The 576716-nt window shown below is 45.2% G+C and overlaps 1 protein-coding gene across 1 annotated transcript; it reads right to left on the reverse strand.

Moving 5' to 3' along the window:
* Positions 1–26891: 26891 nt before the first annotated feature.
* Positions 26892–416431, reverse strand: HS3ST4 (heparan sulfate-glucosamine 3-sulfotransferase 4). The gene is made up of 2 exons (XM_032842665.1): positions 415636–416431; positions 26892–27643 (listed from the first exon to the last, which is right to left on the reverse strand). The coding sequence occupies exons 1-2, from the start codon at positions 416367–416369 to the stop codon at positions 27007–27009; spliced, it is 1371 nt and encodes a 456-aa protein (XP_032698556.1). The 5' UTR covers positions 416370–416431; the 3' UTR covers positions 26892–27006.
* Positions 416432–576716: the final 160285 nt, after the last annotated feature.

Here is a 576716-nt window from a genome sequence, read left to right on the forward strand (position 1 = left end):
TGAGAATTTTTGCATCTGTGTTCATCAAGGATATTGGTCTGTAATTCTCTTTTTTGATGGTGTCTTTGTCTGGTTTTGGGATTTAGGTAATGCTGGCCTCATAAAATGAATTTGGAAGTTTTCTTTCCATTTCTAATTTTTGGAAGAGTTTCAGGAGAATAGGTATGAATTCTTCTTTAAATGTTTGGTAGAATTCCCCTGGGAAGACGTCTGGCCCTGGGCTCCTCTTTGTTGGGAGATTTTTGATGATTGCTTCAATCTCCTTACTGGTTATGGGTCTGTTCAGGTTTTCTATTTCTTTCTGGTTCAGTTTGGTAGTTTATATGTCTCCAGAAATGCATCCATTTCTCCCAGATTGTCAAGTTTGGTGGCATATAGTTGTTCATAATATGTTCTTATAATTGTTTGTATTTCTTTGGTGTTGGTTGTGATCTCTCCTCTTTCATCCATGATTTTATTAATTTGGGTGCTCTCTCTTTTCTTTTTGATAAGTCTGGCCAGAGGTTTATCAATCTTATTAATTCTTTCAAAGAACCAGATCCTAGTTTCATTGATTTGTTCTACTGTTTTTTGGTTTCTATTTCATCAGTTTCTGCTCTGATCTTTATTATTTCTCTTCTCCTGCTGGGTTTAAGTATTCTTTGCTGTTCTTTCTCCAGCTCCTTTGGGTGTAGAGTTCGGTTGTGTATTTGAGACCTTTCTTGTTTCTTGAGAAAGGCTTGTACTGCTATATATTTTCCTCTCAGGACTGCCTTTGCTGTGTCCCACAGCATTTGAACAGTTTTGTTTTCATTATCATTTATTTTCACGAATTTTTTCTATTCTTCTTTAATTTCCTGGTTGACCCATTTATTCTTTAGTAGGATGCTCTTTAGCCTCCATATATTTGAGTTCTTTCCAACTTTCCTCTCATGATTGAGTTCTAGCTTCAGAGCATTGTGCTCTGAAAATATGCAGGGAATGATCCCAATCTTTTGGTACTGGTTGAGACCTGATTTGTGACCCAGGATGTGATCTATTCTGGAGAATATTATATGTGCACTAGAGAAGACTGTGTATTCTGTTGCTTTGGGATGGAATGTTCTGAATATATCTGTGATGTGCATCTGGTCCAGTGTGTCATTTAAGGCTTTTATTTCCTTGTCGATCTTTTGCTTAGAAGATCTGTCCATTTCAGTGAGGGGGGTGTTAAAGTCCCCTACTATTATTGTACTATTGTCAATGTGTTTCTTTGATTTTGTTATTAATTGGTTTATATAATTGGCTGCTCCCATGTTAGGAGCATAGATAAAGTTGTTAGATCTTCTTGTTGGACAGACCCTTTGAGTATGATATAGTGTCCTTCCTCATCACTTATTATAGTCTTTGGCTTAAAATCTAATTTATTTGATATAAGGATTGCCACCCCAGCTTTCTTTTGATGTTCATTAGCATGGTAAATTGTTTTCCACTCCCTCACTTTAAACCTGGAGGTGTCTTTGGGTCTAAAATGAGTTTCTTATAGACAGCATATTGATGGGTTTTGTTCTTTTATCCATTCTGATACGCTGTGTCTTTTGATTGGGGCGTTTAGCCCATTTACATTCAGGGTAACTGCTGAAAGATATGAATTTAGTGCCATTATATTTCCTGTAAGGGGACTATTATTGTATATTGTCTCTTTTCCTCTCTGGTCTCTTACTTTCAAGCTCTCTCTTTGCTTAGAGGACCCCTTTCAGTATTTCCTGTAGGGCTGGTTTGGTGTTTTCAAATTCTTTTTGTTTTCATTTGTCCTGAAAGCTTTTTATCTCTCCGGTTTTCAATGACAGCCTAGCTGGATGTAGTTTTCTTGGCTGGATGTTTTTCTCATTTAGTGTTCTGAGTATATCATGCCAGCTCTTTCTGGGCTGCCGGGTCTCTGTGGTTAAGTCTGCTGCCAGTCTAATATTTTCACCATTGTATGTTACAGACCTCTTGTCCCAGGCTGCTTTCAGGATTTTCTCTTTGTCACTAAGACTTGTAAGTTTCACTATTAGATGACAGGGTGTGGACCTGTTTTTATTGACTTTGAGGGGGTTTCTCTATGCCTCCTGGATTTTGATGCTTGTTCCTTCTGCCATATTAGGGAAATTCTCTACAATAATTCGCTCCAATATACCTTCTGCCCCCCCCCCTTCTTCTTCTGGAATCCCAATTATTCTAATGTTGTTTCATCTCATGGTATCCCTTATCTCTCGAATTCTCCTCTCGTGGTCCAGTAGTTGTTTGTCTCTCTTTTGCTCAGCTTCTTCATTCTCCATCATTTGGTCTTCTATATTACTAATTCTCTCTTCTGCCTCATTTATCCTAGCAGTAAGAGCCTCATTTTTTTATCGGACCTCATTGATAGCTTTTTAAATTTCAACTTGGTTAGATTTCAGTTGTTTTATTTCTTCAGGAAGGGATTATATTTCTCCAGAAAGGGATTCTTTAGTATCTTCCATGCTTTTTTTGAGCCCAGCTAGCACCTTGGTAATTGTCATTCTGAACTATAGTTCAGACATCTTACTAATGTCCATATTGATTAAGTCCCTAGCCTTCAGTACTGCCTCTTCTTCTTTTTTTTTTTGAGGTGAGATTTTCTGCCTTGTCATTTTATTCAGATAAGAATAGATGAATGAGAAAACAAAATACTAAAAGGGTAGCAACAACCGAAGAAAAACATACATTAACCAAATCGGAAGAGACCCAAAACTGGGGTGGGGGGCAGAAAAAAGAAAAATATATGTATGTTTCTATATATATATATAGATACGTATATATCTGTGTACGTCTACGTATGTGTATGTCTATATCTATATATAGATACGTATCTATATAGATACATACACATACATACATTAGATGGTGAATAGAACAGAGCCACACATTTTATTTTGGGCATAATTTGGTCTGTTAGAAGAAACTGCCTCCCAACATTTTAAAGAAAGAAGAACTTATATATACAAAAATAAGGGTAAACACAATGAAGGGAAGGAATATAACTGTTAAGATGAAAATTTTAAAAGTTTCTGAAAAATGAATTGATAAGATAGGAAGTTGGTTGAGAAAAGAGGAAAGAATATGGTCAGGCTGGAGACTAGAACAAAGCCATGCATTAGATTTAGGGTATATTTTGATCTGTTAGAAGAACCAGTGTCCTAGAAAGAAATTTCAAAGAAAGAAAACCTATATGTATACAAAAAATAAGTTTAAGTACAATGAAAGCATAGAATATGACTATAACAGTGAAAATTTAAAAAAGCTTTTTAAAAAAGGTATTGATAAGATAAAATAGTTTAAAAAGGTTAAAATAGTCAAGAGGAAAAATTTTTAAAAATAGGATAAGAAAAAAATAAAATTAAAAAAATTTAACTCTGAAAGACTAAGGAATCATGGGAAAGAAGCCATTAATTCTATGTTATGAAATCCATTAGCTCTGGAGTTCCTCAGTTCTCATGGATTGCTAAAATTGGTCTTGGCTGGATGTTCTTGCTGATCTTCTCTTGGAGGGGCCTGTTGCCATGATTCTCAAATGCCTTTGCCCGAGGCGGAATTGCACTGCCCTTGCCAGGGGCCAGACTAGGCAATCTACTTGGGTTCGCTCTCCAAGCTTCTGTTCCCTGAGTGTGTTCTGTACCACTTTGGAGGATGGGAATGAAAATGGTGGCCTCCCAATCTCCAGCCTCGGAGACCCGAGAGCTCAGGGCCCCACTCCTCTGTGTGCCCTCAGGGAAAAGCAGTCAATCTCTCCCATCTCCATGGTCTCCAGCCACGGTCTGTGCTTACCCAGCCAGTGACCAAGTGTTTCTTTCTCTGGCGCATGGTCCCATTTGGAGTCTCCAAACCCAGCAGGTTCCTGCCACGTGCTCCCACAGAGTTTCTCCCAGAGGAGGAAGGAAGGGGACTTGAGGGGTCTGGCAATTGCCGAGAACCCAGGAATCCAGATGTAGCAAAATCCTGTAGTCCCTAGGAATTCTCATAGGCCCCTTTTCATCTGGCTCTATGGCAAGGAGATGATGACTTTTTTCTCTTTGGGCCTAGTTGTTTCCCCCCCCCCCCCTTGGGTAAGGAGGAAACTGAGATAATGGACCTGTTGTTGGCAGATTTGTGCCTTCTTCCATGAGACTCAGTAACCCGAGTCTCACAGGAACTGTCAGAGGGCCTTTGAGACTTTTATGTTGTCTTCTTGTGCACTACTGGCGAGGAGGAGGTTTTCCACATCCTGGAGGAGATGCATGGATTTGGGGCCACTGGATACAAGGAGACGGCTACCTTGTTGATGGCCTGCAGGTCTTGGGCTGGTCGATGTCCGCTCTTGGCTTCATAACTGGCATAATGGGGGTATTCCTGGCCAACTGGCACTTGATCAGGGTACCTGCACATTTAAGTCTGGCCAGATGTCCTTGAATGCCAGACTTAGCTTTTTGTCAGAAGGGGTATTGCCTTTGCCTCTGGGGTAGGGCTCCGGGGATCAGTTAGCAATGACGGGCCGATTCTGGGTGAGTGCAGGTGTGTTGTCACTGTAGGTGAACCTGAACTCCGGCAGGCCATTTGGCTGGGCCTAGGCGTGGAATAGCCTCCGTTTTTTCTTGGTGCCATAATCGCTAGTACCAGAGACCCCGTCTCCTTGTGCCCTGGGTTTAATTGGAGGCTGGTGTGCCTGGTAGACTCAAACTTTATCTGAGCTCCAAGCCTAGCAAGTATATCTTGGCCCAGGAGGAGGGTGGGGCAGTCGGGTAGATAAAGGAATTCGGGTCGGACCTTGTGGCCCCCGAATTTACACTGACGAGCCTGGCTAAAGGGCTATTGTATCACCCACGTCCCAGTGGCCCCAAGGATGGTTGTAGTCCTTTTGCTGAAAGGCGCCACTGGGGAGGTGACAACAGAGTGCTCGGCCCCAGTATGAACCATGAAAGTCACTGGTTGGCCCCCTATTTTTATTCTGACCGTGGGCTCATGGGGGCCAAGAAGAAGAGCGCTCAGTCCCCCTCAGTCTGAGTCTATCTCCACAAGGGTTATAAGGTCCTCTTTTTGGAGTTTTTCCTTGTAGCAGCTGGGATTTTGAGCCCTTCCCTGGTTGGGACATACTTTTCAATGCCCCTTTTCTTTACAGTAGGCACATTGACCCCTGGCCAAGGGGGTTCCCCCCTTTTGGTGGTTGGGGACTCTCTGCCTTATAGACCTGCCAATGGGGCCATTCTGAAAACTCTACCAGAATGAACAAGTGGGCTCATGTGTCCAGCTGAGGGGGTCAGTGGTGGAGAAACTTTGATATTACATCATGGAACAGCTGGATTGGACTGTCCTGTTTTTATTTTGCCCCTTGAGTTCTCGCTTTTCTTGTACCAGCATTTGGAGGGCATTTGACCTGGCCTGGGACACAGCCTGGCTGCTGGTCCCAGAAAAAATGGATCCTCTGGGCCTGGGGTGTGGGGAGACTGATGGCTGTGGAGTGTCTGGAACTGGAGGGGGCCACATGTAGATGGCTTTGTGGGTGCGTACGGAGGGGGAAGGACCAGTTTGGCCTTGGGATCTCCGGCTAGGATCTGTGGAGGCGGGGACCTCTGTCAGTCTTTTGGGGCCACTTGGGTGAGGCCATTAAGACCTTGGCCTGTCCCTGCCCTATTGCAAGCAAATCGCACCCAGTGGGGAGGGTCTGGGCAATTCCTAGCCAGGAGTCAATGTACAGAAACTGGTCATGGTGTCCTGCTTCTCCTGTTACAACTTGTCACACCCAGCGAACCTCTGGGACATCCAGTGTCCCTTCTGAAGGCCAGCCGACATTAAAGTTGGGCCCTTCTAGCTCACATAGGGTTCTCAATTTGCTGGATGCATCTTAACTCCATAGTCTTCTGAAAACCCCTTCCTGAAATGTTGACCATACAGTCTAGGACCGTAGATTTACTCTGCCCTGATCCCTTCGTGATGTCCTGGTGTGCGGTGGTGCAGAGACAGACAAAGGATGGGGGCCCCTCCAGAGGACAGACCGGTCAGATGCCCGCCTGTCCGCCCTCCCAGAGGAGACTTGGGGGACTCTTGGAGGAGTGAGTCCATTTAAACCTTGGATTTGCGTCCTGAAGGGCTTGCCATAAACCCTATGAGGTCACCAGGGAAACAGGTCGGGGCCCACTCAGACTCCGTAGTCTCAAGACCGTGGAGCCACAGAATCAACCCCTCTGACAAGCCGGGTCAAACTGCACGTTCCCTCACGCAGTCACACCGAAGTTATTACAGTCCCCACCCCGCCCCACTGCCCCCGGGAGGCCCTGACCTGTGGAATTCCTTTCAGAAGTTCCTTTCTGTCCTCCCTTTCAGGGGTTTCTGACCTGAGGGACCTCCCTCCCTGGAAGTCCTGCCTGTGAGACCTTGGAGGTCTCCTGGAGGTGATTGGTTTCCCCTCCCACCCGGATGGGTGAGTCTCACTGGTCCTGGGGCCCCAGGCCTTACTGGAATCCGACGTTAGGGGACCAGGTCCTCCCCTGCCAAGTCTCCTTGAGTCCAGTGGGAACAGCAGGATGGGGCCCATCCGAGGCGGCCAGGTGGGAGACAGCCGAAGATAAGGCAGGACATACCTTCTCCGTTACAACCCCTTGTTCCATCACTGCCGCGTCATTGCCCCCAAACCGGTGGCAACAATGGGCCAGTGCGGTGGGGTTTCCCGGTCAGGGAACCAAAAGTTACAGAATGTGGACTGGATCCGGGCCAAAAAAATCCGTGGCCTCAGAGACCTTGATGGTCTGGAGGTTTATTTCATGCTAGCGGGCCCAGAAGAGCGTAATCTCTCATGGTCTGAGCCCCCAAGCACTGGCAAGGTGGGTATTTGATACATGTTTACTCCATCTCTGTGCCACTCTTGTGGCTGCAGCCAGTGGGAATGGGGGGACATCTGGAAATCCCCTGAGGCCGGGACTGGGATTCCCCTGCTGGATTGGTTGGCCACTCAGAACACAGATTTTTCCTTATCACGTGTTGGTACATCTTGGACCTTTCAGCGGCAGACACACGTGACGAAGCAGGCTGATGTGAGAGTTTACGGTCTCGTGGGGACTGGAGTGAAGACCCCACCTACAGGCTCTCCGATGCCCTCTGCAAGCACTAGGCTCGTGTACCCGGATAAAAATCGTTCTGCAAGACGTATCCAGTCTGAAGACTCACAGTAGGCACCACACAAATGTTTGGACTGCTCCACACACGTGTGTCCCCAGTATGGCTTTTATTACTTCCATTTTTGACATCAGAGGAATTAATATTTTTAAAGAGTCTGGCGCCGTCCAGCTACTTTTCAGAGGAACAGGTCATGGGAGCATTTTCCCCATGGTCTGATAAGGTCAGCTCTGAGCAGATGCTGTCCTTTCTCTCTAGATAAGAGGTCTCCGCTCGCTCTCTGAAGACGGAGCACTTCGTAAGAAGCCAGAGCGCAGAGAGCTGGAATAATGGCATCTGGAGGGTCTTTCGTCAAGGTCGTGGTTAGCACTGGCTACCGAGGAGAATTAGGCTCTCGGTCGGGACAGCCTATGATGAGATGATGACCATTTTAAAGGAGAGGAAACACCCCCCGTGGACTGAGCCTTGCCTTGCCCAGCAAATTGGGTGAACTGTCCTGTTAAGAAGTTTCCTTCTGGTAAAAATGACCAATAGCCTTGGGTTTTCTGGGTGTGGGCTGTGCTTGGGGCAAGTCGCCCCGCTGTGGGTCCCGCACGCTCTCTTCTGGCTGGAAACTGCTCACTGCCTGGACAGACAAGTAGGGGAGACCTCCTCTGGGAGTGAGCAGTTAACCTCTCTCTCTCCCTTTGGTTCCTTCTTCTGCAGAATGTTCAAGGAGAGCCTGAGTTGGAGTCCCAGCTCTATCTCTTCTTACTGATGTGACCTTAACTCCCCTGGGCTTCATTTTCCTCATCTCTAAAATGGGACAATAGTAGAGCCTATGGTTCATGAGTGCTTATGAGGGTAGTAGGGTACAATTGAGTACAGTAATTTAGGTCAGGTGCTAGATATCTCTTTACTCACTTGGTGAGTATTTATTTATTTTTTAAAAATATTTATTTTACTGAGAGAAAGAGACAGCGAGGGAGGGAACACAAGCAGGGGAAGCTAGAGAGGGAGAAGCAGGCTCCCCGCTGAGCAGGGAGCCCGATGCTGGGCTCCACCCCAGGACCCTGGGATCATGACCTGAGCTGAAGGCAGACGCTTAACGACTGAGCCACCCAGGTGTACCACTCGTTGAGTATTTGTTGAGTAATTACGTGAGGTCAGGGCGGAGTGGTACAGAGGGTCGCGCCACAGCCAGAGGTCCTTGCCCTCCCGGAGGCTGTGTTCCAGTGGAGGAGAAATGAGCAGCTGAACACATAGAACAACATGTACTGAGAAAGTGCAAGGAGCAAAAACATTGCAGGCTAAAGCGATAGCATTCCAGGGAGGCGGGGGTTCTGCTTTTAAATTGAGGGGCTCAGGAAAGGCCTTGTTGAGATGGGGACATCTGAGCAGAGACCTGAGGGACAGAGGCAACAGGTCATAGGCCTGTCCGGCAGACGAGCTGTCCAGCTAGAGGGAGCAGTATTTGGCACTCTGTAAGTTCTCAATTAAATCCTGGCTTAAAATAAAGGAGAAGCTCTGTGAATTGATGGCATTTAGTCAGTCCTAAAGGTGGAATTCTTGTCATGATGATAAAATCGTGAGAGGAGAATTGATGTCTGGAGTCTTCCTTCAGGAAGGGATGAAAGCTTTCTTTCCTGGACCGTTTACCCTACCTCTTTGAAGTCCTTAAGGGTGTTTTCATAGGAAAAGTCAGATGCCCATCAAGGCCTGGCAAAATGTACAGTGGAAACGGGAATCGCTCTTCTCTTTCATGTGTCCATCATGCAAGCCCTTCATGAGACATCAGTAAGCTCAGTGGGGAAAGAGGCAGTAAGAGATATGACCAGAAGGGAGGCTTGTTGAGGTCTCAAGGGTAGATACCCAAGTGGCGGGAAAGCAGGCTCAAAGGAAGACGGTAGACTCTTTGCCTGGCGCTCTCCTTATGAAATCAAACCTTTACTCATTAAACTCCTCATTCTTGCCTTTGCTCAACAGTTACTGTCTCAATCCTAAGACCAGGCCTCAGTGGAACAGAGATGAGTGAGACATTCCGACCCCCAAGGAGCTCACAGTCTTGTGGAAAACAAAGGCTTGGGGACAAAATTTGCCGAGTTTTAAGTGGCTTGGCAGAGGATTTCAAGGGCAGAGGGCGGCACAGCCTGTTCAGCTGGGGAATCGTGGAGGGAACATTTCCATCGGGGCCTTAAGTATGAGTCTCATTTCGCAGGAAAAGAAAGGATTGGGGCGGGGAAGCCATCGCAGGTACAGAGCACTGCAGAAGCCGTGTTTAGGGGATGATGACAGGCAGGGTAACAGGAGCGCTGAGTGTGGTAGTTGCCATGGAGGAGGTGGGAGGGCTAGTCTGGGGACAGATTTAAAAACCCTTATGTGCTAGGTGGAGGCGTTGGGAATCTGTCATGGAGGCAACAGGGAACCATGAGAAAGATTTTATTGACTCTCTGGCATCTCCTTTTGGAGTCATTCTCCCCCATTCAATAATGATGTTTTCCAAGACTAGAGAAGGAGGCTGGCTCTGCCCGGTCCCCCAGGTGTGACTTAAGCCAGACCCTGAGAGTACTTACACTCCTCGACCACAGTGACTGGCTCCTCAGTGGCCACGTGACCCGCTTTGGATGGAACTCTGAGGAACATCTGTGTTCTGTGCAGTTGTTAAATGTGGTTTAGGCTGAGCTGTAAGCAGCCATAATAATATCACGTGAAAAGAGACGCTTGAAGGCAAAATGTTGGGAGGACAGAGGAGGTGAAGGAGAGGGGACTGAAAAAAAACTTACTGGTCATTCAACTCCCAGACGCAGCTCTACCTTAAGCCAGTCACCCTTTTGGAAATTTCGGTTACGTGAACCCATGAATTCCCTTTAGTCCTTAATCTTCTGTGAGAGCTGTGCTGTCTGTGCTTCTGCCTAAGGAAGTGATTGGTTAATGCACGGGTCACATGTAGTTTATTAGTAAGACGATGCTAGTCCGCCTCCCTTGTTAGCACGACTCCAGATGCAGAGTGAATCCTAAATTAACAAGGGAGTAAACCAGTGTATGGGCGGCCCCTTGTGGGGAGACCTCAGGAGACCACAGAATTGAATATAAGTATATCCCATGCAATGATCTGTTAAATCTGACGGTCCTAGGTGACGATGATGAGAAGTCGCAGAATTCCGGACACACTTTCTTCTAAATTACAGAGTATAAGACACAGGGACGGGCAAGAACGAACACAGGCTTTTGGTTTGGAAAGACAGAAGCTATTTGCTCGGCTGGTAAGACATCAGGAGGGACAGGGGTGGCTGACTTAGAACATCTAGAATTTGACTTTGATGCATTAAGATTAAGATACCCTCTCTCTCTACGGCCAGGCAGAGAAGCCAAGGGTAGTTTGATGTGAGAATCTGGAGTCTGAGAGAAGAAGGCTTTGTACTGAAAATCTGAGACTGGGAGTGCCCAGCATAGAGATGGGGTTTAGAACGATGAGAATATATGAGATCCCTGGAATCAGAAACACTTAGCCCTGGAAAATGAGCAGCAACAGAAATGATGCTGAAGGGGCCCCTCGGTGGCTCCGTCAGTTAAGCGTCTGCCTTCGGCTTAGGTCGTGATCTCAGGGTCCTGGGATCGAGCCCCGCATCGGGCTCCCTGCTCAGCGGGGGGTCTGCTTCTCCCCCTCCCTCTGCCTCTCCCTACCGCTTGTTCTCTTTCTCAAGTAAAATCATAAAAATCTTTAAAAAAAAAAAAAAAAGCAAGGTTGAAAAGTAACCACTAGTGTAGAAGGGAAATTGGGAGACTGGGCCTTGGGGAGCCAAGTCAGGAAGGTGTCACTGGGCTAGATGGGGTGACCAGCATTTACCGAATGCTGCCCAAAGGTTTAGAAGCATGACCACATGATTGCTCCAAAGACATTAATTATTACTATTGTCAATATTTCTCCATAACTCAAGGTACGGCCTTTTAGAGTTGTTTGTCTTAACGGAAGTTGTTCACAGTCAGGCTGGTATTTAATAGTACTCGCGTCAACCCCGTGCTTTGGGGAAAGAGCATCTCTAGGTTTGAGGTGACACCTAAGCTCCCTGATATCTGAGAAGTGCCTGGAGGAATCAGTAACTTCCCTAACCTTGGTGGTGCTGTAAAGACACCAGATCTAAAGATGTGTGATGAGACGTAGCTTTTTATGATGATTAAGGGATAGCTTTGGGAGGGAATGAGAAAATGCACGGTAATATGAAACATAGGGACGCCTGCATGTCCTCAGTCAGATAAGCCTCTGCCTTCTGCTCGGGTCATGATCCCAGGGCCCTGGGATCAAGCCCCACATCCTATTTCTCCCTCTCCTCCCTCTGCTCCTGCCCCCACCCTCCCACACCCCATTCATGCTCTCTCTCCAATAAGTAAATAAATACATACATACATACATACATACAATCTTAAAAAAAGAAAGAAAGAGGGGTACCTGGGAGGCTCAGTTATTAAGGGTCTGTCTTCTGATGTGGTCATGATCCCAGGGTCCTGGGATCAAGCCCTGCATCGGGCTCCCTGCTCAGCAGGAAGCCTGCTTCTCCCTCTCCCACTCCCCCTGCTTGTGTTCCATCTCTCCCTCTCTCTCTGTCAAATAAATAAATAAAACCTTGAAGGAAAGGAGGAAGGGGGCTGTTGGGAGGGAGGGAGGAAGGAAGGAAAAAGGAAAAGAGGGCAGGGTCCATGTTTGTCTGAGGTTAATTCTGCCCTGTTAATGTAGGCTTGATATACCCGTGGCTGATCCCATGATTCTAGTTAACATCATGAGGCCATAATGATATCCCCAGATACTGTCCACTCATTGATGCATTGTCTTTCTTGTCCTGTGGACCCCAAGGGACTTATAAATTAAAATACCTTAATATGCAAAAAAAAATTAGGCAAAATTACAGAGTGCCTCAAGGTCAACCATGACAACCAGACGCTTGGAGGTAGACAGTCAGTTACATGGCTGCATGATGCTCCAGATCAACAAGGCCAACCAAGTGCCAGGCTCCTTTCACAGTCCTGCTTGACATCCTCAGCGCTGGCTGTGTTTGTTGACTTGTGGTCACAATGTGGCTGCCACAGTTCTCAATCGGTCCTCCTTTCCGCACAGCATTCAGAAGTAGGAAAAATGGATTCCTATCCTCTTATCATTGGCCACCTTTTTTTTTTTTTTATCCCTACAGATTATGTTTCTCAAGAGCCTTGGGCTGACCACTGCTCAGACCCCACTGACCTTTAGAGGGTCGCAAGTCTCCTGGCAGTGGGGAATTAAATGAGCATAAATTGCTTACACTGGTCAAGGTTCATTCCCTGGGGTTGACAAATAGGTCCATTTTCTGTGAACATACTGCCACTTCTTGCCAGAATATAAGCAGGGTTCTGTTAGGAAGGAAAGGGGGAATAGATAGGCTCTTAACAGCGTCTGTCGTAGGAATTATAGCCACTAGTGATATAGGTGTTGGAGCCAGCATATGACTTGTTAGATCCATGAGAATGAATGAAACCATCCAGAAGATCCACAGAATGAGAAATAGACCAAGCAACCTCCCCCATTGATTCCAATTATAAAAGAGAGAGAGAGAGAGAAAGAGAGAAAGGAGGTGGAGTCTGAAAAGCAGAGCTAGGGAGAGATCAAAGGCGGACATAGAATCAGAGAGAAACACAATATGGAAGATAAAGCAGGAGGGCTTCACGGAGGAGGGTGGTGGCCAACAGAGTTAAGGGCTAATCAGAGACCAAGTTGGTGACGGCTGCAGATGGCCTCTGTATCTGATGACTGCAGCAGAACTGCTGACCTCAGCAAGCCCTTCTTAGACTTACAGGAGCCAATGCCAGGATGCAGGGGTGTAAGAAGAGGACAGTAATTGGGAGAATATAGAGAAGGTTGAATCTACTTCCTAAAACTTGAGCTATGAAGGTGTGGGGGTGGGGGTGATTTGGGTGTCGTATGATATATTCACAGGCGAGACAGAAATTTTTTTCCCCTTAAATTAATATTGGGATGATCGGCAATGGACTGACGTTAAAGACCGTGAAGAGGGGGAAATAAATGAATAAAACACAGGATCCCAGAAGCTAAGAGTTAGGGAACCTAGGCAAATATAGGAACTCATGAGACATGAGTGGAAGAATGAGGGATTCATATCATAGTGAGCAATTTTTTTATAGGCTGTTTATTCTTTTTTTATTTTATTTTTTCAGTGTTCCAAGATTCATTGTTTATGCACCACACCCCGTGCTCCATGCAATACGTGCCCTCCTTAATACCCACCACCAGGCACTCCTAACCCCCCTCCCCACCTCCCCTCCAAAGCCCTCAAATTGTTTCTCGGAATCCACAGTTGCTCATGGTTCGTCTCCCCCTCCGATTTCCCCCAGCCCACTTCGGCCGTTCTTCACCCAATGTCCTTTGTTATTGCTTATGCTCCACAAGTAAGTGAAACCATGTGATAATTGACTCTCTCTGCTTGACTTATTTCACTCAGCATAATCTCCAGCCCCATCCATGTCAGTACAAAAGTTGGGTGTTCATCCGTTCTGATGGGGGCATAATACTCCATTGTATATATGGACCATATCTTCTTTATCCGTTCGTCTGTTGAAGGGCATCTTGGCTCTTTCCACAGTTTGGCGACTGTGGCCATTGCTGCTGTGAACACTGGGGTACAGATGGCCCTTCTTTTCCCTACCTCTGTATCGTTGGGGTAAATACCCAGTAGTGCAATTGCAGGGTCATAGGGAAGCTCTATTTTTAGTTTCTTAAGGAATCTCCACATTGTTTTCCAAAGTGGCTGCACCAACTTGCATTCCCACCAACAGTGTAAGAGGATTCCCCTTTCTCCACATCCTCTCCAACACATGTTGTTTACTGTCTTGTTAATTTTGGCCATTCCATCTGGTGTAAGGTGGTTTCTCAATGTGGTTTCGATTTGAATCTCCCTGATGGCTAGTTATGATGAACATTTTTTCATGTGTCTGTTAGCCATTTATATGTCTTCTTTGGAGAAGTGTCTGTTCATGTCTTCTGCACATTTTTTGATGTGATTATCTGCTTTCTGGCTATTGAGTTTGAGGACCTGTTTATAGATCTTGGAGATCAGCCCTTTGTAACGTCACTTGGGAATATCTTCTCCCATTCCGTGGATTGCCTCTTTGTTTTGTTGACTGTTTCCTTTGCTGTGCAGAAGCTTTTGATCTTGATGAAGTCCCAAGAGTTCATTTTCGCTTTTATTTTCTTTGCCTTTGGAGACGTGTCTTGAAAGAACTTCCTGTGGCCGATGTTAAAGATGCCTGTGTTCTCCTCTAGGATTTTGATAGATTCCTGCCTCATGTTGAGGTCTTTCATCCATTTCGAGTTTATCTTTGTGAATGGTGTGAGAGAATGGTCGAGTTTCATTCTTCTATGCATAGCTGTCCAATTTTCCCACCACCATCTATTGAAGAGACTATCTTTTTTCCACTGGATATTTTTTCCTGCTTTATTGAAGATTATTTGACCACAGAGTTGAGGGTCCATATCTGGACTCTCTACTCTGTTCCATTGGTCTAGGTGTCTGTTTTTGTGCCAGTACCATGCTGTCTTGGAGATCACAGCTTTGTAGTAAAGATTGAAATCCGGCAATGAGATGCCCCCAGCTTTGTTTTTCTTTTTGAATATTTTCTTAGTGATTCAGGGTCTTTTCTGGTTCCATACAGATTTTAGGATTTTGTTCTGCACTTTGAAAAATGTCAGTGAACTTTGATGGGGATGGCACTGAATGTATAGATTGCTCTGGGCAGCACAGACATTTTAACAATGTTTATTCTTCGATCCATGAGCATGGAATATTCTTCCATCTTTTTGTGTCTTCAGTTTCTTTCATGAGTGTTCAGATCCTTTACCTCTTTGGTTAGGTTTATTCCCAGGTATCTTGTGGTTCTTGGTGCTATAGTAAATGGAATCGATTCTCTAATTTCCCTTTCTGCATTTTCATTGTTAGTGTATAAAAAAGCAACTGATTTTTGTGCATTGATTTTTGTATCCTGCCACATTACTGAACTGCTGTATGAGTTCTAGTAGTTTGGGGGTGGAGTCCTGTGGGTTTTCCATATAAAGTATCATGTCATCTGCGAAGAGAGTTTGACTTCTTCATTGCCAATCTGAAGACATTTATTTCTCTTTGTTGTCTGACTGCTGTTGCTAGGACTTCTAATACTATGTTGAACAACAGTGGCGAGAGTGGTTATCGCTGGCATGTTCCTGACCTCAGTGGGAGGGCTGTCAGCTTTTCCCAATTGAGGAGGATATTCGCTGTGGGTTTTTCATAGAAGGATTTTACAAAGTTGAGGAATGTTCCCTCTATCCATATACACTGAAGAGTTTTAATCAGGAACGGATGCTGGATTTTGTCAAATGCTTTTCTGCATCAACGGAGAGGACCATGTGGTTCTTCTCTCTTCTCTTATTGATTGGTTCTATCACATTGATTGATTTGTGAATGTTGAACCACCCTTGCATCCTATGGATAAATCCCACCTGGTGATGGTGGATAATCTTTTTAATGCACTATTGGATCCTATTAGCTAGGATCTTGTTGAGAATCTTGGCGTACATATTTATCAGGGATATTGGCCTGAAATTCTCCTTTTTGATGGGGTCTTGGTCTGGTTTGGGGGTCAAGGCTTCATAGAAAGAGTCTGGAAGTTTCCCTTCTGTTTTTATTTTTTGAAACAGCTTCAGGAGAATAGGTATTTTTTCTTTTATGAGTGTTTGGCAGAATTCCCCAGGGAATCCATCAGGTCCTGAACTCTGGTTTGGGGGAAGGTTTTTGATCACTGCTTCAATCTCGTTAGTAGATATTGGTCTATTCAGGTTGACAGTTTCTTCCTGTTTCCGTCTTGGGTGTTTATAGGTTTCCAGGAATACATCCATTTCATCTAGGTTGCTTCACTTATTGCCATATAATTGTTGATAATAATTTCTGATGATTGTTTCTATTTCCTTGGTGTTCTCTCCCCTTTCATTCATAATTTTATTAATTTGGGTCCTCTCTCTTTTCTTTTGGATTCATTTGTCCAATGGTTTATCGATCTTATTAATCCTTTCAAAGAACCAGCTTCAAGTTTTGTTGACATGTTCTACTATAGCTCTAGTTTCTAACTCATTGATCTCTGCTTTGATTTTAATTATTTCCCTTCTTGTGCATGGGGTTAACTTAATTTGTTGTTGATTTTCCAGTTCTTTAAGGTGTAGAGAGAGTTGGTGATTTTTCTATTTTTTTTTGAGTGAGGCTTGGGTGACCATGTGTTTCCCTCTTAGGACTGCCTTTTCCGTATCCCATAGCTTTGGGACTGAAGTGTCTTCATTCTCATTGGTTTCCATGAATTGTTTAAGTTCTTTGATTTCCTGGTTGATCTAAACATTCTTAAGCAGGATGGTCCTTAGCTTCCAAGTGTTTGAATTTCTTCCAAATTTTTTCTTGTGGTTAAATTCCAGTTGCAAAGCATTGTGGTCTGAGAATATGCAGGGAATAATCTCAACCTTTTGGTATTGGTTGAGCCCTGATTTGTGACCCAGTATGTGATCTATTCTGGAGAAGGTTCCATGTGCCCTTGAGAATGAGTATTCTGTTGTTTTAGGGTGGTGTGTTCTGTATATAGCTACAAGGTCCACCTGGTCCAATGTGTCATTTAAAGCTCTTGTTCCTTTGTTGATTTTCTGCTTCGATGATCTGTCTGTTGCTGAGAGTGGCGTGTTAAGATCCCCTACAATTGATGTATTCATATCAATATGACTCTTTATTTTGATTAACAGTTGATTTACATAGTTGGTGTTCCTATGTTGGGGGCATAAATATTTACAATTGCTAGATCTTCTTGGTGAATGGACCCGCTAAGAATGATGTAGTGTCCTTCTATATCTCTGACTACAGCCTTTAGCTTAAAATCTAATTTGTCTGATATGAGAATTGCTACCCCAGCTTTCTTTTGTGACCCGTTGGCATGAACAATGCTTCTCCATACCTTCAGTTTCAGTCTGGATGTATCTTTAGGTTCCAAATGCGTCTCTTGTAGACAGCATATGGATGGGTCCTGTTGTTTTATCCAGTCTGCAGCCCTGTGCTTTTTTTTATGGGACCATTTAGGCCATTCATGTTGAGAGTGATTATTGAAGGATAAGATTTTATTGTCATCGTGTCATCTGTGAAGTCCTTGTTTCTATAGGTTGTCTCTGTAAATTTCTGTTCTATGTCACTCTTGAGTTCTTTCTTCTTTTATAGAACTCCCCCTTAATATTTCTTGTAGTGCCAGCTTGGGGGTCATATAATCTCTTAAACTTTGCCAGTCTTGGAAGCTCTTTATCTCTCCATCCATTCTGAAAGTCAGCCTTGCTGGACAAAGTATTCTTGGCTACATGTTCTTTTCATTTAGTGTCCTGAATATGTCTTGCAAGCCCTTTCTGGCTTGCCAGCTTTCTGTGGACAGGTCTGACATTCTGATGGTCCTCCATCTGTACGTAAGGAATCTCTTCCTCCTAGCTGCCTTTAAGACTCTCTGAAATCAGGACTCATGAATTTCACAGTCACATGCCTGGATGTCTTTCTACCCTCGTTGAGCTTGGGGAGTGTCCTCTCTGCCTCTACGACATGTACTGTGGTTCCATTCCCCATATTAGGGAAATTCTTTTCTAGGATTTGTTCAACTATATCTTCTAGTCCTCTCTCTCTCTCTCCACCCCGCTCAGGGATCCCAATAATTCTGACATTGGAACGTTTTATGGCATCATTTATTTCCCTAATTCTGTTTTCATCTCTTCTAAGATGTTTGTTCCAGGCCTCCTCTTGATCCTTATTTTCTATCAGTTTGTTTTCTAGATCACTAATTGGACCTTCTGCCTCATTTACCCTAGCTGTTAGAGTATTTGGATTAGATTGGATCTCACTGATAGCATTTTTAAGTTCTGCCAGATCAGCTCTCACTTCCATCCTTAGACATTCTCTGTTGCTACTAATGGTCTTCTCCAACCTAGCCATTGCCTGGATAATTGTTACCCTGAATTTCATTTCTGCCATATTGTTTATGTCCATATCCAATAGTTCTGTGGCAGAGGTCACAGTCTCTGGATTTTTCCTCTGTTGGGTGTTCCTCCTCCTAGTCATTTTGGTGAGAGGTGGTTGAGGGGATGTGTAGCTGAATGTATCGACCATGATCCAGTCAGGATGCACCCTAGAAAGTTTTGGAGCAATTGGAAGTCACCCCCAAAAAGAAAAGAGAGAGAGAAAAAGAGAAAATAAAAAACCCAGCCAAAATTAGCCCCCAAAGTAAGATTTATAAGGTACAAAAACAAACAAACAAAAAGACTGACAGAAGTAAAATTAAAAAAAAAAAAAAGGAAAAGAAAAACCCTGTCCAAACGAAACCCAAGAATAAGATTTATATAGCACAAAAACAAATACACAGAAACACTGATAGAAGACTGAGATGGGAAGGTGGTTATAAACCCTCGATGTGGGCGAGGAAGGTTATTTTAGTTCTTCTTGGGTGTATCTTGTTATCCTTGTTGAAGGACTCAACTTTCCAGAAATACAGGGAAATTAAAACTAGTTTATATATAGAGGGAGTATTGAATAGGAAAAAAGGACTACCTTGAAGCTTATATCTATTTATGAATAAATAGCAAGAAAAAGAAAGGTATATGTATGAAAAAAGTTCAAGTTAAAAAGTTATTATGGAATATGTTGTATTAAACATATACTTGTAATGGTAAGTAGGTTAAAAAATAAAAGAACAAGATTTGTGAAAATGAATTAAAAAAAAAAAGAAAAGTTGTATCTGTGAAATATACAGGTTTGGGGCAATAGTGGGAACTTAATATATTGTTTTCCCCTGATGTTGGGGTTTTACAGTTTTATGGGGACCATGTGGTTGTTGTCTTCTTGTTCTTTTGGCTTGTCTTCTGGGGGAGGGGCCTGCCGTGTTGTTTTTCGGTCAGTCTTGCTTGGACTGAGTCGTTCTGCCCCCATCAAGGGGCTGGGCTCTGTGGAAACGGGTTTTTCAGGCTTTTGTTCTTTGGAGGTTTTTGATTCGGGGAGGCTTTTTCACCTTTTCAGAGGGTCAGAGCAAAGCAAACTGTCGGCACCCGGACCTCTGCCCCAGAGAGAAGCCCCAGTCTGCTCCCCTCTGAATGGTCCAGAACACACAGACTCCTTCTCTGCAAACTCTGCTGAACACGGCAACCTCCCATAGGCAGTGCGCACCCCCAGGCACCATCTCAGTGGTTGCCCGAGTCCCCCACTTGGCTCTGCACCCCTGTGCCACTAAAACCATGAGCAATACTGTTCCAGGTGAGCTGGATCCTGGTGGCTGCCATTGCTGGGACTGCTGTCTGGAGCCCATGCTGGGTGCACTCAGCCCCGGTGGCAGCGCAGGCCACGGAAAGCTGCGGGACCCAGGGACCGATGACTGGAGCCCCTGCCAGTCTTTCTCATGTGTGGGTGGGCGCTGGCTGTGTCCACCCTGGGACCCTGGGCCTGGTCCATGCCTGTGGCTGTCCGATCCCACCACTTGCCCCTTAAGATCTTTTGTTCTTTTTTGAGTGCTGTTAACCAGTCACCAAGCTAATGCTGGTCCCCAAGCACAGGGCACTTTCGTATTGGGGTATTGTTTCCAATGGGTAACTTCTGGTGGCTCCCTCCCCCTTCTGTTTATCCTCCAATATCAGTCCAGGCACTCCCACTCCACTGTACCTCTCCACTGATGATCTTCTGCCCCTGCAGAGATCCAGAAGTATGTAATCTTACATCTCAGGCTGATTTCATGGGTGTTCAGAGGTATTCTGGGTGACATTTAGCTCAATTCAGGGGACTGGTTGAAACAGGGTCTCCTACTCCTCTGCCGTCTTCTACATTGAGCGATTTTTAAAATTTATAATAATGGTAATAATAGTAAGTAAGCCCACTGAGCTCTTTCTTTGCCACTCCCCCTTTTAAAGCTCCCACTAGCCCTCAAACTGTCCCTGGACGTGGGCGCTATCACTGTCTTCACCCGAGGAAGGAAGGAATGCAAGTCCAGTGAGAGGCAGAGAGAGAGAGCACGCGAGAGAGAACTTGACTTTCTTCGGAAAGCCACCTTCCCTGACCACAAGAATAACGTGGGTGGGAGGAGACTGTGGGGAGGGCGCAGAGCTTGGAAGAAGTGAAGTCTCTGAAACAAATCCAAGGGGCCTGGGAAAAAGAGATGCCTGGGGACACATGAAAGGAATGAGTAGCAGAACTGAGGGCCTCGCTGAACTTAGAAACCAGAAATTTATAGAGAACCCAATCTGTGTTCTCTGCTGAGAGCAGCAAAGAGGAATAAATGGCTGATGGGGTTCCTCCTGGCTCGGAGACTGGTCTGTGAGCCTCTGATTTAGACCCAGCCCTGCGATGTACTGCCCATGGTGCAAACAGTTCCCATTCTATTTTTGTGCTTTTTTTTCCCCCCCTCTCTGCAGGATGGCCAGGCTAATGAAAGTCCTTATTTCCAAAGCCCAGCCATGCCCCCCAAGCATTCCCAGGAGCCTATCCTGTCCCCCGGGACCCTGGATAAGCACTCCCACTGCGATCAAAACGAAGCAATCTCTTCTTCCGTCAATGATGGAAAAGCAGGGTCTCCTGCTCCATCAGAAAGTCTTGCCTTGGATCTCAGAAAGCCACAGTGGAATCTGCAGCCATCATCTTGCTTCTTGGGATAGAAGGAACCGAAGTGACTGCTGAAGATCGCTTGTCCGGTGAGTTAAGGGGAAAGAACACACACTCCTCGGTTTTTCTTGATACCACGTATGGCAGTTTTGTTTGTTTGTTTGTGTATTATCCCAAGGCTGTTCCCATGATCTCAGAGACAAATTGGTGATAAATGCTCAGACCCTAAAGACATGTATATTTAGGGGGAAACAGCCTTTATTACAGAGATGTTGGTTTATTGAGTTGCAAGCAAAGATGTGGAAGAGATGGGAATTGGGGCTGCTTGAAATTGTTTAGGGGGTGGGGGGACCGAGTCCCTCCATCCAGTGCAGAGCTGAGTGAAGGCTGAAGGCTGTGGTGTCCTGTTCCAGCTTTGCCTCTGTGCACCCTCTATGGGGCCAGGCAGGACCGGAAGTCACAGGCTCTCAACCTTTTGAGAACCACAGCTGGTCATTTTCCTCACCTGGTTCCAGCTGAATCCTGCAATTCCAGCTCGTTTCATTCCCCCTTTCCCAAGCGATTTTGTGTGTTTCTTCCAAGTAGGGAGAGGTTAAAAAAAAAAAAAAAGTTAGAAATGTTCAAAAGCTTAATATCAACTCTTCTCTCAAGTTGAGGCTTAAGAATGGGAAGTGTTAACCCAGCGAGCTCCATGTGTCCCCATCCAGTCCTCCTGAAGGCCCACAGATATGACCAGGACAGGGAGGTAGGGGTCCACTCAGAGCCAGGACGATGCTGTGACGGAGATCCTTCTAAGCCTCCAACACAGCAGACTCTTCTAGCTCTGGTCTGCTCATGGCCACAAGGAGGACCTCCCAACTGGTCTTTATGTTTCTATTTCAAAAGCATCCTTTTCCAGTGGTCCAGAATGACGAATGGGATCTGAGCTATTCAGACGGACTTTCCCCGGGCTTAGAGACAAGATGATGAAAATACCTGTTGAAACCATGTTAATTGGGGTGATTCAGGGCAGGCTGTCCTGGCACCTGTCTCTCCCACCATCCCCAGCGTGGCAACCTGCCTTGTGGTTTTATTTCCATTGTTACATTGCTGTGGAACTTTGGGAGAATTCCTCAAATTCCCAAACCTCCAGAGTCCCCAGCTATAAAATACGGGGATAAGATTTGTTGATTACCCCTGACCTAGATGACAAGTCGACGTCATCATCTGTGCCGATCTAAGATATGTGAGTGTACGTGTGTGTTTTCATATGAACTATTACCGACTTCAGCAAATTTTCAGAAAAGTGGGATTTCTATTGGTTTGGTGATCCCTTCTTGATCTGTGAATCAACAAATAGCTGACAGCTAAGGGAAGGTCATCCTTTGAACTTGGTCTGAGACAATGCTAAGGGAGACATAGGTGGGAGCAAGGGCTGTGTCTGGAAGAATTTATGTTCCTTATTAAGTAGCTTGGCTGTGGTCAGCCTGCCTTCTGGGAAAAGATGAGCCTTGATAGCAAAGTCCTTCAGATACACTCCATCCCCCCCACCCCCACCAAATCCCTAACAACCTTCTTAATACAATCTTGTATTTTTTATCTTTTGTTAGTGCCTAGCTCTTTGTGCTTTAGCATAAATCTGGAGCATAAGAATAATCTTATGATTTGGGATGAGGGAAAAGGCTACCCATGTGGTCTTTAATGCCTTTAGCATATAGCGGTTCTTCTTTTCCCTCGGTCAGTTACCCCTGCCCCAGTGTCATGCTTCCATAGCACCCCGAGCATCCTCTCTCGTAACAGTGGAAATGTTCTCTGTATGCATTTCTCGTGACCATCTTCCCCACCAGGCTGGGAACCCTGTCAAGGCAGCTTCTCTCTCTCTCTTCTCTTTCAGTTGCCAGTTGGTTGTCTATGCATTTATTTGTGGAATAAAAGTCAGAATGAAACACGATTAACTCTAGAGCAGTGCTATATCCATCCCTGTACCCAGGGACGCTGGAGAGTCTGGTCCACCAGCCATCAGTGGGCCCACATCTCGTGTACTTCCTCGGCCTTTACTTCCTGCCGGATGACTGATGACATCCTTTGATTACCTTGTCACATAGGGTATTTTCACAATTCAAAAAAGTGAGTTCATGTAGCTCATGTTTGTCAATGATACTTCCTCACCTGCGGGACAAGCTGATCCTATGAACTCATCTCTCCTCACGCCAGTTTGTTACACGAAAGCCTGAGGAGATCCCCCCCAACCCAACTTTATTTCCAGAAACATTTGAGAACAGGCACCTGCCCCAGTTTTCCACCTTCTTTGTGTTCCATGTAAACTTACGGGAGACAGAGCGCTGGGGACAGCGTTCATAGCCCAGAGGCTTGAAAACGTCACTCCCACTTTCATCTCAAGAGGATCTGGTGGACCTTGTTGCATCTAAAAGAACCTTGAGTGTGGAGCAAGGGAAAGGCCACCGTGAGGAGAACTTGTCTGTGTATGGGGTTAGGGGAGGGTCCTGACCAGCAGGTGTAGGTTTGCCTCTGTATGTCCGAAATCCTGCCAGTCCTGTGCTATGGAGCTCTTTTCTTCTGGCTTGAGCTTCCAGGAACATCACTGCTGCCTCATTCTCTTTTTTCAAGGCTTTTTTGTGAGAGAGAAAGAGAGAGAAAACACAGCAGGGGGAGGAGCAGAGGGAGAAGCAGCTCCCCACACAGCAAGGAGCCCGATGCAGGACTCGATCCCAGGACCCTGAGATCATGACCTGAGCCGAAGGCAGAGGCTTAACCCACTGAGCCACCCAGGCGCCCCCCCGCCTTCATTCTTTTCAAATACCCTCCATCCACCCATTCATTTTGATCATCAAAGAAACTCTGAGTGGTCAGTGGGGTAGGGACTAAGTATATCCATTTTAGAGATAGGAAAACTAAGGTTTAGACAGCCAATGACACTTGTCCAAGACACACAGAGAGACAAGGATAGACCCCAGCCACCTCTCTGACAGCAGTGAGGCAGAAATTTTCTTTAGGGAATAACGGGGCCGAGGGCGGTCAGACGGGAAGGCACAGTAAAGGTAAGAAATGGGATGAAACTGAAGTCATGGTTTTCATATACCATCGAAAGGAAGATAAACGAGGCTACCGCGTGCTTCTGCTATTATTGCTGTTGTGCTCTGAGCTAGTAGGTCTAAGTGGCGAGGCCAAGGCTTTCATACATTTCGGGTGCAGAATAATACTGGCCAGAAGCGATGAATATGGGAGCACTGACAGCTGCACTATTGGGAGGAATGAATTCTCCTTTTCTCATCTCTGAACCACACGCAGCAGCCTTTCCAGAGCTGTGAATCATCCATTCGAGGGAAAAGAGGGAAATAGAAAATTAAATATAATTTATGCTTTGCTAATTGAAATCAAATACAAAACTCAATCTCCTGTGAGCTGCAATGCTCACATTTAAATAGGGCGGAGGTATTATTAACCTGACTCTCTTTTAGCGGGTTGACTTAGCTTTTCTGGATAGGAAAGAATTCCTTTGTCAAGTTCACCCACTGAAGGGGACATGGTTTACCGGCTCACTCTGAGCCACAAGGATCAAGCCAGAGTAGACACTGCAGGAAATAGACCTTAAGCATGTCAAAAGTTTGCATTTCTTTTCCAAACCATGAGCTCTCAACCATATAGCCATACAGACCCTTAAGATAAAAGCCGTCAAGCTCTCAAGGCTTCGGCCTCTACCGGATTTCTCTGGAGAATTTAAGCCTGCTGCTAGATGAGAGATTTTATATACTTTAAGGGGAGCGGGGGGGGGGGTTCCCCGTTTTATTTTCCAGGGGAGCATGGCCTATTAAGTCAGCTCACCCTGTTAAAAATGGATATGCTTCTCATATTTACTTGAAGACCTGTAATTACTAGGCTTCTTTTTAAACAGCACTTAAGGTGTTGATGTTCTGGGTTTATGGGGATGGAGACAGCCAGGGAGATGGAAAGCACAAAGTGAGTGTAATTGAGGGGCTGAGTCACTGTGCGTACACCTGGGTTAGAAGAGATGAGGGTAAGGCTAGGCTGGTGTAATGGTCCTTCTTAATCGGTGGAAAAATATCTTTAAAGCCTTCTTAGAGCCAGATGCTTCTTTGACTGTCTATGTTGTGAGATCACCCCTTACCTAGTTCCCACTGAACTCTGACCCCCCCAAAAAAGAGACCATGTTTGTCCCAGGAAGCCGTGACACTCTGGGGGCCACTTCTCTTGGGAGTAATCTCCACAAAGGCACACAAGGAGGGCAAGACCGAGAATGCCAGGGCAAAGAAAGAAACAACAAGACCTGCTTCTAGCTGTTCTCAATCCCAGCTCCCGTAAGAATATTTTTGAAAGGACAGGTGCCTCAGCTCCGTCCCGGAGCTCTTGATTCCACAAGAAGTGTGGTCAGGAGTGATGGTCCGGAAGCTGTAGCCTGAGAAACCCCACAGCTTCCCCTGAGGGGAAGGAGGCCCACCCTTTGCTCATACAACAAGGCCCACATCAGCCCACGGAAATCTGTTCTGAACCAGCATGCCCTGTCTTTCTTCAAAGAGATGGGTTCTCGTGTGCCTGTGTGTGTATCTGTGTCTTCTTTTGCTTTGGTGGTGAAGGCATATTTGTTGTCTTCGGTTCAAAGACCACTTTCTTAACTGACAAAAAAATTATCTGGAAGGTTGTTTCTGAGTCTAGTGTACCCGATGCCGCTTGCTGGGATTAGTTAAGAGAAAGCTGCACTCCTTAGAGTCACTTCCTTTGTGCTGTTTGGAGACTTATCTGGCCGTGCAGATAGAATCCCCTGGAAGATTCTCTAATCTGGGGCTTTCTGGCCACCCGGGGAGGAGAAGGAATCATCCCAGAATGTGAGGGTGGGTCGGAGGTGACCAATACAAACACACCATCAAAGCCCATCAGTCAGGTTTGCATTAAGCTTTATAACAACACAGTTTTCATTTAGCGGGAGAAATGAGTTTAATCACAGGTGAACAGACTTAGCTCCCCCCACTCATACATATTTCCAAATTTACTAGAACAGTTCCTGGTTTTGGAGATCTGTGAACAAGCGCTTGGTGTCAAAGGCAGCCTTTTAATCAAATCAAAGTAATGGGAAGGGACACTTGGTTCAGCAGCCCTTAATGGGGGTGTCCACAGACAGCCCTTGCCCTCCCCCGCAGGCTGGATGTGAAGACCGGCCAGGGATGGGGTCGACACTCTGTCACTGCCCCATTGTGCCATCTCTGAAGAGAGTAAGGGAAGCATCAGATGACCATGAGGGGGACACGGAGGGACAAACAAGATCCCCTGTTGGTTGTGTTACTCAGGATTACCCATAACAGAAGACATGCCAACTCTCTGGTCCTTGCGCCTCTCAGGACCACAAGGGACAGAGCCCACCCCAAGAGCCTTCCTCGGAGCTGTGGTGTTGAGGGTCGTCACAGATGGAGACCTTCCATCGAAAGATCTGGCCTTCATTTTCACCCCCAGAAATAACATTTATCTCTACCAACCACAGGGCTCAGAACTCAAAGGCAATCACGTGGCCCCGAGGACAGGCACGTAGGCCTGATTCTATCATGAGGGCCTATGCCAAGCTTCACCATAGCCCAGGACCCTCCTTGGAGGGCTCTTGGAAAGAAGGCTTCTAAGGGTGTCAGCTTTTATCTTTGTGTTTTTTGTTTTGTTTTCTGGTGAGGACCGTGCATGCCTCTGCCTTCGTAAGGGGAGGAGGAGGGACATCAAAGTGTTGTGGGATGAGACCTTGAAGGAGGAGGCTAGAGACACCTCAGAGAAAAAGGACCTTGCTCCCTAGGAGTCCTGGAGCACTCAGCCACAAGTAGCATTCTAGAGAGAGGCCAAAGCGAAGGTTTGTACAGAAGAGGGCTGTGCCAAAGGCAGGGCTAGGACTTGGGCTCCTACAGTGGCCAAAGTAGACCTTCCTTCCTCTTTTTTTTTAATCATTTAAAGAAACATTGCTGGCATGGTCTCTGACCTTGACGGCTACTTAACCTGTCCTCAGAATTAGCAGAAGACAGGAATTAACCATGGCTCCTGGTGGCCATCTGGTCAACCAAGATGCCGCTACCCTAGTGCCTCCACAAGGATGCCATGGGATCCATCCTTTTGCCTAAGCCTATAGCATTGGAAGTGATCCCGGGTGGCCAAAGGGGGTGGGGATCTACTTGGCACTCCAGTGAGGCTGAGGCTACAGACCCCAGTGGGGGGATTTCAGGACTCAGGGAAGAAGCCTCCTTGACTACTCGCTAGCCTTCCCTCTGCTTCTCTAACCTCATTTGTCACCCTCTTCCCGTTCCCACTGGAAATCTTGACCAGTCATTTGGTAAAACATCATGTTGAAGGGTTTGTAGAATTTCTGCAGTCTGTGGATCACATCGGGGTCGATGCGCGGATGAGTCCGACCTTTGCTCTTGCCTAAGCATCTTGGGGCACTGCTGTCCTCTGGCTTCTTTAGACAAGGGAACCCCTTGGTTTTGTTGAAATAGAAATGTTTTTCAGTCACGACACGCTTGAGGCCTAGAAAATCCTGGACTTTGGCCATCTCCCCGGCAGGGTCCACTATGAGTCGCTCTCCGCTGACAAAGAGGATTTGGGAGAGAGGGAAATACTGGAGCCAGTTTTCCAGGTGCAGAGCGTAGATCCCTATCCGAATGGCACTCCAAGAGGCGTCGATCAGCCCTAGGGTCCGGTTTTTGAAGGCCAGCACCTCGAAGGTGGGGATCTCGGGTTTCTTTGACAGCGTCTGGGTGTAGTCCGAGATGGCCCTGGTCACGGGGTTCCTCACCACCACAATCAGTTTGATGTCCTTGGCCATGGCGTGGATGCGCTTGGGGGCCTCGTTGGTCACAAAGTAACTTGGTGTCTTCTCCATGGTTACCTGCCCGTCCAGAGTCTTAGGCATCACATTTCTGGAAGAGGGAGGGAAAGGAAAGAAAGTGGTCATTCCTATCCAGAACCACTTTAACTGTTCACACACAACGTGGGACAGAAAGAGCTTCGTGGGCAGCTACAAAAGAAAATTCACTGATAAATCCTAAGGATTCTTTCTAACTCTATGTACCACTAAGGCTCTGATTACGGTATTATCAGGAAAGGCAGCAGAAGGCTTCCGCCTTCATTCTTGGGAACCTCGTACACCTGGGTTTCGATTGCTGCCCTGTCTCTTACTAGTTACGTTCAACGGAAATATACTCTTAATTCCTCCATGTATTAGTTTGGTGTAATCTCTGAAGCAGGGGTAATGACAGTACTTACTTCACACTGTAGAATGAGGATTAAGGGAGATAACACTTGTAAAGCATTTAGCACAGAATTGGGCACGTGCAAGAGCTTAATAAGTCAAGGGTATTACTATTGTCGTAGCAACTTCTGGAGAATGTTTGAGAGCCCCAAGAACCCAAAGATTATCTAGACCAGGGGTTGGCCAACTACTCCCTGCCTCTCTTTTTTTTTTTTGGTATGGCTTGCCGCTAAGACTGATTTTTAATCTCTAAACGGATGGGAAAAAAAACCCCAACATAATAATATTTTGTGATGCATGAAAATTATAAGAAATTCAAATTTCTATGCCCATAAATAAACCTTCCCTGGAACACAGCCACACTCCTTCCTTGATATACGGTCCCTGGTCGCTTCCGTGTGACAACAGCACAGCTGAGTAGCTGCAACAGGGGCTTGAAGACACACACAGCCAAGTGTATTTACTCGCTGGCCCTTTAGGAAAACATATGCTGAGCCTTGACCTGGTCCAAAGGCCATCGCTGTGCAAGTGAAGGAAAGAAGCCCAGAGACAGGAACCAGACAAGCTTCATGACCCGAACAAGTTCAATCACGTCCCCCTCCTCTCCTCTGTAAAATCCTAAAGCAAGTTCAGAACAAACAGTACATACAGTGTGAACGCATCTAGCACGGGTCTGGTTCTAGAAATGGATTCTTCTTGACCTTGCTCTGATAAGGAAAATCTGTGTTCTGAGGTGGCCGACCGATCCAGCAGGGGAATCCCAGTCCCGGCCCCAGGGCCACTGCAGACTTTCCCCTGCCTTGCTGGCTGCAGCCACAGGAGTGGCAGAGATAGAAGTAAGAATGTACACGATACCCCCCTTGCCGGTGCTCGGGGCTCAGACCGTGAGGGATTACTCTCTTCTGGGCCCGCTAGCGTGAAATAAACCTCCGGTCTTCCAAGGTCTCCGAGGCCACTCCGGTTTTTTGGCCCGGATCCAGTCCGCGTTCCATGACATTTGGCTCCCTGACCGGGAAATCCAACCACACTGGCCCATTGTTGCCACTGGTTTGGGGGCAGTGACGATGATGGAACGAGGGGTTGTAACGGAAAAGGCACGGCCTGTCTCATCTTCCGCCGTCTCCCACCTGGTCGCCTCAGACAGGCCCCGATCCACTGTTTCCAGTGGACTCAAGGAGACTTGGCAGGGGAGGACCTGGAGGACCTGACCCTAGGACCGGTCAGACCCATCCATCCGGGTGGGAGGGGAGACCGATCACCTCCAGGAGACCTCCAAGGTCTCACAGGCAGGACTTCCCAGGGAGGGAGGTCCCTCAGGTCAGAAACCCCTGAAAGGGAGGACAGAAAGGAACTTCTGAAAGGAATTCCACAGGTCAGGGCCTCCCGGGGGCAGTGGGGCGGGGTGGGGACTGTAATAACTTCGGTGTGACTGCGTGAGGGAACGTGCAGTTTGACCCGGCTTGTCAGAGGGGTTGATTCTGTGGCTCCACGGTCTTGAGACTACGGAGTCTGAGTGGGCCCCGACCTGTTTCCCTGGTGACCTCATAGGGTTTATGGCGAGCCCTTTGGGGTGCCAGTCTGCAGTTTATACGGAATCGCTATGGCCAAGAGGCCCCCAAGGAGGGCGGACAGGCGGGCATCTGACCGGTCTGTCCTCACAGCAGGGGCAGCCACCCTCTGTCTCTGTGCCACCACATACCAGGACATTACGATGGGATCAGGGCAGAGAAACCTAGGGTACTAGACTGTATGGTCAACATTTCAGGAAGGGGTTTGCAGAAGCCTATGCAGTTAAGATGCATCCCGGCAAATTGAGAGCCCCATGTGAGTTAGAAGGGCCACCTTGAATGTCAGCTGGCCTTCAGAAGGGACACTGGATGTCCCAACGGTTCGTCGGGTGTTACAGGTTGTGACAGGAGAACCAGGACACCCCGAACAGTTTGTGCACACTGACTCCTGGCTAGGAATTGCCCAGACCCTCCCCACTGGGTGCGATCTGCTTGCAACAGGCAGGGACAGGCCAGGGTCTTAATGGCCTCATCCAAGCGGCCCAGAGAGACTGACAGAGGTCCCCGCCTCCACAGATCCTAGCCGGAGATCCCAGGCTAAACTGGTCCTGCCCCGTCCGTACGCACCCCGAAGGCTTTCTACACGTGGCCCCCTCCAGTTCCAGACACTCCATTGCCATTGGTCTCCCTACGCCCCAGGCCCAGAGGGTCCACTTTTTCTGGGACTAGCAGCCAGGCTGCACCCCAAGCCGGGCCAAGCACCCTCCAAATGCTGGTACAAGAGAAGCGAGACCCTGAGAGGCACAGTAAAGACAGGACAGTCCAGCCCGACCATTCCATGATGTATCATCAACCATTCTCCACCACCGACCCCCTCAGCTGGACACATGAGCCCACCTGTTCATTCTGGGAAAGGGGATTTCAGAGTGGCCCCGCTGGCAGGTCTGTAAGGTGGAGAGGCCCCAACCACTGAAAGGGGGAAAAGCCAGACCACCCCCCCTCCTTGGCCAGGGATCGATGTGCTTCTGGTAAAGACAAGGGGACCTTAGAGGCCTTGGGGAAGACTGAGGGGAACTGAGCCTCCCCCTTCTCGGCCCCCGTGAGCCCACGGTCAAAATAAAAATAGGGGGCAACCAGTGACTTTCACGGTTCATACTGGGGCTGAGCACTCTGTTGTCACCTCCCCAGTGGCGCCTTTCAGCAAAAGGACTGCAACTATCATTGGGGCCACTGGGACGTGGTGGGCCAGGCTCACTAGTGTAAATTCGGGGGCCACAAGGTCCGACCTGAATTCCTTTATCTACCTGACTGCCCCACCCTCCTCCTGGGCTGAGATATACTCTGCAGGCTTGGGGCTCGGATAAAGTTTGAGCCCACTGGGCATACCAGCCTCCGATTAAACCCAGGGCACAAGGAGACGGGGTCTCTGGTACTAGCGATCACCGCACCAAGAAAAAACGGAGGCTATTCCACGCCCAGGCCCAGCCAAGTGGCTGCATGAGTTCAGGTTCACCTACAGTATGGGCTAAAAACAACCCACCTGGACTAGCCCAGAATCGGCCCCTGTCATTGCTAACTGATCCCAGGAGCCCTACCCCAGAGGCAAAGGCAATACCCCTCTGACAAAAAGCTAAGATTGGCATTCGAGAACATCTGGCCAGACTTAAAGGAGCAGGTACCCTGATCGAGTGCCAGTCGACCAGGAATACCCCCGTTATGCCAGTTATGAAGGCAGGAGGGGACATCGACCAGCCCAAGACCTGCGGGCCATGAACAAGGTAGCCGTCTCCCTGCACCCAGTGGCCCCAAATCCATGCACTTCCTCCAGGATGTGGACAACCTCCTCCTTGCCAGTGACACACAAGAAGACAGCACAAAAGGTGCAAAGGCCCCCTGAGAACTCCTGTCAGACTCGGGATACTGAGCCTCATGGAAGAAGACACAAATCTACCAACAACAGGTCCATTATCTTGGTTTCCTCCTTACCCAAGGGGGGCGGAAACCTAGGTCAAGAGAGAAAAAAGTCATCATCCCCTTGCCACAGCCCTGGACGAAAAGGGGCCTACGAGAATTCCTGAGGGGCTACAGGATTGTGCCGCATCTGGATTCCGGGGTTCTCAGCAATAGCAGGAGCCTTCTATAATCTCTTAAGGGGACTAAATCGAGAACCCCCTGCCCGGACTGAGAAAGCAGAAGCTACCCTCACAAAGATGAAGGCTGCCCTGGGTCTCCCAAACATAGAAAAACCCTCCAATCTCTTTGTACATGATAAAGCATCGCGTGAGTACTGACACGGACTGCTGGGCCCTGACACCGGCCAGCTACGTATCTGTGAAACCGACTGGACCCCACGGCGGCACCATGGCCCCCGAGCCGCAGGGCGCTAGCAGCCACAGGCCTACTCGGGAGGCAGACAAGCTCGCCTGGGACAAGAACGTAACCTCAACCTCCCTCCTGCAGTTGGACCCTCACGAACACAGGGGCACCGCTTCCTGCCCAGCTCTCGGCCTGCACAGTACCAAGGGCTCCTCCGCGAGAACCCACGGGTCACCCTTGAGTCAGTGAGGACATTAAACCCAGCAACCTTTCTCCCCACGGAAGAGGGGGGGGACCAGAGCACAACTGCTTCGAGTAACTGATGAAGTCTACCCGAGCGTCCAGATCATGGGATCGAGCCGTGAAGAAGCCAGAGCTCACGCAGTTCAGCGACGGCGGCAGTTGCCCACAACAAGGTGCCCGAGAAGCGGGCTGTGCAGTGACCACAACGACTGACGTCCTAGAGGCGAAGGCATTCGCAGCCGGACGGTCAGCACAGCGGGCTGCACTCCGCAGTGAAGGCCAGCGGGTCAGCGTCCACACGGACGCCCGCCACGCCTTTGCTCTTGGGCCTGTCCAGGGGGCCGTGTACAGGGAGAGGGGCCTCCTCACCGCTGCAGGAAAAGCTATCCGAACAGAGAAGAGAACAGAAGCTCCTCGGGGCTGTCTGACTTCCAGAGGACGTAGCAATCCTGCAGGATCCCGTGGCCGGTCTCTGCCTGGCCTGCGGGCCCGCGGCACCCTGGAACACTCGGTTACTCCGCTTCCAAACTCGCGTGTGGACGGCCTCCCCGTATCTGGGGCGCCTTCCAGAAAAGTCACATCAGATTGGGGATAAAGAGAGAAAAAGACAACTTCAGGCCCCAGGGGACCACCCCAAATAAATGACAACGGTGCACCACTGAGAGGCCCCAATCTCCTTAGTGTCCCAGTGCACCCCTTCCAGGCCGGAGACTCAGTCCGGGTCAGAGACGGGAAAAGGGACCCCCTCCGACCACAGTGGACAGCGCCTCACTCGGTGGTTCTAACCACACCTTCTGCCCTTAAGGTCCCTGGTGTCACCCCCGGGGTCCACCACTCCAGAGTGGAAAAGCCCATCACGCGGACGAGAAGCCGCACCAGTGGAAGGTCCGGCCAAACCCCCCAGACCCGCTGTGGCTACGCCCCCGGCGAGACCCCACCGGCGGACGGACACCTGCGCGCCTGGTACACTTGCTGCCCCTTCTGGCGGGGCTTCCCCCCAGAGACTTGCCACGTTGTTGTTGACCGGGCGACCCTAGGGGGTTTCCTGCCCTTACTTGTCCCCAGGTGTCGGACGAGCCACCAAGGCGCCCTCCAACTACGGTCGCGGCCCCCACTTTGGCTGGCCGTCCGCGGTCTGCTCCTAAGCGCATTTCGCTCCGGTTTGGCCGACCCTGGCCGGGCCCGGTCTTCTGCTCCCGGGTGTGTCGTTCCTCCTGCCGCCTTCAGCCTGCCTGACCCGGCAGCGGGGGGCGGACACCCCACACAAGCCGTCACGCTCGCCGGTCCGTCTCCTGCCACATCGCTCAGTCCTCCCCGGAGCCGCACTCCACGTCTCCGGAAACCTCTGGCCGCCCCGACGCTCCCCCACGGCCATTCCCCTTCTCGTGCGCCTGCTGGCCGCGTCGGAGCCGCCCTGGGCGCCGCCGGCCGGGAAATGTCGGGGCTTCCGTACCAGGGGCAGCTCAACCGCTCAGGGCGATTCCCCGGCCTCGCCCCGCCGGCCTCCGTGGTCCTCCAGACGCGCGCGGCCTCCACGGCCCCAGCGGCGCAGGGGCGCCCGGCCTCCTCCCGCAGGAGAAACGTGCTTTCTGTGCGCGTGAGGCGGGGGTGGGCCCCGAAACTCCGACCCAGGTGCAGGAAGGGGTAGATCCCGGGGAGGGAGGCACTCCAGCACGCGACTCTGTGGGATTCCCTCTCACAGGGGTCCCCGGGGTCCGGCCCCCTCCGCGGCCCCCTCCTCCCGCTCCTCCTCACAGCGGCATTTGGCCCTGGTGTTTCCAATGCCCTCACCAGGTTCATCGCCGCGCAAACTGCCAAGGTCAGACTCCCGTTGCTCCTCACTCCCTACCGCCCCGTAAGCAGTAAAGATGACGCCCTCTCAACCAGGTGTTTAAAGTGGCATCAAAGGGGGGAGTGATAAGGAACATCTGTGTTCTGAGGCGGCTGGCCCATCCAGCAGGAGAATCCCAGTCTCGGCCCCAGGGCCATTGCAGACTTCCCCTGGCCTCACCGGCCCAGCCGTCAGAGCGACACAGATAGGGAAGGAAACATCTATCAAATACCCCCCTTGCCTGTGCTCGGGGCTCAGACCGAGAGATTACGCTCTTCTGAACCGGCTAGTGTGAAATAAACCTCTGGTCCTCCAAGGTCTCCGTGTGTCGCTCGTTTTTTTTTTGGCCCGGATCCGGTCCACGTTCTGTAACAGCTCCTCCCGAGCTTGCCCAGGGCGCCTGTGGCCGATCCCACACCACGTCTCTCGGTATCCTTCCCCAGCATGCCTCCCCGCACCTACCCCTCTGTGTCCCCTTCAGAGTGGCCTCGGTCCCGTTTGGGAGCCTCAAGCCCTTAAAGGGATTTTGATGCTGTTGCCCCCTAGTCCCAATGTGGCAGGCCTATCAGTGATAAAAGAGGCTGGGGATCCTAGGATACAGTCAGCTTGCTAGAGGCATAGGTAGACCGAAGTTAATTGCCGATAAACGTGTGGTACCTGTTGGTACAGTGGCCATCTGCCACCATGTGCTCCATTAAATCTGTGCACTTCTGAGCCCTGCACCAAAGTGGTCCATTTAGGATTACACAAGACCTCTCTGTTGTGATGACATGCTTTTAAATGTCTCAGCTAATAAAACTTAATACAGACGAAGATCCCTTAGCTTCCCCCACCATAATTAAATTTATTTACTATCGCGTGTGTGGAGAAAGAATGACTTTTCTTTTATCTCTAATTCACATGCTCTGTCAATAATTAATTGCTACTGGGTTTTGAGCCTTCTCGGCAAGCACTCTTATTAGGCAAGAGGAATCTGCCTGGTAAAGAGCTTCACAGAGAGTCGGCTGTGGTTGTCGTGTAATGGCTGGACGGCCAGAAGTCTTCCGATCAAAGCGATTGCCCCAGCCGTAGTCATGCCCATCTTGGACTCACATACTCTCCCAAGTGGTTTGAGCATCTCTATGTGCCTGTCTGGCTCTCACCAGATTTGAACCGTCTCATTTGGAGGGGGCAGGGCTCGGGAATGCAGAGCCTTTCGGGGTCAGATGTGCAGGACTGAAGACTTCCCGACTACCCCCACCACGGAAAAGTTGACACAACCTGAATATACTCTGAAGTCTGGAAGCCCTCTAGGACGCGTCCTTACCCCACAAGGAGCCCCAGGTTTCTCATCTCAAAAAAAAAAAAAAAAACAGGGCAAAGCTGAGTCCCTCCCTTCTGGGATTATCACAAAGATCAGATGTTGTAGCACAGGTAAGCCACTTAGCAGAGTACCCGGTGAACGCCAGAGTCTCTAAAACCTACACCAGGTCTACAAGACCTTCGGCATGGGAATGCTCAGAGAAAAACAAGGAAAAAAATACTCCTATTTGACCACATGGCACAAAACTGAGCAACCGGAAGAAAGAACGGGTCGAGGGATAAGGGGTGTTTCTCGTTCACGCCCGTATCACCAGCCACACTTCCTGACCTGGAGGCTGCTGACGGACGAATTCAGCCCGAGTTGAAGGAACATGATCACGTCCCACTTTGGTTTCAGCTGGAGAGATACAGTCTCTTAGTATGAAACTCATGCCGCATTATGAAAATATTAAGCACATACTGATGCCAGAAATACCTGAAGATAGGTACTTTTACGGGGCCCTATCCAGATTTTTACAGTTTCACATACCCGGTTGTTTGCTTATTTCATGTTTTTTTTTTTCGTGCCACAGCAGCTGCTAGATTTTTCTTCTCATTAGTTCTCTGCCGTTCACTTCTCAGACCTCTCAGACCAGCGCTGGTCTTTATGATGGGCACCTTTTACGTTCATCTCCTTCACCCTGGCTAATTGCTACAGTCTGTCAAGACACGTCAGGGATCTCTAATCTCTACCTGAAGCATCTCGGAGGAGATGGCCAGTGTGTGCCCCCCTCAGTGCTCAGTGCAAAAGGGAGCGAGAGGGGGCTGCCGGGGAAGGCCGAGGGGAGCAGAGGTGTCTAGCACTGGGGCACACACGGTGAGACCATCTCATTGATGGTATGAGCAATCTGTTCTGCCTCTAGGGAGTAGCCATCCCCCTTCCCAAAACGGATTCCACACCAGTTACAGTCTGTCCGTCCATTTGTCTGTCCTTCCTTCCTTCCTTCCTCCCTCCCTTCCCAAATTCCTTTTCATTCCTGTAGTCCTTGCTAACTACCTGTGTCATAGGCCTTAGCACACCGTCCTAACAGGATTTGTCCCCCAGCCCTTCACGGCTAAGTCTCAGTCCCTCAAAGCTGCAGACAACGTTCTGTCCACCCCCCTATCCCTCGGGTCTAACCCAGGGCCGGCCACATACAGCAGCCGCGGCCTCCCTGTCTGGGGTCCACGGATGAATCCAAGAATGATCAGGAAAGCCTGATCCCTGGATGTGAGGAGAACTGGGGCACAGCTCGGAGGGCATGGCCCCTCTAAGTAGGTTTTCCACGCGTGGAGGGCTCGGCGTGAGCGCGTTCTGTGCCATCCTTGCCTGAAAGACCATGCACTGCCGTGTGGACCATATGGTGAGAAAACAGCGCATCTGGGCTTGGAACAGCTCGTTAACAGTATCTGGGGTGCTCAGAGCAGCCGTGACATCAACGTCAACACACAGTCCTAAAGCGAGAAGCGTTCTGCGAGATCACACATCTGCTCTCAGAGCCCCCAGTGTTTATAAGCCACCATGCGACGTGCTGGCCCTCCCCGCCCCACTCTTGCTGGAGGCGGGGGCTGCTTTGCAGAGCACAAGCCCGGTGTGACCGCAGGTCAGCGCCCGGGGGCCTCTCCAGAGACACCACTAACCAAAGTTACCACATACCAGTCACGGAGGGCTCGCTCCCGGCTGTGCTTTGTGGTCTGAAGCCGGACCCACTTCTCTAAGCACTTTCAAGTCACTGGACTCTCCAGCCTCACTGGTTAAGCACACAGACTCCGGACTTTCCGAGTCTGGATCCACTTATTAGCTGTGTGATCCTGGGTGAGTGACTTAAAAACCCGGGTGATCTGCGTCTCAGTCTCATCATCTGGAAAACGGGCATCGCTGAGATCCATCTGAGAGGGATTTTGTGAAGATGAAGTAAATTAGTATCGAACAGTCCCTTATATGGAGAAGGTTCTCAACACGTTAGCTGTGAACATTTCAACACCTCTCTTAAGATGACGCTCCTGTTCTTCCCATTCTAGAGATCCAGAAACTGAGGCCCAGTGAAATGGATTTGTTTGCCCAAAGTCACAAAAGTGGTGTTGAAATTCCATCCCAGATCTGTCTCGCACCACAGAGAGCCCGACCTCCTTGCAGTTGCCTGACAATGCTTAACGCAACTAGAGAGACTAGGCAAGGTTACGGGACTGGCCCAAGGTCACTTGGGTGGCAAAGCTGAATGTTAAACCGAGCCTCATTATGTTATGTTGTAAAGGTGGGCTGTCACTGACTTACCACTGGGAGTTACAGAAACCCAGGCCAGAATCCCCAGAAATTCTTGCCAGATCAAGCTACATCGTTCAATTTGTGCTAGCTATCTCTGGGGACTCCTCAATTGAAGCAAATGGATACCATCATGAATGCCGAGGGAGAAAGCAATCACCCGTGTTAGATATAAAGTGCCCATTCTCTCTGGAAGGGTCAGTGGCAAAGCTTGCCTTTGGCTTGCCTGAATTGGAGGTATGTGGGCAGCTCCCCTTTTCCCAAATGCATTTTCCTGGGGAACAAATGGTGCATAAATTAGCAATATTTTCTGAGCCCTCCTGATGAACTGTAACCCAAGAGAACGGTGGTTAGAGCAAGGGCATGAGGTAGGGCTACTTCCTCCGCATTAAGGGAAGAACTCACTTAGGAAGTCAATCGAGTTCCCACTGCTTGCCAAGCCCCAAACCAGGTGCTTCCCCACGTTCTCCTGCTTAAAACTCACAAATACTATAGGGATTCACGGAGCTAGCTAGAGAGGTGTGGACCTGGAGAGCCGGGGTGACCGTGAACCCTGTCCAAGACACACAGGCAAGACTATGCACTGCCCAGTTCTCTTGGGAAGTCCACTGTGCTTTTTAAGCCCGGATTCAGGAATCCTGGAAATCTCGGAAAGCGGATATTCAAACCATGTGGAAACTACCAGTCTTATATAAAGACCCAAGAAAAGCAGGCTGCCCTGGGGCTATATGCCTTTCAGCCAAGTTGAAGCCCAGAAAGCAGGGATCTTGAGTTACAGCTCAGACTTACCGACTAGCTTGCTGAATGAATTTAGGACAGGGATTTTCTCTCTGGACCCGACAATGAAAAAGGGCTATGTCAGTATCAGTCCTCTTGTTCATCCTATCGGGTATTTATTGGTGCTTGTTATGCACTAGGTGATGGGTATACACTGATGACTACGCCGGCCTGGGACCTGCCCTCTGTGAACCAACGGGAAGTTCTTTGAAGGAAAGGTCTCGATAGCCCAAGTTTGGTCTGTGGTTCAGATGGGACATCTCGGTTGTGGGCAGATGTCTCCTTCCAAACCAAGAGAAATCCACCAAGTCTTGGCTGCATTCCCGCAGGCCCACAGGGGTTGGGGAGGAGGAAACAGGAAGGTGTGGGCGGAGGAGAGGAAGGGAGGAGTAAGAGAAGTAGCAAGGAATGCAGGAGATCAGAAGGGAGGGCAGAAATAAAGACAAGAAGGAAGGAAGGAGTGAGGAAGGAGGAGAAAGAGAAGAAGGAAGGGGGGTTTGGGGTTTGAAGATACAAAAAGAATTTAAGTAACCAGGAAAAAAAAATGGGGAAAGTTTTAAATGACACATGGCCACACTGTTGGGGGTGAGGGGAGCAAACCCAGGTCTTAGGCATTTTTGTTGTCTTCAAGTTTGGGCCAGGCAGGTGCAGCTATTCTAGGATTAGAAGGTTCAGGATGGTCTTTTGTAAGGGAGGAAATAAAGAGCATAAGCAATACTGAAGCAGGAAGAGAGGGGAGATACCCCTTATTCCCCATGTTCTCAGTGAACCAGCTGAGGCCCAGAAAAGTTCCATGCCTTCACCAAGATCACACAGCTCCTCTGTGGCAGGGTTGGGGTCTGAAACCCAGCAGAGCCTGTGGTCCTCACCACTCTTAAATACGATGAGGAGAGGACGGTCCAGTGTGGAGCTAGAGCCTGGAGCAGGGGATAGGATATCAACCTCGAGTGGCGAAATGAAGGCCCAGTAGGCATTCTTACCCAGAGAGAACGCCAACATAACAGTTGATAAGATCTTAAGAGGTGGTGGGACATGGGTAGGATCAGGGAGAGCAATATTTAGGAACTTCCTCCTAATGGCTTTGATATTCCCGACGTCACAAGACTGGGGCCATCTGCTAAACTTGAGGGCCTTGGGACTGCGATTATGGGACTCAAAGCAGATGGGGATGGATGATATATTAATAATTGACGAATTACAGGGACCTATGGAGAAATTATCCTATGTTTGGTTTTTGTCCTGGGAGACTCATCTGGAAGAAAAGGCAGGGAATTCATCGCTACACTCACACCCCGACGCCAATCACCACCACACGTTCCTTGGTCCTTGGGTTTTAAGAAAGGTTTTTATTCTAATACAAACTAAACTTGACTTGAAACCCATATGACGAGTCTGAACAGAAGTCCTCCACTGGTCATTATTCAGAGCCACCTGTGACATGTTTTGTAAGGCAGCCCAGGGTCCTACGGGACACGTTTCTGATGACGTCATCACACATACATAAGGCGAATGTCTAGGATGTCCATAGACACCAGGAACCAGAAAGGGGAAGCAAGGGAACAGGAGAACATGTTCCACTCTGAGAGGAGAATTACTTGGGAAAAGATGCTCCTTACTCCCTTCGGGGACTGAGTGTCATGAACCACATGGGGTGCCGCTTGTCCCAAAAGATCAAAAGTTAATGACACCACATGCACTAAGTCCTTTTGGGGCCAGAGACTCAACACAAGACAAACCCAAACCGAAAAAAGGAAGACCCTTTTCCGGCCATTTCCAGTTCGACAGTAGGCTGACACACAGCCTTTCAGAGGTAGTTCTCAGTCTCCCCCATGAGTGAGATGAGGACGCCACAGTTGTTTGTTTGTTTGTTTTGTGTGTGTGTTTTAATGAACCCAATGGTGTTTCCACTCCCTCAAGTAGACGGGAGTTGGTCACATGGATTATTAAGGTCCCACCATGCGTGTTTTTGGATCAAGCCCCAAAGAGAAACTGGCTTGGCAGAATGAGGGCTCCCAGCACTTCTCTGGAGCTTGGAAGAAGACTGTGTGTCCTAGGCGCACCCAACTGCCTCTGTGGGGGGTGGAGAAATGCCAGTCTATCAGAGAGGGTTGAAGGTCTTCCCTTGGATTTTTTTTTTCTTAAGATTTTATGTATTTATTTGAGAGAGAGAGAGAAAGTGAGAGAGAGCATGAGAGGGGAGAAGGTCAGAGGGAGAGGCAGACTCTCCGTGGAGCTGGGAACCTGATGCGGGACTCGATCCTGTGACTCCGGGATCATGACCTGAGCCGAAGGCAGTTGCTTAACCAACTGAGTCACCCAGGCGCCCTTCCCTTGGATTTCCATATTGACCTCTTATCCTATAGATGTTTCTCTTCCCTGGATCTGAGTTTTGGAACCAACTTATCCAAGTAATTACAAACTTACTATTTCCTATATCAGAGTTAACACAATTAGTGTTTCTTCACCGAAGAAAGCCAAGATCACCGTACTGAAACAAATTTTAGCCAAAAAGCAAAAGAAAACTCTCCATTTGTGTGTTGCCGGACACTGTGCTAGAATCGGGAGATAAAACCAAGAGCAAGATCTTGCCCCGAAGAAGTGGGCATTTTTTTGAAATAGTAAGAATAGTTTAAGAGGTCGGTCTGTCCTTGTCTCTGAGAAGTCACAGACGTGCATGAGTTTCGGGCTGGGAATCACTGGTGGAGGATCCGCTGAACCCCAGCCCTCCCCGCTCACCTCCTTCAGAAGCTTCGCTAAGTGCATGCTCATCCTGACGAAGGGGGATGGCCAAGGGCTTAACTTCAGGGTTCCATCTTGAAACCACACCTGCTCTGAGCAAACTCATCATCTTTGATTCCCGGTTCCATCTTCTTTCAATGGGAGTAACATCTATTCGTTCACAGGAAAAGGTATCAGGCATCCTGGTAGAGAGAATCGGTACCTAGCCCTGCTTGCTGCCAGCGAAGGTAGCACCCAGTGGGTTCGGAACAAATCTGTTCGGTGAGCCAGCTTAAGACAAAGGCCCTGCCCCAAGTCTTTATCTGCAGGACTACCGTAGGTTGCCTAATAGATGCACCCCTACATAAATGATGACGCAGCCACCGAAACCCACCTCTCAAGGAGGCTTTGATACAACCCACTCTTAGGAGCATCCACCGGGTCTTTTGGGCATATACCCCAGTGAATTACTAGAATTCTTTTTCTCTTTGCCACCCTGAGGTGCCCAACCACTTTGGGAAGCTGCAGTGCCAAGCAGAACCTGGCCACTTTTGGGGGCCACGCCTCATTTTACGCCCAGCTGTTGGCGTCACTTCTGTTTCTCCCTGTTGTCCCTGACTTTCCCAGCGCCACCACCCGTCTTTGGCATCCATGAGATCACCATGGGACGGAAGTGAACTTGTTCAAATGATTTGATCTAGAGAACACATATGGACAGAATGCAGTCCTTTAAAATGAATTCAGCTTGATGTGCGCACGCGTGTGTGTGTGTTTATGAGGTTTTTATTGATCTGGTTTCTACTTCATGTGTGGCATCTATAGGGACAGGGAAGTCCTTTGTAATAACTCTCACGCTCACAGGTTGGAGGCATGGTTCTAAAGTCTAAACCATTGTCTGCCTATAACCTCGGCTTCCACCGGCTCCCTTCCCTCACAGCCGCCCCTCCAGCTCTCTCTCTTTTATTATTGGACCATCTCGCCCCGGAGGTTCTAAGACGAGATGCTCCCTGACTTTGAATCCGTGAGCTTCTGGAGCACACTTCACCTGCCCCTGCCTGGGGTTTCCACCCAGAGCGCCCCTCTCTGCCATGTTATTCACACACATTCAAAAGCGCCCCACTGCAGGTCCTCACATACCAACCTCCATCAGCTGTTTTATTGTATTTTCTTTCCTCGGGCTCAGCGTTTCAAAGGGCAGGTGCCACAATTAAATGATGATTACGGAGGTATCCGCATGTCTGCACTGGGGCCCCACGCTCGCGATTTTAACAGACGGTGACAGGAGAGGGGTCCTCTCGGGAAGGCTGCCTGCCAAGTCTCTCTGCCTCCCCCTGCACTCCCAGCTGTGTGTCGGCTCAGCCCTGCCTCTGGGACGCTGCCAGCCTCCTTCCTTCTCACTGGCATCCTGATGCCGATCCAAGCCCCCCTTGCTATGCCTCCCCTATGCGGCCTCTAGCCGTGCGGGCCATCGCAACCCAGAGTGACCAAGACGCTGCTCTCTGTGAAGGTGGGGACCCGTATGCCAGGTTTTCATTCCAGTCTTGCCTTTCCTGGGACCACCCCTTGCTTTGTTCCCCCTGCTTCTCAAGATTCTCACCTGAGCCCTTGGAGGTCCCATTATCACCTGCTTGCCTAGAGTACCCCTTAATTGACAAGTTTGTGGCTGGGACTCCTGAGCCTGGGGCTGTCCCCAAAGGGAATGTCCCCCAAGCTGCTGGCAGCAGACGCACCTGCCACCTGCCTTCCAGGAGTCTGGCTCTGCCATCCTGCCTCTAAAAGACTCTGGAAGACCTCAAATTCCTCACTGTACAGTGGAGATCATAAGTAAGCCCCATCGCAGAGCCTGTTTTATGAGGATTAAAAGGGCTGGTGCTTTATGAGGCTGCTGTAGAAATGAATGTCTGTATTCCCCGACCCCCCCCCCCAAATTCATGCACTTATCCCTACCAGCCAGTGTCATGGTATTGGGGGTGTGGCCTTTGGGAGGCCGTTAGTAATGAGGGCGAGGTTCTCATGAATGGGATTAGGGCCCTTTTGTTTATTTAATGAATTTATTTATTTGAGAGATCAAGCACGAGGGGAGAGGGACAAAGGAGGAGAATCCCAAGCCGACTCCCCGCTGAGCCTGACACAGGGCTTGATCTTACAACCCAGAGACCCACACAAGTGCTGATGATTGCTGCAGATTCTGCATGAAGCCTGTGTATTACACATTCTCAGAGAATGCCACCTAGGACCCGTGTGGATGATGAGATCACCTCCTGTTTACCTCGCGTGCATCCTTAAAATGAACTTGGTTTTTGCATATAACACATCCATGCTCCTTCCTACTGATCCAAGGAACCTGGTCAGCTAGAGGGGTAACACTCAAAGCACTTGCTTGCGACTAAGATGGGTTGCTGAAGGCAACTTGTCCTCTTGGCGGCAAGAACGCAGCCCAGAAGCCCCCTTTGCCCTGCACCGGGCCTGGATGGGCAGACAGACAGCCTCCTCTCCAAAGCACCCAGGTCAGAGCCTTCCACGTTGTCCTTGAGATATCTCCTCTGAAGTTGCAGCGCCACATCAAGATCTCCAGCTTCAATGATGTTAAGTACAATCACAAATTAATTAGTGCTTCCCACTGTGCCTGTATTTAGATCTGACTTTCACAGCTTGGGGTGCATGAAATACTAAACAGATTGTCAAACCAATCAATCTGATCATATAGCAGATGGAGAAATGACAGATAGATAGGAAAGAAGATCCGCATACACCTAGAGAGAGATACACAAACCGGGCGCCCGGTGGCTCTGCTGGTTAGGCATCTGCCTTTGGCTCAGGTCATGATCTGGGGTCCTCGGATCAAGCCCCACATCTGGCTCCCTGCCCAGCAGGAAGCCTGCTTCTCCCCCTCCCTCTGCCCCTCCCCCCAGCTCATGCAGTCTCTCTCCCAAATAAATAAATATTTTAAAAAAAGATATATACAAACATGCATTGATTCTAGTATGAGGAGGGCAGAATCTTACACTATCAGTCATTCCTGCACACCAGTCCCCTGCAGGGTCTCTTTCTGCCTCTCTCTCTCTCTCTGACACACACACACACACACACGCACGCACACACACGCTGCTCCTATAACTGACTCCTCATTATTCAGGTTTTGGCTCAGACACCACCCACTCAGCATAACCCCCTTCCCCAGGCACCAGCTCAAAGTACTCTCCTTCACACCAGCCTCTTTTGTTCGCATCATCCGGCTTATTTTTTTTATCTGAAATTATCTCGTTTATGTTTATTTTCTCCGACCCTGTACAGTCTGTCTGTCCGCCAAAAGCAAACAAGGCCCAAAGAAGAAGGGCGATTTGGCGCTTTCATGTGGGGCTGTGTCCCTGTATCTCACACAGTGCCGAGAATCCAACCGATCTCAGTAAATGTTTGCTGGAGGATGGGACAAAGAAAGCAATGAACGAAAGAGGAGAAGAAAGCCGAGGTGGAAATGAGGAAAGGCAAAATACAGGAAGGGAGGAAGGAAAACGTGCCTGAAAGGAGGCACCAAATTTCATCCAATTACCACCCCAGCAGGTCATATGGCAGCATCTGCCACCAGCCCCATCAGCACCCCCACCCAGACTCCCTCCCCTCAGGAAATGGTACCCCCCCTACCCCCGCCGTTGCTCAGCCCAAAACCTAGGAGCCGTCACTGCTGCTTCCTCCCCTCAACTCATCCCTCAGCAGCCCAGCTCCTTAGGGAGCCCTGTCTGTCGCCTCTGCTTCAAAAATGTATCTTAAAATTTAAGCTCTCCTTTCCATCATTCCTCTGGTGTTCCTGGAGCCCACAGTGTGGCCTCTCAGCCACACTGAGTGAGAGTGAGTTTTCCAAAGCTTATGTTGGCCGAGAGGGAAGGAATATGGCACAGTGGTGACGAGAGTGGACTCTGGAACCAAGTGCCCAGCTTCGGATACTAATTCTGCCCCTTGCAGACTGTATTGCATAGCATTCAACCTCTGTGTGCCTTAGTTTCCCCATCTACAAACGGAGATTTCAGTGAGAACAAAAACATTTCATCGACCCTAGAGGATCATGCATGGAATGAAACATAAAGCCCACTTCATAAATCTATGTAAATTTTAGCTATAATTTTTATCCTTGTTGTTATATCCTTCCTCTGTTGAAATCATTTTGATCAACTCTCATTCTATTAAAAAAAAAAAAAAACTTACTCCCCTCTTTATGGTGGTCTCTAAGGCTCTATATGATATGTCCCTGAACTCATTCCCATTTGCTCAAGGTCCTACCACTGCTGGCCCTCTCTCCATCCCCAGCACTCCAGATCCCTGCCCTTCTGCATTGGCTCTGTCCTCATCCTCTCTTGCTGTTTCCCCAAGTCCCTGCAAAGCGGGCTTCTTCTCACTATTCAGGTCTTGGATTAAGCGTCTGGTGCTGAGCTGTCCAGTGCAGAAGCCGCCAGCCCCATGTAGCTATCACAGTGGAAATTAATTAAAACTAAAGTTGGGGACACCTGGGTGGCTCAGTCAGTTAAGCGTCCGACTCTTGATTTCGGCTTAGGTCTTGATCTCAGGGTCATGCGTTTGGGCCCTGCGTTGGGCTTAAAAAGAGTTAAAGATGCAAGTCCTCAGTGTTCAGTAGCTATGAAAGGCCTGTGGCTGCTGCCCTCGAGGTGGAGACAGAGTATGTTCCAGGATCACGTAACATTCTATCTGATGGTACTGGTATGGTCCGTCAGTGATGCTGGCTGGGACATCTACATAGCACTTAAAGTTCTCGGTCAGAGAGGCTTCCCCTGATCACTCTACCAAAAATAATGCCAGTCCCAAGTCACTTTCTATCTCACTCCTGCTTTTTCCTCACTGCACTTTCTGACATTGGTCAAGACCTACAATTATCTACTTTGTTTACATGGTTCACATGATGGCTGATACCTCCCCAGCTGGAATTAAGCCTCCTGATGGCAAAATTGTGTCTTATTCTTTAGGCTGTCTATCTATCTCTCATAGAGCATGGTACGTAATAGGTGGTTAATAAACAAGGAATAAATGAATGGGTTTCTTGGATATGCACATTCATGTTTTCACTCACATATACACCCATTTCCTGCACCCCAAGAGGCCAGAGCAGGACAAGGGAGGTGCAAGAAGGTTTAATCTGATGCTAGGCAGGTTTCCATCTTCTGGCCACCAGCTGGTGAAAAAGTGGGAAAGGCTTTTTAGCCTTGCCCACTGAAGATGTCGATGCCAACCCTTGCCCCCAAAGCAGAACCAGTTAGAGATGGCGAGACCTCAACCATGAAAACGCATGTGTACTATGGAATCACCCATCTCCAGCCTCTGGAAGGGTCAAGCAGAGGAAGAGTGGGGTCTGGAGTCTGAACTGATGGGTCAGGTCAAGAGCTGGAGTCCGGGAGAAACTCAAGGATGAAGACCAGGGACTGGAGCTCAGTGCGGGGCTCGGCCTGTTCCCTCCTCTAAGTCAACCACCTCCCTGGAAGCTCCATTCTCTGGAGAAGAAACAAGTAGCACTCTCTGGTTGGTTTGTGGCTGTGGGGCTTGCTCACAGTATCTCCAAAAATTTCTCTGCCAGTTCTATGGCAAATGGACCAAAGCCACAAAGTCACCACACCAGTGACCCCAACTCTGGAGGAACATTCAAAGTCCTTGGGCGCCCACAACAGGGGGTTCTGACTCAAATGGTCTAAGATGGTGTCTGGCCATTGGTATGATCTAAAAGCCCTCCAGGGGATTCCAACGAGCAGCCAGAATTTAGAAACATATCCCTTGAAAACCAAATCCCTTGAAAGACAAGAACACATCTGTCCCACCTCTGCAACCCCAGAGGACAGGGCAGGGATGGAACCGGGACTGATGTTGTTCCATGAGTAAACAGATGAACAGACCCATGGACAGATGTGATGCTTAGTTAATGAATGCATCACCTTGACTGAACTAAGGGATGCCCAGTCAGAGGATAAAGCGTTATTTCTGGGTGTGTCTGGGAGGGTGTTTCTGGGCAGGATGAGCATTGACCGAGCCAAGAAGATCTGCCCTCACCAATGCAGTTGAGCAACACCCAATCTGTGGAAGGTCTGAATAGAACAAGAAAGGCAGAGGAAGCCAAATCTGCTCATTTTGTCTGTCTTTTGCTCTCAGACCTGGTCCTCCAGCCTTCACACACCAGTTCCCCTGGTTCTCAATTCTTCAGACTTGGACTAAATTACACCAACTCACTTTTCTGGTTCTCCAACTTGCAGATGGCAGATCAGGGGGGATTTTTGACCTTCGTAATCCCATAAGCCAATTCCTATAAAAGATCTCCCCCCTCCCCACCGGTCTCTCTATCTAAGTATCTATCTGTCCGTCTATGTATCTATCTACTATCCCATCCCCTGTTGGTTCTATTTCTCTGGAGATCCCTAATACAGGCAGATAAATGAATGAACCAGTGAGTGAATGAATGAAAAAGCACTGTGATTCACACATCCTGATAACCTTGAGTATCTCTCAATCTCTGGACCTCACGCTGCCATTTCTGGATATCCACTTACATTCTTGTTATGGATTCAATATTTTTCTTTAAATGAATTTCATCCTTATTTGATTTAATAAATGTTGAAAACAGAAATTGTATGTGACTACCTTGAATCGAAAAACAATTACAACTGCTGGGCAGACTGGCTCTAGGACAGCTCCTGGTCACCCCAACTCCTGATATCTATGCCCTTGTGTAATGTCCACACACTGAGCATGACCAAGACCAGGGACTTGATTCTAATCAACAGGATTTGGCCATGCGGATGTGATATTACTTCCATACATCATTACAATACACTGTAACTCGCATCTTGTTAGCAGACCCTCTCTACTGGCTCTCTCTTACTGGGTTTGATGAAGCAAACCGTCGTAGGGAGTGGTCGCTTTGTCCAGAAACAAAGGACACACTCCAGTCAACAGCCACAAGAAGCTGAGGTCCTCAGTCAACAGTCCACACGGAACTGAACCCTGCCAACAACCACACAATCTGGGGAGCCATCCCCCCCAGTCGGGCTTCAGATGAGACATCGGCCCCTGACTCTGCCTCCCCTGACTGTGAGTCTTAGATCTCCTTTTTGATAAAGGAAAATTGCCAATGATAGCTGTTATCCATTGGGCCTCCAAGTGCCAGATGAGAAGTACATCTCACTCAGGATAAGAATATGTCAGCACTCACAGTGACCCCAGCAGATGGAGCCCAGAAATAGAGATGGCCTCTGCCAGAGTCCCTGTCACACTTACACGCCCCTGGGAGATCCTGTCTTTCCTCCATTTCCACTATTTGGGTTCTAGCCACAGGACTGGGATTTTCTGCCCACTTCTGTTCAAAACATTCTATTTCATCACTATCGAAGAGGTACACTGTCCCCAGCCTCTTTCAGTGAGGCTCTGCACATTTTTCCCGACTTCTCTCTGGGGCTGGACTCAGAGTCTTAGCCAGGTTCTAGCCCTTAGGGGAGGGAGCATCAGGGAGAGCCAGGTCCAGGGGTTGGGATCTGTGCTGCTGGGTGGAGGGGAGCAGCACGCAAGAAGTCACGGCCTCTGTTGCATGTCTGATTACATTGCCTACATGCTTCTTCCTCTCACACCTACCCCCAGTTGTCCTGCAATGATGACCAACACGCTAGGAAAGTCCTGCTTTTGGAGAATGCATTCAGGGTGAGTAATTATCCATTTGGTGTTCCTTTTCACGCTCCGACCTGGACCTTCTCATTGTAGCCTTGGCAAAGTGAGAGGCTGCTTTTGCTGAAAGACCACAAGGAAGCAGGACACACCCCTCAGCTGACCATGGATCTCATCTTTTGCCTGGACTCACACTGCCTGGTCCATAGAATTTCCGTCCTGTTTCAGAGCTCAACGCATATTTAATTAATATACTGCCTTGGTGGAGAGGCTTCCTCTTCCCTTGCCAACCTCGGTGGATAAGTTCTCAGTTAGCTTCAAACCTATGCACCTTGAGTTGGAGTAGATAGGCTTCTCTGATTGCCAGGAAACGACATGTTTCCCTTTCTACATCCCAACGGCTGGCTTGGTGCAGAGAAAAACAAACACCATTGCCTCCTCTCTGGGCAGATGTGCCCCCTCCACCCTCCCAGGACTCCCTTCACATCTGCCTTCCATCACGCCAATGCTCCTGCATCGCCATTCTTGCAGCTGACCGCCCCTGCACGGAGCCCTGGGTGAGGCCTTATTTTGGGTGAGTGTGCACATATCCATGCAGCCTTCTAAAATCTAGGTTTTCTACTCAGTAATACTTCTGGAGCTCTTTCCAAATCAGCACACATCTCATTTAAAAATGAATGTTGCCTTTGATGGCCTAGGCCAACTCCTGTTTATTCTGTCATTCTTTGTAGAGGGCCCTTTAGTGGTCACAGGTGTTCTATGAAGACAGAGAAGGCTGAAGGGAGTCTCCTTGAACATGGACTTATTCGAGTGTTTCCTTAGCACAGCCCTAGAAAAGTTTCATCGTTTCATGGGAGTTTGTGGATAAAGGTTTTAATAAATATGGGCAAATTGCCCTCCATGGAGGCCATGCCAAATTATGTGTCCATTCACAAAGTGAGAGGTTCCCATGTCTCCTGACCAGCTCTTAAAGGTACTGAACGTCTTACTTTCACCAAATCTTGTCCCTGACAACCATCCTCAGGACTCAGCTCACATGGCCTGTTTTCCCCACAGTGAAGGGACGCTCGCCTCCTCTGGTCTCCGCTGTCTTGGGGCGAACTCTCTGTTTTCATCATGGACCCACCACGCCATATGGCACATACTTATTTCCTTGCTTTCTCCACTAGACTGTGAGTTCCTTGGGGGAAAAATGCCGAAACAGACTCCCAGGAAAAGTTTGCTTGGCTGGACCAGATTAACCGCCTGCTTTTTCCAGATGCTATCACACGCTTTTGCCAGGAACCCTTGTGCCCCCAGCAGCACCAGGAACAGGTGGAGTTTCACAGGAACTCTTCGCATTGAGAATTCTTTTGCGTAAAAAGAATTTCATGTGGAAATTAAGGTGCTTGGGTGCAGCTGAGCAGAGAGGAGAGGGACAAAACTCAAAAGGTCTGCTGGCAAGAATAAATATTAGCCAGGTCCAGCCGACCCCTGCCTTTTAAGCTCCTCAGTGAGGAATTTTATGTTCTGGCCACGGTCCCACCGTGTGCCCCCCCGCACCCTGCATTTAAGCCTCTTAGAACTTCCTGCCATTTTCTGGGTCCATGAAGATTTTGTCGTTCTTAAGATTTTACAGATGATGTTCCAAGTTCCTGAAATGCCCTTACTTTCGTGCCCACTGTTTTAGGGCAACTTTCATTCATAGCACGTCTGAGTCGAAGCCCTTCTCCTCTGTGTGGCTTCCCCTACACATACATATATATGCACTATCAAAACACACACGAACCCCGAATTTACTGGTATCTGCGTGTAGCTCCCCACCATCTCAAACCCTGCCAGGTGCTGTGCCAGAAGGATGCATGAGAGGCAGAAAGCGGGAGAAGGAGAAGGACAGCGAGTATGTGAGCATTCTGGAAAATGTCACCCTGGCAATTAAATGCTCATCCTGACTCATCTCACCTCTCCAAGATGAGAAAAGATCCAGGACCAAGCCTTGGGGCATTTGTAGGTTGATCTCACCGATGGGAAGCGCGGGGAGACCAACACGCCAGGAGAGGAGCTTCGAAGAGCGGGTGCCTCCGGATGGACAGGAGATCCCTTCCCCATCTGTGAGCTGATTCTGCAGCCTCCACGGATCTGAGCCGCGCCTGGCTGCTCCCGCCCTTTCTCTTCCTCCACCCCCTAGACGAATTACTAGCACTAGTAAATGTTTGCTCTGGCTCATAAATGCATAATGCCTACCACACAAACCTCAACCTGTAATCGAGACTCACGCACATGCAGAAGAGATTGGACGCGTGGAAGATATAAATGACGCTGTCGCCTGAGGTTGCCGCAGGAAACAGGGCCACCGAGGTGGAAATTGCATCCTGGGTTTACTACCGAAACAACCTGCCTCCCTCTGCCACTGCCACCCTGGAAGGTAGAGGGAATTAGCTGTAAATATTTTACAGTTGGTAATTTGCAGGAGTAAATCACGGTTCGTTTTGCCAGAGTGTGCACTGAACGAGCCTGAGTTTCTTTTTCTTCTAGGGCTTATCTGTGATGTCGTCTTCCCAGTTTTCATCCTGCATTGAATCTAACCCGCAACCCGTTTGTGTCTTTGTATTCTAAATGATTCTGTGTCTTCTGGGTGGGCTAGAGCAGTGGGGCGGGATGGGGTGGGAAGCCGGATTCCTTTTAGCGTTCAAGAGTTGAGCTCATTGGGCATCAATACTCATGGCCCAGCTATTTATTCATTGATTAAATCCATTTATTAAAGCAACTTCTGATTGATCCCTGTAACCAGAGACTCCGCTACATCCTGGAACATGGAGCTCCCCGTCGCCCGTCCCCCAGATCGCCTATCTGAGAGATCCCCCACCATACCTGAAACTGATTCATACGAACCAATGTTTACCATTAATATTTACTGAGATCTTACTACAAAAGTCCAAGCGCTTTGTTAAGACGAAGCTCCTGTATCCCCTACAACAATCCTCTGGGGTGAAAAATACTTTTATTCCCTTTTCTACAGATAAGGCACAGAGCAGGTGATGATCTGCCCAAGGTCACACAGCTGGCAGAATTCCAAGGGGGGCAGCTCCATTAACCACTATTCAATGCCGCCCTCGATATGCAAAGAAGCAACGGGAAGCTGCTTCCTTATGATTAAGCATCTATCACATATGCTTTATGATGTCGATTTAGATTCCGATTTACAGTGCTTTATAATGTAGATCTGTTAGGTGATTTCTATGACAACACATCCTTTCATTTCTAATTCTGGAAAATAAGCTCTATGATTTGACTCATTTTACCAAGAAAAATGAGGCTCAGAGAGTGACCCGCCCTCAAAGATACCCACCATAGTATGCCCGGAGGCTGAGCTCAGACCCCACGATTTTCTGACTCCTGCACCAAACCCATTTCCTGCTGTGATGTGATGAGAGCGGAGGCGGACAAAGGTCTGTTCAAGGCACCGGGAGGCTAGAAGGGGGAGTGACTGACCCCTGGCAGCTGGTCTAAACTGTGAAGACAAAAAATGTTCTGCATAGACAGGAGGCAGCAGCAAAGCGCGTGCCCGTGTAAAATATCACTCACTGATGTTTTTGTTTGGCCTCAATTCATGTACACAAGACATGACACCTCAGTATGCACTTAGCAGAGGAGGTAAGCGGGAAGGTGACACAGTGAAGGTTAAGGGCAGAGGCCTGGGGACAGTTCCTGGGATGGCTTCCCTTCCATCCCATCTGTGCTAACGGGTCCGCACAGTTAGAAACTTGTCTGGGGTCACTGTCCTCTGGCTCACTTATTCGCTGTGAGTTTCTAAGCGGCTCACTGGTCTGGGCCTTTCTTGGCCCCCACTGTTGAATATCCCCACAGAGCCACCCAAAGGCAGGGGCCCCAAATGTGCGATTCCATGTCCCTTCGCCAATCAGAGAGGGCTGGTCTCAGCTCCGTGACCCTCACCAAGACCTCTCTGTCCTCACCCCCTGCTGTTCTTTCAATGTTCAACTCTTGGTTTTTCCTTCGAACCCATACATATGCATTTTCGTCCATCACTTAAGAACACTGGTTTTCAACAAGCAACGGGGAATATCTCTTGGCTAATTACTGTAAAGGGGAATTTACTCAAGGATATAAACACATATGAGGACTGGCTGTGAACAGGCCTGGAAGAGGCGGGAAGTGGGGGGTCCAGGAACACAGACACACTACACGGTCTCATCCATGGTCTTACTACAGCATCACCACCAGAAAGGGTTGCATTCAACTCCTTTCTCCTCCCTTTTCCCTTCCTTTCTTTCCTTATCATCCCATACTCTTCCTTTCTTTTTCTCCCTCTTCTCTTTTTTTTCTCGATCATCTGTTAAAAATCCAAATTCCTGGCAGAAAACATCTGATTGTTCTAGTTCATTATCCAAGTGACTGACAGTCCCCAGCTGTACCCGATGAGAGAGAGGTGACTCCCCGTGTGCAAAGTGGGGTGCGTTTAGCCAGAAGACCAGGTCAGAGGTGACATCTGAACAGGGATACCGAAGCGTGAAAGCCAGCTGTGTGGAGGAAGGCAGAGGAACGAGGTGCAGTGAAAGTGTGGCGGACGTGTCTGCGGGCCAGGGAGGGAGGGGCAGCAGGACTAGAATGGGTGGTTGGGGGACTGGTTGGGGGAGATGAGGGCAGGAAAAGAACGAGGCAGAAAATGTAAAGCCTTGCTGGCCACTGGGAGGACTGTGGCTTTGGTCTTGAAGGACACGGAGCCTCTGGTTGGCTTTGAGGAAGGGGAGGATGTGGCCGGACTGATACATTGGGAAGACCATTCTGACTGCCAGTGTGGAGAACGGGCTCTCCTGGGTAAGTGTTGAAGAAGGATGACTTAGAGACTATTGAAGAGTCAGAGTGAGAGGAGATGGTGGCTGGGACAAAGGTAAATGCCATGTGGAAGGGATGGGATGTGGCAGCCACCACGGAACGGGCTTGTAGATTAAGGACCAAGAACAGCTCCAAGGTTCCTGCCCAGAAGGAAAGGTACGAGCCAACAAGAGAGGAGTTGGGGGAGCTGACAAATGAAGAGTTTGCTTTTCGACATATTAGTTCAAAGGTGCCTCTTAGACATCCGAGTGGCGGGTGCTGAGACCACAGTTGGCTTTACCAGTCTAGTGTTAACATGTTTGGATGGAGAGCTACAACCTGGAAATCAGCACACTGGAAGTATTAAAAGCCTTGAAACTGGCTGAGCTCATTAAGGACATGGGTGAAAATAGAGAAGATGTCCAAGGACTGAATCCCAGCATATCTGGAAGCTTCAGTGACAAAGTTTCTAAAAACAAGACTTGCTGATCCTTCAATAAGTAGCAACTGCACAGAATGGTCATTCTTTGGTCACTTACTAAAGTCTGAAGATTGAACCCAAATGATGACCGCTCACTGGTCTACAATTCTTTGCCAACTGTTGTCCATCCCAAACAGTAGGCAGGGCCACCCCTGGCTGCCAGGATGGACCTACAGACAACACAGTGGAGACCAGGATGGATTGGTGGAGGTTGGCTGAGGCCCCAAGCTTCCACGAAGGCAGTCCGGTCCCTAGCGTCCTGAGAGGGTGACTGGTCAGTCGTACCAGAGGAAGAGATGCCTTCAAATCAGAGAATGCTAAGGTCTACACAGGACTCAGCCAAGCCAGTTTATTTAAACCAACTTCTCTTAATGAACAACCCACCTAACAATCAAGTCATGAAAACCACACTTACTTGGAGAAGTACAAGTCAAATGTACTGCTTTTTTTTCCCTCTTTAAATTACCTTTATGAAATTTTAAGAATTTAAACAACATGTTTAAAAGCATTCTAATTTTACTTTGTATTTCTTATGTGTGTGTGTGTGTGTGTGTGTGTATTTATATTTGCACATTTTATGAAAGTTGGGCTTTTTCTATATTGGTGTGGGCGTTGCCTTACATTTTAGCTACTTTCAAACACTCTAAGTAGTTTTTAGTGACACTGATTAAAAAAAAAACCTAAACCCCATTCTTTAAAATTTGGTTTCCAGGGATTAAAAGAATTGGATATACAAATGGATGTGAAACACTCAAGGGTATTGAATTTTACATGATATGGTCATTAACTCAATTTATTGCCAGGCAAAATGGTATTAGGTTAATTAAGATGGGCAGGTTTTGATTAGCCAGGTACCAAAGTCTCATTTGTGGGGAGCAAATAAAGTAGCCAGAAGGATTCACGTGAAAGAATGAAGCCAACGTGCTTAAAGAGAAGATACCTGGGGATGTAGGATAAGTATTTCCTAATCAAGATGCCCAGGGTAGCTCCTGTCCATTATGAGAGCAATGAGGAGTTTACCCCACACATTTCTGGCAGCCAGCAAGAGTTTTCATGGCTATTTCATGAACTCCAGTGTCAGATCTTTCCCTTCCTTAGAGAAGACCTGTGAATTCCCAAGAAGAAAACTGAGTTGGAGTCATATGGATCCAAATTCACAGCTAGACCCTACAACTTACTAGCTGTATCAGTGATGTGTTCTCTTTCATTTTACTTTATGTCTTGGGCCTAGGTTCCTCATTGAGGATGGTGATAAAAATGCCTTCCTTACTCCATTGTTTTCAAGATTAAATAAGGCAATTATATGAAAACATCCAGTTCTAGCTGGCAGAGTTAGACTAGTTACTGGCCCAAAACCCACTTGCTCCATCTCCTGGGCAGATAACTGGACTACATTTCCCAGCCTCCCTTGCAGTTGGATGTCATCATGTGACTGAGTTTTAGCCAAAGGAATATGAACAAAGGTGATAAGTTCACCCCCAGATCTGCCCTATAAAAATGTTTCATTGGTGATCCTCCATGTTGCTTCCTCTTCTGCATGGTACATGTGTATATCCGGAGCAGCCCTGGAAGCTGGATGTTTAAAATGTCAGAATCTCCATCAACATGGATTCCTGAATCACTGTGTGGAGGAAACCTTCCCTCCACTGGCGCAATAACCTGAAGTGAGCCAAAAAAAAAAAAAAAAAAAGAAGAAAGAAAAAAAAGTGCTAAACAAATATTTGTTTTCTTACACTCTATCCTCAAGAAAAAGAACATAAGCAAATGAGCTAAAACCCAGAGAGAGTAAATCACCCCACATTCTACACGAGAGGTGGCAGGTAAACATAATGCACGGCCACTGGTGGATGGTGGTAGAATGGATTTGTTTCGCACGGACTAGATATTGAGTCTAGTACAGACCAGATATGCTACCCAAGGGACAGCTGTTTCAAGGAACAGTATTTTACTTTGCTTGATTTGTTCCCATGTGAAGTGGATTGGGAGAAACTGGCAACACCAGGGAAGAAAGAGAGAAATGATGGTGAGACTAGTGAGAAACCCATAGGCTTTTCTATGCAGCAACATGGAGAATTCAAAGGACCACCTTTTGAGAGCCCGAAGGATTAATGACAAATGTCCCAGCAGGAAGCAAATACCAGAACTAGGGACCATGGGTGATGATTATGCCAAGTACCGTGGAGACCTTCTTGACCTTTTCTTTGAAAAATCCTAACTATGACAACCAATGGACCTTACTAAGACTGGATTTTTGTGTGATTTCAGGCTTTCGTCATGAGCCCATTTCAGAATTGTTACATTAATGCACTCACCCTTAACCGAACCACTTTCTGCATCCATAAATCAATTGTGCTTGCAGATAGGATATGCTTTTGTAATACACAGCTTTTTCTTTTTCTTCTATCCTTGCAAGAAGGCAAATGCTACCAAAAGTAAGGTAATAAGTAAGTTAATACATTCAGAAGACAACCAACATTCTCATGTTAGGGCCTTACTATTGGGGTCACATGAGAACTTCTTGTCTGTTAAGAGACTACAACCCTGAAACAGATGTGAAAGGAAAGGATACTGCGGAAGGAAAGGGGTGGGGGCAATTACAAAAGGCCTCAAAGCTTGGTGACTTGGCTGTGAAAAAAAATCTATGAGATCAAAAAGTAAAAACCATATGGCCATCCACCTATCCACCCATGCATCCATTCAATAACCAGTGACTGAGAACTTTCTATCTCTAGATACTTTTCACCTACCTCTACCTACCTACCTACCTACCTATCTGTAGAAGTCTATCTATCCATCTCCATCTCTAAGAAGTATCAAGAAAATTAATCCGGACAACGGAAGCACGAGACGGCTTATAGAGAAAGATGGCAGCGTGACCTGGGGAGACAAAGTGGAGATGAGGAGGAGTAGGGGCGGGGTTGGAGATACATATTGGAGTAAACAGGGTCTGCCAACAGGCTGGATACGAGCAGTGAGGGCCATGGTGACAACCAGGACGACTCCCAGGCTTCGAGAGCTGGTAACTAGGCAGATGGCAGTTCCATTTCTAAACTGGAAGGCCACTAGGCCCAGCCCTCGTCTTCTGCCTTCAGCTCTGGCTGGGCAAGAGAGCTGCTGTTGCCCCATCTGCAAAATGGGGATAATAATAACTTCCTTAACCACCTCACAAGACCATTAAGACTATTAAGAGGCTCGCACGAGATAATATGATACTAATGAAAACACTAATGAAGGAGTTCTAGGAAGAACGAGGCTTTCTATACTGCCAGGTGGCGGTTCCAGTAAATTTCTTTTAGGCCTATGCTGATGATTCCAGTCCGGCTGGGGGAGATTTACGAGGCATGAAAATAATGCAATGGGACTAATTTTCATAAATCAGAGTGGGAAAGTTTTCTCATTATTGTATCACTGCACCATGGATTGGGAGCAGGTGTGAGGGACGGTACAAATGAATGCCTCAAACATGCCATCATGAGCCCTGCAGGCCTAAAAATCTAGGACAACGAAGTCATCTAGAAGCCTGAGAGAACAGAGAAGGCACCTGCTCATGAGCACAGATCTGGGGTATCCAAGAGACTCCCGCCCCATAGAATTTGTGGTTGAGGGTATACAGACTTGTTCCAAATCTGCCAGCACTCTGTGACCTTGAAGGAGGTATCCAACATTAAGTCATCATACCTTTCCGAACATAACACTGGGAATTATAACACCTTTCAGGCAACCACTGTTCTGAGAATGAGATTCTGTACTAGATGGGAGCATCCTCCCACCAGGTGCCCACTTGGCCTCCAGAGTTTGCTTTCTCCTTCTCAAGGAGCTCTTTCTTTCTACAGGTTAACCCCTACACCTTTCACTCCCCCCTTCTTTCCTCCTGACTTATCACCAAAGAAGATATGTGTATGTATGTGTACATATATATACACATACATACACTCTCTGCTTCCCCCACTAGAATTCCCTAAGGGCAGGAAGTTCTATCTGTCCTGCTCACTTGCTCACTTCTCTGTTCCTATTCCTTGTCGGATCCTGGGCCCCCAGTGAACATCTGTTGGTTGGATGAACGCATGAATGTTAATACACTCTTACTGAAGATGACAGATATGGAGTGCATGCTGGCTTTCTTTTCTTTTATTCCCCCCATTGACTGTTGGGGCAATGTTTGCTGGAGTCCATCTCTGAGTACCAGGATGGAGGCCAACCACCTGGGTTCAAATCCTAGTTCTGCCATATACCGGATGTTTGACCTGAGACAAGTTATTTCACCACTATCAAACCCTTTCTTCTTTCCTCCACCCATCAATCTGTCTGCCCATCCGCCCACCCATCATCATCCACACACCCATACTTCCATATATCTGTCATGATCATCCATTCATCCATCCACCCAATAAACATTTACTGAGCACCTACTATGTGTCAAATATCATGTCAATATCCTAGAGATCCTAAAGTATGTAAGTGTGATGCTCAATTCCACGCATCAACTCAACTGGGCCACAGGCCACAGGGATTTGGTTAAACATTATTTCCAGGTGGGTCAGTGAAGGGGGTTTTTGGGTGTGACTAAATCTGAATAAATTTAAGTCAAGCAGATTGTTCTACTCAATGTGGTGTGTTTGAAGACCCGAAGTTCTGACTAGAATGAAAAAACTAAGTGAGAAATGACTCTCTGTCTGCCTGACCGTCTCCAAGCTGGAACACTGGTCCTCTGACTTTGGACTTGGTCTCAGACTGGAATCTATACCATTCATCTTTCTGGTTCTAGGACTTCTAGACTCCGATTGGAACTTACAATAATGGCTCTCCTGGGTTTCCAGAATACGGACTGCATATCCTGGGACTTCTCGGCCTTTATAATGGCATAAGCAATTCCTTATAATAGATCTCTCTCCCTCCCTCCTTCTGTTATTCTCTCCTTCAGTTTGTCTGCCTGTTTCTATCTCTTTCTCTCTCTCTACACTCCCACACACAGATAGATAATCTTCTATTGGTTCTATTTCTCTGGAAAACCTCGGCTAATCCAAGAAGACAATTTTCCATGGCAGGACCTAGAGCCAGGACCTGGAGCCTCGACCTGGCCAGGTGTGATGACAAATCATCAGCTCTGAGGCCCTGGGCCAGTGGTGACTGGACACGAAGCAGCAGAAACCAGACTGCTCAGCTGCCAGAGGTCTCACCGTGACATTTTCCTGATTCCTGCCCGATCAAACTCACATCGCCACTCAGGGTAAGCTAAACACAGCTGGGAATTGTCCTGTGGAAAAACTCATTATGACCAATTCTCTGTCATGTATTTTCTGCCGAGGGAAATGCAGCCGTGAACGGGGTCAGGGAGGGACAGAGATAGGCCCTTGAACAATACCTCAGGAGAAGAGTTCTAGAAGTCCCAGAATACCATACCGTTCCTTTGAGAGGCTCCGGGCTGCTGTGCACAAGGTGCTCAGAGCATGAAAATGGTCACCAGGGACCTCAGCTCAGTGTTTCCGGATTGCATCCCAAACCTCCAACCTCTTGCTGCTCTATCATTTCGAATTCTATAATGGGATACTCCAGCGGAATCTAAACCCCCAAGAGGACAGGGGGTTTTCATCTATTTGTTCAAGGCTGTACTCCCACATCTAGAGCAGCACTTGCCACATGGCAGGTGCCCAATTAATGTCTCTTAAAAAAAAAAATGCGTTCTTGAAATTTTTGCTTCCTGGTTCCCACTTCTATTTGGAGTCCTTGGTTTGGATTCTTTTCAGGTAAAGTTTCTGGTACACGATGGACGCTTCACAAATGCCCATGTCTTCTCCCCCTCCTCCCTACACACTCATGATCTCGCAGGGTTAGTGTCTAGGATTCTTAGCCTTTGGAATGGCAACCGGAATGTTCCATTACTAACTTCCCTTTGCCACATCTCAAGGATAGGGTACCTTCTGCCTGTGTCTATGGCTGCAGCCCCTAACACCCTCTTTTAGTTTGCCCTTGGCTGGGAGGGGAGACCCCAGCAGCAGAGGTGGAAGGAGGCCTGGGCATCCAGGTATAGCCAAGCATCAGGAAAACAATGCTCAGGGACACGGAAGACAGGCCACACTAACAAATACAACCTTGGAAAGGCAGGAAGCAGCTGGCCAAGTTCTCTGCTCCTTGAGGAAAAGACTGCATATGGATCTGATCAGGCATGAGTTACATTCACTAAACATTCACTGACCATCCATTACGTACCAGATCCTGCGCTAGACGCTTTCGGTGTACGTGCTGATCAGTCCATCTACCAACATGGCCAAGAGCACACAGCAAGGGTACAGAGGCTTAGTATTGCCATGGGTCAGGGCGAACATTGCAAGGAATGGAAAAACGCCTTCTAATTTCCTGTCCATTCCTCACCTTTAGTAGGGATTGGCTCATTACCTAGAAGGTGGGATGGTTTAAATGTCCACACATACACACAGAGACATTGGTTTACTTCTTTCTTTCAGCCTAGCTTAGTGGTTCTCAAACTTGAGGTGCCTAGGAAACACCTGATGGGGTTGTACAAGCAAAATCGCCCAGGCTGAACTCCACAGGTGACGTAAGGCTTCTTCCAGGGCAGTGCTGGGTCTGTAGGCTTAGGGAGCTTCATGTGCTGACTTCAGACCCAGCCCAGGAAGTGAGGCTCCGCTCTCTGACCTCACGTCCCCACCGGGGGCTGGCCCCATGTGTTCTGGGGGGTCCTCAGGGCCAAGGTGAAGGGGACCAGGGAAAGCAACCACGGCAACCCATCCCCCACAATCCGAGCTAAACAATGACCACCGCAGCCAGCCAAACCTCACAAGCAACTGCCAACACAACCAACCCTTCACCTCTCCTCAACCAGCCACCACCACAAGCCAATGGCAATGGCTAACCCACAGCTAAGGCCCGCCCCCCACAGACAGTGCTGCGAGCTAGCCTTCGTCCGCATTCACCGCGTGCCAGGATCTGTGCTAACTACTTTCCATGGATTAACGCAGGTCACCCTCCCACTAACCCGGTGAGCTCAGTGTTACCGCTGTTGCTACTATTTCTTCACTGTTATAGCTACAATCACTTATATATTACATTATATTACATTACATTACAGTACCTATATCCTATTATACCCAGATGCAGTGATCATCACAACTAATGCAAAAGTCGTGATGAGCAGAAGTTGAGTCATTTGCTCAGGGTCACCTCTGAAGCTGCCCAGGGCACTACCAAGCCAGGGAAGGTCTGTTACTGCTTGAGTAACCTTCACGTTCTTGCCAAGTGTGCCAAACCACAAGACCTCTCTGATGCCGCTTGGCTACTGAGTCGTGTCTACTGCTGGTCACCCAGGTGACTAAGGAATCAAGGCACCACAATGCAACTACCATGTGCCTGTTTGTTCCCAGGGGAGGGGACAGTCTTATTGAGGCTTCCTCCTATAGGTGCTGGGCCTTCAGCCCTGGGTTCCTCAGAGGGGTGACAGCATGGGTGACACCCATCTGGGCCAATCACATCACCCATGGGAGCAAGGGGGAACCAGTATAACTACACTGATGGTCCTACATGTTCACTGTGCTGCTGTGAGTCATAAACTGTCCCTCTCTGGTCCATGAAGTCTCCCTGTCTATCCTCATTACTTCTCACTGTCCTCTGGGAGGGGTGGTTCTTCTCGGATAGTAGATAATGGAGGTAAAAGATGAGCAAAAATGAACAGGGTCCTGCCCTCATGGAGTTTTAAGTCTAAGTAGAGACGCAGACATCAATCCCAATAAGTAAAAGAAACGTTACATTGGAAGAGTTGTGTGCTCATCAGAGGAAAAGCTCAGTGCGTCGTGAAAGCTGACAGTTTAGGGAGGTGACCAGCCAGGGGACACGAATCCGCCTTCCACGGGGAAGAGCCGAAGCTGCGCTGAGGTCCAGAGGATGGGATGTGGGTGCGCGGGGGAAGAAGAACCCGTGTCCCGCAGAGGGCGTGGGGCAGGGCCACATTGCCCAGGACCTCAGAGGAGGCCAGACCCATGAAGGATTTTATCCTTATCTGGGAGAAAGGGGAAAGCAGTGCAGGGTTTTCCAGTGGGCACAGGAGGGTTCGGGCAGAAGCAGAGCCACACTGGGGTGGATCCAAGCGGGGGCTTCTAAGCGATGCAGTAAGCCACGGGAGGGAGGTCATGGGCTTGGCCTCGGGGGCTGGCGAAGGAGAGAAGGGATCCAAGAGGTACTTAAGGCTTTAAATCAGAGGGCCTGTTGACAGATTTGCCCTGAGGGCAGCGAGGGAAGCAGAGGTGTTAGGTTCTAGGTCTGGGGGAGGCGACCCAGAAGGACAGGGGTTCCCTTGGTTCCGCTGGGAAGACCTGCTTTGCTGGGTTTCCCATCCCAGGACCAGCCTGTCCTTTAATGGGAGAGAAGAGCTGCCCCCCAGTGAGCACGCGGCTCATTATTTACTCTCCAGTGCAGCCTGGGGCTTGCTCTAACCAAGTCGAAGTGATTGAAATCCTATTCATTGTAACTAAATACATCTGAGCAGCTCAGAGGGGCCCCCTCGGCGCGGCCAGCAGCCATGCGCCCAACGCTTACCTGAATGATCAAATCACATCACCTCCAGCCCCACCAGGACCCAGCGGAGGGGACCCGTGGAGACGGCGGCAGGCTCGTAATTACCAGGGCTCTTCCGGGCGCCGCAAGAAAAACAGATGTGGAAGCTGCAGCCCCCAAAGTGTTTAAAGAACAATTAATCATCACTAAGGCTTGGGGGAGGTAGGGGAAGGGGAAAAAAACCCTCCCTGTACACTCAAGGTGGTCTGGGGGAGGAAAGTGTTCGGGGACCCAACTAACTCGGGGTCACGTTATCAGAAAGCACAGAGGGAAGACCTAAGTGTGCGTTTGTGAAGGATACAACTGGAGATTAGTCCGGGGAGAGAAAAGGGAAGGAAGAAACTGGTATTTATTAAGTGTCAAAGGCTTTCTGCACCGCACTCATTCAGGAAGGATTTTCTATAGCCCTACTACGTGTCAGGCCTTGTTCTAGGTGTTAGGAAAAAAGACGCAGTATCTCTCCTCTCACGGAGCTGACTCACCCCCATTGGGTGTAGAAACACTCACGTGACTTTCGGGATTATCACGAACAATAAAACCAAGGGGACAGAGCGGGAAAGGCCACCATAAACGGTGACATGGAGGTGAAATCAGAGGGACGAGAAGACATAGATATTAATTCGAGGGCTGGCATCCAAGGCATCTCTCAGATAGATTCCATTTACTGCTGACGCCCAGTTTGTTTTATCAACCCATTTTACAGATGAGTACAAGGAGGGCCGGAGAAGCAAGGTGACACGCGGTTGGAAAGCTGAGTGAGGCATGAACCTGGACTGGCCTGACTTCAAACCAGCTCTCCTCCCATCTCCACTCCCAGCTACCTGCCTGCTGTAACATCACCATTTAGGTTTTTCCATCAGTTGATGCAGGAGGTGAGTTCCTCAGATAACCGAGTAGGAAGAAGGCTGGCTTAAAGAACCAGGTCTCCACTTAGGGGAAAGATAGAGGCACAACACAGGTCCCTGCTCCTCGCCTGATTCACACGGAAACCCTCCATGGATTCAGCTGTCTCTGCTGCAGAACATACCTCCTGAGGTTCGAAAGAACATCAAGGAGACCACCGCTGTAAATGAAGTCCAACAAAGGGTCGGAAATACAGCGGCTAGAAATCTCCTGCTGGTTCCGAGACCCAAGACCCAAGTACCAGTCCCATCTGGAGACTTTTCTGGATTCCCGCCAAGCGGAATTAATCTCTCCTCTTCCTGGTTTACAAATCACCATTAAAGTATTTACCTGTCTTTACACACAGCCATAAAGTGTGCTTTTTGGAGAATAAGACTAAGGATTTTTATGTGACCTTTGGAGGCCTCTCTGATACTCCGTAGAATTTTAATAAATATCTTTAGGATCGATATATAATATTAGGTATTATATAATTATATAGAATATACACTTCTGAGATGTCCCAAGGAACTTTCAGTATATGGTGTATGTGACTTTCTGAAAACAAAAGAAAAGGATCTGGAAACGTGAACTCCAAGCCCCAATCAATCACTGTAAGAATCACTCAGAAGAGATTCTGTCCTTACCCTGGGAAAGCAAGGCCAAATACAACAAAAGCATCGTGCTATTGGATACTCAACCCATCTCTTCCAAGGTTTTCATCGGAATAAATCTCTTCTTAACGGGCACAAAGCTAGAGATTACAGCGTCTACGAATTCTGCCATTCTTTCTACTTGAATGAAGGAGCAGATCTCTTTGGTTAAGGGCACTAGGGTTAGAGACAGAGAGACTGCCCCAGACTCAAATCCTAAGCGTGCTCCTATTATCACTCATCTCAGGCAAGTTCCAGAGACTATTTTTTTTTTTTTTAAGATTTTACTGTTTATTTGAGAGAGCGAGCGGGCAGGGTGGGAGGAGCAGATAGAGAAGCTGACTCCACGCAGAGCACAGAGCCCAACATGGGGCTCAACTCTATGACCCTGAGACCGTGACCTGAGCCGAAATCGAGAGCCAGATCATTCACCAACGGAGCCGCCCAGACTTCCCCGCAGCTTCTTTTAATCCCAATTTTCTGATATATAAACTAGGACTAATATAGGAATTTTTCAGAAGGACTGGCTGAGATCACTTGTGTACTAGCATCACGTGTGGTTAAAATAATATTTAAGAAATGGCAGATCTTACTACCCTTTCTGCCAAGACAGTAGGCCTCCCAAAGGCAGTAGCTATGCCCCAACTGTTCCCCCCTATGAAGTTATCTACGGCGCCGCTGAATCTCTGGGTCCCCACGCCGGCCTGGGATAGACACGATACTCCACAAAAAAGTGTAAATGAATCGAGGAACAAATTCATGTTCACAGGTGCTATTTCATGAGGTTTCCACACAATCCCGTGAGCTGGGTTTTGTTCATACAGTTCCCATCTTAGAAGATCATTGAGGTTTCCAGGAAGGGGTGAGCTAGCTTGCCCCCCAAATGACAGGGTCACTAGGGAAGAGTCAGAATTTGAGTCTGAGTTTTCTGGACTGAAACCCCAGCCTCCATTCGCCCCCTGAGCTCTCTTCTGAAAGGCTCCAGAATGCTAGATGAGAGAGAAGGCCAATAGAGACAAATTCCATCAAAGAGTCCCTCCTGGAAGGCTGTGTTGTGTGTGTGTCCCCCTGGGCAAGCCACTGGTGGATGACAGCTACATTCCGAAGCGGTGACTGGTGACTGGTGACGAAGCAGGGAGCATCACGAAACCATTAGCATCCCGGCACTCAGGGGATTTACAAAGCACAAAGGAAACTAACAAACTCCAGCACTCTGCTTGGCAGAATAAAGATCTCGGAAGACAATGGTATGATGGAGGCACATCGGCTCTTCAGATGGGGGAATATTTAGGCTTCAATCCCTACAATCTTGCAAGGAAAAAGCAATGGGAGGTTAGCTGGGGTGTGAGCTCTGAGACTTGACTTCAGAAACAGAAGCAAGAGGCAACAAGGCTTAGGGAAAGCAAGTTCTGGGGGAGAGTCTACTTCTGAGGGGTCCTTGTTTGAGGAGGACAAAGTCTCTGAAGAAAGTACGCGGCTGGAGGCGCTGAAATATCAGGGAGGATTAAGCAAATTAGGTCTGTTTAGCGTGGATAAGCAGAGCCCAAGGGGAGGTATAATAACCACTCACAGACATCTGAAGGAAGGGAATTCTTAGGAGAACAGGCATTATAGAAGCTAGCCCCTGGGGATCTGGCCAGGAACAAAGGAATAAAGCTAAAGCTAGGGAACTCAGACCATCAGGGTGAAGTCCAGATTTGGCAAGGAGGCCATGTCACCAAGAGCTACTGTAAGATCGTCTTTCTGCTGGGCGACATGCTTTGCCCATTCCTGTCACAGGACCTTTGCACTTGCTACTCCTCTAATTCCATAATCCTCCTCCCCACAGAACCCACAAAGCTGTTTCAAGTTTGTTTCACATGTTATCTCCCGCAGAGAGCCCATCCTGACTTCACAATCCAAATAAAGGAGCTCTGTCATTTCCCCTACCAACCATCAAATGATTCTGTTGTTTCTTATTCAGCACCTGTCACATGTGAAATTATTGCTTTATTTAACTCTTTTCTGGCTTTTAAAAAAATCTCCCCTGCGCTACAATATGAGTGTAAGCTGCCAGCTGCTTAGATGAGAGATCAGTCAAGTACTGCCCACAGGCCAAATCTGGTCCATTTCCTGCTTTTATAAATCCGGTTTTATTGCAACAGAGTAACATCCCTCCACTCACATGTCTTCTCTGGCCAGTTTCACTTTGCAAAAGCAAAGCTGAGTAGTAGGACAGAGAACTTAGAGTCTGCAAAATCTAAAATATTTACTAACTGGCCCTCTATGGGAAAAGTTGGCTGACCTGTGGTCTAGGTAGCACCAAATACGCAGTGTTTGAGATATATCTGATAGAATTAATTAGCAGAATGAAATAAAGGTTGGAAGGAAGAAAATTAGGTACGAGGCTCATGGTTAGCTGCCCTCCCTGCAGAAAGAGTCAAAACAATGCAGTTCACTTAACTTCATACCATCTGGAGCTCCAAACACCCCCTCTGGCTCCATGCACTGTGCCTAGACCCGGGGCAGGAGGGCAGAAGTAACAGACAACCTTCCAGTGTTGGGGAGTCCAAGAGCTGGTGTGGGAAAGGGACTAACATGTACATTGCTGCAATTGTGGGTGTTGCAGAGGTATGTGGAATGGGCATCAGAGGGCAGAGGAGGACTAGCTAATTATGTCAGACAAGGAACCAGACGGCGATGAGGCACAATCTGTGTTCTTTCACCTTGGCCTTGAATAACATTAATAGCCACTTCCGTTTATTAAGCATTTCTTTGTGCCAGGCCCGGCATGAAGGCGTATTGAGCGTACCATGTTCGATCCTTACAATCAACCCCTGTATTTAATGCCTGCATTAGATGAGGTCAGCGAATGCTTTGGTGACAACTTCCATAACTCAGTGTCTTCAAACAAACAAGGTTTATTGATGATTCACATAACATGCGCGATACAATGGGTGATAAGGGAGGGGCGGGGAGTGGGCTGCTCCTTGAAGTCAGTGCATGGGGCCACAGGGTGACAGACGGCCCACTATCTAATGAAGCCACTACTCACACATGAAGCTCCAAGTGTGCTAGCGCAGGAGAGGAGAGGATGGAGAATCACCAGCCCGTTCTTACCATCTTCCACAAAGAATTGCCCGTGCCCATTTTCAGTGGTCCAAACAAGTCACGGGACCGTACCCAACTTCGAGGGCACCTGACGTGCACAAGAAGAAACCAGAAACGAAGGTGGAGCCTTAGCAAGATCTACCACGGTGTTATTTATAAACAATGGAGCTGTAGCACAGAGAGGCTAGGAAACGTGCCCAAGTTCAAACCAAGCATGGAGCCTTGGTTTAAAGTTCTAGAAGGCCCAGGCTATCTGATGCTCTCATTATTCCCATTACCAAAATGGTTAACATGATCCTGAAGGCTGGAGAAGAGCTTCTCAGGAAGGGAAGGGAGAAGGGAAGACATCTCAAAGCAAACAGTTAAGGAATCAGAGGGTAAAGATCAGCAAGCCACTGAGGACTGATGGGGGACCACACGGTCATTGCCGCATCCCGGGGAGTGTGACGAGATGAAGAGCAGCTGCAGTCACGTCAAGGTTTAGAGAACTTTAAGGGAGTATAAAAGTGATTGACAGGACAGGATGCCCAGAACACATCTCCATAAACACTATGCTTTATGGACCCTAGGGAATACCAATGCACTTGGCTCCCACCGCCCTCCCGTCTCAAAGAACGTGTCCCCAGAATGAAGTGGTGTCTATCTCTACCGGCAGCGCCAGAATGGCTTGGTGCTCTCGTTCTGGCCTCCGACTGCTGGCACCTGCTATTTCCTCATCCCTAGCTGTTCTGATTTCTTCACCTGGATAAATCTCCCCGATCCGTAAGGACTCAGCTTAGCCATCTCCTCTCACAGCTGAACAGCGTCGTGGGCCCCAGCGAGGCCCTCCCAGTCCTCGCTGTGTGTACCTACGTCATCGACAGATGATGTAGTCCAGGGCTTCCCACACGCTGCCGTGGGTGTTGATGAGCTAGGGATAGAAGCCAGACTCCGATGTCGTAGGGCTAGGGTAGCGTCTGCGACCCGTACACTTCCAGGAAGCCCTCCGGTGATGCTAAGAGATGCTGGTCCACGGACACACTCTGATTAGCAAGGCGGTAGCCACCAAAGCTCCACCCGTGCCCTCTCATCCAGCTGCGGCCCTGAACCCCAACTTGACAGACAGCAGCTGCCTCCACCTGGGATACTTCGTTCCAGGTGTTTCTCTGGCTGCTGCAGATATAGATTAGAAGTGGCTTAGAGTTAACAGCCCCATGCTAGGAGCGGCCAACAATTAAGGGCTGATGGACACATGGGGGTAAGTACCCCAGCTCTCTCATCCCTTGACTGGGGAAGCCCTGAGATACTCCCCACAGTGTCACCCCAAGCTTCCCTGTGGGACCATGTGTCCTTTATCCTCATTGGTGCCCTGCTTGACAGGGCATTGGCTCTTCACTTTCTCTTGCTCCCTTGTCCGCACCTGTACTGGGGTTTCCGGGGATGAACCCCTCAATGAACCACCTGTAATTCCATCATTGTCTCAGGGGCCTGTCTTAAGTCGGGCTCCCAAAACTCGAGCAGTCTGCTCTTTCCGTCCTCGGGCTTCCGTGAGGCATTCATTCATTCATCCATTCATTCATTCCACAAGTGAGCGTCTAGTCAAAGAGTCATCAGTACTTGAGAGGAAGGATGAATTGTGGTTTTTTTCCAGTGTTGCCGGTTCCTAGCAGAAAAGTGGACAAACGATGTCTCCAGAAAATGTTGGTTGGTGGGACAAGGAAGGGAGGGAGGAGCTATTCTGCCCTGATGTCTTGAACCCAGCACTGGCGGTGGTGGTTGGAGCCCTCTGAAAGCAGAGGTACCGAACGAGGGATCCCGGAGCATTTCTGAAGGGGACCATAGCAGTTAAGCTGTCACACAGACCAATTCCAATTTCCCTCCTGCCAATTTCTCACAAGGTACTTGAATTCTCTGTGCCTTGGCGTCTTCACCTTTAAAATCAGGAGGACCTAATTTGGGGGGGTGGAGTTATTAAAGACAATTCAGTGAGATCATGAACGACTATCAACTCCTCCAAACGTGCCCGACACAAATGTGTTCTGAAAGCAGTAAATCCCACTGCTGTCCTTGTCACCTCCCGCTCTCTCCAATATGACAGCCCCTTCACGGGAGGCTGTATGGCTAGTGTCTGTGATGGAGTCTGGAACAGAGGCGGGCAAGGCAGCTGGACACATGGACCCCAAGAGAAAGCTCCCTTCCTTCCACCTGAATGTGAGCTGTTCTACTGCTGAGGAGGTTCTGGAAGCAGATCACGAGGCCTGGGTTCAAGCCACCGGTGACTGTGGGCCATCAGATAACCTGAGACTCAGTGTCCTCACCTGTATAATGGGAACAGTAACAGCACCTTGTCACACTAAGGTGATCATGAAGTGGGAGTGGACTGCCACACAGAAAGTACCCGATAAACAGTAAAAGCTCGATTACTCTCTGCTGTTGTCACTATTATTACGGCTGCTAACACCAGACCCATGGAAGCTTCCGGGCTTTCAGTTCTGCCAGCATTTGCTCCTATATATGCATCCAGCAGGACAGGCTTGACTCCTTTAGCTTGCCTGCCATCTTCAAAAGGGCCCTTCATTTTCAAAGGATACATTTGATAAGTTTGTGAATTTGCATATGCTGCCAAAAGCCCCCCGTGGCTTCTGTAAATCCAGATTATTCTGTTTATTCCTTCAGTCACATCTGTCGATTATCACGTGGAGGCAGCTCGTTCATTATGTCTTGGGCTTCCCAGACGCCTGCTCAAGGCAGCCTTTGTAAACCAAATCCGCCAGCCTCCGCCACCAAGTGAAATGCCGACAGTGGTACCTGCGGCCCTGGTCCCCCATAGGGGGTCCCAGGAACATGGCAGGGCTGAGAAGCTCCTGGAAAGAGGATCCCCTTCCTTTCATCCTGCCCGGGACCCCGAGCAACGAGAGCTTGGCCTGGTTCACCATCATTTTTCCGAATTGGTACCAACAGCTGCTTTCATCCTTACACAAGACAAACATAGCCGTTTCCCTGTTTTATTATTAACACATTCTGGCGTAATTGCTTGGGCTCTCAACTGTGACCTGTTAGAGACGCACCCAGCCACGGGATCTTCAAGGGGAATACAGCATCGTGGCAAAAGACCGCGATATGCATTTTCCCAACCAAATCTATTTGTCTGTAAGCCCCCAAGTCAAATCTCTTGTTGAATTTGTTCAAACATAAATTAATAGTTGAATTTACATAGATTTACTGTCTTCTAATCTTTCTGGTCTGGGAATCTATATTCAAGGCTAGATCCATCAGCTCAGCTATATCGCATTTATGGCTGAAAATAATTTTAATCCCTCTAAAGCCCGATTTTTTTGCACATTACTAAACCCAAGCAGTCAATCCTTCCTAATAAGTCGCACAAAACCTGCTGTTGCCAAGGGATAAATACACATTTCTAGGATTTGGGCCATGTGCATGGGTCTGTGGAAAAGAATTAAAGCACAAACAACTTTTGCAAGGGAAATGCTGTTGCTTGTTGTTCCCGTGTCCCCGCTCCACCCCAGATGACGCAACTGTGTGTTACTGAGGGTTAGGAAACGTGCAGGGGAAAAGCATTCCTCTAATCACAGCCACACAGGTGTCACTTGCATGAACTCAATTCATGTGTGCCACCAACGGTCATCGAGTGCCTGGAATGTGCAGTGGCCCGGGTGCTGGGCGGACAGCAGCAAACAAAATAGCGGAGCCCCTGTTTTCTTGGAGCTGACATCCCAATGGGGAAAGCAGACACGAGCGCACACGTATTAAAAAAAAATGGTGTTGTTGCTCAAGACACCACCACCTTGAACCTGGAGCCACCCTGGTCTAAGCAAATCATACTTGCAAGTCATGCTTTCCTCATTCTCTTGGACCCCTGAGCCCACCAGGATGCAAAGAAACCCAGTCTCGTCTTCCGGAGGCTGAGGTGCCCCAGAGAAGAGCCACAGGAGTGGCCGACCAAGTAAGTGCAGTCCCCACGGTCACTCGGAGAGCAGCAGCCGCCTAAGCGATTCGCAAGTGAGGAGAGCAGAAGAGCCGCTCTGGTGTCCGTCTGGACATGTGGGAAATTACAAATCAGTGTCGTCGTAAGGCATTTACATTTCGGGACAGTTTGTTACTCCGCCATAGTTAGCTGTAGCACGAGGAAAAGAGCATCCCCAGACGAGGGAATAGTACTAGGAAGACCCCGAGGCCAACGCTACTTAGTGGTGGTGATGAGGACAGAAGAAAGGCGATTTGGGGAACCACAAAGTGGCCAGTGGGACTGGAATGAAAGGTACAAAGATTCCTAACCATTCTAAGTAACTTCTAAGGAAGGCGGAGCTTCCCTTCCTCGATCCTACAGAAGCAGTGGCTACCCCTTCCTCCAGCCATCCTCATATTCTGATGACAGCTGCCACTGATGGAGGTACTTCTTGTCACCTCGTTATTCCCATTTCAGACATGAGGAGCTTTTGCTTGGAGTGAAGTTTTATACCCACCTGGTGAGCCAAAAAAAAAAAAAAAAAAGTCTTACCTCTAAAGCTATTTTTTAAAAAAGATTTATTTATTTGAGAGAGAAGGAGAGGGACTGAGCAGGAGGAGGGACAGAGAGAGAGAAGGAGACTCCCTGCTAAGTGTGGAGCCTGATGCCAGCTCAATCTCCTCACAATCCTGAGACTATAACCTGAGCCAAAATCAAGAGTCAGACGCTCAACCAACTGAGCCACCAGGCGCCCCCCAAAGGCCATTTTTTAAAAAAATCACTCTGCCTCCCAGGTTCCTGAATGCCCTTAATGTCTCACCACACTCAAACACCAAGATTAACTCCTCCCTGAGCGCCTGGGTGGCTCAGTGTGTTAAGCCTCTGCCTTCAGCTCAGGCTATGATCTCAGGGTCCTGGGATCGAGTCCCGTATTGGGCTCTCTGCTCAGTGGGGAGCCTGCTTCCTCCTCTCTCCACCTGCCTCTCTGCCTACTTGTGATCTCTGTCAAATTAAAAAAAACAAACAAACAAAAAAAAAAACCTAGTTGGTCTGGGACTAACTGGTGAAGACTGAAGGGAGGATATTTTGGTTTTTGGTTTTTATTCATTGGCGGGGAAATAGCTCATACTCTAAATCAAGGCTGGGGATAGACCATTCGATTTTTAGATGACAATATGGAAGTATCACAGACATCCCAGGAAGGAGGGTTGGGACTTAACCAAGTTTAGATACTGAAAATTATTTTTTCTTTAAAAAAGGACAACTCCAACATTATATGAGATAATACATTCTCACAGAGAAAACCCAAGCTGGCATGGATGAATAATTGGGGTGTATGAGACAGCATGGGATGCCCTTTGGGAAGGTATTAAGTAACGTATTTAAGAAAACCAATTCCTACCGTACTTATATTCTAACCAATTGAGAAAAGGGTCTAAGGCTCATGCCCTACTGTTTCTTGAGCCCTTCAGTGTCCGGTTACTGCCACTGTCCCCAAAAGTCTATGGACGATTCGTCTAAAGCAGCATGAGACCCCAACTTGGGACGGAAGTGCAGCTTGTCTGTGGTTCATGACCGGCAGTAAGAAATTCCAACAGAAAACACGGGTTTATTCATTCATGCTTTAGCCAACCTTCGTGGGCATCTACCGTTGGGCCATGCTGAGTGCTAGAAATACAATGTCGCCCCTGTCCTCAGATAATTACTGTTTAATAACAGAACGGCAGCACATTAATGATTAAAATAGGGTGTCCTCCCCACTGGGGCAGAAACGGACAGGTGCTATACGAACACCCGGGAAGTCTGTGAGCCTATAACCTGAGGGAGAGAGTTGGAAAAAAAGATGGTCCAGAGAAGTTTCTTGGACTTAACGTCACTCTTTTTGAGTCTTAAATCAGACAGGGGGAAAAAAAAAAAAAAAGAACAGGCATTCCCCTAAGTGAACAGCTTACTCAAAGCTCAGAGTTAGGACACTGGCTTAACACCTATGGGAAACAGGACAGTTGAGGGACAGCGGGTAGGAGAGAACATTATAAAACAAGAATGGCCAGATCACAGATTGTGCTGTGTGCCACGTTCAAACATTAAAGACTTTTTTTCTGTTGCCAAAGCGCAAGAATTTATATAGTAATAATTTCTAGAGAATATTCAGCTGATAAACAGGGTCTTTGAAGGGTCTTCCCTTTTCCCTACCCTCCCTTCCATCACAATCTGCCTGTTGGCTTTGGTCTCTGGTGCTCATCCCTGGCTGTCCCAGGTCCAGGCATCAACATTCAAAGCAGGAAGAATGAAGGAAGGAGGTGGCACCAACTCTAAGTGTCCTCTTCATCGGAAATCAAAGCATTTTCCAAACTGCTCCCCCACCCACCAATATCCATTTACATCCCAATGTCCAGAAAATGATGCGAGGCCCCTACCTGCCTGCAAAGAAGGCTGGAAACCTAGGAAGCCTTTCCAGCTACAGAAGTGGTCAGATAACTGTGCCTGATGTGAGATCTTGAGCCCCAGATTTTCATTCCGGGAGAGAAAGCACTTCTGGAAGATGTGGGGAAGCCATGAGATTCCTGCCTCTGAATGGTCCTGGGAAATGATGTTGGCGGGGGGGGGGGGGGGTGTGGTGTGCAGCATGGAAAGTGAATAGTCAGTGTAAGTCATCAACATCGGAAATAATGCAAGTTATGGATGACACAAACACAAGCTTGTCTACCAATTTCTAGAATTTTCATTTTAATAACTAAGTAGGGCGTTCGAGCCTACAACGTAAGTAGTTCTGCTTTGTCTTGTTCAGTCCTGTGATAACCCTGGAGGTCGGGAAAGTTAGGAATCCAAGACTGGAAGCAGTAAAAGTCTCCACCCAAGGGTGACACAGGTACAGCTGGGAGAAGCCACCAACCTGCAAGTTTAGGCACCACACCCCCAACACCACATTATCCCTTTGATAGAATATCAAGGAAGTTGAAAGATGCTGAGAGTATAAAGGGTATCTGTATTTTACTCTCTAAAAAAGAGATCTGAGAGAGAGCAAGAGAGAGAGAAAGAGAGCATGAGCGGGGGGCTGGGGGGGGGGGCAGAGGCAGAGGGAGAAGCAGTCCCTGCTAAGAAGGAAGCCCTATGCAGGGCTCGATCCCAGGACCCTGAGATCATGACCTGAGCCGAAGGCAGACTGAGCTACCCAGGCGTAACAAGAGTATCTGCATTTTCAGGGTACAGGGCCTGGAGCCAAAAAGCATTATAGCTCTCCAAATCCACATAATCCTACTACAGAGTTTTTAAGGGTAATCTTTCCTCTACACAAATGTCACCCTCTACGTTGATACTGAAACCCAATAGAACAGAACTGCACTCTTTCTAAAGGCTGCAATGAAAACAAAATAAAACAGGGTATGTAACGTCCTCAGAACCATAGCTGTTAAGGAATGAGTGTTCAATAAATGTCTGTTTATGTCAATAAAGACATGGGTAAAATAGTAAGAACTTATTTAATATGTGCTGGACACTGTCCTAAATATTTGCATGTATTAACTCATTGAAGCCTAGGAGATAAGTGGTAGTGTTTTGCCCCATTTCATAAACGGGCTCCCAGCCAGGATACTATACTGCCTCTCATGTACAAGAAGAGACTTTACTAACTCTTGGGCGCCATATTTAATTTCTAAGACTAAGACCACCATCATGCAAATATTCCTGCCAACTATTATCAGGGGCTCTAGAGAGCCCCGATCTGGTGTTAGGCACCAACTCTGATGCCCCATACCCCAACCAAAGGTACCTCCAGCTCATCAGTGTGAGTACAAGATTTCAGATGGAAGGAAGACGATGGAACATCTCTCCTTCAGACTGCCCTGCTCTTCCAAAAGCTAACACCCCTCATCTGGAATCCTAGGTCGTGTGAGTCAGAATGGACCTAAGAAATAGTTCATCCACATGTTTTCTGAGAGCTGAGAATAGAGGCCCAGAAAGGAAAGCCACTTGCTCAAGGTGGCTCAATTAAGCGAGTGGCCCATCTGGGCCCAGAGCCCAAACCTTCTGGGCTAAAGTTTCTACGTGACTCTGTGCTGACTTTCCCGAACAATCCTTCCCTCCATGTTTAATGGTCCTTCCTTCAGTGACCTCAAAACCCAAAGACAGCAAAGGTGAGGCCCATTGGAGGAGAACATAGGAGAGGCATTTGGCCCGAGTCACAAATTTCCAACTGGCCTCTACCTAAAACTTCTGATGAATGTTCCAAATGGTGATACACTAACATGATTGAAAGAGGGAAAGGTACACTGCAGGAGAGCAAAGGGAGGAAGTGAGGAAAGAGGGGAGAACTGAAGGGGGCTGGATCCTGGAGTGAGTGCTTCACCTTGGTCCTGCCACTGGTGCAACCTCTCGCCACCAGTGAAGAGACGAACTCTGTGGCACCATTTAATAATGTCAACAGTTGAGACGTGCCGCCATTTTGTAACTGCTGGGGCATTTCATGTTTTTTTTTTTTTTAAATAAAGCAAACATCTCCCAAACTGTAAGTGCCCTGAGCGTCTCAGAAATGGAGATGCCTTTAATCACAGAAATATTATCATTTTGCTCAGGAGTCTGCTCTGGTCATAGGTGCCTCCATCTCTGGCCCCTGCCTTCCCCTCTTCACTCCAAAGACAGCGCTTGGGACCTCAAGACTGATGCCCTTAACTTCTCTCTCTCCTGCAGCCCCTTCCCTGTGGCCTTCCAAGCCCAACCCCCTGCGCCCCTCATCCCCCTCAGCTATTCCCACCGACCTTTCCCTCAGGTGTTTCGTGGGCATCCTTCTCAGATCACAAAGAATTTCATGTCTGGGTTTGTGGAGCTCTGTGTTGGGGCGCCTATGGGGCTTTCATGAATAATTAATGACGATCTTGCTACACATGTTTTCTATTAGCAATTCAGGCTCTTTTAGGACTTTTCAAAACATACTTTGCAATTCACCAAAATTCTAAGAGGCATTTAAATGGGAAAAATCCATAAAAGCACAGAATGTCTGGGGTTTCTGGAAGGAGGCTTTAATGAAGAATTTCTCCCCAGAGAAGCATTTCCTGAAATGCTTTTTGCTCTGCACCACAAGTATCTCCACATGAGTACAAGACTAAATCTCATGTCTCCTCAAAAACAATGTCAATGGAATTCATTAAAAAAAAAAAAAAAAAAAAAAGGTCCCAGGTTACCATAACAACCAGGGTTCCAACATCATGTTGACTAACTGCAAAGTGATATGATCAGGAAGACCAGAGCGGAGAACAAAAGTATTAGGTTGCTATGGCAACTGGATATACAGAAAATGGAGTCGTTTCAGTAGGGGAAGTTTCCAGCACAAAAGTAAATGTAAAGCATCTTTCCGGAGCAAATGATCACCCAGGAAATTTCTACATTCATCAAGAGTTATCCTTTCATTTTGTTTGGTTGGCAAAACTCTAAGACAGAAGCTGTTATCAGTCAGTTATTGCTGTATAACAAATAATCTGAAAACATAGTGACTTTAAACGAGGACCGTTTTTTCCCTCAGGAGTCTATGGATTGCCTGGGAAGTTCTGCTCATCTGAACTGAGCTCAGCTTAGTAGGTTCACGTGATTTCATCTGGGCTCGTTCAAGAGTCTGCAGGCACTAGCAGGTCAGTTGGGGGTTGGCTAATCTCGGAAGGCATCAGCTGAGGGGATGTCTTTGTTCCATGTAGTCTTACACCATCCAGCAGGCAATCTTGGATTGCCAAATCTCAGAAGACCTCTTGAGTTCTTGAATCAGAACTGTCCAACCATCATTTCTACCACATTCTATTGACTAAAGCAAAGCACAAGACCAGCTCAGATTTAAAAGATATGGAAAGAAACTCCACTTCTTCTGATGGGAGAGGCTGCAACATCCTACTGCAAAGAGCGTGGACAGAGGCAGGGGTTGGAGAACGGGAGGCATTTTTGCAAACACTATACCAAGATGCCAACTTTTACATATAACATAACCTTGAGCTCACACACAAAAGCTGAATGTGCAGAAGTCAAACAATCCACCTACATATTAAAAAGCATTTGGCTTCCAGAGAGCAGAACAATATCATAAAATACCAAACGAGAGCTCATATATTAGACATGATTTTTGATCCTGCATTTTCAGGATTTTGTGCTTAGGCCTTAATTTTATTCCCTTCCTTCAAAACTGAACAAAGTCAAGTGACCACTTGACCCCACAGGGCACATAATTGAGGCTGGATAGGAAATTGCTGAAATATTCATTCATCAGCTGAGGGAGAGAGGCAGTTTGGTGAGGTGATTAAAAATGTGGGCTTTAAAGACAACTGGAACCTAATCTTCTCTCAAACCCTACTTACATGAATTTAGGTAAGATGCCTGACCTCCATTATCTCCAGTACCCTCATCTGTAAAAATGAGGGTAGAATATTTAATTGATCTATTTTATTGATCTTAAGATACACTTCTCACTTTTCAGTATCTTTGAAACCAGGTTATACAATTGATGCCACGTTAAAGTCAGACATGAGGGCGCCTGGGTGGCTCAGTTGGTTAAGTGTCTGCCTTTGGCTCAGGTCATGATCCCGGGGTCCTGGGATCGAGTCCCATGTCGGGCACCCTGTTCAGTGGGGAGTCTGGTTCTCCCTCTGTCTCCACCCCTCCCACTGCTCCTGCACTCTCTCTCCAATAAATAAATAAGGTCTTTAACAACAAATAAATACAGTCAGACATAAAAGTGTCATGTATCCTATTAATGGCACCTTAGATTCAATGAATACGGTGATGCCTGCCTCAGAGGGCTGAGTTGATCTATGCTCATTGATTAGAACAGTGTTTAGTCCCAGTAAAGGCTCAGTAAATGTGATTCAGGAGGAGGAGGAAAATCCACGTTTGGTGTACGTGTTGGTGGTTCAGGAAAGTAGACATACCGGTGCATGTACATTCAAGTTGTGTATAGTTTGAATATTCGGAAGATGAGGACAGTCTGAATCTGCTTCTGGATGGTGCCTTTTGGGGAGCAGTGGATTAACTGAACTTCCCTGATCACTATTCTGCTAACAACAATTTTCCTTGATTGCCAATAACCCTCCCAGGAGGACATAGGAGGACGATGTCATCTGCCCATTTTACTGAAGAATCAACGAGGCTGGAAAAAGGTGGTTAGGGTCACAAAGTCAACTAGTGGCTAGAGTATTATGTATGTCTGATTGCAAACTGTCTTCATTCATTTCCCCTGAGATATGAGGACAAGCCAGAGAGGGAGCATGAGGGGCTCTGTTGTTTGGATGCTCAGAATTATCGTGCTGAACGTGAAGGTGGGTTGGCAGCCAATCAATGCGGATTCAGAACTTCTCGCTCGAGAAGGTGCTCAGAGGTAGTAATTTGGTTGGAAGCAAGGCTGGGGGCTTTGTGCTACGGGCTGAATATTTGTGTCCCCCCTCCAAATTCATATGTTGAAATTCACAGAAAGGGATTAGATGATGAGACGGGGAGCCTCACCAAAGGCATGAGAGCTCTCAATAAAATAGTGCTGAGAAAATTCCTCTGTCTCCTCCCACCACGCGAGCTCCCCGCCAGAAGACGGCTGTCTGGAATGGCTCTTCGCCAGACACGGAATGTGCTGGCACCTTGATCTTGGCCTCCTCTGTCTCCAGAACCATGAGAAATAAACTTCTGTTGTTTTTAAGACACTCAGTACGATAACACTTTTCTTTCAAGCAGCCCAAACGGACCAAGACAGTCGTAGACGATGTTTACGGAGGAAGCACGCAATTTTTCCTTAGATTATATGTTAGTTTGGGGGTGGGGAGGAAGCGGTGTTAATAGAGACGAGGCTGGACAAAGCCTCGCCCAAGACAATCACTGCAGCCTGTCAGACACTACCAGCTCTCCACCTCGCAGATCCATGTGCTTACAGAAACCTCCCGACCAAAATCCCTGGAGTCCCCACCTGGCTTTATCCATGTCAGCACCCATGCTCCCTTCCAGACCCTGCTGCTGATTATTTACTACATATGACTTACTCATGCCTACACAATTCCACAGGAATTCATTCCATCTGGGCACCCAGTGGCTTAATGAACAGACGTCCCTGAACTTCACACAAAGCAAAGGGATCTCCTTCCTTCAGTCACAGGATGACTCTGAAGTGAGACCCTCATTCCAAAGTGAGAAGCAGGAAATCATCTGGAATTCTGCAGAGCCACGCAGGCAAGAGGAATTCAGCTCTGTACTCCGATCGCACCTTTGCAGGTGCACGCTGTTTTTCTGTAATTAACCTTTCACGTGTCTCGACATAGCAGCTGCTGGTGGTGGGACCCGCATCAGGTATATTTCCGTACACCTGAGGCACAGGTGCCCGCTGGGAGTCATCCGGCTTTCTGGCAGATGCTCCGGAAGTGAGTAGAAGGAAAGAGGAAGGAAAGGGTAGAGGCAAGAAAGAGAAGGAGAGAGGACCAAAGGACCAAAGGAGGAAGAGACGAGCACTTTCCATGTTTGTTCATTTCAGAGGTAGGATATCTCTTCCTGCTGTGAACGAGGCTAATCCAAAGTAATGCAGTGATGGTCAGGATTCTATCCAGGGGGAACTAACTGTCTTTTAGTCTGGGCTACGCTAACGCAGTACCACAGACTGGGTGCTTCTAAACAGGTGAAACTTGTTTCTCACATTCTGGAACCGGGAAGGTCCAAGATCTGGGCCAGCATAGTCAGGTTTGGGGTACACTTTCAGGATGCCGACGGCTGACTTCTCACCGTGTCCTCACACAGAAAGAGAGACAGCTGGTTCTCTGGCCTCTACTCCCAAGGGCACTAATCCCATTCACGAGGACTCCACCCACATCACCGCATCACTACCCAAAGGCCCCTCGTCCTAACACCGTTCCACTGGGATTAGAGTTTAGAAGCGAACATACAGACACACAAACATTCAGTACATAATGGGAAACATCCACTAAAATGTTCAGTCTCTTGCAGAAAGAATACCCTTCACTCCACCTCCCTTAGCAAATTCTTTGTGAATGAAGTTCAGGGCAAAAAAAATGCCAGTTTGATACAGTGGGTAAGTATAACCTCTTTTATCACACAATGAGCTCACTTCCCTTACCTAGCTCATGAGAACACTTTGCTGCCTCCATTGTTAACCAACCCCCCCCCACCCGCCATATAGGCATCATCACATCAAAAGTAGCTCACTTGCAAAAGCAAGTCTTGAGTGGGTCTTTCTGTGTTTTGCATTTCAGGTCCCTAATCTACTTTACAGGATCTTAATAACACAGCAGGTCATACCCAATACTCAGTCCCAGTTGTCACATCACGTATATTCAGAAAGACCATCTCCAACAACACCCCCTGAACTTGGTGAAAATCCATCCAGCTGTTTTGAATGATGTCATAACATAGAAACAGGAAGAGATCTATTATCACGGATAAGAGGTAGGCCACTGTCTTACTTTTCTCTCTTCTACCATGACTAAAAAGCTAGTAGAAAGTTTTGGTACTTGGTCTCTGATTTTCTTCTTTCTGGACTTCTTCTGCTTTCTATTTATATCTGGTCTCCTGTGACTAGGCTGGTGGACAGAGCTCAGACACTAGGGTCTTCAGTAAATGTGGAAATCCACAGGCATAATTTTCCCTCCTCTCCTTTTTTATCTCTTGCCTGTGGTTTAATCTCAGCTGATGGTCTGCTCTTACTACACTGTTTTTTGTTTTATTTTAGATTTTATTCATTGAGAGAGAGAAAATCTCAGGCAGACTCCGTGCTGAGCACGTAGCCCGACCCAAGGCTCAATCTCACAACCCTAAGATCATGACCTAACCTGAAATTGAGAGTTGGACTTTCAGCTGACTGAGCCACCCGGGTGCCCCCCTTCCCGCAGTGTCTTAATTGAACCTCAAATTTGCTTTACTAGTAGCTATAAGAATGTATTTCTAGCTGGCATCTCGAGTCCTGGGCTTTCCCTGCTCTGTCCTGGTCCATACCTTCTGCCAGATTCATTCCCTCATTCAAACCCCCTCATGCTCAAGAACCTACGAGGATTCCCTACAGCCTGTGAATCACGTCTACACTATTCTGACTTTGTCTCTCCTTGATCTGGCTCCCACAGACCATGTGTTCACCTCGCTAATCCCCGCCCGCTGCAATAAGGCTGTTCACACACCTCCCTAAGGCTCCTATACATGATGCCTGGTCCTACTCTGGGCCTCTGTTCATGGACTCTCCACACCTGGGCTGCCACCCATTCTCCCCTCCATTCCCTCAAGAGCTTCCTCAACATTACGACAGCCATTGGCAACTTTTCTGGGGGCTAGTGATGAAAAATCATTAACGTGAAAATTGAGTTGGGTTTAAAAATCCAGATTTCTATCATCTCTTGAAACAGTGGAAGATTTGTCTACACTGAACTTTCCTTCCTACATGACGTCTGTAGACAGGAGCTTAGTACCATGTAGTTTCTTTAGAAGAGGATTGTATAACCTGGCTCATCACAGTGCCCACCATGTGTACAATACACCTGTAAACACCAGCCCCATTCACCCTGTACGGTACCCAGCTAGCTTCTTACTGATTTTAGTTGTGAACCTAACTGAAGCCCTAAGACCAAATTTAAGGGTATTTTCTCCATAAAGTATATCTCAATTGTGTTTTAGTTGTTTCCCTGAGGAGATAGGAGATGTTGATTCTCACCAAGAATGTTCTAAAATACCGGAGTTTACAATTACTCACAGTTCCGCTGGAATCCTGGGGGTTCGCAATAGGTTTCTAAAAAACCCTCTCTGTGCCTAGCCCCGTTCATACAAGTAGGTCTTCCTTCACGGGAGAGAGGTTATTTCAGATGGCCTCTGATATCTTTTCCAATTCCACTCAATATGGGTCTGTGATCTCTCTTCCACTCAGTTTCTCCCCATCACATCTTACATTGAGGCCCAGCGTGGTCTTGTTAACTGATCACAGACAGGATACACAGGGACCAATCAGGGGCTATCCGGTGAACCAAATGGTAAGGGAGGATGTTAGAAATGATGGAGATGGGGAGATTTAGCTCTAAGCTACAGGAGAAAGACTAACCAAGAACCAGGGGGAAGAATGGATAGGTTCACAGGCTAGGCTCAGCATAGGATATAGAAGCCCCAAGGCACAGGACGCATGGCAAGGAAGAGGACTCAGAGATGAGTCAAAGAGGCAGTCATGTGTCAAAGAAGAGGGCTAGCTAGTCAGGCTCCAGGGACCTGGTCAAAGCTCAGGTGTAGCGATCTCATCATTGGGGGCAAAAAGAGAGAGGTAAGGAGAAAGCCAGTCCTCAGATGGCTGACAGCACCGAAGAGGTTAATGTGGCTGCAATTTAGATTCGAAGAATAATCCAGACTCCCACCCATGAAAGTCGCACGCACACACATCACTGCTGAGCACTGAGAAAGAGTGAGAGCGAGAGAAAGCGTGCTATTTTTATGTCCATTTTAGAGATGAGAAGACTAGGCCAAGAGCATTAAACACCAGATTAGTGTTGCATCCCAGAGGTGACCCAGATCTTAATCCCACGTCCCTGTCTCTAACTTCTCTGAACTGGATCTGAAAACTCTGGCTGGATTTGGATTTGGAGACTCTGGCTCTGAGGCAGAAAATTAACAGCTGGATAGTGGACACATGTCCTGCGAACCATTCAGTGTTCATTAAACTCATTCTCTCCTCCTTTTACCATCTGTAAGGAGAGCTCTCTCGTCAACTCCAGAACGTGGAACACATAACCCAACCCAGCCAATTGGCATTGCTCATTCTTGTGGCCAGATGATGATTTGTTCAAGGAAGAGCATGTGACCTGAGCCAATCCAATCAGGACGCATCTCAGGAATTTTACAGGAGCTACTGGAGGAGGGGCGGGGGAAAAAGAGCTCTTTTTCTCTGTGGGATTTGAACCTTGGGAGAATTTGAGGCTATAAAGCTGCTGCCAGTTCCATCTAATCACCATAAGATCAGAATTGGTCCCAGAACAGAAATCTAAGCCCTGAGATGCAAGAAGAAAGAGTAACAGAAACAGAATCCTGGAGATGTCATTTGAGCCCAAGTCAGACCACCCTTGAAGCCAGAAAGGCCTTTGTTCTCTTCATCTTCCTGCCAGTCAACTCCTAGCTGCTTAGACCAGTGTGGTCAGGTTTTCTGTCATTTAAAAGGAACATGCCCTACCGGAATTCTGGGCATGAAATAAAGTTTTAAGTATGTGAAGCTCCAAATTATCTGGCCAAAATTTCTTAAGTCCACCCACCTTCTGGTCATGATCATTCCCAGATGCTGGTGTGCAGCCAAGATGGTGGGCAGAGGTCAAGGAGAGTCTGCAGAAGAGAGGCGTAGAGACTCGGAAGCAAGTAAGACCAGGTTTTCTCTAGGGAGACCTAACACTACACCTTACACCAGGACCACGCCATTCAGCAGTACGTGCTGTGAACTAAGCAATCTCTTGTTAGAGAGGGAAAACACGGTGTCCACAGTCATGCTCAAGTAATTTATTAGCGCTTATTGAGATGGCGCATAGGCATCTGGTGAAAGGAGTCTGTGGAAATAATTTAATTAGACTTAAAAAAAAAAAGAAGAAGAACGAAAGACAAGAAAACCGTTGACAAATTTCCACATCAAAAGCTGTTCAAAGTACTGCATCACCATGGGATTGGGGATGCGTGCCCGTCCTGCCTTGAATAGATAATCTGCTCAGAGAACAAGAACAGAGAAGGGAACAGGCCCTTTAAAGGATGGGGACCTGTAACAAATGGTGTTCCTCAAGGATCAAAGACAGCACTTGTCTTACTGAACATCTGTATAGAAGTCTGAAGATTTGCTGTAGAGTAGAAAACCCCGACGCACGGACAACAGCACATTCTACCCCTGAGCGCGAAACCAGAGGGAAGAGAGAGAGACTCCAACTGGAGCCCGGCCACTCGGTAATCAAGGACTGATCAGTTCATTACAAACCCAAGTGGATCCATCGTTTGATCCGAGTGTTCGAAACTACTCGGCTCTCATGGGCACTTCTAGACCAAAGAGAACCAGACGGCGCTACCTTCCTCCTCAACACAGGACCTGGTAGAATGTTCAACTGGGTGCTTAAGTCAATACATACTAGTTGTTACACCAGATTTCAGGGGACGAATATGCCATGCGTTGGCCAACTCCGGCCTGGTAGCTATCTGGAGAACCATACTGAGAAACAGCCCTTGTCCCTGTCACGGCTAAGTGTCAGTGTTATGATTGACTGGCAAGGTCTTGCTGGGGATGGGAGGGAAACAGAGTGGAGTGTAAATACATTGAGCGTCTGGAGACTCCATACAAACTCTGAGCCGTTTGAAGGCAGGAAGCTTTGCACTCGGGCTGGAGTACACTTGAGCAACCCAGTGGCCACCAGGAAATTCTCAAGAGCAAGGGAGGGCGACAACAGCTGTTGCCGAGTTGCCGTGGAGTCTGCTCTGGTCAAAAAGGCTCTGACTCATGGGTACCTGGTGTGTAGCAGCCACAGACACCCCCCTAAGCCTCCAGTGCAGGGAGAGCATAGGTCAGGTTCAAACTGCTACAAACTGCTTCCCTCCTGGGGCTTCTGGCTCCTCTTACCTGTTAGGGAGACTGAATAAGTCCTCCGATCTTTCTCTGGGGGGCAGAACTGGGTTTCTCTGAATTGGCCCGAAGGAAAACCCGTAACGCACCGACTCGGGGCACAGAGAGCAGTCAACACAATCACGAGTGGAAGGTGCAGAGCAGTACAGCAGGACAGTGTACCGTGCAACAGTGGTACACGTGGTTTCGGCGACCCGTAGTCAACCACCATCCAGGACCCGTAGTCAACTGCCATCCAGGAGGAAGTGAGCCTCCTTCTGACGAATGGCCAGCGGGGCAGCAGAAGCCTAACACTACCTCCCAGCCCCTGCGCGACTCCCCTCCCTTCATCTCACCGCCCGGGCATTTCTTCACTTCACATCGACACAAGAAGAAAGGCAAGCACAGGACCATCAAGGTTTAGAGCAAGACCACATTTCCCCTAACTTCTATCACAGTATATTGTTATAATTGTTCTATTTTATTAGTAGTTATGTTGTGAATCTCTTACTGTGCCTGATTTATGCATTCAAGTTTACTGTGGGTATAGGGTATGTGAAGGTATAGGGAAAAGAAAACACAGATGTGCCGGGTTGGCTAAGATGCCGTCTCAGGCCCCCGCTGGGGTGGGGTTCTCAGACCGCGTCCCCTCGATGAAGCAGGGGAGGCTCTATAGAGAGGATTTTATGGATTTCTGAGTGCCATGTGCTCAACGTCCTAGAGCGACTCATTTAATCCCATCAAAATCCCAGGGACGCGTTCTCATGACCTCAGCTCGGGGAGACCATGCGTGTGGGCCCTGCCTGCCTCAGCCAGGGAAGAATGAGCCTGGGAACCTGGTGAAGAGCAGGCGTGTCTGGGAGCCAGTGACTTCCTGGATGGATGGGTGCCTTATAGCCAGCTTTCCTGACCCGGGTTTAGCACCTGGCCTGTTTTCCCAATATGGGTACCCAAAGGATCCTCTCTCCTCCCTAGGGCAGTACGTTGTTAGGTTTTGTGCCAACAGTTCTGTCCCTTCTGGCCTGATAGTTTTCTCTAAGAAAGCTGGGTTTCACTTCTGATGGCCTGTATTTGAGAAAAAGAGAAAAGGACAGACAGACAGAGACAGAGAGAGAGAGAGAGAAGAAACAGCCCAAATACGCCAGTGTTCATCACCTTGAACCTGTCACTCTGACCAGTGCTTTCAGTATAGCAACTTTTACAACTGGCATTTCCCACATTCCATGTTTCTGGCTCTGTCTCCTTCTTTGGGCTCGAGACCATGGACTGCTCCTCTGCCCTCCCTGCCTGATCCCAAGGGAACTCATCCCTCGGATCACTTTCTCCTAACCTCTTTCAGAAAGGTCTGACCTGTGGGCCTTCCCGCAGCCCACACCTCCCAGCCAGAGTCTCCCTCAGTCTCACCTCATGCCCTGCAGGTTTGAACATGAACGATGAAAGGGACCAGGCAAATGGTGCTCCCTTGACCCTCACCCACTGGAACCAATTGGGAGAACGCCAGGGTCCAGCTCTGCAGATCGGATTCTCTGACCTCGCCCACCCTCCTTCTGTCTCAGTTTCCCCATCTGTACAGTGCGGGGCTAGTGAGATATTCCCTGAGGATGCTTTGAAAGCCAAGACTCTGGGATGATCTGCTTTCACGTGGAAGAAAGCAGAGGCACATATAAGGGAAGCGATTTGCAATTCCCCAGGAGCAGACTCCGGTCCGCCTTAAGGCTTGGGAGGGTGAAGCAGAAATGCAATGAGTCTTCAGCGGGGCAGTAAGGCCAAGATGTGATGGACAGGAAAGAATCCTGTAATCACCAAGCCGGAGAGAGCATGAGCCATTAACTCCTTTTAAGCAAAGCGGCCGGGGAGCTGTCCACCTGCTGCGCCCAGGAACCTATCACTCCCCAGGGCTCAGGGCTGAGGAGCCATCTCACGGCACTGCCTTCCGGTCACTCATGCGGCTGCCCTGCCCTAAAGTCTACATTTAAGCTGCCCAGAAGGGCTGCATAAAGCGATGCACTCTAAAAAAAAAAAAAAAAATAAAAAATTACAGCACTTGGGACCTGATTTCTTTTTCTTCCTTTGACAAATGGAAAATCCCCAGGAGTTGCTCTGAGCGGAAGCCCAGCTAATGCTCAAGTAACAGGCACCTGCACAGGCCCCAGCTCAGCCCCCTTCCCAAGAAGGCAGATCAAAAAGGTTTGGTGAGGGTACCTGGCTGGCTCAGTGGGTTAAAGCCTCTGCCTTCCACTTGGGTCATGATCCCAGGGTCCTGGGGTCGAGCCCCCGCATCGGGCTCTCTGCTCAGCAGGGAGCCTGCTTCCTCCTCTCTCTCTGCCCGCCTCTCTGTCTACTTGTGATCTCTGTCTGTCAAATAAACAAATAAAATCTTAAAAAAAAAAAAAAAAAAAAGGTTTGGTGACTTGCCAGAGATCACAGCCACGACTGCATCGCTCAGAGAAGATCCACAATTTGAAGCTCTGTTAGTAGGGTCATTTTTTTCCCCCAATGAATGGCTCTGGTCTTCCCCACCAGGACAGGATGAAGTATCCCTTCCTCTGGGGAAGACTTCTTAGATTGTCATCAAACCGTATTTTAATTCTCTCTCGTACTTTCCAGGCGGGACAGGACCCCTTTCTCTCTTAGACCCCCGGTGCCATGTCCCCGTACATTTCCTCTAATACATTCCAGATGGAGACCTCGCTTGCTCCCAGCCTCTGCAGGTCTTCCCTTCCCACTCTGCCTGTGTGATGCTGGACAAGTTACTCTCCATGAGCTCTGGGTTTCCCCCCTACCCAATGGGCCTAATACTAATGTCACAACATCATTGCCAAGGTTAAATAGGACAACATAATGTGAACTGCTCAATAAGGTAGACCCAGTGTTAATTATAAATATATCTTATAATACTAATAATGACACATATATTCAACTTGTCGTTTCAAGGTATTTACATGACCGGAAGGTATTTATATGTGTTACCATGAACATCAAACACACGTGACAAATAAATAAATGCCTCTGTGTCCTGGCTCATTACTGGGGGAAGCAGAAGGATGCCCTTTGTGGCCTTTCTCGGGAAGATGGGTGGAGGGCAGGGGCAGAAGCTCCATTTAGTGCATGAGAGGAGGGAGGGAAGCTGGGAGCTTCGAATGGCGACCACACCTGATTGAAGAGCAGCTAGAACATTCGCGTTGTCCTAGAGAGCCCACCCGAGCACACTGCTTTGCTCCCCCTGAAATGGCTCTTGGAGCATCTCTGAGCCCTTTCCTCCTCACTCTCATTCATGGAGCCCAGGGCCACACTTCCTGTCTTTAGCTTGGGCACCCTCTCAAGCCTTTGGACTCTGATGGGGCCTCTCTGCCTCTACAATAACCTGATACAGTCCCATCCTGGCTCTCATTTCTTGTCTTTCAGTTCCATTTTGGTGAAGATAGCCATTTTCCTTGCTTGACCCTTTCCTGACCATTAGACCTCAAAAATTTCCACCCTGGCCCATTGGCCACAGTTACTGATTATTCTGCCCAGCTCTCCTTGCCCCTCGATAAAAATCGAGAAGGATTCACTGGACAGAGGCATTTAAGCCTTACACTGGTAGGTAAGCTGAGTCAGTTGAGAGGGAACGTTAATATGAATGGACAAGAGTTAGTATCATTCTGAAAAACCTAGGGTCTCGATGCAAATTCTGTGTCTCATAAAGGTAAGGATATATTAACGTGCAAATCCAACCTGTCGGGTGTGGTGCTGTGTTTGAGGGTGTCTTAATCAAATGTCCAATGAGCGTGAACCATGTGGATAGAGAGGGCAGATCATTTAGATCTCCTGGCCCGAACCGTGATGCTTCACTGTCTACATGAATCAAATCAATCAGATGGTCCGCACACCACTGTCTTTCTGGTCAACCTACAGTCAACTGCTGTGAACGAAAATGTAGCAGGGTGCCACCCATCCCAAGAACACCTAAGAAGAGAGTAAAGACACAGAGCCTCCCTCTACACCCTCATGCACGGGCTCTACAGAGTGGAAGACACGTAGTAAAGGGACAGAGACTAGATTCAAAGGAGTTTTAAATTCAGCCATTTGGGGTTTCTTATATGGGAACTTGTTCTTCAAATCTGCAGCCTTAGCTCCATCAGTGGTAGCACCCAGAACTAAGTATTTCATTGACCCAACAGCAGTCATGCCTGAGGCTTCTCTGACAGTCCCCTTACAGCCCAAGTTACTGTGTTCCCCAGCCCATGTCCGTGACCCGAACTCAGTGTCTGAGTCTCCCCTAAAGCTTCATCATCATTGTCATCGGGATGGTTGCTATGATCTAGGCACAGAACCGTGCTTTACAAATATCATCTCCTCTGCCTTGGTGACTGAGAACTGAGTCCCAGAGAGGCAAAATCTCTTGGCTAGAGCCACATCTCAAGGCCAGCGCTAAGACTTGGGGCTGGGCCAGCCCCACCTCAAATCCTGTACCTTCCTCTTTGACCTCAGCAGGCTGCGTCCCTGCTGGGAGCCCCGACCCGTCTCATTATGGATTCACCTTAAAGAGCACCTTGTCAAATTTAAGCCAGGATCATGGGAGGTGTGGCAGACCTGAGTATCTCCGCATTCAATCTCACAGGAACAAAATGGAACAATCTGATCTAATCTTTGCCAGGTCCCCCAAGAACATCTGGTCCAGGGGTTGAAAAACTCATGTGACTTCAGGAGCCAGGTCCGAGATAGCGGGGAGTCTGGATTCTCTACTGAATGGGAGCGCAAAGGTCCATTTGACTGTTTCTTTGGTCAAAGGTAGAGCCCTTTACAGATACTTGCTTCTCTTGCCTTGGAAACATGGTAGGCTCACATGTCTCCAACTACTTCAACTCAAGCATGGCTGTCTGAATTGTTTCGACCAACGACAGGCAGGAAGAAGCGATAGGTGACATGTTAAGAGCCAGAGCACTTCCAGGCACACTCTCCTTGACTTTCTGGTAGCAGACGTGTCTGTGTTACAGGGAACCTCCATTAGCCTGGATCTCTGATCCCTGGCTGATGCTCGACAGACATGTTCTTTTGAATGAGAAATAAACATTGTAACTTTCTCGGATTTTGTTGTGATTTTTTTACTACAAGGAAGCTTAACCTATATTGTTACACTTGCTTAAGCATCCATAGTAGATGAGAAAGAGGAGGGAAAGGGGAAGACAAAGAGAAGGGGAAGAGAAAGAGGAGAAGGGGAAGAGGAAGAGGAGGGCAAGAGGGGGGAGGGGAAGGGGAAGAAGAAGAAGAGGAGGAGGAGAAGGGCGAAGGGGGAGAGAAGGAGGAGGGTGAGAGGGGAGAGGAGGAGAAGGAGGAGGAGGAGAAAAGAAGGGGAGGAAGGAGAAGAAGAAGAAAATAAGTAAGATAATGCTTGGGGGTTAAAAAAAATCACATATTAGATTCTGTTTTTCGGGTGTCCAGACAAGTAAACTGGGTGCAGACAGGTAAATATCTGACCTGTGTGGCAGTTCCAAACCTAGAAGCGAGATCTCCTTCTCCCTGCCGACTTAATCTTGGGTTGACTGTCCCGGGTTGGTAAGAACCACACTCCCTAACGTCCAAATTTCAGTCTTCCCCAGACAGAATGATCGATGTTCCGTTCACACCATTCTAACACCCGCTTCCTTCCGCAGACTCTATTGTTCATATCGTCTGGAACCGGGGATATTTCTTTTTCTATTTTCTATGACTCCAGAGGATCAGACTGCAGAACCACAGCAACAAGCACAAACACGAATTAGTTGTTCTAAGTGGTGCCAGAAGCATTTAACAACGACATCTCACTTAGTCCTTGCAGATGAGCAACCTGCAACTTCCACCGTTCTGACAGGTCACTACAGAAAGACAACGGGATTGTGGATTTGTGGGGAAAAGCGGATTTTTGAGGGGCGTGTCTTCTGTTGCCAGGATACGCAGGTGGAGGGAGAGAGGCAGAGCCGACAGGATGCCTGAAGGCTATCTGTTACCCATGGGAAGGCTGGAGCCCAGGGAGGGGAAAGGGCTTTGCTCAAGGTAACACTGTAAGTGAGGGGTCAGGCACCTGAACTCGGGTGTCCAGTCTCGCAGTCTACCTCCCGTTTTCCAACAAACTTCATGGAATCATCGGAAGGTGACTAATACAAGTTATGTTATATAAGGCGAAGGCATTAAAGAAGCTACACAAAGCATTTCCTTCCTTTCTTTCTTTCTTTTTCTTTTTTTTTGGTAAATCATAAGACACCCGAGTTCAGGTGCCTGACCCCTCACTTACAGTGTTACCTTGACCCCAGGGCTCCCTCTCTCCAGTGAGAAGGCAGCCATTTTGAACCCAGGAGACAGTCCCCACCAGGCTCTGAATCTGTCCGCCCCGTGATCTTGAACTTCCAGCGTCTGGAACTTGGAGAAAGCAGTGTCTGTTGTTTAAGCCCCCAGGCTGCTGAGTTCCCCAGCTGACTCACACAGACACCTCCGGCCCTGGGGCATTGTCCACCTGCAGCCATGCAGGGCAGGCTCCCCATCACTTACTCCTTCAGCCCCCTGAGATCTCAGATCAAGTGTCACCTCCACAAGTGGGCCTCCACTGTGGGTCCCCCATACTACACGCCTCGGCTATAAAAATGCTTGCTTGCTACCGCTTCCTGTCACCTTTACCCGTCCCTGAACTCACTCGACATGCTGATGTGCTCATGTGCTTGGTATCATTCTTGTTTATTTCTCATCTGTCTCTCCCAATGACGATGTCAAATCGCAGAAGCAGAGTCTTTTTCATTTCTGAATCGGCAGTGCTTAGACTTGCATAGATCAGTGTCTTATTTGTAGATGTTGGAAGAGAAAAAAACGAAGAGGAATGAATAGGAAGAAGGCAGGAAGGGAGACAGGAGGAGGAAGGGAAGGAGAAAGGGAGGGAAGAAGAAAAGGAAGGGAAGAAGAAAAGGAAGAGGAAAGAAGGAAGGAAGGAAGGAGGAATGAAAGAAGGAAGGGCAGGGGAAAGACAGAGGGGGTAGTAAAAAACAGAGAGACTACAGACAGACACAAGAGAGGGAGAAAGAGGAGGAGGAAGGGGACACAGCTGGGCATTCTGCCGCTGCCTGGAATCCTGCTTTGTGGTCAGACAGAACCGGAGTTCTATTCACACCTGCCCGACCCCGATCTGGGGGATCCTGGACTTAGCACTTACTACCTCCAAGCCTCAGTGTCCCCCTGGACAAATAAGCGCATTAATAGTGACCTCGCGGGGTTTGTTCTGAAGATGAAAAGAGCTACCCTATGAGAAAAAGATTGGCTTCAGCAGCCCCGTAAAGGTGTGTTTCCTGAAATAAGGCTCATCCTTGTCAGGAAAGCTGGTGGGAAGACAGCTGTGCTCTCCTCGCGGAGAGAGCCCAGGCAGTCTGCATATGGCTCATGAGGTTGTCAGTCTCTGCCTGAGGTTTGCAGGGTAATTAAAGGCACAGTAGGCAGGTGTCATTAACTTGTTAACCTGAAGTTTTCTCCCCACCCCCACCCGCACTGGAAAAGAGACAGCAAATGAGTTCAGATGCACCAGGGCTGACTTAGATGGTTTCCTTCCAATTATTCTCCCTAGAGTCCTGTGCATTTGTTGGGCTCGTTATTAAAATTCAGAGGCTGCACCACACAAATCCACAACACTCCTCTGGAAAACCACACAGTAGATGCCCATCCCCAGGAAAACTCACGGCTCCCCGCAGGGGATCCCAGACCTCCAAACCACGGGGTCCCCGCCATCCCAGCTCCCTGCTGCACGGAATGCTTCCACACTTGCAGCTAAATTGCCCCAGGTACACAGTTGGGTCTTCTGAGTCGAAACTCCGCCTTTTGCTTGCTTCTGAAGGCTTGCAAAGGCAACGATGCCCCGAATGGCACGTATGGAAACAGTGAATGTCAGGCTCCCCATAACAATGCTGACCACTTTCGTTGGTACGATATGCGGACCAGGCACTGACACCCCAGCTCGTCTGTCACCGGGGCTGATGCGCGGGCTCTGTTTTGTCAAGAGCACGAACCACTGGATTGGGTGCCTAGCTAGTCAGAGGTGCACCCGGAGTCACGGGTCAGTCTCGGACCTGGAAGCAAGGACCCTTTCTCAATCCCCGTTGTGGCCAGAGGACTTTGCACAGCAGCTGGCATGCGGAAAGCACACAACAGCTCATTGTGGATGACTGGTTGTTTCCAGAGGCTCCTACCATTATGTACTCCACACTGTGTGGATATATTCAATTCTGCTTTGAGAGAGAAAACAGAGGCCAATCTTCCTCGTTCATCTCGGGTGATGGGATGATGTCAGGCTAGGAGTACACGCACACGCACACGCGCACACGCACACACGCGCGCCCAACTTCATTATTCTCCAGGTGGTTTTCCCAATCCTTGCAGCATCCTCTCCCCTTTCCTTCCCTTAGCCTGCAAGAGCATTCTTGAAGATCCAGGCGTTGGCAATCTACCTTAATCAGTTTTGCCATGGCTTGTAAGAGTCATTCTATTATTTTCCCTGGATTTTCTTTAAATTAGCCCACTTTTAGAAAAATAAATAAACCAGGCTACCTTCAGGTAATCAAGAAAGTTTTATATTCTTACTGCGAGTGGAAATCCAGAATCACCTGTGTTAAATGAAAGCCAAGCATAAAAATCAAATAGGATGAAGGAGTATTCTCAAATCCTAGCTTGATACCATTATTTTCCCAGGCTCTTAGTGTTCCTCTTTGCTCAACAGGGGACATTAGCAAATGTCAAGACGTGGGAAAGACATGTTAGCACCCCCTGAGGTATTCTTCTCGAAAAACTGAAAGACAAATGAAAAGGGAACGACGCCCCTGGCTGTGGGATTCAATGGGATTTAATGTTCCAGCCTAGTACCATTTAAAGCCTTGTCACACGCCATCACGCATGTCCCGGTGTTCACACACAATCGGCGGCGTGTGTCGCTTGCAGGGCGGCGGTGATCTACAGGAAGGGTGAGGTTCTGATTCCTCTGGATGTGAGGCCGTATGATCTGGTTTTCATCCAGACTTTTTCCGGCCACTACCTGGACCTATCATTGACCTACCATTGGTGGCAACTATTAGGGGCTGAATTAGGTCCTTCCAAAACTCACACACTGGAAGCCCCAACCCCCAGTGCCTCGGAAAGTAACCTCACATGGACGTGGGGTCTTTAAAGAGGTAATGAAGAATGAGGTAAGGGGGTCCTAACCACTATGACCGGAGTCCCCATAAGAAGAGTGGTTAAGGGACGCCTGGGTGGCTCAGTTGGTTAAGCAGCTGCCTTCGGCTCAGGTCATGATCCCAGCGTCCTGGGATCGAGTCCCACATCGGGCTCCTTGCTTGGCGGGGAGCCTGCTTCTCCCTCTGCCTCTGCCTGCCATTCTGTCTGCCTGTGCTCGCTCGCTCTCTGACAAATAAATAAATAAAATCTTAAAAAAAAAAAAAGAAGAGCGGTTAAGACACCAGTGCACCGGGGTCAAGATCACGTGACGACTGCTGAGAAGCCAAGATGGGCTTCCGAAGAAACCAACCTTCCCGACCTTGGATGTCAGACTTCTATACTCTAGAATGGTCAGGAGATACAGGGACTTTGAGTAAGCCGCTCCGTCTATGGTCCTTCGTTACTGCAAGGCCAGCAAAATAATACACAAACAGAAACAGTGGGGCTTCCCAAACTTTGCCTTTTCTCCCGACGCCCTGCCTCTTTACAGGCCATTCTGTAGCATCTGGTTGAATCAGAAGCCATGCCCTCATCAAGCACCATTTGGAATGCCACCTCCTTCACAAGGCGTTTCCAATCACCCACACAAATGGAATCTCTGCTTTTGCCAAGACCCCAGCAGCCTTCTGTCTGTGTCACTCGTCCTCCATCATGGAGCTCCCATCTCCTACCTTTCTCCTTTCATCATGAGCTCCTTGAGTGCAAAGCCCAAGTCTTTCTTGTATCTAGGAGCTCAGTAAGTGTGTCTGCAATGGGACTGAATTAAGTACGGTGACATTAAATGAGCTGACCAGACATGGGAGGAAGAGCAGAGGACACGAGGGGGCTTCAGAAACATAGCCCTGGGTTGGATTCTACCTCTGGAGCTGTGCGACCCTCAGGGTCACCTGGAGCACCCCCCAGCTTTCCTTCTCTCTCCTGCAAAGCATCTGCAAGGTTGTTTTGAGGATATAACTCAATAATGGGGGCTTCTGGGGCAACACACTGCTGGGAAATGACCGGATTCACTGTCCACCAACCTCCCACTGAAATATTCATGAAGATACACACACCAGTAAATACAGCCCTGGGAACAAGCTATATTACTGATCAAAACCTTCTGGGCCCTTGAGAGGATTTCCACTAATCAAAGAAGGGAAGGGCCTCTGATACAGAAAAAACATAAGCAGGCCCTTCTGCCACAATGTCTCATACCCGGGGGCTTGGAGTCCTGTGCCCTGGGACAACCAGAGGAGAGAGCTCCCCACACTGTGGAGACCTCATCCCTCCATCCCTCCACTGAGTGCACACTTTCTGTACTCATTCAGGGCTACGATGCCCAGTCATGAAATGCAGCAATCATGCCACTAAGAAAGGAAGTAAGCAAGAGCCAAGAAAACTAAGGCAGCTGAGGTTTTCTGGGGTTGCTTTGCAAGAAAAGAAGGAAAACAAAGCATATCATAGCAGTTAAGAGCAGAGACTCCAGGGCCAGTTTGCTCAGGTTTGAATTCTGGCTCTGACACCTACTAGCTTTTGATGTTGGGTAAATTATTCGGACTCAGTTTTCTCATCTGCCAAATGGGGATGCTGGGAGAATCAACCTCATAGGGCTATTGTACAGATTAAGTGACTGTAAAGGGCTTTGGAATAAGTGCCTAGTACCCCAATAAGCATTGTCTAATGTTTGTTAAATAAACTATAGCCTATGTGTATATATAGGTGTATGAGCGCGCGCGCGCGCGCACACACACACACACACACACACACACACAAACACACATTTCTCTGCATGAAGCGTAGGTAGCAAACTCCTCCTGAGTCCTAAAGAAACACGCTGGCTAAGTCTTTAGAGATGCCAGAAATTTGGTTCAGCATGGTGAGTGTCACTGATAGAAGAGAAGCTTGAACAGCAACCAGAAGTGCCACGTGGGAAATAAAAAAGATTGACCCACAGAGCCCAACATGAGCAAACAGCTTGAATTAAAAACTCTTCTTGTCCTCGTACAAAGTGTATAGAGTAAGAAAGACACAGCGTGCAAAATAATACACAAACAGAAACAGTGGGGCTTCCCAAACTTTGCCTTTTCTCCCGACGCCCTGCCTCGGAATAGTACAGTAGAATGTGCCCAGAAGAAGATACCCTACAGGGAACAAAAGAAAAATTCTGAACACATATGTTTATGGTTTGTATCGAGTGTCAAAAACATAAACTCAACGCACTGAGATTTAATAAAGCCAAAATGATAAAATGACTTAACTCAAATGAACAGCATTGTTTGGAAACAGGCTAGATTGTGTGGAAGACAAAAATAAGGGAATTAAATATGCGTCAGGAGTGATAAAGGAAAAGATCCACTTCAATGCAAAGAAATACAACCACTAGTGGGAGAGGAAAACCAGGATGTTACAGAAGGTGCAGAGAAACAGCAAAAAAGGATGAAAACACTGAGGGATGGGCAATTCACAACTGACAGTTGGTCCTGAGGGGAAAGGCCAGAACACAAAGAAATTAACACCGAAAGCCTGGGGAGATGCAGTAGCGAAGACATCAGATACAATGCCTGCAGTAGCAGAGTTCGCAACCCCAGCAACCGGGAAGGCCCCTCACTTTTCACCTTCCCGCGTTCCGGGCGTTCTAGGGCTATGCTCCACTATGTCAGAATTCCCCACACAGAATCCCGAGAAACGCTGCCTACAACCTGTCACTGGCTCTTCTGGGTGAAAACACTTCTCTGGTCAGAAAAGTCTGGGCAAGATTTGTGCACTTAAACTATAGCAAATTCCTGACTATGGAACTTGGTAAGATGCGTTATGCATTTTGAAGAGGGATCTATCATGCTACACCTTCAAATTCACAAAGGGTAGATGTCATTTTTCCCTGGTGCTTTGGACCACGATGTCAACCACCACCCCCCACCCCGTCTCCATCTTTTTTCTCTTGCAACAGCCACCAACATCTCTTGGACACACTTGAGAAACGCCAAGGTAGATCCCGAGCAAGCAGATACCTAGGTCGGAATACGCCAGGCTCTCACAGGTGCAGCCTCCGTGCCTCACCTGCAGCCTCCAGGGTGGCCGGATATACAAATTACACATTCACCCAGGCCGTCGGTGTCTTTTGCAAAATCATGGCCGGACAGACCATGGTCAGCCTTTCGGGAGAGTACTGAGATCCACAGACCGGTCAGCAATCCATCCCGTCCCAGACCTTAAGTGCCTCACTTTATTTTTCCTGCCACTCTAGTGCCAGCGACCACAGGACATGGAAAAGCCTAGGGTCCCTGCTTCCATCCAGTTATGGCTTCACTGGGACGTGGATGGTTTGTCCCTCTGGTGGTACTATAGCATCATGCTTATCTGGACTCTCGCTCCAAAGCAGCAGCCTCTGCCACCACCCCAGGAATCTGAGCATCCTCCCAGCCTAGAAATCCCCCCTGCCAAGCCCCATCCACTGGGATGGACTTCCGGGATGCGGAAACGGATCAGAATCTTGAATGCGGAAATGGAATGCAGAAATGGATCAGAATCAGAACAGATCAGAATCTCCGTCTCGAACCCAGTTACCTCCTTGTTGCCCATGGACCAGGCAGGCCTCTGGATAGCAGGTCCCAATGCATCATCAATGTCCCAGCAAAACCTATCTGTAGATTTCCACCCCCTCCCCCTGCTCCCCGGAGCTCCCACGGGACGCTCTGATGGAGCGTGTGGTGAAGGAGAAATAGCTCACTTGGTATAGGAGATGCTGTTGGCTTCCTCACCCAAATAACGCACTGCGCTCAGGACTCCAGGGCAGGAAAGAACAGAGATTCTGGAACTGGGCTGTCTGGGTCGGAATACCACTTACCAGCTGTGTGATTTGGGGCTATTAATGGGACCACTCTGGGTCTCAGTGTCTTCATCTGTAAAATGGGGCTGATGGGAGTTCACGGAGGAACCAAGCAGGAGACGATGAGATTGGTTAAGAGGTTCTTGCGTTAATCCAGACAAAAGATCATTAAGGGCTGAAAAGGGGCAGTGACAGGAAGGAAGAAATGGGGAGGCAGAACTGGAAACTTATCTATTAGAAAGCCAAATGGCACAATGTGATTACCAACTGAGCAGGGAGACAGGTACAAGAAGAGGGGAGGAGTAAGATGAGAGAGAAAGCATTCAGATATACCTCTTCAATTTTTCACCAGGGTAGCTGAGTAAACACGGATGCTATTAACCAAGACGGTTCATAAGAGCCTCGTATTTACTGTGTGTGCGGCAGGGAGGGGTACGTTCCAGGAGAATTCTGCCATCTTGTCCCTTTCTTGTCTCCACACTGTGGGAACAGCCCTCAGATGAAGAAACTGCCTGCTGCTTGACCTCTGTGACCTCTCTTAATTCCTACAAGAGCCCCAGGTGGCAAATGTTCTACTCTGACCTCCCTCATGTAACAAAGTAGTAACCGAGCCTCAGAGAGGTAAAGCAGCTTGCCCAAGATCACACAGCCACCGCGGCTGGGATTTCGACCCAGGAGGATAAGACACCTTGAGCTTTCCACCTCCTGGGATTGCACGCCACCTCTATCATTTTTACTCAAAACCGTCTCTTCGAGTAAAAACTCTAGAATTCGCTCTAGCCAAGATAAAAGGTGCTTCACCATATAATGCATAGGTCACCAACCTGTATGTGCACGTGCATTCTTTTTGCACAGTGCGTTTTGTGTGTCTAATTACAGCATTGAAAGCTATCACACGCTAGATGGATATGTATATAGAGATTAGGAACACAGAGCAACACCATTTGAACATAAACGTGAATGTGCTTCAGAAGAAGAACGGCGCATCTTTAACTCTTGGGCACTATTTGCTTAGCTGATAGCGAAGTGAAATTGAGGGGTTTTAGAAAGCTGTGAATAATGTTCAATAGTAATGTTACAGGTTACCTGGGAAAAAGGGGTTTTACGGTGGAAAATGATACTGCCAAAAATCCAGCAAAAGCCTTAAAGATCCAAACCACTCTAAATATTGATTTGACTCAATTGTGCAATTCAGAACATTCCTATCTCCCCGGAGAAGAGTCATTCCTGAGGAAAACTGAAAGGGGAATATAAAAGGGAGAGAGAAGAAAAAGCAATATTGCAGAGCTACACCGAACGGAGTTGGCTTTCATCTTTTGGGAAATTTATTTCCACCCCCCAAAAAGGAGAGCTGCAAATAATGGTTCTCCCGGTGAAACCATCCCAGCTGGATCATGCTAAAAAGCTTTTAGGAGGGAAGCAGTAAGTAAATTCAACTGTTCAGATGCATTTGGATGTAATCCTAAAGCAGGAGCCCGGGTAATCGCCGAGCCATCAACAACTAAAAGGATTGAGACCATTAGATACGGACAACAGAGGAATAATGGATGTTAAAGAGGGTCGGGAAACAGAAATGATTGCATCCCACCACGTGGCTTCAGAGGTGATGATGGCCGGATGGAGGCTCCCTTCTCTAACTACTAAACTATGATCACTCACACACACACACACACACACACACATAAATGCCGATATCCCTATTATTATGTAGGCGGTTAAACAGCCACTTTCCTCTTCAATGTTTTGAAACAGAAGAGGACTGAGGTCTTTTCCTAATTTCTGAGTTGAAGAGGAAGGATGGCTTCCCCTTCTGCCAACGTTCCGACTGGGAAGAGCTGGTGCCGGGGTGTCAGAGGTTCCAGAACATTGGAGACAGGATGCTGAAACAGAAGGCAGGCAGGGACACACAGAACATCTCTCCGTGAGCTTGAAGAATTTTTGGATGGGAGCCAGTTCTGCTTCTCCAGCCCAGCTTCTGCTACTTGCTGGGGAACATTCTGCTTCAGAAGACCAGGGATTCCTTCAGGACAGACCCCTGAAGTCTGCCTACATTAGAATCATCTGCATTGCTGGTCGAAATGCAGACCCCCAGGCCCCAACCTATGGAAACAGAATCTCTCAAGGTGGGGTAAGGATTCATAGGCCAACGTCCTTGAGAATTGCGAGGATGATCAACATGATCAGATGCCCTTGGGACAGTCTTAAATTCCAGGTTCTTTGAAGGGTTATGATATAGACCAGAGATCATCAAACTACAGCCCACGGGCTGAATTTCACCACCACTGGTTTCTAATAAAGGTTTTACTCGAACACAGCTATGTTCCATTTTGTCTTTGGCTGCTCTGACCCCCCAACAGCAGGACTGAGTAGTTGCCACAAAGGCTGGATGGCTTGCAAAGTCTAAAATATTTACTACCTGGCCCTTTGGGGAAAAGGGGGCCATTTCCAATGCAGATCAATGGCTTTCAATGACTTTTGTAGACCAAAATCATCTAGGGATTTTTTTATTTTTTTATACTACTTCCCCAGACCAGTTCTCCAAGATGTTGTATCAGTGGGCCTGGGGAAGGGATGGGATCTATGAAGCGTTTAAAAGGCTGTTCAAGGATGAGGACCACTGTTGGAGAGGAGACTGGCCATGGTTTGGATCTGGGCTGAGAAGAACTTGCTTCCTCATTCCCACCTCCCCCAAGCTGAGCGCCCCCGGGCAGACTCTACAACAGGCGTGAATCTCAGCTCCCTTTATAAAGCAAAGGCATCAACAGTCACCTTGTTGGCCAAGGTGTTATGAAGATGGGGACCATGCACGCACTCCTCCCAAGACAGGGCTTAGCACCCAGTCACCCGAACGGGTGATAAGCAAGATGAGAATGACACTAACGGATGGCGGACAATGCCCACAGCTTCAACAGCGCAAGCGGACCACACATTCATTAAGACCAGCTCACCTCGAGTAAGACAATCCGATGCGTACAAAGACATTGACAGCAACAGAGAAGAAAAATGAGCAGACTGAACACAGACAAGGCACAGAGAAATTCTAAGCTCCACAAGACGGACACGCGCATGTTCAACCTTGGTAATAATCAGGGAAATGAGAAATAAAATTTGAGCTAGGCTTTTCTCCCTGGGTGCACTATATTATGCAAATGTTAAATGGAACATTATATTAATATTAATTTCTTAATTTGTTTACTTAAATATACTGGAAATGCTGAAAACATCCTACTTTCTTGGAAGTGTAATTTTTACAGGCTTTTATTTGAGAGAGCGAGAGCGTGCACACGAGTAGGGGGGACAGAGGGAGAGGGAGAGAGAACCTCAAGCAGACCCCACGCTCAGCACAGAGCGCAAAGTGGGGCTCCATGCTCAGAGCTGGTTATGAACAGAGGGCTGAAGGACGTGAGAGAATGAGCTATGGAGACAACTGGGGAAGAACATTCCAGACATAAGAACAGGAGGTGCAGAGGACCCTGTTGCAGGGCTGAGCTTGACGTATCCCAGTGACAACGAGGGGGACCGCTGGCGCACATCAGCCAGAGGACCGTGGGTCAGAGAGGGAGGGGGGCTGGGACACGTCAGTCGTGTAAACCTTTATGAAATGGGAAAAGGACTTTGGTTTTTCCTCTGAGAGATGGGGGTCACCAGAGGCTCTCGAATTGAGACAGGGCTTGATCTGTTATGTTTTTAAAGATCCCTTTGGCCGCTCTAGGAGAAGGATCCACAGGGCAGGAGTGGAAGCAAGGACACCAGTTGGGAGGCTCCTGCGTTTGGAGGATTGGCTGAGGACCTGGGTGACAGCGTATGTGAGGGTGGGGTACAAGTACAAGTGTGGGAAAACAGAATCATGGCAGCCTGTGGCCATCACAGGCGCCCTAATTAGCAGTGTCCTAATGTCTCTGACAGACTTTCCTATAAGGGTACAGAGAATCATACAAGACCACATGCTCAGGTACTTGAAAATCACAGAGCAGTTTCATAAGCTATCACATAAAATAGGTAGTATCCTCCTATCTTTGTAATGATCTGGAAGGCCAAGTTCAAATTGAGAATCCTCTGACTTCTCAGATTTCCTTGCCAAAATATGGCAGCATGGGGGAGAGCTGGCTTCTGGCTTCCTACCCTCAATCTGCCCCCCACTTCTGTTCCTGATCCCCAGCTCGGTCCCTCATTGCAAGCTGCTTTTTGCCCATGTGTGAGTTCATCGTAAATTGCACACTGAAAATCAGCAGACGATTGCCCTTATGCCCCTTCTGGTTTGGTTTTGCCATCTGCCTTGGAGAAGAGATTCAGAGAAGAAGTAATTTAGGAATAACTTGGGCAGAGAAGTCCAGGGTTTCTGTTACCAAGAGAATGGTCCAGACTGGAGGGCTCAGGTTGAGGTGGGAAAGTGCCCTTGGATTGTGGCTTCCTTATTCCTTGGGAAGACACAGGATAAGACTGTAGGGCACAGAACCAAGACAAGGATGTTTCTTGAATGGGCTTCAGAATGGTACTGCCCTTCTTAATCCAGCTGGCTAAGCTCTGGTCACTGTTCTTTACCCAAGGGACATGGGATTCCTTGATTAGTATCCTTACCAAGAAGCCATTAACGTTGAAGTGGGGAGTTCCTCGGAATTTGAATCATGAACAGAAAGGGCTGAAGGAAAAGTTCTGGAGTGGGTTTGTACTGGCCACAGGGTCTTGCAAAGCGTGTCCCTTAATTCCTATTCTCTGGATCATTGGAGATCCTCTGGTCCCAATCCTTTTTAGGGCTGCTTTGCTTGGCTATTCCTTCCAATCCATGACTTTGGATTGGCCTATACCATTCAGAGATAGTTACTGTGCCTGCAACTGAGCAATCCTAGAAGGTGTGGGCCATGTTATGAAGAATTTTATATGTCCCCTTAGAAAACTGGAGGCCTGGAAACAGAGAAGGGGCTTTTTAAAATCATCTTTGGAGAGACGTGGAAGATGGACTGCAAGGTTAGAAACTATGCCTGCCCTTCCCTTCTCCTCCAGCACTTCCAACAGAGGTTTCAACTACAGGCATCCGTGTTGATGTATAAATTGAACTTCAAGAAAGAGAGAAGAAAAATTCAAGATAGGTGGGTGAGAAAGACACCAGGAGACGAGACGGGTAGATAAGCTCATTTCCAGTCAAGACCAGAGATTCACTGCTGATTCTGAGGAATTACACACTGGGTACTGTGACATTGAACCCCAGCCTGATTCTAAAAGACATCACAGGGCAGATGGTTTCTGAGCATGGAAACGCCAGCAGAGGTTCGGGATGACCAAGCCATGAGGACTCCCATCAGCCCCAGCCTTCCCCAGTCCCATTTATCTTATCTTCCTGAGCTGAAATATCCCAGCAGGAGGATGTACGTGAGGTACCCTGACTTCACCAGCTTGTGTGATCTTAATGGGGCTGCGATGAACTTGGTATGACTGTCCTGATTCCGCTGCCTTGTGGCTTTACCCCAACCACCTGCAGAGGGTCGTGGGCCCCTGTTCATCCCTTGTCAAGTTCCTTCCTGAGAACTAGAGAGGCTCTAGGGACACTGCCCTCATGGTGGACATCTGCCATCTTGACCTGACCAGCATTCACTTCCTTCATATTTGGCCCTGAGAAAAGATGTGCCTTACACTCTCAGGTCCTGTGCTCAGTGTGGGGAAGTTGACAAGCTGACTTGGCCCCCAGCTCCACGGTTTTATCAAACGAGAAAGGATACGTCCTTCAAGAGTTTTAGTACCTACATATGTAGACAAACATGGAACACTGAGGATGAGTCTGGGTTGGAGATATGAACTAGTGGTCCAGGCCCAAAACTGAAGATGTGTATCCTATCTGTGAGGGAAGAAGAGCCAGAGACCAACCTCATGACTGCTCCTTCTATGTTCACCTTGACAATGCTCTTTCCATATGACACTTACGCTGTTAGTTTTCCTTCTGCTCGAAATGCACTCGCCTGGGACTTGTTCCTACCTAAACCCAATCTTCACCATGGCTAATGTCTACAGACGGTATTTGGAGTTTGTTATGTATTTTTCGTGACAAATTATACCAATGTCTGGCACAGAGATGGTCAAAGAGATCTGCGAAGATGCTGAGACTAGCTCTGTTTTATTGGTTTTTCCCAACAGAGACACCAGGCTTCTGGATTCTGAAACTATAGAGCCTATGCTACTGACACAGTCCATCTCCCACTTCATGGAACATCTTCATGGAATTACACATTAAAAAAGAAATGGATTTGCTTATGTCTTGTGGACAAGGGTCCATGGCAGTGAGCAGCCTGGAAGGCACGCGGGATGGACAGTGAGGTAATTTGGAGGTATTATCGAGAGGTCAAGCAAGGGGTATTATTGGAAAGGTCTATGTGGCCCCTGGAATAAGAATAGGATCCATGCTTCATACCTCCTGAGTTCAGGGTCCAGCAAAGCCCTGGTACAAAGGAAGATTCAATGAATGTGTGTTGGATCAGTCTACAGTTGGTGTCAAATGTAAGGAGCAGGGACCAGGCTGAAGATGCCTTGTGTACATCACCCCGAGGACCAGAGTCTTGGCCCTGATAGAATGCCCATGGGCCTCTCTCCCTCACTCAACTCTGCCCTCCTCCCAGGAGCCTACGGAAGCCAGACTCAGACAGCAGGGACTCCAGAAAGATCCTGGGGAAGAGGAAGTCTAATGGTGAGACCCTCTCAAATATTTACTGCATCTCCCATTGTCCTTCCTGGGATCACACAGAGCTGAAATCCGATGAGAGAATCTGGGATTCTAGATTGTGGGGGATGGGCCTGGAGAAAGTTACTGAAGCAAGACCACATGCAGCGTGTTGTCCTCTGGTCTTCACTGCACACCGGCCTTCTTTCTATCTTGTGTAGAGGTGTGGGAATGAGACTCAGAGAGGCCGAGGCCGTCCAGCTTGCCAGAGCGGAGCGCGCGTCAGAATCCAGACCTGCCCAAGTCCACAGCCTGTGTTCCTTCCACTCAACGTCCCAGACTCTCCTCAGGGTCTTCATGAGCCGGTCTCACCTCATACACGCCCTCCAGTGAGTGTGAAGTGAAGACAACCCCTAGCTAAGCCCCCTCCTCCCAACGTGTGATGCGGATACTCGTGGCCAGAATCTAAATCAGGGTCAAGGCCATACCTCATTCTTTCTGCTGGGCTGTGTCGCTGGTGAAGCAGGCCAGAGCCCTTTATTGACACGCTTCCTCACTGATCCTTCTTCCCCTTTGGTTTCTTAATTTGGGACCAATTTGCTCTTCTCTGCTTGATTAGGATCTAATCCTTGCCTAGTCAAAATAAATACAATGATAATCAGAGCTTGCCGTTGTGCAATGTGCCTGGGCCTTCTCTGGCTGGAATGCAAGTGTCTTCCTTGGGCAAGCGAAGCTTTATCATGACTCCGAGCTTATTCTGATAAAAAGGAATAAGACAGGATCCTCGTCTTTACCAGAGGGGCTGGAACTGTTCCCCACTGCTGCTAGCCAGGGGCTGCCAAATGAGTGCAGCCATCCCCTTCCCCTAGTGCTACTGCAACGGTGCATGTTCTTGGGGTCTCTGCTTTAGCAACTCTGCTCATCCTTGCTGCATCAGGAACTCCTACCCAATCCTGGCAGTGTGTCTGGGCAGGGAGCAAGGACAGGTAGTCCTGCTCTGAGTGGACCCATTGGCTGGACGCACAGTGTTCCCATCCACCTGACTCAATAATATCCATCGCCAATGCTTTCCGGGGTCTGCCGTGCAGGTGGCTATTGCCATGCTAGGTACTTTACACAAAGCACATTATTTCATTCTCTCAACCGTCCTTTCCCTAACATTTATTTTGCATTTGCTGTGTGCTAAGCACCGTCTGAGGGATGCAGCAATGAACAAAGCAGGCAAACCCTGCTTAATGGAACTCGTTCCCTGGTGGAGAAGCATCTCTTTAAAAGGCACCATTATCCCCAATCTTGAGCAGGAAAAGAGGGGTCTAGAGAATTTTCCCAACTTGGAATCTCACACATGGCTGGTAAGCGGAAGAGATGAAATTCCAATGCTCAGACCAAAGCCTACGATCCTTCTATTACATCTGGCCTCTTCCGGCCGAGGGCAGGTCTCACGCCTAGAATTCCACGGACTGAGGGAAGCGAGACTCAAGGGATAACAGCTCAGGCGCAGGTCTGCCCAGGTGGCAGGATTCCAGAGGAGAACGTGAACTGGTTCTGACCATTCTGAACTCCTCTGACATAACCAGGTCCTAGAGCGTGGGAAAGCAGGATCCCTCTAGCGTCTATAGAAGGTGCCTTCTGGGCCACAGGGATGGCTCTAGCTGCTCCTTTTCCATCGATTCGTTTGCTCCTTCCAACTGGTTATGGATATAGGTAACTTTAGTATTAGTTCCTCTTTCCAGATGAGGGGACTAAGGGGTCAAGGTTTATGAGACTCTCTCCCAAATCACACAGCGAGGAGGGGGAAGAGCTGGGGTGTGACCCGGGGCTGACTGGAGCCAGCCCAGGTCTTCAGCACCGGACCCAGGGACTGCAAAAAGATGAGATGCAAATCGTTCTCACGTTAAAGGAAGCCTCAGGTGTCCCCTGAGTCCTGCTACCATGTTACATGCCCACGAGTGGGACAGGTCTTGCTCTCACAAAGAGCAGATGTGGAGGGCTAAGAGTTGGGCCTTGAAGGCATGCAGCAGGGAAAGGCACTCTTGGCCAAGATGACACGATGCACCAAGGCATGAGAGTAGGAAAGAACGTACCTGGGTTTCTAAATAACCAAGCCAGTGGATCACCCGCTCCTCTTGACAGCAGGTGTGGAAATGGTGGCCGCCCAAGCAGAAGGGCGTACCTCTGGTCAGCTCCTTCTGGCCAGCAGCCTTCTCCTCCTGGGTGCGGTGCTGAGACAGGTCCAGGGTTCCAGCGGGAGTAGCCGCTACATACTCTGCAGGGCCCAGAGCAAAATGAAAATGCGGGACCTCTGCTCCGAAGTCACTGAGAACTTCAAGATGGCGACAGCAGGAAGTGAAGCCAAGCCCGGGGCCAGTACAACTGCTCAGGTCACACGCGCCTGAGACCAGTCCTGCCCCCAGGTCTCCCCAGGCTGGGACAGCATCATGCGACTCCCTCATCTCCTCATGGGACAATTCTGGGAGCCAAACACTATCAGAAACCTGGTTTCAGTTGAAGAGACTGGCTTTCTAAAGCTAAGAAGAACCTGATTAAGTTCTCAAAATGCGTAAGGAAGGGTGTCAAGATCAGAGTAATGATGGGGGCACCTGGTGGCTCAGTCAGCTAAGCGTCTGCCTTCAGCTCAGGTCATGATCTCGGGGTCCCAAGATCAAGTCTTGCATCAGACTCCCTGTTCGGAGGGGAGCCTGCTTCTCCCTCTGTCTGTTGCTCCCCCTGCTTATGCTCATTCTCTGTATCAAATAAATAAAATCTTTTAAAAATAGCAGAATCATAATGAAATGACAACAGCTAGCAGCGGTGGCATTCCAGATTCCAACCTCCCGCCCAGAGCTCAGGGCTTCTGGGTTTAAACTGGCACTTAGATGGCCCGCTCAGACTTGTGCCTGGAGATGGAAGCAGTGCACATGGCAGCAACTGTCCAGTGCCGTGATTATCTTCCCAAAGCCTGGAGAAGAAGCCCACATGGAGAATCCGGGTAGCTTGAGCTTTTTAACAAACTGTTACTGCCGCCAAGTTAACCTCGTCCTTGGGCTGGCATAGCCACCGGGCCACCACACTGCGCCCAGCCAGCAGACAGGGAGGCTTCTCTCCTTGACAACCAAGCACTTGCATCCAAGGCAATCACGTTGTTTACGTAATTCTCATACTTTTTAAGGGGGACCCGTACTCACTCTTTAACCCTATTTGGTCCGTTCAGACCAAACTTAAGAGGATGCTATACTGTCCAGATCGTTTTCGTCCTGCAATAGGTTCCAATCAGTCACGGCCTTACAAGTACGTGAAGTCAGGCATAACCAAGTGTAGGTCCAGCCCCGTGTTTCCAGATATGCCAACTCTAGCAAGCATTAAATCCCTCCTGAAACTCCATGTCTCCCTCACCACCGTAAAGGAATGCCTACTTTGTAAGGCTGTGGCGATGGAGTGCCTACCACGGCAGTAGCGAGCTCAGAGAACGTTAACAATTAGAAGTCATAGGAGAGAGAGCAGCACTAGTAAAGTATTCATCTACTCCCTTTTATGGCTCATTCACTTACATTTTAATTTTTATTTATCTTCTCTTCATTTAATCCACATCAACAAACCCCACAGCAACCTTCCTACATTCCAGATCTGTGCCACAGCTGGAAGAAACCGAACGGAGACCCAACTGCAAAGAAGCTCGCAGACTAGTCAGCCAAGAGGACGGAAACAGGGACCTATGTAATTACACAGCAGAGCAGACAACATTCACAAAGAACATGGAGACGGGAACCCAGACTGGGTTAATCAAGGAAGGCTTCTCGGAAGAGGGGGTATTATGTCAGGCTGTTAGACGGACTGGGAAGCAGTTCCACGGATACTATTTCAACCACTGGCCAGTGAGAGCAACAGCTGTTCCTCATGATGGAATGCTCTCTAGTTTCTAGACAGCATGGCTGTTCTCCAAAGCGATGACCCTCAGAGATTGACTTCTACTTTTGAAAAGTAAAACATACCGTCTTTTAGATTTTGCTTTTGAAATTAAAAGTTTTTTCTTTGTTTTTGTTTTGTTTTGGTTTGTTTGGTTTTGTTTTTGTTTTTTTTACTGCTTCAAAGGTCTAGGTTAGATTTGGGCAGTAGATATTTACAGGAAGAAGTTCTTGGAAGGAGGGAGGGCATGGACTTAAGACTCGGGCTTCTGTCACGTACCACAGGCTTAGCCCACAGACATTTACACACATGCGAAAGCTTTAGCATCTCAAAAACCCATAGACAGCTACCCTCCCCCCTTTGCCTTCTTGCAGAAGGTCCTGGTAGCTCCTTTTTCTTTGAAGACCTTAAGCAGCAGTGCCCATTTTCCATACCTGACCAAGACACATCTGATTCATCCAGAATAATTATGACAATCCCATTCCTTTCGCCAGTGTCTTGTGGGGGTGGACATGTGACCCAACACTGGAGAACAGACGTGGGCAGAAATCCACTTGCGGGGGGAGCTTCTGAGAAAGGCTTCCTCCCCAATAAAAAGGGCCCCTGGAAAGTAATATCATAACTGATTTTCCCATCTTCATTCTTCCAAACAGTGTCAATTCTGGATGTGATGCTTAATACTGCTGAGTAATTCTCATGACCATGAAGAAAAACGAGCCCGAATAGAAGTTGACAGATCAGAGCAGCAGAGGAAAAAGACAAGAGTAACCAGATCACTGGAGACATCCCTGGGCTACTAAAGTGTCCAACCTTGAAGCCACCCTACCTTCCCAACTTCTTGTTATGCATAATAATACATTGCCCTGATTGTGTAAGCTCATGGCATCAGAGCTCCTGGTTGTGTGTAGCTAAAAGCTTGCTTTACGATTAAGCTCTCATCTACTGGTTTTTGAAATGAAAGAAGTGGTCCTGGTTATCAATGTGAGGAGAAATGAGGGAGGTCGATCAATAAAGGATGTTATTTCTAAGGATTCTGTCACTTGGGGAACTTAATTGTCTGTTATTGCCCCAGTTACCATGTGACATCCATCCACGCGACAGAGGCAGGAGCCAATCTCAGCCTTTAACTCCTGCCAAATGGTTGACTTTGCCACCCCTTCTTTGCTAGCTAGCAATTAAAGAACCAAAAGCACATCACCAGCCAATGTGAGACCCGAAACCATAAACATCCTAGAAGAGAACACAGGCAGTGATGTCTCTGACATCAGCTGTAGCAATGTTTTTCTAGATACGTCTCCCGAGGCAAGGGAAGAAGGGAAACAAAAGCAAAACTAAACTACTGGGACTACATCAAAATAAAAAAACAAAAACCTTCTGCACAGCAAAAGAAACAATAATAAAAAAAGAAAGAAAAGGCAACCTATGGAATGGGAGAAGGTATTTTCAAATAACATATCTGATAAAGGGTTATTATCCAGAATATATTAAGCATTGATATAATTAAACACCTCAAAAAACAAATAATCCAATTAAAAAAATGAGTAGAAGACATGAACAGACATTTTTCCAAAGAAGACGTCCAGATGGCCCACAGACACATGAAAAGATGCACAACATCACTGATCACTGGGGAAATGCAAATCAAAACTGCGGTATCACCTCACACCTGCCAGAATGGCTAAAATCAACAACCCAAGGAACAACAGGTGTTGGTGAGGATGCGGAGAAAAAGGAACGCTCATGGACTGTTGGTGAGAAGGCGCACTGGTGCAGCCACTCTGGAAAACCATATGGAGGTTCCTCTTACGCGCACTCTGGATGTCAGATGTGGGTCCCAGGCTAAGAATGAAATGATGACCAACAGCAGGATGCTCAGGTAAAGCTGGTAGTCTACCAGACCTGCAACCGGGATCTATCTTAACATCAGGTGATGTGAGAGCACCTTCCCGTTGGAAAACCAACGTTTTTTGTTAAAAACAAAACAAAACAAAAGAACGCATCTTCTTCTACATCAGAGATGATTTAGGAACATAATTATAATTCTCCACAAATCTAGGGAACACCAACATGTGCCTCCAAGGTCTGGAGGGAATAAGATGGAATTAAGTAAAAAAAACCTGGAAACTTCCCATTATTAACTTTACGCCTCATAGATTGGAGGGAGGACTCCATATGATAAAAATAAGTCATATTCTACACACAAGCTCTTAGCTGCTCCTGCAACTTGAGGCAGATCACTTAGATGATCTGGCTTTTGCTTTACCCACCAAACATGGGGGTGCTGCGCGCTTGTATGGCAGCCTAGGCTAGATCGTGTTGTCAATTTGGCTAAGGCTAGAATGACACGAAGGTTAATTAAAGGAGTAGTGCCAGGGTTCTGTCAACTATGAAGCACAATGTGAAGCAAGGCTTGTTTAAAAAATAAACAAAAGCGAACACAATAGTTCTAGGGCACTCTTCCTTCATGTGACTAGTGTCACAGCTCTGAAGGGAAGATGGATGTAATACCAGTGAATGATTCATGATAATAATGAGCGATTCCATTTACGGACATCTTCTGGACACCATGCACCGATCCAAAAGCCTTCTGTACATCGTCCCCTAGGACCAATAGCGACCTCACTGGAAAAGCATTTTCAGATGAGGACACAGCAACTTGAGTTAGACCCAATGTGAGGCCATGGGACTTGTAAGTGACAAAGCCAGGAAGCAGAGTTATACACGGCTGGCTCCAAACCTCAGGCTCATTCCACTCTACTGTGATACAGAGATTAAGAACCAGTCAGGATAGCTCCTTTAATATACTGGATTTTCCAATGTGATCAAAATTGGTTTTCTTGGAATTCTGTCCTTTTGTCCATTTAAACACCTGTCCTCTTACCAGACCACCTTTGCCACTGTTTGGGCAGGGGAAAAAACATTATATATATATTTATATATATTTTTTATAATACACACACACATATTTGTACAATTACCATATATATATGACCCCTGGACATACACAGTCTTTATGCAGAAATAAATGGTACAAATGGGGTATCAAATTAGCATAATCTGCAGCCCTTAGCAATGAAAATCATTATGATGTTTTAAAGACATGGGAAAAAACTTGAGAAATAAAGTAAGGTAAAGAAAGGGGAGAAAAGACCAAGTGATACATACACTGAAATGACAATTATTATTTTTTAGATTTTTTTTCATTTATTTGAAAGAGAAAGAGCGAGAGAGAGCACAAGCAGGGGGAGAAGCAGGCTTCCCGCTGAGCAAGAAGCCTAATGAGGATTCAATCCCAGGACCCTGGGATCATGACCAGAGCTGAAAGCAGACACTAACCAAATGAGCCACCCAGACACCCCTGAAATGACAACTATTTAAAAAGCGTTTTCAGGGGCGCCTGGGTGGCTCAGTGGGTTGAAGCCTCTGCCTTCGGCTCAGGTCATGATCCCAGGGTCCTGGGATCGAGCCCCACATGGGGCTCTCTGCTCAGCGGGGAGCCTGCTTCCTCCTCTCTCTGTCTCTGCCTGCCTCTCTGCCTACTTGTGATCTCTATTAAATAAATAAATAAAATCTTTAAAAAAAAATAAAAATAAATAAATAAATAAAAAGCGTTTTCATGGAATGGAAAGTACTATGCCAACAGTGACCTCCTTGACCTCCTTAACTGACTTAGAGCAGGATCAACAAACTAAGGTCCATGGGCCAGATCTGCCTGCCATCTGTTACGTACAAGCCTGCCCTTCCAGCCATGCTCGTTCATCCTCGGGTAGCCCGCAACTGCTTTCAAGGGTAAACCAGTCGTCTCTTGCCCCCCAAACCTAAAAAGTACTTATTTCTTGCTTTTTCCAGGTGCTGACCCCCACCTTGGAGAGCTGGCATTGTGAACAGGTCCTCTCCCCTAGAGGGCAGCAGCCGCCCCAGGGGAAGGCCAAATAAAGAATATGGCATTAGACACCCTAGTCTACCACCTGTTTTAGATTTGCCTGTCTTGACTGCAACCAAGATTCAGCCACAAGATGAGAATCCACAATCACACCGAGGAGAGAATTTCCACTGGGTGTTTGGGGCCTCGAGCTCCACCAAACAGAATCAAGCACAGAGATTGCTAAATGTCTAGCGGGCCAAGGCAGGCGATACAAATGACTCAAGTGGGTTGTGCGTAAGATAATAGGGAGTGGTGGGGCCAGAGGCAAGTGGGGAAAAATGCTCATTCCATCCACCTGATGATGAAGGCTGCTACCCATTGCCAGTACCCATCGCCAGCTCGTCACCACTCTGAGCAGCTAGAATGCAGGCCCGCAGTGGACAGCGCTGTGATTTCCTAAGGAAGCTGAGAACCCAGATGTTTAGGCAAAATCTTCCCATATTTACAAGTTGGCGATTGTTCAAAAAATTGCCACACAGCACAACAGAAATGTGCCAGACAGAAGAGGCCCATACGCCGATAGTAATCAGACACTACAGAAATGAAATTCGTAAATGTAGGGAGTTTGCAATGATTTCATGGAGTCTACCTGATGGACATTCAAGTCCTTATGCAAGGTCTACTTTGACTTTTGAAAGCTTCCAACACTCCATCGAATATTAGTGATCACATTTAATGAGTTCTAGCACCGTCCTAGGCCCTGTGGCAAGCACTTTACATATATTGCCACATTCATTCATTTAGGAGGCAAGGGCCATCTTCACCCATTCCCCCATTTTGCAGATGTGCAAACTGAGGCATGGATGAATTAATTAATTCACCAAAGACCACAAAACTAGGAAGTACAGAAACTGGGTTTGAACCTAGGTGAGGCAGACTCCAGACTTTGGGTTCTTAGCCAGAGCTTCTCACCCATTAATGGGCACGGAGATGATCTAAAAATGTCACTAAGTGCAGAGTCTGATTCAGCAGGTCAGGGGTGGGGGTGCGCACTCGAGGTTCATTGCTAACAAGCTCCCAGGTGATGCTGACACTGCTGGTCCACGACGCACATTTTGAGTAGCAAAGGTCTTACCCACGGCACCAGGGGGTTCTCAGAGTGGGGCCCCAGAGGAGAAGCCAAACCCACAGCACCTGGGAGCTGCTCAGAAATCCATTCACCAGGTCTTACCTTAAGACCTGAAGGTCTGGGGGTGAGCTCAGCAACCTGTGTTTCCCAAGCCCTCCAGATAATTCTGATGCATGCTCAAGTTGTGAAAAATACAAAGCCACATTCTTCGTCCTCCTAGCCCCAATTTCTAACCATCTCTAGCTTGGCTGTGAGAACAGAGTGAGCCTTCCCTCTGTCTCAGGACCTTGATTCTGGCAGGAGTAGAAGAGACACGGTAGAGGATGCCTATGGTTCTTAGTCTATACAGTAATTCCCAGGACCCTATAAGAGCAGCACTTCCTTAAGGGCTGTGTGGCCTTTGGCCCTCTCTGGTTTGCATTTACTCTCCATTCCAGCTAAGAGCAAGTGATGTGAAATGATCCTAATTTAACCCCTTGATTCCGCTAAAAATAGCCCAAGGTGATAACGTGGGCTTGACGCCCCTTCTAGAAGGTTCTCCACATCTCAGGCTTCAGGATCTACAGCCTTTGGAAGGCAAGACCGGTGGGAGAAGGTGTGACTGGAGGCAGGTGTTGGGGCTGTGCGGGGCGGGGGTGAGGGGCACAGAAACTGCTGTTATCTGGAATGCCAGAAGTGTTTTGACAGTTCTCAAGATGGACATTAAATCAGTCGCTGGAAAGACAGTGAAGTGAGTGTCAGTCTGACACGGGATGGGGGCCGGGGGGGCGGGTACAGCCGGTGAGTAGCAACTGCAGAGATTGTGATGGGAGTCAGAATAAGAATCATAAATCTTGATTACTCTCTGTCTCAGCTGATTTGAACCAAATGCCTTGGACAGGGATAGAGTCCGCATCTTGCTGAAAACTGGAAAAAAAAAAAACCCAAACAGAAAACCCACCAAACCGGATTAAATGTACAAACTGATATAAATAGCCCTCAATCCCTGTTAATGCTCCAGCTGTCCCCATGGAGGGAAAGAGGTTACGTTTTGCAGATCTGAGATCTGTTTTGGTAAAAAGGGGCACACTGGATCCCCAGGATCAGAGGAGCGGCCCGCCCTGGCTTTATTTTTATTCCAGTCCCAGGGAATATCTGTCACTGTGTCACCAGAAATGCTAGCTACTCCTATAATGAAGGCAATTAGTGCAGCCAGCCCTCCTGATTCTGAGTGCCCTCCTGTTAAAATTAGGCACCTATAGAAAAATGGAAATGCAGAGTTGTTACCATAAAGCAATAATAAAGTAAACCATTTAATTCTGGATGAAAAAAAAAAAGGCACTTGGGTTAATAAGAATATCGTATGCTTAAAAGCATCGAAATATCAGCATATTACCATTTTTGCATATGTAACGCATGAACTCGAAGACCAGAATGATTAGATATAAAAATACGAAATGATGGTGCCCTTTCTCATCAGTCAGTGTTGCTACTCTAGAGGTAGAGGGATATGTGACCACAGGACCCCTACACGTTCCTTGTTGGACGTTCCTATTACTGTTTAGAAGTAAGGACTGGAGGACCAGACAGAGAGGTGAGCAAATGAGAAAGGAAAACTGAGTTGCTGGCAGCTCCCACCTACAGGATGGAATGGGATGTTTTCAACTCTTTGTCAGAAGGCTGGAAGAAGTCTTAGTGTCAGGCTGAGGAAATTCAAGGTCACAGTGTGCAACATGTGCACAGCAGCAGGAGCCAACTGGGAGGCACAGACAGGTGAACCTGGCCAGGAGGAGGGAGGTGGGGATGGGCAAGTGGACTGAAAATAAACAGCTGACCGCTAACTCGGCTTCTGCCAGTTTTCTGCCACGAGGGAGCACGGGTCCCGTGTTGCCAGATCTGATTTTCAAGAGAAGATAGAAAAGCTGGGGATCGGTCCAGAATTTCCCAATTCTTAAAATACTATGTGAACCAAACACGATGTTTGCGACTAGCTGTGGCTCTCAGGTCACTAGGTGTGGTCCCCAGTGCAGAGTCAAACACCGGGAAGCAGAAAGTCAGGATGTTGTGTTCGGGACTGGCTTGGTCAACAGCTGGCTGTCCTGTGCTTGAGTCACTGGGGCTGTGGGCACCTTGAGGACAACTATGAGGTCTCTGTCGGTCATGAGGCTTATTTCCAGAGTGTAGGCACAGGCGTGGTCCCTAGTAGGTGCACAGCGAACGTGTGCGAACGTTGGATGAATGGCTCCGTAAATGAGGAATGAATGAGAATCCTGCTCGGACTTGCTACATCCGGTCTCTCAGCTCCTGCTCTCCTTCCTTTGTAGCTGAAGTATGGTCAACACACAGTGTTACACGGTTTGGTTTTTTTTTTTTTTTTTTTTTTTAAAGCGAGGGAGAGAGAGCATGTGTGAGTGAGGGGAGGGGCAGAGAGAGAAGGAGAGAGAGAATCCTAAGCAAGCTCCTCAGTCAGCTTGGAGCCGCACAACAGGCTCAACCTCACAACCCCGAAATCAGCAGTCGGATGCTTAACTCACTGCGCCACCCAGGGGCCCCTCAAAACGTTCTATTAGTTTCAGGTGCACACCAGAGTGATTCAACAAGTCCACACATCACACTGTACTCCCCACCCTAAGTGTGGTCATCGTGGTGTGTCACCACACAACGTTATCACAGTGTCACTGACTAGATTCCCTATGCTGTACTCCTCCTGCCCTGACATATCGACTTTCTCAGTGGAAGTTTACACCTCTCCGTCTCCCCAGTTGCTCACTGTCAGTTTTGACCAGTTTTATTTCCCCCAACTCTTCATCCTGCTAATCAAGATATAGATCCTGGTCTTTGACTCTGTTGCTTCCTCAATTTACACATTATATTTTCTCAAAGATTTTATTTATTTATATTGGAGACAGAGAGAGAGAGAGAGAGAGAGCGCGCACGAGCACACAAGCAGGGGGAGGGACAGAGAAGAGAGAATCTTGAGCAGACTCTGGGCTGAGCGTGGACATTACCTGGGGCTCCATCTCATGACCCTGGGACCATGAGCCGAGCTGAAATCAAGAGTTGGTTGCCCAACTGACTGAGCCACCAAGGAGCCCCAACTTTTGCATTATTTTATCCACTTTTTCTCATTTAGCCATTCATCAGGGAATGATTCAGGTCAGGTCCTGTGCTGAGCACTGGGCACTCAGGGATAGACCAGCATGAGCCCTGCTCTCGAGCAGCAGGCAAACAGAGACAGCGAATGACAAGAGAGCATAACAAAGAATGTGATCGATGCGCTCTGCTGGAGACACGTGCAAGGCGCCCCTTTGGTTTATTTCTTTCGTCCAGCTAACTCACCTACTCTACCTTGGGGAATGGATTCTAGAACCTTGATGTTGCTACCTGACTTGTGAAAATCCATCTTAGAAGTTCCTCTCTGCCCCGAGAGTCCTTCTCAGTATAATCCTGGCTGTCCCCAATCTGCCACTGGTACCGTCTGGGGTGGGGGTGGGGGACTGCCTTCTTTTCCATTTCACCTGCCTCATCTCTTCACGACTGAACATCCTAAACTTCACCCTAGCCTTCTTCATCAAGGGATGGTCAATTCAGTCCCCCGAGGTCTCTTTCCTCCTTGAAGTTCCTACAGTTTTAACTCTCGGTGCTAATGACGGACAGTAGAGAAGTATCTTCCTGATACTCGAGGGTGTTCATTCATCAGTAACTCCTCAGCAGAAAGCATTGCCTTGGTACGGGTGCTGCTATAAAAGCTTTACCTGTTTTTGCCGGACCTATATACCTCCTGTTCTATCTCTATGCAAACAATTTCTGGAATCTCTATTTTTTTAAATTTCTGACTGCCAACTGGCCATTTTTTTTCCTCCACCTCATGGCTTTCATGCAATGTATAACCACGTGCAACCACTATCAACTAACGTGCACTGTTTATGTCACATTTTCCAACTGTTTCCCTGAACAACCAGTTCATCAGGCCCATGGGCTGCCCCCCGAGTTATCACAAGGGACAGTGTGACCCAAGTTTGCCATTGCTCAGAAAGTATACCCATGTGGTTGTGGTAGCTCCTGACAGCCGTTTCCTTGCCCCTCACCCCCCAACTGTGAAGCCAATGTTACGTATTTTGGGGTTTGGGTATAAAATCATCCTACTCCTGGTACTAATTTCCGGGTTGCAAAGAAGGCTGGTTTATGCCGTGATGATAAATTTACCTTGAAGTGTCATCAGTCCCTGAACACAAATAATCCTTGTTTCTTGTTCATACCGCATGTCTGGTGTTGGCTGGTGGAAAGCTCGGCTCTCCGCCATCCTCTAGAGAGGCGGCACAGGAATGGGATGCATGACTTCAGCGTATGGCTTTTTGGTTGATTGTGGCTTAAGTAACAGAAAGATGGGGAGATCACACAGGCTTTTCCTGGCCTCAGCTTCCGTCCTGGCCAAGACTAACGACAAGACCCCATCTAACTGCAAGGAAAATGGAACACACCATCCTCTTCGATGCCCAGGAGGGAGAAAAGGACCAGATAGGAGCAAGCACTAGAAGTTTCTACATTTACTTAATATGCACTTTAAATTGCATGACTTTTATATGAAGGGTTTTCATTTAAATTGGAACTTACATTCCTTGAGGAAAAATTATATGTATAAGGAAACTTGACATAAATGATATCATCTGCCAAAAAATAGATGGTAAGCACAAATGTAACAGAAAAAGAAAGAACACCTTAAAATTGTATGAAGATTTCTTGAAGAAGGGTCCAAGTCCATGACACTTTCTCTCTTTATGACAAAGAGAAGGTAAGCAAATGGCAGAGACGCAGGCTAGTACCCAACTGAGACACTGTTCTTGGGAAACTGAACAAAAGAGAAGGAAAATGTGAGTACTTTCCTAATTATGTGATTCAACTGAGTTTTTAAAAATTTTAATTCTAGTATATTTTTTATAATTTAAGTCCAGTATAATTACTATACAGTATTGTTAGTTTCAGTTGTACGATACTAGTGATTCAACAATTCTATACATGACTTAGTGTCCATCATGATATGTGTATTCTTAAACCCTAACACCTAAGTCTCCCATCTCCCCCCATCACCACCCCTCTGGGAACCACCCGTGTGTTCTCTATAGTGAAAAGACTGTTTTCTTAGTTTGTCTCTATTCTTTTTTCCTTTATTTGTTTTGTTTCTTAAATTCCACATATAAGTGAAATTTTGTCTTTCGCCGACTGATTGTTTTACTTAGCATCATCCCCTCTAGATCGATCCATGTGGCTGCAAATGGAAAGATTTCACTCTTTTTTATGGCTGGGTAATATTCCATTGTATGTGTTTGTGTGTGTGTGTGTGTGTGTGTGTGTGTGTGTGTGTGTCTCACATCTTTATGTGATTCAATGCTATTTAATGCCCTGCCCATGTAGCTTCTAAAAGGACCTGTAAACACCAGTGGTACGCACACCTGTGAGTTACTCTGACCTCCACTGTGTTTGGACAGACAGAATTGGGTGCCTTCTGACACCCACTCCAACACACTCCAACAACCACATATATAGGAAGATACCTAACACTTGGCCCATAAGAATAAGCTTGGCCCAGAAGCTTCATCAGAGTCCTCATGTTTGCAGGAATAAGACAGCATGGGAGAGGTAACATCTCCCTGCTCATATAAGTTCTTGGAAGTCCATGCACATCTGGCCTCATTTCTGGGTTTACCACAGACCACAGCCTTTCTCAACCTCGTCACAACTGATTTTCAGAGCCAGATAACTCCCTTGTGGAGACAGAGGGCTTTCTGGTGCTCTGCAGAACACATAGCAACGTCTCCTGGCCTCACACATTACGTTCCAGTGGTGTTACCCCCAATACAGGTTGTGGCAACCAAAAAAATGCCTCTGGTTTAACCTAAGTCCAGAAAGTTGGAGAGATGAGCTGCAGAGTAAGGAACCTGGCCCCCAAAAAGAGAGGTCTGACTTTTGTCCTTGCTTCTGGGGGAGTAACCTCTAGACCCTTGGGAGTTTCCCAAGTGATAGGAGCATCTTTATTCACGGTAGACCTCTCCTGCCCATTTATGATCATGAGGTAACTCACGGTGGGCCCCCAGAGAGTTTCTGTTAACCAAATGACCCAGAGTGAGGGCTGGCCATGCCATTATAAAGACCAACCGTGTGATTACAGGCTTTAAGCCATGGGATGCCAGCGTGACCTCCAGGGAAGGGACCAGGCCCAGAGGCTGAGTTCAACCACGTAGGCAAGAATCCAATCAGTCATGCTAAGTAATGAAGTCCCATAAAAACCGTGGGCACCAAAGCCTGGGTGAGCTTTCTGGACTGGTCATACTAGAGCGTATTGCCGCCCTTGATGTCATAAGCACAAGGCATCTCTGAGGAGAACAGAAGTTTAGCCTTAAGAACCCCTACCCTCGACCCCTGCTTTATTCTGTCCTACACACATCTCTTCCTTTGGGGACCTAATGTCTATCTTTTTGCTATACCACATAACAGCAAGTACAACACTTTGCTCAGTTCTGTAAGTCATTCTAGTGAATTATCACCCCCGAGGGTAGTCACGGGAAGCCCAAAATTTATAGCCAGCTGGTCCGAAATGAGAGCAGCCCTGAGGACCCCCAGACTTGGGGCTTCGAGTCAGAAATCTTGGGCAGACTTGCCCTCTAGAAGACCATATCCTTTAACCACCCCCCAGCCTGCCTAATTCCAAGTACAGATGTAACAGGGTCATCATTTTCAACCACCAACTTCATTAATTTTGTCTTTAAAATCTTTCTTTTTTTCCAGCAGCTGATCATCACACCTTATGGAAAAAGGCTGTGTGCAACAGCTTGCGATCACCGTAGTAGCCAGAAATTTCCAACATACTAAGTCACAAAGTCATATTAAATCAGGAGTGTAAATTCTAATCCCATCCCTCCTACTTATATATGGTGGTCAGGCCACTTCACCCTTTGAGACTTGCTGTCCTCACACATAAAATGGAGAGAGTAGAACTTTCATTCATTAAGTATTCATGGAATACTGCACTGTACCAGGCACTGATCTCACCCCCAGGGATACAGCAGGGAACAAGAGGATATGGAGTCTACATTCTAGGGGCAGAGATGAACAGCAACAACAAACAAATAACTTCAGATGATGATAAGCACCATAAAGGAAAACAAAGCAGGGTGGGATGAGAAAGGGATAGTGAGAGTGGACGTTCTTTTCAACCATGCCCTTTGAAAACACTTCTTGGAGGAGAAAGCATCTGTGCAAAGGTCCTGAGGTAGGAAGACATTTGGGATATCTGAAGTGTAGAAAAAAATATGGTCATAGAGGATTAAGTGAAACAAAGCCCACAAAATTAGTGAGCTAAGTACCTGGCACTTCGGTGAAAATTTAAGCGTTCATTAGGAAAAGCCACACAAAAGCGTATTCAATGTTTATGGAAAACATCCCCAGAAATGATCGAAATGATCGTGGTTAAATTCTATGGTGTGCGTGCCATATAGTCAATGTTAACTAACTTTACTAATCTTCACAACAACCTCCTGAGGCAGATAACGTTATCCTCATCAATTTTACAAATGAGGAAACTGAGACCAGAGTCTTCGGTATGGTGCCTAAATTCACACACCTTTTAAGACATTAAACCAGGAATAAGGACCTGTTAGCCTGAGCATTTTTCCCCTAACTACTCCTCTGTCCCAAGCATTTTATACAATGGCTCTAATCCAAGATCCCCTTTCCTGACCTCAAAAAAAAAAAAAACAAAAAAAATTTGTTGGACCCTCACCGTGAATTTCTTACTTAATAAATTCATTTATTCAGCGAGCAGTTATCAAACACCTGCCACGTTCCCAGCCCTTGAACAGGCGCTGAGACCCTAAGGAATGTGGCCTCGCCTCTGCGCATACTGCAGCGTGGGGGCAAAAGCAAATGTAAAATTATAATGCACTATCTCAAGCCTTGGAACATTACTTAACTGTCTCGTGTGTCTTCAGCCTGTCTCCCCCCCAAAGGAATGTGTCGGCAGAGGCTGGGAGGTAGAAAACTTATTGCTAGCGTAACTGGACATTTTCATAAACAATGGAGAAAATATTAGTGGTTTCTGAGAAACAAGAAAACCACAGTCGTGGAGTTAGGAATTTCAGGAAATCTGTAATTTGCCCTTAGAAGAGGTTCTGCTGGCCAGAATTTCCTAGCTGCCCGGGTCTTGGATTCCCCCCCACCCCCGATCTTTCTTCTTTATTACAAGCTCTGCCTCATAGGATGAGAAACAGACCTTCCCTCCTCCCTCCATACTGTTGCCAATCTTTTTTTCTCTTTCTGGTCCTCAAGCGCATAGTCTTTGACAAAAACAACAACAACAAAAAAAAACTGCTGAGTCTTTTCCCCAAGTGCCAGTGAGAAGAGGGAAGACACGAATCTCCGTCTCCCAGTCTGAAGGACAAACAGGACTGCCCGTAAACCACGCCCTGGGGGTTTATCCCACTGAGACACGAGACCCTGCTGCCTGGGTTGATTAATTCTTGAGATTGATTTGAAATTTGTACGTATCTCCTTTGCAATCATTAAAGAGGCATTAATTGATTATTCAGGTGTAGAATCTATTCTGTTCTCCAACTTTATAGCCCTTTCAATCTCTTCCAGAAACCACAAGGACTGCTTGGTTTGGCTTTCTTTAATCTGGGCTGGAGTAATACCTAGAATGGAAAGCCTGGAATTTGTAGACTTCACGTCTTCATTTCTGTAACTCAGATCTCAACCTCATACAACCCTGGCACAGGCTCGCGTGCGCGCTCTCTCTCTCTATATATATATTTTTAAGTAGGTCCCATGCCCAGCGTGGAACTAACATGGGGCCCAAACTCATGACCCTGAGGTCAAGACCTGAGCTGAGATCAAGAGTTGGATCCTTAACCGACTGAGCCACCCAAGCGCCCTCCTTAATAGGTATACACGCATCTTGTTTCCCTACTATAATCCCCACATGGTCTCCATTCCACACCTGATTTCCTATAAGCACACGTGTGCACACGCACCTGCTGTCTTGCCGTGACTGGCAGTCCAACAGCCAAACCTGGCTGGATGTCATGATTTATTACAGCTGCTCATGTATTTGAAGCAGTTAAATTCAAATGCTTTTCAAGTAATCCCAGGGCTCTGTAGTCTGCTACAGTCCCTCACCAATCTTTATCCTCAGGTTCCATTTATTTATCTTACTTGCCTGGCCCCTGGAGGCATCAGAGTTTGTAATCCCTACCCCTGGTCGCACTGAACTAATTCCAATTTCCTAAGCAGGCCAAGCCCTGTCTTAGCTTTATGCCACTGCAGAGGCCACTATCCCTATTTGGAGCCTGTTTCCCTCCGGAGCTAGTAAGAATAGCTTGGGCGGGGCAAGGTGCTAAACCTTCTCTCGGGACAGGGAACGTGGTCATTCCTATCTTAGAGAGGAGGAAACTCAGGCTTACAGAGAATAACAAGACTGTTTCGCATTAGGTGGCTTAGAAATGGCAAGACACAGCTCAGAAATCTGGCTGTCGACTCCAAAACATACTTCCTTTTCCAACAAAGTAGCTCAGGGAACCCTTCCTCCTTCCTCAATACTCAGTCTGGACCCTCTCTCTCCTGCAAATCCTTCTCTGAGTTCCCACTGGCAGATTAAGTATTGATTCCCGCCGGAGTATTCCCTTGGCCTTACACATAACATGTCTTGGTGAAGCTATCAGACTTTGCCGCATTTGTTTGATTCCATGGAAATGACCCACTAGACCCGTATTTCTCAGACTTGAAAATGACAGAATCCAAGAATACATCCACAGATGCTTCCTAGAACCTTCATTTAAAAACCTCACTCTAGGGGTGCCTGGGTGGCTCAGTGGGTTAAAGCCTCTGGCTTCGGCTCAGGTCATGATCCCAGGGTCCTGGGATCGAGCCCCACATCGGGCTCCCTGCTCCACAGGGAGCCTGCTTTCTCCTCTCTCTCTCTGCCTACTTGTGATCTCTGTCAAATAAATAAATAAAATCTTTAAAAATAAATAAATAAAACCTCACCCTAATAAGCAAAAAATCTATTAAAAAATTACACTTTCCAGGGGTGCCTGGGTGGCTTAGTCAGTTAAGCATCTGACTCTTGATTTTGGCTCAAGTCATGATCTCAGGGTCATGAGATCGAGTCCCGCCCTGGGGCACTGCACTCAGCATGGACTCTGCTTGAGATTCTCTCTCCCTGTCCCTCTACCTCTCCCCATGCTCTCTCTCAAATAAATAAATCTTTTTAAAAATTATACTTTTCACACTCTAAAGCCACTTAGACTATAAAATATTAAAAAGTCTCATGCATCCTAGTCTATAGACCTCTTGAAGGCCAGGGTCATGTCTCACTCATCTTTGGATCCTAACTGCTTAGCCTCCAGGCTGGTCCAAAATGCAGACTCTGAAAATGTTAGTAGAAGGGAGGGAGGGAGAGATGGAGGAATGATGAGAAGAATGGTAACGTGCTCCTAAGAACAACAGAGAGGTAGCTCACGTGGCCAGGATGAAAGGCGGACTTTGCAGAGCTGATTCCCCAAGGTCGGGTGGCCGCAGGTCACACAAATCTGACAGGTGCCACAGATGAGCTAGTTTTTAGCCACATCTGTAGTTCTGATCACACACAGGAGAACGGCACTTCTCAGCCCCTTTGAGGTCTGTTAAGAGCATCTGACTTGCTTTAGCCAATGCACTGTGAGTGGAAGTGACATCTGTCACTTCTGGGTGGAAGCGCAAATTGCTGGTGAACAATTTGTTGTTTTCCTTCGCTTGGGCCACCCCGACCAGGCAACATTCCAGATGACAGAGGCTGAATTGGCCTCTGTTTTCGAGCAATATGATAGGGGCAGAGGCTGGATCTTACTGCTGGGCTGTGAAGGATGCCTGGGTGGTAATGTCCCTCTGCTGGGTTAAGCCACTGGTATCTGGAGAATGCAAGTGCAGCCACATTTTTTTTTTTTTACTCATTCACTTAACAAATATTTATTGAGCACCTAATATGTTCCAGAACTATTCTGGGAGCCAAGGATATAATGTTCTGCAAAATCAGGTATGTTCTTTGACCTGACAGGAAGTCACAGTCCACCGGGGAAGATAAGTATCATTAAAGAAAATCATACAACAGTGATAGCAGCTTTGAGGTGAGGAGTATGAGATAAAGGGACAGAGTCATGTGATCAGAAGGAACTTCCTCCAAAGAATTCACCATTGGACAGAGAGCTGACAGAAGAGAAAGAGGCAGCAGGTGAAGGGTTGGGGGAGGGGAGAACACATGAGGCAGACGGAACAGCATGTGCAAAGACCTCAGGACAAGCTCCCCCACCCCGGGTTTAAGAAAATAAATGAAGGCCAGAGAAGCTCCAGTTAAGACTAGCTCAGGACTTCCCACTACCTCTGAGTCCAGCGGGGGCTGGGAGCTGCCACTTGAGATAATACATAATACAATACATAATACTCAATACTTGAGATAATACATAGGAAATTACTTGAGACCCCAGAAGGTCTCAAGAACCTGGTGGGCACCTCACAGATGCCAACAGAGCCAGATCTGTGGCTGCACGTGCTGAATTCCTGACTCCCTGTTTGACTTTTTGCGTGTGGGGGAGGGTAATGGGTGCCCTGTCTTTAACTGCCTTGGCCCCTGGAAGTTAATGTCCTTGAGGGAAAAAGAAAGAAAAGTTAATGTGGTGAAGCAGCCCTTGGGGAGACAGCCTCCTAAGGCCCCATTTCCACTCACAGCTCATGAAAACGAAGTGTGACATCCCTGGAGGCCATTGCCGTCTGATGGAGAGAGGCTCTGGTCCCTGTGGCCGGAAAGTGCAAATCAGAAGGGAAGGAAATGGCCCCGTCTTGTGAGTCTGCACACCTCTGAACACAAGCCCGGGGCAATTTCAAAAAACGGGGCACGGCAGCAATGTGTATATCCTCTTTCCTCCCCATCCTCCCGAAAGGGCGGATGGTAACTTTGCAGATGCTTGCAAACCCTAAAACAACACAGCAGATCAGGAAACTGAGGCACAGAGACGTCACAAGGCTGATCACTGGTGAAGCTAAGACCAGAAGCCGGTTCCAAAGAGATCCCGCATCCTCCTGGTGCGAAGGGATAAGCTTCCGATGGTGCAACATTCAATGCCTGTGTTACAAAAGCAAACACCCCCAGGTGTCTGTGTGGGGGCAAATGAGGGGAATGGGTGGGGGGAGGACCTGGAGAGCATCTGCCTTGTCGAAAAGGGGCAGCTCACTCCTTACCTCCAATTGGTGACTGCCATGGGCCACGGAGGACAGATCTCCCCACATGTCAAGAGAATCCCCAAACGCAGATAACTGCATAAACTCTCCAAAGCTGTTAAAATGCTACCATCGAACATAAACACCTAGACCCATACACACCTCTGCACGGATCCAAGCTGTCTTTACGCCTTATTTCACTTGGTGGTTCCTAACTGGGTGTGACTTTGGTCCCCAAGACATCTGTCACTATCTGGAGACACTTCGGATCGTCACGAACTGTGAGCAGAGAGTACCTACTCCTATCTGGTAGAGGGAGGCCAGGGACGCTTTTCAAAATCCTAGCACTCATGGGATAATCCTGCAGGCACAAAGAATCATCAAGCCCCTAGTGGCGACGGTGCCGCGGTGGAGATCTCCCTGGTTTCATCACCTGTGGTCCCTCCAGCTCTGATCTCTGGCGTAAAGGCTCCTTCACCCAGCAAAGTCCTCTGTAGGTCTCAGGCCTGCTCACGGCTCTTCTATGCCAGCGAAGGTGAGATATCTCCTTGCTTTTCACCTGTTCTGCCTTGTTCCAGGCGTGGGCAAAGTCTGGCTAATGTGAAATGGCTGGAGTTACACGTCCCAATCCAGCTCGCTGTTTCAGTGTATAAGAAACAGGAGCGGTCCGACTCCAGTCAATAGTGTAAACAAAACCTAGTTTAGATAAACCCCATTACCAGGCCCGAAGTGGCCCAGGGCACCTCTGTTGCTGCTGATTAGCGCTAAATGCTAAACACAAACCAATTAGCACACTCTAAGGCTGCTTATCTCCTGTCACTTAGTGTGGAAATAAAGCCCAACGCTAAATACACATATTGATTTAGCCATTATATCCAGCATCACTCAAAATAAAACTCATTATATTACTGAGTAAAAACAAAGTCACCTTAGTTCTCAGGATGGGCCGTATTATGAAGAAATTTCCCTTTTATACGTTTCCATTGATTTGCCAAAACCGGTCTGAGCTCTTTGTGCTGCTGGGGTGGGGTGGGGGCGCTCACCAGCCCCGGACACACCCAGGAAGCAGAGCTCCGGCCTTCCCCTTTACAGGATCTTTGATTTTAGCCCTAAAAAATATGCACTCCAGTGGGAAACTAAAATATTCCTTCAGGAGAGATGAGGAAATTATATGCTGGAAAGGCAGGATATTAAAAGGGCGGATGAACTGGGATATTAAAAACAACAACAACAACAACAATGCAAAAACCACAGGCATTGTAATAAAAATGGGTTCAACTCTGAGCATCAACCATAGGCACTGATCCGCTGTTTATGGGCACAACAAAAAAACAAACAAAAGAACAGAAATATCTTCGGAGTTCAGATATAAACAACCCAACCAAAGAGTCTGGAAAGAATGTAATTGAGGATCACTTTGAATGGCTATTTTAACTTCTGCGTAAGGCACCCTGTGCCATAGCTCACATTTCGCATTCTACCATTTTAGCAGCCGTTATTTTTTTACCAGATGATCTAAGTCTCCTCAGTGGGAAACCAAGCCTCGGTGAATGCTTCCTCTAACTGACCTTCACGTTCCACATTCTAGCCCGGGGTGTTGGCACAGAGAGGACACTACTGCCTGGGCAAGACCCAGAGACACTGGCCGCGCACTGTCTCACGAAACGCATGCTGCCACCAAGTACCCACAGAAGTCAAGCATCTGCTTCTTGTGGTGCATCTTTCCATGTATCCCATTTGAGGGCTCTTTTACCTTTTTTTGTTTTCCTGGGTTGTAGGAATAGACACATGATCTTAGCCCTTGTAAACCTGTCTGCCAAATGCTGTCCTTCCCACACCATCTTTATAGAGCACTTGCTAACCAGTTCATATATCAGCTGCTCTTACCGCTTAGTTCTGGTGCGTTACAGATCGATGGCAGAGAAAAAAGTGCACTTACTACTCTGGAAAGTGCATACAACCCATAGTGTCTCCTATTTAACCAACACACCTTATTGATGGAAATCTGCTCTACTCGAGAATATCATTTGTCAGGATGGCAAGAACCATTGCCTTCCAAAAACCCTCTGCAGGGACCCAGGATTACATGGTGGAATGAACGTGAGCATTGATTTCCTTTCCTTCCAGAAAGACCAATAAATGACAGGAACTACATGGCAAACAAAATAAATACACATGAACCGAGAGGACTGGAGGAGGTTGGGGGTGAGTAAGAAAACGGACATGGTAGGATAGAAAAGGCTAGAACCAGGCACCTTCAACTGGCAGACACCAAATAGAAGCAAGCAAATGTGTTCCAAAGGCACACAGAAGGCACAGGACTTGGAGGTACCAGATACCACGGAAGGGGGGTGGGGCACAAGGTTCAGAGTTATATATCGCAGGGCTGGTTCAAAGTCTACTCTTCCCACCCTGCACTGTCAGGCAACCCCTCCATCCTCTCCTCCCCATCCTCTGATGCCACAGCAAAGAGACTTCCAAAGGAAAAGAGAAGGTAACACACACAGTCTGTGGCTCCAGGACAATCAGCGCAGTTCACTTCATTGCCCATGGTAACCACTGCCATGTTACCCAATTGTGCCAATGAAAGTTGCCCTTGGAACTTTGGCTGGAAATATGCAGCAAGAGATACCTTCCTTCTGCTGGGATTGTTAAAATGGGAGAGAGGTCAACCCAGAATAAAGTCAACAGGAAAGCTGGTCCAAAAAATGAGAGAGGCAGATTCCCAACAGCTATTGTCTGAGTACCAGGATCCAGCCATACCTGAAGCCGGTGTCCCTGGATAAAATGAGTGAACACTTACTGAACAGTTACTATGTGTTATCATGTGTCAGAGCCTGTTCTAAGGGATTTACTTATATCCAATCAATTAACCTTCACGGCAGCCCTGTGATATAGGTCCTGTAATTAGCTTCGTTTTACTGATGAGAAAATTGTTCAGAGAAGTTAGGTAGGTAGAACAGTGAGGATTCTTACTTAGGAGATCTGGCTCCCAGAGCCTGCAAGTTTATGCATCATAATATATAATCCTTGGTTGTTAGTTCTGTGAGTCAATAAATTCATTTAAGTCAGCTGGAGTTGGGAGTTTTGTCCCTTCTATCTCAGAGCAATTTAACCGATCTGCTGTCTTGTCTGCCCAGAAACCCTTGCTGATGGGAAGCTGCCAACCATGTAAACACGATTTGTGTAAAATGCCTTTACAAACCCTTCTCCTGCAAATCACTCTCAAGTAAGGAATTCCAAAGACGCATCCGGGAAGCTGAAGTCTTTTCTCTGGAAACACTGAATAATCCAAATTTCATGCTCTTTCTAAAGTGCACATATTCAGTGGCTCTTATGTCTGGATCTCCAACATCTACACCCACCTTACCAGAATTCACGTGGATTTGTCAGCTGCTCAGACTTCTGGTCAGCAAGGAATGTGGGACTTAACCTATCCCATTATTTCTGGTTTACTTGCTCTGTAATAAACAAACTAGACTTTTACCCAACTTCGTCCCACCTTGGGGTTATATGGTATGTTTCAAGTATGGTGAATACTTATTATCCCAAGACCTCTGGAATGATTCCTATAAAAAGAAGTGTTCTGGGGCACGTGGGGGGCTCAGCTGCAGTTAAGTGTCTGACTCTTGATTTTGGCTCAGGTCATGATCTCAGTGTTGTGAGTAGGGACTGAGCATAGAGCCTGCTTAAGATGCTTTCTCTCCCTCCTCTCCCTCTGCCCCTTCCCTGCCACTCATGTGCTCCCTCTCAAGAAATAAAGAAAGAAATATTCACAGGGTCCTGTGTTGGTTCCCCCCCCAGTTTTTCTGTGCCTCTGCTTTTCCCAAGTAAACCCAGACATCCCCAAGGTTCTAATGAGCCCCTATGCATGGATGACCCCCCAACTTCACAGAAAGCTTTTGACTTTTCTTCTGAACACCACACCGCTATTTCCAATTTCCCACTCAATGTGTGCCACTGGAAATCCCACAGAAACATCAACACCAGAATGATCTCTTCCTCCTCCATGAGGCTCAGAACCTCCATCTATTGACGACCCTGCCTAGATCTCAGCTCTGTTATTGGCATAATCATTCACCCAGGATTCCAAAGCAGACAACTTGGCTTTTTCCTCTCCTGGGCTCTGGCCCCGGCATTCCATTAGTTTTCAAGCCCTGACAACTCTGCCTTAAAAATCTCCCTCAAAGACATGTTCTCTTTTCCTCCTCTCATTATTTCCTAGCTGAACTACTGTCAAGAGCACCCTGAGTATCTCCCCACTCCGGGTCATCTCCAACCTAATCTCCCCATTGTAACCAGCACGATCTCTCTTCAAAAGACACGTCAGAGCCTGCGAGAAAATGGCACGGATGGCGCAAGCTGTCACAAAACCCTTTCTCGAATTCCCTTTAAAAGGCCCTCAATCAACCAATGAGAGGATGGCGTGATCTCCCCGCTAACAGGATAAAATCAATGCATTCAGAATCAGGGACGAGTTTCTATTAATTGCTGCGCCTTCTGAAATGGATCCCCAAACCTATCTCATACCATAAACTCGTCGAAAAGTCTCAATTGCTTTGTGATTGCCTAAATAGAAACCTTGACATTTTTTAAACCTTCTCTTTGGAAATAATTTCAGACTTGCAGAAAAGTTGCAAGGATAAAGAGCGCACGAAGAACACCTATAAACACTGGATCCAGATTCACTGACGGTTCCCATTTTTGGCTCTTCTGCTTTTTCATTCGCTCTGTGTAAATATTCGCGCGGACGTGCACATACACACACCAGAGCCATCTGAGAGTGTATTGTACATATCTGGTCTTTTACCTTTGAATACTTCAGTGTGTATGTCTAAGAATAAGAGGTATTTTCTTTTCTTTTTTTTTTTTAAGATTTTTTTTATTTATTTGACAGAGATCACAAGCAGGCAGAGAGGCAGGCAGAGAGAGAGGGAAGCTGGCTTCCTACTGAGCAGAGAGCGCAACGCGGGGCTCGATCCCAGGACCTGGGATCATGACCTGAGCTGAAAGCAGAGGCTTAACCCACTGAGCCACCCAGGCGCCCCAAGAGGTATTTTCATATAACCACAGTAGGGCTATACTCTTCCCTAAATTTAATGCTGATTCGACCCTTTTATCTCATCTACCACCCAAATTCCAATATTGTCAATTGATCCAAAGTCCATGTTTCACGGCCTTTTTCTTCCTTGTAGTACAAGACCTAGTCGAGGATCAAAGATTGCCTTTAGTGGCTATGTCTCTTTAGTCTCCTGGAGTCTGCAACATGTCTACAACCTTTATCTTATAGGACACTGACATTTTTTGAAGAATATGGCCCATCCCCTTTATTAAACATTTTTTTAAAGATTTTATTTATTTGTCAGAGGGAGAGAGATACAGAGCACAAGCAGGGGGAGAGGCAGAAGCAGGCTTCCCGCTGAGCAAAAAGCCCGAAGTGGGGCTCCATCCCAGGACCCTGGGATCATGACCTGAGCTGAAGGCAGAGGCTTAACTGAGCCACCCAGGCATCCCTCACCCCTTTTATAAAATACAACTTCCCTTATTTCTGGTTGTCTGATGTTTCTTCATGATGACATTCAAATCAACCACTCTCTGAATACTACTTAAGTAATATCCTCTCCTTTTCAGAGTAACCTATCCACCAGGAAGACCAAATGTTTTTCAATGTAGCATTCAAAGTCTTTAAATTTTGTCTCCTCTTAGATTCCACATACTCTCTTTACGATATTACCCACTGAACCCTGTCTGGCTGACCAGCCACTGTCCTGTTTGCCTGCCCAACACACATTCCTTTAGCAAATGCCCTCCCCTCCCAGTCCCTTACTAATGTTGCTTGGTTGTCATGGTTTTCACAGGGTAGAGCCCATTTCTGTGGCTCTAGAGACATCATCGGGGACCAGGAATAGCAAATCCAGGTCTTTGTCTCCTTACACACAGAAATGCAAACATGGGCATCTATCTCAAGCTGAACGATCCTGGACATTCTCTGGATCTCTCAGGACAGATCTCTTTGCTTTGAGCTTTGTGAATTATGAGGAGCATGTGTTTGAACCTCTGCAAGAAAGGCATCTTATCAACATGTAGGGAGATCCTTCCTGAGAATGAGGGAAAACGTAGCTATAATTTGAAGTGTGCATTCGAAAGAGAGAAGAAGAGGAAGAGCTATGCAATGACATCATTTAAGCACCTGATTCCCGCCATGCCTGAAGCCTTATTACCCAGGACTTCTCAGTCGCATGAGTTGGCACATTTCCGAGCTGCTAAAGCTAAAAGTGGTAACTTTAACACCTTGTCATGCTTGTCTGTGCTGCTGAAGCCCCAGCATGATAGCAGACTGGGAAATAATACGTATATTCCTTGGGGCACCTGGGTGCCTCCGACGGTTAAGCACTCACCTCCTGGTTTCAGCTCAGGTCATGATCTCAGAGTGAGATCAAGTCTTGCCCAGGGCTCCACGCTGGGTGTGGAGCCTGCTTGGGATTCTCTCTCTCCCTCTCCTTCTGCCCCTCCCCCATCTCTAAAATAAATAAAATCTTTTTAAAAAGTACATTTTCTTTTCAACATTGTATACATTTATCTACAGAATTAATCACTTCTCAGATTCAGTGTTCCTTTACTGCTATACAGACTGTTCCACCATGTTCATGAGTAGCCTGGTAGAAGATAAGCATGTAACTATTTACAATTCTATTTCAAACAGAAAGTGCGATATGAATTTTGAGGACACGGAGGATATGTCTAAAGCAGTTCTCAGTGGAAAACTCATAGTTCCAAAGAAGTAAAAGTAAATAAATCATACTTAACTCGAGGATCTAGAAAAAAGAACAAGGTAAATGCAAAGAAAACAAATGACAGCAATCTTCAAACATAAAAGTAGAAAGTACCAGGGGAAAAAAAGAGTTGAAATGATGAATACAATCCCAAATATGGTTTTCCAGAAAGGAAAAAAAAAAGAGAGAGAGAGAAACCATCTGCTCACCTAATGAAGAGAAAAGTAAAATTCAAATTCACAACACTAAGTAAGAATGGAGAAATAGGGGGCATCTCAGTGGCACAGTTGGTTAAGCGTCTGTCTTCGGCTCAGGTCATGATCTCAGGGTCCTGGGATCAAGTCCCACATCGGGATCCCTGGGAGCCTGCTTCTTCCTCTGCCCCTCTCCCCACTCACACTCTTTCTCTACTTTCTCTTTCAGATGAATAAATAAAGAATCTTAAAAAAGAAAAAAAAAGCATGGAGAAATAAGTCTGTTTCAGATGCAGAGACAAATCCATTCTGTAAGAAAAAAAAAGACACGCCAGAAAGCTTCAGAAGTGAATTCCATCAAACTTTCAATAAATAGAAAAGCCGGGCACCTGGGTGGCTCAGTGGTTAAAGCCTCTGCCTTCAGCTCAGGTCATGATCCCAGGGTCCTGGGATTGAGCCTCACATCGGGCTCTCTGCTCAGCAGGGAGCCTTGCCTCCTCCTCCTCCTCCTCTCTCTCTGCCTGCCTCTCTGCCTACTTGTGATCTGTCTGTCAAATAAATAAAAATCTTAAATAAATAAATAAATAGAAAAGCCTTATGTCATTTAACCTGTTGTAGAACATTCTTTTAAAAGCATAATGTGATAAGTACTCAGAGAAAAATCATGAAAACTTATCAGGAACTTCAACGGCCCAGTTTGCTAGTTCTCAGTTTCACTACAGATTCACCACATGGATGAGAGAGAAGCTCATCCCAGTTATCGGGAATCCCGAGGGAAGGGTCGGACACAAGGAGGAGATCAATATTCATCAAATGGCACAAGCCTGGAAAGAGTCCTAAAAAATGATTAAAGGGTGCCTGGATGGTTGAGCGTTGGATTATTGGTTTCGGCTCAGGTTGTGATCTCAGGGTACTGAGACTGAGCCCCGAGTTGGGGTCTGCACCAAGCGCAGAGTCTGCTTGAGACTCTCTCTCTCTCCCTCTGCTCTTCCCCCTTCCAAATAAATAAATAAATCTCTTTAAAAGGATTAAATGTCAGGGTCAGGAATGGAAAAAAACTCTGATAATCTGCAGTGATGGAGCTGATTCTAAAAATACCTGAACGTGGTACTAAACTTCGGTGGGTACAGCCAGGAAAGGAGTCACGCCCGTGATACCAGTTATTCAACACTAACTCGACAGGACTCAGAAATCTGATGTGGTTAGCAAAAATGTCAAGTAATCTCAGGTTATAGTGCAGAAACATACTATCTCTAAAAAAATGACAGTCTCTCTCTGCAGCGCTCTGGTCACTACACTTTGAAGTAGTACTCAATTTTAGTATATGTGCTGTCAAAGCAAGCATGAAGTAGTACTCAATTTTAAAGGGATATTAATTTAGAAAGAGAGAGAACATACCCAAAGGGAGACTGGAATGATGAGAAGCCAATTTGTAGATTCTGTTGTTCTGCCTACATTCCTTCATTGGAAACAGTTCATCTCTTTAGGGAAACATCCCCCCCGCCCATACCATCATTCTTAGTCCTTGTTAGGCTTAAAGTCAACCAGACCAGTGGATACATGACTCAGGCATGTCCAACCAACTGTCTTGTCCTCCTGGAAAAAGTGACTGATTATTTTTTAGGCTCCTGATCATCAAATCAAGTCGGGACTTGAGTTGGAGCTATTATGAAAATCTTCACTTTCTCCTGAGGTTGCTGGGCTGAGGGGATGTAAGTCTGGGGCTAAAAGGAGACACTGTGACCATGAAGCCAGTGGAAAAAGTATCATAGATAAGAGATGAGGGAGAGGAGTTCCTGATGCCATTAGTGAGAACACTGACCCAGTCTTTCTTGAAGTCAAATATGGGAATCTACAAATGCTCCTTAATGAGTTTGAGTTCAGTTTCTGCCACTTACTACCAAACAATTTCTAACTAACTCAACTTTAAAAATATGCCATAGGAGAAATGATTAAAGGAATAATGATTTTGAAATTTAATTAGCCCATGGATATAAGAGCTCTCTTTAAACATTCAAAGACAATTTCACTGAAATCAAGAACAAGGTAAGATGACCTGCATCACTAGTATTATTTTGTATTTTTCTAGAGGTCTTAAAAATGCACTAAGACAAGAAAAATAAATTGCTGAGCTACTGGAAAAGAAGAGAAAAACTTCTCTTCGTTAGGACTATATATCAAGATAGTCTAAGAAGCTAGAGATAAAAACCATTTTAATTTGATGGGATAGCACAATGTAAGATAAATATTATCTTATGTAAAATAACTATGTAGGATAAATACATGAAAATCAACGTATTTTCTAAATCAAGCACACTACTAGCTAGAAATGAAAATGGAAGGAATTTTCTTCCAAGAAATACATAGCAATGTACTAAACCCAAAAGCTGTGGGACTTACATGTAAGAAATCTATAAAATTGTATACAAAAATATCAACCTAGTTATCAAGAAGTAAAAGATATATTAGCTCCATGGATAGGATGACTTAATGGAATAAAATATCAATTATCTGAAAATTGCCTTATTAACTTAATGTAATCCTAGATACCAAATTTTTGTTAGTTTTATAAAATGATGTTAATTTTCATATAGAAGAAGAAATTTTCCAAATTAGCCAACAATACAAGTAAAGAACAGTGAGGAATGTCTTCCCTTGCAAGGTATTAAAACATACTATGAAATTACCATCATCAAAACAATGTAATATTAATGTGGTATGGGGGGGAATGAGCCTTGAGATAAATTGCACTATATATAGCAATTAGGTATAATAAAACTGCCAGTAACTAAATCACGAATTTTTTTTAAAGTTTTATTTATTTATTTATTTGACAGAGAGATCACAAGTAGGCAGAGAGGCAGGCAGAGAGGGGAAAGCAGGCTCCCTGCTGAGCAGAGAGCCCAGACGTGGGGCTTCATCCTAGGACCCTGAGATCATGACCCAAGCCGAAGGCAGAAGCTTAACCCACTGAGCCACCCAGTCTACCCCTAAATCATGATTTCACTAAGTGGTGCTGGCAGAACTGCCTATTATCTGGGGGAAAAAATGTAACCTGTTACCTTATGCTGCGTATTAAACTATAGACATACTAAAAGTCTAAATGCAAAGAACAAAACAATATAATATTAAAATCCTTGGTTATAATTTAAAATGATATGCATATCTCTAGATATTTAAACCACATAAAATACCTAGAAACTATAGAACTCTTTCCTAGCCCTTTATTTTGTCCTCAGTTTTATTCCAGCATTCTGGCGGAGGATGGGTATAAAGCAACCATGTAAGAAAGGATTCTTCTTAGAATCTCAGAAGGTATCAGGCTACAGTGTTGTCATCACCAATGACTGCCCCGAACTGCTACACTCAACAATTAGAAGGCATTTTGGTCCCATATCTTATCTAGTCTCTGATCACATTTATTTGCTAGTTCCCAGCCAATAAAAGAATTTCCTGTATCATTATTTATACTTATTATATCCTGATCTATCTTATCTACAAATATATCATTTTTATAAGGAGGAAAAACAAATCAATTAAAGCAAATGCGCTTCTAAGCAAAGTGACAAGCAGTCACTATTCCAATACATAGTCCTTGTACAGTCTGGGGAAAATGGAAGTGGAAGCATTAAAGAAGAGTGGGGAAAAAAAAAAAAAAAGAAGAAGAGAGGAAAGAAAACACATTTACTGTTCATGTACTATGTGCAAAACACTTTCAATATCTCATGCAAAAAACAACCAGAGTAAGCATGTCATCAGACCTACCTTATAAATAAGACTAAGGCTCAGCAAGGTTAAGTAATTTGTTCATGGTCACTGTGATAAGTTTTCTGGTGTGTTCCCTATTCCTTCCCTACAGCACTCTGATTGCTGTTTAAAAGAACCATCTACCCCATTCTTAGTCCTTGTGCATCAAGGATGGGCACATGACTGAGGCACAGCCAATCGCATTGTTTTATATTCTGGGCACAATGATTGGTTTAGGAATAGGTATGGGATCCTGGTCAATTCTACTAGAGCGGTTTTTAAATTTTGCTGGAATTGTCTAAAAACAAGTTCTTTCCACTTGTGCAGCTGAGCTGGTAAACTGTAAGCCTAGAGCCGCCAGAGGCTGTCCCAAGGTCAGAGCCAACCTGAGAACTAAGTTGAATAGATGAAAGACAAAATCTTGATCGTACAGTTTGAGCTCCTGGATCCAGCCATACCTGAAGCAAATCTGCTTTTACTTAGCAGATACAAAGACTGAAAAATCCCTTTATAGACTTAAATCACTTTATGTTGGGCTGTAATCCTCTGAATAGAAAACATCTTGATTAATTAAGTCACCACAGAGGTAAGAAGTGATACATCCCAAAATATAAATGTCTTGCTTCCTTCTTCCAAGGGTCTTTATCATTCTCCAGAAGGCCATACTTCCTGAAGAATCACTATTAGTTGGAGGAAAATTGTACAATAAACAGAAGAATCTGCTGTGATACCTGACACATCCTTAGCCTGCTGTGAATTCTACACTGTCTTTGATGAATGGAATTAGGAAGAACATTCTGAGAAATTTGATGGAAATGAGATTTAAATTGTATTTGAAAAAAAAAAAAAAAAAAAACCACACACACACACACACACACACAATGAAGGCCAGTTCCCAAAGATTTGGTGTTATTCAATAGGTACATGGTACTCAGGCAAAAGAACATTTTGAAGTGGAAAGAACAATGAGCACTGAGTCAAAAGAACAGAGAGAGAACTCTGGTCCCACCTTTCAGCTGTGCAATTTTAGGCAAGAGAGTAGTTGTGTGAGTCTTAATTCCTTCTCTTCTTCTTGGTAGAGCTTTTCTGAGATGGAAATAAGATCTTGGCTGTTGAAGTACTTTTCTTTTTTTGAATTGCAAAGGCCTATCATTTAGTAATACTAAATGTTGGGGTATTTACATAGAGTGTAGATTTCAGTGTTACTATTAGAATATACAACAGGAAGTCTTTAAAAATAAATAACACATTTAAAGAAATGAATATGGGTAAAAAATAAGTGGGATCAAGTTAATTGTGTTTACTAATAAAAGAAATTAGTGCAAAGGTAGCCCTGGAAAGCTACAAATTCATAAATAAACACTACATATTATCTTTTCTGTACAATATGTACGAAATGGTAAAATATGTTGATAATAGAAAGGAGATAAAAATGGGCAAATAAAGAGAATAAGTTATAATAATATTGGAAGAATAAATCTAAAGGATTAAAAATACCAAACAAGACTCCACAGAGTAGATATAAATATGTGATAAGGTAGCAACAGGGAAAAGGGAACAGAGTATAAAGCTAACGGAGTTAAATGTACTAAGAGAAATGGGGGGATTCTAATGCCAAGCCACCTGGATCTGCTGGAGGCAGCTGACATGTACTGAGTGCACAGTAAGGGCCAGGTCCCAAGAGGGGTCTTTTACATTCAGTAATTCATTCGTTCTAATAGCAACATTGCAGGTGCGGTATTAGCATTCCCATTTTACAAACACAGAAGTTGAGCCCCGGCGGTTAACACACATGCTCAGTTCTCGGTGCCTAGCTCAGGCCTCAGCCAATCAGCTCATTACATTCCCTTCGCAACTGTTATTGGTTCCAGGACAGGCACATGACCCAGACCAGCCAATCAGAACTACAATCTTGGACGGCCGGCTGGCTTCCCTCTTGAGCGCCCAGAGAATTAGATTCTCACCCCATCCCAAGTCTGTCCATCCTGCTGGTTTTAAACCGAGGGGAGTAACATCATAAGGTGGCAGCTATGTGGCCTGCCCGAGATGCGCCACGTGGAGTGCAAAGTGGAGCTGAGCAGTGGAGAAGACCAACCACGTCTGGCAGAGACTGACCCTGAGTCAAGCCAAACCGGGAACAAAATGACCCCTACACCTAACAAGTGTTTAAACCAGTGTTCCCCGGGGTTTCCGTTCCTCACGACCTCCAATTTATAGAGGCATCAATTTGAAGCCGTGTGTCCCTACTGTGAGAAGCTAGGAAGGAAGCCAAGAAGGTTCTCACCTCTAGCCTCAAAGCCCCACCATGATGAGACTTTAACCTGGGATTATGGTGTCACTGTCAGATCACTGGGGCCCCACCTGGGAGCTCCCAGCACACCTCAAACTACTTGGATGTTTGCTTCAAATATTTCATATTTTGATTATGAGCCTAAGAAGATCACAGATTTCCTTTTGTGTTGGGTTTCAATAGAAAGATCCAGATAAACCCGGATTCCCTGGGATTCCCAAGCCATCCTTGAGAAGTTAGGGGCTTCTCCTATCTCTATGCCTAGATATATACTATTCCCTCTACCTGGAATACTCTTCCACCCTTCTTCTACCTTCCTTGTTTGCCTGGCTGAGCACTGGTAATCATCCAAACCTCAGCTGAAACATCACTTCCTCCAGGGAGACCACCTTGATTTCTCACCATAAAGTCTCAATCAAGCTCACCTTTTCCAGGTTCCCACCTGTTCCACAAATGTTACTTCCCTGCATTTTACCTTTTCCAAGGCATTTTTTTTTTTTTCTTATGGACAGAAACCTGTTTGCCATGAATAAAGCTCATAAAATCCTCACTATTTCCTCAGGAGACCATGACAACTGAGGGGTTAATGATAATCTGTCTCAGCTTGACAGTAATTCCTGGGTCCAAATCACCACAGAAAGCTCTTTTTCTCTCAGTAGCTGTCAACACAGAAATAAAGTGATTAAAAGTGTTAAATATCATATATAATAAATGGCTCCAATATAAAACTTAATGCCCCTAATATTTCCTTTGAGTTGCTACCTTTTGCATTAATTGAAGCAAGAAATGTTCCACTTAAAGTATCTACTTAGTATCCTACTCATAAACACATCTGCAGCCGGAGTTCACTGGTTCAGTGGGTTTAAATTAGTTGGTATCAATGTTATTGATGATCTGAGGGTTCAGAGAGCATGCTGAGGCTGTAATGAGGAAGGTGATGCTGTAGATTTCTGTAAGCCACAGGCCTGGACACAGGGTTATGCTGAGGTATGCGAGTGAGCTGGCTGTGGGGTCTTCTGGCAAAAGCTACGAAGAGGATCCCAAGAGGCCATTTTACAGGGGCCCTGGCATTATAATGGATCATTTACTGAAATGAATGGAAACTGGCCCTGCTGTGTGCCTGAAGCAGGACAACATTTTTATTGAGCATCTATTATATATGAGGCAGCGGATCGCACAGCATGTAAGGACACTAAACCCAGCATCAGGCAGGTTTGGGTTTGAATCGAGTTCTGACACTTCCTACATATCCCTAGGTGAGGCACTTAAACTCTCTGATCTGCTGCTGCTTTATCTGCAAAACAGAGACAATGATAACCCCCCAGGGGCGCCTGGGTGGCTCACTCGGTTGAGCAGTCAACTGGATTTCCGCTGGGTTCATGGTCTGGGGTTGTCAGATCGAGCCCCACATCAGGCTCTGTGCTGGCCATGGAGCCTGCTTGGGATTCTCTCTCTCACTACCCTTACAACCCCCAAAATAATAACCGCACCCAAGAATAAAGGCATAGCATAGGGAACCTAGTCACTGGTACTGTGATAGCGTTACGTGGTGACAGATGGTGGTGAGCACAGCATAACCTGCAGACTTATTCAATTACCATATTGTACATGTGACACTAATATTAACATTGTGTATCAACTACAACTAAAAGCTTATAATGATAATAATACCATCCGAGTCCTGGGGTTATTTATTGTGAGGATTCAATCAACCCAAGTCACTTCGTATAGTGCCAGGCACATGCCAAAAGTGAGATACTATCATCATCAAAATGCCTGTGTGGTCTTATTTTATCTTCACACCGGGGCTATTGGGTAGGCATTATTACCCTACTATAAGAATTGCTGGATGTAGAGGCAAAACATGCTGGTTGAAAAATTGTTCAGAATGGCCAAACTCTAGAACACTGACACCACCAAATGCCGAGAAGGACAGGGAGCACCAGAAACTCTCTTTCATCACTGGTGGGAAAGCAAAATGGTGCAGCCATTCTGGAAGACGGCTGGACATTTCTTATAAAATGAAGTGTACTCTTACCCTATGATCCAGCGGTCACTTCCTTGTATTTGCCCAAATGAGTTGAACACTTAGTCCACACAAAACCCAGGACACCAGCACTCTTAGTCCTAAAGGCCAAAACATGGAAGCCACCAAGATGTCCTTCAGTAGGGGAATGGATAAATAAACTGTGGTATATCCAGCCAATGGAATAGTATTCACTGCTAAAAAGAAACCATATCAAGCTGTGGAAAAACAAGGAGGAATCTTAAATCTATATTACTAAGTGCAAGAAGCCAATCTGAAAACAGTACACCCTGTATGATTCCAACTATATGACATTCTGGAAAAGGCAAAACTCTGGAGACAGTAAAAAGATCAGTGGTGGGGTGCCTGGGCACCTTGGTGAGTTAAGCATCTGCCTTTGGCTCAGGTCATGAGCCTCATGATCCCGGAGTCCTGGGATCGAGCCCCACATCAGGCTTCCTGCTCAAGGGGGGAAGGAAGTCTATTTCTTCCTCTCCCTCTGCCCCACCCCCCATTCATGTTCTCTTTCTTTCTCTCATAAATATATAAAATCTTAAAAAAAGAAGAAAAGAAAAAGATCAGTGGTTACCAGGGCTAGGGAGGGGGTATGGGAAGAGGAAAAAGGGGAACAGGTGTTGCACAGAAGATTTTCAGGACAGTGAAATCCTTCCGCATGACACTACAGTGGTTGATATAGATTATAAACTCATCCAAAACCACAGAATGTACAATACCAAGAGTGAACATTATTGTACACTAGGGACTTTCAATGATTAGAAAAGAAAAACGTCCCACAGATTAAGCAGCTGTGTGTCACACCTTAGATCACATATTCAGTCTCTCCCAAAGTCTAGGTTTTTATCTAAGATGGGAATAAACCAACCAGGTAAGGTCACTCTGAGTTTAAGTGAGACCATGCATTGGAGAACATCTGGCTCAGGGGAGGTGATCCACAAGTGAGCACTAGACCCACAGTCCCACATGGCCTCGGCTTGGGGGGACGGCGCACCTGTTTCGGGCGTCACAGCCTCGGTTGGGTGTGGGGGGCCAGGGGGCTGGAGGCAGGCATGGAGCCACCGCTGACAGGAGGAAGCCAGAGTTGTTTACATTCCTAATTACAGGAACCGAGGCTTCAGCACAGCCAGGTGTCATTCCAATAGACAAGGTTAATAGGATGTGAACGGGGCCCAGCTGCCACCACTCTGCCCAAGACGACAGGCGTGAAGTCAGATGAATTAGCCCGAAGCCTGGCCATGCCGGTCAACCACGGCTGTTTGGAGGTGCAGGTTAAAATTCAATCTTGTGGATTCCGAGCTTCCTCCTACAGCCTTCTGCTGTAGGACAGAAAAGCAGTGGCCGAGTCAGACACTCGGCCGGTGGCCTCAAACGCTGTCCCCTCTCCTCCTCCGATGGTGAAGTTTAGGGAGGAGGGAGCCCATGGCCGTGAGGAGCACCAGCTCTTTACGTCTGGATCCTTACCCGAGCCACTTTCAAGGTGTGCAAACCGCAACAAGCCAGCCACCTGTTTTGCAATTCAATTTCCCCATCTCTAAGTTGGGAGCAGTCCTTTTAGGTTTGCCGTGAGACCACAGCACTTACAGGCGCACAGCAAACTAGCTCAATAAATATTAGTGAAAATTATTAGCAGGATTGCTTTAATGGGCTACCTGAGCAAGTCCCGAGCCCGGGCATCCGTCAATTTGCAGTCCGCGCCCTGCCAGCCGGCAGACGCTTTAACCAGACCGATTAACAACCTGTTTCTGATCAATGATTTATGGCTTATGTTTCCCTGTTAATGAAATGTAATTGCCAAGCCCAAGATGTAACGCGGTGGCAAAACAAACCGCCATCTGAAAATTACATCCCGGGTCCCCCAAGGAAAGCTGTAGCAACATGCCAGCTCGTCTCGTGATCAGAGGCGGGCGCCACCAGGCCTCGCCTTGGAGGCATGTGTTCTGTTTGAAGGTGGGAGAGACGCTCCTATCCTTCTCCATAAAAATTAACATGGCAAGAGGACGCCAAATGGCTTCTGCTAATGTGCTTTTGAATGAGGACTAAATTTTATTCGTAAGCATCAGTGTCAAAGCGGGCACCACCAGGACTGCTGCTAACTTGACTTGTTCCCCTCCATGTGGCCGCTCAGCCAGCAGTGGACTGGACACCAGAGAGTCTGGGTCTGGGTGGTGTCTCTAGTCTCCCTGGGTTGTGATCCTGGGTGCAAATGAATCCAAAATAGAATTGAAAACAAGACACCCCCTTGCCAGCCAGTGTCCTCATCTGTAAAGAAGGGATGATAATAAAACCGACCTCAGAGAGGGTGAATATGAAACTCACTCATTCATTCATCCATCCATCAAGGATGCCAGTCTCCCATCTGGGCTCTGGGGACATAGCAGGAATCAAAGTAGAAGCCCCCTGCCCTTGTGAAATGGACTTCTTGTGGGAGAAGAGGGACCACAGGACACGAGTAAGTACACCAGACGCTAGGATGTTAGGGAGAGGTGATTTGCTGAGAAAATTAATCAGGAGGAGGAAATCAAAAATGCTGATGCTAGGGTGGAGGGTGTGGCCACTTTTAAGAACAGGGAATTTTAAGAGCGGGGGCGGTCGGGTGGCTCAGTGGGCTAAGCATCTGACCACTCTCAATTTCAGCTCAGGTCATGATCTCAGGGTGCTGGCATCAAGCCCCATGTCGGGTTCTGAGCTCAGCCGGGATCCTCCTTGAGATTCTCTCTCCCCCTCACCTTCTGTCCCTTCCCCTACTTGTGGGCACTCTCTAATAAATAAATCTTTATAAATAAATAAATTTTTAAAAAGGTGATGGGAGAAGATGCTACTTAGAAGTTGACATTTAAACCCCAGAAGCGGTAGGTCTATTGTCAGGACTCGAGCAGAGAGCCGGACTCACCAGCGAGTGTCCAATACACGGCAGCTACCCTGTTGCTGAGTCGATGCTCTTGCGAGCATGAGAATGGTATGAAAATACGCCTGTGGGAGAGCATTCCAAATCACTGTGCAGCCCAAGTCAATGGGTTAAGGTGTGCCAGTGACCAAGCAGGGTTTTGACAACCCTGCGGTGCAAGGTGGGTGTAATGAGCAGGAAAGCCAGGGTGTCCTGACTCGCCTGTCCCACAGTGGGTCCTCTTTCCGTCCTACAGTGCCCAGGATGTGCGGGACACTCAGATATTCCCCCAAGCCTGAACAAGGCCAAGGGATGTGGGAGAGACCAGGAGGAGCCTTGGTTTTCTGAAAGTTACCAGAATTCCAGAAGGCATTTAGGGATAGGGGAGGAGTATGCTCCCTGATCATATTCTAGCACTTGAATTTCTAGAGGTAGCTAAACAGTTAAAAATACCAGACTGAGATTTCTATTTTCTGGACTCAGAAGACCAAAGTTCACATCTGGGCTCCATATTTGAACTGTGAGATACTGGAAAATGCCACTTATCCTAAAATGTGGGTTGTGAGAGTAGCTTGTGAGTCCCCAGACCCAAACCGGGGTAGAAAAGGGACCTAAATTCAAGTTTCTCTGACTTAAAACCGCACGCTCACATGCATTGAGGGTGGGGGACGAAAGCACAGTGGTGTCAGAAGCGAGCGAGCATATGAACGAGAAAATGCAAGAATCCACAGTCTGACCCTGCCTTAGCTATTTAACTGGTTTCCCCTCTTGGCCAGCAGAAGTTTTCTGACACCAGAAAAGCCATGGAATTGAAATTCAGAGTTACCCTCCCCTGGAGGAGGAGGAGTCCAAAAGGCATCACATCATTGTGGGGAATAAAAATAGTATGGAACACTTACTGAGTATTAAGGTGGCACAGGCACAGTGCTAAGCATTGAGGAAGGGGGTCATTCTTGGCTTTAATTCTTACAGCAAGTGTTACTCTTATCCCTGCTTTGCACAACAGGAGACTGAACCCTAGGAAGTTAGATTTCACCCCATATCACACAGCTAGAAAATTATGACTAAATTCAACTAGTCTGACTCCAAAACCTGGACCATGAAGCCGTATGCGTCCTAGAAAGGAGCCAGATCCCTTTGAGGCACACAGAAAATGCTTAATTAAGACACTATCTCTGACCTTTTTGGAAGGCCAAATCCTTTACTGTGCCTGTAGGCACAGTTCAAGCCCCACTTCCAGGCCTTGGCTCAGGAGGGGCTCCCAGCCTCAGGGCCCTGCCTGCTTTTCTCCTCACACAATATCCTCTAGGTTTATCAAGTTAAAGGAAGATCAGCTTCCTCTGTAAAGCCAATGGAAATTGCAGTGGGAACCATTATTCGTCCACGAGGTCTATCTGAAGTTAAAATCCAACACCAGGCTCCAGGAATGAGACACCACCCAACTTGGGCCAACTAGTGTACCTCAGGACATTTGCTAAACCTACACTGGGAATAGACACAATTTTCTTCTGCCTAGCTGGTAGGCTATACACCCTGAAGATGTCTGTACCCATCTTCTTCCCTTAGCGAGGAGTGCCTGGATGAGAATCAAGAGGAAAACAAAAGGAGACAGACGTTCCAAGGCTTTTTTTTTTTTTTTTAAGCTCCTGGATCTAGCCATACCTGAATCAGTTAAATGATCCAATACATCATGTTTTTCCTGAAGCCATTTTGAGTTGGTTTCTGTCCCTTCCAACTAGAAGATTCCAAGGCACATACGTTGTTTAACAATTTAGCCCTGCAGCTTAACCCCCTTGTGATTTTCTGTTACAAAGAATGTCTTTTATTACCCCCGAAATCAACAGCAGATTCCTTTCCCAAAGCACTGAAAACTTATGAGAGACTCAAGGGTACTTGGCGCCTGCTCACATTAATTAGAATTGTGATTAGAAATGTGATCTAATTAATTAGAATCAGTGTCCTCATATAAACTGGAGAAAATAAGAATGTGTAGGACTTTGAATGTAAAAGGAAAGGGATAAGACTCATTTCTTGAGAAAGATAAGCAGTTTCTCCCACGCCCTTCCCCTTGCCCAACTCTGTCTCTATCCACACAGGCAAATATATCTACTTTTCCAGGCAAGTGAACAAGTAGAAATTAATCTATCCAGACGGTCATGTCCACTCTACTTGCAAACACAACGGAGGCCTGCTGGACCGGTTTATACCATGCAACAAGAAGGGCACTGCTATCACCTACCATAGGGCTCTGCAAGCATTAAATGAAATGGTATCTGGGAAGCTCACTGGCAAAGTACAAATTGCTATATGGATGTACTTCGGGAGAATCAGGTAACTAAAGCATATAAGCTTTCTGTAGGTTTCCTTCACTGGCCCAGTACAGTGCAATAAAATGCAAAAAAAAAAAATTTTAATGCAAAAATGCAAAAAAAATTTTTAAAAATTGATGAAAATTTTGAAAATCCATGTCCAACACTTCTATGTGTTGGACATGACACTAAATATTTAACACATGCCCGTAATCATCACAATTCATCCGAAAGACATATACTGAGTTGCTGGCAGTATGCTCCTTACTCGGGGGATGAGTTTCCAGAAATGGCCCCAAGAAACTCAGACTAGGAAAGCGGAATGTGTGAATTGGTGCATAAAGAGAGGTCCATTCAGGATACTGAACAAGGTCCTGGGGTAATAGGCGCTGTCGGTCCCTGCCCTCATCCCCGGGGCACACTAGCGGCACCCAGTAACCGATGGGAGTCAGTGTACAAACACCCCAGCTCCCCCACCCCATGGGCGGGATCACCACGAGGTTCAAATTCATCATCTGCATCCAGAGTTCCCAACAGGATTAAGAACATGCCTCAGGAACTCCCACATTACTGGATGCCTTCCTCTTCTTCCCCATCCCTGTCTCCTTTCCAAATACATGATTTGCAGCTGACTCACCTCAGGGTCAGCTTCTGGGGCAACTCAAACTAAGACATCCTATGAGATTAGAACACTGTGTCTGCTTTATAGGTAAGGGAACTGAGGTTCAAGGTCACACGGATGCTTCCCCCATGCCCTCCCCCAGGTGGATATTAAGGTTCGCACCAGGTCACGGTACTGCACGTATACCCCCAAAACCACAGGGCAGCTCCAGATGGAAGGCTCTTTCCTGGGATTCTTCACCATGGACTCCAATGTTGGCAAATATCATTTCCCTCCCACAGATGAAATAGCGGGCAGCCCTAGGTGGTGCATATAGTAGTGGCCTCCCCAACAGTTTGTTATCCACGGTCAACTACAGTCCAGAAGCTAACGATCCCTTTCTGATGTGTGGTCAGAAGGCCAGCAATAACCCAAGGCTACATCACAATGCCTACGTCACACCCCTCGCTTCATCTCCTCACGGAGGCGCTTTGCCATCTCACACCATCCCAAGAAGAAGGGTGAGTACAAGACTCTAAGATATTTTGAGAGACCACATTCTCATAACTTTCACTGCAACAGATTGTTATGATTGTTCTATTTTATATGAGCTACTGTTCATCCCGTACTGCATCGCATCTAGAAACTAAAGTTTATCACAGGGATGTATCCACGGGAAAAAGCACATACAGGGCTGAGTGCGAGCCACAGTTTTAGGCATCCCCTGGAGCTCCTGGGACGCAGCCCCCATGGGTAAGAGGAGACGGCCGTAATTCATGTTGTTCATCTCCATCTCTGCCGAGGTCCACTGAAGGCTAAGTGCTGAACCACGCCACGCAGTAAACATGAACTCGGGACAATGACGGGCACCATCACCGCAGACATTTTGTTGAGGACAAGGAGGCAGAGACTTATCCCCAAGTCGCATGGGTCAGATGAAGTAACTCAAGAGGGTTAGGAGACTATGATCAAAAAGGAACAAGGGCCAAAACATCAGAGGGTGTCTTTCCAAGCTCGCCGGGGGCATATCATCACCCTGGTGCTCCCGCCGGACATAGGTGCCATTTTTCACCAGCCTTGTTTCCGCCCACAAAAGTCTGGAATAAGTCTGCTGTGGTGGCAGGCAGCCTCTAAGATGGCCCCAGAATCCGCATCACCTGGTGGTCACGCCCGTGTGGACTCCCTTCTGCTATGGTGTGGACCCGATTCCCTGATTCACTTCTAACCGAACATGGCAGATTCAAAAAAGTTGACAATGTAAGATGCCCTGGGATGAGAATGTTAAGACTCTCTAGTCTCCTGCTCACACCTGCCCTGGCTCCTTCACCTGCTCACTCAGGAAAGCCATGCTCTGAGCTGCCAGGCCTGGGGAGTTAGGAACTGAGGGCAACTCCCAGCCAACAACCAGCAAAGGACTGAGGTCCTCAGTCCAACAGCCTGTAAGGAACCGAATCCCGCCAATGACCGCAATGAGCACAGCTTACGAATGGATCCTGCCCTCTCTTGAGCCCACGAGGCCCACAGCCCCGGCTGACTCCTTCACTGCGGCATGCAGACTCTGAGACAGAGGACTCAGGGAGGTCCTTCCTGGATTTCTGACCCAGAGTAACTCTGAGATTCCTCCTACAATGTCATTTGAAGTCACTAAGCGGAGAGGTAACGGACTGCCAAGGCACAGACAATGACTACAGGTGGCTTCTCATAGTCTTCAGGGCTGTCCCACCGCGCATGGCCTAGGTTAACAGCATAACTACTACTAGTGCTATTACTAGTTCTACATCCGCTAGTTTTTCTTCTACTACTTTGCTCATCCTGCCATGCCTGAGCAAGTGTTCGGCAAATACCAGTGCCGTCACTTTAAGGGTGACGATTTTAGCACAGGGACTTGGGGGGACATGAACATTCAGACGCTGGCACCACGACGCTCATCATCATTATGAACCACACTACACTACTGTGAGTAGCTTCTGTGTATGAGCGCCCACAAGCCCCCTTGCCTCTATTATCATACTTAACCCTCACGACTGATCTTTTCAAGATGCAAATCTGATCCCCCACCTCTACGCCAATGTGAAGTTCCCAAGTAAGACATAAAACCAATGAATCACCCAAGTATGAATTAGTAAAAAGGTATTGTGCACGGGCCAAAAAGACAGCTTGCGGACCAGGAGCACTCAAACCAGAACACGGGAATGAGGCTCAGGGGTACATCTGGAAAGCAGCCGTGACTGGTTCATTCTTCACGGTGATTGGTTATAAATATTAGAGTTTTCCTATATGATCGGGAATTGATCGGTGGTTACCCGCTATCAACCTTGGCAAACGGTACAAGTTTTGGGCTTATGATTTCCAGGGGCACAAGCAAGAACATGACCCAGGCCAAGGGAGCCTTGCAAAATAGGCTACCTTAAGCCTTGTCTGTAGGACTACATTGGCGTTGTCTGCTCAGGTCAGTCTTCATCTGTGTTTGATTTGAACAACTCCCCTGCTTCTGGTCATTCTCTCCAGAGGGCTGAGAGGATGACCGAGCAGGACAGCGTCCTTCTCGGCTCCCCCCACTGATACGCTTAGGATCAAGAATCACACATTCGTGGTTTCCACGAGTTGGGGCTTCAGGTCGGAGGGCCAAGCAGTCACCACCTTCATCATTCGCAGGGTTACTGTTGATTTCATCCGGTTGTCTGATCGTGATGGATACCAAGTGGCTGCCAATAGGCATTTAAAATCCTTGAGGGCGTACCACATACCACGAGAGGTCAGTATCACGACTAAGGAGAACAGCAGCTGGGGATGGAAAAGTTCCCCTGATCAGAGATTCCCAGGAGCCACGATTTTACCCATCAAGTCACTCCAATGGGTTCTACGGTTTAACAGTTAATTCACAGAAGCACAACGTGACGTATTCTGGGAACGCGTAGCCTCACGGTGACTTAGGGTAGGACACACACTAGGATGTCTTATTTCGGGGAGCAATATGGCAGACGGGCTTCCACCTCAGCGAAGCCGATCTATGGTGTGAGCAATCAGGTAACTGAACGAGAGACATTTCTAAGGAAACAAAAGGAAAACAAAGGTGAACGGTTCCAGCAAATTACAGATTCGGTTTCTGCATCTAGAGAGCAGCTAGTCGAGCAAATTTCTAGATGGTGGTTTGAAGGACCTTCAGTGGTGGAATGAGGATGGTCGCATCAGTCTGAATGACCTTCCGGCCCGACTGTCTCTTTGATGACATCATCAGGTGTTCTGTGGCACTCCCCCGAGTGGCCCGCACTCCAGCGGGCACTAAGACTGTCCACACATTAGCTGTTCCAGTGTCTTCTCTGAAGTTTATATCAAGTTGTCCAGCTTTTGCTACCATGGCTTTAGAAAGATGACAACTGAGTTTCCTAGTGATTTCAAGTCAAAATTAAGGGAGAAAATTGGAAATGTTCATTTGGAGAGTTCCAGGCAAATACTGAAGGACACTACAATTCAGGAAGCAGTCCTGTCTCCAGGCAGGTAACAAAGCCTCAAAGACAGGTAACAGACTAGAATCTGATATTCACAAAGATATGTTACTGAAATGTACTTTATCAATCCTCATCTCCATTTCTTTCAGAGATAAATAACCTCAGTAGGGCTAATTTGTTTGCAAGGTGAGTCTAATTTCAATAAACTTGGCCTGATTACTTACATTAGTGCAGCAGGAATAGTGACTGACCATATAGGTTCTTTTAAATCTGCTATGCTAGAACTTTTCGTAAGAAATCCCAGATGGGATTTGCAAAAGTCTCTCGAGGCTGGGAAGCCAAGCAAAGGACTTGTCAAATTGTATTCCGTTACGAGGAGAACAGGCTCTTATTGAACTTACGTAAAGACATAGACTGTCATAAAAAATAAGAATATTTAATACGAGTTTCTGAGTTCTGGAGGGATCCGGTAAGGAGGAAAAGACAAATGTTTCAATGTTGCAAACATAGATAGATACACTTCTACCAAACTGTTTCAAGTTTACAGCTTGGTAGCTTTAAAGAGATGAGAAAAAAAGGGGTCCTTTACATCTGGAAAACAAACCATTAAAGAAGCAGCAATGTTCTAAATGAAGTCATAAAATTATAATCATCTTCATCAGTTCCTTGAGTCTTATGTAATTAATTCTTGCTTTACTTCAACTTGGGTTAGCAGCTTTACGAATCAATCAGTTTTCCATTACACTGTTAGAAATTCTTAGCCCCAGTTCAGTGTTAAGATCTTACGGTTATCAGAAACCTACATTATAAGAGTACTTGTCAGGGCCTTTTCCATGAATCTCTTTGAAGACGAAGCCATTCTGCAGGAGCGTGTTTGCAAAACCATCAGAGTAAAACAGTGACTGTCTGTAAATGACAAAGACTTACAAATGGCCACAGCTAAAGATCTGGAGAGAGGTCACTGACATACGCACACAACGATGCGACTGACCTCGTTATCCGTTCAACCAAAGTGACCACTGAAAAATTTCAAAGGCACAGAGACAGAAGGTTTTGTAGTTGAAAACAAAACAAAACAAAACAAAAACACCTTAGCTCCTCTTTTAGGAGAAAAGTTATTTTTCTCAGTTATTTTTTTTAAGTAATCAAAGACTTGATGATGACCATAAGAAACACAAGAAATCATGAGACACAGAATCTTTGCTTCCTAGGCAGAACGCATTACAGGTAACTTTATTTACAGCTGTTAATTAAGAGCACACCAATAATCTTAAAACCCAAACCAAACCAAAACTGATCTTTTAAAACTGTCCTTTTAACAGAGGAAAACCAAATTCTAATTTTGCATTGTATAGTTTTGATATTAAAATGATTTTTTTAATTTAAATAATCCATTCCAATCATAGCTTGACCATACCTAGAATTTCTTTCTCGAGATTGCTTTTCCATAGACCCTCTACAACTTCCAAATCCATTTGGATTCATCCTCTCTTTTTTCCTTCCTCATTCGGAAACAACCATTTTACTTTAGGACCAAATTACTTTCATTTTTTCCTTACCAAACAAAGACAAAAAAATAAAAAAATAAAAAATAAGAATAAGAATCAGCCATGTCCTTCACATCCTTCCTTATCCAAAAATACGTTCTATTTTCCTTACCCACTTCTCAAAGAGTCATTTTATTTCACATTTACTCTTTCTAGTAGATTCGGTCACACGCATGACTTAGAATCCTTAACCCTTGGAATTCTTTGTTCTCAGTGAAAACGAAGACATAAGACGTGGGGGACAGCCACATTTACAGATACATATCTGCCCAGGAACTTACATTGGTCTCCGTTTATTTTTTATTTCAGCACCTTCATGTTGGCTAAAACATTTTATTGATTTGCCAGTTCTGGTGAATTCTCTCTCTGCGTCACGTTAGTAGACTACCACCCTGACTGGGTTCAATGTCTGGTTACAGACTCTCAGACGACACGTACACCCCTTCGCAGCACCTTTCCCAGAGTAGATGTTCCTTATCAATGATTCACTGACTAATTTCTATCTTCCTCGTTGGACTCTGAATTCCAAAAGGGTACAACTACATGTGTCTTCTTCTGTTGACCATTCTAAGTACCCTATCTGGTATGCCATTTTTTTCTTCAGCTCCCTGACAGGCCTGTACAAGTAGGTACCTCGATATGTACTGGGGGAATGAAGCAAAATTTAGGTCTGTATCTTCAAAATGAGGAAGCACAGAGAGGTTAGGCAACCCACCCCAGATCACACAGCTGATAAATGACAAAGCCAGGATTTAGACCCAGACAGCGTAAAGAGCTACGTTCTTTTTTTAAAAAAAATTTTTTTATAAACATATAATGTATTATTAGCCGCAGGAGTACAGGTCTGTGAATCGCCAGGTTTACACACTTCATAGCACTCACCATAAGAGCTAGGTTCTTTATGCAACCCTTGCACAAAAAAAACAAAAAACAAAACAACAACAAAAAAAAACCAGCATTGCATGCCTCAATCCTAAACTGTCCTCTTTTCTTTAAATTTTTTTTAAAGATTGTATTTATTTATTTATTTGACAGAGATCACGAGTAAGCAGAGAGGCAGGCAGAGAGGGAGGAGGAAGCAGGCTCCCCGCTGAGCAGAGAGCCCGATACGGGGCTGGATCCCAGGACCCTGAGATCATAACCTGAGCCGAAGGCAGAGGCTTAACCCACTGAGCCACCCAGGCGCCCCCTCTTTTCTTGATAAACCTGAGACCACAGAAAGGACCTTTCCTGGGTTGGCCTTAAACACCTGTTTCTTGCATACCCCCAAACTGCAGGACATAAGAATGTACTTGCTCTGGACTTAACCTACCCTGGGGTCATCTTTCCTGTGAACTAAGAAAGGCCTGAATGCTCATCTCCAGGCTTCGGACTACCTTTCCTGCAAACTGATGACCATGACCTGCTCTCAGCAGAATTGTTTTCCCCAGTTTCTCAATCCCTTCCCTCGTGAAGGCGAGATCTCTGGTCATCACCAGGAGTGTGAATTTTAGACTTCCTCCCCTGATGTAGCAGAAATAAACCTTTCTCTTTTCTCACCTGTTTCCTGGTGATTGTCCTCTAGGACAATGATTCTCAAAATGTGATTCTGCTCTAGGAGCATCTGCATTACCTAGAAACTTGTTAGAAATGTAGATTCTTCTTTGAGATTCTTACACTGGTGGTGGGAAGGCAACCTGGTGCAGTCCCTCTGGAAAACAGTATGGAGGTTCCTCAAGACGGAGCTCCCCTGTGACCCTGCAATTGCACTACTGGGTATTTAGCCCAAAGATAAAGATGTAGTGAAAAGAAGGGGCACCTGTGCCCCAATGTTCATAGCAGCTATGGCCACAACAGCCAAACTGCGGAAGGAGCCTAGATGTCCTTCAACAGACGAATGGATAGAGAAGATGCGGTTCATATATACAATGGAGTATTATGTAGCCGCCAGAAAGGATGAACACCCACCATTTGCATGGACATGGATGGAACCGGAGAGGATTATACTAAATGAAATAAGTGAAGCAGAGAAAGACAATTGTCATATGGTTTCACTCATATGTGAAAGATAAGAAATAGAATGGAGGACCACAGGGGACAGGAGGGGAAACTGAATGGGAAGAAATCAGAGAGGGAGAAAAACCACGAGAGACTCTGGACTCCAGGAAACAAACTGAGGGTTAGGGAAGGGAGGGGGTGGGGGGATGGGGTAACCAGGTGATGGGTATTAAGGAGGCACGTGTTTTGACAAGCACTGGGTGTTATACACAAATAATGAATCACTGAATATTATATCAAAAACAAATGGCGGACTAGACAGTGGATAATGGAATTCAAATAAATAAAAATAAGATCGGACATAGAGTTGTAAGTAAAAAAAAAGAAATGTAGATTCTTGGGCCCCCTCCCATCTGCTGAAAACCCTGCAGAAGGGACCCGGCCACGTGTGTTTGAACAAGTGTTGTAGGTGACTTCGGCAACTGCACCTGTTTGAAAACCACCAACACAGAGATTATTTGATTTACCCCTTCTGCCACGTGGCCTCCCCAAGGAAGCCCTTTCCGCAGAGGTTAGAGCTTGGCATCTGGATCTGCGGCTCACTGTCAGAGCAGAGAACAGAACCAAGTTGATGCGTGAAATCTATGAACAAGAAAGAAAAAGGATGAAAACAGAACTCTGCCCCTCCTTGCCAGACGTAGCCAGTACGGAGAAAGGAAGAAACAGGTGGACCCAGAAGGTACATTGAGAGAGGATGAGGGGCACAGTGGAGAGGGCTGAGAGGTGTTACAGAAGCTCAGGGAGAAAATGAACTTGAAGATGACCTGCTTCCAACTCGGGGTCCATCCCCACTGTGACCGATCTGGCAAGCTCAAGCAAACTGCTTTTCTGCTCTGGAATATTTTTCACCACTTTCAGAAATCAGTCCCTACAGAATTACAAGCCATCATCCACACGCCCAGCCAGACAGTCTTGGTGCATTTCCCAACCCCCTCAAGCCCTCCATCTTCCCCGACTGCTGACCACCTCCCAGCTTCTTTGAAACTCTTCCTTCATAGTCTCTCCGCTCTCCTGTCCCAGAGGTTGGCACTCCAGGAGGCATTTTCCTGTGTCTGGGGTCATATAGTTCCCACAGCAACCCTGCTTTCACACAAGCCAGAGACCCTCATTTAATAAACAAGGGAACGGAAGCAGAGAACATTCACGCAACTTGCCCCGTGTCACAGGAGTGGTCACGGGTGGCTCAGGAACGGACACCCAGAAGCCTAATTTGCAGAGCCAACGGTCTTTACCACTCATTCCACCTCCACGGGAGGCTGCCGACGGGGCGCTAAGACCTTCAGCCCTGAGGTGAGGAGTCTCCCTCTCAAATGAGCGGGTTGGGAATAGGCTGGCAGAACGCACCTCGTACACCCTGCCTTTTTTTTTTTTTTTAAAGATTTTATTTATTTATTTGACAGAGATCACAAGTAGGCAGAGAGGCAGGCAGAGCGAGAGAGAGAAGGAAGCAGGCTCCCTGCCAAGCAGAGAGCCCGATATGGGGCTCGATCCCAGGATCCTGGGATCATGACCTGAGCCGAAGGCAGAGGCTTAACCCACTGAGCCACCCAGGCGCCCCCACCCTGCCGTCTTAAAACGAAGCCAAACTGCTGTTCCAGTTCTCTGCAAAACGTGCTGCGTGCCCCAGTGGCTTCTGGCGTCACTGCAAGATGGAAGATGAAGCAGCCAAGCGACCCCTGTGACCCCCGCTGCCCCCCATCATCCTATAATGAACCTCCAACCCCCAAAACACTATCTGGGCGCTTGTCTTCCTCCAGATTGCCAGGAACCGGACTCACGGCTACCTGGCAAATCGTGTGTTTCCATGCTCCACACCTCATGCTTGCTTTCTTTCTTTCTTTCTTTCATTCATTTATTCATTCATTCCACATGCTCTGATAGATCCCGGACTATGTGGGAACCAGACTCCACCCAGACTGGGGGGAGTCAATGCTGATTAAGATAGTCTCTGCCCTCCAGGGACTCCCACATCTGCCACCAACTACAACACACACAGGTGACAGTGGCCAGGAGAACAGCGCAAGGAAGTTCAGAAGGCCCGTAAGAGGGAATGACTACCTGAGGGAGATGACGGGGATAGGACACTGGAAACCAAGCCTATGGTCACATAAAGCAGGCAGAGCCCCCGTACCTCTCACTCAGAAACCCAGACAGGCTCAGGAAAGGGGGCCAATGTTGGTGAGGCTGGAGCATCAGGGGCCGGGGCAAACAGGGGTGGAAAGCGAGCCTGAAGAAGGGAGTGGGCTCTGATGGTGAGGGATCTAAACGGCAGCCTCATCCCCTATCCTGCCAGCCTCCCTCGCCTCCACTCACTCTTCTTCCGGCACTCACCACTGCGCCAACACAGTACGGCAGCCCCCCTCTTGCCGAGGCGGATATGTCCCAGACGCCCAGGGGAGTTATGTGAATGTGGTCTCTGTCTCTCTTAGAATACCTCGTATTCTACTCGTCCTTCTTTGTGTGATGGGAGAAGGGAGGTGATAAAGCACCTACGTGATTGGGGGAGGGAGGAGAGAATGACGTAGGCTTGTGATGCAACACTGGGCTACTACGGTCATCTGCTTCCAGACCCCAGCGAAATCACGGATAGTGAGACCACCGTATCTACTTATTTATTTCATATATTTTACCTCCTTCCACTGGCACGGATGCTCTGTGAGGGCAGAGTTTTTACCCATTTTCTTCACTCTTTTATATCCTCAGTGCCTAGAGTGGCCTGCCCCCTACTTGGTACTCAATAAATATGGGCTGATTAATGAGACCAAGGACGAGGATGTCAGGTGCAGACACAGGTTTTTTTAATGGAGGTTGAAGGTTTTAAATACTGAAGTGCCATGACCCCTCTTATTTAAGAAGAGCGCCGTGGCCAGGGAGCCACATCGGCCCCAGAAAGTAAAGGCGGACATCTGACCATGAGCTGAGAACACAGCCCACAGCATCAGAGAGGAGAACCCGACACAGCCTGGCAGATGTCCCTTCCAACGCAAGCCCTTTTAGCAACATGGCCCGACGTCCTTCCCAGGGCTTTTGGAAGGCAACAAAGATGGCCACTTGTCGAAGAACATCAAGACACTGAGAACCCAGCTACATAAATACAGGAGGAAGACACAGTGAAGACAGAACCACCAGTTCAAACCGCCCAAGTCCTGGGCCAAGCACGATGCTCTTTATTCCCTGGGAGCAGCCTTCCGGAATGTGGGATGTAGAGGCACAGAACACGGGTCATGAAGCACACGGATGGAAACCCCGTGCCTCTCTGTGCATGTGTGTGTGGTGCACAGACACACACTCATGCATGTTCTCCTGGATTCCCTGTGGATCGTGACCGCAGCTGTTGCCAAGGATGCAAGGCACTGGGGGACACTCGTGGAGGGCCAACGACATGCCACACGCGTGCTGAGCCCTTTCCATTCACTACCCCCGAGCTCGGTGTTCTCATCATCACCCTCATTTCGTCAATGCGGGACTCAGGCTCCAACATCAGGCAGCTCCTACCTGGAGAACCCAGATTTGAAACTGAGCGGCATTATTCTAGAGCCCAAACCCTGGAAGTCCACACACACTGCTTTCCCCAGTGCGGGAACCTGGCCCCTTGGGGCAGCCTCTTTTGAAAGAAAGGCCCAGCTGTGATATGAGGGAGGATGTGGAAGACGACGATTCTGGCCCAGCACTGTCCACACAGCAATGCTGGACAGATCACAGGGGAAGGCCCTGAGCCGCCCGGATACCTGCTCCGGCGTTTATAGGGCTCAACCTGCACACCCGGGGCCTAGTCACAGAACACAGCTTCTCCATCCCAGAATCTGCACAATTCCCAGCAGAGTGCCCCCCTTCACTCTCCACTGCAGGGGGCTGGCACACTCCGGCCCTCAGCACCAAATCTAGCCACCACCTACTTGTGTCAATAAAGTTTTATTGGCACACAGTCACACCCATTCATTTACATATCATAGACCGCTGCTTGCAGGCTACACAGCAGAGTCCAGTGACTGCCCCCGAGGCAGGGCACCCACCCAGAAATGCCTGGACCTCCACTTCGTCCTCACAGGAGAAATCTGAGTCAGACCTCCAGCAGCTGCAGCAAGTTACTGCTTTAATTAAAGAATGAAAAATGCCTTCCACTTTCCTTTTATAGGCCAAATGCCACGGGATGGGGGCGGATTTGAATTCCAAAGAAGCCAGCCACTGGACAGGGTGTTGACAGTGTCCTTTGTGGGGATGGAGTTCTTAAAGAGCATTCAAGGGCAGGTTCAGGAAACTTGGATGGGATTCAGCGGGGGCACACTCTTTAGAAACGATAAGTCTTTAGAGTGGAGAATACAATGATGGATGTGTTAAGACCTTTTAGGTCCTAGGGCTCTGTTGGTATTATTTATTGTCTCCCCAACGAGGCAACGGTCGGGCCATGTTTAAAGAACTGAGATACAGAATGCAATGAGCAGTTGAAGGTGAAGGAGGGCACAATGTGTTCAGAGAGCTAAAAGGGTTTCAGTCAATTGGAGTCTGGAATGCTAGGTTGGAGGGGGTTGGTTTGAGCAGGCCGGCAGAGACAAACGATTTGCATTTACACAGAGCAAGAGAGACTAAACCACTAAACATCTATGATGTACCGAGGACATCCACACAAATTAGACCATCCCAGGCGTGCTGCGGCAAGTATGGAAGGCGAGAACTAGCCTGCATTTTATTGCTTTTAATTTATTTTCTATTAACATTTTATTTATTTGACAGAGAGAGTATGAGCCAGGGGGCGGAAGACACAGAGGGAGAGGCAGGCATCCCACTGATCAGACAGCCTGATGCAGGGCTTGATCCCAAGACACCAGGATCATAACCTGATCCAAAGGATGATGCTTCATCAACTGAGCCGCCCAGGCACCCCTAGTTCAGATTTTTAAAATGACTAGCCTGAAGGGCGCCTGGGTGGCTCAGGTGTTAAGCATCTGCCTTCGGCTCAGTCATGATCCCAGGGTCCTGGGATTGAGCCCCGCATCAGGCTCCCTGTTCCGTGGGGAGCCTGCTTCTCCCTCTCCCTCTGCCTGCTGCTCTGCCTTCCTATATTCTGTCAAATAAATAAATAAAATATTTTAAAAAATAAATAAATAAAAATGACTACTCTGAGAACACATTACAACATCATGTTAGTATAAGAATATTAATGACATAGGCTAAGTGCTTAATCTGTGCCGAACAACAGGCCAAATTACTCACAAATGTCTTCTCCTTCAGTGTACCCAAGACCCTAAGACAGGGGTCAGCAACCTGCAGCCTGAGAACCATATGCCTCCTGTGAGCTACGGATGGTTTTTACACTATGAATTCATTGGGAAAAAGTTTTTGAAAAAGGAGATTTTGTGACACATGAAATTTACATGAAATTCAAATTTCAGTGTCAATGAGTACAGTGTATTGGAACATAGTCACACTCACTCACGTGTCATCTAGGGCTGCTTCAGCACCACGACGGCAGAGCTGACAGTTAAACACAGCCTGTGCGGCCCACAAAGCCAAAAATATTTACAGTCTCTTGTCCTTCGCAGAAGGAGTTCACAGACTCGGGCCCTAAGGAGGTAAGCCCGCACTCTTCTAGACCTATTTTAACTGGTGACACAGAATTTTAGAGCGTACCCACTCTGGCCCAGTTTGCACGGCTCGTTATGTGGGAGAGCCGTGGCTGGAAACCAGTACTTAGAGTCCTGACAACCAGGTGTCTACATAGGACCCCACGCTGCCTCCCACCGCTTCTTCCCAACCACGTTTGCAGAAAGCACCAAAAACCCTTCTGAGGGTTCGGGGATAAGGACAGTCCAGACACAAACGGACACTCCTGGAGAAGAGCAGATCACACCAATTCATAAATTATCAATAATGGTTTATTTTTTTTTTTAAGATTTTATTTATTTACTTGACAAAGAGAGATCACAAGTAGGCAGAGAGGCAGGCAGAGAGAGGGGGAGAAGCAGGCTCCCTGCTGAGCAAAGAGCCCCATGTGGGGCTTGATCCCAGGACCCAGAGATCATAACCTGACCAGAAGGCAGAGGTTTAACCCACTGAGTCACCCAGATGCCCCATCAACAATGGTTCAAAAAAAAACAAAAACAAAAACAAAAACGGATGTATACGAACCACCTGTAATAAAATCAATGCAACTAGGGGCGCCTAGGGGGCTCAGTCAGTTAAGCGTCTGACTCTTGATCTCAGCTCAGGTCTTGATCTCAGGGTCATGAGTTCGAGCCCTGCATTGGGCTCCACACATTATTTATTAAAAACCTAAATAAAATACAATCAACTAAAACAAGATAAGAGTACTTTTCATTCTAAGTTAGAATATAGGCCACATTTGTAAAATTCACTGCTGGAAGGGTGCAGTTCTACAGATACTCTCATATATGTTTCACGGAAATATAAACGGGGACAAATGTTCCAGAAAAAAAGCAGCAGAAGTCTTCAACCTCTCCCCTTCCCTGATAAAACTCGACAAGCCCCTCTTACTTAGTAACTCCCCTTCTAAGTCTCCCCTTTCAGAAAGACCATTATTTGTGCACATCACGGCGCCCTTTACTAGTACACGAGGGAAGGTCCACGAAGAGTTAAATCAATCGACTGTGACATATCACTATTTAGCCCTTCCAGCTCTTCCTAAAAATCATGTTTTGGGAGACAGTTTCATGGGTGAATTTTATTCAGAGTGAGATCAGGAGCCATAGAGAGATTTCACAGGGAAGGGACAGGCTCGGACTTGACATTCACTGACAGCTCTCCCCACCAGGGAAGAAACCGGGGGAGAGGCAAGGTCCTCAATGAAAAGGTTACTGCTATATTCTAGCTGAGAAATGACGCTGGCTTGGACCAGTGTGGTTAGGGCTGGGAGGAAGCCTTCTGGACAGGCAAGGAGAGGTAGCCCAGGTCTGCTAACGTATCACTACATATCAACTGTGAGAGCCTAAGTAAGGATGATTCTGGGGCTTTGGATCTCAGCAGCTTTAGAATGGAGTGGCTATCTATCAAGAAGGGGAAGCCAGCTTGGAGGACGTCAGGCAGGAGAAAATAAATAAGTACGAGTTGGCTTTACATACACGGAGTCCAAAATTATTATTAGGGCACTTTCATGTGACATCGTAACTTTTAATCGGTCAAAGATCCGGGGGGGGCACCTGGGTGGTTCAGTTAAGCGTCTGCCTTCAGCTCAGGTCATGATCTTGGGGTCCTGGGATCGAGCGCCCCCCCATCGGGCTCCCTGATCAGTGGGGAGTCTGCTTCTTCTCTCTTTCTGCCCCCACCCCTGCTCATTCTCTGTCTCTCTCTCTCTGAAACAAATAGATTCTTTAAAAAAAATGTATCAATGATTCCCTATGACAAGCTACTTAAGGGCCAGTCGTGAATTGTTTTTTTTTTAATGATGTGTTTTTCTAATTGTAATTTTTATAAAAATTATGAAATGATACGTTCATTACGGAAAAAGTGGAAAATGAAAATACAGGAAGAACACTTGAAATAGCTTATGATGCCCCCTTCACTCAAACAACCACTGTTATCCTTTGCCTTTAGACAACAAATTCCACACTGTGTTTTTGGACCATGGTCCTCAGTCACTCAAGAACCCCCAAAAGGGGAGTTTCTGTCACCCCAAGCTTGAAGGACCTAGCATTTTCTTCCACTGGCTTCTCAGCCAGGACACAACTTCCATCCTCAAGCCCGGATTGCAGGCCCTCTCTGGAGGAAATCACATCATTTTGTTTCCGAGCTTCAATTTAAATGTAATTTTCATGTTACAAGTGAGGCCTTCCCAGGACGTGGTGCTGGAGAACAACTAAGCAGCTTAGCGCCTCCGTGCCCCATCATGCAGCCCAAGATATCACAGAGGGGGAATTAAAACAGCTTCAGAGGCCAACAACCCCCCCGGAAACCACGCGGGGCCCTCTGATGTCTCGCCAAATCTAGTGTCGAAAAAATAGTCACCACTCGTGGCTTGATGGCTGATAAAAAGGTATTTAGATAAATGCAGTTCAGAGAGATTTAAAGATGAGTTCTCCAAAAAAAGGAGGGTACCCAATGATGGAGAAATGTGGAGAATGTATGCATTTTAAATTCCCTCCATCACACACACACACACAGAAGAGCTTTGTGTCTTGTCAGAGCTGAGCAAGGAGGTGGGTTAAGTCTGAAGGCACCTTGTGCGAGTGACCCTCTGATGGACAAAGACACCTTTCCTTCACTCTGATTGCTTGTTTGCAGAGAGGGAAGGCCATGTAGTAAGGATTTAGACACTGACACTCTATCACAATGCTTACACACGGGATTGAGAAATCAGATAGCTTGGGGTCAATTCTCAGCAAGTCACTGAATTAACCTGATTCTATTTCTTCATCTCTAAAATGGGGATCATGAAAGCCCACCATATTGCTGAGTTCTTTAAACATGCTCAATAAATAGCAATGTGTGTTTGCACGTGCGTGCCCCTGTGTGTGTGTGTGTGTGTGTGTGTGAGAGAGAGAGAGAGAGAGAGAGATAGAGACTGTCAAAGTATTCAAAGTCAGCCAAGTCATCCCATTTTCAGATGAAGACCACAAAACGAATAAGGTCGAAGGACACACCCAAAGTCACAGAACCACGCTCTAGGATGAGGCTCATTCCCTCAGGCCTGACTTCTCAGGATTATTTCCTAGACCGGGAGGAAGAGATCGGTACTCTCTCCATGGGCACATCTCAGAGAAGGGTACCAAAGGGGAAACACGTGTTCTTCTTGCACTGGATTTTCTTCTTTTGGTCTTGACCAAGAAAAATAACTTCTTTTGTGAACTTTAATACATGGCTCCAGAGCCTCCCCTGTTGGCCCTTCCCCTCTGGGCAATGCAACCATGCCCACAACACTCCTGATCTCAAAAATCCTTCCTGGCTTCCCCCGTCATCGGCAATGCACGCCAAGCTCGCAACCATCTGGCACTAACCTCATCTTCCAACCTTCACGTGTCCTGCTTTCCAGCCAAACTGAACTGCTGCTCACCCCCGCGCACACCCACAGCCTTCCAGCTCTAAGCCTCTGCCCTCCTCTGAAGATAAGGCCATTGTTTTCTACTCTGTGGTCTTTACTTTCTTTTTTTTTTTTAAATTTTATTTTTTATAAACATATATTTCCCCCCCCCCAGGGGTACAAGTCTGTCAATCTCCAGGTTTACACACTTTACAGCACTCACCATAGCACATACCCTACCCAATGTCCATAACCCCACCCCCCTCTCCCAACCCCCCTCCCCCCAGCAACCCTCAGTTTGTTTTGTGAGATTAAGAGTCACTTATGGTTTGTCTCCCTCCCAATCCCAACTTGTTTCATTTACTCTTCTCCTACCCCATTAACCCCCCATGTTGCATCTCCTCTCCCTCATATCAGGGAGATCATATGATAGTTGTCTTTCTCTGTTTGACTTATTTCGCTAAGCATGATACCCTCTAGTTCCATCCACGTTGTCGCAAATGGCAAGATTTCATTTCTTTTGATGGCTGCATAGTATTCCATTGTATATATATACCACATCTTCTTTATCCATTCGTCTGTTGATGGACATCTAGGTTCTTTCCATAGTTTGGCTGTTGTAGACATTGCTGCTATAAACATTCGGGTGCACGTGCCCCTTCGGATCACTACGTTTGTATCTTTAGGGTAAATACCCAGCAGTGCAATTGCTGGGTCATAGGGTAGTTCTAGTTTCAACATTTTGAGGAACCTCCATGCTGTTTTCCAGAGTGGTTGCACCAGCTTGCGGATCCCACCAACAGTGTAGGAGGGTTCCCCTTTCTCCGCATCCTCGCCAGCATCTGTCATTTCCGGACTTGTTAATTTTAGCCATTCTGACTGGTGTGAGGTGGTATCTCATTGTGGTTTTGATTTGTATTTCCCTGATGCCGAGTGATATGGAGCACTTTTTCATGTGTCTGTTGGCCATCTGGATGTCTTCTTGGCAGAAATGTCTGTTCATGTCTTCTGCCCATTTCTTGATTGGATTATTTGTTCTTTGGGTGTTGAGTTTGCTAAGTTCTTTATAGATTCTGGACACTATCCCTTTATCTGATATGTCGTTTGCAAATATCTTCTCCCATTCTGTCAGTTGTCTTTTGGTTTTGTTAACTGTTTCCTTTGCTGTGCAAAAGCTTTTGATCTTGATAAAATCCCAATAGTTCATTTTTGCCCTTGCTTCCCTTGCCTTTGGCGATGTTCCTAGGAAGATGTTGCTGCGGCTGAGGTCAAAGAGGTTGCTGCCTGTGTTCTCAAGGATGTTGATGGATTCCTTTCTCACATTGAGGTCCTTCATCCATTTTGAGTCTATTTTCGTGTGTGGTGTAAGGAAATGATCCAATTTCATTTTTCTGCATGTGGCTGTCCAATTTTCCCAACACCATTTATTGAAGAGGCGGTCTTTTTTCCATTGGACATTCTTTCCTGCTTTGTCGAAGATTAGTTGACCATAGAGTTGAGGGTCTATTTCTGGGCTCTCTATTCTGTTCCATTGATCTATGTGTCTGTTTTTGTTGGTCTTTACTTTCTAAATGAACATCCATCCCCCCCTGCCCCCAGGACACCCAGAGCTCTCAGAGGCAGGACCCAATTATAATTTGTCTGCCCCCAGTTTTCTCCCTAAGAATCCCCAACAGCAATGCAGATGGTGTCTTTGACAGAAGAGGAAACTTAGTATTTGCTGAAAAAAACATGCTATAAGTAATAATCACATTAGTGATAATCACAGCCAAGAGTTACCAAGTATGAACTCTGTCCCTGATTTTTTTTTTTTTTTTTAGGATTTTATTTTATTTTTTTGACAGAGACAGAGAGAAATCACAAGTAGGCAGAGAGGCGACAGAGAAAGAGGGGGAAGCAGGTTCCCCTCAGAGCAGAGAGCCGGTAGAGCAGAGGCTCGATCCCAGGACCCTGAGATCAAGACCTGAGCCGAAGGCAGAGGCTCAACCCACTAAGTCACACAGGTGCTCCTGTCCCTGACTTTCTTATAAACACTTTTACACATGGAACTCAGTTCATCCTCAACACCACTGTGATCCCCCTGCCCCCACCACCCTGACGTTCCTACCCTGTATCATCGCAGGAACATGCCCAGGACCCTGCGACTTACTTGTAATGACTGGAGTACATGAAAGTGACGGATGTCACTTCTGAGATAAGGTTACTAAAGACTAGGACCGTAGTCTTGCTAAAACTCTCTCTCCGTCCCCTTGTTTGCTCTCTCTGAACCAAGCTGATATATTAGCTGCCTTGTGCAGAGGACCATGTGGCAAGGAACCAATGGAAGCTTCCAGCCAACAGCTTGGGAGTAACTGAAACCCTTGGATCCAACCAGCTGAAAGGAACTGAATCCCCTGCCAACACCCTCTGGAGAGAGCTTCGAAGCTGACCTACCTCAAGCCTTAAAATAAGGTAGGCTCTACTAACACTGGGACTGTGGCATCCTTGGGAGGGCCCAGGGCCAGAGGACCCAGGTAAGCCAGGCCTACACTACTCTTGACCCACCGAAACTAAGATGGATAAATGCTGTTTCAAGCCACTAAATGAGGGGGTAACTCACTACCCCACAACAGATAGCTAATATAATCACTTAGGTACTCCTATAACCCCTTCTTCTTGTGGAAGAATAAACCAAGATCCAGGATGGTTCAGGAATTTCACACAAATCAAGTAGCTAGTGAGTACCAGAGCCAGGATTTGAGCCCAAGAAGTCTGGCTCCAGAATCTTCTCCACCTTGACCACTGTGCTGTAATAACAACAGGGGATGGATGGACGGATGGATGGATGGAGAGATGTACAGATGATGGATGGATGGATGGATGGATGGATGGACGGACGGATGGATGGACAGATGGATGGATGGATGGATGGACGGATGAATGAACAGTCGGACGGAGTTCTCCCTATTGCTCCCCAACATTGGGAGCCGAGAAAAGAGATGACCTTGCCACTGACCTCATCTGGTTGTACCACCAGCCTGAGACAGAGCCTTTGACCAATGAGAAGCCTCTGCAAGAGGGTCTTGAATCTGAAGGGCAATGTGCTTGATGTCTGGGTGGGAGGGGAGCAAACCGTGGGTGGAAACAGAAGACAGGAGTCAGGTGTGATACAAACGAGCTTGGAGAGGCTCCAAACAGATGCATCATCTTAGCAAGGTCTGTTCCAGCTGGCTCTCCTCTCTCTCTTTTAGAAGGTGGTAAGGTCCTCAAGTTAAGGATGTGGTACTTTTCACATCCCCAGTGCCTCACAGGGGCTTGTCCTACAAAGGGTGCTTGCAGAAAGGGTGTCCTTCAAACAGCGCCCACATTAAAAGAATGAATGAGTGAACAAATTAAAGGGGAAAAAAATGAATGAATAAATGAAATGAGTTCTAGATGACTGGCATACAAATATATTTAACCAGGAGCTTTAATATTGAATTCATGTAGAAAATGATAGTTCAGAGGTCAAAACACCACCTTTACCTTAAATCGACAAGAGAAAGGGGTAAAGGACAGTAACACTTATGGTGTACCCATTATGTTGTAGGACTCACCCTGAAATCATGCTTGAACCCCACAATGATTTCATGGACCCATTTCTATTCTGCAAAGGGGAAACTGAGGCTCCGGCAGGTCATGCAGCATTACAAAGCGCCAGACTTCAGACTCCACAAAGGCCATCCCTGCCCATCCTACCCTTTCCGAGTGCTGGGGAAGGGCGGTGTGCTCCTGTCCACAACTGACAGGCAGGTTCTGTCCATTTATTCTCTTAGTCCACAAGGACTGAGCCCACAAGCACTGCTCTAGGCACCAGGGCGGCATGCCACGGAGTTTGGGGTTGGGTTTGGGAGGGAGTTGTGTTCCTACGAAAGCTCAGAAGAGGAGCCTGAACCATGATGGGGCTCACACTGAATAATCAGCTCGTCTTCCCAGGCTCCTAGATGATCTGAAATGGGGACCATCTGCCGCTTATCAGATGGTGAGCTCAAGTTCAAGTTCATGCTATGGCAAGCTCTCTGTTCTCCCTTAGGAAGGAGGAGGAGAATGGCACAAAGCTGCTGTGTCTGCAACATGTCAGCCTTCTGCACACGACCAGCTCATTCGAGGCGGACATGGGCCACGAAGTCACCACCGCCTTCCTTTTAAGGACGGAGAGACCATGGACTTGCCCCAGATCAGAGCTGGTAAGAAGAGGAGCTCCAACGAAATGAAGGGCCCAGACTCGACCACAGTGCCACCATGTGCACAGACTGCTCAGCAAAGCACTTGCTCACAGACACACACACACCCCCCTGACTATGCCACCACCCACACCAACTCGACAGGTCAATTAGGCGGCCCTGCTGGCCCAAAAGAATAGCACTACTTTTCAGTTATTAAGCTAGACTCTGCCATATGGCCAGGATCCCAGAAAACTCCCCCTCTCAAGGAATAAATTATCTATTCCAGACAGGAAACTGCACTGAGGCTTTATTCCAAAAAGACTTTGGACCCACTGTGTGTGAGCACGAAAGATGCACTAAAGGAACACTAAGTCAGCAGACAGTAGCTCACATGCTGGCCTGGCAAGTACATGATGTAAATGACTTCACCGCAGTAACAGTGATCACCAGTAGCTGTCATTAGAGCCCTCACTGGATAGTGAGTAATCCCCACACACTATTCTGTGCATCTCACCTAGTATTAACTCACTAATGACTCACAGCAATCTGGTTTTAGGAGTTTAAAAGTTCAGGAAATGTGATGCACAGGGAGGTGCAGTAACTAGCCCAGAGTCACAAAGCGGGATCTGAACCCAAGCAATTTAGATCTAGAATGTGCAGTCTTCCATACAGCGTTATGCCACTTATCATTAATACGAACACGGGACGGCAAGGAGGCTGTGTAGACGCAAACAAAAACACAAATGAAAAGCGCCTATCATTCAACCCCAGGGAATGAGCGGGGGCGGGCTACAGGGAAAGGGACACGGCGGAGCCCTCATGCTAAAGGGGCAGCCCATGGTCATCTCACCAGCCTTGTGGGAAGATGGCCGCTGTGTCACCAGAGCTCCCAGTTCTCAGAAGACATCAGGTGTCCACCTCCAAGGTGAAGTCTCCAGATATTAAATGTCAACACGGGGCAGGCCACATAGAACCCACCCACAAACCACACTTGCCAGCACGCTGCCCACGTGTAGCTTGTCCCCGGGAACAGTGTGGCTCAAGCCACGAGCCTTCGCTGCATTAGGCAGTAGGACCATGTGGCTTCATTCTCCCTGTGAAAGCTCCTCCTGACCCTGAGTTAAAATCTGCCTCCGCCAGCATCCATCCCTCGTCCGTCCCTCCCTGGAAAGAGCGAGCGGCCCACCTCTGCTATAATCACAGAGAGATTAATCCCTCTTCCCTCTGACAGCCCTTCACATATTTTGATCATTGCAATGATTTCTGAGCGGACATAAATCTTAGCCCATCTAACAAGAATGATAAAGAGGGTCCCCCATTCAGAGGCGGATTAGTCTCCCGGGGCACTGCCTCCCGGGCACTTCTGAGGCCTGCCTGGCCCCAGGCACACCCCCCACCTACATGTCCCCCACAAGCACAGGGTTCTGAGCTGAGAGCTTCCTCCAGGGGGGCCCCCCCTTACCTCTGAGAGTCTGTTCGCTCCCCATCCACCTTCTTCCTCGTCCCACCTGAGTGCAGGAGGTGCTTCTCAGATGAACTCATCAAAATTAAGACAAACGAGAGATAACCTTATCATGATTCAGAGAGGAAATGGCCCAAGAGAAATACACCATAACAAAGAAACACACACACACACACACACACACACACAAAAAACCCAGTAGTAGTTCTCTTCTGCTAAGAACAAGATTTGTGGGACGTTGTCTTAACTTTTCGCAATTCCTAATTTTCCAAAAAGAATACTGTGTGATTCATAGGCTAAAAGTACGATACTTCCATTTTCTGATTTTTTAAAAATAAGAACTATAAAATACATTTTGTGCTCTGGACCAGTGGGTCTCAAGTTGGAGTTGGCACTAGAATCTCCTGGAGGGCTTGTCTGGACCTCAGATTGTCTGGGCCCACCTGTAGAGTTTCTGAGTCTAGGGAGGTGCCCAGAAACTGTGTTTTTAACAAGGTCCCAGGCCCACCTGCTGATGCTGCAGGCCCACGAACCACACTCAGAACAACCGCTCTGCAGAATTCTGAACAGATCCATCCAAGTTAGGTAGGAAATTTTCCACCTCCACTGTCTGCCCAGCCATGTCCTCTCCGAACGGGAGACCCCAACTGAGCTGCTTCTTCTAGAAGCTTCTATGCAACATGCTCCAGGCATATCCCCCTCTCTCCACTGCCCCATACCACCTGATATTCAGGCAGAACTGGGCAAGCACGTCTGTAAGTCTATCTCCCTGCCACAAGGCTAGCCATCTTCCCTGTGGAGACAAAAACCCAGGGGCCGGCCACAAAGCACCTTAGGCCCTAGTCTGCAGGTGGGACCATGAGGCAGTCTTCACAGAAAGAGGTGTGTTGTCGGATGTGGTATGGCCTGCCAGGAGTCCGAAGATGGTTTCTCTGGCTTATTGCTTAGAAATAACACCGGCCCCAGCAGCCTTCCAATGGGCACGAATCGGAACATTATTCCACAGTGAGGCACACCGAGTGTTGTGCTTAAGTGTGCGGGAACTGAAGTCAGAACGGCCTGAGTGCAAAATACCTAGCTCTCTCTATGTTCTCGTCATGGCCCTGAACACCCGCCCTGCCCCAGGGCCTCAGTTCCTTCATCTGTGAAACGGGCATAATAATCCTGCCATCTCAGTGGATTACTCTGAAGGTGAAGTGAGATGCCCCTTATGGCACACTTGGAATAATACCAGGACACGAGCGAGACGCTCTATACAGCAGCTACCAACTCTCCAAAATAGGGACACAAAGTTAACTAACATGCACAAGGGAAGTGATCTGAAGATGTCTGTACATAAAAGGACACGATGTTGGGGCGCCTGACTGGCACAGTTGGTTAAGCATCCGACTCTTGGGGTTGGCTCAGGTCATGATCCCAGGGTCCTAGGATCGAGCCCCACAGTGGGCTCCCTGCTCAGTGGGAAGCTGGCTTCTCCCTCTCCCACTCGCCCGCTTGTGTTTCCTCTCTCACTATCTCTCTCTGTGTTTCAAATAAATAAATAAAATCTTCAAAAAAAAAAAAGAGGGGGGGGAATAAAATACCCCAACTCTGTACAGGTTAGGTAAGCATGACATGGACAGTGAAAAGGGAATTTTTTGGTTAATAAGCTCTTTCAAGACGTAAGCATGCTGAAAGGACCACGATGAAGCTTACAGGCAGGAGGCTCAGAGTCACCCACAGACGGAAATGCTCAAGCCTGTGGACGCGTTAACTTCCTGGGAGTGAAATATCCAAAGTCGGAAATTCACACAATCTGTCCCTACTGTTGACGTCACTGTGGGGGAAGGAATCCTACCCTGGACACGGTGGGGCCCCCTCTCTGCTCACAGCTCCTTGAGTGGACTGGCCTTGTCAAGGCCCCCCAATGCTGCAGTCAACATCCTACTACCTCCAGCGCACCTCCTCCGAAAGGAACCAGCCTCCCAGGTACACAGGGAAGGGGTCCTTCCATCTCCAGCCTCCCAAATCCTCTGACACACAGAACCGTCTGTGCACAAGTCTACAGGTGAACTTAGCACCTTCTCTCATCTTGAACAACGTCTCCTAGGCACTTGCCGATGTCGTTAGAACAGAGACTCCGCCTAATTCATTTTTATGTTCCTAATGCTGAGCCTCTTGGCCCAGCACACAGTAGCTACTTATTAACTGCAGAACAGAGGAAATAAGAGGAATAAATGGTCAAGTAAAGTGATATATATATATTCAAAATATCCTAGGATCGTAACGTGTCCTCATCAAGATAACGGCAACCTGAAGACGTGTTTATAAGCTAAGGTTACAGAAGATTACAAGAAAACAGTGTGATGTGGGGGCTATGATTGAACTGCTGGGGACATGTATATTTTGGGACTGAAACTGGAAAAAGAACATACTTGAAGCACTGTGCTGATTAATTATCCTTTACTGAGTGCTGGGGTCCGCAGGAATCAAAGAGCACAAGCTTTGGAGTCAGCCTGACTGTGATCAAAAGTACTCTACCATTCCCTAGCTGTGGGACTCTGGGCCAGTATTTAAATACGTCTTAGTTTCCTCCTCTGCAAAATGGGACACCACAGGGTTGCCATGAGAAATCGATTAAATGAAACATGTCAGGCACTTAAAATAGCATCTGTCACATTTTAAGTACCCAATGCCGTGTACACTTTTATGTTGTTCTTTGAGTTGGTTATATTGAATGGTCCATTGTCAAGAGCATTCATTAAATCCTGCCCACCGAGAACACCAAGTCCGCTCACCAGCCCCTCTGCTCCTACCACAGCAGCAGATCCCCAGCAGGGCTGTCCTGACTCAGCCAAAATACCTTCAAGTCTGCGAAGGACAAGGCTGGAGAGCTAAAACGGAAGGACATTTGCCTCCAGCACGACAGCACTGAACTCTTGGATGATTTGGGGAATAAAATGTTGATGAACCCCATGGGAGACCATGCTATTGTATCAAAATCACTGAAGATATCTGGTCTGTGTAGGAAGGGGAAATTCACAGGCCAGGCAGAGAGAGTATAAACAGCTCTGGACAGGAAGTGAGAAGGGCAAGTCTGAGATCTAGCTGTACCGATAACTGGCCAAGGTTCCTTTTTTCAGAGTATAGTAGGAACCCCCCAAGTAGTGTGGGGCTGTCTGCGCCAAGACTATCCACAGTAAGTACAGGATTATTATGCCCGTTTCACAGTACTTCAGAGAGTCAATCCAGGACATTGATTAAGGAAGGGGTGAAAAGCTATAGAAGCTGGGGCACCTGGGTGGTTCAGTTGGTTACCTGTGCTTGGCTTGAGTCATGATCCCGGGGTCCTGGGATCGAGCCCCACATCGGGCTCCCTGCTCAGCGAGAACCCTGCCTCTCCCTCTGCCACTCCCACTTTTTGTGCTCTCACACAAGCATGCACGCTCTCCTCCTCTCTCATTCTCTGTCAAATAAATAAATAATTTTTAAAAAAGAAAGAAAGAAACACTAGAAGCTTCTGGCATGGGTGTTCAACCACCAAGAGCATGAAGACCCCAAGCTGGGCAAACAAAGGGTCGGCATTCTAAGCCTTGTGTGGAAAAGGATACTGGTCTGTGTTCATGAGCAAAATCTGTAAGTTGAAAATTCAGGCCACTGCGCTGCTGTGCTGGCAACTTGGGGTAGAGGGCTGATGTCAACGTGACCTGTAGTAAGTCACTCTGTGTTTGATCAAGAGCCCACCTTTACTTTGCAGGATGGACTTGATTGTGTTCTTGTCTTTACTGCCACCCCAGATGTTATCCTGGGCAGTTTCTCTGCTGGATACGACTACATTTGTCTCTGCATCTCGGATGGGAAGAGGAAGAGGAGGAGGAGGAGGGATTGTGGTTGTATGCATACCAATTACTGAGTACTAATTGGTATAGTACATAGCATATACTATGTTGCTGGACATTGTTCTAAGTGATGATATGTGTGTGAAAGCATTTAATCACAGCAAAGACACCCAAAGACACTTCCAGACCCCCCAGCCAGCCTTGGTTTGGTGGGCCATGAACCTTCTCAACAGAGCACAATGATATTTGTCACTCTAGGGTGCGGGGGCTAAGTGACTATCTTGTCTTCCCCATGTTTTCAGGTCTGGATTTCAGGGCTAAGGAGCCCAGAGGAGTGAAGCCAAATGAGGGACGAGGCTGGATCCCTGAGTTACGACCTGCAGGAGCACCATCCAGGAAAGATGTGAGACCTTCATTAGTTTTATGTGCAAGAAATGTTTATTGTGTTAGTTTTCTTTTTTTTAAATGGAAGCTAGCGTGAATGAATTACCCTGACAAAAAGAGGTGGATACGGTTGTCAGATCCACTTTACAGATGAGAACACGGAGGCAAAAGAAGATAAGCTATGTGCCCCAGGTCACAAGACCAATGAGTGGCACAACTGAGATTGAACCCAGGTCTATGGAGTTCTCAAATTCATGTTCTTCCCTTTTTTACCCTCACTCTGTTCCTATTTTTATGGCTCTCTTCACATTTGTCATGATAGATATCATATGATAGCAGTTCCAACAGTTATGGTGAGCCCCAGAGAGGTTATCTCTGCCTTTTTCCTGGATATTTGGGGATAAGATCCACGAGTTTGTACCTGTGTCCTCCCAGAGTGTATACGACGGCTGCCCACACCAGAAATTCTACTGAAGATGCTCTTAGGTGTGTTCAAGAACTATTTGTCTACAGTTCTCTTCTTTTTATAATCGGATACCACAATCACACCTGACTCAACCGAGAATTCATGACCAATAACCTTGCAAATTGTCTCAAAGCCCACTGAGTTTTATTTTGTAAATATCAACGCCATCACACACTGCATACTGTTCTCCGTGGTTGACAGAGCAAATATGCGTATATAATTGGGAGGTGGGAGACGGTGCAGTACGAAAGTTAATAATATAAACTTTTTAAATCAGGGAAAACCTTTTTTTTGGGGGGGGGTCCAACTCTTTCATTTACCTGCTGTGTAACCAGAAAACATCACACGATCTAAATATTTCAGCTTCATAACAGAAATGCATCTCATCGTGTCATTCTGATAATTCAACCACATCATGTTTTAGACTCCCGGATCTGAGTAGAGGGTAAGCTGGAGTGGAAACAGCAATGGACACAGACAGATCACTCCTGCCAGAAAAGAAACACACGCCGTGTGGCTAGCATTAATTCTCATCTGTACCATCCCTCCAGGGCAGGAAATGGATGGTGTCCATCTCTGCGAGACTGTCGTCTACCAAAAGGCATGGGGCAAAATAAGTGATCAACGGAGGTTTTCAAAAGAGGTGAAGAGATCAAACACAGGGTACAAAACAACAGGAGGAGAGACAAAAGGAATACTACCTAGAAAAGCAGGGCAGGCCACGCAATAGTGGAGCCATGAGAAGCACGTCTGTCCCATGTTCAGCCTGGGACAGCTGAAGCTTCAGAGCCTTCTCCTTCCACTAGCTCCTTACGCCATTTCAACATGGATCTCAAGATGGTAAGGAATAAATAAATAAATACAATCTTTTAAAAAAAAAAAAAAAAAAAAAAAAGGAGGGATGCCTGGGTGGCTCAGTCGGTTAGGCCGCTGCCTTCGACTCAGGTCATGATGCCAGGGTCCAGGGATCGAGTCCCGCATCAGGCTCCTTGGTCAGCGGAGAGCCTGCTTCTCTCTCCGCCTCTGCCTGCTTGTGCGTGCTCGCTCTCTCTCTCTCTCTCTCTGACAAATAAATAAATAAATAAAATCTTTAAAAGAAGAAAGAAAGAAAGAAAAAGAAAAAGGTAAGGATGCAGTGGAGAGATTCCAGGGTATCTGCTGGGACACTTTTGCAAGTGGGGGTGGTTGCTATCAGATCACTAACTATCCTAGACCATCAGATTCACTCAAGAGAATGGATGCGGTTCTCATCTTTCTTCCAATCACATGGGAGATGGAAAAGAGGCAGTAAACTGTCCCAGAGACCATGCCGAGGCCAGTTCCCTCCAGCCCTTCTGCGTGCTGGCATATGAACACTGGGCTGCAGGAAGCAGAGGCACTGGCAATGAGAACAGTCTACATGCTCAACTTAGTCCTCTGGTGCTCTCAGCAGCAAGTCTGGGTCGATTAAGCCCAGGAAGCAATCATCACCCCAACTCCATATTTTGCTAATGTTACCTACTGCAAGGGTCACCATGATAAGACCCGGAGTCCCGGGTTCTGATACTCTCATATCCCAGGGCCAAAATCACAGGGCGAGTCTGCAACCACAGTGGGCAGGCAGCTCTGACCTTCTGATTTTCTACCCCAAGCAATTCAAGGCACAGTTCTTCAGGGGCAAGATGGCTTATTCTTGCAGAAAAGGAGCCCTTAGGAACCGGGAGTATGAATCCCACAGGATCTCTTCAGGGGCTGGGTTGATCCCACTATGATCTACTTCCTGCTATCCCCGTGATGCCTGCCTTCTCAAGCTGTGCCTCCCCGTCTCCGGACAGGGGAAGCAGTATTTCCAAAGACGGCAGCAGCCATCGCTCCTGTTCCCCAGGCTCTTTGGCACACGACCCTGTTGCAAGAGACGTGGGTCCGTTTACCTGCACCTGGACTCAGAGCTGGCCCTGGGGCCCGTGTGACTAACAGAATGTGGTGGAAGGGGCTCTCTGGGATGTCCGAGTGCAGACCTCAGGAAAGCCTGGAAGCTCCTGCCTTTTGCTTTGGGGGAAGTCAGCCACCATGTAAAAGAGGTCCAGCTACCCTGAAACCACAATGCTAGGACAAGCCAACACCAGCCATGAGAAGGAGCCATGCGGCAGCGAACTGTCCTCCCAACAGCTGAGCTCCAGCCAAGAGCCAGCGGTGGTTCGTCACCCCCATAACCCTAGGAGGAGACTCTCCAACCCCGATGAGCCAGCTCCACGGGTGCCCCGTACATCAGAGTCAAGTCTTCCAAACGGCTCTCCACTCAAACTGCAGTGACATAAACAGAAATACGATGGCTATCATTTAAGGCACTAAATCTCGCTGTCGTGATGCAGTAATGACAGCCAGAAATTCCCACAGCACTTGGCCCATCAGAGTAGTTATTTTTCTGAACATTTTGTTATTGCCTCATTATTTGCCTCCAACCCTAATTTGCCTCCCTTCGGATTGTCCCCTGGCCGCTAGCCAAAGTCGAGAACGGTGCCTGGTACACAAAGCGGGTGAGCAGGGTTCTTGCAGAAAAAGGTGCACTGTGACTTAGAGCAAGCCTTCACTCTGGGCTGACCAGCCCACACGCCAGCACGAACCCTGGCCCACCTGCTCCCAGGTCTGAAACCTTCTGATGAAAACAGTCTAAAGCCAGGTAGGTCCTTGTTCATCCCCAGGCCAGCCAACAACAGGCCGTCTATCTTCACATCTACCCCTATATCTCAGAAGGCACGGCAGGCCCCCAGGAAGCCAGGAACGTGGCCCAACAAGGAGCTTCTTTTCGTCACATGGCTGTTTTGCAAATTTAAAACACCTGTGTTTTGAAAAAGCCCAAGGAAGGTTCGCTGATTTTTCAGAGGCTACATAGCTGCAGATAAAATTTAATTAAATAGATCCCTGCAGTGATGTGCCCACTGCTCCGAATGGAGTACAATTATTTTTCTTCCCTGGCCTTCACTAGAGAAAATGCGGGGTAAGGGGTTCAAGCTCGTGATGTGCTAAATGGTTGAGATGCAGGAAGGCTTCTCTCCAAAGAAAAAGCTGAGGGCCTCAGGAAAGGTCAGCACTGACCAGATAGCATCCCAGAGACCTCATTCTCCACCCTCCCGTCGTCCTCACCAGGACACCTGCATCTTGAATCTGATCTTCCTTCCTGATCTATAGCTTCCTTCTCTCCAGTTTCACCCAGATCCAACACCAAACCGCATGCTTGAATCAGATCCCTCTCCCTCTTTTTTAAGGACACAAATCTAATCGTGTCATCCTCTTGCTTCTGGAAGGCATCCGCAGGAAATCGAAGCATTTCATATTATTTTCCATTTCCCCTTCAGCTCTCCCTATTCCTGTAGCTTTGGGGTGGGCCACTGACCTAATTTTGGCCAGAGAGACTGACTAATTGGCTTCTGGAAAGGGTTTTACTCTAGGAAAAACAGAGAAACAGTGAACACAAACTTGCACACAGAAAGAAAGGGCTCTTGCCAGTTGGGAACTAGAAAGTCATGCCAAAGACTGTAAAGCTATGGGTGAGGTTTATTACCCCTTGAGGACACTGTGCAAACCAGTCTCACCTAGTCCCCTAGTGCGCTGCCGTAAATCCCTACAACAGCCCTAGCCATTTGCCAACCAGATTCTGCCTGAACAATTTGGGGTGAATGCACCTATGCTAGGGGTCAGGGAGCCTCTAAGGTCATCCAGCCTTGGGTTTAGCAGATCAAGAGGAGCTTTGAGGGAGAGAAGAGGGATGTAGTGGGCTTTTCAGAAACCCATTACATGGAACCATCCAACCTCTAGCTCAGCCTTGGACTTCATGGTTTCCAGGTGACTGGGCTGCTACTGGCCATTTACAAGGGACTCTGACTCGGCTCCTCACATCGACTCTCTATGAAGACTACTTCACAAGAACATTCACTGCTTCATCCCATGCAGGGTTTCTACCTCTGCCAAGACTCGGGCTCTCTGGCATTGTACTGCGTTCCTTCATTCATTTATAAAACACAATTTCTAAACGTTTTCCCACTGGATCATGGTTAAGAGCTGGGGAGCTAGAAACAGATCAGGGTTCACGTCTTGGTTTTTCCTTTTTTTTTTTTTTTTTTCCACTTATTCAGTCATTAAATAAATACTTTCTTCTTTTCTTGAAGATTTTATTTCTTGAGACAGAGCATGCACAGGGGAAGAAGCAGAGGGAGGACAAGCAGACTCCATGCTGAGCGTAGAGCCCAACACAGGGCTCGATCCCATGACCCTGAGATCATGACCTGAGCTGGAATTAAGAGCTGGATGCTCAGCCACTGGGCCACCAAGGTGTCCCTCAATAAATACTTTCTGCGAGCTTGCGATGTATCAGACACCTTACTAGGTACCAGACAAGGAACGGGCCAGAAAAGGTCATAAAGTTTACCTTCGTGCGCATGTGTTTGTGTGTGTGTGTGGGGGGGGGGGGGGAACAGATAATAGTAAGTAAGTGGATTCTAACATCACGTTCAATATGTGTTCGTTCTCTTCATTACCATCATCACCATCACCATCATCATTTCATGCATCACCTGGGATCAGGTTTGGCAATGAGTGACAAAAAAAACCCCAACAATAGTGTAAGCAAAATAGATTTTTTTCTCTTTGACATAAATTCTAAAGGTAAGCTGCCCAAGCCTACTTACGATGGTGCCTACAGTCAGTGGAGACCAGGCTCTGCCAGGCTCGGCCTCTTGGCCTGTGGTAGTAGTCGCCAGCACCTCTGTATCCTGTAAGCAGGCACCATTCCCAAACACGCTGACGGCTCCTGGCAGCAAGCATCTGAGACTTTCTGCCCCTTCCTCTGGCCCCAGCGGACGTTCAGTCCACCAAAGAAAGCCCGGCAGTGGCAGGGAGGAGCGCCCCCCGGAGAGCCCTCCACCAGCGGCAGAGAGGCACTAGTGAATAAATACCCCGGCTCCCCATCCTTTTGAGCAGAACATCCCTGAAGCCCAGGCCACACGATTTCGCAGAGCTCCCCAGCGACATGGATTCACCATAAGTTGCTCATTAACACACCTTATACTAGCCTCCTTCCTTTTCTATCTCACTTTCCCATCCCCTATCAGTGCTTCCTAGGGTCCCTTCGCAAATAACATTACTTTCTCTCAAACTTCCGACTCAGAGTCTGCTCTTCTGGAAATATCTAAATCTAAGACATGCTCTTCCCATCTCATCCACAGCCCAGCCAGCAGGAAAGAAAAAGCAGCGAAATAGGGAGAGTCCCCTCCCTTTAAAGGACATGTCTTGGGACTTCCACTGGATACCTCAGTTTACCCACCTCCCCTTGAACAAAATATACATAGCTTCACTGGTCAGCAAAGGAAACTGGGAGATTTAGTTCTTATTCTGAGTGGCGCTACTAGGTCAAGCATGCTATTATTACGGAAGAACGGGGAAATGGGCCAGCTTGTCAGTATCCAGGGAATAAGAAAGAGCCTTGTGGCACAGGCTGGGGACCCAGAAGCAGGTGTTTGGGTTCCTGATGAACCATAAATAGCATCTCACAATCTCCTCATGGGCAGCCCCTTGAGCCATCATACCTTGGTGCCTGCCTCCCACCTGCTCCCCAGCACTAAGCATAGCGTGCTTGGTCTCTCCAATCCTGGGAGACCAGCCAGGACGGAGCTACATCAAACCACGCCAGGACGCAATTTGTATATTTAAGTCATTCAAGCTGGCTTTTCCTGCACCTTAATTTCGGAAATATAAGCAGTGCACAAGAAGGGTGCAAGACCCCAGCCCTCGGAAAGCTTTGGACAATCCATAAAGAGGCATGACAGATGCATGAAAAGATGTGGGATGACATGTGGCTAATGACAGATGAGCGGTCCAGAAGTGAAAGCCACAGCAGGAAGCTCTTCGGACACCATGAACTCTCAGGATGTTGGCATTGCAAGGAAGCAGGGAGGTTTACGAACACAGCCACTGGACGCTTACCACCTGCAGCAACGTGCTAGCAAGGACATTTAAGCCTCTTTGGTTGCTCGGGGACACAGGTCACATTTTTGGCACCATTTGCCCTGAGGCTGAGGCTTCGATAACGTGAAGTGACATGCCCTTGATCACTGAGCCCGTGAGAGACAGAGAATATGATTTTTTAAAACAGGAGTAATAATAAAGCATACTTTTTTTTTTAAATGGGCCAAGCCTGGGTTGGCACATTAAAAGTGCCTGAGTTCCTGTGCTATTTATGCAATATGAGCCTCACCATGAAGCCTCAAGCCCTTGATGGAGATACCACTGCTATTTCCATTCTCGAGACAGGGAGGTGAAAACAGTAGAGAGAAAACAGACACCAAGATTTAAAATACAGTTGTCCACCTGCCAGCTGGGGGTTTGGATCCCTTCTAGGGAACTGGCTGCCCATAGATGCACGGCTGTCCCCTGAAAATGCCCAAGGTCAGAGAAGGCACAACATCCCAGACCAAATATTCCTTTTGTGGAGGAAGCCAGAGGAACAATCACTGGTTTTAAAGTAAGCTCCCTGGGCTGTGAGCTTCCCACGGGACGGAACATTTCTTATACTCAACAGCCCACACAAAAGTGTGCTCTAGGACACGGCTCAGAAAGCATTCTCTGCCAGGGATCGGAGCGTAAATGTTCTCAGCTTTATCTCCCACATCATCTCTGTCACGACCCCCAGCTCGACTGCTGGAGCTCGAATGCAGCTGCAGACAAGGCATAAACAAACAGGCACACAGTATCCGTAAATAAAGTTTTCTTAGAATGTACCTAACATCAGGACGCCAGAGGATTTTCATGTATCACCAAATACTGTTCTCCTCCCGGTGGTTTTCTAACCATTTTAAAAAGGTAAAAACCCTCCGTGGCCCATGGGCTATACAAAGTTGGGGGGCAGGCCAGATTTGACTCACGGGCCGTAGTTTGCGAACCCCTGAGCTAGGATATAGAAAAGTCTGCAAAGAAGTGGTATACGAATGCTTTGGTGTTCTTTCCCACTTAGGAAGTTGCTGAAGAGGACAGTGCTTTATTTTTTTAGGTTTTTGTTGTTGTTGCTGTTTTTGGTTTGTTTTGTTTTGTTTTAATAGGCCAACAAACTGTTAGAGAATTCAAGTCAAGGAGAATTCCAGGCTGGCCCACCTCATCCCGAGGGATGACATACTAATGCTTACAACCCAATGAACAGACTGGCAAAGCAGGCTCCATAGGGTCACAACCCATGTGCCTCGCTAAGGAGGCTGAACTTTCTTTAAGTTGCCATTTGGGCGTGTTGTAGCACGTGACAGTTCCCTGTGATTAATGTGCCCATGGGTTACTGTCCCGTATCTCCATCCTGATGCAGAGAGGTTAAGTCACTTGCCCAGTACCACCCAGTCTGTAGCAGGAATTCACAGGCTGGGTTGCCAGACGCCAAACAAACAAATGTTTCAGGCAAAGGACATTCAGATCTATATGGCACCAAACAGGAAATGTGACAGCTGTCACTCATCTATCCGGTCATCCATCCCTCCCTCCAAACACCGGCCCAATGAATCGATCCTTCTTTTGCACGTGAGATCAGTACTGCCTGAGCATCCCCCAGAAGTCAGGTCCTAGGCCAGCCCTGGAGAGGAAAAGCCCGAAGATGAATTAAGATCTAGTCGCACGGGCTAACATTTTAGAGGGCTGAGATTTCAGAGCCTGTCGATGGGAACCAGTGGTGGGGAAGAGGGGTAAGGGACAACCCTTGCAAGAGGGCCACACAAAGCCAGGCAGCCAGGTGGGTCACGTACCCGGACGTGAGTGAACGTGTGTTCCTTGATCACCTCCACCTCTCTTCCCTTCAGTCCTCACATCCCTCGCCGACGACGAGGCGATCATTCCCTAACAGATCAGAACTCGAATCAGTGAACAGATATCCCAAACTGGTAAAAACAGAGGGAAGTTGGGAAGAACTTTTAATCTGAACTGTCCCGCCAAAGGGGATGCGGAAGAAGACACACAGGTTTCCCCGGGGTGTTCAAGGAGACCCTGATGCTCGTTTACCCCCACCCCCACCTCCATCCACCCCCGACCCCGTGACAAGACTCGCTTCTAAACCAAACTTTGCTAGGGCTCCACTTTGGACCAAGCCCAAACTCGGGCTCTATCTTTGGCCCGTCTAGTCCAGTTTTAGACAGAATTACACAGGGTCAGTTTAGCAAAAGTCCCCTACCTTTGATAGCAGATCATATTCCTCATCCCTCTGGTAAAAAGGGGGTAGTAAGCTCTGATGTCTTATTACCCTGCTGTGTCTTCAGCAAGAACCCTCCTAAGCCAGTTTAGCCAGAACCAACCCCCCGCTTAACCCTGCTATTTCCTCGTGCTACTTTTCCACCCACTGACTCCCCTCCCCATCCCAACGCTTGGCTACACATCCCTCCTTTCCTCACTGTATTTGGAACGGAGCCCCAAACTCTACCGAGGTCTCTTTCCCAACTACAATAGTTCCCAAACGAAATTTGCCTTTACCACTTTAACTTCTGTCTGGCTCTGGTTTTCTGTGATACACAGATGCCACAGAAGGAAGGTCCACATGGAAAAGATTTATTTGTTCATTCAAAAACAACCCAGTAGATGGTACCTGCTCTGGAAAGCAGCGGATCCAAGTGGTTCTGAGTCAGAGAGAGTAACAAATACCATCTGGACGCAGAGCATCTTTGGGCCCACTGTCAAGTCCGTCCTCTCCTCCCCAGACACCCGCATCTACTCACTGGCAAGGTCTGACCGGTTTCCTGGCTTCAGTCTCCCCATCTGTATACTGGCCTATTAGCAGCAGCCCTGCAGGCAGGTGTGAGGATGGAGTCGGGCAAGGAGCGTGCGTGTTGGGCACGTGGTTGGTACCCTTGCTCAGGGGACACCAGCGGTGGGGCCTGTAGTAGTCATCGGCAATATGAGGCATGAGAGAAGAAGGAACAGAAAGAAGGAAGCACGTATAGCATTTGAATCAAAGCAGGTTTCTGGGGCGCCTAGAGTTTGACACAATCCCTAAACTCAAGAATCAATACAAGTAATTAGAACAAGGGGGTACAGAGAGATCAGGGTTGTGAGGGCACCTAAGCAGGAGAAATTCTTTCCAGCTGGGGGGATAACAGGGCATCAAAGAATGAGGTGATGTCTGGGATTGGGCCACGATGAGAATTTATACCCGGAGAGAGTCACAAAAGGGAGCACAGCTCGCACACACGAAGACCCACTGACATGCCACGTTTCAGAGCTAACACCGGCCGGCATCCTTTACCCACAAACCTCGAATCCACGATGCCCTGAAAACCAGAATGGTGATCTGATGTATGAGTGTGTATAATTTTCTAAGTATTCCCGTCTTGTGTGAATGATGGTGCTTTGTGGTAGAAGAGTCGAGAGTCTGGTGATAGCTTATTACCCCAGAGCCCACAGGAGAGGTTATGTATTGTAAGCTATATGTACCACACTGCCTTTCCAAAATTTAACAATTTTTTAAAAGGTTTTATTTATTTGAGAGAGTGAGAGAGAGAGCACAAGCCGGGGTTGGGGGGAGGGTGGTAAGCAGAGGGAGAGGGTGAGGGAGAGGGAGAAGCAGACTCCTCACTGAGCAGAGAGCGCAACGTGGGGCTCAATCCCAGGACCTGGAGGTCATGACCTGAGCCGAAGGCAGATGCTTAACTGACTGAGCCACCCAGGTGCCCCTAAAATTTAGTAATTCTAACACTTTTAAATTTCAAAACATGTCTGGTTTTGAGTAAGAGATGAAATTATGTTAATAACACCTAATATTTATTAAGTACTTATTGTATCCAGGTATTTCTACGAGCACTTAACCAAGTTAATCCTCCTGGCGTGGACAGGTGCTATTATACTGTTATCATTATCATTACTATTATTGTTAATCTTCTTTGCACAGATGAGATAACAGATGCAGAGGTAACCTATGCATAAGGAGGATCCTAACTCACCCAGACTCACACAACTGGTACTTCAAAGCCAGGATGCAAAGTAACAAAGCTTAGCCTCCAAGCCTGCATTCTTCAATGTTCTACTCAACCCACATGGATAGGCTACAATGAAGAAAGACCAAGTATGGTCTTCCTTCATTGCCCTCTTTCCCCATGCCTGCCCCTCCCAGGAAGAGCTATCCTTCCTGCTATGGGCCTCCTCTAGTCAACAAAATGCTCTTAGAGGTGACAGGTGCAGAGACTTTAAATTTGCTTTTTTGGGGGTTTGGCTGGCCTCTCATACTCTTATGATTTATTATGGAAAAAGCACGATCCACGTAGCTGCACAAATCTCAGTAGGCCAGACCTGAACCCGATTCAGAGGCTGAAACAGAACTGCCTAAGACTCATGAAGGAGAAAACAAAGCTTGCTGCTGTAAGCCACTGGGCTTTGGGGCTGTTTGTTACACAGCATTATCATAACACTAGCTGACTCGTTTGAATTGCTGAGATGAGGTTTTAAAGTTGATGTTAGCCATATGGGGAGGTATCCTAAAAACAATGTTAAAGATTTTTTATTTCCCCCTGAGAATAATGGAGAGTCTTCAAATGATTCCACGCAAAGGCATGAAAGAATACGACTTCTATTTTCTACATTGCAATCACTGTCCTTTTTTTTTTTCAAAACAAAAACTGGGTCACTACCTCCATCCCCATTACCACACATACACTTAACATTCATCAATGGCTTTCCTTTGTTCTTAGGATAAAACCCCAAATCCTAATATCTTCCAAATTCCTCTGCCTGGACCCCGAAGTCTCCTTGGTTACATACTGTATGGTACGTCCCCTTACACTGGGCTTCCAACCACACTGGCCTTCTTTCGGTTCCTTGAATGTGCACTACTCCCTTTTTTGGCCCCAGGACCTTTGCACCTGCTTCTCCTGCTGCTGGAAATGCTCATTCACTAGCTCTATGCCTACTGACTCTCAGTTTCATAGTCACTTGCTCCTAAAAGCCTTTCCAGAGCTTTTTGGTGATTGCTTCTGTGCTCTGTGTCCTGAGAACCATGCATATCTCTTTCATTTCATTTGCATAGTTGTAATTTCACATTTCTGCATGAAATGTTATTACTGTCTCTCTCTGCTACTAAATTCTCTACTTTCTGAAGGCAACTACAGGGTCTTTAATTCCCCCTGCCCTTTTCTTTGTATCACCAGCATTAGCACAGTCTCTGATATAAGCTTGATGCTCATTAAAACTGGTTGAATGAAAAAATGCTCTAGGATAATAGCCTAGATAGCAATGAGGACAAAGGATTATTTTGGTTGCTGAAAGCACACAAGAACAGAACTAATCCTTCTCCTTTACATCAGCCCTTTCAACTCCCACTTGCTTTCCCCGAGACTTTGCCAAGACAGATCTCTCATAAAGCACCAGTGCGGTGGGAATGCATTATCAATCTGTTATTACCAACCAGGAAATATGACCTCAACCCAGGACAATATGGCCCATCTACATGGCAGGTGTTCATCCTGTGTCTCTCCCTATCTGCACTGTAATTTTACAATTCCAGAAGCCTCCCGTAATTGGAGGAGGATGAAACATCTGGACATTGCAAGCCCTCTCGACAGGTTGTCTATACCATCACCTTCCAAATCGATGCACGAGAAATGAGAGTTTCTCGAACGGCAGAACAGTGGCTGGCAGCGGAACATGCTGGTGACGTCTCTCCATGGTATTAAGCAAAGACTGCCTGGATTTCCTTTGGGAGTCACTGGGGACCCGCAATCTGGCAATAAAAGAGACCGTATGCAGGACCAAATGATGACTTCATTTTGAATGCATCTGTGCTGGGATAAAGGACATCTTTTATTCACACATTTGGGAAATTAATAAGTGAACTCAGCAAACACTTCGTCAGTGCCAGAGGATCGTTCTGACTCTAAGACAGAAGTCTGTATCTGAATAAAGGAGAGATGAGGGGTAGGTAGGTCAGTGTGAACACAAAGGCAACATGGGGAGACCGGGCACTGGGAAACTGGCAGGAGGCAAGAGGAGTCCCGGAAACTACGCTCGAAATTCACCAGGATTCAAAAATCAGCCACGATGGCACCAAAGACAAAATCAATTGGACAAATCAGAAAAATCAAGTCGATGATCCCCCAAATTGGGGAGGACAGGGTAAGAGTAGAAATCGCCCTGACTGTCTGGAAGGCACTCTGGCATGATCTTCAAAACACTGAGGCACTTCTATACTGCGATATGCAATTCCTCTCAGAATATTCCTAGAGAAACACTCATCCAAGCGCAAAGGAAGGCATATGATGAGAAGCACATTGCAAGATGTTCACGACTAAACTGAGAACAGCCCAGCCACCCCATATTGGAGGAAGAAGTAGACCAACTCCATACAGTAATCTAGGGGATTGCAGGCGACAATGAGAAATGCATCAACATGAACACAGTCCCAAGACACTGCGTTGAGAGAGGACCAGGAAAGCCAGCTATCACAGGACGTAGCATGTTATCATTTTCTTAAATACACCTATTCAAAATAAGGATACTGCCTTCTGTGCCCTTTCTGCTGCCGTGTACATAACTGTGCAGTGGGTGGTCCCATAGGTTACACCTGTGAACTGTGAACAGCAGTCACCTTTGGGGATGGGGCGGGAGATGGACCTGGGGATGGGGGCTGGTGGAGATTTTAGCCTTGTCTATAGTATCTGTTCATTTCATGAGAGACAATATGGTCAAATTTTACTAGTGAAAGTAAACATTTATTTATTTATTTGAAGATTTTATGTATTTGAGAGAAAGAGCGAGAGAAAGAGAGAGCACGAGTGGGGGAAGGAGCAGAGGGAGAAGCAGACTCCGCACTGAGCAGGGAGCCGGATGTTCGGTTCCACCCACCCAAGGACCCTGGGATCATGACCTGAGCTGAAGGCAGATGCTCAACGGACTAAGCCACCCAGGTGCCATTTTTTAGGAGACTTTATTATTTGAGACAGAAAGAGTGAGAGAGAAAGAGCATGAGCGGGGGGTGGGGGGGGGAGTAAACACACACAAAAAACACCAACCTGTTCAAAAGCATGAACAAGTAACAAGAAAGCCAAGGAATGGAATGGAGTGAATTTGTGCTTGAAATTGCGGCCAGGAGAAAGGGAGAGGGGCTCAGAATGAGACCACGGTTTCCTGGTGCCCAGATACGGTTCTGAGGGCTTTTCTAGAGGCTGCTCTCTCCGCGGACGTTCTCAGCCCCACGCTCCCTCTGGGTTATCAAGGAACTTCTGACAAATGTGGAAAAACAAGGCTGTTCCAGCAGGGAACAGCTCACTCAGAGGTGGGCGTATGGAGAAAGGAAAGGACGAGAAGTGGGGATATCACCAAGTCTCTCAGTTAAAGAAAGGTTTCCTGGGTACCACTGCTGACATGCGGCTTACTTAACGTTTTAACAAATCATCTGAAATGGATTTATAGTGAAATATCTCAATGTACAAAGTACGCTTAAACTTGGGGGGGGGGGGCGCATGGAGGAAAATGGCAAGCAGATATGGATAAACCAACCACAGAGCAGGAACGACCCACAGGTCTGCCCCAGTCTCAAAACCCTTACATCTCCCCCAAACTGTCCTGCGGATTAAATAAGATTACTCTTATAATCTTATATATACCCACAAAAAAAGTGCAAAATGGTACACAAATGTTGCTTGTTACCATGACTATGTCACTGTTGGTTTCGCATTGGTATTTGAGAACAATCAAAAAAGCGGTCCGTGAAGGAGTCTGGAGTTCTGCTCAGCTACCCGCTTTGACTGTGACTGTTTGACAAGAATGATTTTGCTTTTACAAGGAGCCTCAGCTTTGTCTAATAGAAGTACTATATCCAAATTCAAAAGCTGGGGAAGTAGAACAGAAATAAAGCCACCCATCATCTCAACAGACCCACAGTGTCACACAGCACTTCCTATGTGAATAAGTGAATGAGAGAATGAATGAATTTGATGTATTAAATCCATCCCTCCAGATCCCTTGGTGAGGGGCGGAGGCGGGGGGGGGGGGTCCTCTCTGTACAAAGGTTTCCATTCTCCAGCCTGCCCCTAATGCCTAAGAATGTCCCAGTGCTGAGAATATGGTTGATGGCTGGTGGCTGGCAGAGGCTCTGTTTTCCAGCTTTATTATTAGTGTTATGGTTATTGTTACCACTTTGTGCTGATAAAGTGGATTGTTTTCTGAACTGCTCTGTTTATTTACTTAATTTCTAAGATAAAGAAAACACTCTCCAGGTTTCTACAGAGTTTAAAGACGAGACAGGATAGAAATCACACATCACAGTAAATTTTTTAATAGAAAATGAAGGCTCCACGGAAAGAATTCTATGGAGGCACAGATGATTTCAAAGAGTAAGTCAGCCTGGGATGATGAAAAGCTCTTTCAACGCTCTTTGAGGACAGTTCTGGAATGGCACAGGACCCTTCTCCCTGAGGCTGTCAAGAGGAGACAAATACAGTAAGACCGGTAATTACAACCGTTGGAGACGAACAGCCCAACAACCATTCCGAACGCGTTCATCTGTTGGTGATTCACTTCATTCTGGAATTCTTTCACTGGCCAGATTTTTTAGGATCCACTCTTTTATATTGTTCATTTTCTATCATTTACTATTCACGCTCTATCATAACCCCTGTTTCTCCTCCACGAGTCCCCAAGTTTAGGGCCCCAGAACCTATACTACTACTGAATTCCAAAGCCCATCCAATGGGACAGCCCCCATTATCTAAAACTTCTGACAAATAATTCTGGGACCAAGTGACGCAGGAGGAGTCTCTTTGGTCCCTGAATTCTCTCACCCTCCACACTCAAGAGGCTAATTCCGTCTGACAGATCAAGCTCTCATTCATGTGTGGATTCATTCTGTAGGTACTGATGGGGCACCTGTCATGCATTGTGCCCCGTTACAGCTCTGAGGGTCAAGGACAGAACAAAGACCCTCCCCTCACCGAGTTCCATCCTGATGCTGGCAGGTGGGCAAGGAAGAAGTGAGCAAGTAAACAATGTGAGTTTGGCTACGCTACAAAGGACACAAAACAGGGTATTGGGTTAAAAGTAACTGGGGGGAGGGAGGGAAACTAGTTTGGTCTAAATGGTCAAGGAGGGGAGCCTGGGTGGCTCAGTGGGTTAAAGCCTCTGCCTTCGGCTCAGGTCGTGATCCCGGGGTCCTGGTATCGAGCCCGGCATCGGGCTCTCTGCTCAGCAGGGAGCCTGCTTCCCCCTTTCTCTCTGCCTGCCTCTCTGCCTGCTTGTGATCTCTCTGTCAAATAAATAAAAAAGTGAAATCTTTTAAAAAAATTTTTTAAAATAGTCAAGGAGATATTAACATTAATATCTGAGTTGAGAGCTACATGGGAAGGAGCCAGTCAGGTGTTAAGAACAAATTAATGTGTCCTAGGAAGAATGACAGGAACACAGGCCCCAGAGCAGAAAGGAAGTAGATGTGTTCAAAGAACAGAAAGCTACCGGTTGGCTTTTCTGGCTGGAGCTCAGAGAGCCAGGGGGAAGGTGGTAAGAGGATAATGTGAAGAAGGCCAGAAAGCAGAACACTTGGGCAAAGAAAGACTGAGTAAGGAGCTCATTGAAATGCCAAGCTTCTGCCATGATACCCATCTTCATCCATCTGGTCAACCCACTTCATGCTCCATTCTCCCCACATCACTGGCGGTTCCTCCTAAACCCCTATTCATACCGTTTGTGTATCATTCTTACAAATCTCTTAACCAGAGCTTGGCTCTGCTCTCCACGCCCCTGAGCAAATCCTGCAGACTTGCCTAAAAAGGGAGCGGTCTCTCAGTCCAAGAAACAGGGGGACCTGACTCCAACATTCTATTCATTCTGTAATCCCAAAACATACCAGGCCTTCTAAACCATGTCTGATTCTGCTTTGCCTTTTGGACTTAATATCTTGGGCGTTTTGGAGAAGTAAAGATACCCTAAGCCCATATTCTACCCTGACTAAGTGGGGTTCCACTTGGTCCCGTGTCCTCCCTCCTCCCTGTGGGCCCTGCGTCTGATCCTCATAGGCTCTGTCCTGACCATGGTCTCGTCAAGGCTTGATTGCACATCACAGTGGCCCTAAACAGTACTGTTAAGCTTAATCATCAGACTACTTCACAAGACTTAGCTCCAACTAATTCTTGGCAGTTTCAAAGAATCAAATCTGGAGATTTGTCACAATTGAGGACATTTAAAAATTATGTTCAGGCTCTGATGGCAATTTCCAAAGAGCAATTCCCAGAATAGCTGGGCCACTGCCACGTAATTGGAATAGAGCTAGGACCTCCTCAGGGGTCTGCTTGGAAGAAGGACCACATCCATGTGAGCACATAAATCACCAAGGTATTTGTTAATCATCAGGCCTCATTCCCTACCTACCACCCACATGTTTTGTGATCATAACTCCTGCAGCACTTTGGGGTCCAAATTCTTATCTGAAAAATCAGGCACCAGACTGGCAGAGCCACGGCAGCGAAACTGAAAAGCCACATTACTGATCTGCATATTGGGCAACAGCTCCGTGCATGGCATGATTTCAGACCCTTTGTCACATTGGCTGCCCTATTTTCGCCTCTGGTTTCCAACAAGCATTCTTTAAACGGTACTGAGGACTGTATTCTCTCCTCCTCGTGCAGTCTGAGCAGAGCAACAAGGCAGGTGTGGTTGACCTTCTCTCCAGAGGAGACCAACCATGGTGCCCAGGCCAAGTCCAGTTCCCACACATGGCTGTCTTGTTCAATAGAAGTGTTTACTCTTTTTTTTTTTTTTTAAGGTTTTATTTATTTATTGGACAGAGAGAGAGATCACAAGTAGGCAGAGAGGCAGGCAGAGAGAGAGGGAGAAGCAGGCTCTGTGCTGAGCAGAGAGCCCAATGTGGGGCTCGATCCCAGGACTCTGAGATCATGACCTGAGCCAAAGGCAGAAGCTTAACCCACTAAGCCACTCAGGCGCCCCAGAAGTGTTTACTTTTTAAAAAGTGCTGTCAACAGGGCACCTGGGTGGCTCAGTGGGTTAAGCCTCTGCCTTCGGCTCAGGTCATGATCTCAGGGTCCTGTGATTGAGCCCCACATCGGGGGGGGGGGGTCCCTGCTCAGTGGGGAGCCTGCTTTCCCCCTCTATCTGCCTGCCTCTCTGCCTACTTGTGATCCCTCTCTCTGTCAAATGAATAAATAATTTTTTTTTTAAAGTGCTGTCAACATTAAAGAATTGGAAGGGAACCCATAAACTCAAGGTTTCAAAACTTTCCCAACAAGACTGTAAGACCTGCCCACATTGGCTCCACTTTGCCTGGACAGCAACTCAAACAGCCAATGAGCTGTGGCCCCTTTTCCCTTCGGGTCAGGGTATGAGCTCCCACTGGCCACTGTTCCACCTGGCCAATGAAGTGTGGGTGCTGCTCATCTCTGAGAACAGGCTTCACCAGGCAAGCAGTTAACAGCGGCAAATGTATCTGATTTGGAGTCAGAAGGAACAATCTGACGCATTCAGCCAAAAAAAATCATCATTGATCACTCACGGCATGAGATACCACACTAGACTCTAGGGAGACAGTTGTGAGCAAGACGACACAGAAGCTGCCCTTGGAAAACTTCTAGTTTAGCCGAGAAGAAAGACTATAAACAAATCGCCACCTGTTTTCCTTACTCACACAAAGAAGTGTTTCTGAGGGAAAACAGAAAGCGTCATTAGAACAAACAGAAGAAAAATCTGGCTTATCCAGATCAGAGAAGCCTTACCTGATGCAGTGACATTTATTTTTTTATTATTGTTTGTTTTTTCAGAAAGGGGGATGCAGGGAGCAGAGAGGGAAAGAGAGAATCTTAAGCAGGTTCCACGCCCAGCATGGAGCCCGACATGGGGCTGGATCTCACGACCCTGAGATCATGACCTGAGCCCAAATCAAGGCTTAAGTAACTGAGCCACCCAGGCGACCCTGATGCAGTGACATTTAAAAAAGGAGACCATCAAGGGAGGCCAACAGGAGGCCTGGGAAAACGGAACAAGAAGGGTGTTGTAGGGTGAGTTAGTACGAGGCACACGGGCCTTGAGACAGGAAGGAGGCTGGCATGTCTTGGGAAGTGAAAGACGGCTTTTTTTTTTTCTTTTCATTTTTAATACTGGAGATAAGAGCTTGGGAGGATTTTATTACTGTTTCTTTCTTAAGAACAGGTACTCGCTCCCTATCACAGCAGTGATCTTTCCAATATAGTCAGTGTTGTTGAGCAACAAGATAGGTGTGGGCACTCATGCCTGTTTTCATACACAAATGCCTGAATCCCTGGCAGAAGATGCACGTTTTTTTATTCTTCCTAAAAAGACAATGAAATATATGTAAATCATAAGTCCCCAACCTCATCAGCCTGTGACTACAAAATGAGATGATGCTCTTCTTTCATACCCAAATTATTATGGCTCCAGGCCCTCCAACTGTCTCCCAGCTGTTTCCGAGTCTTTCCCTGGGCCTCCCGTGTGTCCAGAATTAGGCTTTTAGTTTGTTTGCTCTGAGTTTCTTGTCTTGCTGAGCCCAGCTGTCCTCACTGGTGCCTACTGTCAATGCTTCCTTGGCTGTGGGAAGAGGGTTATTTGGGTCCAAGGGGACGGGCCTGGTAAGTCGCCACACTTGGTAGTAGAATCAGAACTCAGAAGCATTCCTAAAGCGGGAACCCCTAGCCTGTACACCCCCCTCCACCGAATGCTGGCTGCCCCAGAAAGTCCATGCTGCTGTGACGTTTGAGGCTCCCAGCTCTTCTCGCCCCTCCTGCCTCCTTGTGACCAGTGGACCCCTGGATGACGCGGAGCGGGGGATTCTTCCCCAGGTAATCCTGAGCTAACTGCTAAATCTCTCTGCTCTGACTTGTGTTTTTGTAAGACGGATACACTCACCAACTTCCCTGTGTCACTGGGAGGACAGAACAAGGAAATAAATGCAGAAGCATTGTGTATGCTCTGAACAGTATCCACAGAAGCCGTGCACAGGGGATCAGGGCTCTGCATATGTAATTACCATCTCAGTGATGACCAGACAACATGGGACAGTGTAGGCTAGAGGGTCCTCAAGGCTCGTCATAATCCAGCCTCTAGCCCCCTCTCCAGCTACATCACCCACCAGCGTCCTCTGGGCACCCAGTGACACACCCCAGTTGGATCTCACGAGCACACAGCATTTCCTTGTGCCTCCGTGTTCCACCTATGCTGGTCCTCCACCTGGAATGTCTGTTCTCTCCTACAACCACCAGGGTAGATAAAATCACACAGGATTCCCATTATTTGAGATGGATAGAAAATTCCACCCGAAGCAAGACAAGAAAAATGGAAGTGAATTGCCAGGTGTGTGTAACCATGCAGTCCGTGGGCGATACTTCAAGCATGGTTTTGTCTAGAGTTCAAATGGTAGAAGGGCAGAGCAGAATTTGTCTTTGTTTCCTTGATAATTATTCCATTCTTACCTCCTCCAAACCCACCACCCGACTATAACAGTTCCTACATCTCCTGCTGGCAACCATCTGCACAGGTGTTCAACGGTCCAAAAACCCACAGGATAGTTCCAGAAAGGCATTTCTTTATCCCTGACTGGTCCAGCTTGGGTACCAGAAGACAGAATGCTCTGTCTGCACCAGCCATGCACTCCACCCTGAGGTCCATGAACAAAGTCAATGTCATGCAAAACAAAGACTGAGAGATACCCCCAGCCTCGTAAAGCCAACTGCCCAACTGCCAGTGGCAAGAAGCATAAGTACCCACTCTTGGTACCCCTGTGACCATACCCTCCTATCTTCACAGTTTGAAAAACTCCTGTTCTTCCTTCAAAACCTCGTTTTCTTAAAAAGTCTTCATCACAAGAAAAACAAGAATTGTTGTAACTAGGTGTCGGGATGAGTATTAACCAGACTTATCATAGTAGGTATCTGGCAATGTCTGCAAAATTCAAATCATGCTATATACCTAAAACTCACATATACGTCCATCATACCTTAACTGATGAATCATTGAACATTATATCAAAAACCAATGATGTACCATACCTTAGCTAATTGAATTTAAGTATAAATAAATAAATCAATAAATCAAAACAAAACATTCAGGCAGGCTGGCAAAATGAATAAACAGACCTCATCTTGCTTTCTATGTGAGATTATGTTATATTAGAAAAGCAAACATGGTATATTCTGGATTCCAGAGTACTCTATAGAAATCTCTTCCGTAAAATGGTATCCCACTGAACCATCACGTATCTGGACTGCTTGCTGGGAAAGCCTCAAGAGAAGGGTCCCAGCCTTATCTCCCTCTTGATTCCCTCCATGTAGCATGTCTGCTGGTACAGAGAAAATGCTTAGGAAGAAGTGATGAATGGATGACTATCTATGTATTTTAGTCCTCAGCTTTTATATTATCTTTATCAAATTGCTGGCTATATTCATTTTGTGGTCAAACAAATCCTCCCGGATCTTATTCCCACGTGTACACATTCCAAGTTGGTTTTTCTTCTTATTTGATGAAAATGCAATTCCCATGTTAAACCCGAACAGAAGACTTTGCTTAAGCCTCTACTGAATTTCAGCTTACTAGAGTCTCTCAAACTCTCCCACTTGATCGTATGGTCCTGAGTCCTGATTTCATGGTGCCTCCTCATAACGATCATACTCAGCTTTGCATCATCTGCAAATCTCATCAGTATGCCTTCTTGGTCCTTGTCAAATCACTGACCTTGATTAAGATATCTGGTAGGACAGAACTGAACACAGAGGACCAACGGTGACCCACGGATCATGAATGGGAGTCTCTCACCAGGTGCAAAAAAAAAAGATCCATCACATTCCAGGGTTCTACCACTGGAAACCCACAAAATGGCGTCTTCATCAAGTAAACACAGCACCGGCTTATTAACAGGGTGTATCATGGAGATGCTCCATCAGTTATTCAGAAGTCAAGAGTTCTGGTGTCCCAATGACCTTGGTTTAACTTGAGTTGACATTTTTAATGTGAGAGATTTTACATAAAGGCCTAAATTTCTGGCTTTTAAAAAAATCCCCGAATCTGGCAATATGGAGCCCACGTTACCAAGCTGCAGCCATCAGCTGAAGCTCAGTATTGAGGAAAAATGTCTTCTAGTTGACCACATTCCACATCCAGCCTCTTCATTTCAGTGCCTGGCCCACATCAGCACTGGGAATTCACAAGCCCTGCTGTTTGGTGATTTTTCAAGACCGACCACAAGGGGGTCATCTGGGTGGCTCAGTCAGTTAAGGGTCCAACTTTTGGTTTTGGCTCAGGTTATGATCTCAGGGTCATGGGATTGAGCCCTGTGTCGGGTTCCATGTTCAGCAAGGAGTTCTCTCCCTCTACCCCTCCCCCAACTCAAGTGAGCATCTGTGTATCTTCTCTAAAATAAACAAATCTTTAAAAAAAGAAAGGAAGGAAGGAAGAAAAGAAAGAAGAGAAAGACCACCATGACAAGATTCTCAGGCACATACCGCAATCATGGCTCAGGAAGCGAAGCTAATAGCCTCCACCTAAACATTCCCAGAATCGAGGAGCCCACAGCACCAAGAGCCAACTCTACCTTTTCTAACAGCTGATCATTAATGCTATTTCTCATGAGAATGTGAAATGGGCCTCTCAACCCCCTTACTTTCCCATTGGATGGAAATCTGTTCTCTGGGACCATGCCGGACCTCACAGTCCTTCTCCCATGGCTGCATCTGTATTTCAAAGGCTCTGCCTCCTATCTCCCCTGGGGTGAGACTGAGTCTTTGTATGCCCTCCAGGATGAGAGTGTGTCTTTGTCTTCCCATGTAAATAACTTCAGGTCCTTCCACCATTGTAATGGGTAACGGTTTCTAGACCCTGCCTATCAGCTTGGTCACCCCCCCTTAACTCATGAATAATCTCTGTCAGTGTTCAGAGGGTGGAATGGCATCAAGAGTCAATCAGGAACAGACACTTAGAAAGAAATCAAAAAGAGCTCTACCCAAGAGGGAACACTATCCTGCCAAGAATTATCAAGGAAACTCAAGGCAGCGAAGACCTCAGTAATCATCTGGCCTTTTTGAAGGTAAGAGCAAATGTATCCCAGGCACTGGCGAAACCAGGTCTGACTCACCGTCCTTGGGGCAGGCAGAAGAAACAGTAGATAGAATCCCATAGCAAATGACCTTGAGGCTAGTGCCAGAGAGTTCATAAAACAGGGCCAACCTCCGCCATGACATCTCGGATTTGCTTTCTGCCCCAAGAAACAGCGGCCATATGGAATCTCCAACTGTGCTTAACTTGACTTCAAAAGCAAGTGAAGGTGGAAAACCAATGCAAGACCACTGTGTTTGGGATGGCGCTTCACCTGGGAAGCAATCACGGTGAGGAAGAGTGCTGGAGAATTAGGGAAACTAACCTTTTCTAATCTGCTGTCTAACAGAAACGTCTCGGCAGCCAATCGATAATGGCTGTGGCAGAGGGGCACAGGAGAAGTCTCCCTTCGCTTTCACAGAAGTAATTAAAGCCAGTTTAATGAGATTGCCCGAGAGCTGGGTGTCTGAGTGCAGGAGAGGTAGACAGCAACGTGGAGTGAGAACAGGCCACTGGCTGTGAATGACCCAGAACCTTTCTGGCAAAGTGTGGGAGATGAGGGATGCTGCAAACAGACACCTGAATCCCCAGAAAGGCTGTGATGACCCACTGTGGTTAACGGGCGAGGGAAGGAGAGATGGGAAAAGATCCGTGTCGTGAGCCATCCGCACGTAGTCTGTTCCCATCTTCAGAGAAAATGCAGCTCCTGAATCCCATGGCCGTCTACGGAACAGTGAGAGGAGCCTAGAGTTTTTTTAGGTCCAGTTCTGCCTCCTAGAAGCTGTTCTTTCTGGAACAAGTCCCTTCCCCTTCTTACACAGCCATGTAATGGAAAATGGGATAATAACATTATGAACCCTGGAGGGGTGAGTGTGATCGTGCATTTAACGGGTCAAGCACGTGCCTGGCTCCTGGCGGGCACACGGGCCATCAGACACTGTAACCAGCCACTGTTGCCCCTCGGAGTCTCAGGCTCCTCATCCAGGTAAGGGATTAAGAGCATCCCATAGGAGGACCTGATGTGCAGAGAATGGAGGTCTGAACTGCCACGCCCAAGAGGGCAGAGAAACAAAAATGGCAGACAAACAAACAAAGAAACCCCTGCAGATAGGACATTAGCAAAGCATGCACAGGTGGAAAACCACTTGACAGAACACATACCCTGCCCTTTGTGGAGATGGGGGCGGCGAGGTGGGATTAGGGGAATGAACTTGCAGTATGGGCATACCTCGTTTTCCATACTGTGGCGCCCTCGGTACGAACATTTCTACAGACTGAAGGTCTGTGGCCACCCTGGATCAAGCACGTCCCTCAGTGCTATTTTTCCAAGAGCACCTGCTCACGTCAGTTCTCTGTGTCTCATTTCAGTAATTCTCCCAGGACTTCAAATTTCTTTGTCATGATTCTACTCGCTGGGGTGATCTGTGATCCATGATCACAACTCACCAAGAGCACCAATGATGGTTATGACTTTTTTTAGCATGAAATCTTTTTTTTCTCATTAAGGTATGTATGTTGTTTTTTATTTTTTACACATAATGCTATGGTATACTTCCTAAGCTACCGTACAGCGTAAACATAACGTTTATGTGTACTGGGAAGCCAAAGGAATCCTCTGGGTCGCTTTATGGCGATGTTCGCATCATTGCCGTGGTCTGGAACCGAACTCGCGCCATCTCCTAGGTATGCCTGTATAGTGAGTTGTTGCTCCCTTCCTTTCAAAATCCTCTACTACAGGAAAACACAGCCTTTGGGGATGCTTCCAACAGAGTTGTTTCCCCACAACCTACCCGTTGGAAGCGATGAGGCAGCACTCTTGCCATGCTACCTCTAAGAGATGGAAAGCCTTGAAGGGAAAGCTACAGCAGTCAGGGGTGCTGGCAGCCCCCCGACAGAACCATATGGCTTGCTACACGTTGCACATAAATTACCTTTTGGCACCAAGCTAGACAAAAGAACGTAGACTAATTCTGCATCTTCCTAGAGCCTCCCTCCCTGCAACGCTGTTTGCCACCAAACAGAATCTATCTGCATATGCCTGTGCCAAATGCATCCTGGTCAGCCGCCCCATGATTTAAGACCACCTACTCCTTGTCTCCATACTACATAATGAAGTCAGTCACATTTTATTGCCAAATGGCCCTGGTAATGCCTCCGTAACGGCCCATCGAAGGTGCGTTTGCTTTTGGAAATAAAGAACGAATTTGAACTACATCAAGATAAACTCGTGACTGGGTCAATACATCGAATGGTTATCGTTGGTGCCCTGCACTTCATCTATTTTTAGGCCTTGTTCCTGCAAGGAAATAAAAGTGTATTACCTGACTGGATAAAAGCCCCAGGCCTGGGGGAGAGGAGGAACAGTTGTGAACTGTTTTCTGTGGGGTGGGGGAGCAGAGGAGGCAAGGGTTCTCTGCTGGTAGGAAAAAAAAATGCAGCAGGGATGTGGCAGTGGGGGCAAGCAGAAGAAGGAAAAACCACTTGCTCTGGAACCAACTTTGCATTTTAAAAGGCATTTATTTTCACCGGTGACACGCAATCCTCCAAGAGTTTGGGGGCGATTAGCCTCATTTTATATAAGGGGAGACTGAGGACCAGTGGTGGAAGGGGGCTCTGATAGACCACATGGATTCTGGATCTTAGATGGGAACCGTGTTTCTGGTTCTCTCTCCTTACAGACGCATAGAAAAGTCACACTCCCCTGCCCTTTTGGAGTGAGGTGTGACCCATGACCCATTTTGGATCACAGAGAATGAGCCAAAGGGAAGGGCATCGCCTCCATCCAAAGCTCCGAGAGCCAGAGTCCAACTCACGATTTTCTCTGAGCTGTGACGAAACCAGGCTCCCAGATGGTGGCTGTCCCAGGAGCCTTGGTCCTTGAGTGAGGGGACAGGGAGGCACACCTCCAGCCGAGCCGTGATGGACACAGAGCAAACATGAGAAATACCGCTTGGCTGTCTCCTACCGTTGGGACCTGGGTGCTCTTTGTTACTGAGGTATCACCTAGCCCATCCTGACTCTCAGCCACAATACCAGGTTTTTTACCTCCTCAGTGAAGCCAGAATGTGAGTTCAGGTCTCCCAAATCCAAGGTCACAGTTTTGCTCTGGCCCTCCTTCTTCCATTAGGAGTTTCCCTTTTTTTTTTTTTTTTAATCTCTATTTTGCAGGAGATTACATTTTGGAGAAGTCACTTGCCTGAAGGCTCAGCGACAGTAAGTAGCCTCCTGATGTCTACCTTAGTATCAGAGCTTGCCTGAGCTTCCTTTCCTTCCCCTTCCTGCTCCTTGCCCTGCAGGAAATCACACCGTCTAGTGATGAGTAGTACCAGCTGTGAAGGCGGCCTGCCTGGGCCCAAAGGTGACCTGGAGTGAACATCTTACGCCATTCCTCATCAGGAACGGGTGATGTCACTAGTAATGGCGCCTTCCTCCTGGGATGCTGGTGACACATGCAAACGTGTTCAACACAGCTTGTGGCACACGGTAAGTACACGGTGCTTGCTCACCATCGTGACCCCCCTTTCATTCAATGCTGCCTCAGTACCACAGAGTACACAGCCTTCCTCGCGCACTGCGACCACGAGCTCCCTTCTCCCACGGTGTCCACCCACCTGCACCGCTGAGATGCCAGCAAGCCTGCCCTGAACCTCAACAAAAGCAGGCGGGGGACCCCACTTGCAAGAAGCACCCTGGGGTAACCCGGGTACATGACTTCAGACTTTATCCTCTGTTGCTCGCTTGCCCTCACAAACTATCGTCATCTGTCTTAACAACTGTTAGCATCATTTCCACATCTCGAAGAACTTTCTTTCCTTTTTCCTCCGTTTCTATCATGCATTTACCGGGCAACCTGCCACAGTCAGGCCCGGTGCTCGGTAGCCAGAAAGGAAATAGTGATTCAGACTCAGAGTGGCAAAAGGAGGAAGACCCACAGGAGAGCAAATCTGAGACACTCTGAGCAGCATCTGTGAGAGAGGAGGTATGGGGTGCTGTGGGAGCGTAGGACTCTCTTCAGGAAACATTTATTGAGTACCTAGACTGTGCCTGATGTTTTGCTCAATGCTGGAAACAATGGCAGAAAGGCCAGGCACTTCACATCCTCACATCTGCACCAGCATCCGTTCTCCCTATTTACGCCCAGTCTACACAGCTCCAGCATAGCTGACTCTGCTCTGTGAAGCCGAGGATGGCCTGGTAATCAAAGCTCACCCAGTGGGAGTCTGGCCCCCACCACTGGTTTGGGAGCAGTCACGCAGTCCAAGTTGTCCACTGAAGATTAGAGTCCGGCCATCTAGACACTAGCTGGAGCCATTGCAAAAGAGGTATGTCATTTTGCTGGGATTCCTCTAACAGTAAGATATACACCCAGAATAACCCATGGATCTTTAGGAAGGACCAGGCTGAGGATGAAATCAGCAGACAGCAAAAGAGAGAGGATAGATGGAGAAAAAAGATTTCTATTAACATCTTCTCAGCTACTCATACTGAATGAAACTGGATCTAGCTGTACCTGAAGACATCATACCTTGAACTTTTCTGGTTAACACTGAATACTTTTTTGCCTAAGCCAGTCTGACTGGGTTTGTCACTTGCAAACCAAAGAATACTAAGGCACAGGAGGAGGACATAGAAAGTTCTGTGAAGAGAGAAAAGTATTTCCCAGACTAGAACTTAGCCACTCGTATAGCAGGTCTGGAAACCAAATTTCACTTTGTAGCATGTAGCAAGAGGACCAGGAGGAGACAGAGCTGGCCTGGCAAGGTCTGTGGGAAGTAAAAACCCTGCCCCCTGCCCCCTGCCCCCTGCCCCAGGCCCCATCCAGAAACACTGACACTCTTGAGGTACGGCTGCTGCCACCTGGCTTTGCAAATGTCGCCAAAGAGAGGCATACTCTTGGCCCCTTCATTGTCTGAGGCGGTTTCTTTCCCCCGCTTCCCTGGTCTAGGTAGTCACCTTGGCCAAGCCACTGAGATTTCAGTCCTGAAGACAGATCTCCCCAGTCCTTCCCTGCAATTAGCCCAAGTTGCCTGGGACATGTGGCCTCAAAGAAAGCCAAGGCATGATGGTTAAAGGGCACTCCTGACTGTCTTTGGTCTTCATGTGGGGCAAGGGATCCAGGCAGGGGGCCGCCACTGTGGAGGGCTGCAGTTTGAGATTAAAAGGCAGGAACCCTGAAGTATATAGTCTTGGCTCCTTATGTGTGCCCTTGAAGATGACCTTTAACCTTCCTGAGACTGCTTCCTCACCTGTCATCTGCCTAACAGGGCTGTTTTCAGCATCTCTCGCCCTTCTAGTCCATTCACACTTCTCTCCTTTCACTGCTCCTGAGTTTTACTTTGCTCAGACACAACACAAAACCTGCCACCATGCCCACCTCCGCTGTGGCATCCCCTTTGCACTTGACCTCCTGAGGTCTTCAGCCTTCGTGGCTCCAGGCAGAACAAGCTTGGACTGGACTGAGTCTGGAAACTCAGGGACACTTGTGCCCCAGGGTGGGAATGTTACAGGAGAGGGTCTGGGGAAGAGCACTCAGGCCCCGGAATACTGAGCCAAGAACCTCCCAGGAAGGAGAAGGAAGAGCAATTCCTGCAGCCAAGTTCGTAAGGAGATCGTCTAGGGAGACCACAGAAGTCAGCCCAAGGAGGTCCCATGAATCCTTGGCGCATGGGCTGGGGATATGGATGTCATTATTTGAAAATCTCCTATTCAGGATTCTGCAACCACATTATAATGGAGGCTCTTTTTATTGCTATTTTGTTTTCAATTTTTGCTTTTGTCTGGTGTCAGCCCTGGTATGACTGATCCCTTGCATCTGTAGGACCCCGGTCTCCAGACCCAAAATAGCAAAATAAAGTGTGTGTGGACTTTCTCAAGCTTTGGAATGGGATTCCTTTACTAAGCTGATAAATGTTTCCACAGCGCAAGCAATTATTTGCCAAAAGGCATGTTTTTGCAAGGTGAACCTGCACGTTATTGGTGGTTGGTGGCCAGTGGGCAACAGAACAGAGGATGAAAAGTGGGCTATTGTGCAATTTTTCCAAAGACAGGGTGCTGTGGAGGTAGGTTAAGCTCTGAATCCTGGTGGGGAGAGAGGTCTCCCAATGGCAAAGTGCATAACCATGGCGCACGCATAGCAAAGGCCTCAGTATCCAGGAGAAGCTGTGTTTGAAGGTGGATACCCCACCCGGAGAGCAGGAAACAGCAGGAGAAGCATCCACGGCCCACAGAAACATGGCACGGAAGAGGCAAGTTAAAGGCTCGGGCGCCAAAGCCTGAGGTACAAACTGCTGGTCCGTGGACCAAAGCTGTTTGTTCCACATGTTTCTAATGAAGCAGGACAAGGGCTCTGTCTATTCTATTCAGTTCTATCCTCAGCCCCTCCAGCAGGCCTGGCACCCAGTAAGCACTCAACAAACACGGACTCAACTGATGGAAGACTAGCTGGGGGAATCACGTGATTTTCAATCAACAGCCGATTTCCAGCTTCTTTTTTAAACTCAGAAGAAATAAGAAAAGGAGGAAAAGGAGCTGGACCTGAGGAGCAGCTGTTCCCTGAAAACGAGCTGTTCTCTCCTTATTACCACAGTCCCCGCCATCCCCTATTGGCTCACACCGGACTCACTTCATTCCTGTGCATCACCTGCCAGCGTGGAGGCATTCAAGTCTGTTCACCATGACTTAAGCCCTTGTGAGAATTATCCAGAATCCGGGTTATCACTCGGATTACCAATATCTAGAAGCATCTTTCCCGAGTGAGCTGGGCCTCACTTCTGCCAGTGTCTATGGGTCACAGAAGGTCAAAATGTCACAAACCCAGCCCGCCTTTCACCCTTCCTTTGCTTCTAACATTTCAAAACCGTTTAACATGAATCTGAAAGAATCCAGTACAGTTTTTCTAGTAAGCTCTCAGGCAGGATTTTTTTCCCCCTAAAATGCTTTACAAATGCTAAGTTTGTTATTATTACCTCATATTCCACTGGGCCATTGCCTGCAAGTAATCAATGAGGAAGGAAAGCCTGCAGTTGGTTTAGCTGGTCAGGAAAATCCAATGATTTCACACTAAATTAGTCAAAGACCTTTAAGAGCTCTAGACGGCCCCACCCCTTTCAGAGGGGCCCCCAAAGGAATGTTCTGGGGGGGCACTCACTGACCACATCCCAAGTTAGAGCCTAAAAGGCACAGATCTATCGTGATCCCAGAAAATTCCTGAAAACTCCTGAGGTAAGAATCTTGTGGACACACTGACCATGGCTGGGAGGCAGAGCAGTGTTGCAGTTTAGAGAATGGACTTCTTGACTAAACAGAACCAAGTTTGAGGCCTGGCTCTGTCACTTACTTTCTGAAAGTTCTTAGCCTCCCTTAGCCTCAGCGTCCATCGCTGCAAATGCCAAGAATAATAGTGTTTCGGGCAGCTGGGCGGCTTGGTTGGTTAAGCGTCTGCCTTCGGCTCAGGTCATGATCCCAGGGTCCTGGGATTAAGCCCCGCTTTGGGATCCCTGATCAGTGGGGAGCCTGCTTCTCCCTCTCTCTCTGTCCTTCCTCTGGTTCGTGCTCTCTCTCTCTCACTCACTCTTTCTCTCAAACAAATGAAATCTTTTTTTTAATAAAACATATGCATTTAGTGGGGTGCCTGGGTGGCTCAGTCAGTTAAGCATCTAACCCTTGGTTTCAGTATACACATAAGCAACAATTACCAGATCATTCCGCAAGCACACACAAAAGATGTTAGGTAGGAGTCCAGAAGACAGAATGACTCTGCCAGGAAGAGTCTAGAATGCACAGAAAAGGCAAAGCTACAGAGGTGGAGAGTGGATTAGTAGTTGCCTGGCTTGAGAGTGGGAATGGGGATCTAACTTCCAAAGAGCATGAAAGATCCTTCTGGAGAGAAGGAAATGTTCTAAACTGGACTGTGCTGATGGTTGCACAACTAGGTAAATTTGCTAAAAATCAATGAGTTGTACACTTAAAACAAGTGAATTTTAAAGACTGTAAATCACCTCTCAATAAATATCAAGAATTTAAAATTATTCACAGAAGCAGTATCATTTAAGCTAAGCCTCCTGAATGGTCGAATTCACTAGACAAGGAGGAAGGACTTGGCCTCCGCAGGGATGGAGGGCACCCGTGCAGGAGCAAAGTCAGGGTGGGCAGAAGCTACATAGTCAGAAACCAGCTCTGCGGCAGGTGGAAGGAGACATGGGTTAAAGGGCTGGGGAACACGTTCCACCCACTGTGGACACACAGACTCCAGGACAGAAAGCTTCCCTGGGACAGGGACCCAGATGTATTACCCCCACTGAGCGATGCCCTGCCCCTGCTAGGATGCACTGTATCTCCCACACTAATGGTGGGCTTTAGCTTTGCAAAATAAATCCAAGCTCACTGTTAGAAAACAGAAATCCCCTCATAGGACACAAGAGCAGAGCAAAGTGTTTGATTTCTCTGAGGTTTTCCCCGTGGAAGCCTCCCCTTCACTGGTACTTAGGGGATTTGTAGCTTCTTTGCAGAAATGGCATGAGAGGCTTCTGTGCTTAATCCCCAGATCCAAAGAGTTTGGGCTGCATTCCGTTTATATTTCAAGAGCGGTGTGGTGTCATCCGTGACACTGAGCTTCAGCTCTCCGTGCAGGGAGCAAGTTGGAGAAATCAAGAGCTCGGGAAGCTTTTAAAGATGACAAAGCGAAGGCCAGAGCAGCGCGTTTCTGGCCAGACCATGGTTTCCCTTCTAGCTGTGCCACCTGCCACCCTAGCAGGCAGGGTTGTACTCCCTGACCCACCCTCTGGACCTCCAGTTAGATTCCTGGTCCAAGCTGGGCCGTTCAGATGGTTTCCCCAAAGGGTTCAGAACTCAGCCATGGAATGTTCATTATTCCAGGCCGGTCAGTGGACCTGAGTTCGTGTGGAAATGTGAGCCCTGTATATTCTGAAGCACTGACATCTGGTCCAGAAAGAGTGATAGACAGACCTCCCCACACCATCTTTAAAAAAAACAAAAATTTTATCTGAAAGAGAGAGAGAGATCAGCAGGGGAAGGGAAGGGAGGGGCAGAGGGAGAAGCAATTTCCCGCTGAGCAGCGAGCCTGACGCAGGGCTGGAACCCAGGACCCAGAGATCATGACCTGAACCAAAAGCAGACCCTTAACCGACAGAGCCACCCAGGCGTCCCTTCCCCTTCCAACCTGATTACTGTCTGGTTTCTGGCTCTAGTTCCCTGTGAGGCTGGGCTCACCTCTGATACCCTTGGGATTTAGCAGATGCTCGGTATGCTTCCAGTAAATTCCTGTGTTTTGCTCAAACATGTTGAAAATGGATTCCTTTCCCTTGGAATCACAGTGTCCTCATCGAGTCAGAGAGGGGCTTCCCCAAATCACCATGCAAGACTGACACCAGAACCCTCCTCTCCTGACAGACCAGGGACCTTCATGTTCATTAGCCAAGATGGCGGAGAGGAGTTGCTCATCAGTCTGGGCACTTGGAATTCACACCACAGTTTCCAGAAGCCAGTCAATTTCAAGCCCAACCTGAGAAGGGGAACTGCATTTTCTAAAAGAGGGAAAGACTGTAGCTGGAAATCACAAATACAAAGACAAACCAAGAGAAGCAGGTGGGGGTCATATTCATAAGACTTAACGGCCATTGCAACAATTTTGGTTTTGCTCAAAGGGGATGACAGGAAATGGGGTGAAATACGTACGGCACAGAATGGCGCCTAGTACAATATACGTGCTACTTATTATTAGTCAGTGATCATCAGTATTACCCCAAGGATAATGGAAAGCATTGGGATGATTGGGGGAGGGGGGCGGTGTGCAACATCACTTTTAGATTTTGAAAGGTCCCCCTGGATGTGGGGGTGCAGAATGGATTGGTCAACAGCCACTGAGCTGAAATAGTGCTTACTAGAAGAAAACTCAAGTTGCATGTGTTTAATGTGAGCTGAATTTGAGCCATACAAGTGAATATGTCAAGTAAGTATTTGATGTTGACGTCTGAAGCTTACAAGAGAAACCTAAAAACAAAACATTTTCAGTCATCATTGTTCCAAAGTTGAAGCCATGGGTAGGCATGGAGGCAGGAAGGTGGTCCAGAGTCACATTACCCCGGAAAGCCAATGGGATCTACTTAAGCATAATGGATGCGACTGCCCACCCAGAGGGCCCTCCCAATGCCTCAAACATCAGCTCAATAAATATTTACTTATTGAACAAACAGATCAATCCATCAATTCACGAGCGGGACCGAAAAGCTAGAGTTGTAGACCGGATCCTTCTGGGGAGTCAGGGAGAGGGAACAGAAGCCTTCAGCCAGCTTTTCTTCCTGATTTCTAGACTCTCTGATGATCCTATGTATTTTATAATTTGTGAGAAAGAACACAGGGCCAGAAGCTGCAGGTTTAAAAAAAAAAAAAAAAAAAGAAAGAAAGAAACCACAAGACATTGTCAAAGCCTCCTTCCTAAATAGATGAATGACACAATTTAGTTACAGAGATCTGCTCATAGACTCTGCTACCCACTGATCTTCCTCTGTGATAGAGACCATGAGTTCAGGTGGGAGAATTCCCTTGCAGAGCCCCTGGAAGCCCTCAAGAGTCACCACGCCCTGAGCTTTCCAGCAGGGACACTAAGAGAAAGAAAAGAGGCAAGTCAGGCTGCTAGCAGGCATTCATATGGTAAGATGGCAGGATACAGCCTTGAGGACTGTGAGCCTCTTCCAACTTGGGATCTCCCTCCCAGACAAAAAGCTCTCAAGGAACCCTGCCACCTCATCAGAATAAGTTCCAGAAAAGAGAAAACTGAATCTGAAGAGTCGTTCTAGAAAGCCTTGTTTGCAATTCTTTCCGCGTCTGAATTTATGCACAGAGGGGGTGAACACTGGAAGAATCAAGAGCAGTAAGAGCCAGGCTGGTGAACTCGGTGTAGCGGAATCGGAAAACCTCACTCTTCAGGGCACCTTCTCTGCTCATCCGGCAGCTGGGTTTTTATCGGGAAAGGCTTTATGATGTTCCCGATGCTGCCGCTCCAAGAGGCCCCTATTCAGAGGAAAAGTGACCAGTGCCTTGGCTTCTGTGCTCACTGAGAGGACCAGGATGAGACCCGCCGGCCAAGGGCGGCTGCTCTATATGGCAGAGGTTCTTAAATTTTAATATGCAAAACAATTTTCTGGAAAGCTTGTTAAAATTCAGTTTTCTGGGGGCGCCTGGGTGGCTCAGTGGGTTGATCCTCTGCCTTCAGCTCAGGTCATGATCCCAGGGTCCTGGGATCGAGCCCCGCATTGGGCTCTCTGCTCAGCGGGAAGCCTGCTTCCTCCTCTCTCTCTGCCTGCCTCTCTGCCTACTTGTGATCTCTCTGTCAAATAAATAAATAAAATCTTTAAAAAAAAAAATTCAGTTTTCTGGGACCTGTGCACAGAGACTGGAATTCAATAGGCTGGTCTGAAGCCCACCCCATGTGGGTTTGCTAATGCTGCTGCTGCCCAGGGTGGGGGCAAGCATCTTGCTTAACACCTATCGGCTCTACAGGGGGAGGACTTGGGGAGACGTTCAGGTACCCAGCACACACCTAAACCAGCACCAGCCCATAGTAGTGGCTCAATAAATCTGTCTTGGATAAACCACCCTCTCTTGAGGAGTTTCAATACTTAGAGACAGCCAGTGAGCCGATAAAGAGAAAGCACAGAGATGTAAAGAGAAAGGGCATGGGAAGAAGCCATGAGGCATCCAAAGGCATCAGCTCGCAGGGGTCATGTGTGTTGTCAAAACTAATTAAGACGACACAAGTGAATCAGTCATATCCCAGAGTAGTGGGGCAGCAGAGGCTGAGATCCAGAGTTTCTGTATTTCCAGAGAGCTGGAAGAGGCCCCCAAAATCTCTCCTGTTGGTGAGGTGACAAGAGCACCAGATTACATGAGTCTCTGGTTTCTGGAAAATCCTTCAGTCTCCATGGGGAATGTAATACCACGGCCAGCCTGCCTTCTTTGTCCACATGTCCTCATCGTCCTCCCATTCTGGGAATGACAGAACGGCTCCCCGTGGCCAGAAAAGACCTAATAACCCAACACAGGCCAGGACACCTGGACACAAAACCTGATCTCAGGACCTCAGTCTCGGCCAGCAAGGAAAAATCCTTTCAAATCTCAACTGAAACAGAAGCAGGAGGAACAAACCTGATGGGACATCTGATGGACAAACACTCCAGGGGCAGAGAACCACCAGCGTAAAAGAAGATCCTGGGGTCAGAGCACCAGGAGCATCTGGGGACCAGCAAGGAGACTAGTGTATCTGAAAAAGGAGGAGTATAGCAAGCGTGGCAGGCGATGGGTGCCAAAGAGGATTTGACTTCAAAGCGAGACTGCTGACCCCAGGGGGCTCAACGGGTTTTGATAATAAAGAACATGGCTCTCGTGGAGCCACATAAGGCAGAGTTGAGTGTGGGAGCAAGGAGGGCAGAGTAGAGCAATCTGCATGGCACCCACCCGGCTGCTTTCTTTAAATCACAGGCAAGGGGCAGTGGAGGCTTCGACTCTGGTGTGGTAGTGGAGAGGAGAAACTTATCATCAAAATGACCTCAGAAACCAGGCGCTAGTGTCAGAAATCAAAGACGGTGGAGCGCCAGGAGGCACAGACCCCCGAGAACACCCAGAGCTGAAGACAGGTCCACACCTTCTGCTTCATAGATGCTTAGCCCTTGACTTCCCGGATACCTTAGTGAGGGGGAAATGGGCTTTTCCCCCTGGTCCCCTGTACGGATGAACCAAGCAGGGGTCAGAGGCACCGACCCTCCCCCCCAAACACAGCTGAACATCTGCATATAACTTTTGTCTCCCCCAAAATTTAACTAACAGCCTACTGTTGGCTGACTACAAGCCTTGCTGATCACGGAAATAGCGGATGAATACGTATTTTGTGTTATTTGTATTATATACAGTCTTACAATCAAGTAAACTAGAAAAAAAGAAAATATTATTAAGAAAATCATAAGGAAGGGAAAATAATTTACACTACTGTCCTGTGTTTACTGAAAAAATCAACACAGAAGTGGACTCACGCAGCTCAAACCCATGTTGGTTCAAGGGTCGACTGTTTATGGAAGCTCTTTGGAAGACTTATTACTGAACGTAACTCCTCTCCTTCCTTTCATTCTTCGACTTCCTCAAACATGTATTCCTTCTCTATCAGTCTTACGAAATTATTCCCAAACCCAGTGGGCACTTTAAGGTTCCATGTCACTAGACCTTCCAGCAGCACTGCAAGCATTCCAGGCATGACTGACTGACTATACGCTCTTTCTAAACACCATCTTCTCTTGGCTTTGGTGGCACTAGCCTTCCTAAATCTTCCCTAAATCGTTTAACCACTCTTTCTCAGTCTCCTAACCTTGGTACTCTGCTTCCTTGTACCATGTTGGAAAGGCTCAGACCTGGACCTCTTCTCTTCTTACTCCACCCATATTACCCACCTACACGATGGTGTGAGCCCCCTTGCTTGCAAGACCAGCTGTGGCCAGCGACTCCCCAAATTAACCTATGTCCTGACCTCAGACGGATACCTTTAACTACGTTCTCAACGAGTCTTTGTGTGTGTAACAGGCTCTCAGACTCACATACCCAAACAGAATTCTCGAGGTCTTCCCTGACCCCCAAACATATCCCGCCTTCTCTAGTTCATTCCTGTAATGCTAACTTTAAAATGTGTTTTCAGGGGCACCTGGGTAGCTCAGTGGGTTAAGGCCTCTGCCTTCAGCTCAGGTCATGATCTCAGGGTCCTGGGATCAAGCCCCAAGTCAGGCTCTCTGCTCAGCGGGGAGCCTGCTTCCCCCTCTCTCTCTGCCTGCCTCTGCCTACTTGTGTACTCTGTCAAATAGATAAAATCTTTAAAATAAATAAAAAAATAGATAAAATAAAATGTGTTTTCAACCTTTAGCAATCATAGAATTCTTGGGGGAAAAAAAAGTCAAGATATGTTAACATGGCGCCCCCATTCCCACAGAGTGAAGGTTGGTTCTAGGAAGCTCAAGCAGGTGCCAGTCTTCAAATCCCAGGTTGGCTCGCGTCATACAAATAGGTCACCCACATGAACCCCACAGGCGTTAGGGACAGAACCCCCACACCAGCCTCCCCTTGGACCTTGCTCAGAGCCATCCACACTGGCCTGAATCTCATTCCCTAAATGAGCCAGGCTCTTTCCTGCCTCAGCACCTCCCCTCTGCCATGAAGAAGGTAGCCCCCCATTGCTACCAAGCTGTCCCGACTCATTCTGCCGATTTCAGTCCAACGTAACTTCCACTGGCCTCGTCCTCAGCCGCCATGAAAATTCTCCTTCAGAGCTCTCCCTACGATTTCCAGTTCTGCTCCCTGCATTCTTACTGGTTTAGTGCCTCCTGCCCTCACTCAGGATGCCAACTCCGGAAGTCCATTATCTACGACGTTCACCATCCCTTCATCTACGCCCGCACTGCCTGGCACACAGTCAATATCCAACAGATGTTGGTTGTGTGGTCGAAGAAATGAATGCTGTCTACGCTATAATATGCTGAGGCTCAGTGTCCTCGTCTGTAACACGACAATGAGATCTCCCAGTCTTTGACAGAATAAATAAAACCATGAAGGAGCATACCATTTTATGACATTTTTATTCTCCAAGAGAGAAAGACTCTTCTATGCACATTTGTATCATCAGCACCTGGTTTAAAGTTACTAGCCACCAAATGTGTGTTGGATTGAATTGCTATTACTATCTGTCTGCAGAGCGAGAAAAACCAGAGCTGATGTCCATTCCCCCAGTCCACAATTACTGCTCCTACCCATCCGTCTCAGGAAGATCCTCTGACCTGATCACAAGGTGTGGAAATCTCACAGTAAGCATCTTTGGGCTAAATCAATAAATTCATGGCCTCGAGCCCAGTTTTTTGGGTTTTTTTGGGAGTTGTTTTGCTGGTTGGGGTTTTTTTGGTGGTTGTTCCATTTTGTTTTGCCCTGACCAAGTTTCTGTCTCATACCTGTTTTATTTTTTTGAAAGGTATGTGTAGTTTGTCAATAAAGGTGATGCTCATCGCTTGAAGGTTTGGTGAGCAAGAAAACAGGTGCAGAAGACAGAAGTCCGCCTCCACCCAAAGTCAAGTGTCTATTTTATCCGTACAGCAAGGCCTGAAGTGATGCTGTATTACGGTGAGGAGTGGAGGCCCAAAGCTGCCCCGGCGGGGGTGGGGGAGGGGGGTGGTCGGTGTAAGGATCCTCGTGTTTGTCTAAAAGGCTCTGAATATCATCCCCACGATTCTGCAACGCACATGGGATTGGGACCCACAGAAATTCTGTGTCCGTGGTCTATCTGTGGCTCCCCTGTCCAGTTTTCATGCCGGTGTGTTTGGGGAAAGTGAGAACAGAGTGTGTATTGAACCTCTGCTAAGTGCCAGAAGGAGGCATCCTCACAACCACCGACTTAACCCCACTTAGAAGGCACTGTTATCCCATTTCAGAGATGTAGAAATTGAGGTTCGAGTGGATTTGCCTGCGCGAGCTCATGACACCAGCAAGCCGTGGAAGGCAAGGCCACCTGCACTTAAGGACCAACACAAAGAACAACACAGCCCAACAAAGCAAGTAGTAAACCGGACCCTTAGTAAGTGTCAGAGTCTACACTGCAGCACAGAGCGGTAAATTCCCAATCCTTTATTACTGAACGGGTGTGGGCACATATTGGCACACAGCACGATAACGTTGAGGGAACAAGAGCTCTGGAATCAGATGGGGACTTGTATTCTTTCTCTGCTGTGGGTGAGCTGTGGGATGCCGGGCTCTGCTAAGCTGCTCTGGACCGCTGGTCAGGCCGTCATGTGCTATCCAGCCTATGGACGACGCATAAGGAACGACGGCTTTGCTTCCCTCCCCACCCCCGCACCCTTAGTCTCAACCAAGTCTGATGGTCCTCCTAAGAAAAAAACAAACATCAATCATTTTCTCTCTCTCTCTCTCTCTCTCTCTCTCCTTTCCTTTAACATGCCAGGCACCCAGCTAAACCCTTCAAGACGCCATATTTTCATTGAATACCAAATCTTTTTTTCTCCCAGGTCATGGCACTGGGTCTTGGAGAGGACACAGAGCTCCCCCAATCTTAGTAACGGGGCCAGGACTCTGCCTCAAACCCGGCCTATTTGCTGCTGAAGCTCAAGTCACCAACCACTAGGCAACACTGCCTTCCTCCCTACATGCCAAAACAGTAAACACCAAGAGAAGAATAAGCTTTCTCTGTTCATTCACTGCTTTTTGCAATAACATTCCCTAACCTGGCACTGTGTGTTCATGCATAATCACCAGGAAAATATAAAGGCAGAAAGGTCGAGAAACAGTCGCTCAGGTCAGATACAAACCAGCCAGCCCCATCTGATAGGATGACGGACAGGAAATTACTAGAAGTCCAGTATCATCTGTGGGAGTCCACTCTGGGGATTGTTTTACCTTAAATGCATTCCTAGAATTCCACACCCATCCACAGATGTTAAGGGTTTGTTATTTGCATGACAGGCCTGTGTTCTCCTCACCACCACCTTGTGTGCACCTCAAGAATGGGGGGAGGTCAAGAAGGGGAGGGAAGAGGCAGGTCACTTTATTATTTTTAAAACAGAATTTCTAAGCAGGTGTGTTTGTATTTCTTACCTTAGGCCAGGCGCCTCTCCTTGCTGTTGCTTCAGAGAAGAGAAGCAGCATCGATCTGGCTCAGAGGTGATGCTCTTCAACAGAACCCATTCCGGGAATCTTGGGGGCTACTGAATATTTGAAGGGTCCGGGCTTCCGTGAAGAGAATGCAAAAAAAAAAAAAAAATGAAGCGCTTCCTGCTTGCCAGCAGTGGTTCTCCACCGTGAGCTATTCTGCACCCCTGCAGACAGCTGTCAACATCTGCACTCATTCTTGGTTGCTGCAGCTGGGGAGGCTGCCGGCACCCAGTGGAGAGATGCTGCTGATTAACCGGCGATGTGCAGGCCAGCCCACCCCTACCCCAAAACACACACACACACACACACACACACACACACACACACACACACGAAAGAATTCTTTTGCAACAATGTCAACAGTGCCAAGGTTAAGAAACCCTGCTTTTGAGGGAGTACCTCTGGTCTCGAATTTTTTTTTTTTTTTTAATTTCATCTTTGGAAAAGCAAATTATGGAGTGTCAGCCTGCCAGTGAAATGATCTTTCTAAAACATACTCCTTCAGAGTCTTTCCTAAGTGAGCCTTTGTGGCTCCCGGTCCCTTCCAGAGCTGTCTGAAGCCTTCCACACAGCACACAGGAAATGTCCAGAACCCTGGACCGGTGACCTTCGCCTTGTCCTCCCCGTCCCCTCTCAGACCCAACCATGCTGGACTTCCTGTATCACCCAGGCCAGCCTTGAAGCTGCACGGCCTCCTCGCTCAGCCTGGTAAGCCTTTCCTCCCTTAACGACCTTGCAAAACTCTCGGTAGCCCCCAAGGCCCCGCCAGTCACCCTCTTCACGTTTCTGGAAACCCTTCCTGCTCAGGGTAAGGCTCAGGCAGCAACGGCAACAGCATCACCTGGGAGTTTATTAGAAAAGCAGGATCTCTGGGCCTCGCCACCCACTCACGGAATCGGAATCTGCCTTTGAAGACCCCAGGTCCTCCGTCTGTCCGCGGAAGGGCTAAGAATTCTTGTCAACTAGGGGAGCTTCCGCTCCCAGAAAGAGACCCCAAGGCTCACAGATGATTTCCTGTACAGCAACTGTCTGTTTGTGTATGTGTCTCTCTCTCCACTTTGTGACCCTGATCTGCAGAAGGATGGTATTTTATTTATGTGTATCACTGGCATCAAAATAGACCAGACGCAGAGCAGACACCCAATATATTACAGCTAAGCAAATGAACAGTCTATCAATCCGTGCTCCCCTCACCCGCCGGGCCCTGCCAGATGGAAAGGCTGTGTCCTTCTCCAGACAGCTGAGGCCAGTGTACACCCCGTGCCCGCCACGAGGACACGATAACATCTCAGCAACCCCACCCGTGGTGCTTAGAATGAAGACGACTCAAGCCCCATCCTTCAAAATCCCGATAAACTTAAGAGTGTGCCAGGCCCTGCACTTGGCAGAGAGGGTGTGACAATGAAAAGAACACCCCCGGGCCCTACTTTAGCTGGGGCTGGGGTCAGAAATGAGCAAGTCATCACAGGCGGCTGGGTCCCCTCACAGGGAAAGCCTGGGGTGCTGTGCGGGGGTGGGCGGCACACCTGCCAACACCGTCTTCTTCTTTGGAGTGACATTTTAGCTTAGGGGCTCAGGGGAAAGAGGAATTAGCCAAGAGAAATGGGGTGAAGGTCTTTCGGGATGAGGAAACTCCCCTGTTGGAGACCCAAAGACAGAGTGCAAGGAGTTCACAGAACTCATGGTATTTCCTGGTAGAAATGCCACTGGGGCATGGATGAGCACTAATTATGATGGGTACCCACACTTTTCTGACCTTTGCTAGACCAGGGCTTTCTTTCCTAGCTGGATTTCAGACCTTCTGAACGGACAGCCCTCCTAAGCTAACGCCCACATGCCGTGTTTACATAACGTGGTTCACGTCGTTTACGCATTCACCCAGCCACTGGCTCGCTGGCTCATTCCAGGTATGTACTGAGCCCTCCTACAGGCCAAGTCCTGGGGACACACAGGTGACTAAAACAGACATAATGAACCCACACCCAAAACTCCCCGTCTCTGCACCGCCACGGGCTGGGGGGCAGGAGGGAAGGGAGAGCTCCCGGGGTACCCCACAGCCTGGGCTTGGCCTCTACACCTGATTTCAGCTCAAGCTGCCCCACCTGCCCAGAGATTCATAGCAGGGGTTCCCACCTTGTCCCACCACCTCCTCCAGGCCGTGACCCCCATTTCTGCATGCCCCTAAATAAATGCGAGTGGGTGGGCATTCTCTTCTCTGCATTTGTGACTTTTTATTTATTTTTTTTTTTTAAGATTTTGAAGATTTATTTAAGAATGAGAGCACAAGCAGGGGGAGCGGCAGGCAAAGGAGAGGGAGAAGCAGACTCCCTGCTGAGCAGGGAGCCCGCCTCGGGGCTCGATCCCAGGACCCTGGATCATGAGCTGAGCCGAAGGCAGACATCCTGCATTCGTAATTTATTAAGGTACTGGAGGGCGTGAGGATCACCCAGGAAGGGAAGGATTTCCTCAAAAATCGTGCTTATCTGGTCCACTCTGACTCAGAGAGACTCCTTCTGTTTTTCCTGGGGCCTCCCAGGGAATGCCTTCCTATTTCTCAACACAACGAACTGCGGTGATGTCACTCCTCATCGGCCCTAAAAGCGCCACTATCAGAGAGCCGATGTTACCAGGCATTAAGTTACCTACAATTATTTTGTTTTACTCTCCATTTTGGCGAGACAAGCCATTCAGACGGGGCAGGACCTGAGCATCATCTGCTATTTGCATGTGAGTTAAACAAAGCTCCAGCCAGAGCATGAAGCGTCACCTACAGCGCTCCCTGGGCTGCCTCACTGGTCTTGCTGTCCTTCTTAGGAAGAATACTATTACAACAACAGTCTTTATCAGGGATCAGCAAACGAAGGCCTGGGGGCAATTCTGGCCAGCCCCTGCTTTCTTCGTAAATTGAATTTTATGGGAAAGCAACTGTACCCATTTGTTTACTTATTGTCTGTGCTGCTCGCGTGATAAAATGTCAGAGCTAAGTGGTTCCAACAGAGGGCAACCTTCAAAGCCCCAAATATTTCCTACCAGACCTTTCACAGAAAAAGACTGCCAACCTCTGCCTAAGAGCCGATGCTTCTATAGGTTAAGTCCTGGGCAAAATCCTTTACATGGTTTGAATCTCTAATCCAGTGAGAACCCATTTTACAGGTGGGACTCGCAAGGTCGGAAGGGATGGCACAGCGTTCCAGAGCTGGGGTCCAAGCCTGTGTGTTATCGGCTGTGTCTGATCAATGCCTCCGTGTGCTTCTTGGGATCGACCTGCTCGCAGGCAGCGGGCCATGTCTCCTAATACCTCCCTGCAGGTGCTTCTCTCCTCCCTCTTTCTCCAAGTGTGGCCTGCAGGCCACCTGAGAGCTTGCTGGAAATACAGAATCTCGGGCCTGCTCCCGACCCAGTGACCAGGACCTGCATGCTGACAACATCCTCAGGTGACGTGGTGCACAGCAGGGTCTGGGAAGCTCTGCTCTAATCTCCACTCTGATTATATCCTGCTGGCAATGCCACCAGCCTCGGCCAGCGTTGTGGAACCTCTCCATATCCTTACCTTCTCGCGCACTGGATTTCTGGGCGAGTTTCCGTTCTTTAATCCTTTCGAAAAAGTCAGCCCATTCTGTCTCCCAAGCCTCTGGGGTTGGACTCTGACAGCTTCCTTGGTTCTTGGGGACCTTCACCCCTCAGGATGTGTCCTTTATACCTTCCCCCATCTCTGCACCTTCTGCAACTTGACTTCTAATGCTTCCCCAACAATACGCTGTTGGACCCAAGTATCATATTATATCATGCTAGGAAAGATGTGCACACTGGACACTCACAGATAAAGACAATGCTTCCCTCCCAAGCTTGACCTTGAGGGTTTATCCTCTCCCTGGCTCACAGTCCTCATGCCCCAGCCAGCCTCCTGCCTGAGATGTGGCTTTTGGGAGCCCCTCCTGGGCAACGCAAAGGATGCTCGCCCTCCCCTTCAGGTGAGCTGCCTTGTCCATGAGAGTCTGGACTATGCCTCACGCAGCCCCAGGCTCAGCAGAGAAAGACGCTAGATTGTGGCTTAATGGTCAAGCCACTTATGTGGGCACTCTATGAATCTGGAAACTGTACTTCTGACCTCGGGTGTCCCCCACCTTCACCTTCCTATCTCTCAAGCATAAAAGAAAGAAAGAAAGGGAGTCAGCCACTGGCCTGAGCGATGGGGTAGCCCCAGAGCCAAGGGATACCAGACAACACATTCTATGCCTCTGACCTTCCTCCCCGCCCCATTATTTGGTATCTCGGCCTCCCAGGGACTCGGCGGCCCCAGATGTCACGAGGTCCTGGTACAGCCAGCCAGGCTCAGCCTGCTCCATGTGCCACCCTCCCCCAAATCAGCCAGATCTTCCCCGCACAGATGCCAGCAGGCTTCTCCTCCCTCTTCCCACACCTATGATTCATCTGCCCCCTCCTCTTTTCTATCACAAACACACATCTGTTCCGACTTAGGATAACTAAAGGAAAATTAAATGAATCTGTTTCGTGTGTCTCCAGGGTTATTTATAGGACTTTAATACAGGCTGATACAAACTAAAGAAATAAAGAGAGAAATAAAAATAAGTTATCTTCTCAGGAAGCCAAGCAAAGTTCAAGGAAGAGGAAAATAAGTCATGTCCTTCGAGCTGATGAAGCTGTAAGCGTCTTTGGTTTATCACCGTCTTTCTTCCAGATCCTGTGAAAATCAATGAGGCCCGTTGGATTTTGAGAGATCAATATTAAAAATACGCACTTTGCAATGCAGAACATGGGCTCCGTGTGAGCGCTTCAAGGGGCCGGCATGCCGACGGAGCCATCCTAATCAAGCATTTGGAAGAGAGTACATATTGACAGTTGGGATGAGGGGATCGGCGGGTCCTTCTCTGGCTTCCCCTTGACTTCCCTCCGGGTGCAGGGGGCCGCCCAGCTGTGGTGGGCAGCTCGGGCTCTGGGCCACTGATAAGCCCCCAGTTCTCCTTCCTCCAGGCACTTGATGGTATCTTCCAGAAACAAGCCAAAGACCAAACGATAAGCTCTAAAAAAGTGGCTGAATGTCAAGATCAATCTGTGGAAATTTACCTCTAATCTGGGGAAATACATAACATGTCCACACCTCGATGCCTTTGGGCTCATCTCCCCCACTGCCCTGCATCCCCACTGCCTTCCACTCACACCAAGCTTCTCTGGAGGGTCCCTCCACCTTCTGCTCTGGCCTTGGCTGATCACTCCATTATGCCCACATCGGCCAGCTTCCATGCACCTGCCAATGCCACCTTTATTAAGACGAGCATCTTACTGTGTTTCTCTGATGCTTGACATCTAAAAATGGGGCAGTTCATTAAGAATCTATTTGGTTTTACCTTCCTCAGGAGCCACCCCCAGATGACACCAGTAACACTGGAGCTTAAAAGGTCTTGTAGAGTGAGCAATGACTTGTCAACACTGGGATCCGCTTTCTCTCTGTCCTCATTCCTGGATTTTCTTAGGCAGATAGGAATGTTTCTCTTTTTGTGATCTCAAAGGATCCTTGTATTTATTCTCCATAATTTATTCCACAGTATTGGGGTGTATCTCAGATCTGTGGACTGCCTGTCTTCCCCCACTGGAATACGAGCTCACAGAGGACAGTGACTTTGTTGTGTTTACACCCTGACCACAACGCCTAGAATTAGCACCTGGCACATCATAAGCACTCAAAATATATCTGCTGAATGACCAGCTGAAAGTCTACTCCCCAGGCTAGGCTCTGAGTTCACTGAAGTCAGAATCTCCCCATTCATTTCACATTCTGGGTACACAGTTAAGTGCCTGGCACGAGGTTGGAGTCAAAACCCCAATGCCGTGCTGAACTAAACAGCCTTCAAAGGCACTTTGCAGGGGGAATCTATCCTCAGAATTACTTCTCTGTCTCTGTGTACAAAGCTAGATTAAAAGCTAAAGAGTGAGACTGCCTCCCGCCAAAAAGTGGAGGAAACCTTCAGTGAGGATCAAGGACAAAAGATCCCCAAATCTCAACACCCCAAATGGGCAATTACGCTTCTCAGCCTTCGCCATTCAATTTATGAACGTAAATCCTCACCTTATCTCAAGGAAACATACTGCAATGTCAACTCGATCTTAAAAGACCTTTATAGTCACCACAACTTTGATATACACATTTTACTGGGGCACCATGTGCACCGCAGAAGTTAGGGTTGAGTCAGCACTTCCAGTAGGAAATCCATGTTCTGGGGATTTATAACTCAGCTGTAAACACTCACCCTCGGCTTTGCTGATAAAGAAACGAAAGCAGCCCAGACGTGCAAAGATGTCGAAACCAAGAACCCCCCGGAGCAGGGGTCCCAGTAGGCTCCAGGAGAAACCACGGGACTTCCCGTAGAATTTCAATATTCAGTCAGCATCAAGGAGAAAAAGCCCATTCACGAGGCATCTATTTCTCAAGGAGCCAAACCCCTAGTAGGTGTGCTGGATTTTGTAGACTTCCTAATTCCTGATTAGCGCTTCTCACCCCACATGTGGGCGTGACCACCAAATCCAACGGAGCCTACCCAGAGTCCCCCCTCCGTGGGGCGCAGTGCACCTGTGAATCACCTGATGATCATTTATTTTTTTATTTTTTTAATTTACTTATTTTGAAAGAGAGAGAGAGCAGGCAGAGAGGAAGACAAGCAGACTCCCTCCCCTCCTGAGTGGGGAGTGTGACGTGGGGCTCGATCTCAGGACCCTGATCATGACCTGAGCGGCAATCTAGAGTTGGACGCCAAACCTGCTGAGCCACGCAGGCATCCCCCACCTTCATGACAAGTAAATCCTGGAAGCCAAGGATGCAGCCAGAGCGCCTGCATTTCTAACACGCTCCCCGGTGAGGTTGATGACGGCACATGGAGGACCACTCTTTGAGAAGCGGGTGTAACAGACACCCCTTTGTGTCTCCACGTCCGGATCTCCCCCACCCTGCCCGTCCTTCACGCGGTTCCTTCTCATTTCACACCTACCCCTCGATCTGCTCTCCTGCCATCCTATCTGCCTTGGCTCCATCCTTCACTACGCTGCCAAGGCAGTTTTGGGAGGAAAGTCCAATCGTATCACTTCCCAGCTTAAAACATGTAATAGCCCAGCATTACCTTCCCCCTATAATCAGCCAGAATTCTCTAGCTGTCCCCAGCCAGGCTACCCATCGCCCCACAGAGAGAATGAGTCATTCCCTTCCCCGTCTTGCCATGCTCTCCATGCCACCATGAAATCTGCCAAGAGTTTCTAATTATTGACCCATGCATCTGTCAACCTCAACGGACTATGCGGTCTTAAAAGGTAAGAGGCATATTTTACTCAGCTCTGGGTCTGCTAGTCAATAGTTCAATACATGTTTGATGGTGGGAGGGATTCATAAATTAAGGAGTTTATAATAAAAGCTAACATTTATTGAGCATTGTCTCTCTGTATCAGGCGCTGTGCAATATGCTTTCCATTTACTAATTCACGAATGCTTAGAACATCCCTGAGCGTTAAATATGGTGAACTCCACTTTACTCACGAGCCAGCAGATGCTCAGCAAAGCTACATAACTGTACCGGAGATACCCAGGTAGTAAAGGGCATGATGGAACTCGATTTTATTACAATTCTAGAATTTTCTCTTAATTGCTAAGCCACACTGAAAGGTTGACTAGGGATATGGATGAAGACAGGACTGAATGAATGAATGAATGAATGAACAAACGAATGGATGGACTTCTGGTACCCTTGGGGATCTGTGAAGGCAGGCGGCCTCACCCACAAGTCAACAGAAGTACCCTATTCAGGTGGCCAAGCATTAATATATAAGAACAGAAGGGGTGATTTATGCCTTTGCTTTACTGCTCTGACCTCTAGCAGCTCAAAGTAAGATTTGATTTTACAAAGCAAATGCCTTAACCAGTTCCTTGAATCGAGATGAAGGACTTGAAGATGAGCTTGACTGGAACAATGGACTTTAGGAAGTGGAGGAGCAGGAAGTATGTTTTACCTACAGATATCACAGAGGTGTGTGAGGCCAGAAAGCCCAGACATCATTCACTCATCCATCCACCCACACCTTCACTCACGGTTCACCCGTCTATCCGTTTATCTCTTCACTGATCCATCCCAGGGTTCATTCTATCGGCTACCAAATATTTCTCAAACCTTGGTATGTTCTGGAAACTAGTCAGAGCTGGAAATATAACCAAGTTGGAAGGGAAGTAGTTAAAAGAATGTTCTTGGAAAAGATTACCTCTTGACTGCTACTTGAAGGAGATATACAAATTCTTCAGGTGGATGAGTGTGTATTACCCAGTGGGTGGGGGAGGGGTGGAGACAGTTCCAGAAGGAAGTAATGTGCACGCAAACTGCGCAAGAGAGACAGAGAGCTTAGCATGCTTGAGGTATTGAAGGAGTTCAGGATGGCTGAACAGAAATGCCCAGAGCCAACGGGACTAAGGGGAGAAATACAAGGTAAACATGTCGTCAAGAGTGTTCCATGTCCTTCTGGGTTTCTGATAAATTAAAGGACGTTAGTAGCTATGTGGATCACAAAGGATGCCCTGAGAAAGGACCAAGCCAAGTTGAGGGACTTTAACATGACCATATTCATACTTATATCCATACCTTTATTTTTACAGGTCAATAAAGTGACGAATCAAGCAGAATTTACAGCACTTGACTATGGGGGAGCACATACATACATACACACATACACACATCTATGCCCAGGTCGGTCTGTCATCATCCTTAACCTTCTTCATCTTTCTGTAAAGCAACTGGAGTTCTGACCCCAGGTCTCTATTATGCAGAGTAGGATGGGGGAAATAAATTCCTAGTTCTTCCTGAGATCTTCACTGACCTGGAGGTTCAATGCCATGGTGCTGGGAGTCTGAGCAAGATGCTAATGACTCAGGAATCTATCCAGCTCTTGTGCCTGTGTTAGCCTTGCCCTGCTGCCTCAAAGGCTCTCTTCAGCTTCTGCACCATGCTCAGCACCTGGCAATGTTTTTAAAGCTGCCTTGGACCCCATCTCCCTAGAAGTGCTGTTATCGACATTTTCCTACGGAGTCTGAGGGTCTCCCTTGCGTGTGTCCAGGAGGCAGGCAGCCTGGCCCACCGCTCTTCTGCACCGAGATCTCTCCCTCAGCCCTCCTCACTCATCCTCCAATGGGGTGCACTGAAGGGAGTGACCTTCCTTCTAGGGTGACGGGGGGGACCCCACATTCTCCCCATGATGCTACTCTACACCCAAAACCCTGCCCCACTGAGGGCTTCAGTTCTGAACCAAAGCCAGAAAAAAGTGTTGGGGAGGCAGTATCAGTTTTTCTTCCCCCAGATCCCTCCCCTGAAATAATGAGTACTGAGCAGAGTGTCTCCTTGGTTGCGGCGGGAATAGGAGAGAGGAGAAGGAAAGTGGGACATGCAGAGAAAAAGATCCACCTAGCCACAGAGACGTGGTGCGGAAGTGGGACACAGAGACTCCGTGACAAAACCAATAAATAGCAGACATAGGCGTAAGATAAAACAATGTTAAGTACACTTTTGTTTCCAAACTTCCCCTAACCCTGCAGGCAAAATTCATTTTTTTTTTCCTGTTTCCCAAAACACTAATATAATAAAGGCCCTACCTTGCCAGACAGGCTGTTCTGGAGTTTTTAAATGGGGGAAAAAAAAACACAACAACACAGGAGTGGCTTTTTCGGAAGAGCACAGGACTCCAGCACGGGACTCTTACTCTCGGGGGTCTTCAAGCCCCACGTTGGGGGTAGAGAGGGCTTTTAAAAATAAATTAATAAAACCACATTGTTTTAAAAATAAATAAATAAAAATGAAATGGAAAAAAGCGAAAGCAGTTTCAGAGGACGAAAACAAAGTGTGAGGGAAGCAAGGGGTAAAGAAAGCTGCCATACAGCTTAGGACGGATAAAGTGTGCAACAGCTCTTGGGTATGAGCATAGAGAATAGGAAGGTAGAAAGGTAAGATGGTTTAGGGTGGCTGATGAACTGTCCCTATTACTGGATGTGGGATGTTGTACTGTCAGCCCCCATGGGGTTGGTTAAGGTTCCACGAACACAAAGACCTGCGCTCAGAAATTCGACATGGCCCTGAGACCCGAGGGTGCCACGGGGACTAAGAGAAGCTTCTGGGGCAGAAATGGAGAAATGCGTTCAAGGCCAGGGATGAATTTTCTTCCCCAGGAACAGGCAGGGGAGGAGGGGAAGGAACTTCCAGCGAGGGAGGATTCAATGCACATGAGCTCTGAGAAGGCAGGAATCCTCCCTTCTCCTCCCTTCCTGGGTCCCTGTCCTGCCTTCCTAAAAAAAGGAGATCAAATTTCAAAGGTAGGGTGTCCTCCAGGTTCTCAAGCAGGTGTTGCTCAGGCAACAGAGGGGGAAGAACATGGACTCCAGACTCTCAGAGCACTGTTTTATAATATTCAACCTCTCTGAGCCTATCACTCCCCAGAAATAGCCACATCGCAGCCTTGTTTATAAATTAATCCACACATCAAACACACACAGGAGAGGATCTGAGTCCACCCTGATGGTCTCCCTCCCATGCCCCCGGAAAGCTCCAGAATGCCAATTTTCACGGGTTAGGATAAAGAAAAGTAAAAGGAAAAAAAAGGAAACAAAATACAGAACAAATGACGGAGCCTCACTTTTTTGAATCTTAATATAAATTCTAATAAAGTGGGGAAGTAAAATTGGCAAAGAAACCAATTTCTGCAAATCCCCCTACTGATAAGTTATTTATTCATTTATTCATTCATTCCACTTTGATCAATGACCAGAATTATACCATAGTAGTAAAGGATCTAGGCTCTGCAGCCAGACAGACACAGAGTTTGAATAAATATCAGCTGTTTTTGTTGATAATAATATAAATACTACCATGCATCAAGCCTTATGTGAGTGAAGAAATTATAAAGATAAACACTCCAACTCCCACCTGAGAACTGCTCAGAATCCAGAATTCTGAGGAATCCTCAGAACGGAGGCTGGCCTGGGAACTCTGCTAAGAACCCTCTCAAGTGCATGGAACAGAATTTTTCATGAATGGTAGCTGAGACCAGGAGGACGCTTACAATTTATTTAACAAGGAATTTGAAAAGAGGTAGACCCGGGGTTGATCTGGCAGCTCTGTGATTTCTGAGTATGTGTCTCGCTCTACTCTTTTTAAAGAAAAAAAAAAAACAAAAAAAAAACAACAAGGCTTTATTTATTTTATCTTTGGAGGAGTGGAGAGGGGCAGAGAGAGAGAGAGAGAGAGAGTCTTAAGCAGACTCCACACTGCACAGAGAGCCCGATGAGGGACTTGAACTCATGACCCGAGATCATGACCTGAGCAAAAACCAAGCGTTGGATGCTTAACCGACTGAGCCACCCAGACATCCCTATAGGATGTAATCTCTCCGCATGTAGCTGTGTGGCCACAGTAAGGCTGCCACTTAAGAAGCAAGGGGCCATTGTGCCTTGAAGCCAGGAAAAGGAGGAAGAGACAATTCTAGTGGGGTCTTCTATGCTTGTCCTTACCACCAAGAAAGAAACAAAGCACCCTTCCCCGAAGTCATTCAACCTAACTGTCCTTCGACAGATGTCTCACGGGACCTTCAGCATACATCCTGCTGGACAGAATTGGGGCACAGGATCTCCCCCCATAGCTCCAGGGAAGGCTGGTGAAGTCCACCTCGAGCTTCCCCACTCCGACAGAGGGTAGGTGGCAGAGGAGTGTTGGGTGAGCCAACCCAGTGTCTCCTTCAGAAACTTTCAGCATATGGCACGCTTACATTGGGAACAGAGGAGGGATGACCTACTCTACACTTGGGGATTTGAGAAAGATCACACCGGAGCAGCAAGGGAAAGAAATGCACTGTAGCATGTCACCTGGAATCAGAAAGACAGAGCCTTCAGGTCACAGACAACCGCAAATGCAAAGACAGGGAGGTGGGCAAGAGGAGATGTCAGTTGTCACGTCAGAACAGCGAGAGGGGAGAAGGTGGAGGAAGAAACCATCCTGGGCAGGGAGAGTAGTGGAGCTGACAGGTCGGGGCCCCGCTCCGTCTTGTTGAACAGTCCTTTTCAAAACAAGAGGCTGCTTTCAGTGAATATGGAGGATTCTGGAAGGTAGACGAGCACAGGGTTAAAGAACCTCGAGCTGTGCAGGACAGACAGGTTCTTGTAAACTTGTTTCTGTCTTGTTTTCACAGCCAGGAGGAGGTCCTGGTTTGGTGTCTCATATCTGTAACGTCTCTCTTAACTTATTCTTGTGTTTGCACAAAGCAAGCAAGCCTCGGGCAGACAGCCTAGTCAACAGTCCTAGTTAGGACTTCCTAATGCTGCGGTGTTTTGTGCACGGATGCTTGTGCTTATGGTTCCCTTCTATGGACAGCGAAGGACACCGGGCGCGCGAACGCCACTGTGCTTTCTTTTATTCTGATCTATGCTTATTTTTTCCGAAAGTCAGTCAATTTGCAGACAAAGCTGGAGTACGGAATGGAGAGGTGGTGTACCACACAACGGAACGTGCCAAGATTGTCCACAGGGACGTCCTTCCGTCATAAAACCACGAGGGTGGCATGGAAGCAGCGGAAGTTCAGGAAATCTCATTCCAGTCTACAGGGGCTGCTCGTATTTGCACAGAGAGGGGGGTGATCAGATCAGGTTTCTAGACTTACGGAGAAGAGTACACGACCTTGTGCATGCAAAGAGCTTAGAATCCTGCCTGCCACACAAAATAAATATTAACTACCGGAGTGCTCTTAGTACCACTAACCTCATCATCAGCCTGGAGGCCGGGTGGGTTCAAGGGTGGGAGACTGAATTTAAGAGATGGGTCAAGAGGCTGTTGGTCTGCTACATGCTTAGCAAAATTTAGGGGCAGCAGGAGGGCAAGAAATGTCTGGGGACATTTGGAAAGAAGGATCTGCCGGTCCCTGTGTCACAGGGGGCCAGGTGAGCGCCTCCTTTCCCTCCGCTCAGGCTTGAAGCTGTCTTAGTCCCAGGCTCACCACGACATACTGCCAGGCCTTTCCTGCACAGGCTTGACTCCGATGAACACCGAGCACGCATAGATAACAATCCCCAAGCACATTCTGTCCCAAATGAGATGCCTTGTCATTTTCAAAATATCAGCTGTCACACAGCACGAGAGTTCTCATCTGCTAAAATGAGAAAGCGGGAAAAAAAAGAAAAAAAAAAAGCAGAGAAGAAACTTGAAAATAAACTTCAAAAAAAAAAAAAAAGCAAGACCTGAAACCTTGGTCTGAAGAACCTATCAGCCACAGAGCCCCTTCAGTGAGGCAGGCTTTCCAGGAAGATACTGCGGCAGCTCACCCAGACAGAAGGAAAGAGGAGGGAAAGAGCCTCAGTCAGTGGGTGCTCCCCACCCACTCCCCACTTGGCATCCGATTCAGTCCTCACCACAGTCCTGTAAAGAGGCCAGAGCACCCGGGAATGAGGTGGTTTACCAGTGGTCACCCTGCTGGCCAAGGGTCACTCCAGGATCCACACCGAGTGCGTGTGACCAGCCCACATTCTGGCCAGAGTGCATCTGCGAGCCCACACTTAGGGAAACTAAAAATTAGATAAAGGGAGGTCTTTTTTTTTTTTTTAATTTATTTATTTAACAGACAGAGATCACAGGTAGGCAGAGAGGCAGGGAGAGAGAGAGACACGGGAGGAAGCAGGCTCCCCGCGGAGCAGAGAGCCCGATGCGGGGCTCGATCCCAGGACCCTGGGATCATGACCTGAGCTGAAGGCAGAGGCTTTAACCCACTGAGTCACCCAGGCGCCCCTAAAGGGAGGTCTTGAAGGTGAGACCGAACCCCTCAGTACTGCTTTTGACTTGATTATGTGGATTCACCCAAAACCCATCCTCCTTCACTTCTCTCCAAGGGTCACAACATCCTTTAGTATTTCCTAGTTGGGTGTGTGGTTAAGTTAGACAAGCAGCAGGGTTCTGGAGGCCAATTAATCTGGTTTCAGTCCCAGGAGAATCTCTAACTAGAGGCTGAAATACTAGTTGTCAGGGTGGGGTGCCAAGGGGTGTGGGGTCCACCGCCCAGCCCAACACTTCACAGGCCTTAGGACAAGTCACTCAGCAGGCCTGTGGATGTCACTCCCACCCCCTCCCTTCCCTCTGGTCCCTCAGCCCCCTTGGTCACTGCTATGGACGGGATGTCTGGATCCCCCCGCCCCGATTCATACATTGGAAGCCCCACCCCAATGTGATGGCATAAGAGGGTGGGATCTTTGGGGGGTGATTAGTTCAGGAGGTTGGAGCCTCCATCAATGGTATTAGTGCCCTTATAGGAAGACGCGCTGGAGAGGACCTCGCGAGACACCAAATCTGCCAGCACCCTGATCTCAGGACTCCCCAGCCTCCCGTACTGTGAGGAATAAATGTCTGTGCTTGAAGCCACCGGCTCTCCTGTTGTAACAGCCTGGGGAGAGTAGGACCGCCACAGTCTCTGCTCTGATATTCACCCTTCCCCAGTCCACCGCCTGCCCTCCGTCTCTCATTTGCCCATTCCAGTCTCTGTCCACCGTCTACAAAATTTATCAGTGATCTTTCTAAAGCTCAACTCCGATCATGTCACCGCCTGTGATTGAAACTCTCAATCATTCCTGGCCGCCCTCGCATGCCATCCCCAGACCGGCACTGTCTGATTCTTGTCTCCCAGCGAAGCTTAATATCCGGCCCAATCCCATCTATCCTTCCTTCTTGCCAACAGGTCCACTCACATCACACTCTGCTCTCAAACCCCGGTGCCTGCCTTTGTATACCCTGTTCCCACGGCCCGGAACACACTCACATCCTGCTCACCCATCTTCCTTCCCCTCAGTCCTTGTCTCAGGCACTCTCTTTTTTTTTTTTTTTTTTTTTTTAAGATTTTGTTTATTTACTTGACAGACAGAGATCACAAGTAGGCAGAGGCAGGCAGAGAGAAAGAGAAAGAAGCAGGCTCCCTGCTGAGCAGAGAGCCCGATGCGGGACTCGATCCCAGGACCCTGAGATCATGACCTGAGCCGAAGGCAGCGGCTTAACCCACTGAGCCACCCAGGCGCCCCTCTCAGGCACTTTCTAGAAGGATCCCCACCAGCATATTCTCTTATCACAGCCCCGATCCCACTTCCTCACTGTTTCTGATTTTCTTCTCTGCCTCCCATATTCAACTGAGTCCAGGAGATTTGTTTGCTCCTTTCTACATCCCTATTCTCCAGTACCTGGAATACGGCAGGTGCTCAATAGATGCTCACTGAATAAATGCATGACCCTGAAACATGATGAATTCCATACTGGAGTCAAATAGAGATGGTACAGGAGGAGGAGTCCTACCAACGTTCCTTCTGTAAATGGAAGCCTACAAACTACAGAATATCACAACTTTACAGAAAATGGCAAAGGACCCCAGGAATATTTCCCTCCTGGAAGCTTCCTGGAAGCTTCTGCTTTTCGCTACCTTTGGTTTACCACGTCTCCTCCAACACCGGAGATTTATTGACCAATGACTGCTTTGTCTAGAGCCAAGAACAACTTCCTTTGTATACCATATTGTTTTATTTCAGCTGAAATCAGGCTTAAAATGAGTCATCACTATTTATTACTCAGCTAAACGAAGAGTATCCCCTGCTGTTAACAACAGAGCATTTGAAAATCTGACCGGAGTCCACAGCACCCCAAGGAAAGCAACTAGAATGTCCAAGGAACTGCAATCCAGGTACAAAAAAGGAACGACCTGAAATTACTTAGTGTAGAAAAATACGTATTTGAGAGAGGTGCCGCTGTTCTCTTCAGAAGCGCTACCTGAAGTGTATTTGGGCTCACCAGACAGGCTTCAGAAGACAGATCAAGGACCACATGAGTGGAAATTGCTCTGGCTTAAAGCCCAGAAGAGATAGCTCGCCAATGACACCCTTCGCTAGCACTGCTCCAGTAAGGGGCAGAGAGAGAAGGCGAGGGGGAGGAAGAAGTCCCTGGCTGTCCCTGGAGGTGCTCAAGCAGGGATGTGTCCACACTTTAAGAGGATGAATATCTACACTTCAAGAATGTCACTGAGAGGCGTACGTGACTTCTGTTGCTTCTCCTGGTCCAGCTACCCACCACCCTCAATGTTAAGGGTACCCCAACCTCATTGTTAAGTGTATCCACAATTCTCATAAGGACTTATTCTTTCATTCTCAGTGCGTTAGGGTGGGACTGACCCCATTCCCAGGCTCTAGAGTGGGTGCGCAACCTCAGCGGGGCCGTTCCAAATACCTCATCGCCATGGCCGCTGTGACTGGTCCGCAAATTGGCATGTGACTCGAGGCTGACCAGTGAGCTCCCTGGGACTTTGTTGCTAATCGGGTCAAGGATGCCAGCCTTGACCCAAGAACGTCCATCTCTGCCACCACACTCCCCATGAAGCCTGAAAGAGGGATCTTTTATATTTTTTTAAATATTTTATTTATTTGAGAGAGAAACAGTGAGAGAGTCAATGAGCGAGGAGAAGGTCAGAGGGAGAAGCAGACTCCCCATGGAGCCGGGAGCCCGATGCGGGACTCGATCCCGGGACTCCAGGATCGTGACCTGAGCTGAAGGCAGTCGCTTAACCAACTGAGCCACCCAGGCGCCCATGAGGGATCTTTTAAATAGGCAGAGAAGATCTTATTGTCGCCCCCTATTTAAAAATCACCGATGGCTTCTCATTACACTTAAAATAAAACCAAAACTCCTTATCACGGTCCCAATCCCTGTACTGCCTGCCTCTCTCTTGTGTTCTCACAGGACTCTCCTCTCTGGTCACTAAGCTCCAACCAGGAGAGCCTTCTTTTAGTCATTCAGACACAGCCAGATCAATTCATCCCTTCCTCAAAGTCTTTGCCAGTGCTGTTCCTTCTGCAGGGATACTCTTCCCCACGTGGGCACAGAGTGGGCTCCCGCCCTCTACACAAGTCCATTCTCGCCTCACGTCTGGCTCAGAGGGATTTACAGGGATCATTCTCTTTGTTCTCACACTCTGTGTCTCTATATCCAGCTTTACTGCTTCCTTTACACTATTAATAGAAATTATACATACATTTTCATTCGTCGATTTATTTATTCTACTTCGCCTTCTGGAAATAAATTCCATGAGCCCAAAGACTTCGCCATCTTACTCACTGTTGTATCCCCAGTGCCTGCAAGATGCCTGGTGTATAATCAGCTCCTAAGACAGACATGATGGATGAATTAATGAATGAACACCTTGATCAACTGAAAACAGGGTCTAAATTTTTAAAAATAAACAAAAAGGGAAGTGGATGTTAAAGATTAGGAGAGGCAGGATTCCTACCGCCATCATTTGAATATATGGACCCAAATGAGGCTGTCTCCTCCTGGACTTCTCAGTTAAGCAAGGAAATGGATTCCCTTTTTAGCTTAAGCTGGTTGGAACTGCATTTCTGTCACCTGTGAACCAAAGAGCTCTGACTTACACGAAGGGGGTTCCCTTCGTGTAAGGGCTGGTGGAGCCCAACCACATGATGTCTCTCCTCTTCCACTTCAACTCTATCCCCCAAACAGACTGCGGGGAGCCTTGGTTCCAGCTGTATACGCCTCCCACCGGGTCATTTACTGTTTGATTAACATGGCTCAGTTCCAGGCCCCTTATCTGATAAGAAACAATGAGACCCAAGGAGCTTGCACTGAGAAAGGCGCAGTCGGACAGTTAGCGGACGCAACAGAACTGGCTTGTATTCTTCCTGTGTTGGGGGCCGCCTTCCCCCTGCAGGAGCCACTGGCCCGCTGTCCAGCCTGCCCTTAAAACAGAGACCACATCTCTGGGAGTCTGACCCAAAAGAGAAGCCACTGATCTGTTCTAGGCTCACATTCTACATCAGCATCAGGCCCTATTTGCCAATAGGCTGGCTTGAATCTCATTCGTTGGTTTGGGTCTCCGGATTGTTCCTGGCCAGTTCTCTTAAGCCTGAGACTGACTTGGAAACCTTCCCCAGGGATGATAGTTAAGACTGAACAGTTAGTTGCCTTTTGTTGGTGTTTTATGAATGCCAGGCTCTGTTCTGAGCACTTTTCATGTTCTTGGTTCACTTAATCCTCACAATGATCTGATAAAGATAAGCACTGTTAGTAGTCCCATTTCACAGATAGGGAAGCTGGGGCGTGGAGCGTTTAAGTGACTTGCACAACATCACACAGCTAGTAAATGCTGGAGTTGGATGTGAAGCCAGGCAGCCTGGCTGCAGAGCTCGTGCTATTAAGATTCACCCTACAACAGGTTAGTTAAGACAATAAACATTGACGGTAGACGCAGTTTCCCAAAGATGGATGCAACAGTATCTCTCATCCCAAGTGCTTTTCTTACAGTGTCACTCTGATATCCCTCTCACTGAGGAGTGAGTCATATACTCCCTCTCTCCCTGAATCTAGAGCATGGGATACTATGTGACTCCAAGTCTCTAGGATAAAGATGCTGTGGGGCGTATGGGTGGCTCAGGCGGTTAGGCGTCTGACTTGATTTTGATGCAGGTCATAGTCTCAGGGTCATGGGATCGGGCTGCATGCGGAGCGTGGAGTCTGCTTCAGATTCTCTCCCCCCACTCATGCTCTTGCTCTAAGATAAATAAATCCCCCCCACCACCAACAAAAAAAGAGATGCTATGTATCTTGCTCTGATGGGACACTCAGTCTCCATACCTACCACCATGCCCAAACTAGCCCATGTGCAGAGATCTCATGGAGATGCCTCACACTGACACCAGCTGAGGTCCCAGCTATAACTAGCATCGCCAACAGAACTATGAGTGGAGATGCTTCCAGCTGGTTCCTGCTTCAGGTCACTGAATCACCTCAGCTTTTGAGTCCTTCCAAATGAGGCCCTAGACATCACAGAGCAGAGGCAAGCCCTCCTGAGTTGCTGACCCACAGAATGAATGAGCCTAATAAAATGGTCACTGTATACCCCTAGGTTTTGTCGTGGTGTATTACCCATCACTGCTGTCTACAACCTTGTACACAGCCTGCCTACAGAACTCTGCCTCTGACCAGCATCTGATTCAGTCCCTAATACTCAGTGACAGGTTCACCATATTCTGCTATCCTGATGTGTCACCTCAGGCTCCCTAGTTGGACATCCTGAGTGCCAACAGCCAACTTCAATGACCACTTCTTGTCTGTAGCCAGATCCTCAAGATGCCGAATGTGATAGGTTAGATGGAACCTACACTCACTTCTTGAAGCGGTTTCTGACCCCTCCAGCCTGACCACAGATCTCAGTTTCCTGGTTCATTCCTCTCGCAGCCAGCCCTATCCATCTTCAGGTGATTCAGGCACGGTCCGGAAATGGAGCTAATCCAGCCTCTTCATTTCCAAGACGGGAAAACAGACGCCCAGCAAAATAAAACAAAATGGTAGCAACTGACATTTCTTGACTCCCTCATGTACATGACCGGATTTTACCCTCCTAAGTTACCCTGTGTAATATTAATAATATTATGCGCTCCAACTTAGAGAGTAAGAGAGCAAGCCATATTTGCTCATACAGTTGTATTAAACTGCCCCAGTGTCCTCTAGTCTTCAAGGCCCAATCTTGGAAGGGTGAAGACGAGAAAGACTGTGGATTCCAAAATGAAAAAAATCACTGGGCTTTTTTTGGGCAGATTTCCCAAGAAGACAATAATAGCCTTGGGTCCAGATTTCCTCCACCTCGAGAACACACCTCCTTGTCAACAACACATCTAAGAAATAAAGATGGTTCTTCCTCATGGGTTGGTACTGTGGGTGTGGCTAAGAAGATCTGTATTGCCTGATCCCTCCAGGTTTTGTACATTCCAGCATGTAACACTGTAAATCTGGGTTCTTCTCCAAGAAGATGGTACCAAATCTGGCTTTGATGAGCGTACAATGCCTTCTTGTGGGTGGAAATATATAGTGTTTACAAAAACAAGAACCTATGGAGTCAAAGACCTGTATTATAATATTAATTGTGTGACCTGGGGCAAGCTATGTAAGCTCGTGAGTGTCCAGGTCTTCATGAGCACAGTAATAAAAGGACCCAACTCATGGGGTTGTTGTTAAGAACCAGGTGAGATAATGCAGAGAGCCTAGAACATAACAAAAGCCCCTCCAAAAAATGACCAATGCTACTGTTATCATATACAGAAATAGAATGAATCCTTACCAAATGAAAGTAGGCAGACTCTCACTATATTCTAGAAAAGCCACCAAATTACCTCAAACTCCAATACAAACAATCCCTAAAATTGGACCAAGAGACAAGAATGCCACCTCCCAGATCCTGGAGAAAGTGTTTTATTCACACAATGCCAGTCCCTTACTGCACCCAAGTTGCTAAGAAGCATTTTGACACTAATCCTCTTCCCAGTAATCTCAAGATGCTAATTCCTACATTTCAATCTTCTCTGGAAAGTCTGGTGACTAAAAGATCCAGCTTCTGACCTACAGGCTGGAGATGGAAGCCCTGATGTTCTTAGCCATCAATCTTTAAAAAAAAAAAAAAAAAAAAAAAAAGTTAGGCAAATGATGGTATCAGAGTCCCATCCTTCTGGCAAACAGGAAAGTCCATAAAAGCGGGCGAGAAAAGATTCAATTGTAATCCGACTAATGCATCTCCAGAAGGGTTGCTATCTGCTGCAGAGCACTCCCCATTAAAGAAATCAATTTAGCATTCGACTTCTCCTCCTGTGGCACATATTGAAGTGGGATCTGACAAGGATGGAAAACAGATTTGTGTTAAATACGGACAATAAAGCCTGTGGCTCAAGGTTATAGCAGTCAACAGAAATCCAGTGCCTCGTAAACCCTGAGAACCTCATCGCATCAGCTGGAGTCAGCAGCTTTAAAAGGAAGCCAGGGGTCTGGCTCGGGAAGGGGGTTGGTTATCAACAGTGGGTATTTGGGGCCATGGTAGCCAGAGATGCTGGTTTTGCGGGAGGTTCAGAAAATGGGCGTGAGTTTCTAGGTCCCTAGCGTCTTGGTGGTTTTTCTTGGTTGTAATGGATATCTCTTATTTTCGCTTGCCCAGTATCCACTCACTCTTATTTTCCAATCAATAGCACCCATTTTAGGGGCGCCTGGATGGCTCAGTCGGTTAAGCATCTGCCTCTGGCTCAGGTCATCATCCTACGGTCCAGGGATCAAGTTTGGCACATCAGGCTCCCTGCTCAAGGAGGAGTCTTCTCCTCACTCTCTTATCTGCCTTTCTCCTCTGCTCATGCTCTCTCACACTCACTCTTGCTCTCTCTCAAATACATACATGAAATCTTGGGAAAAAAAAAATAGCACCCCCTTTATCTCAGGGAACAGTTCCTCTTCTGCTTCTCAGTTCATAAGATTTGAGTGAAATTTAGCCTACCTCCGGCTCTAAGGGGGAGGTAGGCATGTGAACTCAGCCTGCCCGACGAGGGCCGTGTGGCACCCTGACCTTGGTGACCTCCTTGGGCACAGCACCCAAGGAAGAACCATCAGGGACAATGCGACTCAGTCTTGGAATTTTCTGCAACTGTTTGGTTTCTACCGGTGTGGCTGGGAAGACAGGATTAAGCCTGAAGCTTCTGGAAACCATCTTATCATAATAAGGGGAAAATGGAATCAGCCCAGAGAAAGACACAGATAAGAGATAAAGATCATCCAGAATCTGATTAGATTACTGCCCTAGAATGAGATTATTTGAAGAACGGTTGCCTGCACTTCTCAGTTCCAAGATCCAGTAAGTTCCATTTTTCTTGGTTTTAAACCAATCTGAGTTGGGTTTTTGTCACTACAACCAAGAAAAAGATCTGACAATTCCAACGTAGCTGGGTGAGGCAGGCCTACTGGACAGCACTAGCTCTCTGTGGGGCCTAGCTCAAGGCCACACTCAGCAATTAATCACATCTCCCAATCGGATCCCACTTTCCAATGCCTTAACAACCCAAAGGCATGCAGCAGAGATAGTGTGGGGCCCCTTCCAAACTTAAAAAAAAAGTTATTTAAAAAAAAAAAAATAATAAAATCCTAAGCGCCCCAAAATTTAAAAAAAAAAAAAAAAACAAACTTTTTTTTTTTTTTTAAATTTAAAAGAAAAAGTCATTCCTGTGGTGTGTGGCAAAGTTGGAACATGAGGTTCTTGATCTCCGGGTCAGGGGTTCAAGCCCCATGTTGGGTGCAGAGACTACTTAAATAAATAAAAGTTACAAAAAAAAAAAAGAAAACCTTTATTGCTAAAAGCTGCTAAACATCATCTGAGCTTTTAGCAATTCTTAATTACTATTCACAGACCACCACAACAAATATAATAATGAAAAAGTACGCAATATTACCAAATACCAAATATTATCAAAACGTGACACAGAGACATACACTAAACGGACACTGTTGGCAAAACCAGTGTCCACAGACTTGCGGCCACAAACCTTCAATCTGTAAAATCCAACAATCCTTCAAAGCACGAAGACACAAAGTACGGGAGAAACAAGGCAGCCCATGCGGACCTATTAGTGAAGATTCCACGTGCCTTCTGGGAAAGCAGATACAACATCCCAAAGCAAACAAGCAGGTGCTGGTGACGGCCCACATGCCCACCGCGACCCCTCTCCACTTCTGGACATTCTGTTCTGACTTCCGGCCCTGCAGCCTCCACTTCACGGGAAAGCTGCCCTCCACTCCCGGGTTCAGAAGCCTGCTTCGCCTGCGCCCACGACACACCAGGGGTGCTTGGCTACTAATATCTCCCTGGGCTCAGCCTTTCGGCGTTGCCAAGGCTGATTCGGAGGCATTTCTCCTTTATTCCACTTCCAGAGATCCCCCCTGCCCAGGATTCAGTGTTAGACACCCCTAATAAGCAGTCTCCCCTCCACCTCTCCCTTGTGGTGTCCCTGCACTTTCTTCTTTTTTTAATTTATTTTTATTTAAATTTATTTAATATACAAATGTTATTAACTTCAGAAATAGAGATCAGTGATTCATCTGCTGCATACAACACCCAGTGCCCATCACATCACCTGCCCCCTTAATGCCATCACCCAGTTACCCCATCTCCCCTCCCACCTCCCCTCCAACCACCCTCAGTTTGTATCCTAGAGTTTTGAGTCTCTTATGATTTGTCCCTGCACCTTCTAAATAAACTACAGGTATTTCTACAGTCATTGTAACAGTCTTCAAATTTCCCGTAAAACACCTTTGTTACTTCCCTCGTGTAAATTCCTCCCCCAAAAGCCTTTTTTCCTTAAGGCCACCCAACGTTTCACAAATCCCCTTTTGAGATCCTTAGAAATGCATCTCTCTCCCCTCAGCCTGCAGATCACAAGAGGCAAACAAAATCCTAGAAGCTCTAACACCCCTGCCACCCACCCCTAAAACTTATCAATACATTCATGCAGCAAAAATAGGTTTCTTCCAGAAGGGAATGCCGTTGCCACCCAAATATGACGTCCCTACCAGCGCAAAGGACAGCAGCGAGCCGCCCTGCTGGTGTGAAAGCTGGAAGCCAAAGGCGCCTGCCCCACTGTTCTCCAGGGTCCGGCCCTCACCTCTCTCATCTCTCACCTCTCCCTACCTTCCCCTGGCATTTTGTGCGGATCCAGCAACGCTGAATTAACTACTCACTGTTTTCCCAAAATAGGCCTTGCTGTCTCTTTCCTTCTGCCTTTTTAAATGCAGTTCCATCCGCCTGAAATAGTGGGTGTTCCCAGGGGCTTCTAAGGACTTGCCTCTTCTCACCCCGTCCAAACTCCTGTGTTCTAGGACTTTCTCACCCTGAAGAGGGAGGGCATGGGAGCGGATTGCCCCAGAAGACTGAGCTTTCTTCTCAAGATGATCAAGATGAGCCTAGTGATAACCCGGCCAGACATCTCAGATGGGACTGGAGGTCTGGATAATGAAGTGGGTCCCAGGGTCCCCAACAAGCCCACTCATCAGCTCAGGTGTTCTTCCAGTCCTCTTTAGGTGATGTGTTAATGACGGCAGTAGATAACATGAAAACACACAGGAGGAGAGATACTTTTCTCAGTTTCCCTTCAGGCTGATTTACTCCCTCCCAAGGAAAAGGTCTAATTTTTGCTATTCATAGGTCTTCAACATCTAACATCTGCTGATCTCTCATTTTTTTAAAAGATTTGTTTACTTACTTGAGAGAGAAAGAGAGAGCACGAGCGAGAGGGGCAGAGGGAGAGGGCGAGAGAAAATCAAGCAGATCCCCCACTGAGCAGGACGTGGGGGACTCGATCCCACAACCCCGAGATCCGGACCTGAGCTGAAACCAAGTCGGAAGCCCAACTGACGGAACCACCCTGGCGCACCCCCACTAATCTCTCATTGTAAAGGCAAAGAAATAATACTGTTGTTTCCTCATGGTATTATATTTATAATTCCCTTCTACTTAAGGTCAGTGATACCTTTTTTCCCCCACTGATATTAAGCGGTCCAGTTTTCATGTAAATTTAAATAAAGGGATAAATTATATGCATACACACACATATATGGGTGATATATAATTATAATTATGTTACAATTAAGTACATATAATTAAATGTATTAATCACAGGCACTGCCAGCACATGACAAAAATCTGTGTGATACTCAAATGAGCTGAAAGTAGGGAAGAAACTAGAATTGGCTGGAGTAGCTACCTTTACGGTGCCTGCCTTCCTTGGACCCCGTGAAGTCTCTGGTGGCCACAGTCCAAAGCAGTGTGGTCCCCAAATGCTTGGTAGAAGCAAACCCTGAGAAAACTGGCCGAAGCCAGTCTTCCCAGCCTCATAAAGGGCTTCAGAAACCAGGCAACCATTTGAACTTGCCCTGTTCCCCTGCTCCTGGGGTGTCACCGCGGAATTTTCACATCCCTGGATTATTTCAGAGTCAGGGAAAACCATTGTTTTGGCTCCGTTTGGCTCCTCTGAAGTACAGGACAGAGGAAGTTCCCTTCTTGTAGAATCCCAGCTGTGACTGAGGACAAAGGGTCTCCTGTCTTTGATAAACAATGTAGGTAGAGATTAAAGGCGTTTTCTGAACCTCACTTAAAGAGGCAGCCCCAAAGCGAACCAGCCAGACCCCGTGAGGCAAGGCCGCTTTTGACGTCAAGGCTGAAAAGCAATGAACAGGTAAGCTTGTCTTTTCTACTCTGAGAGGTGGCTTCGAGAGACATACCCAAGATGGGGCCTTTCCCATCCTGTCCTCACCTTCCCGACTGCTTGCGGTCACTCAACCAAATTCCTTCAAATGTATTTATCAAGCAAGCTTTTTTAGCCAGGCTCTGTTTTAACAGCAGGGACAAAGGAGAAGTCAGAACAGCAAAGTAGTTCACCTCAGAAGCCTATACTCCAGAGATTCTAGAAAGAGGAGACAGAGTACAAACATTACTAAATGAAAAAGTAATTCCAGAGGAGGTGCGGCTATTTAAAAAATAAAACGGGGGTGCCTGGCTGGCTCCGTTGGAAAAGTGTGTGACTCTGGATCTTGGGGGTCGTGAGTTCAAGCCCCATAATGGGTGTAGAGATTACTTATCTAAGTACACATTAAAAAAATAAAAAAGGATTCATCAAAACATATCTGACGTGTGGGGGGGGTTAGTATGGGTGATGGGTGATGATCTCTGTAATATTTTGATCTGCAACTTCAATCTGAGGGAAGGGTGCTCTACTAAAGGAAAACATACATACAACAGCCATGCAATGGGGCTACCTCTCCCTTTCTTCCCTTCCTCAAGGATCAACCCTTTCTGCATTCCCTCAGCTTCTTTTCACAAGGCTTAGAGGTAGGACTCTGAAACAGACATAATTGCTATTTCCATCGCTAACCATGGAACCAATCTCTGAGTCTCAGGTTTCCTACCTGTAAAATGGTAACAAGAAGGGTAACCCCTATTTGATAGGATTGCTGTGAGCAACCACGGTGCGTCTAAACCACTCGACTGCCTTCCTGGTTCAGCACCCAATAATGGTTACTCATCATTCTAATTCTAATTCTATTGCGTTCCTTGGACACACTCCAGAAGATACCTGGGTTCACAGACCTAGTCCCGTGCAACAGCTGACCTGAATTTGAATTCTGAGTCCCTTCTTATTTGAATGAATTTGGGATTGATCCTTTGGAAACAGAAGAGGATAGATTTTTTTTTCTCTTTCTCCCTTTCTTTCTCTTTCCTTTTTTTCTCTCTTTCTCCCTTGCTTTCTTTCTACTTTTTGGTTCCAGGTGTTTCCTGCTACCCCTTCAATGACTAGAGAATTTGTTGCCCACTGTCTTCATTGAAAAGTTTTTTCTAGCAGGGATCCAAAGAGAGAGTCACTGCTTGGCTTTTGAGGTTCAAAACAGGCCTTTGAAACTCAAGGCAAGAACTGTATCTTGAGCAAAAAAGCCTATCTGAGTTTCGAGAGCCTGTATCCTTTGAGTTTCAAAAGACCAAAATCCCAGGCTAAACAATAGGCAGAGAAGAATATGTTCACTGATCTGTGAGAGTGAGGTTTTCTGGTCTGCCACCAAAAAAAGAAAAAAAGAAAGAAAGAAAGAAAATCGCACAGGCTGGGGAGCAGCAGCAGAGTAAACATGAGGGTTAGCGTCTAGCCAAGGGCCCGGTGAAGCCCACTGAAGCCCAGTCCAGTGGAAAAGTGAAGAATTAAATTAGACATATGAGGGTATAGGGCAACCTCTTCTCATTTCCCAAGTAGGGAAAGTGAAGAGGATTCGAGAGTTCTCCAGCATTCTCCTGGGGGTCAGATCGGTAGCACAATGTCCTTGAGGAGGGAAATCGGCTTGAGTTCCTGAGTCAAAAAAGTTCTGAGATGTTTTATGGGCAGAGGCAGAAGCCACCGTTCAGGTGGGCACGACACCCCTACCGTGAGACTGCTCTCCTCCTGGGCACCTGTGGTCAGGACAGCAGCCAACCTGTCTCCCGCACATGGCTTGATAAAAAACAACCTGTCTGCTCTGCAAGACTTCGCTCGGCACCACCTGAATCACCCCACGTGGACAAACCCCTTTACGATGGCTCGGAGTAGTCATAAGCCCTCAAGATGGAACGGCGCTCTAAAAATCTAGATGAATCAGCCTCAGCACGGATACCCCCGTGGGAATGAAAGGAACCGGCTTGAGCTCTCCCTGGAGCTAGAAGGACACTATAACACACCTTGGTTAGACACTTGCAATCAAAAGAGATTTGCTGGAAAGACAACCCACCATCAATAAACTAATGGTCTAGAGGAAAAGCAGCCAGAAACTGCTTGACAGGAAGCTAGCATAGTCCTCTGCTCGCTCTCTCGCTGTCTTCCCTCCTCTCTCCTGGAACTGAAATGAAATTTCAGCAACAAAATCTCCTGCAGGGTAGAGCCAGGCAAGGGGCACTTGCCTGGGTCTCCCAGGCTCCTTCCTTTTGTTTTCCAGGCTCCACCTTCCAGAAATTCACAGGAGGACTAACAACTTGCTACGGGGGTGGGGGACAGGAAGGGAGGAAAGCCCTCAAGGGTGTACTTAGTTCAGAGACTGTGTGTTAATCCTAAACTGCTCTCTGAGCTCTGCAGCAGGGCGACACAAGCCACTAGCCCCTGGACTAAATTTACAGTGACTCTGTTTATCCATTTAGATCAGCACGAGAGAGGGACGGAGGCCAACTGCCTCAGTTTCCCCAAGGGGGCTCAGTAGCACTTCCAAAAGCAAAACCATCTGAAGATACCAAGAGTGAAATAGTCAGAAGCAAAAGGTTACCTGGCCAACTCTGCTCAGAAAGAACTTTCCGTCGAGGCTGCTCCCACAGAGAAGACTCAGAGCCTGCCTACAACTCTGAAGGCCCGGTCTGCTCATAGTAAAATGAACTACACAGTCAGTGTGACCTGTGGTTGATAGGAGCAAAGCCATGGTCACTGATTTCGCGCAGATCTGAGTTCTTGGTTTCCCCTCCAAGATTCTACTGCTCCAGGGAGCCCATGCTGTTCCAGCCCACATGCAGGCGCTAAAGTCCCACCCCTGGGACCAGAACCTCAACAATCAGACTTCTAGGAATGTATTCCAAGGAAATGATCATGCCTGTAGACGTGTGGAGGTTTGACTACAAGGATGTTCACCTCACAATTAATTGTAATAATGAACAGTGCGAATATTAAATTAAATTAAACTTTAAATATCCAACACCTGTCAGCACAGCAGAGGTGTGCAAATATTCATATTTAGAAAAAGGTTCATCAAAATAAAACAGTGACTATCTACGTGGTGGGATTATGGGAGAATTTAAGTTTCCTGAGAGTGAGGGCTTAATCGATGTCCACCAGCGAAGTGAGAAGGCTCAGCTCCAGGGGCTGCCCTCACTCCTGACACCAAGTGCAAGTTTGGGAGGGTGGTTTCCCAAAGCCATCCCAAGGTTTGATTACTCACTAGAAAAACTCAGTCACTGTTAAGTTGTGGTGCTGAAGGTTACAGGGAAAGGCTATAGGCTAAGATCAGCCAAAGGAAGAAAGACACAGGGCAGAGGCCAAGAAAAGGAGAAAGGGGAGCTTCCACAGTCTTCTCTCCATGGAGGAAGGATGCCTTCCTTCCCTCGCATCCATGTGCAACAACGCATGTGGAGTGTTGCAAACTAAGGCTGCTCCCTGAGCCTCAAGGTCGGAGTTTCTGTTGGCACTCTACTGTGTAGGCATGATTCACTGCTCACGTAACTACTCTCTGTCTCCAGTCTTCACCCCTCTGCTGTGACCCAAAGTCCCCATCCCAATTCTCATCGTACATCTTCCTGGCATGGCTCACCCTCACCGAAATGTGGGGCCATCCCCCACTGTAAATCATACACTGTTAGACCAACCAGTGTGAGCCACGGTCCCAAACAAAGACATTCCTATCAGGCACAACACTGGGTCGCCTGCCAGTAGCCAAGTACACATGCCAGATGTCTTGAGCAAGGCTAGATTCTTTGCTATGCATTATGACAAATGGTAACAGTGACTACTGATGATAATATTAAGGAGTTGTTCGAAATCTGATCCCGGATACCCAAGGAGCCAAAGAGTTGCTTTGCCCCATCCTTACCACCGGACGCCATCTAAACGGGCTCCAGCCTTTCACTGGGTCGCACCCCAAGTCCTCCATCAGGCTCAGAACCTGCTGCCATTTTGTTGTAATTCCTATCATGATTATATTGCCATTTTTAATCATGACAATTATAATGCTAGCTATCATCGCTAACACTGACAGTGTTCCAGGTATTGAGATGAATTTTTAACACATAAAATCAAATACTTTCACCTAAAAAAATTCTTCAATACATGCTAGCTTAGCCCTGGTTTTGTAGCTGAGAAAACCAGACAAGAGAAAGGAGCGCTTTCTCCAAAATCTCATGTATGAGAAGAGATAGAACTTCCACTGACACTCCCACGGGTCTCACCCCAAGTGCCCCTGACTTCTCTGCTGCACCCGGCCCCTCCCCCACCCCCCAGGGACCAGCAATGTCTGCTTCATGTCCTCATACCCTGGCCAGCCCATCATCAACCTTGGATGATGGCCTAGAAAGTCAGGTGACCACCCAACAGAGGAGAGATATGTGGACATCTCCCAACGAAGCTGCCATTACCATATGAAGTCCTTCTGGGAACAACGAACCCCAATCACAGACCCCAAGAAGATCCCCCCATGCATTTCTCCCAAGTCACCACATCACCTGGACCCAGCTCGTCCCTTGAAATTCAATTTCCTTTTGAGTGTCTATCCATCTCTCCAGGTGATCTTTACTGCCAGTCTCTGACACCTAAGAATTTTTTTAAAATAATTTGTCTAATGATAATCTAATCTGAATTTTATCTAATACACACCGACAAATCTCAGGTACATCTGAGGAGTATTTTTAGGAGTTCTACATCCTTGGGGAATTCTCTGTTCATTTTTCCCTTTCTTAAAATGTTTCCCTTCAAAACTCGAAAGGGTTTTGTGTTCCTTTCTTCAAAATTGTATTTCAATTTGCGCTGACAGACAAAAGGAGGTGAAAACACCCACAACGAAGCTTGGTCCCTAAGTGGAACAGGTTAGACAGGTTCTTCTATAAGGGGCTTTCCTGGGACGGCGCAGTGTCCTCGCCCCTGTGTCCTGGCTTCACCTGTTCCCGCTTATGTATCTTTTCCTCTCGAGCAGCCCCTCTAATGTCCTGCTTGCATTTGAATCACTGTAGAAAAGCCATTATCCGTTCACTCTTTTGCTCCTGCTCAAAACACCAGCTGGATCTTCTCACTTACCTCCCTGATGGGTGAGCCGTCTATGGTTAAATCACAGTGTGAGAAGACTCGCTTCCCTCTTCCCGTAGGACTTCAGGCAGAATGAGAGGCAGGATACAGCCACCCCGTCCTCCCACAAACCCATTGAACTGTCCCAAAGTCTATAAAAATCCATTCTCGCAATCCTAACTGGAGGCGTACTCTTAATATTTAAGAGACATACGAGCAGGGCAAACCTCCTTGTTGGGATGTCTCCATTCATCCCACATGCCTGTTCCTATATCCGTTCTATTATTTCATCTATTAATTTAGCAACCCAAGTGCTCCGTGAGTTATTTAGCAATTACTGGGGGAGGCACGGGTCTAACACAGACGGGGAGGAGGTTGACAAATGCCCATTAGCATCGGGCCCAGTAATGGCCCCATAATGCCTCCTTGCACTTAGCCATATAAAAGCAGCTATATATTGTAAGGAATTTTAAAGGGCGTCACAAACCTTAATTAATTCTCCGTGCTCTGGGAGGAGAGTATTTACTCCCATTTGGGACTCCGCTGTGCCGAGACGGTCGCACGTCACCGTATGAACACCATCCATCCAGTTCACCTTATACTCCATAGAAGTGGTTTCAAGCACATTTGCAGGGAGCCGTTCGTTCCTTAAACAAATATTTATTACGTGTTAGCCACGTGCCAGGCACCGTGCTAGGCTGCGGGGAAGCCAAGCAGACACGGTCCCCGACCCAGTGGATCTGAGAGTCTCAGGGAGGAATGAACCGTTATGTAAATTCATTTCTTTAATGGAAAAATCACGTCAACATCCTGCTGAGTGATACACAGGAAAGAGAGGGGGGTCTGGGGTAACCTGGAGTTTCAGAGAAGTCGGGCCTGAGTTTGACTGTATTAGCCATTATCGATTCGTTCCCTGGCCTTATTAGACAACTTTCCTAACCTTTCTAAAGCTCCGTTTCCTCATCCAGTACGGTGTCCACCCCAAAAGTTTGTGGGAAAGATCAAGTGACCCAGGGCATTGTGCCTGCCCCCCAAAACGCCAAGTGCTTGATAAAGGTGAGCAGTTATGGCTTTAAGCAGTATTGTCTAGTGGCCTCCCAAATTGGGGATTCATCACTCATCTGAGGGCACACCTGTAAGTTAAACCTGTAAGTAGCTCTGGAATCCTCCAGAATTAAACGGACCCCTGAAGGTCTGATAAATGCAGTCGTGTCTAGAGTTAACACCAGGGATCTCGGCTAAGCCGCTGGAGACAGTGGCACCCACATATCCTCCTGCAGTGGCCTGGGGCTTTTCTGAGAGCAAGGAAGAGCTGGAAGAGAAAAGCACTGGGACCAGTTCCTAACCAAAGCAGAAAGGACAGAGAATCCTGGCAGCCCTTTCCAAAGCCTGCCACCCGAGGCCCTAAAATACGGCCAGAAGAGTGCCTTCAACACAACAGCCACGGGGAGGGCCAGCTCAGCCTCTGGCCCAATATTCAACACTTCTATCAAGGGCTCGAATAAAGGCTGATCGGAATCTGTGTGCGCTACAAAGTTGGGACTTTATCTTGTAGGCAATATGCTACATAATGGAATCGGCATCCCAGACGACCTCCACCAGCTGGTATGGAAGGCTGAATCACACAACATGAAATGTAACAGAGATAAACATGAGGTCCTGCCCTGGGGGGCCCAGCCACCATCTGGACAAGCCCTTAATGGGGAAGCAGGTGTGAATGAACCTGGCAGGTTTTCATTACCTACAATCTCAATAACCGTCTACAGTGGAACACTTGGATCATTTGTGGTTGTATTACTTGAAGTAGAGCTTTTTGAGCAAGGGAGGTGAAGTTTCTGTTAGAGGTCTGGGTGTAGTTCTAATACATCTAAGCACTCATGAGCATCACTGAATAAATGCAATCAAGGAAGGGACGGAGACTTCCAAATACACAGGCTGAGATCAAATTAACATGACAAGAAACGAAGGGGGGGTCAGGGTATGCTACAGGACTGCTCTTTCCAAATTCTTAAGAAACCATAAAAACAGCAGCCAGATGTGGGTCTGGCAATGGGTTGAACACGGTGCACCAACACCTCAATCAGCCCCAATCACAACTCCACTCCCAGTTCCCCAGAACTAGGAATGAGGCCCGGAGACTGACAGAGGTCAAAGGGCACTCTGCCCAAGGTCACCCATCTGGTGAGTGGGTGAATCAAGGCTATGATCTGGCTGTCTGGCTCCAGATTTGGCATGTTCACCAAGCTGCAAGGCGCCCTATGGAGCCATCCTTGGATGAGGACTTACTAGAGAATATGGGAAAGGGATGGGCTGCCCGCTGGCCAGCACCGCCTGGGTCCTCATCCTCTCCGGCACCTGGCACGGAGTAAATATTTAATTAGCATCTGCTGGAGAAACAAGTTACTGAACCAGGATAAACTGCAGAGTGACACAAGGAACTACTCCCTAGAGTGAGAATTGCCATGGTCCTCGATTTCGGGGACTGCCCTAACACAGTCCCCCCAACAGAAGAATGGTTGGAAACAACAGAATCGTGTTCTCTCTGGTTCTCACCGCTAGAGAGGGGAAAGCGGGGCAGTTCTCCCTCCAAAGGCTCTAGGGAAGAACGCTTCCTGGCAGTTTCCCAGGTCTCTGGTGGCTGCTGGTCATGCTGCGGGCTCCTTGGTTTACAGCTGTGTGATCCCAGCTTCTGCCGCAGTCTGCATGTGGCCTCCCACCCCCGGGTGCATCTCTTCTGGGTCTCTGTATCTCTTCTTCTAAGGACACCAGTCACTGAGTTAGGGCCCACCCTAATCCAGGAGCACCCCAAAGAAACTTACTAATCTGTTTCCGAATAAGGTGACATTCACCTGTTCTGCATGCACATGAATTTGGAGGAGACACCGTTCAATCACTGAATAGGGCAAGGCATGGTAGCAGCTAGCCAGGGCACAGTGCAACCCCAGGGATGCTCGGGCACAGTTTTAGAGTTTCATTGTGAGGACTTCGGCAATCAAATTAAGGGTTGATCTTAGATATCACCTTTGCGTTCAATAAACCTTTACGAATCCCAACTGAATTACCCAGCAGGAAATCATATGGTGGGACAACTCCAACAAGAGTTCCCTTGTTGGGGGGCGGGTGTCTCACTGCCCAGCTGGGGAGGCAGATGTGCAAAGGTCCGCCAAAATAGGATTAAAAATGAAGTTTACTCTCACATATGGAAGCATGGAGACTAAGGTTATGAAGTTAGCCTGCAGAGAAGATGGAAAAATAACTCAAGTATCAAACATAACCAGAGTTCTCCAGTCACAAATACTTGGTCCCCCGCCCAGGTTCCAACCTTCCTCCTTCCACTAATAGCACAGAAATCTCCTTTGGGAAACAACTTCTCCATTCTCAATGCCGCTGATTGAGTAGGATGACCCTGCCCACAGCTCCCACGGTTTTTAGGTGGGTCAGGACATCCCATGGCTTTGTCTAAGCAGAGGCAATGAGAAACAAAGGCACACAGGCTGGGGGTGCAGGAAAGTACTGATTCCGCCGCATTCTGTGCTAGAAGGATGTGAAGCTTGCAGCTGCTGGAACCATCTTGCAACTCCAAGGGGAGAATCTTGAAGGTGCCAAGAAAAACAGCAGATCCCGGGAATGGAGCCACTCACAAGAAGCATGGCCAAATGCTGGGTCCTGTTAGCATTCTTTATGTCCTGAATCAAACCATACCTGAAGCCAGACTGACCCATGGACGCTTCATCGGGGGAGTCAACAGATACATTTATTTTGCCGGAGCCAGCATGAACTGGAATTCCTAGCACCTCCAGCCAAAGGGCTCTGGATGGAAACAGCAGTCCAGCAAGCACTAACCACATCTCAGAAGTCAGAGAGACATAAAGAGTGGGGTGTTTTCTAGAAATGGTTGAGAATTTAGTGTGGTTGGTGAGTGAGAGAAGAGATGGCCGAGGCCTCACTGGAAGGGACCTTAGATCAAGCTGGGTTTGGGTTTCATCGTGGAGTTTTTATATCCCTTCCAATTCTGAAATTCTTTGGCTTTCTGAGCTGTGTTCCAGAAATCTTTGCAAGAGAAAGGAAACATTAGTCCAAGAGTAGCAGTCTTGCCTGAATTACTGCCTTAGGTCCTAATGTGCCTGCTGTTGGGCATTTTATCTGTATCCATCAATCTGCAGGGAGGCTGGGAGTCAGGGGTAAAAATTACTACCCTGACTGCTGGGCCCAGGCTCCCTGGGCGTGCTGATCACACTCCTTGGCAATAACCCTCACAGGTGGCAGGAGCTACACCCCTGTGGCCAAGTCTCTCTAGCCTCAGATACTTGCAATTCAGTCATACGTAAAGATGCCAGAAACTTCCACCCTTGGGCTCCAGGGCATTGCTAAGCATAGGAAACAGAGCTGAAGCCTGCTGCAGTCGCCTTTCATGGGCGCGCCGTTCCCAAGCTCCACACTGGTCTTAGCGGCTGTGACAAACAAGGGGTGAGGTGCCCAAGGATTGCCAGGAGTGCACTCCGCCTACTCCACAGAGAGCACCTGCACGGTGACTGGGCCCAGGGATGACACGAGGTCTGCAGAGTGAGTGTGGACACGCAGGCTGGACTGGGCATTTGGATGCCGAGAGACCGCACGGTGGTCTCATTAATGCCCCATGACGAATGCCACACAGAGGAGGCAGTGCCCCCTCCCTCCTCTAATGGGGCCAAGTAAAAGGGTAGCAAGGTTTCCAGACCCCCAGGTGTCCAAAAAGCAATTGCAAGAACAAGGGAAAATTTTTAAACAAAAGTGAAATTACAGAAGAGTTAGCTTATCGGGCCTTGCCTTCGTTATCTGGTTCTTTCTTTGCTTGACAATTATCTAATTCTCTGAAATTCAGGGTGTATGAGAGCAGCAACCTTGTCTTATTTGATCAACACTTTACCCACTTATTTAATGATAACAAACCGGTAAGACAACAAGGGGTCTACAAAGGGTCGGGCAGTATTGCTTGAGTACACGACACGCACGTGCGTATCAGTGTGTCCGATCCTCAGTAATCCCATGAGGTAGGTACTATCATTAGCCCCACGTACAGATGAGTAAGCTGAGGCAGAGGCTGGATAACCTGCACAAGGTCAGTCAGCTGGTATCCGGCAGAGCCAGCACTTGAACTCACAACAAACCGGCTCCAGAGTCCAAGTTCTAATTAGGGCTATGCCCATCCTGCCTTCCCACTGCCCAGAACATTCGTTCGAGCAGCAGCTCCATCCCAGGTTCATTTCCGGGTACTGGGGATGCAGCTATGAATAAAAAGAATCAGGAGTTCATGCAGCATTTGCCGGGTGCATGACCAGGTGGAAGTATGGATGGACAGAGGGCTAGAAGTACTGACCGGTGGGTGAAGAACAAGGTAGGATTCAGAAACGTGGAAAGGCTCTGCTGACTATCATGAGTGAGTGAGTCATCATTAAGAGGCTGGATCTGTCTTCCGCAGCTTTTCTTCCTGTATTTGACAGTAATTTGTCAGTGGAATGCACGCAGGCTCCAGGACCAGAAACCTGGCTCTATCCTTTTAACATCTGTGTGATTTAGAGCAATTCAATAAACCACCCCCCACACACCAGACCTGTTTCCTCACTTATAAAATGAGAATAACCCCAGTTACTCACAGTTGCTGTGGATTAAATGTTATTTGCTATTGTTTGGAGCCTGGTTCAAACATCTCTTTTCTACAGCTTTCAGTTCAATTCAGTTCAACAAAGTGTTTATGAAATGTGTCCTTTAACGCAGACACCGTGCTGAGGGTAAGGATCCAACACCGAATTAGACAAATGCAGTTCAAAGAAATTTTAGTTTAGGGGAAAGACAGGAAAAAAACAAACATGTTTTATAAGTGCTCAGGGAAGTATGGGATGTTAAGTGGGGGTTAGATGGGGTGGGAATTAGCCTGTCCTCCTTGATGCCCCCACAGTGCTTCCCTTGGGTTGGCTATCACTATATGCATCTGTCTCCCTGTTAAACATGGCTCTTACAGAGATGCCCATGCAACCCTCAAAGAGGAATCAGTTGCACCAAATGGGCAAATGAATGGATATAAGGATAAAAGGTGGATGGATGGATGAAGGATGGATACATGGGTGGGTGGATGGATGGATGCGTGGATGGATGGGTGGGTGGGTAGATGGACGGATGGATGGATGGATGGATGGATGGATGGATGGATGTGTGTGTGGATGGGTGAATGTGTGGATGGGTGAATGTGTGGGTGGTTGGGTGGATGGATGGATGGATAGATGCATGGGTGGATGGGTGGATGCGTGGGTGGATGGATGGGTAGATGGGTGGATGGATGGGTGGTCAAATGGGTGGATGGACAGACGGATGCATGGGTGGTCAGATGGGTGGATGGATGGGTGGGTGGATGGGTGGATGGATGACAGATGGACGTGTGGGAGGTGGATGAATGCATGGGTTATTGGATGGGTGAGTGGGTAGATGGAGGATGGATGGATGCGTGGGTTGTTGGATGGGTGAATGGGTGGATGTGGGGAAAGATGGGTAGATGGATGCATGGGTAGGGGGATGGATGCATGGATGGACGGGTGGATGGAAAGAAGTCAAAACAATGGTCCACACAAGAACAGCCAGGACTTCGCAAGAGCCAAGGCCAGAAGCAAAACACAGTCCATGCTGAGCTTATGTCTACATATTTAAAAAACTGGATGGAAGGAACAGGAGCATCAGGGACAGATCTGGGGCAAAGCCAGAAACTGGGATAATACACAGAAGATGGAAAAGGGGGCCCAGCTGCAGGAGACTGCACCAGCAAAAAGGTCTCTTGGGATAGCAGGACCCAAAGGATCAGGTGTGGCATATCACAAGGACAGTCACAATGTCCCTTACAGATGCACCTCCACATGATAGGACTCTACGGCTCCTGTCATTAAAATGAACCATAACTCATCTACTCTTTGTATCTGCCCTTGCCCATACAACTTGTCTTGGTCAATGGGACATTACCACGGTCAGAGGCTGAAAAGCACTTTTACATTGGAGTTTGCTCTCACGCTGCTTTGGGAACCCTGTGCCCACTGCTCCATAAACTGCCAGGCTCACTTAGCCTACCACACGGCTGAGTCACTCATGCCTACTGCCCCAGCTGACAAAGAGCCAACCGTCAGACCTGAAAGTCCCAGAACAGGCTGTCTCTGCTGCGTTGGCCCCCAACCGGAAGAGCCATCCCACTGGCCATGACGGGACAGGATCACTTCTACCATTTACACCAGCAAATTTGGGGTGGTGTGAGGGAAAGCTCACGGAAACACAAGGGACCTTGAAGAGCCAAACCCACTCCAGCAGAATGATCAAACAAGCCCATGTGGATGAGGCCCCTTTCTACCCTTTCTATCCACCAATCCTCGGGGCAGAGAGTATCTTCGGCAAAATCACTTCTCACAGTGGGAGCACAGGAGCCCACCACTCTCTGGAATCTGGGAGCCAGTAGGCGGGCATGTATTTATCCCACTGCTTTTTTAACCACTGAATAATTTACTCCACAAGCAATCACGACGCACCAATATGGGTTAGGCTCTGCAGATAAGGTGGAAGGCAAGACAGACTGGGGTTGTGTCCCTCCATGGTTAAGTGATCTTATCAGGGGATGGAATGGGGTTTTGATTTTGAGCGAGAAGAGGACTTGGAGCAGGAATGGGGACTACGACCATGGGCTGGCCTAACCCTGGGCCTTTAGCCAAAATAATCCACCCACATCCTGCCTGCCAGCTCCCAGTACAGAGGAATTACAGCTGTCTTAGCTCTTCACTCTATGGGTAAGAGGACAGACTCTGGGCGGAGCCGCATGGCTCAGATGTTTAACCGTCTGACTCTTGATTTCGGCTCAGGTCATGATCTCAATGTCATGGGATCCAGCCCCACATCAAGCTTGGTGCTGGGCATGGAGTCTGCTTTAGAGACTCTCTCCGCCTCTGCCTCCCTCCTCTATCCGCACGTGCACGTGCGCGCTCTCTCTTATTTAAAAAAAAAAAAAAAAAGGGGGGGGGGACTTTGGAGTCCCACTGTCTGAGTCTGAATTCAAGACTTACTACTCATGTCCGTGAATGTCTCCATCCTTCAGTTTTTTCTATTTAAACCTGGGATCCATACTTGTTGCTATTTCCCAGGGCAGTTGCAAATACTAAAGATATATGACCTATAACAGGGAAATACCTGGTTCACCATGGAGGTTTAGGTTACTATCCTCCTTCCTGGCTCCTGATCCCACTCTTACCTCTCACTCTAGGAGGCTCTTTTTTGCCCCAACCTGGATTTGCATTCCCCCATTTAGATCTGGGCACCCTCTCTGAGGAAGCCAAGAAAATACACCTCTAGAATGCCAGGCCACAGGGTTGGCTCTGGCATGAGGACTCTCCACTGGCCTGCCCAGATTCCTTTTACAACTGTGTCTGCAACAAATTCTACCCAAATGTCCTCCTTCACCTCCTCCCCTGACATCAGACCTCCACTGCAGTCTGAACAACCTCCCTGCCATTCCCACCTGGTTCCCACTTGTCCTTCACATTCTCCCCAAAACCTCGTGTGCCTCTCATCCTGTATTGGCATTGGCTTCTGCTCCTTGGAGGACCCCTAGCGCACTCTGACAGTGTCCTACCTGCCCTTCTTCTGATTTCCTCTGCTTATTGCTACCACAGGTAATATCCTCCCAAATGGCCAGACTTTAAGACCTAGAGAACCTGTCTCTTCCTGAAACAGGAAGAACCAGCTGTCTCTCCCACCCCATGTCCTGTCGCCTCTACCTTAAAATATAGGCAGAACCCAACCATGTCCCCCACGCTAGCACCTCGGTCCACCACCATTCTTTCTTGCTTGTACCACTGCAGTAGTATGCTAGCTGACCTTCCCATCGCTGCACCAGCCCTTCTTCACTCTATTTCACTAAAACAAAGTGATCCCATCAAGGCTAAGTCAGATGACGGAGCGATTCTGCTTAATGTCCTCTAACAGATTCCCACCTAACTCAGACCAAAAGCCAAAGTCCTAGCAAGGCCACAAAGGCCCCTATGTGACCTGCTCCAACCTGCCAACTGGCTCATTCCACTAGATCTACATTGGCCTTTTTGTCCTGGTGCTCCCCTCTTCAGGTTTCCTCATTGAAGCTGCCCCTCTATAAAGCTCTTCCTAAAGACAACCATTTGATTTCACTCCCTGGCTTTACCTGAATGCCACCTTCTTAGCAAGGCCCTCGCTGGTTACTCTACCTAAAATTCCAAACTTCCCCTCCCCGCTCCTTTCACTATTTTGGTTTTGGTTTCCTAACACTCATCACTATGTAACATAGTTTACATTTGACTTATTTCTTCTTTCCCCAGGAGAATGTAGTTTCCATGACTGGGGGTAATTTTTGTTTGCTGTTGTATCCATGGTACCCTAGAGTATGGTACCTGGCATGGGACAGAGGGAAGGGATGGACAGAGGGTTCGAGAGAGAGAACAGGATGAAGTGACGTGAGAGAGGGAAGGGAGGGATGGAGAGAGGGATGGAGGGATAGAAGGATGGAAGAAGGAGAGGTGAAGTGAGAGAGGGAAGGGAGGGAGGGATGGATGGCGGGAGGATGCAGGGTGGGTTGGAAGGAGGCATGGAAGAATGAGAAGAGATAAGGAGAGAAGAAGGGATGAGAAGGGGCTGACCAGGTGCTAGAAATGCCACAAGGCTCAGCAGGGAGAAGCAAACTGCCACCGATCCACGGACACTAAATCCACAGACTTACCCAGAAAACATCTTGCCCTCATTTCATTAAGTGACCCTTTCGGGCCCTGACTTGAGTGGGATAATGGAAGACTGGATAGGTTGCGACTTCTACTCACTAGTATCCCAAAGGTGGAGTTGAACACTCCAGAAGGCCCGACACTTTAGCGTCAGAGATCTGAACCCTGGTCCTGTGCAATGTTGGCCAAGTGACTGAGCCTTCTTTTCTTTACCTCCAAAATTAAGATAATGTATTTATAGGAAGATGACCACAAAGATGTTCTAAGAAATAAGAGGACCTTACATCAAGGGACTAGCAGAGTCTGGGATTTAATAAACGCTAGTATGACTCCTGGAGACAATTTCTTTGGTGTCTCAGTTTCCCCACTTGGAAAACCCACATTGGATGGGAGTTTCTGGGAGGACCACATTGGTTGACGCCAGGCTCAGACTGAACAACCTGGTAAATGTCAGCCGTGGCACCGGCTGTGCTGTTGTAGAGGACCCGCTCCAAGGACCTGAGCGTGCACCTGAGGCCTCGAAGGTTGGCCACCAAAAGCCACCAAACTATGGGGCCCTCCCTGTAATGCTGAAGTGTCCACTTCATAGTCACCTAGTTTGCATCTGAGAAACCAAGTCCCAAAGAGGTCAAATAACTTGCCCAGAGCCCCCAAGTGTACAGGTGGCAAAGCCAGTGCTGAACCCACGATGAGAGGGAGGCCCCCACCACCTTCCACACCTCTCGCTGCTCCCCGATCCCAGAGGCCACCGCGATCACACCCATGCTGTAGGGAGTGGGGTACCCCAGCCTGCCCTTCCGTACTTCCACTAAGAGCCGGCTTTTCCTGCACCATCCAGACTTTCTCCTGCTCCAAGGGAATCTGTACCCTCACACCAGTACTGTGGTTTCCCCACTGGGAGCAAATCACCAGCCTGGTCCCCCGGGCTGTGACGCAGATAAATGCGATCCCCCCTGCTCCCCAGGAGCAAATGGCTGCATGTGAGGCCAGCTTTCCTTTCACTCCTTGATGATAGCCCAAGAACCTTCAGTAATGACTACTATTATTCTTACATTAAACACCAGTAAACTAAGAATTCCAAAGGTACAGGGAAGAGGGAAGTACACACAGACACGCACACACACAGAGAGAGGCAGGTACACACACACTTTATGCCACAGGGATTCTTGGAGGCTGTGAGGCGGACAAAGACACAAGGAGTGTCATCCTACCGGTGAACCTGTCTACACACAGATTTTTTGCATCTGCTTTTCTCGGACAGAGGCCCTGTTTATTAACCCTAGCATCCCTGCAAAGAACACGGTGGGGGCAGGCCACAGCCAAGGTTCACAAGGGCACTCTCTGCTTCCCTCGATTCCAGACCAGTTGACAGCCAATCCCCACACTTGCTCTTGACGGCAATTACTCACAAGGAGCTTAGCTTCCACATGAAACGTTCGGTTTTTCTTCTGTTTGTTTGAATTCTGAACCTTTCAAAGTGAGGGCTCAACCAATGGTCTGTTTGTGAAATATTTTCTTCTCCCACTTAAGCAGTGGATGCATTTGTTCTTCGAAGACGACCCTGAAATCTAGCAGGCTGTTGCCCTGTGTCAAGGCGGTCCTGGGCATCTGCGGCAGGCTGATCCAAGGACATCTGCTATAGGGACTGCAGACTCCTACGGAGGGAAGGGGGAAGGAGAAGAACAGAAAAGCAGGTTGTGCTGCCTGCTGTTCCTTCTGGATTTAGTATCTCACAATGAATCTTCAATTTGGTGGGGGGGGGGAATCAGCTTTTTGGCATAGAAGTCACCATAGCCGCCGAAGTTTTAAGTCTGTTCCATTCCCTTTGCAGGATTCCAAGGCAAGTGGCTGGAGCCTGGTGGTTTTCACCATGACAGCACACATCTTCGCTCAGGTGGGAGGCAGGCAGAGGTAGAAGGAGCCAGAGTAACAGGGTGAGGAGGCAGGGGAAGATTCTGACTTTGTTATACTTGTGTATCTGTAGACACCTCCTCCCAGAGTCCCCACTCACTTATTGTCTTATCTCAAAGGAACACCCTGAAGGAGGTAAATACATACCTACATCTCCATACTTCCCTCACTCAGTTTACCTACCTGCCCACCCACCCATCTATTATCTATTTATCTACCTGTCTATTTTACAGCTGAGTAAACCTATTGAGCTCCTGTGACATGTCAGGCTCCATGAGCTCTAGCCACTCACCTGGATACAGGTGAGGCGGATTAACTCAGTTCCCCGCTGCGATCGTCCTTCATCAGGATCCCACCGACTCAGTCGTTCCTGATCTTGACTGTAAATGGTGTCACTCCACCTGCATTCACAGAGCACCTATGATCTGCCAGTCCCAGTGGTCACTGAGTAAGACATTGGCTGAGTCCGCGGGGTCAAAACCCCCAGAAAAAAATGCCTCAGGAGCTCTGTGTACATTGAGCGATTGTGTGTGGGGTGTGTGTGTGTGCGTGTGTGTGTGTGTGTGTGTGTGTCTATATTGAAGGTGAAGAGAAAAATCATGCCATTCTGAAACAGAGGGATTACGCTGTAGCAGAAATGTTTGGCTAAATTGAAGGATTCAGTCTTACTAATGCAGGATCCTAAAACCACGCAGGGAGAGCTATGGAGACACCAGATTCTCCTCTCAGGAAGAGTTTCCAGCCGAAGGCTTGTGCTCATTTCTCCTCTTCCAGCCCTGGCCAGTCAACAGCACAGGAAAAATGGCAGCATGGGCTGCTCCTCTCTACAGGTTCTTAACTTCCCCATTACTCTACTTCCCCCACCCCCTCTCCCACCATCATCTTCTGTGAATCCTCCTAAGCCTTCAAGGAATGTCCTAATCTCACCACTGTTCTGTAAGCAGGACCCCAGAACCCAGGGCGGACATTAGGTTTACGGTCTGAGAGGTCTTCTTTACTCTGAGTGGACAGTGGGATTTTCAGGATGGATGGATGGACTTATTCCAAAGTTGGTTTTAACTCTATGAAAGCTTGTGTGACCGGGATTGGATGGGTGAGCCTTCCTGGAGACTGGGGTTCCCTAAAGATGCACAAAGAATGAAGATGAGGTTCACAGAAGCCAATGGGATGATGTTCTGACCATTCAAATTCCTCACCAAGATCCCAGTACATGGAAGAAAGAACCCGACTGCCTCCTCAGCAGGAAATGCCACCTTGACTGTGTAAGGAAAAGTCATCTTGGGCGCCTGGGTGGGTCAGTCATTAAGTGGCTGCCCTCGGCTCAGGTCATGATCCCAGGGTCCTGGGATCAAGCCCTGCACTGGGCTCCCTGCTTGGCAGGGAGCCTGCTTCTCCCTCTGCCTGCTGCTTCCCCTATGTGTGCACTCTCTCTCTCAAATAAATAAATAAAATCTTAAAAAAAGAAGAAAAAAAAGGAAATGCTACCTTGACTGCGTAAGAAAAAGCCATTTCAGGGCGCCTGGTGGCTCAGCTGATTAAGCATCTGACTTGGGCTTGGGTGGTGATCTCAGGGCCCTGGGATTGAGGCCCACTCCTGGCCCCACCGGGCTCCATGCTTGGGGGGGGCGGGGGGGGAGGAGTCTGCTTCTCCCCCTCCCTCCGTCCCTCCCCCCTGCTTGTGCTCTCACTCTCCCAAATACATCAGTAAAATCTAAAATAAATAATAAAATAAAAAATAAAAAAATAAGCTCTCTCAGTACTAAGCAAGTCTGCAGGTCTGTGGATGATTTAAAAATACAAGTAAGCACATGTGTGTGTCATAGATGAGACAAATAACCACTGTTACAGGATGAACTATGTCTCCCCCGCAAACTTCATATTTTGAAGCTCTAGCCCCAATACCTCAGAATGTGACTGAATTGGGAGACAGCGCCTTTAAGGAGAGGACTAAACTGAACCGAGGCCATCAGCATGGCCCTGAATCCAATCTGACTGGTGTCTTCATAAGAAGAGATGAGAACACTCAAGAGTTACACCAGGGGCATCACGCCCAGAAGAGCGACCATGTGAGGAGGTAGCAAGAAGGCAGCCATCTGTAACCAAAGCGGAGGGTGGGGGAAGGGGTGAAAACAATCCTGCTGACATTTTGGTCTTGGGCTTTTGGCTCCAGAACTGTGAGAAAAGAAATTTCTATTGTTTAAGCAACCCAGTCTGTGGTATTTTGTTACAGCAGCCTGAGTAGACTAATACATTGACACATTGGGTAAATAGAGGTTGCACTGCAGGAAATTTTTACACACAAAGCATCCATGTTCAGGTAACTGTAAGGAAAGAGATTTTTATTTTTATTTTTTTTTTAAGATTTTATTTATTTCTTTGAGAGAGCAAGTGAGTGAGCATGAGCAGGGGAGGGGCAGAGGAAGAAGAAGCAGATGCCCAACTAAGCATAGAGCCCTACGAGAGGCTGAGATCATGACCTGAGACAAACGCAGTTGCTTAACACACTGAGCCACCTAGGCACCCCAAAGGAAAGAGATTTTTAAACCACTAGTGACGCAAATTAAACATGTTTTTCCAGAAAAATATACTATATAACACCTTTCTGTAAAATCAAAACAATGTTTAATTCCAGTGGATGATTTAATCTTTTAAAACAAGATTGAGTTGTTTCTTTTTAATACAATTGGTCAAAACCATAAGACTTTTAGAGTATTAAAAAAGAGAGAGAGAGACTTTCAGAGTATCGTATAGGAGAATACCACCGTGTGATTGTAGTAGAGAGAAAAATCTTATATAAGACCCAAGGTGCTGGACTCATAAAAGTAAAGAACAATAAATTTGATTCCATTAAACTTAAGAAGTTGTATTCATCATAAAACATCACTAAGAGAGAGAAATGTCAAGCCACACACAGGAAAATATACTCCAAACACATAAAACTAACAAAGAATTCATACCCAGGATAAACAGATCAGTAAGAAAATGGACTACATGATTTTTTCTAAATGAGTCAAATGCTAGATCATGTAACACAAAAAAAGAAATCCAAATAACCAAATAAATAAAAGAGAGAGAGTGAAGAAAGGGTCCCCAACTTCAGTAGAATCGAAATCAAAACAACCACAAGCTACCACGACACATCTTTGGCAAAGATGAACAATTTGAACAGTATCAAAAATAAGCAATACGAGGCAACAGCAATAACAGCCATACACTGAGGGTGGGAGTGAAAATCAAGAGAACCGCTTTGTCAAGCAGTTTGGCATGATTCACCGAAAACGAAGACACAAATACCCAATAATTCAGCATCTCTCCTTCTGGAGAAACTCACGCACACATGCCCCAAAATACAAGAGAAACTCATGAGCACACGCACCAAATGCAGGTACGAGAATGTTCATAGTTATTGTGATATTTTAATAAGAAATATAGATTTTGGTCTTCATCCTTGGCTCCTGGCCAGAGCTCCTAAAATCTTTGTAGTTTCCTAAGTGATAAAGGAAGTAGGAGCATTGTTTGTTCTACCATTTTGGTCTTTGACCCCAGTTCCTGACACAGAACTCCTAAACCCCCAGGGAAATTCCTAGGTGACAAGAATAGCTTTTTTTTCTAATGAGGGAACTCCTGATGGGCCCCTAGACAGCTCCTGGGTGAGGGCTTCGGATGTTGTGATTCACTGTTAAGAAATATATTTGGTTTAATTCCCATTTCTAGCATAGAGCTCCCAAAGCCCTTAGAATTTCCTCAGGGGAGGGGTCTTTTTATGTAAATGAGGTGACACAGAAATGGCACCTAAGAATGGGGAGACTGGAGGCCGCTGAAGGCAGATATTCACAATAGCAACCATGTAGTTCAGGCTTATTTTCCAGGTTGATGAAATGTCATCAGAGAAATAAAACTTAGCTGTTTAAAGCAAAGTCCTAGGAAGGCCAGATCAGAAAAACTGGGCCTTAGTTTTCTCAACTATAAAATGGACATGAGTATGCTGTTACCATACCAAAGAGCCATGAAGACAATACATGTGAAGTAGCCCGGATAGAATAGGCCTGGCTTTGCCTATTGATCCCAAAAAAAGCCCATTTTTTATTTTTTAAGATTGGTTTATTGATTTGAGGGGTAGAGGAGCAGAGGTGGAAGGAGAGAGAAAAATCCTCCAGCGGAGCGTGGAGCCCGATGCACAGCTTGATCCCAGGACCCCAAGATCATGACCTGAGCCAAAATCAAGAGTCAGATGTTTAAGTGAGCCATCCAAGTGCCCCAAAAATGCGTTTTTAAAAGAGTAAGTTCAAAAAGCCAAGAAAGTGTGATCTATGAGAGGAAAATGTTGGGAGTGACCCCTGTGTTGTGGGAAATGATGGTCCAGAGTACCTGACATATTTAGACCTAAAATAAACAAATACAAAATACTGCAAGGCCCTGGGCTACTCTCAAGTTAAAAACCTCTAGAGTTACAGAGAGAACAGCTAGTCAGAAAGAGAAAAGACACACACACACAATGTTCAAAGCTCTACAGATATAAAGAAGAACTTCTAAAATCATATGAGAGCGGTATGTAAAATTTATACCGCCAATCTTAAAAATCCATACAAAATGAATGACTTCGTCGGAAAATATAATTTACTGAAATTGACTCAAGAAGAGGTAGAAAACTCGAATAGACCAATAACCATTGAAGAAATTGGAAATGCTGTCAAAAAAGTACTCAAAACGAGGTACCAGCGAAAGCAATTTGGAAAGAGCTATTAAAATTAAAAACACACATACCTTTCAACACAGAAATTCCACTCCTGGGAGTCTATCAGATAGAAATGAAAGCGCCCGAACCTACGAAATGTGTGAGGGTTGGTCACACAGAATCATTTGTAGAAGCAAAAAAGCAGGGAACAAAGTGAATACTTTACCATGGAAAATCATGTAGTCATTTAAAAAAAAAAAAAAAAAGCTAGGTTTTTATCAGCTGATCTGCACAATGTATTGACAGTGAAAAAGGCAAGAAGCAGAGAAGCACATATGTGTTTTCCAGTTTTTGCAGAATAATCAAAATAATCCCGTGTTTTGTGTGTGCATGCACGCCCGCACACATGCATTTGTCTAATTTTATTAGCATAGAAAAGGCTACAGCGAGCTATGTACCAGGCTGTAAGCCCTGGTTATAGAGTGAGTGTAGGGGAAATGAGTTGGGAAGGAAAGCAGAGGGAAGGCTTTAAAAAAAAAAAAAAAAAAAAAAGGAGTTCAGCAAAACAGAAAAACAGAAGATTTCATATAAATCAATGATTCCATGACAAAATGTTTTCATGGTGTGGCTCCTTTTATGTATAATTATGTAAGTATCTGTTTGAATATGCATGTGTATGCTTGTCTGTTTTGTGTACATTCATGAGCACCAGAAGTGAAAGTAAAAAAAGAGAAACAAAAGAAAGACACCCCCCCCCCCAATGCTTTTTCACATAGACTTCTGCCAAACCTAGGGGCACCTGGGTGGCTCACTGGGTTAAAGCCTCTGCCTTCAGCTCAGGTCCTGATTCCAGAGTCCTGGGATCCAGCCCTGCATTGGGCTCTCTGCTCAGCAGGGAGCCTGCCTCCTCCTCTCTCTCTGCCTCTCTGTCAAATAAATAAATAAAATCCTTAAAAATTTAAAAAAAAAAAAAAAAAAAGACTTCTGCCAAATCTTTAAGATACAATAAAGCCCTAAAACTAAGAAGGCACAAAGTCGCTCTGCTAGTTCTGCGAATCCTGAAGACAAAGCTGTACAAACACAAGACACAGGCTGATGAACAACTAGAGCCCCAGTCCCACTAACAGACAGAAGCAAACTCTGAGCCAATCCTATCCAGAGTGTACAGGAGTCCTACATCTTGACCAAGCAGGGCTCACAAAAAATGTGAAGACACTACGGGTTTCAGTTCCAGCATAGAAAGAGACTGAAAGTTATTACTTCCATCCTTCCAACAAGAAACAGTTGAAGAGATAGAAAATCAGTGACTTTTCTTGGATCCATGAAGGAACTAGGGGGCAAACCTCTACCTTGTAATCCGCAGAAACAGGTGAATTCACAGAGTTACGGTCAAGGTCTGCTCACCTAGAGCTACAGACGTAGAGACACCTAAATGATCATTTTGACAGGTTGCTGGAGGCCAGGTGTGGACTTGTGTGCCATCGAGACACTCCTGGGGACCCCAGTCTTAGGGTATCCCCGATTCTCTGACACTAACTGGGCATAGGATGATTCAGTTCTGACACCACCCAGAGTTAGTGCAGATCCTGTAGGTTAAGGGGCTTAGTCCAGCAAGACTGCTCCGCTTCAAATGCCACCTACAAATGGGGCACCTGGGCTATTTCTGCCTAGCGAACTACAAATCTGGAGGTTCCCCTGACTGCCCCCTTAGATCCTATAATTTACCAGAATGACCCACAAAACTCAGAAAAATACTTCATTTACATTTACCAGTTCACTATAAACAGTGTAACTCAGGAACAGCCAGATGAAAGAAAGGCACGGGACAAGACACGACAGTGGTTCCCATGACGTCTCTGGGCTGACACCCTCTCAGTACATCAGTGTGTTCATGAACCCAAAAGCTCTCAGAACCCCACTGTAGTTCAGGGGTGTTTGTGGAGGCTTCATAACACAGCTGTAATTGGCCACTGGTGACTGAACTCATCTCCAGCCAGCCATCTCTCCCTGGAGACTGGAGGTGTGAGGGCAGATCCAACCTTCTAATCAGGACTTTGTCTTTCTATAACCAGTCCCCATCCTGAACCTACCTCCTGGGCCCCAGTCAGGAGTCATCTCATTAGCATACAAAAGGTAGTAAATCCCAAGGATCTGGGGGGGCTCTGTGCCAAGAACTGGGGACAAAAGAGCAAATATTTACTTTTTTTTACTACCATAGGGGCTCCCCCAACACCTCCAGGAACCCCATCAGGTTTTCACACTGAAAAGAAGTGCAAAGGAAGATCAGCTTCTGGCTTTTGTGGGGGGAGAAGGGAGAAGAATTAGCAGCCATCGCAGAAGAGCCCAGAGTCTTCTCCATGACAAAAGACCACTCTCCAGAGGATTAAACCCTGGTTGTTTTATCCCACCTGGAGGAAGGGCATTCCATCACTCCAGGAACTTGAAGGCCCTGGCAACTACAGCCACAGCAAACATTAAACACAGCCTAGCCCATAGCCATGTTAACATAAAACTTCACACTGAAGGTCTATTTATCTCAGTTCTTATAACCCAATACATCACATCCAATTTTCAACAAAAAATTACGGGGCACAATAAAGGGCAAAGAATGAAAGGATTGATCGACTTCGGGGTTTCTATTCAGGGAATTCACTATATCACAGATCAAGAACACATTTGTGTGACCATTCAAATAGACACCAGAAAAGCATTTCCACTATTACTTTATTCATTTGAAAGAGAGGGCACGTGTACCAGTCAGGGAGGGGTGGGGAGGACAGAAGGAGCGGGAGAGACAGAATCAATCCCAAGCAGAGTCCATGCTGAGCTCAGAGCCGGATGTGGAGCTCAACCCCACAGCCCCGAGACATGACCTGAGCTGAACTCAACAGTGAGATGCTCAACCAACTGAGCCACCCACGTGCCCATTTCTACTTTTTTTTAAATGAAAACTATTTCCCAACTCAAGAAAGAGTAGCTACCAAAAATCTAAAATAAATGCCACCATAAGGGCACCTGTGTGGCTCAGTGGGTTACACCTCTGCCTTGGCTCAGGTCATGATCCCAGGGTCCTGGGATCGAGTCCCGCATCGGGCGCTCTGCTCAGCGGGGAGCCTGCTTCCCTCTCTCTCTCCACCTACCTCTCTGCCTACTTGTGATCTCTCTCATTGTTGTCAAATAAATAATAAGTAAAATCTTAAAAGAAAAAAAGCCAACATAAAAAATACTTTCAGCAAAGACAGGAAAAGACAAAATTCTGATACGATATAACATTATTCTAAAGTTTGAAAAAAATACAAGGCACGTAAAGGAGGAGAAAAAAGAAAAGAAAAGAAAAGAAAAGAAACGAAAAGAAACGAAACAAAACGAAACAGTCATTATTAGTGTAAGGTATGATTTGTTACCTGGAAAACTGAAGAAAATCAACTGAAAGATTATGCTAACTAATAGTAAAATCCAATTAGGTGGCCAGATACTTTATAAATACACAAAAGTTGTTTCCTCAGCTGCACATAAAGAACAGTAAATCAAAAGGATGAGAAGATATATCTTCTTCAAGCAAATGAGATACATAAAAAATAGGCAAGACTAGTATAAAGAAAATTGTATACATATTTGGAAGTATCTTAAATTTTATGAAAGAATCTGTAAGATCTGAATAATCAATAGGGCAAGTATTTAAAATCTCTCCCTAAATGTATCTACAAGTTCAGTGCTCTATCAATTAAATTCTCAGCAATTTTTAAACAAAAATTAAAAAGCTATCTTTAAGAAAATATATTTTTTTAAAGATTTTATTTATTTACTTGAGAGAGAAAGAGAATGAGAGAGAGAGAGAGAGAGAGAGAGAGAGCATGAGGGACAGAGGGCAAGGCAGAAGCAGACGCCCTGCCCAGGAGGGAGCCCGATGTGGAACTCCGTCCCAAGATCCTGGGATCGTAACCTGAGCCAAAGGCAGCAGCTTAACCTACTAAGCCACCCAGGCACCCCTGAAGAAAATATTTTTTTAAAATAAAAGTTCTGTTAAAAAAAAAAAAAAAAAGGCAGTGAGCAACACATGCTGTGCTATCAAAAAAATATAAGGAAGCTAAAAAAAAAAAACACAATTAGGTAACTAAAGTCATTTAATAGGTTGTGTTGCAACCTGTTGTAAAAACAGAGAAGTAGATTAGCAAGACAGAGTTGAGATCAGAAAGAGAATCATGACTTAGCAGAAACTTTGTATACCACAGAGGTGGCACTGGACTTCAGAGCAGGTTGGTAGTACCAATGTTGAAAGCTGGAGTTGGGATAACTGACTATATATTTGGAAAATTTAAATGATATGCATCCTTCACACTGCACACACAAAATTAAACTGCAGATGAATTAAGGACCTGAACATTAAAATTAAAGGACAATACAGCATTAATACTTTTATAATCGTGGGAGTGGATAAAGCATTAAGCAACGAACAGAAGAAAGAATCAATAAAAGAAAATACTGACTTTACCCTGTGATTAACTTAAAATATCTGTTTGACAGAAGACTCTAGAAAGAAAATTACGCGGTGAGGACAAGTACCATTCCGGAAGATATTATTTGCATCCCATATGATAGACATAGGATTGAAATCCACAGTATTTCAAGAACTCCTACAACAACAGATTTTTGAAAGAAATAAGACTATCCCTATTTTTTTAAGTGTGGGTAAATATACATAGGAAATTCAGAAAAGAAAAAGTATAGGGGTGCCTGGGTACCTCAGTCGGTTAACTGTCTGCCTTCAGCTCATGATCATGATCCTGGGTCCTGGGATCAAACCCTACTCAGTGGGGAGCCTGTCCACACCCCCTTCCCTTGCTTGGGCTCACTTTCTCCTCTCTCTCTGTCAAATAAATAATCTTTCAAAAATAATTTTAAAATAATTTTTAGAAAGAAAATGTATCAATAGCTGATAAATATTTGAAGAAATGGTGCAAGTTTACTAGGAATCAGGGAGATGGATTTGAATCTCAAGCGGTTGGAGCTGAGTCATTTTCCCATTACCCAATAGAGACTGGCAATTCGTTCCTGGACCCAAGCTCCAGACCTGGCTATGTTCCCAATCCTTCTGCTGTGTTTTTACTCAGTGTTATCTGTAATCCCACAAACGATCTCGTGTCCTTCTACCACACTTGCCCTTATGTTTTTCTAGGTTCCTTTTCTGTTACTAACACCCTTAGATGATAGAAATGTTGAAGAATTTTTAGCAATTCAGAGTCTCATTTTCTAGAAGTATTGGTTTCCTAGGGCTACCGTAACAAAGTACCCTGAACTAGATGGCTTCAAACAGAAATTATCACCACACAGCTCTGGAGGCTAGATGTCTAAATCAAGATGTCAGCAGAGCCATGCTCCCTGCAGAGCCTAGATGCAAGGAACCCCCTTCTTTGCCTCTTCCGAGTTTCTAGTGGCCCCAGGAGTTCACTGGCTTGTGGCAGCATCATGATACCGTGACAGTCTTTCTCGTCAGATGACACTGTTCTCTCTGTGTCTTCATATGACATTCTCCTCTCTGTGTCTCCCTACTCTTTTTTTTTTTTAAGATTCATTTATTTATTTGAGAGAGTATGAACGAGCATGGAGGGGGAGGGACAGAAGGAGAGGGAGAGAGAGTCTTGAGCAGACTCTGCTGAGTGTGGAGCCAACACGGGGCTTGATCTCATGACCCTAAGATCACAGTCTGAGCCAAAACCAAGAGTTAGAAGCTGATGGTACCATGGACTGCACCACCCAGGTGCCCCACCTCTACTCTTCTTATAAGGACATCAGTCCCGTGGGATTAAGGACCTGCCCTAATCCGCCAGGACTTCATGTTAACTAATTATAGCCGCGGTGATCTTATTTCCAAATAAAGTCACATTCGAAGGTACTGGAGATTAGGACTTCAACAAGTATTGTGGGGGGGAAGGAATTCAACCTGTAACTCAACAATAAAAAGAATGAGCCATCAAAACACAGACTTGGATGCATCTCAAAGACATCATGCTGAGTGAAAGAAACAAGTCTCAAAAGGTTACATATAATATTATTCCATTTATAGTACAGTTTCAAAAAGCCCGTACTGCATGATGAAGAGACCAGTAGTGGCAAAGAGTTGGGAGTGGGGGACACGGTGGGATGATAAAGAGGCAGATAAGGGAGTTTTCTTCTGAATCCTGATTGTAGCAGTGACCATGTGAATCTTTACATGTGTGCAAATTCAGAGAAATGTAGATTTTTTTTTAAAAAGTGTTTGCTACTGTATGATCATTTAAGAAATAAAATTAAAAGAAGCTGCAAACTAACTGCTTTTGGATCTTCAGACTATACTCAAAGAGCAAAAGGCTGATGCTTTGAGGGCCATCCAAATATTTACTAAAATCATATCCTGTGTTGTTTCTGCCTCATAAAATCAGCCCTAAGCAGAACTAAATGATTCTGACATATTCCCAGCTTCACATGTATAGCCCTTGATTTGATGGTTTCTCCTCTGTTGGGAACCGTAATGCAATATTGTTTACTCATCATACACCTCAGAAACTGATGACTGTAGAGTCAATCCCACAAAGCCACAGAATTTCTTTTTTGAAAGGGGGAGGGAGATAATAGTGAAACTAAGCTATTCAGAGGCAACTAATACAGTTTAGAGTGGCATCAGTGGCTATAGACGAAGATGTAATCGGTCTGATCCTGCCATTTCTATCAGAATTACGGTCTTTGGTACTGCCGAACGACCATGGTATCCTGGCTCCTTGCGTTGCAGAATTTCTAGCACATAACAGGTATTGCGTATTTCTTCCCGGTTCAGTCCCTGATGATATGTAGAACTTTCTTTTTCTTTTTATTTATTTATTTGACAGAGAGAGAGAGAGACAGCACAAGCTGCAGAGGGAGAAGCAAGCTCCCCATTGAGCAGGGAGCCCCACACAGGGCTCCAGTCCCAGGACCCCAGGATCAAGACCAGTGCGAAAACCAGATGCTTAACCAATGAGCCACCCAGGTTTGGGGTATAGAGATTTCTGTCCAAAGCAATATATAATCCTTATGGATCGTATGTAGGCCCATTACTGGTCTTCACACTGTGGAATCTTTACAATTTTAATCCATCATTTACCAAAATTCATAGAGCCCCAACAATGCACCAATATATTAGCTTGGAAATAATAATAATAACATATGCCTTAAAGAGCTGGGGTTTATTTCTTGCTCCATGATGGGGTGGCTGGCTGGGGGCTCAATCCTACATCTCTCTCCACGTTCCTATCTATCAGCCAACCTGGCCAAGAAAAATGAAGGAAGTCTGAATATTTCTAGTAGGATTCATGTGGAGTATGCCATGAGAAGGAGACTGGCTGCAGAGCCCAATGGCTAAGAATAGTATCTAGACTTACACTGTCTGAATTTTAATCTCTGGTCCTTCCTTTACTATCTCCATGATTCTGGGAAAATAACTGAACTTCTCCGTGTCTTCATTTCCTCAATCGGTATATAATGGGGTAATAACATATACACCTTCAGAGTGAATCAATGCTCAACAAATTAATATATGTCTTCTGTAAATCTTTGATATTTTCTTAAAACGAATAGAAATGAGCCCACTTAAGGGCTCTAAATAGAATGGGACAACATCTGCTCTAATTGTTTTAAAAATAAAACTCATTCTAGCCATGCTGTGGGAAATGGATTGGGAGGAGGAGGTACAGTGGATATCAAGGAGAGACTGAACTGGCTATCCTTTGTGATGTGTGTGTATATATTGAGGTGTTAAGGGATTGGGGACATACAGCATGAATTTCAAGTTTCCAACTAAGAGATTTCATTCACCAAGATAGCTACCAAGATGTTGACCTGACACTTTGTGGATTATCCAAAAAGGATGCCTAGTAGACACACACCATGGTTCGGGGAAATGTCTAGGCTGTGGGTAACAGTAGGAGACCGTCAACATGGGGAGAAAGCTGAGCAGAGAGGTACCCCACAGAGAGTTGATAGAATAAGCAAAGGCCAGAGTTTTAGGAGTACTTAAGGACTCTCAGAAGAAAAGGATGCAGAAAAGAAAGGGACAAAGAGGATCCAAAGAGAAATAAAGCGAAGGGAAAGTAAGAGTCTGTCAGGAGAGGCCTTGCTGCTTTTCTCATCTGGAGGCATCTAACTTGGGCACATTGATTCAAATCCCAGCCCCAACACCTACTCACCCAACTCTGGAGGGACCCCTTAACTTCCCTAAATGTCACCTGCCTCATCTATGGAGTCAGATAATAAATAACCCACCTGAAACTACTGTCACTGATGATTAATGAGTGACTGCATAAAATGAGCAGGCCAGGACATGTAGCACGTGGTCCTTGACTCTCCACCATTGTTATTATATCATGGCCAGACCCATCAGCAACTTTTCTAAAGCGTTAGAGGTATTTCACATTAAGAGATCATGTGTCACTATCAAAATCTATGGCACTGATAGGTGCCTTTTGCAGCAGTGTCAGCATGTGATAAACTCCTCACTGTTCACTGGGTTTAGTATGAGTATTTCAAACACACCCGTTCCCGATCTGCTTGTCCACATCTCAGTTCTGCCACTTGACCCCATGCCTCTCTGCTAAAGCAACAGAGAGACTGCCTGTCCAAGTCCCAATGCCTATGCCCCTACAGCTTTTTTTCAGAGGCTCCTCGGGCTGCCAGAATCTGCATCAGGGGCACAGGGAAGGCTCCTAGGCATGGGAAGGGCAACCACGAAAGAGACCAGTGAGGACAGTCACACTGGAGGAAAAGAAGGTCACACAATGGCAGAAGAGAACACAAAATGGGGACAATGGCAAAGGGCAAGTAGGGGAGGGCTCTTTGCTCTAACAACCCACTCTGTAATACCACATACCATGAATGCTCAAAGAAGTGGAAACAATGGTGAAATGGAATATGACAGCCATTTGCAATCTGCCCTCCTCTGTGGAGTCAAAGACAGTAAGCAAATAACAAACATACAATAAAACAAACTGGGCATGGTGTCCAACCTTCCAGGCATCTGTATGAAAAAGTAAGCCCATAATATAAACCCCCAGGAGAATGGGGGGGCGGGGGCAGAAAAACGGGACTGTGCTGCATTATTTTTGAGTGCCACAATTCTTGGCCAGATCTTTGTTCCCTAGGCCAAGTTTTCCATGGGTGATTTCTCCAAGTTAAGCTCCCCTCTGCAGGAGGCCAAGGATGGTCAGCTGTTCAACTTTAGGAGTAAGATGGAAAATTATTAAGTTGAAGTTCCACTCTGAGTACTGAAGACTTTATATGGGGATGAGAGATACAGTGTCTCCTTTTGCAGGAAAAGAATGTTTCCATATGAAAATATCTATTTCTTTCTCATCCTCATCTACCACCACTCCCTAGTCCCTACTCCCTCCTTCATGCAAAATCGTTTCCAGCCACCATGACCTTCTAGCAAAATCGCCAACAGGCCAGTGTTCTCCTGTCTCTGTGCCTCTATATGAAACGTTCTTCTCCTCCTACGCTTTGAAATCCTTCTGCATGCAGCAGGCATAACTTCTGGATACACGGGAGACTCCAAGGTCTCTGCAAGGAGGTGCAGAACCAAGAATAGCACCGTAATTATTTGGAGGGAAAGGGGTGTTGGGAGAAAGAAGATTAAAGAAGCAAAGAAATATGAATTTTGTTTTCTTTTTCCTGAATCCTGGAGAAAGTCAGTTGAGTAGCTATTTACGATACAATGTGCTAAGAGCTAGAATGTAAATGTAATAAAGTCACTTATAAAAAGAGATGAGAAATCCACTAATTTTCAGGGGGAGAAACTTCTGGAAAGGTTTCATAAAAGACATAGTATTTGAACTTCATCTCAAAGCCTGAGTAGAAATTGTCAAGGCAGTCAAGATGTGGGGATTTTTAACCCACTAAGAGCTTTCAAATTTCTGGTGCCACAAGTTAACAGTTTTTAAAAAATATTATTCATATGCTCATTACAAAACATACTCCTGGAACGAAGTAACTCAAAAAGATTGAAAATAAGATAAAAAGGCAAAATGTCACTCAACTGTGGGAACAAAAAGAAAATGGAATTAGTAATTTAAATATCAGAAAAAAAAACAGAATTAAAGGTGACAGCATAAGGGACAGAGAAGAATATAGTATTAATAAAAGATGATCAATTAAGAAACCATAAAAGTCACGAAATATTATGCACCAAACATCGGAACTTCAAAATAAATATACCAAAATCATCAGAATTCCAAAGGGATAGTAATCCATTTCCTGCTCAGATACTGACAGATCAAAAGAAAAATACACAAGGAATTTCCATGATCACAATTAACCAGTCTGAGTGAACAGGGATATGTTCTCATATATACACTTCTATGTACACACATATTCAGGTCTGCCTGTATATACATATTGTGTACCCAGAGGACATGCACCCTTCAGAAATCACTTTACCAAAACTATCAATGCCTTTAATAGGCTATTTTTTTAAATCTCAGGTTCAAAAAAAGCCAAAATTCTAAAAAGTACATGGAGTAATTAACATGGAAATTTCAGAAATTATTAACACATAGATAGCTAAAAAAGCAAGAGTAAATAACATCATCACAAAACTACCCATCTTTAGATTTAAAACTGTTTCCTAAGTAACTCTTGGGTTAAGTAGAAACTCAAAGCTGAAATTATGGCCTGTTTAGAAATGAACTGGAACGCTACGTATCTAAATTATGGAACGTAGTTGCAGTCCCCTGAAGAAAATTTATAACTTTGAATGCTTGTATTACAAAACAAGGAAGACTGAATAAATGAGCAAAACATTCAGCTCAGAAAGCTGGAAAAAGTTACCAAACAACCATTAACAAAAAAAAAGAAAAAGAAAGAAAGAAAAAGAAAAACCTGTAGACAATAAAAAAAAGGAATGAATAAAGATAAAAGCAGGAATAAATGAAATAGAAAACAAAAGAAAAATACGAGACTGCGGCAATAAAACCAAAAGCTAGCTCTGAAAAAACAGCAATAAAAAAACCAAACTTCCAGCAAGACTGATCAAGGAACAGAGAACAAATAACCATTTGAAGAATGATAAAGAGCATATAACCACAAATAAAAGGGTGCTTTATACTATACATAAATTTGTATCAGTAAATCTGAAAACCTAGATTAAACAGGCTATTATTAAGGATCTTTAACTCACCGAAGTAAATTCACAAAGGGTTTTGAAAAAGCAAAGAATTTTTTTTTTTTTTTTTTTTTAAGTTAGCAAAGTATCACACCCTCCCCGGTCTTCAGACCCAGATATATTTTATGGGTGAGTTCAACCAACATTCTTAACAACAAATAGCCTGTACTTTTTTTGTGACTACTTTAGAACACTGGAAGTGATAGAAAACTTTTCCAATTCATTCTCAAAGACCAACATAAAAGTGATACAGAAGCCAGACTCTATTTTACCAGAAACAAAGACCCTGAAGAGAACAAACTAATTTAATGCATAAATATGAATGCCAAAAATTACAACACAGAACAATGATCTTAATTTAGCAGCGCCTGTACCAGTAAAATAACAGGACCAAGTAGAGTTTTCCCAGGAAAGCTACAATGGTTCATCATTAGGATTTCTGAAATTAACCACTTTCCTGAAATGAAGGCAAAACCCTACCTGACCACCTCAATACACACTAATAATTTTAATAAATATATGCCTAAATTCCCAAGAAAAATCCACAGCAAGCCAGAAAGAGATTTGATGTTAACTGATAAGAAGGATCTAGAAGAAATCTATCACCAATATCACACTTCGGAAGGAAACATTTATAGGCATTCTAATTAAAATAAAATTAAATTTTAAAAGTTTACTCTCATTGCTATTATTCTAAATTGTTTGGGATACTGTGGACATCACATGGAGTCAAAAAAACAAACAAAAAAACAAGAGAATTTAAATGATCAAGAAAACCACAAATTGTCATTACTTGCATGTTTGTTTGTTTTTTAAGATTTATTTATTATTTGGGGGGAAAGCAGACCAAGAGAATCTTTCAAACAGACTCCCCACTGAGCTCAGAGCCCATCAACATGGGGCTCCATCTCACAACCCATGAGATTACAACCTGCAATGAAACCAAGAGTCAGATGCTTAACCAGCTGAGCCACTACATACCCCCATTAAATGCATGTTTTATTAAAAAAGAAAAAAATTATTATTTACTTGAGAGAAGGAGTGAGAGAGAGCGAGCATGAGCAAGAGGAGGGACAGAGAGAGAAGCAGACTTCCCCCTGAGCAGGGAATCTGATATGGGGCTTAATCCCAGCAACCTGGGATCATGACCTGAGCCAAAGGCAAATGCTTAACTCACTGAGCAACCCAAGCTCCTCACATGCATGTTTTAATTCTTGACCTAAAAACAACAAAAACTCTAGCAACTTAACTTTAAAAATCAATAAGAATATTATAACGGGAAACCAATTGCAAACAACAATCAATAGCTCTCCTCAATGCCAATAAGAATTTACAATGGGAAAAAAAATCCTAATTATAACTATACCAGTTAATCTTAAATACCTGGTTATAGGCATAACAAAAAATATGCAAGATGTAAGGAAAATTACAATTTTACTGGAATTCATTAAAAAATACTTAAAAGGTGAAGTATTAATCTTTAATTTTATTTCTTTTATCTTAGTTATCTTATTGGTTAATCTATCATTTCAGTGTAATCCATGACAAATTACAATGTGAGGTTCACATGAAATTTAATAAGCTGTAAAATTTAGCTGGAGAAGCAAACAGGAGAGGATCTGACCAAAGCATCCGGAGTTAGAAGCAGGAAGGAATAAGCAAAAGTATTCTGTCACCCTGGATTTTATCATTAACATATACAAGATGCTATCGTAATTACAGGAACATGGTTCTAGCAGAGAGGTGAATGAATGGAACAGAATAGACAATACCGAAACAGTTGGAAACTTTGTTTATAATGCTGAGAAAACTCACTGTTCAGACACTGACTTCAGCAAGATGGTGGACTAGGAGGTCCCCCAACAAAAACAAAGATTTCACAGTTATGCATTAACAAAAATAGCTCCGAGAAGGTTCTGGAGTACAATGAAGAAACTGAAGCGACCCAGTGGAGCACAAAAACCAAGGATGGCTGCACAGAGAAGTAAAAAAACATTGTATTTGCATCACTTTGCCCCCAGCACAGCTCAGGGCCAAGAGGGATTCCAGGGGCCCTGACTTTCCCCCATGGGGGAAAAGGAGAGCATGAAGACTTCAACAGTCATCACTCATAGGGAATCTCAGCAGCCCTCCCCACCACTGCAGACACCTGCAGCCTTTACTGCTGAGGACCCACGCAGTCTTGGCCGACACCAACGCGAACCCCACCTGATGGAGCTGCCTCGATTGCAAACCACTGCCTCCGCTCCTGGAGCCAGAGCCGCAGCTAAATATCTGTGCCATCAGAACCAGCACCATCACACATCCCACCCAGTCAATGCCCATGCACCCAGCTGCACAGGAAGAAATTTCCCCTTGGAAGCGCCAGTCTATTCAAGTCTAGAAGAAGTGACTCCTCATCTCCTCATTCAAATTCACAGACCCCAAGGCAAGGCTACAAGCTACATGAAAAATCAAGGAACATGAAACCACCCAAAGAACGCAGTAAATTTCCTGAAATTTACTGACCTGAAAAAAATGGAGATCTATGAACTGCCTGATAAAGAATTCATAGCACTTGTTTTAAAGATGCTCAGCAGGCTACTCAATGAAATCAGGGAAACAATGCGAGACGTTCAACAAAAAGACAAATCACAAAAAGGAATCAGGCAGACAATCTGAAGCTGAAGAATACATTAAATTTAAATTAAAAAATGCAATAGGGGCACGGGGGCGGGGGGCGTTGTCGGTTAAATGTCTGCCTATGGCACAGGTCATGGTCCCGGGGTCCTGGGATTGAACCCCGCACTGGGATCCCTGCTCAGTGGGGAGTCTGCTTCTCCCTCTCCCCCCTGCTCATAATCTCTCTCGCTCATTCTCTCTCATAGATAATTAAAATCTTAAATTTTTTAATTTTTTAAAAAATGCAATAGTTTAACAGCAGACATGACAATGTAGAACAAAAATTATCAAACTCAAAGTCAAAGACACAACAACAACAACAACAAAAAAACTAAAAGTCCAATATCCCTGAAAAACACAGACACAGAAATTCTCAACAAAATACTAGGAAACCAAATTCAGCAGCGTGTTAAAGGGACCATACACCATAATTAAGTGGGACTTATGCTCAGAGGCAAGGCTGGTTCAACCTATACAAATAAAAAAATGAAAGATAAAAACTGATGATCTCAAGATAAAAACTGTTTGCATCAGTAGTTGCAAAAAAGGCATTTGACAAAATTCAACACCCTTTCATGATAAAAACCCTCAACAAAGTGGGTATGGAAAGAACATACTCAAGAGAGGACAGCCAGATATTACAAGCCCATAGCTAACATCACAGTCAATGACGTAAGCTTGAGAGCTTTCCCTCTACCATTAGGAAGGAGACAAAGGTGTCCACACTCCCCACTCCTATTCAACATAGCACTGGAAATCCTAGCCAGAGCAATTACATAATAAAAAGAAACAGAAGGTATCCAAACTGGGAAGGAAGAAGTAAAGTTGTATCTGTTTGCAGATGGTATAATCTTACATACAGAAAATCCTAAGGACTCCATCAAAAACCTGTTAGCACGAATAACATGAGTTCAGTAAAGTTGCGGGATACAAAACCAACTTACAAAAATCAGTTCCAGGGTGCCTGGGTGGCTCAGTGGGTTAAGCCTCTGCCTTCTGCTCAGATCATGATCTCAGGGTCCTGAGCCACATCTGGTTCTCTGCTCATCAGGGAGCCTGCTTCCCACTCTCTCTCTGCCTGCCTCTGTGCCTACGTGTAATCTCCCTCTCTGTCAAATAAATAAATAAAATCTTAAAAAAAAAAAAATCAGTTCCATTTCTATACACTAACGGGGAACTATCTGGAAAAAAAAAAAAAGAAAACAATCCCATTTATAATAGCATCAAAAACAGTAAAACACCGGGGCACCTGGGTGGCTCAGTGGGTTAAAGCCGCTGCCTTCGGCTCGGGTCATGATCCCAGGGTCCTGGGATCGAGCCCTGCGTTGGGCTCTCTGCTCAGCAGGGAGCCTGCTTCCTCCTCTCTCTCTGCCTGCCTCTCTGCCTACTTGTAATCTCTGTCAAATAAATAAATAAATAAAATCTTTAACCAAAAAAAAAAAAAAAAAAAAAAAACAGTAAAACACTAAAAAACAAATTTAACCAAGAAAATGAAAGGCCTACATAGACACTGAGAACCACAAGATATTGATAAAAGAAACTGAAGAGATACAAATAATGGGAAGATATCAAAAGTTTGTGAAATGAAGACTTAATATTGTTAAAATGCCCAAACTACCCAAATCCACTAGATTCAATGCAATTCTTATCAAAATTCCAATGGCATTTTTCACAGAAATAATTTTTTAAGAAACCTAAAATTCACCTGGAACCACAAAAGATCCTGAAAAGCCAAAGCAAGCTTGAAAAAGAACAAAGCTGGAGTCATCACACTTCCTGATTTCAAGCTATATTGCAAAATAAAAAAACTGGGTTCATAGAGAGAATAGATTGGTGGTTACCAGGAGTTGGAGAGTGGGGAAAATGAGATGTTGGTTCAAGTTCAATCTTCCAGTTATAAGAGGAATAAACCTGGGGATCTAATGTACAACATGGTGAGCATTACTGTTTGTATACTTGTATACAAGCCCTTGTTTATACAAACATAAACAAAAAAGACAATTGTATACTTGGAAGCTGCTAAGACAGTAAATCCTAAATGATCTCTCCAGAACAGCAATAATTGTTAATTATGTGAGGTGAAGGATATTTAAGCTAATCTTATTGTGGTAATGTAATATATACATATGTCAAGCCATCACAGAATGTTATATGCCAATTATACTTCAATAAATCTAGGGGGAAAATACATTATAAAGCAATAAATGAAAGGGAAGTAAAAAAGGAAAAAAACTATTCATAGCAACAACAAAAACACTGGTAGAGGAAATTAAAGATACAGATAAGTGAAAAGACACCTGGTGTCCGTGCCCCTGAATAATTAATATTGTTAAAAATGTCCATACCACCCCAAGTGATCTACATATTCAATGTAATCATCCGTGTGGAACTACAGAAGACCCCGAGTGGCCAAAGCAATCTTGAGCAAGAAAAACAAAGCTGGAGATACCACATTTTCTTGATTTCAGTATATTAGAAAGCTACAATAATCAAAATTGTGTAGTACTGGCATAAAAACAGACACAGAGACCAAGAGAACAGAACTGAGAACCCTGAAGTAAATCCACTGTCCAGTGATCTTCGACAAGGATGCCAAAAACACACGTGGAGGAAAGGATAGTGTCTTGACAATCAACGGTGCTGGGAAAACTGGATATGGATATGCAGAAAGAAACTGGACGTAAGTACCTCACACCACATACAAAGATCAACTCAAAAAGAGATTAAAGACTTAGAGATAAGACTTGGAACTGCAAAACTACTAAAAGAAAACATAGGAACAACTGCCTTGACATTGATCTAAGCAACAATTTCTTGAATGCGACACCAGAAAGACAAAAACAGACAAATGAGATTACACCAAATTAAAAAGCACAGGAAAGAAAACAATTAACAGACGACAAAAGATGAAAAGACAACATATGGAATGACAGAAAATATTTATAAAACATGTATCTGAAAAAGAGCTATTATCTAAAATATGTAAGGAACTCAAACAACTCAACAGAAAACAACCCCCCAATTTTCAAAATGGGCAAAGAACCTGAACAGACATTTCTGCATACAAATGGTCAGAAACCATATGAAAATGCTCAGTATCACTTATCATCAGTGAAATGCAAACTAAACCACAATGAGGTATCACCTCCCTCCTGCTTGGATGGCTATCAACAAAAGGACAGAAGATGACAAGTCTGTGAGAACGTGAGGGAAAAGAGAACTCTTGCATACTGCTAGTGGGATTATAAATTGGCACAGCCATTCTGGAAAACAGTAAAAAGATTCCTCAAGAAATTAAAAAATGAAACTACCATAGGATCCAGCAACTCCACTTCTGGGTATATATCCAAAGAAAGTGAAATCAGTGTTTTCCAAAAGAGATTTGCCCTCCCATGTCCATTGCATTCCCAATAGCCAAGATTTGAAAATAATTTAAATATCCATTGAAGGATGAATGGGTAAAAGGAGTATGGTACTAATGTAGATATTATAAAGACGTTATATATAACATAAATCTTATAGTAAACATTATGTATCATGTATGTGTGTGTGTCTGTATACATATGTATTTTTTCAGTTTTTAAAAAATGAAATCCTGCTCTTTGCAACAATAAAGATGAACTCAGAGGACATTATGCTAACTGAAATAAACCAGATCCAGAAAACTAAATACCATATGATCCCACTTATATGGACCGTGGGAGAAGGAAATGGGGAGATGTTAGTCAAGGGGTATAAAGTTTCAATCAGACAAGATGAGTAAGTTTGGAAGATCTAATATATAGCAATATGACTCAAGTCAACGATACTGTATTGTACACTCGGAAATTGTGTGTGTGTGTGTGTATGTGTGTGTGTGTGTGTGTGTTTAGAGCAAGCATACGTGCAGGAGAGCAGGGAAGGAGAGGGGCAGAGAGACAGGGAGAGAGAGAATCTTAAGCAGGCTCCACGCCCAGCGCAGAGCCCAGTACAAGGTTCTCTCCTACAACTCCCAACATCACAACCAGCCTAAAACAAGAGTCTGACACCCAACTAACTCTGACACCCAGGCACCCCCTCTACTTTGAATTTACTAAGAGAGTAGATTTTAAGAGTTCTCACTACACCACACACACACACACACACACACACACACACACACACTAACCGAGGTTGTAAGGTAATACATGGTAGTTAGTTTGATTATGGTAATTACTTCACAGTGTACACATACATCAAAGCATCAAGTTGTACACCTTAAATACATACAATTTTTGTCGATTATACTTTAATACACCTGGGGAGAAAGCCTCTAACTACAACCTAGATCTCTTTTTTTTAAGTTTAGTTAAAAATAAACCTTCTACCTATTTGTCTAAAAAAAAAAAAAACTGTTTCTTTTGTGGGGTAGGTGGAGATATAGAGCATTTTCCCATATTAGACCATAAATAAAATAAACTTCAAATTGATGTTCTTAAAAAAAAATTGAAATCAAACCTAAAAATATATTAGAAAATAGGGAAAATTTTCATAATGGGAAAAATAAAAACTAAAATCATAAGCAAGTGAAATGACAGCATTTACTACCTTCAAAATGTAAATTCCTGTGAGCTTAAAGATGCTCTGAGCTTAAAGATGCTCTAAACTTAAGATACTGTGACAAAAGGGAAAAGATACAACTTAATCAGCAAGTAACACAAAGTGTTAATACCACAGTGCTGTTAGTTAACCCAAAACTCCTTATCAGTTTCTCTTGCCTTCTTCTGTCTCCATTCCAGATGTTATAAACTTCCTTGCAGGCTCTGGGAAAGCTGTAGCTGTCTGTTAAAAAGGGACAGATGCCACCAGCACTACTATTTTGTGATCAACAGGGAAAATCCAAATCCTTTTTGGAGACCCCAGTGCTGCCGAAACTAAGCCACAGACCAAATGCTGGCCACCTAATACCTCTTGGTTTCTCATTGTGTAAGAAAAATAAACGGTTATTTGTTAAAGTCACCGTTAATCCGGTTCGCTGCTCCTTGCAGGGGACACTCCCAAATGCTATCAATAATATAAAAGAAGCACAAAAGAATTCACTGAGATAAAGACGGCCCAACAGAGAAACAGGCAGAGGTCAGAACTGGTAATTTCAAGGAAAGGAGAAACAAATATGCATTAAACTTTCAAGAATAAAACTTTGTAAGAAAGGCACATTAAACGGTGAGATGACATTTTTCAGCTTTCAGACACAAAAATTAAAAAGTGAGGAATACAATGCCCATTGTTGTCAGGAATCACCCTCTTTGTCAAATGCTCTTCCTTGGCATGGCCGTTTTTGAAAGTCAAAGTTTCAGTATCATTTAATCAAAATTTTAAATGAGCTTTCCCTTGGACCCATTTCCACTTCTTAGACTCTATTAAAAAAAAAGTATACGTGACCAAAGATACATGTTTAAGGAGGATCCCTGTTGGGAGTGTTTGTAATATCAAAAAGTGGGAATACTACTGAGCATCATTAGAGGAGTAGCTCAATGAGTCATCTCAGGTGGCAATTAAAAAAAGAATGACAGGGGCACCTGTAAAATAACCTAACAGTGGGTTAATCCTCTGCCTTCGGTGCAGGTCATGGTCTCAGGGGCTTGGGATCGAGCCCCGCATCGGGCTCTCCGCTCAGCAGAGTTCTGCTTCCCCCTCTCTCTCTGCCTGCCTCTCTGCCTGCTTGTGATATGTGTGTGTGTGTGTGTGTGTGTGTGTGTGTGTGTGTGTGTGTGAAATAAAAAAAAATAAAAAGAATGACAGCAATTCTATGTACTTATCTAAAAGAATGGCCAAGATACATCATTTTAAAATAAAATTTCGGGGGGCACCTGGGTGGCTCAGTGGATTAAAGCTCCTGTCTTCAGCTCAGGTCATGATCCCAGGGTCCTGGGATCAAGCTCCACATCCGGCTCTCTGCTCAGCAGGGAGCCTGCTTCCTCCTCTCTCTCTCTCTCTCTCTCTCTCTCTCTGCCTACTTGTGATCTGTCAAATAAATAAAATCTTTTTAAAAATAAATAAATAAAATAAAATTTCGGGAACACTGGCATTGAGTACACAATTTCTGAATGAATAAACCTGAATGTCTAGTTGAATAACTGAATGACCCCAACTTTATAGGATAAGCAACAAAATGACAGTGAACAGTCCTGGAGGATGGACACCACGTTGATAAAAACGGACACGCATCAGAAGCCTAACAATGGACCAGGGTGGGGATGAGGCCTGTTCAGAGGTAGGGAAATATTACTGAACCCCTCCGTGCACGATCTCAGAATACCAATGTAATGCTTAAATTGGAACAAAATACTGTTTTTCAAGAAGCCAGGTACAAACTTCAGGAGGCTGGACCCACTTGAGGGCAGCCTTTCAAAACCCATTAGAAAGAGGTTCAAGCGGTGTCCTAGAGGGTCACCTTGCATCGAGCAACACTGATTCCTCAAAGGATAATGCAGTCCAAGACTCCTCCTGCGTGCAAGGCCACAGGCGGCTGCCACCTATGTTGTTTAACAAGACTCATTCACGGTCATGACTGAAAGACTGAAGTGGATTACAGCTGTTCAATGTAGATCATCATTAGACAGATCCCCCCCCCCCGCCATGTTTATTTCCAGACTTTGCCAGAGAAGCTGAGTTCACTCTGGTGGCTCATTTCTGAAGACAGCCTTCCACCTCTCCTTCTCCCAGTGAACCATGCCTCCCAGTGCTCGTGCCCAAATACCGCCCCCTGTTCTCGAATCTGGACTGGCCCTAGGATTTACTTCTGGCCAGCAGAATACTATGGAAATGTCTCGGGTCTACGACTAGGACACAAGAAGCCCCGCAGCTTCCACTGGATCTCTGGAATGCTCACTCTTAGGGACGCTCCCTCTTGGAAATTCATTGCCTTGTACCAGGCCAATTCCTTGAGGCCACCATGAACTTGAACATCCCAACACATATGGAGAGGCCCTGGCTGGAGCTTCCCAGAAGAGCTCCCAGCTGACCACCAGCATCAGCCGCCAGCAGAGGGAGCGACCCCAGGCAAGGCTTCAGAAGTCACTACTGTACCAGAACTGCATCAGAGACACAACGGATAACCGCCCAGCTAGGCCAAATTCAACTACAGGACTGTGACAAACAGTAACAAATGGTTTGCTTCCTCTAAAATTGTAAGGTAGTTCATATGTAGCAAAAAAAAATTAACCAGGGCGATCACTCATTCCCCAAGACGACAATGGTCCTACAGGAGGAGTGGATGGAAGGTATGCCATAAAGGCACAAGGAGGCATCCACAGTTTTTGTCAAGACCCAGTAAATTGCTTATACATACTGCTCCTCTTTTTTTTTTTAAGATTTTATTTATTTGGAAGAGAGTGAGAGAGAGAGAACATGTGTGCACACAAGCTGAGGGGAGGGGCAAAGGAAGAAGCAGGCTCCCTGCTGAGCAGGGAGCCCAATGCAAGGCTTGATCCTGGGACTCCGGTATCATAACCTGAGCTGAAGACAGATGCTTAACTGATTGAGCCACCCAGGTGCCCCCTTATTGCTCATTTTGTGCATCTTTTTATCTGATTAATTTCACAAACTCTCTTAACCTCAGAGCTAGATACTATTATGAACTCCATTTCATAGATGAAGAAACTCAGGCTTTAGATAATCAGAATAACTTGTTAAGATCACAGCACTAGTTAACGGTGGGGCCAGCATGTCACCAAATTACTTCTTCTCTCAGAAAATCCTCACAGAGCACCAGCATGATCAGGTACCTATAAAAAGACCCTAAGCCCCTTGAGTTCAAAATACTTCTCAATCCATCTAGATCCTGATTTCTAGGATTCTGGTGGTAGAACCATGTTTCATTGACTCCCTAATAACGGAATGAACAAGGGACAAAACACAAGGTTTTCAGGGTTACTTCGATGAACTTACTGGGTATCTAAAATGTGCCCATCCAGGTCCTGGATTCCAGGAATAAAAAGATGAAAAAAGACACAGTTCTTGACTTCAAAAACATCACAGCCCACGTAGGGAGAGAGGAAAGAGAAAAACCATAGTACAATGTGAGACATACCATAATTGAAGTCTATATGAAGTATTTTAAAGCAGATGGGAAAAAGTCCACCCCGATTCAGCATATCAATTACTTAAATTTATTTTAACATAAACTCAGATCTTTTAGTGTGAAATTGTTCGCTTTCTACATCAATACTGCAAGTATTTCACTGAACCCAAAAGAAGCGGCTCATGATGCCATATGTAATCCTCAGACTCAAGCTAAAGCTTCAAGACTCCTTGAGATGACCTTTTCTTCAATAAAAAGCCACCTCGCCTGAGCCACTTCCCTGCCCACTGAAAAAGGGCACGTTCTGCAGCTGGACCTGCCATATGACAAAGAGTCCAAAATGTCAAGGAGCCATTGACTTCTGTGTTTGTGCCAGTACATCGCAAATATGGCTCCTTGTAGCGGTGGGGCTGGGCTCAGCCCCAAGGTGCCAGATGGTCCTGGGTACTCAAGAATAAAGCCATCTGCAGAACAACTCCTTCTACGGCCGTTACAATTTGTACTGATTATAAGCCTCTATCAGAATGTCTTTAGAACTCTTATCTATGGATAATCCTACCCTCTTCATTACAGCTCTGGGTTTAAGACTATAGTTTCAGCTGTAAGAATGGGAGAAACATATTGAATGAGTACTCCGTGTCCCTCCCACCCTGGTAGATCTTGACCTGCATTATACCACCTTCACTAGAAACCCATAGACAAGAAGGCAATTTACACTCACTGTTGGGAAGGCTTAATCTAATGACACAAGATGCTACACGGGACTGACCTTGGTTTGGAATTAAGTGTGAAGGAGTAAAATACTGGAAGAAAATACTGGATTTCATTTGGCCAATGATGATCCTCTACTTTCTTAGACAAAAAGCCTGTTTAACCACAAATGGCCTACGGACAGGATCTGGTATCACAGGCTCACCCATGTGTGGCATTTACATGGCTGCCTGCTACAATAAAAACTCATTGTTTATTTGATCCGCGCTGTTAGAATGCATTGTATCTTATAAGAGGATATTCCATGGTGATGAAATTCTTTTCTGAATCAATTTGGGCCCCAGTAGGTTGATACATTATTTCCTCACAGTGCTCAGAGCATTAAGGTACTCATAAAATGAGTTAATGACCCATTTAAAAAATGCCCTTTATGGAAAAAAAATCACTCTTCTATTCCAGGAAGCCGACATCACATTATCCTTATAATTATAATGGGAGAGCATCTAAGAACTACTTACATGGAGGCACAGACTAGGCTCTAGAAATTGCCTGATGACCAACAATTTATCTGAAGTTGAGAATAAAGTAAAATGTGAAAGTAACTTCCTATTACCTATCAAAACACTCCCCAGTGGGATGGACAAGATCCGTGGACTTCACAGACCCATGCTACATGGGGAAGCTTCTGGATTATAACAGATTTTTTCTCAAGATGGCTCAAAGGAATCCCAAATCAACCTCAAGTTTCTACTGCCATCACCAAAGCTCTCTGCCTTCTATTTGCAACAGAGGGCTACCGAGAAATGTTTTTTAGGACACTGATGTGAAAGGAGGGATTTAAGGAATTCTGGACAGGAACTCTCCATCAGGCTCCAGTGAGTTAGCAGGACGAGAGAGATTTGCAGGTTATCTCCAGATACTTTATGTAATTTTAAGAAGAGATCAACCAAAAAGAACATTCTGGCTTCTGTCAACCAACACACCATGAATGGTACAACTCAACCAAAACATTCTGACTTCACTCAGGTCTTGTAAGACACGTATTTCATGATGAAAATATTTCAGATTTGGCTTCTTCTCCGCCTATACTTTTCACCTTTTAACCAACAGCATTTACCTTTTTCTCCCAAAGAACTGATCCTGCCTTAAAATTGAGCCCATAAGCCCAGTGCCACATAAAACTCAAAGCACTGCCTGACTTTCACGATCATTACTTTACCAATAAAATTAGACGTTCTTCCAACAGGGACATGACAAGGGCAGAAAATCCTGTCTGGGGCCTCCTATGATTGACATCCTAGAACCTCAGTCCGCCAACATGTCACAGACAAAAGCGAAGAGTGATAGTTCATTGACCTCCGCAGTTGCTGAAGAGGTCCCTGTATTTTGTTAAACACTAGAACATAACACAAGACTCTCATGTCAAAAAAAAAAAAAAAAAAAGCATGCCAGTAAGTCCCAAAGTGGTCTCCTGTATGCCAGAAGATCATTGACTCAGTAGTAATTCTGTGCATTTGTGTATGTACGAGTTGGGGAGTGGGAAATGTTATTTTGCTGATAAACCCCTCGTAACCGCTGAAAAATCACTAACTGTCCTAACCACAGAAAATTCTGGAAGAATTCTTAAAAAATGAGGGAAGGATCAAGTGACTAATGCCATATGTTATCTCTGAGCTTGTTTATGGTACCCTTTGTCAAAGAGAGGAAGGTCACTTGCAGAAGGGCAAATGATCTTCCTTTGTGAAATTCCCTTTGTTTTCTATATGATGTCTTGATGCAACCAGCTATTTCTTCCCAGATACATAAATAATACATTCCACAGATACATTATCTTTGTTCCAAGAGGTTAATCTTTAAAGATCTGTTTTAAAAGGATCAATACCAAAGAGGATATATACAGCGCATTGGATTTACATGTGACAGATACTTGAATTTCAAAGGCTTTTTGGTTCCTGTATTGCGGCCACTCTTTAGGTGGCAGTGATGGTTACCTGGCAACTTCAAAATGAGGAGGTACCTAAACCTGCCAGATCCTCTCAGCCAAAGGCCAAATTTCAGTGCCAAGGCCAAGTTGGTTCCATTTTATTTATGTAGAACAGTGACACCTAGTGGCAGGGAAGGCAAATCACAAAAGAGGATTCTCCCGGTGGTACTTCCTACCCCTCAAGGGATCCTTAATTTCTCATTGGCATTAGTGAAAAAAAGTGACCCCAAAATGGCTTATGTATTTTCTTGGTTGAGCGCCAGCCTTATTTTGAAGATATCCAGAGGTTTACAATTAAGAGCCACCTCATTGGGCTGAAATGATTCCAGTTTCCCCGGAAAGATGCAATCCCAGTAGAATGCTCAAGATTAGAGAGGTTATGAAAAGACCAGGGAAGGTCCTGGTGTTCTAAAGAGGGAGTGCGAGCAAATGGTGCACCACAGCTCCTCAATGGCCCACTGAAGGCCCTTGGCCCACTATCAGAAGATTCTGGAGCAAATGGCATAACAAGGAAATCATACCAGTCAACAGAAGGGGTAGAAGAACTGCAAGTATGAATCACAATCATAGATGCATTGGTTCCCACCATTAGACTGTGAGTGAGTTACTTGAGAGCAGAACACTATTAGCTTTTCCTTTTGTTAAAACCAGCTACGTATGTCTGACAAATGGCAGGTACACGGTAACTGTTGAATGAAAGAGAGTGGGGTAATAAAGAGAATGAATCAGTGAGATGAGTACTTCTGGGAAGACAGCACAAGAAGCCTGCAACATAATTCCTCTAGAGTCAAGACAGCTTTTAGCAAACCTGATTCGGTTAACAGCAGAAGTAGCTGACATCCAGTGAGCGCTCACGCTAAGCTCTGCAGACTTATTCCTCTCAGAATTCCCACTGAACATCCGGGAAACCCAATACCCTTGCCCAGCTAGGGGTCCTGCCGAGTTGAGATGCTAACCCCGGCGACTGGCTCTGGCATCCCTATTCTTCACCTTTGTGCTATGCTGGCCTCTCTTCAATAAAAAGGGTAAAGTTCCAAAACAAGTATTTTTTTTTTTAAGATTTTATTTATTTATTTGACAGAGAGAGAGAGAGAGAGATCACAAGTAGGCAGAGAGAGAGGGGGAAGCAGGCTCCCTGCTGAGCAGAGAGCCCGATGTGGGGCTCGATCCCAGGACCCTGAGCAGAAGGCAGAGGCTTAACCCACTGAGCCACCCAGGCGCCCCCCTCCCCAAAACAAGTATTTAATTTACAACAAGACTCTATAAGAGAGTAAAATCTATTATTGCATGGAAAATAGGATTTGCTCATATTTCTTCAATGACTCTGTTATACAAGATCCAGCCCTTATCTACACCATGCAATGGGCTGTCCTAGTTGGGATAGTCACCTGCCCTTCAGATAGATGGAGGTTGGTACCTTGCCTACCCTAAAGAAACTTGTTTTTTATAATTTTGGCAATATTTCACAAGAGATAGGTTCTCCCTTCCTCTGCTCTCCCCTCAAACTTTTTAAGAATAAGATTGTATCATTTCTTAAGAGTCCCTGGAAAATATCTAGGAAGTGGGCCCTTTTTATTCACATATTCCTTATTGAAACACTGTTTCCTCCTGAGGCCATATGAAACGCCAGCTTGTCCACCTAGGGCTTTGGTCATCCGGAATAGAAGAAAAGTAGGACATGTTCACATGCAAAGTCCATATGTGTCTCATCTTAACACGAACGAGCAGGATGGCATCCAATGACTTTTCCAACCCAGTAAAATCCTGCTGTGGAACTATCTTAGCTGGCTCCAGTCTCCAAAATAAGGTCAGCTTTTAGACTCAAGAAGCAAATCTGGTACCACCTAAACTCCACTTGAAATCACCCACGAACTGAAGATTGGAAAATTAACCATGGTTGGCATCAACCCTTACTGGCCCGAGAAGATGTGAGGTCCCGTGGGGGACCATGAGCACAGAACCACATAGCAACTCCTGCTTCAATGTCCTTTCTCATCATCAACATTAGGGTTACTAATGAACCCATCATGCAGAGTTACTGATGAAGAATAGTTAACTGTCAAGTACATTTGGGGGAGCACCTAGGGGCCCTGTCAGTAGTCTTGAAGTCACCTTAACTATAAATTGTGCTGGGCGGGTTTCCTTCAGTCTGAATTCCTGCTACCTTGGATTTTTCTCTTCCTTATGCCCTTTATTCAAGAATTATGTAAGGTTATAGTCTAGGTCTATTGTAATTTCGCATTTAGAGTCCATGGTGCCTTTGGGACCAGATACCTCCCTGCACGATCCTGTTTTTCATTTCTGTGCTGACAAGTATACCATTTCAACTGTCACTTACATAACCAGTTCAAGCTCTACAGTTATTTTAGCTCCATATTGTCAAACAGGTGGATTTATAAATGCATTACCTGAAGGAAACGTTCCCCCAAATAGCAGAAGTGGAGACTTTATTTATTTATAATTATTTGTTAGATTTGTAAAAATGTTCTTGTTGCCAGAAAGCCTCTGGCTAAATACAAATTAAAACACTTTTGAATGTAGTAAAAACAGCAGTGGCATCATTTTAATTACCCATTGGGGGACGCCAGGCAGCAAAGATGTATTTATTTCTTTCTTTCCTTGTTTAATGTGACTGCCTGCTTAGGGACATGAACTTCCAGTCTGCACGCCTGCCACACGGGCTGTACCCCCAGCATCGATTTCCGCCTTCCCGAGAACATCCTGATTCGGGTGGGGAGGTGAGGGCGGAGAAGAGGGTGGGAAGCCGTTCTCCTCCATTTGATAGGCTTGATGGGAAAAATATTCCAGACGACTGTCTCCCAACACAGAACAGACTAACCTAGCCCTTCCCTCTTCCTGCTCTGGACAGGGCTGTGGCTCTATTGCCCAGCCGTCCAGAAAGTCCTTCTCTTCTGTCCACTTTTCTTTCCTCCAAGCTTCCTTTCTATTCCTTGATCCCCTTGATACTCTCCCACTAAGATGTCTGCTTCAGTGAGCCTGCATCAATTTCTGTTACTTGCAGTCAAGATGCCGGTCTTCTACAGAGCGCTAAAACAAAAAAGAACAGTGTGGCTGTCACCCTTTGACCTAAGAGAGAGTATGTCAAGTCCAAACCCAATCAGTCTTAGGCAAGCTTTGCAACTACACTTTTGTTCTAAGATGGCAAAGCGTAGTCATTAAAGCAAAGTCTTGACCTTCACACAGGTCTGGTTGGGACTTCCGACTCTCCACTCACTGGACGTGAGCAGGTTCCCTAAACTGCTTTATACCTCAGTTTCTTCATCTGTCAAATGGGGTTGCTACGATGGCTACCCAAGAACCAGGAGAACACGTGTAGGAAGCACCGCTCTCCGTAGATGGCACACGGCACTGTGCTCCATAAATGTGAGCTTACTTGATTTTTTTCATCATCTGCCAACTGAGGAATAATAATATCCACATTCACTCGAGTTATTTTGGGGATGAAATGTGTGAGACAATACTTGGAGATATATAGAGAATCCACAAATATGAAACCAGAAAAAAAAGAGAAGCCACCCTCTGGCTCAGACACAGCCCTGAAGCGGCTCATATAGCAAGGAATCGTTTGTCCAGAGATTGCTCTGCTAAGGGAATGCTTGGCCAAGTAGCTGGGAGTTTTCGTGTTCAGACAAAGGTGGGGGAAGGGAAGCTGCCCCAGAGACCAAGAGATGTATTTTAGGAAAGCATCTCTTTTTCCAACTAGTTGATCTATTTCAGCAAGTCAAGAAAACAAAGAGTAACATAATGAACGCCAACACACCCATTACTCACAGAAAGAATCCTTTCTTTCTCCCCTGATTTCCCTACATACACATTCATCTCTAAAACATATGTACCTATATACGCATATATAGAATTGGTTTGGCAAATTTCAAGGCTATCCAATAAATGGTGGCCTACAGCCGGTATTCTTACACAACTCAACATTATGTTTGTGAGACACAACCATCGTTGTGTGTAGTCTTGTTCATTGCTGACTAGGATGATTTTGGAGGAATGCACCCATAATGATTCAGTGGTAATGGACTTTTTTTCTTTTAAGATTTTATTTTCAAATAAAATCTATACCCAATATGGGCCCAAACTCAAGACCCTGGGACCAAGAGCAGCACACTCTACTGACTGAGCCAGCCAGGTGTCCCTGCTGATGGACATTTAGACAGCCACTGGACAATTCTGACATTATGTCATCCATTTCCTTTGTGCCTTAATGCCAAAGTTTCTCTAAGCCAGTAGTTCTCAAATTTGGGACTCTGTCCCCTGGAAGGCTTCTTGAAACAAAGATTGCAGGGCCCCTCCTCCAGAGTTTGGTTCAGTCTGAGATGAGATTCAAAAATTTGTACTTTAACCAGTTCCCAGGTGACGGTGACTTGCTGGTCCAGAGGCCACACTTTGAGAACCGCTGCTCTAGGCTCTATCTAAGAGAAGTGGCAGGTCATAGGTTATAAACATTTCCAGTTCCTCCACTTATTACTGAACTGTTTTCTAAAACAGCTAAACTGACAATGCAGAGGGGGGATTCCAAATCTTCACATCCTCATGCACCCTGGACAGTTTTATCAAGGTCGCCAATTAGGCTTGTAAACTTTTCACACCTTAGTAGTTTCATCAAACCTAGCACAGTGCACACTGAAAAGCTGGTTATGAATATGGGAACGCTTGGCTAAGTTCACCCACAGCATCCTTACCCTGGGGACGAAAAAGATTCTGGTTCATGAGGCAAGAACTAAGACAAGTTTTCTATGAGAGGGATATACTTGATGACTCTACTTCTTAATTTCCTTGATTTTCAAATTCTGCCTTTCATCCAATAATCCTCTATGCGTAAGCAAAATGGTGCTCATGTTGGCTAAGTCCCCCTGTCCTTCAGTGTAGCTACTACAAGATCACTCAGAGGTTCTGTAATAAGGGGAGAGGCAGACACCCACACGTGCTGAGTTACGACTCTTGTCAGGCACTAGATCTCATTTAGTTTTGACAGAAGTCTACTGTGCTGTAGGCATCACCATCTCTAATTTATGTAGTTAGAATAATAATAACTCAGTGAAGTTTTTGACTGCTTACTGTGTGTCAGGCACTGTCCTAAGCTCTTTATCCAAATCAATTCATTTAACCCTCACTTCAATCCATGCTGTAAGTACTATCATTCTTGCTACTTAATGAAGTCATTTCAAGCAGCTATACGATCTGATCCCAGCCATGGCACCAGTCAATGACCTCCAGATTTTTTCTGGTTGACCCCAAGATCACAACATTCTCTTCTTTTTTAACAATCAGTCTCTTGGCATATAACATGGAATCCCAACCTTGGGGGGGGGGGGGTGTGGAAGCGGGGGGAGGATGCAGTTTGCAACCTCAGCCTTGTTTCTATCAATTCAGCTGAAATTCATCTCAAAAATCCCAGGCTATTAAGAGGAAACACCAAGTGGATTATTTGAACGACCTCTTCCCCCCACCCCCACCAGAGGAAACTAGCTAGGTTCAGCAGACCAAAACTCCAACTGGAAAGCTGTTAAGGAGGGCTGAAAATAAACATGAAATTTAATTTGAAAATATATTTACCAGTACCCCTCTGTCAATCAGATGTCCACCTGGCTTACACTCAGGTCTAATAGCCGTGAACTTCAGCTGAAGAAAGGCTTTCTGCAACCCGTCACAATTACTGTATCACAGACCATTCACATTCAGAAGCCGTTGCTTCTCTTGTATCTTATTTTTTGTTGGAGGAAATATTGAGAGAATCTCTGCGGCAGACTCTGCTCCCAGACAAGATGAATGATCATCAAAATACAGTCAGCAAAATTTTAAAATGTGAATAAAGGAAGGATATTAATATCCTTTCTAAGGTAATCAGTACTTTTTGTTTGACAAAGAAATTGCCCACTGTTTATGGTTTATGCAAATAATGTATGTTAATGTCAAGGCTGCAGAGTATATAGCTTTGCATCTAAGTGTTTGTGGAAAATACATGCCAATACATTTTAAACCTTTTCCTCATATAAACACAACGATTTCATAAATATACAGCACCTTGTTCTTAAAAACATTTATTATAATTTTATGCAATGCAAATCACATTAGAATAAATTATTTCTTGCTAAAATGGCAAAGTCAGCAAAATTACAAGGAAATATGAAGTTCCACCATTGTGCGCTTTTCAATTACATCAAAATGAGCGGACACCCTCCCTGGCAGGAATTCACCTGGATGCTCTTAACCAGGGGGGCACCTGACTCCCCAGTTAACCCAGGGGGTTCTCTGCACTCAGGGCACCAGGTCTTATGTTTGCTGCCCAGTATATTGGAGAACAAACTTGCTTTATTATGGATTAATAACGAGGACCTTTAGTGGAGGTAACTTTTGAAGATGTGAAAACCAACCCTGATTTCTAAAGAGGAGTTGAGCAGAAGGAGTCCCTGGTGGAGACTGTTCGTACAGAATCCATGCCCAAGACCCCAAGAGAAGACGGCGTTGGAGACCACAGAGGAGCACGAATACAAACCCCAACCACATCTTCATTCACGGGCCCATGCATTTATTCATTCAACGAACAGTTACTACACGCCAGATACAATTCTGTCACTGGAGAGGGAGAAATGAACATGACAGAAAAGGCCCACATCCTCATGGAATTCATAGTTGAGAGGCTTAGATGAGCAAGCAAATAAGTCAACATGATTATTTCAGGTAGTGATGAGCCAATGTACCTACCATGGGAGGCATTCTTGATGGGGTGCTGAGGGAACACTTCTCTGAAGAGGTGACATTTGAGGGAAAAAGAAAACGAAGAGATGCAACCAACACATGATGATTTGAGGGGAGGCGGGGGGGGGGGGGGCGCAGGGAAGTGCTCAAAGCACAGCACATGCCAACAGCAAACGTGAAGGCCTGAAGTAGAAATCAGGCGGAACAACATCAGGATGGCGGGCGCGGACGGGGAACAAGGGCCAGGTTGGGTGGAATCCTGAAGGCTACCACACAGAGTTTGGGGTGGATCCTAAGGCATGAGAAGCCACTGGGTGCTTACTCAGGGCACTGGCACATTCTGAAATGTCACTGTGTGAAGAATGGATTGAAAATCGGGATGGGGGAGCGCCGCTGGAAGACCACCCCTGTCCACAGGGTAAGAGAGGAAGGTGGGCTGGACCAGGGGTTCAACAGTTGAGCCACAGACCAACTTGGCTTATATTCAAGAGCTTAAAAAAAACACAGAACTTGCTGTGGAAGGTAAAGGGAGAGAAGAACTCAAGACTAACTCATTGGTTTTTCACATCCGCAGGTCTAAGCATGGGGGCGCCATTTCCAGACAGAAAAAGACACAAGTCTGGGAGAAAGCAAGACATCTATTTGGGGATGTTAGGAGATCTCCCAAACAAAGGTCAAGTCAGTCACTGGATATTCAGGTATGAGCTCAGAGGAGTAGTAAGGGGAACCAGAGACAGAAATGTGGGGACTGGTAAAGAGCCCATTCCTCTGACTGGAGGAGAGAAGGTGTTGGCAGAAAACAGGGCAAAACAGAAGCTACGATACATAGACACCTTGAAGAAGGAGTCTTCGTTGAGGGGATAAAATCTGCACCAGCCACAATGATGGAAGAGGATGAAGTGAGAAATGAAAAGAAAAGGCAACTACACTGGTTCTAGCTCTTGATACCTCTACCTCCTAGATACTCCTCGTATCATCTCCTCTCCTCAGGGCACTCAACGGGGCACACATTTATCCCCTCCACTAAGCTTCTCTTCCACGCAAAGGAGGCCCACCTTGTACTACACTCTGGACTCTCTCCACCTGTGTTTCCTCTGCCTGAAGAGAAATGGAGTAATTTTCCCAATTGTCCCATTAAAGAAAAATGCCTTCTCTCCTAGGAAGCCAGCTGCCCACAGAATGTAAAACTTTGGCTTTGCATGCAGCAAAACCTCACCAGCCAAGTCCCGGTGAGGGGAGGCTTGTCCCAACCAAGTGGGGAAGTCAATCTATGTCAGTGGGCCTGTCTGTCCTCCACTCAGCCACATTCCCCATCTGCCCCTTAACTAGGTGCCAAGGACTCCCTCCATTGGCCACTCCTTACTAGGTCCTCATTCAGAACGCAGGCACAGAGCTGGGATGGGATGATTCCTATGACCCACCCAAAAGAAGAGAAACTGGATGTTCTACGAGGTTGATTTCTTGTTCAAGTTCACAAAGCTAACCGGTGACCAAGCTTCTCTGAATCAACATTGTCTGAGTCCACAACTCAATTTAAATGCCCGGTCTGCTACATGCAAGGTTCTTCATGGGTTAAATGAGGATTATCCTTGCACAGAAATTATTTCCTGGAGATGATTCAATGAGAGACAAGTCACTGTAGCACACAGTAGGCCAGATTCACTCACCAATTCATTTTTAAAACGTTTAAATTATCGAATGCAGGGGAGAAATCCAAATATGCTAAATATAGCATCTTCAGGGATCTTTATTCTAAAAATTGTTTCTATGTTTACATCCAAACCCAGTCCTTCAAGTAAGCGATTGCGTTCCATCAAGATAGAAACAGAAAGCCGGCTTCTTCAGGAGGAGCACATTTTCTGTTTTGTTTTGTTTTTTACACTGACAATTAGCAGTGAGTTTAAAAGACAGACAAATCTTCAAGGGATGTGGGGGAAGCGCAGCTTCCTCCAACCTGTCAGTAAATGTCTGGCCGCCCCCGCTCCAGCTGGATCATGTCCGCATCTGTCCTACACACCTGTAGTGAGGAACCAGGGCAGAGAGGACAGCAACTCTCTGCTTTTTGCTTGCACGCCATGCAGACGAGCTCAGAGACACTGCAAGGTTGGTCCTGCAGTCGCATTACAAGGAGAAGCCAGTCTGCAGAGCTTGTGTCGCTTTCTGTGCAGCCTTCTGGGCAGCTGACATGCAGAAAAACGGGCCGACAGAGAAGCTACCTTGGATCCCCGTTGCTTTCTGGATTCTTAGTTCTGCTCCCTCATTGCTAGTGACTTTGAGATTTCTAGTGCTAGCTTCTTGAGAGGTCTGGCTCTATTTCTTATTAAGTTGCATCTTGTATCTTGGAATCCTTATAATAAATCTTCCTTTTCTTCAGCCTTGTTTGAATGATCTCTTGCTCTTTGCAAATAAAGGCATCACAACAGATACAGCTCTGGCTGAGGTTGGAGGAAATACTTAGGGATCATCTCGGTCTTGAAAATCACACATTCAAGAAGGCTTGAAAAGAGCATTCATAGGTCTATGTTTTATAAAGAGATAAGTCACTCGTGGCAATTATAAACACCATGGATGGTATTAAAATCACCTCTAAAATCACTCCGTTCCCCTCCCACTTCTCTCAATGACTCCACGCCTCCTCTTTGACCTCAGCAAGACCCGGTGTCACTGGCCCCCTACACCATCTCCCGAACACCTTCATTTCTCTCTCCAGGTGCCCTCAGTCCATGGTCCTGATTTCTGGTCCTTGATAATATCCTCGCCTCCTTGCACCTTTCTCATTTCACCAAGACAAAATTACAGTCCTGAATGAACCATAAACCCCCCGACCTTGTCCATGTATTAAGGACTGAATTGCATCCCCCCTACCCAAAATCCTAAGTTGAAGTCCTAATCCCCCAGATTTCAGAATGTGACTGTATCTGGAGATAGGGTCTTTAGAGATGTCATTAAGGTAAGGTCACTGGGATGGGTCCTAACCAAATATGACTGCTGTCCTTAGAAGAAGGTCCTTATAAGGTTGGAAAGTAGACCGTGGGAAGACACAGAGAGAAGGTGGCCATCTACAAGCCAATGAGAGATGCCCTCAAGAACTATGAGATAATAAATTTCTGCTATTTCAACCATGCTCCATATGGCCCTTTGTTACGGTGGCCCTAGCAAGATAAATACGCCATTATATGTACTCTGGCACCCAAGAGTTGCTGGAGGAAAACTACACAACCAGGCAGAACGGTTTCAGTATAAATTTATGATCACCAACCCTAACTGGACCCTTGACACTGCTTAGAAATCCCACCAGAACTCTCTGGGTAACCTGCTTTCCCCCTCTCCTTAATGACCTTTCCCCCTCTTCCCATCTCCAAATGTCCCCCACTTAAATTCCCATTCCTCTCAAAGATGATCTTTACTCCTAAGTCACACTCAAACAAAATCCATCGGGAGTAAAGTTCAACTCTCCACCCCCACAGCTATAGTCTTACCTGTGCATACTTCTCCCCGTTATTCCCACCTCCCCAGTCACATGCTGGTTTCCATTTCCCCACCCCATCCCCCGCCTCCTAAGAATCTTCTCTCCTCTGTTTTCAATCACTCCATCTCAATCAGCTTATTTCCCTCACTGCTCTAGTCTCTTCCAGGTTATTTCAGCCTCCCTTCCTATAAAACAGACCTAATTATGGCTACCTACAAGGGCCATTATGAGCGCTATTTACAAATGTCTAGCACATTCCTGGAACACCACAGACATAAATGATCTTACTTAAACTTCAGTCAGAAAGACTTAGTAATATATATATTAACTTGTTAATGTATATAGTCCTAAATATAGGGGATTTCTATATATGTAAGGGATATTATGAACATATATTATGAATACATACTTTGAATATATATATCATGTTTTTTTATATATACTTAAATATGTTTTATATATTCCTATATATAGAAAAATAGTGTCATACATTTTAGAGAGGTCATACATTTGGAGGAAGAAGGAACAGGGTTTTTTTTTTTCCCCTCTTGTAAGTATTTAAAAATTATTATTTTCATCTCTAAACTCTGACACTCTGACAGAGACTGTGTTTGATGAGACCCCCAGAAAATAAAACACATTCCGTGTCACGTGAAGAGGCCAGAAGGAGTTGTTCAGCACAGAGCTGGTAGGCTGCTGGTACTGTGTGGCGTGATTTACATGCACAAGCTGACACTATAAAGAAAATGCTTCCTCTGTTAAAGCACAGGTCCTTGGAGCACCTGGGTGGCTCAGTGGGTTAAAGCCTCTGCCTTTCGGCTCAGGTCATGATCTCAGGGTCCCGGGATCGTGCCCCCACACATCAGGCTCCCTGATAAGCAGGGAGCCTGCTTCCTCCTCTCTCTCTCTGCCTACTTGTGATCTCTATCAAATAAACAAATAAAATCTTTAAAAAAAAAAAAAAAAAAAAAAAAAAGCACAGGTCTTTTTCCAGACAACATACAGGCAGCACGGGGAGAGGGGACGTGAGAGGAGCTGCTCTGGGATGGTCATGAGCCAGGCAGACCCTCCGTCTTCCAGGTCCTGCAAACATCCAGCAGCAATGTCTACTCCATCGCCACCACAAGCCAATGCATAGTCTTGTATTAGTTTCCCAGGGCTGCCATAATCAAGTACCACAAATTCGGGTGACTTAAAAAAACATAATTTATTCTCCCACCATTTGGAAGCCAGAAGTCTGAAGGTGTCGGCTGAGCCACCTCCCTCTTGAAGGCCTTAGGGGAGAATCCTTCCTTTTTTGGTGCTAACGTCTCCCGGTTGCCAGCCACCCTTGGCACTCCTCGGCTGGTAGACACCATCACTCCAATCTCTGCCTCTTGAGGTCACGCAGCATTCTCCCCGTCTCCTCTGTCTCTGCATCTTTGCACGGCATTCCCCATGTATGTGGAAGGTCCAAATTCCTAAGGACACCCGGCAGTGAGTTACCACCCAACACCATTTAGGAACAACCCATCTTAACCTGATTACACGTGCAGAGGCGTTATTTCCAAAATTGATCACATGCATAGGTTCCAAGAGTCAGCACCACTTCAACATCTCTTTCTGGGGAACACGATTCAATCCGTAATACCCACCCACAAGTGAAACAGCAAATGCACAGAATGCACGCAAAGCTCGCAGCCCTGCCAGTCATCTCTATGCCAGAGGAGGCCCGAAGCTCGGTACGATCTACCCCAAGCCCGCTGGGAAAAGGGCAGCATGATTTACACGTAAGACCCTATGGCAAGTGGGAAGGGGGTAGTGTGCTGGCTGGGTCCCCCATCTAGCTTTACTCACAAACCACGGAGAGGTCATGGATTTGCTCACAGAGTATCCAGGCCAGGCCCTGGCTCTCCCTGGAAGCATCCTGAGTCTGCCAGAGCCAGGCCACTTGTCAGCAGGCTTCTCTGTTATTGTGTCTGCCTCACAGGGACATGTGGCTTAGCCAGCACTCCCCAGCCTCCAGCCTGGCAAGCTGCACTGTACGCCTCAGCCCTGGGTCTCCTGGGGCCAGCCGGGGCAACCTTGAGCCACCCATAGAATGACAGCTCAATCCACACTTGTTCCCTTCTCTCAAAGATACCACAGACTCAAGTTTTCTTTCTTATATACTTTCATACTGTATATAAATTGGATTCTTTTTAGACTTAAAACTGAAACGGCAAAAATAAGTAAACATGTAAATATAAATCCAATAAATAATGAATCATCCCAAATGATTAAAGGAAAATTAAGACTGGGATGGGTTATGTCATGAGACGCACAGCTCATCCTGTGCTTCTTTCTACCTGTGGCCCTCCCACCTCCGGGAAAGACAGGCAGTTCATTACCAAGGGCTGACGAAACATTGCAGAGACTCTCTCTTGCTTTTTGTCTTTGAAGAGTTTAGACCTTTGAATTTCGGAAACCTAAACCCCCGAGGGAAATCAGGAAGCAGAAAATACAACGTGTAAAAGCATCCTCTTAATAGAATTCCCTGGGACAAAGAAATCAATGGCACAAATATGGCCATTTGGTACGAATTTCTAGGAACCCTTTCAAAACTTAGCAGGGATAGTAGGACTCAATGTAAAGAAGAAATCAGGGCCTGGATGGTGAGTCCCTTCCTAATAAAGCAAGTTGTTGTTATTAAAGTACAAAGCCAGGACCCCGGGGGATGTCTCCCCCTCCCCCCCACCGCCTACCACAGGGAGGAACCGGTGCTAAAAGAGGCACACTCTGGGTGGGCGGGGTGGCCGGAGGGATCTCTCCTTGCCCACGTGGTTCTCAGGAGGGGCTGAGAACTTGGCAATGTCTGGGAACCCATGTGGCTGTCCCATCTGGGAAGGGGATGTTGTTACTGGCCTCTAGTAGGCAGAGGCCATAGAGGCTGCCAGTCATCCAGCGATGCGCATGAGAGCCCCCCAACAAAGAAGGACCCAAACCATAGGTCAGTGGTGGAACTATTTGGCAGGAGCAGCTACATACCTTGTAAGATCTAATGCAAAATAAAAATGTAGGTCCCTTTGTTCGAAAATGTTAAAATGGTGACGGCAGGGAATTAAACCGAGCACAGGGTCTTTCTAAGCACAGAGCCCCATGCAGTGACATACATGACACATCCACGAAGCTAATCCTGCAGGCGAGAAGCCCTGGGCTGGACGCCCTTTAGTCATTCAGAGGCCATGAGACCACCCCCCACCCCAAAAAATAAAAAAATTCTAGGAGTAACAGGGTTTTCCTAAGACAGTCCCCAAGCCCCTGCCCCCCCACCCCCAACCTGCAGAAGCTCCAAAAAGAGACTGGACCTAGACACATGCACGAAGAACAGAAGGACGAAAAAAAAAAAAAAAAAAAAGAGGTGGATCTAGAAAGCCACGCGATAAGGCATCAGATTTATCAAACTACAGGAAAAATCTTCAATATGCAAAGCTCCTCAGCTGTGACTGACAAGAAGTGAAAGCCTTTCTAAAGGCAATTACCAAAAAAGCAAGCATACTGAAAAGATGGAGACATATGATCACCTAAAAATGAAAAAAAACCTATAAACTAAAAAATTGCTAGCAAAAGAGAAGGACTGACAAGGAAAATCCATTTGCAACATACCAGACAGATGCAGAGCTGAGAGTATTACTATGTAAAGAGTTCTTATAAAACAATGAAAGGAAAACACATTTTTTAAAATGGGCCCTTGGGGTGCCTGGATGGCTCAGTTGGTTAAGCATCCAACTTCCTGATTTTGGCTCAGGTCATCAACTCACGGTCATGAGATCGAGCCCCATATTGGGCTCTACACTGAGCGTGGAGCCTGCTTAAGATTCTCTCTCTCTCCCTCCTACTCTAAAAAAAATAAAAATAAAAATGGGCCCTCAAGCCCCTAAAAACTGCAAAAGTCATAATCAGATACATAATAACAGATTTTGCATCACAAAAAAACTCAGAGGCACAATAATGATAATACTTTTCACATCAGCTTTGAAGAGAACACAAAAATAATTATAAAACCTAGTTTTATAATAGAAAAAGAAATTAGAATGCCTTTCAAAGTCTGCTGGTAAGCCTATACATCGATAGGAGCTTTCCAGAGGCTAAAAAACAGTATGTATAAAAAAATCCTAAATTGAGTAAACTCTCATTCAGCAACTCTACCCATTTACACTGGTCCTGAAGAAATAATCGGGGAAGTGAACTTAAAAAATAGAAGTTAAAAAATTTTTTTTCCCTAACTTGCCTAAATTCCTTCAGCTGTTAGGTAGCAGAACCAGTGTTTCAATCCAGACCTGCCTTCTTCCGAGTCCTGAACCACGCACAGCAACAATACACAGGTGAGAGACAACACAGGTCAGTAAACATCTATCAGTCAAACTCAGGGCCTAGACCACCCCACCCTCTGCACGTTACATGGGAATCATCGTGAGCTGGTGGAATAGGGGAATGGTAAATTTCGAAGGGATCTAACATGCAGGGGACGGAGGAAGATCCTGGAGCCAGTCCGCTCTCCCACAAACAGCCAACCTGCCGCATGAACCAAACGCATCTCTTCCACTAGCAAAGAGCCTCTGCACTTTAAGTAACACATCACTTCCTCTCAGAGCATTTCTGGGAGCACGTGTCTAGTGCAGTTGAGATTCTACGTGGGAACACAGCTCTGTGAGCGATCGCTATATTCTGTGGGTCAGGGAGCACAGGTTGACCTGCACGAAACACACAGGCCATGCATTTTTGCCGACAGAACCAAGTCCGACAATCTCACTGGAATTAGGAAGAAATGGACACACAAGGCTTACAGGGTGGAAGCCTATGATCTCTTAGTGCATCTCGTCTACGGGAAGCGGCCTCTCTGCAGACCAGACACGCATCAACAGAAACCGTCCAGGACTGTGGCATCATGATCCTTGCTGGTTTGAGACATTGCCTGGGAAATCTGGCTCGAGTGTCATATGAGAGGGAAGGCCCAGACTACGTTGGCTGGATGAAAGAAAACCGTACAATAGAGAACACATCATGTTAGCATGGGTGTGTATGTTCTGGATCCTTCCAGCCTTACAGGACTGCACACCCCAAAGCTCCACCAGGAGATCAGCCCTACCATGTTTTTAAGCCCCTTCTTCCTGGGGAGATGATGTTTTATTCGGCCACGAGCTGGGATTTGGGTGAGCTGGACCAATCCTTTTTCCTGCCTCAGTTTCCCTGCTTGGCAGGCAGGCCCCGCAGAGCTGGGATTCCTACATGGAACCCCAGTCTCCATGAACCTTCACACGTTGCACAGTTCTTTGAACTTACCTTTCACGGTAATCCTGGACTTGATCCTCAATGACAGTCACTCTCTAAATCCACCCCCTCTTCCTACACCCCCAAATGTCAACAAAAGCCTGCCCTCAGGTCTCCCCACTCCTGAGAACATCTCCGGATAGAGAAGATAAAAACAAAGTGGGAGTGCAAATGGAAAGAAACCAAGATTCCCTTGCACAATCAAAGAGGATAGCGGGAGCTTTCACAGTATCACACGGCCACTAAATGCTGACACCCAGGTAAGTTTTCCTGCTCTCGCTTTAAATTTCTCTTATTTCTTTATTGAAGACCTTTAGAGCAGCACTGTTCACTCATGTGCCTGGATACAAAAGATAGCTCTCAGGGGAAATGAGCACATTCTCTTCGGCCAAATAGAAAATAAATGACGTATGAAGCCAGAAAAGATGCTTGGCACCTTCATGATCCTTCAGATGGGCAAGCACCTACTCTGCAGTTTCCATGATCTTTTACAAACATTAGTCCTGTGTCCCTCACACCAGTCTGTCTGAAATCCACATCTTACTGGCTGGGAGAAGCCAACGGATTTCCCCAAGATGGCGGCAGGGTTCAAGGTGAGAGCATTAGGCCTCCCTTGTTCCACACATGAACTGAGCAGCACACATGTATTCCTGCCTTCCTACACCACACAGTCTGGCAGGGGAAAAATATTAACATCACAAATTCATAATTATAAACCACAACAGGCAAAACTGGATCTGCATCTCCAGCAACAGAGGAACGACCGGATACATGATGGCTCATCCCCATGTAATACATCACTACCACGGGCGCAAAATGTGGGCTTGCACAGATACATTTATTTACCTAACATACATCCTCAAGATGTTGCTAAATAAGAAGAAAACAGGGTACAGAACAGATCATAAAATAGGATTCTATTTTCCTTACAAGAAAAATAAAAGACATGCATACAAAGCTCCGGCTTTTGCCTGTTATACTGCCCTATTCCCGTGTATAGACTGCACTGGTAGCCCATCCTTTAGCACAGGCATGGGCAAACTACAGCCCGTGGGCCAAACTCAGCTGTTGGTGTAAATAAAGTTTTATTGGAACACAGAAGCACTCGTTCATTTACATATTTGTCTATGGCTCTTTTCACGCTACGACAGCAAGTTGACTCATTCCAACAGACCCGGGAGGACAGCAAAGCCTAAAATATTTACTCTCTGGCAATTCCCAGAAAAAGTCTGCCAGCCCCTGGACTAGTCTATCCAGGAATCCAGGAGTGTGGTGGTTCTGAAATCACAGCCCTCTTAAGCGAGCACTTACGAGGTGCCAGTCCCTATGTGAGCACTTTGCAAGCCCCCCCACCGATTTCCCTCCCTCAACAGCCCTATGTGCTAGTGCTAGGTGCTGTTATTAACGATGCTTTACAGATGAGGAGACCTGGATGCAGATTAAGGAAACTGCATAGGGTCACACATCTGGGAAAAGAAAGAAGAGAGATTCCAAACTAGGCTTTCACATGCAATGACACACTACTTCTGGAACAGACTCCTCCTCCTGCTTCCCTTCCTTCTCTTTCTGTTCCAGCCTCTGGCCTCATAAATACAGACACGTCTAGCCTTATCTCTGCCTGAAGTCCTTAAGTCTATCATGACCTCTAACTCTGGACATAAATTTTTAATAATATTTATCAGCTCAGACATCAGTAGGTACTGATTGCCTCTGGAGCTGTTAGCGGCCAATGGAAGCTTCTGGAAGAGGTGAGATGAGAGCCTATGTCTTTTTGTTTATTTGTTTTTATTTAAATTCCAGTTAGTTAATATGCAGTGTACTCTTCGTCTCAGGTGTACAATAATATATCGATTCGACACTTCCACACAACACCCAGTGCTCATCACAGCAAGGGCACTCGCTAATCGAGGGTTGCGGTCTTGAGCCTTAGCTCTGGACGATTTTAAGAAATAAAGCAGAGGAGGAAAGGCCGTCCAGAAAGTAGGTATAAGGCATGTTAAAACCAGAGTCGCAAATGCTCTCGTGCACTTAGCAACACTGAAACACTGAGCCCTGGGGACACAGGGAAGAGGAGGGCGGTTAGTGATTCAGGAGTCCATGTCTAGCTTTCTGGTGTCGTCATGACCAAGCATTTACTTATTGGTATGTATATTATTTTACAAAAAAATTCCTCTCGTTTTCACTTCTCCTTTATAGTACACTTAAGGTCCTATTAATTTTTTAATTATGCAATGTGGCTTGGTTATATTATCTATGAAGTTCGTTTCAGGAGGTCCCACAAAATGTTTGTTCCAAGAAGGGAACACTGGGCCGAAATGAGAACCATCAGCCTGGTAAATTCAGGGGGTTAGTGGGAAGTTCTGTGAGGCTGGAGCCAAATGGAGGACTGGAGACACGAGCGGTCAGGGGACAGGCTGAAGGACACGGAAGGATGCAGAATATGTGCCACTTGGGGGCACAGAGGCAATTTTACTATGAAACTAACGAGGCTGAAGCTTCACTTACCCCTCAGATGCTTGGGGCCCTTCCAAGACCTTAGGAGGAGGAGCCCTACAGCATGTTCATATGGTCTTTTTTTTTTTTTTTTTAATTTGAAGTATACTTTAATTTCCATTTTGCTTAAAGAAGGTCCTCCACAACGTATAGAGAAGGCCCCACAAACTCTGGACAGCCTTGGTTAGATGCAGAACATGCAGAACATTCAAGCAAGGAAATGACAAAAGCTTTGTGCAACAAAAAAACCTCTGGGCACTCCTCCCTGAAGGAGATAAATGTTCTTGCCTCTTGCTTCCCAATCCACAATAGTGAGCCAGGCCATGTGGTTCAGACTTCGTTTCTGCACAGCCCACATACGGACCCAGACACATCACCGCATGGTCACTGTGGTCCATCCTCCAGCATCCCTCAATTCAGTGAACCTAACTGCCCTGGGCACATTTACCCACAGAGCAAATAAACTATTCCCAGGTAGGAAGAACCTCAAGACCAGCTTTTGCACCAACCTTAACATGAAGACACACCACTGTATTTCTCGTACATTCCTGAATCTGTGGCTCCGTTACCGGAGTGAGGTACACAGATATCAGCACACATTGCAAATACTTTCATTCACCCTCCATCTGTGTATCGTACTCCTGGTATGCACCAGATCTTGTGGCAGATGCCAGAAAGGGTAGAAGAGTGGGCTGTTGGAGTCTTTGTGCACTTACTAGCTATGTGACCTTGTGCAAGCCATTGGACCTCTCTGAGCTCAAACTTCTCTTGACTATAAAATAAATCTAATGAATATGCTGATATACTACAATTTAAGAAATAACAATTTTGGGGTGGCACGTGGGTGGCTCAGTGGGTTAAGCCTCTGCCTTTGGCTCGGGTCATGATCTCAGGGTCCTGGGATCGAGCCCCACATCGGGCTCTCTGCTCAGCAGGGAGCCTGCTTCCCCCTTTCTCTCTGCCTGCCTCTCTGCCTACTTGTGATCTCTGTCAAACAAATAAATAAAATCTTTTTTAAAAATTCAAAAAATACCAATTTTTTAAAAAAGGATATGTTCCAAGTGAAAAAAATTAAAAATAAAGAAAGTGGACTTCATGACCAGTGAGCTCCCTTTATTGTTGCCTGTCCCACAAATCTTTCTCCTTAATGTTCTACAGTATTACATGATTATTTTCACTGAGGTATGATTTTCATGCAATAAAATACAGTTCTTAAGTGTACAACTCGATGAATTTTGACAACTGCATATTTCCAAGTAACCTCACTAGAAATAAGATACAGAACACTCCTATTACCCCAGAAAAGTCTCTTATGACCTCTTCACACCAGTTCCTAGACCCGCCTTAGAAACAACCACATCTTACTTCCAACACCATGGATAAATGGCATTAACACATGTATCTTTTTATAGCTGGCTTCAATTGCTGAATATGGTATTTTTGAGCTCCATGCATGTGTTCACGCACAGCAGTGCCCTGTCTTGTGTTGTTGAATAATATGCCACTGGGTGACTGCATAGTGCAATTATCTATCCGGTCACACAATGATGGACATTTGGGTTTTTCCAGGGTTTAGCTATGGAGAATATAGCTACTGTGAGCATTGCTGTCAAAGTCTTTCTGCAGACACAGGATTACATTACTCTTGGGTAAATATCGAAGAGTGGAATTTCTGGGTCATTGGGTAAATGGATATTTAACTTTGTAAGAAATTAAACAGTTCTCCAAAATGGTAGTACCATTTGCTACTTCCCCCAACAAGCAATGCAAATGTTCAATCAACTGCTCCATATCCTAATACTCTTTGCCAATTTTTGTTGTTTTGTTTTGTTTTTGCCATTCCAGTGGCTGTGAAATACAATCTCAGCATTACAGTTTTCACTATTTTTCATTCTAGCCTTGCAGACAGGGGTGTAGTGATACCTCTTTGTGGCTTTACTTTGTTTCCTGAATAGCTAGTGATCAAGCCACACCTGAAACAAACCACCTCTGAAATTTCCTGTTAAGTAAACCAACTGTCTATAGTTATTGAAATCAGCAGTCTATCAACTGTCACTGAAAGCTTCCTAAGTGACAGAGGACCATCATTTTCATTTACCAGTTAAGAAGCTGAAAATTTAAAGGTAAGTTATCCATATGGTCATAGAGCTCATATTTAAAATCAAATCTATTTAAAATCACTCAAAAGTCTGTGCTTTTTCTACTAAGTTTTGCTCTTTCTCAAACTTAATTTCTGAATCTACATTTAAAAACCTAAATGGGGGACGCCTGGGTGGCTCAGTTGGTTGAGCAGCTGCCTTCGGCTCAGGTCATGATCCCAGCGTCCTGGGATCGAGTCCCACATTGGGCTCCTTGCTCAGCGGGGAGCCTGCTTCTCCCTCTGCCTCTGCCTGCCATTCTGTCTGCCTGTGCTAGCTCTCTCCCCCCATCTCTCTGACCAAAAAAAAAAAAAAAAAAAATCTTTAAAAAAATAAAATAAAATAAAAACCTAAATGAGCACCTGAGTGGTTCTGTAAGGTTAGGTGTCCGACTCTTGGTTTTGCCTCAGGTCATGATCTTGGGGTCTTGGGATTGAGCCCCACATTGGGCTCCCAGCTCAGCATGGAGTCTGCTTGAGATTCCCTCTCACACTTCTCCTCCTCTCACTCTCACACATTCTGTCTCTGAGTCTCCCTTCCTCTAAAATAAATAAAATCTTTAAAAAAAAATGAAAAAACTAATGAGATTTAACTGAAAACTACATGATGCATAATTTATATAAGCGGGGGGATAAAAGCATAGCTTAAGAAAGTGAAATATTTTCTATCTTTCACTTATGTACTTAATTTTAACTTGCCAAATCATTCAGGGAATATTTACTGAAAGCATATATTATATGTTGGGCACTGTATTAGAAATATAAAAAAGAGTAAGAGAATGATCCTAAATGTGTACTCACCAAATAACAGAGACAAAAAAAAAAAAAAAAGGAAGAAGTTGAAGTTGTTAAAAACAGGTGCTCGAAAGTGAAATAGACATGGTAATAGTAACACCCAATTCCCAGCAAAAGATAGAGCCACCAGACAGAAAATCACCAATGATACAGGACATCTGAACATAGCAGACCAACATGGTCTAAATGATATACACAGAACACTGTACCTAACAACAGAATACATGCTTTCTTCAAGTACTACAAGAACATTCACCAACAGAGACTGCACCCCACAACACAAAATAAACCGCAACATATTTAAAAGAATTGAGATCATATAAACTATTTTATTTGACCACAATGGAACCAAACTAAAAAGTGGCAACAGGGCAGCTGGGTGGCTGTCAGTTAAGCCTGTGATTGTAGGTTTCAGCTCGGGTCATGACCTCATGGGTTGTGGTATCAAGACCCACATCGAACTCCAAGTTCCCTGGGAGTCAGCTTGGAAATTCCCTCTGCCCCCACCCCCACTTGTGTGCATCCTCCCACTCAAATAAACAAATCCTGTTTGTTGTTTTTTTTTTTAAGATTTTTATTTATTTGAGAGAGAGAAACAGTGAGAGAGAGCATGAAAGGGGAAAGGTTCAGAGGGAGAAAGAGACTCCCCATGGAGCTGGGAGCCCGATATGGGACTTGATCCCAGAACTCCAGGATCATGACCTGGGCCAAAGGCAGTTGCTTAACCAACTGAGCCACCCAGGCACTCTTTTTTTTTTTTTTTAAAGTAACAACAAAGCAATAAGAAAAACCTCTAAACATTTGGAAATTGAACAAAACAATTCTAAATGATCAATAGGTCCAAAAGGAAATCTCAAGGAAAATAAAAATACAGTGAGCTAAATAAAAATGAAAATACAGTGTATCAAAATATGTGGGACACAGCTAAAGCAGTGCTGGCAGGGAAATCAATAGCACTAAATGCTTCTTTTAGAAAAGGAGAAAGATCGCAGATCAAATAAGCTAAGTTCCTACCTCAAGAAAATAGAAAAAGATGGGGCACCTGGGTGGCTCAGTGGGTTAAAGCCTCTGCCTTCGGCTCAGGTCATGATTCCAGGGTCCTGGGATCGAGCCCCACATCGGGTTTCTCCTGCTCAACGGGGAGCCTGCTTCTCCCTCTCTCTCTGACTGCCTTTCTGCCTACTTGTGATCTCTGTCTGTCAAATAAATAAATAAAATCTTAAAAAAAAAAAAAAATAGGAAAAGAACAAAAGAAACCCAAAGCAAGCAGAAGAAAGCAACAATAAACCCAACAGCAAAAATGGACCGAAAACAGGAAAACAATAAAGAAATCAAGTAAAAAAAAAACCTGGTTCTTTGAAGAAAAAAAAAAAAAACAATAAAACTCAAGAAAAAACTGACCAAAAAAAAAAAAATCAAAAAAGGGAAGACACAAGTCACCAAGACCAGAAATGAAACGGGAGCTATCACTACAGATCATAAAACCATTAAAAAGACAGTAAGGAAATATCACAAACAACTGTGCACTCATAAACTCAACAACTCAGAAGAAATGGATCGTTCTTCAAAAACCACTAACTACCAAAACTCAAGTGAAGACAAAACAGTGCCTGAATAGTCCTATAAACATTAAAGAAAATGAATTCATAATTTTAACATTCCTAAAAAAGGAAATCTCTGGACCCTGATGGTTTTATTGGAGAATTCCATAAAAACATGTTGAGGAAAATAAACACCAACTGTATATAAATTCTTCTCCACAAATGGAGGAAAAAACACACACACACAAAGATAATTATAAAAATGGAAAATCCAGATCAGTATCTCTCATTGACTTAAGATGCAAAAATCCTTAACAAAAATATTAGCAAATTCAACAATGAATAAAAAGAATTATACAGGGGCGCCTGGGTGGCTCAGTGGGTTAAGGCCTCTGCCTTCGGCTCAGGTCGTGATCTCAGGGTCCTGGGATCGAGCCCCGCATCGGGCTCTCTGCTCAGCAGGGAGCCTGCTTCCCCGCTCTGTCTCTCTGCCTGCTTCTCTGCCTACTTGTGATCTCTCTCTGTCAAATAAATAAATTTAAAAAAAAAAAAAAAAAAAAAAGAATTATACACCATAACCAAATGGGGTTCATTTCAGTGTACAAGGCCAATTCAAAAGCCAATCTCTGTAAGGTGCCATAACAGGCTAAAAAAGAAAAACTGATATAGCAAAACCATCTGACAAAATCCAACCCCACTCCTGATCAATACTCTGAGCACATTAGGAATAGAGGGGAACCCAATCCACTTAAAAAGATCATCTACAAAAACAAACTAAAACAAAAACCAAACACCATAGCTAACACCGTACTTGGTGTTGAAAGACTATATACTTTCTTACTAATATCAGAAACAAGGCAAGGACGAACACCATTCTCAACACTCTTATCCAAGAGAATACGAGAAGGTCTACCCACTGCACTCAGGCAAAGAAAAAAACAATACGATCTATACATATTAGAAAGGAAAAAAATAAACCATCTGTATTTGCAGATGGCATGATGACTGACAGAATATACCAAGGAATGTGGAGCACTTGGGTAGCTCCGTCTGTTAGGCTGCCGGCTCTTGACTTCAGCTCAGGTCATGATCTCAGGACTGTGGGACCAAGCCCCACAGGGGGCTTAGCACTCAGCATGGAGTCTCCTTGAGGATTTTCTCTCTCCATCTCCCTCTGCCCTGTCCTGCCCCGCCTCCCACCCCGTGCTCATTCTCTCTCTAATAAATAAATAAGCCTTTGAAAACCCCAAGGACTGTACCCCCAAAAAACTTCCAGAAGTCATAAATGTGTTCACCAAGGTTGCAGATTAGCAGCTCAGCATGCACAAAGTCAACTGCATATTCATACTAACAATGAACATGTACAGACCAAAATTAAAAATGCAGTATCATTTGCAACTGCTCCAAAGAAAATAAAATACTTAGTTATAAATTTAACAGGACATGTACAGGATCTGTAAGCTGGAAATTACAAAATGCTAATGGAAGTAATCAAAGAAGATCTAAATAAATGGAGAAACAGATCATGTTCAGCAACTGGAAGACTCAACGTAGTAAAGATGTCAAGTCTCCCCAGGTTGATCTATAGATTTAATGAATTCCTATCAAAATCCACACAAGGTATTTGTAGAAATAGATAAACATATTCTAAAAAAAGTATATGGCAAGGCACAGACCATAGCATATTTTAAACAACCTTGGAAAAGAAAAACAAAGCGGGAGGAATCACTCACTTTAAGGCTTATTGTATAGCTACAGTAATCAAGACAGTGTGGTTCTCAAGTAGGAACAGACACAGATCAGAGGAGACCCACACAAACGTGCTTCAATGATTTTTGACAAAAATGCAAAAGCACTAGGAGAAAAACAATAGAACAAGGGTAGCCTTTTCAACAAACAATGCTGCAGCAACAAGAAAATTTGCAGAGGCAAAAAAAATGAACATAAACCACACCTCAAACCCCAAGAGGAAGTTAACTCAAAGGGGATCATGTAGCTAAGTGTAAAATTATTAAAAAAAAAAAAAAAAAAAAAACTTATTAACAACCGGAGAAAATTTTCCAGATCTTGGCTAGACAAAAAATTCCTTGGGCACTGAAAGCATGAGTCATAAAAGGAAATTCTAATAAAATTGATTTCATCAAAATAAAAAAGTTTATTCTGTAAAAAGCCCTGTTAAGAAGATAAAAAGACAAAGCTATGGCCTGGAAAAAAAAAAAAATCTGCAAATCACAAATCCCACAAAAAATTACTATCTAGACTATAGTAAAGAACTCTCAAAACTCAAGATTAAAGATCAAACAATCCAATTAGAAAATACACACAGGACATGAACAGGCATTTCACCGAGGAGGACAAAGAAAAAGCAAATAAGTGCATGAAAAGATAATCAACATCATTAGCCCTTGAGGAAATAAAGCAAAGCCACAATGAGGTATCACTACACACCTGTCTGAAAGGCTAGAATTAAAAACAGGGACAACCCTAACGTTGGTAAGTATGCAAAGAACTTGGATCACTCATACACTGCTGGTGGGAAAGTAAAATGGAACTCCAGAAGAGTTAGAAAATGTCTTATAAAACTAAACATGCAATTATTATACAACCCAGCTATTGCACTCTTGGGTGCCGGCCCAGAGAAACGGGAATTAACATTCACACAAAAACCCAGAAAGGGGGGACACCTGGGCGGCTCAGTTGGTTAACCATCTGCCTTCAGCTCAGGTCATGATCCCAGCGTCCTAGGATGGAGTTCTGCACTGGGCTCCTCGCTCACCAAGGAGCATGCTTCTCCCTCCGCCTGCCACTCCCCCCTGCTTGTGTGCACTCTAATAAATAAATACAGTCTTAAAAAAAAAAAAAAATACAGGCATGTTCACAGCGGCTTTCTAATAGTTCAAACTACAAACAGCCCAGAAGCCTTTCAACAGATGAACAAACTAGGGTACATCTCCACATCTAACACTGCTCAGCAGTAAGAAAGCATGAACTTTGGTACAACCACATGGGTGAATCTTCTGGAAATTAAACCACATGAAAGAAGCCAACCTCCAAACGTTCCATTACAGCACGATTCCATTCATTTAACATCGCTGAAATGACAGAATCACAGACCCAGAGAACAGATCAGGGGCCACCAGGGGTGAGGGGCTGTGGGAGGTGGTGCTCCAGGGAGGCAAGTGGGTGTGGCCATAAAACAGCACAGGAGGGATCCTCGTGCGGCTGGAGACTCCCATACCCTGACGTGGTAGAGGACTCACAGCAGCCTATGCCTGCGATAAAACTGCACGTAGCTGGGACACCTGGGTGGCTCAGTGGGTTAAGCCGCTGCCCTCGGCTCAGATGGTGATCCTAGGGTCCTGAGATCAAGTCCCGCGTCAGGCTTGCTCAGTGGGGAGCCTGCTTCCCTCTCTGCCTCTGCCTGCCACTCTGCCATCTGTCTCTGACAAATAAGTAAAATCTAAAAAACAAAAGAAAACAAACTGCACACAGCTAAATATGAATACACGTGCTAAAACACAGACACACACATGCAGACACTCACACACACACATAAACGGGTCCAAATAAAAACAGGGTGATCTCAATACAGTCAGTGGATTGTATCAGTTCCGCAAAATGCCACCATGCTACCACCGAGGGGCAGGCAGGACCTCTCTATCTTATTCCGTATACTGTCCGGGAAATTACAATTACCTCAAGTTCAGCTGAAAGGATGGAGTAAGAGCAGTCTTCACTCCGTTCCGGAACCCGGACTGGATCCTGATGGAAGAACCAAGCTGCACTCGGAGACCCTGGAGGTTTACTTAACACCAGCAGGGTCAGACGAGAGCGATCTCCCACGGTGTGAGCCGGGAGCGCGAAGGGGGTCACTTAAACCCTTCGACTTCCGCAAACTTAGCGCCCTTGGTGCGCATGCGCGGGTAGCAGAGCGGCTAGAAGAACCCGGAAGAGGCCCGGGTCAGGGGCTGGGACTCCTTTGCTAGCTGGGTGGGCCATCTTAGAACACACATTTTCCTTATCAACTCTACGGAACCTCAGGGTCAGCTGGGGAGAACAAGCATTTAGAGAAATGATGAGAATTGAGTGCGTTAACCCCCACGGACAAGGGCATGCAGTCGACATAGAGATTTGGTGACTGTGACACTGACAACTGAACAGGCATTTTGTGAGCAGAGGATTTGAGAACACGGAGACACGACGAGTGGGGCTGATGTCCTGTCTCCAGTGTGGGGACACACACACACACTCCCGCTCACACACAGCGGAAGTGACCACAAAACCACCAACATGGGGGAGCTTTGTGCCAGCGCTGAATCTGGGAAAGGGTGTCCTCTACTTGTCGATACTTGGAGAAACGAGGTGACATAAATTGGAGATGGAAGGACACTGTAAAAAATTACCACAGCCAACTTCCTTTCTGGAAAGTGTTGGAAGCAAGATGTAATCTGAGGGAAATGGACCAGCATCCCCTTAGGACCTTCGCAGAGACAAAAGAGAAGAGGCCAGGGTCTGGCACAGACCAACTTGGTAGCAGGTAGCATCAAGGGAGGGGTCTGTTTGGATCCCACCACTATGCCACCAAGCAACCAACCAGACACAGACACCAGGATTTTAACAGGCACTACAAGAAGGAGTTGATAGGACTGCCTTGGTCCCTAGATCTCCTTCCCATCCTCCGATGCCAACCTAGGTCATCCTCCTCTCCAGCTTCAGAAAATATTGTAATAACAATAATGGTAACAACTATTAAGAGCTAAAATCAAGTGTCAGCCAATAAATTAAGTTAATTAAGCATGAGCTGTCATTCCGTCATCCAACAATAATACAAGACCAAAGACAAGGATCCAAATGGCGTGAAGGTGAACAAAACAAAACCCTAGGAATATGCCATGCAATTCTGGAAGCAAATAAAAAGCTGGAATACAGCTGTCCGCATTTGAGAATATCTTTAAAAGAGAACAAATACCACCTCCACCACCACAAGAGGCTTGTGAAAACTTGTAGCTTTGAGGGAGGATTTAAACATAACATACAAAAAGCAGAGGAGGATCATATTTTCAAGGAAAACTGCTTGGGAAATTTTCAAAACCATCTGTTTTTCACTCTCAAGGAAATCATAGAAAACAAAGAACCTGTAAAATAAGAGGAAATAATAAGGCAACTTACTGAGGGCACAAAGAAAGAGAAAGCCAATAGAGGTAAGAAATTAATTCAAGGAAAGGAATGAGCGTTTTCCAGAATTAAAACATTAAAGGTGGTGAAGAACTGTACTGACAATATAGGAAATTTCAACACCTTGCCGAGCAAAACAAATTGAAGCAGCTCCTTCTGAATGCAAAAGAAAAGGGGGGAAAAAGATAAGTCATTAAAAATGACTTTTATGGTGGTTTCTATAGATATGTTGATGACAGTTACGGAAAACAGAAGCTGGAGTCCCTGGGGAAGAACACAGGACTGATGGAATATAAACCAGATGACTACAGTTGCAATGAGCTCACTTAGTCCTCACTTGGTACTTATAAGGAATTGATTTTAAATGAGGAAGCTAAGCCCTAGACAAATTAGTTACTTGATCAGTTACTTGCCAAACAAGTTAGTAACTTGTTTATCAAGCCTACTGAGCAGAGCTGGGGAGGGGGACGGGGAGGGTGGAGAAGGAGGGGGAGGGATGAGAGAGAAAGAAAGAAAGAGACTAAAAAATACAAAATCCAAGTGCTCTTTTTTCACCAAAGGCAGCAAGCCAAAATAAGGCAACATATAGACACAACTTAATACTTTCGGTCCCGTGGGAGGGGCAGGGATCCTGGTCATAGGCAAAGAAACAGAAATTAAATTGGTAGCAATCTCCTCCACCTCAGCATTAAGATGCTGGAAACAAAGTAAACAGTTCTAATGAAAAACAGTTGTAACCTGGGTATTGTTAATACTCAAGCTGAAACTCTTGCAAAAGCAACAAAAAAAGAAATTCCCTGGCAGAAAAGGAACAAGGAAATGAAGTCCTCATTTACCTATCATGGGGAAAAAATGGTCAGTAAGACTACTCAGTAAAATAAGGGATGAATTAAAAAATAAAAGTAAAAACCTCACTTGTGGGGAGGGCATGTCAGAAAGAATCTAAGGACAGGACTGAATGCTGAAAACATCGCCACATGAAACTCTCCTGACCTCCTGCCCTCCCACAATGCATCGCCTGGAAAATATTCAGAGCTCAAGAAATGTCTGCTCCATCATATTTAATGATGCTACGATGGAGGAGTTCTCATTAAAGTCGAGAACAAGAAAAGGAAATTGTCTATTTTTATTTAACTTCATTCCAAAAACTGTCAGCGGGATGAAAATGTTAGAGGAAGCCATACTGTATAAATACTGGAAAAGAAGAAGCAATACTTCATTATTTGTGGATCACATGAGATCACCTGCAAATTCAGGAAATTCCAGTGCAAACTTACTACAACTGTTCAGTAGGGAATCCAGGCCATATCACATATAAGCACATATGTAATTAATATTACATGCTGAGTTATTTGTAATTTAATATCCGCTACCTTCCCTCTAAGGCAATAATATCCAGTGAAAAAGGATGTGATTATCATATTCACAATAACACAAAAACATAAAACACCTTCAAACAACTTTACAGAGAAATGCCCGTGACCCAAATGAAAAAAGATTTATCCTTTGATGGAAAATATAACAAAATACATTGTTACACAAAGGCCAGGTTCTTAGATAGGACAATGTAACACTGTATCAATTTTTAGTCCTTAAACATCAATCTACAAATCTAATACCATTAACTAACATTGCAAAGTGATTTTATTTGGAATTTGCCATGATTCTAAAATATAGCAGTAAGTATAAGCAGAGCAGAACAGCCCCTCAGATTTTGATAAAGAATAATAAGGAGAAACCACGCTGTTAGAGAATATAATACAAGGGAACAATGAAAAACTTGTTTCTGAGACCATAATGGAGGTAGATTGATGGAACAGAATAAAAAGGAAAGAGACCCAAATAAGTATTTAATGAACCCAAAAATTGGTATTTCAGATGTGTAGGAAAAGAACATCTAAATAAATATAGATCTTTAAAAAAAAAAAAAAAGTTTAAACCATACCTCAGAACTCATACCAAGCTAATCTTTAAATGAATAAAAAATCAAAAGTTGAAAAATGGAGTTATGAAAATGGTCTGAAGAACAACTAAAGAAATAGGTCATCTTTCCCTGCTTGGTTTTTTGGTGGTTTTTTTTTCCCCAACACTTACGGGTTTCTAGAATGTTGTATCAATCCATTATACACTGCTAACTGTCTCTTCACATTAAAATGCAAGCTCTATGAGGTTAGGATTTTTATTTTTTTTTTTAAGGGTAGGATTTTAAACTATTTAACCACCCCCGCCCCAGTGTCTTGGAGAGCTTCTAATAATAACTAAGCCAAAAAACTGTTGACTGAATGATTAAATAAATGGTATCCCATTGTGAAAAATCAGTCTAAACACTCAAAGAGGAAAGTTACATGAAAGTAAAACTGTGTATCTTATATAAAACATAAGATGAATGAATTTTTGTCTACATTTAAAAAGGGCAGAAAAAAAAAATAAAAAGGGCAGAAAAAAGTATACAACAGACTGAGGGAAAAAAAATGTCTGCAAACCTATTTATAAAGGCTGGGTATCTCTGATGCCTGGCTGGCTCAGTCAGAAGAGGGTACAGCTCCAGATCTTGAGGTCATGAGTTTGAGTCCCAGGTTGGGTATAGAGATTACATAAATAAAAATCTTTTTTAAAAAATTTAAGTAACTAGCCTTTATAAAATACTAAGAACAACAACAACAAAAAAGGGGCAAAAATAACATCCAGAAGAAAAAAAAATGAGGTCAATAAACACTTAAAATGTGTAACATCACAAATAACAAAAAGCACTTGTATCTGAATTAAGAGAGAAATACATTATTTCTCTCTCCTCTGACGGGCACAGTCTGATCATATTCTGTCTTCAATCAGAGTGTAAGGAAATAGGGACTCTTACACCAGTAAGCAGAAGTAAATTTTAGTACAATCTTTCTGGAGAGCAATGAAATGTGTCAAATTTTATATGTGCATGCCCATTTACCAGCAATTCTGCTGCTAGGAAATTGTCCTACAGAAACGCATGCACAAATACAGTAGTCAAACAAGAGAAAGGATTTTTGATGCACTGCTACCATAATAATAAAAAAAAAACCTACAACAACTTAAATGCCTCTGATATCAAATAAATTAGGGTACATCAACACAGTGGAATAACACGTACTATGTTGCATACCAGTGTGGGTCAGAACTGCCAGAAAGAGTACATGTGACAAATTCAGTAAGACATCAAGTCACTGCGCAGTATGGATGTCTCGTCTGTGTATGTGTTAACAGCACTTCTCAAACTGGAGTCCCCTGACCAACGGTTTCAGCATGACTTGGGACCTTGTCTGAAATGCTAATGATCAGGATTCACCCCAAACCTACTGAATCATAAACCTTAGGAAGACAGCGATCTTGTGTTTTAACAAGCCCTGCAGAGCATTCACACTCCAGTTTGGGAACCGCTGGCAAAGCCTGAAAGATTTCCTAGAAAATTTTATTTTCTCCTTTATCTATTTCTACATTCCAATGGATGTGCATTCCTTTTGAAATCAGAAAAGCTAAGCTATTTCCATCAGGGAGAGAAAGAGGGAGGAGGGAAGGAGGGAGGGAAGAGGAGTGTGACCAGCCAACAGAAAAGTCGACAAGAGACTCACCTGAGTGAGGCCAACCCCAGGCAATTCCTAATACAGGTATGTTTTGAACAGTCAGTTTGACCGGAATTAAAAGAAAGCTGTATTAAAATTTGACAGCTTTTCCCAGTTATGAATAGCTTTGAGAAAAACAGTAGAACTGAATGGAGCAAAGGCAGAGTGTGCTGTCAGATTTCCAGTAAAAATAGAGAGTGCACTGGAAATCTATAGCAAAAATGTAAAATGGGGTAGGTATATAGGGGACCCAGTTATCTAAACACTAGGGATTTCTCCTAGGTAATATTTGAGCGTATGTTTCTTTCAATTATTGTAAAAAAAAAAATTGTTTGAAAGCATCCTAAATGTAAATATAAAATTGATTGAAAGAAGTATGTTGGGGCGCCTGGGTGGCTCAGTGGGTTAAAGCCTCTGCCTTCAGCTCAGGTCATGATCCCAGGGTCCTGGGATTGAGCCCCGCATCGGGCGCTCTGCTCATCGGAGAGCCTGCTTCCACCTCTCTCTCTCTGCCTGCCTCTCTGCCTACTTGTGATCTCTGTAAGTCAAATTAATAAATAAAATCTTAAAAAAAAAATTAAAAAAAAGAAAGAAAGAAAGAAGTATTATACTCCATAAATACAAATGTGGTTGTCAGAGGGGAAGGTGGTGGGGAGATGGGTGACATAGGTGAAAGGGATTAAGACCTGCAAAATAAATTAAGTCACAGACACAAAAAGTACAGCATAGTCAATAATAGCATAATAATATTGTACAGTGACAGATGCTGACCATGTTTATCATGGTGAGTATCGTGTAATATATAGAATTGTCAAATCACTGTGCTCTACACCTGAAACTAATATAATGCTGTATGTCAATACACTCAAAAAAACAATAAAAAAGAAGCTTAACAAAAAGAATTATACACCTTCATGAAATAACTATATTATAGTTCTTTAATGAAGTAACTATATTACAATTACGTTAGTAACAATTTTTATGCACTTTAATGAAATAACTATATTACTGTTGTAATTGTAATATAGTTATTTCATTAAAAAGGATGGCATAAATATACTAATATAGAACTACACTAATGTGTTGTCAAGAGAAATACACCTATCAATATTAAGCACTGAATAGGCATTAGGCACTATTCTAAGAACGTTCTAAAAAATAACTCACGTAATCCTAACAGCCATATGAGAAAGTGAGATGGCCATCTCACAAGCAACAAGGCACGTTTGGAGAATTTCAGCAACTTGCCCAAGACCACCAGGAGATGAGGAGTGGGGCTGGCTGGTGGCCGTGCCCCAGCCTCTCCAGCACCCACCTTGGTAGTCACTATGCACACAGTACCATTGAAATTGTTGGTGACTGTTCACAGACCACCTGAAAAGTCTGAAAGGTTAAACACCAAAACATGAGCAATGGTTGTCTCTGGGTCATGGACTCAAAGGTAGTTAAAACTGTGCTTTTAATTGGCTTATCTTTTGTCTCTAAAGATGATATTTGACTTGTGTAAGTGATAAATATTTCATTGGGGATATTTTTGGTATATTGACAAGAGAGGAGGAGGAAGAGCTCATGATGAAGACAAGCTCTACCAAACCCAACCAGCAGAGAAAGAACCTTTGAAAGGCATGGAGTTAGGAAAAGATATAGTACTTCTAGGTAACAATGAGAATTTGAGTGTGAGTGGCGTTGAGACCACCTATAACAGCCATTGTCACATTCCATGACCACTGCTATGAAAACAAAGTAAAGCTCAGGGAAATTCTAGTTCCGGTGTGCTCCACGTACATGAAAATTCAGCTTTTCCTCAATTAAGAGACTCCAACAATTGGGGCATTCAAATTGCATGGGACCTTCATACACACTACCAGCAAGACTGTACTCCGATTCTTCAAGAAAGCCTGTATTTGTTCATGAACAAGATCCCATATGCAGTATCCGTGTTACGCTATCAACAACCTCAACTCAATGTCCAGGCAAGTGTTGCAAGAGAAGGCAAGTGGGCCTTCCTGATGAATACAGGCCCCCAGATGCAAATATCTCATAATGGGATTGCAGACTCCAAGAGAGGACTGAAGACAAACACCTGAAGGATTATGGGTAAAGCCTTACAGGACTTAGCGCTTCCCAACTGCTAACACTGAATACTCCGATTTCTTCAATCATGCTCTCCTAGGGCATCCAATCCCTTTCTTTGCAAATGAACTTGTCCTTGTGGTAAATCATATTACTGCTCAAAATGCTCACTGCTGGGGCACCTGGGCGCCTCAGTCAGTTAAGTGTCTAACTTAACTGATTAAGTCTAACTCTTGGTTTGGGCTCAGGTCATGATCTCAGGGTCATGAGACTGAGCCCTGCCTTGGGCTCAGTGCTCAGCGCTCAGTGGGGAGTCTGCTTGAGATTCTTTTCCCCTCTCCCTCCCTTCTCCTCTCTTCCCCCACTCATACTCTCTAAAATAAATAAATAAAATCTTAAAAAAAAAAAATTACTCACTGCCTCTCCTTATGGAAGGACTATTCTTCTCCACTCCACGGACATCAAGATAGTCCATATGACTTTCTTTGGCCAATGAAATAAAGATTAAGTTTCACAGAAACACTTTAAGAAGTGTTTAAGAGTCATTATATGCTTATGGTCCGCACCTATGCTTTCTGCTCTCGGTGCCATCAAACCACTGACACACCAGACAGGTCCAGCTCTATTAGCCTGGATCCCAGAGTAAATAAGTTGTGGGCATCATTACAATTCACCAAAAATGGACATGGAATGTAAGAACTAAATCTCTGTGGTTGTAAGCCAGGGGACTTTGGAGCAATTTGTTACTGTAGCGTATCTTAGTATGAGCTGACTGATAGATCGCTGTGCCCCTGGCTTTCCTGTTTGGAGACCCAATTAACACCAAGAATCACTTCCTCCTAGCTCTGTGACTACTCTCCATATTCTCAGAGATAGAAAAGCTGACCTGGGGACGCCTGGGTGGCTCAGTCAGTTAAGCATCTGACTCTTAATTTTTGGCTCATGTTGTGATCTCGAGATCGTGAGATCAAGCCCCATGTGGGGCTTCACACCAGGCATGGAGCCTGCCTGAGATTCTCCACTTCAGCCTCTGCCCACCCCCTACCCTGCTCACAAGTATGTGTGGCACATTCTCTCCCTCTCTCTCTCTCTAAACTAAAAAAAAAAGTAGAGATAAGCTGATCTAGGTGCATCCTTCTTATCGAAATTGTTAAGATTTGGACTGCTGGTTTGCACTGATGGTCCTTCTCTGGAGTAGAGTGGCAGACTGATTTCCTTACCCCTTCCTTCTACACCTTCTTTCCTTCTGCTGATTTCCTTACCCCTTCCTTCTACACCTTCCTTCCTTCTGATTTCCTTACCCCCTTCCTTCTACTTATATCCAAAACCCTCGCCTTTCTTCCCAGCAGGTCACACAGCTTCTACCACTCCTCTGCAGACAAGCTATGAGAGGCCATGGGCATGTTCACCAGCAGAGAACAAAACAGGCCTTCAGACAGCATCCAAAAGACGACAAAACAGGAAATCCCTTGTTCCAGTGGATATCCTCGAGGGCTTTTTGTTTCTCAAGCCTTGCATGAAGAATCTTACAGTTTGAGTAACACTGTCTTCCAAGAATCCAAGATTCCGGCTGTTATTCATAGTTTTACCCATTGATGGCAAAGCAGAGTTGTTGCAGGCAATGAAATGCAAGCATCTGTTTCCTGAATGGTTGATGAGCAGTACTTTTGGACCTCTGCAAACCCATCACTTGCTTATTACAGGGGAAGCCTTGGAAGGAGATGAAAATATTGGGGGGGGGGGGGGTTTGAGAATGGTCAAGAGGCAGCAGCCACAACAACAGCATTATTATTATTATTAAATATGATAGCTGACATGAGCTCTTACTGGATGGCATGTACATTCTAAATGCCTCTCAGGCATGACTTCTTTGGCAATTCCTAACTTAACCTGATACAATTTATTATCCATACTATAATGGTGACAAAACAGAAGATTAAAAAGGTAACTTACAAAGGGTCATAATTCAGTGGAAGATTTGAAATTTGAATGCAAGTCTCTTAATAACAGAGCCCAAATACCTAGTCACCACATTATATTGCCTGTGATTAAAAATAGAAATAAATAAAACTACTTGGAAATTCTTCTCTATCTAGAATCCTCCTTCAAGAAAAGCAACATAGATAATAATGGAAAAACCCTTACCGTCGAGATGGTTTTTGTTTGGGTCCAAACAATGGCACTTTTTGACTGAGTGATTTTGAACGACCCACTTAATCATGCCTGAAAGATGTTGCCTCATTTATAGAATGAGGATAATGATTCTCATTTTGTAAGGTTTCAATAAAAACAGAAAATGGTAATAGATGGAAATGGCAACTCTAAACTCTAAAATGCTAAACAAGTGTCACTTATCCTAAGTCATTTTTGCAATGCCGTAATTGGCTGCTCAATGTCAACCGTGAACTGATACTGACCGGCACTATGAGACCACAGACAGGAGATCTGTGTAGAGCATCAAATTCTGAGCATCCAGTTTCTACTAAAGGGAAATAGCTTGTAGCAGACCAACACTCCCACCAAGAAAAATGATAAAAGCCAGTAACATATCAAAATTCATCTGTTTGAAAGCATCAGTGTGTTTCTATGGCAGCCAGAATTTAAAATCCAGACCCTAGAGAGAAGGAAAGCTCACAAAGATGAGGCCAATTGTCTGCATGCTGATGTTTTCCACAGGATATTTGTCAAAATTATTGGCACAGGTTAAGAAGCTGAAAAAATAGGCAGAAGCAATCGTTACAAGGGATAGAAACCAGCAGAGACAGAGGCAACTGCATGGGGCTTGGATTAAAATAAATTGGGGTTCAGGGATGCCAAGTTAACTAGATCTTGAGAAACAAAAATCAGAGACAGAAGGAAAGAACAGAGAAGTGAGACCAAGTTCGGCACCACTCTTCCTCTTGGAGCATGGGCTATGAAATGTCACAGGGCAGAAAGCTAAGGAGCCAAACTTAAAGGGAGAAAAAAAAAAAACAAAAAAGGAAGAGTTCCAACAGTCTTACAGTGCTGGAGAAACTTAGATGTGAAGATCTGTCAATGGGAAAGAATTCTAGGAAATACCATAGGCTCTAAGTTGGGACAAAAAGAGGGTGAGACCCTAGGATTGAGGCTGAACATGAAAGGTAAACTGAGCCTCTCAAGGAATGCAATCCAACCTCAGGTCTGCTCTGTCCATGATGGTATGAGATGATCTTTCTCCTGCCGGCTGCCACAGAAAGGACTGAATCTTCACTGAGGAACAAGAACACCATCCAGGGTTTTTACAATTTAACATCCACAATGTCCAACATCCAACTGAAATTACCAGGCATATCAAAAACTAGTATAACAGGAAAATGAGACAAACAATAAAAAGAGACTCACAAGTGATTCCTTTATTGGAGTTAAATTCTGAAACTCCGACTTTAAACTTTGACTGGAATGGCCAATAAAACAGATGAGAATTTGACCACATAATTTATATCTATAAAGAATAAAACAGAAATTCCAGAACTAAAAACTACAATAAATGAAACGAACTCAGCCTGCAAAAAAGAACATGAAAGAGATATTTGTAACCCTGGGAAAAGTTTTATCACATATGGGATTTGGGTCCTTCAAGAGAAAAATAGGGAGATAGGAACCTGATCGAGATCTGAACAGACAATAGCTCCAAATTTTCTAAAACTGGCAAATGACCTCAAGGTATGGATTCATGAATTGATACAACACCCTACAAGGATACCTACAGAGAAAATTACATCTCACCTCCTCACATATAAACTGCTTCAAATGGAAGAAAGAAAATCTTCAAAGCATGGGGGTGGGATGGGGAGACACATATCCTCAACGGAGCAAAAATTAGACTAACAGCTGATTTTTCACTGCAATATTGGAAGCCAGAATATGATAGAACAGCAAAGTTCAAGTGCAGAAGGAAAGTAACTACCAACCTAGAATTCTATACTCAAGAGAAAACACTGTTCACAAGTAAAGGTGAAATAAAAACATTTCCAAGATAAAATAAAATAAAATAAAATAAAAACATTTCCAAACAGACAAAACCTCAGCGAGCTCACTGCCAGCATACCGGTGCCCAGGAAATACTATAAGAAATTATTAAGGAAGAAAATGATCCCGGACAGAAACACAAATGCAGAAAGAAACTTTTTAAAGTTTAAATATGAGGATGAATTTAATGAAACATTGACTGGACACAAGAAATATAATGTCTTGTGGTATAAAAATTATATGTTCAATTAACATGCATAACAACAATAACACAGAAGGCTAGAAAAGGTAAAAGAGGTTAAAATGTTCTTTAACCTTAGCATTATTTGTTAATTGATTAGTAGTAGGCCATGATATTCAAAGATTCATGTTTTAATCCTTAGGGAACCCCTAGAAAAATCTACAAACTAATAAACAGGGTGATAATGGAATAATTTTTTAGATGTCCAACTAACCAAAAGGGAAGCAAACACACACACACACACACACACCCCACTGGGAAAATAAACAGTGGCATAAAAAATGCAACATATCAGCCATTAAATTAAATATAAATAATCTAAATGCATCAACTTAAAGTATCAAAATGAATTAAAATAAATTACTTTTCACTGATTTTGTAAGACATTTCTTTCATATAAGAACAATTAAAGGTTGACAGTAAGGGGTTGGAAAAAGTTGCTCCTTCCAAACATTAAACAAGAGCTGTGTGTGTGGAGGGCAAGGCAGTTGTTAAGGCAAGATACCTAACTAAAGATAACATTTCACGCTAATAAAATGGTCAGTCCTCCTGGACAACATCAACCTTCTAAATTTGCCCACAACTAATAGCATAACATCAAGTACATAAAGCAAAAAAAATGATAGAACTACAAGAAGAAATAAGCAAACAGACACAATAGAGGACTTTCACAAACTCTCCAGTAACTCACAGTTAACTGGTAGAAAAAGCAGAGCAAAATAAGAATAAGAATATTTTTGAGAGAAAGAAAGTAAGAGAATACCCATAAGAGCAAGGGATGGGGTGGGACCAGAGGGAGAGGAAGAAAGAATTTTAAGCAGGCTCTACACCCAGTGCGGAGTCCAGCATGGATTCCAACGCAGGACTCTAACTCATGACCCAGAGATCATGACCTGAGCTGAAATCAAGAGCTGGACGCTTAATTGACTGAGCCACCCTGGCACCCCACAGAATTTTTTTTTATCTTAATAAGATTAACAGTATTTACCTAATTGAAATATATAGAATGCGACACCCCAACAATTAGATCATACACGTTTATATGGCTGTTTTTTAAATATTATCGTATTCTGGATTATAACGTGAGCCCAAGCAAACATCATTCAGGGTATAATATTTGACTACGTTACATGTAGCGACAAACCGGTAACAAAAGAAAAACGGGAAATCAAAATGTTTGGAAATTAAACAACTAACATAATTGTTAGTAACCATGGGTGACAAAAAACATATTAGCATGGAAATTAGAAATATTTTTCCCTGAATATTAATGAAAATACAATTGGTAGAATATGGCTAAATTGTTTAGAGGGAAATTTATCATATTAAATGCATCTATTAGGAGAGAAGAAAAGCCAAAAACAATTATCTAGTTATCTAGCTCAAAAAATTAAGAGCCAAATAAACTAAAACAGGAGAAGGAAAGAAATAAATACTAAGTGCAAATCTCATATGAAAAAAGAGAAAAAATCAAAGAAGTGTAAGTTGGTTCTCTGAAAAGACTACAAAATAGATACAAAAAACACCTCACAAGACAGTCAAGAAAAAATGAGAAAAAAGCATAAATTACAGTACCAAGAGTGAAAGGAGCAACATCATTACAAATCCTACAGACTTTTAAGAAGATAATCTAAAGATATTGGGGTGCCTGGGTGGCTCAGTCATTGGGTGTCAGCCTTCAGCTCGGGGTGTAATCCCAGGGTCCCAGGATGGAGCCCCATGTCAGGCTTCCTGCACAGTGGAGGGTCTGCTTCTCCCTCTGTCCCTTCCCCCAACCCCACTCATGTTATCTCTCTCTCTCACTTGCCCACTCTTGCTCTGTCTCAAATAAATAAATAAGATCCTTTTTTTAAAAAAAAGGTAATGTAAGGATATTAAGAATAACTCTCTCCAATTATCAGGGAAAATCTTGGAACAACACAATTTAGAAACCCGGTACAAGAAAAACTGGTAAATCTGAATAATCCTTATCAATTAGGGAAATTAAATATACATAAAAACTTTGAAACACAGACCTCTCCAGGCCTTGATAGTTTCATCTGTGAATTTCTCCAAGCATTTAAGTTATAGTTAACATATAGTTAACATTAGTTACAGTTAACAGTCTTACACAAAACCTTCCTGAGTATTAAAAAAGAAAAAAAAAAAAAAGAAACCACAAAACACTTGCCCAACTTGTTTTGTGAGATCAGCATTATCTTAAACAACAATCAAACTCTGACATGACTGGTACTAGAGAGGAAAATTACAGAGCCACCTGTTTAATAAACATGGATGTAAATATGCTAAATAAAAACTACTGTATCCTGTCAATGTAGTGGAACATCTCAATATTTCTTTAAAGAAAATCAATGTAACTCACCACATTAACAGAAAAAGAGGAAACATCTACCGACAGATGTATAAAAATCATCTAATAAGATACAGTACTGGTGGGGCACCTGGGTGGCTCAGTGGGTTAAGCCTCTGCCTTCGGCTCAGGTCATGATCTCAGGGTCCTGGGATCAAGCCCCACATCGGGCTCTGCTCATCGGGGAGCCTGCTTCTCCCTCTCTCTCTGCCTGCCTCGCTGCCTACTTGTGATCTCTCTCTGTGTGTCTATATTTCCTTTATCTGATGAAAAGCAACTTAAAAACTGTAGGGCAGGGGTGCCTGGGTGGCTCAGTTGGTTAAGTGACTGCCTTCGGCTCAGGTCATGATCCTGGAGTCCTGGGATCAAGTCCCGCATCGGGCTCCCAGCTCTATGGGGAGTCTGCTTCTCCCTTTGACCTTCTCCCCTCTCATGTGCTCTCTCTCTCTCTCTCAAGTAAATTCAAAAACAAACAAACAAACAACCGCAGGGCAATTTTCATAATCAAATTTGAAATCTGAAAAGGTTCTTCTCTGAAATAAGGAACAAGACTAGGCTACTTTTTCTCCCACTGTTACCCAACAACGTATAGAAGATGAAGTGCCATAAGACAAGAAAATGAAATGAGAAGATTAGAAAAGAAAAATAAAATTGTCACTATTCATAACTCACTGGCTTCTACCTACAGAAAATCCAAAAGAATATACATACAGATTACTAGATTGGAGAGCAATATCCAAAAAACAGCTTGCATTTCTCATTACTAGTAACAAATGATTATAAAGTGAAAAAGCTTTAAACCCATCATTTGCAATACCATCAAATACTTAGGACTAAATCTAACGAAAGATGTGCACATCTACACAAGAAACTAGGAAATATTATTGACATAAATTAAGACATCTTCATAAATGGAAGGCTGTATCACATTCATGGGTCAAAAGACCAATTAAATAAAGATGCCAATTTTTCTCACAAATTAGGTTCTAGACTTGATATAATTCCAATCACAATCCAATAAACGTATTTTTGTGAAAATTGAGACAATGCTAGAATATATAGGGAAACATAAGGAACCAAGAAAAGATAAAACAGTCATGAGGAAAAAGAGCAAGCCCTTTAAGGACTTAGATATAGAGATATCAAGAGTTATTATAAAGCTGCAATAACTAAAATGGTGTGAAATTGGCTTAGGAACAGACAAGCAGTCCAGCAAAACAGGAGAGAGTACAGAAACGGACCAACAAATATACATCACTTGATTTGTGACAAAAGCAGCATTACACAGGAGTGGGGGGGGGGTAGGCTTGTCAATAAATGGTTCTGTGTCATCTAGATACCCTACCAGAAAGAAGTGAAGAGGAGAGGAGAGGAGAGGTGAGGAGAGAAGGGGCGGGGGGACAATGGATCTGTACCTCTACTTCACCAAAAAGCTCAATCATATATGAATTATAGATCTAAGTTTGAAAAATATTAACAATAAACCTTTAAGAAGGCATAGAATATCTTCATGACCTCAAGAGAAAATCTTAATTTTTTAAAAAGCTTAATTTATTTATTTTAGAGAAAGAGCAAGCAGAGAGGCAGAGGAAGAAGGAGAAACTTTAGCAGACATGGCACGGAGCCCAGTGCAGGCTCAATCCCAAGACCCTGGGAGCACGACCCAACCGGAAACCAAGAGTCAGACACTCAACCGACTGCCCCACCCAGGGACCCCAAAATCTTAATTTTTAAGTAGATTTAGAAAAGCACTTATTACAAAGAAAGTTATTGATATATTAGTCTACATAAAAGTTAATAATTCTTGTTCACAAAGACAATATGAAAAGAATTAAAGTGTATATCACAGACTGGTTGAAAATCTATTCAACACATATATCCAACAGAGGACTTTAATCCAGAGCATATAAAGAACATCTATAAATCAATAAGAAAACAAAGCAAACAATTAAAAACAATGGTAAAAAACTTGAAATGCAACTCACAAAAGAGTACAGCCAAGTGTTGGGTTAGTATATAATAAGTGCTCCATCTCGTTAGTCATCAGAAAAATGCTAATTAAGACCACATAAGATCCACTACAGACTGGGCACCTGGGTGGCTCAGTGGGTTGGGCATCTGCCTTCGAGTCAGGTCATGGTCCCAGGGTCCTGGGATCAAGCCCCACGTCAGGCTCCATACCCAGTGGGGAGCTAAATTAATTATTGACAGAGACTGACTTGTAATGACGTATTTTTGAGAACATGAATACAGAACATGAATACAGTCACATCCGATCTTGGACTTTCCAACTTTGAGAGTCAATCAGCTCCTTCCTTTGCTTGACACAGGGAGTTGGGTTTCTGTCATTTGCAGCCCAAGAGCCCTGAGTGTTAAAATTTCCAAGGCCACTTGCAGCATTAAGCCCATGGTTTCGGCAGTGCATTCCAAATTTTTCCAAAGAAACACCCCTTACGGGCTAAGGAGAATCAACAATGCACTCAAAAGTCAAGCCCCCTTCCACTAAACCGCTTGATGTTTCTTTGAAGTCTCAGAGATTACTTTTTAGAAATCTAAGCAGAAAATCATGTGAATTTTCTAACTTGCACCATGATATTTTGTCTTTTTTTTTTCAAGATTTATTTATTTATTTGACAGAGAGAGAGAGAGAAAGAGCAAGCACAAGCAGGGAGAGTAGCAGGCAGAGGGAGAGAGAAAAGCAGCTGAGCAGAAAGCCCCACATGGGGTTCGATTCCGGGACCCTCGGGATCATGACCTGAGCCAAAGGCAGATGTTTAACTGACTGAGCCACCCAGGTCCCCTGATATTTTGTCTTAATACAAAAATATTTTCTCCAAATTGCCATGTATGCACCGCATGCTTCTGGAAGGTTCCTGTGCCACCTGAACTCAGTACCTTGCACTCCTACAGATAACATCCCCTTGTTTAAAAAGGACCTATGTAGGGAAGGTGTTATGGGCTCAAATTCCCACAGGGATCAAGCGCGTAAGACAAAGGGTGCAGGAGAAGGAACACAAGCCAGTCCGTGGGGGGCGGCCCCCATTCAGCTTCACTTCCTTGTGGTTCTAGGAGAATGTCTTTTAAATCCCCATGCAGGCCAAACACACCCACAGCATGAATGAAGTCAGGGCAAAACCACTCCCCACCTCAGATTCTGAACACGCATTCTTCTGGGTTTCCATCTAGAACACAGACAACTACTTAACACCGTTACTAACATCCATTCTCCAAATACCCCGTATTTGTCGTCTTATAAAAGATCCATCTTTCCAACAGAGGTAAGGCAGAGAAGCTTTGGTATGTATTTATTTAGTGAAACTATATTGTACTTTCTGAAAATCAGATGGCTTTATCTGTGCAATCTCTAGGAGGAAAATTATCCTAACAGATACACGCACATATTGTGTGACATTCTGAATAACCTCAAAATTTCAGCCTCAACCGGCAATGTTTGAGCTGCTTTTAATCTAGCTAGTATGAAGAAGAGAATAATCTGGCAGCTCCCTCTTGACACCTGTCAGAGGGAGGGTTAGGGTCCTCTCATGAGAAGCTGATGTTCATGAAAGCATTTTTTTTTCCATTTTAGGCTACCGACAGCACACCCTCACAGCATGGGCCCATGGCTATCACTCTTGAGACACACACCAGCCTCTGAAATAACCGTGTGTTTTTTCACACAGTTATTTCTGGTGCTTGGGTTTGGTTTTGTTTTTTGTTTTGTTTTGTTTTTTTGATAACTGGGTATAATCAGGCATTTGATCTGAACTTCGTAAGGAGAAGGGAAAAATTGAAAAACGGACATCAATGACCTTTCCAGTTACGTACTGTGGCTCTTGTACAAGAGACATTCATGCAATGGTTTGCCTGGTTTACTTGTAATACAACGTCCTTTATGGGGAACAAGACTGCCTTGTGCAGGGGAGTCCGTTGTCAAGTCGTGAGCAAGGTTTAATGAGGGTAGAACTCAACAAGCGGAGAGTTCTCTCCTCCGCCACCCAAAGGTCCTCCAGTGTTTTAGTTACAAATCATTTCAGAGTAAGAACAATGGTAATAAAGATAAGGATGCAGGCATCGGAATTGAGTCTTTGTGATCCTCGGGACATCGGTTAAGGGCCTTGTGCCTGTTTTTATGTAATCCTCTCAACCCTTTAGGGCGGGTATTGGTAATCTCCCCTTCATTCTGGAGGAGACCAAGCCTCAGAGGAGTGAATGGAAGCTCCCAGAAGCTACAAAGACTGGGCTCCAGTCCACATCTGATGCCAGAAACTTTGCTTAACCCCTTGGCCCTTCACTGCCTAGAAAGTTGGAGGGCCTCCCAGAAATCGGCCACCCAATCTTCTACTCTCACAATCCTGCCAACTTCCTGATCTCTCCCCCAAATCTGGCTACTGTCCACTCTTCCCCGGTGAACATCACTACCTTCCGTTTAGATGCTCAAGCCAGAAACCCAGGAGACTTTACTGATTTGTATTCTTCCTCCCCTACCCTCCCCCCGTCCCCCAGCCTAAATCCAATGCCACTCCAAGACCACTTCATTCTACCTCTTCAAAAGCAATTATATCAATTCTTTTCCCCACATCTCCACCACCAGCAGCCTTGTCCAAACCACCCAATATTGCACAGCCTTCCCCTTCATTCTGGTCCGTGTCTGACCTGCTTATCAGTATGGCTGAGTGATCTTTTGGAAATGCAATGCCACCGTTCCCACTCAAAATAACTTGATGGTCACCCAATACTCTCTGAATGAAGACTGGAATCCACACATGGCCTAACAGGGCCCCGCGTGGACCCCACCCGCTTCTCTCTGCCTGTCTCTGCTTCAGCCGCACCAGACTCCAGGTTTTCTGAAGCTCAGGTCGCCTTCTGATCACAACTGCTGTGCACGCTGTTCCCTCTGCCCAGAATTCTCTTCCTTTCTTCTTCACCTGGTTAAAACCTACTTCCCCTTTCAAATTCTGGCTCATGATCATCTCCTGAGGGAAGCTGAGACAGGGAAGGTCTGACCGGGTCAGCCCCCTCTCCCAGGAAAACCGTTCTCTCATTGGAAACACAAACCAGACCTGCAATGTGCTATTTGTGTGTGAGACTTAGTGAACAATGGGCTGCTTATTCGGACTAAGTGGAAAAAAATTCTTTCTGAACGCCAGCAATCTCTGCATTAACACACACTCAGGGGCAGGTTGGAGATGTGGTAACCATGGTAACTGCACCTGCTTCAAGGTCAGAGACCAGAGTTTGAATCCTGACTCTATTTACCAGCCTTGTGACCTTGAACAACACACATGAACTCCCCCGTGCTCAGTTTTCTCAGATGTACCATGAGGGTGGTGCCAATACCTCTCACTCCCCAGAGTCAAGGTTAAATGAGGCAGAGACGTAAGGGTACCCAACCCGCAGCTCTTGCCACGGGGTAGGGGGTCAACTGGGATTTGCCGGAGACTCCCGTACAAAAAGATGGATTGATTTCCAATAAATATTGTTAAAATAAGAAAGCAAATTGCAGAGCGCTTGGCTAGTCTGGTCAGAAGCACATGCGACCCTTGATCTCTGGGTCGTGAGTTTGAGCCCCACGTTGGGTGTACAGATTACTAAAAAATAAATAAATACACTTCCAAAAAAGGGGGGGGCAAATTACTGTGCACTACAGAGTACAGATCCACAGGGTCAAGGACCTGAAATGATGTAGTTCAAATACGACATGGGCATGGAGTTGGAGAAAGGGGGCTACGTTGAAGAGAAAATAATGAAGGAGAGGGAAGGGGACCGCGACCTTACAGGAGGCCCATGTTACTTCTCTGAAAAGCGTAACATGGTCAGAGATGCGTGCAAGAGTCAACGCTGAATAGCGGTCTCTCTGGCCTATGCACTAAGCCATGACCCTGGTTCTGTCCCGTTACCACAACAGCCCTCTGGGCCCAGAGCTAGACCTCAGTTAGCAGAAGAAATGAATGGAAGATATATCTTAAACAAATAAGGGAAAAATAATGATAGAAAAAGTGCTTTAGGGGCCGCCCGGGTGACTCCTGATTTTGGCTCGGGATGTGATCCTGCAGAGATAGTAGGATCAAGCCCCGCGTCATGCTCCCTGATGAGCTTGGAGTCTGCTTCGGATCCTCTCCCTGGCTCCTCCTCTGCTCACGTACTCTCCCTTGCGCGCTCTCGCTCTCTCTCTCAAATAAATAAATTTCTTTAAAAATCTTAAAAACAGAAAAGAAAAAAATGTTCTAAGGGTACTTAACTAATCTGATCACCCCAGTATTTCAAAATCTCCAAATGCATCTAAGTTCTAGAAACGGGTAGGCGTGACGGCTCTTGAGCCACACTATAAGTACTTAGTGCCCCTCTGTAACACGGTAAATTTTTTTTTTAACATTTTATTTATTTATTTGACAGACAGAGATCACAAGTAGGCAGAGAGGCAGGCAGACAGAGTTGGAGAAGCAGGCTCCCTGCAGAGCAGAGAGCCCAATGCAGGGCTCGATCAGGACCCTGAGATCATGTCCTGAGCCGAAGGCAGAGGCTTAACCCACTGAGCCACCCAGGCACCCTAACATGATAAATTTTATGTGATTATATTTTATAAAATATTTTACCACAATAACAAAAATGTTCATCAATGTCTTTTCCCCAGAGTGGAAAAGAACAGCCAGCTGAGGGCCTGTATGACCACAAATTCTTCATTAATCGCATTTTTCGCTGTCATCATGCCCTATCCTTCAGTATCACGCATTTCTCCCCAAGAGTAGTTGGAAAATGGCTCAAGGGGCTCCAAAGCAGGAGGCTGTCATTACGCCACGGGCAGGAAAAAGCTAGAACTGGCTTGATTACCAGAGCTCTGGTGAAAAGTAAAAAGGTGATTTTCAGTGACAGCTGCCGTCAATGGAGCAGACACTAAAAACTGGGGACGGGGACGCCAAACCCCCACGGTTCTCACCGCAAAAACTGTAAATATGGGCACTCCTCAGTAGCTTTAAAAACAGAGCCATTCTGGAAAGCATCAGAAGGTTTAGAAGAGTCGCCAGCTTTGAATAAAAGCAGCGGTGAGTTAAAGAGATAATTAGATGGGCAAAAAGAAAGAGTGGAAAACTGAAACGAACCCTTTCGCTGGCAATGACATCTTCAAACACAGTTGCAATCTACAGAATATAAAGGGAACAAAAGAAGATGGGATTCCTCTGATATGAGAAATTGGGAGCAAAGCAGATCGGCTCAAGAGCTCAGTCCTCTTCTTTTTTTCCCCCTGAAGAAAGGGCCAAAATGGGGGAGAGATTAGATTTTCTCTGTGTTAAGTAGCAAAGGAAAATGCCGATCACAACACAGACCCAGTGACCCAGTAACACCGAAACACACAAGCTATTATCACAGAGAACTGAAATCTATGAAAACTATTTTTAAACAATTAAGCCAGGTCAGATGGGCAGTGAGTTTTCATACGCTCACGTTTGCAAAAATACCTGAATCCATTTTATTTTAACCCTACTTGGACCTTCTAATTTAATAAAACCCCATTAATCCGAAAAAGAGGTCAGCACATTAGCAAGAGTTAGTATTTGATCTGCTTGCTTGGGGTTATCCAATATTTTTATTAGAGAACAATGGTTTATCCAAGTCACTGCAAGGTGCCTTCTTCTTTAACTAATCTGGCACTGCTTTAATCAAGTTTGCTTTCAAATAATCCTCAGACACCAGAGATGTCTGAAAACAGAGACAGAGTGTATACAGCATAACTTGATCAAGTGTAATATATTTTTCTTATAAACCGAATTCCAAACTATACCGTTAAGATTGAACAGTGAAGAAAATCTAAGCGCGAGCTAGAGAGAATTGATGTGAAACACACAGAATAGGCAGGAGGCAGACAGACAGCTCATGGGAAGGGGACCCTGTGCCGCCAAGCCCACGGGCAGAGTTCTGTGATGCGGAGCAAATGAGACACTGGCGAAAGACGGGTGTTTCTGTTTGGTGGCTGGGTGTGTTTTTGTTTTCCTGTACGGTTAGATTTTTTTTTTTTTTTTAAAGAAGGAGAAGCAGAAAGAGAGAAAACCCTAGAAGATGACTAGAATGTTTTCAGCCCCATACCCAAAAAACACCAAAGAGGAGAAAGAGAATTTTAAGTAATCTTTAAACATCTCTGTGCAGGTAATAAAGGAGAACAGTAAGGCTGAATTTTAAGAGTACAGCGCTGGGTAGTCAAAACCACGTGGCTCTAGGGTCAGGTGACCCCGATGAAGATCTCGACTTCACCACCTGCTGCTGGCTGGGTGATCTCCAGTAAGCTACGGGTACGCACCATATCTTTGATTCTGCACCTGTCAGTGCAGGAAATGACAGCTCCCGTGACCTGAGGGCAGGTGAAGAGTGGAAGGAGTGTGGGGGATGCTCATGCCTCCAAGAACCAGACATGAGCCGTGCGTGAGAAAAGGTTCTGCGCCAAGAGGACAACTTGGCAGAAAAATCGGAACCACCGTAGAAAAAGAAAAAAAGTGAAATCCTCCTTTCCTAAGTAAGGGCTGAGGAAGAAACGAGAAGTGGCCTTCAGAGATGCAATGACTGTCATCCAGAGAATTCTCAAAGGGCTCCAGTAATTAGATACGTGGACGCGTATGGCAATCTCCAGAGAAACTCCAAGAGCAGCCATGAGCAAAAGAGCCTACTTAAAACAAATACCAAGTCCAGAAGGTGCTGAATGCAGCTCATGACAGCTCCAGGCAAGTAAACACATTCCTACCCTGCTGGGCCCCTCTCTGATCCTGGAGAAGGCAGGAACTGTGGTCAGTGGAGGAGGGAGGAGAGAGGCGAAAGAGAGAACTTGGTCACCCTTCTTTCTCAACAGCAAGCTCCTCCGTATGTAGCAAGCCCCAGAAACCAAGTTCAGAGTTTCAGCAATTGCACTGGAGGAACTAGATAATTTTTTTTAAAAGATTTTATTTATTTATTTGACAGACAGAGATCACAAGTAGGCAGAGAGGCAGGCAGAGAGAGAAGAGGAAACAGGCTCCCCGATGAGCAGAGAGCCCGATGCAGGGCTCGATCCCAGGACCCTGGGATCATGACCTGAGCCAAAGGCAGAGGCTTTAACCCACTGAGCCACCCAGGCCCCCAGGACTAGATACTTTAATTAATGATGTACAGCTAACTTTGATGACTTATGGGGGCTAAAGGACCTTCAGTTACTGAATAGGTTATCAGAAGGTCAGTAGGGCCTTCTAGAATTTTCATCCAGAGGCAGCAACAGAACCAGCCCCACTGACTAAATATCTAAAGAGACAACAGAAGCCCAAAATTACTTTAGAAATACGTAAGAGAAATCATGTTCTTTCAACATGTAGTTACATGTTTCGAGGCACAGGGTAATTGTTACAAATGACTGCATCCATTGGGCATTCACCAAGTGCCAGGTACCGTGCTTATCACTTTCCAGGCCAACATCCTATTTAACCCTCCTCACAGCACCAGGAAGTGGGCAGCAGCATCATCCCCATTTTACAGATAGAAAACCAATAACTTGCCCAAGGTCACGTGAGTTAGCAGTCACGTGAATCAGCGGAGCTGGGACATCAAGCCACGATGCCAGTTCTTTGCTTCTCCTCCTTCTGAGATGGCTGGAGAAGTACAATAGGGCTTACCTTGTGTTTCATGTGGATTTGCTCGAATTGCTCTCCACAAGACCGGGCCATGATGGCCCACCCTAGGCAGCCAAAGAAGATCCAACTGATAAAGATAAACCTGGGATCTGAACCCTGACAGTTTGGCTCCAAATACCGAGCTCTGAGCAGCGTGATGGACGGCCTGCCTGAAAGTACTTTATAAACTGTGGAGTGCTACGCAAATGTCAAAGGGAAGGTAATGAAGAGGAGGAGGACAGCCTGGCCACATGGAAAGGGCAGGACCATGGGCTGATCTAGAATACCAGGGGGCGGGGGGCTCATCGGGCAGAAGCAGCAGTAAGACAGGGAACACGGTACCTTCTAGGAGCAGTAAGGCCAAGGACTGCTCTCAGAGGAACTCAGTTCACGGGGCAGCCAGGAAAGTGAATGAAGGAGAGAACAAACCATAAATCCACGAGGCAACCATTCGCGCCCGTGCACACACTTGCCTTCCAGGACACAGTTATCACTCACGTTAAGAAGAAATGGAGCAAGAAGCAACCCGGGGACCTCGGGGAGAAAGCCGCGGAAACGGACTCTTCCTCTGGCAACACCAGCACCATCGCTCGGTGGCTTGCCGAGATGTCACACCAACTGTGGTACCTGTGTGCTCTCCGTCTTCCTCAGACCCGGCAGGAATGTCTCCCTCCTGGAGATGGCACTGGGTGGTGTGGCCGTTGTTCCTAGTTAGACCCTCCTGCTTCTCCGCCTAACTTCACGTAGTGAACCGAAAATGAGTTGGCTGGGTGGGAAAGGCGTGTGTTTTCATTTCTGAAGGCCACTCTGGATTTGCAGTGCGCCTTCCCCAAGAAGCTAGAGAGAAGTGGATTTTGTTCAGGGTATCTGGAACGTGGTCTGCGGCACAGGAAATACTTTTTTTCTCATGTGAGGGACATCTTTAAGGTCGGAGGGTTTAGAATGCTTAGGGCCTGGCACAGTCTTTGCCCATCAGTAATGAGCAACTAATAAATAATAGTTTATTGTAGGCTGGTTGGCTGGTTGGTGAAATAAACAAGTGAATGAATGAATGAATGAATGAACGAATCAATGAAAAATGGCAAGAGGCGAGAATACAGACTTTGAGATCAGGCTCATTTAGGCTTCATCACCAACTTCCTGTGTGACTTTGACCAAGCCACTTAACCTCTCTGGGCCTAATAATCCATTTGCAAAAAGAGGTAACAACGGCCACAGTGATGGACTTCTGGTTCTCTGTTCTGCTTTGGTTCCTTCCAGCCTCCATTATTTTAGATCTTGTAACACCCTGATTTGGGCTTGGTGCCCCGCCCCTCTTCCATCCTCAGTACCACAGTCAGTTGGGGGATCTAACTCTATTGGGAATTAAATAACTTCAACCTAGGCCAACCAGTGTGTTACATTCCTATAGAGAAGGTGATGCCTCAGGGGCAGGACCATGAGGCCAGTCACAAGTCTATTAGGCCGGGTTTTCCAGAGAAACATGCAGTAGGCAGGATATACATATATATCCACCTAAGAATCAGACACTTTCCAATTTCTTCTCCCTCCTCCAAAACTATCCTAAGCACAGGCAAGTATGTGTCTGTATAGATCTCTTCCTATGTCAATGGAACATACCCCATACACAGCATGCTGCATTTTACCTGTTTCCCCTTAAAATAAACCTAGGAAATCACACCACACTGACATATTGGAGGTTGACACAATTTCTTTGGGGTGTTACACATTTCTCATCTTCCCCCATCAACGGACAGGTAGGATTTATCTACGTATCTCCTGTGTGATTTTATACATATGCATTACAATGTAATATCTGTTTAGACTTCATGTATTTATATGTTTTAATATACATTTAATTATGTCATATATTTATATTACATATTATATAATTTTATGTTCCAGTATCTCTATACATGTGAAATCTTAAAGAAGAGAATGCAGAGGGGCGCACCTGGGTGGCTCAGTGGGTTAAAGCCTCTGCCTTCGGCTCAGGTCATGATCTCAGGGTCCTGGGATCAAGCCCCACATTGGGCTCTCTGCTCACTGCTCAGCAGGGAGCCAGCTTCCCCCCTCTCTCTGCCTGTCTCTCTGCATACTTGTGATCTCTCTCTCTCTGTGTGTCAAATAAATAAATAAAATCTTAAAAAAAAAAAAAACAAAAAAGGAGAAAGGAATGCAGAAAGTGAAAGAAAAAAGCTAATTATTTTCTAAGAAAGTAAAATTACTCATGACTCATCCATCCCTTGGTGGACAGTTTGATTAAGACCCGGGAGTAATGGGAGCAGCCTTCTTTGCTAGGTTTTACTATGTTAAGATAATCAGGAATGATGTGTTATTTCTTGATGGCTCAGGAAATAGCCTACCTTTGGGGAAGGCACTTCACACCTTCAAAACCCACAGACCTGGGCTGGATTCTTTGCTCTGCCATTTGCCAGTAGGGTGACATACGTAACTCCTTGGAACCACAGCTACTTCATCTATAAAATGGCCATTTCTTGAGGTCATGTGAGGATGCAGAAATATTAAACACAGTAGATCTGTCCCTTCTTGGGCACCTGGATGGCTGAGCCAGTTAAGCATCTGACTCTTGATTTTGGTTAGGTCATGGTCTCAGCTCCACACTTAACATGGAGTCTGCTCGAGATTCTCCCTTTGTCCCTGCCCCGTGCTCACACTCTGTCTCTCTCAAAATAAGTAAGTAAAATCTTCTTAAAAATACAATTTAAGGGGCGCCTGGGTGGCTCAGTGGGTTAAGCCTCTGTCTTCGGCTCAGGTCATGATCTCAGGGTCCTGGGATCGAGTACCACATCGGGCTCTCCAGTCGGCGGGGAGGCTGCTTCCTCCTCTCTCTCTGCCTGCCTCTCTGCCTACTTGTGATTTGTCTGTGTCAAATAAATAAATAAAATCTTTTAAAAAAATACAATTTAAAAGTAAAATAAAATCGGTCCCTTCTTCACATCCCTTTAGAGAACATACAATTGTGCAGTCGACATGGCCAAATGGTAGGTAGCCAAGTATACAGGGAGAGACTTGCATGGGCTCCTCTCATGTTGAGAAACGGTGAATGTGTGTGGTCATGTTTCCATTAGGTAGCTTTGCAATGTGTGCCCTGCCCTCCAAACTTGCCTACCAGGTCCCAGGCACGTGCTACTCGCTGGGATTTCCCAAATGAATGCGCCCCCAAGGATTTCCAAAGTAAGTAAAGCAAGAACAAGGAAAAAAAAGAAAGAAAGAAAGAAAGAAAGACAGACAAACACACACACATCAGTGATTATTTCACATGTCATGTCACTACTATGGGAATTTACAAAAAACACAAGGAATGCAGAGGAAGAAAGTCTGGGGAAGAGGCACCAAAGGAGGATGCCCCCTTTTCCTGGATGTCACAGGAGGAAGAGAATGACAAGCTGGTGATGAGGAGACGGGTGTTTTCATGAACTTGGAACACCCCTGTCCAATCCTCCATAATCCCTCTATCTGGTCTCTCTTGCTTCCACTTGTGGCCCACACAATGTGTTCCCAACACAAGAACAAGCAAAACTATGAGGACATAAAGTCAATCATTCTTCTCAAATATCTTCCCACCTCACTCAGAATAAAAGCCAGAGTCTTTACAAAGATCTTCCATTCCCTACTTAATCTGTATCTCCCCAAACCCATAAGGCACATTTCTACCTCAGGGCCTTTGCACCTGCTATTTCCTCTTCCTGGACGACTCCTCCCTCAAGTATCTACAAGACTTATCCTTGGACTCCCATTTTTCTCGAGTATTCTCAACTTTGGCCATAGTATTTCATTTACTTAGGTTAGGTGTTCAATGGATAAGCTATAGATAGCTATGCTTTCTGTTTTACCCACAATGCCTAGAGCTGTGCCTGACACAGAGAAGGCAAACAATAAATATTTTCTAGAAGAAAATAAGTGATTAGGGATTCCTGGCAAAGCTACAGAGGTGTGAAGGGTGGTATTGGCAGATTTCAGGTAAAACAGAAAAGAAAAACAAACAAAACAGGTAAGGTGGGGGAGAGAAAATTCTGTTCATTCTACAGGTGACTGTCTGCAACAGGAGTTTACACACCAATGTGCGGTGACTAATATGCTTGAGTCAATGGAGAATCCCTACCCACATTTCTGGGACTCATCAGTGACACCCCAGGCCTTTCACAGAGAAAGCACAAAAGGAAGGGGCGCAGGACAGCACTGGTCAGAAAGGACCGGTGTTTAAGGATGAACTATCGGCTCAGCCGTACCCATGAGAAAATGCACCTTGCCGTGAAAGCATGCATATATTTTGTTGCTAAAAAGCGTGTGCATTGAATTAGCAGAACTAGACAAACATGACTCAGTCCCTAAGAGGTGTAGGGACTCAGAGATGATACAGAAGAGATTTGAGGGCTGAGGCATTCTCGTGACCGTGAGAGGAAGGCACCAGTAGCAAAGAGGTGAAGAACATGCGGGCGAGGACGGGAGGCCAAAGGGAACATACTGCCACATGCACAACGGAGAACACCCTGTAAACAAAGTCCCTGACCATTTTTTCTCTGTGGGTATGATCAGAGCCAGTGCAACTGTGCCAAGCATCTGAGGACCAAGGTCCTGTCTCTGCCCCATGTCCTTCCCTTGCGGTCTCCAGGAACCCCAAACAGGAGCAGCAGGCGGGGGGTCTAGTGGAGAACCAGACATCAGCACCAGGGTTGCCATTCAACCGAAGTCCAGACCTCTGGACTGGGAAGAGGGGGCTGAGTTCGCTGACAGGTTATGGTGCCAGACCCTAGGCTAAGACTCATCCAGTAGGCACGATCCTGTAGCAAATGTACTTTGTCAAACCCAGGACTTTGAACTCATGTTTTATTCCTATAGTCAATACAAAGATGATGCCAGGAGTTCAGAGATAAACGGCCTCTGCCTATGGCCTGGTGGACAGACACAACAAAAAGGAAGTAGACTCCTTATCATATTCGAGGCAAGAGCTGCAGATGAGGACAGAAGAGAGGCAAGTGATTTGTCATCAGTGTCTTGCAGAAGGCTTCTGTAGAGGAGGTGTTCCCAGGGCTGGGTTTTGAAGGGTAAGTAGGAGTTTGCCACCAGAAGGGAGGAGGAAAGGCATTCCGTGCAAAGGCAAAAGTTATGAGTAAGTATAAACTATCTAAAGACCAGCCAAGAAATTCAGTGGAAAGTGACTCTGGGGTGTACATGGGGTAGAAGGCAGGCTTTCTGCTCACAGCTACAGATGGGGTGCCTGAGACCACATCCGGGTAAGCACTCTGGAGAGGATTCTGGACTTGGCAGATGGCCGGAGGAGGTCCACAAGCAGGCAGACACGGGTGCGTGGGGGTAGGAAGGGCTTTTCCCACTAAACCGTATAAGGAGCTCTGGTGTTTTTAATGACAGAATCCACGTCCCTTCAGCCACAGAACATTCTGCAACAGCTGCTCATGCTGCAAACACATGCCAGCAACACTCATTGTTCAGATCCATTCTCTAGAATCCTCAGTATTGATCTCCCGCGAGCTTGGGGCCCTGGGCGAAACCATCCTCCGGCAAATCAAACAGACAGCCCGGCCAAGGTCCTCACCGAGTAACAGAATGAAATGCAATCCGGCTTCTGGACCCCTTGACGGATCAGTCTGCCAGTCTGCACAGCCCACATAAATGTGGTGGGTACAACAGCCGTTCAGCCACCAAGGCCCCCGCATAAATAACATCCTCTTTAGTCAATGCTCAAAGAGAAACCCCGGGATGCACCGTCTTGCAGAGGAAAAATAATAAAGTCACCCGACTCGGAGCTACAATCAAGCAGGGCATCGTGCGAGCAAGGTCTCCACGTCCCTGGAAATTCAGGGCTGCCTGAGAAAGGGACAGCAGGTGAAATGTACATTGCAATATGCAAACAGACACGACTGTCAGCCCACTGGCCCATCAAGAAGATGAATGCGAAAGTATGCAACAAATAAATCAGGCAGGTACTGCAGGGGGCACACATGATGGGGGCTGGAGAAGAAATCCTACCTAATAGTAAGTAGTAAGAGCAGACAGTTTTTCAGCATCTGCTGCTGGACGTCACACCCACCCCTGGCACTTTACACCTGTTACATAAGGTCATCCTCATCATGACATGGGAGCTATTACCATCCTCCCACTATATAAAGGAGGACACGGAGGCACAGAGAGGGTGAGCAATGTGTCCAAAGTCACACAGCTCGCAAACCACAGAGCCCAAATGGAAATGCAGGCCCTCTAGCTTTAGAGATCAGGGCTCTGAACCACTACTGCCCCTGCAACTTGCCAGAAAGGCAAGAGTCCGTCTTGCTGCCCCCCAGCTCTGTCTCTGGGACAGAGGCTGCATTTTTTGAACCTTGGTTTTTCCAACAGTGAGAGGCCAACACTGGCAGTAGTCATCTTAGAAGGTCTTGAACCCATTAAGTGAGTGCCTGGCACCCAGTAGGCAGCCAGTAGATGTTTGCTAAATCCCCAACAGAGAAGCGACCCAAAGAGCTTTCGCAATGGTTATTTAATCTCAAATCGCACATTTACTCAACATTAATCATTTCCCATAAAGCGCCTCATTTACGCCACTCGCCCTGCCTGCCCACCACCCTGAATCAAACCTCCTACTTATTCTCCCGCATGGCCACAGGCTAGTCAGTGTCCAGACCTCCAGGCGCCAGGGTGTTTCTTGAAAGGCGGATCCATTCCCTGGGATTTTCCCAGGAAGGCCCTAACAAGACTGACATTTGGGGTGGGGGCGCCTGGGTGGCTCAGTCAGTTAACTCTTTTCTTTTTTTTAAAGAAAAGAATTCTTTTCTTTTTTATAAAGATTTCATTTATTTATTTGGCGGAGAGATAGAGAGCACAAGTAGGCAGAGCGGCAAGCAGAGGGAGAGAGAGAAGCAGGCTCTCCGCTGAGCAGGGAGCCCAATGCGTGGCTCAGTCCCACGACCCTGGGATCATGACCTGAGCTGAAGAGAGCCACTTAACCGACTGAGCCACCCAGGCACCCCTAAGTGTCCAACTCTTGATTTCAACTCAGGTCATGATCTCAGGATTCTGGATCGAGCCCCATATAGGGCTTCCTGCTCAGTGTGGAGTCTGCTTGAGGCTTCTCCCTCTCTCTCTGCCTCTATCCCTCTCCCGGCTTACTCTCTGTCTCTCTCTCTCTCTCAAATAATAAACAAATCTGGGGGGCGGAGGGGAAGACTGACATTTGGGACGACAAGGTGGTCTGCAAGGAAGCCAGTCATAATGGGTCTCTGAGTGATGGTCCAGTCACAAAGATATCCCAAGATTCACCAAGAGTTCAGCAAGCCTGTTTTAATAAAAAGGCCCTTCAGGGATGCCTGAGTGGCTCAGTGGGTTAAGCCACTGCCTTCAGCTCAGGTCGTGATCCTAGGGTCCCGGGATCGAGTCTCGCATCAGGCTCCTTGCTGAGTGGGGAGCCTGCTTCTCTCTCTGCCTCTGCCCGCCATTCTGCCTGCTTCTGCATGATCTCTCTCTCTCGTGCTCTCTGACAAATAAATAAGTAAAATCTTTAAGAAATAAATAAATAGGGCGCCTGGGTGGCTCAGTGGGTTAAGCCACTGCCTTTGGCTCAGGTCATGATCTCAGGGTCCTGGGATCGAGTCCCACATCGGGCTCTCTGCTCAGCAGGAAGCCTGCTTCCCTCTCTCTCTCTGCCTGACTCTCTGTCTACTTGTGATCTCTGTCTGTCAAATAAATAAATAAATAAATCTTTAAAAAAAAAAAAAAGAAAGAAAATTTTAAAATATTAAAAAAAATAAGTAAATAAAAAGGCTCCTCAACATGGAAGTCAACACAAAATCCTTTTTCTCCAGACAGCCAGCATGTCAAGACATTTTCAAATATCTCCAAATACCTCCACACTTACAAATAATCTCCTGTTTTCAAATTCAGCATCATTGATCAAGTCTCTCTGAGGCGCCCATCCCCACTGTAGGTACCAGAGCTGAAGAGATCAGTAAGACATGGCCCCATCTTCAAGAATCTTTTAATATTAAGGAGAAAAATTCACAGTGGCGGCGAGCCCCGTGTTGGAAGTGTTCCGTGGTACTAGGAACATCCAGATGCTGTGAAGGTAAGGGGCACTGCCAGCTGCCTCGGGGAGGGGTCAGGTCATGGCAGACTCTCTCCCCAGTGATGGGATATCAAAGACGGCCAAAGCTCAGTGATTAAAAACGCGAAGATGTTGGCATCTCGGAGCACGGACGTCCGCCTGGACCACACGGGGACATTTGCAAAGATCCCATGTGGGATCGGAACTGGGAAGTGTGGGCAGAGGAGGAAGCAGACAGCTTTGTGTGACATTTACTTGCCCTACACCATCCGTGAGTGGTTGTGGAGAGCATACGCTCACGGCTGGTGGCGTGTGTGGATATATTTGGTGGCCTGGTCCAGAGTCTTCATTTTCCTAATGGACAAGTCTCGATAACTACTCCTCCCGGTCGCGCCACACTCACGAGTCCCTTCGACTTCCCGCCAGTATCAAATCTACCTGCCTTTCAGAGCGGAACACGGCAGCTCTGTCCCCCGGGTCTGCCAAACGCTTACCCTGCAACTGCCATTTCCCTGTCCCCTGACGTCACAGGCACCTTTGCTTTGCCGGCTCGCATTAGACTTGTAACATTACAGGTGTGAAAACGAAATGTCAAATTTTTCTCACTCTCTCTCAAAGAGAATGGCGAGACAGTAAGAAACGATGAATTCCTCAGACTTAAATGTCTCTCACTTTTCAAAAGATTCTTTCTAGAATTCTAAAGACGGGGGGGGGGGGCCTTCCCTGGGTGGTACTGGCTTTTACAGTTTGCGTTTCCGTGTTTCGGTGGAAAGGTGAAGATTTTGGAGGACAGCTTGCAGGAAGACAAATAACTAATATTTGCTCAATGCTTACTACCTACCTGTCGAACACACACACTCTTTTCAGCCCATTAAAACCCAGCAAGGGAAGTATGATAATCTAAGTGCTGCAGACAACAAAACTGAAGACCAGGAAGGCTCTGAAACTCACCCAGGATCCCGCAGCTCCACGACGGAATCCAAACTCCCATGGCTGACCCCAAAGCATAGGCCTTCCTCCACGAGAACCTTCTGGTAAGATGATGCCAAAGGGCGGGCAGTAATGCACTCAGAGTCACGCTCTGCATGACAACCAAGAGATAACCCTTCCTCCGAAACCCAATTTAAGAACCCCAGTGTTTATCAGGTTGGGAATACTCTAGAACTGGAGTCAGCAAGCCAGTGTATCCCTCCCACCCCCATCCAGCCTGCTGCCATGTTTTGTAAACAAAGTTTTATTTCATGCCTCAATGCAGACCTGAGTTGTTGTTGACAGAGACTGCAGGACTCCAAAAGCCTAGAATACTTCCTTTACAGAAAAAGCTCGCCAACCCTGGGGCTATGATCATCCCATCTTCCACTAAATGCTGTTTGAAGCCCAAAGATAACAGAGCTGGGGCTGGGGGAAGAAAGGCAGAAGCCGTCAGTGAGAAATGTACTGAGCACGGTCATGGTTAATTTTAAGTGTCAACTTGCCTGGGTGAAGGGAGCCCCAGACAGCTGCTCGAACACGATTTCTGGGTCTGTCCAGGAGGGTGTTTCTGGAACAGGCAGAATCGGTGCACCTGGGGAATAAGAGTCCCCCTCGCCAAGCGGACGGGCATCACCCAGTTGGCGGAGAGCCTCAACAGAACAAAGGAGGAAGGACAGCATGATCTCCTCCAGTCCTTGGACATCAGAGCTCCCAGCTGTCAGGCCTTCAGATGGGGACTGAATGATACCACCTGCTTTCTTAACCAAGACTTGCCTACAGCAGATCATGGGACTTCTTGGCTTTCATAAATACGTAGCCAATTTCTCTAGTAAATCTCCCCTTGTGCGTGTCTCTACATGTCCTATAGGTTGTGTTTCTCTGAAGACCTATCTCACACGCTCGATAGGACTCTGGCTGTCCCCCACACGAGGCACCAGAAAGACTGCCTCACTCGCTCATCAAATATGTACTGAGCACTTGTTTTGTACCAGGCACTACAGCAGATGCTGAAAAGAGTAATAAACACAAACGGCATGTTCTGGTGAGAGACGTCCCTCAGAATCTCTGCTCCAAAGAGTTTACATAGGTATACAGATTATGATGCCTCAAGGGATACAGAACATCGCTGGGAGGAAGGAGGAGGAAACAACTGGTTTTCACAGACAATGAGGAAAGCTCTCTGGGATGACACCTGAACAGAGTGTTAAAGTATGGTTTGTCAAAGGGGGAAGAGGAAGAAAGGTGCACCAAGCAGACAGAAAAGGCTGTGCAAGGGTCCTGAGGCAGGAAATCATTTAGCATGTTACACCGACAACAAGGCACCACCCCCCTGTGGCTGCCGCAGACAGGACACCAGAGGGGGACTGGTGGAAGACGCAGTTTCAGGGTGGTGGGTGGATGGTGGGTCCCACAGACAAACTCGACAGATTCAATCCTAACTGTGTCAATTCTGGTTCAAATCCTGGATGCAGGATTGTGGTCTGTCACTTCCGTACCCACCTCTGAGAGTCACTGTGAGGATACAAAGTGAAAATGCATTTCAAGCACTTAGCCTAGTCCCCGACGCACCGTAAGCACCGACTATATATCCCCTTTCATTGTCACTATTATGTCTGCGCTGATAGGAATTCCTACAAACTAACTGCTCCCCATCAACTGGAACATTCAGCCTCCACGGATGCTTTAACTGATAGAGAAAAAACTATCAGGGAGCGTGTACCCAGATGAAATGTATGGATCTAGGCTGCAGAGGAGTGATCCACTTACAGAATGAGCTGAACCCAAATCCTGGCACCCAACCCCTTTCCTTGCTGTGTGGCCTGAGAGAGGTTACCCAACCTCTCTGTGCGTAAGTGTCTCAATCTGTAAACTGGGAATGATTACAGAACCGAGCCCTCAAGGTGGTTGGTTGAGGATCAGATGAGACAGTCTTGTAAGCACCCAACCCCATGCCTGGAGGTAGGGAGTGTCAATAATGCTGGCTATTTATTATCTTCAAGGTCAGCAGGACTTGAGTGAGAGAAGTACAGGCTTTCCTCCTCACACTCCAGAAAACCCTGGTGGAGGAGGGAGGGCTTCTATTCCTCTCTTGGCAAAAGCATTTTAGATTCTAGACATCTCTTAGCAAAAGCAGAGAAAAATATTCACTGGGTGGGAGGCAGCTACGAGTCTTGGAACTTCTAAGTTCCGTTTCAATCGTAAACATTCTGTCCACCTTCCTCACTGAACACTCCACTAGGTCAGCCAGAAAACAAGACTTCTTTATCTGCATTCTGCACTTAGCAGTGGGACCTAGAACCTCGCAGTGACCACCAAAAACATACAATGAAACCAGAATGGAGAGTGAGGCCAGGGCAATGATCTCTGTGGCAAGAATGGAGGGAACCAGCTCCCCCGCCGTGCCTGCACTATGCCTTCTCCCACTCCAAGCTGCTGTCAGGTTGGTCCGTCCCCAGGCTGGTGAGGAATTGCCCACAGATAGCCCCTTTCACTCTCCAGGAGTGTAACGAATTAGAAGACTCTGCGCTTGCTGGGAGAATACAACCTGCTCTTTAAGCAACAACAGCTAAATATGTGCTTATTTAAAAATCACTCTGAAAGTCAAGGTTTCCTTTTCAAATCCTTTCCGGGGAGGGCAGCGGCGGCAGAACAGAGGGAAAAAGCTTTGGGTGGTGCACCTGAGAACACACGCATCTCAGGAGGCTGCTAGGGACTGCAGAGCATCATAATGGAAAACAACTGTAAGAGGTGCGCAGTGGGTGCAATGCCAAGATCACCAGCCACCGACGGGATCCACTGTCAGAGTGAAGATGCCTGTGGCTCCTGCAGCAATCAGCAAGGTTGCGTCTCCCAAGGTCAAGAACGGGACTGTAGAGACAGCTTCCTAGCTGCCCAGGAAGGGGCAAGTTGGAAGGGGACACCAGAGAGATCAGACCTCAGTGGCTTGTGCGCACACAGACAGAGACATGCACTCACCTTACACTGGGCATGGTAAAAAGGAAACGCGTCCGGGAGTGAGAAGATTCCCAGCAGGACCGACTTGGCTCCTGGGTGTCATCCCCTGCCTGGAGAGAGCTAGCATGCTGATTCTGGCTGCCCACCCACCTCCCACAAGGAGTTGAACCTGGGATCACAAACCCAAATGCCGGTGGGGACCAGGGAACGCCCATCAGTAAGCAAAGCAGGTTATAAGTCAACGGCTGGGCAAGGCAGGGGCTGTGGCAAATTCAAGAACCCTACCTCCCTGTGTACAGGGACGCCACCACTCGGCACCTGTGGCGTGGGACCGCGTAGGCATACGGCCCCAGGGCAGTGCCATATTCTGACTTTTTTTAAAAAAGCAAGAAAGCCAAATTTTTATGTGAAATTTCCCAATTTTAAAATAGTAGCCACTGATTCCCAGTTGTCTTAGAAGGCTCTAGGCCAGACAAATAAAACCTCATCTGTGATATCAACTCATCCCTTCTCTCAACTAGGAAGAGCAAGGCATGGGTGGCCTTTCCCAATCAACTTTTGCAACACAAGACACAGGGAACCTATTGGGCCTTACAGCTTTGGGTCCAAGGATGCCACTGGTAGCTCCCTAGCAGGACTGGCAGGTCTAGGCAAATCCTGACAGCTCCTGGCCCACTGCCCCCCAGAGGGATCTCCTGCCTTGAATTTGTATCACCCAGGAGCCAGTCTTCTGATCCTGGTGTTTGTTCAAGAAACAGAGAGAGAGGGATCAGACTGCCTTCCCCCAGAAGACACGCTCCCTTTGCAAGCAAACAGCAAAACTGTGCTGATTTAAAAGAGAAAATAAATGACACTAGAAGGGTATGATCTATGAAAAAAATACAGATATTGCATGATGTCAACTATGTTTGTTGACTTCGATGTGCTCAGGCAAAACCAGACAGACAGGAAAGCCACCAACGTGGGGTATTAGGAGAGAAAGCACAGCTTCAAAAACCTAGTTGGGTATCGTGCCGCACCCCCCCATATATGACATGGGACAAGGTCCCTCATGTCCCCAGCCCCTTCTCCTCCCCCATAAAGTTGGGAGAGTTTGGCCTTAGCCTTTACATTTCTCATCCCCACGCTGAGCTCCACCACCACACAGCTATGAGTCCTGCTAAGGGTCCCCCTGCTGACCACAGTGCCAGGGACACAGCAGACAGGCAATGAACCAGTCTGCATGAAAACGACAAGCACCGTCTGCGTGAGTCTGAGCAGGAGCTCCGTCGCTCATCAGCGGAACCCCGAGCCTGACTTCACCTCTGCACACTGTGGCCGCTGAGAAGTATTTAGTTAGTATCGGCGGTGTGCCAGGCATGGCTAAGCACATGGGTGCACGGTCGGAGAGAGGAAAACAGCCATCACCGTCCCGTGACCAGCACGTCAGAAGCCAGACATCGAGAACTCAGCCTATGATCCAAACGGCCTGGCCCACAGCTGTGTTTGGTTTGGCCGCACCCCGGGTTTGTGTTTCATTAGGTGGCAACCACATGAAGATTGAAAATTCAAGCCATGAGGTACGAAAACTTGACCTGTGTTTCTCTGAAATGAGACGCAGTGACCATACTCGGCGCCCTCGACCCGCAGACGGGACGGTGGGGAGTCACAACCACACCCTGGAGGAAGCCAATTCCCAGAGGGCCCCCCTTCACTCATCTTGACACCCGTCTGGTCCCCGCTGGGCATGTGCCTTGCAGCTCTTGGAGGTGCACATACTAGAAAAGGGAGAAGAAATGGCAAAAACCTGGGGCCAGTGTGAACACCGTAGAGGGAGGGGAGACTTTGTGGAGTGAGACAGTGAAGAGGACTATGGCATTGCTTTACCCATAAGGGTGAGGATTTGCTTCACAATCCAAGCAGCTAAAGTACCCCAAACCACTCAGACAAGAGTGTGCTATGAGAATTTAAAACCAGAAATAAAAATAAAAGTAACTAAGGAGCTATTTTTTTGCCCTTGCAATTCACGGACCTTCTTAAGGTTGATTTACAAACTCTTATTTTGAAAACCTTCTCTTGTTTTTTTCCCCCCCTGTCAGCTCATATTTCTTCCTTCCCTCAGTAAGTTCCATTATGGGGAAGTCAACAGGAATACAGGATCTAGAGTCAGGAGGCTCTGCCCCTGACTGGCTGTGTCTACCTGGTGCCATTTCAAGGAGAAGGCTTGGCTCCAAGTGGAGCAACCGCATGGTTAATGGCTACAGTGTTAATCAGCTGCTCTCCCCCAGTCGTATTTGCCTCCTCTTTAAAATGGGATAATAAGGGGCGCCTGGGTGGCTCAGTGGGTTAAAGCCCCTGCCTTCAGCTCAGGTCGTGGTCCCAGGGTCCTGGGATCGAGCCCCACATCGGGCTCTCCGCTCAGCGGAAAACCTGCTTCCTCCTCTCTCTCTCTCTCTCTACTTGTAATCTCTGTCAAATAAATAAAATATTTTGAAAATAATTGATTGATTAAATAAAATGGGATGATAAGACCATCTTACCTCACGGTGGTGCCATGAGGAGAAAACGGGCAGGTCACGTGGAAGCTCGTTATATGGTCACCTCTGCAATGACTTTGCTTCTATGTACCATCTTCTGCACCTCCCCACCCCCCAAAGGCAAGCTCTGTAAAAAGTCAGGGTGTCTGTGGTCTTCATCCCCGGATCCCCAGTGCCAGGCACATAGCATGCATTTGCTGAATGTTTCTAGATTACAAAATGCTGTGTGCGTACATAGAGGACTGACAGATGGGCCAATAGATGATGGATGGATGGATAGATAAAATAAAGGGATCAACAAATGAGTGATGGCCGGTCTGCCAAGTTCCGCTGGCTACAATCACTAGAATCTTTACACACGTTAGATCCCACTCACGTGTTCCTCAGTGGACACATTCCTTTTACAATCCATTCGGCACTGAAAGGGGCTTGTATTTCCGTATTTCAATGTCATTATGTGCATCCTGGGTGCCAGGAGGCTAGGAGTTAGGGTCCAGACTTGTCCTCACCACGCTTAAAGGTGGTCACTGTAGTTCACCCAGCTCACAGGATGGGAGACTGAGGCTCTGGCTGGGTAACTGAGCTTCCCAAGATCACACAGTAAGTGGTGGTGCCTATTTTTGAACCTTGCCTTTTGACCCAAGGCCCAAGATATTCCACACCCCGATAGAATAGACTGGATGAGGCTGGGAAGGTCTTTGCATCACTCTTGAGATTCTTGACTTTCTACTCAACCCACATGCTCTTGGTGGTCTCACTTGCTTACAAAGTGGCTGATTAATATTCTAACCATTCACCAGTCTTGTAACTCAGCTTGGAGCCAAACCCTCTCCTGTAACTGGGAGTGTGCACTGCACAAATCAGCCATGGTCCAGCCACATCCAGCTCCCCTGCCCCACATGGTCCACTTGGCAAAGTACGATGGCTTGGTCTTGAGTTAGCCACGGATTGGGCTAGACCTGATCATCAAACTCAAGAAGGTACTTCCATAGGTTGGCCAACAAGTACCAGGAGGCTTGTTGTAGAGGGCTCTGTCCACTAGGGGGCGATGGTGCTTAATTAAGCCAATGAAGGTCTCCCCTCTGGACCAGTCCCAGCAGATTCAGAGAGATGCAGAGAAGCCACAAGCCCATGCAGGGCCTAAAGGGACATGATTGTCACAGCCCTTTAGCTGAGGATGTGTTCCAGTCCTGAGTCCTACTCACGGAAGGGTGGGATCAACATCCATTGATTCTCTCTTCTTAAAGCAATGACTGGCCGTCTGGTCTTTGGATCTGATTTAGAATCTGGCTCATATGCTCTCATCCCAGCTTCAAGCCCCCTCTGACCAGACCTTTATTTGAGGGCTGTTCAGGGAACCAGCGTTTTCAGCCCCAGCACAGCTCAAACGATGGCAAACAGTACCCAGCTCCTCCAAATCCCTTAGAATTGGCTTCTTAGCGGTGACTCTGGATTTTCCTAATGCCTTGGCCCACTGAACAGGAGCATCTTTCAGAATAAATTCAGTGGAACAGAATTTCACGCCAGGATTTGTTTCCTTTTCACACACACACACAAGTCTGCTTCCAAGGATCAAAACCTAACTTTTAATAAGGTTACGGCCTCTGAAAGCCCAGTGGCCTTGCTCGCCTCCTTTCTCACAAAATGCTTCCCATGGACTCCGCTGTGCCATGCTCCAACAGCCAAGAGGACTCAAAACCATGGCTCTATACCACCAATCCCGGCTATTTATTTCTTCCCCCATCTTCCATCTCTTCCCCTCAAGCTATTTCTCTTCTTTTATGTCTAAGCTTTTTTCTGAGTAAAAGAGCCAGCCGACGGGATCAGAAGATAGCCTTTTGCAAGGTTGCTCTTACCTCAAATAATACCGCAGCGAGTTCATGCACACACAGCGCTGAGCGGAATTATTTCCTGATCTCTTGTTCTTCGATGGGAAAGTGATTTCACCAAGATCTACGTTCACAGCCACGGCAGCTGCCCATGTGGCGGGGTACAAAAAAGAACCTTCTTTGAAATCCCACATCACCGCTCGTGGTTCCATGACCCTTCCTTCATTCTGTTACCCGTCAGGCTAGCCTTCATTTGAGTCCCAAGCTCTAAGAGCAACGCGCCATCCCTGTTCTAGGGGCCGTCAACACTAGACAGCCCATGGAACGAAGCTAATGACATGTGCCAAGTTGGCAAAGGCAACAGTGGCTATTTTCAAACACTGCCCGGCACGGGGAAAGCGAGATGGCAGGATTGGGGGAAACACATGCGTGTGCACACATGCATACACACAGGTGCATATGTACACACACGTGCACATACACACAGGATGATTTGAGTCTCAGCTTGCCTATGAAGCCACATATGACCCTTAGCTTTTCTGTGCCTCTGCTTCCTCTTCTGTAAAACAGGACTGTGTTGTAAATATTAAAGGAAGACCCTGAGCGTGATGCCTCTTCTTCCCTAACGAAGGACACGCCCTTTCTCACCCTCCCCTCCCCTCTGGCAGCTCTGCAAACCACCACCAGTCCACATCACCCACGGAGCTCCAGGCCTCTGACTCCGACTGCCAGTGGACACCTCCCTCGGGTGTTGCCAGATGTCCCCAGCAGAGTTCCTCACCCCTCCCCCGACACCTCCTCGTCCCTCTGTGTTCCCAGCATCACAGACTAGGAGCTCCTTCCATCCAGAAGTCAGCCTGGGTGCTGCTCTCTCCCCACTGAGCCCTTTAGTATCTGCCTCCTTACTCCTGGACTCCATCCACTGCCTTCCATCCCTGCTTTGCGTCCCTAATTCAACCCAGGCCACTGCCCGTGCTGGTGTTCTAACGGTCCTTCCCGATTCTCCTCTCGCCCCTATCCAGTCCACTGGCCAGTCCCACAGTAAGAGCCATTTATCTTCAATATTTCCATTGGAGCAAGTCACCCCTTGCTTAGAAACCTTCCACAGCTCATCCCTGCCTTCCGTGTGAAATACAATCTGTTCACATACTGGGACTGGCGAAGCCCTTCGCTTCTGACGTTCTTCATCCCCCTCTGCAGCTGCATGGCTTGCTTTTAGGATCCAGACACAGTGAACTCCATCTCCTGAATGCCCCCTCGGAGCTCTGCACGGGCTCCTGCCCTCCGCCTGCGATCCTGCAGGGCTGTGACCGAGGCACACTTCTCAGCTGGCCAACTTCTCCTCATCCTCCTGCTGACTTAGCGTCTGCCCTGTCCCAGCCCTTATCCAAGCACCCAGCATGGTGCCCAGTGCTTGGCAGATTTCTGGTAAATGGATGAATCTTTTGACACTCCCAGGTGCGCCTAGACGGGGCAGGAAAATGTCTACTCTGGAGACCCCGCGGGCCCTTGCTGGGTTTACCTTGGCCAACCCCGTTCTAGAAATTGGGTTCGAGCCTGCTGGGAGGCAAGCCAGGAGCTAGCCACCAGGTGGCATTTTCTGCAGACCTGGGCTGTCTTCCGTCTTGGAGAAGCAGCTGGGCAGGGAGCAGAACAGCCTTGGGACCTACAGGCTGGAGCAAGTTTCTCCCATATGCCTCAAGTTTCCTACTTGAACTCCTGGGCCTTGCATGCCCTTGCCTGAGGTCAGAGCAGCCTTCTTAGAAGATGGATATGGCCTGCATGCCAGAAAGCCAAAGGTGCGGGAGAGTGGTCCAAAGCAGGTCAAGTGAGACCACCTCTCCAACTTGCAGACAACTTCCTGCCTCCTGGACACCTGGGAGTCTGTCCCTAACCCCAACATGCATCACAACCCCATGGACTGGAGTCCTTCTCCCTGTTCCTTTGGGTTTGGCATCTCCACCATGACTTCCTCCCTGGCTGTGGCTTGAGTTAAACCTGTGGCCGATTACCTGTGGATGCCTTGTCCCCAGTGTCCTCCTGACACGAGCTGGGCTCTCAAGGGACAGCCTCTCTCAAAGTCAACCAAATGGGTTCCCTCTTCCTCCACTCAGCATGGGACTCCCCGGCCAGCTCGGCTCTCCTGTGCCCCGCCCCCGCACTGGGATCTTCCAAAACAGCACAGTGATCACAAGTGCAGACTCTGGAGTCAGGCCGACCTGGGTTCATATCCTGCCTCTTCCAGTTACCTGGCCCAGTCACTCAAACTCTCTGAACCCCACCTGCTTTGGTTATAAAATGAGAAAGACAACATCTACCCAGAAGACCACGATGAGGATTAAATTAATGCATACACACACAGGTGTGTAGCTGGGACATGGCAACCACTCACTAAATAGTCTAAGCAGCTCCTAACCATTAGGCTACTGGAACACAACCGAGATTCCCCATCTTAGCCGAGGTTTCCATAAAGGAAGGGAACACCTGTACCCTACCTCCTGGGGTTTCATCCCTCATGCTCCCCACTTGCTCGCTCTCTGCTAAGGAGGGCTCTGCCTCCCCTCTGCAGCCACGGAACCCTAGCCACATCTCAAGACCTCAGCTTCTGGTCACAAACCAAGCTCCACGGCAGGCCTGGTAGACGCTCATGGCCCTGCCGTAATCTCAGGCAGTACCTCCTAGCACACACCCTCAGCTGGTTAGGGTATTAATGTGGGTCTGCACAGCTAGACTGTAAGCCATACGAGGCAGGGCCCATGTTCGCAGGGCCCATATTTGCTTGTATGCACGTGGCTGCACGCACATACCTGAGGTGCTCACTATGTCCTTGTAAGGGATGCAAGATCAGCCAAAGGTCTATCCATTCTCCAGGTCAGGTTAGTGAGAAAGGCCAGACCCATAGGTGGTCCAGACCCACGTTTTTGTTTTTGTTTTTTTTTTAAGTAGGCTCTACCCCCTGCATGGAGCCCAATATTGGGGCTTGAACTCAGAACCCTGCGATCAAGACCTGAGCTGAGATCAAGAGTCAATGCTTAACAGACTGAGCTACCCAGGCACCCCTGGTCTAGACCCTACTGAAGCCCCAGGCAGTTACACACACACACACACACACACACACACACACACACACACACACGAAAGAAGGACTCAGAGCAGCAGGCTCGGCCCAATAACTAGGTAAAAGAAGTTGAGTGTGGGTGCCCTCAAAGGATCTTGACAATGGGTTAAATCTACAAAACAATAGCAATCTGAGCACAGGTATTGACAGGATAAAGAATCTGTTAGGCAGAGACCATGATTAACATCTGTAACCAATTAGAAATAACTAAAAGAAGGATCGATGATGGGATCAATACAGGCATTGGACTGGAATGATACAATGATTAGAGCAAAGACATTGTTTCTACGGGTAAGAAAGAGGCAGGAGGTACGTAAGAAAGAGGCAGGAGGTACGGCTCTATTCGGAGCTTCCTAGTCCTCGCTCCCCTTTGGGGTGAAAAGAGTTGGGGGAAATGGGTAAAGCATGTACCCACGAAGGAATTTATCTCTACTGTCCCATCTCGGGTGCTGGAAGAATCTTTTGGTGACATTCTACGAAAGCTGCTAGTTATGCTGGGGGCTCAGGAGAGAGAGCACACAAGAATCTTGTGCCCCTTAATGGGTAACATCTCCCCGTAGGGAAAAAAGTTCCTTCCATTCAAGAACCCAACTCTGGAGCATATATATTACATTTATTATGAGTCTTCAAAGTCCCAGACATCATCGTTGGGTCTGGAAACTCAACACCGAACAAAACAGCCTCAAGCCTTGACTTCCAGTGGTTCTATTTCTCCAGCAGCCCAGCCCGAGTAGACACCTGCACCCAGACCATCCCCACCTTAGTTCTAGAAAGTTCTAGGAATTTGAGAGTGCCCCTAAATGAGGCACCCGGGAGAGGAAAAAGGAAAGAGGAATTCCATGGGACCAGAATGTCCTGGGTGGATGGATACAAAAATAAATTAGAAAGGACGCTCCCCATCCTATGTCATCAGGGAAATGCAAATTAAAAACAACAGTGAGATTCACTACTGGATGCCAACGAGAATGGCCAAAATCTGGACTAGGGATGACGCTAAATGCCGGCGCAGATGCACAGCCACAAAACTCTTCATTCTTTGCACAGGAATGCAAAATGGCACAGCCACTCTGGAGGGTGGTTTGGCCATTTCTTGCAACAGTAAACACACCTGTGCCATAGGATTCAGCAACTGTGTTCGTTGATATTTATTTACCCAAAGGAGTTGAAAACTTAACGTGCACACAAAAACCTGGGCATGGGTGTGGGTAGCAGCCTCCCTCATAATCACCCAAACCTAGAAGCGACTAAGGCGTCCTTCTGTAGGTCAAAAGATACACTGTGGTCCATCTGGACAATGGAATATTAGTGCTAAAAAAAAAAAAGAGCTATCAAGCCATGAAAAGACATGGAGGAACTTGAAATGCATGCTGCTAAGCGAAGGAAACCCATCTTGAAAAGCTCCATAGTGTATGACATTCTGGAAAAGGCAGAACTATCGCGACGGTCAGAGCTGGTGGTGCGACGGTCAGAGTTGGTGGTTGCCAAGGGCTGGAGGGAGGGGTGCCAAGGAACTTTGCGGAGGATTTTCAGGGCAGCGAAAAGACGCTTTCTGCAACTGTGTTTGATGTGCATCATTATAAATCTGTCCCAACCCACAGGACGGACAACACCAAAAAGGAACACAAATGAAATCTCTGGACTTTGGCTGATAATGATGTGTCAAGAGCGGGTCCATCAGCTGCAACAAATGTACCACTCTGGTGGGGGAGGCTGGGCATGTTTGAGGAAGAGAACATACGAGAAATCTTTGTACTTTATCAACTTCGCTGTGAACCTAAAATTGCTCTTAAAATGTCTATTAAAAAAAAGACTAAGATATTAAAATAAAAAGACATGAAATGGCAATGAAATATAGAAAGGTAATAAATTAATGAATAAATTGCAAATAAAATTTTAAATCATAAAAACAAATTTCTTTGTATCCTGAGAAGGACCTTTTCACTATTGTTGCAGCAAAGAAAAACTTGGTAATTTCCTACTTCCCTGAGTTCAGCTGGTACTCCCTCATTCTGCTTAACACACCTGACAATGTTTACATAGCACAGAACAGCCATCCAACTAATTGCACACCTACTATATGTAAGACCCTGGGATGTTCTCCAGACCCTGCAGAGCAGGGACAATGTTTTATGGAGGATATTAAATCTTAAACCCAGAAAATAGGCAACATTTTGCTGAGTTAAAATGCTAACCTTTATTGAGCCATTACTATATACCAGACCCTGTATCAAGTCCTCATCATAGCGAGGTCTAGCCTTTATTGAACACCTAGTGCATGCTGTGCTCTGTTCTAAGCACTTGACATCTATTAACTCATTTGATCCTTACGACAATTTTATGAACTATGTGTTACAATTATTCCATTTTACAAGATGATAAAATGAAGGGACAGGGAATTTAACGGACTTTTCTCAGAGTCACTCAGCTGGGAGGTGGCAGAGGGAGGTTCAAACCCAAGCAATGGGACTCCAGAGCCTAGGCTAAAGCTGGTTTAAGGATAAGGAATGTAAGGTTCAAGGTAGTTAAATAATTTGCCTAAGGTCACATACCCTATTAAGTGTTAGAACTGAGATTTGAACGTAGGTTTTACGAAGTTATACTAGAAGGTGGAGAACCATGCTTCCCAATTTCAAACATACTACAAAGCTACAGCAGTCAAAATAATGTAATACTGCAACTACTGTGATCTAATAGGTCCACTAAGAACAGTTGTGCACGCTGAACAAGGCATAAGTCTAAAGAGCACCGTTCACGTTAGGATCTATGTAGATAGTGTCCTCCTAGAGTTGAGCAGTGCACAACCTGCTCAATCTTACATGGCAATACAGACTGTACGGGAAACTGATGAAACTAGAAACACAGGTTAGGGGTTCTTAACATAATATGAGAAACATATGACTAGGGACCTGCCCTCAGATTGTTTCTGAACTTCTAAAACAGAGAATACATACAGGCTGAGAAGTGAAGGTGCTACTCTAACAAATTTTGCTTCAGTTCTTTAAATGATGGAGAAGCTTCACAGGCCTTCACTATCAGGTGCAGAGAAGATATGTAGCTTCAAAGCAGTTTTGCTTCTTTGCTGTGTGCTATGCTGTTAAGTTTTTTTTTTAACAGTGTTTTCAACTCCATTATAATTCTTTATCTTTCCCCATCTTTCTGCAGCAACACCAGTGACATCTATTTCACACAGGAATCATTTTCATCAACAAAGCAGTCTCACTACAAGGATATACTGTACGTTTCAAGAGGCTGCAGCTGCCTCTGTCTCTGCAGGAAGGCTGGTGGTCAACACGGAGTTTGGAGACCTGGGTTCTTCTATGGGGCGGGATGAGAACAGGGGCAGTCACACAACTGAGCGCGCTTCTCTGTCTAAATCCCCATCTGGCCCTTGCTCATGACTCCTCCTGGCCACTGTCCTGTTTTAACTCAGACTCTCATCTTTCCTTAACAGCAGAAATTGTTAGGAGCTTTTCTATTTGTAGATTTGTCCAGTGCCCTTCCCCATCACAAGACCGTCGTCATCATCATCACCAAGCTTCCCCACGTACCCAGTGTGCTTTCACTAAGTCACTGATCAAACAGTACCTGGGTGACACCTCTGCTTCAAATTCTTCAAGATTCCTCGTCTCCTGCAGTCAGGGTGATAGCCTCACGTGTCTTTCAGGGACGAAGAGGTCATGTGAAGGAAAGAAGCAGGTGTGCATGTGTCCGTCCGTGTGTGGGACTGTGTGTTTTCCTGTAACACCACCCAGAATTGTATCCTTCCTACAAGGACATACTCTGCATGTTAAAGATAGAGTATTCTTCACATATCCAAAGAAATATGCTTTCTCTCTCACTTTTCATGAAACAGACCTCTCAGGCTAGCTTTTGTTTTCCTTCTTTTAACAGAGACATAAGGAAAGGAAATATTTTACTTTCCTCTTTGCTCTGAAGACGGGCAACAGTTGTTAAGAGTGGTAATAAAAGAAAACAGATACTCAGCTCCGGTAGGGGGGACAGAGTTGGGGACGGCGAGCCTGGGGCAGACAGGAACACGGGTTTCAACTGAAGATGGCAGCCTTGACTGGACGGCTGGCCCAATGCTACCCTGGAGGAAGGTGAGCCCACTGGTGGCACGTTTTCTGATGGTTCCAAAAGAAGTTGGAAATCTGAATTTGGGTGTGTAATATCTCCTAATTAAAAACTGGGACGGGAATTTATTCTTGAAAACCTCAGTCAGGCTGAACCAAGCAGCGCTGCAAGTCAAATGCAACCTGTGGCTTCCATTTTATGACCTTTGACCTAGAACACAAAGGTTACCCTTACCTCCCAGCACTGCCCTGATCTAACGCCATTCACCTTTAAACCCCCTTCACACGCGTCATGGTTTTCCCACCTTTGGGCCTTCAGGTATGCTGTTTCCTCTTTCCTCCTCTTCTACCTAGAAAAACTCCTCCTCCAAGGCGTGCCTCGCATGTCACCACCTCAGTGAAACCTTCCCTGACTCTCCTGGCAGAGATGATCGCTGCTTCCCTCAGGCTCCTTTAGTCCTCTGAACACTATACTGTAAACCCACTTTTCATATTATTTGCATTAATTTCTGTCTATCTCAGTAGAAGATATAGTAGATAGTAGTAGAGAAACTTAAAGGAATAATTACGTCTTATTTACCTCTCTCATTGCAATGGGAATTGTAGAGTAGGCTTTCATGAATCTGTTGGATGGATGGATGGATGGATGGGTGGATGGAGGACGGATATATGGATGGATGAGCAGAGGATGGATGGATGGGTGGATGGGTGGATGGGTGGATGGATGGACTGATGGAGGGAGGGAGGGATGGATGGGTAAGTGGATGGATGGATGAGCAAAGGATGGATGGATGGGTGGATGGGTGGATGGATTGAAGGATGGATGGATGGATAAGTAGGTGGATGAACAGGTGGATAAGCAGACGGATGGAGGACGAATGGATGGACGGATGGATAGATAGCTAAATAAACAGACGTATGGTGGATAGATTATGAATTCTGGAATACACATGGAGAGAGGGAGGAAGAGATGGTGGATAGATGAATAGATAGTTTCTGAACAAATAAATGGGTTTATGAATGGATAGGTATATAAATGTTGGATGGATGGATGGATGGATGGATGGACAGATGGATGCCTGGATAGTTTTTGGATGGGTAAGCATATGTATGATGGCAGAGTATGAATTTTGGAATATTAATGGATGGACGTGAGGATGAATGGAAGCATGGATGGATGGGCCATGTGACTGGGGGCTCCTCCAGGAGGCCTTAAGAACAGCTGCCAAGGATTAGTTCAGACGCTCTGGCTTTATTTCGGTTCCTAGAACACACCAAGCTCATTCCTTTACCAGGGACTTTGAACTTGCTCTTTCCCCAGCTCTTTCAAAAACTAATTCCTTGTCATGATTCAGGCTTCAACTCAGATGAAACCTTAGAAAAGCCTTTCGCAACCATCCCAAACATAAGAACCACAGCCAAGTCAGTAATTATTAAAATGTTGTGCATATTAGTAATTCTCACTGCCTGAACTCGCTTTGTCTATACCTCTGTCCACTGGCTATTTTATGCCTCCCACTCTCCTCCACTAGGGAGCTTCAGGAAGGCACTGCTATATATCTATGCCTACCACTCTGTCTGGCACATTGCAGATGCTGAACAAATATGGCAAAATCGAATAAACTGATTACCAAAGGAGGAAATAATCAATACCATGAATGAGTGGAATCCACTTCTTTGGTGCTTTCATTGGCCTTTGTGAAATTAAAAAAGAACCTAAAACAAAAACAAACAAACAAAAAATCTGGGAATAAGAAATTTCTTGTCCTTATTAAGATCTCTTCTAGGAAGCTGTGTGCAAAAGTTGTTAAGAGCCTGGAGTCTAGAGCCAGAGGGCTGGATTTGAGACAAACACTTGTCACTTGCCATCACTGAGTGACCTTGGACAAGCCATTTCATTTGCTAAGCTTTGGTTTCCTCATCTGTCAAACAGAAATAATAACACAAACTCCTAAGTACTTGGGAGGATAAAACAAGATGACAGGGCATGAAAAAGCTCATAGCAAAAAGTTGGCCACAAAATAAGGACCCAACTGAAGTCAACCACCAGGGGGCAGCTGTGAGGCCATTCTGCCCAGGGACCACTGAGGGCTCAGAGACCCGGCCTGTCCAACAAAGACAACATGCGTGATAACATACTGGGGCTTTGCAAGCCACAGCCCTGGGAATGCCTCCCGGGCTGGCCAAGTGTCAGAAGTGATGCACCACACTCCATGCTATTCAATCAGCTTTGAAGAAAGATGCAGGGTCCCCCCTCCCACCCTCTGCCCACTGCAGCAAAGGGGGCAGAGTCCCGTACCCAGCGCCAAGACAGCATTGCTTACAGACCGACTTCCCCTTGGCAATGCCATCTTCCCAGAGAGCCTACTACGGAACACAATTTCCTTGGAAGTCAGGCCACCCTATAACTGAATCTTCTTTGTGGGCCCGGCATATGTCAACATGGTATTTTGCTAAGAAAACTCATAAAGAGGATTGCCGGCTGCAATACGACACTCGCTCCATATTACCGTCAGTCTAATTGTTTCCAGAAGCAAACAATTAAACAGTTTATGAGAGAAACTCTATCTGTAATCGTGGGGGCCCCACACAGCTGCTTCCTTAGCAGTTCCTATACAGTTGGAACTAACGGGTACAGATATTAAAGTACAGTACATATTTAGCAATATGGCACCTCAAATGCATCATAGCGGACCCTATCAGGAAAATAAACAGCGTTCAAGTGTATTTTTGGAAGACAAATACTCAGTAGGTCATTAAATGTACGGTTTGCAGTTAGCGGTTAATCTAAGACATGAAGAGAGCACCGCGTTTCACGTGTGGGGCCACTGAGGAAAGGCAGAATTGATTGTTAAGAATGATTGAGGATTTCTAAAGAGCCAAAAGCCCAAGCCAGCAATGCCCTTTTTGGCTTTTTTTCTCTCCTTCTTTTAAATTTGCCTATAATCCATTCAGACAAATCCTTTTATCATGCTGATTTCCTCTCATCAGGACCCATGTGATTAATTACTAAACTTTTCCCTCACTCTTGCATAACTTTAAGATCTCATTTTTCACGTGCAGAATGGTCTTTCTCGTCCAAGTACACAGATCTGCACACACACCCCCACCAAAGCATCTCCATTTTAGGTCTCCAGGTTATTAATAATACTTTCCAATGGGCCCATTCGGCTGGCCATTTGCAATAGTGAAACATATCTAGAGAGGGCTGGGCCATGTTGGAGAAAAGCCCAACACCCTGATATGATAATTAGTCGGCGTAATCAGTGACTTAGACCCCACAGTCTTTGATGAAACTTGCCTTTTTGTGCCTATTTATTAATAAAGCAAACGAACCTGGGAAGACCTTCCTGGTCCAATCCGACCTGTATTTCCAAAGCAGATCTGAATCACTCCCTGGTTTGCAAAGCTTTCCAACAGTCCCAGATTTAATCTTAGGATGAAAAAAAGGAAAGAGGATGAAACAGCAGAGCAGATTTCAAACTTACCCATCACAGAAACACGGTGGGAAAGCCAATTTTTTTTTAACTATCTAAGGCATCACGACCTAGGGGCTTCCTTTCATCCAGCTCGGGATGGGACCACTGCCCACTGCAGCAGCACCAGCCTTCCCCACCCAGCTTCCTCCAGACTATCTAATCCCCATTTCCTGCAAACACCACCGCCCTGCTTAAGCCCAGCAGTGGAGGACCACAGAAAAGGTAGAGTTCAATCCAGACCTGTTTACTTCCCATCGATCCTTTTGTTTCGCCCCCCCCACCAAGATGCTTTTCAGTTTAGTAACACATACAGTTCCCCGTTCGGTACGGTGTGAAGCCGGAATGAAACACAAGTCTGTTAGCACTATTCAGCTACCTGATGACATTTCAAGCTTCTGAAAGGGAGACCCTAAACAGAGATGATGAACAAAAAACCCTGAGTGCTTTGTAATTATGTATATGCCATCCCTACATAATCACTGTCGCTCTGGCACTCACAGAGCTTCGCTCCTTGCTTTGTGGAATGTTCTCTGACATTCTGTGAGTCAAATCAGAAGGATCCTCAACTCGGTCGCTGCCACCTACTGCATTTTCCTGATGATGGCCGCCGTGAAAAAGCACTTTCATAATTGGAGGGGACGAAGGGAAACGGAACGTATATACACATGAGCGCGCAGCTTTCGGGGGAAATGGCCCTTCTCAAGTGGACAGAGGAGCTGTGGCAGCCAGCCATTTCCAACCAGGCTGCGGCCAGGACCTACACAGCTGGCCTTTCCTATAAGGTTGTGGGGCTCAGCATGAGCTGGGGGTGGGGGGTGCGACCTAAAGCACCCCTCGCCTCTTTCTGTGTCCCCGAGTACATCAAGTGGCAGCTTCTTGGCTCCCCTTCAGCGGTTCTCCCTCCACACAACAGCGACTCCCTGCAAATTAACATTCCTTTCCTCCTGCCTGCCCTGCCCTCAAGTTTTCAAACATAACAACAATCTAAATGAAATAATGAGAGAGACTCATTCTAATGCTATGGAGGGAGCTGTTTTATTGCTAAGGCAGCGAAGAGAACTAATTGAATCCACTGAAAACGAAGCAGTAGAAAGGGAAAAGGACAGTGGAGTAACATGATGGAATGAGGAAGACAGGAGGGGCTGCTAACGTGCACACATGCGTGTGTGCGTGCATGCACAGGGACACAAAGAAGCAGGCCAAGTTAAGTGGGAACCTGAATAATCACAGGGTAGAAATTGTGGTGAGTGTGAATGCAAATGGCTTCCAAGATGGCAACACCGCCATATTGGCTGGAGCAAGTCACAGTGGTCTATATCCAGACACAAAGGTAACACCAAATGTCCACAGTTATAAAACTGAGCTGCAAAGTCTACGACACGTCTTCCATGGAAAATGGAAGTCTGGGGCTCCTGGGTGGCTCAGTGCGTTAAAGCCTCTGCCTTCGGCTCAGGTCATGGTCTCGGGGTCCTGGGATATAGCCTCGCATTGGGCTCTCTGCTCAGCGGGGAGCCCGCTTCCTCCTCTCTCTCCCTGCCTGCCTCTCTACCAATTGTGGTCTGTATCAAATAAATAAATAAAATCTTAAAAAAAAAAAAAAAAAAGAAAGAAAGAAAGAAAAAGAAAACGGAAGTCTATGGCCCCTTCCCTTGAATCCAGCTAGGTTTCATCTCCTTTGACCGATGCTTGTTATTTCTAAGCCCATTAAAGACCAAGCAGCTTCTTCTAGGTATTTATCCAAAGGATACAAAAATAGTGAGTCACACACACCCCACACGCACCCCAATATTTATATAGCCATGATGTCCACAACAGCCAAAGTAAGAGGTCACCAACAGATGAATGCATAAAGAAAATGTGGCGCATATATACACACACACACACACACACACACACACACAATGGAATACTACTCAGTCACCAAAAGAATGAAATCTTGCTATTTGCAACAACATAGATGGAACTAGAGGGGATTATGCTATGCAAAATAAGGCAGTCAGAGAAAGGCAAATAACATATGATTTTGCTCCTGTATGGAATTTAAGAAACAAAACAGATGAACATAGAGGAAGGGAAGAAAAAATAAGATATAAACAGAGAGGGAGGCAAGCCATAAGAGACTTTTAACTCTAGGAAACAAACTGAGGGTTGCTGGAGGGGAGATGGGTGGGGAGATGGGTATCTGGATGATGGCATTAAGGAGGGCACATGATGTGATGAGCACCTGGTATTATACACAACTGTTGGATCACTACATTCTACCCTTGAAACTAATAATAAACTATATGTTATCTAAACTGAATTTAAATACAGGTCTTTTAAAAAGAGAAAAAAGAAAAAAATAATAATAAAAAAAATAAGGACCATGCTGCTACCCCCTTTGTCACAAGAACACTCACTCTTGGAGCTCCAAGTGGCCATGTAAGGAGTCTGACTACCCTGAAGTCGCCATGCTGTGAGGAAGCCCAAGCCATAGGGACAGGCCACATGGAGGTATTCTTCCCCCCCCCCCCCCAGTGGGGGAAGGGGCAGAGGGAGAGAGAGGATCTTAGGCAGGCTCCACACTCAGCACAGAGCCCAATGTAGGGCTCGATCTCACAACCCTGAGATCATGATCTGAGCCGAAATAAAAAATCGGACACTTAACCGATCGCACCACCCAGGCGCCCCCACAAGGGGGCATTCTAATCACCCACGCATTCTAATCACCCACCCCGAATGAACCCAGCCTTTGCATCATACCAGCGCAGGCCCAAGACATACGAATTAAGAAGCTTCCAGAGGATTCCAGCACCAGTTCATTTGAGTTCTCTCAGTTGAGGTCCCATGGTCTATGGAGCCTCTGCTCCAAATCAACCTCGCTATGGACTGTTCTATCCCCTTCCACAGAATCCATGAGCCTAATAAAATGGTTGTTGCTTCATGGTATAAAAATCTGTGAGTTTGTTATACACCACGGTAGCAAACCAGAAAGTATTTCCTCTGCTTCTTCAGGCAATGATCAATTTCTACATTATTAACCTCAGTTTCAGCAACCAGAAAATGGGACTGAGGCTACTAATCTGTACTTCACAGAGATTAATCTCTACTTCTCTTCTCTGAAGAGCCACCAAAAGCAAGTAAGACAACAGTAGTAATACTGGCAACAATAACCAACGTTTCTGGGTGGCTCAATCCATTAGGTGTCTGACTCTTGATTTAGGCTTTGGTCATGATCTCAAGGTCGTGAGATGGGAGTCCCAAGTCGGTCTCTGCACTCAGCAGGGAGTATTCTTGTGACTCTCTTTCTCCTTCTCCCTCTGCCTCTCCCCCTTCTCACAGGCACACTCACTTGCTCACACTCGCTCTCTAAAATAAATAAATTAGACTTAAAAAAAAAACACCAACATTTGTTGAGGACTTCTTTTGTTTCAGAACCCATTTTACAGACATTAATTTAATTCTTAACCACCTCATGAGATAAGTAAGCTGCTATTCCTTTCACAAATGGGAAACTGAGGCACAGTTTGTGTGCACAAACTCCACAGCAAGAGGAAGATGAATTTTCCAGAGAATTCTTGCTCCACCTTCTTCACCATCTAAAAAAAAATCTGCCTATAGATGAACAAGCAAATAAGATAGTGCCCAACACATAGCTCTAATGCTGTTATTGTTTTTGTTAAAAATCTAGTAATTAATAGACACAGGCTTGAGAAGCACAAAAATGGGCTTTTCCTACTTCTCCTCTTTTACCATCTACAGGTCAATCTTGGAGTGGTCTGCCCACTCCCCCTAATCTCCCCAGCCTCCAGAAAGCGGGAAGAATATTCATATTGTATATTTCACATGCCAAAAAGATTTCAATTTCACGCTATACTGAATCTTAGAAATGCCCCCCCCTTAATCCTGTTTTTATTCTAAACCAGTATAAAAACTTTAATATTTCCTAATGGAGTGTACATTTATTCATTCCTACCAATCTAACGGCAATTTATAAGAAGTCAGGCAACAGCCAGTAAGATAAGCTTGAAGCTTTGGTTCCAAAAGTTCAATCAGTTAACCTAGGACAGCAATCACTTCTCCAGAATGAATAATGATGTGGAATAATATTTGGATGGAGATAAACCCTTTTTGCATAGAAAATTGCATTATCATGTGCAGTATCTCAGCTGGATATGTAAGTTTACCAATAAGGATATTGCTTCATGCATTTTTATCATGGAGCTTTTTGATTCTGAGATTTCCAGAGGATTCTGCATTGAGGGAGGAATCCTTAATGTTTGTATAATGCGTGATGCTCTCTGAGCTGTAGATGTGAGGGTGGGAAGGCAGGAGCGGGACTCTGCAATTTCTGAAAAGCTGCCACCACATTTTCCCAGGGGTTCTCCATTCCACTTAAGCAAGGGGGGAAAGCTAGCAGTGCACAGTGAGGCTGAGTTCTTTAAAGAAACGGCATTGAAAATAACCATCATGTCAATTTCAGCTAATGGGGCACAGTATGGGCTCATTTTAAAGCGAGGAGGAGTGGCATGCAACCATTAAGGAAGAAATGTTTATGCCATATGTGAGCATGCCCATCCAAGCACAACCAGGAGCCAGTGATGCTGGGGACAGCTCAGCATGTCTCTCCCACAGACTCAGAGATGGACCTCCCATTGACCAGGTCCCAGAGAACCATTAGGAAAGTATAATTGTAAGTGAAATTAGTGAGAAAGTAACCGAGGGTTTTTTCCACTGGAGCTTCAAAAACCCCTACTGATGTGATAGAGAGACTTAATTTCTGAATTCTCACTTACTTCCCCTGCGCAGGTGTGACTGCCGAAACATTTCAGATGCACACACCTGCTTGCCAGCTGACATGTGCATCTGAGAGCGCCCTTTCAAATTCAGGAGGGAGTAGGCGAGGAAAAGCCACCTTTCCTCCCTCCACTCCCAGTATTGAAGAGCTGGCTCTAGCAAGATTCCAGCTGAATTGTCTACAATGCCAGCTCTCCACGGAGGAGCTATCCATGCTTGGGCACCCGAAGGAAGTTGAAAACTTCCATGAGAGTTTGTTGGTGCCCACTGGCAGGTATGTATAGTGGCTAAGCACACAGATGTTGGTGTCAGGAAGACCCAAGCTTGATTCCTGCACCTGCTACTCATCTCTTCTCTCTGTGACTCAGATCCTTGCTCTGTCAAAGAGGCAAAAATGACATCTACTGAGATGCGCTGAAGGATTAGATGAGGAAATGCAACAGTTATGCATACCCCTCTGCCACTGCAGGAACCTGTTGCTTTTTGAAGGACGGATGCTCTGCCACCACGGGCTGCGTCCCATCCTGCCAACTGTCTTGCGTGGAGACAAACCAAATATGGTGGCCAGCAGAAGGCAGCAAAAGCTCTGTGTTGCTGTGGGTGCTGTCCACAAATGTGGTGCTGAAAATGAGCCATGTCTCTACCTTCTGAAATAGTCCTCACAGTTATCGGACTATGGAGTCCACAGCCTCTAATGGCCAGAAATCTATGAAAAGAGGAGTAGCACCGTATCAAGAAATAATGCAGAGGGTATTTTTCCATGTCAGCCGTCAAGTTTATCTCACTTTTTTTTCTGACTAATTGTGATGGTTAACATCAACGTTTGACTTGCGGCTTGATCCTCTCCCTCGGGCTACATACCTTATGCTTTCCATATTTGCAACTCTTCCTTCCTCTTCAAGCACCTCATATCCACTCATCTCTCTATGCTTTGGTGCACGTGGATTGCTTTATTCAGGATGATCTAATCCTGTTCTTCGCCCAACAAATTCCTTCAAGGTCCAAATAACAACCTCTATAAGTCATTCTCTGAATGTCCTCAGCCATATTTCTTTGCTGACCGATAGCATTTTTACATCACATTGTAACACTTGTAACCATTTTGTGCTCAATTAATTCACTTGAAAATATTTTTCAAGGACTGTCACCAAATCAGATATTGTCATAGACACTGGGGATTCAGTGATCAGCAAAGAATAGGCACTGCCCTTAATCTTGAGAAGCTCACAGTCTAATGGAGCAGACTTAGAATCAGCACAGAATCAATAGGTGTGTGCGCAGAACAAGGCAGCATATGAAACAAGCACCGGATGCACGATGAGAGGAATGAAGAAGGCTTTCCAGTGTAAGTGGAATCAGTAGGATCTGGAGGAGGACTCCATCAAGTGAAAATTAAGAGGAAAGGCTATAGATGGTGGACAGTTCTATTCCAATATCTGCCAAACGTAACATCTAATAAATGGTCCCATGATACTACAGAGACTAGGTGAAGAGATTAGAGCCAAATGAAACAATGCGTAGGACAAACCAGAGCTTTTTTTTTTTTTTAAGATTTTATTTATTTATTTGTGAGAGAGAGATAGAGAGAGAGAGAGAGATCACAAGTAGAGAGGCAGGCAGAGGCAGAGGGAGAAGCAGGCTCCCCGCCGAACAAGGAGCCCAATATGGGACTTGATCCCAGGACGCTGGGATCATGACCTGAGCAGAAGGCAGCTGCTTAACCAACTGAGCTACCCAGGCATCCCCCAGACTGGGGGAGGGACTGCAAAAGGGCACAAGTTTACTTTTTGGGTGACAGAAATCTTCTATATCTTTCTTTTTTTTTTTTAAGATTTTATTTATTTATTTGAGAGAGAGAGAAGCAGAGAGAGAGAGAGAGAGAGAGCATGGGCCTAGAGGGGCAGAGCCAAGAGGGAGAGAGATTTTTTTTTTTAAGAGATTTTATTTATTTGACAGAGATCATGAGTAGGCAGAAATGCAGGCAGAGGGGCAGGGGAGGAAGCAGGCTCCCCGCTGAGCAGAGAGCCTGATGTGGGGCTCAATCCCAGGACATTGGGATCATGACCTGAGCTGAAAGCAGAGGCTTAACCCACTGAGCCACCCAGTGCCCCAAAAGAGAGATTCTTAAGCAGATTCTGTGCTGGGCATGGATCCCAGTGCAGGGCTCAATCTGATGACCCTGAGACCACAACCTGAGCCAAAACCAAGAGTCTGACACTTATCCAACTGTGCCATCCAGGAACCCTGAAATATTAAATATCTTGATGGCATATATGACTGTATACTTTCATCAAGATCCAACGATTTAACACTTGAATTTTTGTGAATTTTATTGAATGTAAATGAGACTTCAACAAAATTGATTTTAAAGGGAGTAATAAAATATCTAATGTATATAAAAATACATGACATGGCCTGGGATTCTGTATCCTTAATACACATCTCTAGCAAATCTGATATGGATGGTCTGAAAACAACCATTTTAGAAATGTTGACAGATTGATCATCTACTCAAAGTCTTACTCTGGAAAGTCTCTAAGTTGTGTGATACATGGCCTAATATTTGATTTTATTCAAAATGTTATCACCAACCTATGTGTGGCAGAGACGGCTATCTGCTCAACTCACCATTTATCCCTTCATTCATCTTTAGAAATAGAATCCATACTTTATATGGTTACATAGTTCCCCAGTCAAAAGAGGATATTCCCCAGCCTCTCTTGCAACTAGACATGGCAGTGTAACTAAGACTTGGCTAATGAAAAGTAGATTTCAGGATCTCCAGGGAAACGCCTTTAAAAAGAAAAAAAAAAAAAGTGTGCCCTTCTCTGTCTTTTCTTTATTCCTCTCATTTAGGATACAAATGTAATGACTGGAGTCCCAGCAACCATCTTTAACCTTGAGGCAACATATTAAAGACGGAGAAACACCTTTTAAAAGGAGCAGAGCCCCTGATGGCCATGAAGAAATGACACATTCTATTAGACCAAGCCTAACTCCGGATTTCTTTTACGTTGGAGAGAAAAATAAACCTATGTCTTACTTCAAGGCACTATTACTTGGGATGTTTCTGTAAATACACAGCTGAATCTAACTCATGCATGTTTATTAATTTTGCATTTCACACCAAGCTTGTTTCATTGTCCAATGTGGTAGGTGGCAGAATCAAACTTCAGGCAGTTTTCTAAACCTACTAAAAATGCCACCAAAAGATATTTTGTCAAAATTGGAACAAACAAAAAAGTTTCCTTAGGCATCTTAGTGGACCAAAGGACTCAAGAACTGTCAACCCTGTGATGTAGATGGTTCTGAAAAGCTAATTCAATCTCATGTTATATTCACGGAGATACAATATCAAGAATGCAGATGATGAACCTTCTAATAAATGTTTTAGGAAACAGATGAGACATGGACTTTACTTCTAGAACACTTCATTTGAAGAAAAACACAACTGGGGTGACCCAGAACGAATAGAGAGTGCAGTCAATAGCCTAGAAGAGGTCAACTGAAGACTTGAGACGATCTAAACTAGAGAAGGGGACACGGAGAGGGGATGATGCAGATAATGAAAAATAGTTGCAAAGCCGTCATATTCTAGAACAGTAAGACTCGTTCCACACAGCTATAGAAGAAGCAAGTGGAAGGGAATGTTGAGAGTCAGATGGGGTCAGTATAACAAGACCCATATCAAGCCAAAAAATAAGCTGCCCTACCAAATACTGACTTCCCTGATAGGCTGACTGATTGATTTGTACCTCACCTGGTTCCCAAAATAAATATCTAACATTTTAAAAGTGATTATGTGATAACACTATTCTGAGTGCTTTATATGTATAATTCATTTGATTCACACAACACTCAAGTAGTTACTATTATTATCCCTATTTTTATGGATGAGCAAACTGAGAAGGAAAGGTTAAATAACTTGCCCAAGGTCACACAGATAAAGGATGGATATAAAAGCGAAGATTTAAAGACAAGTGTTCTGGCCCTTGGAGCCTATGTGTTCATCACCAGAAATCTATCCTCCTCCTTGCTCGCCGGAACATGCAAAGCTTCCCTGTTAGCGAAACAAATCTCAATAGTTAACTGGAATGTTGAGATGATAATTAGGTATGGTGGACCTCGCTGATACCTTCAAAGACCTGGGGCTTTGGGGAAGCTCCAAAGGATTCTGATTTTGTGAAACATTGATACCTTGAGTTTGTGACATGCCAAGTTTGACATGAATTTAACAACCACTGGAAGGTAGTTCAAGAGAATGATTAGAAATATGCTAAGGCACATATTTGTCAGAAGAGTCAAGGCTAGAGATAAAAAATATGAAATCAGCCTTTGGATGTGTGACAACTAAAGCCAGGAAGCGTTCACGTTTGAGAAGGCAGAAAGCAGAGACTGATGGCAGACGCGAAGGCTCAAACCATGAACCATAGAATGGAAAGAGAAGCCAATGGCAGCTAAGCACAGAAACAGCCTCAAGCTACAGAATATAGTACATGAGACTTTCAAAAGGTTTAATGATTGAGAAGTGCAAAAGACCTCTATTGTTTTTGCTTGCCCAGAATCCTTCCATTCTCCCTTATTTTTCTAGGAATGCCCTTATGTTCTCTGGGAACCAACCCTCTCTGTCAATGTTTTCCAAGTATGGTTAATTGACCCCATTTCCCTGAATCCAAGATAGCCCATGTTTCAGACATGGCCAACAACCAGTCTATGCCCCCGATCATCAAAGTTGGCTTTGAATGGACATATGACCCAAGTGGGTCCAATGAGAATCAACACTGAGACTTCTGGTGAAATTTTAGAAAAGGTACTTCTCTTTACCATCCAGGGTAGCCAGGCTAGTGAGATGAATGCAGAGTTTCCCGGACCGTCTCTGCTGCTACAGGGAAAGCTTGTCTATAAACAAACACAAAATCACATCCAAGGGATTTCTTGGGGTGGGGGTGGGAGGATGCTTCTGCACACCCAGATCCTGCTATTTGAATATTTACATGTACCCTCTGGATTTTTCAGTTAGGTAAGCAAATAAATTCTCCCTTTCTGTTGGTTTCTGTCATTTGCCACGTGATGCCCAATATAACACCACTATGCTTCAGAAAGACCTCTGTCACAATACAAGTTTCTTCATGTATCCATGACTCTCTGTTAAATCTCAAATTCTGTGAGACCAGGCATCATGTTCTCCGCACCCCTGTGGCAGCACCCAGCTCAGGGCCAGGCACATTATAAACAAACCTCATTGAACTAATTTGAATCCATTAAATGAAATAATACAAGCAAGAATGTGTTATAAGCTGCAGAGCATTTTTTTATTGTTACTTCAAAGATGATATAAGAGCCTCTCTTTAGTTCTAAAACTTTCTGAATCTAGAGTTCAGTCAAGTTCATCAAGAAGCGGTACCCTCCAAGTATTTTGTTCAGCTACTAACAGTCCTACCAATTTGAGCCCATTGCTTTCTTTCTTTCACCCTCTTCTTTCTCAAACACATCCTTTAAGGAAATGCAGTGCTGGCCTTTAAAATCAAATCTCCTCAAGGTAAATGCTTTTTCCTTATCCAAAAACAAAACAAAACAAAAAAGAATAAGGAGTACACCATTTAAAGTAGTAAGAAAAAAAATTGTGATCCATCTCTGATGTCCAAATGCAAAATGGGACAGAAAAATACCTGCGTATAATGAATCTTGCAACATTTGTGGAGGCCCCACATGGCAAGGAAAGACGACAAATGATTCAAAAATAAAAACCCCTTCAATTCAAATACTTTCTCCAGAAGGAAAGTAAGTACACGGCACACACATGCACACACACGTGCACACACACGCAAACTGTATTGTGTAATCAAAAATGTAGTAAGAACAGGATTCTCAACATTAACGAAAAATCTATGATTTTTTAGGCCCAGGGATGATAAACTCTCACCTTAATCTTCCAGCTATATTTACTCCTACACTATTTCTTCCCATGCATTTTTAGCAAACATAGATTAAAAGTAAGTAACAGGGCAACTGGGTGGCTCAGGTGTTAAGTGTCTGCCTTCAGCTCAGGTCATGATCTCAGGGTCCTGGGATGGGGCCCCACATCAGGTTCCCTGCTTGGTGGGGAGCCTGCTTCTCTCTCTCCCTCTGCCCTTCACCCATGCTTGTGCACATACACGGTCTGTCTGTCTCTCTCTCTGTCAAACAAATGAATGGAATATTTGAAGAAAATTTTTTTTTTAAATAAAAGCACGTAACAAAGTAAAGAGGAAATCCCATCTACCATAACAACTACAAACGTCCTTTTGGGAGGGCAGGGAATTCTGAGTCCCTGGCTCTGCCACTGTGTGACCTTGGGCAAGTGGTTCCACTTCTCTGAGCTTCAGTTTCATCCTCTGTGTAAGGGGTAACATTGCAGTGCCCTCCTAAATCATTGGGATTGAGTGAGAAAATGGTATGGAAAGTGCTATCACCAAGGAGTGGTCATTGTATTTTTTTTTTTTTTAATTTTAAGATTTATTTATTTATTTTAGTGGAGGGAGGGCAGAAGAGGAGAGAAAATCATGAAGGAGACTCCTCACTGAGCCTAGAGCCTAACACAGGGCTCAATCCCACAACCCTGAGATCATGACCTGAGCCAAAATCAAGAACTGGACACTTAACCGACTCAGCCACCCAGGTGCCCCATGATCACGGCTGTTAATAACCCTTTTCACTTGGCACGGTTTAAATCGGCCAAAATCAACAAGACCCTGCTATGCGAAGGGAGCCACAGACCAAACACCTGGCCGCCAACCTCGGCTCTGCTTCTACCTACCTCTCCCATCTTGAGCAAATTAATTCTCCATTGGCAGCGGGAGTCGCCTGGAACCTAACACCTTCGAGGTCCGTTCCATCTAAGAACTTGGTCAGAGCAAACAAATACTTGCTTTAGAGAACTAGCAAAGACGTGTCTTTGGCTTAGAAAGGAGCCCTGAGGGGGCGCCTGGGTGGCCAAGTCATTGGGTGTCTGCCTTCGGCTCGGTCATGGTCCCAGGGTCCTGGGATGGAGCTCCGCATCGGGCTCCCTGCTCGGCGGGAGGCCTGCTTCTCCCTCTCACTCTCCCCCTGCTTGTATTCCCTCTCACTGTCTTCTCTCTCTCTGTGTCAAATAAATAAATAAACAAATAATCTTCTTTAAAAAAAAAAAAAAAAAAAAAAAAAAAAGAAGGAGCCCTGAGTACTGACGACACAGTCTCCCCCGGATCTCATCTCTACCTTTCTGGAGGAAGCCTTGAAGAGGAAGCCTTGAAGGAAGTCCTCACTTCCTTTACTTCAGCCCCAGGAAGCCGTTACCCTAACAGCACTGTTTCCCCCTGTCATCGAAAAGGTCTGCGAACCCACATCTGGAAGCTCGACAAAAGCACATCTTTCAGTAACCGACATCATAATCTGCCCCCACGCACACAGGTGTTGCCATCCCAAACAGACATCGACGTCCAGGGACCACTTTCCAGGAAACAATCCGCTTCAGACATCATCTCTCCAATTCCCTCGGACACTGATGAGCAGTGTCACTATTCCTTCGGAAACAGAAACGGGAATCACGGGCATTCATAACAGCCACGTACTGGACAGTGTTTTCAGCCGCTCGTTTATCTGTTTGCTTTAAGCATGTCATTCACGACCGAGGAGACAGGGAAGGTGGGTAAGTCCAAGCAGCTGTCTGTCTTAGGAGAGGCTTCAGGTAATTAGCAGACAATTCTAAGTCTCCATTCACTCATTCATTTCTTCAATAAATATTTAATCAAGTGCAGCGTCCTGTTCTGGATGCTGAGGATACAGCAGTAAGCAAAATTGGCAAGATCCTTGCTCTAGTGGAGTGTGAATACCAGGGGTGGGACACGAGCAAAAAATAACGAAGGAAGCAGATAAAAAAGATCATCTCAGGCAGGGCAGTATGATAAGGAGGGACCTGGGCTGGTGGAAGCAGGGCTGCAGCCCATGGAGGCAGGCTGTGCTCTGGAGGCTTCTAGAGGATACTAGTCACACTGCAAACGAGTGACCAGAGAGACAGAGCCAGGCAAAGCAAAGGGCAAGAGACACCGAGGTACAGGTTTTCTTTAAGGGGCTACGGTTAGTATCTGGAGTGGGACTGTTTGTCTCATGTGGGTCTGTCCTGAGCATCATGGGACATTTAGCATCCCTGCACCTAATGTCTCTAGGCAGGGTCCCCATCCTAGTCCCTGGGACAACCAGAAATGCTGCCCTCACTTGCCAAGAGAAGGGTCATGATTCTCCTTGTCGGGAACCACTGATGAAACAGAGAAGAAAGGCAAAGGCCCTGAGTCAGCAGCAAGCTTAGGCTGCTCGGTGAACAGAGAGGCGGCCAATGCGCTTGGCATGTAATGAGTAGCAGGGAATGAGTTACGAGTTGAGTTTACAGTCATTGAGGCTTGGCTGCGGTATACTGAGTTTGCATACTGTCAGCTGGGAAGATTTCACGTAGGAGACAGAGATGAAGCAGAGCACAGAAGCCACAATCACCCACACACTTCCTGCACAGAACCAGGAGAGGGGTACACGTCTGTGGATAATGAGATTAAGTGTCACTGCCCAAGTATTGCTGTCGGCAAATATGGGAGAGGCAGAGAAAGTGAGCGAACTACTCTATTTATTTCACCCATCCGGAAATGTCTATCAGCATATGCTTCACGATCGCCACTGGCCAGGTAGGAATCACGACACACTGTCCCTCTGCCTAAGCCTGCACCCCAAAACCAGCAGTAGCCCGGAAGAAAATCCTGGGGACAATAATGGAGCATTCAATTTTAAGAAATGCTCAAAACCGGAAGCCTGGGTGGTGCCGTTCGTTGGGCGTCCAACTCTTGGTTTGTTGGCTCAGGTCCTGATCTCAGGGTCCTGGGGATGAGCCCTGAGTCAGGCTCTGTGCTCAGTGTGGAGTCTGCTTGAGATTCTCTCTCCCTCTCTAAAATAAATAAATAAATACTGGGGCGCCTGGGTGGCTCAGTCATTAAGCGTCTGCCTTCGGCTCAGGTCATGACCCCAGGTCCTGGGATCGAGCCCCTCATTGGGCTCCCTGCTTAGTGGGAGCCTGCTGCTCCCTCTTCCCCTGCTTGTGCTCTCTTTCTCTGTCAAATAAATAAAATATTTTTTAAAAATTTAAATAAAAAATAAAATGTTAAATCTTTAAAAAGAAAGATAAAGAAAAAAATAATTAAAAAAAAAAAAAAGAAAGAAAGAAAGAAAGAAAAAGAAACTCTCAAAACCAACAGCCCAGGAGGAACCAAGAGCAACACTATGGGGAGGGCAGAAGGTGACAGAGCAGAATCACACTTGGGAAATTTGTGGAATATTCGAACCAATTTGTTTCATTTACTTTTCCTGAGGTACGCTCAAGCGTGATAGAAAATAAATGTCCGAGCATAAAGGATCCTCTTTCAATAGATACAACATTTTAAAACTCTGAATGTAACAGTATTGTCATGGTTTCATTAGCAACACTTTATTCCTGGTGAGCAGAAGAATAAAAGTGTAGCTTGCAGACTTGAGGAAATCTGAGGACATTTACTGAGCATCCAGGGAGCTCAGAAATGTTGTAAGTGCCACAAAGCATGTAATCTTCGTGGGAACGCGCTCGCAATCCAGACGGCGAACCTCCGCCCCACAGATATTCATGAATAACCCTCCCATGGCATGGTTTCTTTCCTCACTTCAAATGAATCATATCCAATATTTTAAAGGATCGAGGTCACGCTGCAGGGGACATTATGACCCAGAACAGTCAGATTCCCAAAGACATGCTCTTCCAACATTGTTTTGGATCATAATTCCAAATAGCGTCCTCACTCTGCCTCGGAGATGGTTAACTTTTTGTGTCAGCTTGACTAGGCTGACCAGCTTGACTAGGATGCCCAGATAGTTAGGAAAATGTGATTTCTGGGTGTGTCTGCAGAGTGGGCTTCTGGAAGAGATTAGCATTTGAATCCGTAGACAGAGTTTGGGGTCAGCTGCCTCCAGCCTAGCCCCAGGGTTGGCAGGAGACCCAGGGCTGTGCCCTCAGGCTCACAGCAACTAGCCCAGGGATGACTAAGGAGCCCAGCCAGAGCCCATGAGAATCAGCCCTACAACTCGTGCTGAATCTAGTTGAGAAACCAACATCCCCTTTCCTCTGCGAGGAATGGGCCAACTCAGAGTAAGCCCGGAGCCACTGGTGGCAGCCACATCAGGGAGGCCTGCCTGAGAATGAAGCCAATGCAAAGCAGAGCAAACCATGAGACAGAGCCCCAAAGGCTTTGAGTCCCTGGCTAGAGCCTTTCCTGACACAAGGAAAGGGGAGATTTTTCAGTTCATTGAGCAAATAAATTCCTTTGTGAGAAAGGATGATGTCACTTGCAGCAGACAGCATCCTGACTTAAAAAACTGATAGCCCTGAGTGTGTTCTGTAGTGCTGATGGCTGAAATGCTCACCAAGTGGGACCACACTGGCCTCTTACCCAAGCTCTGAATGAGATTCTTCTACAAGAGCGCAAGGGGCTGGTGGCCAAGCTCTTCAATGTGCAGTGCAGACACAGGACCTGAACTCACTGAAATACCCTAGGGAACCAGCTGTCTGGCCAAGGGTTTCTTAGATCAAAGACAGCTTCAGAATTCACAAAGCACACTGCATTGTAGAGAGAACCCCCAGGAGGGTCAGCCCTCCATAGCCTGGTATGAACGTCCCAGGGAGAATGAAGTAAGTCACACAAGAAAACTCCACGAGGCCAATATAGCCACTGGTCCCCTCACCGCCCCATAAAACAGCCTGAAATCTTACCATCAGCTGTCCCCATTGGCTTCAAGCACTCTCCCTCTCAAGGGCTTGTGTTGGGTTACAACCGCATCCCAGGGGACAAGTCACCTGCGTTCACTAGCCTACCTGTCCAGATCACACTGCTCTGATCATTACACTAGCTGGCAGCCTCCTAAGGAGACCAGAAAGGCCCCGGGATGGTTGGTTGGTTTGAAGCTGAGTGCTGCACTACACTGTAAACTTCTTAAGAGGAAGGAACTGTATCTTTTGTGGGCCCCACTGTGCTCCAGCACCCCACACAGTACCTGGAACAGAAGCACACAATCGATAGGTATCGGCTAAATGGTTTATGATAGTCTTGGGTTTGGGAGTTAGGCGTCTGGTTTCCGGTCTTAGCTCTGCCCCAAATCCACACACTCACGTTCACTCCCTGCGGCGTCAGGCGGCCCATTCCAACAAGAATAGGTGGGCCTCTGAGACCTGAGAGCCAGGACAGGAATCCTCCATGGATGGGTTTGCGTGGCCTGTGCTGTGATTTTACACACTGGTGGCAATCTAAAATAAAATGGGAGATCTCATATAAAAATGCAGAAATCTGGTTTTTTCTTGCAAAATGGAAGCATTGGCAACACTGAGCCTGCCCCAACTTCCAGAACAAAGCATGGCAGGGCCGGGGGGTGGAGAGCCAGGAAAGAGGAAGGGCTGCCCTTTTGACCAGGCCTGGAATTTGCCACCCTCCACAATCCCAGCACAGACTCTGCACCAAGACCAAAAGCCAGCTGCCGTTAGAATCACATGATCCTGTGCCTTTCCTTCTAGTAAACAAGCAACTAGGAAGACAGACTGAACCACGTTTTCAAAATTTTTTAGAGAGACCATTTCTTTACAGCAGTGAACTTAATTCCCACCTATAAAATAACCCCATCTATCATCCATGTAGCATTTAATGCATGTGCCAGATGTCATTCTAAACACACTACACCCTTACTTATTAACCCATTCAATCCTCATAGCAAGACAACAAGGACCCTATTTTAAGAAAAGCAAACTGAGGCATAGAAAGGTTAAGTAACGTGTGCAAAGTCACACAGCCAAGCAAGGATCAGAACTCAGGCAGCCTACGCGTGCCTATGACATGCCACCTCCATGTGCTTCTGCACTGAGAGAACCCAGCCTGACCCACACCCAGACCTCTTAACCAGTCTAATCTACTCTGCCTCCCCATTTTTCAGAGAGGCAAACTGAGACCCAGAGACAGGAGGAGATTTTTTCCCCCCAAAATTCAAACAAAATGTTTGGGATAGGACAGGGACCAGAATCCAAGCCCATGAGCTTCCAGCCCACTGCTGTTTTTTCTACACCATGATGTTTAATCCTGCACCCCAGGCTGGAAGGAAGCTCTTGTGTAAGCATCTTTCTTAACCAACAGAACTGAGTCACGTTAGAGATGATTACTCACTACTTTGTAAAATGTGATGCCACGTCACCGCAATGAATGCTGAGGTACATGGGAAATGGACCTGAATACAGTCGGGTGTCCACTATCAGCTCATGCATCAGGATCGACTGGCACACATGGGACTCCCAGGGAACCCCAGTCACCCTACACCAAAATGCTTGAGAGAAGGGGCACCCGGGTGGCTCAGTCGGTTAGGCCTTCAGCTTAGGTTATGACCTGGGGTCCTGGGATCAAGCCCCACATTGGGCTCCCTGCTCAGTGGAGAGCCTGCTTCTCCCTCTGCCCCCACCCTCACTTGCACACATTCTCTCTCTTGCTCATTCTATTGGAAAAACATGAAATCTTAAAAAAAAAAAAAAAAAAAAAGATGCTTGAGAGACTATAATAGCTAACCAATCCAGTTATCCGGTCCAGGATCAGGATAGAAAGAGTCAAGGTTATTCAGACGAGTAATAATCAAAGATACCAAGACTGTACCTCACAATACCAATGTATGGCCACTTTTATTTTATTTTTTTAAGATAGATTTATTTATTTATTTATTTATTTGACAGAGAGTAAAAGAGGGACAAAAGCCGAGGAGTGAGAGAGGGAGAAGCAGGCCTCCTCCCGAGCAGGGAGGCTGATGCAGCCCTCAGTTTCAGGACCCCAGGATCATGACCTGAGCTGAAGGCAGATGCCTAATGAATGAGCTACCCAGATGCCCCTGTATGGGCACTTTTAAAACAAGCAGACATACGTGCTTCTATCTTGATAAGCTCTAAAATACATCTTCCAGCCTACTGATAAATGAATGGATGGAAAAAATGTGGTATATAGACACAATGGAGTATTATTTAGCTATAGAAGGAGAATATCCTGGGCACCTGGGTGGCTCAGTGGGTTAAGCCGCTGCCTTCAGCTCAGGTCATGATCTCGGGGTCCTGGGATCGAGTCCCGCATCGGGCTCTCTGCTCAGCAGGGAGTCTGCTTCTCTCTCTCTCTCTCTGCCTGCCTCTCCGTCTACTTGTGATCTCTGTCAAATAAATAAATAAAATCTTAAAAAAAAAAAAAAAAAAGCTTGTAAAAAACAGAAAATAAAATAGGTGGTTACCAGGGCACAGGGTGCGGGGAAGGAGACTGATGTTATATTAAGGTTACAAACTTGCAATGAGTAGTTAATAAGCCATAAAAATCTCATTCACAATATAATGAACGCAGGTAACAATACTGTACTGTAATTACATACTATGATAAATATCTCTCCAATGACAATCATATCACAATACATAAATGCATCAAAGTAACATATTGTACACCTTAAACTTACCTGTTACATGTCAAATATATCCAGTAACTACCTATTTATCTGTACCTAGATTTATAGATATGGATGGAAGGATGAATAGTTTCCATCTACTGGTCTTCCATTGTTCCTATGTCCCCATATCCTGGAGGAAGAGAAGAGGAAGTCTAGGGAGAAAGTTCTAGAAATCCCCTATATGGGATGAATCTCAGAGACTGCCTTATTGGGAAGACATCTTTCACCCATAAATCTACAGGGTAGGTATGGAGAGCTTTAGTTACATGAGAATGTATTACCTGTATTATTACTACTAAAGTTGACAACAATTTGTTGACATTTTATGGCTGTTTACTATGTACTAAGCACAGTGCTAAAAGCCTTGTATGTTCTATCCTACTAATCAGCATAACTATGGCATGAAGTAGGTACTATCATTACCTTATGAGGAGAAAACAAGAAGCTTGCAGGATTAGAGGACATACCCAATGTACCACAGCTAGGAAGTAGCAGGACCAAGGTCAACAATTAAAAAATACAGAGCTTCCATTAACCCACACTACACTGCCTCTTTCCAGAACTCTAATCGGTCACATTTTAGTAGTAGGATTTTTTTGAATTTTGTTGCCAAAAGGCGTTTCTGTGGGCTTCCTCAGGGTGTGAAGAGCTCCACAGAGTCACCCAGGCTCTGAACGTCCCTTGTGGTACTCAGAATGCCAGAGGAAGGTCAACTGGTGTCACTGTGAAAAGGTAGGAAAGGAAAGGCTTGTTGCTCTCCAGTGCTCGTTAGCATGAAAATAATCATGCATTTCCTATTGTTTGGTGGCAAAGCTACAAGGGTCAGCCTGAGAGAGGGCACATCAATGTGGCTCACCAAATGAGTCAGTCAGGATGAGAATATCAATTTATTAGAGCAGACATGTGTCGATAGAATTCATACCATGTACAAAGGTAGCTGATGTAAACTGCCTTCAAAAAATATTACCTACTTGGCAATTCTTCCTAAGGCTCATCCCCCCAAGTTCTGGGGGGAAGACTGGGGCAGAGGTGGACAGGGAAGGGTGTAAGGGAAACAGGGAAAGAGCAGGGGAAGCTACAATATTGACTTTAGAGTATTTGTTTTATTTTTTTTTAAGATTTTATTTATTTATTTGAGAGAGAGAGAAAGCACAAGCTGAGGGGGAGGGAGAGAGGTAGAAGAAAAGGGAGCAGCAGACTCCCCGTTGAGCAGGGAACCCCAGGCTGGGCTCAATCCCAGGACCCCGGGATCATGAATGGAGTTGAAGGCAGATGTTTAATCGACCAAGCCACCCAAGTGCCCCCAGAAAGTATTCATTTTAAAGACAAAATTTCAAAAACAGAAAGCCTGATCTGGTCGCAGGGGCCAAAACTTGTCCCTGAGTTGAAGGGTGGGCAGAACATCTCTCATTATGCCCCTTATGGGTTTTTCAATGTTTCTACCACAATCTTGGATCAGAAGAGGCCAACTGGAAACATGGCAATATGATTAGACTGCTCCTTTGCAAACATTAAGAGGTTTATCCTTTCCAGGTAGACTGGAACAGAATTGTTTGCTCACCGTGGGACAGCAAAGAGAGAAAGACAACTCTCCCGGAGGTTCCCAAGCAAGTCCCCCAATTTGCATATAATAGAAGGAGGCAGCTTCATTTTCCCGAAGGTTTGCACTTGACTGACGTGTAGTCTGTGTTCGTACGGCAGTGTCCATGAAAGGGTTCACACTCAGCAGGCTTGGGACGCCCAAACCCTGCACCTTCCGAAGAAAGGACTGACCCTTGACTATGTCCTATAAGATGAATTCTGAGCCATTGGATTCTCCTGCATGGCAAAAGCGTCTCTGCACACTGGAGACCTTCGGCCAGGACAAACAGAGGATGCTAATGTTGTGATATATAGTGAGCAGCTGTTTTTGTTGGCCTGGGGCCTCAGGGCCATGCTATACCAGTTTGACTTCTAGAAAAGGGAGGGTGGGGGGAGCCTGGAGACCAAGCAGCTGAGGTCAATCACACACACAGGAACTCCATGCCCCTGTGACGGACCCCCAGCACAATTCCTGGACACCAAGCCTCTGGGAGCTTCCCTGGTTGGCAACACTTAGCTCGTCTGTGACACCCTGTTGCTGCCTGTGCCAACTCCACAGGTGGAGCACAACTGGAAACTTGGGTCTGGTTTCTCCTGGACTCTGCCCTATGCTGCTTTTTCCTTCCCTGATTACAATGTATATCCTTTTGCCGTAATAAACCGCAACCGAGAGTATAACAGCCTTTCTGAGTTCTGTGGGTCTCTCTAGCAAATAATCAAACCTAGAGGTGGTTTTGGAGACCACCCTCCCAACCCCAGCAAGGAGGGAGGGAGGGATGGGAATAAAATGAAACAAGATAAAAACCCAAGGAACTGTTCTAATACCCCATTTCTCACTGTCTAAGCGCAAAGTAGTGAAGGGAAAGAAAATGTCTTGTCTACAAGAGCCCTGAAAGACACCAAAAACAGATAAAAATCAGAGGCCGAGCATGCAACACCCAGGGCAAAATTCCACACTATGCCACATCACCATCAAGATTGCTCTGTCTGGCAGTTTTCCCAGTGCAACCACTAACCTCCACTTCTGAGAGGCAGCGACCATTCTCTTTTGATGAAAACATTCTGTTTCAGAAGGAAAACTTTCAAAAACGATCTGGAAGAGACTTAAACATGATAGCATTAACTAATGCTTTTTTTTTTTTTCTTTTTGTGGTCCAATGAGAGGATAAAATGGACCACTGCCTGCTTACATACCACCAATGCAAGTAAAGGGCTCACATCGAATGCTCCGACCAGGCCAAGGGTATATACCCATGCCTGGACCAGATGCCAGAAACTCAGGGCTCCGTCCATACTCTTACCCTTTCTCAATTCATTGAAAACCACTTCAAGCAAAAATCATTTCAAAGAAATTGCCTCTGTGTATTACACCACGAGCAGTGAAAAATGTCCCACATGAGACTCAATGGTCCCGAAGCAATAAAATTTTTGCTGAAGTGCAAGACGTAATAACTCAGGGAAAAGAAGTCCCCATGACAACAAGAAGCAAAAGGAACTGAGTGAGAATCTGAAGCTTCGAGTCTCTTACAAACATAAGATATCACTGGTCTGTGCTCAGAAATCTGTCTTTGGGATGGAAATCCCACAAAGTAACTTCCTCTCTGCCTGCCCAGGTGGTACTGGACCTGATGACACTTCATCAGAAAGCGGGGGTGGGTGGGTGGGTGAGGGGAGGATGGGAATGCAGGCAGTAGAATGGACCGGAATCTATCCCATGCTTTCCACGTCTCCTGGCTGAGAGTGATGCAGATGTGCTCTGGGGTTCATTTCAGAGGGTTCAACATGCATACATATGGACACTGTGGCCAGTGCTAGAAACTATAGGGTCTTCCCACCAGCAGGAGTCTGGGATCATTCTCCAAGCACTGTATCCCATTTCCTTTTCAGGAAGGAATTCTCACTTCCCTTCCTTAATTGCTCAGTCTGTCGCTCACAACCTGGCCCCTCGGTGGGGCCCCTTCTCTCCAGACTCCTCCTTGATGACCCTGCAAAAATCCAGTCTAAAACTTCTTAAGAGTTTAACTAGTTATCATTACTGAGAAACAGAAGACACAGAGAAGCCAGCACTGGAAGTTCTTCTGGAAGCTTGGTTCATACAGCCACTTCGATCTTGGGTCTCCAATTCTTTACTCCGAAATAGAGCCCAGGGGAGCTTCTTCAATTCCCATTAACACCTTCCTAACAGAAGGCCTCTCTTCCCAGAACATCATCATAATAAGAAACAGCTTTACTTCTTCAGCGTCTACCAATGGCTGCCAGCAAGCAAAGCATGTTACAGAATGTTACCGCCTTTAACCCAATCGACAGCCCTATGGCAAAATATTATACTTTCCACTTTGCAAGATCAAGAAAGTTAGTTCAGAGAGGCCAAACAATTATCCCCAAGGTCACCCAGCTAGCATGTGGCAGGCCTGAGATTCAAGCCAGTGTCAGAAGGACTCTAAAATCTGAATATAAACGTACTGAAAATCCAATTAGAGCAGAAGAGCGGGGCTGAACTCAGGTGACAAGTCCTGTGACGTGTATAATGCACACTCCTAGCATCTCCACACTCAGCCAAAGCTCCTTTCTTCCAGCTCACCCCATCGTTTCCACCGGGTCCCTAATGTTGGAAGTCATAAATTCTGACTATCATTTTAAAGTGTGTGCACAGGGAGGACGTGTGCGCACGTGTGAGTCTACCCAGAGTTTGAGTCTTCCATAAAACACTTGAATGATCAGCAACCCTAGAAGCCGATCGTAATTCTAGTCATGAGGTGTACCAACTGGCATAACTCAGCGTTGAAAAGGATCCCTCTAAATGGATTAAGTATGATTGAACGATGCAGGTTCTCCCCAGGTATAAGCCGGGTGGAGGTGGATGGGGAGTTCTGGGAGGTTCGGTTAATTCTTTCCAAGTGCGTCCATTGGACTCCCAAGGATTCTCTCCATCCTGGAAGAACTCAGATCAACATTCTCAATCAGAAATAACACAGGATCGGTACTAGACAAGCGAGGTGTTTCTCTGATGGCCATTTTTCTAAAAGATCTTACACATGTGCTCATAGTTTTGCTTTTCTCTATTATCTGTTTTTAATCGAAGCCCTAGACTAGACTCCCATTCTCTTAAGAGAAGTTCATGGTGTAAAGGATCCACACCACACACGGCTCTGCACCGTTTCCCTGGCCATCAGTGCGTCCTGGAGACTGCGTCACACCTGTGTGTCCCGTGCAGTCTCCTTCTTTTAATAAGCACACTGTGTCCCTTCTATGGAACTGTCACGGTTTCTTTAACTTGTCTCAGGCTGATGTACACGGAGGTAACTTCTAATCCTTTGCCATTAAAAAATAAAATAGAACTTGAGTATGTGTTTTGTTGCACAAATGAGATTTCTGTACACCGAACGTGGCTCTAAGTGTGGGTACGCGCTCATCTTTAGAGAGGTGGCACTCTCCAACGCTGATAGAAGGACCCGGGACACCTGGGTGGCTCCGTCGTTTGAGCATCCAACTCTTGATTTAGGCTCAGGTCATGATCTCGGTGTCATGGAATCGAGCCCTATGTCGGGCTCTGAGCTCAGTGGGGAGTCTGCTTAAGGATTCTCCCTCCCTCTGTCTCAGCTCCCCACTCTCTCACGCTCTCAAAATAAGTAAGTCAATCTTAAAAAACAGAAAGAAAGAATGACCCCCCCGATGAGACATACAAGTACACCTATAGAGAGCATGAGCATTTGAAATGAAATCTGTCCCGAAAATTGTATAATGCACGGTTACTACCACTGTCCTCCTCCTGAGTCGGAGGACCCGTGACCACAGACAATGCAAAGATGTACAGGATCCAGAAAGCACTGTGCGGTTAAAACATACATCTCCTTCTTGGCAACGGCACTGAGAAATTAAATGCTAAACCTCACCTGTGGTTCGTGTTGCATGGGACATTAACATAATACAATTTAGACACAAAAGCAATCTTCAGTCAGAGAGGAGACAGATCACTGCCAAAAACATTTCTCCTCTCGCCGCAGAATGAACCCATGAATCTCCTCTGTGATTGAGATTCTAGGTTCACTCAAAGAATGCGCTGTCTGTGTGTGAGGGCAGGGAGAACTGGGCATTCCCCGACACAGTTGGCGAGAGTGTAAATATTTACAGAAGCTTCCAGGAGGGAAATGTAGCAACGTGTACCAGAAGCCTTAAAAATCATGCTCACTGCTCACCTTCTGACCCAATAATTATGTGCCCATGTATGCCCAGGAAATTACCCTGAGTGTGTGTGTGTGTGTGTGTGTGTGTGTACGCACACACATTCTGGACCCATCTGTTCACTGTGGAGTAGGCTAAGGAAACACAGAAACTATGTGGCATCAATTAAATACATATAATACAGCCAAACCATATCAGGAACTACATAGCCAGTAAAATTCATGGGGTTAAAAAAAAGTAATTTTCAAACTGTGGGTCACAAATCATTAATGGGTCACTAAACCGGTTTTTGTGGGCCATCGCCAACTTTTTAAATGGGAGAATAGAAAATACAAAGTGCGTTACACACAGCAAGAGTAAGTACGGTTTCATGAGACTTTTTAAAAATGCATGTGTGTTTATGCTAGGTCATTATATAAAATGTATTTCTTACTGCAGGAAATACTTTAAAAAATATTGAAAACCACTGTGGTAATAAAATCTTCTGTAGCATGGTAACGTGTCAACGTTCTGTGTTTAGGGAAAAAAAGAACAGTTTAAAAATTATATAGTCTGATCCCAAATTTGAGGTAATACTGATAATCAAATATATACACGTTTCTGTGCACAGACAGACGTTGTGGCCAATGCAAAAAACCACAGGATTTAGGGAGGCATGTGATTTCTTCCCATGTGCTTGTGGTATTTGCTAAATTTCCTGTAATGAACAAGTAGTATAACCAGGAAGGGGAAAAAAAAGTGAAGGCTACATTGCAAACGTCTTTGCAGGAAGGAAACCACCAGCTTCAGTTGGCTCCTATGAGTTGGTCACAGGTGGCAAAATGAGTGAATGAGACAGACAGACAAAACAGCTGCAGCCTCTGATACACTCCTGGGTAAAACCATCTTTCAGAAGTGCCTCGGACCAATGCACAGGGGCAAGCAATATGCTCCTGTAAAGGGGGGCACGGGAAGATAGTGGTTGTTCAGAATTAAAAGTACTGTGTGTCACTGACTGCCCGCACACACACACATAGGTGACTGCTCTTCCTAGAAAAAAGGAAGAAAGGAAAGGCAGGACGGAGTCGGGGGGTAGAGGGAAGGGAAAGAGGGAAAAAGAAAGGAGAGGAAACATTAAAAAAAAAAAAAAAAGGAAAGAAAGAAAAAAAGCAAGGAAAAAAAAAAAGCCAAGAACTTACTGAAAATGCCTGATATCCAAAAAAAAAAAAAAAAAAAAAGGAAAAACTCCAGCAGCAAAGGAGTATCTGATGAACCTTCCATATTATGACCGTGGGTCTCAACCACCAAATATCCTTCTGGGGTTATTCAATTTTAAAATGCCCAAGTACTCAATAAACGTTGTTTTAATTCCTAATGAGTTAATGAAGTGGCCAGTGACCTGACCTCTTTTAAAATTAGATAAGGAATTTTATGAGCCAGATCTACTTCCAGTCCAGGTGGTGACTGCACTGATAAGAAAACATAGTTACATTAAAAGAATAAATAAGGATGGGGGCGCAGCTTTAGTATGGAAACACAGTCATTAGTGACTTCATTTCATTTCCTGCTTTGCCCCAGTGGTGTCCCAGGGTGGCACGCTCGAACCGCTCAACAGAAATGGAAGCTCTTCTGCGTGCATTCCATTCCTTCATTTTCCAGATCTTTCTCAAAGATAGATATGACCCTGTCCTCAAAATGACTATATTTGTTGTGGGATATGATGGCAGCTCTGGGATGTCTACGTAGTAGTGTGGCTCTAAGTGTGGGTACACGCTCATCTGTAGAGAGATGGTACTCTCCAATGCTGAAAGAAGGAAAGTAGGTGACATGGAGGTGTGGGGTGATGGAAATGACCAGTATGAGGCTCAAAACGCCCCTTCCCATGGCCACGCAGACAAGACAGGATTAACCAAATACTAGAAATAAGAGGGGTAAAGTGTGCTACTCAGGAAGAGTCAAATCACTTCTAGGCTGAAATAAAAAAGCAGTGGAATGTCACTGGTCATATTTTAGGAATAAGAAGTGTGAAGGGGTTAGGGTGATGGAGAGATCGATCCTTTCGGATCTTCTTGGGAAGATCTGGGGCCAAGCTATGGTGGCTTCATGGATCACATATGATTTTCAAAGACTATGTTGATAAAATGCATATCACTTTTTCAAGTCTTATGATCTTGTGTGTGTGTGTGTGTGTGTGTGTGTGTGTATTCCTAAGCATTTTGGAATGCACTGAAGATAGTGGATAGTTATAAAATAATCACTCAATATTAAGTAAATAGGGTTGTTTGGTTGTTCAATGGAATCCAATAAGAATTTGCAGAAAGAAACATTTATGCTTAAGAATTATAAATGTTTTAAAAACAAACTACCAAAGGCACTTGGATCAACTTGTCTATAGTCACATATAAGTTGACTTCTCGTTTATTAAACATCTCTACATCATCTTCTTTGCTTATTGGTATTTCCCAGAGCTTTGCATGTCTATCTCATTTAGTCCTGATAGCCGTCCCATGAGGTAGCACTGTTAATATCCCCATTTTGCTAGATGAGGAAACTGAGTCACGCCCCAGTTCAGACGAGATCGGGCGCGTTCAGGGTGGTATGGCCATAGACCACGCCCCAGTTCAATACCTCATTCAAGGCCCCACAGTCAACAGGTCATGTAGCCAAGACTCATAGCCACTCCATTGGCTCCAGAGTTTGTACTGCCCTACTTCCCCCTATCTACATGGCAGTCTAAATGTTTGGCCAGATGGCCCCTTATCCTTTCTCCCAAAAGCCAGTTGAAGTAGCTTGTTAAGATGCTCTGACCTTGGGGCACCTGGGTGGCTCAGTGTGTTAAGCCTCTGCCTTCGGCTCAGGTCGTGATCTCAGGGTCCTGGGATCGAGCCCCGCATTGGGCTCTCTGCTCAGCGGGAAGCCTGTTTTCCCCCTCTCTGCCTGCCTCTCTGCCTACTTGTGATCTCTCTGTCAAATAAATAAAATAAAAAATCTTAAAAAAAAAAAAAAGATGCTCTGACCTTCCCCAAGTCACTCTATACCCATATGCCCTTGCAGAGTTTGTGTGAGTCACCAAGGTAATTTCCTACAAGGCTAGCTTCATTCCTCCCTAGCTAAAAAGCAAAGCAAAATGAGACAAAAGAAAAGATGAAGAGGAGTGCTTTGGGAGCACTGTGTATTGGATATACACAAACAAAATGTTTCAGTAATGAATGGCAAGTGAGCACCTATCATCAGTTACCTGGTACCTTTGGTAGACCAGACAACCCTCTCGAGGATTGTCAGAGACACAGAGAAAGATGCACCCTATGTTCTGGGTTCTGTACCCTCTGAGATCTCACTGAGGCCTGCAGAGTTTAATGCAAACAATTTACACTGAAGGTACACGGCAGCCTGTTCATTTGGGGGTGGGGGGGGAGATGGTCGATTAGTGTTCTTCTCCCAAAAAGGCTGGCTACGTCAACCCACTTGCCACAGAACCCCCTCAAGCAATCATCTGATAAAGTGGCGTTTCCTGGGACACCTGGGTGGCTCAGTTGGTTAAGCGGCTGCCTTCGGCTCAGGTCATGATCCCAGCGTCCTGGGATTGAGTCCCACATCGGGCTCTTTGCTCGGCAGGGAGCCTGCTTCTCCCTCTGCCTCTGCCTACCACTCTGTCTGCCTGTGCTCGCTCGCTCTCTCTCCCGCTCTCTCTCTGACAAATAAATAAATAAAATCTTTACAAAAGGGGGGGGCTTTTCCTGGAAGGGCTACACACTGCCAAACCACCATGCCACTGGCAAAGGGTCAGAATCTTCCTTTAGAATTAAAGAAAACTGGGCACATTAAAGAAATGTGGACACATATGAGCAACAGGATGTATAAAATCTTCCCCACATACTCTATGCCTCTCTTCCAATTTGAGGTTCCTTGTCAAGAGAAGGAAACTTTCGGGGCACCTCTGTGGCTCAGTCAGCTGAGCGTCTAACTCTTGATTTTGGTCAGGTCATGATCTCCAGGTTGTGAGATCAAGCCCCCTGTGAGGCTCCATGCTGGCCGTGAAGCCTGCTTGGGATGCTCTCTCCCCCTCTCTCCCTCTGCCCCTCCCCCACCAGGCCCTCTCTCATAAATAAGTAAATAAAGATAAGAATCAAACTACTTCACTATCGAACATTTATGGACCATGTCTTCTCCCTCCTCCAAGCCTTTGCACACTCTCTTCCTATGTCCCAACACTCAGCCCTGACCCCCGGCTCTTGCCCTAAATGACTAAGCGACAGGTCCCCCCCACCTTGTCCACTTACATCTCCTGGGATTCCCCTTCTTGTATTCAATCTTATACCATTTATCTACAATGGTGCCTGGCACAGAGTAGTTAGTGAACAGATTCTTTTAAATAAGTGAATAATGTAATAAAATGAATAGGACTCATTTATGCCCAGTGGGGTATAGAGAAAATACACTGCAGTCTTCTGGAAAGAATTTTCTCCCCAACGAAAGGCAAGAAGAGCTGCCTGAAGAATAAAACCCTTTTGTCACTCCTCTCTTCTCTTTTTCGCAAGGATATGATGCCTACAGCTGCAGTCACCGTCTTCAGAGGACGGTGTGATGGGCATAGTTGAAAATCCAACCGGGCAGGCACGGCAGAGTGCAAAGAACGCAAACAGCCTGAACGTTTAACGTGCTGGCAAACCACTGGACCCATCTCAGCTCCACCTGTCTGGGTTCCTTGCTAAGTGAAATTTAAACATCCCAAGTCATTGTTCATTAGGCTTTCTCTTGCTCACAGCCAAAAGCATGCAAACAGACACATTCCACACTTATTAACCTAAATTGTGATTGGCATCTGCTTGTCTGTCTTCCCACCTAGACTGTGAGTTGCACACGAAGACAAAGCGCCTTGTTATTCACCACCTACCTAGCACCGGTACAACTGGAAAATGGGGTTCCTTAAACATATCTTAAATAAGCAGCTCCTTTCCATCACTTCTGCCTCCCCAAGAACTCGATGCTGACCCGTTTTTACCTCAACTTTTAACGATGCTTTGGACATTGGATCTAGCATCCAATGTCAGAGCGCTAAGACAAATCTTACGAAGTCAACGGTTACTCGGGGCTCCTGGGTGGCTCAGTGGGTTAAGCCTCTGCCTTCGGCTCAGGTCATGATCTCAGGGTCCTGGAATTGAGCCCCTCATCGGGCTTTCTGCTCAGCAGGGAGCCTGCTTCCCCCTCTCTCTCTGCCTGCCTCTCTGCCTACTTGCGCTCTGTCAAAAAGAAAAAAAAATCTTTAATAAAACAAAGTCAACTGTTTCTCCAGCTTTATCTGAATCAAATGGACATTTTCAGACTTCTATTTAGAACCACTAGTGACGCTCCACCTGACTGACCACTCCTTTTTTAAAATGCTTAGTTCCCTAAATCTGCACTTTTGGTTTTTTTTTTAATTTTTTTTAAGATTTTATTTATTTATTTGACAAACAGAGATCACAAGTAGGCAGAGAGGCAGGCAGAGAGAGAGGAAGAAGCAGGCTCCCCGCTGAGCAGAGAGCCCGATGCCAGGCTCGATCCCAGGACTCTGAGATCATGACCTGAGCCGAAGGTAGAGGCTTTAACCAACTGAGCCACCCAGGCGCCCCAGCACTTTTGTTTTCTAAAATGTCCTCCTACATCTTCGCTTCCTTTCCAAGCTCAATGTTACATATTCTGCCCCCAATTTTATTTACTTTTATGTTTTTATTTTTAAAGTAGGCTCCACACTGGGTGTGGGGCTTGAACTCACAACCCTGAGATCAAGACCTGAGCTGAGATCAGGAGTCGGATGCTCAACTGACTGTGCCACCCAGGTGCCCCTCCTCCCAATTTTAAAGCCCGATTCTAACCCTTCTTCTCGTGCCTCCATATATTTGCTCCCTGTGCAAGATCATCACTGACCATGGCTCCCATTATCACCTTTACATTGATAATTCCCAAATGTTTATCTAGCCACATGCTCTCTGTTGAGCTCAGATACACTTACCCAAATACCCATTTGATATCTACATAGAGATGTCTCAGCGTCATCTCAAACTCAACATTTTTAAAACAGAGCTCATTACCTCCCCTGACTGATCAGGTTATAGAGGACAGAATCAGAAACCTACCTCAAGCTGGTGTACAACAGGAAAGGAAATGTACTGGCTCAAGTAACTGGAGATCTTTTGGACAGAGCTGGTCGCAGGCATGCCTGGATTCAGGTATTTCAACAACAAAATCAAGTTTCTCTTTCCGCCTCTCATCTCATCCCCTGTGCATGACTTGGTCACTAAGCCAATGCTTGTACCAAGCATGTTGCCAGGGAAGCTGGGTTTTCTGAAGGAAAATCTAACCCCAACTCATATGATGGTGTAAACATCTTTTTTTTTTTTTTAAGATTTTATTTATTTATTTGACAGAGAGAGATCACAAGTAGGCAGAGAGGCAGGCAGAGGGAGAGGAGGAAGCAGGCTCCCTACTGAGCAGAGATCCTGAAGCGGGACTTGATCCCAGGACCCTGGGATCATGACCTGAGCTGAAAGCAGAGGCTTAACCCACCGAGCCACCCAGGCGCCCCTGTAAACTTCTATTCCAAGGAAGAAGGTACAGGGTATGCTGGCCAGATGAAGTGGACACATGTCCTCATCTACCCCAAGCCTGTATCTTCTTGTGGTCACTGTCTTGGGGAACACAATGCTTATTCCCCAATGCAATCATACAACCCAGAAACCCAAAGGAGTTTCAGGCTGACTTCCTTCTCTATCCCATCCCCCAAATGTGTAAGCCAACACCACATCCTTGCGATTTTATCTCCCAAATACCATCCAACATCATCCATTCTTTTCCATCTTCACCACCACCTCCCTAGTCTAAGGCACTGGTCATTTTTTTCCCTGGCCTCTATACAGACCTATCCCTTGTCGCTCCACCCCAATTCCCAATGCGGCCATGTCAGCTCTCCGCTAAAGCCACTGAACAGTCCTCTGCTTCTCCTAGGAAGAAGCCCCAAGTCTTTCACGTGTCCTGGAAGTCCTTGCACAGCTGTTCCTTCCAACCTCACTCCAAGTGAGACATCTTAATAGCTTTGATCTCTTGCTATTTGTTCAAAGTGAACGCGACATTACATTATCTCACGGTGCAGGGTACCTGCTCCTTCATAGCACTCCTTATGCCCATAGTTTAATATCAATTATTTACCGTGTTTGACTAGATCATCTTCTCCACTGGAGGGCAAGTGCCACAAGGGCAAGAATCCACTATTTTTGCTTACCGTTGTATGCCCAGCACCAAGCACAGTGCCCGGCATGTTGACAGGCAACCAGGTAGGGACTGAGAACTCAATGTTTCTCTCAATAATTTCTGGAAAACACAGAGATTATGAGTACAGATTCTAGAAATCAAAAAGGTCAACGTCTTGAACCAGTCAAAATAAGGACAACAATAACGGTTCATAAGATGACTTATCTATGACACTTAGCACAATGCCTGGGACGCAGAAGGCAGATGTATCCACTAAGTTTAGCCAAGAACAGCTAAAAACCCAAAATACTGTGGCTTACCCAATACGGCAGTTTCTGTCTGTCACATCCAGAGGGCTCCCCTTGGTCCCTTCTATCTGTTGCTCCATCATTCCCAAGCTGGGACTTTCTCACCAAGGTACCGATTACTGTTCAAGCTTCAACTGTGGTCCACACCAAAGACAAGAACATCCCCGATAAGGAGTATTTCCCAGAAGTCCCAGCCAGGACCTACTCCCAAATCCCACTGACTTCAGCATAACCTTATCAGCCAACATCAAGCAGAAAGAAGGCAGGGAAATAGAATCTTGACTCCAGATTATTGTGTGCCCAACAAAAACTGAGAGATAAACAGTGGCCTTGTTCATAGCAAGACAGTGGAGGGAAAATTCTTCCATGGAAATTAGGCATGTTATGTCAAGGAGGCCCTCCATCAAAGATTATATGAGCAAATGTGACCACAGAGGAACCAACCATGGCAACTTGCCTTGTTGTAGTAACAGGTGCATAAAAGTGTCTGGGAAATTTTAAAAACCACCACCACAGCCATACCATAGGCAACTCTCCTTAATCCTCGGCCTCCAGTGAAACTGTTCAGCTCTGGTCTTACCCAAGCTCTGCCGATCTCTTCCCCAGTCACGTCATGAGAGAAGCCTTCCGAGGGCCATCCCATCACGGGCACAGGCCTGCCTCGGGATCCGCCTTCTGACGCGAGAAGCAACACGTGCCATACTGGACTTCTCAGCGCCTGCAGAATCCCCCACAGTGCAGGTTGGGAGCAGGAGGACCCCAGCTCCGCTGCACGGGACAGACTAAGGGCCTCCCCATCTGTCACAAACCACCACCCCAGAAATCCAATCTTCCTCTAGAGCTAAAGCAATCCTGTCACTCCACTTCAACTGGCTTGGGAAAAGTTGAAAAAAGGAATCTTTGGCCTCACTGTGAATTCTGAAGTCTAACGGAAAAAATGATCCTGCGGCAGTTCAAAGAGAAAAAGGGAGTATTTACTTTTGTTCCCCTTTCATGCCGAGGAGAAAGGAGCACTGAGTGTTATTTTGATAACAGAAACTAACCTCTCAGTAAGAGTACCCAAGAAGGATAACCACACTCAAACAGCTGATTTTCTTTCATCTCATGGTAATTGTACATGGAATCACGATCCTTATTATTACAAGCTTTTATCAAGAGCCAGTAGGTACCTGGGGCACAAAAGGGGCTGAGTTTTACTAAATCTACATCATTTCTCGGAGACTGCATGGAGAGCTTTCCCAAGAACTTAGAAAGAAGATGGCCTTGGGACAACTTATCAAAATATATCAAATTGTATCGAGATTTTTAAAAGCACACACTCTATCCCGTTTCCTCTGCAGAGGCAGGCAGGAGCACAGGAATACCCACTGTAGCCTTGTCTACAAAAGCAAAGGAGGGAAATCACAGAGACGTCTGTGAAGAGGAGAGGTTAAGTATATCATGATACAACCCTACGAGGAAGTACAATGTCGAGATGATGAAGGAGTGAACCTGACCTCTATGCAGTGTCATGGAAACAGTCCTCACCGTCTAATGACTTTGGAGTCAGCAGGTCTGGCTTAAGGGTCTCCCAGTTCTGTGCCCTTGAGCTCTGACCTCCAACATCTTTAAGCTGGAGTTTGCCCTTCTGAAAAATGGGGTAACAACGGGACGACGACATAGGGTCGGGCAAGGATGAAACACAGCGCTGAGCCTAGGAGGGGGTGAGGAGCTGGGGAGGGCTGTGAAAAAACTACAGTGCCATGGGGGCGTGAAGAGCATCAGTAACACCATGTTGATGTCACTGGGCTGTACCAGTGACCACACCTTATTCTACCGTATTCGTATTTGTGGAGGAAGGAAACACAGCTGACCCACTCACCATACGCAATGGCTCCCTCCTGGAAATGCAGTGCAGGAAGTGGGATGTGAGCAGTGGAAAGAGGAAAGGTCTTCCGTTTTCTTTTTCATGTATTTATTAGGGTTTTACTTCTAATACCAACTCATGTTACTTTTACAATAAAGTTGGGTTTGTTTGTTTTTTTAAGATTGGCCTCTAGAAAGTCCGTTTTAATTGTATCTCATAACAGATGAGAGCAAAGATATGCAAAGTCCTTGGAAGGAGACTCTGAGCCTTGGGGAGTTGATAGAACTCGAATGGAATAGTAACGCATCCAAACAAAGGCTGTGACTCCCTGGGAGCTGGGGGTGGGGATGTCACAGAGTCCCAACAACAGTTCAGAAAGAATAGGGACAGCAGAGTTGCCCAAGATATCCAAGCAGCTGGTAGGGGGTTGGGAATTTTGGCCCTCAGAGCCACACTTGCAAATGCGTCCTCCAGACTCGTCACCTGGCTTTTGCTCTGTGTTATGAGCTGAACTGTGTTCCCCCAACCACCACCACCACCAAAATTCATGTGTTCAAGTCCTAAATCTCCAGGCCTCAGAATGCAATGGTATATGGAGACCGGGCCTTTTAAGAGGTGATTAAGGTAACCTGAAGTCATCCAACTTGACTGGTGTCCTTATAAGAAAAGGAAATACAGACCCAGACACATAGAGGAGACCAAGCAGAGACACAGAGAAGAGAAGACATCCATCCACAAGTCAAAGAGAGAGACCACCGAAGAAATCAACCCTGCCGACACCTTGATCTTGGACTTCCAGCCTCCTGAACTATGAGAAAATACATTTCTATTGTCTCAGCCTTCCTGGTGTGTAGTACTCTGCGATGGCAGCTCGAGCCGACTAACACTCTACCGGTGATTCTTTTTGCTGTGCGTGAACTTCACGTTTTCTAGGTGCAAACCCCTCAGTCTTTACCTTTATGGATTCAGAGTTGTCTTATTTATTTATTTATTTATTCATTCATTCATTCATTCATTCATTCAGAGAGGGAGTGGTTCAGGGACAGGGAGAGGAAGGGAGAGAGAATCTCGGTCAGACTCCAAGCTGACCCAGGGCTTGATCTCATGACCCGGAGATCATGACCTAAGTCAAAATCCAGAGTCAGACGCCACCCAGGCACCTCTGTCCTTTTTTTATGTAAATCTTGATTTGAAACAAATCTGCTAGAGTGCCTGGGTGGCTCAGTTGGTTAAGCATCTGCCTTTGGCTCAGCTCATGCTTCCAAGGTCCTGGGATCAAGCCCCACAAGGGGTGAGGGGGTGGTCTCTGCTCAGTGGGGGAGCCTGCTTCTCCTCTTCCCAGTTCATGTTCTCTCACTCTCTCTCTCTCAAATCAATGAATGAAATGTTAAAAGAAAAAAAAAAATGAAAAGACTCTTCCATCCCAATATTATTCCGATACAGCCATACTGCCTTCTAATACTCATCGGTTTTGGTGCTCTCCCTGTACCATGCTCCCTTCTGATTCATTCTTTACATGCAATTTATTTCTGTAACTTGTGTGTGGTGAGGCCCTAACTTTTTGGAATAGCCCATGATCTACATTACTTTTATAGTCATAAAAATGTTAAAATTCTATTATAGACACAGAAAGCCATGATACACTTTTAGGTGAAAAAAGTCAATTTTTAAAACAAACACATTGCTTAAAGAAAATGATTTATATATACTTTGTAAATAATGAAAAATGTATGGATATATATATACTAAACTACTAGGAATAGTTATCTTGGGTGGCAGTGTTTTTTATGCTCTTGGTATTTTTGAACTGTCTTCTCTGAACACATATTACTTAAAGAGTAATAATTTAAGTGAAATCCTCATATGGGTCAGGTGCTCTGCCCAGTGCTGGGCAATCAGAAAGGTCTGCACAGGATTGTGACCTAAATACAGAATTTGATGGGGACACTCTGGGATTCAGAGCAACTCACATTAGGTTCAGGATGACCTTGGACAAGTCACTGAACTTTCCCTACCTCCTGTATAAAATAGGGATAGTAAGCATAGCTCCTCTTCTCTCTCTCTCTCTCTCTCATGGGGTGGTCATGAGGGCTGTTATTTGTGGAGAAGCTATATGAAAGCTCTTGGCATAACAAGCATCCAATCCACAGCGCCATGACGTTTCTTACAAACGCAAAGAAGGGCAAGACCCATGGAACAGCAGGTGCCCATTGGCAGGATGCAAGGAAATTCCATAAATGTGATTCATTTATGGGGGATAAGAAAAAAAGGAGCCAGGCTTCAGAGTTCTTCTGTTCCATGTCAGCTGGCTTGCACTTTTTTTTTTTTTTTTAAGATATTTATTTAAGAGAGAGAGAGAGTACAAGCTCATGAGCAGGGGTGGGGGGAGGGCAGAGAGAGGGAGAAGCAGTCTTCCCACTAACTAGGGAGCTGGATATGGGGCTCAATCCCAGGACCCCAAGATCATGACCTGAGCTAAAGGCAGACACGTAACCAACTTGAGCTACCCAGGCGCCCCTGGCTTGCATCTTATAGATACCGGGGTGTTCACATCACAGAGCTCTATAACTAGGGAGTGACAGGATTACCAAAATCAGAGCCAACAGACCTTTCATGAAAACCCTTTCCAAATGCAGTTGCCCACCTCAGGGGGGAACAAAACTCATCAGGAGCAAGAATGTGGCCATGATGTCACCAGCCCCTCCCCGCAGAGACATCACACAGCCAGGGCAGCAGATCGGAAGCACGATGACAGTGAAGAGACGCTCTCCAGCCCTCACACTGCCTTGAAATAGCCAAGGCTGAAGGGATTTTTTTTTTCCTCCCCTTCTTTTTAAAAAAACATACAGCCCAGGGCAATCCTCCTACCTCGGCTGCCCCACATCCAGAAGGGGTAGCTGAGTCACCAGGTCTCACGAGCTGCCGGCTCCCAGCAGGGCTCGGAAAATCAATATCTCTCTCTGAAGTTATCCAAAGTGCTGAGACCTTTAAACCAAACTCCAGTAGGTAAGGCATTATCAACAGTCTTTCACAGCATTAGAAGATGTGGGTTTATTTCCCAAACAGCCTCGAAAGGCGACAACAAGAGCTATTCTCCAAGATGCAGACGTGGGGAATTTGGCTGCCAGAGTGGTTCCCAAAGAATCACATCTCTGTCTGCAGACAGATACGGAAGACAGCTGGACTCCGCATAGGTGTGGACACAACAGTGTCTCAGCATCTCCTCTCTGAGAGGGAGCACGGCATGTGGCCTCAAGAAGGTACACCTTCTGGTCAACACTGTTCACCATCAGGGAAATGAAATGAAAACCACAAGGGGGTATCACCTCACACCTGTCAGAATGGCTAGGATCAAAAAGACAAGAAACAACAAAGGCTGGCAAGGCTGTGGAGGAAAAGGAACCCTTGTGTACTGTTGGTGGGAATGAGCACTGGTGCAGCCATTGGGGAAGACAGTATAGCGGCTCCTCACAAAATTAAAAATGGAATTACTATACAATCCAGTAATTCCACTGCTGGGTACACTTTACTCAAAGAAAACAAAAGCATTAACTTGAAAAAATACATTCTTCCTATGTTTATTGCAATAATTACTTACAATAGCCAAGATATGGAAGTAACCCCCCCACACACAGATGAATGGATAAAGAAGAGGCAGTATATACATGCAACGGAGTATTACTCGACCATCAGAAGAATGAGGTCTGGCCATTTGCAACAACACAGATGGAGCTAGAGAGCATATGCTAAGTGAAATAAGTCAGTCCTAAAGACAAATGCCATAGGACTTCCACAAATGTGGAATTTAAGAAACCAAACAAAAGAACAAATGCAGAAAAAAAAGGGATGAACGATAAACCAGACTCTCAACTATACAGAGAACAAAGTGATGGTCTCCAGAGGGGCGGTGGGTAGGGGGATGGCTGAAACAGGTGATGGGGATTAAGAGTACGCTGATCGTGATGAGCACTGAGGAATGTATAGAAATGTCGAGAATCATTATATTGTGCACCAGAAGCTAATTTAACACAGTATGTCAAATCTACTTCGAAAGAGTAAATGAAAATATAAAAATCGAACAACAAAAAAAGAATGCACGCCTATGTTCTTCCCGGTCTGTGCCTTACTTCCCACAGTAACTACAGCAATCTCACTCAAAAGGGGTTGCAGTGGGGATTAAGAAAGATAACGAGGTGGGGGGCTGCCCGGGTGGCTCATTTGGTTAAGCAACTGCCTTCCGCTCAGGTCATGGTTCTGGAGTCCCAGGATCAAGTCCCACATTGGGCTCCCAGCTCCACGGAGAGTCTGCTTCTCCCTCTGACCTTCTCCCCATCATGCTGTCATGCTCTCTCTCACTTTCTCTCTCAAATAAATAAAATCCTTAAAAAAAAAAAGAAAGAAAGAAAGAAAGATAGATAACAGGGAAGAGGAATGCACTGGGGTTCTCTTTTCATCATGGAAACCCCCAGAGAAAGTTAGCTACAGTTAGTATGCCAAAGCAGACCTGCTGGAAAGGAGACATAACCAACATTAACTTCCCGCATAATCCATTCATGTTTCAATTTTGCCTGTTTCTCAAAAAAAAAAAAACCAGAATTTGTCAGAACTCTTCAGAATCCTAAAATAAGTCACGAGAAATCTGGAAGAGAACAGTCTTCCTGAAAACAAACGTTCATAGATATGTGCCTGACTGGTTGACCAGCAGGAAAGTATTTCTGTGTCTCCTTCTTACTTCTCATCCAGCAGAAAAACACCGAAAGAGAAAAAGGGCCCGGGGCCTTCTTTTGGGGTGGAGTGAGGGAAGAGCGAGGCTCCCACTCCCAGACACGGGGAGGGACCCTGAGGCCAAAGGGGGATGTGGACAGTGTCAGGGAAAGCTGGGAGGCATCAAAATTCCAGAATCACCCTCAAAACTGGCCTGGACCTCTTAAGTGACCCTGGAGTTTCAGAAGCTCCGGGTCCCCAAGTTTCCAAGGAATCCCTGCTGAGGAACCTTCAAAAAGACCCTTTGGGATACAATTTATATTCACAAGAAAACCCCACTATGCACTAGTCAGAGTCCCCCAGACAATACACAGGTTTCCATTTTCAAACTAGCATCAAGATACTAGACTGACAGAGGAATTTTTCTTCCCAAAATGTGCACTTCTTTTCATAAAAAGGCTACCAAAAGCATGAAAATTAAACCACACCTCATCCCTATCACAGGCCTTTACCCTTTTCTTAATTTAATTATTTGGCAGAGAGAGCGAGAGAAAGAGCACAAGCAGCAGGAGCAGCAGGCAGAGGGAGGAGGAGAAGCAGGCACCCCACTGAGCAAGGAGCCCAATGTGGGGCTCGATCCCAGGATCATGACCTGAGCCGAAGGTAAATGCTTACCCTCCTGAAGCACCCAGGGGACCCTCGCAGGCCTTTACTTGAAATGAAAAGAGTAAAATGACCTAGAATCAGGGCTGTTCCAGAAATTCTGGGCTGTCTAGTTATGTTAAGATTGATCAAATGCCAGATCATTTCTCCCTCTCTTCTTAAAGTGAATCTGAGCAGGAAGACTTCATGTCACTGAACAATTTCATTTGCTATTTGAAGAATTCTCATGTAAGACAGACAGTCTCTTTAAATTTTCCCAGACAGCTGCTAGGGGTTGCTAAGGAAGTGACAAAAATAGAAAATATTGTAAATAAGTAATTAGTGATTTCTGAGGGGCAGGTTCTTTGGATATTTTTTTCAGGATTTCACACAATTTAGGTACAGTGGCGAGACAAGTTTCTCGTCTTGTTTTCCCTCCTCCTCTCTCTGCCTTTCTTCCTTTCCATGTTAAAGAAGCGTGCCAAGGCAGGGCACCTGGATGGCTCAGTTGGTTGAGGTTCTGATTCTTGATTTCAGCTCAGGTCTTGATCTCAGGGTCGTGGGTTCGAGCCCCACGTTGGGCTCCACACTGGGCATGGGGTTTGGGACTTTAAAAATTTTTTTTGAATTTTTAAAAAGAAAAGATGCTGAATCTTCCAGTTAGGGGAGGGAGGTCTGGGCCACTCTGAGCCCACCTTGATAGAAAGATACAGAACAGGACCCAGGCCTCCCATCTCCATGCACGCTGGCGGCACTCTCTGTGAGCCTGTTTTATTCGGTTGTACCTTGATGAAAGATTACATTGGAACAAGAGAGTCTTGAAATAGACATCTGGTGTTTTGGCACAAGCAACAACTCCCCTTACTTGATAACCTCATCCGGGTTTTGCCCTGGGAAAATGCCCACACCTCCAACTCTGTGTCCCCACCCACTTCTGCTCAGTCAGGCAGTAATTCAAGCCTGACCCCCTCTCTGGCAACGAGGACAGGTCGCTGGACCGAAGAGATCCAGAGATAATATTTAAGCCCGAATTTTGTTTAAAGATTTTATTTACTTATTTGACAGAGAGAGAGAGAGAACTAGCAGGGGAAGCAGCAGGCAGAGGGAGAGGTAGAAGCAAGCTCCCCGCTGAGCAGGGAGCCCAACTCAGGGCTCAATCCCAGGACCCTGAGATCATGACCTGACCCAAAGGCAGATGCTTAATCAACTGAGCCACGAAGGTGCCCCTAAGCCCTAATTTTTAAGGCCACCCAACCCAGGACTTCTCAGACACAGAAAGCACTGAATTCCATTTTGGTTCAGATTTAAGTGCAGATTTTACCTGGAATTTCTGTGTGCTAAAATCAGAATAATAACGAATAGAAATTGTAGCTAAAACCAAGTTTCAAGCCATGGGGAAGGACTTTCTTTAAACATGCTCTAACATATTGTGATGCAGGACAATGTCTTCCTCCTGGTGGATGAGAGGAGTAGAAACTGGAAAAAAGACACAAGCCCAAGAAAACTGTGGAGCACCAAGGACAAGAGTTAATGGGAAACTTTTAAGAAGGAACTGTCAAGGGGCACCTGGGTAGCTCAGTGGGTTGAGGCCTTTGCCTTCGGCTCAGGTCATGATCTCAGGATCCTGGGATCAAGCCCTGCATCGGGTTCTCTGCTCAGCAGGGAGCCTGCTTCCTCCTGTCTCTGTCACTCTCTCTGCCTGCCTCTCTGCCTACTTGTGATCTCTGTCGAGTAGATAAATAAAATCTTTAAGAAAAAAAAAAGAAGAAAAGGGGCGCCTGGGTGGCTCAGTGAGTTAAAGCCTCTGCCTTCGGCTCGGGTCATGATCTCAGAGTCCTGGGATCGAGCCCCACATCAGGCTCTCTGCTCAGCAGGGAGCCTGCTTCCTCCTCTCTCTCTGCCTGCCTCTCCGCCTACTTGTAATCTCTGTCAAATAAATAAAAAAAATCTTTAAAAAAAAAAAAAAGAAAGAACTGTCAACACAGTGATACGTACATGAAGGAGAACCAGTAAGTATGGAACAAACTCACTCTTTTGTTCTAAATAAGGAACTTGGTAGTTCTGGATGAGGTCATGGGATGTGCTGGTTGAAATCACCATGGACGTTTCAGCTGCAGAATGGGTACTGCCCCCATTTAATGTCCGGCATGTGTGTTATAAAGATATTATCTAATATCAAATGTCTCAACGTTCCCTTATGATAAGGTGGTATGTTCATGTTTCATCCATATCCAGATAGTAATAGGAGTGCTAGGAAGGAAAGACAAGTGCCACCTGGCAATATTCTTTCTGTATCTGAACACAAACAAAGAACTGGTTAAGAAGAAGAGAGAGTTCGTACCAGAGTCTGTTTTAAACACACCGTGAACATCTGCTTGGTTGTCTGTTTACTGTTTACTGAGAGTGAACCTTCCACTTATTTTTTAAAGATTTTATTTATTTATTATGTAAGAGAGAGAGTGAGCACAAGTGGGGGGCAAGAGGCAGTGGGAGAAGCAGTCTCCCCCACTGAGCAGGGAGCCCGACTGGGGGCTCAATCCGAGGACCCAGGGACATGACCTGAGCTGAAGGCAGGTGCTTAACCAACTAAGCCACCCAGGCGCCCCAAGATTGAACCTTTTATAAAGCGTCTTATTTTATAGGGGCAAATACGCAGGGTTAACCCAGGTTGGAAAGAGCAAGGAGTAACTCGTACCTTTGATCTCAAGACATGCCTTACTTTCTTCTGACTCAGCCTGTTTCGTAACCACCACCTAGTGGCAGGGCCCTTAAATAACAGGGATAGCTGAGAGTTTCAGAAAATATCTTTTAAGCATCTTTTAAATCATTTTGTGGCACCAGATCAAAATTAGGTCTTTCCTCCAGAATGGAGGAATGAAGAACTAGGAAATTAAGACACCAGAAATCTGGGTAGGGGTGGAGTAACTGTGGAATATAGACAAATATTAAGGGCAATACCATACATATACTAGCATTTTCCAGTGAGTGGAGCTTTTACCAGTAGGAGTGTTTAAGATGAGTCCAATGGTCCAGGAAAAGGCTGTATTAAGGAGGAGGTGGGGGGGAGCAGAAGGATCAAATAAAGAAAGGACATGAGCCATACAAATTATAGAAGTAAAAGCAATACAGGTGGCTGGAGCAACAAGTACAAAGGCCCTGAGGCAGGCCCATGTTTTGCTTCTTGGGAAGCTAGTGTCGCTCAAGCAAAAGAGCAAAGAGAAGAGGCAAATAAATGTGGCTGGAAAGGTGGGCAGGGATCTGATTCTGTAGTGTCCTTGGATTATGGTCATGACTTAGAATTTCTTTCTAGGTTGACAAGAAGCCACTGGAAATTTAAAGTACAAGAGCGATACAGTCTGGTTTATCTTCTATAAGGATTACTTACTACAGTTGCTATGAGAAGAACAGACTACAGAGGGGCAAGAGCGTCAGCAGGGACAAGAGCAGGAGTCTACGTCAGCAGCATGGGGAGGGGAGGGTGGTACCGAAACAGGTGCTCCCAGATAGAAACATACACAGATACATACATGCATAGACAGATACAGGGACGCCTGGGTGGCTCAGTCAGTCAGAGTCACGTCTGACTCTTTGTTTCGGCTCAGGTCGTGATCTCAGGGTCATGAGATCAAGCCCTGCATCAGGCTCTAGACTGGGTGTGGAGCGTGCTTGAGAGTCTCTCTCTCTCCTTCTCCCTTTGCCCCTCCTACCACTCAAGAAAAAGATACATACATATGTACATAAGAGACATTTATACGTACATAAATACAGGCATAGTTACATAAATACATACATATGTAGGTACATACATAGATAAATGTGTATATATGTATGTATATCTCCACTTATACATACATTTATAGTAATGATATGGTCTTTAAAAATATCTTAAAAATTATTACTTTGGGGGGCACCTGGGTGGCTCAGTGGGTTAGAGCCTCTGCCTTCGGCTCGGGTCATGATCCCAGGGTCCTGGGATGGAGCCCTGCATCGGGCTCTCTGCTCAGCGGGGAGCCTGCTTCCACCTCTTTCTCTCTCTGCCTGCTGTTCTGCCTGCTTGTCATCTCTGTCAAATAAATAAATACAATCCTTAAACAAAAAAAAGAACCTACTTTTAAAAAATTTTTAAATGTTTAAAATATAAAAATTATTACTTTTTATGTAAAAAAAAAATCAATTAAGTCAAGTACCTCTATGTGCCCCCCCCCAAAAAAATTGCAAGAATAATACTCATGATTGAAGTTTAGAGGACACTATACTCTTTTTTTAAATTTTTAATATTTAGGTTTTCCACTCTACAGTATTCTTCTTGGCGATTTTTTAAGATTTTCTTATTTATTTACTCCAGAGATGCGGGGAGGTGGGTATTGAGCAGAGGGAGAGAGACAAGCAGACTTGTAGAGCCTGATCCAGGGCTTGATCTCACGACCCTAAGATCACAACCTGAGCCAAAACGATGAGTCAAATGCTTAACTGACCCAGGCGCCGCAACACTAAACTCTTGATATCAAAATACGCTATCAGAGAACCTGCTAAATATTACGTGTTCATCTAACATTTCTTCTGATCTCCTAAAATAGTTGGGTACTCCATCTAAAAAAAAAGCCCAATTTATTTGTATCAATTCATTTCCCCTTTCCAACCAGATTCATCTCTGGCTAGAAGACAGAATAAAAGACACAGGTAGACTGAATTCTTGCATTAATTACCTTAGCAGCCAGCCAACGGTCCCCCAGATCCCTTTTCTCCTCCTTCTCAGGCACAGTGACACCCAGTAGGGTCCCCAGACTGCTCTGTGGCTGGGATGTGGCCATGCAACCAAATTCTCGCCGACAGGATGTGGGCGCAAGTTACAGACGTCACTTCTGCCTCAGTGGCTCAGGAAGAAATTCCTTCCTAGACCTCTGTGCTCTGCCTTACTGCTGACAACAACGTGTAGCTCTCATCGGGCAGAAGAGAAAAACCCTCCTAGGCAGGGGTTTTAATCAGAGATGGTGTTGAGCCCCAAAGCCCCCTCCAGCTCCCACGGGACACTTGGCAATGACCGGATTTGGCTGCTAAAACTAACTACCGGCCTCTAGGGGGCAGAGGTCAGACAGGCTCTAATCACCCTACAATGCCCAGGACGGTCCCCGCTGTGAAGATTTTCCTGGTGCAAAAAACGTCAGCAGTGCTAAGGTTGAAAAACCTTACTTGAAGGCCGTTTCTCAACCCTGGTACATAATCATTACCGAAGAATGTTCTTAAAATGCAAATTTTGCTTCAGAAAGGACAGGATGGGATCTAAGGGTCTGCATGTGTAATGAGCTCCCTGGGGGATGGTAGAGCAACAAGATGGAAGGCATAGAACTTGGGTCTCTGAATGACCTCGGGGAGCACAGCTGTCCCAGTGCAGTCTACACTGACAGGCGTATCCATGCTATGCAAATACAGAGAAGCTGCATCCCAGAACTCGCTGTTCTCAGCTTATGTCCCCTCCGAGTGACTGGTCGCCAGGCAGCATTGCCTGCTACAAACTTCGAATATCAGCTTACGCTATGTATGAGACAAATCATCTGTGGTATTTAAGCCACTGTGTGTTGAGGTCTCTGTGCTCTAGCACTTTCATCTTTACCCTAACTAGTCCGGCAACCATCTGCAAAGAGTGGACATTGACGCTGCTGTTTGGCGAGAGACAGAAAAGAGCCCCAAAGGTGATTATTTTTCAGAAACGGAGGAAAAAAGTAAGAGAAGAGAAGAAATGAGAAGGAGACACCAGAGATGTCCGAGGAGAGCCTACTTCTGCATTAACAAATGACCACAAGCGGACTTGCTTCATGGTTCTGGGTCTGAATCCAGAAATGGGTCTCCATGGGCTCATGTCAAAGCATCATCTGACTGCATTCCTTCCGGAAGCTCAAAGGAAGAATCAATTTCCTTCCCTTTTCCCTCGCTTCTAGAAACCACCTGAATTCCTTGGCTTGTGGTTCCTTCCTCCATCCTCAAATCTGACAAGAGCAGGCTGAGCCCCCCAAGTTCTCTCCCTCTGCCTCCCTCCTCCACTTGAAGGGATCCTTGTGATTATGCTGGCCCATCCAGACAGGTGGGGACGATCACCATTCAAGGTAAGCCGTTTAGCAACCACAATTCCACCTGCAACCTAATTGCCCTTTGCTATGTGATCCATGTGATTCCGGAGATTAGAATGATGACATCTTTGGAGAAGAGGGCATATTCTTCCTTTAACAGGTTAGAACATGAGCTACTCCCACAGCCAGAAGGTGGGAAGTGAATATGAAGACTTGGGAAATGCAGAGAGGGTGCACAAGAAAATGAAATAAAAGGTCAGTTGAGAGAAAACAGAGAATCTTCTGGGAACCTCCAAAGGTCACCACCTGTGGGGCAATCCTAAGAAGCCAACGTGCCCTAAATATAGCTTTTTATGATTTTCCAGTATAAAAGGATGAGAGGCAGGTAAGAGTAATGCAGAGTGATGTTCTCCAGGAATTCTGGGGGTCTTGATGCAGTCTGCCCTAATCAATGTTTGAAATCCGTGCTACATAGTAGTTTTCATAAATTAAACTTAGCCTAACTTCATAGGAGTGTCCTGAATTTCAGGTACTCCCTGGAGTGCAACATTTCAGAAAACCAATTACCTGGGGGAATTCATGAAAACATGCACAGATTAGTAACAACGAACATGTGTAGACCACACAGTTCCCAGTACATCATCACTATCCTATCCTTGCAAAATCACTATGGTGTTCTTAAAGGCCATGATTCCCATTTTAGAGATGAGGAAACAAAGGCTCAGAGGCTGACTACACGTCCATGCACACCAAGCAAGGTCGACACAGAAATCAGACTCAAATCCTGAATTTCTGATTCCAGCTGCGGGCTTTCTTTTTCAAAACCCCATACAGCTACAGGGAGTCAGAGCGCCCTGGGACAAAGGCACTCGGGTAGTCTGCCTCTGCTTAAACATTTGATTGATAATTGATCATTCATCCAGAGAAACATAATCCAAACCACTCCCAGGACATAATGGTCCCTCGGAAGTGATCCAAGCTCTTCTAAAACATTGTCACCTGGCTCGGGACAACCTGCCATGGGACTCCGGCACGGTCACCTGCCCCTCTGAAGTCCGACTCTCTTTACGGGCAAACGTGGCTAAGGAAGTATCCACTTGGTGAGGCTCCTATGAGGGACACACAGATAGTGGTGTATGCTGGAGGGAACCTTTTGGGGAGACTGTCTAGCCCACACAGCTGGGTTGAGTGGGTTTCTCTTTCTTGCACCCAAAATAGTCTTGCAAAAATAGTATTGTGAAAGAGCCTAGAACAATTCTTGGCCAGAGTTCCCAAGGAATGTGTGATTTCTTTTCAGAAGCCTGAAGTTTTACAAGAAAACTTAGCACATAGAAGGTACTCCCTTTTATTCATCAGTTCATTGATTCAAAATCAGTGGTTGGGGGCACCTGGATGGCTCAGTCGGTTAAGTGTCCGGATTTCGGCTCGAGTCAGGATCTCAGGGTTGTGAGATTGAGGCCCCCGTTAAGCTCCGTGACGGGTATGGAACCTGCTTGAGAATCTCTCTCTCCCTGTCCCTCTGCCCCTTCCCTGAGCTCGCTCTCCCTCTTTCTCACCCTCTCTCTCTAAAACAAAAACAGGGATGCCTGGGTGGCTCGGTCGGTTGGGCCGCTGCCTTCAGCTCAGGTCGTGATCCCAGGGTCCTGGGATCGAGTTCCGCATCGGTCTCCTTGCTCGGTGGGGAGCCTGCTTCTCCCTCTGCCTGCCACTTTGCCTGCTTGTGCTCTCTCTTCAAATAAAGAAATAAAATCTTAAAAAAAAAAAAGATTTAAAACAAAAACAAAGAACAAAATCAGTGATTCATTAACCACCATTATGGAGCACCTACTGTGCGCCAAGTACTGATCTGGGCACTGTCAAGGAAAAGACAGATGGGACCCCCGGTCCCTTGTAGTTCCCCTTCCTGCAAGAGGGAGATGTGTAATTCGTACGATTTGGGACAATATATTCTGTGAAGAAAATAAAACAACACAACAAGCTCAGAAGTAGAAACAGGTTTTTAAAAAACCAGGTAGTTGGGAAAGGTCTTTTTGAAGAGTTGGAATTTAAGCCAACATGTGAAGGATGAGAAGACACAGGCAGGTTAGAGTCTGGGGGCAGGGCAGAGTATTCTGGTGCAGGGAACAGAAAATAAAAAGGCCCTTCAAGCAGGAACGAGCTTGGGCCCAGAACAGAAAGGAAGCCACTGCTCCGGTATGCTAAGACCAGACTCCCCTCCATCACCAACACCCAGCCTGTCCCGTAGGCAGGCCAACCAATCCATCTGGATATGGGAGATCCAGAGTGTCTAGCAGGGAAAGGTGCACAATTATTATTCGCTTCCAGGCAGCTGCAGGACAACGGTTCTGGGAAAAGGAGTTTTGAGACAAGTTAAATGAGATGCTGTGTTTTGGGCCAAGGACTTGGGTTTGAAGCCCAACTCCACATCGTGAGAGCCAGTTACTTGACCTCTGTGCAACACAGTTTCCCTTACCTGGAAAACATGGGTGATAGCAGGACCCCTGTTCCATGGTTCCCATGAAGACTGAGTGAAGCCGGTGCCGGGAGCAGTGTGTGGCCCTTCCCACCACTGCTATGGCCCCTCTTTCCCACCAAACCTTCATCTCCCTGTTCCACTGAAAACAATGATTACTTTCCTGATTTTTTTTCTCCCCTTTGTGCATCTACATCTACTAATTTACACCAATCCAATGGTTAACCCACACCTTGGCATGGTCCAACCATCCTTGAATGGAGAATATAAAGCAGAGCGCCCCCCCCATCAAGGAATTATAACTCTGTTTATGAATCTCAACAGTAACACTTATCTTACCATCATCTTCTCGCTCAAGTAAAACACACAAAGTAGGGGAATCTTATATACAGAGTACAACATTTTGGCCATGTTCACAGAAACAATATTTTCAGACCACTTTCAAATAAACCTGACCTCAATTCGGCAGCTCTAGTACCATTGCTGTTATGGCCATCCCTACTATGATGACCATTGCCTCTGAATTCCAATAAAAAAGAAGAGGGGAAGGGGGAGGATCAGCAAAGAGAGGAGTAAATGGAGAGACCTTTTTTTCTAGGATGGCATGTCTGTCTTTTCCCTCTGTCCCTCCTCACTCCTCCTCTCCCTCTACCTCCCCTCCCCCTTGGTAAAATATTAAAATTTTGTTCTTACAAGTCCCTTGAAATTTTTGCTAAATTTATTCCTAGTTATTTTGTCTCTCTGGTTGCTTCTATAAATAGAATATTTCCTCTCATTTTATTTTCAAAATGTTTGGCATAGGCTTATAGGAAAACTATAGATTTTGCATCTTAATTTCCTTGTGATTAAGGGATTCCCCTTAATGAATCCCATTATTGTTCCTTATAGATTCATGGGAGGATTCGTTATCTTAAGTTTTCCATTAAGAGATAAAATTGCTGACAAGTGGTAATAATTCTACCTCCCTCATTCTCATTGTTTTCCTCATCCAAGGGCATCATCAATTAATTTCTGAACCAAAGATAAATAACAGTGATCATTATGGACATTCTGGGCTTCTTCTGAATGTAATGGGAATATTTTTAGTGTTACACCATTAAAGATGATGCTGGCTGTGAGAATGATCCTATTTTATCAGCAGGTGTTCTAAAAATCAGGAATAAACACTTAATATTATCAGCTGTATTTTTAGCATCCATAAAGTGAATCACAGGACTTTTTCTCCTTTGCTTCAGAGTCAATCACATTGTTAGACTCCCTAAGATCAAACCATCCTTCCATTCCTGGAATAAATCCTACTTTATGAGAACTTTTATTACCTTATAACATAATCATTTACTTGTCCATTTCCCTATTTTATAAGCTCTTTCAGATCACTGGCCATGACTGATTCCTGTTTGACCCAAGCACATAGCTGACAACCAATATATGTTTAAATAATAAGTAAATGATTAAATAACTAAAGTAACAAGTACACCGGACCTCCCCAGTCTAACCCTTTGTACCTCTTTCTAAGTTAAGATACTCAAGAGAGATTAGGTACCTGTCCCAGACTGGATCTTTACATGTTTAATGATCATGTGGTTCAGCTGTCCCCCACTTCTAGCATCAGAACCCTGGAGCACCTCATTCTTACAGGGAAATTGTCCCCTATGATTTTAATGAGACTAACGCTGCATCCCTGCTCCTACCATTATCCCAACCCAAAGGGGTGACCACATCACCTGAGTCTAATTGGAATACTACACCATTACTGTTTTAGGAAAAGGTACATGACCCAAACTCAGCCAACGGCAACTCCAGGAATTTCTTACAAAAACCCTTAAGAAAAGTGATTTCCAAAAGAACTGATAAACATGATGTTTGTGTGTGTTGCTGTTTACCATCTTGCCTAAAATGTGGTGAGACAACCTATTTGAGAATAAAGCAAAGTTGAGAAAACCATGTCAAAGGATGAAAGAGAGAGAGACCTGGTGGTATCATTTGAGTCCCTGGATCCAGCTGTTCTGAAGTCATTATCCCCTAGATTTCCCAATTACATAAACCAGTAAATTACTTTTTCTTTGTGTAATAGTTTAAGATCATATTCTATTACTTACTACCAAAAAAAAAAAAAAAAGTCCAATTCATGTGTTGTTTCCCCATGAATAGGCTTTGTACATTCTTAAATAAATGCCGGAAAAAAAAAACCTTAAAGGGAGGCAACCCTAACTAGTGAGTGTTAAAACAAAAATTCAACCGCCTTCTTTTAATTAATGGCAAGATGGGCTGAAAGGCTCCCTTAGTGAATTATAATTTCAGACTGTAATTCCCAAGACAGTTATAGAGGAGCTTGTTAAACCGCAGAAACCAATGGAATCAAGAGATTAACAGGGCGTTGGTTCAATCAGTTCCAGAGGTATCATCCATTATGCAAAACCAAAACCTTGAAAACTTCCTACCGTACAACCCTAGCCATCTCTCGTTCACCTAAAATCCCGAGGCCTCTCTCCTGACTCTACAAGCAAAAACGACTGGTATGATTTACAAAAATAAAAATAAAAATGTCAGTCATGTCATGACAGCTGGAGAAAACCAGTGAAAGGAGCCAAATCTCAAGCCCAGGGAGTCTGGCAGGGGTCTTCTCGAACGGTCCTGCCTTCTCAAACGCTTTCGGCTCTGCAGAAAAACCGAAGGCAAGCACGCCCTTGGCATTCTAAATGCCTCTGTAGCTATCCAGGCCAAAAGGCATCAATTCTTACTGTAAGTTCAAGAAAATGTCAGCTCGCAAGCTCAGAGTGCCTGCCCATTTCCCTACCCCAGCCCCTTGGTGGAGAATTCCGGCTGCAACTACTTTGTGAAATCGGATTCTTCTCCTTCAGCTCCAGTTACAAATAGACCAAATTCTGGAATCCGGTTTTGATTATTCCCCGGAGAGGTACTTAAGAGCTGCTTCAGGATTTGAAATCCCTCATTCAGACATAATCTTGAAATAAAAGGCTATATTCGAATAAAAAATGCATTACAGCTTTCTCTTTAGGACCTTGAGTACTGATAGGCAAGGAAAATGAAGAAAGACAAGGGGAAAATGCACGGGCAGGGGGAGGAAAGAACCATGTCCTCCGTCACAAACTCATTTCATCATCGCATAATCCCTTGGAAGGGAAATAATATTGAGCCCATTCTACAGATAAAGAAACTGAGGCTTCAGGATCACACCGGGAAGACGCGGTGGCCTCTGGCTCAGAGACCGATGCAAAAACATGCTCCGAATGTTAGGGTCCCTGATCCAAGGAACCAGACCCACACAAAGCGAAAATCAAGCAAAGCTTTAGTTCGCTCCAAGCATCGAAAATCAAACCTACCAGTCGGGGCCGTCTCTTAGAAAGAGGCGACGACGACCAGGACACCGACCCCGGCGACTTCCCTTATCCCGCCGCTCTGCGACGAGGTCGCTCCCCGGCGAGGCTCATGATGCTCCCGACGATGAGGCTGCTGCTGCTGCTGCTGCCGCCGCAGCCGACAACCCCACGCTTCCGACGACTACTCCGAAAACTATTTCAACTACTCCCCTGTCTCAGAAACTAACCTTTATAGAAGTGGTTGAGCCCGGCCCACACACAGGTGGCCAATGAGACTGCAACAAACAGGGAAAACTGCACAGTCATGCTCGGTCAGCAATACGGGCGGCCAATTGAATCCCAACTCACCATAACAAATATATACGCGCCCCACTGATTGGATGTATCCATCCGGCCTGGCCCGCCCCCATATCCGGGGCCTGCAAGCAAGTTCCTCCCGGAGGGGCAGGGTCAACCCAAGCCCACAACGAAGTGGCTCCCTATGGCCAACCAAGGCCCTTACGCCGTACACTGTTGCTTCTCCCCTACTAGCTTCCTCCCTCTAAAAAGTCTAACACAGAAGTCTGTTCTAGAATCCAGATATTTCACTGAATGGACCCTCTGGAGGCAATACAGTCTCCTTATCTAGGAAACAATGTTTTTTTAGAAAGAAAGAAAGAAATGGAGCGGGTAACCTGAGGTCCAACAGAAGTAGTAATGTGGCAGAGCAGAAGCTAGAACCCAATTACTTTCATCTCTCGGGTCTTACTGAACCCACCTGGCTGGAAATCTATTTTATAGGTGCAACTTATCTATATGGATCACAATGGCGCTCCTGATTGAGGGAACAAGGGAAGAGCTGTCCCGCCTTCAAACACATTCACTGAAAACCAAGGGGAGATGTGTTTGTGAATTGGCTATTCCTGCCTCAGTGTTCATGTTTCTCTCTAGCTCCTTTTGTTACTGTTGCAATATATCTGGGCGGTATCCACCCCTTGCTGTTACAAAATCTGTAAAGGGGGGAAAAAATGGAAACTAAAATAGCACACGTAAACCACAATCCTGGCAACTGCTGAAGGGTCTGGCTATGCTGGTTTACTTTCTAAAATGAGTTTAAACCAGAGGTCACAAACTGGTAGCCAGCTGGCTGTATCCAGCCCACAGATGTGTTTTGTTTGTCCCACCGTGCTGGCCCACACAAGGCTTTTCAGAAATTTTAATCAGTTTGCCAATGTGAAAAACCAACAAGAGATTTCGCATCAAAGCCTGGATCTCCGATTTCTCCTACCAGGTGCGGGATGTGGTAACATTTGCACCCAGGAAAGGGGTAGCTGGAACGGAGTAGTGGCTAAGACCTGCATGCCCCCAGTTTCTACGCCCCCCACCCCAGTCTATTTCACTGGGTTTCCAGGTTGGTGACCCTTGGTTTAAAGTCAGGCAGATGTAGAGCCAATCATTCTTAGATTTTTCCCAAAATCCTGCCCGATGAGATACTCTTCAGTCAATATTAGGACAGCTGTGATCAGACCAAAATGATTTGAAAATTAAAAAAAAAAAAAAAACAGGAGTTGGGTTCATTTGGATCTTTCTTTTTTTTTTTTTTGGAAAAATACATTCACCTTTATTATGTCATTTATTCTCCCCCACAATCCACAGATAAACAAGCTGAAGATGAGTGATGTTAAATCAGTTACCTATCCAAAATTATCCAACCAGTAAGTTGTAAAACCCGGTTTTGAATCCAATTTTGTCCAGCTACAAACACTGTGCTTTGGGAATATTGAAAAAAACCCTTTATAAAGCCATGAGGCTTGCCCCTGCCTCAGGGCCTTTGCATCTACCGTTCCTAATATTGGAAACCTCTCTACCCTGATCTCTATGCAGCACAGAATTTTATTCTTTTTTATTCTTTCACTTCGTTTACATCACCCTCATGGGGAAGTGTTCCCTAGTCATTTGATTTCAAATAACCTAGGCATGCACACAGACACGCATGCACACACCAATTCCTCTCTAGACCCCTGCTAGTCAAAGCGAGGTCCAGAGATCAGCAGCATCAGCAGCACCTGAGAAGTTAGAAATGGAGACTCTCAGGGCCTTCCTCAGACGTGCTGAATCAGAATCCTGCATGTTCACAACATCCCAGGTGACGCGTGCACGTTTAAAGCTTAAAAAGCGCCGCTCTACTAGGAGCCCTGCCCGGTGGAAATACAATGTGAGTCACCAGCTTGATGGTACATTTTCTAGTAGCCACCGGAAAAAGGTAACAAGAAAGACTGTTCCCTGTCTCCCCTGCCCACCACTTAAATGTCAGTTTCAGGAGCACAAAGTGCTAAGTCACCACTCTCTCCCCTTACAACAGTTCTCCCCTTACCACAGTCCCCTTACAGCAACTCTCCTCCTTACAACAGTGCCGGGTACATGGTAAATATTATTAAAACGTTGGTTAAATTTCAGAAGGAAGGAAAGAAAACATCTTGCTAGTATTTTATGTGTGGTGGTGGGATGTGAGGGAAGAAACCAAGCAAGCAGCACGGTGAAATTGGACAGATGTGGTCAGCTCAACCACGGACCAGCTGAACAGTCCTGAGCAAGTCATTTGCACTCCGAGGGCCACATGGAAAACACGAAGGCTGCTATTTCACTCACAATCTTCATTATGATACTCAAACGTGAGAGGACGTCCATAAAGCACCTGGCTCCATAAAGAACAGGCATTCCCTAACTGCCAGTGCTTTTCTGGCTTCTTCCCTCATTCTCGCTCCAGAAACCAAGAGCAAACAGCGTTGCGGACCACCTTCCTCTGGGTACCACGAGCATGACTATGGGAACCGTTTTCCTGAGTGATTTTCCCCTAGCCAATGGGAGAAGCATTATCCACTGTTGGCAGGGCAGACCATCTGAAACCCTGGAGGTTCCCTTCCCATTGCCCTGGAGCTGAGGTGTTTCCAAAGCCAAGGTCAGGGTTACTGTACAGTCTGTAAGCCGCTGGGGAGGTCACACCGCAAGGCAGCCCTGTGTCTTGGATGAGTTCTGCTGCAGCCCCCAGGTCCCACCCCTTCGAGGAGTCTAAGGTCTCTGCCCGGACAGCTTGGAGTGGCCCGTTCTGAAAGGTGCCTTGGGGTTTTGACCTTTTATTTCACTGGTTTGGAGGAGTGGAGAGAGGAGGGTCAAGTCCACCCCCACTTATGAGTCATGGGCCTGGGTCAATCCACCAAGGGAGGCTTGCTTCTCCCACAGCTTTAACACTCCCCTCCTAATCCATTAGTCTATCTTGCCATGAAATCCGAGGCACACGTTCTAATCTCAAATGTGTTTTTAAATCACATCAGATCAACAGCGTAGGAGAAAGCAAAACCCGGATTTAAACAAGACTGGAGTGACATGGAGGAAATAAAACTCCCAGGGCCGTTCTGCTGGGATAGGACGAAAGCCCAAACCAGTGCTGCCCAGAGCTGACCCCAAATTCTCGCTTCTCCCTCTGGCTGAAAACACCAAACCCCAGGAACACTTGCAGAATTAGCCGGTTCTCACAGAAGCACCTCGACAAGAAAAAGGGAAAGCAAACAAGTCGGGGAGAGAATCAAAACCTTTCATTCATCTGTGGTCCTCTCCTCTGGCGAGGAAAGGAAGATTTCACATAGGCTCCTCCATGGATGGAGGGAAGCGTGACCATTCATGTACACTCAAGCCCAGATGCCGCCATTTATAAGATGCACTTGGAGCGGGGAAACAAGAGGTAGGCTTTCCCTTACTGGTTTGAACTGATGCCACGGTTTCCTTTTCTGCAATATAATGAGGATGTCATCCCCTCTCTTCCTCCAGGGGAGACAGGAGCCTGTGTAAATCCCACAAAGACCCTCAAAGCACTGCTGTCCCTGGTAAGGCTGGAGAGGTATGCAAGCAGCCCCAGCACACTCCTGTGGGCCGAAGGGGTTTCTAGAAATCTTCTCAGCAGCCAGGTTTGGGTGACTACTGACACCTCCGTGCTACACAGATTCTTCTCCAGCACCTGCGGTCGGCACCTCTAAGATAAGCACCACAAGGATCTGCCGTGGGTGAGACACTGGGGTCAAGGATGGGGGGCCGCAGAGAAACCCCGTGGTCCTCTCAAGCGAGGATCAAGAGAAATCTCCCCACATGTCTTCAGGATAACAGTTCTGTGGATGGGGACACAACACTCACACTCAGCCCCAAAGACCACACGAGGGTCGGCCGGGAATACACAGTGCTGGGATAGAACCTTCCACAGCCCTGTCATACCTGTCTCCGTGCCTCCTCTTCCCAGCCTCAGCATGAAAGAAGATTAAGAAAATCTGACATCTCCCATGCTCTCATTCAGAAAATTCTCCAGTCCCACCAATGGGACCTCCTGACACGCATGCCACCACGCACCCTTTATCAAACTTTAAGGCATCCGAAGAAAACACTCCCTTCTCGATTTCCAGCTGCTACAAAGCAACCGGAACACATGTTGGAAAGATGTGATCTTTATGCCTCTCTCTCCCCCAAAAGGGCACTTGGCATTTCTCCCGAGATACACAGCTTTAAAATTAGAAATGGAAAAAGCCACTGTTACCCTCCTAGGGCTGAGGCTACCTCACTGCGGAAAGCAGGACATCCCCCCTAACCAACAATTGTAACTGAAACCCTCGCAGACATCATACCCCTTCTCTTTATTTCTGTTGTTGCATTAATCATCCTAACACCTTTTTAATTATAATCACAAACTGGAAACCATGGTTCGTGATGTTATAAATACTGATTTTTCCAGTTAAATTAGGCATTTGCTGTTTTATGTTTTGATAGGAAGGGGCTGTTTGAAGCCTCCTAAAATATTGCAATTAGTTCTCGCTGTTGAAACAGACAAGACATTAACAGACACATTTGCTGTTTCAGTTTAATGTGGTGGAATGTTTATGCCTAAGTGTACTTCTCTCAAGCTTTGAAAGCATAAGGCATATTTTTTAAAGTGGAAGAAATCAATCACAATACACCCATTTATTATCTATTTCTTAAGTTAAGCTGTTTCTAAAACTTTTCCCAGGCTGTAATTTAAACTTGGAAAGCACATCTCTTCAACAGGAAGGGAACTTGTCAGGAAACAATCCTTGTATTTTACCTATTGGCTCTGTTAAGATGATAACATCACTTTAGCTGACAAAGCCTGTGTTTCTGTTTGACAATTGCAATTAATTACTGAGATGCAACCAAGATGGGGCCAGGCATCCAGATCTATTTTCCAGAGAGATACAAAACGGGGGAAAAAAAAAAAAAAAAAGCAAAGGAGGTTCGTTTTTGGAATCTGCACCAGTGTGGAGTTAAATGCTATGGCCGGCAAGAAAGCTGGATTATTAATTTATTTTACCTGCACCTAACTTTCTACTGTCTCTTCTCCCTTTATCTCACCACTGGCAGAGGGTGGAAAAGGAGAGAGGTGAACATTTCACATGACAGAAGCTCCAATCTGTTGTGAAGGAGGTGCGGGTTAGAAAGGACACGGGTGCAGTGCACAAAAACTCTTAGGGCACCAACTGTCGTGTACACACTGATGCTGCCGAGGCAGAACCAACGCAGGGTTCATTCTGCCAATGGGGATAGAAAGTTCTGGAGATAGGGGGGCATCCTCGATCTTTACTAGAAAGCCAGAACTTGCCAGCATCATCTTTTTAACTGTTGCCTGTTCATTTTTGCTCTAACCTGAAAATACTAAAGTTGGATTCCAGCCACGCAAATGTGTCTCGGGGCGATTTTGAGAGATTCCAGGAGATCTCAAAGCCGCTACATCCATCTAGCTACCCTGCTTCATTCCTCGGCGTCCCCAGCGCGGAAGCGCAGAGCCCCGCCAAGCCCGGGCTAGGAAACACCCCGCGGGCACCAAGGCTGGGGATTCCCAGGCTAGGAGCTGGGCAGACTGAGAAGGCACCTCCACGGACAAGGAGCCTGAGGCAGGCAGAAGCAAGGCGACACCTCCACCCCTCGCCCTGAAATAAAGTGATCCTTGGCCAGCGTCCAGCTCTCTCCGCCGCTGCCCCTGAGCGGCCCCGCCAGGATTGGCAGAGCCCCCGATGGGAATAAGGGCTCTCGGGACGGCGGCGCCTGGGTGTCCAAGAGCCCGGAAAGCGATGGCTCGCCCTCCGGGTCTCCCCGTGCGTCCATCCCATCCCGCCGAGCCCAGGGTCCTACCTGTACCACTCCAGCCCCTTTTCGTAGTTCCTATCGAAGAAGTGCGGCTCTACGCCCACCGCCCGCACGTCCGGGTGGACTCGGATGGCCTCCAGCAGCGCGCGGGTCCCTCCTTTCTTGACCCCGATGATAAGCGCCTGTGGCAGCTTCTTCTCCCCATAGTCCGGGGTGCTGGCGGCGCCGCCCCTCTCGCTGCTCCCGTTGGCCGCTCTCCGGCCTGCGAGCTCCTCGTCGGTGGTGCTGGACTCCTGCGCTTCCCTCTCCAGCAGCGCGCTCTGCGCCGTGATCATCTCGCCCGGGGCCAGCGGGGTCCGGAGCCAGGCGTCCCGGGCGCCCCCTCCGCCACTCGCCAGCCCCCAGCCGTCGGCCCCGGGGGCGGCGGGCTGCTCGGGGGGCTCGGGCGGCTCCCCGCGGCTCGCGTTGTCCGGCGGCGGAGGCGCGGGCGGCTGCGAGGGGGCGCCGAGGCGCACGGGGGGAGGCGGCAGAGAGGGTGGCGGCGGGCTCGGCGGGGGCTCGGCGGCGGCGCCCGGCGGCTCCTGCAGCGCCAGGGGGAACTGCAGGGAGCCCGAGCCGCCCAGGAGACTGTAGCACAGGTAGGTGACGGACAGGGACAAGGTGCACATAAAAAGCAGCTTGCGCGCCGGCGGCCCCTTAGCAGAGGCGCCGGGCGGCGGCGGCGTGGCGAGAGGTGGAGGCGGAGGCGGAGGCGGAGGAGGTGCGGGCCACGGGGCCATCGCGGCTCCCGGCTCGCGGCGGCGGCGGCGGCGGCCCCCGGCGCTGCCCGGACATGGTTTCAGCCGCCGCCCCCGCCGCCGCCGCCGCCGCCGCCGCCGCTGCCCAGCCGCCCCGGCTGCATGAAGCGACGCCGCTGCGCCCCCGGCCCTGGCCGCTGTCCCGCTGCGCCGGGGGGGAGCCCGGCCGCATGGCCCCCCTCCCCACTCTTCCCGTGGAGTCCGGGCGGCCCCCCACCACCCCCCCTCAGCCTCTGGCAAGGGGACCGAGGGGGGCGCGCGGACCCGCCGGCTGCACCTGCTCCGTCTGCAGCGCCCCCGCTTCCCCGGCTCCGCCGCGGCTCCTGCTTCAGCCTCTGCCGCCGCCGCCGCGCGCTGTTGCAGCCCCGAGTTCCTTCCCCGCTGCTAACTTTCTGCCGGGAGAGCCGAGAGGCGCGGAGGGGAGGAGGAGGGGGCCGGGCGCGCGCCCCGCGCCGCCGAGGGAGGGGGAGTGCGCCTCGCGCGCGCCGCGGAGGGGGGGCGCGGAAACGGAGGCGTGCCCTGGGGCTGGGGCGCCGGGGAGAGCGGAGATCGCGCCCCCCCACCCGACTCGACAAACACGCACTGGAGGCGGGCCCCGCCCAGCCCCGTGTGCTTCCCCTCCCCGGGGAGCCTGAGACGCTGCGCTCTCCAGCCCTCTCCCGATACTTTTAGGGACACGGAGACCGACGCCAGCCGCCGGTGCCGCGAACCGGGTAGCTGGGGGCCTGAGGACAGCGAGCTGTCGCTTCCCCTTTTCCCCCGGGACTCCCGGCCAACTCGGCCCATCCCTGACCCGCCCTTCTCTCACCCCGAATATCCTTCTGCCGGGGGCCCGGGAATGATGTCTTCTCTGTAACTGTTTTCCCACCCAAACTTCCATCTTTCCAGCCTCCCCATCTTATCTTGGAGCTCCTGGCGGGTGGAGTTTTGACACAAGCCCCCAGGTATCCCCGCCCCAGAGCTTTTGCCTCTGTCCGGCCACTGGGTGACTGCTTCCTGCTCCTACAGAGGAGGCTGTCCCCTACCCGACACCCTTAACCACAGGGACACCTGCGCCCCTTGGGGGCATTGGCACTAAAGGAGTTCAGATTTCTCTGGACTGAAATAGACTGAGCCCATCTTCGCTCTGAACACCTAATAAGCAGAGACAAGTCGGGTTGCAGGGTGTCTGTGCATCGCTTCATTGAATTTTTTTAAAGTATATTTTCTAAGCAGAGAGATTTCCATCCCTCACCTCCCTCTCCTGAGGGGAATGGTAAACATCAGAAGGCTCTGGAAAATTCAAAACTAGACACTGCTTCCCGTGGCGTTTTGCTCAGGGAGGTAGCGGGAGTGGAAGAGGCAGAGCGAGCAACTGAGGCACTCTAGCGAACTCTGCTTCCGGGCGACTGGGGCTGGCCCTGCGAACCCCTCCGGGCCAGGCTCTCCCAGGCGCTGGCTCCGCTGAGTCCTGTTTACCCTGCAAGCCACAGCTGGGTGCCTGGTGGGTGGGCTTTCTCCAGGCGGGCTGATGGGGTTGGCATCTCGGGTTTTGTTTGATCACATAATAGGAACAACAGTTGAAAGAAAATGTATATAATGTCTAAATATTAACGACATACCTAGTGCCAAAGAGGGGGGAGAAAAAATGTTAATCAAATAAGATGAAGAACACGGACTTTTCCCTGAGTGAACAAAAGCTCACTGCTGCTCTCAGCTGGACATGACTTTCCTTCACTGCAGCTTTAGTTCAGATAAAGATTATTCCTTTATAATATATTTTTTATGGTACACTGGAGACCTCTGAAATGCAGAGTCTGGTGTCCTGTAAATCATTCCTTGTAACTAGGGATGCTTTTTCAAACACCACACAACTGCATTACTGTAATGTTAATGGGATGAGGCCAACCGGAGCAGAGAGAAACACAAGCTTGGCGCATCCCTCTTTCTACTCTGAGCCCAGTTCTGGGTGGTCAGCCAGAAGAGCCCGTTGTGGCAAATCTGGCCACCCCCACAGCCCATCTTCCTTCCAGTGCCCAGGTACCAGGATACCCAGCATCTGACCCAGGCATTCCATGCCTGAAGCCCAAATTTCTCCACACACCCTCTCAATGATTCACGTGAACCTGCTCTGTATCTAGCCTTTACTACACATGTGCTTTTCCAGTTTGGAAAGGTTTTGATCCAATGGCTTTAAAATTGAACCCAGAGATGATAAACTGAGAGCTGGGTGTGGCCAGCACAGTGATATTAAGAAATTTAAACCAGTTGCAATATTTTTAAGTTGAGGGCTTCCCCCTTCCCCCACTCCATCCCCTTACCGCCCCCCCCATGTCCGCCCCCATAAAATCTGGGTATGAGGTTTCTGTTGAGATAGCAGATTGTCCCCACACCTTTCTCTTACTTGTCTGGGCACTGCCAATGAGGAAACTTGCCAGCATCCCTTCTGCCTCTTGTCCCCAAATAGTCACACGTGAGTAAGAGACTCTTGATAGAATAAAAGCCATCGATGAAATGTCAGGCCCCATAGCTGACGGGGAAGAGGTGATTTGGGGGGGAAGGAGTTTTGTAGACTTCTTACTTAGGCAGTTGCCTATTTTTTTCCTTACTCCTGATCCAGTCTTTTTCTGGGAGCAAGTTTTTGAGAATCCTATAATGAAAAGTAGGAGCCACCTACATAGGGAGAACTCAGACTTCATTCAGCAGTTCCCAATGGGTCTGAAGATTGGATAGAATTTTTTTTTCCCTGTTTCTACTGCCAACACCCATGCTCATTCAGGCTTCTCAGAGTTTTTACAGCATTCCTGGTCTCCAGCTGGTCTACAGCTGGTCTCCAGGTCTGCGGGGTGCGTCATTTCCAAACATCCCAGACACCAATAGCAGATCAATCAGTCAATCACTCACAGGTCTGCTAATGCCCTCTATGGCTCAAAACCTCCCTCTCACTGCCTAACCAATAAACTCCAACCTCTTTACCTTTGTACTCAAGGTCCCCTCCCACCTTTCATGGAACTCACATTTCCACTGGATCAAACTGTATCTGCTCTCCAAGCATACAGCCTGCATGGTTCTGCTTCACTTCTGTATGCTCAGACAATAGAGTAGGAGCGAGGCTTTCTTTTGCTGGCTACGTGGCTTTGGGGCAGGTCATTCCACCTCTCTGAGCCTCAGGGTCTACAGATACAAATCCTGGATAATAAGACTCCCCTCAAATAGTTTTCATAAAGAATTAAATTGACTTAGATCGCATATGCAAAAAATACCTGGCTCACTGCCTGGCTTGTGGTGGCTCTGGATCATTATTTGGATCTAAACATTGGATCCTGCCATGCCTTTTCTTGAAACCTCATCCTTGAAAAATATGTGTGTGCCCTTTCTTCAAATCAGCCCAACGTGTAAACTGAAGTTAACTTTCCTAATCTGCTCTGTTGCATAAATAATGCCAAGTCCAATGCCTTCTGTAGCTTTTTTCTTTTTTAAGCAATAGAAACTAACTCTGGCTAACTTCAGCTTGGCTTTTTTTTTTTATTAAAGAAATTTGCTAAGGGTGCCTAGGTGGCTCATTTGGTTAAGCATCTGCCTTGGGCTCAGGTCATGATCTTAGGGGTCCTGGGGGGGAGCCCCACATTGTCAAGGAGCTCCCCGCTCAGTGGGGAATCTGGTTCTTCCTCTCCCACTGCCCCTCCCCCCATTCCTGTGCACATGTACTCTCAAATAAATATATTAAATCTCTAAAAAAAAAACTTACTAGAAGGATATATGCTAACTCACAAGACAAAAATCAACAAACCAACAAGAAGCAAAAACTAGCTTTAGAGTATTGTCAGGTCTCCTGTGGCCCACAGAAAGAATCGTTTTCTTGACCCCTTAAAGTTAGGTCTGACTCTGTGGCACTTTGGCTAATGAAGCTTGAGCAGAAATGAAGTGGTATATTCTAGGCAGAAGCTTTGGCAGACGGTGGGAGACTCTGTCACCAGGGGCAGTCAGTGTGTTTTTCTCTGTCCGTTGTTCAAGAACCTGAATGGAGCCTCTCTCATCTACCATCGACTCGATCCTCCACACTGAGCGAGGTTGGGGTCATTCCTGCACCTGATGACATGTAGTCTGATCAAGAAATAAACTCAGTTGTTCTCAGCTCTGGACACTTGGGGCTTGGTTGTGAACACAGCACAAGCTAGCTGATCTGACTGATGAAAGTGTATATACCATTCATTTCCTCTGCCGTTGAGCAGAATGACTTCAGTAAGCCAATATTAGAACTCCCTTTCACAGAGTGAATGAATGGAGCCAGGACAGTAGAGACAGAGCTCTTGTCTCATATCTAGCAAATAGATTTCTCCATTTTGGCTTTTACTTCTCGATAAAAAATGTATCAGTAGCAATCTGGAGGTAAAGCTCCAGACAAAACCAATGAGGTAACAAAGAGGAACATTATATACTTATAAAAAGAGCAAAAGATTAAAAAATAATAATGCCATGACCTTACGGAACCTTGCATTGGAAAGGATCTGACATGGGAAATCAGGAAATACTTAGAGCTGAAACAGCAAAATCTGGCAGATGGAATTAAGCAATACTTACATGAATGATTATATCTTCAATATACTTCTCCAAAAAAAAGAGAAAAATTAAAAACAGATGAGCTACACGTTCAACTCAAGAAGCTAGAAAAAAAGAGCAAGAGAGTAAAGTTGGGAAGAAAGGAAATGATAAAAGATAAATGCCAAACATTTGTTTATGTGCCACTTCTTTACAGATAAGGACAGAATGGTGTCTCCCCCAAAATCCTATGTTGAGGCCCTAACCCCCAATGTGACCATGGCCAGAGATCCGGTGTTCGGGAAGTAATTTAGCTTAAAACGAGGTCATGATGGCAGAACCCTGATCAGATAGGATTATGGACTCATAAGAAGTTGAAGAGTTATCTCTGTTTCTTCATACACCCTCCCTGGCAAAGACAACCAGGAAGAGTTCTCACCAGAACACGAGCTTGCTGGTACCCTTATCTCAGACTTCCAAGCCCAAGAACAGTAAAAAAATACATGTCTGTCATTGAAGTCACCCACTGCGGTATTTTGTTATGGTAACAGCTAAGACCTAGATCTTTCATGGTTTGTAAATGGGCTCAGGTACCAATTCCAAAATATGTTGGGGTTGGGGAGAGGGTTCCACACCAGCAAGCAGTTCTCAGCCACCAGCTGGGTGCCCTACAGTCAACTCAGTTCTGACTCTGTGTATCCAGGGAGAGCACCAGATCCCATAGGTTAGGGGCCACAACACTGCCCCCACCACAGATGCCAAAGTCAAGTCCAGCTGGTCACCTTTGCTTATGACTCACTGGCTGTAAGTCAGAGGTTCCCAAGAACCCTTTCCTCAGGCTCAGTTAATTTGCTGGAGCAGCTTACAGAACTCAGAGAAACATTTTATTCACTGGACTACTAGTTTATTATAAAAGTATATAGTTCAGGAACAGCTAGAGAGATGTGTAGGGCAAAGTATGGGGGGCGGGAGAAAGGTGAGAAGTTACCATGCCCTCTCCGGGAACACCAATCTCTAGCCCCTCCACATGATCACCAACCCAGAAGGAGGCTCTCAAAACCCTTTTGGGGTTTTTGTGGAGGCTTACTTCCATAGTCCTGATTGATCCACTCATTGGCCATTGGTGATCACCAAGAGGTGTGGGGAGGGAGGGGGGAATGGTTTACTGAAGGTTCCAGCTCTTTCCTCAAAGGTGAGTTGCCCTGGCAACCAGGTCCCATCCTTGGGTTACCCCAGGGCTTTCCTAAATCACCTCATTAACACAACAAAAGAGACCTTTAATGCTCGGACCACAGGAAATTCCAAGGGTTTTAGGAGCTGTGCCAGCACCCGGGTTGCAAACCAGCTAACATGTGCACCACCTGGTCTTTTCACAAAGACCCCTCATGGCAGAACGATCATAAAGGTCAAAAGATACTGGCACATATAGAATCCCGTTCAGTCATTAATAACTATCCCGTCCATCATCAGGTGGTATGAGAAAGTGTCCCAGGATGAGGCCCCTCCCACTGCCTCCCCACTTTCAGGCATCTGATATAACTGACTAAGGGACAATATCATCTCTTATTCTGACCTCTTTTGAGGTGTTAATGTAATATTGATTTCTCGTCATTATATATCATTATATGATGTCATTTATTCCCTTATCCTCCACCCCAAACTTTCCCACCTTTGGAAGGGACATTAGATTCCAACCCCCCACCCCCCACCCCAACTTGTACCCCCTCACCCCACCCCCACCCCCGTGCTGGTCTATATTGCAGGCAGCCATACTTGCCTAGAAAGTTCTTCCCCTCAGTCCACTCCATTTCAGACAGAGCAGAACCAGAAGGCTGCCTTGCACACCAGGCAACATAGTTGCTAATGTTTACCAGGAGGACCCATTTTGTGAGCTGGGGTGACGGCACATCCTGCCTCATCAGGCCCCTAGCAAATCTGACAGAAAGGATAGAAACATAGTTACAGTTTCCTGCTTGGAAATCATCCCAGCTTCCTGCCTTGTGATAGTAGCCCTAGTCCTAGGACCACCCCATCAAGTAGGGAAAAAAGAGCGACAAAGTCGAGATAATATAAAAAAGAAGAAAAACTAGTCATTGTACCAGTGTCTTCCCCTGGCAAGAATTACATATGCATACAAGCATCCTTTCCCAGATCCACCAGAAAAACAGACAAATCTGTCCAGTGAGGACACTCCTCTCTCCCCCACCCCCATCATGTTCTTGCTGAGCATGGGCACACACTGTCGGGGCATTCATTTTTATGTTTACAAGTTTTCTTGTGATTGGTTGCTATTTCTTACTGAGTCAAGAAAGTCTCTTAAGTATTAAGGACACCAGATTTTTTTTTTTTTTTTTTTCTCTATCATATATCTTCAACCTATTGGGTCACCAGTTTGCCTTTCCTGGTAACTTGTCTTTACTGTTTTTGATTGCGTGTGTGTTTCATTTTTATGTACTCAGACTCCCAATTATTTCCTTTATAGTGTTTACTTTTGATAGAAGATGGTGTTCCCCAAAGTGTGTAAATGTTCATCTACATTTTCTTCTAGTACATTTTTTGTTTTATTTTCTACATTTAAATTGTAAGCCATCTGATATGCATTCCAGTGTGCAGTTTTACACAAAGATCTAACTTTATTTTTTTTGCTTCATTTTCTCAGCACTACTTACTTCCCAGCAGTCTGAGACTCTACTGTTATATAATAAACCCACAATGTTGGAATTTTCCCATCCAGAAATATGGGAAGTGAGTCTCCGTGCCTTCTATCTTCTTGTATATCTCTCATGGGACTTTCTCTAATTTTATTGACATGCACCGTGCACAAATCTTTGGGCAAGTGTTGGGACATCTGATCCTGCTCTGTTCAATTTCATTAAATCTCTTGCTCTCTTTTTGCTTCATTCATGAGTTCACTCATACAGTTGTCATTCTGAAGGAGCTAGTATATTCTGGAAGAGACCTGGAGGGAGGAGTGAAGCAGAAAGCAAGATCTTGGGTCCTCTTGAGGGCAGAAACAATGATATAAGCAAGTGAAGCAAGTAGTAAAAGAGAAAAAAATACAGAGGACTCTAGAGCCCATTGCTGGAGTACCTTGGCTAGCCTACAAAGCCCAAGAGGAAGCCTTCACAGAGGAAGTGACATTTCAATCCATATGTAAAAGGAGAATTGGATTACACCAGGTAAAGCAAGAGGATTATTTTTAGTATGTGCGACATCTCACCCACCTCATTCATTTTAAATACATTTAGCAAACTAAATGGAAGGTAAGTTCCCTCAGAGAAAAGGGGTATCTGCCAAAAAGCTACAGCAAACACTATAATGAAACATAATGAAATAGTAGAAGTAAGCCCTTAAAAGACAGAACCAAGACAAGTGTGCCTTCCATCGTGGCTTCTGCTCAGGATTGCGCTGGGGTTCCCAGTTAATGCGATAAGACAATGCAATAAGACAAGGGAGAATAATAAAGTATGTCTGATTTAAGAAGAAAGGAACAAATTATTATTATTTGCAAACTATATGTTTGTTGGGAAATAGATGAAAATCTATAAGCAAAGAATTTGGTAAGCTTGCTGAATAATATTTAAAATATAAAGAGTAGATGCATTCTTATATATAATCAGGACACAATTAGAAAATATAATCTTAGGGCTGCTTCACTGGCTCAGTCAGTAGAGCCTCCGACTCTTAATCTAAGGGTTGTGAGTTCAAGTCCCTTGCTGGACATGGAAACTACTTAAAAAAAAAAGAGAGAGAAAAAGAGAAAGAAACAAAGAAAAAAAGAAAGAAAGAGAAAATATAATCTTAAAAGAAGATCCTATTCAGAACTACAATAAAATTCACTAAGCTAGTCCCATATGGATAACATTATACAACTTTTTGATGGAGCATTATATTAATTTCCTAGGGCAGCCATAACAAAATCAATGGAAGAGACTAGAAAGGCCAGAAACAGAAGCACATGTGTGAAAATTGTGTTTTAACAAAGAAGGCCATTATGAACCATTAGGAGAAAGAATGAGTTATTTAGTAAATCACTGGCAAGAAGAGAAAAATTAGATCTCTCTCATCACCATACACAAAACAAAGAAAAGGCAGATTAAATCCCTAAGTATGAAAAGAACTTTTAAAATTTTCTGAGGGGGCGCCTGGGTGGCTCAGTGGGTTAAAGCCTCTGCCTTCAGCTCAGGTCATGATCCCAGGGTCCTGGGATCCAGCCCCGCGTCGGGCTCTCTGCTCTGAGGGGAGCCTGCTTTCTCCTCTCTCTCTCTGCCTGCTTGTGATCTCTGTCTGTCAAATAAATAAATAAAATCTTTAAAAAAAAAACTATTAAGATTTTATGAGAAAACATAGGAGATTATCCCTATGACATCCAGGTAGGAAAGAATGTCATAAAATGCAAAAAAACACATCATAAAGGAAAAGTTTGATAAATTTGGCTATATTTCAAATTTAGCTATATTTTAAATTTGTTAACCGAAAGATGGAATAAAGAGAATGGAAAACAGCTTCGAATATGTATAAGGATATACATTAGAAACTTCCACAAACAGGGACACCTGGCTGGCTCATTCAGTACAACATGGGACTCTTGGTCTCAGGGTTGTGGGTTCAAGCCCCCATTGGATGCAGAGATTACTTATAAATAAATTTTTTGAAAAAAAGAAAAAGAAAGTTCCACAAGTTGTTTGAAAATCACTAGAAAAAGGATGAAAAAAGATATAAAAAGGCAAAATCGAAGTTTTTGAAACACAGAAGAAAATGTGAATGGCAAATAATCCTAAGAGATTACATTCAATCTCACCATCAATCAGAACAGTAAAAATGAAAACACAGGTGATTTTCCTTGTCATGCCCATGAGACTAGGACAACATATATTGCTAATAGGAGTGTATATAGATACATCAGAGAAAAATAGCAATATTAGGTAAAAGCAAATATGTATCATCATATGACCAAACACCTCTTTTTGTGTGTACACTAGAAAATGCTCATTTATACACAAAAGACATATGTATAGTGTTGTTTAACATAGTATGAAGGGGAAACAACTTTCCCTCTGTAAGGAGACCGATTACTGACTGTGGTTTATTTATACACTGGAATATTACACTGCAGTTAAAAAGAACCAACTAGGGGCACCTGGGTGGCTCAGTCAATTAGGTGTCTGTCTTCCAACTGGCTTGAGTCATGGTCCCGGGGTCCTGGGATTGAGTCCCACATCTGGCTCCCTGCTCAACATGAAGCATGCTTCTCCCTGTCCCTCTGTAGCTCTCCCTGCTTGTGCTCTCTCTCTCTTTCTATCTCTGTGTCAAATAAATAAATAAAATCTTAAAAAAAAAAAAAGAACAAACTAGTCTTAGGCATATTAATATGGAGACAGCTCAAAAAGCTATTGTTGATTAAAGAAAACCAGTCAAAGAAGGATATGTACAATGTGCTGCCACTTATGTAAAATTTTTTATGCATTTAAAGTATAGTATTTTGTTCATGGTGAAAGGCAAATATATATACTTGGAATAATTCATGTTAATTTCAGGGTATGGAGACCCATGATGAGCGAGGGAGGAGATGGAACAGAAAGGTAAATTTATGTGTAACTGACATATTTTGCTCCTTAAAAACAGAGGCATTATAATAGACTGGATTGGTTTGTCCCCCCCAAATTCCTATGTTGAAGTTCTAACTCCAGGACCTCAGAATATGATTATATTTGGAGATAGGGCCTTTAAAGAAGTAGTTAAGGTAAAATGAAACCCTATTGGTGGCACCCATCCAATGACTGGTGTCCTTCTAAGAAGTGAGGAGGACACAGACAACACAGATCTAAAGGTGATCACATGAGGTCACAGTGAGAAAGCGGCCATCTGAAGGCCATGGAGAGAGGCCTCAGAAAAAACTAAACCTGCTGACACCCTGATCTCAGACTTAACTGTCTCCAGCACTGTGAGAAAACTCATTGCTGTTGTTTACACAGTCTAGTGTGTGGCATTTTGTTAGGACAGCCCCAACAAACTAAAACAACATCTGAAGCAGACCCGGTAAAATTTCAATCTGTTGCTTCTGAGCATCAGGACCATTGGAGTAGGTTACATCATGTGCTGTTCTGTGTGTTTGCAACATTTCTGTATCAGTTAAGAAAATAATCAGCAGGGCTGCCTGGGCAGCTCAGTCGGTTAAACACTGGATTCTTGATTTCAGCTCAGGCCATGATCTCAGGGTTTTGAGATCAAGCCTTGCATCAGACTCCGTGCTGGGCTTAAAATTCTCTCTCTCCCTCTCCCTCTGTCCTTCCACCATGCTCGCTCACTCTCTCCCCCCTCCTCTAAAGAAAAAGGAAGGAAGGAAGGGAAGAAGGAAGGAAGGAAGGGAGGGAGGGAGGGAGGGAGGAAGGAAGGAAGGAAGGGAGGAAATAATAAGCAGATCCCCAAAAAGAATGAGTCAAATACAAGAAAAATTTTATCTTTTTTTTTTTAAGATCTTATTTATTTATTTGACAGACAGAAATCACAAGTAGGCAGAGAAGCAGGCAGAGAGGGAGGGGGAGGCAGGCTCCCTGACAAGCAGAGAGCCCGATGCAGGGCTCGATCCAGGACCCTGGGATCATGACCCAAGCCAAAGGCAGAGGCTTTTAACCCACTGAGCCAACCAGGTGCCCCAAAATTTATCTCTGATTACCTCGCAGGCCAAGGTGGATGTTGGGCTGGGCAGGTGGCACTCTTCCACAAGGTGGGTCAGCCCCCACGACTTCTTGGCTCTTGACCCTGCCATACCTGAGGGCTGGATCAGTGCCTGCAACTGCTCTGCCCCAGGACAAAGCGGGAGGATAGAGAAGACACCCTTGCTTTCAAAAAGTTCCAGACTGGGGCACCTGGCTGGCTCAATGGGTACAACATCTGACTTTTGATCTCGGGGTTGTAGGTTCCAGCCCCATGTTGGGTGTCAAACTTATTTAAAAATAAAATATTTTTTTTAAAAAAAAGGTCCCAACCTGGAAATGGCCCACATGACTTCCACCCCCATACATCAGCTGGAATGGTCAAAACCCCCACCTCGTGGTAATTTTCTGGAAAGCTGCCTCGAAGTGCACACAGCACGAGGGTTTAGACAAACAGCTAGTAGTCCTACCCACTGTGTCTGAACTAAGAATTTCAAGTTATTCAACTCAAGTGCCATCGGTAAAAAAAATATTAACTCCTTCTGTATTAGTCAGGGTTCTCCAGAGAACAAAGAGGAGGTATAGAGATATATTTAAATAAATAAATAAACTTATTTAAATATATGAGAAATATAGTTATAAATTTATATTAAATAATTTTATGTTAACTAGAAACATCTATTTCCACAAGTAAATATATTAATTTAGATAAATAATCAGCATAATAATAGATTTCTATTAATTAGTAAATAATATATTTATGTTAATATTTGATGCACATTTATCAAATTTATATGTAAAATTATATATAATCCATACGTGTATGCATATGCATATATATACACATAGAGAGAGAGAGACAGAAAAAGAGAGAGATTTATTATAAAAAATTCGGGTCTCTAGATTATGGAGACTGAGGAGTCCCAAGATCTGCAGGTGATTCTGGAAGCTAGAAACCCAGGAGAGACAATGGTGTTGTCCTAGTCTAGAGGCCTGAAAACCAGAAGAGCCTGTATTTTTTGTTTTTTGTTTTTAAAGATCTTATTTATTTATTTGACAGAGAGCAAGAGGGAGAGCACAAGCAGGGGGAGGAGCAGCAGAGAGAGGGGGAGAAGCAGGCTCCCCACTGAGCAGGTAGCCCGCTGTGGGACTCGATCCCATGACCCCGGGATCATGACCCGAGCCGAAGGCAGTCACTCAACCAACTGAGCCACTCAGGTGCCCGAAAAGCCTATGTTTTAATTCAAGTCCAAAAGCAGGAAAATTCCCCTTGCTGGAGGGAGGGTCAGCTTTTTTGGTCTATTCAGGCCTTCAACTGATTGGATGCGGCCCACCCACATTAGGCTATCTGCTTTCCTACATCTACAGATCTACCATTCGTCTCATCTGGAAACACCCCGATGGACCAAGTCTCTGGGCATCTTGGGTTTGAAACATAAAATTCAAGTTGAACCATAAAATTCACCATGACATCTCCCCCGTAAAATAAATTACTCAGCTTTCACTCTCAGCTCCTCTCAAACTCTCCCTCACCTGACTGATCCCTGGTATAAACTTTGGAATTTTAGACTTTTTTTTAAAAGATTTTATTTTTATTTATTTGACAGACAGAGATCACAAGTAGGCAGAGAGGCAGGCAGAGAGAGAGGAGGAGGCAGGCTCCCTACTGAGCAGAGAGCCCTACTCGGGGCTCGATCCCAGGACTCTGGGATCATGACCTGAGCCAAAGGCAAAGGCTTTAACCCACTGAGCCACCCAGGCGCCCCTGGAATTTTAGACTTATTATCACTGCTAAATCTGTAGTTAACATTATGTACTTTCTTTTACATTTGCATGTGTTTTCTGTCTGTATTTATATAATCATGCACCCTCAATGCACACTATGTGAAACTCTTTCCACTGTTCATTCCCATCCTTTATAGTCCCCACCCTTGAGGTCTTCTGACTTGACCCTGGCTCTTCTTTTATTCCCCCACAGGGTTTGAGCTTCTGACTGGGACCAGAACTTGGCAGGGCCCCCATCAAGTAGAGCGTTTTTACATGAAAGACAGGAGTCACTTGTAGTTTCTGGACACAAGAGACTCTCAAAACCGTGATTAGATCAAAAGAAGCCAACAAAAAAAAATTTTTCACGGGGGCGCCTGGGTGGCTCAGTGGGTTAAAGCCTCTGCCTTCAGCTCAGGTCATGATCCCGGGGTCCTGGGATCGAGCCCCGCATTGGGCTCTCCGCTCAGCGGGGAGCCTGCTTCCCTCCCTCTCTCTCTGCCTGCCTCTCTGCCTACTTGTGATCTCTGTCTGTCAAATAAATAAATAAAATCTTAAAAATTTTTTTTTTTCTCAAGAGGATAAAAATGTGCAAAAATACAATTTTGCCTGCTGGTAGATAACACAGTATCTTCTTTTTCTATTACTCTCCCATTTTTATAATTTCAAAGTAAAATATGAATAGATAATAGAAAATTGAGCAAAATAAATAAATAAATCCAAGAATGCAGATGTAATTGGAAGTTACTCTATGAGCAAGTACTGAGTTTATCATTTCTCACTGATATCATGAAAGCTACTTTTCAAAAGTCAAAGGCATCAAGCCTGCCGCTGATAGATAATGTAATCATGTTTGCCCTGGTCTTCAAGCCACTGCTCAGGCTACGCTGTTATTTGCCATGCTTATGCTTAGCATTTAGACGTTTTACAAATATTATTGAAGCCATCATATCTGATAAGTGAGAAAGCAGCAAGGCTATGGAACAAGTTGCAAAGAAAGGGTACACGGCTAAAAAGGAAATCGAGAGCGATTTCTGGAAATGCGAGTCAAGAGGATGAAGAAGGGTGGCTTCTTGGTGTGCTGCACGAATTTCTTTGGGAGTGTGAATGATTTTGAAGTAAGAATGAATCGCGCCTGTGAGATCAACCGTATTCATCAAGAAGTGAGAAAAACTATTTGACTCAGTGAGGGAAAGAAGTCAGACATCCATCCGCCTAGTGTTAATTGTTGGCAAGACTTGATCTGGGGAATGGGAGGACTGAGTAGGCTTTCAAGGGCTGCTGAGGATTCTGTTGCCTTCCAGGTGATTCCCACCAGGGAGGAAGGCTTATCTAAACCTGCGGGCCGTCGATGCGATGGCAAACGAGCACACGTGGGCTGCTGAAGAATAATGTATGTCACTAGCAAAGATTATTCAGGGAGAGACAAATACCTGACTTAACAGATTTCTGAGGAAGACAAAATTTATCTATTTGGGGAATATAAATCTGCTAGAAAATATGTATAGAAGAGGGAGAAGACTATGCCTGCTTTTCAAGCTTCAAAGAAATTGATTCATATTCTTGTTAAGCAGAAATGCAATGGAGATCTCGGGTTTATATCTGTCTTAGTTACTTGAGACTTGAAAATGTATGGATTTACAAATACCCTTTCAGAACCTAATCTGTCCTAAAGTCTAGACCTGCTCTAAATAGCAGTTGTTAACGGTTTGCGAGGCGCTGATGGGTTTATTTTTCCTGTTTATAACAGTAAATAAACAGTGGGCTATGCAATAAATACTATTATTTACCAAATTCATTTTGTCCCCAAGATTTAGGAGACTTTTCTTATTAGTACATTTAGATCCACCCCATTTCTTTTATTTATTTTTTTTAAACAAGTACTTTTTTTTTTTAAGATTTTATTTATTTATTTATTTGTCAGAGAGAGAGAGAGAGAGAGATCACAAGCAGGCAGAGCAGCAGGCAGAGGCAGAGAGAGAAGCAGCCTCCCGGCTGAGCGAGGAGCCGGATGTGGGACTCGATCCCAGGACCCTGGGATCATGACCTGAGCTGAAGGCAGTGGTTTAACCAACTGAGCCACCCAGGCATCCCAACCCCATTTCGTCTAAAGTCCACGGATTATTACATAGAAATTCATCTACTGTAAGATAGTAAGGAATCCTACTGATGGACATTTAGATTATTTCCAATTTGGGAATATACCTAGTCCCTATATAAATATCACACATTCATGTATACACACATGTATGTATATATTAGCTGCAGAATTCTGAGTTAACTGTGTGAATATGCCTTCCATAATATGAAGAACTAAAATTTGGTGACAATTTATATTTTTACCTCCAGTTATTTTTAATTCAAATATATATATGAAATTTACATAACATTGACAAGATTAATACACTGAACTCCCACACACCCTCAGTAAGATTCACCACTTGTTAACGTTTTGCCAGGCCACAAGTGTCATTGTCTCTTCCCTTTTCTCGTTTTTTTCTGATTTCAGAGACGTTTGCATATATAATACCAATTTATCTGCTAATAATTCACTGTATATTTTCTAAAAACAATAATATTCTCTTATTGATATAACCACAGTACACGCATCAAGCTCAGGGATTTTAATGTTGATATAGCACTTTTATCTACTGCACAGTTTATATACCAATTTTGTCAATTGTCCCAATAATGGCTTTATAGCCATTTCCCCCCCACACACTGGTACAGGATCCTGTCCAGAATCATGTTTTGCATTTAATCATTATTGCCCTTTAGTCTCTTTTAATCTGGAAGCAGTCCTTAGCCTTTCATTGTTTTTCATGACTTAGACATTTTTGTAGAACATGGCGGGTTATTTTATATAATGTCCCTCCATTTGGGTTGGTCTGATGTTTCTTTATGATTAAATTGGCGTTTTACATTCCTGGCTAGAGTACTGTAAAAGTGATGTTGTGTTACATCTAGAGGCACATTAAAACCATTTGCCCACTCATTGGTCATTTTAATTTTTCTCATCTGATGAAAGTGTTGTCCAGCAAAGGGCTTTAGAAAAAGTCCCTCCAAGATGTGCCATTTTAGCACATGGACTATTTTGAGTTGAAGGCAATTAAGACCCAACAGACTCAAGAAAAACTTTTACCTGTCCCTTCAATTATTGAAAAGAATTTAGATGAGAGGTCTGGCCCAGAAAGATAGGTGTTACCAAGAGATGACTTTTTTTTATCTGAATGACCTATCTCTTTGGCAGGACAAACACCTAATGACCAAACATCTGCTCTTTTAAAAAAAAAAATTAATTGATTTATTTGAGAAAGAGAGCCAGCAAGGGGAGAGGCAGGGGGCGAGGGAGAGAGAAAATCTCAAACAAACTCCATATTGAGCAGGAGGCTAATATGGGGCTTGATCCCGGGACCCTGAGATCATGACCTGAGCTGAAACCAAGAGTTGTACACTTCACAGACTGAGCCACCCAGGCATCCCCAAATCTGCTCTTATTATCCTATGAATCTCCCTGCTCCCCCCAGGAGCCCCATGCCACTCCTTAGCTCAAAATGGCATGTCAGACTCCATTGTCTGGCTTGTCCCTGGGTCTCATATTCTTATGTGGCCCCCAAACATTCGGAATTCAATTTGTTTTCCTTCTGCTATCTGTCTTATGTTAATCTGATTATTAGACCAGCCAAAAAATCTAGAAGGGTAGAAGAAAAAACATTTCCTCCCAAAACGAGCTTAGCTTCTCTGCGTTAATACTATTATCCACTTGTAACTAATTAATTATCTGAAGGAAGACACTTACAGATCGTGCAAATATTTTATTCCTTATCAGACTTTCATCTCCTAGATATAGTACCCATTGACAAGTATTGTCTAAACAAATACTTATTTTTTTAAAAGATTTTATTTATTTATTTGACAGAGAGTGTGCACATAAGCATGGGGAGCGGCAGGCATAGGGAGAGGGAGAAGCAAGCTTCCTGTGGAGCTGGGACCCTGAGGTGGGGCCTAATCCCAGGACCCTGGGATCTTGACCTGAGCCGAAGGCAGACGCTTAACTGACTGAGCCACCCAGGCACCCCTACACAAATCTTTAATATAATGATTTCAAAATGATGATTTTCTAGCTCTACTACTTCCTCCACATTTATCAGTTGGCATTTTTGCTGAAGGAAGCATTTTCGTTTTATCTATTTATCTAGCTAACTAGTTGGCTGTCTTGATGTCCATCTTTCTATATGTCTGTCTACCCATTTATCCATCTATCCATTCGCTTGTCCACTTAGTATCTGCATGGATTAATATGTTACTATTTTATTCAGTGGGTTATAATATATTACTGGTCTTACTAATTTTGATACTCAATTTTTCCCAGATCTGGCCAATGGGATTCCCTTTAAGGTTCATGTGTCCTTTTGATAAGTCCCCACAAGTTTTTGTTTGTTTTGTTTTTTAGTGCTTACTTCGCTTTTGGCACAAGATATAAGTTCTTGAACCTTTACTATCCCAGTCTGGAATTATTACTTTCTCTAACCATTCCTTGTTCTCTTTGTTGGGGATTAAAACTAAGATGTGGGCCCTGGGTTTGCTTATTGTCACTGAGATATCATTGCCTGTAGGTCCTTTCAGTGGACAGAGCCATGAATTGTTTATATTTGTATATTAGAAACCACAGATTTATGCTAATACCTCTTCAGTTCTGATTTAAACACTCCAAAGTTCTTTCTTGCTTTGCTCCTCAAACCCTCAGATCCCTGGTTCCCAAACATCAACACCCTTACCCATTTACACAGTCTTGCATCAGACAGAAAATTGTTTCGGGATTGTGGCAACCATAAACCATGAAAAGCAGATCTGCTAAGACAAGTTCAAGATTAATTTGTCATACTTTTGTTCTTTACATTGATGGTATACAGTAAAAGTACTGTGTTCAAATGTTTGCATTATTATTTTCCCTTGTAGTTGATTATGTCTTAAATTCGCAAAACAAATGGATTCATTTTTCTCCATTTACACTCAGTTTAGGTTTTGTTTCTTTCCCATCGTGATGATTAGATTTTAGTTTTAATATGTAGAACATTACCATGCTTAGCTGTATCTTTCCACATCATCAGAACATACAATATATGCACCATTTTTTAAACATATGTAACATTGTATACTATTCTGTCACACATGTCCCCTTTCTTGTTTTAGTCTCATCTCCACAATTAAACATATTAAATGATCACCATGAGCCCTTTTGCCAAAATTCTCCCAATTCTCTCTTGTTTGGCTGAAGTTCATCCTCAAATAAATTCTGTAGGATGGGCACAAGTATACAGAATTCCCTGAATGTTTGCATCTTCAAAACTCCTTTCATAGCAGGGCTTTTCAGGCTCAAAACCATTATCATTTCGGGCTGCGTAATTTTTTTTTTAAAGACTTTATTTATTTATTTGACAGAGATCACAAGTAGGCAGAGAGGCAAGCAGAGAGGGGGGCGGGGAAGTAGGCTCCCTGCTTGAGCAGAGAGCCTGATGCGGGGCTCGATCCCAGGACCCTGGGATCATGACCTGAACACAAGGCAGAGGCTTTAACCCACTGAGCCACCCAGGCACCCCTAGGTGGACTGCTCTTCACATAGTAGGTCTTTAACAGATTTCCTGGTAGCTAACCACTGGATGTCAGGTAACACTTCATCCCCTAGTCAGGACAACAGAAAAGGTCCTCGGACATTTCTGAATGGTTTGAAGGGGATGGGGGATGGATTGCTTCAGTTGAAAACCACTGTCCTATAGCCTCAATACTTGTAGGACAACTTTCTGGATATAAAATCTTGGGTTAGTGCTTTCTTTCTTTGATAACTTTTGTTCCCTTGAATCATTTGTTGCTTTTTAAAAAGTCTCATGTCAGCCTAATTGTTTCATTCTTGTAAATAAATATAATTGTTGTTTTCTGCTTGGAAGCCCAGAAGAATTTTTTCCTTCATCTTGAAATTTAATCATTCCATTAAGATATGGCTTAGAATTAATGTTCCAGTTTTCTCAGGAAGACTGTGGCCCCTTTCAAAATGCAGATTTAGGTTGTCTTTTATTTCCAGAGAGTTTTTGTGCGTTGCAGTTTTATTTACTTATTTTTAAAAAATATTTTATGTATTTATTTGAGAAAGAGAGAGAGAGAGAGAGCGTGAACGTGAACTTCTCCTAGCAGGGAAGGGTCAAAGACAGGGGGAGAGACAGGATCTCAAACAGATTCCCTAGTAAGTGTGGATCCCAACGTGGGGCTCTATCCCAGAACCCTGAGATCATGACCTGAGCTGAAATCAAGCGTCAGATGCTCAACTGACTGAGCCACCCAGGCACCCCTGGATTGCAGTCTTAAGTACTCGTTGTATTCCATTGTTTTTCCCTCCCCCAATCACAGATTTTCTCATTATATGTGTGTTGGACCTTCTTTCCCTGTTTTTTATTTTAACCATTTGGTGGTTTAATGCCTTTCTTCAGTGTTTTTATTAAATTTTCACATTCATGTGCATTCTTCCTGAGGTGAATTCCATTTTAGTCTTCATTTCAGAGATGGTTTTGTCTTTTTTCTTCTGTTTTTCTTCCTTAAATTTGACCAACTCTCACTGTATTTGTGTTATGTCCACTTCTGTTCTTAGTATTTAAAATTTCTTTTTAAAAAAGATTGACTGATTCATTGATTGATTGATTTGAGAGAGAGAGAACATGAGGGTGGGGGGCAGAGACGGTAGGAGAGAGAATACCAAGCAGACTCCACACTGAGTGCAGAGCCCAACTCCAGGCTTGATCTCATGACCTGAGCCAAAACCAAGAGTCAGACACTTAACTGACTGAGCCACCCAGGTGCTCCTACTCAAGCTCATTTTCTTTTTTTCTTTAAGATTTTATTCATTTATTTGAGAGAGAGCACAAGCAAGAGAGCAGGAGAGGGAGAGGGAGAAGCAGACTCCCCACTGAGCAGGGAACCTGATAGGAGGCTCAATCCCACCCTGAGATCATGACCTGAGCTGAAGGTAGCCATTTAACCAACTGAGCCACCAGGGCACCCCTCAAGCTCATTTTAAATGAATTCTAACATCTTTGCCTATTGTTCCTCTATATTTATTTCTCAGGAATATGAGAAACATGAATTGATAAACATATGAATTGTTTATTCATATCCTTTACCCATCTACTAATTGGGTTTTGGAACTCCTTCTTCAGTATTGATATTAACTGTTGGTCTATGTTATGTGCTGCTAATTTTTTTTCTGAGTCTGAGTCATATTTTAACCATGTTTGTAGTACTGTTGCTAAACAGAATGCTGTATTTTCTGTGCAAGGAATATTAGTGTAAAGCCTTTTTGTTTTTGTTTTTGTCTTCACTCCTGAATGAGATTGTCTGGCTACAGAATGCTTATCTCACAAAATTTTGCCCTTCATCTCTGTCTACACACCTTGTTCCTTTGTTTTCTAGAATTGAAGATGAGGAGTGCAGTGCCAATATGACCATTTTCCTATTTCTTCCTGGATACCTAGAAAACTTTATTTATTCTTTAAAGTCAAAAACTTTCTCAATATGTATTATGGTGACATTTTCTTCTCATTAATTTTACCTAGTATATGATATATCCTTTTGAAGACTGGGGTCTTCCTTGAGTTTTGGAGAAATTTTTCTGACATAAATATTGCTTTTCCTTCTGTCATCCCAGTCATCCCAGTCATTTTTATAGTGGACATCTCTTCCATCTCTGGAATCTTCTCACTCATTTTTTAATTTCTTTTTCTTTATCCCCTTCTTTCTGAGAGAGTTTCATAAGAATGTCTTCAACATTATTGGTTGAATTCCCAGTAGTATAAATTCTGGTCATTATTGTTTCCAAGCTACATTTAATCTCAAGGAAAATTTTATTCTTTTCAAAATATGTCTTCCTTATTTATCTCTATGTCCATCATCATGGTACCCTCTCTCTTTATATCTCAATCTCTCAACTTATCATATAATTTTCCATTTCTTCTTTCATAGAGCAAACAATTTCCTGCATTTTATTGATAATACAAACACAACAAATGCTTTATAAGGCATGTTTCTTTTTCCTGTATTAGTACTCTTTCAAAGACTTTTCTAAGAAACATGTATATCTTCATGCTATAAATCTTTAAAACATAAGTCTAAGATACATCATTGAGATTATATAGTGGATCCTTGAACAACATGGGGGTTAGGAACACCAACCTCCTATGCAGTCAAAAATCCACATATAAATTCGAGTCTCCAAAAACTTAACTACTAATAGCCTACTGTTGACTGGAAGCCTTACTGATAATGAACAGTTGACTAACACACGTTTTGTATGCTATATGTACTATATACTGTATTTTTAAAATAACTTTTTCTTTTCTTTCTTTTTTTCCCTTTCTCTTTCTTTTTCTTTCTTTCCTTTTTTTTTTTTTTTTCTATTTCTAGGCTACATGGTTTGTCTGCAAGTATTTACAAATTGTTGCAAATCTCCAAAAACTTTCCAGTGTATTTATGTGTTTAAGTGGACCTGTTCAGGTCAAACCTGTGTTGTTCAAAGGTCAACTGTATGTTGTTCTTAATTCCACTTCTGCCTATTCCTTAAGAAATAAGATGTTTAGGGGCACCTGGGTGGCTCAGTGGGTTAAGCCTTGCACTTGAGTCTTGAGGCACAACCCTTGCCACGCCTTGATTGTGGCTTTGTGAGGGACCCTTAGCCAGAGGGACCCAATGAAGCCACACTCAGACTCCTGACAGACAGAAACTGTAAGATAATAAGTGCTGTTATTTGAAGCCATTAAGTTTGGGGGTAATTTGTTACATGGCAGGGTATAACTAATATACTAATATCTCTTAACAAAGCAATGTGATAAAAGTATCTGACCCAGGGCACCTGGGTGGTTCAGTGGGTCGAGCCTCTGTCTTGGGCTCAGGTCATGATCCCAGGGTCCTGGGATCAAGTCTCATATTGGGCTCTCTGCTTGGCAGGGAGCCTGGTTCCCCTTCTCTCTCTGCCTGCCTCTCTGCCCACGTGTGATCTCTCTCTCTGTCAAATAAATAAAATCTTAAAAAAAAAAAAAAAGAAAGAAGATGTTTATAGCCTTTTCTGATTTTTTCATAATATATGCATACACATATATACATGTACATACACACACCTGTGTACATGTACATACATGCATACATGTACATATACAGATACATATATACACAGGCATGTACACATATATTCATGTACGTGTGTGTATATACATATATTATATGTAATTTTCTTAAGTTCCTCTGAGGACCCACCAGGTTGCTGTGTGATCTATTCTTTCTTCCTGCTCTGAAGTCGGAGAACTATATGACGTGCACAAACTTTAGCCAAATTTCTAGTTTAAAATAGGTAAGTGTCATTAAACTTTCTCATTTAAAAAGCCAATTATTTTTTAAGATCTGATGTTCTAAGAAAGGAAATTTTGATATTACTACCTCATTGTTTTTCTACAAAATTTAGAATGTATTCCCATGTAGGCTATTTCTGGGGTCATGACTAGAAATCTACAACCTTCACCTTGGCCACTCCACAGCTTATTTCCATTCCAGTTGCAGATTTCAGATAACAACTGATGATGAATCAGTTTGTGAAAAGACTGTAAGCTCTCTGGTCAACAGTTCCCATCCTGAGGGGAGTTTTGAATTCCTGCACTCTGGATAAAAGAAAGTCCAAGCTTGTGGGATTTCCTGAAAGGGCTTTCCACTAAGGGTTCCACCATTACACCTGTAGACTTTAAGGTTTAACTCATGGCAGTTCTTCATGTTTTCTAGAGAATGTTGTGTAGTATTCCCAGTTTCTAGAGCTATTGAAATTCTTCATCTTCTCTTGAGTTTTTATATCCATGTGAGTGTGGGAAATGACTAATCAGAAGGCAGTTTTCTATCATCATAACTCAGAATTAAGTACGTTGTGATTATGTCACTCTGCTGCATAAAATCCTTCAAGGGCTTCCAACTGTATCTAGTGTGAGGTATAAAAGCCTCTCAGAATAGCATGGGAGCTCTTTACAATTTGGCACCAACCTATCTTTTCGACTTCATATTTATTCACATCCTGCTATATACCTCAAACTCTCACCATGCTGGACTATTAATCTCTTTCTCTAACCTGCCTGGTGATTTCAGACCTTTCTTCTTCTGCTTATACGCTGTCCCCTCTGCCTGAAATGCCTTCTCTCTCCTAGCTCAGTGGAAAATTCCCATTTATCCTTCCAAGTGGAACAGAAATAGCATCTCCTTTTTGTAGTATTCCCAGATGCCCAAAGCAAAATTCGTCACACCATTCTCTCTGGCCCCATTGCTATGGTCTGGGTGTTGTGCCCCTCAAGGTATGTATGTTAAATCCTAACTTCCAGTGTGCTGGTATTTGGATTTGGGGCCTTTGGGAGGTGATGAGGGCATGAGAACAGAGCTCTCATAAAGCGGGTTAGTGCTTTTAAAGGAGAGGCCCAAGAGAGGTCCTTAGCTTTTGTTTCAGGGAAATTATCTTCTAATACATCACCAAAATCTTCCTCTCTTTTATTACCTCCATTCTCTGCCTCTGGAACCCCAATAAAAGAAATGGCAGACATCCATGCAGCTTCGTATCTTTCTCATACATCCCATTATTTTGCCTTTGGCTCAGGCCTGCAAGATCCCATTGAGTTTATCACCAGACCACCGACAGGGTTGTTAACCATAACCATTCTCCTATTCAGTCTGTCCACTGAATTGGTTTTAGTGCCAAACATATTTTTAATTGCCAGGTACTCATTTCTGTTCTCTGATGGCATCTCTCTCTCTCTCTCTTTTTTTTTTTTTTTTTGGAGCAGTGGTCTGTTTTTATTTAGGTATGTACCATCTTTTCAATCTTGTTGGAGTCATTCATTAATATTTTTTTATTGTTTTGTCCCCCAGTGATCTTTATTTCCTAAAAGCACAATTATTCTATTTGCTCATCTTATTATTTCTCCTGTATGTAATTTCTTTTCCTCATGTATTTGTTGTTAGTTCATGTTTATGAAGAAAGATCTAGGCTGTTATGTAAGGAGAGTTTCTTCTGGTTTTGTGTAGATCTGTTTGCCAAGAAGCTTCTCCGTGGGTGATTCTGAACTAGTGGGGAGGTTGTGCTAACTGGACAACTACATTGGAGAATTTTACATTAGAGGTCAGCAGGTTGTGGATAGCAAGTCAGAAAAGGGGCGCTTTCACTTTAGTAGTGGGGTACTGGATGTATTCCTTCTTTAAGAAAAGCTGCCTTGGGGGTTCCTGGGTGGCTCAGTCAGTTAAGCGTCTGCCTTCAGCTCAGGTCATGATCCCAGGGTCCTGGGATCAAGCCCCATATCGGGCTCCCTGCTTAGCAGGCAGCCTGCTTCTCCCTCTCCACTTGTGTGCTCTCTCTCTCTCTGGCTCTCTCTCAAATAAATAAATCTTTAAAAAGAAAGAAAGGAAGGAAGGAAGGAAGGAAGGAAGGCAGGCAAGCTGCCTTGCCTTTCTTTTTGCATTAATGTACCTGCTCTGTGGTCCAGAGTTTCCTCAAACTCTGCTTTGCTTCCCATCCAGATGTTTTGCTTCCTCCCCAGATCCAGTTCTTTAAATCACATATATTTAATGTACATGTATTGAGTAGAATGACAAAATAGTATTCAATAATATGATAAGCCATTTCAGCAAAGTGGTGACACATTCTATCTATTGCTGTATCCATGCCCCTTTGCAATGTGACTTTGGAGCTCCTCCTACCCGAGGGAGGTGGGGTCCATTTCTCCACCCCCTTGAATCTGGGCTTGGCCCTGTGGGTTCCTTTGTTCAGCAGGATTATAGAAAAGTGACCTGGAAGAGAGACATGAAAATCGTTTGCCCATTGGGGCTTGCTCTCTTGCTTTTCTTAAGAAGAAGGTAGATAAAAGATTAGAGAGTTCAAAATACATTTTTTTTTTGCATATGAATTCTGAGATATCAAAATAGCCCTGTGAAGAAGCCCAAACAGATAACAAGAGGTATGTGCTCTCTTCACTTCTGTTGTCCTGATCAACAAAATGCTAAGTGTGTGAAAAAGATATTCTAGGCTATCCAATCAGCAGCCCACCCACAGAGGACTGTGGATGCTTAAAAGTGCCCAGCAGAGATGAGCTGAGTTCTCACAGGTAAGAATGACTTAGCTGATCCACATCATGAGCTGAATAAAAAATTACAGTTTGAGGCCACCATGTTTTGGAAGAGTTTGTTTTTAAAATATTTTATGTATTTATGTGTCAGAGAGACAGAGAGAGCACAGGCAGGCAGAGTGGCAGGCAGAGGCAGAGGGAGAAACAGGCTCCCCGAGGAGCAAGGAGCCTGAAGCGGGACTCAATCCCAGGACACTGGGATCATGACCTGAGCCAAAGGCAGCGGCTTAACCGACTGAGCCACCCAGGCGTCCCTGGGACAGTTTGTTATGCAGCAAAAGCTAACTGACACAAGCACCACAATGTCTTAATGTTCCAGGTACTGTAGATACTATGATAAACAGAGTAGATAAGCCTTTGGCTTCAAATGATGATAAACAAAGAAATAAATAAGTCAGACAGTTTCTGAGAATAATGTCCACTATGAAGGAAAGGAAGCAGGGTGATGTGACAGAGCAACTTTGAGTAGGTGGTTTGAGTTAAGATCTGAAGGGCAGGGAAGAGCCAACCATGCAAAGGTCCAGAGACAGATTGTTCCAGAGAGAGGAAACTGCAAGTGCAAAGACATTAAGGTGGGAACATATCTCACATATCACAGGGACATAAAGAAGGTCAATGAAGCTGGAGTACAGCAAGCAAAGAAGACAGTGAGTGCAACTTGGACTATAATTAATTTATTAATTACCATGGGGCTTGTACCATATCTCATCCCTATTCTTTATATTTGTGGACTTGGAGGTTTTAAAAGACTCCTACAGGAAGAATGCCTCTTCCCTCCATCAGTATAGGTTACAGCTTTCCATGATCTGTTTCCTTCATCAATCAGCTCCATCTGCCTTCTGTCTTCTAGGATTTCTTCAAAATGTCCTTCCCCAGCTGCCTGCCTTTCTGGTTTCCTAGCGTTACTATGAATTCATTCTTCTTAAAATACAGGGTTTTTTTGGTGGTTGTTGTTTGTTTTTGTTTTTTACATTCTTTCAAATTTGAGAGCAGCTGACACACAATATTACAAAAGTTTCAGGTGTACAGCATAGTGATTTGACAATTCTATATGTCACGCTGTGCTCACCCCAAGTGTAGCTACCATCTGTCACCGTACAATGCTATCACAGCACCACTGACTCTAGTCCCTATGCTGTACCCTTCATCCCCGTTACTTATCCATTCCATCACTACAAGCCTAGACCTCCCACTCCCCTTACCCACTTTGTCCATCCTTCTATCCCCTTCTCTCTGGCAACCATCAGTTTACTCTCCATATTTCTAGAATATATTACGCTAAGTGAAATAAGTCAGACAAAGACAAATACCATAGGATTTCACTTATATGTGGAATCTAGAAAATAAAACAAGTGAATAAACAAAGAGAAACCAGAATCAGACCTAGAAATTCGGAGAACAAAATGATGTTTTTACATTTTTAGGATATTGGTATCAGTCTGTCTTTAATTCACCATCTAATTGAAATTCTCCTATCTCACTTTAAAATTTATAGCTCTAAGCTTACCCTAATCTATTATCTTCCCTTTGTTGTCCTATCTATTTCTCCTTGTTTCTTCTCTTTCTCAGCTTGTCTTTATAGTGGCTGGTAAGAGGTGAGGCCTCTGTAGGATATTTATTCAGTATCCAATAAATATTTATCGAGTACCTTTTATCTGCAAATAAAATGGGAGCCTTTCTCTCCCGCCAGTTACCCTGCAGCCACTTGCCCTGCACAGGTCCGGCTGAGCTGAGTATGGCTGGTCAAAGAACCATGCTGGATGAGGACACTCAAGGGTTAATTCTTCCCAGTGCCTTAAATTTCACCGGAAGTTAAGGTATTTCATTTCCTAGGGAGGTGTTGCTCTTGATATGTCAGAATTTGTCTGCCAAAAAATATATTTTCACTCCCTTGTCCTCTATCACCTATCATTGTCTATCTATCCATCTGTCCATCTATCTTTCTACCTACCTACTTACCTGCCTACTCATCCACCTACCATCTATCTACCTATCCCCACTGAGTTTTGGGTGCCGTGAGTCAATAGGGGATGACACATAGGATATCATACTTGAGAGGGATGGACCATATTACACCACTGAGAACAGAAGACACTTCACCCCCCCATCTCAGATCAAGAGCTTGGCCTTGGTAGGCGTTTGTAAAGTATTCGGTACAGGAACCTTTACTCGTTTCCCTAAAGCAGATAAATATACTTTCATTCAGACATTAGAGCATTTATAGTTGATATTAGCATTCTGAAGAGCCCAGTACACGCTCATAATATTCTCTTCCACATATCTGTTGGATCCATCACAGAACCCAAAAGTATGAAACGCGGTCTGTCCTGCTATTGCCTTATGGGAATACTACTATAGCATCTCCCTCAAATCCAGAATCAGGAGCCCAGGGCATCTTGAGTAAAGAGAAAAGGAGGAACAACTTTCTCTTCTCTACCCAGGGCATGTGCCATTCCCTTTCCCTGCGACACCATTCTCCCTGCTTCTCCAAATCTCTTACTTATCCTGACTCTTATGTATCCTTGTGGTCTCAACTTTTAAGCTCCTTAAGCTTAAAAGGAGAGGCCTTCTTCGCTTTTTCTAATCTTCCTTTTCGTCCCCAAGTGTAGTGGATGCTGTGGGTGCCCTGCCCAGGTCCCCTTCACTGGTGGCACACTCATTTCTCAGATGCTGACAGTATTTTTTGCTTAAATGGAGCTGCCTTGCCTGGGAGATGACTCCCAGCCACAGAGGACAGTCAGTGGACAATGACTGACTGGGTTATAAAAGGCTGGGTTCCTGGCCTCAGGTGGACCCCAGCTTCCCGGGGTATCAGGCTGAAGCTAGTCTTCCAGAGGAGACCATACCCCCACTGAGTTTTCTTCTAGTTTCTCCTGCTTCTCTCACACCTTCTTTCCAGAGAGTTTCACCAGAATCACCATCTCCAGCTCTGCTTCTAGGAAACTTGAACACACTAAGAAAGCCTTATTGAAGAGGTTTACGCATGTATTTAAATAACTGAGAATACCTTTCCTCTCTGATCCAGCATTTTCCACTGTGCTGGAAATTCACATGGTCTGACTCAGATGTGAATATTGCCTCTCCAACTGGCCACACAAGAGCCGAGCACCACCCCCCGCCCCCGGCCCCCACTTCTGAGGTCCCTGAGGACCTTCTCCTCCAGGAAGCGGAAGTGGAAGAAGGAAGAGAAACACGACACACAAGCAGTTCGCCCTAGAGGCTCGGCTGGTGTTCCTGAGGCAAAGCTGTTTGTCTGACCTGATAAAAAGAGTTCTTTTTTTAAAGCCTTTAGTAAAATGATTTAATCTAAAATTCAATATGAATGCTACTCTGCATTAATCTCTAGGAACCAACAATCAATCCCGGATCTGTTCTTTTCCCTGAAGTGAAACAAAATTGGTTAAGGATGGGGTTTGGCGAGGGGGGGGGGGGAGGTTATTTATCAAAGAGTTCAAAGTTCAAAACTGTGATTAAAGATCTTCTCCCGGGGCGCCTGGGTGGCTCAGTGGGTTAAAGCCTCTGCCTTCGGCTCGGGTCATGATCCCAGGGTCCTGGGATCGAGCCCCACATCGGGCTCTCTGCTCTGCAGGGAGCCTGCTTCCTCCTCTCTCTCTCTCTCTCTGCCTGCCTCTCTGCCTACTTGTGATCTCTGTCTGTCAAATAAATAAATAAAATCTTTAAAAAAAAAAAAAAAAAAAAGATCTTCTCCCAAGGGATAACCCCTTGGGAGCCACAGGAACAGCACGAACTAATAAAACATGATGAATTCATGTTTGAAGAGCCCGCAGAGACATTGGCGATGGCAGGAGACCCACAAGATAGTTTAAAAATTAGTTCATATGCAAATATTTTTAAACGCCAGTCCCCTGTCACTTACATATTCAGTAGCTAAATTTAGACTATTTGAAAGTGACTCAGAGATGTAACAGTTGTGATGTCTTGTTAGGGCAGGAACTCAACTCACACATACCATGAAGTTGGAATGCCAAAGTCGGGAGACCGCGAGTGGGTGAGGTGAGGTGCCCGCTCAATGTCTACTTGGCCTGCGTTCAGTTCAGTTAACTCACCTGAGGGGACTGAAAACCTCTCCAGCTGTGGATGCTGTTAATGGAAAGGCAGAGGTGGAGGAAAGAAACAGCAAGTGCGGATTTGAGGGTACTCAAGACTAAAGCTCTAGCAGTTGTCAAGTGATTACTGTGGTCCACCCACGTCAACTATAGTCCATCCAGCATAATGGCTGCCGTGGAGACCCATTTTCCAAGAACATGAGGCTTGGATGGTTTTTTTCGACCTGTAGTTGAAGAAGCTACCTCTTTCTCGTTGCAGGCAGGTTCACTCCACCCATCCTGTCCTCACAGTGTAGGCTGGCTTTCCCTTCTGCATCTGTTTTCTCTATTTACAGCACGATCTTCGTGGCTTAGTGGCTAAAGTGTCAAACCTCAGCCTGGGCTCCTAAGTCTTCATCCTTCTTATCACTTCTCTTGGCATCATAACCCTCAATTGTGGGCCACCACAATTCCATAATCTGGCTGTGATTCCTCTACCTTCTTGTGGGATGTAACCATCATTTCCATGTCACTTGAGTTATTCATGAGCCTGCCACGCCTCAGATCTTCGTATTATCTTGAGTCCCTCCTCCTCCAAGAGCATCATTATGGAAACCCACGGGGAAAATCCTCTACTTCGGCTCTCCTACTGATATGAACTCTTATAGCAGCTTGTACTGATTTTTTTTCTTATCACGTGAAGCATGTGAGATTAACTGTTTTGACTCTTTTCTCTTGCCTTAAAGAAAGCAAGCCAAGATCTGTGTGTTTCCTCCTAGAAAGGAGAGAGATATGCAACAAGGAAGGGGAAAATGGGTCTGCAAATCTGCAGCTTAAAGCCCCGTGTGTTTAAAAATCATCCTTGTTTGCCATTTTTCGCTATAACATGTATAGAGAATCTCACCCCTCAGTACTCTACATCAGATCGAAGAAGCTTGTGTTTGGATGGCACCAATGCAAGAGACCCTCACTCATCGTTGCTCCAGAACAAAGGCTCAGATGCAAGCTGGGATGATCACTCTGAAATGTCCTCTATCACCAAAGGAACCAGCTCCGGGGCTGACAGCTGCCCTACCGACAGCCAGAAGGCCGGACTAGTATAGGTTATAACACCTGAATAGTACTTGGCATTGGCTTTGATAGACAGTGAAGGCATTGCTAGACACTTTAACCAGTTTTATTCTTTGAGCATCTCACAACTTTTATTTCATTTCCATGAGATGGAATGAAAGCATGGTACTGACCAGTGAGAAGATGGAATCTTAATGCTGACTAACCTTAAGCCTCGTGTGAATTCTGAGATCCTCCCCACTGGTTACAAGAATTTCTTTCACCTCGCCATCTCTATTTTCCCCTGGAACCTGTTGTCTGTAGAGCCCAGGGGACTCCATACTCATGCCCCTCTAGTCTGGCTTGTTTGGTCCAGGTCAGCTGTTTCACTGGCTCCGCACGAACATCCCTGACACCCTTGCCTCCATGAACTTCCGTCATCCCCGCCTTCCCATTCTTAGCCGCACCACCTATTACCCGCTTCACTATCTAGAATGTCACATCATGCTTAGTAAAATTGCAAGAGCTATTTGTTCTTTATCTACCGGGTCCTTCGACCGCTCTAACATCCTTGATCCTTCCCTGGCTGACCACATAACGTATTCTGAAAGGACCTCAAACCTCTTTTACCTGGATCAAGATCCATATTCCATCCCCACCGCCAAACCCTACAAAATCATATTTTGTGGGGAGTAAGTCCATTCAGGGTGAGAGTTCTCAAAATTTCTCTTTATTTATACCACATTTATATTTATATTTGCCTTTCTCTTTTTGTTTTCTTCTTGCCTCAAATAAAGAAATTTCCCTCTGCATTCTCTAAAAAAGATGAAAATACTTGGGAGGGGCCGGAACATATTACCCCATTGAGAACAGAAGACCCTCTACCCTCACAGACGAAGAGCATGCCCTAGGAGGCATTTGTAAAGTGTTCATGATCCAGTATTTTTTTGTCTTGTGTGTCTCTTTGCCCATTTTCCTATTGACTTGTTGTACTTACTTTTTCAGATGTTCTCTTTATTTATTAAGGGTGGGGGGGAGGCACAGAGGGCCATGCTAGTTACACATGCACCTTTCCTTCTAAAGGAATCTAAACCTAAATCTAAATAGAATCTAAACCTCCCCCTAAATAAATACAGATAGGAGACGCTGTTTCACAGAGCTCAGAGTTTAGTGGGGAAGGTGGCGTATAAAATACAATGTAGCCAAAGGACAGTAATGGATGTCTACTCAAGGTACACTTGAAACACAAAGAAATGATGAACTCATCTGGGGGTGGACACAGGAGAGCATTACAGACCAGAAACCGCTGAGCCAGGTCTTAAAGAATAGTGGTTCAGTAGATAGGCGGGGAGGTAGTCATAAAATATTTGTTAGATTAGAAAATGAAGGGCAGAACATGTGTAGAAAGAGTGACAATATTTAACTATCTCGGTCTTTTCAGGAAATGTGCAGACTCAGTCTAGCTAATCAGGTGGGAGGCAGAGTGGTGGCAAATGTGTCTGAGGGCTCAAAAAATAAAATAAAGAATTTACCAAAGAAAAATTAGATAAATAAGGGGTGCCTGGCTGGCTCAGTCAGAAGGGGCAGCCAACTCTTGATCTTGGGGGCGTGAGTTCGAGCCCCAGTGTTGGGTGTAGAGATTACTAAAAATAAACAAACAAATAAACTTTAAAAAAAATTAAATGAAGGAAGTAGTATTGACAAAATCAAACAAGTATTGGTTTAAAAATCATAAGAACAAGGGCACCTGGGTGGCTCAGTTTGTTAAGTGTCTTACTCTTGAATTCAGCTCAGGTTATGATCTCAGGGTTATGAGATCAAGCCTAGCTTTGCTCCATGCTGGGCTTGGAGCCTGTTCAGGAATCTCTCTCTTCCTTTCCCTCTGCCCCTTTCCACCTACTCATAAAGGTTCTCTCTCTCTTAAAAGAAAAAAAAAATCATAAAGACAGCAGAATTATCAAATAATTCCAAGAGTTGTTTCTTTAAAAGGGAAAGACCAAGAGAGGAGAGAAGATAGGAAGGGAAGGGAGCAGGGATGGAGGGAAGAGGGATGGAAGGAAAAAGGAATATACGTGGAAAGTAAATTTATTGATGTTATATTTATTGAAGTCTTAGTACTTGCCAGGGACTGGTCTATGTTTTGGGTACAAAACGGATGTATAAATTGATCTGCTGTCTGCTTTTGAGGAGCTGAATTTCAAACGGGGAAGTGCTTTTTTAAACATAAAACTACACAGATAAAATAGAACTACAAATCGAGAGAGGCATGAAGGAAAAGTAAAGAGTATAATGAGAGGTTATAGCAAGGTCAAAAATTACCTTGTGGCTGGGGGCTGGATCGTGAAAGGCATTTTGAAGATGTGACGTTGAAGCCAACGTCTGGTGAAGAAGAAAGAGTTAACCAGACACACGGCACTTGGAAGAACAATTCAAGAAGAAAACCAAGGGCTTGAGGATAGAAAGATCATGGTCCAGTTCAAGTAACTGGAAGAAGGTCGGTGGGGCTGGAGCCAACCAAGGAAGCAGAGACTTACAAAGATTTATAGGGAGAATGATGGACAGACCCAGAGGAGTTGGGGGATGGGAGTCCTGGGAGGTGGGACTTTCCTTTTGAAAACTGGGATAGTCCCAGGCCAACCCAGGTGAATTGGTCACCCTTCTGATAGGCCTTATTCAAGATTTCACAGCTTAGCAGAAGATGATATGGTAGCTGTAATCAGCACAGGCATAGTGAGGATGGAGAAAACCAAACGAATCCAAGAAATATTAGAAATAAATCGACAAATTTTGATGACCAAATCAGAGCTTTGTATTTGGTCACCAGTAAATAAGCAGGAATCCATTTTGGGACCCTCCATCTCCTCCATCCCAGGGGTTGAGACAGACCCTGGGCCAGGAAGATACCGCAGGGTGCTCAGAAAAGAATTTGGAAGTCAGTTTTAACCTTTAAAGAAGGGGAGTATTCCTCACCCTAATAAAGGGGGTATGACTCAACGTAATGAGCAAAAGAAAACCAGGAAGGTTTTATTACAGACTATACTCATCCTGCATTCGGACGGCACGTCGAGAAATGGATTGCTCCCCACCTCCAGTGCCCAGACTCCAATTTTTAACCCAGAAGAAATCGCAACTGAATTATGAAGTCCTTTCAAAACTAGACGTTTGACACATCTGTTATAGAAGCTTTATAAAAAGCACACTGGATGCCTGTAAATTTTATAATTATGTTAATTCAAACTCAAAGACACTCCCATGAATTAAAAAAAAAAAAATTCCAGCTGAAATCACAGAGTTTGTTCTGCCTGCCATGGAGACGTGGGGGAATATTTGCTGTATGCACTAAATTCTCTCCTTTAACGGCCCATGTCAGGAGAGCAGAGGACCAGAATGAAGATGAGCGCAGGAGACTGAGGATAAGAGTTTTATTGAACGTGTAGGTTTGATCCAGTTCAGAAGCACAATCCCAGGGAGACCTCAGGCAGGTCTAGACGGGGGAGAACTTGCTCGCATCCCAAATGGAAGGATGCTTTCCTTGGACTTGGGAGCAGAATGCCAAGGCCGGGATGGGCCACCAAAACTAGTCAGCCTGTCTTACATCTGTCATTTGTTTGTCATGTGTTCATACAGTCATTCATTCTTTTAATAAGCATTTATTGAGCACTCACTGTTTACGAGACACTCTTCTAGTACCTTGGGATGTGTTGGCAAGCTAAACAGACACGAATCCATCCTCTTACTGATTTTATTGATTGTAAGGGGAGGATTCAAGTAATAAACAATAATAATACGCAATAAACCTAAAGAATCAGTAAGTTACATGGTATTGTAACAGAAGAAAAAGGAGGATGGGGTAACAGAGACCAGAGGAGGGGCAGATTGCCATCTAAAGAAGGTGGTTGGGTAGACTGCACTATGAAGGTGATGTTTGAATTTTTTTTTTAAAGATTTTATTTCTTTATTTGACAGAGTGAGGGAGCACAAGCAGTGGGAGCGGGAGAGGGAGAAGCAGGCTCCCCACTGAGCAGGGAGCCCAATGCAGGTCTTGATCCCAGGACCCTAGGATCATGACCTGAGCCAAGAGCAAACGCCCCACCAGCTGAGCCACCCAGGCGTGCCTGTAGGTGATGTTTGGAAAAAGATTTGAAAGAGGTGAGAGAGTCATCCATGGGGATCTCTAGGAGGAAAGCCTGATTGATTGTGGTTTTATTTTTCCCTCCAAAATAGCCTAAAGTCATCTAAAACGGGTTTTTTTTAACAAAGTACTCCACTGGGTGCGGAAGCTGGGTTGCACTTGTGTTCCACCTGTAAGTCACAGGTCCTAGTCATTTTGTTCTATCACAGACCTTCACGAGCCCGATGCTTCCAGATTCTCTGCCTCAGCCCTCCCATGCTGTAGCATGTTGGAATATCATGCAATTGTCTTTAGGTGTTTATCTCCTGTATAAGGCAGGAGGGAAGCTCGAAGACCGGAGCAAACAGGGTCAAAACCTGATCTGACTTAATACTGACTGTCCTTGGGCAAGTGATGTAACCTGTACGAGTCTCAATTTCGTTATCTGTGAAGCTAAGATGGTAATAGTGCTCGGCATACGGTAAGCACTTAATTAAAGGTACCACTAGCTGGTGGCGCCCTTGCTGGTGGCATCTCTTTGGAGGCAAGGTCCCTCTTGTGTTCCATCTCTATCCCAGGTCAGCAGTGCCTAGTGTAGAGGGCAGCACACGTTAAGTATGATTACACAGAGAGGAACATAGTGTGTCCAAGAAGCCCCCAAAATACAACCAAAGCCCCACAGGAGAGCTCACCTTCCATTTCTGGTTGGTAAATAGCCACCTGTCTACTCACTAACGTGAGAAGTTTCAACCCACACACACAGAATTGGGTTTTATCTCCTCCCCCCACCTGCTGAATTTACTGTCTTGGGAAGAGAAGAGTAACCTGGTAAGGGGAAATGCGTAGCAGATTTCCTTTCTTAGCAACACGCTAATAAGCACGTCTGTTTCTTATTCAAATTGTAGTATTTCCTGCAAGTATTTCCTTCTTTCTTTCAAATGAATTTTTTGTCTAAAATTAAAGGATAGTAGTAGTCGTCGTAGCAGTAGTAATAATAATAATAATGAAATTAATTCTCTGGTGTGTCAGGCTGCAAGATGAAGTTAGGATGTAATTCTATATATAGATGGGCTTCATAAAGAGAATCGAAACTCGGATCCCAAATGCCTTGCCCTATGGATAAACAGTGAGGTATCAAGTTAAAGAAAACATTTCCAAGCTTGCTTCTCTGACTGCATGTTAGAGTTTCAGAGCTGGACCAGCAGTGGTGCCCAGACTCTTAGTATGCATTAGTCTCTGGTGGCCAACGTGCAGGTCTGTCATTTCCAGCCCCTTTGGGATGTCGCAGCAGGAACCAAGTGGTTATGACCTACAGCATCTCTGAGCTGCTTAAGGTTGAGAAGCCATGGGTGGAAATCACATTCTGGGCTGAGAAAAGCGGCAATGTGATTCTTGCTGTGAGTCGGTTCGGGTACCAACATTAAGCAAAGAGGTCATTGTTATCTGACACTACTCAATATCCAGGGTAGGAAAACTATGGTTCCTAGAAACAAGCCCCCCTATTTCTTGTTTGCATAAATAGAGTTTTGTAAGTAAATTTTATTGTTGGTTGTAGCACTGACTCCTCCTCATTTCACAGTGGCCTCCTGGCCCATCAGCTGAACAGAAATCCTGCCAGCTTTCCACTTTCCTGGTTGATGTCCATGATCTGGAACCAAGGTTAGCAAATTCTGGCCGACTGTTTGTTTTGTCAATAAAGCTTTATTGGGACAAAGCCATGCCCTCTTATGTATATATCGTCTGTGAGCACTTTCCAGCTATCACGGCAGAGTTGAGTAGTCGCAACAGGGGCCTGCAAAGCTTAAAATATTTATTATCTGATCCTTTACAGAAAATGGTGCCAATTCTCCTTCTACATGAATGAAGTTTCCTGAAGATCTGTTGCCCAGGGGAGGTTGTGAGAGAATTAAGTCATCACCCAGACATGGCGGTAGACACCTGCACTCATGCTCTGAGGCATCCCGGGACCAGCCTTGGACCTCGAAGCAGCAATCTTGTAGCAGCAGGAAGACATCTCTCACATTAAATTAAGGATGCTAATGTGAAATTGCCTGGTCTTGTTTTCTCTGTATTTAATTTTTAAATTTCTTTGTTTTTAGAGTTGTATAAGAATAAGGATTTTTACCAAGATGTCTGTTTGTAAATATTTAATTTACATTTGAATAAAAATAATTTAAGCCATGCTAGAGCTCCTGGAGTTTTGTGAGGGGACCTGTATATTACTAGGGTTTGAGAAACACTGGTGAAGCATCTTTTTCCTCAGACCTTCACACTGGCTTCCTTGCCCTATTTTCTGTCTGCACTGATTAATTAATTAAAAATTAAATATTTTACTTACTTATTTTAAGTAATCTCTAAGCCCAATATGTGGCTCAAACTCACAACCCTGAGATCAGGAGTTGCACGCTCCGTGGACAAAGCCAGCCAGGCCACCTTCTGCTCTGATCTATATATCCTTTAACCAGGGCCCAGAAAATTTTTTCTGTAAAGGGTAGATAGTAAATATTTTATACGATCTCTGTTGTTTAGCAGGAGGCATAAACAAATGGGTGTGGTTGACTTCCACTAAAATTTTATTTATAGACACTGAAATTTAAATTTCATCTCATTTTCATATGCTGTGAAACATTCTTTTGGTTCATGTTCGACCCCCTAAAAATGCAAAAAAAAAAAAAATTCTTAGCTCATGAGACATGAAATAAAATGATAAGGAACTGGATTTGGCCCACAAGCCATAGTTCGCCAACCTCTGTCCTTATTATCAATGAATGCATCTTTTTAAAAGGTCAGTTTTATTTTGTTCCTGCTTAGAAATCTACACTTGAATCCATGGTGTTTTGTTTTGTTTTACAAGAGTAAGTCCATTCACCTAGGCATAGGATTCCAGACTATAGGATATTTTTCCAATCCCATTTTCTTCCACACTTCTCCAATGAACACACTGAATCTATCATTTTCTCCCGGCTATTCTGGCACCCCCCACCCTGTGTCATCTTGCCTTTTCCATGTGGTCTTACCAGCCCAGAATGCACCGTGCCTCATGCTTCATCTGGCAAAGCCCTGAGTTTTCTTCCTAATCCCGTCTCTCCTGTCCAGCCTAGCTGTTCCTCCCTACTGTCACATCGCATTCATTACCCTTATTAAAGTTAACACTTGTGACATTGAGTTTTCGTGGTTTCTCTGAGTGTTTATTTATTTATTTATTTAATTAATTTTCTTTAAAGCTTTTTATTTATTCGACAGATAGAGATCACAAGTAGGCAGAGAGGCAGGCAGAGAGAGAAGGGGAAGCAGGCTCCCCACTGTGCAGAGAGCCCTATGCGGGGCTCGATCCCAGGACCCTGAAATCATGACCTGAGCTGAAGGCAGAGGCTTAACACAATGAGCCACCCAAGTGCCCCTCTCTGAGTGTTTTGTTGCCCTCATAACACAAGCCTTTTGAGAACAGGGATCATGACAATTTAACCCTGTATCCCTGACACCTGGCACAGAACCCTAACACCAAGTAGATGTTCAATAAGAAGGTTCCTAGTGAATGCTCCAGCAACTATTAGTAAGAGATGTAACAGCTACTATTTACCGAGTCCTTTTTTACGCTCCAGACCCTGTGCGGAATACTTGGCATGCATGGCCTGAGTTAGTGTATCAGGTTCAATACGTTTTGCCCTTTCACTCTGTTTTTTGTTTCTGTTTATTAATTAGGTCACAACTCCTTAATTTCATAAGATTCTTACTATATATTCAACAGTAGCATTTTAAACATCAGAGTCTAAATAGTTCGGTCCCTCAAATCCTATTGGCTCTGCTTTGCGATGAAGGCAATCGTATCCTCTCGCCCTACGGCAGCCCCGTGCCCCACAGGAAAGAAACCTTACCAAGTTCTTAGGGAAGAACAGATGAAAATGAACTGTTGGCATTTCAACAGAAATCCTCTTTGTCGCTGGGCAACGTTAGGGGTAGGCCCTCCTTTCCTGGAGTTGCTAGAACGCAGATGAAGCCCAAGTCAGGTCAAAGAGGGCCTGGGGGTCCTGATTGCGCATTTCCTCCTGGCTGAGGAGGGAAGAGAGTCCCTTTGTTTGGCAGCGGATGCTTTCCAAATTTAGAGAGTCCTTAATGAGTCTTCAACTGCATTACATCCTGAGGATAATTAGTAATGTTACCGCTCAGCTGTTAAGCCCCAATCAATCAAAGAAGATACACAGGACATGTAGTAAATCCAGAATCTGGATCCATTCCGGGGGAGGAAAAGACATCTCCTTCAAGGTTCAATAAAAGAAGTCCATTCTTCTGGGGAATGTATTTAGAGGGGCAAAGCGCAAGTAAATAAGAAGACCTTGTCAGCTTTTGTGCACTCGTGACGCCTTTGTGTGTCGTTCATGAATGGTGCAGGAGAAATGGGGGAAAATCTTCATGACGAAACATTATAAAGTACAAAGCAGGTGAGATACTGAATTTTTCTGTGAACTTGGGATCGTTCCACCTTTTCTAGCTCCTGGTTCCAAAGCTCCTTTGCTGAAACGTTCACTGCTCTTTCCTCGCCCGCGGCCCGAGGCCCTACAGCAGGATCTTGGCAGGAAGACTCATCCTGAAGCTGAGTGAAGATGCTGGAGAGCCAAATCTTTGGGGATGCTGCTGAGTGAGGTTGAGAAAGATGAGTGCGGAGAGCTGCCCAATGGATTGGGTGACATGAAAGCAGGGGTGACATTTGCAGAAGGATGACGGAAGGAAAGGTTGTAAAAAAAAATGCATGCAATTGTTTTAATACAAGTTCCTGTGACAGTCAGAGTGATATTGGCAATAGCGCAGAATGGAGGGTGGGGTCCAAAAGAGCTTTCTCTGAGATTGTGTCTGTTTGTTTCAAAGGATTCTTGATGGCCATCACTGATCTGTTTCCTGTCCTCAAAATTTCACCTTTTCCAGAATGTCATATACATGGGACCATATTGCGTGTCCCGTTCCAAGTCTGCCTTCTTGCGCCCAGCAAAATGCATTCCAGATTTATCCATGTTGAGTGTATCAATAGTTCAATCCCTCCTAATTGCTGAGCGGTAGCCCATCATATGGCTCTGCCACGGTCTCTTTACCCATCCATCAGCTAAAGGGCCGTTGTGTCATTTCCCGTCTTCACAATTATGAAGAGAGCTGCGGAAAGCATTTATGCGCCGGTTTTTGTGTGTATACAAGCTTTCCTTTGTCTTGGGACAATACCCTGGAATGGGATAAGCTGAATCATACGATAATTGTATGTTTAATTTTATAATAAACTGCCAACCTGTTTTCTCAGTGAGCTGTGCCATTTTGCCAAATGTAATTTTTTCAAAAATCAGTGAATTGAAATTTAAATTTAGCAAAAGCCAAAGGGAAGGATCTGGTGGTGAGAGAGCGAGCAGAGGTACAGAGTGGAGCTGGGGACAAGCGAATCATGAAGTTTCCAGAACGAAGAAGAGAATGAGATCCAGAGAACAGGAGCGGGAGCTGCCGTCACACGAGAAACACCATCTTTCTTGTGCAAAGAGGAGAGAGAAGGTGGGAAGGTTGGTTCAGAGTTTAGTCTGTGAGCAGAGAGTTGAGAGGAAGTTCCCATCTTTGAAGCAGAAATGAGTGAAAGTGGAAAGGAGGTAGAAGGCTGAGAAGAGTGGAGAAGATTTAAAGAAGTCTTTGCAGAGTGGAGAAGCAAGCTGCTGGGAGAAATGTCATTAAGGTGTCCTGGCTGAACTGGGCTGGTCTTCAGGGATGCCGATCTGCTTGTTGGACGCAAATGAATTTGTGAATGTCAGCTGGAGAGTAACTCAAGTGCCGGATAAGTAATCCCAGGCTGGACACACAAGGAAGTAAATTCAGGAGAAGAGGGTAGATGGAAGGAAAGCAAAAGAGTTGTTTTCATTGTCAAGCTATTGATTCAGCTTGGAAGTCACCCGAAGCTGTGACTGGTACTCTGCAAATGACATTTCTGCATGGCCAGCTGGCTTCCCGCTTCATTCTGCTGAAAGGGGTGGGGGCTGGAGGGAGTAAGGGGAGGTGAGAGGGAGGGAGAGTGAGCAGGAGAGACAAGAACAAGAACAAGAAGAAGGAGGGAGGGGGATAAAAATAGAAAGAGAAAGAGAGATACAGAGAGAGAGGGAGAAAGAATAGGGAGGAGGAGAAGGAAGAGAGGAAGAGGAAGAAGAAAAAGAAGAAGAGAAGAGGGGAAGGAGGAAGAGGAGAAGAAAGAGGAGGAGGAGAAGAAGGAGAAGAGGAGGAAGAAGGAAGGAGGGAGAAGAGTGGGAAAGGAGACGAAGAGAGGAAGGAAAGAGGGGGGAAGGCGAGGAAGAGAAAGGTACAAATAGAGATGGGGGAGAGAGAGAGAAGGAACTGGTGCAAAATGGTGTGATGTTGTCCTGTCTTCCTGAAGGCTGTGACACTCCCCTCCTGAAACAGCAGCTGAATCGGGTCCGCAGCTTTCCCAGCACTCTCAGAGACACCAGCACCAGTCTAGTGCCCTCCTCTGAGGGCTGGGAACTAGCACCATGGGTCCCCTCCTCCACGCTCTAGGTTTTAGCCCTCAGCTTTCTGCCTTTGTTCCCTACTTGCTAGTGGTGCTGGCTGCTTGCTGTAGCTCTACCTGAAAGTCAGAGCGAGTTTCCCCTTTTCAGTTCTTCCATACAGTTTAACACAAGTTACGATTAAATTCTTTCTATTCCAATAACTCCTGTGCTTGCTTTCTCCTGAATGGGCCCTGGGGATACGGGCAACACTGAACTAGAGAAGCCTAACAAGTAAAAGAACAGTAGCAATGGAAGGATTCAAGGAAGTCAGTTGGAAGGACGGAGGTTTGCATGCTTGCGTTGGCCATTTAGAAGGGAAGAGTTTGGGAGTGATTATGAGGCAGAGGGTGCTTCGGGCAGGGTGGGTGGATGGCTGAGATGGAGTGGAAGATAAGGTTTTTAGAGAAGTCACTGACCTGACATGCTTCGCATGGTCACCAAAACCAGCCCAGATGATGGCAAAGGGCTGGGACAGAATGGGAAAATGCGTGCCAAGAGTTCAATAAACAGAAGGTGGTCAAAAGGTACATACTTCCATTTAGAAGATAAATAAGTACTGGGGATGCAATGTGCACCTAAACTTCAGAATAGTTGTTTTGGGGGGCTTTTTGTTTTGTTTTGTTTTTAGTGAGATGAGTTTATACAATTTTAATGAGAGATCTGCAGAGATTTAAGCAAATGAAAAATAACATCTACCTCCTGAATTGAAAGACCCAATTACTTCCAATTATCTCTGATCTTAATCCCATTAACCTTAAAAATAAAACCTCCTGTTATTTCACTAGGCAAAAAATGGGTTTATTTGGGAATAGCTGAGAATCACAACCCGGAACCAACAAACTGCCACAAAACCACAGACAAGTCTGGAAACACACCACAGGAATGCTCTTTTATAGGGGAAATCAGGAGGGGCTGTTGTAAACTAAAAGCCTATTGGAGAAAACTGGGAGTTCAAAGTGTAGTGGCTTCTCATTGGCTGACCTGTGGCTGTCTCTCATTGGCTGTGCTCTTGCCTGCATAGGAAGATACCTTCCTTCCACCTGCTGGGTGTCTACGTGGGGGTCTAAAGCACCTCTCTTCTTGTTGGGTCTCTAATTGACCTGTTCTGGGCATGAAACTCCCCATGCCCTTTTCCCAGTTCCATTCTAACTGAGGTTTCCTTTTATTAATTTTCACAATCCCAATTGGACATCTTTTAGACCCTGATGCTAAATTAATTTCTCTCTCTCTCTTTCTTTCTTTCTTTCTTTCTTTCTTTCTTTCTTTCTTTCTTTCTTTCTTTCTTTCTTTCTTTCTTTCTTTCAGATTTTATTTATTTGACAGAGAGATCACAAGTAGACAGAGAGACAGGCAGAGAGAGAGGAGGAAGCAGGTTCCCCGCTGAGCAGAGAGCCCGATGCGGGGCTCCATCCCAGGACGGTGGGATCATGACCTGAGCCGAAGGCAGAGGCTTTAACCCACCGAGCCACCCAGGCGCCCTGAAATGTCTAATTCTCATCTATAAGAATATCATGCCAGAAACCGAGAATAGAGGTTTATTGGTGGGGGGGGGGCGGGGAGGGCGGAGAGTAACGAGCATTCAACAGATATTTATGGCATTATAAAGCTAAATTGTGAAACAGTAAGTTGAAGACATAGGAATACATGATCAATGGGACAGACCAGAGTCTAGAAATACCCCAAAGAAAATTATATGGAAATTTAGAATATGATAAAAGTAGCATTTCACATTTGTGGGGAATAATAATTTGGAGATAATTGCTTAACCGTTTGGAAAAAATATATTGGACTTATCGGTGAATACATAAGGGAAAACAAACTTCCTTACTAAGTTACAAAAGTTAAGGTTAATAATCAGTGGAAACTTGGTCTGCCTTGAGCCTGATATTCTGTGTGAGCCGGCAGGGGAGGGCCCTTGGCTACTGGTATAATATTCAAAGGCCCAGTCCCTTGGGTCAGAGTCTTAAAGTTGGAAGAGACAGAAGGCTAACCTCAGGCTGGTTTAAGATAAAAAGAGAACTTGGCCTATCCAGCTTAAAAGACCAGAGACAGATTGGGAGATGGCTCCTGAAGGGTCTGCAATGATGTCATTAGAACTCTGTTTCATACTCTTTCCAATCTCTGACTTCCCCTCTGTTGGCTTCATTCTCAAGTTCTACCACTTGATACCAGAACCTCTGAAGCCAACTTCCACCAGACTCTGGGGCACCAGAAAACAGGCAACATTCTCTCCCAGCAATTCCCACGAAAGTCCTTCTGATTCCCATTGGCTCAGACTGAGTCACGTGCCTATTCCTGAACTAATCATTGTTACCAGGCAAATACAGAGTTTCTATTGGCCAGGTCCTTCCCAGGGTCCCGGTATAGAGAGAGTGGACTCCATTCAAATTATATAGAGTAAAAATGAGCCAAAAGATGGTTCTCCAGTGGAACTCAAGGGACTATTCCCAAGAGAGGAGACTAATAGATAGCTAACAATAATAATGACAGCAGGTGTCTCCTGCATCAACTGATAGAATTGGGGTGTTTCTCGTTTACCTGAACCCCTCCCCAGTGTCTGGTCGTGCTAAGATGTCCCCAGGATGTGCCTGCCCTTGACCTCCTGTGGCAGAATGGAGTCCTTCTTTAACCATAAAGCTCCGCTTAAACAAGACCCAACTCTTTATCTGTAGGAATGGCCTGGAGAGCTTGGGTGTTGTGAATATTTTCTTTTACACGAGCAACTTTTCATTCATCAAATATGTATCAAACATATTCAGTGTGCAGGAGCTGAGCCCATAGTGAATATCAAATGTGGTAGAAATCAAATGTTACCTAGAAACTATGGTTCATACTGATGGGCACCACGCTTGGTTGCCAGCCTTAGATTACCACCAAGAGCATCCCTATCTCTGGCTCATTGCCCCATCTCCCTTGGCCTACCATAAAGGTTCTGATATGCGTCCTTCCTGAGTCCACGTATGTGTGAATCATTCCACATCACTGTGGTGAAAGCTTCCAGCACACCAACTGGTACTTTGAACTAATTTGCCTCTTGGGTCTCAGTCTCTCCTGCTCACAGACATTATCATCCAAGCCAAAGACAAGAAAGCAGCACGTTGGCTGGAATTGAATAAAAGTCAATCCATCCTCCCTGTGTTTTCAGAGTGGGCAGCATCCATCCCCCAAACATTTGTGGGGCTCCTGCAGTGACCAAAGGATTGTATGCAAGGAGAAAGATGAATAAAATGTGGGCCCAGCATCCCAGGGGTTTTCCATCTACTTGGGAAGAAAAGCATGTCCAGAAATGGCTGTGAAAACAAGAGTGATGTAATAAAAGCTATCTAGTGGCATTGACAAGGAGTTACAGAAATGGAAGCATTTTCTGACAAGCTGTGAGAGGGGTCAGGATTGGAGAAGCAGATAGTTGCTTTTGGTAAGTGGGCACCCTGAGCTGAGCTTTGCAGAAGGGCTGTAGTGTTTTATAATTTATCCTAAACGCTTCACCTTTCCTTGGTGGTTCTCTGTAAACTCTGAGCTTCAGCCCCAAAAATACCAGCTGCTTAGGCACAGTGGAGATGCAAAACGTTCTCATTTTTATTAGTTGTCTGGTGCCGTGTAACAAATTACCCCAATACTCAGTGGCTTAAAATAAAACACATTAATGTTCTCATTGTGTCTGTGGGTCGGGAGTTCAGAGTGGCTTAGTTGAATGGTTCTGATTTAGGATCTATCTGAAGGTTGCAGTCAAGATGTCAGCCAAGGCCATGTCCGTAAGGGTTTGATGGGATGGAGAATCTGCTTCCAAACTCACCCATGTGGCCATTTGCAGGAGGCCGTTGGCCAGACGCTTTGGCCACCCTTACCATGTGGACCTTTCCATAGGGTTTCTTGGGAGTCCTTACAACATGTCAGCTGGCTCTCCTTGGAGTGAGTGATCTGAGAGAAAGTAAGAATGTAGCCACTGTGCTTCCTATAAGCTCATCCTCAAAAGCCACACACTGTCACTTCCACTTCATTATATTCATTAGAAGCAAGTCACAAAGTCCAGCCCACACACAAGGAAAGGGAAACTCGACTCCACCATACATGGGATGGAATATGAAAGAATTTGGACATGTTTTGAAATCACCACAATACCTTTATGCCTGTCACCGTGTCGCTCCTCCGTTCTTTCAGGTAGCATGGCTCCAGAGTCAAAGTGGAGTCTTGGGTCTACCACATACTTTCAGTGTGACGCAAGGCAAATAACTCCTCAGGCCTCAGTCTTCTTATCTGCAAAATGGGGATATTATCGACATCCACTTCGTAGGATTCTTGTGAGGACTAAATGAGTTAGCACATGCAAACACTGTATGGGCAATGCATGCAATACACATAAACACATGAACGTTAGCTTTTTTTTTTTTTTAAGTTGTTACCCACTCTCATCTGCTTTTGGCAAACTCTTATTCTTTCTTTTTCTTTTTAAGAAAGATTTTATTTATTTATTTGAGAGAGAGAGAGGGCATAAGCAGGGGGAAGGACAGAGGGAAAAACAGGCTCCCCGCTGAGCAGGGAGCCTGACAACGGGGCTTGATCCCAGGACCCTGAGATCATGATCTGAGCCAAAGGCAGATGCTAAACCAACTAAGAAGCCATCCAGGCGCCCCATTCCTGTTCTTTCAAGACTGAATTTGAACGCTTCAAAATTTGAATTTTCTTCCTCTCACCTCTAAGGGACTCTAGCATTTTGATTTTCCTTATAATTGGTACTTTTCAAACTGGATCATCGTGGCTTAATTACATACACACACACACACACCCCGCCCGGCCAACTGGTGTGTCCCAAGAGGACAGATTTAGATCCCTGGGGAGGCAGATTCTGTGGAAGGGGAAGAGAAGCAGATTATAAGCAGCCTGTAGGAGACTCCATTTTTCACCCCAGAGTTGGGGCCATGAGGAAAAAGAGGACTGAGTTTTTATGGAAAGTGGTTTCCCAACCACAGCAGCCTGGAGTTAACACCAACTGCTCCCCAGGGTCATCTAGTGGGAGTTCTTGGAGAGAATGCTGCCTTGGGGAGAGAATCCTCTCCATCACAGCTCTGACACCGGGAGCCCGGGCACTCATTACACGTTCAAACACGTCCCGGGGGCACTGTTAGCAGATTTCACATACAAGGAAGTACATTTTCAGGAGCATGTGATATTCTGGAAATGCCTTTATGTGGGAGAAGAACAAGTCAGGAGGAGGGATGACTTCGAATTTCCTGAGCATCCATGGAGAGTTGGTTTTGCTTAGCAAGATGTTACAAGGGCCTGAATTGAGTCAGAACGGGTGCCCCTTCCTCTAGTATGTTGCTGGGGAGGGGTGGAGAGAGGTGTCTGCTCCACTCAGGTGGCCCCAGGCTGCTCTCAGCAGAAAGCTCCTGGATGGTGCACCATAGAGAGTGTGTTTCCAGGCTTCACCTCCCCGCAGAGTAACAGACTATTATGCTGTTATTTAAATGATGCTTCAAAGGAGTTTTCCCGCCTTGCTCTCATGGCTATGTGAGGCACTGACTTTCAGCCCTATTGGCTCCACATCTTATAAGTAACAGGCTAGTATGTTCCCTCCCTCCCCAGCCTGTCCCATGGTCACATTGAAAATTATAGTCTAGGTTCTAGGAGATGGACCAAATGGAAATAACTGATGGAAGGGCCAAACCATCCTGAACATTTTCAAAAGCAGCTTCTATGCAGGTGGGGGGTGTCTCGAAGACACCCCTGTCTATAAGATGGGCCTCGCGGGCATCTGTTTTGAGTTGCCCACTCTGCCTGCGTTCGAAAACCACAGGTCTCTCAAGTCATGTAGCATGGAGTGGAGGGGGAGGCTGGTCCGATTTCCCTCAACATCTGACTCCAAGCGTGGACGCGTGACATGGGCGTAACCCGGCTAATCAGCGCTCTCAACCACCAGGTGGAGGTGGAGGATGGAAGTAGATACAACTCGCATGTATGGGGATGGGTGGTAACTAGTCTTACTCAGGCAGTGATCCTTTGTAGGGTATATCACTGTTGAATGACAGTGTTGCACACCTGAAACTTACATAATGTTGTAGATCATTTTTACCTCAATAAAAACGAAAAGAAAGAAGGGCGTGATATCGGCTCTCATGAAGTTGAAATTTCAACAGAGGGCTAAAGTTAAGAATAGGAAAAACTATCACTTAGGGCAGGATATGTTAATTACTAGCACAAAGAAAGGAAGCAATTGATCCAACAGAGGAAAGGAGACATTCTTAATAGGGAAGGTAGCCTTTGGCTAAGGCCTGACTAGATTAGGTTTAAGTGCATAGGAAGATCTACGCTTTTCCTTCTTTCTTTTTTTTTTTTTTAAACATTTTATTTATTTATTTGACAGAGAGAGACAGTGAGAGAGGGAACACAGCAGGGGGACTGGGAGAGGGAGAAGCAGGCTTCCCGCCGAGCAGGCAGCCTAACACGGGGCTCGATCCCAGGACCCCCAAACCACCCGGCCGAAGGCAGATGCTTAACAACTGAGCCACCCAGGTGCCAGATCTACAGTTTTCAGACCAAGAAACCAATGAAGACAAAGGCGAGACTATGAAAGGAACAACTTTCATATATGAAAGGACAAGCCACTTGGATTGGTTAGAACATAGGGTACTAGAAGGGACAAAAATTGAAAAGATTGTTTGGTATCCACCATGGAAGATCTTTGTTTTTTGTTTTAAGATTTTATTTATTTATTTGAGAGAGAGAAAGCAGGAGTGGGAGGAGGGGCACATGGAGAGGGAGAAGCCAACTCCCCATTGAGCAGGGAGCACGCTGCAAGGCTCAATCCCAGGACCCTGGGAACATGACCTGAACCAAAGGCAGATATTTCACTGACTGAGCCACCCAGGTGCCCAATGGAAGGTCTTAAATGGCAAATTATAAATTTGGAATACTGAAGGTAATTGGGTCTGTTCAGATTTGTATTGTCTACCATCTATCTACAGAAGAGTGGATGAGGTTTAACTCTTATTGAAATATTGTCTTCTACCTAACGATATTAAATCATGAAACAAATAAGCAAGCGAACACAAAGGCATCATTATAATTTGCTACCTTATAAATATAATAATAAGATTTGTAAGCTAGACTTCAATTTAAGGAAGAATTGAGTCTGTGAATGTATAACTTTAATAAATTGAACATTACCTAAAACAAACAAACCAACCAAAAACAAACAAACAAAAAAAGTGTAAATATGTTTACCCTGACTGATATCAAGCTCCTGGATCCAGCCACACCTGAAAGCTACCCCATGACTTTTCAAGTTACACGCTCTTATGAATTATTTTATTGAATTAACCCAGTTTTAAGTGAATTGGATTCTTTCTCTCAAAACTCCAAAGAGTTCTGACTTACCTCTACCATTAGAGATGTACAGTCAGAATGGCAAGTATCAATCACCTTTGCCTTCTGACTCTACACATGAAGCATCTATCTAAAATTTTGTACTGGAAATTCCTCCTGATAGATTGCAATACTAAACCTTCAGTTTTTGTATCTTTGTATCTTTGAGAATACATTTTTATGAGGATTTTAATTTTGAGGTGGGTAAGAACAAATTTTTTCAACAGTTTTGAAAAATAATATAGTAATATGTATCAAGAACCTTAAAATGTTTTTTTGCTTATATATTGTATCTCAAGAATTCTTCTTTTTAGGTGTCCAACCTAAATAAATAATTAGTAGTGTGGGTTTATGATAAGAATACCTGGAAAATTCGGAAAGACAAGAATCTCTCTAGCCAAACTGCCATTTCTCACAGATTCTAGAATGTTCTTCAGGATTAGACTGTTCAGGATGCAATGCATCTGTACACACTAGGCTGTCCTGACATGCTCTTGGAAACACATTGCTCCCCACCCTATTATGATGCTGACTTACTTATTCTCCATACTTCATTGATATTATTAAGTGCTCTCTGCTTAGTTTTTTGCTACTCTGTAGTTTTTGCTTAATTATGGCTTCTGCTATCTTATTTGACATCAGCCACCTCAGAGTCTGATGCTCTTCTCTTTCTATATGTCTTTTAGGCCCTGCCCCACCGCCAACTGCTGATTGATGGTTGATGTGTAGTTCCTGCTGATAAAGGATCCTATTGACCTGTGGTTTGCAATGAACAGAAGCTCCTACTGAACCACGTCTCCTGTTGACCTATGGCCTCTACTGATTCATGGCTCACGCTAACTCAGGGTTTCTACATATCCAGAGTTCCTCCTTATCCATGGGTCCTGTAGACCCCTTACTCTTGAAGATCCATGGATCCTTCCGAACTACTGACTCATGATGCCAGCTGACTTTTGACCCCTGTTGATCCATGGCTCCTGTTGACTTATGTCTTGTGCTAAAACATAGCTCCTGCTAAGCCATGCCTTCTGGTCACCCATAGATTCTAGTGGGATGAAGAAAAGGATCCAGGCCTTCGAAGATCCAGGGCTCCAAAAGACTACATCTCTGTTCAGGGTAGGCCTAGAATCTCAAAAAAGATCTGTAGCACTAATTTTTTAAAAAATTTTATTTATTTATTTGAGAGAGAGAGAGAGAGAGTATAAGCAGGGCGAAGGGCAGAAGGAGCAGAAAAAACAGACTGCCTGCTGAGCAGGAAGACTGATGTGGGGGTTCAATTCCAGGACCTGGGATTGTGACCTGAGCTGAAGGCAGATGCTCAACCGGCTGAGCCACCCAGGCGCCCTGATTGGTAGGTATGAATTATGGAAACTGCCTGAGAGTGCTGTAACCCTACACGCACACGTGCATGCATGTACACACACACACATGTTGTGTCTTTTCCTCCCCACTACTGAATTGGCCCTACCACCCATGTCAACCCTATGGTACCTCAAAGAGATCAGGAAGAATCTTCTAGCTCAAGGCTAGTGGACATAGAATTCGTTTTTGCAGAAAATCCCTATCTTGATTTCTTTTTTTTTTTTTTAAGATTTTATTTATTCATTTGACAGAGAGAGATCACAAGTAGGCGGAGAGAGTGGGGGGGGAAGCAGGCTCCCGGCTGAGCAGAGAGCCCGATGTGGGGCTCGATCCCAGACCCTGAGGTCATGACCTGAGCAAAAGGCAGAGGTTTAACCCACTGAGCCACCCAGGCGCCCCCCACCCCAACTTGATTTCTTTAAAGCATGCTTTTTCTGTGGAACCGTGAAGAAACCAGTTTTTGCAGTTTGTGTGATGATTTTTGAGTACTCTGGAAAAGTTTATCTTTTGTTTTAAAAGGAATAAGTTCCTCTTGTGGAAAATACTCCAGAATATAAAATATTAAAGAAGGAAGACAGCAAGAAACACAGACTTATAGACTTTGAGGATTAGAAGATACCCTTAAACTTTGAATCCCTCATCTTTTGTGTGAGTGTCTTATACCACATCCTGTGTGAGAACAATCTAGTCTCTCCTTGAATGCCTCCACTGAACACCAGCTCATTAATTCTGAAGTTAGACCACTCCATTTTTGCATGGTTTTCATTATGGCAACGATTTCTTACACTGATTCCAATATCTTTCTCCCTGTAATTAATTCAGCTGTATGGACCAACAGAGGGGAAAAAAGGCAAATTTCTCAATATCACAATTCTTCAAAAATTTAAATGCAGACTATTGGATCTTTCTTTCTTTCTTTAGTCTCCAACTATTACCTGAACCCAGAATGCCATTAGTGCCAAGACTGAGAAATACTGCCCTCACCCATTCCAATATCTAGAAAGAAATGTTATTGTCCCCAAAGAAGGGATTTACCTGACATGAAGAATTATTTTTTCCTTGAAATGCAATACGTTTGAGGATCAAGGGGCAAAAATGTCAGACTTCAAAGCATTGTTCTTTTCTCTGCATTTACCAAAAACATATGAAAATGAAGTTCTTACCAGTCTTCAATTTCAGAGTCTTCTAAATAATGTTTTCATGATACCTCCCTGTACTTATTTGGAAGAATGGTGAGGTAGTGAGTGCCTTGAGGCTGTTTACAGAACAAAGACAGCCCTTTGCTCAGTGCTTACAATCAGCTTCATAAGCTCCTCTCTGTACCTTCTGGTTGCCTCCGGTCTGGACTGATCTCTACCCTGAGGTAACATAGTCTATGGTCTGTATCAGAGATCTGGGAGTTGTAGCTGAACCTCTCTGCTTGTCATTTCCACCTGGCAAATTCTACTGGAAGAAGCATTTGTTGTCGTTACTACTTTTGCTGCTGAATGTGTTGAATGCTAACAATCCAAAGATCCTCTGTTACGAAGAAGAGGACCAGTAAATAGAGATGAGCTTATTTTTCTTCTAAAGGCAAAAAAAAAAACACTGGGGAGTAATATTTGCCAGGAAAAAAAAAACCCCTCTAATGTCCTCCATATATGAAGAACTCTGACAAATCAATAAGAAAACCCCAAAGCTACTTAATAAAAATCAAAGTAGAATGTAACATTTTAATCCACAAAAATTTCAAATAATAAAAAAAAAAAGGTCATGCTGTTTTGGGGTTAGGTATATCTGACCTGTGGAGGGGAATGGAAATCAGCATGTATTTCTAAAAAGTCTAATCTATAAAGAAGCTTAAAAATAATTAATAACCTTTGGGGCAATAATCCTCCTTCTAGAAATTTACCCTTGGGACATATCTGGAGATTCAGACAGTGATTTATGTATAAGAATGTAATCAAAGCATTTATAATGGAAAAAAAAAAAAACAGAATGTACCTAAACTGTTAAAAACTATGTTCTATCCTAAGACGGAAAATTTTGTTATTATTAAAATAGTGATTTTGTTAACATTTTATGACACAAGAAAAACCTCCCAATCTTATGCGAAAAGTAACAAATATATCAACTATTTCATTTAGTACGTAACTGTTTGGGAGAATGGGCATGGATCATTTTGGGGAAAAAGCATCAGATTGGTAGCAGAGGTTATTTTGGGATGGTAGATCATGAGTGGTTCTTTGTCATCATCTTTATCATTATAGTTGTTCCAATTTCTGTGCAATAGACATGTACCACTTCGGTAAATCACAAATTGTGAAAGGTTTTTCCAATCTGGAAGTAACAGGTCTGGAGGGAAGATCAATGAACTTTGACTCAGAGAGATCTGAGTCTGACTCCAAGCACGACTTCTCACTACAGGTGGACCGGGAGAATCTTACCATATCCTCTGGGAACCTTGGGCTCTAGATGGAGAGAACAGCACCTATCTCGTGCAGCTGTTCTGAGAGTTACACAAGTTGCTGTACCGTGGTAGGTATGTTGAGACCATCCGATAATTGTTAGATAATCAAAGAACCGAATCTGGGACTTGGGGATGCAGAATGATGAAATGCTCTGGAAGTGAGAGGGTTCACCCAGACACGACAGCGTGAGAACCCCTGAGTTGGAATCCTGAATCTACCACTTACTGCTCTGGGATTTCATGCAATTGCTTTATCTCTCCAAGATTCTGTTTCTTTATCCGTAAGATAGGAATAGTAAAAGCACCTACTGTGCAGTATGGCGAGGGTCAAGGAGATAACGCAAGAGCTAACAAATTATAGTTTGTGTCCCAAATCTGGCCCACCACCTGTTTTTGCGAATAAAGTTTTATTAAAACATATACCCACATAATAGCATACCCTGTCTATGGCTGCTTTTGTGCTTAAGGGCAGATTTGAGTTGTCATGACAGAGACAATGTATCCCACAAAACCTAAAATATTTATAGCTGGCCCTTTACAGCAAAAGTTTGCTAACCCCTGAGTGAACATATAGAAGCCACCAAGAGTCGTATCTGTCATTCAAAAGATGATAACTGTTATTATGATGATCAATATTATTATTGTTACTGATTGATTGTTCTGCTTGGAGGTAATTCTGAAAAATTACATAGTCTAACCCTGTTTTCATCAGTATTCAACCTAACAAATCCCAGATGGCTGAGTCTTTCTTCCAGGCTCACTCTTTAAAAACTGTCCGAGCAAGAGTTCTGAAGGAATCTTTCTGCGATCCAGCCCAATGCACATTTGTCATCACCGTTAGGAAAATATTTTATCTCCCTGCCTTCTCCATCACTGCTGTTTCCATGTGTGCTCTAATCTCAAGCGAGAGGCAGAAATTTTTGGTGTGAACTCTCTCTATAGCCAATTCTCCTGCTTTAAAATTAGTGTATGACTTCACAGTGTCTTCCCCTACAGGTCATGTGACTCCCGGTCTCTGCTATTACTCAGGCAGGCTCTGGTCAGAGGCATCCTGGGACCCTGGAGACAGGGCCAGAGGCTGAGGTCAAGGAAAATGACCTCACTGTAGAGCTGGCCCGGCTCTATGGCCAAATATACAATCTTCAAAATGGGGCAGCAGTTTCAGGCTGGGGGACATGATGTAAGGAACTCAATCCAGTAGAGGTAGCTACAGCATTGGCTATGGGTCTGTGCATTCAAATGTCAGGTGCCTGCTAGGGAAACGGAGGCAGAAGATGATTTATTTGCATTAGGTCAGTGTGGTGAAAGTAGTTGCAGTCTGTCTTATGAGTGTGTGAATGCCCAGGCTCAGGGTACATTACCTAGACACTAAGTCTGAGCTGGGCTCATTGGTTCAAATGGGAGCATAGGTGAGCTATGGGTCGAGGTGTCAGGGAGTCCAAGGAAAGGAGCTGAGGAAACTTTTCCCTGGTCTCTCCTACCTGAAAAACTTTAGCCATCCATGAGTCTTGACTGAAATTTCTTCTCATGAATTATGGAGCTCGTGATGGCCCTTGCATCCCCAGGGAAATCCAGCCAAAGTTCCACTCTCCCCTGAAACAGCTGGCTGTTTATTGAGCCCTTAGGTCTGGGGTGGGGCTGGTAAGTTTGTATCTCTAACAAGTTCCCAGGTGGCGTTAGTGTTGCTGACCCAGAGACCATACTTCGAGAAATCCCGGGTTTCTCAACAACAGGGGTGGAAAACAGAGGTGTAGAGCTTAAAGCGTGACCTGCATGTCCATTTCACCTTGATCAGAACCCAGGGTAGTGCTATTACTCCATTTTATAGATGGATGGAGTGAGGTACAAAGAGAGAAAATGGGTTGGCTCCAGATAAAATGCTTGGGAGCAGTAGTTCTCAACTGCAGAAGAAGGCAGAGGTAAGGGATGAGCTAGAAGCCGCAAATACAAATGCCTACAGATAGCACACAGACATCATTAGTGAAGGAAGTAGCCGTGTGCTAGCTTAAGGCTTGTATATTCTGTCCCCAGTGGTCATGATGTGGGAATGGAAGCCCAGTGTCTCTAGCTCTTGCAATTTTTCAAGAGAAGTCAAAAATCCCAATCATTAACTGTTGTGAATTCTAAATTTCGAAAAATCCTGTGCAGGCCAGGTAATATAGATATCTGCTGGCCAACTTTGGCCTGGATGCCTCATGTTGGTACTCTCTATGCATTAAAGCTTTTCGATCCTTACTGTTCATGTACATTTCCTAGAGATCTTTTTAAAACATGGCTTCTGATATCTCAGGTGTGGGATGGGCTTGAGATTTGTAATTTCTAATGAGCTCCTGAAGGCTGCCTGGGCTGCAGCTCCATGAAAGATACTGAGGAGCAATGTTCTAGAACAGATCTACTTAGCGTATGGGGACAGGTAGCAACAGTATCACCAGGGATCTGGTCACATTCATATCCCTGGACCCAACCCTAGAAATACTGAATTCAGAGTTCTGGGGCTAGGGCTGGGGCTTGGGGATCTGTGCTCTAATACATCTGATGGATGACACATATGTACGCTCGGGTTTGAGATCAGGGGTTCGCCTTCTTGGTGTGCGCTGAGGTCACTTGCGGATTTTTAAAAACACTGATGCCCGGAGTCTCTTGTCGTTGCTCTGGAATGAGCAATGGAGCTGGGCTCCAGGATTTTTTAAGCTTCTCAACTGGTTCTACTTTGTAGCCAAGGTGGAAGACCACTACCTTGCAAACTCATATCAGATGCTTCTGTGCTTTTGTCCAGATTGGAGAAGTAGGAATGTGGTTTTCAGAAAGAAGAAGTGATTCTAGCTTGAGTCTGCGAATGGCATTTGCGTAGATCTGACAGTCCACGGTGCCCACGCAGAAGCCCGTATGTCCAGGAGGAAAATGCCAAGAGGCCATGTGGGTTGGGGGCCCTCACGCTATCTCGGGTCCCAAGAAGCCAGCACATTTCTTTCCCCTGCACTTCACAATTCTTTCCACAGCCAAGACCCTGCCAGGAAATGAAGCCACCGTCACATTTGGCCGCTTGGAGAATGATAACCAGCCAATGCCTGGAGCGGCCAATGGCCAAAGTAACTGATCCACAAATAGCCCATCTGGTCAGGCATAGAGGCCTGGATTTAGTGCCCTGCCTGGTTGTGTAGCTATAACACAGGCCACTCTGTTTTCTGGTTTTATAAGTTAATTCATGACCAGTTAAATGTCCAAAATAGCAATATTAATTACAGCGGATCATGGCCATCTGACTTCCCCTTCTGAGTGATGTTTGAACAACTCTGGTCTGGACTGTGGTCTCCAAAGCACAGCTGAGCAAAAAATGGGACTAGCCCAAGGCTTCAGAATGCAGAGAAAGGAGCCGGTATCAGATTCCCAGGGGAGGATGGGTTTGTTTCCTGCGATGGAGTATGGAGTTGAGCCACAGTATCGTTAAGTCCACCACGCATGCAAAGAGAAGGAACGGGGACTAAAGCAGACAATCAGCAATGGAGAGAAAGCAAAACAAAGCAAGTGGTTTCTGGAGGCAGAATTTGGAAAGCATCCCAGAGGACCACAGGATGCAGGTGGATGCAGACGTTTATGGGATGCCTGTGGCTGAATTGATGACCTGGAAAGGAGATACTGTGGGCAACCACCCTGTTTGGACCACATCTCTCGTTCCTTCCTTCCCCATTTGTTAGTCGGCCAACAGATATATAGTGAGCCCCTACTATGCAGAGGCTGGGGCAACGAGTAGAGTTGGAATGACATCCCCCAATTTCACTGGTAAAGTAATTTTAACTCAAACAAGCACAGTCTAAAGATTCATTCATACATTTTGCAGGATTTTGTTGAGAACCTTTTGTGTTCCAGGCACTGTGTTGCATGCTGGGGATATCCTAGCAAAGAAAGTATGTTACACAGTTACTTTCTTCATCGAGATCACATGCTCATGGTGGAGGCAGATTCTTAACAAATCAAAGAACAATACCAATATATTTATATATATGTAAGTGCGGTGAAGCAAAACAAGGAAACATCCCTTAAAGAACAGTGTATTTCAAGGGTGTGGAAAAGTTTCCCAGAAGAAGTGATATTTGAGTTGGTGTGTGAAGGGAAAACTGAGTTAATTAAGCCTGAGCTACTGTGAGCCTCTGATAGAGGACACAGCATGTGCAAAGGCCTGGGGGCTGGGACGAGCATGATCTTTTTAAGGCATGGAAAGGAGGCTGGTGTGGCTGGGACACAGTGAACAAGGAGAGGGAACCAGCTTTTGCCAATCCTAGTGTGTGATGCAAAGGATTTGAAGGGGTTTCTTTGGGCTGGGGTGGGGTTGTGGGGGAGGACACATGGTGCTTTATCCAAGAGGGATGAGATACCATTTAAGGGCTTTAAGCAATCTGGATTGTGTGATGAATGAGAATGGGCAAACTCTTCAGGCTGTTAGACAGTAATGATGCTCCAGCGACTTCTTTTTTTTTTTTTTTTAAGATTTTATTTATTTATTTGACAGACAGAGATATACAAGTAAGTAGAGAGGCAGGGAGAGAGAGAGGAGGAAGCAGGCTCCCCGCTGAGCAGAGAGCCCGATGCGGGGCTCGATCCCAGGACCCTGGGATCATGACCCAAGCAGAAGGCAGAGGCTTTAACCCACTGAGCCACCCAGGCGCCCCGCCCCAGCCCCTTCTGATAAAAGGAGTTTTGCCGGAACTCAGATTCCCACCTGATCAGGAGATCTCAAGATTTCCAAGTGATGGTAGCCATCATTTGCCAGCAGTACCCCCGGCTGGGAGCAAATTTCAAACTTCTTAGCATTTGATCCCTACATGTCTATAGGGCTCATGCAACTTCTGATCTTCCTAATCAAGAGATACAGCCCAGATCAAGACCTTGGCTTGACCATGGCATAGCCAGCTCTGTGTTTTCATGGGATCACCCATGCTACTGTGTGGAGAATGGGTTGGGGGTTCTAGCACACACACACATCAGTGTGCTCATTCTGTGCATTTGTGTATCACCCCAGTTGAAGCTGACCCAGCATCTCTTAGGGAGCTCTCTTTGTATATCTATTTGTCTCCTAGAATGATTGGATGTACTCTCTCTACAGATAAATATTGATATCGACATATGCAGATAATGCTTACATAATGTAATATTTATTACATTGGTAAATAGATTTTATATGTATGTTGGAGTGGTTGGATTGGATCTAGGATCTCCTCAGCAGGTGCTTTTCCATTCCAAGTATGCTTCTGCGTATACTATACTAGAATGGCTGAATTGTACGCAGCATCTGAATGCTGTATTCTTTCTATGGGTTTGTCTCCTAGAATAACCACAGAATAGAATGAGATCCAGCGTCTACTTAAACACAAATCATGACCTGACTTTCTTGTAACAGTCTGATTCTCAGTTGGGTTGACGAATCAGGATGGATCTGGTGGGCCCAGCCTTGCCTGACCACTAGGGATATTGTTTTGGAGGGTGTGGCTTGTCCACACAGCTTGGCCTGGCAGTGTATCATCTTCAGGCTGGTGAGCCCCAAACTCACACATTCCCCGTGCTTGGCTCCTAGTTCACCCAATTCTGCCCTGACTCTTGTGCACATTTCCCACTAGACTGAAGTCTTGTCCCAGAGCCCTTAGAAGCTGGACCTAACTCCTTAGTAGTTCACTTTAAGCCCTATTCCCAGATGTTGGAATAGGCAACCTGACTTGACCCAGACACAAAACCCAGCTTTGCAGTTTTGCAACCTACTTGAATCCTGTCTTACTTTCCAGCTCAGCAATCTAGACAAGCAGAAAGAAGTTGGGGATTTACAGATTGAAACACTCGTTGTTACCATTCTATACCAGGCTCTTGTGGTCTCTGGAACCAGCCTTGGCTTAAATTCTAGCTCTACCACATTCTAGCCAAGAGAACGTGGGCACCTCTCTATACCTCAGTTTCCCTACTTGGATAAGCTGGGGATAATAACAGTTCCTAACCTAGAGGGTTGCTGTATGTCAGTATATATAAAGCTCTCAAAATATTACCTGGCATGTAGTAAGTATTGTAAGTATTCTAAGTGCTGACAATTATTTCATGTACATTATCTCATTTAATCAGCATAAACTGAAGATGGTAAATAATATCCCCATTTTACAAAGGAGAACACCCAGTTTCAGCAAGGTTAAATAATATTCCCAAGGCCCCCCTCATCAAACTGCCCCAACCCACACCACTGGCTGTGCCTCCCCTCCCTGTTCCTATAGATTGACCCCAACGCCCTTCAATTAAAAAAATAAGTTCGCATTGAAATTGTCAGACTGGATTTTAGACTCCTTCCTGTACCCTCTGCACCTTCTTCCCATCCACCTGTCATTCCCAGTGGATCTTTGCAACACCAAGTCACAGCAGCATTAAACCCAAGAGGGAGCTGAGCAGATCTCTTTGGTGCCCAGATCAAGGTAGATAATCTATTCCAGGCCCTGGCCTCAGCAGGAACCATAAAGGACAAAGTACCTGCTCTCTTGGTGCTTAACCTCTACAGAGGGAGAGGGAGAAACAAGTGACTATGCAATATAGCAGATACTAATAAGTGCTATAAAGAAAGATGAAGCTGGGTAAAAGATAGAGAGCAACATAAAATTCTTCAATTTCCCTTAAACCCTTGCTCTCTGTCTTAAAGCAACCATCTTTTGTGCCCTGCCACCTGACATGCATGGTCTTTCCAAGTGACCAAGACATTTCAGAGCAGACAAGAGAGTAACACTTAAAAGATCAACTCCACGGAACAGATGGCTTAGTTATTTCATGCCAATTAAATCAACCGTTCAGCTGTCTGATCCATTGCTCACTGATCAAGCTGCAAAGAGCCTCTTGCGCTGGTGCAGATACCTGATTTAATGTAAAAGACGCTAATGGGGACAGACACGGGGGTCACACAGACAATCGAGCTAATATTGAGGTAAAGAAATTACACAGTGGCACCATGGAGGAGGCAAAGGAGCAAATGGAAATTGTGGGATGCATGATCAGGCTCCAAAAAGCCTTATGTAATTAGGATGACGCTGGAGGGAATGTGTGACAATGCTAATTATCCAATCCATTGAGACAAATGTTATTGTAATATTGTACTCACTTTGTGCCAGACTCTGTGCTAAACACTGGAAAATAGACCAAGGAAATCCAAAGGTTCACACCTGTTATCCCTGACTTACAGGAACCCATAGCCGGCAGCAGACTCAGAAACAAAACGCTGTAATATAAAGTCCAGGGATAAATGGAGAGCAGGATGGTCCTGGGTGAGTCTAGATGCCATGTTTCTTTTTTCCAAGTCTTGATAAGAAATCGAATGACAACAAGCTGGAGGTGACACATTCTAAAACCACCTGGGCTGTGACATCACACATGACATCATTTAATACCAGACACTCAGACACACTCAAGTAACTGACCGTTGCATGATTGTACACTGGGGGCCATCCAGAAGATCACGTGCTCACATGCGCAGCAAGGTGCAATTGGCCCGGAGTGGACGGTCATCCTAGGCAGGGCTGAACCCTAGGATAGGACATGATTTGAGAGGCAGGCCTAGACAAAGAGGAATAGGGAAATTTTCTCTCTTCTTTCTGGGATTATTAGCAAGTTTAGGCCAATCATTGAGCTATGGAAAAGCCAGAAGCTCTCCCAGAAGTAAGCACGAGCTTCTTTCTCCTAACCTCAGGCAGGAGGAGAGGGGTCAGTCAGAGTTCCCAAGGAGAGATCTAGCATGTGTGAAAGAGGCCAGTCATTCAGTTACATGTATGGAGATTCCCTTCTGGTACCTCAAAGCGCCAGGAAATCCTCCTAAAAAGCTACAACCTACCCCAATGTGTTTTGGTACCAAGATAGCCAAACAGATCGATGGAGTAGAATAGAGAGCCTAGAAAAAGGCTCATGCTCACGTGCGTACTGGTGGAGGGGGGGTGGGAGGGGTGCTGTTCAGTATATTATAAAAGCAGCATCTTCAAAACGATAGAGAAGAAGGAGTTATTCAACAAATAGTATTTCTTTATCCCTTTGGAAAGAAAAAAGAAAAGTAGATATCTACCTTTTCCTGACTCAAGAGGTAAATTCTAGATGGATTGAAGTGAAATACACCTGGCAGAGCGACCCTTCCCAAGTGGACAAGTAAACACTTTCCCAGACAAACAAAAGCAGAGGGAGGTCATCACCACTAGACCTGCCTTACGAGAAATGCTGAAAAGAGAGTTCTTCAAGCCGAAATGAAAGGACCACTAATCAGCTACATTAAAACATGTGAAAATATGTGCCAGAGGCGTTAGCTAATGCCACGGTGGTAATCATCTTGTGGTTTCTAAGTGCATGAAATCAACGTGATGAGCACCTGAAACGCCCACCATGTCCTACCCACGTCAATCATATCTCAATGACGCTGAAAGAAATAACCAAAGATTGATGCCCAAATATATCAAGATTTCTCAAAAGTCAGTAAGACACAGACACTAACACTTCACAGAAAATTGGGCAGACCATGGAAACAGCTCACAAAAAGAAGAACTGCAAATGGAAAGATAGTTAATCTTACTAGTAATCAAGAAAATGGTAAATATAACAACAACGACATTCCATAGTCTTTCCCCCCCGCCGTAGAAGAGTAAAGTTGAGGCAATCGTAAGTGCATGCTGAAGAGTCTTTCCGTGTACTGTTGGTAGAAGATCAGTTTGGTTAAGACTTTTCTAGAAAGCAATTCCACGGTATACTTTTTTTCTTTTAAGAACTCCATCTACCAAGAAACACTCTACCAAGAAACCTGGGTAGATATCTAGAGAAGTAATACATGGACACAAAGTGAGACATATCAGTAGAGATGGATGAAATCTACAGCAGCAGCAGTGAAACAGTTAATTACACCGTGGAACAGCCATGCAGTAGAATGCCGTCCGGCTATTAAGCTAACCAAGTAGATTTATATGTGTCTATCTGGGACTATCTTCTACACATATTGTTAACTGAAAAAGAAAGTTGCAGGAATGCTGTGCGTACAGTAGGATGCTAATTCTGTCAAAAGAAAAAAATGTCGAGAGCCTGGGTGGTTCAGTTGTTAAGTGGTAGCCTTTGGGATCAAGCCCCACATCGGGTTCCCTGCTCAGCAGGGAGCCTGCTTCTCCCTCTCCCACACCCCCTGCTTGTGTTCCCACTCTGGCTCTCTCTCTCTCTCTCTTTGTCAAATAAATAAATAGATAATTTTTAAGTAAAAATTAAAAAAGAAACAAATGTCAGACAAATCCAAAGGTCAACTGTATGTTTAAAAGAATACACACTCATGTATAGATACATAGTTACAGTTTTAGAGGTCAACCTGTATAGACACAGATACAGCCAGAGCTATAGATACAGATCTACAGATATACATAATATATGGCTAATTTTATGTGTCATTGACTGGGCTAAGGGATGCTCAGACATCAGCTCTCCTGGCTCTTGGGCTTTCAGACACAGACTGAGACTTTAGACCACTGGCATCCCTGGGTCTCAGGCCTTCAGCTGGGTGCTGGAGTTATACCACTGGTGTCCCTGAGCCTCTGGCTTGCAGGTGACAGATCCTGCTACTTTTCAGCTTTCATAACTGTGTAAGCCAATCCCCTGTAATACATCTGTCTCTGTGTATCTTTATATAGGCTGTTTGTTTCTGTTTCTCTGGAGAACCCGTCTCGTCTCCGCGCTGTAAATAGGCAAGTGGGACCAGGAGCAACCTCACTCCGAGCATGAAAACAAAGTAGGAAAGAGGCCCTGAATCCAAAGGGCCCCATGGTGGTGGTGGGGGGGGCAACACACTGTAAAGACCAGAGATGGAAAGCCAGAATCCATCCCACTGATGCCTTCATGAGGCATAACATCAAAACCCTCCCCTGAGAGAGGGTACATTACAAGAAGAATTGGAGTTAGTTAGGTTTTCTGATGCCATTGATGGGAGGCCAGAGACTTGGGGAGAGAGATTGTTGTAGAACACACAAAAAAGATATTTCTTGCATTCTCAAGATTTAGGCTGAGATCTTTACCTACAGCACTTAAAATAACTATTCCCCTTAATTATCCTTGACCAAGGTAGCCCACATGGAAACTAAATTAACCATAGCCTCGCGCATTCATATCGACATTCTTTTCTTGTCTCCCTGGCTGGCTCACTCAGTGCTTATGGCAAAGTTCTAAAAATGCATTTTCCTTGCCAGTGCGGGTTAGTTAACCTTAGCATGTTTTATGTCGCCGACACCAAGGCTGACCCTGATGAATTTTCTCCCAAGGACATGTCCTGAATGTTGTACCAGCTGGGCAACCGTTGTCCAGAGAGCGCCAACCTTCCCATCAGTTATCCTCAGTGTTGCCCCTGACCATTCAAGGCTGCACCTGGGCTCCAGGTGAGGACCGGGAGGAGCACTCTGCCTTAGTCTACCCATCAGGCGAAATGGGCTCTTAATTCTCAGGTGATGGGGGCGAAGATTCAGTTTGTGTGAGCACAATTCTTCCACCCCATTGATTTATTTGTACTTTCACTGTAGGGCTCTCTCCTCATCACTCCAGGTGCCAACACTTTTCCAAATAACATCCTCAGATCTTTTACATACTCACAACATTGGGTAACAATGTTGCCCACAAAAGGGGCAACCATTTTAGAACCATTTAGAAATGCAGCCAGGGGCATTCTTGTGCCTCAGTCACTAGGGTCCTTGGATGTGATGCCCCAGAGCCTGCACCATTTTAAATATCTTCCTGCTTGGAAAGCAGCTTTAGACATAAGTCGAGTGAGCCGTGCTATGGTTTAAAGTCCTCTTCCTTTAACTCCTTTTGACGTGTTTGTTTTGATATGAATTTGGGGAGGGGATGCATGGCCTGGACTGAAAAAGAAAAGCAGATCTCTCCATTCTGTGTTCAATTTAATTTCTCTCAGGCCCCAGTGATGGCTTGAGTCAGTCAAGGGCTAGGGTTCCCATGGAGTTACCTCCTTGGATTCCCCCTAGAGCTGAGGCTTCTCTGGGCCCAGTGGGAAGGCTCAGAACATTAGCTCTGTGAGGTCTCTTGGACTGACAGCTCAGGACCTCTCAGGATTTTATTTGCAGATCAGCCTCAGAGCCCCCTCCAAGCTCCATTCTCCCACAAGCAAGTGAAACCAAATGTATTCAGTAGCAGACTTGACAGAATATACTGGCCTGAATTACTGTGAACAAATTACCAGAGGCCGTTGTACACTCCATCATCTATCCACGCCATCCTCGGGAACTCGGTTTTGTGTTTGGGAGATAGTGAGGGCATGACTTTGCATAACAAAGGCAGAGCAGGGTGCAGCATGCTGTTCTTAGCCACTGACTTCAGTGAATCATTCATTAGCAGGGTTGGTGGATCGGAGAGTGAGAAACACCGAACCTGATTAGAAGGAGAATTTATCACCCTGCCTAGAAGAGTAAACAAAACAGAGGAGCTGTCCATCACCCTGGGTCCTGACACCACCTTGGCAGTCCACATCTGCTCTACTGGCTGAGTGTTCACCTCGGAAAGGGAAGATCAAGCTGATGGCTTCTGGGAAAACTCTGGGTCTTGCTGGGTCTGGGGCCAGAGGGCAAGTTCCCGAATGGACTGGGAGTGTCTAGGACGCTGTAGGCTCTACGGCAACAAGGTTGTCTTTGAGAGGATGGGTGTGTTAGGTTGAATTAAGGACCCACCAAATGCTCCTCTGCCTTCCCAGGGACACCCTGCCTCACGGGAGGGTCATACCTCCTCATTCCACCATAGCAAGCTTTGTCACGTGACTCAGGTAGGCCATTGAAATGCAAGCTGAAGTGTGGCTTTGGGGAAACCCTGAAACACTGTGCCGTTACCAAGTTTCTCTTCCTGGTGCCAGGAGAGCTGGAAGGACCCCCAGTAGAGGCTGGTCTATTAGTCTGACTCCAGGATAAAGATGTAGTATTGTAGAACTGCTGCGGAGCAATGATGAACATATCACGAGGGTAAGAAATAAACATTTGTTGTTATAAGTCACTGAGATTTGGGATCATTTATTATCGTAGCTTCCTCTGGTCTGGCCTGACTGAAAACATATCTATCAATTCCCCTTCCACACACACATCCATTGTGTGTTTCATTCTGTTATAAATGGTACCAAAGTGGGGCTGCTGGTGTCACAAAATTTTGTAAGTTTCGATGAAACAGACTCTTCCAGTTTTTATGCACAGGTGTCTCTCCCCAGACCCGAGGCATCAGTCCACATGGCTACACAGGGACAAAGTCTGGTGATGGTCGTCATGCTGGATCTAAGGAAGACTCCATGCTAATCAATATGCCTAGATACTGGGTCACGTTGATCATACTTGACGTTTTCCCAATGACTGAATTGCTTTCTGGGGAGCTTCTCTGTCTCATAAATAATGTTCTGAAACCTCGCCTAACCAGGTCACTGACCACCTCAACTATTACTTCTCCAACAGAAGTAATATTCCAAATATCTAACAGCTGGCATGGAGTTAGTAGTAAACTGAAATAGTGCTAAACTCGGGAAGACCATCCCTGACTAAATTTTCTATTACATATTTACCAACACTTTCTGCACGCAGCCTTATATTTTAACTTTTTTTCATTTAATGCCTTAATGTACCTGGGGTTTATTTTGGTGCACAATAATCATTAGGACTTGAAGCTTTGTTTACAAATAATTAACCATTTGCCTCTGAGTAATTTGTTGAATCATCTATCATCTTGTTTCTCACTTAAAATGTTAACATCCTTTTGTAATAAATACTTACTTGTACTTAAATCTATTCCTAAGCTTTCTGCTCTGTTAAAACAAACAAACAAACAAACAAACAAACACGGGGCGCCTGGGTGCTTCAGTGGGTTAAAGCCTCTGCCTTCCGCTCAGGTCATGATCCCAGGGTCCTGGGATTGAGCCCCGCATCGGGCTCTCTGCTCAGCGGGGAGCCTGCTTCCTCCTCTCTCTCTGCCTGCCTCTCTGCCTACTTGTGATCTTTATCTGTCAAACAAATAAATAAAATTAAAAACAAAAAACAAAAAACAAACCCAAACTCTGTGGGTCTTTATATGCACGATACTGTTTCAATAGTGTATTCCTCTGTTATATGCTTTAATACCTAAATTATATCACATTCCATTTCTTTTTCAAAATATTCTAGCTTATAGTCCTAAGTCTTCCCACAAATGAGCTTTTGAATTATTATGTCAGTCCCCTAGGCTCTAAAAACTATTTTGGTATCTGTATTGGGATAGTCCTAAACTTCAGATTAATTTCAGGAAATTAGGTTGAAATCTTTTTGAAATTTCATCTTTCTACCCAAGAACTTGGTATGTCTCTTTATTATTTGACTGTTTATTTTGGTCTTCCTTTATGTCCTTTAGTCAAGTTGATATATTTCTTCATAAGAATTCTACTCCTATTTGGTAAACTTAATTCTAGATGTTTTATTTTTAGGTCATCATATGAATGGCACTGTCCAATTTTTTCACTATTTTTTCAGGCATATACGAAGATTTTTTTTTTAATACTTGTCTTGTGTTTGGCCACATTATCGAACTTTCATATATTAAATTCTAAAATTTTTAAAGTTGATTTTCATGGAGTTTTAAGGTAGACTTACTTCTCATTTAAAAATAATTTTGCCTCCACTTTTCCAAATATATACTGATAATTTCCATTTTCTTGTTTTATTATGTTGGCGACAAGTCTAGAGCAATGTACGGTATGTTTTTCTATGACTGAAATCTTTTGTTTTAAACTCATTGTAAAATTTCAAAAATGCATTGTAAATGTAAAGTGCATTGGGGGAAAAAAGTAATCAAGGAGCTAGAGAGTTTTAGATTTACAACATTTTTTTCTCCTCCAGGGATATAAGTAAATAATGCTTTGAGCATATTTTTGTTATTATAAGCAAAAATGCCAAATCAAAAGTGACAAAACCAGACCTAAACACTTCCTTATATCTTCCTTCTACATACTCAGCGATTTCTTGTGTTCCTCTCTCATCCTTGACCTTGAGTTTGAAGTTTTGATTGATGTACAACAACCAAGCGTAAACAAAATAATGCCACGGATAAACCACAGCTACCTCTAAAGCAAAGTAAGTGTGTGTCTCTGGTCTATACAACAGCTTTTATCCCTGTGAATTTGCAGAAAACTGGAGATTTTGTTATAACTCCAGTGGACCACATGGTACAAACTACATTCCTTAATTAATTAGTCATGTTATGTCTAATTCCTGTTTTGAAAACTCATTCTTTTGTGAAAATGCTTGTAACAGTGATAATTGCTACCGTTCTTGTAGTCCCTTACTTGCAGTGGGATATCCTCTATTATCCTTCTCTGTACTGGTAAGTGCAGTCTCAGGAACATCTGTTTTAAAATGGTGAATGGCTGACGGCTTTAACTACTGACTCTCCTTTCTTGTCTCTAAAAACTACAAACAAAACAAAACAAAACAACAACCCTGAAGACTATTTATAGAAAAGAGAGAGAGGAGAAGGAGAGTTGACAAAATCTGTAATGCCTCAAATCTGGGAAGAATATAATTCAGTTATAGGATAAATGGACCTGAGTTAACAAAATGTAAGACCTGCTTGGATTTCTGTTCCTGTTGATTCACAAAAGCAAGAACATTAGAAAAAAAAAACAAAACTAAAATGACTATCAGCCCAGCATCTCCCCAGCTCAGAGACAGGTGGCTGTAAACGATCAGACAACTGGTCAACCACCCTTTAAGGACTACCCAGCGTATTTCCACATTCAGATAGAGTTGGCAAATCTGAGAAGAGAATTGGAGTGGGTTGAATTTGTGGAGGTGTTCCCCCCATGAGAAAAGCTCCAGGGGTGAAGATAGGAAGAATCTAGTAGCAACACTTGACAGCAACCATTGCTTTATGGGTAGAATTTCAGTTCCGAGATATGTGGAACCTGGCAGTGGGGAGAGGAGGAAGATGTCACTTTAGAGGATAGTGTTTCACGAGGAAGGAGCTGAATAGAGACTGAGGATTTGACAGAAGGAGCTCTGCACTCTAACTTCAGTTGGAGGTTTGGGAAGATCTTACAGCTCCCACCCACCATGATCTCCCTCCTGGACTTTTGCAATGGCTCCCTAATGATCTTCTTGTTGCTTCCCTTGCCTGCCTCCCATATATTACACACGGCAGCAACTGAGATTCCTTTAAAAAGTTAGTCAGATCATGTCACTCCTCTGCTCAAATGCTACAGTTGGTCCCCACCTTGCTCAGCTATAACATTCAATCTCTTGGGGCGCCTGGGTGACTCATTCGCTTAAACGTCTGACTCGTGATTTTGGTTCAGGTGATATCAAGACCGAGGTCAGGTCTATGCTCGGCAAGGAGTCTGCTTGAGTTTCTATCTCCCTCTCCCCCTGCCCCTTCCCCCTCCTCTCTCTCTCTCTTTCAAATAAATAAATAAACATTTAAAAAAATAAAGTGAAATAAAATTCAATCTCCTTGCATTGTCTCACAGCCCTCATAGTCTAACTTCTACATACCTGTGTGTCTGAGTTCCTATTCTAAGCCCTCTCCCTCACTCACTCTGCTTCAGCCAAACTGGTCTCTTGTTCATCTACAACTGCCCCAGACAAGCACATTTCTAGTTTAAGTCATTTGTACTTACAATTCCTTCTTCCCCAACATATCTGCCTGGCTTGTTTCCTCAATTCATTTGGGTTCCTGTGCAAAGGCCAATTTCTTAGGGAAGAGTTCTTTATTTTCTCCTCCACTCTCTGTTCTTTTTGTCTGCTTTGTTTTTATTACATAACACTTCTTACACACAATATATTGTATTTGTTATTGTCCTTGTTCTCTTTTGTTTGCAGATATATCTGCAGTCTAGAACACTTACTTGGCACCGACTAGATACTCAATACATATTTGTTGGATGGATAGATGGGATTTAGATACCACAAGAGTAAAAAGGAAAGAAGGTTTTTATGTGGTATTTTAATTAATTAGTTAATTAATTAATTTGAGAGAGAGAGAGAGCATGAGCAGGGAGTAGGAGCACAGGGAGAAGGAGAAGCAGACTCCCCGCTGGGCAGGAGTCTGCTTGGGATCAAGCAGGGGCTTGATCCCAGGACCCCAGAATCATGACCTGAACCAAAGGCAGCCACTTAACTGACTGAGTGACCCAGGCGCCCCTATGAACTTCTGAGCCTAGACAGATACCTTCTTTTTTAAGAATGAGGAAAGGAAAGGGAACATGAGGGACACATTAAAAGGAAAAAATGTCCTGCCAATGCAATGAACTGCCTTTGTAAGAAACCATTTTAATACAAACTTTACACTCCTAGAATTCTTTCTTTATCCTTAAATGAATTATGAAGATAGTTCAGAGTTCATTTATTTCTGTAAAATTTGCCACAACTAGCTGAGCCCTGTACACTGGGTGGTTTGGTTATTTCTTCAGTTCAGGAGTGCTATATTAAATTTTGTCTTTGATTATTTTTTTAAAGATGTCATCTATTTATTTGACAGAGAGAGAGCAAGCATGAAGAGGGGGAGCTGTGGGCAGAGGGAGAAACAGGTTCCCAGCTGAGCAGGGAGCCCGACACAGGGCTTGATCCCAGGACCCCCGACTGGAAGGCAGACGCCCAACCGACTGAGCCACACAGGTGCCCTTTGATTTTTATATATCATTTATTCCTTTCTTTTTCTCCCAAAAACTAATATCATGAATCTCTATTCTCTTTCCTCTAGACATAAGCTATAAAATTCTTTCTCATTATTTTCATTGCCTTTTCTTGGATTCTGCATTCTAGAGCTTCCCAAGTTTATGAGTCACATACCACTGATTTAGTTTTCTAATGTAATTTAAAATTCTGCATTATTGATTTCCTTATATCTTCTCTTTATCTCGTGCTTCAACTTTTCATCATTGACTACTGTGATATCATCCTATTTTTCTATTTTGATTTCATAGAGTAGAAAATACATGTTATCTAAAATGTTTTGAAACTTCTATTTTTTTAAATATTCTTTTGAACGTATATTTTCTCCCTCCCCCTTTTTTTAAGAGAGAAAGGGAAGGCGGGTAGGAACAGAGGGAGATGGAGAGGGAGAGAAAATATTAAATATGTTGTATGCCCACCATGGAGCCCAACACAGGGTTTGATCCCACGACCCTGAGATCATGACCTGAGCCAAAAATCACTTAATCAACTGAGCCACTCAGGTACCCCTACATTTTCTTTCCTCTATTATGTTTCCTCTAATATCTTTCCATGGGACTCAGATTGTTTCTTTATCTTATTTTTTAGCCTTGATTGAAGGTATTTCTTGCCTCCTATTTGTGAAAGATAGTATAAAGCATCTCCATAAGTTCTTTATTATCCATCCGAACACTTGTATATATCTATATATAGGTATATATATAGATAGATAGATTTTTTTCATTATCAGTTATAGATCTAATGGATTCTATGAATTGGATTGGACTGGATAGGAATCCAGGTGCTATAGGATCTCTCTGACTCCTTTTTTCCTTTGTACTTGGTAACGCTACTGATCTAGGCACCTATTATCTTTATTTTATATTCTATGAAACTTGACCTCGGCTTCAAATAGATATTGTGGCTCTACTGACCTTTCCAGTAATACTGGCCACTCAATCAGGGAAATCATACCTTGTCATGGAGGAGGCTTGTTTTCCAGCTTCCTGTTGGATGTCACCATTGATCATGGAAGCAGCTGCCTCTTGACTGATGAATGAAATTCATGTGTAGTACTTCCCCTACATACTATGACTTATTCTTTCCCCTGAACATCACCTCTCCACATCTGAAGAGCAGCATAGCATTCTTCTAAATTTCCACATCTCTTGTGGCCTTCTCTGCCTTCCTATATTAGTTGGGTTCTCTAGAGAAACAGAACCAATAGGATATATAGAGAGATATAAGAGGAGATTTATCATGGGAATTGGCTCACACGATTATGAAGGCTGAGAAGCTCCACGATACGCCATCCGCAAGCTGGATAACCAAGAAAGCTGGGAGTGTAATTTAGTCAGAGCCCTAAGGCCCGAGAAGTGGGGGTCAGCTGGTATAAGTCCCAGGGTCTGAAGGCCTGAGAACCAGGAGCTCAGATGGCCAAGGGTAGGAGAAGATAGATGTCCCAGCTCAAGCAGAGAGAGAAAGAATTCGCCTTTCCTCTGCCTTTGTGCATATTTGGGCCCTCAACAGACTGAATGATGCCCGCCCACACTGGTAAAGACGAATCTTCTGTGCTCAGTGTATTGATTCACGTGTTAATCTCCTCCAGAGACACTGTGACAGACACACCCAGAAATAATGTTTTACCAGCGATCGAGATATCACTAAGCTCAGTCAAGTTGACACACAAAATTAACCAGACTTGTTTTAATGTGGTCCTACTTGTCTAAGTCTAGGAGAAATCCCTTGAAGTTTGTAGCATAGGCATGCCACCTTCATTACTTGCCCTTAATGATGTCTCTGTATACTTGTTGGGTCATTTTCGGCAAGACCTTGGAAATTGAGATGAGAGGAGAAGAGTTAGATCACTCTGTTTGGATCTCCATAATCCGGTGCCCCTGATTTAGCAGAAAAATTAACAAATCTTTGTTGGATGCATAGATCGGTGAACGTGGAAGATCCAAGACTTTGGGTGATTTCCCCAGGTCCTCGCAGATCATATGGGATCTGTGATTCCGACCCCTTTCATAAGGTTCTTGTTCAGATTCTATTCATGCCTCACAGCCTGGATTAAATACCTCTTTTTTCTGAAAAGCTTTTCCTGTTCCCCAAGTCTAAAGTAGTTTTTCCCACATTGAGCTCCCAAAGTATTTTTCTCTGTCTCTCACTTGCAACTTTGATCTTTGTGTTATAGTTATTTATGGACCTGTCTTATTTCACCTGTACCTTCAACAACATGAAAAAACTTTTTCGACGGAGCAGACTTTAATGCCCTCTGGCATCTTTATAGGGTTTAAGATGAAAAAAGGAGAGGTAAGTTTGAATTAAGTCAGCGCATGGTAAAAACAGGCAGTTGGCCCTTGGGCCCTCATTTGTCAACCCCAAGTCTACAACCTAGACTTCTGTACCAGGAGAATGGAAAGTAGGGAGGATTATCGGCTCTGCTGTGGACAAGAAACTGACAGGCCAGCCGACCACTGTGACCAGAGGAAAGGGCTCTTCTAAAAACCAACCGGTACCACATCCATACTTGGGGAGCAGCTTCCTTCAAACAATAGCAGAGTAGGGTCTATGAAAAGTCTAGCGGTGACATCGAGAAGGAACTTTGCATACCCGCTCTGATGTTACCAAATGTTGTGGGTGAAGTGACCTAATTTCTCCCTAGGGGGCGCCTGGGTGGCTCAGTGGGTTGAGGCCTCTGCCTTCGGCTCAGGTCATGATCCCAGGGTCCAGGGATCGGGCCCCACATCGGGCTCTCTGCTCAGCAGGGAGCCTGCTTCCTCCTCTCTCTCTGCTTGCTTCTCTGCCTGCTTGTGATCTCTGTCAAGTAAATGAATAAAGAAAGAAATTAAAAAAAAAATAATCTAATTTCTCCCTAAGTCAGTATGGAAACATCTTGTAAAACAATCTTCAAAAATTTCAATAGTGAGCACCCTTCTATGGAATATTTTAAAGAGGTCCCATCTGTGATGTTTCCCCCCTAGCAAACGTAGGTTCCAGCTCTGACAGCTGTTGCAGACTCTTACGGCCGCTCACTCTGCAAACTGACCTACTTCTTCCAAAGTCAGCTTGGCAAATTGCGTGGTTTGAACAAGCCCTGTGTGTGACAGGTTTCTTTTTCAGATACTGCAACCTGGCTGCTCTTTCATTATTGCCAACTTTGAAATTCGCCTTGATGGCTTCCCAGGTTTTATAGAAGCTCTCAAGGAAAAAGAGAGGCAATCGATAAAAAAAAAATAGTCACATGCTCAAAACAAGTGAGGTTTTTCTAGGTTCCCATCATATCCTCCCAGGTTATGTCCTCTTTTAGGGCCAGATGCACGTCTCCTTCATTCATCTCGGTGTCATCCATAGATCCTAGGATGATGTCATTCATGGAGTAGCTGCCCAGTAAATAAACTTGAATATTCGTGCAGCGAATGTATGTATGTATAAGTATGGGGTGAAAAGGAGTGAGGAGGAGGACAAATAGGGAATGCATGCATGGGAGAGAGTACTTTGCTTGCTTCTCTCGTAGATCAGTTTCATTCACTCATTGATAAATATTTATTGATCACCTTCTCTGTGCCAGGCACTCATGTAGTTATGGGACATTCCCAACTGCCATCAGATGCAGAGAATCTGTCAGGTCCACATGGGAAATAATTTCATGAAAGCCTTAGGTGGGACTTGATTCTGAAGCTAAAGGTGAATATTTAAATTCCAAATATGATTCTGACTCGCATCCCTGCCTTTATCACTAATAAAAATCACAGAATTTTTCATATCATTTTACTGTTGTTGCAGGTGTATAAACATATTATTTATGCTCTTCCTCACTTTGAAATTAAGGTAGTTAGTAGGCGCACTGTTAGATCGTTTTTATTTAATGTGTTAATTAAAAGCACATATATTACTGTATTACAGATTTGGGTTTCTATTTGTATCTTGATAACCGTATTTCACTATAGTTCCCTTTATATATTTTATTTTATGCCTTTGAAAACATTATTTTGAGAAGGAGTTTACAGGTTCCATGGGGCCCACAGAACAAAAAACGATTAAGAATCTCTGCCTTAGGATCATATAATATCTTTGCTGTAGAATCTCAAAGCACAGAACATGAAAAGACCCGTTAATCTTCATTAACTCTGCATGGAATAGAGAATGGTTAATAATTATTATTCTTACTAGCTTCTTTTCTGGCTCTAGTGAAGTATAACTGATGAATTTTAAAAATACATATATTTAAAATGTATAAGTTGATGTTTTGATATGTATATATATCGGGAAAGAATCACCACAATATACCCATCACCTTCATAGTTGTCTTTTTCTTTTTCTTTTCTTTCTTTTCATTTTCTCTGTGTGTGTGTGCATGTGTGTGTTGTGTGTGTGTGCTGAGAACACTTAAGATCTACCCTCCTAGCAAATTTCAAGTATACAATACAGTACTGTTAGTCACATCGCTGTATATAAAAAAGGGAGATGTTGGTCGATGGGTACAAGGTTTCAGTTATGCAACATGGATAAGTTCTGCAGTTCCATTTCTATTCATTTCGAGTGTCTTTTGAGATCTTTGAAATCTTGGACGGTGAACACTAGGAACCAGAATGGATACACCATGAACAGTATGTAGTATAGTCCCAGTTCTCCACCTCCTGCCTCCACCAAGGGCGAACTGTTTCTTGACACAACTCTGGACAGGCTGGCAGAGCTTTTTCCCTGATAATGGCCAACACTTAACCAAGCACTTACTGTGTTCCAGTAAGATGTAAACAACTTACATATTTAATGCATTTAATTTCCATAAAAGAATTATAAAGAAGATGCTATCAATATCTTCATTTTATTTTTTAAAAAGATTTTATTTATTTGACAGCGAGAGATCAGGTATTTTATTTATTTGACAGCGAGAGATCAGATTATTTGACAGCAGAGAGGCAGGCAGAGAGAGAAGGGGAAGCAAGCTCCCCGCTGAGCAGAGAGCCTGATGCAGTGCTCTATCCCAGGACCCTGGGATCATGACCTGAGCTGAAGGCAGAGGCTTTAACCCACTGAGCCAGCCAGGTGCCCCAATATCTTCACTTTAAAGATGGAGAAACTTAAAAAAAAAAAAAAAGATGGAGAAACTGAGGCACAGAGAGGCTAAGTAACTTGCCTAAGTTCCCACAGTTGGGGACCCCATGAAGACTGGCTCTAAAGGCCACACACTTCCCTTTTCTGTCATGCTGATTTGCCTGGGTCAGGTACACAATTCCAGCCTGCTTTGGGGCAGGGGGACAGGATCCTCACTCCCACCATGGGCCAACATTCAACCGCCATTTCCTACAGGAAGGTATATTCCTGTCTCTCCCAAAGTGAATGGCATGGCCTCTGTTTAATAACATGGGCTTCCTCTGTACTTTTTGTCCATGGAAGTCCTTTGGAAAGTTTTAGGGAGGAAGAAAGTCTTACTGTTGTTGTTTGCTTATTGGTTGTATGTCTATATATTTTTTATTTTCAAAGCATTTTATTGTTAATTTCTATGTATTTGGTTTGGAGGGTAGAGATCTCTGATGGAAACACTCTACCAGTTTGCTTAGAATCTTCAACCCTTTTGGACTCCATTGCCAGAAAGATGTTTCTGTTGCCAAAAACATCTGTTGCCAGAACAATGTTTCTAAGAAATGGATTGAATGGCGCCTCAATTCCTGCAGAATGAAGTACAAATTCTTTGACATGGCATCCAAATGTGGTTGCATCCAACCTTTCCATGTCAATGACTGACCATTCTCTTCCCTCACCCCATGTTTTAACCAGAGCAGATTATTTGCTTTCTTCTCACAATTGCCTGACTGGTTAATACCATGAGTTAATACTCAGGGCCCAGTTAAAAAATCATTTTCTCTCTGTAGCTTTCCTTGAGGCAGATTAATTACCCTTCATCTATATTTCTAAGCACTTTAAGCAATGGTCTATTATAGCATTTAATCGCACTGTACCCGAGATTAAGTGTCTTTCTTCCCTACCTGACTTTGAGTCCCTCTAAAATGTGATGATCTAGTCTTTCTCTTGAGTTTCCTGATCTAGTATACAGTGTGTGTTCAACTATGTATAATTTGTTGGATTATAACTGATACTAATCCCTCACTCTTTTTGAAAGCTTATTTCTGGTATATATCCATGTCACTCCCTTGGAGCAGCTGATCAAAATCTCTAGAACACCAGAATCTAGAACTTGAATATAGAGTGAATTACCTTAGATTTAATTCATTCAATTAATCACATATTCTCAGGTTAAGAAGACACACAAAGAGTCGTGTAGTCCAATCATTCATCTATCATACTGATATTCTCTGCAACTTCCCAACCTAGCCATCACCTAGAATTTGACTTCTGTTTGGCCTGTCTCCATCCCATACACACAATGTGGTAACAGCTGACCATTTTCCTGGTGCTCTATCTCAGCTTATTTCCTGCAAAGTTTGAAAGCAATGGAAAAAGATTCAGAGTTTAGTGTTTCTTGGATGCCTTCCAGCCGCTAGTCAGTGTCCTCCCAAACAAGCTGATGATGATTGAGTTTTGCAAGATCCCTTCAATGTATTTTCTGCTGTAAATTTAGGAAGAAGAGTTCAACTGGCTTTTCTTGTGTCCATTCACTTTGATTCCTTTGGTACTCTATCTGGGAGAAATTCCTTGACCATCCTGCCCTTGGAGGGCACTCTCCCCTAAATCTGTTGCTAATGCAGATTTTTCTCCTCTTTTGATACCCCTTTGATGACATCCGTAAGGACCTGGAAAAGGGGGCCAAGTGTAAGACCGAAATGCTTGGTCAGGTAGGGTAGTGGGGACAGACACCCACTTATCTTACTCCCAACCTCATTCTTTCTCAGAAGAGAGAAATGCTAATGTTGTATGATTAAAGTCAAGGACACTGACTGGGTCACATTTTCTAATGAGCAGAGGTCATACATGATGGAGGTCATACATGTGTTTATGTCTCTCTCTCCTTTCTCATGCTTCTGTGGGGCTAAAGCAGCAAGCTTACTTTGGGTATCTCTGAACTTCTCCAGCAACTTCACTCCCTTCTCCTTGCCTGAGCATGTTTGTGTGGTTTCATCTCATTGGTTAGAATATGCAAATTTCAAGAGGTGAGTTTGGGGTATTATAGAAGAGAGAGAAACCTTGTAGGCAATGGTATTGGATATGGGTGGGCCCTAATCCAGTAACCAGTGTCCTTTTTTTTTTTTTAATTTTATTTATTTATTTGACAGAGAGAGAAATATCACCAGTAGGCGGGGGATAAGGGAAGGAGCAGGCCTTCTGCTGAGCAGAAGCCCGATGTGGGGCTCGATCCCAGGTCCCTGAGATCATGACCTGAGCTGAAGGCAGGGGCTTAACCCACTGAGCCACCCAGGCGCCCCTAGGCAATGGTATTGGCCATATATTATAACCCAGCTTGTTGGAAAGATGTGCTGAGTGTGGACCATGTGCCCTGATGGTAAGATTTTAATGACATTTGATTCCATTGGTCCCTGTCCCTTGTGTATACAACTCCATCCTGAAGAACCCACAGGACAGCCCATTCTGCCTGTACTGGGACAAGGCAGATACTGCAGCTCTGAAGGGAAGCTTCCATTTTGGGCAGCCTCAATATGAAAAACCCTGATGAGATGTGGCTTCTTCTCTGTGTACGGGAGATGCTTCAGTGTCTACTGGCTCTCCAGACTCACACGGGTAAAGACGTCAAGGGGAAAAATCAGGAAGGCTTTCAGAAAAGCAGAAAATGGGGACTAGCTTTAGGGATGGAGAGACCCTCATAGCAGGACTTCACACACTCAGAACAATGCTTGTCTTTCCTACAAAGAAAAAATGCTGTTGGCTTCAAATTCCTCTCTTTGCAGCATGTCTGCTTTGGAAACCAAGGGACAGGAGGGTGTTGTGCCCAGTACAAAAACAGACATCTGCCAGTCATGGCCACACACCATCAATTCAGCCAAATAACTTCATTCTCCAAATGCATAACACCTCTTGCATTTGGACAGCTGTCACCAAACAGACATGGACTCAGGGGCCCTTCCCAGACAAATCCTTCTTCAGCAGAGCCTTCAGAGCCGTGCGGGGGGAAAGGTGGGCCCGTGTGGAGGGCTGAGGCTTTCAGCTAGGGGGGAGTTCACTTAAACTTTCAGAAAGCACAGACTGCATGTGCTCCCCTCCGCCTTTCCTTGTTTGTGTGGTTCCCCGGGCATAGAAGAGACAGGAAATGATTGTGCTGAAAAAGAGGCAGCTGTGATATTGTAGAAAAAAGATCTAAGTGCCAGAGATAAAATGGTGAGTGTAAATGGACCTGAAACCAACAGCGTAGTGTAAGTCTATTCTTGTAGAGCCCCACAGACGTTTGAAATGGAATCTCTAAATTGAAATGGATATGCTCCCTTGGTTCTCACTGTCCAAGTTCCCTTATAAAACACCTGAAGGCAAAATCTCTGAGAAGATATAAGATCAAGCCTCTACTCGATGAAATTATAGGTAAAAGCCAGAAACAGAGCCTAATGCAATGATGCTCACGGTTCCCCTTCCCATGGATGTCGTGCTGCTGAGCACCAGCCCCTGCACTCAGAAACGATGGGATGTGGCACAAACCACGACATCCTCGATGTGCAATTTCCTGAGGTGTTAACTGGGGATGATAAAGCCTATGAGATACACCATAGATGTACCAATATTTCCAAATGTAAGTCCAAGGGATTACTAAAAAAATAGTTGTGTTTATTCTACTCCATCCTGAGAGAAACTGAGGAATGATATATTCTAGTCTTTACAGCTTGTTCCACCTCAAGATTTTAGTACCACAGTGTTCATGAGGATTCTCCCTTCCCTGGGGCAGGATATGGATAAGAAAATTAAAAATAAAATAAAAGCATTGAGTAGTAAGAAGCCACTTCCCCCAGAAACTCCATGCAGACTTGTCAATTGCCTGACCATTTGCCCAAGCCCGAGGCCACTCTAGGGAGAACGGTGGTGGGTGGCAAGTCAGAGGATGGAGTACAGACTGGTCTGTTGTCTGGGGACCGGTCTCCCCAGCAAGAGGAAGCGTCCTTCCCAGCCATGGGAAAAGGAGAAGTGTATCATGAGAAAATACTGGACTCCTCTGTGCCCCTGACTTCTGTTCCCCCCTCTCTCTCTGACCTGCGTATGGAGCCTGCTATTCCAACTCTGCAAACTTAAATCTATTTCCTGCCTTTTGTGAAATCAGATATGTGAAAGTCAGCTTTCTCAATGAGTTCTCTTCCAGTCCAAGGACCAAGAATTACCAGTCCCAGTTTGCAGATGAAGAAATGGAGACTCAGAGGAAACATTACTCATTGATGCCACATAGTCAGTCAGAGGGGAAAGCCAGGGGTTTGGGGGGCAGCCTGGTAGAGGCTTTGAGGGGATTTGTGGGTCCTTCTTTCATCCCCACTTAAATAGCGATTGTGGTTGGTGAGTTTATCTGCTCCCATGCTGAACCCGAGCATGGGAGCACAGGTTTAATATAGTTTTTTAAGTCGGCTCCGTTGCTCCTAATGAAGAGTAGCAGGAGGGATTCAGAAGCACAATTATGAAATCCACTTACAGATGAAAATCAGCAAAGCTTAGGGAACTAGCCTTCCTTGCCTCCTCCAGGTTCTGGCGGCTCCAGGTATTGCTTGAACTGTGAATGCATAACACCAGCCTTAGCTTTTGTTTTCCCATGGTCTTTGCCTCTGCATGGTCTGCATCTTCTCCTCTTCTGCCTTTATTGATTTATTTTTTTAACAATTCTATTTGTTGGGGTACCTGGGTGGCTCAGTCGTTAAGTGTCTGCCTTCAGTTCAGGTCATGATCCCAGGGTCCTGGGATTGATCCCCATATCAGGCTCCCTGCTCCGTGGGAAGTCTCTTCTCCCTCTCCCACTCCCCCTGCCTGTGTTCCCTCTCTCACTGTGTCTCTGTCAAAAAAGTAAACAAAATCTTAAAAAAAAAAAAAGCAATTCTATTTATTTATTTACTTGAGAAAGAAAGAGAGCAGGTGCATGGAGAGGGGTGCAGGAGGCGAGGGAGAAAAATCTCAAGCAGACTGCATACCGAGCACGGAGCCCAGCATGGGGCTCGATCTCATAACCCTAAGATCACAACCTGAACTGAGGTCAAGAGTTGGACACTTAACCAACTGAGCCACCTGGGCACCCTCCTCTTAAATAGAGACTGGATTTAGTTCCGACATGGGTAATCCAGAATGATCTCATTTTGAGGTCTTTTAACTTAATGATACCTTCCTTTTGGAGTAAGAAAAAAACCTTTTTCCTAAATAAAGTAATAGTCACAGGGCCTCGCTATTAGGACTTTGACATATCTTTTGGGGGAGGAGCCATTACTGAACTCAGTACAGGTGCCAAACGTAGTTTTGCACAGCATGAGGCTTAATACAGCTTTTTAAGTCGGCTCCAGAGCCCAATGCAGAACTTGAACTCAAGACCCTGAGATCAAGGCCTGAGCTGAGATCAAAAGTCAGACACTTCACCAAATGAGCCACCTGGGCATGCCCCTGTGAGGTTAAATTTTTTTTTTTTTAAAGATTTTATTTATTTATTTATTTGACAGAGAGAGAGAGAGAGAGAGAGCACAAGTAGACAGAGGCAGGCAGAGAGAGGGGGAAGCAGGCTCACTGCCGAGCAGAGAGCCCGATGCGGGGCTCGATCCCAGGACCCTGAGATCATGACCTGAGCCGAAGGCAGAGGCTTAACCCACTGAGCCACCCAGGCGCCCCGTGAGGTTAAATTTTTAAGAGACCTGTAAATCATTGCTATTTCACATGAAATGCTCACTATCTAATATGGAAATAAAACACTCATAAAAATAATCATACATTTTTTCAAACATAAAACCTTCAGAGGAAAAGCAAGATAGCAGAGGAGTAGGAGGCTTAGGTCTCAGGTCCCAGGAGTTCAGCTAGATAGTTATCAAACCATTCTGAATACCTACGAACTCAACAGGAGATTGAAGAAAAGAATAGCAACAATTCTATGAACAGAAAAGTGACCACTTTCTGGAAAGTAGGATGTGCAGAGAAGTGAATCTGAGGTGATATACTGGAAGATAGACTGTGAGGGGGAGGGGCCAGCTCCCGGCAAGCGGTAGAGCACCAGAGCACAAAATTGGAACTTTTAGAAGTTGGCTCCACTGAAGGATGTCGCTCCCGAGACAAGTGGGGAGGTAGAGCCCTCACTGAGACAGTGTGGTCTCAGGACCCTTGGGGTCACAAAAAGACCCCTGGTGCGTGAGTGTGGCAGAGCCCCCAGGTATCAGTGTAGGGAAGCTGGCTGCAAAGACAACTGAGGAGGGGTTAACTGAGGATGGAACTCTCAGCTCAGGGTTACCTGAAACCATGATCTGAGGCAAAACTGGGCCACTGTTCTTTGAGCAGGGACCCCATAAGTGGCAGATCCAGAGAGACTCACCTTCCTCCCCGGTGGGAGTGGTATGGGAGTGTGTTGCAGGGATTGGCTGGGTTTGGAGACTCCAAACGTGGACTTGTGCCAGAGATAGAAATGCTCCATCACATGAGTGAGCATGGAGTGCGGCCTGGAGACCAGGGAGATGGGAGTGACTGCTTTTCTCTGAGCACGCACTGAGGAGTGGGGCTGGAGATTGGGAGGCCGCCATTTTCATACCTGTCCTCCAAAATGGTACCCAAACATTCAGGGAACAAAAGCTTCTGAGAGCGAACCCGAGCAAATTGCTTGGCCAGGTCCCTGGCAAAGGTGGTGCAATTCTGCCTCAGGCAAAGGCATTTGAGAATTGCTGCAACAGGCCCCTCCCCCAGAAGATCAGCAAGAACATCCTGCCAAGACCAATTTTACCAATCAATGCGAACTGCAAAATACCTGTGCTAGGGAACACACCACATAGAATTCATGGCTTTTTCCCCCATGATTCTTTAGTCTTTCAAAGTTAAATTTTTAAAATTTTATTTTTCTTACTCTATTTTTTAAATTTTTCATCTTTCCTATTTTAACCTTTTTAAGCTATTTTATATTAATACCTTTTTAAAAATCTTTTAAAATTTTCATTGTTATAGTCATAGTCTATCCCTTCATTGTATTTTACCTTATTTTTTGTACACATATAAGTTTTTCTTTCTTTAAAATTATGGGATACAGTTTCTTCTAACAGATCAAAATATACCCTAATCTAGCCTATGGCTTTGTTCTAGTCTCCAGCCTGATCATATTCTCTCCCCCTTTTTTTTTCTTTTCTATTTTTTTCAACCAACTTCTTATCAATTCCTTTTTTAGAATCTTTTTAAATTTTCATCTTTACAGTCATATTCCATCCCTTTATCGTGCTTACCTTTATTTTTGTATATATATATAACTTTTTCTTTCTTTAAAATGTGGGGAGGCAGTTTCTTCTAACAGACCAAAATACACCCAAAATCAAGTGTGTGGCTCTGTTCTAATCATATATATACACAATCATATATATATATATAATATTTTTTTTCTTTCTTTCTCCTACCTTCTCCCCTTCCCACCCCAGGTTTTGGGTCTCTTCTGATTTGGTTAGTGTATATTTTTATGGGGTCATTGTTACCCTTTTAGTATTTTGTTCTCTCATTCACCTATTCTTATCTGGACAAAATGACAAGGTGGAAAAACTCACCTAAAAAAAAAAAAAAGAACAAGAGGCAGTATAGATGGCTAGGGACCTAATCAATACAGACATTAGTAAGATATCAGAACTAGAGTTCATAATGACGATTATCAAGATGCTAGTGGGGCTTGAAAAAAGCATAGAAGATACTAGAGAATCCCTTTCTGGAGAAATAAAAGAACTAAAATCTAACCAAGTTGAAATAAAAAAAGCTATTAATGTGCAATCTAAAAATGGAGGCTCTTACTGCTAGGATAAATGAGGCAGAGGAAAGAATTAGTGATATAGAAAACCAAATGATGGAGAATAAGGATGTTGAAAAAAAGAAATAAACAACTATTGGACCACGAAGGGAGAATTCGAGAGATAAGTGATAGCATAAGATGAAACAATATTAGAATAATTGGGATCCCAGAAGAAGAAAAATGAGAGACAGGGGCAGAAGATATATTGGAGCAAATTATAGCAGAGAATTTCAGTAATTTGGAGAAGGGAACAAGCATCAAAATATAGGAGGCACAGAAAATCCCCTTCAAAATCAATAAAAATAGCTTAACACCCCATCATCTAATAGTAAAACTTACAAGTCCCAATGACAAAGAGAAAATCCTAAAAGCAGCTCAGGACAAGAGGTCTATAACATAAAATAGCAGAAATATTAGACTGGCAGCAGACCTATCCACAGAGACCTGTCAGACCAGAAAGGGCTGGTATGACATATTCAGGGCACTAAACATGAAATATATGCAGCTAAGAATCCTATATCCAGCTAGGTTGTCATTGAAAATAGGAGAGATAAAAAGTTTCCAGGAAAAAAAAAAATGAAAAAAATTTGCAAACACCAAACCAGCCCTACAGGAAATATTGAAAGGGGTCCTCTTAGCAAAGAGAGCCTAAAAGTAACAGACCAGAAAGGAACAGAGATGATATACAGTAACGGTAACCTTACAGGCAACACAGTGGCACTAAATTCATATCTTTCAATAGCTACCCTGAATGTAAATGGGTTAGATGCCCCAAACAAAAGACACAAGGTATCAGAATGGATAAGAAAACAAGACTCATTGATATACTATCTGCAAGAAACTCATTTTACACCCAAAGACACCTCCAGATTTATTTATTTTTTAAATAAAAAAAAATTATTTATTTATTTGACAGAGAGAGAGCACAAGTAGGCAGAGCAGCTGGCAGATAAGTGGAAGCAAGCTCGCTACTGAACAGAGAGCCCGATGCAGTGCTCAATCCCAGGACCCAGAGATCATGACCTGAGCCAAAGGCAGAGGTGTAACCCACTGAACCACCCAGGCACCCCAGTACCTCCTGATTTAAAGTCAGTGGGTGGAAAACCATTTACCATGCTATTGGACATCAAAAGAAAGCTGGGGTGGCAATCCTTATATCAGATAAATTTGATTTTAAGCCAAAGACTGTAATGAGATGATATATGTAAAGAGATGGTATATGAAATATGTCATATTTAAAGGGTCTATCCAACAAAAAGATCTAACAATTTTTAATATCTATGCCCTCAACATGGGATGAGCTAATTATATAAACCAATTAATAACAAAATAAAAAAAACACATCGACAATAATACAATAAGAATAGGGGACTTTAACACCCCCCCCCTCACTGAAATGGACAGATCATCTAAGCAAGAGAGCAACAAAGAAATAAAAGCTTTAAATGACACACTGGACCAGATGGACATCGCCAATATATTCAGAACATTCCAGCCCAAAGCAACAGAACACAGATTCTTCTCTAGTGCACATGGAACATTCTCCAGAATAGATTACATCCTGGGTCACATATCAGGTCTCAACCAGTACCATAAGACTGGGATCATTCCCTGCATATTTTCAGAACACAGTACTTTGAAACTAGAAATCAACCATAAGAGGAAAGCTGGAAAGAACTCAAATACATGAAGGCTAAAGAGCATCCTACTGAAGAATGAATGGGTCAACCAGGAAATTAAAGAAGAATTTAAAAATTCATGGAAACAAGTGAAAATGAAAACATAACTGTTCACAATCTTTGGGACCCAGCAAAGACAGTCCTGAGAGGAAAGTATATAGCAATACAAGACTTTCTTAAGAAACAAGAAAAGTCTCAAATACAAAACCTAACCCTACACCTAAAGAAGCTGGAGGAAGAATAGCAATAAAACCTAAACCCAGAAAGAGAAGAGAAATAGTAAAGATCAGAGAAGAAATCAATGAAATAAAAACCAAAAGAACAGTAGAAACTAGGAGCTGGTTCTTTGAAAGAATTAATAAGATTGATAAACGCTTGGCCAGACTTATTAAAAAGAAGATAGAAAGGACCCAAATAAATAAAATCATAAATGAAAGAGGAGAGATCACAGTCAACACCAAAGAAATACAAACAATTATAAGAACATATTATGAGAAATTATACAGCAGCAAATTTGACAATATGGAAGAAATGGATGCATTCCTAGAGACATATAAACTACCAAAACTGAACCAGGAAGAAATAGAAAACCTGAACAGATTCATAACCAGTAAGGAGATTGAAGCAGTCATCAAAAATCTCCCAACAAACAAGAGCCCATGGCCAGATATATTCCTAGGGGAATTCTACCAAACATTTAAAGAAGAATTAATTACTCTTCCAAAACTCTTAAAAAAAAATAGAAACGGAAGGAAAACTTCCAAACTCATTTTATGAGGCCAGCATTACCTTGATCCCAAAATCAAAGACCCCATCAAAAAAGAGAATTACAGACCAATATCCCTGATGAACATGGATATAAAAATTCTCACCAAAATACTAGCCAACAGGATACAGAAGTACATTAAAAGTATTATTCACCACAACCAAGTGGGATATATTCCTATTCTGCAAGATTGGTTCAACATCTGCAAATCAATCAATGTGATACAATTCATTAATTAAAAAAAGAACAAGAACCATATGATACTCTCAATAGATGCTAAAAAAGCATTTGACAAAGTACAGCATTCTTTCTTGATCAAAACTCTTCAAAGTGTAGGGATAGAGGGTACATACCTCAATATTATCAAAGCCATCTATGAAAAACCCATAGTGAATATTATTCTGAATGGGGAAATTCTGAGAGCTTTTCCCCTAAGGTCAGGAACATGGCAGGGCTGTCTATGATCACCATTGCTATTCAACACAGTACTAGAATTCCTAGCCTCAGCAATCAGACAACAAAAAGAAATAAAAGGCATCCAAATCAGCAAAGAAGAAATCAAACTCTGACTCTTTGCAGATGATACAATACTTCATGAGGAAAACCGAAAAGACTCCACTTGAAAATTGCTAGAACTCATACAGGAATTCAGTAACGTGTCAGGATATAAAATCAATGCACAGAAATCAGTTTCATTTCTATACACCAACAATAAGACAGAAAAAAGAGATATTAAGGAGTCAATCCTATTTATAATTGCACCTACACCATAAGATACCTATGAATCTGTACTCAGAAAATTATAAAGTACTCATGAAAGAAATTTAGGAAGACACAAAGGAATGGAAAAACGTTCCATACTCATGGATTGAAAGAACAAATATTGTGAAAATGTCTATGCTACCTAGAGCAATCTACAAGTTTAATTCAATCCTTATCAAAATAGCATCAACTTTTTTCAAAACAAATAATCCTAAAATTTATATGGAACCAGAAAAGACCCCAGATATCCAGAGGAATGTTGAAAAGGAAAACTAAAGTTGGTGGCATCACAATCCCAGACTTCAAGCTCTATTACAAAGCTATAATCATCAAGACAGTATGGTACTGGCACAAAAACAAACACGTAGATCAACGGAACAGAATAGAGAACCCAGAAATGGGCCCTCAACTCTGTGGTCAACTAATCTTCAACAAGGCAGGAAAGAATGTCCAGTGGAAAAAAGTCTCTTCAACAAATGGTGTTGGGAAAATTGGACAGCCACATGCAGAAGAATGAAACTGGACCATTTCTGTACACCAAACACAAAAATAGATGCAAAATGGATGAAAGACCTCAATGTGAGAAAGGAATCCATCAAAATCCTTGAGGAGAACACAGGCAGCAATCTCTTCGACCTCAGCCGCAACAACTTCTTCCTAGAAACATTGCCAAAGGCAAGGAAAGCAAGGGCAAAAATGAACTATTGGGACTTCATCAAGATAAAAAGCTTTTGCACAGCAAAGGAAATATTCAACAAAACCAAAAGAACACTGACAGAATGGGAGACAAGCAAATGACATATCAGATAAAGGGCTAGTATCCAAAATCTATAAAGAACTTATCAATCTCAACACCCAAAGAACAAATAATCCAATCAAGAAATGGGCAGAAGACATGAACAGACATTTCTGCAAAGACATCCAGATGGCCAACAGACACATGAAAAAGTGATCAACATCACTTGGCATCAAGGAAATACAAATCAAAACCACGATGAGATACCACCTCACACCAGTCAGAATGGCTAAAATTAACAAGTCAGGAAATGACAGGTGTTGGCGAGGATGCAGAGAAAGGGGAACCCTCCTACACTGTTGGTGGGAATGCAAGCTGGTGCAGCTACTCTGGAGAACAGCATGGAGGTTCCTCAAAAAGTTGAAAATAGAGCTACCCTATGACCCAGCAATGGCACTACTGGGTATTTACCCTAAAGATACAAAAGTAGCTATCCGAAGGGCCACATCACCCAAATGCTTATATATAGCAATGTCCACAATAGCCAAACTATGGAAAAAACCTAGATGTCCATCAACAGATGAAAGGATAAGGAAGATGTGAGATCGATTGATCGATCTATCTATATGTATCTATCTATAATAGAATATATATATGATGGAATACTCTGTGTGTGTGTGTGTGTGTGTGTGTGTGTGTGTGTGTGTATGATGGAATACTATGTAGCTATAAAAAAAACACTCCTGAAATGTTGCCATTTGAACAACGGTATTAGGGTATTACGCTAAATGCAATAAGTCAATCAGAGAAAGACAATTGTCATATGATCTCTCTGATAGGAGGAATTTGAGAGGTAGGGTGGAGGTTGTGGAGGGGGAAGGGAGGGAAAAATGAAACAAGATGGGATTGGGGAGGGAGAAAAACCATAAGAGACTCTTAACTTCAGGAAACAAACTAAGGGCTGGTGGGGCGGGGTTGGGGGGAGGGATAAGGTGGCTGGATGATGGACATTGGGGAGGGTATGTGCTATGGTGAATGCTGTGAATTGGATAAGATTGATGATTCACGGACCTGTAGCCCTGCAACAAATAATATATATGTTTATAAACTTTATAAAATTTATAAACTTCACAAATTTTATAAACTTCACAAATTTTTTGCATTAATTCTAGGCACCATGCTAGGTATACATAGGTTTCTCAATCTATGGGACTGGCATATGGGAGATATCATCTCCATTCCATAAATGAGAGGCGTGACAGCTGAAGAGGTGATATGCTTAGCTCAGGTTTTTCCTTCCGCATAGTGTGATGGTTAAATCTACTCTCCATCTCAACTTCCCACCACAGGGAGGTAATATCACCTCCCTCCAAGGTATTTACAAGAATGAAATTACACCAGTGCATGTAAATCCATTAGCACAATATCTAGTATATAGTTAAGTTCTCAAAAAGGAAGATTAAAAATTTTTTAGAGACGCTAGTCATGATAAATGGTGCAGATAGCATTCAAACTTGGATATGCCTGGTCCTAAACCCATGTTCTTTTTATTATAGCATAAAATATGGAACAGGAAAGCTAGAGCTTTTTCCCCTGCACAGAATGTTTCCTCCAAATCTTTAATCCTTTTGTGGCTGGTGGCAGCTGCTTCTGCTTCCTCCTCCTCCTCCTTTCAATAAGATCTATATTGAGCTATAATCCACATGCCATACAATTTACTGATTTAAAATATACAGTTTAATGGTTGTTAGTATTTTCACAAAGTGTGTGACCCTCACCACGACTTTAGGACATTTTTATTCCTCCTCCCCCAAAAAACTCTGTACTCTCTAGCAATTGCCCCCCTTGCCCCACCTCCTTCTACAAGACAACCAATAACCTACTTTCTGTCTCAGCAGATTCACTCTTTGGGATGTTTTGCATAAATGGCCTCAGGCAATATGTGTCCTTTCGTGAGTATCTTCTTTTTTATTTTTTTTTTAAAGATTTTATTTATTCATTTGACAGACAGAGATCACAAGTAGGCAGAGAGGCAGGCAGAGAGAGAGAGGAGGAAGCAGGCTCCCCGCGGAGCAGAGAGCCCGATGTGGGGCTCGATCCCAGGACCCTGAGATCATGACCTGAGCTGAAGGCAGAGGCTTTAACCCACTGAGCCACCCAGGCGCCCCTCGTGAGCATCTTCCTATATGTTCTCAGGGTTCATCCATGTTGTGGTATGTAGCCACACTTCATTATTTTTTATTGCCAACTAACATTCCACTGAATGGATATACCACATTGTGTTTATCCGTCCATCAGTTGATGAACCTAGGTTGTTTCCACTTCTTGTCTTATGATGAATGATGCTGCTATGAGAAGCCACATACAAACTTTTGTGTGGACATATGTTTTCATTTCCCTTGAACTTACCCACACGAACGGATCTTCTGGATCATATGGCAGCTCTATATATTTAACTTTTGGGGAACTGCCAGACTATTTCATTCACTGTATCATTTTACATTCTTATCAACAGCTTATGAGGGCTCCGGTTCACCACATCCTTCCCTACTTATAATCTGTCTTTATTCCAGGCATCCTAGTGGGTGCCGAGTGGTGTCTCATTGTGGTTTCAAACTGGGTCCGACGATGGCTGATGATGTCGAACCACTTTTCCTGTGCTTATTGGTCATTTGTATATTTTCTTTGGAGAAATATCTATTCATGTCCTTGCCGCTTTTTCTTAAAAAATGCGTAGAAGGGTGTTGTCTTTTTTACTGCATCACTTCCACGACAGCAAAACGTTTTCAATTTTGATGAATTCCAATTTCCCTATGTTTTCTGTTATTGCTCGTGCTGATTTCTTGGTACTCAGGTCACCCTGTATAATTTTCCTCACAGCTTTGATGCTTACTGAATTTTACTTATTCATTGGAATGCCTGCTTCTTTTCTGTCTCCACTAGACTAGAAGCACTCTGAGGGCAGAAGCCTGTCTGTTATGCTTACTGTTCCTTCATCGGTGCCTGGGGGGGGGAGTCTTCTACCCAAAGTAAACATTTGATCAATATTTTATATGACTGAATATAAGATTCTTTATACTATCCCAGAAAAAAAGTAGGACTGCAAGGGAGCACATGTTAGCCATGAGAAACCTGTAGGATCAATGAGGTGGTTTACTTATTCCCTCCCCAGAAGTTAGTTTTAGAAGGCAACACTGCAGCTTGCATCCATTCTCACCTGGCACCACCACACTGGGCAGTGTGGGGAAGCAAAGGCTCCTGCGCTAGGCATTCTGGGGGAAAGGAAGGCTCTTGCACAAAGGTTGCTGGGGGGCAGGGTACGGGCTACTTGTATGGAAATGAGACTGAGCTGCATTCAGTGACATCTGCTCAATGAAAGCAGCCAAAGGCACCGGCAGCCTCAGACAGCTTTATTCTGAGGACTGACAGCCACTGCATGTCCCCACAGAGCTCTAACTTGGATACGGTCGGTGGCAAACCCCGTAGTTGCTCAACTTCGCAAGCTAATCGATCGTTGTTTGGCCATTAGCATCGCTTGCCTCCAACATCACGTTCTAGGAACAATCCCCTCTCTGTGCATGGCCATGATTCGCAGGATTTGCTTTCAGACATTTCCTTTCCTGGTTAACTTTGTCCAAAGAATGTACTTGGTCCATTTCACTCAAAAAGGAGGGCTCTTAAATGGTTCGTTTGATCTTCTTCAAATCCCAGGTCTGTAACCTCCTCTTACTGTAACGATTTAGAGACTCCTGGAAGGGTTTTATGTCAGACAATAATATTAAGGATGTAATTTTACTGAGTTTTATTGGGAAAAGTGATGTTGCCAAAACGACAGCCCCTGACTCATCCATGTATGGTCAGTGGGCCCTTCACTTCTAAGCTCAGTTCAGTCCAGTCCCCTAACCCAAACTCAGCAGGGCCCTCTCCTGGAGGCCCACTAGGAACCTCTGCTTTATCAGCTGGTGGGGGGAAAGATCTGAAATAGACTGCAACTGGTGGATCCAGAAGAAATCACCAAGTTTATCTAAGGCTCAGTCTCTGTGATTAGGTTTATCTTCTTTCCTACTTCCAGAGCCAGAGCCCTCAATCTAGTGGCCTCCAACAAGCTCTAACTCCTACTGTCTTAAGCCCAGAAGTTCTTCTTCACCATCGGTTCTTGCCCCCTGGAATTACCTGGGGAGCTCCTCAAAGGTGCTGATCTCCAGGACTGATGCCAGATCAATTTAGTCATAATCTCTGGGCGTGGAGACTGGCCTCTGAAATTTCAAAAGCTCCCTTGATGATTCCAGTGTGCAGCTGGAATGAAGGACCATGCTCAGCCTCAGATTGAGGCCAGGGGATATCAGAAGACACTGCTCTCTAGTAAGTCCATTGTCCACTCCTGCCTGACTAGCCCAAATCTGAATGTGTCTGTTTCTTGTGAATCTCATCGTTGTGCCTCAGCCTTCCACTACACCTGATACCGGTTTCCTTCTTCTTCCCACTGACTTAGGGTTTTTTGTATTTTAGATTCATCTATTTTTATTTAAGAGAGTGAGCAGGGAGGAGGGGCAGAAGGAGAGGGAGAGAGAGGCAGAGAAGCAGACTCCCTCCTGACACGGGGCTCAATCCCAGGATCCCCAGATCACAACCAGAGCTGAAACCGAGAGTCAGAGGCTCAACTGACTGAGCCACCCAGGTGCCCCTGCTGACCCAGTTTCAGAGGAGCTAAGTGTGTCTGAGGGCTCCAGACAGTGGGGGGTGGGAGCTTGGGGCGGCTGAGCTTGAGGCTCAAGGTGAGTCTATGGCATTAAGTAGGATCCCTAGGAGGACTACCACATGACCAATCAAGTCAGGAACTGGTCTCCTGAATGAAATAAACATTGGGTGGGGTCGTATTTGCCAGAAGTGCTGCCTTTCAGACTCTGTGGGCATCGAGAGTTTGCCCGGAACTCTGGGTCTGACGCCTAGTGTCTGATTGCCAATAACCTACAGCAAGACAGTTTGCAGCAGTGGCTGACTGCATTGGGTTGTTCCAAAAGTTGGTGTCAGTTCCCTTCCATTTCAGTCTACTCCAGATTGGAAGAAATGTATTGGTTATACTGGAGATTCAGAGACTACAGAGAATCTAAGGACATAGGGTTCCTTCAACCCTAACTCCTGGAGGCATCTGTAAAGTGTGAGTAAACCACCACATAGGTCAGAGCAGCAAGGGTCCAGTCACCAGAATATTTAGGAGTCTGACAAGTTGTGGTTATAGACTGGGGCGGAGCGGGGGATCTGTTCATCACGGCTGAAGGGTAAGTAGCAGGAGAAACCACGGCTCTGGACATCGATGCTGGGTTTGAGCTTGAGGCTAAATGTGGGTCTAGGCCATCAAGCAGGGTCACTGGGAAGGTGACAGCACGGCCAGTCAAGCTGGAGGCCCAGTCTCTTGAATGGACTAAACGTTGAGTAGAGCTCCATATCCCAGAAGTGCTACTTTCTGCTCTCTGTAGGCATCCGAGGAAGTCCTGGCACTCGGGGTCCAGCGAGTGATCTGATTGCCAGCGACAGATGGGGAGGAGCAGTGATGGGGGAGGCAGCTGGAGGCCCAGTGATTGTATTGGCTCTATTTTCGGAGAGTGAATTCATCCTGATCCCCACTGGTCCGGGGGTGGAGACTATTAATAAACTCTGTGCCCCTGAGGAAGTCTGCTCTGGAACTGGGGCAGGTTTAGCCAGTAGGTGGGAGGTCTCAGAGACACCAAATTTGGAATTTCAGGAAGGGGGGCAGTGAAGCTGGCCAGAGATGGGGAGTCGGAGACAGCCAGCTCCTTCTCAGTGTGTGTGCGGTTAACCTTCTGGTCCCTCTCCTCCTGTTCTTTCCCTGTTCCCCACAGTATTCAAATTCCAGCCCACAGCTAGACTCCACAGGGGCGAGAGCACTCTTTAAAGGCAAAAGTAAAGACCTCATTAAATCGAGGAATCCAGAGACTAGATTGAATAGAAATGAAACACTTTCAGCTACCCTCAGGAGGTCCCAGCAGAACAGCACTTCTCCGTGGAAAGCATTAGCACCGAGGTAATTCCTTAATGGACTACATCTCTACGGTGCCCCCAGAGGCCCAGCTACACGGATGGGGGGTGGGGGAGTCCACACCCAGCCTTCCCCGCCTCTGTGATTCTGCCTCAGAGGTGCGCAGTCCCAGAGCTGCAGGTGATGAGACGCAGGCTGGGCTGGGGAGGCCAGAGAATCGGCCTTCAAACCCAGCCTTCCAATCTCTCTCCTGCTCTCCCAGAGCATTGTGCGGGGGCCCTTAAAGCAAGCCTGGCTTTTCAGTTCGAGGTGCTGCAATTTAAAAAGGGAGAGAGAGGGATGATAAAAATTTAAATAATTTTTGTTGTCCAGGTGACCTGGTAATCCTGGGCTCTCCACGTAGAGAAAATGAGCTCTTTTGTGTGACCCGGAGTCCAGCTGGTGGTGAGGCCCTGAGCCACCTGGACCCCAGGCCCCTGGGAAAGGCAGCCGGGTGGGGTGGGAAACAAGGGGGCCTCAGAGTTGGGGACCCTGGGTCTGAATTCTGACTTCAGTGCTCGGTTGCTGTGTGATACGAATCCTTCAACCCCCGTAGGGTTCAGTAAGGCTTGCTATTTGTAAGTTGAGGATAATAAAGAGCTAACTGGTAGGGTAGGCTGAGAAGATGAAGGGAAATAAGACACATGAATGAGGTGGGCGTTTTACTCTCACGAAGAGCGGGTACCATCACTTGCCTGTGGCATGCTAGGCTGTGCAGGAGACCTTCCCGGCAATGACGGTAAGAATAGATGTGAAAGAAAAGACAACAGGTCCCGAACGCAGTCGCCGATGCTAAGCCCCGCATCACCAAAAAGAGACGTAACTTACTTACAGTTTAGGTTGCTGCAGAAATGGAATCTTAGAACAGCCCATCGGGGCTTGTCTAATCAGCATTCTGTTAGGTCACCTGCTTGACAAAACCCTGCCACCCCCTCCGAAAACAGTAACCTCTCAGTCACCAACGTGCTTTTTGCCTAGTCCAACTTCCTTGTTCCTGCCCTCTTCTCTTGCCCAATACAGCTCTTTGGAACTCCTTCCTACCACCCAGATTGCATGCTGCCGCTTTCATGAATTGCTGAATAAAGCTAATAAGATCTTTAAAATTCGCTCAGTTGAATTTCGTTCTTTAATGTAGATAACGTTTACGAAGCATTTCTGGTATACTAGCGCTGGGCTCTGATCCTGCATACAGGAGCACATTTTATCCTCTTAGGGATGCTGTGGGTAAAGTATTCTCCTTATGCCCATTTTACATGTGAGAAAATGAAGATTCAGGACAGATAAGCAATCTGCTCCAGCCCACACATGCAGGAAGGGACAGAGTGAGGACCTGAAGTCACCGCGTGCCAAGCACCACTGTGCCACACTGCCACCCAGCTGAGCAAAGAAGCAAGTTGCCTCAAGCTTTCCCATGGTCACTTGGGGAATAGGATAATGCCAGTTGTACAAGGAGTGGATGGGTTTTTTTGTTGTTGTTGTTGGTTTTGTTTTGTTTTAAAGATTTTATTTATTTATTTGACAGAGAGAGAGAGATCACGAGTAGGCAGAGAGGCAGGCAGAGAGAGAGAGGAGGAAGCAGGCTCCCCACGGAGCAGAGAGCCTGACGTGGGACTCGATCCCAGGACCCTGAGATCATGACCTGAGCCGAAGGCAGAGGCTTAACCCACTGAGCCACCCAGGCGCCCCAGGAATGGATGGTTTTGAAGACTGCAATTATCCCTAAATTCTCAGTGTCCGTGAACATTTCACCTCATGTTTGGCATACATATGTGCTAAACGACATTTTTGCTAAATGTATCTGTGATAGGTAGACTTTTGGGGTGGCCCCAGTGACCCCATCTCCTTGTGCCATGCCCTGGGTAACCTTTCCCCTTGAGTGCAGGATGGATCTGGTGACTCACTTTTCATGAAGAGATTAGAGCAAACATTATGGGATACCACTCTCTGTTTCCGATCCCTGCGTGTATTAGTCTGTTCAGGCTGCATAACAGTGGACCAAAGATGAGGGGCATAAAAAACAGGAAGTTATTTTCTCACAGTCTGGAGCCTAGAAGTCTAAGATCAAGGTTCTAGACAATTTGGTTTCTGGTGAGAGGTCTGTTCCTGGCTTGGAGATGGCCACCTCCTGGCTGTGGTCTCACATGGCCTTTCCTTGGCAAGTACACACTGAGAACGTCAGGGAAGCCCTGTCTGTCTCTTCTCTTAAGGACACGAATTTTATCAGATCAGAGCCCCGTTCAAATTCCAGGTCATAAGAGACCTCATTTAGCTTTAATTTCTAGCTTTTTTTTTGCCCTATCTCCAAATATGGCCACATTAGGGGATAGGGCCTCAACATGTGGATGTGGGGGTAGAGGTAGACACAATTCAGACACAATTCACACTGCATAACAAAGTACGACAAACAGAGCAGCCCATAACCACAAAAATATATTGTCTTACTCTTTCTGCGAGCCAAGAGTCCGGGAACAGGAATAGAAATAGGAATAGAAAGCCCCAGCAGGGCTTTCTGCTCAAAGTGTCACAACTCGGAAATCAAGGTGTTGGCCAGGCTGAATCCTTGTCTACAGACTTGGGAACATCCACTTCTAGGTCCATTCTGGCTATTGGTAGAATGTGGTTCCTTGTGATAGTTCCCTGGCTGGCTGTCATCTGCACGATGCTTCCAGCATTCAGGGACCACCTCTATCCCTTGCCACATGGCCCCTTCCATTTTCAAATCAGTGTGTCTAATCCTTCTTAAGGTTTGAATCGCTAACTTGCTTCAGCTGTGATCTTGAGACCCAGACTCCTTAATTATATATGTGGTAGCTAGCTTTCTCAAGGACTCATGTGGTTAGGTCAGTTCTACCTGGATAACCTCCTCTTCTGGAAGTCTGCTAATTGAGACCTTAATTACGTTTGCAAATTCCTTTTGACCATATAATGCAACATAGTCTTGGGAGTGCCATCCCAACCTAGTCACAGTCCTGGAATTATATATATGTGTACACCAGGGGAATAGCTTAGAATTCTATATGCCGCAGACACTTCCAAGATTAGGTTACAAAACACAGCGACTTCTGTCTCACACTGGCTCTGTCTCGCTCTTTTCTCTTGCTTGCTCCAACGAAGCAAGTTGTGTGCTGCCCTGTGGAGAGACTCATGTAGCAGAAACTGAAGGCAATCTTAGTTCAGCAGCCAATGGGGAGCACATCCTGCCAGCAACTGTGTGAGTGAGCTTGGAAGGGGATCGCCCTGCACTTGAGCCTTGAGGTGCAACCCTTGCCACACCTTGATCATGGTTTTATGAGGGACCCTTAGCCAGAGGACCCAACAAAGCCACACTCAGACTCCTGACGGACAGAAACTATAAGATAGTAAGTGTTGTTATTTGAAGCCTCTAAGTTTGGGGGTAATTTGTTACATGGCAGGGTATAACTAATATACTAATATCTCTTAACAAAGCAATGGGTTTAGACTATCTGACCCAGGGATGCCTGGGTGGGTGGCTCAGTCAGTTAAGCATTTGCCTTTGGCTCAGGTCATGATCCCAGAGTCCTGGGATTGAGTCCCGTGTCAGGCTCCTTGCTCAATGGGGAGCTTGCTTCTCCTTCTGCCTGCCACTTCCCCTGCTTGTGCTCTCTCTCTCTTTCTGACAAACAAATAAAATCTTGAAGACAAATTTTAAACATTTTAAAAAAGAGTATCTGACCTATATGTGGGTTATTTCTAAGATGCTGAGTGAAGAAATAAGAGTGATATGCTGCCCAATAATATTCCATAGAACGTGATTCATATGAATTACGCATGAAAGTGCTTAGCTTACTATAACAGCTGTTACAGTGGTCCCCCCTTGTCTGCAGGGGGTATGTTCTAAGCGCCCCCCCCATGGATGCCTGAAATTGTGGACAGTATCAAAGCCAATATATACTATGTTTTTTCTCTAGGCACATACATATGTAAACTTTAATTCATAAATTCAGTACAGTAAGAAACAGCTAATAATAAAATAGAACCATTATAACAATATATGGTAATAAAAGTTATGTGAATGGGGTCTCTCTCTCTCTCTCTCTCAAAATATCTTATTATCTTGTACTCACCGTCCTTCTTCTTGTGGGGGTGATGAGATGAAGCGCTTGAGGTAGGCGTAACGTTAGGCTACCACATGATCAAAGGGGGATCATCGACAACCGAGCAGCAGTTGGCCTGCAGGTAACCACAGATAAGGTGTGCAGGGGATTACTGTATGCAGAAGGGACATGTGGTGTCACATGGGAGGGGTGCTCTATGAGAGGCAGATTTCCCTGCTCACTTGACCAGCGGCCCTCTCTGTTTGCACAGGGCAGTGAATCTTTTCCTTGTCCCATGAGCTGCTATAGGGCCCCACAGAAACCATTCCGCGTTCTCTAGTCTTTAAGTGCTGTAATTCACCAGTAGTTAACAACTGGCATCTTGGTGCCATCTGGCAACTTGTGGCTGCGCCCCAAACTCGCGTCCTCCTGTTGGCAAGACGCACACCATGAAGCACCTTTCCCCGACAGAAAATAAAATGACCAGGTTTGATTGAGTCAATGAAAGATGAGACAGCAGCCCTGGGGCTCTGACTTTTACAAGCCCTGGGGTAGGAGTAAATCTGGAGGCCGGTATACCATGAGTAAATAGTCATAAAATGAAAACCTACATAAAACATGTTCAAGCCACCTTCCCTGATAAATAGAACTTCTTAACAACTTAGAGGGCCAGGTCCGTATTCAAAGCTCTCACACTCATTGTGTGCTCGGGGGAGAATCGACTCAGCCCGTTGCCAACACTCAGTTCTGATCTACAGCACAACGACTCATGTTGGAGCCTGGGGACACCCTAGCCTGCATGCCTGAGGCCGTCCCCATCCCACCTCGGTCAGTCCTCGGGCCCAGGAAGGCACACCCCTGCATAGCCCACCCTCTGGAAGACAGGCACAGGAAGATTCCAGAACAGGCCCCAAAAGCGGGCATGGGGCCACGTGAAGAGGAAATTGCAGGATTCTGGCGAGCAGAGTACAGTGCAGAAGGATACCGTCTCCCAATACATATGTTCTCTTGGCATTGCGTTCTTGAAGTGTTGTGTGGAGGACGGCCAAAGGAGAGCCAGAACAAGGTCCCTCTCACCCGGCTCAAGGGCAGTACTGTACCCATTTCCCACATCCCTCAAATGGACTGTCTTCATAATCGAGGGGAATGAAAGGGCCATTGAGCCCGGACCTGCTGGAGCCACTGAACCACCTCCCACACCACTGGGACTGTGGGGTGAAGGTTGTTTGGACTATGAGGGAAAGTCTCGTGGATTGGGTATGTTTTCCATGATGGGTGTGCTGGTGCTTAGCAGTGCCCATCAGGAAGTAACAATAGAAATGGGGATAAGGAGGTCCAGAATAGGGAGCACCCCAATGTCCAGAGAGGGAGGAAAGTCTGACTCCAGATTGGAAGGGTGGGGAGCTTGAAGGGGAGCCAAGCTCTCCTCCCAACCCAGAGACCAAGGCAGCCCAGTGAGATGGGAGAGCCTGCTGTTGCTACATGGAGTCCCCAGGTCAAAACCAGACTAGCAACAAAATGATGGGATACGGTGTTCAGTTTCGCATATTTTTCATCTCTAGGAATGGCATGTTGAATCACCCAGCTCATCCCCCTCTGGAAACCTTCAAGATGCCGAATGAAAAAACCCTTTCCCCGGGAACCTTTTCCAGATCCTTCTCCCAAAAAAACCAGCTCCCTTCACTGTCCTGCTTTCTAGAGTCCTCCCTCAGATCTGGGAGGACAGCAGGAATGGCAAGAAGGGTTGGTTCAGTTGGGTTCAGATCCCGCCTCCATCCCAGCTTTGTGTACCTCTGTTCGCATCTGCCTCCTCATCCTTAACCAGAGAAGACACTAGCGCCTACTTCATAGGGTTGCCCTCTGTATTCAAGAGATAGGGTGCATAAAATGTTTGGTGCCTGGGATATAGTAAGAGCTCAGTAAACATTGGCCATTATTGCGCCAGGCTTAGCTGATCACACAATGGTCTTCCACTTATATTATGATCTTCTTAAGCTTGGTGCCATTATCTCGTATCTCCAGAATCTGTCAGAGTGACTCATTAAAAAAAAAAAAATCATTTAAGACCCATTCTATGCCAAACACTGTGTGAGGCCAATAATAGGCTGTGGCTAAGTATGGATTTGCTGAATCAAATAAAGAAGTCAAGAGATTGTGACACATAATTAAGAATTCCCCAACTATCTGTTAAGCCCCTAAAGTGTCTGTAACTAATTTTGAATGCTTCTTGCTTAAATGCTCATGATTTTCCTCCCTTTAGTAACCCTTTAGAGGAAAGGAAAAAATCGTCTCTTGATCTCAAAAGAGCTGACACACTGGATGGATCTACAAGCCAAGTTTCTGCCCACACCCTCAGAAGCCTTCAGCTTCTCTGATCCCATGTGGGAAACTGTTTGATGGTGATCTGACGTTTGATTATTTTATTAGCAAAATACCTCAGATACAGATTCCCAGTGGGTGTGAAACTATTCCCGTCTCAAGAGGCAGTGATGAACAGAAGCATATTTGTAAAAGAGCCACAATACCTATTCACCACACAGCTTCCAGCCGCGTTGGAAGGTATCTCCACTGATTATTGATAAACCGCAAACCAGAATGGATTTCCCATTTCACTTATGAGCGTTAATGCAGTTGGTTGAAAAAGTAAGACAGAAGGAGAAACAGTGCATTGTGTTACCTGCCTCCTCCTTTTTTGGTTTGCTTGGTTTTCAATTAGGCTCCACGCTGGGTGTGGGGTTCAGTGGGGGGCTTGAACTCATGACCCTGAGATCAAGCCCTGAGCCGAGATCAAGAGTCAGATGCTCAACAGACTTTAGTTGGGTTCAGTTGGGTTCAGACAGACCTAGGTGCCCCTCTCTCTCCTCCATCTGATGTGGCTGGAATGCCTCTTCCCCCAGACCAGGTTGGTTTCATTCATAGGTCCCAAGTTCCTAAAACGGGGACAATGCCTGCCATAGAGTAGGATCCTGATGAGCATTTGTCACATGAATGGGTGAATGAGTACATAAGTGAATGAATGGATCCTGCCTTGTACATTTTTACTATACCTCGCATCATTGCTAACACCTGATCCCTCGTGATACAGATCTCCCATGGACATCATTCCATTGGATTTTGAAAGCATGCTTTTTCAGACTCTGAATCTAAATTTTGAAAAGCCTAACTAGAGAGTGGCAGCGTCTGTAGCTAGATGAGAGCGTGACATAGCTGTGCAGATATTGTGGAATATTAATTTCCTGTGGTCTGTCTGCAAGAGGTGCCTGCCTGAAAGCTTTGGGTGGTGTGGATACTGAACATTGCTCCTTTAACTTTTGTGACAAGTGGAGATGCCCTCAGATAGCCTGGGGGGTTTCCTACGGGACAGTTTCCAGAGCTCCCTCCCGATCAGGTATTCTATATGTCTCTAATTTAGCTCTTCCAATCCTCTCTGCCCCCTAGAGCATAGAAAAGACCTGAGATTAAATAAGAAAAATTAGAAGTAACAAAAACCTTAAATCATCAGGTCTGCCAAGAAGTATTCTAAGAATTTAAGCATAAGGTTGTGACCTTGGGAAGCATCTGCCTTACATCAGGAAGAAGTAAAATCCTCAGAGAAAGAAATAAAATCAGCGAGTGCCCATGATGGCAAGGTGTTTGTCAGGCTGGAGTGGAAAGAGAAAACTCAGAGGTAAATGGAAAAAAAGTTAGTGGAGGTTCAGGCTCTGGTTGCCCAAGGGAATCACCGAGTGAGGGTGAGGATATAACTCATGATCTGAACGCCATCCTTTTTGAGCTCATACTCCCAGCTCAGAAGGACTAGAGCAGAAGTCTGTGTGGAGTGCAGAAGAAAAACTGGACACAAAATCATCTTCAAGGGTCAGAGATCAGTCATCTAGACAGCCAACAGGTACATGAAAAGGGGCTTAACATCACTCATCATCAGGGAAATGAAAATCAAAACCACAATGAGATATCCCCTCACACCTGTCAGAATGGCCATCATCAAACAGACGAGGCGTAATAAGTACTGGCGAGAATGTGGAGAAAAGGGAGCCCAGCTGCACTGTTGGTGGGATTGTCAATTGGTGCAGCCATGATAGAAAACAATATGCCGATTCCTCAAGAAAGTTAAAAACAGAAATTCCATACAACCCATCAATCCCACTTTGGGGGATATATCCAAAGAAGATACAAACAGGATCTCAAATAGACATCTGCCGTCCCATGTACATGGTAGTGCTATTCACAGTAGCCAAGATACGGAATCAACCCGTGAACTGATGAATGGGTAAAGAAGGTGTGATGTACGTAGACCATGGAATGTTGTTCAGCTGTAAGAAGGAAGGAAATCCTGCCATTTGCAATAACTTGGATGAACTGTGAGGGCATTATGCTAAATGAAATAAGCCAGACAGAAAGACAAGTATGATAACATTTATGTGGAATCTTTAAAAAAAAAAAAAAGTCAAATTCAGAAAACAGAAATTAGAAAAATGGAGGCCAGGAGCCAGGAAGTAGGGGAAATTGGGAGAAGTTGGTAAAAGAGTACAAACTTCTGGCTATAAGATGAATAAGATCTGAAGATCTAATGTAAGGCACAGTGACTCTAGTTAATAACCCTGTATTATATAACTGGAATTTGTTCAGAGAGTAGAGCTTAAATGTTCTCACCATACCCCCAAAAGATATATACGTGGGGTGATGGGTGAGTAACTGGGGGAAATCCTCTCATAACGCATATGTATATCAGATCACCAGGATGGAAACTTTAAGTACTTGACAATGTTTGTTATGTATCAATTATACCTCCATAAAGCTGAAATGTACAAGAATTTAAAAAGTCAGAGATCATTTTAGGAGAATGGAAAATTCCCTGGAATTGGCATTATCCTTTGTCTTTTTTTTTTTTTTTTTAGATTTTATTTATTTATTTGACAGAGATCACAAGTAGGCAGAGAGGCAGGCAGAGAGAGAGGGGGAAGCAGGCTCCCCGCTGTGCAGAGAGCCCGATGCAGGGCTGATCCCAGGACCCTGGGATCATGACCTGAGCTGAAGGCAGAGGCTTTAACCCACTGAGCCACCCAGGCGCCCCATCCTTTGTCTTTATGGTGATCCTACTGTCCCCATTGTTTGTCTCTGAACTGGTTTCCTACTGAGAAGCAAGAGGAAAGAGTGAAGGTAGACCATTTTTATCTCTCCTTGAACTCAAAAGTACCCAGGGACCAGCCTGGACAGATATTTAAACAGATTTGGAAAACATAGCCACTTAAACAGAATGGTACATTGGTTCAACTAAACACAACAGCTTAGACAATACTCCAAGACATGCAAAAATTTAATATATGATAAAGAAGGGAAAAATAGGATTATCGAATAGATTTTATTAGGATAGATGGTTAGTCATGGGGAAAGTCTCTTCAAGGTTATGCACAGAAACACATTCCAGACAGACCAAAGAATTATTTTTTAATCAAAGCATAAACAAACTATATAAAAAAAAGAAATGAATATTAATCAAGCTTCTGGAGAGAAGAGTGTCTACATTAGAGAAGATTTTAAAAATCACAAAGGAAAAAGATGGGCAGATGTGATTACAAAAAAATTTAAATCTTTGGTACATAAAAAGCATAATCAAACTCAAAAAGAAGACAACAAACAGGGAAACACATTTGTAGCAAATATAATTAAGAGGGATGATGTATTCATATATTTGAATTAAGGCAAATCTTTAAGAAAACCAAAGATGCCAAAGGATATAAACAGATATGTCCCCAAGAGGAAATGCTACTGTTTAACAAACATGGAAAAATTTTTCAATATCACTACTAATCAAAGCCATGCAAATAAAAACAATAACATTTCATGCCTTTCAAATTAGCTGGTCTTTTAAAATGATAATAGGCATATTAACACAAGTGTAGCAAAATGGGTCCTTTCTAACATTGCAGATCAGAATGTACATTGGCAACAGCCTTTTTAAGAGAGTAATTTGTAAATGCGTCCTGAATGCCTTAAAATGGTCCCTCCCCGCTTTGATCCAGTAATTACACATTCGCGTGTGTAGCTTAATAAAGTAGCGTCGAATGCGGAGGGTGGGCTGGGGTGTAGGACGGGGCGAGTTTATACAACAAGATTATCATCGCCACAGAATAAGTAATAGAGAGATAAAAAAAAAATTTAATGTAAATGTTTGGTTAAATAATCCATGCCATAATCCTAGCATGGAACATTATGAAGTCATAAAATGCAATGTTCACAAAGACTGTATAATGTGGAAAATGCTTATGATATAATAGTCACTGGAAAAAAAGAACAAGATAAAAATTGCATATAGAGAATGGATATAATTATGCAAAAAAAAAAAAAAAAACCCACACACAAAAAAGCCCTGAAGAAAAGACATTAAAATGTAAATAGTGGCTGTGCATGGATGATAAAATTATGGATGATTTTTTTTAATTTTCTTTTCTGCTTTTCAGGAATTTTCTACTTTTTGTAATAATATGAGAAAAAATGCATTTATAATCATTTAATATTTCTATTCTCTTTGACATCGGGGGTCATTCTGAATGTCAAACATTTGTTCCAGACAAAAGGTACTTTGGGGGGGGGCTTTAAAATCTAGTTCACGTACAAGGTAATATCCAATAAGATATCTAAAATAAAACCAATGTCTTAGTTCAGGCTGCTATCACAAAGTGTCATAGACTGGGTGGCTTATACACAAAAGAAATTTATTTCTTGCAATTCTGGAGGCTGGAGATCTGGGTTTTTTAGGCCATATGGATTAGTCCAGCAATTTTCCAGAAGGACTAATGGTTTCACATCACCGCTTTTTGAAGGCGTCCCACTGAACTGGACATTATTGTATTTGGATGCTGATATGTTTATCGTGTATCTCCTCCCTCCAGAATAGAAGCTCCTTGGGGAAGATGGGATCCGTCTTGTGTTATCACCGAGGCTCCACGGCCTCGTACAGAATGGGGATCCTGATGAAGTTATCTGACAGATGGACTTATCTCTTCTCTCCCACTGCCTGCAAGCAACAGTGTGAAATGTGGTGGGTGATATGGTTAAGTGACCGAGGGAGGGTCCCTCTGAGGAGGTGGCCTTAGGGTGGAGACCTGAATAAGGAGGCAGCGGCCAGGGAAGGATGTGGGGGAGGAGTTCCCAGCAGGAGGAACAGCAAATGCAAATGTTCCCTGAGAGAGACGGTGGTATAGGGTTTTCAAGGAAAGCAGAGGGAGCCAGAGTGAATGAGCGTTGTTAGGTGGGTGGGGACGCGGTCAGAGAGAAGCAGGGGTGGTGACAGAGGGCCCCCGAGGAGCTGAGGTGTCACTCTGCTGGCGGTGGGCCACTGTTGTGAGGCTCTGTGCAGGGTAGAGGTTGGGGAACCTTTACCTTTGCTTTAGAAAGATTAGAGCCAGTTAATTTGAACCTGTTATCAAAATTCTACCTGGTGCTAGCTTGCCCCTGAGATATACCCTCCAATTAAAGATCGCTGTGTGCGCTGCCAGTGCCACCAATGGGGAAGTGACAGAGTAACAATGTGCAGAGAGAACTTGGAGCTGCCCTGAGCTCCACGCGGAGGATGGGACGCGCAGAAAAGCCTCTGCTTTGAAACCCATGGCGTCTGTTACTGGCGGACCTGTATTCCCTCTGAATCCATAATACTGAAGCCCTAACCGCTAATGTACTTGGAGATGGGGACTTTAAGGAGGTGACTAAGATTAAAGGGGGTCCTATGGGGAGTTCCTAATCTGACAGGACTGGTGTTCTTCTAAGAAGAGGAAGAGATTCCAAGGATCCCTGTGCACAGAGAGAGGGGCCGTATGAGGCTGCCGTGAGAAAATGGCCATCCGAAAGCCCAGGTGTACCGTATGTTTTCAAAATTCTTATTACCCCCATGCCGTGGCTTCCCCACTTTCAGGCTGGACACACCTGCCCGGACGACCAGGTGTGCCAGGATGATCAGGCTGGTGATGGCCATGGGTTCCCTTCTGGCCCTCCCTTGATTGGGACGCAGCTACATTCAAATGGATCAATGAACTCTTTGCATGCCTTTTGCTGGTGTACTCTACCCTGACCCCCATTAGAGACATTCCTGGTGGGTCCTTGGTCTCAACTCTCCCCACACACCCCCCCTGCCTTTGGGTGAGCCTGCTTCCTGGGTGTTCTCCCCTTATGGTCCCTTGTGCAGTGTGTTGTGCCTCCCTCCTCCAGGATCTGTGAGTGCAATAAATCTTTTATTTTTTCCCCTCTGCCTCTCCACTGACATGTCTGTGGCTGTGCTCCAAGTGATCTTTAGGGACCCCACAAGAGGGACTTATTCCTCTACTTTCAATGCACCAAGAGAGAAGCCTGAGGAGAAATCAACCCCACCAGGACCTTGGTCTTGGACTTCCAGACTCCAGAACTGTCAGAAATAGCTTTCTGTTGGTTAAGCCACGTCATCTGTGCCATTTTGTTATGGCAGTTCTAGCAAACCAATATATGCTCCAATCATACATGTGTCCCCCCAAAACCCAGCTGTCTGCATATCTCGCTCCTCCTGGCTTGGCCGAGACCCAGGAGACTCCCAGAAGGTGAGCCTTGCAGAGCTAATCCCTGGGAAGCTGTAGACAATGTGGGATGAGCCGGTTGCCTGGCACCACAACTACCCACATCCAGCCCTTGAGAGAGAGGATAGGAAAAGAGATGAGTATCGGATGACTTTAGAGACTCATTTTCTCTTGCTTGTCACCAGGATGCACCACTGCCCCAGACCTGTGGGAGACAGTGCAGAAAATCGTCTGCACTGGGAAGCTGTTGTTCAAGCTTTTAGTTAAAGGTTCACATACTGAAGGATCCTTACACAGCCTTTACCCCAAGGCCACATGCTGCGCTAAGGGCTCCACATACCGTGATGCATGTCATCCTCGCAGCCACCCCAGGACATGGGCACCGTTATTATCTACAGATGACAGAGGAGGGAACGGACGGTCGCCCAGGACCACAGCTAGAAAGTAGCCACAGAGGCAGGATTCACTCCAGTGTGTGCGTGCTCCAACCGCTGGGGCTGACATAACACTGGCTTTGGGTTGCAAGAGTCTCCGGCATCTGTTTTGGCCACTCCGGTCACAAATGGGTCAGTGGAAGACATCAGTAAACCTAGGCGCCTAATGCAACCTATGACCTACGTGAGAAGTTTCCCTGGTTTATTTTTCACGGACTCCTGTAGTCACGGCCTTGATGTTGGTTGGCTAAGAGACTCCCGGGAGTCTGGCTGGCCAGACTGGGGTGGGAACTCCCGATTACTGAGAGGCTTCATGAAGCTAACTCTGCAAAGCACCTAGTAGGGTGCTTAGTCCACAGTAACATTTCAAGAAACGTTTACCCATATTGACTATAATCGTACTCATAGCCACTTTCCTCACCCCCCTGCTTGAATCCCTTCTATTGTCGGTCTCCACATTAGTTCTCAGATTTTCCGACTTCCCAAGCAGAGACTTGAGAGCTAAGTGATCTTCCAACTCAAACTTCAATTGAATAGATTCAAAAGACAAGGTCAGAGCGCCCTGGTGCCCACGCCCAGCGCTTGGAAGAAAAGCGGCTGCCCGGTGGCCAGCCGTAATGGAAGAGCTCGGAGCCTGATACTGCCCCGCCCGCCTACAAGCGCTCACCTAGCCCATCTCCCATTTCAGAGATAACACCTTCGCGGGCACCAGTTTATTTATGGCCACGTTGGGCTGCTGGTCCTCTCCAGTGTAAGTGAATTTCAAAATACTTTAAATTCAGGATAAAGCAGTGAAATGGGAAAATCTTTACACTCCAATAAGACATCATTACTGGCAAGCATATTGCACTTTCAATATCAGACTGAAAACTGCCAGTGCATGAAAGGGAATGAGGGCATCAGCACGGGCATCGGCCAGCTTGATAGATAGGACCCTCCTGGGGAGGAAGATGCTCTGGGGGGCTCCTGATGGGAGATCTCAACCCGCAACCCCCCCCCCAACAGCTGCTTTGTGGGCCATTAGAGGTTTCCAAAGATGGCAGGGTCTCGAGCCCATGGTCCAGACAAGGGATGGGGTGGGGATAGTAGCCTGTGATTGCAAGACAAGGCTTCTGTGAATCTGTAGGGGAGGGTAAAAGGGCAGGTTAGGTAGGATCATTAGCATTTAGATTGCACAACTAAGAAACTGATGAGTGGAAAGTACCGGTGGCTGGGACACAGGACAGGGGAGATCAAGAGCGGACACCAGAAGTCCCTGAAATTGATTAATTGCTTTTACGCAGAGGTCTCAAGTCCAGGCAATGGAAGGGAGAGAGACAGAGTGGGAAGGAGGGACGTAGGGAGGACAACAGTGAAGGAGGAAGGGAAGAGAACAGAAAGCAAGACAGGAAGGGGGAAGGGGAAGAAAACATGAAACAAATAAATGAAGGAGACAAAAAGAGGGGAGATACACTTACTGAGGGTGCAAAGCACCAGTAGACATTTTCTGCTCAATTCTGAGAGGGAAGGACCTACTGTTGCCGATGCTTAGGAATAAGGGACGGAACTCGGAGAAGTTCAGGTTCCCTATGGTCATAGGGCTGACTCAAATCCCAAAGCTCCTTCCAGTATGCTGCAGGCTCTTCTCCAGTTTCCCCCCCGAGGGACATGTTCAAGGACCCCTGCTGGTTCAAGGCAGGTAAACATCACAGGAGGGCCTAGCCCTATGAATTCTCTGCTCCATGTCAGACACGGTGCTAGATGCTTTAAAACACCTAGCCTTGTTTCATCTGTCTTATTTCATCCTTATAACAGTATACCCATTTTACAGATGAAGACACAGTGGCTCAGAGACACCTGACTGAGGCCACACAGATGCTCTGCCATGGAACCAGGATTCTTACTCAGACTGTCTTAATTTAGAAGCATTAGCATCCTTTCTGGTTATGGCTCAGCTATTAACTTAAGGAGTGACTTGGGGCCATTAACCTTTTGGAACCTGTAGTAGGCTGAATGATCATACCCATCTGAGGGAAGTTACCCATGCCTTAAAGCCTGGAACCTGTGAATGCGTTTTCTCACACGGCAAATGGACTTTGCACAGGTGACTCAATTTGGGGTCTCGGGATGCCGAGGTTTTCCTGAACTATCTGGGTGGACCCAGCATAATCAGAAAGGGCCTCATAAGGAAAGAGGGAGACAGGAAGTTTGGGGCGGCATCAAAGAGAGATCTGAAGGTACTGTGCTCTGGCTTTGAAGAGAGAAGGTGGCCTTAGCCAGGAATGCCGATGGCCTTCACATGCTGGAAATGGCAAGGACATCGATGCTCTTCTAGAGTTTCCAGGAGGAATTCAGCCCTGCCGATAGGTTGATTTTAGCCCAGTGAGGTTCATTTTGGACTTCTGACCTCTAGAATTACAAAGTAATAAATGTGTGTTGTTTTAAGTCATTAACTTTATAGTAATTTGTTATTAACACAGAGCCTCAGTTTCCTTATCTGTCAAAGGAAAATGATCATCTTGGACGGTCTCTATTCTATGTGGCTTTGATGAGGATGAAATGTCATATGTTCTTATGCGGGCCCTGAATCTCACCCCTACTATGGACACCCCAAATGGACTATGCTGCCCAAACTAGTTTTGCCCTGCCTGAGGAGCCTCTCCAGCAGACCCTCCACATCTCAGCCTATATTTTTTCAGAATATAAAAATAGCCTGCTCCGAAATAGCTTGCTCCAAAAATAGCCAGCGGGTCTGTTGGGCTCAATGAAAAATGAAATCAAGCACAGAAGAGAACAGAACCCAAAGATGCTGAGAGACTGAGTCTTAACATTATCCGAGCACCTGGATCCAGCTATGCCTGAAGCTGGTGTATGTTGAGATTTTCAGTTAGGCAAGTCAAGAAATTCTCATTTTTGCTTAGGCTAGTTTATGTTGAGCTACTGTCACCTATAACTTAAAGCATTTAGGGCATCCTACTATGAACAGGCTCTGTGCCACAAATGCCACAAATCTTGGCTGCAACAATCCTATATAGTAGGATTACTTCGTTTAATAGGTGAGAAAACTGGGTCCCAAATTAGTTAAGCAATTTGGCTAAAGTGCTATAGCTTGGAAGTGAGTAACAGTGGAATGTAAACCCTGGTTTGAGCACAAGGTCTTCGCTTTCTCCAATACCAAGTTTACACTTTCCCTTAACTAGAACACAACTTGGGGGGCTATAAAGTCAAATCGAAATCGCTATTTCTCTCAGGTCTTTACTCTTGCTCTAAATATAATAGATCACAGTTGTTGTTAAGTCCTATGATGGATCCTCTTAAAATCTCTGCTGAAAATCTTATTAAGTTTTCTGTTCAGAATGTAATGCTTGGTAGTAAAAAGATACAAGCTCTTTGTGAAACGGTTTGTATCAGAAAACATGTTGTAAAAGCTGTTGGCTGCTGGGTAGTTGTCAAAGGAGCCATTTTATTTAAATTCAAATAACGTCGAGAGAGGAAGCTGGCAGTTTCTGTTGAGAAGGAGTTGTTTGTTCCTTACTACATGAGGAAGATGGACACTTGTGACCAGAATGAGGGTAACTATCACCATATAACCCATGGTTTCTTTCTCCTGGGTTTTTTGTTGTTCTGTGGACCTGAGCTTTGGGAAGTGAGAAGAGGTCTTTTTGTTCTGTTAATATGATCTAGACACTATAAACCCAAGTGCCAAAAAGAATAAGTAAGTGAGTAGACTGCCAGTTTTGTATTCTTTTTTCAAAGATGCTCATTTTTTTTTTTAATCTTTAAACACAGGGGATTATTGTTTGCGTCCAGAGTAAAACATGGGGACTTCTCTTTACCTTTCATTTTTCCCATCTCTAAGGAGACATGGATACATAGATGGCACCCAGCATGGGCCTGGGAGACAACAGGGCGAATGGTGGGGTGGGGCAGACCTGGAGAGCGTGTGTGCCTGGGGGGTCATGATGTAGGCTCGCTCTTGCTAGACTTTCTGGAAATCAGGCAAGGGCAAGCCAGAACTTTGGGAGTCACCCATTTTTCAGTGATGTCTAGAATTATTTTAGAAATTGTATTGGCCGAACAGAGACAGACCCAGCAACTGAATAGGCTCTGGGTCTTTGATTTGGAGCATTTGGCCTAGAGAAGGGAACCTGATGGAGGAAAGTTTAATGGGGTTTCAATAGCAAAGGCACAGAGCTGCTCCCATGAGAAAAGGGATCTGAGTTGCAAGGAAGAGGGGGAAGGAGGGTGAGTCGTCTATGGGGAGTTAGGGAAGAGACTGGGAAGAAAGTGTATGTATCAGCTGTACTCATGGTGTGTGAAATTGCAGCAGACAGGTAGAGAGAGGGGATTATAGGAGCTTCCCTTTATAGCCAGTGATGGAATGCCCTTCCCTTTCCTGCTTCGAAAGAAGAGTTTGGTGTCTATTTTTTTTTTTTTAAGATTTATTTATTTATATGAAAGAGAGCAAGAGAGAGCACGAGTTGGGAGTGAGGGGCAGGGGGAGAGGGAGAAGCAGGCTCCCTGATGAGCAGGACTCGATCCCAGAACCCTGAGATGATGACCTGAACTGAAGGCAGATGTTTAACCAACTGAGACACCCAGGCACCCCAGAATTCAGTGTCTATTTAAATTACTCTTCTTTTAAAAAAATTTTTGACATAAGGCTGCAATTGGTTTAGGCTACACCACACAGGGGATGGATGGCCTCGGACCCACTCACCTCTCTGTGCCTCAGTTTCCTCAGCTACAAAGTGGGGGATCCTAAGAGCACTACCTCACAGAAGTAGGAAGGAAACGATGCTGGTAAAGTATTTGGCAGTGCCTGCCCCATACTTAGGTCTCCATAGAGGATGGCTATATTATTTCTTATCTCATTTACTATGATAAACTGCCTAAAACTCCCTATTTCACTTCTCTTGTATTTCATTATGTAAGGATTATTGGATGGTCTGGTGTCCATAAAGGCTTTTGCACAGCGTAGACACTCAATGAACTGTGTGCCTGAAACCTCCTCTTCCTCCGGTGTCCCTCCTTCTCCATCTTCTCTCCTCTTCTTTTTCCTTCTTCCAGGGAAGCTCTGCGGGGGGCTACTTGCAAATAGGTTCAGAAAGGCAGGCCAGGAGCAGGTGGGGTAGCTGAGAAACCATGGTTGGGGGTTTCATTTCAAGGTGATGTTGGGGAGAGGGACAGGAAAGGTTGTTATGTAACAAGAATGTTTGCAATGATTTTGAGTGGAGGGCAGAACAGATGGGAGGCCGTGTGCGCAGTTAGGAGGCTGTGCAGGTGAGGGAAGATGAGGGCTGAACTCAGTAGGATATGGGGAGCATAGGGGATCAAAGCAGGGAGATTATAAGGTGGGATCAATAAGACCAGGCAACAGAGTGAGGAGGGGGTTCAACCCCCATGATGATGACGGAGAGACTGTGATGTCAGCCAAGCAGAGGGATGGGATGGATGGCCAAGATTCTGAATACCAACTGGGACAGGTTTGAGGTGCATTCAAATCTATACATCAAAATACTAGCAGAGCTGCAATGGAAGTCCAGTGAGGGTAGACTGTGTGTCTGTCTTATTATTTGTCCAATGCCCAGGGCAGGGCCTGGCATAGCATGGGGTGGGGGTGGTCCATAAATGTCTTCTAAATGAATGAGTGAATGCTGGACCTGAATTCAGGCAAGAAGTTGAGACTGGGAATGAGTGTTTCGGAGTCTTTTTATATAGATCCATTAGCTGAAAACGTGCCATTCAATGGGGGAGTCCAGGCAGAGAATGAAGAGGCAGAGCTCAAAGGAGGACCAAGGAGGCATCCTCCTGGGGAAAGACATTGAAAGACGCTGGTAGGTCTTTAGAAGGGCTGGTAAGAGAGCAAAGAGGAGTCAGCGAGGTGAACATACAACAGACAGATCATATCAAAAAGTGGGTCTTCTATTCTGAGCCTCAGAACCATTACATCAGCCTTCAGAGACACTACAGCTTGGAATCCTAGAAGGACGAGGGCCTGCTGGCACCTGAACAAGAAAAGAATTACAGAAAAAGCAGCCTAGCAAAAACCTCCCCAGCTTGTTACATCCTGCTTAAGGCAGAAGAAATTCCAGCAGCTTCCAGGAGACTGTCAAGAGGAGGAATTGCCCGCCCCAAGCCAGCACAACAGCCAGATCCCAACAGAGCCAGGACACCGAGCCAGGCTGCCATTGAGCAGGATGCATGGCCACAAGGGAAGCCAGTCTGCCGATGGGTATTGATTCCCCACTGGCACACCTCGTCCCTCCAAGCAATCCCAAAGATTCGCCCATTCCCCTTGGGGCTGAGCTGTTTGCAACAAAATAGTTTCCCACTCAGCAATAAGGATTCTTGTGAGTCTCATGTGGTCTTTGACAAATGAGTTTGCTCATAATTAAGTCATCTCCTTGCTTTCTTTCCTGGGTAACCCCCGAGTTATTGCCGTGGAGACAGAAGAGACATGTTTCTGGTTCATGGAGGTTGGGGGGAATGTCATGAAGGGGCAGGGCCTGAAATTGATCTTCAAAGGACAATCATGTCATTTCTTTATAATCGTTATGAGTACTTTCATTGTTCTTCAGAAGGGAGGGCATATCTTCGCTGGTTCTGTTGGACAAGGGGGAGATAGATCCATTCCAAAGACTTTTTTGACCTTCACACTTTACCAGGGCCCCGCGTAAAGACTTAACAAATGTTTGGTTAAGTAAATTCATGCCATCAGAGGACACTGACGTACAAACAACTCTTACTGTGGATGAAATACAAAGATTTAATACTTCAAGGGCAAAAACCACCCTTCCAGGTAAGCTTGACCCCAAGAAGGGTCTAAGTCACTATTCTCTTCCAGCCAAACACTGGAAGACACTGCTGACATTGTTTCTAACTTCTTCATTGAGCCTCTCACCAAGCTCTTTGATTTTTGCTTCACAAATCCCTTTCAGATCTGCCCTCACTCCCCCACCATATCCCCACTGTCACTGTCTTCTTTTAGGGTAAATCCCCTTGAGCTAGAAAGCATCGAAATAACCATCTCTCTCTCCCTTCCGTCCAGAGCTACAGTTCTAGTAACTGTATCTCATACGTCTGCTAGTTCTCTGCCAAATAAAATTTGATCATTTTTCTCTTACATAAAAAAGAAACACCCTCATGGGAATCAGAGTCTTTTTCAGAGTTTTTTTCAGAATAAGGCTTACATTCCTTAGGGAATTTTCCAGCAGCATCTCCTGCTGTGTATTCTGTTTCAACCTGTGTCCCAGCCACTCGGAGCTGCTCACTGCTCTTCGAATGTACCAGATTCTAGGATGCTTTCGGATATTTTCTTCCCTTTCCCCCCTCTCCCTTTCAGGGCAGTGTATCTTCTGTAATGCCCCTGAGTCCTCTGAAGGTCTCACTTCACACCACTTAGCTTATCCTGCTCTACCTAGATTTTCAGATGGCAAGAGACTCATCACCCTCAGTCCTCTGGGAGCTGCAAGGGAGGACACAGAGTTTTATCTGCACTGTTTATTTCCTGAGATGTTCCCAGAGCGGAAAGGACAAACAGTATCATGTCCATTTGATATGTGGGGAAGCAGGAAGGGACAGTGTTGGGTGGAGGGCGTCATAGCAAAGCAAGACGCAGAAAGTAACACAGAATTGCTATTTGGCTCTGTCTCTTCTTTGCCTGCTTGCTAAGCAACTCCACAAGGCGCCACATAGAACCCGAGAGCTGTTCTCACCCAGATTTCCAAGAAAAGAACCCTGGGTCTCAGCGGGAGCCCAGGACAAACTGCTCGGTTCTGCCAGGCAGGCAGGCATGGTGATTCCTTCTAGAAAACTGAACTGTGGATTGTAGACATTTTCCTAGAAGGAATGAAGCAGACTCCAGGAGAAATGAAGCTCAGAATTAAGTGCATACAACCACAAAACTCAATTTTTGTTATTGAAAAAAAATTAACGTATATGAACATGGTAAGATAAGCAAACAATACAGAAGGATTTCCAATGAAAAGTCTATCTTTTCCTCAACCCTTGTCTCACAGGCTCTCTGGAGAAGCCATTATCTACCTCCTAAAAATATTCTACCTGTGTATAAAAATAAGTGAGCTTCTGCATACTTTTTAAAATGAATGGGAACACAGTAAAGACACTAATCAACACCTTACTATTTTTGCTTAGAATATACTGGAAAGATCATTCCATATAAGCCACAGACACCTCAGTTCTTCCAAAGCTGCACGATATTCAATTGTGTAAATGTGTCACAATTATTTCAGCTTCCCTACTGGTGGGAGGCCCTTCAATTATTTTCAGTCTCTGGTTAGTAAAAGTGTTGCCACAAACAGGGCACCCAAATGTCATGGTGAACATATGTCAATATCTGTGACACAAAGTCACAAAAGAGAAGAGCCTATGTCAAAAGACATGAAACCACAGATTTCTTTTTTTTTTTTTAAGATTTTATTTATTTATTTGACAGACAGAGATCACAAGTAGGTGGAGAGGCAGGCAGAGAGAGAAAGGAGGAAGCAGTCTCCCCATCGAGCAGACAGCCCGATGCGGGGCTCGATCCCACAACCCTGGGATCATGACCCGAGCTGAAGGCAGAGGCTTTAACCCACTGAGCCACCCAGGCGCCCCTCACAAATTTCTTTTTTAAAATTAATTATTTTTTTTTTATTAGAGAGAGGCGGAGGAGGGACAGAGAGAGAAGAAAGAGAATCTCAAGCAGACTCCCTGCTGAGGGCAGAGCCTGATGCAGGCAGGGCTCTATCCCATGCCCATGAGATCCGACCTTAGCCCAAATCAAGAGTTGGACCCTTAACCGACTGAGCCCCCCAGTGCCCTAAAATTACAAACTTCTTTGGAAAAAAAAAAATGAAGGTCCTTCTGTGGATGGTCGATCCCTGGAGTTGTGAGGCACTCCACGTGGCTCCGTCAGTTTTCAGTGGGGAGCAGCTGACTCCAAACACAGGGGCTAAAAGGACAAGACTCTAGGCAGAAGTGCTGGGGATGCTTTGGTGTTTTCAAACCTCTTGCCCAAATATAAACCCTCAATGTGTCATTCCAGACCTTCTATGTTCTGGTGCGTCTTATAATGATGTGATTTAGGCCTTATCTACAAGCCAAATCCTGCTTAAAAACTGGAAAACAATATAAGACCCCAAGCTGAACTTAAAGGATGGCTAACTTCCCCCAGGGAATACAGAGACACGGCCCCATACTACAACCTCTTCCTCACCTGGTCCAAGCCACTAACCACCTTTCACTCATGTCCTGTAACAGTCATTAACCATATCAAAGGCAGACGGATGACTTTAAGCCATTCAAGACCTATGGCACACCCACCTAGAAATAAAGCTGTTTGTGGAGTTACAGTCTCATCTCCGTACTTAGCCTCCCCAATCCTCACATGCCCACACCAGGTTATGACCAAAGCTGAGTGAGGACTGACTGTAGAACTCAGGCTCTGTCTCGAGGGGCCACCCTGGCTCAGTTCACCTCCATTTCCACTTCCTTGTGGGAAAGCAGATCTCGTGTTGCAAGATTTTTCGTAGCTTTGAGACAAACTGGAAATCCAGATGGGTATGTAAAGCCTCTCAATTTCATAGAATTTGAAAATAATACCTTAAAAAGTAAATCCTATGCAGGCTAAAAAAAAATGTATATAGTCAAATGAGGTCCACGGGCCCTAAGATCTCTGCTTTAGGTGTAGACCTGGTGCTGACATTTGGTTTCCCTTTTTCTCCAAACAAGTTCACCCCAGTGCTCAGCATCCACACTTCCAATCCAAGTAATAGAAATAAAGAAGGGTCTCCAACTTACAGCTAAAATAGAGGCTGGAGAGCAAACCCATTTTTGTTGCAAGGAATGTTCCAAAAGCATCTCTGAGCCTTGCTCCAGCAGTCGGAATGAGCCTAACCCATCAAGCATTTTTTTTTTTTTAAAGATTTTATTTGTTTACTTGAGAGAGAGAGAAAGAGAGAGCATGAGAAGGGAGAGGGTCAGAGGGAGAAGCAGATTCTCTGTGGAGGAGGGAGCCTGATGTGGGACTCGATCCTGGGACCGTAGGATCATAACCTGAGCCTAAGGCAGTCGCTTAACCAACTGAGCCACCCAGCGCCCCCCTGTTAAACATTCTGAGGACCTCACAAGACAACTTATAATTAAGAACTAAGTTGTATATGACCAGCAGGCAAAATGAGTGGGTTGGGCCATAATAGCCACTATCAGTCAGATCAACTTAAGAAAGCTATACTGCTTCATTATCAGCACGAAAGCCTCTTCGTTATCAGAGCCTTCTTGACCATTTCCCACTTCCCAGGTGGTGTTCTTCCCTTGATCCTTTAAAATGAGTCATGTGTTCCTTCCTAAAGTACCTCAGAGGAAGAGCAGAAAATCTGGGGGCTCCTCACACCCATCCTTGCCATTCCCCTTTTGAGTGGGATGTGCAAATTCGCTTCTCCTTGGAACAGCCTCTTGTACATATGGTATGTTCTTGGAGGAGATGTGCCTGCATCTCCGGGAACTCACTCGGGGCAAGGCTGGCACCAGAATGTGGCCCTCCTCATCAGAACCAGGAGATTGGGGACGCGGGACTTCAGGTCACCAATCTACAGCAACACAAGTCTGATGACCCATTGTGTATACGGGAAAACAAGATGGATTTAGATCCATTCTGACAGATTCCTTGTTACTATGTTGAAATGTGAAAGACTGAGAGAGAGATTTGAAGTTTTCCATGTTTGTTATATAAATCTTGCTGGGAAATCAAAAGCATCTGTCTGCATTCCCCTCTCAATTGGGGGCCCAACAACCATTCAATTCTCTCTTGATAATATCACCCTGATTTCCTTTTGGAAAATTACCTCTTCCCCACTGGCTTTGGGCTTAAGAACTATTTTTTCCAGATACTCTAACTTACCCTAGTCTGAGACTGAAAACATTCTGTCATTCTTTCATTGGTTCATTTCACAAATATTCACTGAGCATCTACTTTGTTTCAAACTCTAGCCTTGGTGCTGAAAACATTGATAATTAATAGTCAGTGTCTTCTCACTTCTGACTTCATGGCATTTACAGGCTAGGGTATAATCTACCTTTCCTTGACCTAAGCTAGGTTACTTGTCAAGCTTCCTCTCTGGAATTAGGATCTTCTAAAGAATAACACAATAGCTAAAAATGATCAGACTCATCTATTCCAGCTTGGCACCCTTGTGAGATGCCGGAGGGGGGGGGTTGTCTCTGGATCTTGGACTCCTAAAATTACTCATATTTCTATTCACAGGAACGTCTGGGTGCTTACCTAGATCTGTGTCATACTTTCCAGCCTTCCCATCAATGACATCAATATACTTATATTAAATCCCTCTTTCGTTTCTGTTCAGTGGTGTCAGTTTTTATGACTTGTAAGCAAAGAACCTCCCCTGATCTTGGAACTGTTTCTCAGCCTATCTGGTCACTAAGCTGGCTTGGATACCACAACTTATCAAAACCTGGAGGATTTTTTTTTTTAATTAGAAAAACAAAACAAGTTGTTGGAGATAACTGAAGTCAAGCTGTAGAAGACATTCATGTGATTTGACCCTCACCTTTCTCTCTCTTTCCTTTCTTGAATTTCCTCCCCATCTCAGAATCTATAACATGTATAGTACAGTATAGGTGCATATGTCTAGTATATGTATATGTATAGTACAATGTCTTCTCAGAATACTGATGCTGTTCTAAGGTAGTAGTGATTAGGGACATGTTTCTCTTAGGTTCTCGCTTATCTTGACTTTTCCATATTTTAACTAAACCACTTCTCCATCCCTCAGTGTCTGGCATGCTCACAATTTGGCATATGGGTGTACATCCTATTTCATCATTGTTTTGTATCAGAAAGCTTGTCTTTCAGACTCTGTATTATTGAAGCTTTGAGTGAGCCTTGAAGGGACTAGGAGTCTGAGATGTGCCACGAATGCAGCCTGTCTCCTTCTAAGTTGAACTGCACAGTAGCAGAAAACATACATTGTTTTGGCTATTTTCAGAGTCCAGGCAGATAATGGAACATTAGGCCACTCAAGGTGGTGGGAGCCTACAAATCAGAGAAGGTGTGCCCTGCCTCTGGAACTAGCCACCACTCAGCTATTGCCATGTAGAAATGTGGCCTGTATTGCCACTTCCCACTTTAAAAAAAAAATGATTTTATTTATTTATTTGACAGAGAGAGACACTGAGAGAGAGGGAACACAAGCAGGGGGAGTGGGAGAGAGCAGGGAGCCTGACACGGGACTCCATCCCAGGACTCTGAGATCATGACCCGAGCTGAAGGCAGACGTTTAACTGACTGAGCCACCCAGGCGCCCCTTGATCTTCCTACTTTTTAAAAAAATTTTTTTTAAAGATTTTACTTATTTATTTATTTGACAGACAGAGATCACAAGTAGGCAGAGAGGCAGGCAGAGAGAGAGGGGGAAGCAGGCTCCCCGCCGAGCGGGGAGCCCGATGTGGGGCTCGATCCCAGGACCCTGAGATCATGACCTGAGCCGAAGGCAGAGGCTTTAACCCACTGAGCCACCCAGGCGCCCCAGATCTTCCCACTTTTGAAGAGAAGTTCTGAAGTCTAGATTTGTGGGTGAAATCTCCTGGTGTTTAGATGTCAAGTAACAAAAAAGCAATTAATGCTTGAAGACCAAGCAAAACATGGCTGTGGACAGATTTTAGCCTGTGCACTCTCAGCTTTCAGCTCTGGGTCTTCCTTACTTACTCTGCAATGCACCTTATGCGATATTAACTGGCTGTGCTTCTGGTACTTCCTTAATTCTTTGTCTTGCTTGGAATGGATAACCTCCTAGACCAATTGCTTTATGGTGCCGCTCTAGGACTTACCCCAGTCCATAACCCTTGGGTGCCCTTTGCTTCATTCCAGGCCTGCAAACAGGTAGCCAGGACTTCTAGCCTCCAGCCTCTGCTTGAATGCTCTCCATGACAGGGAACTTAGTACCACTCATCAGCTGATTCTGTAATGTGAAGACATATGAAGGAATAGAAAGGATACGGATTTGGGAGTGAAACAGGTACAAGGTCATCCCAGCTTGGTTTCTCAGTGTGTGCAAGCCACAGTTTCATCTGTTAAACAAATACTTGTTTGGGAAATTAAATGTGATAACCATGGACAGTATATGGAGCCTTTCACATAGGAAGTAAGAGTGTCATAGTTGTAGTTTTCCCCTTTTTAAAAATTATTAATTTCCTGTCCATTGTCCTGGGAATGCGTATGTCAAATTTCATGTTCACATTATGGTCTTTCAAAATTAAGACCCCATGTAGTCACTTTTTCAGACTCAATAGAACTGGTCATTTGAAGGACCCTGTATGGACATGAAGCCTAGTCACTCTTGGAATTAAGGCAAGATGAGGAGGTGTGTTTGCAGAGACAGAGAAAGCCTTCTGGAAGCCTGATCAAGGGACAGAGGACCCACCTGGGAAAGGGGTCATCTTAGGGGAAAGTGTTTTGTTTAGTTACAGTGCTTCACTTCGGGGTGAGAGGTTGAACTAGGAAAAGCTCTTCCCCAGCACAGCACGTGGGATTTGTGGTCCACCTCACGCCTCTGGACGCATGCATGACTCTCTCTTGAGAAGGCTGGGCGTCAAAAAATGAGTAAAAGGAAACCAAAGACAACGAGCTGTGTTGGCTTTGGAAAACCCTGGGACACAGGGGCAGGGTGGCTTGGAGGCTCACAAGGTGGGGCGGGGGGCAGTGAGAGACAGACAACACCACTCTGCAACTCCCCACCAGCGCCTCCAGCAGACGGACCCCTCTTGGGATGACAGGGAGACCAGCTTTGCAATGCTTTACACACGAGAACTGCAATAATCGCTATTATTCGGTGTGATGGTGTGTGGCTTATAGCGTCTGTGACTTGACAATCAAGTAATGAGCTATTGATGAGGGAAATGAACCTGATGACAGCTGAGGCTGGAGACCATTAACATAGAAGCCTTTCCTGCTGAATGTTATCACCCGGGACTCTTTGGTAATAGCTAATAATTATAGCCACCTTTATTGAGATGTTACTCTGTGCTGACTGCTTTATGTGCATTATCGCATTCAAGTCTCCACGACTCTCTAAGAAAAATATGTTACTATTCTGTTACAGATAAGGAATCTGGGCAGATGAAAACAAATACCTCCAAGGGCTGGGAAATGGGACCTCAGGACACACTCATCATTGGAGAGGGTGCTAAGAGAGAGTAGCGACGTGGCAGATCACACATGGTCCCCTGAGCTCTGACTGTCCTCGGAGGAGGGATGCTCAGGCTGGGCAGAACTGGGCGCTGGGTGGGGATTCCCTAGTGATGTGTGCTGCCCCTGTCCTTGTCCATGGTACTAGGGAAAGGTAGGGTGTGTGCCTTCCAGACTTCAATGTGCATGGAAATCACCTGGGGGATCTTGTTAAAGATGCAGATTCTGATTCAGTAGGTCTGGGTCAAGGCCCAAGATTCTGCACGGCGCTGCTGTTACACACATCTCTTTATGAATATAGGGAGGATCTAGGCAACTAGGTAACAATGGAGCTTTTGGTTAGTGAGAGAACCCACCGTGTTGGGAAGAGTAGCTCAGCTACCATTTCAGCTTGTACTTGCTACTGAGCTAACAAACCTGCTGATTCAACCAAAAAGAAATTGCAAATTGAATGTAAGCAGAATCACAAAACTAATAAAATTAAATTTTTAGCGTTAATTTCATATGATGGTACTGTGTTTAATACTGTGGTAAATCAGCACCCATTAAGTGAATAGCACGTAAATTACTATAGCCAAGTTTCTTTTCATTTTAGCAATACCCTCCAATTTAGCATGAACTAACTGCAAAACTTATTTCTGTAGAGCTCACTCTGATGTTCTTTTGCCTCCCCTTGATTCAATAGCTTTCTTTATCTGTTATGCTCACCTCACTTATTTTTGCATTAGCCTGTGACAATTGAAGTCATATGTGGTTGCTTTCACGAAGACAAATCAGAATCTTGATTTAATAATAATATCAGAAGCTAAAGTCTTCTTTCATGAAAATAACTTTCAACTGCAAAAAAAAGAGACTCATTTTTCTTCCTACCAAAATAATCCAAATACAAGAACCAAATACAAGAATACAAGACCCAAAAGATGTGAAATTATGTAATTTTATTTGTTAATTTTTAAAACTAATTTTTAAAAATATTGTCTTTTTTTCCTTCCCTCAAAACAATGTATTTTGACTTCTTCCTTCCTAATGTGAGAATCTAGGTACTAATTTCAGTTCTGTTCCTAGTTCTAACTCCCAAGTTCTCCTGAATTGTTGCTTTTACCTGTCAAATCTATAATACTTACATTTTGTTCCCTAATCGTAATTGATCCTCTAAACCTTATCTGTAGGTTGATTCTGAAAATTGAAAATCAACATATTGTGATTTCCTTTTTATGACTGTTTAAATGCGGTTCGCTACATACCCATAGCTATGATTAAGTGTTCTTTCTTGTATGACTTTTCGCCCGGAGTTCAATTTTTTGGGGAACTAATTACTTTAGATTTAGTTCTAATTTTGCTCAACCACTGCTACAAATTTAGGATTCTACTGATCCATTCTGTTTTCCTGGAGAGTCCCTTCTGGGTCTTATATGTCTAATAATGTCATTATTCTACCATCCTATTTATTGATACTTACGCGTTGAATCCTAAAATGATATGATTTTCCCACAGAAAGTCAAGAGCTCCTAATAGCTACAGTTGCTAATGGATCATTTGATGCTGTCTTTGTTTTCATTTTGTTTTGTTTTGTTTTCCCCTCAATTTTGCTTCTAGGACTTTCTTTTTATCCTTAATATTCTGACATTTGGTGGTCATATGGTATATATGTGGGTTTTTTTTAATTCATTGTGCTGGGCACTAGAGTACATTTTCTATATGAACGTGAAGTCCTTCTGTTCAGGAACCATTTTCTCATTACTTCTTTGATACTTTCCTGTCATTTGTCTTTTGGTCAGATGCCACATTGACCCTCTGGGTTTCTTGTTCATATTTTCCACCTCTCTATTTCCTGTTCTACTTCTCAGAGACTTCCCAGATCTGATTTTCCAACTTTTCTATCAAATTATTTTCTATGTTGACAAATAGATCTTTACGACCTAGAAGGTATTTCTTGGTGTCTGTTTATTCCATTTTCACTGGAAAATGCTTGTTGCACATTGCAACATTATCCCAAATCTCTCTGAGAATGCACACTAGAGGTTAAGTTCCCTCCTATTCTTTGCACCATGTCTGTTTCCTCCAGAATCGTGTTTTGCATCTGTTCACTTTGATATCTCTCTTTCAGGCTGGAGGGTCTCCCACTTGACGCCTGAATGTTCATGCTCAAGATCAAGTCAATTAGACCCTGTATCATGGACAGACCTTGCTGATTTTGTTAATTCATTCAGTGAGACCAGTTGAGGGAAACAAGTGAATCATTCCCTGGTAAGCCCCTAAATGATAAAATGGAAAGGACATCCTTCCAGAGAGAATACTCCTTTTTTCTTTTCTTTTCTTTTCTTTTCTTTTCTTTTCTTTTCTTTTCTTTTCTTTTTTCTTTTCTTTTTTTTAAAGTCTTGTCATAGAAGCCTGGCTTCCAAGAATTATGTCCTCCAGGGTGAAGTGGGTTTGACTATATCAAAAAGAGATTTCTGATTAATCACCTTGTTTTGGGCCCCACATTGTAATCCTACCCTCCTTTGCACATTTTGTAGTGCTGAGGCCCTTACATGCATGAAGGGCATACTGGCTCCCTCTTCATTGGAATCTTTTTCTGTATATACTCTGGGATGTGGCATCCTGGATTCCGCATCATCACTTTCTAATCATCTATCTCTTACCCATCTTTCAGAGATTTGGTGAACTCTTCCTTCTGATGGTTCTTTTCGTCTTTTTCTCATTGAGCATTTAGACATTATTTTCACTCCTATACTATCTTTTATTGATGAGGGGGGAACAAACACATAGCCAAGCAGTCAGCTTCAACCAAAAGACATTAATGTCACTGTGGCATTAGAAATACCAGTCCAGGGCGCCTGAGTGGCTCAGTGGGTTAAGCCTCTGCCTTCAGCTCAGGTCATGATCTCAGGGTCCTGGGATTGAGCCCCACATCAGGCTCTCTGCTTGGCAGGGAGCCTGCTTTCCCCCCTCTCTCTCTGCCTGCCTCTCTGCCTACTTGTGATCTCTGTCTGTCAAATAAATAAATAAAATCTTTAAAAAAAAAAAAAAAAGAAAGAAATACCAGTCCACTGACAGCCTGATCTGCTTACCTAGACCTAAAGATAAATTCTGCCTGTAATTGGCAACTGTGATTACTTGGCAGCCGTGAAATGATAAACCATGGGCAAAGACAGTCCTTGATCATAAGTATAGGCTTCAAATAAGATGTTTTTACCTGTAAGTAATAGGAAACCTTGACTCAATCTGTTTAAACAATAAGGAAACTTATTATCTCACATACCATTAAGTGAAGAGTAGGCAAGGACCCAAAGTAAGTAAAATTGGGACTCTGTTTCCATTACTCTGAGATTTTTTTTACTTCTTTTTTCTATATGTGGACTCACATTAGCTTCCATTGTGGTGACGAGATGGCTTCCTGCATTTACACAGGATACCTTCCCGCATATACACAGAATGGCTTCCTCCCTGTACACAGGCTGGCTTCCTGCCTGTGCACAGTATGGCTTCCTGCATACACACAGGATGGGTTCCTCCATGTACACAGGACAGTTTCTTGTATGTACTTGTGATGGCTTCCTTTATGGTCACTAGAGGCAACTAGGGAAACTGATTTCCCACTTTTGTCACTTGTGAATGAGAGAGGGGAAAAAATCCTTTCCCCTCACCATAAAGTAAAAGGTCATCCCAGCCATCTTGTCCCTTTAAATCACTAGGAAATGCTTGTTTACTTATATCTGGGTTTCTGAAACAAACACTTGCAAGGGAAATAGGATTACCTATAGAAACAGAATCTGTCTTTAGAAAACAGGTGAGTGGGGGATGGGAATATCTGAAAAACAAAAAGAAAAACAAAACAAAACAAAACAAAAACAAAGGCTTTGAAAAAGACAAACAGGGGGAAGGCCATGAAATAGGTACATAACAGCATCCACCATGGATGGTCATGTCAGTGATCTGACACATGCTTATGTCTCAATTCCTATTAAAGCCAACATGGCAATGTACCATTTAAATATCCCCATAGAGAATTTTCAGGCAACTGACAACACTTAATACCTCACCTCAGCATACTACACTATTTCTCCAGGAGTAGGCTTCCCATTCATCACCCACTCTACACTCCCTACAGGGACCATGCTCAGTTTTATGTGCCCTTGGAGGGAAGGTTGTCTGCAGGATCTTAATTGCTAATCCTGAGAAAAAAGTATCCAGCAAAGTTTTCAAGTCTCCTTTATGAGAGGTAAGGCTACCACACGGTCCCCATGCCAGTGATGTCTGAAAAGGGATTACCAGGATTACCATTCTCCAACAATGCCATTGCTTCCTACAGCCAAACCTCAGTTTATGGCCCATGCTCAGTTCCTGATCATGCCATGCTATCTGCCTCCACCTCCCACACTGATACTGTGTGTGCAAGTAATTCATCTTCATATGTATTACAGAAGTGGCAACAGTGCTAGGTCCACCCAGGCAATAATAAAGTTCAATTAAAATAGGAACTTGAAAAGTAAGTGAATGATACCTTATCTAGATGAATTTCTCAGATGATGCAGGTCTGTGTTTTATTAGCAAAATCTGAAAAATTATATAGCTTGGGGAAACTGACCAAGTTAAATTCAGGCAACTTCGTTTTTATTCACATGTTCATTCTACATACATTCCAGAATGTCTACTGTGAGGAAGCAGCTGGACGGGGCTCACAGGGAGACCCGATGTTCCCCACCCATAGAGTGGTGTCTTAAATAAAGTTCCCCAGGACACAGCCTACTGAGATGGAAGTTTGTGAGCAGGAGGTGTATTAGGGTTGCTCTTGGAATTAATACCTGTAAAGCAGTGAGTGAAGCAAGACTGACAAAAGGAAGAAGATGCATAGCAGTGCATTTGTGGCAAAGGCCTGAGGTCATCCCCCAGGGAGCTCTGGATCAGGGATCGTCTCCCATTCTTATCTTGAGTTAAAGCAAGGAGCTCAGGCCTCTGCATATCTATTTGACCAGCCAGTGGAATTTAGCTGGTCCTGAGGAAAGGGCACAGCCTTGGGCAAGGCAGGTCCCCTCACTCAAGAAACTTCCTGTAGAGTTCTCAGCTGTAAATGGTGAGCAGTCAACACTCCTGGAAGTTGGGGAATGAGTCCCTCAGTCCCGAGGGGAATCAGTGCAGTTCACCACTATAATCACTATAAGCAGCAGAGTTAGAAATGTCTAGCTTGACTTGGGCCAAGGGAGAATTAGAAAGTACCTGTCTTGAAACCCTACCGCTATTCCAAACATATGGCAACAAAGATAAAATATAACCAGGAATAAGCAAAAATAGATATTTATATAAGGTATAAAAAATGGAAATTTATAAGATATATACCTAGAGACACCCCGGTGGCTCAGTCAGTTTAGTGTCCCACTCCTGATTTTGGCTCAGGTCACAATCTCAGAGTCATGAGATCAAGCCCCATTTCAGGCTCCACGCTGGGCATGGAGTCTGCTTGGGATTCTCTCCCTCTCCCTCTCCTCCTCCCCCTCACCTTATTCATGCATGCTCTCTCTCTAAAGAAAAAAAAAAGTACCTATACTTGACACATGAACCTAATATAACTTTCTTCATGGCCACACAAGATGACTCCTAATGGCAATAAGTTGGTTCCTTGTAAGGATTAGAGCCACAGAGTCTTTATTTATATCCCATGAGAAGAAGAGGGGAAAATTAACCTTTCCTTTAACCACAAAATCAAAGTCCTTCCCTCCCATCTTGTGCCACACCAATCCAAAGACAGCAGAAAACAACATATCTGTAGATCAGGAGCCCAAGGTGGTGAAGGGGCTGTTGGAACAGAGAAAAGGCAGCCAGGAGTTTGGCTCCTATGAGAGAATGGAGACTAAACATTCCCCACGACGGGAAGAGGACGAGAGCCAAGATGACTACGTGAGCCTAGGAGCTAGACTGTCTTTTCCCACCTCTGAAAGAAAGCTGAGAAAGCTGAGATTTTACTACAATGGGATAATGAGGCAGGCAGGAGGGACTAGACACAGCTTCTACCCAAAACTTGGATGAGCAGCCCAATGGCTCAGTAGCTGCATCTGTCTGTGTCAGTGCAATATTACCAACAACAGCCTTAATCCCACATGAGAAAACAGGGCTCTAGACTGGGTTCCTGAAGAGCCAGCTGCAAACCTGACAAATAGGGAGGGGCGAGCACAGAACAAAAAACATCAGGGAAGGAAAGACGAGCCTATAGTGCAAAATCACAAAACATGCAGTGAGATCGAATATTAAAGAAGAAATCCTATAGAATCAATAATCAATAATGGGTGATCATTAAGGAAGAGGACAATAATGAAAATAATAGAATCATCCAAGGTTAACATTAAAATAGTTAAGTTCTGGAGGGGGACGCCAGCATCATGATTAGAGAAGGCATCCTTCACGTTTGTCCTCCATCACCAACAAAATTCATCATCCATCACAGACAAACGTACCTTCAGAAAGCTGTGGGATCCAGCACCGTATGCCAAGGGCCCTGGAAGGAGGTCTCACCCACCCATGCATCAGGTAAATAGGCAGACAGACCTTGGTCCTGCCGTGGTCCATGAACTGGCTCCAGCCCCTCCCAGCCACATTCTGGGATCCCCAGGAAAATGCTTTCTAAGAGAATCACCCACAGATGAAAGAGCCTTTGGGGAAGTCCAGGTTTCAAGATGAGAAATTCCAGGATACTCCTGGAGCAAAAAATATGAGTTTGGGCAATAGGGAGTTATTGATCAAAGGGTACAAATCCCAGTTATAAGATGAATAAGTTCTGGGGATCTGATGTATAACATGCTGATTAGAATACTATATTACACACTTGAAAGTTGCTAGGGGACTAAATCTTAAATGCTCTCACCACAGAATAGAAATGATAACTCAGGCATGTACTGGTGATGCTACCTAATGCTACTGTGGTGATCATAGTGCAACATACAAGTGTATGCTATCAACACAAGGCACACCTTAAACTCACACAACGGTATACACCAATTACATCTCAAAAAAGCTAGAAAAAAGTGAGAATCTAATTTAAAATATAACAAGAAGTTATGGGGAGGGGATACAAGCAATTCCTTTTTAAAAAGTAATCTCTAGAGGCTGGGTGGCTCAGTGGGTTAAGTGTCTTCCATCAGCTCAGGTCCTGCTCCTAGGATCCTGGGATCGAGTCCCATGTTGGGTTCCCTCCTTAGTGGAGAGCCTGCTTCTCCCTCTCCCTCTGTTGCTCCCCTGCTTGAGCTCTCTCTCTCTCTCCCTCTCAAATAAATAAATAAGATCTTAAAAAAAAAAAGGAAAGAAAGAAAGAAAGAAGAAGAAAAAAGAAAAGTAATCTCTTCACCTAACATGGGGCTCGAACTCACAACCCCTGGAACAAGAGTCACATGCTCTACTAACTGAGCCAGCCAAGCGCCCCACAAGCAGTTATAAATATGTATATTTTAAGGGGCTCCTGGGTGGCTCAGTGGGTTAAAACTCTGTCTTCGGCTCAGGTCATGATCTCAGGGTCCTGGGATCGATCCTGCGTCGGGCTCTCTGCTCAGCAGGGAGCCTGCTTCCCCTCTCTCTGTGCCTGCCTCTCTGCCTACTTGTGATCTCTCTCTCTCTGTGTCAAATAAATAAATAAAATCTTAAAAAAATGTATATTTTAAAAGTGTCTCCTAAAAATGTCGGAAATGAAAAATATCGTGATTAAAATCTTTAAATCAGTAGATGATATAAACTCCAGACCAGATGTAATTAGCAAGAACTCGCGAATTGGAGGATACGACTTAGAATTCCACAAGAATGTATCATAGAGAGATAAAAATATTTTTTTCATTAAGCCCTAGTTTTAAAATATGGAGAGTAAGTTGATGGGCTCCAAAATATGCCTAATAGGAATGTTAAAAGTGTAGAATAAAGCAAATGGCAGAGCAGAGATATTTAGAAAGATAATGACTGAGAATTTTCCAGACATGCTGAGAGAAGTACCAATTCCAGGTAGCATAAAAGAAAATACATGCACATGTAGGCTCATGCTAGTGAAAAGTAGACACATGAAGAAAAAAAAAATCTTTAGGTTACCAGAAAGAAAATACAGATTACCCACAAAAGAATGACACTAAAATTCTTAGCTAACTCCCCATCCACAACCATTGATTCCAAAAGGCAATGGAGTGATGTAGCTTCCCAGTGCTGGAGAGAAGAGAGTCGTAACCTGTAATTTCGTATCTGGCTTAATGTGAAGGCAAATTCAAGGCACTTGCAAATACACAAAGATTAAAAGAACATACTGCCTGCAGACCCTTCTGGCCACTTACAGAATTATAAAAAAAAAAAAAAGACATAATTCAGAAAGAAAGATAATTTCGGTGCTGGGTCAGGCAGTTAAGAAACAAACACTTACTGAATGTCCACTGGACATACTGCAGATACGTGATCCCTGCCCATCCAGAGTTCATGGTCTAGCTCTGCGGACAAAGCTGAAGAGCATCTTGAGCAGAAGGAACTGAGGGTACAAAGGTATTGGGGATGACAGCACAGAGGTGTCACAAGAATAAGGGACCAAGAGTAATGAAGTCAAATGACTAAGTCAAACGACTTAGAGAGATGAAACTAAAAAGTTTGATGGAGTCCAGGATGTCTTTAATGAAGATCTATTAGGGCCTTTTAAGAGTTATTAAGTGAATTTGGGGGCATCTGGATGGCTCAGTCTGTTGAGTGTGTGACTCTTGATTTCACAGGGGCCATGAGATCAAGCCCCGTGTTAGGCTCTGCACTCAGCATGGGGTCTGCTTGAGATTCTCTCCCTCTGCCCCTCTCTCCACTCATGCTCTCTCTCACTTTCACATAAATAACTAAAATAAAATCTTTTTTAAAAAAAGAGCTATTAAGTAGATTTGAATCCTGGTCATTTCCGTTTGGTGTCAACAGTGTTAAGAATGGGAATACAGAGCGTGGCAATCCCCAAACCTTCCTTCCAGGGAAAATGAAGCCAAAACACTCTATGGAGACACTGAGAAGATGCCGGCCCTTTTTTGCATACCATTTCATGCATCTGAATTTCTCCCATCCGAGCTATTGACCATCTTTATCTTTTGATGCTCTGGGTCAGTAAAGGAGAGGGTGTGAACAGGGTGAATTCCAAATGAAATAGCAACAAACTGAAATTAAAAAAAAAATAAACGCCTGAACTTTAGTTAGTTTTGGTTTCTGAAGAAAGATGTGCACATGAATTTGTTTCCCTAGCTACCATGCATAAAAATAGAAGATGCGGTATTTGGTAATTTTATGGCTATTAGAATGATACAGTGTCATGGAAAGTTATTGCATTTTAAGACAGTATTCTCCTTCATGCACAGACTCTGGGGAGAAGGGGAAGATGGAGGACACATCGTCATATACAGAAATAGTTTGTGTGTTTATAGGTCATTTTAGAGAAGTTCTGTGTACACAGCAGGCAAAATGCTAGTCAGCAGTGGCTGTATGTATGCTCTTGGGAACTCACTGACAACATGGCTCCTCTGAAGGTAAACACAATATAAGAATCTGACACTGGAGTTTCTTCATCCAAAAGCTCATGAAAGTAGCTAGTTTGATTTTGTGCTGGAGGAAAAACATGGCAACACACACAGGTAGCAAATACACCAATACAATCACAAATACACGTTTTCAGGAACACACAGTCCTGTGGAAGGACAGGAAGATCAAAGGGGTATTTGATATTGTAAGTGGTTGGGAATTTGGAATGCTTCACTTTTGTCTAGTGAACCTACTGAGTTCTATGTCCTGAAAATTATAAATTGTGTCATTGGAGTTGAATGGGAAAAAAATTTAAGGGAAGGGAATCCTTTATGAAGCTTTCCTGACAGGTAATCCAATCCAAACCTTGGAACCAAGATACACCCTAATTTTAGTCATAAAAAAAAGTGGATGGATATGCCAGACACTGTGATGGCCTTCTCCAGGATTCCATGACCTTTGGCAATATAAGTGCTTTCCTTGCACTCCCAAGGGACCTGAGTAGCTCACCAGATCCTCCAACTAGCCTTAGGCAATACCATAGTGAAATTAGAGATGACAGCCTGTCATTCTCAAAAACATCAACCATGCCTCCTCTCTGTTATCCTTCATTGGTCCAAATATTCCAAGATTGATATACCAGAATATGTATCTACCTCCTTAACTCTTAAGTCAAACACATTAAAGTGGGAGCCTATTTTTTATTGAGTCAACTCTCATCTTGATTAACGAAGAAAATTTTAGTAATAAGAAAACAAAAGAAAGTAACCTGTGGTACTGGGTGCAAAGTTTTGACTTGCCTTTTTACTCAAGAGGGTAATCCCAAACCTAAAAGTTTTCTTTCTTTCTTTTTTTTTTTTTTTTACAATTTCATTTTGTATTTGTCCAAGTCAGAGTAAGCATAACAAGTCTTGAAAACAGTCCACTACCTGTCATTATACCTTACACAAACTTCTTCTTCTAGCGAATTCATTATACTTAAAAATAAATGTGCATGTGTTAAAGAGTTAACAATGAACTCCTACATATTAGTGATTGGATTTACAATACTATACTTATACAGCAAGACTTAAATAAAATAATGAGGTCAGATATAGTTTTTCTGCAATTTGGCCTCTACCCAACTTTACACCATATCTGCCTTGAAAGTTGTCCACATTTCTTCCATAAACTTTAGCTCAGCTTCAAGGTCAGCCTTCTCTCTCCCACCTCCTTCTCTGAGTCCTTTTTTCAAATTTCCAGATAGTGGCATAACAAGGGGTGGGAATGGTGGGTCCCGGGGGAGAGTAGTATTTTGTCACTGACATAATTTAGAATTGCCAGCATACAGTGATAGAGAAGGTAGACTGATTTGGGGTTGGTTTTATTAGTATCTTTGGTTCTCCACAATTGCCTGTACCCAGGGGTGACGTCTCCCCTCCTCCCCCGCCCCACACCAGTAGGCCAATGCTTCCAAATGAAAGTGATGTCTTCCTTTTTAATTCTTTCTTGTATACCACTTACTTGTAACTGATCATATTTTGTCTTATGTGGAGGGTATCTGTGTCCATATTTTGTCATAAGCTGCTTGAAATCAGGGACTGTATCTCTCCAACCCGCATACTGTGCTCAGCACGGTGACTGAAACAAAGAAGGCCATCAGTCCACCCTGGTTTAATTAATATGGTGAATATAGTGAAGAAAGCTGAGGCCAGAGAGGTCAAGCATCGTATCCAAAGTCACAGACCGTTATCAGTGGTGCCAGGATTGGAACCCTTGACTATCTGATTTAAGTAAAGCCAAGAATTGTGCAGAAACTGCCCATTCATGCTACCAAATTAAACTCAGAGAAAGCTGACCGTTTATTTCACCTCAGCAATTACTGGTCCTCAAATAGCATCTGAGGTCAGGGGGATATATACATTCTCCAGACAAATGTGAAAAATCAAAAAGCTGGGCAAGATTCCTAATTTTGATTATTTTTTGAGTGCGCTATGCCTATCTTTTGAGGAAGAATATAAGGAGGAAAAGCATTCACAGGTTTTTTTTTTCAGCCTAATTGAAATATTCTCTACATCAAATATGTTCAATGTAGTAGAAACTGCAGATGTTATTGCTTTAATTTTATAACCCAATTATTCTTTTATTTCTAGTTGTCTTCAGGATAAATTAACTCTTATCAGCTATTCAAATAGGTAATTATCATAAAGCTAAATACCACACAACCTCATAATCCATGTCAATTTATAAACTAAACTGGAGTAAAATCATGCTCTGGAGTTAAAGGAAAGGAACTCCAGATTTTTATTATTTCTCAACATTTTTTGCCAGAATACTCAAATGAAATTTAACAAGGAGATGATTTCTTTTTGTGAAGAAAAGGGTCTAGAATTGGCTTTTTTATTGTAGTGGAATGAATGCTAAACTTGAGGCAAAATATAATGAGTTTGGGTACAAGACCTGTAATTTATCAGCTATGTGACTCTGGCCAAATTATGTTATCCCTTTGAGTTTCAATTTCCTTCTCTCTAGTAGCAAGATTTGGGATATTTTATTCTAAGATCCTTTCTGTCTATAAAATCCCATGACCTTATGCTTCTGATGGTGCTAGAATACTCTGGCCAGGACGTCTCAGGACTCAACATCTTACTGTTCTAATAGATAAGGTCAAGTCAGGTGGCCTTCAAGAATAAAACTGTACTCAACTGTATCACCTCAGGACAGGGCCAGAATTTGGGTGAAGTGAGTGAGAGATTCACACCAGTGCAAATTTAAGGGTGTATCCCCCAATTTCAGTAATCAAGAGAAATATTATTTTAAACCAGTATTTTTAAAAAGTCAAAGTTAATGTAAAATCCACAATGAGCAAATATCGATGTTTTTAACAAAGATCAATCTTCAGGGAGAAGAAGTGTGTATTAATCAGAATAGGTTTATTTATGCTGAAGTTTCTTTAGAAAGCATAATTCTGGGGTGCCTGGGTGGCTCAGTTGGCTAAGCGTCTGCCTTCAGCTCAGGTCATGATCCCAGAGTCCTGGGATCGAGCCCTCATTAGGCTCCCTACTCAGGGGGAGTCTGCTTCTCCCTTTGTCCCTCCTTCTCTCCCCTACTTGAGTACGCATTCTTTCTTGCTCTTTCTTTCTCTAATATATAAATAAATAAGTCTACAAGATAAAAATAAAAATAAAAAGCATAATTCCCATATCTTAGAGGTTTGATGGAGAAAATGTCGACTTATTTCTCCTGTCACGACTCTGGTGAAGTTGTTCTTCTCCCCCACAGTCTCCCCACAGTCACACAGGCACTCATGGCAGGCAGGCAGCCCCTGCAACTGTTGCTGCAGAAAAAGAGAACCCCAGAGGGTCACTGCACTACGGGTCAGCATAGGTTAAGTAATGCTACAGTAACAAGTGACCCTGGAATCTCAATGGCACATGGCAACAAAGATTGCTTTCTGGCTCATAGTACATGTTGGTTACGAATCAGCTACTATACATTTATTTTACCCCTGGTCGGAGGCTGAGGAAGCAGCCCTTATCTGGGACATGCTGCTCTTGAGGCAAAGAGGAAAGATAAAAGCAAAGAATGTTAAGGGGGCTATAAAACTCCTGCTCAAAATGGCACACCTCACTCCTGCTCATATTTTACTGGGGGAGGAAAGTTACATAGTTTATCCAGTATCAATGAGGTGGAGAAGTATAATCCTCCCCCAGAGGAAGGAAGAGCAAATGTTGTGACTGTAATGCTATGTTTCACAGTCCACCCTCTTTTCATGAATATTCACTTCTCCTCTTTCTACTTTACACACACAAAAATCACTCTTTCTCTCCCTAAGGCAGTCAGCCTGAAAGACCCATTTAGTCATGGCATTGATCCATAAACCTATAAACTAAAGTTTTTTGCCCCACCCATATCTAAGTTACTATCATAAGAGAAAGGTAGAATAATATAAGTAACTACCTATTACTGTATAAAAAAAAATCCCCCCCCCAAAACTGTCCCAAGTGTAGGAGCTTAAAACAACCAATATTTAGGGGCGCCTGGGTGGCTCAGTGGGTTAAAGCCTCTGCCTTCAGCTCAGGTCATGATCCCAGGGTCCTGGGATCAAGCCCCACCTTAGGCTCTCTGCTCGGCGGGGAGCCTGCTTCCCCCTCTTTCTCTGCCTGCCTCTCTGCCTACCTGTGATCTCTGCCTGTCAAATAAATAAATAAAATCTTAAAAAACAACAACAACAACAACAACAACCACCAACATTTCCCTCAGTTTCTGTCAGTCAGGAATCCAGCAGTTGCTGAGTGGTTATGGCTCAGTATCCTTCATGAGGTTGCAACTGAGACAGGAGCTGGGGCTCTGGTTATGTAAGGACTTGAGGGAGAATCTACTTCCAAACTCACTTGTGTGGTTGTGTGCAGGCCTCAGATAGCCACTACCAGGATCACTCCATGGTTGGTAGCAAGCCTTGGTTTCCGGCTACGTGGGCCTGAGTCTTCTCCTGACATGGCTTCTCTCTCCTAAGGGCTTTCTCATGACATGGCAGTTGGACTCAGAGTAAGAGAGAAAGATATAGAGAATCCAAGATGAGGTCATCCTCTCACTTAAAGTCCCTAGCCATCCTAGCCATCTCCAATCAAGCCATCCTAGCCATCTCCAGACATCTGAGCCTCTCCCACCGAGATCCCAAGCATTATAGAGCAGAGAGTAATAGCCCCCATCATGCCCTAACTGAATCCCAAACTCAAGTAATTATCAGCATAAGAAATTGGTTGTTCTTATACGCCTCTAGGTCTCGAAGTGGTTTGAAATACAACAATAAATGACCAGATCATAAATTGTTACTTGGAGTGGGGTGCTGCCATTAAAAACAAAACAAAACAAAAACAAAGATACATGACATTGTCTTTCGACTGAGTTGTAGACAAGAGCGGGAAGAGGCTTGAGGAGTCTTCATGAAAGCCTGGGGTTCAGTAAGGAACTTATTATCTGAGACTGGAGTAAAGAGGATATGTATCCTTAACAGTGAAAACTTTGGCAGCGTGTTGCCTGAGGTAATGTGGAAAATAGGAAATATACAGAAAATATATCAGTTTGGCTAAGGAGATTCCCAGGAAGAATAGTGATACTGCCAAATGCTTTTGTTAAGTTACATATACAGAGAAAGATGAAATGGGGAAAAGAAAAAAAAAAAGAAGAGGAAAAAAAGGAACTCTTCAGTTTTCAATTTCAATAAGAATTGAGAGGAAATATAAGGGAGCCAGAAACTGTAGTTTCAAAAAGAAAACCACTTTTCATTCCCAGACTCTCAAGACACTAAAAAGGTCTCGCTATCAGAGACAGCTTCAGGGCAAAGATCATCTCAAGGATGAGACTGAGATTTTTTTGTTGATATTTCAGAAAGATTTGTAGGCATGCCTCATGGACTCTCTCAACTAGACAAAATGCTTCTGAGTATCTTAGGAGAGTTGTCTCATAGCACTCAGACTCTAAAATGAAGCCTGAGAAAGCCTGTCATGAAAACACCTGTGAGTGTTGTTTTTTGTCTAATGGGGTGAAGCTGAATAAGATTTATAAGAAATTCACATAATATTTAAGAGAATTAAATTGGTATAAGCCCTGGAGGTTCATAAAAGGGACAGAAACAGCATAAAATTGTGGGTCTCCAACTTCCTGTGGGAAGAAGACTGAGAAGGCTAATCCATTGCAAAAGTGATGTATTTCTTATGTAATGAAAGGGTCTGAGAGCATGTGACCAAGAGCCATGGGAAATCATTCTTGGGGAGTAAAGTTGATCCTACTCAAAGAGCCAGCAACACGTTTCTGGCTAGATTTCGGAATTACTACAGATTAGCAACTGATGTGTGCTTTCCATGTCCCCTCCTTTAGTGTCTGCTGTGGTTGTCCTATTTTCTTATGTCTTTCTCTTGCATATTGGGTGTATCTGGGAGATAGATAGCTTAGCTCTTTAAATCGTGGGTCTTCAGATCAAGAGGATCTGTACTCAAGGGACTGCATCACATCTAAATATCTTCATCCATACCAGGACTTGATCTAGATAATAATTGCCTAGAACTTGAATGAGTGCCACGATGGGGTAAGACATGGATGGTCTTGGAAAAGAAGGAGTGAGGTGTTTTCCATGCGAGAGGAATGTATCTGTGGCCCAAGAGCAGATTGTGACAGATGAAAGATGGCCACAAATTCTTTGACACCCCCCACCCATCCCCCTTTCTACTGAATCTGAGCTAGCCTGGGAATTCTTTGATCACTAGAGTACAATAGAAATGATACCGTACCAGTTCAGAGCCTAGCCTTAAGAGGACTGTCAGCTTCTATCGGGTCTCCCGTAATTACAGCTGAGTTACGCTCTGCTCCGCAAATGATGTTAAAATCTGTGATTTGTTCCTTACTTTTTTTTTTGTTTAAAGATTTTATTATTTATTTGACAGAGTGAGTGAGCATAAGCAGGGGGAGCAGCAGAAGGAGTGGGAGAAGCAGACTCCCCACTGAGAGGAGAGCCTGAGGCGGGGCTGGATCCCAGGACCCCGGGATCATGACCTGAGCTGAAGGTAGATGCTTAACGGACTGAGTCTCCAGGTGCCCCTCTTATTCTTACTTCAAGTTCACTGTGAGTCAACTGAAATTGTGGCCCACATTCTCTTCATTACAGGTCACAGGATGAATAAAGTGCCTCTGTCTGGACCATCCTAGTTTCATGGCAGAAGTGAACAATAAAATGGAGTAACCATATATTGGCTCTTGGAGCTTCTCCTTGGACATGTCATACCTCACAGATGCTCACAGCCTATTGAACGACACCAGTCACATGGCTCAAACCTAACTGCAAGGAAGCTTGGAAATGGGAAGGAGGTCACAAGTATTTGGTAAGTAGGAAGTGTTTTCATCATAGAGGGAATATCATCAAACTCATAGAAACTCCTCTTTCTCTGAGGGCTGTTTAAATGATCAGCGGTGTTTCGCATCTTAAGTGTGGATATCTAATACAAGGTTACATCAAACCCCCATCTTTCTGAAGCATGGGATCCTAGTAGGATTTTAATTTTATTTTGAGAAATTAAAAAATATGACCAGAGCTGCACTCTGAATATCATAGAATAGTTTAAACTACTTAAGCTAGTATTTTCCATGGAAATCTTAGAGAGAAAAATTAAATGACTATGCTTAAAGAAAAATCTTTCCTGGAAGTCCCCCAGAAGTGCTTGTTAAAAAACCATTCTGGCAACATCTGGGACTGAATTTGAGAATTCTCAGATTGGAAGCAGGGAGACTAGTTAGAAGGCTCTTGCAGGAATGTAGGCCAAAAATAATGAGTTCTTGGCCAAGGTGAAGAAGTTGGAGGTGGAATGAGGGGATCTATTGCGAAGATATCACAGAGATAGAAAGAAAGAACTTGAGGAACAAATGTTTGTGGGTGGAAAATCCAAAAAGTCGGAAACGAGAGTGTATCAAATATTTTTAAAATAAAAAATTAAAGTCCCAGAATAAAATATGGGTGAAAGTTATTGCTTTTCTTTTTATAAATAGGAAATTTGGAGAATACTAAATTTAGAGACATTTGGCCATGGAAGTTTTAAAAAGTGTCTGCAGTCTTCCAATATATATGTATACAAGGTCAAAAATAAAACAAAAACAAAGGCAAAGTGGGGAAAAAATGTTGCCACACAGATAATAGGGAGTAAATGTCTTAATATGTAAAGATTGTTTTTTTTCTGGTAAAGATTGCTTATAAATTGCTTATAAATCAATGTTAAAATATGAACTCTGAAATCAAAAGTGGTCAAAAGTCATGAAGACCCAACTCTTAAAATAAGAAATACACCCAGGATGTTCATTTTCACTGGCAATCAAATAAATTCAAAGTTTAAAATGTGCCACAAGCTTTTACCATCACATTGCAAATATTGCAAATATTTACAAAATCTAATGTTACTAATAATGTTGGGGAAACAACAGCTCCCAATCACTGTTGATGAAAGTATCAATAAATATAATTTTCCTGAAGGGAAGTATGAGAATATGTAAACAATTTTAAATGAAAATATCTTTTGACTCAGCAATCTGCCTTAAAGAATTTGTGGGAAAAAGATAATTGTGCGAGTATTTTTTAGAAGTATGTTCAAAAATAAATAAAAGTATGTTCAAGGTTGTTCATTATGGGAATGAATCTACTGGAAACCTTAATACGCATTAGTAAGGAGAACTTGTTAAATAAATCATAGTATGTACAACAAAAACGAAATGCAGCTCTTTTCGATTTCTATTTATTGACCTAGGAAACTGGCTAAGTTATACTGTTTAACAAAAAACAAAACTACAGTATTGAATGGTCTGATCATAAATACACAACTTTAGGTTTCCAGTCAAACCAGTTTATTCAAAAAGAGGGGATTTCGGGGCACCTGGGTGGCTCAGTGGGTTAAGCCTCTGCCTTCGGCTCAGGTCGTGATCTTAGGGTCCTGGGATTGAGCCCCGCATCAGGCTCTCTTCTCAGCAGGGAGCCTGCTTCTCTCTCTTTCTCTCTCTCTACCTGCCTCTCTGCCTACTTGTGATCTCTGTCAAATAAATAAATAAAATCTTAAACAAAAAGGCGGGGGGATTTCCGTGAAGATACTAGGGTGTCCCATAACCGCTAAGAACAGAATTGCAACCAGGGCCAGTAACACATATTGTCCTAACTCTCTCTCACCTCTCTCCTCTCCTCTCTATATAGGTGCCCTTCTTAAGACTCAGTCCCCTCTTCCTGTTTTCCAGTCCATAGAGCAGAAACATGGTTACCACTATCATGCCCTAGATTTGCATTTTCTTTTTAGCTCTACTAAGCAGCCAAATTAGACTGGAATATTTTGGTTTCAACTTCCAAGTCCTCAGGAATCCACTCTGGTTGACTCAGTCCATGGAATCATCCAATCCTGACTTAATCAACTGTCAATTAGGTAACAGTGTCATATGGTATAAAATTGTTCCCCCTGTGGCAACCAAGGATGGAGCCAGGTGGCTTTGTTTTTCTAAAACGAGAAAGTCCAGGGTAGAAGAACCAATAAGACCATTGGTATCCAGTATCTTCTATCCATTTGCTCCCTAGAAAACACAGATGGTCACTTCTTCCCATACATTTCAAAACTACAACATTTAAGCAACAAAGCCAAGCAGGAAATGTAGTAGCTACCTCGTAGGTGATAGCAAGATCTAGTTGTCTGGGTGAGGTACATTTTTCTCCAGGACCATATCCAACACATTCTTACAAGATGGTATTATATATTTTTTAAAAGGATACGAAACAATGGAGGAAAACAGCGCAAGTACAATAAAAGTTATCACTTGAAAATGACAGTAAAGGAGAAACTGTGTCTTGGCCACGGGTCCAGAGCACCTACCTATTACAGGGTTTCTCAACCTTCACATCACTGATATTTGGGGCCAGATAATTTTTTGATATTGTGGGCTTTTTTACATCTAGCCTGCAGCCATTAGATGCCATCGTACTTCCCCTCAGTGTGACAATCAAGACGGTCTCCAGACATTGCCACATATCCCCTCCCCCGACCTGCCCGAAGACAAAAATCTCCACCAACTGAGAATCACTGGTCTATTAGGAGAGAAAAGGATAGTTTGTAAAAATGAAGGGATAAGGCCCGCACATCTCCTGGTAGGAAAATAAATTTCTTGTTCTGAAATTGTATTACTCTAATGTCTGCCTAAAGAAGATGTCTTTCTTGGGGCACGTAGGTGCCTCAGTCAGTTTAACATTTTTTTTTTTTTTAGCCTTTATTTTTTTTTTTAATTACTTTCAGTGTTCCAGAATTCATTGTTTATGTACCACACCCAGTGCTCCATGCAATACATGCCCTCCATAATACCCACCACCAGGCTCACCCAACCTGCCCCCCTCCCCTCCAAAACCCTCAGATTGTTTCTCAGAGTCCAGTCTCTCATGGTTCCTCTCCCCCTCCAATTTCCCCTAACTCCCTTCTCCTCTTCAGCTCCCCATGTCCTCTGTGTTATTCCTTATACTCCACAAATAAGCAAAACCATATGATAACTGACTCTCTCTGCTTGACTTATTTCACTCAGCATAATCTCTTCCAGTCCTGTCCATGTTGATACAAGTTGGGTATTCATCCTTTCTGATGGAGGCATAATACTCCATAGTATATATGGACCACATCTTCCTTATCCATTTGTCTGTTGAAGGGCATCGTGGTTCTTTCCACAGTTAGGCGACTGTGACCATTGCTCTTATGAACATTGGGGTACAGATGGCCCTTCTTTTCAGTACATCTGTATCTTTGGGGTAAATACCCAGTAGTGTAATTGCAGGGTCATAGGGAAGCTCTATTTTTTTAAAATTTTTTTTTTATTTTTATTGCTATATAATGTATTATTAACCCCAGGGGTACAGGTCTGTGAATCACCAGGTTTACACACTTCACAGCACTTACCATAGCACATACCTCCCCCAATGTCCATAACCCAACCACCCTCTCCCTACCCCCCCACCCCCTGCAACCCTCAGTTTGTTTTGTGAGATTAAGAGTCTCATGGTTTGTCTCCTTCCCATCTTGTTTCATTTTTTCCTTTCCTACCCCCCAAGCCCCCAAAGTTGCCTCTCAACTTCCTCATATCAGGGAGATCATATGATAATTGTCAGGAAGCTCTATTTTTAATTTCTTTTTTTTTCTTCTTCTTTTTTTTTTTTAAGATTTTATTTATTTATTTGACAGACAGAGCTCACAAGTAGGCAGAGAGACAGGCAGAGAGAGAGGAAGGGAAGCAGGCTCCCTGCTGAGCAGAGAGCCCGATGCGGGGCTCGATCCCAGGACCCTGGGACCATGACCTGAGCCGAAGGCAGAGGCTTTAACCCACTGAGCCACCCAGGCGCCCCTCTATTTTTAATTTCTTAAGGAATCTCCACACTGTTTTCCAAAGTGGCTGCACCAACTTGCCTTCCCAACAGTGTAAGAGGATTCCCCTTTCTCCACATCCTCTCCAACACACGATGTTTACTGTCTTGTTAATTTTGGCCATTCCATCTGGTGTAAGGTGGTATCTCAATGTGGTTTTTTTATTTGAATCTCCCTGATGGCCATTGATGATGAACATTTTTTCATGTGTCTGTTAGCCACATGATCTGTATGTCTTCTTTAGAGAAGTGTCTGTTCGTGTCTTCTGCCCATTTTTTGACGTCATTATCTGTTTTGTGTGTGTTGAGTTTGAGGAGTTCTTTATAGATTCTGGATATCAGCCCTTTGTCTGTAGTGTCATTTGTGAATATCTTCTCCCATTCCATGGGTTGCCTCTTTGTTTTGTTGCCTGTTTCCTTTGCTGTGCAGAAGCTTTTGATCTTGATGAAGTCCTAAAAGTTCATTTTCGCTTTTGTTTCCTTTGCCTTTGGAGACATATCTTGAAAGAAGGTGCTGTGGCCGATGTCGAAGAGGTTAGTGCCTATGTTCTCCTCCAGGATTCTGATGGATTCCTGCCTCCCGTTGAGGTCTTTTATCCATTTTGAGTTTATCTTTGTGTATGGTGTAAGAGAATGGTTGAGTTTCATTCTTCTACACATAGCTGTCCAATTTTCCTAGCACCATTTATTGAAGATCAGTTAAACATTTGACTCCATTTGGCTCAGGTAATGATCTCAGGGTCCTGGGATTGAGCCTTGTGGCACACCACCGCCACCCCCCCCACCGCCGCCCGGCTCAGTGGAAGGGTCTGTGTGTCCCTCTCCCTCTGCCCCTCCCCCATACGTGTGTGTGGTCTCTCTCTCAAAAAATTTATTTATTTATTTATTTATTTTTAAAGAAAAGAAACATCTTCCTTGTCTAGTGACTTTCAGAACTAGCCCTGTGGAGGAGAAATTCAGGACAATTTCCCTAAGGAGGAAATGGTAACAACTAGGCAGGGTGCTCACTATTTGTATAGGTAATCAGGACCAGAGATTACGCTGAAGGATACATAAGCAGAGGTCATTATTTTCCAGCCTGAAATTCTTCTGAAGAATTAATTCCTTATAGGAATCAATAAGCAGGGACACCTGGGTGGCTCAGTCAGGTAAGCATTTGCCTTTGGCTTGGGTCATGATCCCAGGGTCCTGGGATTGAGCTCCCCATAGGGCTCCCTGCTCAGTGCAGAGTCTGCTTCTCCCTCTGCCCCTGCCCCACCCCACTCATGTGTGCTCCCTCTCTCAAATAAATAAATGAAATCTAAAAAAAAAAAAAAAAGAATCAATAAGCTACTTATCAAGTCTCTTGTCGAGAGCTTCTTTTCCTAAAAGCCTAGGACAATGATCTTACCAGGCATGCATCTGCCTCCATCCAGGACTTGGTTTCTCCTGTTGGCCATTCTTTCTTAACCTCCAAGCAAAACAGGATTATCTTACGATGTTTCCCCCAACTCCAGTTTTCAATGTGCTTTACCATGAGATCTATAATCTCCTTCATCCAACATGAACTGTATGGTATTAATGGGTTTTGGTGGTAAAATAAAAACTGTCTGTCTTTTCTGGGCTTCTCCCTAAGAGCCCCCAGTTTAGTACCAATACTCGAGTTTTATAATCCTCACTTGGTATTTATAATAGAGTGAGGAATCTATTACCTGCCATTTATCGAGACATATTTGATCTTAATTTGCTGCAGAAGGCTGGCTCTACAGACAGAGGAGGTTTTCCTGAAAGATGCTCACTACTGAGCCCAACTCACTGTGAACAGATATGGAATATTTCAAACTGAATACAAAATAACAGTTCCTCTGGTAATCGTGGTTGGTGGAGTTGTCTCCAAAGTTCAAAACAACCCCCCCCTCAAAATCAGAGAAAATTATTTAGGGATATTTTTGAATTCACTTCAGAGAGAAAGAGCTTGGGAGAAGGAAGGCTGACCATCAAAATGTGAACTTTAGTTTTCCGTAGGTGATGGATTGCAGGGTGATCTTTGTCAGTCAACTTCACACTATTCTGTCTGCATTGCTTTTATTCTTCAACAATTATGTATCTATTTAAAAATATATATATATATTTTATTTATTGGGGTGCCTGGGTGGCTCAGTTGGTTAAGCATCTGCCTTCGGCTCAGGTCATGATCTTAGGGTCCTGGGATTGAGTCCCTCAGGGGTTCCCTGCTCAGGGCAAGCCTGTTTCTCCCTCTCCCTCTGACCCTACCCCCTGCCTGTGCTCTCTCTCTCTTTCTCTCACTCTTACCCTCAAATAAATAAAATCTTTAAAAATAAAAATACTTTATTTATTTATTTATTTATTTATTTATTTAAGAGAGAGCCAGTGGTTAGAGGGACAGAGGCAGAGGAAGAGGGAGAAGCAGGCTCCTGGGCTGAGCAGGGAGCCCGATGCAGGACTGGATCCCAGGACCCTGAAATCATGACCTGAGCTGAAGGCAGATGCCTAACTGACAGAGCCACCCAGGGGCCCCACATATCTACTTTAAAAGTGGGAAAATAGCTTCACTGTATTAAAAATGATAAAAAGAACCATCCAGAGGATAAGGATTTGGTTACGAGAACCAAAAGGAGGTAGCCACAGTTGGAAAAAAAGAAAAAAATAGGGAAGGGTTTATTATGAAAGCTGAGAGGTTTTCTTTTCTTTCTTTTTTTAAGATTTGATTTATTTGTCAGAGAGATAGCACAAGTAGGGGGAGTGGCAGGCAGAGGGAGAAGTAGGCTTCCTGCTGAGCAAGGAGCCCCATATAGGGCTGGATCCTAGGACCCTGGGATCATGACCTGAACCAAAGGCAGCCCCTTAACCAACTGGGCCTCCCAGGCGTCCCTGGAAAGCTGACAAATTTTCAGTGAGAATGGAGTAGTTAGTTTCAAATGTTGCAGGGAGGTCAACAAAGGAATGGAGAAATAATATCCCATTGCCTTTAGCAATTAGGGGTTCTCTCAATGACCTTGGAAAGCTTTCCTTCAGAGACTAAGGAGGAGGTCTAAATATAGCAGCCAAGGCGTTATCCAGAAGAGAGGAAGGAGAGATGAACTTGGAAGTGAATGGCCATAGTATGCATGTTAGTACTGCCTCTTCGTGAAGAGTATGGAAGAAAGCATAGACCCTGTGTAGTCCTTGGCCCGTGCAAATGAGCACTTGGACTTTGGATCTGACACTCAGACCTCATTTTATAGAAAAGACATACATTTGGGTAATTAGGATGATATTTATGGAGAGTAAATTTCAGTTTACTTGTAGCTGAAGAGTACAGGCATAATCTTCTCTTTCATTAAGTAAAATACTTAGGCAACAGCAGAGTCCCAAGGTAACCAGTGGCTGCCCCCTCTACTGGTCCCAGACTCACACCGGACAAACCCATTTGGATGTCCACAATTATTTCAGCATTGTCGTATCAAAATAAACACACTACCTTAACTGCCTACTCACCCACTCGTGTCCTGATCTTGGATGAATAGTACTGCCATCTCCCTAATTTCTAAAGTTAGAAACATCATGATAATTCTCAATTTCTCTCACCAAATCTTCTTGATTTCAACTCCTAAACTATTCTCAAATTAGTTTTCTTATTTTTCTACCCCTCCCCCCACCCAGACCATTTCTGGATATTAGGTCTGGGGGGTCATCATTTCTCAAATGGACCATAAAATGTTGGTTATTCTGCCTCCAGTGTCAACTGTGCCATTCCCTTCTCCGTATGTCTACCCAGAGTCATTCTCCCCAAAACTTAAGATCTCATAAAATCTTTTAACTGTTACTGACCACCCAGAACATGATGAAGTAATACTTTTAAAGGTAAAGGATAATTGCTAATTGGCCCAATTCTAGCTACTTGACAGACAGGATTCATCACTACCCTTTCTAGTGTACCTTATGCTGTTCAGGACAGTTGACTACCCTAGTGAGTTTCCAGCTGGGTGATAGCATGTAAGATTCCATTTCTTGGAATACTTTCTCTTTCTCTGTACCTGGAAAACTCCTGCTTATCATTAAAGGGGGAGTAAGAATGCCATTTATTTTGCAAAGCTTTGAACTTCTCGGGAGAAAACACCATGTCTTTTTTATTTCTGCATCACTCATGCCTTCCATGGTACCTGGAAACCAGTGGGAGATAAAAAATGGAATGTTTGTCCTCCACTCTGAGCCCTTGAGGCAGAGTCAGCACAGCCACTGAATAAGCTCCAGTCAACTCGTAGAAGTCATGAACAGGAGATAATATTCCCCTTAACTCCTAACCCCTCCCTTTTAAAATCATTTGATTATTAAGTTAGTTAATAATATTACGCCGGGGTTGGCAACCCAGTGGCATACAATATACTTGCTCTAGAGTTGTTTCGAATCTGGCGTGATTCTCATCTGTACTCAATTTCATCTCCTTGTCTTGGAACTTGTTAAATATAGCACTCTTCTAACTCATGCCTCACCGTACATTTTAAGCATTGGCACTACTGGATGGCTTTAAGCTTTTCCATCTCCTCTGGCTTTGGTGCATTCTAGAACCTCTAGGGAGAACTTTCCATTTTAGCCCTGGGATAGTGGAAACACAGATGTGACTCTGATCCTTGCCTGGTGTAGAGGAGGGGGAAAATCATTTTCCTCGACCCCTCTTTCATTCTCCAGCTGGTACCCTCTAAATTAGACTGGCAAAAGGCAGATCAACAAGAGAAAAACAACAGAAGCTTACTAACATGGGCACTGTGCGTGCACACGGGAGCACCCAGCAGTGAGTAACCCAAAGGGGTGGTTAGAACATGGGCTTTACATACTTAGACAAAGAAAGGAAAAGGAGTTTGGCGTTTCTGAAAGAGGGAGACAAGATCTGGGAAGACCAGGAAAGTCATGGTAAAGGAGGGGTTTTGTTGGTAGTAAAGTTTGTTAAGCAGAGTAAGTAGGTGACTTTTCCATTGGTAAGAGGGGTCAAGAATCCCCTCTACAAATGGAAATTTTCTTTGTAAATGCAAATTTCCTTTACCAACGGAAAACTTGTGCCCTGTGTTTAGAGCTTTCCCTACATCTGCTGGTTCTCAATGGCCTTTAGCTCAAAATATTCCATATGCCAAAAAGGCGTATTTCGAGGTGGCATATTGTGGTACCCTTCATGGTGTCCCAGTTTTACCAAACCTGATCCCTCTGAAAAGATTGTGAGAAAAAAAAGGACATCTTAAAGGTCTTTCAGTCCTTATTTGTCCTATGACTTCCTTTGTTACTCTGGAGGGTCTTAGTATCTGCATAGTTCTCCCCGGTTGTGTTAGGGACTGTAAGAATGCAAGACCGAGGGTCTCGTGTGCAGACAATAAATTTCCAAGCTGTCCTTTTCAGCTTTGCAAGTGAAAAGAGAGACAGAAGCCTGGAAAGAGGGGAGCAGCCGGAGTAAGCTGTCAGTTTCACGAAGGTCATTGAGTGTGCACTGGCTGCCAAGTTCTCGGGATTGTTCCCAAACTCCCACAGTGCTACCACACTTTGGCTACAGCCTCTATACCATAGACTCAGATCTCTGGCTCATTCTGTGGCATGGAGCCAGACTCCTCTGGGGTCTCAGATGCTCCCTGGGTGTGCGTTCACTGGGCACCTCAAGAAGTCACATTTTTGCTTCCAGCATCCTTATCCATGTCTTCTGATCAGAGTTAAAAACTGGCGATAAGTTATTACACTTCTATTATTCCATCCGTGTAAGGTCACCTGACGCATCTTTAAAATCCTTAAAGGACTGTGCTGGCAAGACCATGGAGAGCGTCCAATGCAGCCTCCCACTGTGTCTAATGCACTGCCACAAAAAATAACATTAAAATTTATAGTGTTACCACCAGGACCCCTCTCCCTGGAATCACTGAAGTATCCTATGTATTTTGTACAACAAAAGTTCCAAATTGCCTTAATAAGCATATTTATTGTATTAAAAAATAATAATAAACATTTATTGAGCACTTATTATGTGCCAGTCACTATTATTGGAATTTCCTATGTATTAACTCATTTAACTCTCCAAACTTTTGTTTTTTCCCACCTCAGAGAAGAAAGGAAACTGAGCCATGAATGTCAGACATAAAGAAAGCATGAGACTTCTGAACTACCTCCTACCCTAAATTAATCAACTTCAGCCACACCCAAGATTTGATGGCTCATGAAGTGTTCAAAATGCTCTTTTTATACTTCGTGTCCTGAACATACTCTACAGAGATTCCATATATGGGTTTTTTATTCATCCATTCTTCTCAGTACCCAGAGGGCCTTTCAACCTAAAAATAATATCTTTATTCAGCTCTGAAAAGTTTTCTTAGGCTAGCTATTACATTTTTTTCCCATCCCTCCATTCTACCTATGGTCCTTTTGAAGCACATGTTAATTTTATTTGGTACAGCCCAACCCACCCCAAATCTTAACTTGGGTCTGAAGAAAATGCTTTAGTCCTTGACCCTGAGCACATTAGAATCTCCTTCAGGAAATTTTAGAGATGTGGATGTTTGGAATCACAAAGATTCTGATTCAAGAGGTTTGGAGGAGAGCCCAGGCAGCTGTATTTTTAAAAATCTATAGCTAATTGCCTACCTTAGAAACTGAGAACCTCTGTCTTCACAGTGATAAACAATGATTTTTCTATTTCACTTGCATATTTCCATCTGTGACAATCATGAACAACTGATGAAGAATTCGGGGATTCTGGACCCTGATCAAATATCACCAGTAAAAATGAGAGAGGGGGGCGCCTGGGTGGATCAGTAGGTTAAGCATCAGATTCTTGATTCCAGCTCAGGTCATGATCTCAGGGTCCTGAGACTGAGCTCTCATTGGGCTCTGTGCCCAACAGGGAATCTGCTTGAGATTCTCTATTCCCACACCGCCCCCCACCCCCACCCCACTCTGCACTCTCTGTGCTTGCTCTCTCTCTCTCTCTCAAATAAATAAAATCTATAAAGAATATTTTTTAAAAATGAAGAGATACGGTATCACACACATAAGAGCTGAGGAGAGCTCAGTGTGTACTTCCAAGGTCTTTTCCATTTTATTGACTGTAGGATTGGGAGTTTTTCTTAAATTGCATCTACTTGGCCACAGTCTACTCTCCCCCATATGTTGTGAGCTGTTTCCTCCAGTTCTGTTTCTCTGAAAATCTGATCATATCTGTTTCTTATCTATGAGGAATGCTCTGATTTCCTTGTCGATGCATGGTTCCCTTTCTTCTTTCTATGCTGTTGGGGTTTATTCTTTTTCATAGCCCTTCCATCTCTTTGCAAAGTATTGATGAGAGTCAGGGGGTATGAGGATTATGTCTTCTCTGCCCATCCTTAGGAGCGGTTCCTCCCTCCACATACTCCAGATTCGACCTTGTGAGGCTCTGGTTTATCTACCATCGAAAAAATACATGGTTCCTTGCTATGGAAAGGGTTGAGGCCAGGGGAAATGACCTGTTCCCTAAGTCAGAGCTAGGCTTGGGAAGTTCTTCTCCCTCCTCCTCAATTCCCGTCTTTCTTTCTCCACATCCATATGACTGCCCTCCCTCTCTGACATATGGCATATACTCACACTGCTTGTCCTAAAAGAAGGTTCCAGCTGGATTAGGGCTGGAAAGACCCCTAAATCATGTTGCTTATATTCCAGGAGAGAGCCAATTTCAAGATTCACCCTGGCTTACAAGCTGGATACTAAAAACTCTCTTAGTATGACATTTTGATGCTGAGTGAAAGATGGCCGTTTTCAGCAGAACAAGGCAAATGTTGAGAGAAAGCCAGAAAGGACAGTAAAGCCATAGCTTCCAGGTCCCACAAGCAAAATATATGAGAGAGAGAGAAAACTATAGTCTATGAAGAGATACTTAAATTCTTGCAGGGGTCAGGTTTATTCTATAAATCAAGAGAACACTGATAACTAAAGGATCACAAAGAGCCCATGTGACTTTTTTAGTTTTAACTCCCACACCTGATTCCCTTTCACCTGGTAAAACTGTTTAGTACTGACCTGACCAACCTGGAACCTACAGAGGCATTAACAGGGTGAGGATGACCTCTTGTCAGCCCTTTATTATATGAGACAGAAAGAAGTACCAACTTCAGACCTAAAACACAAGGTCTCAACCTTGGCTGCACGTTAGAATCATACCAATGCCCAGGCTTCCCCCAGATCAGTTACAGTAAAATCTTTGTGGTTGAAATCTGGTCGTTAATACTTTGAAGGGTCCTTAGGTGATTTCAATGTGCAGGTAAAGTTGAGTGGACAATCGAAAGGTGAATTTTGGGAAGAGCTTAACAGTTAAAGGTCTGAGAAAGGGGAGAGCAACAGCGGGTTAGATGTGTGGGTGGGGGTCAACTGTTCTGTTTAAGGGGACAGGATGAAATGAACACTAGCATTCTCTAAGCCTCTACAAAGAACAATATGGTTGTCCTGGTCTTACCTTACTGAAGGATAACCGAGAGGCCCATCCGTAATTCATTCCTTCCTTCTTCAAGCAACCATTTATTGATACCTACAATGTGCTCAGCACTGTGATGGATGGCGGAACCACAGTGATAAATGAGACCTAATCTTGTCTTCTAGAAGTCAATAATGTGGCAGAGAAACGTACAAACAATTAATTATACCCATCTAAGTCTTCTATAGAGAAAATTAAAAATAGCCATTGGAGCAGTAGGGAGAGAATGATACAATTAAATCTGACTTATGGTTGAGGAGAACCAGAAACCACTCCAAAGGAAAGGAGATAATTGAGCCGATACTTTATCTATCAGTAGAAGTTTTCTAGACAGCCATGGAAGGTGGAACTTTCTAGGCAAGGAGACCAGAAAAAAAATGAGGAATCTCAGAATGGCTGTGATGTTGGGTTTGCAGCAAAGGGTAGCAAGAGATTAGATTTAAGAAGTAAGATAGAACTCAATTTTGAAAATTCTGCCTTGAAGAGTTTGTGAGCAATGACAAATCAAGTATTGAAAAATCAAATATTAAAAGGAGGGTGCCATAAACAGATTGAGGCATGTTTAGAAATCTCTTTGTTATAGGGTAGAGTTTGAGTGGGGAGATGGATCCATGAAAAATCAGACATACCAATTAGTTTTCAGGGATCTTTTTGGTTTTGTTTTTATAATAGTTGAGCTGTGAATCTGTGCTAAATCAGTGGTCATGTGAAAAGAATCAAGAGGGATTGACACAAAGGAGATTTCAGAGAAGTTATAACTTGGGTGTGAAATTAGGTACAATGAAGGAAAGAATGAAGAAAATTGGATCTTTAGGTATTTAGCCTGAGTGAATGGGTGACACCATTGACCAAAATGTGGAATAAAGGAGAAGTAATAAGGTAGGAGACAAGAAGATGGGTTCAGTTTTGACATGAAATTCTCCATTTGAAGTCCAACCATTGAAAGAAGAGCCTCAGCTATTCTCTATAAATTGTATAGAAAAGTAGATCCCTGACTTGCTCCAGGACGGACACACCCAAGGGCTTCTTGGGAAAGGATCCAGTTACTTTTCATGACAACAATTTAAAACTATTTATGATGATTTTCACATACACAAGGCCTCTGAACATCAATTTAGGATGAGTCATGAGGGTTTGTCAAAACCAAAGATTATAACCTCAAAGGGTTTTTGGGCAAGGTAGGTAGTGTAAGTCAGATGAGGACTAGAGTAAATTAGAAATGTCAAGTCCTATCAAAAAGAGAAAGTCCTGGGGTGCCTGGGTGGCTCAGTCGGTTAAACATCTGCCTTCGGCTCGGGTCATGGTCCCAGGGTCCTGGGATCAAGTCCTGTGTCAGGCTCTTTGCTCAGCAGGGAGCCTGCTTCTCCCTCTGCCTCTACCCCTCCCTCCTGCTCATGCTCACTCTCTCTCTCTCAAATAAATAAATGAAATCTTAAAAAAAAAAAGAGAAAGTCCTTATTCTGTTCCAAATGGTTGTTCTTTGCTTTAATAAAATATCTGTGTTGTCAGATCCTGGGATGTTGTAAAAGAAATTGTATTCTTATGGAAATGAATTTTTATGTAACCTCTCCTATTTTTACATATTGTCAAGTAATTTATTTTTAAAAAACATTGAGTTAGCCGGTGGAATTCATTCATGACCCCTGGGCTTTAAACCTTCTCAAAACACTAAGTTTATATATTTGGCTTGTGTTATCACTTTGGGATAACTTTGTAAGGAGCTTCAAAAGTTTCTTATAAAAATAGCTCTTCTCATTGGCCTCAAATCTAATTCTTTTTTTTTTTTTTAAGATTTTAATTTATCTATTGACACAGAGCGAGATCACAAGTAGGCAGAGAGGCAGGCAGAGAGAGAGAAGGAAGCAGGCTCCCTGATGAGCAGAGAGCCTGATGCGGGGCTCGATCCCAGGACCCTGGGATCGTGACCTGAGCTGAAGGCAGAGGCTTTAACCCACTGAGCCACCCAGGAACCCCTCAAATCTAATTTTTCCAAATCTTTCCGGTCCTCCTTTATCCTGTGGCAGGAATTTAGGAACAAGTTCCTATTCAACTAATTTATGTCATTTGTCATTTCACTGACTTCAGCAGGACCCCTTCCATCTTGTTTCTGAACAAATATCACAGATTAGTTCATATGCATAGGACAGTAAGTCCATAAACACAGAAAAGTTTATACATAGAATTGGTATTACATTGGGCCATCTACAATGAGTATAATCTTCTGCAGTAGAAGAAACCAGAGCCAGATAGACATCTTGGAGCATTGCTCCAAGATCATAGGATGAGTTTCTGCCAGAGTGAGTATGACAACTTGCTTTACTGACTCTCACTCCTCTATCTCCCACATGACTGGGCTGAAAGCTCATTGTGTGTTTCATTCCTCTTTTCCTGGCTGTATCAATTAGCTGTTGCCACATAATAAACAACTACAAAATATCAGTGGTGTACCACAATAGGCAATTTTTTCTCATGCATCTGCCTATATAGGTCAGCTAGGATTCGACTGTTTTCAACTGCCTTCTCCTAGGCTTGGCTCCAGATTTCAGATCTAGCTCAAGTCATCTAGAATCACTCTGCTCCTGTTCTAGGACCCAGGGTACCTGGGAGGAAGAGTAATGGCTCCCGAGGAGCAAGCAGAAACACACAATGCTCTTAAAGCCAAAGCTCACAATTCATGTGCTGTCATTTCCAACTGCATTCCTCTGGCCAAAGCAAACACTTGGCAAAGCCCCACATCTCTGGGGCATCAAATACATAACCCTGAAGAAATCATGGTTTCCATTAATTGAGGAAGTATATTGTACCCAGCACTGCATCGAGCACTTTATAAATGTCATTAAATGCAATCTTCATGGGAACCCTATATAGTATGTAAAATCATCTCCATTTTGCAGGTAAAGAAATTGAGTCACAGAGAGATTAAACAAGTTGATGGATGCCACACACATATATTACTAATTGGCAGAATAAACTTTTAAAACAGATCATTTGTACACCTTACCACCATATAATTCTGAATCGTTTCTGTCTTCCACGCTCTGGAAGTTGCTGCCTATTTTCAGAAGTTCAATATATTTTTGACTCTTAGAATTGTGTTCGTCATATCAATATTTGGTCCACATCTGGGTGTTAGACAGCAGTGGTCATGGTCATATCCCAGAAGGTCAAACCCACGTGGTTACAAGAACAAAAGGAATAGAGGAGAAAAGCAGACAAGACTGTAGGAGAAAGACGGGCTCCTTCCATGGCAGTGATCCCATTCCATATGTTCCTAGACTGAAATTATGACAAAGAATGAAAATGTAACTCTGTGCCAGAACAATAGTGTGCAACTATTGGATGACATGTAGCTGTTTTAGCTTACAGCTTACCATTCGGTTAGAACCATATAGAAGAGTGAACACTTTCCCCACCTTGAAACACACACAGCCCCAGAGACCACATAAATAGCTAGAGCTGATTTAACTTGGGAGTTCAGATAGAGGGGACAAGGGGCCATGACATTAAGTCAAATGTCACTCTCTCTCCTGTGTACTAACACAGATACCTAACCAGAAAGGGCAAGACCTGGCTGGACATAAAGGGATATGTGATGAATTAGGTCCGGAGTCAGAGATCATTGATCCCCGTGACGTTCTTCTGATAAGGAGGGATCCTAACCTTTCAATCAGCTTTTATTATGCCCTAAATCTTAATGCTGTGTTTCTAATTTGGTCCACACTTAAAATTGTTGCTCCGATCATTTTCAGGTTTACCAGACTATCTCTTGAGACAGAGGAAATGCCTTAATCTGACAAAGATTTTTTTCTGGAAACTAGAGTTCTGGACTTGAGTCTGTTCCATTCTCTACTAAGTATGGTCCTAAAAGATTCCTCAGGGACTGCTAATAACCATGATTTTTGCTATCCACCAGTCAAGACTGGCCAATCACTGTGCTTTAATAAAGGATCTGTGTGGCCAGTCAAAAGAGATTATATTTTATCGCTTCTCGGCCTTTTGGCTAAGATCAAGTGAAAAGAGATTATATTTTTATGTAAATGCATTTTTAGTTACTCTCCCAGCTGGTACTTTGATGATGAGGGAAATTTAGGAGCACTTTCAAACCCTCAATTGGCCATCATCATAAGTCAGTAGAGAAAGTATCTCAAGCTATCTAAGGCCAGACTTGTCAATATCAGCATCACTTTTTTTGGTATTTGCCACTGACCACTGCTCCCTCCATGGCTAGTCTGGAGCTCAGTAAAGAACCATGGTCTAGTCCAGGGGTCACCAAATGATGACCTGGGGACCAAATCTGGCTCACTGCCTACTTTTATAAATAAAGTTTTATTGAAACACATCCATGCTCACTTGTTTATGTGTTGTCTACAGCTGCTTCTGTACTATAGCACCAGAGTCAAGGAGTTGCAACAGAAACCATATGGTCTGCAAAGCCTAAAATATTTACAATCTGGCCCTTTGCAGAAAAAGTTTGCCAATCCTGGTGTAGTCCTTGGATATCTAAAAAAAGAGGTGCCCCAATCCTTGAGCTGATAATTATCTTCAGCATAGCTCACTCTCTCTCGATTTTGGGAGTAATACTCTACCTTACAATTGGGGTAGAGGTATTGCGAATTAATATGTTTAAAGCTTAGACATTATATCAATTTTAAGATATAGCCACCAATTGCGTCTTTATATTTTATATATGTTTATATTTTTTGACAATCTTTCCATCAAGAGGGAGAGTCTGTCCCCTCCTGTTGAATCTGGGCAGGCTAGTAACTCATGTGTAACCAATAGAATGTGATAGAAGTAATGTGCTATGACTTCTGGAACAACAACTGAGAAAAAGACGGTGTAGTTTTCTTTTTAAAAATGTTTTGAATTTTTAAAATTTAAAATCAATTAATTAACATAAAATGTATTACTGGTTTCAGAGTACAGGACTTTAATTCATCAGTCTTATATAGTGTCCAGTGCTCATTATGTCACATGCCCACCTTAATGTCCATCACCAAGTCACCCCATCCTTTCGCCCCTTCCCCCTCCGACAACCTTCAGTTTGTTTCCTACGATTAAGAGTCTCTTATGGTAAGGGGAACCCTCCTACACTGTTGGTGGGAATGCAAGCTGGTGCAACCACTCTGGAAAACAGCATGGAGGTTCCTCAAAATGTTGAAAATAGAACTACCCTATGACCCAGCAATTGCACTGCTGGGTATTTACCCTAAAGATACAAACGTAGTGATCCGAAGGGGCACGTGCACCCGAATGTTTATAGCAGCAATGTCTACAATAGCCAAACTATGGAAAGAACCTAGATGTCCATCAACAGACGAATGGATCAAGAAGATGTGGTATATATACACAATGGAATACTATGCAGCCATCAAAAGAAATGAAATCTTGCCATTTGCGACAACGTGGATGGAACTAGAGGGTATCATGCTTAGCGAAATAAGTCAATCAGAGAAAGACAACTATCACATGATCTCCCTGATATGAGGGAGAGGAGATGCAACATGAGGGGTTAAGGGGGTAGGAGAAGAGTAAATGAAGCAAGATGGGATTGGGAGGGAGATAAACCATAAGTGACTCTTAATCTCACAAAACAAACTGAGGGTTGCTGGGGGGAGGGGGTTTGGGAGAGGGGGGGTGGGGTTATGGACATTTGGGAGGGTATGTGCTATGGTGAGTGCTGTGAAGTGTGTAAACCTGGCGATTCACAGACCTGTACCCCTGGGGGAAAAAATATATGTTTATAAAAAAAAAAATTTTTTTTTTAAATGGAAAAAAAAAATGGGAGACAGGGGCGCCTGGGTGGCTCAGTGGGTTAGGCCTCTGCCTTCAGCTCGGGTCATGATCCCAGGGTCCTGGGATTGAGTCCCACATCGGGCTCTCTGCTCAGCGGGGAGCCTGCTTCCCACCCCCCTCTCTCTGCCTGCCTCTCTGCCTACTTGCGATCTCTGTCTGTCAAATAAATAAATAAATAAATAAATCTTTAAAAAAAAAAAAAAAGAGTCTCTTATGGTTTGTCTTCCTCTCTGGTTTCACCTTATTTTTTTCTCTCTTCTCCTGTGAACCTCTGTTTTGTTTCTTAAATTTCACATATTAGTGAAATCATATGGTAATTGTCTTTCTCTGTTTGACTTATTTTGCTTAGCATAATATCCCCTAGTTCCATCCATGTTGTTGTAAATGGTAAGATTTCTTTTTTTTATATCTAAGTAATATTCCATTGTGTATATATTTATACATATACATGTATATGTGTATATGTGTGTGTGTGTGTGTGTGTGTATACCACATCTTCTTTATCCATTCATCTGTTGATGGACCTCTGGGCTCTTTCCATAGCTTGGCTATTGTGGACACTGCTGCTATAAACATTGGGAAGCATATGCCCTTTCACCACATTTGTATCTTTGGGGTAAATACCCAATAATGTTACTGCTAGATCATAGGGGTAGCTCTATTTTCAACTTTTTGAGGAACCTCCATGCTGTTTTCTAGAGTGGCTACACCAGCTTGCCTTCCCACCAACAGTGTAGGAGGATTCCCCTTTCTCCACATCCTTGCCAACATTTGTTGTTTCCTGACTTGTTAATTTTAGCCATTCTGACTAGTGTGAGGTGGTTATCTCATTGTGGTTTGGATTTGTATTTCCCTGATGCTGAGTGATATGGAGCACTTTCTCATGTGTCTGTTGACCATTTGTATGTCTTCTTTAAAGAAATGTCTGTTCATGTCTTCTGCCCATTTCTTGATTCGATTATTTGTTCTTTGGTTGCTGAGTTTGACAAGTTCTTTAGAAGATGGTATAGTTTTCATCTTGTTTGCTGGAACACTTATATTGGAGTCTTGAGCCACCATTTAAGAAGTTGGACTGACTTGAGACCACCATTCTGTGAGGAAGCTGAAACCACTTGGAGAGGCGAAAAAAAGTGAACATTTATGGATTGCTGGTGGGAATACAAATTGGTGCAGCCACTGTGGAAAACAATGGGGAGGTTCCTCAAAAAATTAAAAATAGAGCTACCATTTAATCCTGCAATTCTACTTCTGAGGATCTACCTGAAGGAAATGAAATCACTATCTCAAAGAGATATTTGCAACCAGAGTTCATTGCAGCATTATCTACAATTAGCCAAGATATGAAAACAATCCACATGTCCACCAATAGATGAATGGGTAAAGAAAACTAGGTGTACACACACACAGACACACAACACACACCTGGAATTATTTAGTCATAACAAAGAAGGAAATCCTGCCATTTGCAACATGGATAAAACTTGAGGGTATTAGGCTAAGTGAAATAAGTCAGACAGAGAAAGACAAAGGCAAATATTGTATAGTCTTTCATATGTGGAATCTAAAAACAAACAAACTCACAAAATCAGAGAACAGACTGGTGGTTGTCAGGGACAGGATGCAGGGTTGGGAAATGAGTAAAGATAGTCAAAACATATAAGTTTTAAGATGAATAAATTCTGTACAGCATGGTCAGGACAGGTAACAATACTGTATTATATCTTTGAAAGTGACTAAGAGAGCAAATCTTAAATGTTCTCACCACATACACACATATATACACACATAATTCATAACTGTGTAAGGAGCTCCAGACTAGCCATGGAGGAGGCAGTGCTTCGTGACAAATACTAACTTTATTATGGTAATCATTTTGCAGCACACACATATGTCAAATCATTGCATTGTTCCCCTTAAACTTACATATTATATGTCAATTATATCTAAATAAAGATGGAAAAAAAAAAAAAGAAGAATGGCTCAAAATGTAGAACCAGAAGCCCAGAGGGTAAAGACAAGAACCATGAGAATAACTCTTAAGGTAGAAGGCTGAATGCTAATCAAGGAACACACATTTGCCGGCTAGATGTCAGAATAGCTATGGACCAGTGGCAGATCGGTACCGCTTTCCCACACACATCTTTTTGAACTGGAGTGGCTATTGTAGTTATTCTATCTTTAAGTCACCATTGTGTATTAGGTGTGTGGAGAAGAAGATGACTTGTCTCTCTAAGTCTTTCGATTCAAAGGGAGCATACTCAAGGAGCCATACCAAAGAGCCTCACCCCCACCTGGACGTGATTTAGAGAAGGAAACCCTAAAACTGGATGCCAATTCAAGCCAAACTCTTATCTGACAGATAGCATCATCTTCCAGTCATGTGGAGGGAGGGGCCACTTTGGAAAAAAACCAAAGCATTATGAAAAAGAACAGGAATACTTAAAGAGGGGTCAAGAAAAGCCATGGGAAAATATAGTCATGGAAATTAGATCTCAATGATGAGTTAGAATGGAGATGAGGCAGGTTCGCTAGATACCTTTGTAACTCAGCAAACACAAAAGCCAGTTTTTCTTGCCCACTGTGATACCACTTGATGTTGAAAACAGTATCAGACAATTTTCCTTGCTGCCTGACCAACTGAAAGCTGACCTCTGGGCGCCTAGGTGGCTCAGTTGTTAAGCATCTGCCTTTGGCTGAGGTCATGATCCCAGGGTCCTGGGATCGAGTCCCACATCAGGCTCCCTGCTCAGCTTCTCCCTCTTTCTTTGCCCCTCCCCCTGCTTGTGTTCTCTCTCTCGCTGTCTCTCTCTGTCAAATAAATAAATAAAATCTTAAAAAGAAAAAAAAAAAAGCTTACTTCACCACCTCATCTCACTTGCATCCCATACTGAGATTGATGAATGAATTAAGTGGCCCGGATGCCATGTTTGTGTTCACTTTTTTTTTAATGACAGGAACAAAGAAATTGTTAGTGTCTCCACATCATGAGCTAGAGAACAGTATTTGGCCCTCCAGCTGGACAGCTTTGTCCTAGCCTGCCCTGCTCAGCCCCGCTCTGATCTCGGACTCAGTAGCACAGCAACAGAAGATGATGGAAGAAAGAAACTGCCAGCTTGCCAAGTCTATCCTAAATGGGTTCTACCCGAAAAGGCTGGTATGGACTCCTTTTATAACAAGAATACTCTTACTCCCAAGTAGTGTCTCCTCTTGTTTCCTACCTGTGGCGGGAAGATAAATTTGTTAGTTTTACTTCAGCAAATCCACAAGAGAAACACCAAGCCTTTGTGACCTCGGAGGAGAGGAGAAAGGGCAGAAGCTAAGATCCAAACCCAATTAGCAGCCAGGTCACAGCCAGAGTTCCTCTTGTTGAGTTTGGACCATGCTTCTTTCCATCATCATTTCAGGATCAGTGGTGATTAAAGGCTAAAAATTAAAGCATCTTCAGATCCACGCCCCTGCTGGGTTCCATTTTGCCAACCTTTCCCTCACCGCTTTCTGTAAAGCTGCTGGGACAAAGTAGGACCATCCTATCAGGAATAGGATAATAACAGTAAAGAGGAAGGAGGACAGGAGGGGCATTTGAGGCCACTCGAAGTAATGAGACAATACTGGAGAACCCATTAGTTCCAGCAGAATTTTTGTCAATCCCATTGCCTGCCATGAGCCTGCTTCCCCAGGAGAACCGCAAGGATGAGCGTCTGGCTTGCTGCTGTGAGCACAAACACAGCCCTGAAAATCCAGGGGGACCAGGAACTGGAAAATCCAATTGTTAATGATGATCACTATGAACTACGCATGTCTGCTAAAGAGTGACCGTTCTCTGAAACCTAAACACCTTGTCATTTGCACACCTGAGACATGGGCCATTGTGAGTCCCACACACAGTCTTACTGAATATCAAATTCTACATTTTAGGCACCAGCCTCTCAGGGGACCCCAACCAACACAGAAGACATCAATGCAGAAACACGCATAGTTTGATTCGGTGGAAAACCTTTCTGCAGGTGCCGCAGAGTCAAGTAGCACATCCTCGCTGGCAGGGCAGGGAATACAGAAACAGAGGCAAGGCACAGAGAAACTTTCAGCCAAGATGTTAAATGATCCAGGAAATTAGTGGAGGGAAAGAAAATGAAGGTGATACACGGAAAATCTCAAGAAGGAAGAGAACAGCTAAGGGAGGGGCATACAGAGAGAACGAAAAGAAAGGTAGTTCATACTTGAGAAATAATGGAAAGAAGAAAATCTCTACCTTCCAAAACCACTGTCTTTTTATCATGTGGTGTTGTGATTATTTGTTTCCATCTCTGATCTTGCCTCAAATTTGAGACAGGAAAACTGTCTAGATTGCCATTAGAGCTCTCACAGCGTTAGCAAGAGTCTTGGAGTAGAGGTTTAATAAAGATGTATATAAAGAAGGGACAGAGAGAAGAGGGAAAGTAGCCAGCTTAAGGCTGAATGCTCAAAGTTCCTCATCAGTATTTAAATTTGTTCTTTGTCTCCATCTCTGTCTCTGTCTCCCACACTAATCAAGAGTCTGGGGAGCATCCATAATTTCTCCCTCTTTCTGGACACAACCCTCCATCACTATCCTACTGACTCTGCCTCCCAGTATTACCCGTGTCCATTACTTCCTTCCCATCCTTGGCATCTCTGGCCTAAATGATTGTACGATGGCTTCGTAAGTCCATTTCCCCTTTGGGCTGCCAGTGTGATCATGGCCAAAACAGGAAATAAATTACATCCTTTATTTCTTAAGTGATATTTTGATAAATTATTGAAATGATTATTATTTTCAATAATTAAAAAATGTTTTGGCTTAGAAATAGCTTTATTTTATGAAGCTGCAGATCATTGTGTAAAGGTTTTTGGTTTTTTTGTTTTTTAAACCACTTATTAAAAAGATGTTGACAATTCTTAGGGGAAAAACGCTGTAAATGTTTCTCATTAAGCCAGAGTTGCACATAGATTACATTTATATATTTGTATATAATTGTAATTTAGAGAGAAAAGGTAGGGAACAGCAAAGCAGGGGCTGCTGCACTTGGATCTAATACTTATTTCCCACGAATAGTATTTTCTGGCAGAAGGAGTTAACCAGAACCATCCTTGCTTGAAACTCTATGATGGCTCCTTATCACCTACAGGGCAAACCAAGGTCAGGTATGTCCTAATTTGTGGACACCATCAGGGCTCGGCCCATATCTCCTTGAATCCCTTCTAGTATTTTCCTCTCCCCCCACATCCCCTGCTTCTGTATGCTTTGCCTCTAAGGGCCCACACCTTAGATTGTCTCTAGAGGACTGCTCTGCAGGAATGGAGCCTTTTTGCCCACAAGTACAGAGAATCAAAAATCAAGGCAGCCTATTGACTCACTGAAATAAGAGTAGGAAAACCCAGCTCCCTTGCCTCCAGTAATGACGAGTTATGAGGTGTAAGGTACACTCCAGAGCTCCTCTGCAGATCAGGTTGAGGCTAGGACTTTGCCTAAAATCACACCCTTCCCAGAGGCACCTAGGTGGTGCAGTCAGAAAAGCCTCCAAGTCTCGGTTTCAGCTAGGGTTGTGATCTCAGGGTCTTGAGCTCTAGCCCTCTATTGGGCTCTGCGCTCAGTGGGAGTCTGCATGAGATGCTCTCTCTCTCTGCCCCACACCACTCATGTGCCCTCTCTCACAAATAAATAAATAAATCTCTAAGAAAAATGTTACAAAAAAAAAAAAAATCACATCCTTCCTGGGTATATTATTTATCTATTGATGCACAGCAAATTTCTTCAAAACTTAATGGGTTAAGACAACAAACACTTATTATCTCCTACAGTGTCTGAGGGTCTGGCATCTGGGAGCAGCTTACCTGCCGCACGCAGGTTGTCAGCTGGGGATGCAGCTGCCTGATGGGGATGGCAAATCTGCTTCCAAGATCACTCAATGGCTGTTGGCAGGAGGCTTCAGGTCCTTGCCAGATGGGCCTCTCTCTAGGGTTGCTCCCACGACATGGCAGCTGTCTTCTCCCAAGGCAAATGATCTAAGAGAAGGAGAGAGAGCTAGCAAGGGAGTAAGAGAGCCCCGAAACAAACGAACCTCAGAAGGGACATGCCATCACTTCTGCTACATGCTATTGGTTGCACAGACCAGTCAGTTCAATGTGGGACAGGACAGCGAGAAAGGATACCAGGCTATGGGAATCGCTGGGGGGCCCTCTTGGACACAAGCAACCACAGATGGCTTCTTGCCATCTCCACCCTGATTCTGTATAGAGCACTTCTTCATGAATCACTTGCATCTGAATCCTGTCTCAGGGATTTCTTCTGTGGAACTCAACTCAGGTTTGTGAAATCCTCCATGACGTGGCCTTTGCCAACTTTCTAACTTCATCTCTTGCCAACACATGCTTCTCTCTTGATGCAGCAACAACATTGAAAGGATGCATGAAATCACCTATACTTGGCATGTGATCTCTCTCTGCCCTTATTCAGTCTTCATCATCTTTTTATCTCTATCACTTGCTACCATTAGATATTTGTTGAATGAATGAATGAGTGCGTACATCCTAAAGTACTCTCTGTCCTTAATTGGCTACCACACAAAGGAAGGACATGAGGCTTTGTTCTGTCACCATGGGCAAGTGTGAGGACTCCATCATGTCTCCCAAATTCTGGGAAAGGAAAATGAAGAACTGCATTCATTCATTTATTCCATCATCAAATATTTATTGGAAGCTTACTGTGTTGGACACTTCCTTAAGCACTGGACATATAGCACTGGAACAAAGAGACTCAAAGTCTACCTTCAGGGTTTACATTCTAGTGGAAGAAGCAATAAGAGCTAAAAAGTATGGAGTGTCACCAGGTCCCAGGCACTGTGCTAGATAGATATAGGTATGCATATGCTTATGGATATGGCTATAGACATAAAT

This window comes from Lontra canadensis, unplaced genomic scaffold, assembly GCF_010015895.1.
Source record: "Lontra canadensis isolate GAN:19392208 unplaced genomic scaffold, GSC_riverotter_1.0 scaffold132, whole genome shotgun sequence".
Classification (NCBI taxonomy): domain Eukaryota; kingdom Metazoa; phylum Chordata; class Mammalia; order Carnivora; family Mustelidae; genus Lontra; species Lontra canadensis.

What these genes read in the sequence shown, in the direction of transcription:
- HS3ST4 (XM_032842665.1), bottom strand. Translation starts at nt 416,369, where the DNA reads ATGGCCCCGTGGCCCGCACCTCCTCCGCCTCCGCCTCCGCCTCCACCT. An exon ending in AAGGGGCTGGAGTGGTACAG is followed by an intron (nt 27,644 to 415,635) that starts GTAGGACCCTGG and finishes TCCCTCTTCCAG; the next exon opens with AAATGTGATGCCTAAGACTC.